Source organism: Callospermophilus lateralis, chromosome 4, assembly GCF_048772815.1.
Source record: "Callospermophilus lateralis isolate mCalLat2 chromosome 4, mCalLat2.hap1, whole genome shotgun sequence".
NCBI lineage: Eukaryota > Metazoa > Chordata > Mammalia > Rodentia > Sciuridae > Callospermophilus > Callospermophilus lateralis.
The window spans coordinates 158,883,464-159,297,527 of record NC_135308.1 but is presented as its reverse complement, the minus strand read 5'-3'; the positions used below and the strand labels follow the sequence as shown (position 1 = coordinate 159,297,527).

Genomic DNA, 414,064 nt, shown 5'->3' with positions numbered 1-414,064 from the left:
AAGTCTTCAAAACATTTATGTGATGAAAGCAGGGTGAATTGTATCATTCCCATTTTATGGAAGGAGGACCAGGCCAAAATAAGAGCTAATTAAATGGCAGAACAGGTTCTGAACCTATTTTTTAAGATTATTTTTCTTCCCAATCACAACATTGCTTGGAATTCTGCCTTTAAAAGAAATCACATTAATGGGGCCGGGGATGTGGCTCAAGGGGTATAGCGCTTGCCTAGCATGCATGAGGCACTGGGTTCAATTCTCAGCACCACATAAAAATAAAATATCGTGTCCACCTAAAACTAAATATATATATATATATATTTTTAAAAATCACATTAAAGTACAGAGCATGGTGGCCCACACTTGTAATCCCATTAATTTGTGAGGCTGAAGGAGGAGGATCCCCAGGTTGAGGTCTCAAACAAAACAAAAACTGGGGATGTAGCTCAGTGGTGGAGCACCCCTGGGTTAAAATCCCCAGTACTGCAAAAGAAAAAATAACCTTAAAGCAATGAATACTAGATCCCCCTCGTCTTCCCAACCTCACCATTTTGTTGTTGTTGTTGTTGTTGCAGTACTGGGGATTGAAGCCAGGGGTGCTTTACCACTAAGCTACATTCTTATTATTAAGACAGGGTTTGAAATCGGGTTCATCATTTCTGCCTACTTTTCCAACAGACATCATAGAAAACTAAAGATATGTCAATGCTTCTGACAAGTAAAGCTTCTAGCACTTCACTGGCACTCCAGTGGAACACTTGTTAGAGCTTAATACTGACTCTAAAAGCCATGCAGACTTCCCTTTTAAGGAATGGGAGACTGTCTAACTTCATGAAACATTAATTTATAAATGTTTTGTAGGAATTTCACTCACACACAACTTCCATTACTTAGATGAGAGAAAGAAAAATGTCAAATTTTTAAAAGCTTCGTAGGACACAGCACCCAGGACGAGGCCCTTCTTGATTCTGGCAATGCCAGATGGGTGTAGATGGAGCCAGGTATACTGTACCAATCTGCTAAGCACCACTCAGGTAAGAATACACAGCACCATGGTGAGTGAACATGAAATATTTCACCAGCTAAAACCCAAGATCAGCAGTGTGGAGTTCTTGTAATTGAAAAGTTGCACCATTTCAAGAGCACCTTTTCCCAGTTTAATTTACAAAATTTAAAGTACTCAGATGTTGAATTACATCTTACTTATTGAGGAGTCTCAAACTGCTTTGCGTAGTTTGCTTTCTGCACCAGAAACACAAACAGACTGTCTTGCTCACTACTATAATCCCAGTGCAGATGGGCACTGAAAAAAATTCTTGGTGGGGCTGGGGATGTGGCTCAAGCGGTAGCGCGCTCGCCTGGCATGCATGCGGCCCGGGTTCGATCCTCAGCACCACATCAAACAAAGATGTTGTGTCTGCCGAAAACTAAAAAAAGTAAATAAATAAATATTAAAAAAAAAAAAAAATTCTTGGTGGGGTTGGGGTGTAGCTCAAAGGTAGAGTGCTTACCGAGCATGCAAGAGGCCCCAGGTTTTACCACCAGCACCACAAAAACAAAACCCAATAAAAAAAATTGTATAAAATCTAGATCAGAAATAAAAATAAAAAGTACTTGTTTCTTTTTCTTCTTCTTTTTTTTTTTTTGTGTGTGTGTCGGGGGTACCGATATTGAACCCAGGGCCTTATGAATGCAAGGCAAGGACTCTATCAACTGAGCTATAGCCCCAGCCCAAGTACTTGGTTCTTTAGGAACCACAAAAAAATATGGAAACAGGATTTGGCTAGTTTGTCCAGCCTTGAAGTAACAATTCTTCTGGCCTTATCCTCCTGAGTAACTGGGATTACAGGTGTACACCATCACATCCAGCAAAGAAATGAAGCTTTTTAAACACAAAGAATACATATATTACTTTTTCCTTGGGAGGATCACAAAACTTTGAGGCCACCTAAGGCAATTTAATAGTTGGTAGAGTGCTTGCCTAGCATTCACAAGTTCCTGGGTTCAATCCCTAGCACCACCACCAAAAACAAACAAACAGAACTCCTAAGGCAATTTAATAAGACTCTTAGAAACAGTGAGACTCTGTCTCAAAATAAGAAATAAAAGACTGGGGATGTGGCTAAGTGATGAGAGCCCCTGGGTTCAATCCCTCATAACAAAACAAAAGCAAAAACAGAGCAATTCACTTGTTTAATAAACTATGGGATAGATTCTTCTTTAATTTTTATGTTTGGATTTTCTGTATTATGTTTCAAATGTACTTTCCTATACTCTATCCTGATTGCATTTAAAAAAAGGATGTTGTGGGGGGGCTGGGGTTATGGCTCAGCTGTAGAGCACTCACCTAGCACTGGGTTCAATCCTCAGCACCCATAAAAATAAATAAAAGGTATTGTGTCTATCTACAACTAAAAATCTTTTAAATAATGGCTATCATATAAAACTATGGTAGAGGTATAATACTTTCCTGTAGTTTTATACTTATAGATTACTTTGCTGTGCCCTAGAGTCATAGCAGTGACAGTTTATTCCAGGAGAGAAACTGGAATGGCTTCATTCTCCCACCCAACCTCATATACAAGTGGCCACTTAATCCCTCCATTAGATATGAACTGTATTTCCCAGGAATTCTACTGTGGGGATTAATGAAAGGGGGTTTGCAGTAGTTTCTAAAGATGCCCTCAAACCTCTTATTCCATCCTGAGCTGGAATGTTGCCTAACCATAATTTATGCCCCACTATGGGAGAAAAAGTTCCAAGACCACCACAGAACGTGCAGAATCAATTAAGGTTAAGTCAGAATCTGAAAGGCCAGGGCTGGGGCTGGGGCTGAGTGGCAGAGTGCTTGCTTCACACATGAGGCACTGGGTTCGGTCCTCAGCACCATGTAAAAAATAAATGAATAAGTAAAGATATTGTGTTCAGCTGCAGCTTAAAAAAAATTAAAAAATAAAGAATCTGAAAGGCCAGATCAAGCATGACTTTTCTAAGGCTAAAGAACCTTATTATGAGTAGTGATATACAAAGCCTTGTAGCTGAATTGTTTTCATACACTCAAAAATTAATTTCTCTGCCAGGCATAGTTGTGCACACCTATAATCCCAGAGCTCAGGAGACTTGAGACAGGAGGATCACGAGTTTAAAGCCAGCCTCAGCAACAGCAAGGTGCTAAGCAACTCAATGAGACCCTGTCTATAAATACAATATAAAATAGGGCCGGGATGTGGCTCAGTGGTTGAGTGCCCTAGAAAATTTAAAAAAAAAAACAAAAACAAAAACTAATTTCTCATTTGACCTTCTGTCCAAGTAGCATGTACAGACCATCTCGTATCTCTGAAGTGATGATCTTGAAATTCTAGCCAGAAACCCAGCTCCATTTCTTCAATTTGGACTTTCCATGAAGGCAGATTACCACCTACACTCACCATTCAAACTACATTTTTCAGAAGACAGGCCTCTTAAGAATTTCCTTATACACAGCACTCATGAGGTAAAGATGTCATACCACATTCAGAGCAGAGAAACTAAGCTTAGTTTTGATTTCTAGTTACATTTCGAACTAAATTAATGAGTTAAATTTGTGTCCAGTTGACTACATTTGGTAAGAACACATCTTGGTGGGGAACGATGGTGCATGCCTGCTGGAGGCTGAGACAGGAGGATCGTGAGTTCAAAGCCAGCCTCAGGAACTTAGCAAGGCCCTAAGCAACTCAGCGATACCCTGTATCTAAATAAAATATTAAAAAGGGCTGGGGATGTGGCTCAGTGGTTAAGTGCCCCTCAGTTCAATCCCCGGTACAATAATAATATAAATCCACACCTTAGGTACAATTCCAGTCTCACCTAACCCTCACACCCAACCAGAATCTACACCATTCCAGAAAATTCCAACCCTTATGCTTCTACTTGACATGTTATGTTTACAAACATCAGGCTCTGGGTTTTTTTTTTTTTTTTTGGTACCAGGGATTGAACTCGGGGGTACTCGACCACTAAGCCACATCCCCAGCCCTATTTTGTGTTTTATTTAGAGACAGGGTCTCACTGAGTTGCTTAGCACCTCGCCATTGCTGAGGCTGGCTTTGAACTCAAGATCCTCCTGTCTCAGCTTCCCAAGCTGCTGGGATTATGGGCAAGTGACACTGTGCCCAGCTGTCTCCTGGTTCTTGACTGAAATCTAGGAAAGGGAAGAGGGCAACAAATGCCCAGGTGTTCACAGTTGAACCAAAAGCTGGCTGGCCCAAGATCCATTTAGATCTTGGTGTCCAGATGACCCTGAAGTTTGCTCACATTGGCTGTGAATTTAAATTAAAACCTTAAACAAGAGACAAGTGTTCTCTCTTTCAGCCAATCTGTAGCTCACCCAAATACCTCTAATATGTTACACGGGAAAATAAGGTCATACTATTATACTTAAGAGTATAATTACAAGTGTATTAAATATAAAAGGAACAGGCCAGGCACAGTAGTGCTTACCTCTAAGCCCAACTGCTTTGAAGGCTAAGACAGGAGGATCATCAAATTTAAAGCCAGCCTGGGTGACTTAGGGAGACCCTGTCTCAAAATTTAAAAAAGATGGGAATATAGCTCAGTGGTAGAGAACTTGCCTAGCATCCTAGCATGTGAGGCCCCAGGGTTTCATTGGCATTGGTGAGGAGGGAGGGGAATAGAAGAGGAAAGAAACATAAACAAAGCCACCTGTTGAAATTACCCAGCAAGAAAAATATGCCAAACCCCCAGTTACTGCAGATTAGAAGCTTACCAGAATTGCAGAACAAGGTTGTTATCTGTTTCCTTGTTTTCTATGAGGAAACTTTCTTTCCTTCCTCACAACATTCCCAACAATTAGGTAGCTTTCAGCTTCTGCCTGAGCTGATGAGGAGGGGAAATCTCACTCTTAACCATTCCAATGTCTGGATCCAAAGCTGTCTCAGACTTTTAATAATGGGTACTCAGCCAGGCACAGTGGCACACACCTGAAATCCCAGCAGCTTGAGAGGCAAGGAAGGAGGATCACAAGTTCAAAGCCAACTAACTAACTTAAAGAAGGCCCTAAGCAATTTAGTGAGACCCTGTCTCAAAGAGAAAAAAGGAGCTGTGGATGTATGCTTAAGTATCCCTGGGTTCAATCCCTGGTTACAAAAAGGAAAGAAAAAAAAAATGAAAAAGAAAAATACTGATCTAATCTTGTTGGGCTTTAAAAAAAAATTATACACATATTTCAATTGTAATTGGACACAATACCTTTATTTATTTTTATGTGGTACAGAAGATCGAACCCAGGGCCTTACACGTAGTAGGTGAGCACTCTACCGCTGAGCCACAACCCCAGCTGCTGATCTTGGTTTTAACTCTTATGACAAAAGATAATCAAGCCACTCTTCCTCCATGCAATATTAGTATTGTTGATGTGTTTTTTTCCTGTCTAGAATAGAAGAGAAGACAGGCCTCTTAAGAATTTCCCTACACATAGCACTCATGAGGTAAAGATGTCATACCACAATTCAGAGCGGAGAAACCAAGCTTAGTTTTGATTTCTAATTACATTTAGAACTAACTAGGGGGGCTGGGGATGTGGCTCAAGCGGTAATGCGCTCGCCTGGCATGCGTGAGGCCTGGGTTCGATCCTCAGCACCGCATACAAAACAAAGATGTTGTGTCCGCGGATAACTAAAAAAAAATAAATATTAAAAATTCTCTTTCTCTCTCTCTCACTAAAAAAAAAAAAAAAAAACTAACTAAATTTAACTAGTTAAATTAGTGTCCAGTTGAGTACATTTGATAAGAACACATTTTGGTGGGGATGAGTTACTTTACAACAAAATCTTCTTTGGATGTTGGTGCTCTGGGTTACCCTTAGATCAGGAACTGTTTTCTCAGTTCTGGCTCATACTGAGTTAAAAGCTGATTTAAATTTATCCTTGTTAGATGAAATCTTAGTTATTCTCCTAATTCTGGGTCATATGTAAATCAACAGGTTTTTTTCAGCCAGGGACCTTAGCGCACCTGTAATCCCAGCAACTCAGGAGGCAGAGGACGGAAAGTCAAAAGTTTGAGGCCAGACTCAGCAACTTAGTGACACCTGGATTGAAAACAAACAAACAAAAAGGCCAGGGAATGTAGCTCGGTGGCAGAAAGCCCTGGGTTCAATCCCAGTACAACCACAACAGCAGGAAAAAACAAAACAAAACAGAGTTAAGTACAGTTCACTTTGTTGTGTAGTGTTAAACCTTAGAAAGAAAAAAGGACTATATCAATTTAAGGTAACAATTCTTGTTGTAAAGCAAGGCACTACAGTAACATTACTTTCACGTGTCAGCAATAAAGTTACAAACCAGCAATGATTTTTCATATAATTCTCTTCCAACTCTACAAACATAATTCTGCTTTCACCTTCATCACACTTTCATATGGTTTTAACAGGGGATATACCTCCTCTTCTAAGAATCTCTGTACCTGCCAAAGAGGAAAGCAAAAATACAAAATAAAATGTTCAGGAAATATTAGCATCAGTTGATATCACTAAGATCTAATTTAATAAGGCTTTATTGAGCATCTGTTTTCCTCAAATGCCTATCAAAAATCTCTCCCTAGCTGGACACAGTGGCACATGCCTGTAACTCCAGCAGCTTGGGAGGCTGAGACAGGAGGATCTCGAGTTCAAAGCCGGCCTTAGCAATGGTGAGGCACTAGGGTCAATGAGACCTTGTCTCTAAATAAAATACAAAACAGGGCTGGGATATGGCTCAGTAGTTGAGTGCCCCTGAGTTCAATCCCCAGTATCCACCCCCCACCAAAAAAACCTCTCCCTAGCCAGAGGCAATTCAATCCACAATGCCCGTATAGACCACCTTCCCACAGCCCAGCCCAGCCCAACCCATGTTCCGTCAGATGGTCTCACCATTTCCACCCAGCTGCCATGTGGGTATTCTTGGTTCCTCCTCCTCCCCTGCCTCACTTGACCAGCTGCCAAGTGATGAACCTCCTCTTCACCCCCTTATCTGTGTCTACTACAGATAAGACTAGTCTTTTCCCAAAGGCTAAGAGAAAATGACATAACATTTTATTAAGTACTTACCTTACACTAAGCACTACGCATTTCAACCCTTACAATACCACTGTGAGATAGAAGAATACCAAGAAATCCAGAGGGGGGAGATACTTAAGGCAACTCAAAATAGCCAAATCTTTAAACGGCTTTTGCCACCAACGTATTCTGATTTCTAAATAGCCTCCTAGTTAAAAGAGCACCAACAAGAGTAACCTCTGTTCTTCAATTCAACAGGGTAAAGAGGGGAAGACTCCTCAGCCTTCTAATGGATGCTTACCTGCTGGGGGGCACGACCAATGAAAGAAGAAGGATCCAGTAAATGCTGCAACTGGGAATGAATGGGACTGAAGTAGGCATCAGACTGGATTCGTTCTATGAGGTCATTGTCATCTCCTTCCTGCTTAACAACAGTAGCTGCTTGCTGGGAAAGCACTCTAATTTTCTCATGGCAATCCTAATGGGAAAAAAAAAGTGGTAGTGTTAGTTCACTAATAGCTGTGTTTGAACACACTTGAAAAGTCATTAGACACTTCACTACAAAACTGCTCCAGGCGGAGATGGTGCCCTCAGTCTGTACATATCTCAACTCTGACCACATCTTAGGAAGATCTTGAGACAGATGATCCTCTTCTCAAAACCCTCATGAACTTTTTGCTCTTACTTCCTGCTCACTTCCTACGGAAACTCAGATCTAATTCCTTCACTAAGGTTGATCTTTTTCTATAAATGAGACAGACACACACTTTTTTTTTTTGGTACTGTGGACTGAACTTACATTTGTTTACAGCTGAGCTATATCCCCAGCCTTTTCAAATTTTTTGAGATATGTCTTGCTAAGTTGCTGGGGCTGGACTTGAACCTATGCTCCTCCTACCTCAGCCTCCTGAGCCACTGGGATTATAGGAATGTATCACCATACCAGGCAAGTGATTTTTTTTTTTTTTGGTGCTTCTGGGAATTGAACCCAGGACCTCACATATGCTAGGCAAGCACTGTACCACTGAGCCACATTCATTTTTTAATAAACTGAGTATAACACAATCTCTTTCCAAAGATGGCAGAATATAGTCACTGTGCCAGGAACGATGGATGGTACATTCCTATAACCCCAATGACTTGGGAGGCTGAGGCAGGAGGAGCATAGGTTCAAGTCCAGCCCCAGCAACTTAGTAAGTTCTAAATCAACTTACATCCTGTCTAAAAATAAAAAAAATAAAAAGGGCTGGAGATGTAGCTCAGTGATAATGTGCCTGTGGGTTCAATTCCCAATACCAAAAAAAAAAAAAAAAGAAAGAAAGAAAGGAAGGAAGGAAGGACTAATAAACAAATGAATGAATATAGTCACTGTTCTATGCCAATACTATGACAGAAGGTCATGAAAGAAAAACCTTCCTTCAACAGTTTTTCTAGGGGAAGACAGCAAGACTCTCAATTTTTCCAAGAGCATGAGGGGCTGCACACCTGGCGGCTACCCCCAGCTTTGACCATGGCCATGATGATGTTCTCTGTAGCCATGAAAGGCAGTTCCTGCCTAATGCGCCGTTCAATGACCTAGAAGAAAAGAAAAGGTGAATGAGCAAGACAGACACCTCAACTTCGTCAAGTAAAATACAAAGCAGGGACATGGACAACCATTAGTTACAGATGGAAAGAAATGAGTTGTTTTATTCTAAACTGTATTGTTTACTTTTTTTTTAAACTCCCTTCCACCCCCACCAAATCCGGAGATCGACTGATTTCAGTACTGGGGACTGAACCCAGAAATCATCTACTACTGAACTACAACCCCAGCCCTTTTATTTTTGAGACAGGGTCTCACTAAATTGCCCTGGTTGGACTGGAACTTGATATTCTCCTGCCTCAGCCTCCTGAGCAACTGGAATTACAGGCATGCACCACTACACCCAGTTACTTGGATTTTTAAAATCAAAGTAAACTTAATTTTCAGAAGCTGCTTCATAGAAACAGCTCCTAAAACCTCAAACTTGTTAATTCAGTGCTCCACTCTAAGAACTTGAGTGTAAGATTGAAATGTAGGCCAGGTGCAATTGTGCATACCCGTAATACCAGAGGCTCTGGAGGATAAGGCAAGAGGACCACAATTTGAAAGCTAGCCTCAGAAGCAACTTAGTGAGGCCCTAGGCAACTCAGTGAGACCCTGGCTCAAAATCAAAAGTAAAACAGGCTGAGGATATGGCTCAGAGGTTAAATGCCCCCAGGTTCAATCCCTGGTACAAAAAACAAAACAAAACAACAACAAAAAAACAGCTCCAGGTAAGACAGACACCCTATGGACGAGAATACAACACTGACCCCAAACACACACTACAGAGAACTCTCCTTCCCACATTCCAACCCCCCCAATACTTTACTTTTAATCCAGGCATCTTACTTTGGGGTACACCACCAGTCCTTCAGAAATGTTTTGTAATGTGTTCAATATAGTATCTGCCGTAAGAAATGCCTCAGCCAAACAGATTCGTCTACAAAGCAAACAGCCATTCAGTTATCCCTACAAACAAATTCAATATCTTGGGCATGTCCCAAAGAGGTACCCACTGGCTTTTCATTATGTATGTACTGTTCAGGCAGTTTTCTTCATCAGTCTGTGACTTTCCCCACCCCATGTCCTCATGACCCTCAAAACTACCACATCTAGTTCAGACCATTTCACCCCAGTGCCAGACCTTATCTGAGAGATTCCCCTGGCTGACCCACAGGTACCTCAAACCCCAGCTTTAGCTTCCTCCTCATTGCCCCCTCCCTACTGCAAACCTGCTGTCTCCCTTGGAGCTCCTCCTGCAGTAAATGCCACTGTCATCCCAATCATCAAGTTCTTTATATTAACCCCAGTCAAACACCAAGGCTAATCACTCTGCCTTTCTTGGGGGGGGGGGGGTTGGGGGTGGGTATCGGATACTGGAGATTGAACCCTGGAACACTCTTAACACTGAACCATAACCCCAGTCCTTTTTATTTTAGTTTCAAGACAGGGTCTCACTAGGTACTAAGAATCTTGCTAGTTGGTGAGATAGGCCTCAAATTTGAGATCCTCCTGGCTCAGCCTCCTAAGCTGCTGGAATTTCAGGTGTGTACCACCATGCTTGGCTCGAATTCTTTGTGAAGTCCAATGATCCTCCCTCAGTCTCCTAAGCACGTGGGACTACAGGAATGTGCCACTGCACCCAGCTGCCTGACTCTGCCACCTCCTTTCTTTCCATTTACATAGCCACTGTGCCAACGTGAGCTTGGAATTTTAAAGCAGCCTTCTAACTTGTTCTGACAGAATCTGACTGATTCTACAATTTGTCTTAGCAGGCAAATCAGATTAGGTCACCACCTGCTAAAAATTACAGTTGGCCTCTATAACCAAGCATGCAGCACCCATGGATTCAGCCAACTTTGGATGGAAAACATTCAAAAAAGAAAAAAAGGCATCAGTATGAACACACATATTTTTTTCTTGATATTAATCCCTAAATAATGCAGTATAACAAATACTTACATAGCACTTATACTATATTAGGTATAATAAGCAATCTAGAGATGATTTAAAGTATCTGTATAGGTTCCATGCAAATACTACCCCATGTTATATGAGGGACTGGAGCTTCTGAAAATTTGGGGTTTCTATGAAGGGCCCTGAAAATAATCCCCTCAGATTGCAAAGGATAACTTTATAAAAGGCTAACTTCTGAAGGGAGTTCACATGAGCTAGTTTTAACTACAACATTCTTTTCCACTCAAGAAATCCCAATATTATGCAAACAATAAGAGTACTGTGTGAATCTGCTTTGAATGTGTACTAGAAAACCATGTTCATATTGGTACCTTATAGGTATTTATAAACTCCTTCTGACCCATCATATGACTAATAAAAATGTTGTTATGATTTTAGATTCTAATATTCATTAACCATTATCTGCTATTAGTTCACAGAGTTACAGAGCCTATGAGGCCCTCCATAAACTAGTTACTGCCTGTAATCTTGTCCTGCATCCTACCACATTTGACTTCAATCCTCAGTACTACCCAGCTATTAGTAACTTAAGGTGTTTTTTCTCCTGCCTTTAGCCTTTAAACATGATTTTTATCTTGTCTAAGCCAGCCAGGTGCAGAAGTGCACAACTGTAATCGTAGTGACCCAAGAGGCTAAGGCAGGAGGGTCACAAGTTTGAGGCCAGCCTCAGCAACTTAGTGAGACCTTCTCTTAAAAAAGAAAAAGAGGGGGCGATTTGGGGGTTCAGATGGGGCTCAGTGGTAAAATGCCCAAGTTCTATCACTAGTGTCTCCACCCCCCCGCCCCCAAAGAAAAGTCTGAAACTTTTCCTTGTTCTGCCAACACTATTCCCTCCTCTTTCCTCCAAAAGTACCCTATATACATTAAATCATTAACACCACATTATTTTTGGCTTTGAGATAGGGTGTCTACCTATTGTCCAGGTTGGTCTCAAATTCCTAAGCAATCCTCAGCCTCCTGAGTAGCCAGGACTACAGGCATCCACCACCATACCCAGCTCACATTGTTCTTTGTTTTTTTTCTTCACTGCAATCCTGCAGATGGACTGAGCCTTGTGCATGCTAGGCAAATGCTTTATCTCTAAGCCACACCCTTAGCCCTCACTACGAGATTTCAGAGGTGCTCAAATATGTCCTTTTTAGTTTATTTTTTAGTATTGCAGATTTAGCCCAGAGTTTCATACATGCTAGGCAAGTGTTCTACCACTGAGCTACATCCCAAGTCTAACTGATAATGAGATAATTCTCCCTAAATTGCCCAGCCTGGCCTTAAACTTGTGATCTTCCTGCCTGAGCCTCCTGAGTAGCTTGGATAATAGATGTGCCACCATGCCAAACTCAAATATTTATCCTTTTGCTTCCAGGCCCATTCTTTTGTCCTATTCACAACACACTATAACATCCCCGTCACTGACCGGTTGGCACTATCATCCAGTGTGCGTTCAAACCACTGCACAGAAGCTGTCTGCAGTGGATCCATGAGAAGGGTCATCAGGTGACGGGCAAGGCTGCAGCAACGTTCTGAGCGCATGGGGTTCCTCTTGTATGGCATTGCACTCGAGCCTGTCCATGTAAGACAACAAGATGCAAAGGCAGAAAGACTTCAGAGGACAGGGTGCCTGCCTCTGGCTGAGCTCTTAGCACATGTTCATATGCCTCTCCAGCAGCTGTGATGCTCCCAGGTCTCCACCTAACACTCACCAATCTGCTGTTTTTCAAACGGCTCCTCCATCTCCTTGAGATTTGCCAGGAGGCGTATGTCAGTGCAAATCTGGAGGAAAGCAGAGGAACAGGCATCATTTCACACGTTCAGTACACAGGACAGTAAGGTAGGAGGTGGGATGAGTCTGGAGAGAAGGTGAGCTCTTTATGTGTGCCAATGCTGAACTGAACGCCACGCCCTACCCAATAGCTCCTGGGAGCATCTCACTCAGGCTTGTTGGAATGACAAGTTAAAGGAGCAGGGAATGCTGCTGTGAAGCACTACTTAAGACATCTTGGAATGGCAATGGCAAGATTAATCTTAACACAAACCTCAAAGAGACGGACATTTTACAATCCTTGCAATAAGTGCTTTTTATTTTTTATGGTACTGAGCCCAAGGATTCCCTACCATTGAGCTATATTCCTGGCCCTTTTTATTTTTTGATATTAGGTCTTAATAAGTTACTAAGGCTAGTCTTGAATTTGCAATCCTCCTGTGTAGATTACAGGCATGTGCCACCATGTCCAGTACTGAAGTAACTCTAAAGAGAATGCTGACACTACTCTTTCCCTTTGACACCCCTTAATACAAGGGCTCCGTTCACAGGTTCCAAATTATTAAAATTGAAGTATGATTGAGAGGCAGGATTGGGTCAAAGTCTGAAATTGATTCAGTCTGCTATGGTGTCCAAAGCTCCCGTTTCATGATAAATCTCACCTTGTGCACTGATGCTCCCAAGCTAGCCAGCACAGACAACACCTCGATGTCTACTTTTCGTGTGTATGTCTGCCCTGTGATGATAAAAGCCCTAGATATAAATAGAAAACAGATTTGTTATAACCTCAAAACATGACTCTTCAACAAACAAAAGCAGATACTAGGCAACATGGAGATACCATGTAGTGTGCTCAGTCCCACTGAACCCAGAGGACCTGACCAGTAAACCAGTAAACTGCTCCTGAACAAACTGTTGTTTCACCCTTTTTACTAGTCCTTAGGAAGCTGTCCTTACCCAATGAAGTATGTGACCTGGTGTGCCCATATTCTGCCAAAGCTTGAAGGAAATGTCTGGCAGAAACAGCCATGGAGTCTACTAGACCTCAGTTGAAATGGTCAGGTTTAGACTAACCCACTGAAGTCCCCAGGAAAGAAACAAAGAAGAGAAGGCTATTCTGAAGAATTCAGAAATAAATAGTTTCCTTTTTTCTTGCAAATTGAAAGAAAAGAGAATCCAGGACAGCAGGTATAACTCAGCAGAGCACATGCGTAGTATGAATGTGGCCTTAAGTTTACTTCTCTATACTGCAAAGAAAAAAATTAAAAAATGATTCAGGTCATAAGAAAATAAAACCCAGGTCAGAGATTGAAGAAAATGGGTAGAACTAAGAGAAAAAAGGCCAGAAAAGTAACTATCAAATTATTAGTAAAATGAATACAGGCCTGTTATCAACTTATCTGAGAGGCCGACACTTTCCCCACATACCTACCTCTTAAACCCTGCCTTTTCTGTCACCATCTTGTCCAGCTGCTCCACCTTGGAGAGAAAAGACACATCCCAATAGAAACCCAGGAGTCCAGTGTGAGTGTACATCAACAATCCATCCTGCCTTGGCCTTTGGACTTCCTTACAGACTATTCCGGGATCAATCTCCATCCATTTTGGAGGCCAGCCTTATTTCTTGGGCTGTCACTAACAAGTTTATGCATTTCCCAGGTCACTTTCAGAATACCTTTTGGTGATCTCCCTCGAAGAGCTGCAAGAAGCTAGCCTGAGTGCCAGTGGTGCCCTTCACTCCACGGAAGCGCAAGTCATCACGGACCCGCTTCAAATTCTGGAGATCCATGCAAAGATCTTGAATCCAAAGACAGCAACGTTTTCCAACTGTGGTCAGTTGGGCAGGCCTGAAAACAACCCAAAGAGAACACATGAAGGTCTCACACCAAGGTCTACCTTGACAAAGGCTTCATTTCTTCTTCGAATGAGCCATTATCTCTTTTATTTGGTAGTGGGGATTGAACCCAGGGATGCTTTACCACTGAGCCACATTGCCAGCCCTTTTTCTTTTTTATTTTGAGATAGGGTCTCACTAAGTTGCTGAGGCTGGCCTCAAACTTGGAAATCTCTAAGACCCCAAGCTATTTGAGATTACAGGTGTGCCCAAACATGCCCAGCAGCCATTACCTCTTGGAAGCTGGTTGACAAAAAGTTAAGAGTTGACAAAACCAGTGAAGACAAAACTAGAGCTAAAAGTTTGAGCAAATAATAATTAAGGAGGATCCTGAAGGCTCCCGAGGGCCTCCAGTTATACTGCTATTAGTGTACAAATTCAAAGAAGCCCAGAGAATTTCCAAGTGGCTCTTTCCTAAGGAACTGAATCTGGGCAGTTCCCTTCCAGCTGACAGAGCCAGGGCAAACAATGAACTCTGGAGTTCTAGTCTGCAACACAAAAAGTTTCCCAAAATAACAAGGAAAAAAAATTCCTCTTGCTTGGTAGGGAAAGAAACTAGTCCCTTTACAAGAACTTCAACTTGCCAAGAGTCATTTTGTTTCCAGGGAGTCACTGTGAATATCAAGGAGGGAAACTGGGACCAGGCAGCAGGACACATCTACTCTATACCCTGGAGGAAGTGAAATGCAGAGCTATGTAACACTAAGGAAAACATTTCACCAAAGTAGTAGGGGACATCCCTGTAGACTAAGTTGCCAGTGGAAGCTTGAGGCCATTCCAGGCAGGTACAGGGAGGAACAAATTAGCAGAATAAAGTCAGGCAGCATGCCTGAAATCCCAGCTACTTAGGAGGCTGAAAGCAGGATCGCCAAGTTTAAGGCCAGCCTTTTGAGACCTGTCTCAAAATAAAAAAGAATGGGGCTGGAGTTGTGGCTCAGTGGTAGAGCGCTTGCCTAGCATGTGTGAGGTACTGGGTTCGATCCTCAGCATCACATAAAAATAAATATATAAAATAAGGATAGTGTGTCCATCTACAACTAAAAAAATATTTTAAAAATAAATAAAAATAAAAAAGGATGCAGCTTAGTGATAGAGCACCTCTGAGCTTAATCCTCAGTATCCACCCCAGACCCCCACACCCCTAGAGAGAGAATGACACTGGAGAAGGCTACTTTGGATTGGTAGTAAAAGCAGCCTTTGTAACGGCAAGCATGCTATGGAGAAAGGACTCTAACATAACAACCAATGGCTTTATTTCTGAAGTCTAGATCAATGTACTCATGGTTTCTTTCTGAACATAAAATATGATCATGCTGCAATATGTCCAAGCTCTAATAGAGATCCTACCCCATCCCAAGTGGAACTTCTAGGGATACTGACAGCTAGTGACATCAAGGCACAGCACTATTAAGGTCTATAGTAGGCTTCTCACAGGCTACAGCACCCCCAAGTTAATCTCATGGTATTTGTTCTTGTTAATTCCTGCTAATAGATTACTGGTATAAACAAACAAATTAATTTCATAGACTTATTCACAGCAGCATTATTCTACCATTATTCAAGGTAGAAACAAACCAAATACCTATCAACTGATGAGTAGGTAAACAAAATGTGGGCTATCCATGCAATGCAATGTTATTTGGCTAGAAAAAGAAATGAAGTTCTGACACATGCTACAAAATGAATGAAAACTGAAAAAATTAGGCTAAATGAAAGAAGGCAGTCACAAAAGGTGACACAGTGTAAATGATTCCACTTATATAAAATGTCTAGAATAGGCAAATCCAAAGTCTCCCTTTTAAATGAAATCCATATACACATAAGAAATCCAATTCCCAAGAAGTAATCTTGTCACTTACTGGAAATGTGTAAAACCTAAGGTAGGCAGATTGGCATGTTCCTTAGCAAAGTCAGCAAGCCGAGAGATCACTCTTGCAAGCTACAAGAGACCACGTGGTGGAAAAATGGTGAATTCACAATGACTTCATCACATAATTAAGAACTAAACTTTTAGATGATTTTACATAAAATTAGACCTCCAACTCATGAAAGTTAGCATCCATACTTTTTCATTTTCATAATCTAAAGTGCCCTGATCTGTGATCATAACCATCAGCAATCAAAAAACTGAGTTGAGCCAGGTACAGTGGTGCATGCCTATAATCCCATCTACCCAGAAGGCTGAAGCAAGAGAATTGTAAATTTAAGGCCAGCCTAGGCTTTAGTGAGACTATTTCAAAATAAAAAATAAAAAGGGCCGAGGCTATAGTTCAATAGTAAAGAGCCCCTGGTTTCAAACCCTAGGACTGCAAACAAAAACCTGGGTTGAAGCCAAGTGTGGCAGTGCACACTTTTGATCCCAGTGACTTAGGAGACTGAGGCAGGAGGATTATAAATTCCAGGCCAGTTTGGGCAACTTAGTGAGACCCCCATCTTAAAATAAAATAAAAAATAAAAGGAGTTAGGGATATAGCTCAGTAGTAGAGTGTATGCCTAGCAAGTGCCAGGCCCTGGGTTCAATCCCAAACACTTAAAAAACTCCCAAACAACAAAATAAGACAAAAAACAAACTGATTACCTAAAAAGTCACAAACTATTTTGTCAATTGTAGAAAAACAGAATAAAATCATGATCCTTACCTATATTCCAGCAACATGCCTCTCCTTACTTCCTTCATTTAAAAGCCTATGCTTTAAAAAGTATTCACTTACATTGTTTTAACTCAAGAGACAATTAGCTCTACACATTCAATATGGGAACATTCACCTGAGAAAATGATGAGATTAGTATTATGTTTTGTAATATAATTTCCCATCTCTTGTCAGAGGGAAATTGAGAGCTGGCAGGAAACATCTGCCCATCTCTTACCTTCGGCAAAAGCAGGTCAAAAGCATTTCTAAGAATAATCAAGTCCTGCAAAGAAAAATACAACGGTCGCTTTATCAAACAGTATTATTACCTAACACTTTCTGGCCATCACAGATGGGTTTCTTAGCTAACAACTAAATCACCTTTAGCAACCCACTGTATATGCCAGAAGATGCTAACAAAGGTGGGTCTTTTCAGATTATTGTTTCAAATGCACAGTAGGACTTCTGGGATTCACTGTAGCAGAAGCTTTACACTTATATGTATGTTGTATCTACAAATGACTAAAAAATGTGCAAGTCAATGTATTTGTATCTATTCAGAGGATTGCCTGAGGCTCTCAGAAATTCCCATATGTTCCCATTCTACTACTTTCCTCCTCCTTTATTCTAACCATAGTTGCTAACAAGGAAAGGCACAGACTAGAACATCAAGGTTTAGAAAATTTGAAGCTGCTCCTGAGAAAGATTAGAGATGTATTTCAGACAACTCCAACACATGCTTAAACATGACAATAACTGCTGAGACCAGCTACACACTGGGTATTTTTTTGTGGGTACTGGAGACTAAATCCAGCCTTGACTAGGCTGCACTCCGGCCCTACAATGGGCACATTTTTAAAAAGAATCTTTCCAAGAAGACTGTTTTTCTATTATCTGACCAATTACATAGATGCCTGTAAGTGGGCTGGATGTAACTTAGCGGTAGGGTACTTGCTTAACATGTGAGGTCCTTTCCAGCATGAGGAAGGGTCAAAGTATTAACAGCAATTTAAGTTACTGGCTTCTTCCTCAAATTTCTTTTTCTTTCTTTCTTTCTTTTTTCTTTTTTTTGTGATGCTGGCAATCAAACCTAGGGCCCATGCTTGCCAGACAAATGCTCCACCACTGAACCACATCCCCAGCCCACATTTTTTTTTATGTGTTTCTAAGGATTAAATCCAGGGGTACTCTACCACTGAGCCACGTCCCCAGACCTTTTTATTTATTTCTTAAAAATATTATTTAGTGGGGCTGGGGATGTGGCTCAAGCGATAGCGCGCTTGCCTGGCATGCGTGCGGCCCAGGTTTGATCCTCAGCACCACATACAAACAAAGATGTTGTGTCCGCCGAAAACTAAAAAATAAATATTAAAAATTCTCTCTCTCTTAAAAAAAAATATATTATTTAGTTGTCAGTGGATTTTTTTTTTTTTTAACTTATATGTGGTGCTGAGGATCAAATACAGGGCCTCACACATGCCAGGCAAGCACTCTATCACTGAGCCACGCCCCCTTTTTATTCTTTGCTATAGGCACAATTTCATTTGTATAAAATCTCTGTAATGGGCAAAACTATAGAGACTGTTATGGTTTGGATGTGAGGTGTCTCCCAAAAGGTCATGTGTGAGACAATGCAAGAAGGTTTAGAGGATAAATGATTGGGTTATGAGAGCCTTAACCAAATCTGTTAATTAATCCTGATGTGATTAATTGAGTGGTAATTGAAAGCAGACAAGGTGGCTGGAGGTGTTAAAGCACTGGGGGCATGGCTTTGAAATATATATTTGTATTTGGCAAGTGGAGATCTCTGCTTCCTGATCATCAAGTGAGCTGTTTCCCTCAGCCACACTCTTCCACCATGATGTCCTGCTCACCACGAGCCCCAAGGAATGGAGCTTGCTGTCTATGGACTGAGACCTTAAGCCTCCAAATAAGCTTTTCTTTCTCTACAATTGTGCTGGTAGGGTTTTTTAGTCACAGGAGCAAAAAAGCTGAATAAAACAGAAACAGAAGGCAGGTCAATGGTTTTCTGGGATAGGAGGGAGGAACAGGGACTGACTGCAAACTGGCAGGAAAGAACTCCTGGGAGATGTACTCAGAAACCAGTGTGTGGTGACAGCCGAGCAAATGCATTTATTTATTACCACTCACTGTACATTTAAAATGGTAAACTTCACTGAGTTTTTAAAACTGAGAAGAGTTGTCTAAAATGGAAATAATAGTATCTATCTCTTATGGTGGTTGTGAAGCATAAACAAATAAAATAAAACCTATAATGTGGTCAGAATAGGGCATGGTACCTAGTGAACTCTCAGGAAAATACTTGCTTTTACTTTTCCATGTTTGATTATAAGATGGCTTTACTAGTTAAGGGTTTCACTTAACAGTTATAGTCCTTTCTTTTCTAAAGCCACAGCAAATTTATAAAAGAAAGAAGAATGCTTTGGAAAATTAAAATTTATACATGCATTGTAAAGACAAAGTCCTAAGTATAAACAACATGGGCTCTTACTGTGTTGTCTCCAACATAGCAGGAGGTGGCACCCAGGTGAATAATGCCTGCAGCTTTTGGACAGCAATGGCCAAATGTATGTACATGAGCCATAACATCATGTCGCAACTGCTTCTCTTCTTCAGCTGCCATCTTAAAGTCGATGTTGTCCAAGTTTAATTTCATCTCCTGGATTTGTTCATTTGTTATAGGCAAACCCAAAGTCTGCAGAAGAAGCAAAATAAAGTCAAACAACCTCAGTGTCACAATTACTTTAAGTGACATTGGAAAAAAAATGCTAGTGATAATCTACCACCCAATTCTCAAATTAAAATCTGGGGCAACCAACCTAAAAGTAAACAGGGGGAGAGGGGAATGGGGAAGGAGTACTGTGTGAAAGAACTTTGTCAAGGTAAATTATGTCCTAACTAAATGCAATATATAAAACAATCCTGATCTTGACTGTTCCCTCTGTCCCTACACCTCTTCTTGGCTTACAGCCTCCTATGTGCCAGCCTCTGGGCTCAATTGTCATTTACTCAGTGGTCTTCTCTGACTTTACTGTAAAACACCTTTGTGTCACTCTATCCTTTGGCCTGGTTTATTTATAACAGTTATCACCACATGACATTTTTTACATACTTACTGTCTTCCCAATCTAGAATATATGTATACTCTGTGAGAGGAAAACTTTGTTTTTCTGGGTTTGATTTTGATTTTTTTTTTTTAAAGACAGGATCTCACTATGTTGCCCAGGCTAGTATTAAACTCCTGGGCTCAAAGGATCCTAGTGCTGGAAGTAGAGGAGTATACCACCATACGGCCCTCAAGTAGAGCTCTGTTTTATTTATTATTTAATCCTTAAGATTTGTCACGTAAGTGTGGTACATTTACATTTAACCTAGATGGATTAACTCAGAGAAACCAACAAATTATGTAGAACAAATTCAGTACAGCTGAAAGCAATTCCAGGAGATAGCAATGAGAAAATAAACACATTTACATGCTACATTCATCTATCACTGGAAAAATTAGGCTACCCAAAAAGCAGGGAGCAGAAAAAAAAAATGATAAATTTAAGAAATCCCCCATCCCACCTTGGGGAGGGTAGTAGTGAGGAAAGGTGATCATCCACATTCAGAACCCTGGATTCATAATAATGAAGTTATTCAAATCTCACTTGAATTTTACAAGGCCTGACAGGTGTGGTGGCAGATTCCTATAGCCCCAGCAGTTTGGGAGTCTGAGGCAGGAGGATCACAAACTGGAAACCAGGCTCAGCAATTTAATGAGGCCCTAAGCAATTTAGTGGGATCCTGTCTCAAAATAAAAAAGAAAAAGGACTGGGGATGTGAATCAGTAGGAGAACACCCCTGGGCTCAATCCCAAGTACCAAAAAAGAATTCAGTTCTCAGCCACATTTCAAGAGTTCAGTGACCATATGTAGCAGAACTGCCTGAGACCTAGATCGTCACTAGATTTGACATCTCAGGGGTTCCTTTTTAAGTAAAACAGGAGGGAGACATACTATGGACATGTGCTTTCTCTCCCAAACTTTTTTTTTTTTTTTTTGGCAGACATTTAAAGACAAGCAATGTATCTTGTCAAAACTTGTACTTTCTTCTCTACTGCAATTTTCTGCATTCCTCTTGGTCACTCATTTCCCAGTGTTTTTTCCTCTCAACCACTTAAATAATGATGTAACTTATGCTGCTAATTTAGTTACTCTAACAAATAATCCAGATCAAAAACAATATGCATTCAGACAATGTGTAGACTAGATAATAAATGGTTTCAAGGACTGCTTTCAATCTCAAAAGGACTGCTATCAATCTCATATACAGAATGGAATATCCAATAAGAAGAGTATATACAGTATATCCCAAAGCACAACTCATGATTAAGGTCCTACTGTTTACTATTATCTGAGCCAATAGTTCATAAATCTCTCAATACCTGTATTCCCTCAGACATGAACTGGCTAATAATACTTCCCCTACAAGGTTGTTTTGGGGCTTCATGAGCTACAAAATGTAGTCTTATTTGGAGTTTTTACAGGGAAAACACAAAATTGGAGCAGCGATTGGGACACAGAAGGCACCTACCTCATGAATGTCTGCCGTAAGTATATCATTTGATGTATGAAGCACAGTGATGGGGGCTAGGCAGGGAATCTAGGATCAAAGTTTCCTGTTTGGGGAGTTCCAGGTTCTAGGGTCCTAGGCACTAACCAGACTGTTCCGTTTTTTACTTTGCCCTTTGTGAGGACACTGCAACCTTGCTTGTGGTGGCACTTTACTCTGAAACTTGAGAAGAAATATTACAGCTCTCTGGATCACTTTCAGTTTCCTTCATCTCTTGTGGGAAGGCCCCTCTGAACTTATTTCTGAAACGCACGGTTTGAGTAGCTGTACATGCTGGCTGAATAAAAGAAACCATAAATCGCATCTAATAAACTCCTACCCGGATCTTTCCTTCTCAGAGGCGAAGCAGAGTCCAGTGAACTGGAAAGAGTGGCCTAGAAAACACAGATTCTAGTGTTGTCGCTTACTTCACAAGCACTATGGAAGATGAAATGGCTTAAACGCTCAGCTCAGGCTCGGGACTTATCCCAGGTCCAAATCCCAGATCCGCTCTAAATAGCTGGGAGGCCTACTGCAGACCAGGCGAGCTCCAGGTTTGGCTTTTTTCTGGTGCAATGAGCAGACACCTCTACCAAGCTTACAGGGTCTTTTATGATAGGCAATGAGTTTCAGCGAGCGCAGTCAGAGGTGGACTGCAGCAGGAATGGCCCAGCAGCATTCCCTGAGAGGACACACTGCATTTCCCATCGCTCTTCTGCGCATCAAACTCCCAGAACTAAGGATGGGAGGCAACAGGTGCGGTTCCGAGGCTTCCTGCCCTTGTCCTCCTGGGGCCGCAGTTCCGAGAACACAGAACACCCGACCTAAAATAGCCGAGCCCTGGCTCCCTGGCCAAGCCCACACTCGGCGCCCCGCCCAGCACGTGCTGGAGTGGAGCCACCTCAGCCCGCCCGGCCCTCAGTCCTGGGACCATTACCTGCTCGGCCTCTGCCAGCCACAGCCAGAGCTGCCGCCACGTCCGGAATTTGTACCTGTCGCTAAACACGAAGCACATCTCGGGGCTGGCGTAGCGGGAAGCAAGCGGTGAGCGATAGCTGTCAGGCGCGCCATGGTACCCTCCCGCCGCCATCCCCAACAAGCGACACCAAGAGAATGGTCTAGACGTGCAGGAGCGGAAGCGGAAGACAGGGAGGGCGTGACTTCCCTCACCGGGGTGGGACTTCCTCTGCGTGGTCCCGCCCCCCGGGATTCAGAGCGCTGAGGCCACTGGAGGATTCCAAGGCTTCGGCCACGTAGGGTTGCGGCGTTTTTCTTCGTTTACGAGAGCCGTGATCCTCTCTGCACCACGACTTTTCCATCCGAAAAAGGCACACTAAGATCTGCTTTTAAGAGTGTGGAGTCAGCAGTTCAGTGATGCCTGGTATACTCCGAACACCCTACTTCATTCCTGTTGCTTGCAGAGCACCAAGCGCCTTTCCGAGCAGCAACAAAGGTGAACGAGGGAACTTGACATTTATTGTGTACCAAGTGGGCCCTTGTGCCAAAATGGGATTAAAAATGGATTTCTGCCAGATTCCTCACGAGGGAAGTGAAAGAAGTGAAAGACCGGCTGAGAGTCACCCAGCCAGTAAGCATGACAGGACCTGAAACCCAGATCCGCCCCTCTTTGGACGCTGCGCTCACTTACCATGCCCAGGTCACACCATCCTCCCACCCCGGGGCTAGAGCACCTTTCTCTTCCAGTCCCAGCAGCTCGCAAAGCTGAGGCTAGAGGCCAGCCTGGACAATTTAGTGGAACACTTTCTCAAAAATCTAAAGGGCTGGGGGTGTAGCTCAGTGATAAAGTGCCCCCAGGTTCTATCCCCGGTTCTGCTAAAAAAGAAACAAAACAACAACAACAAACAAACAAAAACCCTTGGTCATCCATCAGAGAAGACTACCAGTTACTTGGGCTCACCATCATGGTCTTCTTTTGCCTCCCCTTTTGGGCTGCAGAGAACGAGTTTTGCTGGAGGGAACTTGTGGGGGTGGGGGTGGGGTGGAGTGCTGGAGATTTAACCCAGGGGTGCTCTACCATTTTATTTTTATTTTGAGAAAGGTCTTGCTAAACTGCTGAGGCTGGCCTTGAAGTTGAGATCCTCCTGCCTCAGCTTCCCAAATCACTGGGATTACTTGGGCCACCACGCCCTGTGACTTCACCCTCTTTCCAGAGGGCTTCAGGGCTGTTGTTGCTTTGATGTACTATGATTTCTGTTCTCCCTTTCCACTATGAAACCATGCAGAGTCAAATAATCCCTCAGTCTTCTAGCCTTCTTATCTGCCTAAAATTCACTTTAATATCACTATTCCTCTTCCAAATAGGACTTTCTGCCTGGAGCCTTTTACCTTTCCATTTAGTCAGTTGTTTTGTCTTAAATCTTTAATCTCTATTTTGCTCCATTCTCTAATATTTTTAAATGCATAGGGCTCCTCCACAATACACACATTTTCAGCCTGGCATGGGGATGCATGCCTGTAATCCTAGAAACTCAGGAGGGTGAGGCAGAAAGATGCAAGATGAGGCTAGCCTTGGCAATTTAGCAAAATTCTTGTCGTAAAATAAAAATATTTAAAAAGGGCTGGAGATGTAGCTCAGTGGTAAAGCACATCTTGGTTCCATCCCTAGTACTGGAGGTGGGGTGGGTGGGGGGGAGAAAAGCTAAGTATGTTGGCACATTTTTGTAATTTCAGTATCTTGGGAGGCTGAGGCAGAAGCATTCCAAATTCAAGGCCAGTCTGAGCAACTTAGCAAGACTCTGTCTCAAATTAAATAATAAAAAGGGCTAGAGATAGAGCTCAGTGAACCCCTAGGTTCAATCTCCAGTAACATTCACACACACACACAAACACATAGAAATAAAGAAAAAGAAACATCATCACTTTAATAGGTAATAATCATGAGTGGTGGGAATATGAGGTCAAGGAGATAATTCTATAAAGTGGGCCTATTGTGCTGATCCTCACGAGCTTTCTTTTAAAAAAGCAATTTACCTACTGTCCTGCCTGGCTTAAGTCCACAGGATATGTTATGTTCCTCAGCAAACAATGTGTTATCTGCAGGAGAAATGCAGGTCTGAAAGGCTGCTGTCTACCAGTGAGAACACAAGTTACAAGGAAGCGGGTAAATTTCATGACCCTTACACAGACAAGATTCCAGAACTGGGAGAGATGTGACAATTAGAACCAGTCAGCATGGGCCAAAGTGATCCAGAGTTGCCTTGGAGCTTTACCAGTGGGGATTTGGAAGTCTGACAAAATCTTGCTGTCAATCAAGTCAATCAAGTCAAGATTGACCTGGGTGGGACTGTCTGGAAACTTTCTGGGACCCCTCCTCCCAATAAAACTGTGGACAGGAGGGGTGTGCCATCTCTTTCCTCTCTTGAGAGGATCCACTTCTCCCTTAAATATCCTCTTTCCCCTTCTACCTTTTCTAATAAAATTATGCCTGCTACTCTGAGTGACATGTCTAACATCTTTCTGGCATGATCACAAGAACCAGTAACTGAAGACCCCTTTGGCTCCGTGGCAGGCCCTTGCTCTGTTACAACTTACCCTGGTATCTCCTTAATGTAAAGTCCTCTTTTTTCTGGCTGTTTCCTCTTCAACCATTCCTGGCACTACCCCATATTTGCTGTTACTTGCACTACCCTATATTTGGGCAAGTTACTTAAATATTTTGGCACTTTGGTCATCTCACCTGCAAAATGTGGCTGATGATCCCAGGAGTGCAGTGAGGTGTGAAGGCAAGAAAAGATGCTGGCTCCCTGGATCACTCACTGTCTGGGACAATTGGGGCTCAACAAATTCATTCTACTCTCTGCTTTAATCCTTAGCACTTCAATAAAACTTCTGCCCTCTCCCCTTCCTCAAAATCACACTCAGTGATCACCAATAACTTCCTTTAAAAGACTAATCAAAAGGCCTTGTTCCCTAACTTATATATTTATTTGCTTATATTTGCATAAAAAAGTGTTAATATGGCTGGGGATGGCATGCAGGGCCTGGAATAGAGATGGACGAAAAAAGGGGCAAAACTTCCCAATGTCACCTCTATGTCATTATCATTTTTGCACCACATTTTTCTTTTCCTTTCTTGTACTGGGGATGGAACCCAGGAGCACTTTACTACTGAGCCACATCCCCAGCCAGTGTTATTTTTTCTTTTTCTTTTTTAAAATATCTTTATTTTTTAATTTTTTTTATGTGGTGCTGAGAATCGAACCCAGTGCCTCACACATACTAGGCGAGCACTCCACCAGCCCCCCTCCCTTTTTTTTTTTTTTTTTTTGAGGCAGAGTATTGCTAAATTGCTTAGGGCCTTGCTAATTTGCTGAGACTGGCCTTTAACTTACGATCCTCCTGCCTCAGCCTCTTTGGTGTGCACCACCACACCAGGCACCAAATAACTTTTATCTTGTTTTCCTGTACACATTCACACCCCCTAGTTGGTTGAAATATTTAGCATTTCAGATAACCTCTTTCCTTCCTGCTTTGACAGGTGCTGATGCTGCTCCCTTCCCAGCTATTCCTTCTTGGTTATTTCTCTCTCCCTCCAGGAAAAGGAACTAGTGGGAGTTTCCCCCAAGATTTAACTCACCTTTCCTCCCTGGGAAACCTCTTGCAGAACTGCAAGGCTTACCTCCTGAGTTTGCAGGTCCTCTGAAGCATTCTTGATCTTTAAAGGCTGGATGGTTGTCACTGTTAACTAGAGCAACATCTCTCAATCAGAGTCTAGTTTTTTTTCCCTCTCAGTTGTGGTCTGATTCAACAAACAAGTCTTTTGGTTGTTTTCTTCTATATTCATTTTTATTTCCAGCTTTTAAAAGCTTAGGTTCTTAAACAGGTGCTTTCATTTCCTCATCTCCCAAGTATTGAAGATTTCACACAGGGGTACTCTACCAGTGAACTATATCTCTAGCCCTTTTAATTTTTTATTTTGAGACAAGGTCTTGCCAGATTTCCAAGACTGGGCTTAAACTTGTTATCTTCTGCCTCAGTCTCCAAAATCAATGGGATTAAGGTGTGCACATCCACACCTGGTCTGATTTCAAATTCTTGACTAATATCCTGTTACTCATTAGGACCATTTATTCCAAGATACATATACCAAAGTGTATATGTGAGTTCAAGGTCTCACCTTGAACTAGGCAATAGGATACCATGAGACTGGAGTACAAAGGACAAAGGTAAGAGCAAGAGATGAATTTAGGGAAGTAGATAGAAGTCAGACAAGAACTTTGTTGGAAATAAGGATATTTGAAGTTTTATTCTAAGCATCAAGAAGCCACTAACAGGCTTTAGAGTGAAGGATGACCACCACAGATTTGTTTTGGAAAAATATCATCCTGGGTATCAATGTAGTTTATCTACATTGAAAACAAAACAAAACAAAAGAATGGAAGCCAGATGCAGTGGCACATGCCTGTAATCCCAGTGGCTTGGGAGGCTGAGGCAAGAGGATCACAAGTTCAAAGCCAGCCTCAGCAATTTAGCAAGGCCCTAAGCAACTCAATAAGACCATCTCTCTAAATAAAATGCAAAATAGAGCTGAGGATGCGGCTCAGTGGTCTACTAGTGGCCCTGAATTTCATCCCCAGCACCAAAAAAAAAAAAAAAAAAAAAGGTGTAGTGGCACATGCCTGTAATCCCAGCGGCTTGGGAGGCTGAGACAGAAGGATCTTGAGTTCAAAGCCAGCTTCAGCAACAGTGAGGCAGAAACTCAGTGAGACCCTGTCTCTAATCCAAATAAAATACAAAATAGGGCTGGGGATGTGGCTCAGTGGTAGAGTGTTCCTGAGTTCAATCCCTGGGACCACCTCCCCCCAAAAAAGAATGGATGGGGCAGGGGGCTGGAGACATAGCTTAGTAGCAGAGCACTTACCTAGTTGCGCAAAGCCTGGCTTAAATGCCTAGCACTAGGGGGAAAAAAAATAGGGACAGGGAACTGGACTTGCTGGATGTGAGAAGTAAGCTATGCTAATGCAGTGAGTTCAGTAAGACCTATTGGTATGGGTGGCCTAGCTTGGACAAGGGCCAAAAAAAGGAAAGAGTCTGAGGTATGATCAGCTAGGTTGGTGGAGCACAGGAGGAAGAATCAAGGGTGATTCCAGGTTCTTCATGTTTATTACTGGGTACATTATGCTTAGTGAGGCCAGCTACCTCAGGGTGGGAGGCAGGGCAAGCAGGCAGGACCAAATTTTGTTTAGAACTTACTGAGTCTGCAGGGTATCCAAATGCTTCCAAATGGTGAGTAGACAATTACATACACAGGTCTGGAGCTCAAAGGTAAGGGCTGGAGATAACACACGCAGTTTATTATAGATAAACTCTGCTCCTTTTGGTACTAGTGGTCTTGTGGTCTCCAGCACCAAACAAAACAAAACTAAAACAAACAAACAAACAAAAAACAACGAGCATGGTGGCACATGCCTGTAATCCCAGTAAGGGAGGTGAATAATAAGATAATTTTACAGAGATCAGGTTTTTTTTTTTTTTTCTCTTTTTTTTTTTTTGGAGGGGGGTTACTAGGGATTGAACCCAGGGGCACTCAACCACTGAGCCACATTCCCAGCCCTCTTTTGTATTTTAGTTAGAGACAGGTTCTGAGTTGTTTAGCACCTCACTGTTGTTGAGGCTGGCTTTGAACTCGTGATCCTCCTGTTGGCCTCCCAAGCCGCTGGGATTACATGCGTGTGCCACCTCACCTGGCGATAGTGATAAGTTCTGTGAAGCAAATCAACGAGGACAAGAGCATAGAGTACCTTAGGGTAGTTGGAGGTGGTAACAGTTTTTTGTTGTTGTTGTTGTTGTTTTTAAATATTCTTTAGTTGTTGATGTAACTTTATTTTTTTATTTTTATTTTATTTTTTTGTGTGTGTGGTACTGAGGATCGAACCCAGTGCCTCACACATGCTAGGCAGTTGCTCTGCCACTGTCCACAACCCCAGCCCCAACAGCTAGTTTTTGACACAATAACCAAGTGAGGCTTCCTATTTGGTCAGAGATTAGGCCGTGATGTGGGGGACAGAGGAACAAGGATAATGGCCATGAGGTGGGCAGGATTTTGGTGTCATTGGGAAAAAGGAAGGCTCAGGGGGCCTGTGCTGAGCAGGCTCAGAGGGAGTTAGCAGCTTGGGGATTTGTAGACAGTGGTGTGGAGTCTGCATTTCAAGAGATGTCCATGGAGGGTAAGCACATGCCTAAGTTTGGTTGTTACACAGGGAACAGTCTAGCCTGGGGTAAAGAGGAAGAGAATGGATAACGCTGTATTGGTCTAGGTGAGCATAGAGTGGGTCCTGAGTTGGTGGCGGTGAGACACGTTTGTGGATCCACATGCATGACATGTAGTGAGACTGGGCCTCACTACATTGTCCAGCCTGGCCTTGGACTCCTGGGCTGAAGACTTCTCCCTCCTCAGCCTGGTGGCACAGGCTTCCTGATGGAGGTGACAGGTGGAGGTGTGGGTTTGAATAAATAGGTGAGCTGTGAAGGGTAAAATGGATGGGAGGAATAGATTTGACCAGGAGGGTGAAGCAATTTGTCCATTAGTCTTAGAAACAGGCAGTTAGGTAGTTGGATAGACAGGAGAGTAGAAAGGTCTGGGTTGAAGATAAACTTGTGCAGAATAGGCATTAACCGTGTACTTTAAAATACAGGGCTGGGGCCTGGGGCTGTAGCTCAGCGGCACAGCACTTGCCTCACATGCATGAGGCACTGGGTTCGATTCTCAGCACCGCATAAAAATAAATAAAATTATAAAAGCATTCTGTACAACTACAAAAAACAAAAACAAAAATACAGGGCAAGGTGAAAGCCTCCAAGGGAAGCAACAGGACGGGAACACAGGAAGTTTAGGACAGAGCCCAGAGGGGTACACAATCTGAGGAAAAAGAAAAAAGGAATGTGGATGGCATCATCTAGACTCTTGGAAGAGAGAAAAATAGGAGGGCCTGGTCTGAGCACTGGTGGGACCCAATGGCTCCGGGATAGACACAAGGGGACCAAAGCACAAGACACGGGAGACAGAGGAACATGTTGGAGAGCAGATGGAAAGCCAGGATTTGTGGTGAGCACAGAGGAATGGCAGGGGCAGGAACCAGATGGGGTTAAGATGAGACAGTGGCTGGCAAGGCAGGTCCAGCACCTGTGCTCACAGGCAGTGTTGTAACCTGGGAGGGGCACCTCTATGGGCAGGAGGCCCCAGGGGAACGGTGAAGGGAAAGGGGACAAGGAGGTGACAGGAACCCAAGGAAGCAGGAAAGGAAGGGTTCCAAACACTAGAGGAGGGACTAGCATGAAGAAGGGAGACATCTTCTGCTTAGGGTTTACAAGAATTTCAGGGAATTACGCTTAGACCTCTGTTTTCCCCCATGTATTGGTGGGCAAAATCCTCAGCTGAAGGAGCATGGGGTTTAAGATTTGAAATCAGGAAAGGTCTCTTTTGTTTTGAGACTGGGCCTCACTACATTGTCCAGCCTGGCCTCAGACTCCTGGGCTGAAGACCTCTCCCTCCTCAGCCTCCAGAGTAGCTGGGACTACAGGTGCATGCCAGTGCCTGGAAGAAAAGGTCTTAAAGGAGGGGGAGCAAGGAGTAAGTTGATCAGATGAGCACAGGACACTTGCCAGGCCACCTGGTTGTGGGTTATAGAGAATTTAGGGAGTCCTTATTTGCCCTGTAGAGACTTTTCTCCCAGCAATGTTGGGCTGCTTTTGCATGCTTGTAGAGAATAGAATCCCCAAAGTGGTGATTTTGTCACATCAACAAAACAGAGTGGCAGAGGAATTTATGGGGGAAAAATGTGTGTGTATAATAATAATAATAATCAGATAATTATTATTTTGGTACCAAGGACTGAACCCAGGGGTATTTAACTACTAAGCCACATACATCCCCAGCCCTTTTTATTTTTTGAGACAGGGTCTTACTAAGTTGCTGAGGCTGGCTTTGAACTTGCTATCCTCCTGTCTCAGTCTGCTGAGCTGCTGGGATTACAGGTGTGCATTAGCACACCCTGCTGGAATTTATGAATATTAGCAGCAGGTTATTGGAATTATGGACTATAAAGTCTAAACTGGATTAGAAGGAATAGTCAATGAAGTCAAAGCAGCCATCCAATAGGAGTAGGAACCAGCTGGATGGACAAAGGCCATGGTCAAGGATGCTGAAATTACTGATAATGGTAGGGAACAATTTGGGGCGTGTGTGGCTGGCGAGGACTGGACAAAGTCGCTAAGAACTCAAGGTGGTAAAATGGATTTTTCCATGTGGTCACGGAGAAAGACTGATTCAGATACTAAATTCTTTTAACAACCATCTTTAATTCTATAATACCTTCTTCCTTAGCCACTTAATACATTTTGAAAATATCCAAAACTAAAATAAAGCCTTTGGTAACAATGAAGGCCTTATTTTTGTGCTGATCTCTATACTATAATAAAAGAGCACATACCTAGGACTGGCAGGCCCCAAAAGTGTTTTTGAATATATAGTCATCTCTTCTTGTCCACATTTTCCAGTGTTTACTTCTTTTAAGATGAAAGAATTGAATGGAACATAGCCTACCAGCAGTTTGTATAATAATTTCCTTAAACCTCTTCTCTGATATCCAGGTGTTTTTCAGCATAGGCATTTTTACATAATATCAACTTTTTTTTTTTTTTTTTTGGGTGGTGCTTGGAGATTGAATTTAGGAACTCACACATGTTAAGACTGTGTTCTATCACTGAGCTATACCTCCAGCCCCAGTGACTTTTTTAAAACAAGGTCTCATTAAGTTGCCCAAGCGTGACTCGAACATGCAGTCTTCCTGCCCTGGCCTTCCAAGTTAATGGATTATAGGCATGGGCCAGCATGACTTCTGAATGCCACCTGGGTTCCTATTATGGTCACGCCTATAGCAGTGGAGAGGAGCTTCAGTTAAACCAGGAGCATGTGCTTGGAGCACGCCCCAGCTCATAGTGAGCACTCAGTGTTGCCTGTTATTGGCTAATTAAATCATTTGAAGCTTCAGCTTCCTGATGAAAAGGGTTTGCCATGTCTACCTCATGCACCATTCTGAGAATTAAATCAGATACAAAAGTACCTAGGAATTGTGTGGGGGGGGAACAATTCTTATGCATTCCTTTTTCTATTCTAGAGGCAGCAAACAAGAGACATGGAGACAGGAAAACCTGGCCCAACAGCTGAGGTGGTGCTCTTCAGCAGTTCTGCAGCACCCAGCACAGGGCAGAGGGGGGCTCAGCATGGCATTTTCTGGACAAAGCCACTTGGCTGGTTAGTCCCTGGGCACAGCTGCAGCAGGAGGCGGAATCTTCTCTCCTTCACTTTAGTGTTCTCCCACCAAATGCAAATTGGAATTCAACAGACAACAGTCAAAGGCAGGAGAACCTGAATTTCTTTTACAGAATCTGAACCCTGCACTGTGGCAGGTCACAGCACCAGGGCAGGCAGCAAGCAGCACAAATGGACCCATCAGTCCGACATCAACCCAACAATACCACACAGCAAGACAAAATGGACAAATCTGAGGCCCAAATTCAAAGCTTTTATATATGGAGCAGGGAGAGACAAGAAGAGGAGGGGGAAAACTTTCAACAAAGGAGGAAGTTAAACTGGCAGAATAAAACAGGAAACCACAATAGTAAATGCTTAGCAGCCAAACACATTTATTAGTCTTTTTTCTTTTTTTTTTTTCCAGGAACCCAAAAATATTTTGTAGTTATAATGTAAGCAACTGAGTTGCACATAATACAATCATATCTTTCCAAAATAAAATAAAATAAAAAACTAAACAAAAACAAAAATAAGCTGTTTAAAAGCCCAAAAAAACCCTTCAGAAAACTCTCATATATGCATTACATCATCTCTCAGTTTTAATGAAATGACGACGACTTAATTCCTTATTACTCAACCTGTCACAATCCAATAAAACACCACCCTTCAGTTTTTTTTGTTTGTTTTTGATATATATATATATATATATATATATACACACACACACACACACACATATATATATATATATATATATATATATTTTTTTTTTTTTTAAATCCAGCATGAGAAATACAGTACCTGCTATGGCAAAAAATACACATAAAATGCAACTTTTCAGCTTATTTGTACATTAGTAGAGTTTAACATTTTATTGTTTTTAAGTGAACCAGTGATTTTAAGTACCACTATACTAAAAAAGTAAAATAAAATATAGAAAAGGGGGGCCCAGCCTGCCGTGCAAGTGCACCTCTAAAGTGCCTAGTTTCTGTGTCCATGTAAAACCAGTAACACGAGGAGCAATGTCAACATATGGGAGTTTGATTAAACCTCTATTTAATAAAAAAGACAATGCCATGTCCTCCCTTTTCTCCCACAAGTGTCCTTAAATCCCATCATCCTCTTTCTCTATTGCCCATCTGAAGAGAGAAAAGAAAGCCACCAAAATAATATTGTAAAAGCTATTTCAAGTATAAGAAAAACAAAACACTTATAGGTAACTTGCAGAGAGCATCAATATGTGCAGCTATTTAGTCCTTTTGACAGGTTTTGTTTCTACTGAGTGTTTCAGATGAGAGGTTTTTTTTTTTTTTGCTGTACCTTCTGTTACCTGTTTGTGTGCAAAGTTGGAAAGCTGCCTCTTAAAAAAAAATCCAGCCTCCTTTTGATGCCTTCTCTGCACCTTCTGTTTAAAGGGGGCAAGGAGAGCTGTGGAGGAGGGAAGGAGGGAGCCCATGTCACAAGGATTTGGTGATACCTCTCTGCCTCTCCTCCTCAGCCACACCCCCAGATCCTCCGGTGTCTCAGGTTCACCCTCAGTGACTCCTCACTGAAGTGACTTCCACTATTCACTGTTTCCTGATTTGGTAGGATGTATTTCACTATGTAAACATAGCCCCCTAGGATTATGGAACCCAAGCAGCATTTAAATCTCCATCGAAAGGGAGAAAGATAAAAATAGTCAAGAAACCTCTCCTCAGATTGCTTTTGTTGTCTATTTTTGGTTACGCAAAACAGGGATGGGATGGGGCAGATTCAGAATGTGAAGTTGTAAGCAAATTTTGGGGAGTTAGGAGTGGGCGTGGTTAGCTGTTATATCTGCTTTATTTCCCTCCCAGTTTTTTTTTTTTTTTTTTAACTTGTTAAAAATGTTCCTGCACCTTAAGTCGTGCTGAGATTAAGGCCAAGGGTGCAGAGTCTTGTGCACGTGTCTCTGGGAGCACATTCAGGAGTGTGCACCATTTTGTTGTCTTCTGAGATCACTGTGTACACTTTGGTCACTGGTGTGTGCAAAGGGTGGTAGTGGGGAGGTGTCCCAGGAAAGAGGTGTGATCAGCAAAGCCCTTTGGGAGCATCAGAGAAGGGCAGAAAGGCAGGTAGAACCCATGAGGATCAGAAGAAGGAGACTGCTAGGTAAGGGCCTCCAGATAACAACAGAAGGAGAATTCCAAGTTGACAGAACCCGAATCAGAAGGTGGGTGGAGAATGAACATGTACTTATCATCCAGCTTCTTCCTCAGAGGAGTCGTCACTAAGCAAGTCCAGGGAGAGCACACTAGAAAGAGTTTCTCAACTGTTTGCTTTCAAAGAGCTGGGGTGGGGGTAAAGAAGCCATTCAACAGGATCTAATCCAACCCTGTCTCATGGGGACCTAAATCCAGGAAGCTAGTAACTGACAAGAGTCCTATGAGCTTGGTGTTAAAAGGTATTTCCCTCAAGTCTGATGGAAGGAGGAAGATCTGAAGATGTGCACGGCCTTCAAGGTTGTTAGCATTGTCTCCTTAGATGAGTTTCCTTCTAAGAAATCCATACATTTCAAAAGCATCACAATCTGACATGACTATGAATTTTTTAGCACAAACTGAAATGCCAGGGATTAAATCCCCTTGTGAACTACAGAGTGATATCCAAGGTGTGTGTGTGTGTGTGTGTACTCAAAGTCTTGCCTAGAAACCCTCTGGAGTCCCAGCACAGGACAGATCTTCCAGAGAAATCCACATAACCCCCACCCCAGTGCTGGGATACTGGAACAGATGGCAGCTAGTTAAGAAGACAGGGTTGGACACTGGTCTGCGGTCACTGTGAGGCAGAGCAACAGACACAGCTCCACCTAGAAACAGATTCATTCTACTGACCTGCTCTGTCTTTGCTTCTTAAACATGAAAGGATTCAGATCTGAGACTTTTGATGGCTTAGTATGGAAAATATCATATTTTAGGGTTACTTTCACAGCAAAGAATGTTTTTAAAGTTATCCTGCTATTTACACATTTATATTTTATAAAGAATAACTCACCAATGTCAGAAAGGAGACAGGAGTTAAGGGTTTCCATTGCAGGGGCGCTGTACCTCGAGGTATTGTTTTGTGTTGACAGTTGAAACGTCAGGATCTGTTTTTTGTTTAAAGGCAATCTAGCAGAGCAAAACCCTGATAAGGTCATGCCTATGCAGTCCTGCACCGGCACGAGGAGACTGTGATCAAGTCTGCTACTCGTTACAGTACTGTGAACATCAACAACAAAAGTTGCTGCATGGAAAACACTGAATACAGGCCCAACGATCTCTTGCTTATGATACTGTGTGCTGCAAATAATGCGTAGGCCAGAGCAGTACAGGTGCCATGATGTATCACAGGCAAGATCAAAGGAATTCTGTTAGAACTAAGAGGACTACGCAGGCCTTCCCATGTCACTCACTCACTGCTCACCATAGGAACAGCATCATAAATGCAGGGGGAAGCAGAGAGATTCCATCTGACTGTAGGACAGCGGTTGGGGAAGAGAATCTTGCAACAGCAGGCAACAGCCCTCTTCCTCACAGAGGAGGGCAGTTCCCTCATAATTAAGAATAAGTTCACTTAACAATGATTAAAAAAGAAGAGAGAAATTAAAAAAGGAGAAGAGGAAGCATTTTTGAATTGACATAAAGATTTACTTCAAGATCAGCACAAGGGAGGCATGGTTTCCTGAGCTGAAGGGTTCTGGATTCAGGAAAGGATGAGACTTCTTTGTCCAGAGAACACTGGAGCCTCTGGGGTCCCAGTTTCCCTGGATTAACACTGCACGGCTAGGATCAGGGATCCTGTACCATACTGGTGGTTAGGAGCTGCAGGCCCCCTGAATGTGCCTGGTCATCTGACCTGCCAACCATGGCAAGAGGCCTCAGGTCTCTTTCGATCCCACAGTGGCAACCTTGGCACATCTTCTCTCACTCCCCCTCCCTCCATGATGTGGGGATACCATGGACACAGAAACTGGAGAACAAGGACTCAAAGCAACCCTCTTCCCCTCTGCCCTCCTCCCCCCTTTTGCAGAATGCATAGTTACAATTCACGTTACAAAATAAAGAAGCAATGATGACCACATACGGACCTTTTTTTTTTTTTTGAAAAAAGAAAAAAAAAATCCAACAACCTCTTCTTAAGTTCAGTATCAAAATTCACATTTGCATAATAATACATTTCAAGGCCATCAGAGAGGAATGAGAGTGAAGCAAGAAAGCCAGGCTCCCCTCCTCCCTTTGTCTTCCTGAAGGAATCTAGGGACTGCTTTCCTCTGTTGGGGAGCTGTGAGGAACTGTGGGAATGGCCCTTAGCATCCACTTGGTATTTCTTTAGAAGATAGGAGTGGGGAGAAGAGGTGGAATTGTTGAAAACATCAGAACAAATAAAGAGACACTGCAGATTTCTATGTTTAACTATAATAATTGCTGAAGAAATAAAACATGACTTCAAATTTTCCTTTTCTTTCTCACAAACTTCAATCTTAACTCTTTCAAAACCTTTTTCCTTGTGTGCAATACCCTGTGTGCATAAATGGCAAGAGGATGGGACTTCCACTGGGGAAAACAATGACTTTCTCAGGACACAGAATGAAAGGGTAAATAAGGGTAAACGTACAGCCCGACCTGCACACGCAGGAGCCAGCCAGAAAATGCCTTCTTTACATGCATGAATGAATGTGTCACAAATATCACCTTATTCCAATTCTCCATGGTTACGGAAACACAAGAAATCAAACAGTCACAAGCATGCATGCGTGTGTATACACACACACACACACACACACACACACACACAAAACTAGGGAACTCAGATACCAAAAACCAAACTTGCACTCTTGGACTAACCCAGGCCTCTGTCACTTGTGCAATTGCACTTCATCCCCTCCTCTCCAGAGCCCCAGAATCTCTTCGACACAACTACATGTGCAACACCGATGCTAATGAAAGCTCAACAGCTGCCCCAGGGCTTCCAGAGAACTCCACTGCCCCAAAGACCGGGCTGATCAGGACCGGACCGTCTTTCTGTGTTCACCACAATGGGTGGCCTCTACCTCAGAGAGACGGGTCTCTGAACTCACCAAGGCACATTCAGAGGTACTTCACTTGAGTGATTTCTGGGACAAAATTAAAAGGGAATGGAGGAGGTGGTGTTTTAAACACATTTATGCTAACTTAACCCGAAATTTCTGGCAAATGTCAGGCTAAAATGCATCACTTGTAGAAAAACAAACAACAACAAAAAACCACACTACCTTTACAAGGCATGTGACTTCTTGAAGGGCTCTTGAGGTTTTTGCTTTGTTTTGCATAAATCCTCTTTTCACATTTGGCAATCTACTGCCTTCCTCTGTGAGTCCGCTCTTCCTCACAGCCTCCAGTTCTTTACCACCCATCCCCACCCCCAGAGCGGGGTACACCTTCCGGTGCCCAAGTGCCCAAGGAGGAATGCCTAGTTCACCAGGAGGTCTAGGAAGTCAGTGTGAAGGGAAAGGAAAGCAGGACCAAAGAATTACTCTTTTTGAAAAATCTGTCACAACATAGCAATGCTGGCTGGATTGGGCCAATTGTAATAGGGAACTTATTTCCAAAGCAATGACTCAGGAGGCACACACTGCTTCAGGGAAACACTGTTTTCACAGAAAACTTCTTGTCTGTTGCATTTACTTGACCTTTGTCCTCCCATGAAAGGACAAGTGTTTGCCACAATGAAGAATCAATGACTGAGCCTTGCAGAGACCCTCTGGAGAGGGAATTCCTGGCATGCCGTGTCTTGTTAAAAGCAAATCCAGGTGTGCAGCTGATGGAAAAGGGAACTATTTAAATTCTGTGAGGCAAACACTCGCAGTTCTGTCAGTTTGCTACTTTTTTGGAGGGTGAGGGGTGGTTTTCTGGGTGACAGCATGAGATTGACAGTTTAAAACAAAAACAACTCAAACATTAGAAATACTTCATAATCACTTAGGACCTAGTCCAAATGATCACGTGTGGATGCTGGGCTGGTGGGGAAGCTACTCTCCACTCCCTGCCCAGCATTCCTGCTTCTTCATCCTGTAGATGTTCATGGCCTCCTTTGGCAGAGTGGGGTAGGAGGTGGGGAGGTATGTGGGCAGTTTAGGGAGGATTGATGCTCAGTTTTTATTAAGCTATTACTATATTCATAAGTTTTTGGAGTCAACAAATATTTCAAATCTAAAGAATGTGATACCACCATAGCCCATGTCAAAATTAAAAGAAGAAAACACTATCACTGGACAAATGGGGACCTTCACATGCCTTTGGCACTGGCCATAAGCCTACAGATCATATCATACTGTGTGCACAAACTCTGGACATGGAAATAATATTCAAGATTGTTGATATTCTTATAGATCAAGACAGAAAGGGGGCACAGCCTGGTGTGTAGCATGGCTAGAGGGCACCCTATTTTTGTGAATTGAGATCTAAAGACAGAAAATACAAAATTCTTATCTGCACTATCAGTGGCCTTAGTTTTACTCTTGCAGGAGGAAAATCATCATGGCAGAATTAGACTTCTTTCTAAGTAGCATAGTTAATGCACAGACATGAAATATGACAAAACTTGGCAAAAACACTGGAGAAAAAAGTTTGATTTGTTTTTTGACCAGCTAAAAATATCTACTCCTGGGGGCTGGGGCTATAGCTCAGGTGGTCAAGTGCCTGCCTCACATGCACAAAGCTCTGGGTTCAATCCCCAGCACCGGAAAAACAAAAACAAAAAACAAAAGACTACTCTTAGCTGAAGATCTTAATAAAAAACAAAATAAAACTAAAAACTCAAACCCCTAAACAACAAAGCTTTATATGCTGAATTTAAACTATGTGGATGGAGAAAAATGGAACTTTTTTTTGTGGTGGGGGAAGGAACTGGGGATTAAACCCAGGGGCCCCTCTTCCACTAAGCTACTCTCCAGTCCTTTTTAAAATTTTGAGACAGGGTTTCGTTAAGTTGCTAAGAATGGCCTAGAACTCGCAATCCTCCTGCCTCAGCCTCCCGAGTTGCTGGAATAACAGGTGTGCCACCGCGCCCAGCTAGAATGAGACCTTTGCTATACAGGACTCAGTTGTGCCCTAACCTTAGAAATGGCTATTAAGCCAAGTCTATTGAAAACACCCCGTTTACACTTGGAAGGAAACAGGCTTTGCTTGACAGAGCATTTTGCTCAGCACACAGATACTAGAGTCAAGATGACACTATACGAAAAATAAGATGAAAAAGGACACAGCATCTGAGGTTCAAATGGAATCTGGCTGCTAACCCACAAAACCACACCCCCTCCATGAAAAGGGTGAAAGTGAAAGGAATATTTGCTCTTAAAGTCTGTGAACTTTTAGTTTCTCATAGACATGTTAATAAAGGTGCTTCCAAATTCTTAGGCAGGAATTTCTTGTGTCTTTCTCCTTCCCTTGCACACCTTATATATAGCACATTCAAACCACAGAAGTGTGGAAGAACCACTTACTTAGGCTACATTTGTGACAGAAGAATTGGGGAAATTCTTAGAACAGCAGCCGTAGTAACTGAACATCAGCTGCTAAAGTGTTCAGTTACTAACTGGGCAATAAGTGGCTGATGTGGAAAAGGGAAGGAAGGGGACAAGGACAATGCTGATGAAAGAATGTGGTTTGGAATATTTCTTTCTGTGTGGTGCTAGGGACTGAACCCATGGTTTGGAATCTTCACTTGAAGCACTGCTAAGTCCTCTCTCGTGAGCGTTGCGAACGGAACACTTGTAGGGACAGGGACGAAGGAGATGGAGGTGTTATAATTTCTTCCCAGGGTTACAGAGAACTGAGATTTTCAACACCTGAAGTGGGGTCATGGCACTGGATTCTCACTGGCAGCAGAGGCCCCTGTCTGATGGAAGACAACCCTTTCCCTATTTCACACTTTTTCTTTTGGTTACTCATGTGGTAGACAGAAACCAAGTTTGTGATGTTTAAGAGATATACACACTTCCAGCCACTCTAGCAATCAAATGTTTAAAAAACAAAACAAAACAACAAAACACCCTACTACAAAATGGAAAACTCATGCTTACATGTCTAAAATGTGTACAAAGTAAAATCTATGAAATGAGGGTGGCCTCGGTATATATGCCAGAATGTGCTGAAAAAGAGGACACACCCACTGAATTTTCTAAGTACACCAAAGCCACCTAACTTCTTGGTAGACATGGCTCTTGCCAAAAAATGCCATGGAAAGAAAAGAGCTTTCCTCTTTAATGATACCCTCACCATAACCTGTTCTTAGGTCACTGCCAACCAATAAAGCAAAGCTTTCAGCAAGGTGACAAAGAGCGGGTAGGCAGAAGAAGACAGAAGCAGAAAACAGGAACCTCCTTCCACTGGCCCAGCACAGAGTCTTTCCCCATCACAGGAGCAGTAACCATCACACACCTGGAGAAGTCTACGCTGGGCAAGGGAGGGCACACACACAAGGAAGGAACTTGGCATTCCACATATCATCACAACATAAAAGCCTATTTAGCTTCCTTGATTTCTGTTCATCTGTTGAATTTAGCCCACTGCCTTTGGGTCCTGTTTAGGACCACTCTAATCACCTTCCTGGGCAAGCATCGTACGGGGCTGTGGAGGGACTGGACCATGGGCACATTCGTGTCCCCTGCCTGGGATGTCTGGGTGTGTGAGCGAAGGCACTAAAGCGGCTTTGGAGACACTGCAGGCAGCGACCCACCCACTCCCTTCCCTGTGGAGCCAGAGTCTCCTTCCCACTGCGTAGCTTAACGTTTGAAAGAAGCTGTGGTCATGCTTGGGAATGCTGACCCCTGGCCCCAGAAAGGATATGAAAGAAGAACTCAACATCCAAAACTGAAAGGAAACACTCCAGATCTCTGAGGAGGGAGGGAGATAATTAAGCAGCAGATCGTCAAAACAGCAATTAAAACAAGTACAACAGTAGCTGGGAGCTAAGAAAGTAAAATCACTTGTTCCTTATTAGATTCTTCTACATTTTCTCCTCCTCTTCCCATGACAAACAGAGGTGAGACAGACATTCTTCATTAATAGAACAGTCCATATATAATTTCCTCTAGTAATGCCTATGTCTAAAATTTGTTCCAAAAATTATTAACCTATATTTCCTAACTCTTTACATAGATTCTCAGCAATCCAACCGTACTATTTTACAGATTAGAATTACTCTTATTTTATTTTTAAAGCTGTTGTTTCTTTCTGTATTTCTTTCTTTTGTTGCTGGGGTTGAAGGGACAGGGAGAAGGGCTCCATTGAAAAAATTAAAATGGCTTGGGGAGGTTCCAGTTCAGCCTTACAGGGAAAGGAATGAGGTGACGGCATCCCCACTCTGCAAACACTCCCTATTACATTACACGCGATTTTAAATAGTCTGTGAAGGTGCTCTTAATCCTTCTCCCATATTTTTTAAGATAATGAATTTACCTGTTGCTGCTAAATTGGTAATTTTTAAAAAATATTTCTTTCTATATGTTTTAAAATGTATGATCCCCAGTATATGACAATAACGTTTGGAGACTTTTCTTTTTACAATTTTTTAAGTAAAAATTGTTTAAACTTTTTGAAGTTTCAGGAACTTGTAAAAGTTTATTAACAGGAAAGAAACAGCCGTCTATCTAGGATAAGATACGGTTAAATAAACCATCTTCAAAAAACTGGCTTCCTACCCTAGAATTCCTGAGAATGCTTGCAAATTTTAAAGCAGGAAAATAAATGTTAAAAACAAAAACAAAAACACTGTTAAATGCTCCCAGAGTTAGTCTTCATCTAAAATATATATTTATATGTATATATATGTATATATATACGCACTTTTTGGTCTTTTTTTTTAAGTTTTTAGTTTTTTTCCCTTTAAGCTTATGATGGAAGAACATTTTAGCTTCTCATGTTTATTTTTACATATTTCAAATCCCTCATTTATGTCTTGTAAACAAGAGGGGCTCTAGCACCCGGCTTTCACCGTAGTATCGTAAGGAACTCAACTAAGCCATAGTGCAGGTCAAGGACCCAACAGGCAGGAGGAGAAGAGGGCAGGGCAGGACACAGCCGTGAACCAAGAGCGGCAGTGGATAGTCCCCACTGGCTCTCAGGAGCCTCGGGACAAGCTCCTGGCCCAGGGACACTAAGATTTAGCCTTCTGTTTGTAGATGTATGAACACAAGCTGTGCTTCACCTGGAGGTCACCACACGTGACAGGGCTCTGCTCCAACATGGAGAGCAGTCAGTGGGGCTGGAAGGAGACGCATGGTCGGGGCAGAGGCGAGAGGGGCACGGTGGTGATGGAAACCGGAGAGCAGGAGGAGGGCACAATCAGTTTGGACAAGGCATTCGTGGGATCAAACCAGCGCTGCAAACTCAAGTGCGAACACCCACCCGCAAAGGGCTTCCTGCGGCCTGGCTCATGCAAGCGCTCACTTGACTTATGCCTGTCAATCTCTTTTGAGGCTAGGTTTGTCATCAACAGAGTATGCCAATAGGAGTACAGAATTTCCCATTCTTTGTCTCACAAAAACCACTTACATGCAAATAACTTTTTTGCCTTTTCCTGTACACACCCATCCACCCACCTACACAGACGTGACCGAAAGTCAAATGCATCAGGCATTGTTGTGTCCTTCACTGAAGATGCTAAAGAAAGAAAGAAAGACTCCCTTGAAAGCAGCAAGTTACAGAGGACAGTAGAGGTCTGCTCCCACCAAGGGCTGGAATGGGCAGGTATCTGCTGGTACAGAATGTCGGCACTTTATGTTGAACAGTACGATGCAGACTGGGGCGTCCACACAAGTGCTAGTTTGTCACCAGCACGTGTCCCCCTCCCCGCAACCCCCACCTGTTTTGTATAAAAGGGTACCCCCTCAGGTCCGCTGTCACTCTTCACAACAAGTAGTTTGATATACTTTGATTTCAACATAGCACATACATGTTGGTGGTAACTGTGGATTAAACGTTGCCCCCTGTTCGGCCCAGAGTACTACTACATTGATGCTTAAAAAAAAAAAAAAAGTCTTTAAATACAGAAATTAAAAAAGCAACATTACAAAGAGAAAAAGAAAAAGAAAAAAAAAAAAAAAAAGAGGTCAAAACCAAAAAAAAAAAAAAAAGGTGCAATACTTAAGTCTTTGCTAAGTTATTCCTGCCTAAGCAAAACCACATACACAGGAAATACACAACACAGAGAAACAAAGGGAAACGCTTGAAGTACACACTGGTTTAAGAACATTCGTTAAGTAAACGTCTCTGTCAGTGATGGCCTGGTGCTGTAACACGCCATGGCCTGGCACAGGTAACGCTCAGCGAGAGAGGAGCAGAGGGGGAGGAGCTGCGATGCTTCCAGGAGGCTGCTCACAACTGTTTTCTGTTTTCGTCAAATGAAAATGAGAACCAATAGAAATATTCAATTCAGCATTACCTGATTTTTTTTTTTTGATAAATTTCTCACACCTGCTCACACTGGAAAGAGGGAACACAAATTTTCTGCTTTTGAGACATCACGTAATCTAAAAACTATCTGATAGTCTGTTCCCATTCAAACTAACGAAAAGGACCTGCATGAAATTTAACAGATGCTCAGGTGTGCCTAGTGGCCATTCACTTTTAAAAAACAGACTGAACACACAGCTGCTCCAAGAGGTACCTCCTGCTCTGATTTTTGGACTTGGCAGTGCTCCGCTCTACTGCTAGGTCAAGAGGAAAGCTAGAGAATCTCACTCTCAGGCTAATGCACAAGTGGATAGGAGCTCCCTGCTCTCATCGTGAAAAAGCACTCTTCGTCTCAATGCAGCCTGACGGAGTGGCTTCAGTTGCAGTAGCTCCCTGTGCTTGTGTGTTCTCATAGTTTAAAAAATAAAATAAAATAAAAAACGGGTGGCCGGCCAGCCAGCCTGCAGACTGTCAGCAATGCAGCTTTTTGAGAAATGAGGGTGGGGTGGGAGGAGGAGGGTGGGATGCAGGCACACACACAGAGACAGGAGGATGCACGCGAATGCACATGAACACACGTGCACACACATACCAGAACAAGCATGCCTGGGCAGTTACATGTGCCAGAACACACTGGTATTTATCAACCAGCCAATCACAAATTTTTTCCTTTTTTTTTTTTTTTTTTTTTTTTTTAGGTTTTTTGTTTTTAAAGTGAGGCTCCGTCAAGTCTTCCCTCCCCCCTCCCCCAACAATTCTTTTGAATTTCCCTCCCTCCCAAACATGGTAGACCTAAGGACGGAAACACACCCAGTGCAAACAAAGTTAAAAAGCTATTTTTTTTCAGTATATATGTTTCTTAGCAACAACTTCCATATAACATGAAAAAAGTGAAAAACTAGAAACTAATTTTTTTAATTTTTTTTGTGTTTAAATTTAAATGGTATGTGTACTTGCTTCACATTGTCTTTCTAGGTTGGCGTTCATGATTCAAGTATTTCAAGAGTGATATGTTCTCTTTTTGGATTCATATTCCAAACGAAAAAACTGAAGTTATAAGGGAGGCAACTATGTGCTCAGACAGTCTGTCAATGACCCACCTTTTTTTTTTTTCTCTCTCCGTTTTCTTTTTTCCTTTTAAAAATGTATTTATTGCAAGTTGAAAAAAAAAACGAAAAGGTCAAGTTAGTGCTGCTGCTGTTCCAAAAAAGGTCACGAGGTCAGAGTTGAAAGTTCTAAGTTCAGATTGAATCCGACCCTCCTCCCAGAAGGTCACCAGGTAGTAAAGGAGCAGGGCTGCCCATCCTATGGGGATCTTCCACAGTTGGGACTCCCCACAAGCTAGAAGAATAGTTTGGGGGCCCCCACAACGAAGCGCCAGCAAGATCAGCCCCGCTGCTGCCACCAGCACTGCTGCTCCATTGCCCGAGCCCAGTGGACCCACCGAAAAGGTTCAGCGCAGGTCCTACAGGGTCTGACTGGTTCTGGCCGGTCTCCAGCGACTGCCACCCCGTGGCTGGTGCACTTGGGGTTGCTGCAGGTGTAGGGGGCTGAGCTTGTGCCAGAAAGCGGCTAACTTCATCATCTGTGGCAAACTCAGCCAGGATGGTAGTGTTTCCCAACACACACCTGGAGAAGGAAGGAAAAGGGAGCTGTGGGTCTAAGGGAAACGCTCCAGCACCCCTGGGACTGAATGCTTCCAGTCCCCTGCTGTCAATTCACCTGGATGCTTTTGAGTATGTAGAATCACAGGTACCACCCTGGGCCTACAGATCAGAACCTGCACTTCAACTGATGCAATGCAGTGAGGTGTGACCAAAGCTCCAGAGAGTCAAAGCCTCCTGATAACTGTGTATCCACACCGTATGGAGTTTATATATTCCTGGCAACTTGACTATCACAAAGGCATCTGTGTGTGTGTTAGGGGATGGTGAATACATGGAGCACAAAGGAGTTTTAATGCAGTGCAATTACTCTCGATGATAAGATGATGGTGGCTACATGCCATTATACATTTGTCCAAATCCATTCAAGGGACACCACCAGAAATAAATCCTAATATGAACCATGAACTTTGGGGGATTAAATGTCAGTGTACGTTCATCAATTGTGACAGATGGACCACTCTGGTGAGTGATGCTGACAATAAAGGAGGCTAGATATGTGAGGGAACGGTAGAAGCATATGGGAATCTCTGTATCTTCCTCTCAATTTTGCTGCAAGTACTCTGAAAAAAAATTCAAATCTTAAAAGAAGAGACGAAAAATGTCATTTCTTTTTGTCCCATGTGGGGTAAGGATCAAACTTCAGCACCAGACACTCAAAAGTGCTGCCCTACCAGGGCTGGACCTGCTTGCTACCTGGGCTTTCCCACTGCCCACTCCCTCTGTGCATGGAATTTTGTCATGGCATCTGCAGCCAAAAGGGAGTCAGTCCTTTTCTGTCCACCAAGGGCTGGGGGAGGGAGGAGTCTGATCCAGTCCCATCTACTTCAAGCAAAACCCTGCCACCCACCCAAACCACAAAATTTCAACATCATTTACAAGAGGCTACAGAAAGCAGCTAGATTCTTTTATGAAAAATGACAAAACATTTCACATTTTATAAATATCTGCTTTGTTCTGTGGTACTTAAATTTATTCAACTATTTCACAAATTATTTACATTTGGAGTTCTGATGATCAGCCTATAAATACACAGGATAATCTCAGGTAGGTAGAAAAGACCTGTCACTTCAATACCTAAGACTTGGAAATACATGCATGATGGTGTTAAGTTGTTTTATTTTTTTGGTACCAGGGATTGAACCCAGGGGTGCTTAACCACTGAGCCACATCCTCAGCCCTTTTTATTTTTTTAATTTGGAGACAGAGACTCGCTGAGTTGCTTAGGGCTTCATTCAATTTCTGAGGCTGACTTTTAACTTGCAATCCTCCTGTCACAGTCTCCTGAGCCTCTGGGATTACTGTGTGCCACCGTGCCCAATAATGGTGTTTTTATATGCCTGTCCTTGTCTCATGCATCACTGTTTGATTGAGCAGGTTCCAGGATACTCACAGGTGCATCTCCTGCATGCTTGCCTAGAGGATGCAGGATGGAATACTCACATGTGCAGTGCGGTTTGGGCCTTGGCCGCCTCCTGTTTGGTGCTGTATCGAATCAGGGCAGTGCCCTGGGTTAGATTCAGATGGAATGTCAGCAGTGGACCATGCTGCATGCAGATCGTTCTCAAGGTTGACCCATCAATCTAAGGAGAAACAACACTTGTGATGGGAAAGGCAACTAAGATATTTACACACTGAACATTGTTTAGGATGACAGAACTATGGTACAGATTGGTTATAATGGTGATTAAATGAATTTGTGTACCTATCAGAATTACACAATATAAAGTGTGAATTCTGATGCATACTAAATTGGTCTCAATAAAGTTAGCCTCCATGAAAAAAAAAAAGATATTTACACATTGGACTAAGATCTACTCTTCTCATTTTGCAACTAAAATGAATAAAATGCATACATAAATATAGCTCAAAACAAAAGAATATGACTCGACCTGTGATCTGTTTTCTTTTTCTTTCTTTCTTTCACACATGCTAGGCAAGCACTCTGCCTCTGAGCCACATCCCCCAGCCCCTGTGGTCTATTTTCTTTAAGAGGTAAACACATGTGTGTTAATTTTTAGATCCTAAAAAGGCAGAAACGAAGGCTAGAGATATAGCTCAGTGTTAGAGTACTCACCTAGTGTGAGTGAGGCCCTGAGTTCCATTCCTAGCACCACAATATAAATAGAAGTGAAATAGTCCCCAAATAAGAACGTTAACATGCAAGGTTCTTAGTATTATTACTAATATTTGATTCTTCTGTTTATCCAGTAAACAACCTCACAAAGAAGTAAAGAGAAAGACAAACGAGAAAGCACTGCTAGACACCTGAAGACTTAGAATCTCGATGCCTGGCCCACTTCCCAGACTGTCCCAGTACTGTCTTATGGCTGCTTTACCATCTCAAGATGAGACCATTTCCACCACCTTTTCTCTAAAGTGTCCTCTGCTGCCCAAAGGCGATGGGACTGAAGGCTGTAGTCCCTCAATCCACTCAGTGTTCAGGGGTTAGGGCTAATTCCCCTAACCCATGAGTTAGTTAGATGAACAAACCTCTTCACTCTTATGTGATGGACTAATTTTGCATCAAGAGCCTAAATAGATTTATTTTAGTTGATCATTCCATCATTTCAGTTCATTTCTTTGAAAAATAAGAATACTGGGCTGGGACTGGGACTCAGTGGTAGAGTGCTTGCCTGGCATGTGTGAGGCAGTGGGTTCGACTGTCAGCACCACATAAAAAGAAAATAATAAAACAAAGATATGAGCCCATCTATAAAAAAAATATTAAAAAAAAAACAAGTATACATTTTTGGGGGGATTGAACTCAGGGGCACTCAACCACTGAGCCACATCCCCAGCCCTCCGCCTTTTGTATTTTATTTAAAGAGAGGGTCTCACTGAGTTGCTTAGTGCCTCACTGTTGCTGAGGCTGGCTTTGAACTTGCGATCCTCCTGTCTCAGCCTCCTGAACTGCTGGGGTTACAGGCATGTGCCACAGCGCCCAGCTAATTTCTTTGGAAACTAAGTATGTTACTATTTGAAATTGCTTTAAAAAATTGTGTTATTGGCTGCTGGATGAAAATGGGCAGTTTCTTAGAGATCTTTAAAGAAAAAGACCAAAGAAATCCCCCTGAGCTTGTTTTATGAGTGAAAACTGACTACATAAGCATGTCAGTATATCCACAAGACACTTTAGAGGACAAATACCCTTTAAACCAATTTTAAGTGCTGAAAAGTAAACGTATCCAGTGTCAATATTTACTCTTATGAGTAAGATTAATTTGTACAAGGTAGCTTTGATTTTTTTCACTTAATCTTAAGTCTTTCTAATACAAACATAGCCACCCTATATTCATTTAATATACATATAATTTTTTTTTAGAGAGAGAGAGAGAGAGAGAGAGAGAGAGAGAGAGAGAGAGAATTTTTTTTAATATTTATTTTTTAGTTTTCGGCGGACACAACATCTTTGTTTGTATGTGGTGCTAAGGATCGAATGCGGGCCGCACGCATGCCAGGCAAGCGCGCTACTGCTTGAGCCACATCCCCAGCCCCATATATGCATACTTATTATTTTTCCTAAGACAGAAAAAGCGAACAGCTGGTTAACTTGCCCAGGCTCCTTTCAAAATAGGAAAACCCTTACTGCTTCTTTCATCCTACCAACATCATAACCACCAAATTATACGACAACTCTAAAAATGAGGCATACAAAGCTTTGAGAATCATCATGTAAGATCCTGCATACTGGGGCTGAGGACAAAGCTCACTGGCAGGCTCACTGGCAGGCTCACTGGAAGCTCACTGGCGTGCGCCAGGCCCTGCTTCTATCTCCAGCACTGGAGACTAATAAAAAGATCAAACAATACCACCCCACTCCCACTGTTTAATTTGTAAATTACACATATTTCCAACACCTTGAAGTCAGGTGTGAGACCACTTGGCCAGAACCCTCGTTCAAAAGTAGGCTATGAGCCTTGAATGGGGAGAGGAGACCAAGAAACAGTTGAGTTTTCTACCTCCTAACCTCCCCCACATGTGAGTAATAACACTGAATCCTGTCTAGAACACCTCAAGAAAGCACAATTACCTGTGGAGTGAGATTATGAAGAACCAGCCAGTAACTAGGGCGAACTGAGCCACCATCGCTCCAGGTAGAGGCTGTAGGCAACCAGAAAAAGGATGAGGAAAATAATGAGGAGGAGCAACTTCACCCAGCCCAAGGGCCCAACCTCCACACTCTCTTCCACAGTCCTCCACCCCAAGCACACACGCCTGCAGCCCTTTCACATCCTCCCTTATGATGACACAGCTGCTCTTACAAGCAGGTCCTTCTCACCTGAGGCAAGCCGAGAGTCCTGTGTTCCCCACCCCCTGACTGATCGGGGTGCTGTGCTGCTCCAGGGAGATGCCGGTTTGGGGTTGGTCAGGCCGGGAGGTGGGCGGGGCAGCGGTGTAGTGTTCCTGGAGGAAATGTGGTTTTTCCACATCTTGTTGGAGAGATGAGTGGGATTGTGTCCTATGGGATCTGGGGACCACGTGGATTTATAATCAGGGAACTTTGCTGTGAGAAGAAAAAATTCAGGAAGCAATAAGATGGACCACAAGGGCTGGGGATATAGCTCAGCTGGTAGAGTGCCTCCCTCGCATGCGTGAGGTCCTGGGTTCAATCCCCAGCACCATACAAAAGAAGATAGACCACAAGCACACACAAACTGTCTCTACACACAAATATATGCACATCTATCTTCTAAAAAACAATAGTAAGCACACATTTTATGAATAGCAATACAAAGTAACATTGTTCTTTAAGCATATCAACTATAAAATTTTCAGTAACTATTACTGTAAACTGAGAAAATTATATGAACTATTTTTCTACAACTTTCTTAGCTGAACACGCTTGAAAGAGAAGACAAATTCAAGGAGAAAATTTCCATATAGCCCATCAGCCTTAGAGATAGTTAGAATGTGAACACCAGCAAAACTAAAGTATCCTATAAGTACTCATGGACTGCACGGAAAGTATATTAGAAACCTACACTTTTCTTATGCCAAGATCCAGCATATTAGATACCAACATTGAAAGAGATTTTTGAAAACAATCTGCAAATATTCACTAAGGGCTTACTGTGCTTAAAGCTTTAAAGTAGCATGATGGGTATTATTAAAGGCCTCCAGTTTGAATGGAAGCAAGAGCAGCAGAACAACAGAACTGGTAACTCTGGTAACATATATGTTCAGCACACAGAGGAAAGTGCTAGGATGCAAGCAGAGGCTTTGCAAAGACAGGTCTGAAGATTTATATAAATGGATAGGCCCAGGAAAATTGGAAAATGGAAATCTAGTTTCACCACAAACTCTCCCTGTACAGAATATGTCCTCTGCCAATCCTGGGTGAAAAGTATTTCATAGAGTGCAAAGGATAAGGTGGTCAGGAGTTTCTGCAGTCTACTCAGCATTGGGTGTTTGAGTGAGGGTGACAGCAAGAGAACTGAGCAGAAGCAATGAACTTGAAAAATAAGGAAAAACAATTTTGGGGGATGGGGAAGTTCATATTCAGTTTTAGACAAGTCTGAGGTGATTCTTGAGCCATCTTTCAGGTGAACATTCAATTTCAGGAAAAAGATACACTGTTCAACCTAAGATATGGGCATTCATAGGAGTAAAAGCTAGATGAAAGCAGGGCATAGTTGTGCATACCTGCAGTTCCCAATACTCAAGAGCTGGAAGAGGAAGACTGTTAGAATCCAGGAGTTTGGGACAACAAAGTGAGACATCATCTTTTAAAAAAGAAGAAGAAGAAACAAAAAAGCTGGGTGTCTATAACTATATATGTGTCCAGTGTCAAGTCACTCCAGTGACTTGAGAGGTTGAATGAAGCAGCAGGTGCTCAAGTTTGAGGCCAGCCTGAGAAACTTGATGAGACCCTGTCTCAAACAAACAACCTAAAAGGGTTGGGGATATAACTTAGTTGTAGAGCACCCCTGAATTTAACCTGCAGTACCATGAAAGAGAGATAGGAAGGAAGAAAAAAAAAGAAAAGAAAAGGTGCATGCCTGTAATCCCAGGGACTTGGGAGGTTGAGGTAAGAGGAGAGCAGGTTCAAGAATAGCCTTGGCCACTTGGAGATTCTAAAAATTAAAAAAAAAAAAAAAAAAAAAAAAAAAAAAAAAAAAATTTAAAAAGGGCTAGAGATGTAGCTCAGTGGTCAAATGGCCCGTGCTTAGATCCCAAGTACCACAAACAAAAAAGAGAGAAAATAAAATAAAAATTTGAAAAAGAGTGGCTGGGGATGTGGCTCAAGTGGTAGCGCGCTCGCCTGGCATGCGTGCGGCCTGGGTTCGATCCTCAGCACCACATACAAACAAAGATGTTGTATCCACTGAAAACCATAATTCAGGCTTGGATGCGACAGACTATACAGCTCTTTGAATCTCAGTTTTTCCATCTACAAAATGGGGGATGGATCATGATAGGACCTACTCATAGTGTTAGATGAGGGTCAAAAAGGAATTCAGTAAATGGCAGGTTATTGTTGCACTGTTGATATGACAGATATGGAAAGAAAAAGAAGACAATTTGCACACCATAAGCCTGTAGTGACAGAAGAGAGCTAAAGATTTGCTTTCTTGGCTTTTGCCTTGATGAAGCACAGAAATGCTAATGACTTCCATGGCTTAAAAGGCCCAACCTCGAAAAACCATGGTGCCAATAACTAATGAGTTTTCTACTAATCTATAAGGCATTGTGCTAGCTGAATGATTTCAAAGCCTCTAATATATTCACTAACTTTTCCATTAAAAATAATAAAAAAAAAAACAAGGAATTCAAATATTGTTGGTGAAATTAGTTGAGATTCTCTTTTTGACTCTGGCCATCTACCATTATCCTTTTTCTATAAGTACAAGAAATTTTAGGAAAAAGCAGACCATCAGTAGCTGCTGTAGAAATAATAACCTGGACTTAACTAGTTCTTCCCATGTCCCTTGATGTATTGGCAGCTGGTTAAGAGGAGCATTTGTGCTATCAGGTCTTTACCTCTATCCTCTGAACACCCAGTTCCCAGAGATTCTACCATCACTCACCTTGAGCCAAAGTTATATGTCTCACCTGCCTCTGTATGACCAGAAGATCCTCAAGAAGAGGGGAAACAAATGGCATCCACCCACACTGACCTGTGCTCTTCAACTTCCATTTAAAAGTATTATACGGGGGAAACTGAAGGCAAAAGGCTAACCAAAGGGAAACAGAACACCCTCGTACCTGAAGTGCTATGAACGTTGGTAAAGGAGTTGTCAGAGGCACTGTAGGGCCAGGCACCAGGTGAAGGCAGCGAGGTGTTGAGGGAAGAATTAGACCCTTGATGTGACAAATGAAGAACAAGAAGAATATAATGAAGATAAATGGCAGTATAAGCAGCGAAACTTTCAAAGTATTTTATTTAAATTTCAACAGGACAGAAAACAAAATGCATACAACAAAAAATTTGGCTGGGCCAGGTGGAGCACACCTCAGCTACTCAGAAGGCTGAGGCAGAGGGATTATAAGCTTGCCGCAAGATGATTGGAAACTTGAGGCAACGTAGAAGATTCTGTCTCAAAGTAAAAACTAAAAAGGACTGGGGATGAAGTTTAGTGGTAAAGTGCATGCATGAGCCATGCATGGCATATTAGATACCAACATTGAAAGAGATGGGTTCAGTCTGTAGCACTGAGAAAAAAATTTAAAACAAACATGCAAAGCAATATTTTTATATTTTCTGGTTAAATTATTAGGTACCTGCATGAACAAATAAAGCAATCATTTACCTGTGGTGTTATCCCGCAGCAGTTGATGGTCAGTATCTACAATGGGAGATGTGGCTGTACCCCCCAGCACACTTCCTGGGGTGACATAAGGGTCAGATTCAGGGTCAATGTTTTGGATACCTTTCCATGGCACTCCTGGTTGGAATTCTGAGATAAGAAAAAAAAAAATATTAGGGGTAGGGGGTTGTTCAAAAATGGTAAAATCATGTTTTAGTGGAAGAAATGGGTCTGTGAAAAGTCTATATACTGAATTTACTGTTCTCAGATTTTTGTCATGAAATTAGGAAAAAGAAAAAAAAAATCACCCTGAACATATATTCTTGGCAATAGCACCTCTGAATTATCATATGTCTGTCTGTCTGCAGTAGTGAATATGAGGCCACAGCCCGTCAAGGCCTGGCGTGGTCCCAGGTCTTCCTGCTCCTCAGGGAACTCAGGCCTGATGGCAGAGCAAGTTCTTGGCTCAAGGCCAAGAACTTGGAGAAACTGGGCTAGAGACCAGTTATTGTTTCCATTTTCATCTCTAGATATTGCCCAAAATACACAAAAGAAAATGCAATACAAATGACCACTGCAGCATGGCCTACCCAGTGACAGCCAGCAGAAATGGTTCAGCTTTAAAAAAAAAAAAAAAAGAAAGAAAGAAAGAAATGGTTCAGCTTATCATGAGAAAGACAAGGCTGCATAGGAGAATTTATGCTTTGGGGCTGGGGATGTAGCTCAGTGGTAAAGTGCTTTCATGCCTAACATATGTGGAGGCCCTGGGTTCCATCCCCAGCACCACAAAAACTAAAAACCAGGCTTTATTAGTCAACTGAAATCACATTTAAAGCTATGTGATGGAAATAACGAACTATTTTCCTTATGTTGAGCAGCAATATGTATCACATATGAACATTATATATTTCATCCAACTCGAATAAAATGAAACTATATTCATTCATGTCCCAGATATATATGTGCACAGGAAGAAGTCTAGGACAAACTATCTAATTTTTATTTTTGCTTTACTAAATTTTCTACAATGAAAATATGTTACTGGGGATGGGAGGCGGAAGGGAGAAAGTAAGAAAAAAGTAAAAAAAAAAAAAAAATCAACAAATAATCTCAGTGTACTCACTACTACATACCTGGAATCAAAATGGCAGCCCAATGACTGAACCAATAAATTCAACAGACACTTCAAAAGAATCCATCTTTCAAGGCATCCTAGACTTGGGATGAATGCCACATCCTAGCTACAAGGTCACCTTCCTTCATCCCCACGTTCTTCATCTAATAAAGATTTGCTATCTTCCCACAACACACATCTTAGAGCACATGCTCTGCTTTTATCATAGAAAAATTGAAAACAAGTGCCTCAGTAAAATGAGTTGCAAAAGCAGTGTGTTCAGAACTTGAAATTAACCATTAAAGAGAAAGCATTTCGTGGACAATACCTGGAGGCCAACTGGCATTGCTGGATTTACTTCCGATTTTACTCGTTGGTGGAGATTTGGCAGGTAACCAGCTATCACCAGCAGGACCCGTATGGCCACCCAGTGTGTCACCCGGGATGATATCAAACTGGTTATACGGAGACCCTCCTCGGGTCTTACCAGGGGCCACTATAGCGCCTTAAAAAAGAGAAAGGTAATTAATTCATTCATACAGAGTTCCAGTGAACAGACATTTTCTTTCTTTCTTTTTTTTTGTATTTTTTTTTTAAAGAGAGAGAGGAGAGAGAGAGAGAGAGAGAGAGAGAGAAATTTTTTTTTAATATTTATTTTTTTTTAGTTTTCGGCAGACACAACATCTTTGTTTGTATGTTGTGCTGAGAATTGAACCTGGGTCGCACGCATGCCAGGCAAGCACGCTACCGCTTGAGCCACATCCCCAGCCCCTTCTTTTTTTTTTTTTCTTTAGAGAAACCCAAATACAGTATTAGGAAGCTTATCAAGTGAAAAGAGCAGTAGAATAAGAGGCTGTGTGGAAGACAGCCTATAATCAAGAAACAGCTACTAAAAACATCATCATCAAAACAATAAAAAAACAAGTGCAGTAGCATATTCCTCTAATCCCAGCATCTCGGGAGGTTAAGGCAGGAGGATCTAAGTTCAAGGCCAGTTTCAGCAACTGAGTGAGACCCTGTTTCAAAATAAAATAAAAAGGGCAGGAGATGAAGCTCAGTGGAAAGCACTTCTGGGTTCAGCTTTCAACACTGAGTAGGGTGAGGGGGTGGTGCGAGGAGAGCAGCAGCAGCAAATTTGTAACAACACATCTCACAGTCTCTCTCTGTCCTTCCTGTGGAGTTGGGGATGGAATTCAGGGCTTCCTGCATGCTAGGCAAGTGCTCTACAACTGAGCTACGCCCCAGCCTCAGTTCTTACTCTTGAATAATTTTTTTCAGAGCTAAAATTCTATGGTCTCCTGAAATCAATGAAACATTTGCAAACTATGAACCGTACCATTATCCCTGTGGTTTCTATGCTGATCACTTCACGAGTGAGAAATAGAAAAAAAACTGACCTGCTGCACACTAGAGGGTTTTTAAGTGACACTTCCAACCAAGTTCTTAATGTGGCTGTGCCTAGATTAACTGGAAGCAGCAGACAGCAGAGTGTACTGGAGAGAATGGTGACTGCTTCAGATTCTGAGGCACTGAGGTGGAATTCCCACCTGGAGCCTTGGCCAGCATGAGGCCAGCTGCATTCTGCAGCTTGAAGACCCAGGCCTCACATGGGAACAGCAAACCCTTTGTCACTGGGTTCCTAAGGTCTTTGCTGTGGCCCCTTCATGCATTTTATATGCTACAGAGCAGGAAAAAAAAAAGTGTAAAGCTTAAAATTTCCTTAAATTAACAAGAAACAACAACAACAAAAGTGCTTTATTTTAAATAAAAATTTTTAGGTGTCTCTGAGATACCATTTCACTTGTTTTCTGAACAAATCTTGTGTCGTGCATACACACTGTCACTCACTAGGTATATTCTTAGGATGCTGTCATAAACAGACAAAATTATTTCCAGGATAATGTATTAAAATATTAGTGTAAATATTGAATAAAATAATCAGTTTGGTTTGACCTAACAGGAGTATTATCAAAACTATCTTTATGCTCAGCTAAGAGGATATTTGCTCTTCTGGAGCCAATGACAGAAATTTGGCTCAGGGTTGCATTACAGTGAAGTAGTGGAAAGCAGAAAAGCTCAGTTATCCTTGGGGATTGCTGAGGAAATGGGGAAAATATTACCCACAGGTTCTGAAGTGGCACGCGGACATTCTACCTTCAAGACAGCCTCCCACATGCCACTTTGTATTTATCATCATGCACCTTTCATATCTTTGGGGACAAGAGAACACTGTGAATTAGCCTAAAGAAGCAGTGAAAGTGCCCAAAGCTTTAGATGACACTGGGCTAGGACTAGTCCATAATGTCAGTAAATCATTCTCAATTCTGTGCCATGAAGTCAAATGGTCATGCTTGGAGATGGCAGGCAGAGAGTGCAATGTAGTTCCTTCCTTCCCAAAATGGGCTTTCAGAAAAGGGCTGATAAAGGAAACCTGAAGGCTGCAGACCAAATAGCTTGTCTGGGCTAAGCCTGCCAGTGTTATAGTAGGAACAGTTAAACACTGATTTATACTTGGTTCTCAGGAAGACCAAGTGAATTACTATCAACTGAAACAAACATTGAAACCAAGACTGAAGAGAGGTTTGAAGACCTTTTATCTGTTTTACAGAAAATGGAGAAACTTCTTCAAGAGAATTATGTAGAGGAGAGGCCTACTCACGTTGACAACCAAAATCTGCAATGTACTCCATGATGTCCCACACGAACTTTAATTCACAAAGAACAAGAAAGCTTTGGGAAAAGTTTAAACTTCATGTACTTTGATCTGTTAGTCATCTTTTGGAGTTTAAAAGAGCAGGAGTTTTTCAAAAGTTGATGAACTTAATATAGTTCCAATAAGCAATAAGATACATTATTTGCTGTGATCGCCTATCCCTCAAAAAAGAGCAAAATCAAACCAGCCAAAAACCCAATAAGCTGATTCTGTTCTCTTAGTCACTTCTTTTAATACCATAATGGGCACCCTAATGTACTGCTACTACTCTCAATTCCATGGCAGGTAGGAAATTTTGCTACCCTTACTTAGAACTTAAGAATTTCAATTCTTTGTAACTTGAAATACACACAATTCTAACCTTTCTCTGATAGCCAATCATAAAAATTTGGGGGAAAAGCTGGGCACAGTGGTGCACGCCTGTAATCTCAGTGACTCAGGAGGCTGAGGCAGCAGGATCAAGTTTGAGGCCATCCTTGACAACTCAGCAAGACCCTGTCTCAAAAATAAAAAATAAAAAGGGCTAAAGATATAGCCCATCAATGGGGTGAAGAGAGAGCCTACAGGATGGGAGCAAATTTTTATTAAACACACATTGAATAGAGCGCTAATCTCTAGGACATATGAAGAACTCAAAAAAACTTAACACTAAAAACCCAAATAACCCAATCAATAAATGGATTAAAGAACTGAAGAGACACTTCTCAAAAGATATACAATGGCTCAAATATTTGAAAAAATGTTCAACATCTCTCGCAATTAAAAAAAAAAAAAGATATAGCCCAGTGGTCGAGTATCCCTGAGTTCAGTCCCCAGTACCACAAAGAAAAGGGAGGGGTTGAGAAGGGATCAAGGAACTCATTAAGAAAAAGCTAAAGATCTATGCTTTGAAATAATCACATACTACATTTCACCACGTAATTGTCACCACCTTGTAATTGCTGCACCAATTTTTTAAAAAGTCCAAAACCTGGCTTATAACCTTTCACTGTGTAATTGTCACATGATATGTGTGTGTGTGTGTGTGTATATATATATATATATATGTATATTTTTTGGTACTGGAAATTGAACCCAGAGGCACTTAACTACTGAGCCACATCCTCAGCCCATTTTTACATTTTATTTAGAGATAGGGTCTTGCTGAGTTGGTTAGGGCCTTGCTAAGTTGCTAAGGCTGGCTTTGAACTTGCAATCCTCCTGCCTCAGCCTACTGAGCCTCTGGGATTACAGGCATGCACCACCACACCCAGATAACACGGTGTAATTCTGTTTGTCATGCTGTTTGAAGGAAAAAAAAAAAAAAAAAAAAGGTAAACAGAGCAGCAGTGTATTCCCCAGTGGAATACAGATACATGCATATGTGTTCTTGACCATTGTGAGCTGCTAACCTAGAATTCTCAGCACACGTGCACTGTTGAAAGCTGACTTATGCTGTTTTATTTACTTAGAGTGCTACAGCTCTAATGGTGAGTGGCCACTCACATCTTATGAGTGGTGCTGAGGACAGCGCATCAAATAATGATGCTTGCACAGAATTTTCAGACACAGAAGATTAAATTTTGTTAAGTCCATACTTTGCAACAATTGTAGTAAATTTTCCCAAGTGTAATATTTCGACTAGAATGCACAAATCAATAATTAATGTGTTAACCTTTTCTTCCCAGACTAGAAAAAATCCTAGCTAAACTGTCACTAGGAAATGATGTGGGTTGATGTGGACTATTCAATTTTAATATATTTAATAGGTTATCTGTGCATCCTAACTTTGCACCGAGGCCAGGTTAGTAATAAAAATGATTTTTTTAGTAATACTAGCACAATTTTTTTTTTTTTTTTTTTAAAAGCTTCACTTAATGGACAACATCACTTTTTCTTTGTCTTTGTTCTGGGGATCTAGCCCAGGGGCACTTTACCACTGAGCTACATCCCCAGCCGTTTAAGAGACAGGTTCTCACTAAATTGCTGAGGCTGGCCTCAATCTTGTAATCTTTCTGCATTAGCTTCCCAAGTCACTGGGATTAAAGGCATGGGGCACTTTGCTGTGCTCTTACCCCACTTTTTGTAAAAGAAAAAAAAAATCTGACATAAAATCTGTTGACAATTATGCACCAAAATATGGCAGCTGCTTCATCAAAGCCTGCTGAGGTCAGAAGGGCTACTGCTAGTACCATGGGCATGCTCTTACCATTTTTGTGCATGTTGGCTTCCTGTGTGGCTACAGAGGGCAGTCCTTCCATCATGGAGGTCCACTGTTTGAAGCGAGACTCAGTCCCAGCCTCCTTCCCACCAACCATGCCATAGTCCATGCCACCAGAGCTGAAGCCTAAAACAGAACAACGGTCATGTCTTGTAAATTTCTCATTATCTAACCAGGAGTCCCCAGACAGAAGCCTTCGTTTGTCATTCACAGGTTAATTCACAGTCTCTTCGCATAGTAACAGACACTTTTGATTTGAAAGTTTGATTTTGACTCCTGCTTGCTAAAAAAGTTGCTGCCTCTTTGTTAAGGTATGAAAATATATGTCACTGCCATCTAATTAAGTCCACCCAGTGCCAGCATGCATTCACTTTTTCACTGTGCCAGACAGTGCATTGGGGCCACTCATTCTCCAATGGAGGTGGATTCCAGATGCCAAACCAACATGGGAGGACAGAGGACAACAGTGATAGGGTTGTCACAAAGGTACTGGGGAGGAAAGGCTTTGCAGAGGCCACATGATCCAAGGCCTGGGAAACCAAGTGCAAAGCTCTGGCTCATGACATGTTTCAGGAATGGCAAGAAGTTCAATGGACTCCAATGTTTAACTGACTATGGGATGAAGTGAGGCAGAGAATACTGGGGATTCAGAGAGACTAAAAGCCATGTTATGTAGGGTCTTTACATATTGGGCCGAGGATTGGGACCTTTTTTCTCTAGGACAGGAGAGAAATAAATTTTTAAGCAAGAGAGGATCGGGCAGGGAGAAGAAGGGAGAGAGAGAAAATGAGAACTATGTTTATGTTTTAGAAGAAAACTGGCAGGGTGAGAATGGGGTGGTTGGAGGCTGGATAGAATCTGAGAAACCAACTCAGAAGTAGAATTCACACAATAAGAAATAACCTGAAGCTAGAGGAGGCAGTAAATGAAAGGCTGAGTTTGTGATGTGTGAGTCATGGGAGTTAGGCTCTTTGCAAGAGTCGCAGGGATGTTTCCCTACTGCACAGAGCAGAGAATTGAAGGCCACAGGTGTGTGCAAGACTTGCTGATAGATCCACATGGCCTGCCACCCACATAACACTTCAAACTGACTCTAAAAAAGGAAAACTGAAGACTAAAACTAATGGCATGGGCAATGGGAAGAACCATGAATACCCACAGAGAAGCAAGAGTGAGCAGTGGAGAATGCCGTTTGCAGCCCAGGTAGGTGAATGGCACTCCCACCACACCAGGGCATTAGGCCTGCATCAGCCCAGCGCCGGCACCTCTAGCCATAATGTGGGTCCCGCTAGAGCCGGACCAGAGGCTAGCAGACCCCACTCGGCCTTCCCACCATCTGTGTGATTCCTGAGTCTTCCTCCAGGTCCACTTATCCAAATCCCTGAGGCCCAGGCCGTGCTTTTTCTCCACCCTGTGATTACCTTGTTGGTCTGGGGTGGTTTTATAAACACATAATAAATCAAGGGGGAATCCTTCCTGTCCTTCCTTTAAAGTGTTGCAATTTATAGAAAGAACCCTGTTCTCCTACATATTCACAACTGAGTTTACTAAATCCAAGTGACTGCTTGGAGATAGGGAGCAGGAATCCTTAAGATGAGACAAATATGATATTAAATAATTTTTAAAGAAAATATATTTTTTCATTTATCTTATGTAGCAAAAATGAAAAGATTGAAGAAGACTTTCTTCATGACTATGTAGGTTGTCTTCAAACAAGTTATACCTGTACACTTGAATGAGAAAACCAGGCCAAGGTGCTTAGATTGCAGGTCATCTGAAAGCACAGCTCCAACTGTCCAGGAAAGAGCTTTTAAAAATAAAAATAACCTAGATTCTATAAAGATTAAAAAGGATGCAAGGACTGGTAAGATGAAGCAGAAGTACTTAACTGTTAATTTTCTTTAAAGATACTCTAAAATGTTTTTAAAATACATAGTGAATTAAAGTTACTTAATTTTAGCTGCTCAAGAGTTAATCTGTGATACATGAAGTGTAGAAAATTGAGAGTTATAAAATCTTCAGAAAGGGAAGAGTTGAGCAGACCCAGCTGAAACTCAGCTAATGTGGGCATCTGGCTCCTCAGAAATTTGGGGACCAAGTGCTCACAACAGGGCAGCGATTCCCGAGTCTTCTCGAGCACAACCACATCACAGGGCTTGGTAAGGAAAACAAAACAGAAGGGATAAGAGGGAGAACAGGAGATAAAACTTCCTTGGCAAGTTCCATACACAAACCTGGAACTATGAGAGGAAAAAATCAGTTCAAAGGCGACATTGGGACCTGGGGGTGTGGCTCAGTGGTTGACTTTGCTTGCCATGCACAGGGCCCTGGGTTTGATCCCTAGCACCACAGGAGAAAAAGGACCTACTGGTCATGCCGTAACTGGTATGATACCAAATCTCCAAGGAAGAGAGATTAATAGGGCTAATTATCAAATAGCAGGGGTAATTTCACTAGTAACCCTCTGGCTATCTATGGACTTCACAACCTGTGATCTAGGAACTTGATACTTCATCAAAACCCAACTTCCTCAGTCCATCAAGTAGCTTCCCTGTAATTCTTCACCTCAAAAGACAGAGCTTGCAGGGTGTGGTGCCTCGAAAGCCTGTAATCCCAGCTGCTCAGGAGGTGGAGACAGAAGGATCACAAGTTCAAAGCCAGCCTCAGCAATTTAGCGAGGCCCTAAGCAACTCATTGAGACCCTGTCTCTAAATAAAATACAAAAATGGGCTGGGGATGTGGCTCAGTGGTCCAGTGATAAGAGTTCACTTATCTTTTTTGTGGGACCCTGCCCCACAAAAAAGAGAGTTTTAACTTAAATCACACAAGCCATTTAGATCTGTTCAATGAATATTTATGGAGAGCTCAATTTGTGCCAAGCTCTGTACCAGGAGCTGAGATTCTGGGAGAGAAAAGCCATGCTCCCTGCCTTCCCTGGGCCACAATCGACAGAACATGCCCTTTATTGCTCTTATCATTCTTGCAAGTAGGGCCCTTTGCCTGCCTTATCTGCCCTTGCCAGAATGACTTTCTTCTGCTCCATACACTCAAATCCCTCACCTCTTCATCACCACCATTTGGCTCAGTTCCTACACTTTTGAAGATATCCTCTCAAATTAATGCTTTCTCCCACTGTTCATGCCTTCACTCCCTTCCCTGTGCTTTTTTACTCTTTAGGTCAGCATAGCTGAGCCCTACGTGAGATTCCTAGCACAGAAAATAGCAGCAGCAGCAATCCAAAATCCAAAACAAAAACAAACTGCTGCTTATATAATGATTGTAATAAAAACCACATGTAGGAGGTTAAAGTGGAAAGACTGCTCGAGTCCAGGAGTTTGAGACCCTTCTCAAAAAAAAAAAAAAAAAAAAAAAAAAAAGAAAAGTGTGTATACACATATGCACACAACAAAGAATAAATGATAAGAGAATCGAGCCACCCATAATTACTCATCCTAACAACTGTGCCATGTCCACATGAACACCTAGCATTTCACACAATCTCTTCTGTCATTTTTACAACTCCAATATTCAAAGTTCTACTCTTGGGCTGGGGTTGTGGCTCAGTGGTAGAGTGCTTGCCTACCACGTGTGAGGCGCTGGGTTCGATCCTCAGCACCACATAAAAATAAATACAATTAAGTTATTGTGTCCTACTACAACTTAAAGTTCTTTTAAAAAAACTAGCAGGTTTTTAACCAACATATAATTTTAATTTTTAGGAGAGGCAGAAAATATGAAACACGAGGAATTGTCACTGAAATAAATACATTGTAAAATTTTAGATTTTGAACAACTAATTGACTTAGTCATTCACAGCCTAAAGGAAAGGACAATAGTTCCTCTATAGGCTTGTCCTGGTGCATTTTGAAGAGGTACATTTAAAGGTATCAGAGTCACTAAGCCATGCTGATCTAGCTGTGCAAAATGGGGTTTTCTTTTCACCCACAGATATGCCCTAGGGTTGGGTATGGTGAAGTGCTGAAAGAACCTTGTGCATCTGATCATGTGGGAAAGCCGCCTTTGCCTTTCAGATGCCCTTCCTCCTTGGGAGTGCTGCTTTATCTCTGAACTACACCACCCAAGCTCTACTGTACTCTGACAAAATGGGATGAGTGGCAAGTTGCCCTGCTTCATCATCAGAAGCTGTATCTAAATTCAGAATAACCTGGATAAGTGAAAGTACCTAGGATCTTCCATTACGCTTCATCCATAACAGAAAGTATGATTAAGAGGTTTCAGGCAGGAACCCAGTGGTCACCATACTTTTAGGAGTCATTCTGGGAGTTGTCCCACACTTGGCCCCCCTGGGTTGCTGTAGTGCAGAGGAGCATATGGTAATACAAGATGGCAGGAGCAGAGAGAGTATTTTTTCTTTTTGTGGGGCTGGGGACCAAACCCAGGGCCTTGTATATGTGAGGCAAGTATTCTAACACTAACCTATGTCCCCTGGCCCCAGAAAGGTTATTCTAAATTTAAATCAATACTAAGGCAGATTAATTTTAAGAGGACAGTTGGTGGAAGCTGAAAATTAATTCCCCTAAACTACTAGAGTCAAGGACACCCTAAAGTCTTTGCTCATGCCTGCAAGTGATCTGGCCTCCTGGGAGGCAGAGCAGAGAGCAGATATTTGTCAAGTCACTTTGTCATCCAGAAGTATAGATTTCAGGTCTTCTCAATCATCTTTTTTTGTTGTTGTTGTTTGTTTGCATAGAATGTTGTCTTCTTTACCAGTATAAATTCTAAATGTTGTCAGTCTAAATGCTGTCTAGTCAGTGATATGTTTTTTTTTAAGTCTTTAAACTTTATTTTTAAATAACTGTTGCCTCACTGTTTGAATTCTGCTTACAGCATGTCCCCCGCCCCCCTTCTAAAACAGCTAAGATTTGCCTGACAATTTGTGTGTGGGTGTGTACACAGTACTGGGGACTGAACCCGAGCTTCCCACATGCTAGGTAAAGGCTCCACCACTAAGCTGCATGCACAATCCTTTTTATTTATCTTGAGAGAGGGATACCCAGACTGGCCTCAAACTTGTGATCCTCCTGTTTCAGTCTCCCCAGTTGCTGCAATTGCAAATGAGAGCCACCATGGCCAGCTCCAAAAAAATTCCTGTTTTTTTTTTTTTTTTTGGTATTGGGGATTAAACCCAGAGGTGTTTTACCAGTGAGCCACATCCCCAGCCCTTTTTATTTTGAGACAGGGTCTCACCTAGTTGCTGAGGTTGGCCTCAAACTTGTGATCCTGCTGCCTCAGCCCCCTGAGTCACTGGGATTACAGGCACGCACACAGCTTAATGAAAGTGTGCTATTCTATTTAAGTCACATGAAATTCTGATACTGGTAGAATTTTTATCAATTTGCTTTATAATTTTAGCTCTTTTTACTCCTCCTCTTCCTGTATTGGGTTTGAACCCAGGGGTGTTTTACCACTGAGCTACATCCCCAGTTCTTTTTTTGAGACAGGGTCTCACTAAGTTGCTGATGCTGGCCTTGAACTTGCAATCCTCCTGCCTCAGCCTCCTGAGTAGCTGAAATTATAGGGGTGCACTATTGCACCCAGCAAGCTTCTCACTTTTTAAGAGATTTTTATCAGTTGAATAAAACAATTCAATTTGTACATATTTTAATAGATTATAATCTCAGCCAGGTGTGGCAATTAGAATATTTATACTTACAACTGTCTTTTAAAAATTCCCTGTGGAATATACATGCATATATGAACAAGGCATAATGAATCTCACTATTATGTATAATTATAATGTTCCAATAAAAAAAAAATTCCTGGCAGGAGGAAAACATTTTGGCCTTTGTAAACATGCTGTCATAGAGGGCTGCTTTGGAACCAGAGGGGTTGGAACCCAACTGTGTTATGTTCTAATTGTGTGGTGAATCTAGGAAAACCAGTAAAACTTGAGAGCCTCAGATATTTCGATCTAACCTATAAAACAGGGATAAGAATATTTATCTACCTTGTATGGCTACTATTAAAATGAAGAGAAATGTAGGTCCAACCTCTACCACAGGCTTAGATCAGCAGATTTTTAAAAAGATAATCTTCATTATGAACACCATACCAGAACCATATCCAGGGATTGGCCCTTTGGTCTGAAGGTCCGGGAGCCCCACATTCAGTGCGTTGGGTACCATGTTGTCCAGATGTGGCTTGGGCCCAACAGGATGGGATGGCGAATGCTTCATGCTTGGCTGCCGCTGTTGCTGCTGCTGCTGCTGCTGCTGGAGTGCACTCACCATTCGAGCCAGCTGGGGGAGCAGAGTTCAGATCAAGAAGGACACAAAGGACAGGAAAGGAAAACCATAAGCCAACTGTATGCGATTCTACTCTGGGATCAGAGGGCAAGGCAGAGGCACCCCTCACACAGAGCACAGGGGACCCTTCCCATCCACGAACCTGCTGTTCTTGCTGCTGGCGCACTGCTTGAGAAATTTTTCTCTGGTTCTGCAGTAACTGCTGCTGTTGCTGCTGCTGTAGGAGAAGCTGACATGCCTATAAAACAAGGAGAGAAGAGAGGGAACCAAAGCATACTAAGATTGACTTTCAGAGAATACTGTAAGGGCCTGTGCGCTGCCATGCAGGTCACCAAGTCAAAAGCATCAATAAAGAAGTACCCACTACCTTTATCTTCAGTTTAGCTGACAGAACAACCTTTAAGGAAATGCAACAGTTTGCATAAAAGTTTGAACTAATGCTCTTCAAACATAAAAAGTGACAAAGATACATGAAGGAAATCAAACTTAAAAGGAAAAAAAAAAAAGCAAATAGCCTTTTTAGTTATCAAAGGAAAACCTACTACTTACCAACTGAAACTGGGGGATCTGTGGAAGCTGGCTCAGCATGGCAATTTGTTGAGGAGATAATTGGGGCCCCACATTGAAAAGACCTGGGTTCAGGCCACTGTTGGGAAACTGCTTGAGCATTGAGGCAGAAACCTAGCCAAATAAAACAAAAGGGAGGGAAAGCCTCAGAATTAATCAAAACAAAACATTTATTTTTCTGTGAAAACACTCTTGATGCATTTAAGCAAACACTGCCAATGTTTTCCTTAAAAAATATTAGCAGGAAATATACCAAAGTGTTAACAATGATCATCTGTGAGCAGTGGGATTTTAAGGGCTTTTTAATTCTCAGACTTTTCAATTTTCTACAAGAAAAATGATGAGTTTTACCAGCAGGGAGACATCGGCAACAAAAATACCAACAACGATATGGCATTTGTGTAATTAAGAAATTACCAGTGGGGCTGGGGATGTGGCTCAAGCGGTAATGCGCTCGCCTGGCATGCGTGGGGCGCTGGGTTCAGTCCTCAGCACCACATAAAAAATCCAATAAAGATGTTGTGTCCACTGAAAACTGAAAAATAAATCTCTCTCTCTCTCTCTCTTTAAAAAAAAAAGAAAAAAGAAAGAAAGAAATTACTAGTGGAGGGGCTAGAGTTGTGGCTCAGTGGTAGAGCACTTGCCTGGCACGTGTGAGGCCCTGGGTTCAATCCTCAGCACCACAAGTAAATAAATAAATAAAATAAAAGATCCATTTACAACTAAAAAATATTTTTTGGCGGGGGAAAAAAAAGAAATTATTCGTGGAAACATGCCTTCAAACAAAATACACCTGACTACACAGAAAGTAAATGCTTACAAGAGAGTCCTTTATTACACAGCTAACACAAAATATTACCTTGTAAAGAGACACTGGTGTTTCCACTCATGACTTCTGATAACCAAATGGAGCTGCAAAGAGCTCATGGAATAGAAGTTTAAGGCCTGAAGTTTAAGGCCCAGCTCCTTCCTTTCTCCTGACTTTCAGTAGTCAGGCTGGATTGCTGGAAGCTCTGGTGACAGGGAAAGGACTGCCTCCCACCTCTGGGCCACTTGTCTAAGAGTGTCTAATGTAAGCTGAAGTGAGTTTCTGCCATTTTCATCCAGGAAAGCGGCAGCTCAGTTGGACCATGTAAACCTAACACCTCTCCTCTGAGGGTATGCAGCTCAAAGGTTTGACACTAGCCAGGGGCAGAGGCACAGCTGTAATCCCAACTACTCAGGAGGTGGAGGCCGAGGATCGCTTGAACAGCCTGGGCAATATAGTGAGACCCTCACCTCAAAATACAACAAGAAAAACAATCTAAACCAAGACCCTCCTCTCAAAAGAAAACAACAAAAAACAAGTATAGTGCTACAGGCAGCATACCTGGGCATGTATCCCAGCTCTGCCATCTCTAAGCTTTATAACACAGCAAGTAACTTATCTGATCTTTCTGAGACTATCTTGCCTTATCTCCAAACAGGAATAACAACAACTTCGGTGGGTTGCTTGAAGATTTCAAGTTACTTAGAAATGTACTCCATAAATATTCATATTATGCCACAAGATGGTTCTTTAAATGTTCAGAGGCAATGAACACAGATCCCGTCCATCTCACCTTCAGACTGAACATATTCACTTCTTTCTCCTGCAGCTTACTACTTCTCAATGCACAGAGCAAAGCAGAAAGCCATTTTCTAGAGCGGGGGGGGTCTCACACCAAGCCAACCTGGCTACCCCTATCCATTCTGCCCAGAGTCAGGCTTTCAGTAACAATGTCTAGATCTCAGTTTCTCTGGTGATCGCCTCTGCACACCCAATTCAAATACTAGGTTCAATGTCAATTAAAATCTGCAATATTTTAAGATGTTCTGCTCCCTGGTACAGAATTTAGTATTTAACCATGTAGCTAGTTGTTGTTTTGGTACTGGAGATTGAACCTAGGGGTTTCTCTACCTCTGAGCTACATTCCAGCCCTTTTTATTATTTATTTTGAGGAATGATCTCACCAACTTGCTGAGGCTGCCTCAAACTTGTGATCCTCCTGCCTCAGCCTTCCAAGTCACTGTATTACAAGTGTGTGTCACTGCACTCAGCAGCTGGGTTTTGAAATTTTACTAATTTATTTTTGATCTGAGCATAGGACCTTAGATTTATCTGTGTACACACAGTAGATGCTTGATAAATATCTATGAAATGAATGAGCCTCTATTATATATTTTTTTTAGACAGAGAGAGAGAGAGAGAGAGAGAGAGAGAGAGAGAGGAGAATTTTTTAAATATTTACTTTTTAGTATTCGGCGGACACAACATCTTTGTTTGTATGTGGTGCTGAGGATCGAACCCGGGCCGCACGCATGCCAGACGAGCCCGCTACCGCTTGAGCCACATCTCCAGCCCTCTATTATATTTTAAGTTGTTCAGATCACTCCACCCAATTCTTTTCTACCCTATTATTATTAAACTTATTCCCAGGCCCTAGCCCCCTACTGGCTAACTGATGAGAATGCAGAACTTGATGGAGCTGAGGACTTTTTTACTAGTATGCTACTAAAAACTTCCTTCCAACCTGAAACTGATTTGTTTGTAAATAGCCATTTAGTAATTCCACACAACTATTTTAGCATTTAGCCTGTGCTTTTCCATGTTGTCTAAAACAGAGAGACAGCATGTCAACTGACCTTCTGAGGCGGAGAGGTACAACAATCTACCTCATTCTTATGATCGAATGCTTTTACCAATTAGTGAAAGGAATGACAAGTTAAAACTTGGGCCATGTGTACGTGCCTATGGTCCCAGCTACTCAGGAGGCTGAGGCTGCAGGATCATTTACACCCACTAGAGTTCCAGAACAGCCAGGATAATGCAGTGGAACCCTGCCTAGGGGGAAAAAATCCCCAAACCCCAACAACAAACAAACCCAAAACCAAACCCCCCTTGGTAGCAAGCTGTGATTACTGGTTACTATCAGAATTGCTCTCAAGCCGCTCCACCCACAGGGACACAGACCTTTTGGTTTGATCATTCTTCATTTTAGGTTTCATATGGAGTTTTTTTGGGCAATGCTGGGGACTGAACTCAGGATCTTGCACATTCTAGGCAAGTACTCTATCACTGAGCTAATAAACCCTCATCCCCAAACATTTTTGTTCTTAACAGAAAAGACAAAAGTAATAACAATGTTACTTCTGTTTTGTAATAATTTTTTTTATATTTATTTTTTAGTTTTTGGTGGACACAACATCTTTTTTTAATTTTTATGTGGTGCTGAGGATCGAACCCAGCGCCCAGCACATGCCAGGCAAGCACGCTACCGCTTGAGCCACATCCTCAGCCCAAAAGGTTTTTTTTTTAAATCTTATTTATTTTTTTTTTTGGTGGGATTTTTTTTTTCTTTTTTGGAACTGGGGGTCGAACCCAGGGCTTTGCGAATGCAAGGCAGACGCTTGCCACTGAGCTACATCCCAGCCCCTGTTTTGTAATAATGATGGGCATTATACAATTAGTCTAAGCAAGGATTCCTTTTCTAGTCACCAAATTGCACCAAACTAAACGTTGAAGGTTCTTTGAATCTACCTTTTCTGTAGGCCTCAGCTTGTTTGTTTTAATCCTCCAACACTTACACATGTTCGTCCTTGTTTTCACCCTTACTTTCCATCTTCTGAAAACGCCCCTTTAAAAACTATCAAGAGGGGATGGGGATGTGGCTCAAGCGGCAATGCGCTCGCCTGGCATGCTCGGGGCGCTGGGTTCAATCCTCAGCGCCACATAAAATAAAATAAAGATGTTGTGTCCACCGAAAGCTGAAAAATAAATATTAAAAAAGTCTATCTCTCAAAAAAAAAAAAAAAAAAAAAAAAAAGAAAAAAACTATCAAAAAAACCCTATCATCTCTTTGTTATCACAATCAAAGTCACATTCCTCAGTTTCCTTTTGCTTTTAGGTCACTCTTTGCCACATTTTCAAGAATTTATGCCCATCTTTTCTTTGACCCTTTCTAGTGTAGAAACATCTGACCAAATTCAGGTTTTCTATAATTGGCTTATCAACCTTTTTTTTTTTTTAAACCAGGACCTCAGTCAAATGTACTTACTCTATCGATTCTATCACTTTGGAAAAAACATTCTGGCTAAGAAAACTATACAGTTTTCCCAGTTGTTCCCTCTTCATCTTCGAAGAAATGTTGATGATGTCTAATATCAAGCATCACCATCCAATTTAAAAACTTGTCTGGCTGGGCATGGTGGCGCATGTCTGTAATCTCAGCAATTTGGGAGGCTAAGGCAGGAGGATCACAAGTTCAAAGGCAGCCTTAGCAACTTAGTGAGATCCTAAGCAACTTAGCAAGACCCTGTCTCAAATAACTAAATAAATAAAATTTTAAAAAATGGCAGGCTGAGAATGCAGCCCAGTGGTTAAGCACCTCTGGGATCAATCCCCAATACCAAAAATATATACATGCAGACATATATACATATATACTTGTCTGACTTCCTATTTTGGACTTCTGGCACAATATGAACATACCACTACTGTCCATCTTGTGTCTGCACCAGTTTTATGGCTAGCGTGTGGAACACACCCCTACACAATTATCCCTAAATAATAACTCTTCATCACCTCTCCTCTGAATTCACCCAAATGATAACCAGTGTAACTTAAGTCATTGTCTCTGACCTAATAATTCTATCCTCATTGTAATAAGAGTTGTCCCCCGCCCCTGGGGGGTGAGAATAGATATTCCATGTGCTATCAAAATCATATTCCAAACCAGTCTCTTACAGTCTTATCCTACTATACCTCCAATACCCATGAAGTTCCACATACCGCTTTCTGTGTGAATCTTAGTCATCGATTTGGCAATAGTAGTTGGTTAAATAGTGTTCCCCTAATATAAATTCATGTTCATTTGGAAATTTAGGCTGTAACCTTATTTGGAAATAAGTCTTTATAGATGTAATCAAGTTTAGCAAAGGTTATAAGATGAGGGTGGACTATAATACAGTAACTAGTGTACTTATAAGAAGAGGGGACTCTGGATTTGGGAGGTGGGGGGCGGTAGGTAGAGAAAGCCACATAAAATATAGAGATAGCTGGGGGGAGAAGACCATGTGAATATGGAGACAGAGATGACGATGTCTACAAGCTAAGGGACACAGGAGTGCCAGTAACTCCCAGAAGCTGGGAGAGAGGCACCAGGACAGACTTTCTTCCCTCAGAGTCTCCAGCAAGAGCCAACTGTGATATCACCTTGGTTTCAGATCCGAAGTCTCCAAAAGTAGCCAAGAATATACTTCTATTGTTTTAAGCCATTTCATTTGTAGTAATGTGTTGTGCTGGCCCTAGGAAATGAATATAGTACTGGTACAATTCTCTCGACCTCTGTGGCACAATACATTCACTATTTCCTATGGCTAATGAGCATGTGAGGCATAAGAGTCTAAACTGAGACTTATTTTTAAGTGTAAAATACACATCAGATTTCAAAGAATGGGAGGGAGCAAAAATTTCAATAATAATATTAGGCATCAATTACATGTGAAAATGATAATCCTGCAGGTTTCTCTTTGTTTTTAAATGTGGCTATTGAAAAATTTAAAAATTTTAATCTACCGTATTATTTCCAAATTCCTTCCAAGTACCATGATTTGTAGGAGCTCTCTTCTACTTGATTTGTTTTTCAAACTGCTGGCCTTCAAAATAAATGGTGCTTGTCTGAACTTTCATTTTCCTTTCCTTTGGTTTAAGCAGCTCCACTGAAGAAATCAGCTGGACTCTGATTAACCCACTTCTCTTGAAAATGGATACCATCTTTGGCCCAGAGCCAAGTATCCCTCCACACCACCATTCCTTTTACTCAAAATTAGCACCATTCAAAGTACATATCCTAGAGAAACACATTCTAGAAGATAAATCTAAGAATAGTCACAGCAGTTATAAGGCATGGTGGTACACACTTATAATCCCAGCAACTCAGGAGGCTGAGGCAGGAGGACAGCATGTTTGAGGCCAATCTCAGCAACTTAGTGAGACCCTGTCTCAAAATAAAAAAGGACTGGGGATATGGCTCAGCAATATAGTACTCCTGGGTTTAATCCCTTGTTCTACAGGGTTGGAGGGGTAGGATTTTCACACAAGCACTGTTCCTAATAACAAACATCTATAAACAACCCAAATGTCTACCAACAGTAGTCACTAGTAGAAAGATTAACAAATTATATTATACTCTTATCATGGAATATTATACAAACCATAACTAATCAAAAGAACATGGGAAAATCTTAGAAATAATGTCAAGTAAAAATAAGGGGGAGGGCTGGTGTTGTACCAGTGCCTAGTAGCAAGTGTGAGGCACTGGTTTCAAACCTCAGCACCACATAAAAAAGTAAATAAATAAAATACAGATCTTAAAAAACAAAACAAAACAAAACAAAAAAAAACACTAAGGGGGGGAACAAGACCAAAAAAAAGGGGAGGGGCCTATATACTATACAATTTTAATACATAAAGTACAAAAAAGGCAAAGGCAAGTTGAAACAAGACAATGTTTAATGATAGTTACAGAAAGACTAAAGAAAAGGATAAGAATGCTAACATGGGGCATTCTTATATTCAACTATTTTCACTGATGACTCTGGAGACTAGTGACACTTTTGAGGACTTCCTGTCTAGCCTTGCTCAACTACTTCCTTCTACAGGTTGCAGATGTGCCATATCCCTCCAGAGAATTACCCATGAACCGAGAGCAGCACCACTAAGTTCCTGGAAAATAACTGTTCATACCTGGGTTGCAGAGTCATTAAAGTGCAGGTTTGCACATTCCCATTGCAGGGAGATAATTACTCTGTTTTAAAAGCCCTTCAATCTCCAGCTGGGCTGGTGAAAGTGAAGCTCTTGTTGCAATCAACATGACATTTAACCAAGCACTGCAGGTGCAAAATTTAAAGGTAAGACAAAAGCCTGCTAGAATGTTACTTTCTGCATATTTGAGTGACTGGAGGAAAATGACAACAGTAGAAACAATGAGGGCTGGAATACTGGTAACAAATCATTAGTTGGTTGTTTTGTGGTATTGGGGCCCCAACGGAGGGCCTCACATAAGATAGGCCAGTGCTATACCCCTGACTGAGCTCATCCTCAGGCCTGCAACAAATTTAAAGATGTGTTTTGAGTGTCTGCTGTGCATGCTTACATTAAATATGGGCTTCCCCTATGAAGTGGTCAAAATGTATATAGAATTTGATATTTATCAAAACTTTGAAAAATGTTCATGCACTTTGATCCCAAAACATCACTCTGGGCAAAGTTTCTTATATAAGGATTTCTCTGCAGCATTACTTATAATAATGAAAAATTAGAAACAATTTAATATTCAATATTGGGGGAAGAGTATTAAGTAAATAAAGGTAAATGTACCTGATGAAATATCATTAAGACTGATCAACATGAGAGTGTAGCTCAGTGGCAGGGTCTGTGAAGTTCAAGGAAAGCCCTGGAGGTGGCACAATGTATGTAGCCCAGCAACTTGGGAGACTAAGGCAGGAAGATTATACATTCAAGGTCAAGGCAATTTAACAAGGCCCTGTCTCCAAATACAAATTAAAAAGGCTAGGAATATAGCTCATTGTAGAACACTTCCCTAGCATGTGTGAGGACCAGGGTTTAATCCCCAGCATTATGGGATAAAGAGGAAAAGGAAATGGGATGCCAATGTTGGATTTACTTTTTTGTGGTGCTGGGCATTGAACCCAGGGCCTTACTTATGGTAGGCAAGTGTTCTACCACCAAGCTCCATCTCCAGCTAGAGCCCTGTGTGATTTAGACTGGAGAAAATAAGACAGGAATGAAGCAAGGTGGCAGGCAGGAGGCCCTTGCAATAATCTAGGAGAGGAATAGTGGTGGCCTCATCAGGGGCCCTATCAATGGAGAAGGTAAGAACAGTCAGAAACTGGATAAAGTTCTTAAGGGGGGATCTGTAATGAACTAAATGTGACCCCTTGATGACTAGCTCTAAGGTCTTTGGCCTGAATACTTGCAGAATTGGTGCCCATTTACTTGGAAGATGAGGAAATTTTTGAATGGTATCTAGGGTAGGATTGGAAGTTCTGTTTGGATGTGTTAATGTGAAGTACTGGTAAGCATCCCACTGGTGATGCAAGCCGTCCCTGGAGTTGAGAAAAAAGATGTGAGCTGTAGACACAATTTTGGTACTCAGTATTTCAAGTGACTCCACTGTGTGACATCACCTAGTGGTGGCTGTAGATAGTGAGCAGAAGAGGATGGAGAACTGAGGATCAGACATTCTGATAATTAAATATTGGGAAAGTGAGGAGGAACTTGTAAAGGAGATAGAGGAGATTTAGATACAGAGCCAATACAGAACATGCCCACAATATTTTTCACCTGGAAAACCCTCCTTCACCCTACATTATCTATAACAGCAAAAGTCAAAATTTAGGGTGCACATATACATCACTTGGAGGTAACCAGGTCCCAAAGCCCAAGATAGGCAAAAATAGCAGCCCAGATACTGATTATAAATCAGGCTGACAATGACAAGGGTTGGCCTATAGGACAGGCCCAAATACCTGAAAAAGGCAAACTAAATTTTGCCAAATTTTGTCCCAAATTCTGTCTATTCTAGATAGCATGCATGAGTATACATATGCTTCAACCAGCTTAAACTAATTATTCAAACAAATTGCACTTCCCCAAACATGCTACATTGTACTGGATATCATTTCCCTTTGTACAAAGGCTCCTGGCTCCTGTAGCCTGTAAGGTCTCTTTAATCTGACTGTGCCCAGAAAACTGACTCATTCTTCAAGATTCATTTTAAATGTCACTGATAGTGCGGAGTCTCACCAGATTCCCCAAACACCATTAAACATTTCTATGTGACATTTATCAGACTGACTATCTGCTAGTGATTTTACCATCAGAGGAGTGTGTGGGAGACTGACACAAATCCCTCACCTACATTCCTCTTTTCCCCAAAACCAAATTGCACAGCTCCCATGAAGAAATAGACCTGCAGACTTCCTATGGTATCCAAATGACTGTACCCTACACAGAGCTGCTTGATGAGTTAGATTTTAGCCCAGGAATCTCTGCCTCTTCATCAGTTCTAGAACTCCCCCCAAGCATCTACATAGATATTTGGAATATGGTTCCTCAAAATTCTTAAGAAAAACCCAGCAGTCTGACAGTGCTTCTGTTTATCTAAAGCTGAATCCTTGAGGGCAACCAGCTTCTGAAGGTTGTTATGTCAGAATTCATTAAGTAGTTTTAATTACATGTGATTTCATTAGAAAATTAGAAGATTCAAAAGGAATAATAATACTTCTCAGGCGGGGGTTGTGGCTCAGTGGTAGAGTGCTCACCTGGCACATATAAGGCCCTGGGTTCAATCCTCAACACCACATAAAAATAAATAAAAATAAAGGTAATGTGTCCAATTACAATTAAAAAAATATAAATTTAAAAAAAAAATACTTCTCATGCAAAAACACCTACTTTGTTCATATGCATGATGCTATTAAAAGGAGGTTTGATATATTGTCCCCAAAATCTTGAACCCAGCCCCAGCATGTGGATTTTCCCCATTTTGACTGGCAACTATTTTATTCCTTTTACAATCACAAACCAGTTTATTAATAACTAGTAATAACTGTTAAGAACAGTTTTTGATTTTGAACTGTGAACCAAAGTTGCTCACCTGGGGGGAGATAAACTGGGGAGGCACTTGCGCCCGGAGACTAGGAGAAGAACTCAGCGGCTGCACTGGTGTGTGCAGGCCTCTCGATTGTGCTGTGCTGTTTCCAAATAAACCATGATTGCCGCCCTAGGGACAGAACAGCACCAGTAAGGCTTTTTGTTAACATGAGAAAAAACAAGTAAGAAGCAGTTCTGGCTTCTACCTCTCAAAAGAATCATGATCTGTGCCCCATGGACTCACACTCATCGGGGAGTGCTGGGTAACATTACTCAAATCAAGTTATGAGCAAACCAGTCACCATCTGTGCAGGATGAGAAACAACACAAATTGAAGGGCCAAACTGAGCCAAGTGCTAGAAGCAGCACTACATTCTTTTATTGAAAGGTATAGGCAATATAAGATTAAATTACTTAATTTTTAAAGAGTCAGATTACCCAATTTATTCTCAAACCTTATAATCTGAGATCCATCTTAAAAGACACCAGAATAGAAAGACACGCTTATTAGTAGTTATCAGTTGTAAAAATCACACCATGATTCCTCTTCTCTGAATTGCTGAACCACATAATTGCTGCCATGTAATACAGTAAGCTGAGTGCCACGAGGACATGCTCAATCTCCAAAGGCCCTTCCCTGTCCTGGATCTGCTCCACCCCTTCTTTGCTAGATGAGGAAATGTTAATCACACAGTGAGATCAAAAAGAAAGAAAGGGGAAAAGTAAAAATCATTCTAGGGATACCAAGCAAACATTACTCACCTGTAACTTCTCATTCAAATGTATAAATCTCAAGTCTAGTTAAAAATCAGTTCAGTTCCCTGGTTTTTGGAAGACACCTCCCCAAACACATCTCCCCTGTTACAATGACAGCTAGAGATAGCTGCACTGTGCCTTTCTAACTTGTTTTTAGCTGAGGAAAGTCCTTCAGCAAAAAACCAGTGTTTTATAACCTGATATTGTTCCTCTGCCTGAGATTCTTCTCTACCCCATCTTCACTTTGCCCCCTCAAGATGCAACTCAGAAGGGCATCCTTGTCAAGGATGGCTTTCCCAAGACCTTCCTCATTCCACAGGCAAAGCAACTTTGATGACACCACTCAACAAACTGTGTTAAAACAATTATTTTTCCATTCTGTCTTTCTACCACCAACTTAATCCTTCCCTCTTTGCATTCCTAGAACTCAATAAAGCCCTGGTCCGTAGGTCGCATACATCATTTGCAAACATCCATGAACCACTAATTTATCCCACTGATTATCTTCAGCAAACAAAGAGGCACCACTGCTTGCACAGCTTATGCTGAGTGTATAAACTCTGAACTAAAGTCCCCACCTTTAGCTTACCACAGGGATAAGGCAATTTTCAAGAATTTTGCAATGGAATCATTAAGTTCTAGAACACTAAAGATACTTTGATGGTTTAATGATTCAAGAACAGATTAAGGGACTGCTACAGGTAAATTAATGAACTTAAAAGCACTGAAAATAAGAATGATCATAAAAATAAAATAGAAATGCAATTAAAACCTGTGTGTCTCATTAAAAAAAATCAAAGATCCACCATAAATTTTGTTTCCAAAAAGTTCTGGAAGCTTTGGGCTAGGGTTGTGGCTCAGCAGTAGAGCACTCGCCTAGCATATGCAAGGACCTGGCTTCAATCCTTAGCACCACATAAAAATAAATAAAGCAAAGGTAATGTGTCCAACTACAACTAAAAAATAAATATTAAAAAAAAATCTAGAAGCTCTAATATTTCCACTCCTCCTGATTACTCACTAAACTGTCACTTTAAGGTTAAACACATCGGCTTTAACTTTTCTCAGATGACAGCTTGGCTACTAATCATCCCTGAGAATATTATCTCACCAAGAACAGTCTGCTATGATCATTCTCATATTTTACTCTCAAAGTAATGACCTTGCCACTAAATATCATTTATTCACGATCAATTGTTGGATGGTAGGTATCGTCTTTCCCAGAATCCATGTTTTGGCAAAAATGAAACAATTTTATGAAGGGTTTTTTGGTGGTGGTGGTGGTGGTTTTACCAGGGTGAGGGTGCTGCCAGGGCTTTATGAATGCATTCTACCACTGAGCTACATCCTCAGCCCCTGGGAGTGACCTGTTAGAGACAGGGTCTTGCTGTGCTGTGCAGGGTAGCCTCATACTCCTGTGCTCAAGCAATCCTGCCGCCTGAGAATCCCAACTAGCTGGGACTACAGGCATGTGCCACTCTATCTGGCTTGGGGTCAGTTTAAATTTCAACCTTCCCTTTGATAAGGGAAAAAGAATCTGTATCTTTAAGTTTTGGTAAAATAAAGCCCTACTTTCCTTTTTCCAGTAGACAAGACTCTACCTTTTCCATTAAAGTTTAAGGATCTCTAAAGCTATACATAAAACATTGATATATCTGAAATGGAAAATAGTAGTCAATCAAAAATGCCTTCCCTCTACCTTAATAAGGAATCTTGGCACCACAGTGCTTATTTTCTTGGCTTGGATTTGCTGTTGTACACAGTGATGTATTAGGGAAATCCTATTTATCTGGCCTTTTAAAAAATTAAATTTAGAAATTAAGACAACAGTATTCCAAATCTTGTATGTATGCTAACATTGCTTTATTTGGCTATCACTAAAGTTTTGACTGTTGTATGTGAGGCTTCAAAGACAACTGGAGTCCTCATAATTATTGGTAATATGTGCTTTAACCCCAGTGTTCAACTCAGAAAAGTCTATTAATTTAAAACAAAAGCAGCAAGCTGATTGAAATCTTATGTAACTTGGAAAATAAAAACCTTGAATTTTACTTTTAATTATGAAGTATATTCAATTAACTCTGAATGAGGATAGCCTGAAAAGACCTAGAGCAAGGGGCTACTCCAGGTCCAATGAAACTGCTCTATTTGGACAGAACATGTGCACCAAGGTGGCAAAAACGGACTTTGTAGCAATGCACAAACTACAAAAACAAGGAGGAATGAATGATCTTTTCGTAAATTCCAGGGCCAAACTAGTTTGGATGGTCTATTATGCTCAAGAGTACGTACTAACAGCTTCTGATAATTATGCAATCTTAGACCACATTTATCATCAGCATTAACCAGGAATATTATGAAAATTTTACATTTTCTACATCTCAACTCAAAATATAAGAGTAATATATATCCATATCCTCTGTGGAAACATAAAAACAGTGAAAAATAAAGGAAGAAAACAAAAATTTACTTATGATTCCCAGTCCAGATATAACCAATCTGAACACATGGACACAGTATAATCCTCATTTTAAAATGTGCCAGGGCAACAACTGGACATAAATGCCTAGGAGCACGCAGACTATGGTCTAAGAAGAACTGCTTTATGTCAGCCTTCAATGTTTATATGATAGTCATATAGAATACAACTAATAATTACACACTGTAATCAATGTCCTCCTATGACACCCTGGGGTAAAGGACACAGTGATAGTGGGGGGTCCCAGAGTGATAGCTAGTGAGATTCCTGCTAGAGTTATTGTTGCAAAGACACTGTTGCTCCAAATCCCTGGCTTTCTCCACAGACTACAACAGACTGTGGAGTGACAAGAATCCTGCTGTGCCTCCTCAGGCCTGAGAGAGCCAGAAGGCAGCAGGTTACCAGCCCTTCCCTTCCCTGGAGGACATCCAGGTGCAATCCTACCTAGCAAGGGGCTGTTTAGGTCCAAAGAAGCCACCACATCTAAGAAAGAGTTCTTCTTTTGGGTAATTATTGTATTTTAAACTTAAAGACATGACATTTTAGGATGCTATAGCCCTCAAATAAGAATCTTACTAGTTTTGCTGTTATTTTTTGATTAGCAGGCATATTAAATTGAAAAGACCCCCAAAGTATTACTTGTTATCCAATCTAATGCTAAAAATAGCACATATTGCTAACTTAGATCATATAAGGTATTTACGGTGGCCTCATTAACATTTTCCCATCAGTTATTAGTTAACTTATTAAATGTGAATTCATGAGCAAAAATGAGAAATCAAATTTTTAAAAAGGTTTAAAATAAAATCTATGTTGAGAAACATGGAGAGAGATGGGTTCTATGGGATCTAAGATCTAAAACCTACACTTAGTGTCATTCTGTGCATTCAGTAATCAACAAATTTCCCAGAGACAGACAAATGATGCAATAAACTGCAGACCAGGGCCAAGGCGAGGCCACAGCCAAGCAGTTACAAATTTGAGAGGCCTCCTTACTTGTCTAGCAGCGAAGTTTTGGGGGTTGAGCCCTGTGCCGATTGCTCCAAGGCTGACGTTGGGTAGTGTGGAACCAGAGGGAGACAGCTTGTAGCTGGGAGAAGGGGAGAAGGGAGAGCAGGGAGCCTCATCCCCAAGGCACCCATCTTGATTGGAGAAAGGCAAAGTCAGCTGAAAGGTAGTAGGAGTTAGCCAATCACAATGAGTGTTGGTTAGTGAAGCAACAGAATGCAAGAAGGGAAAGAGAGAGACACTAGGAATAAACAAAGTGAGAGCGTATTAGCAATAACCCAGGATGGAATCTGGACCTGATAATCACCATCACACTCTGCCCAACAGATACTATCTGTCATCCTCTTTGAAGCAGTTTTCTTTTCACATTCTGTCCACTGCATTAGATAAATGTTGCCAGACACTTATTTTTTTCTGCATCTAATATTGATTCCTCTCACTGTGTGGCTCCTTTAAAAGAAGCCAGGGTAATCTTCTTTAGAAGTGTGTTGCTGCCTGGACCAGCATCAGTGATGTCAAAAAGGTGCCAGATCTAAACATTTTTGTCTTAATTGCTTTATGAAGACCAGGAGCACTTCAAATTGGTGTTTTGAAACAAGGAACAATGTTTTCCTTTAGAAATGTTAAAAATTAAAAAAAAATAAATAAAAATTATTTGACTCCATCAGATAGTTGAGAATTTGAAAAGTACACCACTGTTACTAAATACAAACTACTAGGAAAGTGGGAAAGAAAAAGAGTTCTTTCAAAACTGAAGGCAAGGCCTTAGGAAATACAAGTATTTACACAATACCCAAAATGTATTTTGTAGTTGCAGAGCAGAAGGGGGGAAAATAATTCAGAATAAATTTATCTCTAAAATTTCCTCTACATGCTTTGAGTGTGTATTACCCATCAAACTTCATGAATATTTCAAAACCTAGATGTTGGTCACAATACTCACATGCTAAAGACAGACCTTTCTAGATCCTGCCCAATCACCTATTCTCAGGTCACCACTTCAATGCAGGTGATGTTTTGTGCTTTACTCATTGAGTCCAGAATTAGTTATCAAAATCTGACAATGGGAACCAAAGCAGTTCTCTTGAATTATTATCTTAAAGAATTCAACTCACCTTCTCAAAATAAGGCCCACTATCTGTGGTTCCCATGTCTTTGGAATTAGGTGGACGGAACCCAGATCGATCCTTCCTCATGATATCATTAAAATCCCCGAGATTCATTGCTCGCTTGTCCACATCAAATTTCTTATCTGAAAGGACATAAACAGAGTGAAAATTTCAAGAACCAAGAGAGACCCACCCACCTTGCTCTCTGAGGTGCTGGGTATAACCTCTTTCTGCTCCTTGGGGAAAAGATCAGGAGAGATCTCACTGGGATAATCTGCTGGGTTTTGTCCCCAGAACACATGTGGGTTCTTTACTAGAAGCAACACAAGACACAAGACACGTATCTGCTGCAGCTTGTCTTCCAGGGAGAACAGAAAGAGAGCCTTAGAGCTAACCCAGTACAAATCTGGCTAAGAAAACATTTAGATGGTTATTGATGTGTTTAATGAATACATCTTGCTCATAAATTTGTGTTTCTCAGTGAGAGAAACTGTTTTTGCTTTTTTAGCATCTGGTAGATAAATGATGGAGTTGTGAAATACAGTTATAGGGGGAAATGTCAAAGAGGCCCAGCTGTTGCTTTGAAATTTAAAGTTTGAGAGCTGCACACAGTCAAAAGCGTCTGTGTCACCTGCACAATGCAATCTCCTAAATGGACCAATCTCTCCCATTTTCCCCTCATAACTCTACAAATTCGCTATTATATATCAGAGCTCCAGACTACATACTTCCCCTAATACCCAAGATTGTTTTCTTTTTGTCTTAGTTTAAGTTCCTCAGGGTGAGTAATAGCATTACTAAGAAAATCCCACAGATTTTCAGATAGGGCTGACACTATAAGCTCTCAAACTGCAATGGAAGAGTATGTCAGTAATGAAAACAGCAACTGAGGCCCAAGTCTAGCAGCACCACAGGTATCAGGATATTGTTACCTCTCTGGAAGATGTGGCACAACCCAGCCTGCAGTCCTCTATAACACCAATGCTTGGAATGAAGAGCAAGGCTGATTTTTAGGTGGACTCTCCCTCTCTACAGTTAACTGACAACTACCATGTCCTACTTTCTTATAGTGGGCACACATCACTTCTTTACATTTGTTCCTGCTCTTGCCATGTGAGTTTTCAACTTCTACCTAGTGTTTTATGTGGTATCTTATACAGAGTAAGCATTTAATAAATGTCCATTGAACTGCCCCATCCCAAGTTAACACAGGGCAGGAGATCCCAGTGGCACATCATTAACACCAGTACATTCCAATCCTTGGTGAACCGATACATACCTACAGACAAATCCATCTTGCTGCCTGGATTATCTTCAGTTTGACTCTGAAAATTCAAATAAAAACAGATGAGAGAAAATTAAGGGTGTATATGTAAATTAGGGAAGAAGTAGCATTATTCATGAGAAAGCCACATCTTATCACGGGCACTATACAAATGAACTTTACACTGGAACGAAGACCTTAACATTTTAACATGCTAATTTGATTGCTGCTGGTGCCTGTAATTCTTAAAATTCAATTTTCACATATGATCAGCCTCCTACACCTATGGACAGAGAAATGGCTAGACAGCTGCAGGGAGAAATAAACCCGTCCTCAAGTTCCAGTCAGCCCAGGATCAAATTCCATGAGTGGCAGCCAAACAATGACGACTTCTTCTCGTGACTTGTCAAGTCACCACGTCTGAAAAGGTGCAGCCAAGTCAGGTCAGGCAATCTGTTGGCAATCAGGTCAGGTGTCCCCACGATGTTCTCAAGAAATAAGGAAACTAGAAATCCACAAGAATTCCCTACATAATCAATCCCTGTAGTTTTTCTAGGTATTTTGTTGTTCTCTTTTTAAAATCAAAATATAAAAACTGACATAACAGTGTTAGGGAAAACTGTGTGAATTTAAGTTGTTTGCCATTTTCTTCCCCAAGGAAAAGGACACAAAGATAGCAAATTGAAGCCCTCATCTTTAAATGTTGAAGTATATCATTAAGAATAAAAGAACAAAAAGCAAATATAGTGTAATTCAAAACATCAAAAACACTGCTTAATTAGCTTCTAAATTTGTATTATTATATGATAATGTGGCAATAGATTTAAAATTCATACTAAACCTAAAATTTGGGATACATTATACATATGAGAAAAGTAAAACTTACCAGCAATCCCATATTTGAAAACTGTTTGGCAAGAGGATTCATCCATGAATCATTGTTTCCTCCTTTTAGTGAACACTACAGAAATGAAATATGTAACCTCAGAACCGCATAATTTATCTCCCCCTCCTGGGTTGCAAAAGTACACACTGAAAACGTAGAACCAAGAGTTTAACTCTGTGAACCCTATTTCTCTAAATTACTTTGGTATTTTAATGTTAGTTTAAATGATTAATAAGATCTCATTCTGTTTTCATTCTTTCTTTACTTATCTTGTTCTTTACCCCGAACTAGAAGTAACTAGAGAGACATATGGTGCTTTTACTTTTTAAAATGTAAAGAAGTCACTATGGGAGTTATAAAATGTAATTTCTGAGCACTACCACTTCCACTTTCAGTGGGTTGCTCTTCTTGTGACTCAAGCTTGTTTGTATTACGGAAAAAGAAAGAGCTGATGCTGGTGCGCATCAGCTTTCATTTGGAAGGAGTCTACTTAAACAGGACATCCATACAGAGGTGTGGATGCAATGAGAACAACAATGTAGTACCTCATCTACTTCACAGCACAAAGGACATTTGTTCGCAGTCGGAAAGAGGACTGGTATAAGACACCATCACCTATCTTCTGGGCAAATAAGTTGTTTGTTAATGGGATCAGGAAGACTCTCCTGAACAAAGCACCAGTCATCAGCTCACTTCCACTTCTGGAAAGAAGACAGGTGGAACTGTGATGGAAACTTGGCAGGATGGAGTCCATGTTATGGCTTGCATCTAGTACTGTTTCCCCCTACAAAGGTCATGTGTTAGCAATGCAGCAACATTCAGAGGAGCTGTAACCTCATCAGTGGATTAATCCATTTGATGAAGTAATAATTTGAATGGACTACTGGGTATCTGAGACAGGTGGGTATGGCTAGAGGAGGTAGGTCACTGGGCTTGTGCCCTTAGGGATCACATCTTGTCATTGTTGTCACTTCCTGGTTGCCATGAACTGGGCAGCTTTCTGCCACCATACCCTTCCACCATGATGCTTTGTCTCACCTCAGGCCCAGAAATGGAGGTGACTGACTATGGATGGAGACTCTAAAACCATAAGCCAAAATAAGCTTTCTTCCACTAAGTTGTTCTTATCATGTATTTTAGTTACTGTGACCAAAAACTAACTAAAACAGTTTATATTAATATAATTAATACTAATAGTGTGCTCTATAGGTAAAAGTTATGTGTTGTGATATCTGTCATATTTATAGGTTTTGAGGTCCAAAAGTCCTCCCTGGAGGGAAAGGGGGAAGTTATTTTTGTTTTTTAAAATTTTTTATTTTAGTTGTAGATGGACACAATACCTTTATTTTATTTGTTTATTTTTATATGGTGCCAGGGACTGAACCTAGTGCCTCACATATGCTAGGCAAGCAAGCACTCTACCACTGAGCCACAACCCCAGCCCTCAAGTTGTTTTTTAACAGGTGGAAGGTTTTAGTTTTGTAAGATAAAAACAATGTTGTTTTGATGGTAGCCCAATGGCATGAACATAATTATTGCCACTGAACTGCATACTTAAAATGGTTAAGATGATAAATGTTATGTATACTTTACCACAATTTTTCAAAAAAGGTCCTCAGAATGAAAGTCTCAGAATCATTGACATAGGAGCTGAAGCACCCAACTTCCATTTAACTCAATTAAATAAATCTTGGTTGTCACTTGAGTAGGGCATTCATTAGGATTAGGGTTACGGTCAGGGTTAGGGTTCTAAGACGAACTCTCCTTTGGTCATTTGTTAATGACCAAAACATGCCAAAGCAGACTAGAGAACATAAAGGTATAAAGATGCTGAAAAGATTACCAAATAATTTCTTTTGTGATGGGAGTAGGAAATAAAAGTCATTTTAAAAGGGAAAACATAAGGAATTGTATGAATAAAATGTTTCCAATAGAAACAAACTCTCTTCTCCTGCTATAGAAGAAACTCAAGGTATTTAACTAAATCAATATTTCATAGGCAAAGGGATAAAGACCACCAGAAGGTCCTCTAAGATAGCATCAGGTGTTTGAAACCTGGGAGAATATTAGCTGTGAAGTGTTTCACAGGACAACAGTGCTCTCAGATTGAAATTCAGTATATGCTTATTTCTGTCATTTTTCATGGTGTAGAGGGAAAAAAAAAAAAAGGAGAACCCTACTGCCAAGGCAATGGTTTAGGTGAAAAGACTATTGTTCTAGATTAAAAACCAAAGCCTTAGAGCTAGGGGTACAACTGAACAACTGAGTGGTAGAGTGCTTGTCTAGCATGCACAGGGCCCTGGGCTCCAAACAGCACTGCAAATAAACAAACAACCTCATTAAACTATGCAAATCCGAGGAGAAATTAAGTTGTTATAAGATACGGAAAGTGAAAAGTTTAGAAGTCAGCCTGGTACAGGATGTAGAGAAATCACCTAGTTGCTATATAACAAGAGAACACAATGGTACTTTGATTAGAAGGAAGGTTCTGGGTTTTGGGCTTTTCCAGTCAGGTAAAACTACAACAAGACTGCCTGGAAAAGCCAGTATTATCTTGCTTGAGTTTCTCTTGCATATCTCCATTGCACTTTACCTAAGAACTTCTCTGGCTTTTTAATGTCAATGCATAAAATATTTTTAAGACATGCTTGGAGAATTTACAACACATTGTTATTATGGGGAAACCAAAAATGGAAGATGACCCTGCATCTTAGCAAACTTCTTTGTACCCATAGCAACAGTTCTATAGTGCAAGGTTTCAAGGTCACAGGGAAGGAGAACAGGGATAAATACGAAACAGTTATCGGTTTGTAAGGAAATATTTCCCCTTACTTAAGCCCTCCGAGACTCTGGTTCCCTCACTCCTTCCATTAACACATTCTCAGTTCTGCATTCTTCTGCCTTCTAAGAATGAGTAAGCAAGCGCAAATATTTCTGAAAGACTACCTTCATTTGTTTCTTTCCTCCTTGTCCCCAGCTTGCGGAGTTGTGGGAGGATGCACTTCCCTGAGAGCCGGTGGTGTTCCAGACTCCTCCATCATCCTCCTCTTCCCAGCTGGGATGGCGAGTTCCTGTGACTGGCCCATCACTCTCCCCCCAGCCATCTTGCATAGATTTGGAATCTTTTAAGAAAAAAAAAAAAAAAGAATCAAGTGTTTGTAACAACCAAAAAATTATATATGTAGCCGGGCATGGTGGCACATGCCTGTAAATGCAGTGACTCCAGAGGCTGAATTAGGAGGATTGCAAGTTTGAAACCAGCCTCAAAAACTTATCAAGACTCTCAGCAATTTACCAAGGGCTGGGGTTAAAGTACCCCTAGGTTCAATTCCCAGTAACCCCCTAACCTGTCCTCCCCAAAAAGGAGGTATAAAATGTGGAATGTGGAGGATAGAGGGAAGGGGAGAAAGACAACAGAAAAATCAGAGGGCTGTGAAGTTCAAAAGGACAGGGCATCAGTATTCCCTCTATTCTATCAACATCTACACACACACACACACACACACACGTGTGTGTGTGTGTGTGTGTGTGTGTGTTTCATTGCTGGGGATTAAACCCAGGGCCTCACATACTCTAGCAAGTGACATCCCCTTTAAACAAGATCTTTAACTTGAAGATTGAGATAAAACCTTAATCCCCCTCTAAAAATACTCTATGCAATTAGATTAGCCTATTTAGATTTCACTCACATCTTTCTTTTGTGCACTTAGCTTCATGTGAAGTGTAGAGCCAAAAACTGGCTCTTCTAGTTCCTTCTTCAAATGACTACTGCCATCCCCTGGGGCCAGGCCCATGATAGCTACACAGTTGATTTCTTCTAATTGCGGCATTTCATGCCCCTAGGAGGCCCAGGTGAATGCCAAAGGGGTTTTCTGTCAGGATAGCAAGAGGCAGGCCTGCTGCTGGTCATTCAGTGATAACCAGAACTGGGTCCTCTGCATAAGGGGTTATTAATTTACATAATCCTGCATTACATTTATACTATGGATTATACCATGTAAACACAGGCTTCATTCCACACACTGTCAAGCAGTCAGAATCTAAATATAAAAAATACACTGCCCGCCCTATGCAGTGATGCACGCCTGTAATCCCAGTGGCTGGGGAAGCTGAGGTTTTTAGGAGGACTGAAAGTTCAAAGCCAGCCTCAGCAACTTAGGAAGCTGTAAGCAACTTAGTGAGACCCTGTCTCTAAAGAAAATATAAAAGGAGCTGGGGATGTGGCTCAGTGGTTGAGTACTGGGGTTTAATTCCCAGTACAAAAAAAAAAAAAAAAAAATTTCCTTGTATAAAAATGAAAACACAGGCGAACTCTTCTTTTAGAGAAAAGAGCTTAACTTTTAACATGATATTCCATAGCATGTTTTAAAAGAATGTTTTAAAAAATAATATTTCTTAGAAAAAAAAGGGGAGTGCATACAAGTAAGGAGAGCTGGGGTGCAGCTCAGGGCTACAGTAATTAGCATGCAGCAGGCCCTGGGTTCCATCTCCAGCACCAACGGGATGGGGCTCTGATTTTAAATCACAGAACTTATAATATCAAACTTAAGGCATCCAGAGACTAGAGAAATCACAGATGAACTACTAGCATCACCTGGAGGCTCTAACTCTCCCTCTGTGCACTGCACATTCAAATCACCCAGTAAGAGGACATGAACTGTAACTACAGATGCTCCTGAGAAGAAGACATTACAGAACATGGAAAAAGAAGGTTTGTGATGGAATAAAGGGGTTCTTAAGATTGGGAAATCACAAAAAATCCTGAAGGTCCTGTTGAGGGTCTGGTAAGCAATGTGGATCTATTTCAAGTCTATGGGGTGACATAGCCCACGATGACAACTGACCTCATAATTAAAAACAGGAGTACAAAGTCTTCACAGAGTTTGGGATATCTATGAAGCTGAGGAGACTCGGGAGATCTTTGCTTTTGTTTTTGTAGCAACAGAGATTGAGCTCAGGTACGCTGTGCCCTTGAGCCACATACATGGCCCTTTTTATTTTGTGACAGGGTCTTGGTAAGTTGCTGAGGCTGGCCTTGAACTTGCCACCTTCCTACCTCCCAAGCTGCTGGGATTACAGGCATACGTTGCCATGCCTGGCAAGATTCATGACTTAAAACACAGTAGTTATTTAGGCACAAATATGAATTTCTAGAATAAAACTAATAATATTCTTTTCAAGGCACTGTAAAAGTCTTAATTATCATAGGATAAACTTAACCACAGAATCTTTTCTCTTCTTCAAAGTCTGAGCATTCCATAAAATTTAATTTTCTTTTAATTAAAAAAAAAACAACAAATCCGCTATGTTTTAGAAAAGAAATGTTAAAGCTCTTTTAAGAAAGTTACAAAGAAGTGAAAATGGACATTCAAAATTTTATTTTTTAAATTTAGTAATATCCAATGAGACATTCCATAGCATGAATCTACAAAGTTTCGCAAAATTATGGTGCCAGCTGGAGCAAGTGTAGTTTTCCATTTTCAACAATTATGAGTAAGTAGGATGTTCTTCATTTAAAAATTGGAATGAAGAAATCTTTGTCAGGTAAAAAAACCTGTAAGTGTTCAAACGTGGGTGGATGAATGAAAATAGAAAAACAAAAGTGAAGTACAGACGGACGAAGTCCCTGGCAAAGACGAGGTTCAACATTAGAAGCCAAGGAGCTCTTTTGAGGCCAGCCTTAGCATCCTGGTAAGACACTGTCTCAATGTAAAAGTAAATAAATAAAAAGGCTGCGTGTATACCTTGGTGCCAGCACACCCCTAGGTTCAATCCTCAGCATCCACCCCTCTCCCCCGAAAAAAGTCAGGGTATTCTTTAAATTATATTAACAAAAGAGTAGATTTGCAAAATGGATAAAACAACATGTTTAAGTTACTGGGTAAAAATGCATTACATCAAAATCACAGTTCTGACCAGATACCAAATCTAGCTTTAAAAAATAAAAATCAACTGTGGCTGGGCTATATATAGCTCAGTGGTAGAGCACTTGCCCCTCATATGTGAGGCAGTGAGTTTGATCCTCAGCACCACATAAAAATAAAATAAAGGTATTGTGTCCACCTACAACTAAAAAAATAAATGTTTAAAACAAAATCAAAATCAATTGGGCTGGGAGTATAGCTCAGTTGGTAGAATGCTTGCCTTGCATGCACAAAGCCCTGGGTTCAATCCCCAGCACCACCACCAAAAAAAAGAAAAAGAAAACAATATTAATTTATGACTTCTAGTAAACATTTTAACATATCCCAAGACCAACTACCATGATACTATTTAGTGTTCAAGGTCCTGAAACAACAATTTAAAAACACTAAACACTCCTCACGAAAATGTCTGACTTCCACATTAATAAAGAATATCTCAAAATTAAAACTGCGGTCTACTTACTGGGTTTCATGGCATTGGAAACATTGGCAGGTGTGCTCCCCCAGCCCGAGGTCGATGCTCCTGCATCGTCCATCTCTCCCCACCCAGGACTGCTTTCATTCGGTTCACCCCAAGCCGAAGTCCCATTATCTGGAGCGGGTGGTGTGCTTTTACTCCAGACTGTAAAAAAGAAGTGCGTCTTTAAGAACGACCTGATAAACAGCTCATGTCCAGAGGGAGTGGGCAGTGGCAGGAAGAGGCACACCCTACATTCTCTTAGCAGAAACAAGACACATGTTCAACCTCTACAGAGGCTATATGGCAGTGTCACTTTAAAGAAGTCCAAGGGCATAACACTTTTGACCAGTACCTACCTTTACCCAGCAGAAAGTCTACCACCAGACACATATGAAAGTCAAAGTCAATGAGACTATATGCACAACATCTACTGCATCAGTGTTAGAAAAACCTGGAAGCAATCTAAATATCTATCAGAAGGGGGCAAGTTAAGGACCAGCCAGGGGTCCTCCATAAAATGAATACTAGATATGAAATAATTCAAAGAACTATATGTGCTAATATGAAAAGCTTAAAAGTAGGTGAAAACAGTAAGGTGAATAACATTGTCTAGTATAACCCCTTAAAAAATTTTAAAGGATAGACATATTTTGCCAATCTACTGGAACATGATATATGAATGAAACAAACTTCTAAGAGATTATCTATAAAGAGAGATACAAAAGGCTAAGATACTTTTATTTAATTTTTAGTTTTAGGTGAACACAATATCTTTATTTTATTTTTATGTGGTGTTGAGGATCAAACCCAGTGCCCTGCGCATGCCAGTGAGCGCACCACCACTTGAGCCACATCCCCAGCCCTACTTTTCTATCTTTTGCTTTCCTGTACAGTTTAAGGGTTTTTACTAAGTGAATATACTTTTTTTTAATATAAGCAATTTTTATTCTACATAGAGAGTCAAAGCACAACCTTCATTTCCTTTCTCATTCTTTTCAATACTTGGAAAAAAAGAACTAGTTAAATGTAATCATTTTCTGTGTGGCAAAAAATAAGTGAGTTCATTGATCACAGGTTACTTTGAGGAGTAGAAAACTGATCACTAAAATTATACTAAATGTAAACAAAAAAGACTTGAAATGTGCATCCCCTTCATATATGGAACTACATGCTTTTATGGGGACATTCAAGTCAAGGGACACTCATAACAAACTAAGAATGAAATTACTACTTATTTTTAACTTACCAGATGTTTCCTATTCAAATAGTGAGGGAACAGAGTTTAATTTCAGGTAAATGACTAACCTGAGATAACCATCTCTAATGAACAGTATACTCCCTTCCAGAGGTAATCATTAAGAATCACCAGGAAAGAAACCCAAAGGGTCCAGACACCAGCTCTGCTGCAGCATTATGATGCCCTCTGCAAGAACAGCTCGAACAGATTCCTTTCACTGGAGGGGAGGACAGGCACCAAGGATGAGTGTGCAGGTAGAATCTGGATAGAAATTAGGTAGATCTGCTTCCACTACCACTTTGGTTCTCTATTTTTAGAACTCATTAAACTTTTTTAGAATTCACTCCCCACTTTTTGCAACACCAAGGACTGAATCCAGGGCTTCGTGCATGCCAGCAAGCGCTCTCTACACAGGAGCTACAACCTCAGCCCCAGATCTTTATTTTTAAATTTAGAGCACAGTTTGTTTGGTAAGATGTTAAGTCTTTTATTAGATTCTGCAGACCAAGACAATTATAGAACAATAATTCTTCGGATTAACACAGAGATGCCAGTTTTTTCTCTTGCCACAAAAGAATACCATAATCTACTAGCAGCACCTGATGCTGCAAGCATCTATAGAAGGACAGGCACTTCAGAAATAAAATTGATCAATAAATAAATGAAAAAATGTTCAACATCTCTAGTAATTACAGAAATGCCAAATCAAAATTATACTGAGTTCTATTTCACACTCCAGTCACAGAACAGCAATTATCAAGAATACAAGCAACAATAAATGTGGGTAAGATGTGAAGGAAAAAGGTACATTCATATATTGTTGGTGGGACTACACAATTGGTTCAACCACTATAGAAAGCAGTATGGAGATTCCAAAAAAAAACTTGAAATGGAACCACCATTTGACCCAGTCATCTTACTTCTAGGTTTATACCCAAAGGACTTAAAATCAGCATACTACAGTGACACAGCCACATCAATGTTCATAGCAGCTCAATTCACAACAGCTAAACTATGGAACCAACCTAGGTGCCCTTCAACAGATGAATGGATAAAGAAACTGTGGTATATATACACAATGGAATATTAGCATTAAAGAAGAATAAAATTATGGCATTTGGTGGTAAATGGATGAAATGGAGAATTTTATGCTAAGCAAAATAAGACAATTCCAAAGAACCAAAGGCTGAATGTTTTCTCTGATATGTAGATGTTAACTCACAATAAAAGGTGGGAGGACAGTGGTATTTTGGATTAAATAGAGGGGAATGAAGGGAGTGGAGGGATGGGAATAGGAATGATAGTAGAATGAATCGGACATTATTACCCTATGTACGTATAGGATTACATCACCTGTGTTACTCTATATCATGTACAACCAGATGAATAAGAGATTATACTCCATTTATTTATGTCAAAATGCATTCTACTGTCACATATAACTAATTAGAACAAATTAAAAAATATATCAGCGGGGGGGGGGGGAAGACAGGTTCCCTAGCAACAAAGTAGAAGCTGCAGGAAAGACTCTCAGAATGAAGCTAAGTTGAACAAATAAACTTTAACTAAAATGCCTTGGTCTAGGCTTTCGTTTCTCAATCAAAGAAAAAGCCGTTGCTTACCAGATGCTGATTTTCCAGTCATCGGGGTGGGCAGGTTCGGTTCTCGAGGTGCTGGGCCCCCTTGGGAATTCTTATCCCACAGGTTCACATTCTTGTAGTTGTAACTGCTAGGGTCTCCCCATGCTGAAGTGCCATCATCGATGTCCATTTTCCGACTAATTGACTGCGGGGATGGCTCTTCCCAACCGCTGGGTTCCTCATCCTTAGAAGTCGCAGGCTGGGGCCCGCTGCTCCAGTTGGAATTGGAAGGCCGAGCACTGCCTGGAGGTGGTGGGGGTGGGCCACCCCATGAGCCAGAAGCCTCTGGTTGTGGTGGCGGTGGCTGCTGTGGCTGCTGTGGCTGTTGGTGCTGTTTATTCCAGGAACTGGGCTGCCTGCCTGCCTCATTCCATGCAGGGGACCTTTTGCAATCTTCCCACCCACCTTTTGAAGTTAGGCTTGCATTCCCACCGTTACCCCAAGTTCCAATTTCGTTCTGCCCTCCTTCACCCCACCCAGACACAGGCTTACTTGTAGAACTTTCCCAGTTGCTGTTTTTTGCTGGATCAACTTCCTCTCCCCAACCATTCTTCCCAGAAGTCCATCCTTGATTAGGCTGGCGTCCACCTCCCCACCCCTGATCCTTGCTGGAATTCTCATTCCAGGAGGAAGGTGTCTTTTCATCTGGTCGTCCTCCCCCCCAGTTGGAAGAGTTGTTGTTCTTATAATCATTCCAGCCTCCTGTGTTCTTGGGGTCTTTCCACTCTGTTGAGGCTGAGAGCTCCCCCCATCCAGACTTCATTTGATTGCTTTGGCTGGGTGCATCTCCCCAGCCCCCTGAGTTCTTGGTCTGTGTGGCAGCGCTCTCCCACCCCTCAGTTCCTTTGTCAGACTTCCCCTCAGGCCTCGGTACCTCTTCAATATCCCACACGGTGTCCTGCTTAATTTGGGTTTGGCCCCAGCCAGTGTTTGACAGCACCCTGGGGTCCAAATCAGTTCGGCTCAAAAGAGTCTGCAAGACAGCCTGGCAATCGGGATGTGTGGGCCTGTATGACCGACGGCCAGAATTATGACTGTCACTACTTCCTGCTTTGTGGTTGCTTCCAGTGCTTTGACCTCCAACTTCACTTCCTGTGGAGCTGGAAGATCTTCCCCAACAGGGAGCCTGGGCATTGCCTTGGTTTTCAGGGAGGGGGTGGCCCTTTTGATTGTCCCATGCTCCAGTGCTAGAATTTGGTTGGTTTGGACCACTCCATTCTCCAATTTTCAACTCATCAGACCCAGTCGGCTGTTTCCATTCTCCCTGAGAGACCCCAGATGTCATTTTGTTCCCTTCACCCCATTTGTTGTCATTAGAGTCCTGAGGGCCAAAGTTCCAGGACCCACCCGTAGACCTGTTATTGTTGTCCCAAGAGTCATTTTTTGACCCAGTTGATTTCTGAACAGAAGCTCCTTTCCAGGAGTCCTCTCTATCTTTTCCATTGTTCCCATTGTTTCCAGAATTGCTTTGTCCAGAGACTGTGTCAGTTCCAGAAGGCCCCCTAGCTGCACCCCAAGATCCAACACTCCCAGTCTTTCGATCTCCAGTGCTTTGTGAAGGGGCATCAGTGCTCCTGGAGGTGTTCCCCAAGCCCATTCCAAAGGGCATTCCCTTATTCTCCATGGGATTTGGTGAACTTAAGTTCAAGGAGTTAGTGTTTCCATTTTTTGGTCCATCAGTGTTATGAATTTGAGCCTGTTCTCTGCCAGAGACAACAAAATTAACACCCGCATTTTCCATCTTTGACTGCTGTTCCCTGGATGCCTGACCTACTGTGCTAGCCTGTGCACTGGAATTACTATTATCTGTTTCCAATGCCCCTTTCCTAGAAGTTCCTTCTTGGACCAGTGCTGGCCAGGCAGATGGGTTGCTATTTGGGTTAAAGTTGCTGAAGCCAGAGCCAGGTCCAATTCTGTCCTGACCACTCACATTCCTCCAATTTCCTAGTCCACTGTTGCTCTCTGTAGTAGAGTTGGAAGATTGAATAGATTTAGCCTTAGGGTCAGATTTCCAGACCCCAAGATTACATTCGTTCCCAGAACTTGCAGACTGGCACTGGCTCCCTTTGCCTTTGTTACTAGTGGTGCTTCCTGGCAGAGTGCTCTTCTCAGAGCCAGGGTTCGAGGCACTGTTGTTATCGGTGGTGTTTTCGGATGAAGATTCAGTGTCTTTGCTGGCAATGCAAGGCCACTCTTCCATGTCAGACCCGTCTACAATCACCTTGTCCCAGATGTGAATTGGGTTGGGGGAGGCGCCGTTGTTGGAGGAGGCTCCCGGGCCCCAAGTGGAATTTGCATAATTTGAAGCAGCAGCACCTCCAAGTGTTGACTCTGGAAAAGACATGATCTCATCAATCACAGCTGCACATGCATTATCATCAGTAATACCTAGAGCTCAAACTGCCCCTATGAGAGTTCATTTCATCTCCCCACAGACTGGCTTCTCTGTCCAAATGCTTGTCTTGGCTGATGGCATCACACCCGTCTGAGTCATTGCTTATCTTTCATCTGCTTGATGCTGCATTTACTAAATCTAACTCCACACCATCTCTCAAAGCTAGCTCCCTGTCATTTCTATCAGCAGAGAAGGACCTTCTTGTATCTTGAGACAAATGCAACAGCACCCTCAACTTGTCCCTCATTTCCAATCTACTCTATACTCCCAGCTGGAGCGACTTTCCTAAAACACACCTTTGAGTCTATCAATCACTGCTATCTGAGAGCCTTCCACAGTTCCTTAATGCTCAAGAACAAAGCTAAATTCCTTGGCCTGGGGTTTTGATCAAGATGCTCTATGACCCAGGGCCAACCAATCTTTCTAGTCTTATCTTCAATGACTTCCTATGCAAGTATCTACATTCCACAATAGTATCTTCTCACCTTGGCACCAACTGTTTTTTCCTCCTGAATTCACTCATCTTTCTGGGCCTGGTTCAAATGCCATTTCTTCTATGAAGCTGTTTTTGAGCTCAAAAGCTGAAAATAACCTTTCCCTGTCTCGAGCCATTTGTCCAGTGCTGTAGCACCATATTTACATCTTCCCTTCTCTGTAACGTGTGTCCCTGTCAGAGCCCCTATCTTGCTGGTGTGTTCCCCACATGGCCAGTGTGGGGCTGCTCAGTGAGTACCTGCTGAAGTGAACGAGCACCTATGAGTTGGTGCTAGGGCAGGTGACTACAGGACAGACAGAATCTTATTCTGACATATCAGCCCAGCAGAACATATTTTGATGGCATTTACCATATTAGGTGGTTAAATGTGACACGTTTTTAATGAGAAAATTTCAAGTTACTTTTAATTCCTTTAATCAGGGAGCTTTAAATCAATATGAAGTTCAAAAGAGCACTACATAGAACTGTATAGAAGTAAGGGAGCAAAGAATCCCAAACTCTTGAGATGTAGGGAAGTCTTTGGTTTTGTGTGTAGACAAAAGAGATTCTGACTCACACTGCACCTTTGTTTCTGAACCTTGGCTACACAGGTAGTGGAAACACAGAGGACCATCTCCTCACATGCCTCCCTTTGCAACTGGTTCCTGGAGCCAGGAAGGAGGGGCCATGAGGATCTTCCCTATTCATCTAGGACTGGCCTGAAGCTACCACAGGAAGCCCCATGGGTAGAGCTACTTCTGCATGAAGACTGAGTCACCACTAGGTTTGTTCCCGTCCTTATTCTTCACACGAGGTATTGACAGAATTTTCTAGGTAATTCATTGTTCAAACTTAGAACTCAAATAAAGCATCCTTTTAGTGTCAAATACACTGGCCTCGATAGTGTTTGAGCTTTGAATTTTAATACAACTTCAAAAGATGGTTGAAATTAATATGAAAAAAATATTAGATGGTTGAAATCTGTTAATAAGCTTTAAAAAAAAAAAAGGAACCTGTAAATTTTTAGCTGTTGGTTGACTAAGTATTCAACTATTAAAAACTCTTAAAACTTGTCTTCTTTAGAGTGTATAACAAAGTTCAAAATTCAACATCCTTGAAAGAAACAATGATTTTAAAGAATTTGGTAAATAATTATAGAATGGCATTATTTGGTGCCCCCCTACCCCCTCCAGGATTCTATATCATAATCCCAGAGGTCATTCTCTCTCTCTCTCCTCCTGGCATTCTGGCAGAATGAGCCGCCCTACAGCCTCACCTCCAATTCTTCCCTGAACATGTGCTCGTGGAACCACAGAGAGTAATGCTGTAGTAAGGCTCTTGTCTGAGGAGACAAAGAGCCCAAGACACACTGAGTCTCTGGCAGAGCACACTTACAGAATACTAAAGCCCACTTTTGTAGAACTGCCCATGTACTTTTTAAAATTCGAAATTATTTATTAACATAACACTCTTGAAGATCATTACAATTAGGAAAATGATAATATATGTGTGAACATGTTAAACACAAAGTTGCAATATCTAGAATTTTACTTCTCATAGTCTTAGTATGTATTTGAAATTCTGTCAAGTTTTATTTTGACTACAGCTGTTTGGTCATTTGAATGCAACTTTTCTTTTTGATAATTCCTTTGTTATTTTCCTTTTCTTTACTCTTTTAAATCTATCCTCTTTTTTTTTTTTTTATCCTTTCTCTCAGTTCGGTTCTATGTCCATATCACCTTAGAATTCACTCTATTCTAGGCCACTGATTCTTTCAGGCAGTCTCTCATTGTCCTTCTTCAATGATTTTTCAGAGCTCTTACAGAGGCTATGCATGTTTGCACATTAAAAAAATTTTTTTTAGTAGCTGTATCCTTGATTTTTGGGGGGGCGGGGTGGGTGGGGTGGTGATGCTAAGGATCAAACCTAGTGCACTGCCCATATACCATTTTACTCTGGGATCCTCTTTCATCTTCTGAATAATCCCAAGTGTCTACATTATTAACTGTTCTTTCACACCAAGTCCCTCAAACAAAGCGCTCTCTGGGAGGCTGCAAGGCGCCCCTCCCGACGTGGGCTCACCTGGTGCAGTCCCACTCTCACTCTGCAGCAGCGCTCCTGTCACTTGTGCGTTGTTTGGGTTTGCTCCAGGTGCTGTGCAGGGAGGAGGACCTGCCCCACCCCCCAGCATGCAGGACGGTGGAGGGGGCTGCCCACGTTTTAGTAACACTTTGTGGTCCTGCTGGCAACGGAATCGCGGCGGCACCTCCCGAGGCATGTAGCGGGCGGCGCTTGGCGGTTGTCCGTTCGGCACTGCCACCCTTTTGGCATTGTTGCCACCATTGACTGGTGGCGATGGAGAGCTGCCAATTGGGCTGGCGGCCGTTGGTTGGCTTAAACTTGGTTTCGTCACTTCGGGCACTGAAAGAGAGGGGTTGGGAAAGTCTTTGAAATCAAATGAATTTTTTTAGAGATTGTTTTTAAGAAAAGTTACACGAGACCAATTCTAACAAGGCAACTCTTCTCTTTTCACTGTACTCTTGAGGGTCATCGTTTTCCCAAATTCTTGCCACCATCTTCAGTTTACCGAGGGTACAGGGGATGTGGTGGATGATGGTGACAAGGATTAAAAGACAGCGACATCAAGGAATGACATTCCATCAATGAAGGGGGAGAGGGAAAGCAACTATCACTCACTCCTCCAAATCAATGATGGAATTAATTCCTGAAAGGGCTGACTAGCAAGGTTGTCCACAGCAAAGTCCTTGGTAAAAGGATCAGCCTCAAAGTCGAAAGTTCCCTCTTCTTCATTCATATTCATAAAAGACTGACCTTTGTCTTGGATGCAGTAGTGCAGGTTTATACTCCCAGCTACTTGGGGCGCTGAGGCAGGAGGATCACAAGTTCATGACCAGTGTTGGTAACCAAACAAAACCCCGTCTCAAAATAAATACATTTTTTAAAAAGCCATGGAGGGGTGCTGGGGATATGACTATGTGATAGAGTGCTAGCATGGGCAAGGCCCTGGGTTCAATCCCTAAAGTACAGTGAAATGAAGGAAGAAGGGGAGGGAGGGAGGGAGGGAGGGAGAGAGGAGGGAGGAAGGAAGGAAAAGATTGACCTTTGTGCTCCCTTCCTACAGTCCCCAGGTGAAGTGCTTAAACACATTCATCTGTGTTCCTGGAACACACTGTCCATCTTTCCCCACCACAGAATTTACCAGATTATGTTGAAATCCACCATTTATAGGTCCCTCTCCCTCACTGACCACTAATCCCTCAAGCGAGGGATCAACATTCATGGGCCTGACATGGAGTAGAAGCCACGGGGGAACTTCAGGGCTGAATAGTCACATAACTCGACTTGGCTTTGATTTCTATAGTCACCTGAACTCAAATGCCTGCTTGGCCTTCTATGTAAAAATCAGAAACTTATATAATATCTCATAGCTTCCCCCCCCATCCCAAAGATGTGATGTTTTCACCCCTAGTTCTTGAATGAATATAGAAATTTCAATATGTAGATATTTTCCCTTTTTGCTTTAAAAAATTTAATTTTTACTTTAATTTTTAAAATGGTAAACAGCATGGGAACATACAGGGCAGCCATGAAGCTGTATGAGGGATTCTTTAGCCCCCATCCCCCGCAGCCCTACAGCGGTTCTCCTAGATCTGCACCTCCTTCTTCATTCTAGCAAAAGACCACTGCTCTGCCTGGAGAATACTGCCTGGCAGTGTTTCAGAAATAACCATCAGGAATAATCTGAGGCCTAAATAAATCCCTGCTACTCAGAATAATATTGGGGTCAGCTCTGGTGGCAGTACTGCTTTTACTGCTGAAATGATGCTGGGCCAGCATGTTGCCATTTAACTGGATCCGTTATGAGGAGAGACAGACATCATCAGAAATCAGGGGCCCAATATCTCACTACTGAACATTAGAAAATACTATGAGTGACAGGAGAAGTAAGTTTCAGGCAACCCCTATGTCTACCATTAGCCAATCAAAGGCAGTACTGGCCTTCCAGTAAGGAAGAGAGTGGGGGGTGGGCAGAGGACCTATATTAAGAAAATAAACCAATCAGGTCTGGGGATGTAGTTTGGTGGGTAGAGCACTTGCAGGACAAGCATGAGGCTCTGGGTTTTATCACCAGTACCATATAAGGAAGCAAGAAGGGAGGGAGGGAAAGAGGGAGGTGGGGAGAGGGGTAGAGAGAGGGGGTAAAAAAATCAATCAATGTCTAATATTAATATATTATCCTCTTCAGGACCTACAAAAGCTGATGGGTAAATAATTGGCAAATGAATAAATAAAGATTATGACTGCTTTTCTGTTTCTGAAAGATTCCGCATGGCATTACCAATCCCCTTTTCTTTTATGGGAATAAGCAAAGGTAGAGAAGGTTCTTTCTAACTGGTTGTTAGGATAGAAGAAGCTATGCTTCTGTGTGGCTGCCCTTCTAAAGGGGCTACAATCTTCATTTTAAGTCAGCCAGGCAGGCTATATGCCTGAACTCATTTTCCTAAAAAGGAATAAAACAAAGACAGAACAGTTTTAAACGACTGAGAACACCAGTTTGACTAAAGCCAACCTAAGAAATCTGGTGGACAGCAAATATTATGCAAGTGTCCTAACTCCTCAAGGGTACTTTCCCACTCTCATATCAGAGACCGGAAGAACTATTAACCATAAAGTCATTTAAAAGCAGAAACACATCTCAACAACTTTTCCTCCAATATGGAACTGTCCTGGAAGATCAGTCAATCGAAACTCTAGAACACAATCAGAAAAAGCCTATAGGACCATGCAAGTCTGAGTGAACTGTGCTTCAGGACTGGAATGGATTCTTATTCTATTTCTTTTTATCACATTTCTCTATGAATTCAAGACCTGAAGGCATTTCAAGGACCATCAAAATTCCTTGACATTAATTGCAGTGATACACCTGTTAGGCAGAAAGTCAGACCCAACAGGATGCCCCAAGTCCAAAATGAAGGCACACGAATCCGTGTGGGTACCCTGAAATGCTCCAGAACATCAAATGACAACTGGGAGGAAAATTCGCAAAAAGTCTGAATGTGTCACCTTTTGGGCCCGTTCTTTTCTGAATTTTGATGACACGTAGGTTGTAGCATAAATATTTCTGAAGGTGAACTGCTTAAAATGAGACCGTAGTTTCAAAGAAAAAGTCTGTGACTTTAAACATGGTCTCTGTGTTACAGAGACACTAGAGGAAAAAAAAAAAAAAAATGCTGGGTATCCTATTTTCTAATTTCCACTCAACCTATTTTTAAAAATCATTTACATGCTTCAATGACTCAGTCTTTCCCCTTTCCCAACCCTTTTATTTTATACTTTTCTCATATCTTATAGTTTGAAGTTATAATTACCTATATTTCTGCAAATACCAATGAGATGCTACTTTCTCAGAAGAAAGCATTCAGGCTAGTTTCTGAATTTTTAAAAAGTATATGTGTATAACAAACCCAACTGCACAGGACCAATATAAACCACAATTTCCTTTAACAATCTTGATAGAATCAAACATTTTAATAGTACCTAGAAATGCTTTTAAGGTAGTAGTTAAAATATAAATCAAACCCAGATATTATTTCCGGCTAACAATTTAAAATCACTAAGCCCAGTGACCCATAGTGAGTAGCTGATGAAAACGGAGCAACTTGCAGTAACCCCCAAGCACTTCTTCCCTCCCCCTCATTCCTCACCCTGGTTTCTGTCCCCAACATCTCCCTCCTCTTAAGTCACTCATGGTCTTCAGTGCACTAGTGGCACTCATGGACTTTTTGGTCTTCAACTCATCTGCAGCTTCTGACCCTGCTGGTCACTCCTCCTGGTCTGTTTTGTGTGACCTACACCTGCTAGCTCTTTAGCTCTTCCCTTTTTCTTTGTGCGTTTCTCAAACTCTAGATTAGGGGTCAGCAAACATTTTGTAAAGGGCTGGATAGCAAATATTTAGGCTTTCTTGGCCGTTAAGGTCTTCATTGTTAATAGCCCAACTCTGCATTTGAAAGAACCAAAGACAATGTGTAAACAAAGTGTGGTTAGGTTCCAGTAAAACTTTTCTTAGACAGTGAAATATCAATTGATAACATTTTTATATATCATGATATATGATTATTCTTTTTTCCCCCATAACCTAAAAACATAATAATAATTTTTAGCTCATGAGAAGTACAAAAATAGGCAGCAAGTCAGATGCATGGTTGGCAACCCTTACTTTTAACTATTCTCTTAATCATAGTTATAAAATGTCAGCTGAAGTTGTGCCTTAAAAAAAAAAAAAAACAACAACAAAGAAAAATCAAGCTGGGTATGTTGGCAATGCCTATAGTCCCAACTATTCTAAAGACCTAGGCAGAAAGACTGTGAGTTAGAGACAGAAGGAGTGGAGGCAGATGTCAGTGGTATAGAGGCTCTGGGTTCAACTCCCAACACCAAAAAATAAATGTACAAATGAATGGAAAAAAGGCAATAATAATAATAATAAATTAATGTGAAGGTGGGGCTTGCACCCTTCCCACACTGACGCTTCCCGAGCATGTGACACATTCTCTCATGCTGAGGTGTTAAATATGATTTGTGTAAATGTTTCACAAATCACTATCTCCAGCTCAGATCTCTTTTGCCCTTCCCCTTCTTCTTAGTTCCCTGGTTCTAAATCCCCATTATCTCCTATCATAACGAATGAAATCATCACCCAAATTGCAACCAAATTAGCACCTTGGCAGGTATCTGAGACTCCTCACTCTGCCCTGCTCCAAAACACACACCACCATCCATCAATCTGGAGTTTAACTATAGCGTCTCTCCAATTCCTTTCTTCTTGTCTACCATCACTGCCTCATAATCATGCCTCATAATCAAGTGAAGCTTTCATTATCTCCCATCTGCACTATTTTTGTGCCTTCTTATTTGAGTCACATTCATTCACTCTCTTAGGGACAGCCAGTTCTCTCTTTCAACCATATTAGAACATACAGGTATCTCTACACAGTATGAAGGTTGTTACAAGTAGTGTATAATTTAAGGGAGAAGGACCATTCTGCCATTAATAATTAAAATAGACTCAGTGTTATTCCAGCAACCACTATGCACTCACTCTAACAGGCCTTCTACAAGCTCGGAAGAAAGATATAGCCAATGTACTGCAATGGTCCATAGCCCCAGTTGCTGGAGGAAAGTGCTGTGCTCCAAATGTGTACCAGTGGGGTAAAGAGGCAAGGTTATGAATTATTGCTTTGAACCATACTATCACCCAGTGTTGCTTACACTAAATACACTCACTGTTATTTAGCTTATACTGAGTAGAAGATTTTTCCCATTGCTTTGACTCATCATTGGTACTTTGGAACTCAGAATAAATCTGAGTAAAACACATGACAGATATTTACTAAGGAAATGTGAAATGCCAAGCACCAGAACCCTTTAGATCTTTGAAGACAATACCTGAGATTTCCCAAATGGGAAGCCTTCTCCTGGGAGCAAAACAACCCCAGGTGCTTAAATCTTCCTGAAATGACCAATTCCTTGACCAGCCTAGAATGAACTTCACGGAGTCCAGAGAGGATCATCTCTGTTCCATTTCATGTTGTGGTGCCCACTACAGAAACAGTAATTTACTTCTTGGACACTACAGATATACAAATATCTCTAAGGTCATGCTAGCTTTCATAAACCAGTCATTTCAGAAGCCAGCCATCACCCAAACACCTTTTTTTTTTTTTTTAAGAGAGAGAGAGAGAGAGAGAGAGAGAGAGGGAGAGAGAGAGAGAGAGAATTTTTTAATATTTATTTTTCAGTTTTCTGCGGACACAACATCTTTGTTTGTATGTGGTGCTGAGGATTGAACCCGGGTCGAACGCATGCCAAGCAAGCACGCTACCACTCGAGCCACATCCCCAGCCCCACACCTTTTTTTTTTTAATTTTAATTTTTTATTTTTGGTTGTAGTTGGACACAATATCTTTATTTTATTTATTTATGTTTATATGGTGCTGAGGATCGAACCCAGGAACTCGCACTCTACCACTGAGCCCCAGCCCCAGCCCACCCTAACACCTTTTAACAAGGCTAAATGTCTATATTCAAATTCCTCCATTACAAAAACAATGCATTTGGACTTTTTACTTCCAATCTGACTCTTTATACCAGTTAAATTTCAACTTATCAAATATTGATCTATTACATCAATTCCTGAAACTCTTTTGATTCTAAGTCTAATGTCCAACACGGAGGATCTGTGCTGATGCCCAAAGGAGTTTTTTCTTCTTCACTACCTGAACGGCAGCCCCAGCTCTAGCCCTGTCACAAGACCACCACTTAAAATCTGTCCTATTCCTGACTCATGAATTCTCACCACCTTTTTTTTTTTTTTTTTTAAATGATGGGCAATATAAGGAAAAACATGTAATGAACTAACTGTTTCTCCAAAATACAGAAAAATCTTACTTCAGTCCTCTGTACAACCCAAGACTTGGCACCAACAGTCTTTTCTTTTTTTCTTATAGGGTCTGTTGGGGAAACAGGGGTAGATTCAGAGTTAAGGGAAGACTGCCTGAGGAAGATATCACTTGGGGGAGATGAAAAGGACCAAGAAACATCAGCTAAGGAAAGAGAAGGAGACAGATAAAGTACCCAACAAAGAAGTGGCTTCAAAACTGGGCAAAAAGTACCAGCAAGGTCAGGACCTCCCTCTATTTACAGTCTAACATACCTCAGGAATAATTTTTATTTTTACTTCCTGTCTACTCCTCCATTTTAACAACTAAACCCCTTAGGAGACCTAAGACAGGCTTTCAGATTACTTTAGGATTATGTGACTTTGTTTTCTGATTGAGGAACTGGAGTTAGGGAGAATATGGAGACTATGAAGCTGTATTCTATCTTTGGTAGGCATGAAAAAAGACCCTACTGGAAGGAAAATTTGGTAGTGAATAGAAAGGAATTTTTTTTTTCTTTTGGTACCAGGGATTGAATCCAGGGGTGCTTAAACACTTTTTATTTTGAGAGATCTCACTAAGTTGCTTACAGCCTCACTAAATTGCTGAGGCCAGCCTTGAATTTGTGATCCTCATGCCTCCTGTAAAGCCCCTGGGATTACAGGTGTGCATCACCATACCCATCTTGGAAAGTTAGATTTTTAAGACTCAGGCAAATGTGTTTGAGAACAGACCTGGCACTAAAAACAAAACAAAAATAGTCCCTCTTTGTTTTGAGAAACAATGCCTAGTAGATTTTCAATTTTCCAACAGAAATACCACTCATCATACAGAGCAGTCTAGTCTACAGTACAGTTAGAACCTGGCTTCAAGAGCATGAGACTTGTGGCCATGCCCAGGAACTCAAATCACCACATTCCAAAAACCACAGAGCCTATGTTGTCTAGGAAAATTCTAATTTTTTAAATTGTTGTTCCCATAAATGAAAGTTCTTTTCTAAGCAGTGTGCTGGTTTAAAAAATATTGACACATTATTTCTCTTTATAATTCATATTTCAATCAAGTAATTTACAAAGATACTTCCCAAAAGAAGCCTACCCTGGACTGGGAACCGGATGAATGGACAAGGGGAAAATACTATCCTCTCTAACCAATTAAGATATAGTTTATAATGGTTTCTCTATTTTCTAAATCACTCTATAAAATCCCAGGCTATATTCCTCTTTGAAATGTTCTTTGAATCCAGTAATACTAATTATGTGAGAATTTGTTTTCCATAACAAAGTTTCCTAAGAAGCTAGCACTATCTTTATTGGTCTTTCATCACTGGGTGACATGCTTTGGACTGAGAGTCTAATAGAACAAAATAAAACAATGAGAAACCAATCATTAGAGGGTCTCCCATCAGCCTTGACCTCTCCCTCACCCTTCTCCTCTCCTAAGTAATCAGTCACTTCTGATTCCCTTCATCCAGGGCAGTAGTTCTAGTGCACTAAGGTCACCTGCAGAGCTTTTCAAAAATACATCTGCTAGGGATATGGCCTGAGGCTATGAAAGTCTGGCCATGGCCTGAGCTAGTTAGTGCATTTGACCACTGCATACAAATGAGTCTATGCATAGCTAATTGAGAAGCACATATTTAGGGAGGCAGCAATAAGAGTTATCTCAAGGAATTAAATCCCCATTCTTAAGGGGAACTGACCAAAAGTGTGATCATCACCAGATAAAACTACAAAATCAAAAATAAAAGGAGAGCAAAAACCAAAAAGGATGGAGACCATTATTGACAATGACCTGAAGGTTATCTGCTTCTGTTTGCAACATATCACACTATTTTCAAATGGTTAACCTACTCAAAATTAATTATGTTTAAAAAAGCATACTCTAAGATCAGTAGAAGAAATGGATTGGGGTGAGGCAGGATGAAAGGAAAAGGGGAAATACAGGGAATAATATTGGACAAATTATAACAACATATCCCACCATTATGTACAACTATAATGCCCCAATTAAACAATTTGGTGAAGAAAAAAAAAAAAAAAGCATATTCCAGGCTCTAGCTCAGAAGAGAATATGGGTATCCTAATGTGAAATATGATTTTTATGCTGCCACAGATCAAAGTAGTTAAGGTACATAACTTCCCTCTGTAGTTCACATCTGTAATTAATTAGGAGCTGGTGTTCTATGTTACTGTTCCATGTAAAGTTTTGAAAAGGTTCAGTTCCAAATCCTGACTCATACTTTTATTTTTGTTTTTTGGTACCCAGGGATTGAACTCAGAAGTGCTTTTGAGATAGGATCTAGTTGCCTAGGGCCTTGCTAAAGTTGCTGAGGCTGGCCTCAAACTTGCAATCCTCATTCCTAAGCTTCCTGAGTCGCTGGGATTATAGGCATGTACCACTGCACCCTTTAAAAAATCCAGTATTTATTCTTTTACCTCCTAAAAAGTTTTAACTCTAGCCAGGTGTGAGAATGCACTCCTGGAATCCCAGCTACTTTGGAGGCTGAGTCAGAAAATGGCAAGTTTGGGGCCAACCTCAGCAAATAAAAAATAAAAAGGGCTGGGGATGTAGTAGATCAGTGGTAGAGAGCCTCTGGATTCAATCCCTGTACCAAAAAAAAAAAAAAAAAAAAAAAAAAAAGGGCAAGCCAAATAGGAACTCTAATACAAGTTCTCTTAATTTGTCATTATGCTCTTCAGTGACTGCAAACAACCCACCTTAATGACTCTACACCCTCTATCTTTTATGTAGACTGAAGGCTGAGTCAACACTGCAAAATCTAAACAAAAGGTTCTAATGAGTTGGGGGGGGGGATCTTACCTTTGGTTTTTTGTTCCGTGACCTGCAAAATAAACAGACACAAGTACATGAGATTTGCTTTTTAATTCAGAACTATAAAGACTACTTTAATTCTGATAACTCAGTTATTTCAGGTTGTCAGATACACAGTACACAGGCAGGGTTGAAACCCAATAAAAGCAGCTGAGAGTCAACTCAGACACCCTTCTTGAGACTATGCCCACATGACCAGCTACAGCTTACATGATCACCACTGGGAAGAATTCTAAAAATAAAAATAAAACTTTAAATGCACTCCACACTCTTTAAATGATGCGATTCCTGAACTGGGAATGTTGTTTACCAGTCTGATTGCTATAACTAGAGAAAAATCAAATAAAATGTGGCCCAGAAACTAAATGAGCCATAGAGATAAAAGGTTTCCCCTACGAGTATGTACTCAAATACTTTTCATCTCAAATCTGAACAGCAAAGCCTCAGGGACCCATGATGAGAGACACCAGAGATCATGGTGGGAAAGCAGGATTCAAAACGAAGCCTTGCTACTTTCCTGGCTGTACGATCTCGATCTCAGTTTTCCATTTATGTGCTGAATGGAGATAATAACAATCTCTCTCTACAAAAGGCCATATTAAGGATTAGATCAGATATCCGGTGCCAATGCTAAATGAATGTTCGCTATTATCAAAGTTCATTAAAATTGCATGATGTAGAACAATAAGATTGGAATGAATATGTAAATTTTGTCAGGTGCAGTAGCACATGCCTATAATCCCAGCAGCTCAGAGGCTGGGGCAGAAGGATCACAAGTTCAAAGCCAACCCCAGCAACTTATCAAGGTCCTAAGCAACTCAGTAAGACCCTGGGATTTGGCTCAGTGGTTCAGTGCCCCTGGGTTCAATCCCTGGTGGTAGTGGTGGTGGGGGACCTGTTAATCTTTTAAAACTTTTGAATTGGTTAACTGACTTTTATAATAAACATTATTAGAAAATGAATTCATAATCTTACAAAAGAAGAGTTGTGGCTGGGGATCATACTGGGTTACATGAAAAAATGATTATCTTTGAAGGGTATGTTCTGTAGTTAACCCAGTCCACCTCGAAAAGAATCCCAGATTCAGACTCTGAATCAGCTAAACCATCCATTCGTAGGACTTCCTGGAATGCTCCTACTTTCTTTCTTTAAAAAAAGATCAGTTAGTTTTTTTTTAACCATTTATTTTTTTAGTTGTAGGTAAATACAATACCTTCCTCTCAGCCACAACCCCTGGCCCTCCTATATTCTTGAATTAGAAGACAAGCTAATTCTACAGTAGTGAATTTGTGGAACACAGGTTTTTTTTTTTTTTGTTTTGTTTTTTTAATATTTTTAGTTGTAGATGGTACAATACCTTTACTTTACTTATTTATATTTTTGTGGTGCTAAAGATCGAACCTGGTGCCTCACACATGCTAGGCAAGTGCTCTACCACTGAGCTACAATCCCAGCATGGAACACAGTATCTTAAAATGAATGTTTTCCAGTACTAATTGCTACAGAGCTCAAATCTATTGAAAATCCCCTGTATAACCCTCACTTATCCACAAATGAATGGATTTGCATTCACATGACAATTCCTTAAGGAAATTTAGGTTTTAAACCATTGTAAATATTTCTTACAACCCCACTTTGAAGATAGTTTTTTAAGTAATAAACCCAAATAATGTTAAATATGGCTTATAATGTCTGTCCTGTTAAAAGAGCCAGTCCCTAGTCAGTGAAAAGCTACATGGTCAAAGCACGTGTTCTGCCAACACCACACAATGCTCCTTTAGCATCATCAGCCTCATGAATGAAGAGTCCTCCTTTGACACCTCCCTCATGAATGGAAATCTTAACACGGTATATTCAGGGATGGCTTTGGAAACAGTAAAGTGACACAGTCATTGAGAACAGCGGAAAAGGCTCACATTTAATTTTTGTGTGAAAGTAATTTAGTTTTAGCTTTAAATAAAAGCTAATTTTATAATTATATAGTTATCTTTCATGGCCCCCTCCTGCCCCAACCACCAGGGATGGGACCCATGGCCTCAGCCGTGCTAGGAGACCTGCTAAGAGAGCACTCTACCACTGATGTCCGTCCCTACCCTGCCATTATTCATTCTTTTTTCTTTTTTAGTTATCAATGGACCTTTGTTTATTTGTTTGTTTATGTGTAGGGCTGAGAATCCAACCCAGTGCCTCACACTCTCTAGGAAAGCGCTCTACCACTAACCACAACCCCAGCCCCATCATTCACTCTTGATCCCTCACTCAGTTATTTGAGTGACTACGGGGCACAGGCACTGCTCCAGTTACTAGTAATACAACATGAATGAAACTTCAAGACACTTCCAGCCAGTCTAAAGGGGAAGACAGATGCTAAAAATGGTTATATGGCAAGGAATCAGGCAGTGAAAAGATGTGGAAGGACATGCTGGTCGAACAAGTGACCACATAACAGAACCTCGGGCACCTTCTTTATGATTCTATGTACTACAGCACATTTTATGCCTCCTAGCTTATCTTCACAATAAGGTAAACTTTGTGCTTTTTCCTCAGAATTGCTAAAATGGAGGAGCTGGGGATGTGGCTCAAACGGTAGGGCGCTCGCCTGGCATGCATGCAGCCCGGGTTCGATCCTCAGCACCACATACAAACAAAGATGTTGTGTCCGCCGAGAACTAAAAAATAAATATTAAAAAAAAATTCTCTCTCTCTCTTTAAAAAAAAAAAATTGCTAAAATGGAATTTAATTATGAAATTATGCATTGGCTCAGTTAACAAAACATTATCAAAAGCCATCAACCAGCCTATGTCAGTCTAGATTCTATATCAGCTGATCTAGATCATTTTACGAGAAATAACTAAGTTTTTATTGTTCAAAATTAGCTACTTGAAATTTCTCAAGTGGTTTACCGAATGCATAAACTGCAAAAACAACATCATCTGCAGAAATAAACCCAATTCACTTTCCATTACATCCATACTCTCTTTTAAATTATTTTCCCATTAGTGAAATATACTATAAAAGTTTACAGATGCATTTTTTAGTCATTTCTAGATATCGATAATTTTATTTTAAGAAAACTGTTATCTATGTGACGAATGAAGATGAAATGGACATTGACTAAAACATCATGCTATTTGTCATCTTGTTAACAGCCTCTACTCAAGGCCCCTGGTGTCTAGTCTATAATCATCCATCCCCAAAGACTGCAAAATCTGATTTTTGTACCAATTTAGTAGATGAAATGTGTGAATGCCTAGAAGGAAAGGAGGTTTTCTCTGAGGTTCAATCTCACATTTCTCCAATTATGGTGGGTGTCGGGGTGTGAAAGACCCCAGGCAGGAGTCCACAATCAACTGGGACAATGCCACCAACATCCTAGCCCTGGTGTGACTGCACCCTGCAACCTTAGTATTGAGCAACTGTGGCTGTGTGCCCAAAAAAAGCTTCTGGGTTCTTATGTGGCTTCCTCTCTTCAGACTCCTTATCCAGAATTTTAGACAAGCTAACAAGCTTAGAAGAGGAGCAGCAAATGTGAAGCAGGTACTCTGACAGCTGTGACAGGAAACATATCTCTATTAGGTAGAAACAAACAAAATTAGACAAAATCCTAAAAGAGCACAGTAATCGACTGCAGCACCAAATAAAACAATCAATGTTCTTTATCAAATAAAGTCACACAGAAAACATAAAATTATATTTCATTTTTTTGAATATGGCAAGGTCATATGAATCCCAATTCTTAAAATCTTTCCAGGATTTTTCTTATTCTGGTCCTCACTAATTGTCTATTTCAAGACTTCAAAAAATGAAATTATGGAAAATGGTCATATCTAATGATGCTGGGAAAACCTGTAGTGCCCCTTATGTCTCAAGGTGGCTTGTGTCCAATTGCCCTGACTATTCTACATCTAGAGGTCCCTCTGAACTGTATAACTATTTACACCTCCTTAAACTCAGCCACCATAACTAGCAAACAGCAATGAGGCCCTGCTTCCCAAGTGTTTCAGGTGGCGGTAAACTGGCAGCAAATCCCTTCACCACCCCCAAAACACAGCAGGAACTCTGCTGAGTCAGGGGAAAGCAGGGGTCAGACAGGGCAAGGGGCCAGGCTCAGAAGCCAATGGGGTGTGTGCAGGGCGTTCTGACTACTCTCTGCTTCTGACAGCTGTCACACAAATGCTTCAACTGACACCTGACAGCTGTCTTTTTTCACCCCGATTCCACTACCCAGTACTGAGAACTGAACCATGGAGCTATATCCCCAGTCCTTTTCATTTTGAGACAGGGTCTCTTTAAGTTCCCCAGGCTGGGCTGAGGTTGTGGCTCAGTGGTAGAGCGCTTGCCTAGCATATTGCAAAGCACTGGGTTTGATCCTCAGCACCATATAAAAATAAATAAATAAAATAAATGTAATGTGTCCAATTATAACTAAAAAATATTAAAAAAAAAAATTACCCTGGCTGGTCTCAAATATGCGATTCTCTGCCTGGGCCTCCAGAGTAACTGTGATGATAGGCATATACCAGTGTGCCCTGCCCCTCTATTTTCGTCTCGCATTTCTCTATTTCTTATAAGCAAATTCCTCAAGTTCATGAATGGTCTAAATCAAACTAGCAGGCACACTGGGTCCTTTGAGGAATATTTCTGGATGTAATTATCAAAAGATAAACTCATCTAAACAACAGTTTTATGGATGAACCAAAAGAACACCAGGGAACAATCCAGCAGGTTTTCAAGAGTCAAGTCTACAAACTTGTTTAAGATAGTGAAGATTCGATTATGATACAAAGAGGGATGTATAACAAGAGTCCAGAGCCCAGCAGCCTCACCTTCCTCAACACCGTGCTGCTGTTTTCGTAGATCAGTGACAGCGTGGTTCAACATCCATTTTATGATTAGTGCATAACTTTGCATAACTGAACCTTCTCCTTCATTATTTTTTTAATAAACTAAGGTCTCAAGTAGAAATATTAAGACATCAGGTACCCAAGCTACTAAGATAATCAATCACTTATTCTGCAAGCTGGACAGATGTGAGACTTATTTAATTGGTTAACCCACCTTCTGAGTGGCTTCTTTTTTCTTTTTATCCTCTTTCTTCCTTTTCTTGTCTTCCATTAACTGTTCTTCCCTTTCTTGCTCCTTCTCTCTGTTAAAGTAAAGTCACATCAGAAGGTTACACATTTATATTCTCTCCACTTCTGTAGCAAAGTTCATCTCTATGGCTGAACAGAATATAGCATTTTACTTAAACTGAAAATACGCATAAGGTTCACCACAATTAGGCATTCCCATATCTTGGTTTATCATCCCTTTTACAAAATATTAAGTTTGACTTCAATAAAGTCTATTAAAGTGCTCTGAATAATATTTAGCCAAAAGAATACACATGCATGTGAGCACATACACACACACACACACACACACACACACAGGATTAATGTATTTTTTTCCTTAATATTTTCTTAGTTGTAGATGGACACAATACCTTTATTTTATTTTTATGTGGTGCTGAGGATAGAACCCAGTGCCTTCCACACACGAGTTGAGCACTCTACCACTGAGCTACAACCCCGGCCCAGATTAATGTATTTCTAATCAGCAAAGGATCAAATTTGGATATAACAACATCCAATTGGCTTATGGAAATATTCATAATAATGCAGAATAAGTTAACTCCATTATGGTCTATATGTATTTATTATAATTTAAGTGTTTCCCCTTTCCTTATTTTTCCTCTACATCTGGTTTGTTTGTTTTGGTGCTAGGGATTAAACTGAGGGGTGGCTTTACAACTGAGCTACATCCCCACTTCTCTTTTTAGTTGTAGATGGGCATAATATCTTTATTTTATGTATGTATGTATGTATGTATGTATGTATGTATGTGGTGTTCCCATGTGCTAGGCAACCACTCTAACACTGAGCCACAGTGCCAACCTCCCACCCTAGCTCTGTTTTTTTACTCTTTGAGACACAGTCTCAGTAAATTGCTGAGACTGACCTTGAACTTGAGATCCTCCTATCTCAGCCTCCCATGTCACTGGGATTAGAGGTGTGTGCCAAGGCTCCTGGCTCACATTTTTTTAAGAGCTGTATATTTTACAAATTTTCTTAAAAAAAAAAATTTTTTTTTCCAGTATGGGGGATTGAGCCCAGAGGTACTCTGCCACTGAACTATATTCCCAGCCCTTTTTATTTTTAAAGTAGGTTTTTCCTAAATTGTAGAGGCTGGCCTTGATCTTGGGAATCTGACAACCCCCAAGTCTAATGCTGGATTTCTGTGGATTCAGGTTATATATACATCAGTCTAGATGTGATAAAGCTCTTGGAGGAAAACCACTTGCAGCAGGGTGCCACTCTAAGCAAATGGGTTGACAAAATCTGGCCAGATGGATGTTGATCACCTAATGCAGGCTGACCACTGGTCTTGTTATTTGGCTCTAAGAACTTGCTTTCTCCAGTTTTAGGTGGAAGGAAAGTATGGAGTTCCACATCCCTGTAACTAGGCTTCCACATTTTATAGTAAAGCTGACTAAAGAAAAGGAGCAGCCGCTACCTGAATATCGCCTGCTAAAATATCTGGTGCTTTAAAAAAGCAAATTGCCATTTTTTTCCCTAAGTCTAAAATTATGCTAAAATAAAAAGTTCCTTTTTGAAAGGTAATGTAAAAAGAAAGTTTTTAATTAGACACATTCTTAAAAAACAACTAATCTTTTCAAATACTTTTCCTATAAACAGGTAATTCAGGAAAAGAGACTAAAATTCTTGCTCACTAAAAGTGGTTTTATTTCCAAAACAAATATTTTTTGAAGCATTTTAGCAGACAGGCTGTGCTTTTGCCCTGTTTTTTTGTTTGTTTGTTTTTTGGGTTGTTGTTGTTGTTTTGATACCATGCATCTCTGTAGAATTTAGTCCTCTCCTTAAATTTCATTTCCTTAGGGAGAATTTACTTTGCCAAACCTGACTTTAAAACCCTGTCACTGACTTCAGTGTGGCATTCACTTTTCTCCGACCTCAGCTGGCATATTAGCATCATTTATGGAGCTCTACAAAATCCCTCCACCGAGTCAGAGCCCCAGCAGAGGGTGGAGGACAATCGCACTGGAGGAAACCGGTGATGGTGGTGCCATACAGAGGGACTGACCAACCAAAAAATATATTAAGAATGACAACAGCCAGGTTTCTCACCATTGAGAAAAGGAGTTACAAAAATGGAAGGGGAGAAAACGCAAACAAACCCTGTGAGACGGAATCAAAATTAATTATTAACATGAACTGTTTCACTATTCAGAAGTACAAACATCAATAAATACCAATGTCACTTGCAGAGTCAAAGGTAGTAAGGTCTCAATGCTGATGTTTTCCGTTGATGGTGTACTGTGGTCTGCAGAAGAATGCTCGTTTAGAGATATACTACAGTGTTGGTGAAAAGGGCTGTGGGTGATGGGGCACTAGGTCAGCAGTTTATTCTCAAATGAATGAGGAAAAAAAAGAAAGCTTTTCAAAACCATACAGATTCAAATTCTGTTAAGTTCGAGACTGTTTCCAAAAACAAAACAAAATCCAAACAACAAACACAAAACTATTGCCCAGGCAGCACTCCCAATCAATTACACAGAAATCACTAGGGACTTTTAAAGCCCCCCACCTGCAGTGGTTCTAATTATAGAATATAAGCTGCCAAAGCAAGCACACCCCCCAAGTGTTCTAACATGCAGCTAGGACTGAGAATCACTGATCAAATTCTCATTCAAATATACACTTTAGAACTATTACCTGCTTTATACCTCAAAAATCAAACCTCTCCTGCAGCAACCAAATACAAAAGCCAGGTGAGGAGATGGATCCAACCACTGCATAGAAGTTAGAAGAGAACTTCATCTCTACATATACAATTAGATGTAAAACCCCTTCTAAACTGCAAGTTAACTCATTCAACAAATTCAGTAAAAATATTCACTGAGTACTCAGTACTCTCCAGGCAACGCATGGCTTCCAGGCATGTACAGAACACAGAGCAGAGCCCCTCAAATCCCTCCCAGCTACAATGTGCGCTGCTAGCCCCAACTGCCTCAGCCATTTACCCAGGGTGTTGTACAAATCTCTTCCAATGTGGGTCCTGACGTTGTCTAGGAGCTGGGTTTAATACCAGCTACTGTGCTTGCCATCCCAGTAGATAAGACTTTGTTACTTCTACTTAATTTTTGTCAGTACTGGAAGAATTAAGGCACAGTATAGGTACACCAAAGATACAAGTATTATAATTCAAAACAAATCTGGAATGATAGAAACCTCTGTGTGTGTGTGTGTGTGTGTGTGTGTATGTGTTTATGTGTGTTTGTGTGTGTGTGTGCATGTGCGTGGTGTGTGTGTGCTGGGGATTGAATCCAGGTCCTTAAACATGCTAAGTACAAGATTTACCAGCAAGCATCACTCACAATCCCAAACTATTAAAATCCTATAAGCTGAAAAAAATAATGCAACAGCATTTCAGATTTTTATTTATGTATATATGTATTTACTGTACTCACTGTTGAGAGTACAAGTGCCTTTAAGAAAGGTAATTCTTGTTGCCAGGGATGTAGCTCAGTGGTAGAGCACTTCCCTAGCATGTGCAAGACCCTGGATCTGAAGCCAGCACTCGGGGTTGGGGGTGGAGGGTAAAGGGAGCTATCCCTTGAATAAAAGGAAGCTATCCAATATGCACCTGAGCTGAGACACAGCAAGACTCTTGCTCGGTATATCTGGGTCCAGAACAACAAAGGTGCTGACAGCCCCCCAATACCTGCTGTGGCCTAGAGCATAAGCTTCTGAAGGTTAGAGACCTGCAGGGGAAAGCTAGGAGCCAGAGAGCTGGGCTATGCGCCCAAGTGCTGGCACTCAAAGCCAGCCCAGCCTCCACGTTTTCCTTACCCAGTCTTCACTGCTGACATAAAAACCATCCTCCCTTTTATTGCCCAACACATTTTACCTAACTGTCAAGTCCTGGCTCAATATTCACTTGCTTCAATGAAATCTGGCCTGCCAACTCCAGTTCCCAAGAACCTTGCCCTCCTGTGTATAGCCCATATGGAACTGTGTACAACCCTGCCTCTTGTGGCCCTGGAAGCGTCTCAAGGTAGACACCACCTGTCATGGGCAGCATCTGGGCCTGTGAATGACCTCTATACCACGGCTCTTACCAGGGATCTGGCAGGCAAAGAGTGGTTTGGGGACCCTCTGTGTTTTACCTCCCCGTACCAGGTTGCCCAGAGACTGAACAATGAATTAGGAGTCTAACATAAGCTAGACATTTTTCTGAGCTCTGGGATATGGCAGAAACAAAACCAGGCTCTAGCTTTCAGGGACCTTGCCTTCCAGCAAGGGATACAGGTAACATACAGGGTACACTACAAAATATATGTATAAAATACACATTTCCCTGAAGAGGATGGGGTGAGGTGGGGTGAGCTGATAGATAATGGTAGGGGAGAGGGCACCACCTTATGCTGGATGGTTAAGAAGCCCTCTCTACTTTATACCCCTTCTGTGGGAGATATATCTATAGGAAACCTCCTAACAGTGAAAGAAATCATCTGATATACACTAGGTGACCATGACATGCCAGCATTGATCCAAGCACAAACATAACAGTGGGCAAAAGAGGGTAAGTCCCTGCCCTCAGGAAGCTGACATCCTAGACAGAAGATGAATACACAGGACCAGGAAATCAGGACAAATGCCACAAAGAAAATAAAGATGGATAAGGGGCTCAAGAATGTCCAAGGGAGAAGGGACAGGGAACATGAAATGTTTACTGACATCTGAGTTGAGACCTAAGTGAAGAAAGTCATCTTGGGAGCACAGTGATGTACCCCTGTGGTTCTGGCTATTGCGGAGGCCAGGGAAGGAGGACTGCTGGGGGCTCAGGAGTTTTTGAGCCCAGCATGGGCAACATTCTAAGACTCTCTCAAAAAAAAAAAAAAAAAGAAAAGAACAAAATTATCTGGTGAATGAGTGGACCTCAGATAGGAAAGTACTTGGTGTGAATTTTGGGATTTTGTTTTTGGGGGAACATGGAGAAGGATACTCTTCTCTTCTACCCTCCCTCGCTGACCCTTTGGTTTCTCATGCTCACCGTGTAGCAGCCCCCACCACACCAAAAGAACGGGGCCTCTGCCTAAAAGCTTCTTTTCTACCTCACTCATTCATTATTTTGGTGCCTACTTGATGCCAGATCCTGAGGCCGAGTGCTCAGTGGCAAACGAGGGCCACTCCTGCCAGCTCTCTCGGTACTTTCAGTCCAGCTTTTCAAACAGTTTCATTTTGTTTCTGCTTCCAGACAACACCTCCAGGGCCAGAGTCTGTGCTCTTCTGTTGGTGCCACCTTTATGATACCTTGGGTACTCTGAGGAGAGCCTGCAGTGCCTTTGGTGTCTTAACATCCCTGAACTGGAGACGTGTGAACTCTTGGCTGTGCTACAGCAGGAAAGAGAACAACTTCTCTGAAAAAACTGGACTCCCGAACAATGGTTCCTGAATGCCCTGAGCATGGAAAGGCAGGGCTGACAACTTCAGACTTGAAGGTAGTAAATCTCCAGAAGTACACTGACTAGAGGACAACCCTTACTAAGAACCTCCACACAGACAAAGAGCCAGGGCTCAACTTGACGGGAAAATGGCTACAGACACCCAGGAGCACAACAGCTTCAAAACCTATCTCTGACACTGTGGTAAGTGTGGCAGCATCCTCAGTGCCAAAGTTCAGAATCAGCTCCACACAATGGGGGCAGACAGACCTGAACATGTACAACCATCCACCCGACACGGGAAACAGCCCAGAGACAAACCAACACTGTAAAAAAAAAAAAATCTTCCAAATTAAAAAGGAACAAACTTAAAACACGAAAAACTTGGATGAATCTCCAGGCAATCAGGATGAGTGACAACAGTCAATATCAAAGGCTAGGTATTATATGATAGTACTTATAAGATATTTCTTGGTTGCCAGAGATTGCAGGTGAGAATGAAGCAGGTATGGTTGACCCTGTGGTGAGGGCATTGCTTGATAGTGGTGGTGAATACATAAACCTATATTGATAAAACTATAGAACCACACACACACAAAAAAAAAAAAAAACCTGGAGAAATCAAAATAACCCACAGATTGTACCATTTGGAAATTGAGTAAAGAGCACATGGAAATCCTCTGTGATAGTCTGAAAACCTCATGCGAATCTACAATTACTGCAATAAAAATTTCAAGAATGAAAACAAAAGCTTCAAACTTTGACTCATTTTTCGGTCTCCTATAAAAATGCTGTTAAGGACTTCTAGTTTAAATCATCTTGTTAATGGCTCTTATGAGAGTCACACAGGAGCCAAAAGGATCTTTAGAAATCATTTAATCCCAAGAATCCCAGAAATGTATTTCCAAAGAGTCTAGAATCTACAATTCATCCTACTATATTGCACCCTACTATATTGCAGTGGTTATTAGTTTTATCAATCAAGTGCTCCTTAAGTATATTAGATAGACACACAGGGTACCACAAGGTAATTTAGTTTTTTGTACCAGGGATTGAATCCAGCAATAGGTAACCCCTGAGCCATATCCCTGTCCTTTTAATTTTACTTAATTTGGGGGGTATCAGGGATTAAACTCAGGGGCCCTTGATCACCAAGCCATATCCCCAGCCCTATTCTGTATTTCTCACTGAGTTGCTTAGTGCCTCGCCATTGCAGAGGCTGACTTTGAACTTGTGATACTCCTGCCTCAGTCTCCTGAGCTGCTGGCCACCACAAAGTTATTTGAAACATTCCCCTACCACATAATTCACAAGAAAATTCTTTTACCAACAATGTCAAGGATGTAATGACCACCCCTAAGCCTGCTATTCTCATTTATGGAGGTATGGATATACATCAGCTCTGTCAATACCAGTTCTAAACTCCTGTTATCCTATTTCCCAGACTCTCTTAAGACCAGATACAGAGATGTCATTTATGCTGTCAATAAGGTGCACTTATGTGTAACTTCAATGGAGAACACACAGGGTACCCATCTTGTCAGGGAATAGACAAGAATGATGTGGTCCCAGAGGCTATGCCTGTCAAGCAGCCAGGAAAGAATATCACCATTTAATAATCCTGGTGCACCAATGGGAGTACACACTTCTGTCTACACACTAAGAACTCTGCCCAACACAAACACAGAGTTAGACAGAAGCTTTAAAAACACATCACACACACACACACACACACACACACACACGATTTGTACAATCATGTATTTCCTTAAAAGACAGATAATCTTGGCAATTTTATAAAACAGTGAAGAAAAAGCCTAGGCACACTCAATTCAGGATTAATAATACCACATGCCTATTGGGAAAAGAAAAATTAACAAATGGAGCACAATTTAAAGAGTTAAAGTGCTCTAAGCATTCATTTCGAGTGTTTTTAATAAAAAAATGCGCATACGCACGCATGCACACACAGGCATGCTGGAATATATCCATTCAGGCAGAGGAAATTACACAGTAGGGTACTCCAAATATCTGTGTTGGATTTGTTCTTAACATTTTTCATTTGCTTGGGTCTGACTGAAGGAATTTAATGGGATGCTAATATAATTTGTAGATGATATTAAATTACTAGACAGGGCCAAACACCACTGGAACACAAAATTTATCATTCTGAGATTGTGTGGCTCACAGAAAGAAAACAATAAACCTGAAAAAACTAAGTAAATACACATTTTTTATTAGCCTAGAAGGATATAGAAATTTCTCAGGCCTTCAGTTGCATCTTGTGACATGTGACAGGCAATGCCAGTAACAACATGAAACTCAACTGCTATATGTGGGCTAGCTTCCTTTCAGAAATTGTGCAAAATTATGCTTCTCGAACTTTAAAAGGAACCTTGTTAAATGTAGATTCTTAGTTAAAATATGTAGAAGGGGGAGCCTGTAATTCTCCATTTCTAACAAGTTGCTGGTTTCAGGATCTTTTGAGTAGCATAAGTATAACTCGCTCAGTTGTTTCTTTCCAAGAAAATACGGAGTTATAGTCATTTCTCCTTGAGTGATAACTTCATTAATATCAAGTTTATGCCTTGTTATATCTGTTTCAAAGCCAAATGATGGTGTAGTCACTTACTAAAGGATTTTTAAATGGAATTAAACAACTCACACGGTATTGACTGTACATGAAACTCCACTGAAATGATGACATGGAATAGAACGTTTCAGAATCAATGAAATACAGCAGTTAAGATTTTTGCCAACATGGCCTCTGACTCCAGGCTTTTCACAAGTTTTCCATATTTTGAGACACAGCAATGAAATGGAGTTTTTTGGAATTACTTACTCAAACCAAATAAAGCAAGATAATGCTTTTACCAAATAACCTAGTTTTACTTTAAATAAATAAATAACCTAGTTTTACTTTCAGAAAGTCCACGTGGCAAAAGTTGTGACCTATGATTTGTGGGATCTTTCCTTGCAATGAATTTCAGGGTTAGAATGGTGTAAAGAAGATTTCATCTGAAACCACTCATCTTACGCCTCACCTACTCTGCTCAGGAGGCCCAGAGATCTGTAACAGAGACGTGGCTTTCTATTCCACATGGGTGCAGCTGGGTGAGAGTCTCTTCATACTATACTGCCTGGGAAATGTGTCCTTCAGCTTCCGCCCAGAGGCCCTAAGACTTCCTTTTGAGATCATACAGAACAAATCTTTATAAATACCTGTAGTTACTACTGTACATTCCTGAGTCATTCCTAATTCCTTCAAACATTTCATGTGACCATCTTTTTCTATCCCCTTGCCACTGGAGTCACATTATTCCCTAAACATGCTTCAGTTTGTCTACACTCATCCTATTACTAGGCAAAACAGCCCACAGCAAAGTGGGCCTGCCATAACATGCTACTGCCAACACTGTCAAAGGGCCTTGTCTATGTTCTTGGAAATCACATCTTACTATGTCAAAGCCATGTAACATCCTTCATTTTTTCACAGTATTGCTAAGTCACTTTTCTCCTCTGTTTCCATTAATACCCTCTGCACCACACTGTCAAGCTTGCAGCCCCCTACACTCTTTCCCTACACCCTGCTGAGTGTGATCTCGAAAGGTAGGGAAAAGCCTGGAACTACATTCACAAGAGTCCTGTTCCTTATATGGTTCCAGATGCTACCAAAGAAAGGTACCCACTTAAGATATGGAAGGAAGAAGTTGTCATTCTCTAGAGAAGTTGTAAATAGACATAAAAGTAGCAGCAGACAGGATTTACCACTTCTGCAGCAGCTTCCAGATGATCTGAAGTCACACTGGAGCTGCAGACAGCCAGCCTGACTGCTTCCCTGGGAACTGGCACTCCAGCGGATGGTACTCCAACTTAATCAGCGGTAACAGTGGTCTCCCCAAATTCCTTTAGAGTCACTAATGGTTGTGTGCACAGTTACTTTTCTAAATTAAAACCTTTCCCACTTGAAAGATTCAACAGACTTTTATATATATGTACCAGAATTCAATAAACGAGTTTAGCAAGGTTGTGGAATATAAAATATATAACACTTGGAGGGAGGGATGGGGTGGGAAAAGGTTGGTCAACAGATTTAAGTTGCAGTTAAAAAGAAGGAAAAAGTGAGTTCTGGTGTGCTGCTGCACAGTAGGGTGACTAAAGATAATAATTGTGCATATGTGTCTCAAAAAAGCTAGCAAGAAGAATTTTAAATGTCTTCACTATTAAAAGGTGATAAACGAGGAGGCGGCTATGTTTAATTTGATTATACAAGGCATACACATATTAAAATATCATGAGCACTCCATTAATATGTACCATTTTTATCTTTTTATATATCAATTAAAAATGAATTTTAGTCAGGTGTGGTGGCAATGCACACCTGTAATCCCAGCAACTTGGGAGGCTGAGGCAGGAGGATCACAAGTTCAAGAACAACCTTAGCAATTTAGCGAGGCCCTGTCTCAAAATGAAAAGGGCTGAGGATGTAGTTCAGTGGTCAAGCATCCCAGGATTCAATCCCCAGTAAAATAAATAAGTAAATAAAATAAAAGCATATATGTGCATTAAAATAAAAGATTTACACATAAAAATTGTTACAGATAAACTAGAAAACATGGGGCTGGGATTGTGGCTCAGCGGTAGAGCGCTCGCCTAGCACGGGCGGGACCTGGGTTCGATCCTCAGCACCACATAAAAATAAAGGCATTGTGTTATGTCCATCTACATCTTAAAAAAAAAAAAAATAGAAAACATGACAGAATTAAGATAAGTTTAACAAAAATATATACAATCCCTATACACCAAAACTACAACACATTGTAAGAGAAAATTTCAGTGACCTGTTTAAGGAGAGATATATGGGACAGAAGACTATACACATTGTTAAGGTATCAATTCTCTCCCCAAATTAACATGTAGATTCAGCACAATCTATCAAAATTCCAGCTAGACAGTTTTTTTGTAGAAATTGATAAGCTCTTCATATGGAAATGTAAAAGACCCAGAATAGCTGATAATTTTTCAAAATAATGAAATTGGAGGACTGATACAACCTGACTTGAAGATTTACTTTAAGCAACAATAATCAAGATAGCATGGCACTGGCACTAACAGAAAAAGGTTAATGGGAAAGAATACAGAGCCCAGAAACAGGTGAACACATGTAAGGACAACTGATTTCCCAATGCAGTGCAAATACAATTCAATGGGAAAAAGGACAGTGTTTCCAACAAGGTCAACTGGTAGGCACATATTTAAAAAAAAAAAAAGAACCTCAAAACATCCCTTGCACTATACAAAAATTATCTCAAATTGGATCATAAACCTAAATGTAAAATCTAAAACTATAAAACTCCTAGGCAAAAATATTTATAATCCTGGGTTAGGCAAATTATTTCCTAGTTACAGGAAATATAAAAAGGTACATGCCACAAAAGAAAACAAATTGATAAATTTGACTCATCAAAATCAAAAACTTCTTTTTAAAAGACTGCTAAGATAATGAAAAGATAAGTCACAAACTGGGAGAAAATATTTGCAAATCACTTATTTAAAAAATTGTGCAGAACATAAAGAATTCCCCACAAACAACCCAATTTTTAAAATGAGCAAGCCTGGTGTGGTAGTGCACACTTGTAATCCCAGAGGTTAGGGAGTCTGAAGCCCTAAGCAATTTAATGAGACCCTGTCTCAAAATAAAAATAAAACAGGCTGGGGATGTGGCTCAGTGGGTTCAATCCCTGGTACCAAACAAATAAATAAATAAATATGAGCAAAAGATTTGAACAGACACCTCACTAACGATACACAGATAGCAAAAAAGCATGGAAAATGATGTTCAACATTTCTAGTCATTAACAGAAATAAAGTCCAATAAGATGGCAACACACATACTTTTATAGAACGTCCAAATTTTAAAAAACTGACCACACCTGGGCATCAACAACAGGACTAGCTCATGGTGGGAAGATAAAATGCTACAACCACTTTGGAAAACAGGAAATTTCTTAAAAAGTGAAACATACACCTACCATATAACCCAGCCATTCTATTCCTAGTATTTATCCTAAAGAAAGCAAATGCCAAAAAAGACTTTGAAATGAACATTCAGAGCAGTTTTATTTGTAATAGCTAAAAATAAGAAACTGCCCAAATGGTCACTAAGAATTGAACAGATAAACTTCAATACAGCACATAACATAACAGAATGCTATTCAGCAATAAAAGGGATGAATGGCTAATATATATAACATGAATAAATCTAAAAACGTAGACAGAAGTCAAGACAAATTATACATGTCAGTTTATTGAATGTCAATTTTACATCAATAAGTAAAGGTTTAAAAAAAAGAGAAGAAAAAACAAAAAACAAAAACCCTGGAATCCCTAAAATGGCCTCTGCTTCTCTGGCAGATGCCTGACTGACCAAGGCCTGGTGTGTGTGCTGTTCCCAAGACCACACAAGCTCTAAACTGGAGCATCTGCACAGTGTTCCTCCCACAGGTATAAAGTTTCATTTTTCCATGCTAGGAACACTCCTGGAAAAGAGGCTTAAAAAGGCAAATGTCTCGACTCTTAGACCTTTACCTAACATCTGGTTGCTTTAACCCTCTGGATCACTGTCAATGACCAGAATCCTTACTAAATTCCTAAACTTGCCTTCAATCAGTAATACCTAAATGGTGTGTCTATGTCATAACTCAATCAAAACTGTTAATTTTTCAACCATTCCTGAAGTTTTGCTTGCCTTAAAATAAGATTTTTCGAGTTCAAAAAATCTCTTAGGTTTTAAGGTAAGATTTGGTGAAGAAATCTTTGTTAACATCACCTCCCATTTTACTCCAGAAAGTACTTTCCCGTACATTACAGTGGTTATGTGAGGCCCTTGAGGACAGCCTAGCGCTAAGACTAGTGCTACAAATATCCAGGCAGGCTAAGGGACAGGACGGTGTTGAGGGCTACGCCACATACTCTAATATTTATCATCTGGAACCACTAAAAACTATGTTTAAACCTGAAGAATCAGACAAACCCACAAAAGCAAGGGAATCATTCCACCCTCTTCATCAAGGAACTGAAGAGGAGGAGTCTAAGCCATGATGTGGAAAGAACTACCCACTACAGAAGAGTGATGAAAATATTGTTCCTCAACAGGAAAGAACCCACTTGGAACCCACGGTTCGGAGGCACTTAGGAGAACTGAGATCTTGCTAACTGTACACAGGCGCTGCTCTCACACTCAGGTGCTTTCATTTTTATGTTGCTGTTTTTTTTTTGTGTGTGTGCTTCTACACACAATCCAGCACATTTATTATTTTATATTTTAAAAAAATATCCAGGCACAGTGGCATACACCCACAATCCTAGCTACTCAGGAGGCTGAGACAGGAGGATCACAAACTCAAGGTCTTCCTCAACAACTTGGCAAGATCCTATCTCAAAATTAAAAAATAAAATTAAAATAAGTAAAAGGGCGTAGAATATCTCTGTGCTCAATTCCCAGTACTGAAAAAAAAAAAAAAAAAGCCTTTGAAATCAATCAATTAAGATAATTAGCAATTCCACACTAAACTGCAACATGTTGAAACACCAAGGGAAGTTAACTGTAAAGCAATTCAAACAGAACACCTGACTGTTCAAGTATGCGATATCCAAAAGCATCTGGCAGTGACTGGGTAGTTGGAACCTGGGAAGAATCTGAAGTGCTTTATACAGGGACACACACATATCAGGCTTCTTTTCTGAAAAGGCTGACTGGGAAGCCATAGTCCAAGCTCATCCTAGGGAGAAAGAAACCCCAGGTTCTTGGAGGCCTTCTGGGGCTAAGGCCCTGGAACTGCTTCCACTGACTAAGCACTTGCTATCCTAGGGTTAGACTGCCACACAGAAGAAATGGGGCTAAACAATGTCGTGAATATTTTTTTAAGTATTTTTTAAATTTAGGGAATCAAAAAGAAGTGAATTCAACTAATACATCTGGCTAACCTCTGACCATGTGTCCTCCACTCCAGTGACAGTGGGGAGAACAGAGCATCACAGCCCGTGTGGTCCTTCAATGAAAATGGTTTTTACATACACATATTTTATGTGAGAAATTAAACAGAAGAGATCTGGACAGTCCTGGGGATCACACAGGCTCCTGCAGTAAGCCAGCCGGGTAGCTAGCAGCTTCCGGGTTACACAGCAGCACTCCTGTTTTATTAAGCTGGTGTATGTTGTTCCAATTCTGGAAATCCTCTGAGAAAGGCTGCTATTTGAGACACTCATCTCAGCACTGAAAACAATTAGCAGAGAAGAAAACTGAATTCCACTTCGCACAGGTGACAGTCATACCCTACTTCTCAATGCTGGCTCTTTGTGCTCTATTTTTCAGAATAGTAAAAATGGAAAGTCAAGTTCTTGTGTGCCAGCAGTTGTCATGTAAATTTAGCAAGCTGAATGATAATAATCGAACTACCTTGAGGGAAATGTATATTTCCAAAAGATAAGCATATTTAATAATAATAAGTAATTAACTACAGAGTAAAGTTGGCTTGTGAACTCCTATGACCCAGTTCTTCAACTAAAATTATACACCAGTGGGAAAATGACTCGAGATCTAAAATATGATTTATATACAGCCTTGTGGTAACAATTAAGCTAACACTACCTGCTGGAGCAGATATAAGATGCCTAACTTGATTCAAAAATGACATCCAAAAGTCTCTATAGATACACAATTTAACTCCTAATTTCTACTTAGCAACCTAGGGAAATGTTTAGCGAATTTATCATTATGCTCTTTAGTAGACAATCTTAGAAAAAGCTTTGTGTAAATACAATGTTTTTCTAAAAGGATACTTAAGTTTCTCTTAAACAAGCCCTCACTTGTAACCCCAACTACTCCGGAGGCTGAGTCATAAGAATTACAAATTCAAGGCCAGCCTCAAAGGATATGTTTTCTATATCCCATTTGCATCTAGAGATTCTATTAATGAATGCATACAGTATTTCTTTATTTCTTGGTATTTCAGGACTCTCAGCCTCCAACATCTTCAAAATTCTTTTGAATCCATCTCTCCCAAACCCATGCACAAGCATGGCCAATTACAAGAGGTGCCCTCTCCCAGTGTGTCCCTCTTCTCCACATAGCTAGGTGAAAGAAAAAGTTTAGGTTCTGGAGTCTGACAGTTTAAGATCAAATTGGACTTCAGACACCAGTGTTAAGAACTTGGGCAAATGATCTGGTCTCTCGTTTCTACATCTAAAAAGGGGGTTACATTCCTCATCATGAGAGGTGCCCAACGATAACCAGCACAGAGGTGGCTTCTGCTGCAGGGATCTTCCTCCTTCACACCAAGCTCTTATTTGTATAAAGCAGCAGAGAAGGAACTGAGCAGATGAGACACTGCACTCCTGAGGAGGCTCTCAAGACACAAGTGGGGCTCTAAAATGGACCTACTCCCTCACTCCTTACACAAAAATAAACTCCACAGGGATGCAAGAGGGAAGCCGAGGGGGAATGGCAGGCCTGCAGGCAATAAAGCACTCTGAGACACGGGAGAGTGAGTGAAGACTTTCTAACGTATGTTTAGCTTCATACTCAGAAGTCACAAACAAGTAATGACTACATCTGACCATATTAAAAACTTCAAAACAATTACATTGATAAAACTCTCACACACACCCCCTCACCAGGAACAAAGTCAATATTGCTGGGAAAAAAGCATCAGTAGTTTTTATCACCAAGTGCTAGGTTCCGCATTACATAAAGAGTTCCTATAAGTCAGCAAGGAAAAGACAATAATCCAATGGGAAAATGGGTGAAGGAAATGAAGAGTTCACAGAGAAAGAAATAAAGATAAAATCTGCTATTAACACAGTGCTGTTGAGATGGCAAGGGAAAAAACATTCACCTATGTCATTACTGGTGAGAATATGACCTGGTACAATCTCTTCAGAGGATAATTTGGCAGTTGTTTATCAAAATTAAAGTGTACATAGTCTTTGACCCAGTTACCATACTTCTAGGAATCTATCACAGGAAAATAATTGCACATGTGGGGAATTATGTAATGTTAAGGATATTCACTGCAGCAAAATCTGTAATGGCCAGAAAAAATATATCAAAAATGAGCTTCAGTTAGGGGACTGGTTAAATAAATTATACCTATCCACACAAGGAAAGATCTTTCTGTACTACTGAAAATAGTAAAAAGCAAAAAACCGTATTTTATGCTTCCATGTATGGAAGTAAAAGGGGGCTTACATCTAACTCTTATAGAAGAGACTCCTTTGGAAAGAAATAAAAAACTAATACTACTATGGCACAGAAGGAAAAGCAGGAGGCTGCAGACAGCTATATAGCCCTTTTTAACTAGATAAATTCAATTTAAAAAACATTAATTCAGCAAGATGTTACCACTAAGAGAAACTGGGTAAAAAGGTACACAGATTATTTATTAAAACTTCATGTGAATATACAATTAATTCAAAATATTTAAAAAAGGAAGGAAATCTATTTATGTGAATAAGCAACATAAAATGGATCTGAAAGTTCAAGGAGTAGTCAAGAGAAAAATGCCCATCCATCCTGAGCTCAGAGGACCACCTTCTGCTTCACCTCAGAGGACCTGTTCCTGTGTGAGCATGCTCCATTCCCCAGGTGAGTCCTCACCTCCATGGCTCTCTGGATCATGCACCTCCCCATCTGGATGACTACATTCCTTTCTTCTTGTCCCAACTGAAAACTTCCCCTTGTCTACCCATCCCCTTTAAACCTCTTTTATTTCTGACACCTCAGCAGTCTGTATAGTGGTTTATAGAGGTAATTTAAACATGAAGATGCAGACTGTCTCAGACTGGCCATAATAGCATTGAATTCTCTTCGGAAATAAGCTAGACACAGATCACCAAGAGGCTTCCAGGACTCCCTATTTATCTCTAGGAGGGGCAATGAGAGGTTTGAAGACCAAACACTGCACAGGACAGCCAGAGAAGTCTCTGGAGAACGAGACTGTATTGATGTCTCCACTTTTCCCATGGCTGAAAATGCCTTCATTATGAAACACAGGTCATCCTGCCTCCTGCTACACCTTAAAGAAAATGTGAAAAGAGACATTTAGGCCAGGATATGGTAACTTCAGATTCCAAACACTGAGAGCCTTTGATTAAACCACCCCACATAAGGACTCCTTGCTTACCAGCACCATCTAATTCTCATGCACAGGACACCTGGGCTAAGGACAGGCACAGGCAGAATGCCCAGTAGGAGCCTTGGGGCAAGGGACAGCAGGAAGGCAGACAGAAGGAACCAATAAAGGGGCCAAGGAGACAGGCAAAGCCTTCACCTAGTTAAACCAGCTCCAAGAGAGAATCCCAACTAGACAGGAAGCCTGCACTCCCCCTGCTCCTGCGCACTCAGCTCTGCAGAATGCTGCTCCTGGATCATTGGCCCAACACTCAAGCGGTCCTGAAGTCTATCTCAGGAGTCCAGGTGTATATTACTGTCTAAAGGGGGAAAGGAGGGGCTGTGGTTGTGGCTCAGCAGTAGAGCACTCACCTAGCATGTGCAAGGCCCTGGGTTCGATCCTCAGCAGCACATAAAAATAGACAAAATAAAGGTATCGTATCCAAATACAACTAAAAATAAATAAGTATTCAAAAAAAAAAAAAAAAAAAAAGGAGAAAAGGAGGTCCTGACAAATAGAAACTTCTGTCACGTTGTCACTGGGATAACAAAAGAGCTGCAGTGTTCCATGTGCTGGCCGGGCTAAGAGTTGAGACACAGGAAGGAGTGCAACAGGTACCAACAGAACTAGGGCAGAGGGCAGGGACTGGGGGCACTGGGGGACTTAAAACTTCCCAGAATCTGCTCAGCTCTTTTGCTGGAAGCTTGAGAGGCAGCTTCGGCACGCGCGCACGCACACACACACATATACACACACACCCCGGCTTGACTTTTTTCACTCACTTTATTTGCTGCCCTGGGCCCTCAGAAATTACACCAACAAGTTCGGTCTTGAAAAGCTAACAATTACTCTCTAAACACACCAATTTCCTTTTCCTAAAACAAAGGTTTTAAAAGGGAAGGGGAAGTGAAGAAAGAAAGCTCATTCACAACCAGCCAATTTTCCCAGCCAGCTCAGATCCTAAGTGAGGCTTCTCCACTGTTCCATGTGCATCTTTGGCTTGGGGAGGGGGTAATTGAAAGGAGATGTGAAACTGAACAGGAGGACCCAAACTAAACTGAAGATGCTAGCCAAAAAGAACGATTTCTGATAGACTGTTTAAGCAAACACTTCAGCAATAGAGCACACACATACATATTTACTCTCTCCCTCTAATGGGGTAGCTTCAAATAGCCCCCTGCTCTCCTCTGCTTGTCTTCCAAGTCACTCCAAAGATGACAGTGACAAAGGCTCCTCAGTGAGGTTGGGAGATGGAGGCACACACACCATTCACCCTCAGAGGAAGTGCAAATTGCACCTGACACACTCACTGCCAGGCCTTGAGCCTAACTCCAAGTCACACTTGTAATTTTGGATGCAGTTCCAGGACCACTGCAGCCTGTGTATGGCTACTAAGAGTTTGGGGATCATCCAACAAGGATTCTAAGGATCCCTAGGACACACTACATGACCCATGTAGACTGAGTGCAGGCCACACCACCCAGTGGGGGCATGCTAAAAAGGTTTGCCCCCAGAAGCACCACTCTCTTCTGCTGGTCCTCATTGAAAGCACCACCCCATCTCACCACCATCAGGAATATCAGCTGTGAGTACTATCATAATCTATTGCTTATAAAATTCCTAAGGTTCTCAAAACAATTTGGTAAAAAACAAAGGGCTGTATTCTCTAATAAAACAGACTTCTCTCTCCCCTGGCATTCACATAGTGCCCTCTATGGGCCACAACTTGATTTGGGGTCTCAGACACAGCAGAAAAGACAAATTATATTTACATTCCAGTAAGTGAAAACAGGCGCTCATCCAGGAGATGAATGAACAGAATGACTTCAGCAGTGCTCAATACTACGAAGAAATAACCCAGAAACAGTAACTGGACAGAGTGCAACAAGGACAGAGGCAGGGTTCTTTTGGATAAGGTGCAGGGAAGGCTTCTGAGAAGGGGACATTTGAGAGCTGGATGCTGCCTACAGACACAGGGTGGGTACCACTGATGTGGGTGCAAGGCACAGGGAGCGGGGGGCGGGGGGGGGGCTCAGTTCCCCCGAGACTTCTATAGAGTAGATCTGTTGGAAGAGTAGGTGTGGTGTGGATAAGCCATGAAAATACCAGAACAGTCCAAAAGGGAAAAGCCCCTGCCATCATTTCCAGGAGTTGCCCTTCCTTGGGCTGCAACCAGCTTCCTGCTGTACCTCTCCTGTCCTATTCCTTAGCCTGGAACTTTGCAGAGGTTATTTCCACCTAAGACTCGCCTCTGAAGGTCCAGAGGGCTTACTTCTTTTTGGAGTGAGAATTTACAGCCCACTTAACTAAGTGGCAGTTATTATCCTTGCCCTGAGGGACACTGGGGTGAACCAGACACAGCCTGTCCTCAAGGAGCTCAGCCTGGTCTCCAGGGAGAGGAGTAGTAAGCAAACAAATTCTATACAATGGGGTAATTGTAACAATAAAAAAGTTCACTTGACTTTTCATCAGATAACTGTCTTTGACAGCAACTTAATTCTAGTGGGTGTGTATACGGAGTCACCTGCCCAGACCAGCCTAAAAACTCAAGAGGCAGGTCAATCTGCTTCCCAGAATGCCTTAGAAGTTCTGAGTTGTGCCTGTGCCTCCTCAAAAGTCTCCTGGGGCAGACTATAACTTCGCCTTCCCATCAGGATCAAGCCTCCAATTCTGAGTCCAGATCTTAAAAGCCCACTACTCAAGGGATTTCAACTTAACCGCCCCTCTGCCATGTTTCCCTGAACAGACCTTCAACTGCTGTTATCAGAATCCATCCATGATTGGTTAGTTTCTACCTTTCTCTGGTCACCCTGTGCCACTCATGCTTTAAAAGGCACTTAATAAATGTTGGCTAAAATAAAGAAAAAAAAAAAGGGCAACATTCCTCCAGCCTACCAGGGGCTAACTTAAGTATCTTGCCCACGAAGCTTTGCCAGCAGCACTTCCTCTCCCTAGTCCTCACAACCACTTAGTAGATGCTACATAATGGAATTTAAGAATTATTTCTAGGGGACTAGGGCTGTAGCTCAGTGGCAGAGTGCTTGCCTAGTACATGTGAGGCACTGGGTTCAATCCTTAGCACCACATGAAAATAAACAAAATAAAGGCATTTGTCCGTATGTATCTACAAAAAAATATATTTTTTTTAATTATTTCTAGGACTGCAAGTGTGGATTAATGGTAGAGCACTTCCTTAGCATGTGTTTAACCCCATAACTGCAAAAAAAAAAAAAAAAACCACATACACACACACAAAAGCCTATGTTTTTCTAGTGTTATTGTCTCTAAACAATACAACAGTGTCATCTGTCATTGTTTCTAAATATTACAATCATCCTCAAAATAGTAGCCATCCTCTATTGGATTGTAAAGGAGCAAGTCTGTTAAAAAGGAAGGAAATCCTGCAATATATAGCAACATGGGTGAACCTTACAGACTTTATCCTATGAGACAAGCCCACAAAGAACAAATACTACATGATTCCAGATATGAGGTGTCTTAATATAGTCAAATCCAGAGAGTTAAGAGAGGTATGGTGGTGGCCAGGGGCTGTGGTAAAGGGGACATGGGGAGGTGCTCATCAACCTACGTACATAACCTTCCAAGTAGAACGAGGTGAGGAAGGACTAAGGATTACCAGCAACATGATATCTTGAGTTAACTGCATTACACACTTAAAATCATGTTGAGAGTGGGTTCCTGCCAAGCATTCTTACTACAATAAAATCAAACTTGGGAAACAAATAAGTCTGAGACTTTAATGATCACTGGAATTTACTAAGACCAGTAAGTCCTACTGGCCCGGTTACCTGGAACTCTCCTTACACAGACTGTGCCCCATGGGTCTCAGCTATCACTAACAGCTGTAGAGTCTGCTTTTTCTTTAAGCAATAGTGATTTAGATGTGTAAATTCTAGAGGATTAGTCTGGAAAGAAATTAATGTACACAGTCACATTGTGCATCCTTTCCTGACACCGACTTACACACAGTAAGTCGATAGTGCTCACTGTCATCAAAAACACAACGCAGTGTATCAGAGTCCTGGCTCTGTCTCCAACATCCTTTAGGATCTGGGCAGGCCAGGCACTTGCTCTGGGCCATACATGTGAGAGAGGGAATGGGGCTGCATGAAGCCAGGTTCCTTTCAGCCCATTTTATGGTGATTTTAGAGAATTAGTAAAATCCAGTTTCAACAAAAGTATCTTCAGTGTAGAACAAGTATTAAGAAATCACCTCTACCTTTTAGTTTTTGCTACCAAACTAAAACTAATGATGTAAGTCACACAGTGATGGAAGACACGAAGCAACGAAGGAAATGTCTCTGTCAGAAGGAAATTTGAGTATCAGCTCCAGAAAGGACAGATGGTACACCTGCCCAGAATAAAGCAACACAGAACTCTCATCTGAGAGGAGAGAGTGGAGAAGGCTTGGAGGAAAGGAAAGCAGAGGCACAGCACCATGAGTCCATGCAAAGTATGTAACAGGACAATAAGGCAATTTTAGAGGTGCAAGCATCTGTATCTTGTGGGTTCATGCCAGCGCAAAACCTTCAGAAACCCAGGGCCTCATGCAAGCTAGGTGGCGCTCTACCACAGAGCAGCATCCCTAGTCCATATATGTCTTTTAAGGAGGGTAGTAAGAGAAGTCTTTCAGGATTAGGCTTCAATGCATACATAGGATTTTTTTAAAAAATATTTATTTTTCAGTTGTAGTTAGACACAATACCTTTATTTTAATGTGGTGCTAAGGACTGAACCCAGGGCCTTGCACGTGCTAGGCGAGCGTTCTACCGCTGAGCCACAACCCCAGCCCCACCCCATACATATATTATCTCTTCACTTAATTATCATAGAAGGCAGGAAATCTGACATATTTCCAGTTTAGCAAGTGAATTTCTTCTCATGGTTTGACTCTCAGCAAGTATGAGATGAAACAGGCTTAGTAGATGGGGCCAGACCATTCATGGCCCTGCAGGCCTCATTAATAATTTTCTTCTTTTCCCTGAGAGAACAGAAACCCGATGATGGGTTTTAAGTGGGGGAATATAAGGTCTATATTTTAAAAGGTCACCAGCAGCAGGGAACACAGTGTGTATGAGAGAGACTCTCAGATGCAGAATATGCTCAAACTGGTGGGTCTATTGAGTAGTCATCAGTCAAGGTCCATTCGGTACAGAAACCACACTCATTATTTTAACACAGAAGTTTTAATATAAAGGATAGTATAAAGAATTGATGAGTAGGTATAAAGTTATTAAGTAGTCACTGAAAAGGCAAAAAAGAGTGCAGGAACTAAGGCACTTCCAAGGCAGGAACTCCCCCAGGGCTGGGGAAACAGGGAGGAGGTTTTGGGGAAGCAGGGCAGGTGGCTTGGCCTCAGAGGGGGCCATGAAGCTGGTCCTGGAAGTAATGGGAAAACTAGAAAATGGATTCAGCTGCTGCAACAGGAAGAACTGCTGCCTCTGGGGCTCAAGTGCCCCTCTCAGGGGAATAAAAGGCAGACAGAAAGCAGAAGTTCCTTCTTCCTTCTCTGGTCATGAAGTCACCCTCTCACACCCCCTGTTGGCACTATGTAACAAAGAGCCAGGTTGCAATCAGAAATGAGTTGATAGGAGCCCAGCTTTAACATCACAAAACTGAGCAGAGAGCAGAAATGGAGCTGAGATACACACAAAACATGTGTCAGCAAGATTTCACCAGTTACTGTTCTGTCCCAACATAATTGAACTACTCACTAATCAAACGTATAAAATCTAGGAAACCAATGATTATAAGACTTATCAATATTTTATATACCACCAAGAAAAACTGTCAAAACGATTAAACAGACTTGATGTTAAGTCCACATGAATTATAAGATATATCCTTATTTCAAAGATGTTCAAAGGAGAAGGAAAAAGGGCTAAGTGTTCTTTAGTAATGTTTCAAATTTAATCAAAACAAGTCATTTCTGTAGAAAATTATTATGGAAGAAATACACAAATAATAGGAAAATACTGAGTTTGGGAGACACAGGTCAGTGGTAGAATGCATGCTTAGTATGTGTAAAGCCCTGGTTTTAATCCCTACCATCAGAAAAGGAGGAAAATACTGAAAATTCAAGTGAAAACCTTTTATTCAATTTTTTGTTTCTAACTATTTATGTTGGGATAATTATACATACACATGCAGTGGTAAGAAATACCACATCCAGCTGGGCTCAGTGCCACACGCCTGTCATCCCAGGGATGCAGGAGGACTACAAGTTCAGCAACTTAGAAAGACCCTGTCTCAAAAAATAAAAAGAACTGGGGATATAGCACAGTGATAAAGCATTCCTGAGTTTAATCCCCAGTACCAAAACCAACCAACCAACCAAACAAAAAATACTATCCTATATAACCTTAACTCAGTTTCTCTTAATGGTAACATCTTAGGTTAACTATAGTATTCAAAAATGAATAGTGACATTGATAAAAACCACCAATCTGAATTGATATTTCACCAGTTTTACACACTCATTGGTGTGTATTCTGCTCTATGGGATATGTCATCAGTATATTCGTATACCCCAGACCATAATCAACACACAGCACAGCTTCATCAAAGGATCAGTCATACTACCTTCCCCTCCCCCAATACTGGGGACTGAGCCCAGGGGTGCTCTACCACGGAGCTATATCCCCAGCCCTTTTTGTTTTTTATTTTGAGACAGGACCTAGTCAAGTTGCCCACACTTGGCCAAGAACTTGTGATCTTCTTGCCTCAACCTCCTGAGCCACTGGGATTACAAGTACCTACATTATTTTTTAAGGAAAAAAAAAATGTCTTATTCTGTCACTATTTGTTACATGAATCCCCATGTTCCTTTTCTATATTTAAGAAGTGATTAATGAAAGAAATATCTCACTTGACTTCAGGTTAGCTATTTCTATAAAGCAATGTGCTGCAAAATGGGTAAAGACTTCTCCAGCAGGAAATCTTATTTTCAGATAAGAGATGGCATCTTTCCAACCCCGTGTTTGCTGGCTGCATGATCACTGAACTGCATATGGCCTTGGGGGCACTCATCACCCCTTCCTGTGCCACTGAGCACTGCATATGGCTGCTATTACCATCATGTGACTGTTATTAGCCTGATCATGTCCCTCTTGGTCCAGTTTTGCTACCCTCTGATAAATACTCAACAGAGCAGTCAGGGTGATCTTTTTAAACATGAAACCCACACATGTCATTTTCCTGCTTGGAACTCCTCAAGGTCTCCTATAGCTTTCCGAACCAGGTCTCCTGTCCTTGATCTTCTCACCAGGCTCTTCATGGCCCCGCACCCACCTGCTCTGCAAGGCCCTTGGGTCCATCTCTTTCCCCAGGGCCTTTGCTTATACTTGTCAGACTCATGGTTCTGCTTCCTCAGTGGAAACCTCCCCGGTGGCCTTTAGCTGCAGGTTTTGTATCCCTTCACTATGCATTCTCTTTTTTTATTTTGGTAAAATATACATAACATAGCCAGTGCACCACTGTACACACCTGTAATCCCAGTGGCTTGGGAGGCGGGAGGATCACAAGTTCAAAGCCAGCCTCAGCAACTTAGCGAGGCCCTGAGCAACTTAGTAAGACCTTGTCTCATAATAAAAAATAAAAAATAAATGGGCTGAGGATGTGGCTCAGTGGTTAAGCACCCATGGACTCACATCTCTGGGTGCCAAAAATATAATACACACACAGACACACACCAAAATTTAGTATTTTAATGTTTTTCAGTGTCCAATTCAGGGGCATTACTAAGTCCTCCCTCAGTATTTGCAGAGAATTAGCTCCAGGACCCCCTCAGATACCAAACACTAAGAATGCTCAATTCCCTTACATAAAATAGCATAGTGTCTGCATATCACCCATATCCTCCTGTAAACTTTAATCTCCACATTATTTTTAGTAACTAATAATAATTAAATGCTACATAATTGTTACATTATATTGTTTAGGGAATAAGAACAAAAAATGTACACTTTTAGTACAATATTTTTTTGAATACTTTCTATCACCCTTGGTTCAGTTCATGGATGTGGAGCTCAGATACAGAAGGCCAATTGTAACCTATTCAATTTTACTACAAATTTATTACTCTAGATGCATCAGGCAATGCAACACATAAGTTTTCCATAAAAAGAGTATCGGAAGGGTTGGGGATGTGGCTCAAGCGTGCGGCCCGGGTTCGATTCTCAGCACCACATACAAACAAAGATGTTGTATCTGCCGAAAACTAAAAAAATAAATATTAAAAAATTCTCTCTCTCTCTAAAAAAAAAAAAGAATATCGGAAGTCATGAATTAGAAAAGACATAAGTTGCATTTAGCAGGAAGGGTTATTATTAACTGCTAAGACCTGTGTAATACCTGTGGCAACTTGAATAAATTTAAATATCAGTTCCTCAATCACACCAATCACATTTCAAATGCTCAGTAGTCAACATGTGGCTAGTGGCCCCCATTCTGAATAGTAGATATAGAACATTACTATCCCTGCAGAAAAGTTTCTGAACAACACTGCTTTAAAAAAAAAAAAAAAAAAAAAAAAAAATTTGGGAACACCCACTTGGTGAAGTGCAAGTCATATAGACAAGAGCAAAGCTGTCCTGCTAGAGGAATTTGCATGTGCAAGCACAGAGATCAGGACTCAGAAACTGATCTGTTGGCTACACAAGTCCTCAACAGATCCATTCCCAAAGGTATGTGTTTAAAAACTAATAAATGTTGGCAATGTAGTCTGTACTGAAAGTGCTGGTTAAGAATGAAATGGTTCAAGGGCTAGAGGTAGAAAGAAGCCAGAAGGCCTCTCCAGGAAAGGCCAGCTTGCATCTTAAAGAACAGATGCCAGCTTGGGGTCACCATGGGCCTTCCAGGCAGGGTCCAAGGTCACAGAGCTGGTAGGTGGTAGAGTCAAGCTCCAAAGACAGGTCTGTCTGTTTCCCAGAGCCCATGACCTTGACCTCTCCAGTAGACTGAGGAAACCATAAAAGCTGAAACATGAAGCGTTGAAGCAGGAGTGTCTGGAGCCATGAGGAAGTCTACATTAACAAGTCTACAATAATAAAATAAGAAGGGTTTGTCTTTGAGGCTGAATTTGGGCTTCAGCTTTGTGAGAAACCACTGCAAGAATCTACTAAGCAAACCAATTAAGCAATTACATTTATACTTTAGAAAGCTAATGTCTGAAGTAAAGGAAGGCATCCTAGCAAGAGATGAGGTAGGCAAAAGGAAGGCCAGGTGAGGCTCGGGGTAACAGGCTCACCTAAGCTCCACCTCCAAACAACAATGGGCAAAGGGTTCCCTCCCAGGGCTCAACTTCCTTACAAGTAAAATGGGGATTTCTCCTTACACATTCTTGTTGGAGATGAAGGACTGGCCCTTCTGAGCACTGCTGCCAGAGTTCTCCTGGTGCCACCCTCCTACTATCCCTTTCAGGGAAGGAGGACAAGGAGGCTTGGAGCACAGCATAGCAAGTATAGCCGACCAATATGGAGAAGGGTGGAATTTAGGGCGTCCAAGCGTTAAGAAACTTTACAGGAGGTCATTGGTTTGGACTGAGCTCCTGCACCAGGTCCATCTGGCCAAAGCAACATGGAGTCACTTACAAGGTCCTTCTCCAAGCCAAAATTAAGGTCTGTATCCGACCTTCTGAGAAATGAGAGAGAGATTAAGAGCCAAATCCCCAAACAAGCCAGTTTTAACTGGCATGATAAAGGAATTCCCTCTGCTTTAACCTTTACAAGGAGAGTAACTTTGAAAAATATCAATGTTTTTTCTTCTGCTGCTGCCTTCTCTACTAACCAGCCTGCTGGACCCATTGGAATACATTCTATTTCATGAAGTGAAGTGTTGCCAATTATAAAAATCTCAAATAAAGGTCAACTAAGATCCCCTCACCATAGCACCCTTGATACCAGGGATTCAACCCAGGGATGCTCTACTACTGAGCCACATCCTCAACCCTTTTTTTTATTTTTATTTTGAGACAGGGTCTCACTAAATTGCTGAGGCTGGCCTTGAACTTGCAATCCACCTTCCTCAGTCTCCCAAGTCACTGGAATTATAGGCATGTACCACCACACCTGGCTCAATTAAGATCTTTAAAATAGGGCTGGGGTTGTGGCTCAGCAGTAAAGCCCTTACCTAGCACACGTGAAGCCCTGGGTTCAATCCTCAGCACCACATGAAAATAAATAAATAAAATAAAGCTATGGTTTCCAACTACAACAAAAAAATAGATATTTTTTTTAAATAGTTCAGTGTGATGGTGTGCCTATAATGCCAGCAACTCAGGAAGCTGAGACAAGGGGATGGCAAGTTTGAGACCAGCCTCAGCAATTTATCGACATCCTCAGCAACTTAGTGAACCCTGTCTCAAATTTTTAAAAAAAAGTGTGGATTATGGCTCAGTGGTAGAGGGCTTGCCTAGCACATGTGAGGCACTGGGTTTAATACTCAGCACCGTATAAAAATGATTTTAATTAAAGGTATTGTGCCTATCTACAACTTAAAAAATAATTTTTATATGAGTTAAAAAAAACTTTTTAAAATAAATTAAAAAGACGCAGGACATAACTCAGTGAATTTGGTGGGGAAATAAATGTTCTAAAGCAAGACTGCCCCCAAGAACAGGTTACTACCAACTTTGACTAGAATAAATTGGCCTCTCTTAGTTAACCACTCACATTTTGAAGTCTTACCCACAGGAGATTAAGGGACAGTAAAATTAAATGGTTGACATGCTGAAGAGAATCTGATGTGGGAAACATTTTCCATCTGGCTCAATTAGTTAGATGCCAGGAAAATATAAAATGGACAGGAGATGTGCATATTGTAGCTTTGATAAAAATGTGAATAAGCTTTCACATGTTGCTAAAACCCCCTATGGACAGCTCTTGGGACACACTGTCACGTTTACAATGGCAGAAGCTCCCTCAATGCCAAAGCCATGGGACAAACAAGGATTACCAGGCCTTTCCCTTCCCTGTTTCAAGCATCTCTCATCTACAAAGAATTCAAAACACATTTAAAAATAAGTATTGGGTGCTTGAATTACTTTTTGGATGGAGATAATATTTCTGTTATTTTTTCCATTCTTGAAAACAATAAAATTTCTGAGGTAATTTCTAAATGTTTTCATTATTAAATATTTAATACTTACAAAAGAACTTCTGCATGCCCACCACTCAGAACACTGCCAAAACCCAGAAGCCCTTGTACCATACCACTTTTTCACATTCCACCAGAATTAACCAACCCACAACCAAATGCTTAGCATCCCTTCACTTACCACAAAATATTGTGTACCCTAAATCATATTTTAGTTTTATACATTTTTATATTTTGTAAATAGAATGACACTATTCTTTTGATTCCTTTTCTCACTCAATGTTATATTCCTAAAGTTCACTTATGCTGAGGCATTAGCTGAAGTTTACTCACACAAATTCCGAAAATAGAATACCTCAACGTATTTATCCATTCTCTTCCTGATAGGCATCTGGGTTTCAATTTTTACCACAGCAAGCTCTGTTACTATAAACAACCTGGTACAAGTCTCCTTTGTAGACGTAGACACACACACACACACACACACACACACACACACACACACACACAAATATACATATATAAGTAAATAATAGTCCTGTGGGGCAGGTACATCCACAACTGAAAATGCTGGATCACAGGGTGGCCATGTTTTCAAACTTTCCTGAACATTGCTACCTACAATTCCCAAACTATAGGTTTCTCTCAAGAAAATTTTCAAATCTCTTAATTTTTGACAGTATTTGATGGGCATAAAATGGCATCCCATTGGGGCTTAACTTACATTTCCTTAGTTACTAATTAAGTTGGAGTCCCTTTAACTTTATTGGCCATTTGGATTTCCTCTACTATGAAACTGCTGTTTGCTTCTTGTCTATTTTTTTCCTTCTTTTTTTTTGGGGGGGGGTGCGTTGGGGGGGCTGCTGGGGATTGAACCCAGGGCCTTGTGCATGCAAGGCAAGCCCTCTACCAACTGAGCTATATCCCCAGCTCCTCTTGTCTATTTTTTCTACTAGGTCTTTTTTCTAATTCATTCTAAGTTCTTTTACTGTATTCTAGATACAAATCCTTTGGTGTTTTTGTTTGCAGTGCTGGGGGTTGAACCCAGGGCTTCACACATGCTAAAAGTGCTACATCACTGAAACACACAGCCAGCCCTAGGTACAAATCCTATTGACCACACATTTTGAAAATATTTTCTCCTAGTTTATCACTTTTGTTACAGTGTCACTTGGTGAATGTTATGTCATATTTTGCGCTTTTTGTCATTGTATTTAAATAATTCCTGCTCCAAGGTCATAAAGCCTCCTATATTCATTTCTAGGAATAATAAAGTTTTTCATATTTATCTGAGTCCATTTGGTATCTATTTTGTATGTGGTGTCTGACTTGGTCCTTATACACAGAGGAAAACACTCAGGTGAAGATGAAGGCAGAAATTGAAGTGATGTGGCTATAAGCCAAGAAACACCAAACCAAGGACTCCAGCAAACACCATTAGCTAGGAAAAGGCAAGAACTGCCCTCTCCTAGGACCTTCACAGGGAGCTGACTTTGTACTGTTAGCCTCCAACACTGTAAGAAAATAAATTTAGGATGTTTTAAGCCACTCAGTTTGTGGCATTTGTATGGTAGACCTAAGATACTAATACAACCCATGTGGAATATTTCTACCATTTGTTGAAAAGTTCGTTATCCACCCCCCCACACACTAATCTATAGTGTCAGGGGTCACCTGTCCCTACAAATTGGTAGAGCCAGTTTTAACGGAGAGCAAGATTCCATACAGGCAGGGTGGTCCGAACAGGGATTCCCACTTCACCCCAAAGCTCCACCACACCACATTGCCATGATTACACTGCTTTAGGATAAGATATCTAGTAGGTTAAGTCCTCCGACTTATTATTCCTGTTCTTTCTCTCTTCCACATAAATTTTAAAATCACCATATCGGAAAGGTTACGAGGATTTTTATTGGAATTGCTTTGAATTTATGTATCAATTTGAAGAGAACTAACATCTTTAAATTATTGAACCTTTTTTATTCAGGCATATAACAGGGCTCTATGTCCATCTAGATCTCATTTTAATGTTTCCAAATATAGTTATACATCTTCTCCAAGTTTTGTTAGTTTTAACCCCAGATTTCTTATATTTTCTCTTGCTACAGAATAATACCTCTAAAAACTACATTCTTCTTTTGGTACCAGGATTTTTTTTTTTTTTTTTTTTTGATTGAACCCAAAAGCACTTAACCACTGAACTACAACCTCAGCCCTTTTTATTTTAAAATTTGAGATAGGGGTCTTGCTAAGTTGCTTAGAATTTCACTAAGTTGGTGGTGCTGGCTTCAAACAGGCAATCCTCCTGCTTAGCCTCCCAAGCCACTGGGATTATAGGTACAGGCCACCACATCTGGCTTAAAAATTACATTCTTTAAACAGAAAATCATTTAAATAAAAAAGATAAAATCCTGCTGATCTTTAGAAAACAACAGTTCCTAATCATGTACTCATGCTCAGTAACCTCCTGGGTGGGCAACTCACAAAGTCAAACATTTTAATAACCATACAAATATCTAAAATCTCAGTGATTATGTGCTTCGTATTGACCTAAATGTGCAAACCTCATAAACTTGAGGTAAATTCTGTTAATCTCATTCTATAGTTGAGACAACTAATGATTAAAAGGCTAAAGGCACAGGAGGTAGCTCCAGCAGCAGGAGCCAGTGTTCAGCTCCACTCTTAACTTCTTGAACAAGATGCTGTGGATGCTCCTTGTTGTGACAGATGAGAAGAATAAAATCCACTGTAACCCCAAAACCAAGAAGTTGGCTGGGCGTGTTTGGACATGCAGTAATCCCACATGTCAGGTAGCTGAGGTGGGAGGATCACTTGGGCCACTTGGTTTGTGATGTTTTGTATGGCACAAATTATGTGTAGTTCAAGACCAGCCTGGGCCAAACAGTGAGACCCTGACTGTCTTAAAAGAAAACACCAAGGCAACCTTCCTAACAAAATCCTGTGGGATGCTCAAGTTCACTTGATGGGTTCTCCAAATCCAAATAGCACTAATATTATATTTATGGATTCAAAAGTAGTTTTCAAATTTAGAATAAAATGCTCTATAATATGATAAACACCCAACATTTTCAATCATTACATTTTTTTAAATAATGAGATAATTCAGTAAATGGAGAATGTCACAAAACCAGTATTTCCAGGCTGGGAGTAGCTCAGTGGCAGAAAACATGCCTAGCACATGCAAGGCCCTGGGTTCCATCCCCAGCACCACAAAACAAAAAAACTATTATTTTTTTTTGTTACAATAATTGCTAGATAATTTTTCAATTGCTTTAAAAAATGCTCAATGCTTAACTGTCAATTTCCAAATTAAAGATTCACTTTCAAGATTTAGTAACAGATCACACCTGGATCCCAAAACATTTAGGTTCACTGTTTCTGTGGGAAAACCAGCAACGGACCTAGTGAGTTCTCAGTGATTACATTAATATATTATGTCTGAATTCTTTCTAATATGTAAACCACAAAATTGGTATTTCCAGAATATCAGTACTATTCAGACCTTGATTGGATGGCAAGGAATCCTTTTTTTTTGTTTGGTGTACACCTCAGTCTTACCTTAAAAAATGATCAGTGAACACCCACAGTCTATTAATTTTATTTGTTTGATAACTACAGCACCACAAATACTAACTTCTACTAAGCATTTAAGGTATATTGTGAACAAAACACACAAAGAACCTGGCAATTTCCCCTACAACAACAAGCCATCCAATGAAGAAGTGGTATGGGGTGGGGGGCCTCAGCACACTCCAATGTGGGCCAAGAGTGGGCAGAAACAGCTGATCAGCTTATCAGCTCATATCTGTGGAACATACCTGAAATTAATGTCACTAAATTAATTAATGTATGCTAAGCAAAGTGCTCTTAGCCATGTGGCTGTATACTGCTTTCAAAATGGAAAACTGAAAAGTGTTATTCAGTAAGATAAAAATGCATCATACTTTCAAAATAATAACCAATAAAAATCCTTAATATCGTTAATTTCAGTGGTTAAATGAAAATGAAGGTCAGAAACTAACTACATTTTCCCTGTGCCATTTAAATGAACTGCTGGTGTTCCACAAAAACCAAGTAATTGGTAACTTATTAAAAATAGAAAAAGCAGCAGCAGCCACCACAGAAACTACCACCAGAGAGAACAATAGCAGGTGGTGTAAGTATAGATGAGCTTCTCAGTAGCCACAGGCAGCTCTGTAGTTACCAGAGTCAATAATTCTCACAGAAGAGAATCAATGAAGCCAGGCTACCCCCTGGGTGGGTTACACATGTTATCATTTAGAAACACATCAGGCTTAAAATACTGGTGCACACATTAAAACCCAGTTCCACAAACTGCTTTGCAACACATAAAAATTTACTCTGGCTAGTCACTTGTTAGCATTCCTGAATACAGTGGGATAGAGGAAGCAAAAAGGCAGGTCAACAGCCAAGAAAAGGAATATCACCTGGGCTTCTCAAGTCCCTGGGAATGAATGTGGCAGAGGGTGAATCTAGAATGGCTGACTGGTCCTGGCCACTGGCTGCTGCAGCCCTAGAGGGGGAAGAACCGAATGTGCCTGCCCAGTTTACCTTAATTGTCCATGAATGAACACTGTATTTTTATATTTCAGAAAATTCACTCAAATTTGCAAGTGTATTCATATAAAGTACCTGCCCCCATATTTCTTTATCATTAAAAAAACAACGAAGAACTCATAGTTGAAACAGTGCAGACAGCTTGTAAAATCCAAGACAAAGTATTTAAATCTTCCACAAATTTTTTAAAAATGTGGCAACACATAAGAAATAGTTAAATATTTTGCTCAAAACATTGTATTATTTCTTCTTCTTTTTCTGTCATTTCCTTTGGAGACAAATAGAGGTAAGAAGTAGAAGTAACAAATAGGGTTGAAGGACATGATGCTTTTTGGATAGGAAAATGAAAAGACAGAAAACCGAGGAAGGAAAGTGAAAAAGACACTTTATTATATATTTATTTATTTATTTTTGATACTGGGAATTGAACATAGGGGGTCCTTCACTACTGAGCTACATCCCTTTTGGGGGCTGGGCGGGACACAATGACTGGAGATTTGACCCAGCGGTGCTCTACCACTGAGCTACATCCTAATTTAATTTTATTTTTTTTTTTAACTTTTTACTTTGACACAGGGTCTCACTCTCACTAAGTTGTTGAGACTGGTCTTGAATTTGAGATCTTCTTGCCTCAGCTTCTCAAATTGCTTGGATTTCAGATGTGTGTCACTGCAACTGGCTTTTTTTTTTTTTTTTTGGATACTGGGGATTGAACCCAGAGGTGCTCTACCACTGAGCTACATCCCCAGCCATTTTTTATTATTTATTCTGAATCAGGGTCTTGGTAAGTTGCCCATGCTGGCCTTTAAACTTGGGATACTGCTGCCTCAAACCTCCCAAACTGCTTGAATTACAGGTGTGTACCACCACACCCAGCAAGATAGACACTTTATAAAGGGCAATAAAAGAAGCTAGAGGCCCAAATCAATGCCAACTACTATCCGTTCCTACCCTGTGACTAACAGCCCTCCTGGAATCTAGATCACTGAACCCTTAGAAAAGTGAGGCTAGAATTTCCTGCAGTTTCTAAAGTCTTTCTCAGCTGCACCTGCCATGTGGCAAGAAATGAAACAAAACAAAAACAAAATCATCAAAAGCAAAGGCCTCACTCACCACAAGAGGCTATCTGATGACTGAACCTAAGGCTGTCTGAAGAAAGAACAAATTGGGTCTCAAAATTTCATTTTAAACATTCAACTTCTTGTAACTGAGGACTGTCAATGTGGTTCAGTGGTGCAGCATTTGCCTAGCATGTGTAAGGCCCTGGGTTTGATGCCCAGTGCACTCACACACGCTACCAAGAACTTTTAACTATCAAGAGTTAGATACCATAAATGGCTTTTATCAAAGCAACCAAAGAAAGCCTTCCCAATTCTACTATATCTTACAACTGTACATTTTTGCATTATCCATGACATACCTGGAAGAGATTAAAGTAGAAGCAAAGAGTATTCTCATGAAGCTGACTTCTGTGATGGAAGGGCAAGTGGCAGGACATGGATTGATGGAAAGAGGAAGGTAGGTCATACAGCCAGAAGCAACTCTGGTGGGAATCCATTAAGGGGGTGAGCCAGACCCTGGGCAGAGGGGGTGGAAACCTTGCATGCTGTGACATGTGAGGTCTTTGTGATGCACTAGAGTGTCCTGACACCTGGCTGGGAAGTACCAATAGCTAAGGACCAAAAATGTGTTTTGTTTAAGCTACTGGTCAAGTTTTTTAAACATGTGATAGCCAGTAGTTAGTTCTATTGCACTCAACAGGGACAGGCTATTTATAGGCAGCTGGCATTTTTTGAAACCTGTAAGCTAATGTCACCCTGCAAAGCTGAAGCCCATTCAACAGAAAACTTGGCCTCATCATACTCTTAAGACAATAGGCCTGAAGTCCTCCCCACTAAAAGACAAAATGTGTGAAGAAAAGGTGGACAGAAGTGATGCTGATGGACCATCACTTTTGAGAAACACAGCAACATAAACTCTCAGAGATTTGATCTGAAGAGCAGAGTTCCCTCCCATCTGCAATTATCCTCTCCATTCTGTCCACTCCCATCCCTACTTGAGCAGGTTCTGCTGAATTCAGTACATCATCAAGCACTAGGGATCCACATGACCAATGACAAGGAGGAAACATTTTGGTGTTCCCAAAGCTATGAGCCACGTAGCTCCAAACTGTGAGAGCTTCCTTCACTATCTTGAGGCAATACCTTGCAAGCAAATCTCCTGTCCTACAATGAGTTCATTATACAGTCACAGTAGCAATGGTCTATTTACACTCCTCAACTGAGTGCAGGAAAATCATAGTTTATTTGCAATTATAATACTCTAAAAATAAGATACTTGATTCTTTCAAATGTGAAAGGTAATAAGAGGCAACATTCTTGTTAAAAACTCAAAATAGAAAGTTGGTCATCTGCAAAATATGTCCGCCAGAGGCAAAAAAAAAAAAGCATTTAGAAGTTTTAAAATTCTATTCTAGTTTTCAGGAGGATTTGAAGCAGGGTATATAGGTATATAAATCTAAATTAAAGGACTAAACTACAGCAAGCAGGAATTAGTATCTAGTCTCTTCTCTGACATTCCAAATCCATCAGAAAAAGTTCTCAAAACCTCATACATGCTACTTTTTTGTCTTTTACTACTTGAGACACAGTAATTTCAATTTTCTATGATCACTATTATAAGATCCTTCCAAATTTGAGCAAAATCACCTAACTATTCTATGATTATTTGAAAATAAGCAAATTTTCATGTAAAAACAAAGCTGGAATAACACTGGAATTAAACCAGTATTTCATATTCCATATTGCTCATGCTCCACTTCTAGATAGCAAAGATTTCAGACATGTTCCCCATCCTTCATCTAGTTTTTCACTAATAAGAGACTAACAAAAGCCACTAAAAGCAAAACTTCATGGTAGAAAGACAACAAAATGTTCTGAGGTTTCTAAAGCATAAGTATGCAAAAATATGCACATGGCAATTTTTAGATTATTTATAAAAATACAAGATCATAATCTAAATGTCTGTTGATTAGAGATTTTATTTTATTTTTTTGGACCGGAGATTAAAGCCAGGGGTATCCTAACCCTGAGCTGAATCCCCTTTTAATTTTTTTTTTTTTTTTTATTTTGAGATAGGGTTTCACTAAATTTCCAAGGCTGGCCTTGAACTTGAGATTCCCCTGCCACAGCTTCCCCAGTCACTAGGATTACAGGCATGTGCCACTACAGCCAGTTTGGTATTTACACCATGAAATTATGGGTCCTTTTTTTTTTTTTGGTAGTACCAGTGATGGATCACATTTATTTGTGCTTGCTACCTGTGTGCCACACACAAGTGTAAGCACCCTATGTGTACCCCTACCACCTTATGTAATTCTCCCAACAGTCTATTAGATGGGACTAGTAACATCTTCAATCTGTAGACACAGAATCAAGAGGCTATGAAGCTGAGTAGATTTCATAGCTTCTGGCAGGATAGAGATATGAATTTAGAGTTCAGCCACCTACCAGTGATTCTCTCCTGCAGGAGTGTAAAGAAGTGACGGCTGCCTCTGGATAACACAGGGATGCAGATTGGTAGTGGTGGTGGAAGGGTGTTCCTTTTGATCAATAACCACTATATTCCCAGGGAAGCAGTATTCTAGCACATCAAAAATACTCAATATGATCTATAATATGTATTATATACATATCCATACATACATACATAAAATGTCTAAAAGAAGACTTTAGGGGCTGCCATTGTGGCTCAGCGGTGGAGCACTTGCCTAGTATGTGTGAGGCACTGGGTTTGATCCTCAGCACCACATAAAAATAAATACATAAAGCAAAGATATTGTGTCTATCTACAACTAAAAAAGTAAAATAAAAAAAAAAAAGAAACGAGTTTTTTTTTTTTCCCCCCCAGTGCTAGGGACTAAACCCAAGGCCTCACACATGCTAGGCAAGCACTCTACGACTGGGTCACACACCCAGTCCGGATGTCCTTACTTTCTAATATGAGATGTTCCAGATTCACCTTAAACATTTCCCTTTCTCTCTTTCTTTCCCTTTCTTTCTTTGTTTCTGTCTTTCTTTCTGTACTAAAGATTGAACTCGTAAGCACTTAACCACCAGGCCACATCCCCAGCCCTTTTTAATATTTTGTTTAGAGACAGGGTCTGAGTTGCTTAGGGCCTCACTAAATTGCTAAGGCTTGCTCTGAACTCACAATCCTCTAGTCTCAGTCACCCTAGCCACTAGGATTTCAGGGATGCGCCACTGCGCCTGGTCATCTTAAACATTTCTGCTTCTGTTATGTAATGAACTATTTGTCCAAACAGCTGTGGATCTTTTTAGTAGAAAATGGTATCCAGAGGCCAAGTTCCAGCACCTGATGTGTTCACTACTACCGAAATACCGCTGCTCCTAGGTATTCTCACTGTGCACTGTGGACAGAGCTAGTTTAAGTATATGTGTAAGCACACCCATACAAGTGCACACACACAGAATGCATGCATTTAACACTGATATTATTTCTATATTTATTGGTACTTATTAAAATCCATGTGCCCACATCAATACTTCTGACTGCAATCTAACATTGAAGGGTTCATTCTCGCTGTCTCCTCTCTAATTATATTTCTAATTATATCTAATTAACCCTTCCCCAATAGTAAGAGCTGCTAATTCCCCTTATCCTGAATGTACATGCTCAAATTTCCCCAATCTCCAGCTGCTGCTGTCATGCAGTCCTACATGGACACTTCCACCTCTCCTCGGTTCTATTACAACACACCAGACCCTCCCTCAATGTGAAGGCCTCCTCAGCCTACTTGGGCTCTGAGGCCCCTGGCCAGGTCTCCAACACCTTACCTTACTATGCCAATTTACTTACTAGCCTTTAGGACTAACAGAAGTTTTCAGGAGAGAAAAGAGGAAGGAAAATACTTTTAGAATTTTTCAAAAATAATGTAAAAATATTCTTAAAAGGATGTCCATTAAATCTGAACTTGTGATAATTCAGAAAACTAAGTTAAAGTTCACCTTTGCATCATCTATGAAGAACAGGTTCGCTAAGTAAATTAATAGTGTAAACAAGCTTGTAACCCAGATGTTTAACCTACTTAAGAAAACTAATTGTTTTCAAGCACTTCAAAATCACTGGGCATGTACTCGCCTTTAATTATTATCTAATTACAAATGATTCTATTTTCTTCATTATAGCTTTGATAAGTCCTATTTGATTGCACTTTTATGAATCATAACTTAACCTGATACAGTTAAGATTCTTTTAAAAATGTCTATTAATCAATCTTACTTTTCAATTCATCATCTGAAATTAAGTTTTTAGCCTGTCAGTGATTTCTCTTTAGTTAATCTGACATGCTGCTTCAAAACAAATCAAAAGTCTTTCAGGAGCCATCCACAGCTCCAGAAGACCTATGCCTGCCACCAGCATGGGCCTCAGTTCTGTTATTTATTACAAATGCACAGCAAAGGATACCCATCAAGCTACTGGCTCCCAACATTTGCATCACTATTTTATTTAAGACACTCCATTTTACAAAACAAGGATTCAATCAACATATTATTCTGCACTGCATTTAAGGATATTTGGGAAGAGAACATATTGAGTTACAGCACCCAATTCCTCCACTTCTTTTGGGGGCCTCAGTCTGGCTATTGAGCTGTATGCACTCATTTATTTTTGGTAAGGATAAAATTATTCTCCCCATCAGGCTGTCAGGAAAACTGGTAATGAGGTAATGAGAAATGAGGTAATGAGAAATATCCAAAGGCACTATATAATAGTCCCCAAATGAATATTATTCAGTCCTTTCCACCAGAGCCCCTTGATTCAGAGCAATTTCAAAACTGGTCCCACAGAACCTCAGAGAGAACCCACTGAAACTCTGTCTACCCATCACTGCCCTGGGCCAAGACAAAGGAAATGTGGGAAAACACAAGTAAGGGTCCATAACCTAAAACAACCAACTACCCATCCATGACCCAGAAGAACAGTATTAATATTTCAGGGGTAAGGGACAAGAAATAAACAGTATAGCTCAGCAGTAGAGTGCCCTTGGACTCAATCCCCAGTACCAAAAAAAAGTCCCAGAGACCCCAGTAAATCCTGGCCTATGGGCACTGGGACCATTGAATGCACAATTTATTTCAGTGGTGGGTTATCTGGTTTTCTTTCTTTTATAAATCTATGTAGCTCTGTGAAGTACCAATAACAAAGTATTAGGATGGAAGATCACATTAAAAACCCATTATAGGGGCTGGGGATGTGGCTCGGGGCGCTGGGTTCGATCCTCAGCACCACATAAAAATAAAGATGTCGTGTCCACCGAAAACTAAAAAATAGATATTTAAAAAAAAACAAAAAAAACTCTCTCTCTTTTTTTTTTTAAAGAAAGAGTGAGAGAGAGAGTGAGAAAGAGGGAGAGAGAGAGAGAATTTTAATATTTATTTTTTAGTATTTGGCAGACACAACATCTTTGTCTGTATGTGGTGCTGAGGATCGAACCCGGGTCGCACGCATGCCAGGCGAGCGCGCTACCGCTTGAGCCACATCCCCAGCCCAACTCTCTCTCTTTAAAAAAAAAAAAAAATTATGGGTTGGTGGCGTAGCTCAAAGGTAGAGTAGTGCAAGGCTGTGGGTCTAATCCCCAGCACCAGAAAAAATAAACAAAGAGGGAGGGAGGGAGGAGAAGGAGGGAGGAGAGGGAGGAAAGGGAGGGAGGAGAGGGAGGGAGGGAGGAGAGGGAGGGAGGGAAGGAAGGAAGGAAAAAAAAAGGTGTTTATTAACATGGGCCTCTAGCTGTGTTTAAAAAACAAACAAAACAAGACTAAAAAGCTAGCCCCTAGAAGAGAACTAGGTAGAAGGGGGAAAGGCCCAGCAGGTAAGACATTTTAAACAAAGGTACTGAGCAAAAACACTATGATCAGGAGTGAATCTAAAAATTGCCAGCAAATAATGCCAGATGATTTGTTTGCTCTACATTTTCAATATTTGACTAAGTTTTCTTGGCAAATAAGATTATGTGGTTCTGTGTTGTTTCTTTTAAAACCATAAAAATGTGTTTATGTTGAAGAGATAGAAGATAGAGTAGCATTCCTTCAATCTGCTGCAAGAGCAAAGTCAGGTATTAAAAGAATGCAAACAAAATGCTGAGGTACACACTGTGGTCTCTGCAAATAATCCTCTCCTCATTTAGACGGAAAATGTTGTGGGTAGGTGCCTCTGAGCTTCCCAGTAGCCTCCAGGATTAGTTTAAAAGGGGTCTACCTGAATTTGCAAAGGACCTAAACCCTGAGTACAGGTCAGGGGCCTCAGATGGAGGGGAGGGCACAAGCCAGAGAAGAAATTCCTCATCCAATAGCAGAAGTCCAACTAGTTAACCAAGAGTCCATTCAATCTAAAATCTAAGTGAACACTCCCTGCAAAAGAGTAACACATTCCTATTTGTCAAACCAGAAATTGTATCCCCAAACCTCTACCCGAGACACTACAGATTTCTGCAAAAGGCAATGCAAACTTCCATTCTTTTACACACACACACACACACACACACACACACACACACACACACACCAGATAAGTGGAGCCAGGAGCTCTGGCTGTACTTTCCTACTTGGTGGGGAAAGGACAGGTGAACAGAGACAGTGCTGCAGCTCAAAGAATCCATAAACTGATCTGTATTTACAGTCTTTCTTAATTAGGAAGTGTTAGGTGTGCTTTGTTTATTACTAAAGGAGACTGAGGCGTGAGCAAAGCAAATGGTCACACAGCATGGTCAGCCCTTGGCCCTCAGTGTCTGCAGGATCCCCAAATATCCCAAATCCACCGATGTTCAAGTCCCTTACATAAAATGGGGCCATATTTGGGGCTGGGGTTATAGCTCAGCAGCAAAGTGCTCGACTAGCACCTGCAAGGCCCTGGGTTGGATCCTCAGCACCACATAAATAAACAAACAAACGTACTGTGTGTCCAACTACAAAAGCGGGGGGCCCATATTTGCATATAACCCTCGAACATCCTCCTGTACACTTTGACTCATGTCTAGATTACTTATAATACCTAATATAGTATAAATACTATATAAATAGTTGTAACACTGTATTTTTTAGGAAATAATAAGGAAAAAAGTCTGTACATTCAATGCAGACACAAATTTATTTTCTGAATATTTTCAATCCATAGCTGGTTTAATTTGAGAAAGCTTGGATACAGAAGATCAACTGTGCACTGTTGTCTAAAATTAATTTTAAAAGGTAGAGGGAACAATTCATAGCCCCCCTTCCTTTGTATCATCCCAGGTATTTCTTCTAGATGGAAAGCTTCTGGGGCTTTCCTTCTAGAAGAAAGCAACCTCTGGAAGCCATTGCTTCCTGAAGGTTACCCGGCCCCCACCCCAGTTTGTTTGTCTGTCTTCTTTCTTCCTAAGGCAGCACAGCACAGTTCTCAAGCACCCAAACTCAGCAGCCAAGGCTGTCTGAGTTACTGCCTACCTACTCTCAAGTCTTCAGGAAGATTAAACAAGTTAGTGTGCATCTATGCAACACCTGGAGCATTGAGCCTGGGTTCATGGCAGAAGACATAAGAAGTAATGTTACAGCTTTCCCTTCCAACACAGGAGGTACAACCTGGACCTTCTCCTTCCTTTTCTTCAGGCCACATACCTACTCCTGCTCTTCAGTTCATTCCCAGCTCAGCCTGGGCTCTCATGAGTACAGTCCTCCACCCCTGCCAGCCCCGGATTTTCCCATACTACCTTTCAGGCCAATCCTCACTGGGACAACCCCAACCAACTGCACTTCCACCTTGATGTGCACCAGAAGTCTACACAGCCACAGCCTCAGGCAACACCAGCGAAGCCCCTGGAGCCAGTTCTTTTCTTGGTGGGGGAAGAAGAGCTGTTAGATACACTGTTTGTCTTCCTTTAGGCTCCCCTTCTCTACTTAGACTTCTTCACCTCCTCATTTAAAGACACACTGATGCTTCCTAGGGGAACGCCTTCCAATACCCTTCCCCCTAATTCCAATTTGCTTTTCTCTCTCTGAGGCTAACCTGTCATCTAAATCTTTTCCCATACTTTAGGTCTCTCCTCTGACCCTCTCTCCCATGTTCACATTAACTAGCTTTACCAAATGCCTGGTTGCCACACTGAGTTCACTATGGTTGAGGGTTCGTTCACCTTTGTGCTTTCAAACCTCTCTGTGCTCCTTCCCCCAGCCTTCCCACACATGCTTCAGAATGTAAGCCCACCAAGAATAGGAATTTTATTTTTTTGGGGAGTGGGTATCAGGGATTGAACTCAGGGGCACTAGACCACTGAGCCACATTCCCAGTCCTACTTTGTATTTTATTTAGAATCAGGGTCTACACTGAGTTGTTTAGTGCCTCGCTTTTTGCTAAGGCTGGCTTTGAACTCATGATCCTCCTGTCTCAGCCTGGTGAGCCGCAGGACCCCGGAAGATTCCTAAATCCACCAATGTTCAAGTCCCTTATATAAAATGGGGCCATATTTGGAGCTGGGGTTATGGTTCAGCAGTAGAGCGCTTATTGCAGGTTGATTACAGGGATTACAGGTGTGCTCCACCATGCCCAGCCAAGAACAAGAATTTTAACAATTTTCGCTCACTGCTTATCCCCAGGCACTAGCATAGCCCTGAAATGCATATGATACTCAATAGACATTTGATATGTCACTTCAAGTCACCCTGGATTCACTTATTCACTCAACAAACATTCAATGAGCACCCACTGGGTGTGTCCAAGGCTATGCAGGTGCTAGGATTACACACCAAGTTCCTATCTTAGAACTACTCAATGTATTGGCAGAAGAGGGCAAAAAATCCATGGGGCAACTCCTCTATGTGACAGACAGCAGTGAGCAGGATGAACACTGTCTGGGGGCTGCTGGACCCTAATGCCACATCAGGCCACATCAACTGCCAACATCCAGGGCTTATCTTGGCTGACCCCTGGGGCCCTGGCCCAGACGTCTTCCAGAACTTCCCTAAGCCCCTCCTGTACCACCCTTGATCCCTACCCACCGCTGCTCTGTGTAAACTGACAGCTCCTATCCTCTCCTGAGCTCCAGCCCCTTCCTCCTGCTTGCCCTGCTGTAGGAACTATGTGGCAGACCAAAATGTTCCACCTTCCAACCTCCCCCTGCCTGGCTCACCCAGCGCGCACTCTAACACCAGCTCCACCCGCTGAACTTCCTCCCCAGTTCAGGGCACGGTCCCTTCACCAGGCCTGGGGAGCCACACCTCCTCCCCTACTCATCATATTCCAATTCAAGTGTCTCGGGAATCTAGTCTTTTCCTCTTTCTTGCCACTGCCTACTTCTGTCCTTCAGTCGGTCCCCTGCTGGTCTTCCTGCCCTCTGCTTTTCAGTCACCACTTTCTCAGCATGGACATCAATATGGCAAGCTGGCTTTAAAAAATTGCTTTCTATGAGATAAAATCCAAATTTCTTAGAACACAAACCCATCAAAATACAACTCCAAACTACCCTCCACTCTCCCTCAGATGCCCACACTCGCACACCACCAGCCCACCGTCCTCAGCCTCTCCCAGGGCTTCCGGACTCCCTGCCTCTGCGGATGCTACCTCCCTCGGCCTGAAACGCCAACAACAGTGATGACAGCGGTAGGGAACACCAACCTGAGCAATGTGCTGAGCACTTACAACAAATGCTCACTTAGCCCCCAGAACAACTCTCCGAAGTAGGTACTAGTATTCGTTCTTCTCATTTTGCCAAAGAGAAAGCTGAGGCACACAGGCCACGTGACCTCCTAACTGGGCTGACCTGAGAGCACCAGGGTCCCAACTTCAGCACCTCAGTTCTTAGCCACCCAACCCAGGCTACTTACCATCCCCCAAGCAGCTCCTCTTCATTCTTGAAGGCCTGGCTCAAATGTTCTCTCGCTGTGAGAGGCTACCCTATCCCCCAGGCCTCTTTCCATTGCCTGTTACCTGCAACCTCCCTGTGGCTGTCCATTCACATCATTAGTTAGGTTCCAAAGGTAAAAGGTGGCTCTTATTTACCCTTGTATTTCCAGCACTGTATAGTGCTGACATAATTTTTGTATGGTCAATAAATACTCATGAAATTTAAACACGCACTTCCAATGATATAGGATTTAGATTATTCCAAGTTCAAGCTCAAGACACAGCCAATCCTAACCCTCTCCTCTTCTCCTCTCTATGCCCCAAGACTCTGACAAGGAATCTAAGGCTTGTGGGGTGGCAATCCCCACCAGCTGATAGCATTATCATGGCAGGGCAGGCCAGTGAACTGCTGGCTATGGTCCCCTTGATCACAGGCATAAGTTGCATCTAAGAAAAGCACTTTCTTCTCTCGGAGAAGTGAGGGGGCATTTGAGGTGGGGCTGCCATATTTAAGGTCCCTGTCATTCAAAATGCAAGTGGAAGATAAACATAAAAATTAAAATAAATATAATGGAAAAATTTTAAATCTGTCATGGACATTATTCATAACTTGCAAATAGATGGCTAAAATATATATAAGCAATAGTCATTTTGTGACCTACTTGCCACTTTTACATAATCATCATGACCATACACTTCGACTTTATTATTCTAGATTCTACACTACTCAGTACCTAATGGAGTTGTTCCTCCCCACATCTTCCTCACCCCTTAACACTAATGTGGACTGGTTGTCTGCTCATAGTACATTAGAATTAAAAAAAAAAAAAAAAATTTTTTTTGGACTGGGGATTGAAACTAAGGGTTTCACTGTACCACTGAACCACATCCCCAGCCCTTTTTTATTTGGAGACAGTCTTGCTACATTGCTGGAGCTGGCCTCAAACTTGAGATCCTCCTGCCTCAGCCTCCTGTGTAGCTGGATTATGGGTGTGCCACTGAGTCCAGCATGAAGGTAATTTTTTTCTTAAAGTGTGACTCAATGAAACTACCATTATTGTAGTTAGTGAACCAGAATGATGGAAGCAGTCTCAGAACTTGAAGTAAGTGAACCTATGAGCGAGGCAATAAATAAAACCAGCAAGCACATGGTTAATTGTAATACATACTGAGAGAATGTGTAATTAGAAAGTGGTTCCCAAATGCTGAACTTTAGTACCTGCACTGATAGATGGAAGGAAGAAAGTAAAAAAGTAATGGTTTTCATAAAGCAATATTCAATTTAATGAGATGTCTCTCTTATTCTGAGATTATCCCCTTTCCATTTTTGTTAAAATGTTTTTTTTTCTTCCAAATGACAGTAATAAACCGTGGGTTTTAAAAATCCTTTACTTGGCAAATTTAAAACTGGTAACTCATGTTATATTCCAATACTGCTGTTTCAATGTTCCAGTTCCCTGACACCTAAGTCTAGAAACCACATCATGAAAGTGAGAAGACTCAGGAAACATCCAAATCCAGCTTGCTTGATTAGGAAGTAGTTTTAGAAAGGAATAATTGAAATGAAAAGCTAATCATACACGCTAGCAAACTAAGACTAAAAAAATAAAGCAAAAAAACTTGATATTTTAAGAAAAAAATTTAAATACTCATCCCTTAAGATTTCACAGTGCACATTACCCACCCCACTCTGCACCAGTACTGTTGAAACCAAGGGCACTCTACCACTAAGCAACATCTTCGGCACCCTTTCCCCCTTTCAGACAGGGTCTCAGGCTGACCTTGAACCTGTGATCCTCCTACATCAGCCTCCCAAGCAGCTGTGATTATAGGCAAGTCCACACAACTGGCTCCAATGCAAATCATTATCTCAAACACTCTTTTTTAAGAATTCCTCTGGCAGTCTGGTGTGACAGTGCAGGCAGAAGACAATGAAGGCAGAAAGATGACAAGTTCAAGATCAGCCTGGGCAACTTAGTGAGACCCTGACACAAAAAATTAAAAAGGGCTGAGGGATAAATACCCTGGGTTCAATTCCCAGCACCAAAAAATTAATTATAATGATGATAAATAAATAGAAGTCCTGTGGCAAGCAAAGGCCAGTTTAATTCAGTTTGATTGGGAGAGGCATCTTTTTTCTTTTGAAGAGAAATAAACCTGTTAGTATCCCCAACACATAGTGGGAAACACTGAACTAATAAAAAATACTGAATGTGTCTGAAGACAGAACGTATCAAGAGCCGAGAGACGAATCTTCGTGAAACAAAGGAAAGTAAGGAGGCAAGGTTGCCCTCTTCAAAAAAAAAAAAAAAAAAAAAAGAGCATGGCAGTGTTTTCCAAAAGAATACATAATCTGGTACAGTTAAAAAGATGTTTTCTCAAAGCTAGGCTCAGCAATGGTGAGGCACTAAGCAACTCAGTGAGCCCTGTCTCTAAATAAAATACAAACATGGGTTTGAGATGTGGCTCATGGTCAAGTGCCCCTGAATTCAATCCCCAATCCCCTCCACCCCCCCCCAAAAAAAAGATGTTTTCTACTTAACTGTCTTTAAAATCTCAGTATCCAAGGGATACTGGTTACAGGATCCCCCTCAGATACCAAAATCGATGGATGCTCAAGAGTTACTCATTATAAAACAACATATTTTTGCACATAACCTATGCATACCCTCCCATATACTGTAAATCATTTCTAGATTACATGTTTGGTTCAGACACAATTGTTTTCCCAGAATATTTTGATCCATGATTATTGAATCCACAAAAGCAGAACCCATGGTTCCAGAGGACTAACTGTACACATTTTCATTTCTTAGCATAAACATACACGCAGATAAGTGCAAATATCCATTTCTCTATATAGATAGCCAGTTTCTTTTGATCAGAATGTCCCTGTCCTGGACAGGGAAGACAGCATTCTGATCACCAAGAGTATCCATCTCCCGCATGTTAAAGTAACAAATAAGCATCTTTTTTTTAAAAAAAGTCACTTATGAATTTAGTTGGCATGATAACTGAAGAGACTGATAAATTTGATTCTCTAGAACAGCAAAAATGGGAATCATATCCTGGAATACAGTCATCTGTTTTAGTGGTTTCCTCTAACACTTTTCAAACAACAGCAAGAGAACACTTAGTGGATCATTAAACCAATTTAGCAGGTTGGGATCAGGTTTTGGGGGTTCTGTTTTGTATTTTACAAAATGGATTTAAGGGGGCTAGGGCTGGGGCAGAGGGCTTGCCTAGCTTGTGTGAGGCACTGTATTCGATCCTTAACACCACATAAAAATAAAGGCATTCTGCGAATCTACAACTACAAAGAAAATTGTTTTAAAATAGATTTAAATGTGTATCTGAACACATTACATATAGTCCCAGAGTAAATACTTTTGCTTCAGTGTATACATTCATGTACACAGTGTCAATGCAAATTGTGTTTCCTACAAGTGGATCCAATCAAAAGGTTTGAAAGCGCCTGTTCTAAGCTACCAAATTATCCAACTTCAGCTTATAAACAGGAACTTCTTGGCATTAAAAAGTACAGCTATTATTTCTTGTAAGCAAGGGAGTAAAAGAAACAATGGCACCCAAAGACAACCACTGACCATAGCCTTGCTGCCCTGGACTCCTGGGAAGGACCAGTCTTATTAAGGCATTAAAGAGCATTTATTAAGCCACAACCACAGTCTGGTTTTTACAAAGGCATTACTTTCCATACCGATTTAAAAAATAAACAACCCACAGAGTGGTGGTGCAGTTTGCAGAACTAGCACTTGGGAGGCTGAGGCATGAAGATAGCTTGAGGTCAGCCTGGGCAACATAACATGACCCTGTCTAAAGAAAAAAAAGGAATCAGGTGCAGTGATGCACACCTGTAATCCCAGTGGCTCAGGAGGCTGAGGAAGGAGAATTCAGAGTTCAAATCCAGCCTCAGCAACTTAGTGAGACCTTGTTTCTAAATAAAATTTAAAAAAAGGTCTGGGCATGTGGCTCAGTGGTTGAGTGCCCCAGAGTTCAATTCCCAGTACTCCCTCCCCCTAAAAAAAAATAAAGAAAGAAAGAAATATATTAAGTAACATTTAAAAACCAAACCAGGGCAAAATAGCTGACACTCAAACTCTTACAGGGTACTTCACAGAAAAATAAGCTCCTCTATGTCAGCTGAAATGAGAACTGCAGTAACCAAAAACAATGCTTACTCTCCAGAGTGAATAAGGTTGGTTCCAAGGAGAATTCTAAGTCATTTCTGTCTTTACTGGTTACTACTTAGAAGGTCTACTCAGTTAACGGCTATAAAGCAGCTATGAAATCAATGAGAATATTAAAGTCTTCAAACCTGCACTTTATAAACAAATAAAATCCACCCATATTCAGTAAATATTGGTTCCACTGAGCCTGGTGGGCAAATAATACAAAAATGCTTACACACTGCCAAGCAGAGGTGAGGGAGAAGCATTACCTAACCAGCCCTGTGGTTCCTTTCCCTCACATGTCACCACACACCAGGGGCTGGGACTGCAGACTTGAAAGTTCCAAAAAAAAAAAAAAAACCCACATGGATCCTCATTTCACATTCCCCTCCCACACGCACCCACCATCTCACCGAGGTCAAAAGAAACTCCCACCCCTCCCACTGAGTGTGTTTTTAAATGTAGGCCTCCACACCAAGCACTTCTTTCTTTATTAATTTTTAATTTTTTAGTTGTAGTTGGACACAATACCTTTATTTTATTTATTTATTTCTATGTGGTGCTGAGGATGGAACCCAGGGCCTCGCACGTGCTAGGCGAGTGCTCTACTGCTGAGCCACAACCCCAGACCTAAACACCTACAATTTCAGAAAAATGACACAAACTGTGTGTTTAGGACTTTCTACCAATGTACCATTCTGCTGACCTTAGCTAAAACAGTATTTTAAATTTTGAAATCCATGTACTTTTGTAAAAAGTCTGTCTCCTTACATGCAACATTAGGGACATCATACTTTCAATTCTAAAATCCCACTAAGCCAACAGTGTTCAGAGTAACACTCTTTTTGTTGAAAGCTTTGTGATGGTATGAAATCATTGTGGGTATTTTCAGAACCCATGCTGGCTGGAGTAGACTCTCTACTTCATATAACCCTGAGCTGTCCACTGTGGTGTCTACTATGGTAGCCATGTGTGGCTAGTGCCAATCAAACTGAATTTTAATTATATTTTAATTAATTTAAATATAAAAACTGACAAGTTACTTGCATTGCTAGAATACTTTTGACTATCTGATAAAACTTGGGTGTGGGAATTTATTTTTTCACGAAACAGTAGTGAATTTTGTTGGTGGCACACCTGTAATCCCAGAGATTTGGGAGGATTCCAAGTTTTGGGCCACTCTCAGCAACTTAGCAAGACCTTGTTTCAAAGGATCGGGGATGTAATGTAGCTCAGTGCCCCTGGGTTCAATTCCCAGTTCCTTCCACAAACTAGTAAATTTTATGAACTCTAAGTATAGATCAAGTGATTACTATGAAAAATTTATGTTCAAACTAAAATGTGTTGAAACTCAAAAATACACAACAGATTTTGAAAACTTACTGTGAAAAAAAGAACATCAAATATCAAATAGTTTTAAATCAATTACATGTTGGACTGATATTTTATATATACTGGGTTAAATAATATATACACAATTAAAATTACTTTGTTTCTTCCTTCTTAATATGAGTCCTAGAAATTTTAAGGTAACAGTTGGCCTGCTTTCTATTTCTACTGGACAGTGCAGGTGTAATCTAACAATTTCCAAACTTTCCCTACTGGAACACATCCTAACACCAGGTTTGGGAACAGTGCTGTAGACAAATATTCTTCTTCTGGTGCAGTATCAGAAAGTGCCGACCACACCTGAGACTGGAAGCCCTCCCCTCATCCTCAATACCTGACTGCTCTCCCACAGACCCACCCTTCTTTTAATCCTTTCCCAGGTCCTCTTTCTCTTCCCATCTCAGTTCTCTTTTCTATTCCTTTCAATTCACAGTGACCTCATCCACTCTTTGGCTTCTCTAACACTTCTTTGTAGATGCCTTCCAATTCTTTATCTTCTCTTCTGACCCCTTTCTCAAGCTACAGCTCCACACTGCCAACTGTCTGCTGAATGGTTCCATCTGGAAGTCCCCAACAGCTCTGTGCACCTGGGGTGGAATTCATCCTCTCCATTTCTGTTGAAGACTCCCAGCACTCACTTTGAGAACTGGCCCCTTTTCTAGTCCAGTCTTCTAGCAGGCCCTTTCCTAAATGCCTTTGCTGTCCACCTCACTCAATTCTAAATTGGCCCTCACTCCCTAGCCTGTCCCTCTCTGTCCCATAGACATATCAGTTGTCCCAAAATACCACTTTGCTCACACTGCCACCAAACCTTCAACAGGTCCCCATGATCTACCAAAATGACAAACTACTCAGCAGTCATTCCAACTCCTCCCAATCCCAGTCTCCAACCCATCCTGCTGGACATACCACGTCTATAGCCCTCCTCCACCTGCTTCAAGCTCCAGTGGCCCGCCCTTGGAGTCCAATCATTACTCAGCTCAATACCAGTTCTTCATAAAGCCTCCCATGACCAGATGGACATAGCTTAAATCAATGTTTCTCCTCCCTCAAACACCTGTGGTATTTCTAATAACCACCGTTGTAGTAACAAGAAGATACAGCCTTATATTCCCTAAAAAACAGCGTCCCCTTAACAGCACGGAACAGCATCTTGCACTGTCTATTGTGGGTATGTCATCTTTGGACAGCTTACCAAGGAAGTCAACTTAAAAAGCAAAACCTTGATTAAACTGGAATTACTGATGATTCTCAAATCATTTTTTAAATTTTTTCATTGTAGATAGACACTACACTATTATTTTATTTATTTTTATGTGGTATTGAGGATTGAACCCAGTGCCTCACACTGCTAGGCAAGTGCTCTACAACTGAGCTGCATCCCCAGCCCCTCTTTAATCTTTATCCCAGACCAAACCTCTAATTATTCCAGACCTTCATTTGAACATGCCAAGATGAACTCCAATTCCAAATATGAACTCCTGGTCTCAACCCCACAGCTGTCTTTGTCAACGTGGGCTCTAACTCAGTGGCTGAAACTACGCTTCTCCCCACAGCAGCCAGGCCAGAGGTGTCATTTTTCATTTCCTCAAGCCTACCTCCTCGCTGCAGTGACTGGGTCCTATAAAGTCTTCCTCAGTGCCCTTGGAAATCATCCATTTCTTCCCAACAATGCTGTCAGTTCAAGCCACCACTGATACCTGAGAGTACTGTAATATCATCTGGACCTATACTCAACTTCCAGCCATTCCCAAAAACCCCATTCAAACAAGTGACATTCCTGCTCAGAACCCTCCAACCTATTTTCAAGATAAAGATTTTCCAAAACAACTTAAGAGACACTTCCTCAATGAACCAAGGCTTAGCTTTTCAGCCTCACCTCACTTACCAGATCATTCTTCTCTTAAGCACATACTTTGACAACTTCCACATATTCTATGTGCAGTTATGCCAGCAGCCACTCCTGCTGCAGGACCTTTGTATAAGCTGTCACCTCTACTTGGGCTGGGTGTCCTTCCTTTGTAATCACCTAACACCTGAGCATCAACTAGCCTCCCCACATTTATATTCTAATTCAGCAATGATGCCTGGAGAAAATTTTCACACTACTTCTATGCTAGCACTTACCTCAATACCTGGCATGTAATGGGTACTCAATAATTACTTGCTGAATGAGTGGCTAAACAGATTTTAACTTTGTAGGTTAAAAAAAACTTTTTTCAAGGTCAATGGATGAAAGCCATTTCTGTGCCATCTATATTAATTCGACAGCATTGTATAAAGTGAGCAATTGACCTAAATTTTGGTTTTTCTGTCTTTTAAAGCAAAACTAGTAATAATTTGGTTAAAAAAGTAGAATTTACATGTGTAAACTTAAGATAATCAAAATGAAGGGGAATACTAAATTCCATGCTCTCCTTTGCCCTGTAACTCTAAGAAAAATTCATGTGAAACTCCTAAGAGACTTCTGATGCAAAACAGAACCTATGAAAAGAAGCCAAGCAAACGTGGATCAACTCAACATTAGACTAAAAGAACATAGGAAAAAACTTCAATAAAAAGAAAAGACTCGGCGCTGGTACTGTCCTTGTCCAGGCGAGAGTTCTGCACGATTTCTGCACAGCTTCATGATCCTGGTGGCCATGAGTAAGAACCGAGGCATTCTGTGGGCCATAAAAGCCTTTCTCGGTTATCAACAAAAGCAGACATTGCAAAGGGGAAGGAAACATTTACTAAGCAACTAATAAGCTAAGTGCCCAGTCCTTACGTACAGCATTTCCTTTGTGCTTCACAACAGTATGCTGTCCTCATTTTACAGATGAAGAAACAGAGGCCTATTACCACACAGTTAGTCCTGGTGACCTTAAACTCAAGTCTAACTCAAATACATTTTTATTGAGCACCTACTCCTGCCAAGCCCTGGTCTAGGTTCTGGGAACAGAACAGTGTGCAAGACAGGGAAGGAGGGAAGGTGTCTCTTCTCAGGTAAGCTTATAGTTCTGTGGAAGAAATGCCCACTACACAAGTAGTATAATTTCAGATGGGATACAATTAAGGGGTATTAAAAACGGAAAACTGAGGGATGTGACAGAGTTAGCAAGGCAGGCAACTTTGGGCTACAACATTCTCAGGGATAATTCAAAAGTTAATTTTGAAGAAGGAGCTAAAGAAAATAAGGATAGTCAGGCATGGTAGTGCACACCTGTAATCCCAGAGATTTAGGAGGCTGAGGCAGGAGGATCACAAGTTCAAAGCCAACCTTAGCAACTTAGTGAGGACCTAAGAAACCTAGTGAGACCTTGTCTCAAAAAAAAAACCTAACAGGGCTGGGGATGTGGCTCACTGGTTAAGCATTCCTGGAAGCAACTAGAAGCAAAAATAACCACTCACTCTCTAGGATTATTAGTAAAGAGAACTATAGTGTTAACCAAGTCAAAACTCAAAACCAGTAAGTTACACAGTTTCTAGTTGGCAAGTATTTCCACATGTACCAAGTAGCATCCAGAATTATGGTCTGACCAAATTAACTCTTAGATCCCTCAGCACCTACATCAGGGTATAATAAATGACTGCTGAATGAATATACAAAGGAAGGAAGAGAGACCATATTAAGACATCACTCTCATGGATTAAATCCCTTTTCAAGCTAAGTGGCTTCAATTCACCTCACCCCACTCTGCCACCAGTCTTAATCTCAAGAAGCAGGTGAAGGAAGCGGGATTAGTATAAACCCATAAACAATACTGTAGTAGGAAGCAATTAGCAAATGCTGCCTCCTCTCTAATCAGACAAGATCAGATGCATTCAGGGTGGGATAGCTGTAGGTCCCCAATGGTCAGAAACCCCATCTTACAATCACAAGTTCCAAATAAAAAAAATATTATACTTAAATGATGACTCAAAATTAGTAAGAGTAATTATCTGACTTCTTTAAATATCAGCTCTCCCAACAAAGATACTCAGGATACTTCTGAACCCTGGCACTTATTCTTAATATTGCATACATAACACCAAGTTGAGATGACCTGTTTGTAACAACTTTTTAGACTGATATTCCTTAAGGAGAGGGACAAAGTACATTCACTTGTGTCACACCTCAAGCCAGGTAAATTGCAGACATCAATGATTATATGATCAGAGTTATAAAAGTTAAATTCCCCCAAACCTTTCAGTCATGGAACAGCTGTGTAGGGTGAGAGTCACCCCATATCTCTTCTAACTACTAGGCCTGACCCGCAGGACCAGAAGGTCTCAGCATCACCTATCATTCCTGCAGGGTCTCTGAAATGGTTGAAGAGCTGGAGAAGCTACCAAAGTCTCTATTCCAAATTTTAGTAGTTTATTTTTAAAGACTGTCCTAGTGGCAAAAGCAAATAATAAATGGCCATTCAAAGTTCAACAACAGAGTTGGGTTCACACCATGGATCAAAGATGCCAATACTTTCTGGGAACCAGATGGAAGGCCTGAAAAACACTTTAGAATTAAGATACCATTTTTATTACCCCCCCTCTCCTCCTCCTTCTTTTTTTTTTTTTTTTTTTTGGTGGGGCTGGGGACTGTGCCCAGGGGTATTCTACCACAGAGCTATAGCCCTAGTTCTTTTTTTAAAATTAGTTTTTAGAATTTGAGACAAGGTCTTGCTGAACTGCAGAAGCTGACCTCCAACTGGTGATCTTCCTGCCTCAGCCTCCTGAGCTGCTGGTATTACAGGAGGGTACCACCTCACCAGGCTAAAGACACCAATTTTTTTGTTTTGGTGGTGCTGGGGATTGAACCCAGGGCCTTCCTTGTGCATGCGAGGCAAGCACTCTACCAACTGAGCTATATATCCCAGCCCTAAAGATACCAATTTTGATAAACACTATCAGTTTTTGTGACATTTCAGTGATAAGCCTGGGGCATTTCTTTCTAAAACACAGCAGTGTTGTGGATAATGACAGCATTATAAATCACAAGTAGAGTCAGCATAAATTCAGATTGGGGGAAGGAAGTTTAGTAAGGATCACATTTACTTTCTCCAGTAAGAAACCTCCTCTGGGGGCTGAGAGATGGCTCAGTGATAGAGTGCTTACCTAGCATGCACAGGCCCCGAGTTCAATCTTAGCACAACACACACACACAAAAAAAAAAAAAAAAAGAGGAGGAGGAGGAGGAGGAGGAGGAGGAGGAGGAGGAGGAGGAGGAGGAAGGAAGGAAGGAACGAACGAACGAACTTCCTTTGATTTTTAAAAAGTAAAACCACAATTGGGAGCCATGGTGCACACCTATAATTCCAGCAACTAGGGAGGCTGAGGCAGGAGAATGGCAAGTTCCAGACCAGTCTCAGCAACTTAGCAAGACCCTGTCTCAAAATAAAACAGTAAAATGGACTATGGATGTAGTTTAGTAGTAAATCACCCTTAGGTTCAATTCAGTACCAAAAAAATAAAAAATAAATAGATTAAAAATAAATAAAAAGTAAAACCACAACATGCAAGTTTGAATACCTCTGGGTCGTGCTCTTCATAACATCAAGCACATCTTTTAAGTTTTTAAAGCTTCAATTCATAGTACCCACAGAAAACCTTCAAAAAAAGGCACAAACTGAATAATATCCATTTATACACAGGACGTATTACCTATTTTCGTTTGCTCTGAATGTCCACCGATTTGGTGAGCCACAAGGACTGGCTTTGCAGGAACTCAGATTCAAAATGGCAGCTGAGCTTCTAAAACTCACCAAAGCCATCATGCCTACCAGTGAGACCAGGCCTTATTTATTTCACCTTTCAACTATCTTTCAACTATCTCAGGGGGAAAAAACATTTATTTAAATTAAAAAAAAAAAAAAAAAGCCAATGAATGAGATGGCCTTCTGCTAGTGGCTACCCTTCCCTTTTCTGCAGGAAAGCAGGCACCCTCTCTGGTTCCTCGGCTCTGCAAGCTGAATCAACCTGCCATTCACATGTTCACACAGTCCAAGAACAAGCTAAGGGCGAAACACGGAAAGCTGAGGTTTTCCTCTTTTCTTCAGTGAGGCCAACTTAGGAAATGGGTGTAAAATGAATCATCCAACAAGTAAAGCCCCAAATAATTGCTTTCATTTTCAGAAAACAACAAAAATCAGAGCTCTAATTTTCCTCGGGCCCACCTCAATGCAACACTCCCCACCACTAAGGTAATTCCTTTTTCTTTAAATTCCAACTGTAAAAATAAATTAAAGAGAAAAATTGAGCTACCTCTTTAATGTCATGTTTCCAATCCCTCTGAACACAAAAGCTGAATTTATATCAGCAAAAAATTTACATTGAATCTAAACCATCACTTCTCTACTATAACCATTACTAATACAACAACATTACTTTTTAAAAAAATAATAAAATACTTGCTCTTTAGAGACAGAGGACTTTAATTATCTTTATTATTCAAATGGAAAGTCTTTCGGTTAAATTAGCGTGAAAGTCCCTTCATCTACACACAATTGGCCCAAAGAAACAGGCCATTTTCAGCACAAGAGGCCAATCCATTTTAACAGTGAATAAAGCTTTTTGAAAGCACTACACACCCTCTTCCAGACTGTCAAATTTTCAAAATGGTCCAGCATTTTTCCCATTTTATTTTTTTTAACACTTTCAGACCCAGCAAGTATCTCATAATTAGATTAATTAAAAAGGAAACAACAAAAAACACTGCTCCCTTCTGATCAAAATTATTCCATTTATGCTTAATTAGCTTTAATCCAAGCCTACATATTTAATGATGGAGATATGACAATTCAATCCATTTGCATATTTTAAATGCCTTTTCTAAACTATACTTTGTAACAGATTTAGAAGAACAGTCTCTTTCTCATGCCAATATACCAAGGCATAAATCAGGAGGATACAAATTAAGGAAAAAAAGAGAAAAGAAAACAAGGCTTCTCAGAGCCAGGGATGTGCGGAGGGGGTGGGGTGATCTACCCGGGTGGGGGCAGTTTACCCGCCACATCACAAACTACAGCCCTTTCAGCCCACCAGACCGGGAACCATTACATCACACCCTCACAATGATAGGGGGAGGTGGCTCTGAGAAAGCAAGTTTTCAGCTTTCTTTCCTCCCTGCTTACAGGCTTCCAGAATCCTGCATTAGGAGTAATGGAATTTAACTTGAGGCACTGCACAGTTTCAGGGGTTACTAGCAATCACACGGCTGCTTATTTATGTGACCCTAAATGACCACTTCACAATGGATACATGGCCGAAACCAGCAAACACACACGTACACCCTGAATTTGTGCTAAAAAGCCTAGTTATTCATTTGTACCAAATTAAATGACAATTTGATTTCGTGGGGAATGGAGGCCAATCTAGAGGTAGAATTGGAAAAGAAACAATTCTTAATCAGAGTGAACAGCTGTTTATATCTTTAAGATATTATGTTTACAAGATAGTCCTACCATTTGGTTGAAACCATGATCAAAATAAAAGCGCATCTGGCTGCACATTTGAGCACACACACACAGAGACCCAGTGCAAGCGAGCGCGCGCAGAGAGGGTGAGCCACATATTGCCTGGGAGGTTTTCAAGCTGAAGAATCTACAAACCCAAAACCTCCTGGCGTTCGCTCGCCCCCAACCTGAGGTTTAAAACGTATCAGGTCTTGCTTTACGTTTTACATCTCTCTAGGAAGGATGGCGCGGTTTAAAAAAAAAAGAAGAAGAAGAAGAAGAAGAAGAAGAAGGCTTTTCCATTCTAGGGCTGTCCTCCCAGATCCTTTGTCGGCCTTAGCAGCCGAAAGAATGCAAACCCATTTATATTTATGCAAATTTTTGCAGCAGATTTAAGGGGGGAGGGGGAGGTCTGTGTTTTTTTTAAAAAAATCCTCTTTCTAAATATCAAATTTCCAACTACTTGAAGCTTTACTTATTTGCAAGAAAGAAAGGATGATGAAAATCTACATATAAGCTAAAAGTTCAATTCAATCATTTCAAATTTTAAATATTTTACCAAGTCTTTTCCATTTCCAAAATGCCGAACCAAAAGTACATCACGGGTCTGATTTACAAAGATTCATGAAATGTCTGAAGCCAGTCTCCATGCTAGACAAATGTCGATTTGCAACAGCACTAGTGAAAACGGTTAGACAAGATCCATATAAATCAATTGGTTTTAAAAAATTGAAAATATTTACCAACCTCATAAAGTGCAGCAGTGCTTAAATCCAGCAAATTGAGGCATACAAGGTAGAAATGGAAATGAAAAAAGGTCCAAAAAATGAATTCTTTTTGTCTATCTGTTTTTTTGTATTTTAAATATTCAGAAACCAGCAGAGACTCTGTCGGCCATTTTGGCTTGAACTAACTCTCTCTCTCACTCGCTCTCCCTCTTGCTCTCTCTCTCCCCCTCTGTCTCTAAAGGAAGCAGCTTTTTGTGACCTTCAAATAGAGGCGGATCATGTGACTTCGGGTAGGTTTGTCAATCAGGAAAGGGGAGGGAGTTGGGGCTGAAGCTGCCTTAAAGGGGAAGCAGCCCTTTTCCACTCGCTTTCATTTGTGCAATGCTGTTATCTCATACTCCCGCCTACAGACACTGCATGTGAAAGTGGCAACAGCATAAGGGTAACAGATGAACAAAATAGAAAAACCTTTATTGGTTTATAGAAATATGCTCGGTTGCTAACGATTCTTGCAGATCCTACCTCTTTATCTTGGCTGCCTTGCTAGTTATTCTCTAGATGTTTGGGCAAGCATAGGCTGGCAAACTCCTCTTTATAAGGGGGCTTAAACAAAGCTTTACCCAAACAAGCAACTTAAGGTGAAATACAGGGCACAACTGATTTCTAGCTAGCTCCTGAATGGCACAGAAAAAGACTGAAAGGGAGTGTGCCCAAGCATAAACTGAGTGGCAATTCAGAGTGGCATCCCAAATCATACAACCGACAGCTGCAGATCAGGGACTGGTTTCCCAGTTCGGAACTTGACATTTATTGTTTTGTGTGAGTACAAGTTTGGTGGCTCCTCCCCTAAACCCAAATAAAAACCATGCTACAGCACTGCAAACTTGAGTTCCTTTGGGCTAAGGCAGGTCTGAGTCATCTTTAATCCCTTCCCCCACCTAAGGGAGTAGCTCAGCAGCTGATAGAAACTAGGCACTAAATTAAAACCTACCTGGCTTCCAGCACCCCAAAGTCTCTTCTTCTCCCATAGGCATCTTGATTTCTACCCACCTAAGAAACCCACTCTGAGCTTGCCTCTCTAGCCCTGAAGCTGACAGGAAGTAGAACTTCATTAGTCAAGGGAAACCGCTCCTTTCTCTGGGCCTCGGTTTCAGCAGGTACAGAGTGTACACACTGGACATCCGAGAGTTCGGCTCTCAAACTCTCTACTTGGCTTCTTTTGTTGTAGCACTTCTATTCACCTTATCCTGGCCATGTCAAAAATCAGTCACTGCCCAGGGAAAGAAAGCTTCTTAAACCTCCTCGTCTAGACTGGGCCTTCCTGTTAAATACTCCCATGACACCCTTTACGACTTCTTCAAAGCAGTGGTCATAGCTGCAATTTAGTATTTGTGAAAAATATCTGCTTAATGTTGATCTTTCCCTGTAGACTGTAAACTGAGAGCATATACTGCATCTTTTTTCATTGCTCTGTGAGGCCCCACACCCAACCCCAAATAGCAAGTGAATAAATAAATGAATAAATTGCGGGGACCTCTATTAAAAGGCCTGGGCTAGCCAGGTACAGTGGTTCAGGTCTGTAATCACAGCAACTGGGGAGGCTGAGGCAGGAAGATCACAAGCTCGAGGCCAACCTCAGCAACTTGGCAAGACCCTGTCTCAAAAACAGAAAGGACTAGAGTTGTAGCTCAATGTTTATGTAAAGTGCCCCTGGGTTCGATCCTCAGTACCAAAAAAGAGGATGGGGGGAGGCTGGGCTGATCAGGAAGAAATGTCCTGTGTAATTATAAGTAACTCAGAGGAATGAAAGTCACATACTGTCCAGAAACTCCCATCCATTCTATCTGTTTTGAGGCTTAAAAAAACAAAACAACTAAAATGGTAGAAAGTCATCGAGAATGGCCTGTGACTTGCCAGACCCCACCTGTCTTTAGAAGCCAGGAAAGGTAGGTTTCCTGATGGTGCTTTTACCACGTGACCTAGGCTGGCAAGCCAGCAGGCAAGGAACTAAAGGACGCTGGAAACCCGGCTTTCCTTTGCTTTCCTTGAAAAGAAATCGGCTAATGCTGTCTAACCCACACATTCGTCTTCCTGGCTCCTGGGTCTTTACAACCTCCCTCCTTCACTTTTTCCACTCTGAGAAGAACAGGAAAGGCGCTGTTTCAGGGCAGGCAGAGGCCAGCGCCTAGACGATCTGGCAGCTTGGATATGTGTGGTATAAAATGCTTCCACTGTCTCTGCACAGTACTGAACAGAACAGACAGGCCCTAGACTGACAGTTGAGATGTAGGCAAAAGCAGGAAACTCCTAGGATGGAAATTCTGAACATTTACTCTATTTTTATCCTTCCAATACCTTCCAGATGAGTTACAGAAAGCCTTCGTAACATAGTGCATGCTCAATATGTTAAAATGCATGGAGACTGACTATACAGCCACCTTGTTTTAATTTGTGATGAATATGATCTCTTCATGAAACTGAATTTTCCAAGTCTCCGTTCCCCAAGGTAGAAATTATAGAACAAATGTTTTAATGTATTGTCTTGTATGTTAAATGACAAACTGCACAAAAAGTCAGGAAACAGAAAAAACACTTTTTGGGGGGTGGTGCCAGGGATTGAACTCAGGGGCACTCCACCACTGAGCCACACCCCTAGCCCTAGCCCTGTTTTGTATTTTATTTAGAAACAGGGTCTCGGGGCTGGGGATGTGGCTCAAGTGGTAGCGCACTCGTCTGGCATGCGTGCGGCCCGGGTTCGATCCTTAGCACCACATACAAAGATGTTGTGTCCGTGTCCACCAAAAACTAAAAAATAAATAAATAAATATTTAAAAAAAAAAAAAAAAAGAAACAGGGTCTCACTGATTTGCTTATGCCTCACTTTTGCTGAGGCTGGCTTTGAATTCGCGATCCTCCTGCCTCAGCCTCCCTAGTTGCTAGGATTACAGGCGTGCGCCACTGCACTAGGCCAAAAAAAACACATTTTGAGATAAATGTTTTTTCTTCAACCTACAGACACTTGTGTGTGTGTGCAATACCTCTAAATTTAAAGGGTGATTTATCCAGTTTAAATTTAATACTAAACAAGTACAATACTAAATACATGTAGCTAAGTGGTAGAGGACTTGTTTTGTACATGTGAGGTCCTGGGTTCGATCCTCAGCACTACATAAAAATAAATAAAGATATTCTTTAAAAAATTCTAAATACATTATTCTCCTTGTGTTTCCAGACATATTGGACTCTACTGTATTTTATATTAACAATTAAACAATGTTTTAAAGTTATTATTATTATACAGCATAGATATAAAGTAATAAAGCAATTTACCTTTTAAAACAAAAAAACAAGAATTTATACATTCTAAAGAATGTTACCTTTCAAAGCTGGCACATTTGGCTGGGGATATAGCTCAGCTAGTAGAGCACTTGTCTCATGCACAAGGCCCTGGGTTCAATCCCCAGCGGCACAAAGAAAAAAAAAAAAAGCTGGCACCTTTGGAGGTTACATATCATTACTCAAAATATTTTTATTAGAAAAAAAAACTTTTAAATAACAAACTGAACATTTAACTCAAAAATCTAGAAAGAAGAATCAGACATAGTGATGCACCCTTGCAATCCCAGCAACTTGGGAGACTGAGGCATGAGGACCCTAAGTTCCAGGACAGCCTCAGAAATTCAGCGACACTTTATCTCAAGGAATAAGAAGAGCTGAGGGCAGGGGTAGCTCGGTAGTAGAGGACCCCTGGGTTTAATCCCTAGTACTTTTAAAAACAAAAAACTAGGAAAAGAGGGCTGGGGATGTAGCTTAGTGACAGGGTGCTTGCCTAGCAAGCTCAAACACCTGGGTTGGATCCACAGTACAGAAAAAAATAAATCTAAGAAAGAATCATAAACCCAAAAAAGATATTAATAATGATGAAAGTATAAATACAAAGTAATAACAGCAACAATAGAAGACAAGCCTAGATCAACAGAACCAACATCTCTGGTGGTGGTGGTGTTTGGCAATCCTGGGGATCTAACCCAGGGCCCTGCACATGTTACACAAGCACTCTACCACTGAGCAACAACCACCCCAGCCCCCAACATCTGTTTCTTATTTATTGGGGTTTTTTTTTTGGTACCAGGGATTGAACCCAGGATCACTTAACCACTGAGCCACATCCCCAGCCCTTTTTTGTATTATGAGACAGGGTCTTACTAAGTTGGTGAGGCTGGCTTTGAACTTGCAATCCTCCTGCCTCAGTTCCCCAAGCCACTTGGGATTATAGGCATGTGCTGCTTTTTGTTTTTAACACACAACAAAAGTAGATAATCTTTTAGGAAATCTGATCAATAAAAAAAAGAGAGAGAGAAGTGATAAATGAACATTAGAACTGAGAAAGAGGATACAACTAAATTTAGAAAGGAGCTTTCACTTTATATGAGAATTACACATAACTTTATGTCAATAAACTTGAAGACTACACCTGAAGAAAATGGATGATCATCAAGGAAAATAGAAACTATCAAAATAAACTCAAGAAAATTAGAGAACCACCCACAGCAGAAATTTATAAGCTATTCAAAAAACCAGTCACTGAAACTACATCACCAATGTTTTTCTGAGTGAATTCTACCAAACTTTCATAGAACAGATAATTTCAATGTTACCTGTTTTAAAATTTATGAGGATATAAGGGAAAAGGTTCTTAATTTCTTCCGGAAGGCTAACATATATTCCTGAGCCCCATCTGGACTAAGATGGTACAAAAATAAAACTGAAGACCAATCTTCACTTGTGAAGACAAATGCAAAAACCCTAAATGAACTATTAGCAAACAGAGTTCGGTAGTTTTAAACAAATAATTCATGTGACCATGTAAAGTTCATATCAACAATACAAGAATGTTTAAATTTTGTGTTAATATAATTCTTCATTTGTTCAACAAGTGTTAATAATAGCTGTGTCAGATTTTGTGCTAAGTGCTGGAAATACAATAGTTAGAAGGTTCTGGTCCACAGGGAGCCAGCATCGTCATAGGAGACGGAAATACACACTTGGGGAGCCAGGTATTACTACTGAGGGAGACTCGCTTTATAGAGGTGGTTAGGGTAGGCTCCACTCAGGAGTGACTTTTCAGCTGGGCTGAAAAGCAGTTGCTTGGTAATCAAGGAACACGAGGGAACAGCAGGAGGCTAGGACATGTGGGTGTGAGAGTGTGGTACAAGAGGACCCTTAAAAGGTTGAAGGAGCTGGGACAGTGATGCACGCCTCTGATCCCAGTGACTCAGGAGGGCTGAGGCAGGAGGATTCCAAGTTCCAAACCAGCTGATACAGGGCAACTCAGTAAGACCCTGTATCAAAATAAAAAATAAAAGGGTTGGGGTGTAGCTAGGTTGTAAAGTGTCCCTGGGTTCAATCCTTAGTACCAATATTAAAAAAAAAAAAAAAAATATGTAGGAGGAGCTAGATTTTTTTGAGTCCTGCTGGCCATATAAGTTTTGTGTTTTTTTTTTGTTTTTTTTTTTTTTTTTTTAGGAATAGTGGAAAGAAGACTTTTTTTGTTTGTTTATTTTGTATAACTGAAACATAATAATTGTACAAGTTTATGAGACACAGTGTGATGTTTCAATATAAGCAGACACTGTGTAATGATCAAATCAGGGTCACAGAAGAGTTCTCAGCAGAAGCGTGAATACAAGCACTTTCTCCATCAGTCACTCTACTTAATATCAAGAGTTTATAAGTTTATAAGGGGTCTATGAAAATGTTTGGGACCCAAAAAAATTCAAGTCCAAAATACAGAAAGAAAATTATAACTATAAAAATCAACAAAATTGCTTAAATGTCCTTGAAACACAACTATTCAGCAATTTCACTCACTGTTATGTTTAGCATTTATAAAATTCTCATTACATTCAAAAACAATTCTCACTTTACAAAAATTCCTAAATATGTTAACCATTAAGAAGTATTAGATAGGGCTGGGGTTGTGGCTCAGTGGCAGAGCACTTGCCTCACATGTGTGAGGCACTGGGTTCCATCCTCAGCACCACATAACAATAAATAAAATAGAGGTAAGGAAGTTACAGAATGTAGAAGAAGACAACATTTATTCTACATTTGGCAGATAAGACACATACATGAGGGGGCTTCAGATAAAGCTCAGAGGTAAAGTGCTTGCCTAGTATGAGTAAGGCCCTGGGTTCACAAAAAGGAAAAAGGAAAAAAGACACACATGAGAGAGTCCACAAGAGAGTGTAAGATAAATTGTGAACTGTATGGCTCTGCCTTGAGAGAGACAGGAGTGAGAAAATGGAGGTAGTACACAGCTCAGCTCTGCTGACTTCAAAGGAAGGGCAGGGTTAGAATTGTCAACCACAGTGGCTTTGCTGTGAATCTCATGGAAGCCTAAGCTGCAGGACCCTTGTGTTTACTGCCCCTCCCAGATATCCCTAAGAGGAGTATGAACAATGATCCTCCTATTTGTCGTCTACAATGTATGCTTTCAAGTTTTATTGTGGTTAAAGAAAATAAAAACAAACCCTGCATCATTTAACCACTGTAAGTGTACAGTTCAGCTCAGTACTATTAAATATTAGTATATTCACATTGCGGTGAAATAAATATCTAATATATTTTCATCTATCAAATGTGAAATTCTCTAATTCTCAAGTCCTCCCACCCCCAAGGCACTGTTCTGTTTTCTATGATTCTAACTGCTCTAAGGATTCCCCCCTCCACACAGGTACTGGGGATTGAATCCAGGGATGCTCTACCACTGAGCTATATCCTCAGACTTTGTTTTTATTTTGAGATAGGATCTATCTCAATTGTTGAGGCTGGCCTTGAAATTGTGATCCTCCTGCCTCAGCCTCCTGAGTTGCTAGGATTATAGGTATGAGCCATCACATCTGGCTCTAAATATTTTACATAAGTGGAATCATACAATACTCATCTTTTTTCTGTGACTGGTCTCTTTCCATTACCATTATTTCCTCGGGGTTCACCCATGTTATAATATGTAACAGGATTTCCCTCCTTTTTAAGGTTGAATAATATTCCATTGTGTGAGATAGCACATTTTGTACAACCACTCATCTGCTGATGAATATTGAGTTTGCCTTTGCCTTCTGTGGCATGAGTGCACAATGATGCTATGAGGAAGGGTATGCAAATATCACTTCCAGACCCTGCTTTCAACCCTTTTGGAGTTATACTCAGAAGAGGAACTGCTGATCATAATGGTAGTTCTGTTTTTAATTTTCTGAGGAGCTCCATACTATTTTCCATAGAAGCTGTATCATTTTTGCAGCTGTACCAACAGTGCACAAGGCTCTGCATCCCTAACAGCTCCTGTTACTTGCCGGATTTTGTTTAAATAGCAACCATCATAATGGGTGTGGGGGTGACATCTCACTGTAATTTTGATTTGCAATTTTCTGATAATTCATAATAGTAAGCATCATTTCACATGCTTGTTGACCATTTCTGGAGAAATGTCTATTCAAGTTCTTTGCCCATTTTTTTAATCAGGTTTGTCTCCCCACCTCCCTTGCCTTTACAGCACTAGGGATGGAACCCAGGGGTGCTTTACCACTGAGCTACATCCCTGGCCCTTTAAAAATTTCTTTATTTTGACAGGGTCTCATTAAGTTGCTGAGGCTGGCCTGGAATTGGGATCCTCCTGCCTCAGCCTACTGAGTCCCTGGGCTTACAGGCATGTGCCCCTATGCTCAGCAGACTGATTTTTTTGTTGTTGTTGCTACTGAGTTGTAGAAGTTCCTTATTACATATATCTTGAATATTCACCTCTTACTAGAATTTTTTTTTTTTTTTCCACTGGGAATTAAACCCAAGGGCACTTAACCATTGAGTTACATCCCTATCCCTTTTTTGAGACTGGGTCTCACTGAATTGCTTAGGGCCTCACTAAAAGCTGAGACTGGCTTTGAACTTGTGATCCTCCTGCTTCAGCCTCCTGAGCCACTGGGATTACAGGTGTGCACCACCGCACCTGGCTCAGATGTATGATTTGCAAGGTTTCTCCAATGGTAGGCTGGAGAAATGCATCTCTGAGTTGTCCAGGCTGGCCTGGGATTTACAGTCTTCCTCCCTCAGCTCCTGGGTCACTGGGATTACAAGTATGCACCACCAGTATACTGCCTTTTAATTCTATAATATGCTTTGATGCACAAGGTCTTGAAGTCTGATATAATCTCACTTGGCTATTTTTGCCTTTATATCTAAGAGATCATTGCCAATTAGATTTTTCTCCCCACACTGGTGATGGATTGAAGCCAGAGCCTCCTACATGCTAGATAAACCCTTTACCACTGAGTTACACATCCCCAGACCTCACCAAGCTTCTTCTCCTGTTTTTTTCCTATGATTTTTATAGTTTTAAATTTTACACTTTACTCTTTAACCTACTGATTTTTCTGTGATGTAAAAAGGGCCCAACTTCCTTAATTTGCATGATTCCCCAGCATTATATGTTGAAGAGACTGTCCTCTCCACACTGAATGGTCCTGATAATCTTGTCTATAATCATTTGACGATTTATTTCTGGACTTTCTGATCTATTCCATGGTCTATTTGTTGGTCTTTAAGCCATGGTCCTTATGCCAGTACCACAATGTTTTGATTATTGTAGCTTTGGAATATGTTACAAAAATTAGGAGGAGTGAATCGTTCAACTTTGTTTTAAGTGGCCCCTTAACTTTTCCTTTTTTAGATTTTTACTTCTATTTTTATTTATTTATTTATTGTAGAACTGGGGATTGAACCCATGATGCTCTACCATGGAGCTACAACCCCAAATCTTTATATTGGTGGGGGGCAGGGTACCAGGGATTGAACTCAGGGACACTCACCACTAAGCCACATCCCCAGCCCTTTTTTTGTATTTTATTTATGGACAGGATCTCATTGAATTGCTTAGTGCCTCATTTTTGCTGGGGCTGGCTTTGAACTCATGTTCCTCTTGCCTCAGCTTCCCGAGCTGCTGGGATTACAGGCACATGCCACCACACCCAGCTATATATTTTATTCTGGGACAAGGTCTCACTAAATTGTCAAGGCTAGCCTTAAACTTGCAATCCTCCTTCCTCAGCCCCTTGAGTCACTGGGATTACCAGGTGTGGATCACTATACCTGGCTACTTTTGGGGTGAGGGGGGCAGGTGGTGCTGAGGACTGAATCCAGGGCCTCATGAATGCTAGTACTCTATCACTTAGCTACATACCTTTAGTTCCCCACCCCCAGTTTATTTTATAAACTACCAAAGCAAGTATTTTCATCACCACCTTAACCCAGACACTTTTTTTCTTAAATATATGTATTTTTGTTGTTGATGGACCTTTATTTTATTCATTTATTTATATGTAGTGGTGAGAATTGAACCCAGTGCCTCACACATGCTAGGCAAAGGCTCTACCACTGAGCCACATCTCCAGCCCCTTAACCCAGATTTCCTTTTCTTTCTTTCTTTCTTTTTTTGGGGGTACTGGGGATTGAACTTGGGGGCACTCAACCACTGAGCCACATCCCCAGCTCTATTTTGGATTATATTTTAGGGATAGGGTCTCACCTGCCTCAGCTTCCCAAGCCACTGGAATTAAAGGTGTGTGCAACCATGCCTGGCTTAACACAGATTCTTAAGACCACACTATCCCCACTTTCTTTCTGTCATGGTTCCCCTGATATCAGTGGAGTTAAGAGTGGTTATAGACATTCTGCAGATCCTCTAAGAGAAACTTATTTTAGGAATGTATTTATTATAAAGATCCCTTACACCGTACCTTTTTTGGGGGGGGTACCAGGGATTAAACCCAGGGGTGCTTAACCACTGAGCCGTATCCCCACCTCTTTCTACTTTTTATTTTGAGACAGCATATCACTAAGTTGCTTAAAAGCCTCAATAAGCTGCTAAGGCTGGCTTTGAACTTGTGACCCTTCTGCCTCAGCCTCCCAAGCCACCAGGATTACAGGTGTGCACCACCATGCCAGGCTTGCACTATACATTTCAAATAGCCAGAAGAGAGGGTTTTGAATGTTCTCATAACAAATAAATAATAAATGTCTAAGGTAAAGAGTATGTTAATTACTCTTGACTTAATCACTATCACTATATAATGTATTCATGTATAAAACATCATATTATATTCCATAAGTATGTATGTTAATAACGTTTTAAAAATAAATATTTAATATGTAATACGAGATGTCAAGAGCTTTGTAATATTTTGAACAACCAATAAAAAATAAATAAATAAATAAAAATAAATATTTACTTTTAAATCTAATTTTTTATTTGAAATTAATTTTCATTTCCTTAAAGAGCATTCTCACAAAATATGAATTTGTTCCTGGCTAGAAAGGAGGGTCTGATTGTCAGAACAGAGGCACATACTGGGAAAGGAAATCAGATGTATGTACATGGTTCATGGAAGAGACTTTAAGAGGCGCCACTCAGAAGAACAGGAAATTTCTGAAATAGAGGTAAGAAGACTAACAGCATTTTATAAAAGTCCTTAAAAGCTAAGAAAATGAGGCAGGCAGGGTGGTGCTTGCCTGTAACCCCACCAATTTGAAGGCCTGAGGCAGAAAGATCACTGGTTCAGAAGCCACCCTCAGCAACTCTGAGAGATCCTCAGCAGAGACTCTGTCTCAAAATAAAAAATAAAAAGGGTGGAAATGTAGCTCAGTGGCAAAGCACCTCTGGGTATAATCTCCAGTATCAAAACAAACAAACAAAGCTAAGAAAACGCTCAGACAGTTCTAGAAGCACTGAATACCACGTCAAAAACATTACCAATTCACTTCTTCTTTTTCTAGTAACAAATAAAATGCTAGAATTTCAAGATTTTTAATAACCCCAGCTTAGGTTTTCAAAGTCATAGGCAAAATAGGGACAAAGATGTAGGGACATTTTCATTAATTCAGTATGTGCTTTGTGATGCTTTTGTGTGCCAGGCACTTTTCTAGGCAAGGACCAAGACAACAAAAATCTGTCCTTGTAGAGCTAAAGATCAAGTATAAAGCCTCACTGAACCTGACTTTCTGGCTGCCCACCTCTCCCACTCCTCTCTATCTCACCCCACAGATGACTAGTTGAAGAGAAACCCAAGGAGGGTGCTCAGGACAGAACTGGTGCCTACCCTCTAGTGATCCATCATGAAATTTGGGGAAAATAAACACTAGCTTCCTTTGGGGCAGCCCTGGAGTTTCTTGATGCTGACCTACTTATCTTGACCTATATTTACATACTGATGAAGAGTCAAAACATTTTACAACTACATGACAACAATATCCATGGGAAAGAAGCCTTAAATTAAACACCATTTTCAAGAAGAAAAGAAGAATAAACACATTTTATGTTTCAAGTAAAGGCATATTATTTGTCTATAAGTAAAATATAAGCAAAATAAGACTTTTATTTATAAAATTAATTTCAATTTTCTGGAAGCTATATGATCAACCCTATCCACCACTGTTTCAAGTCATCGCCTTAGCCTAAAAGTAAGAGAAACTCGGAATATGCAGTAGGTGGGAAACATATGAACTGAAGGAACTCCTACTGTGGTCTAGGTATCCAAGAAGAACTTCATAAAATAGGCTCTAGAACTTATTTATTATGATTCCAAGACACTTAGAGGAAAAAAAAGACATTTTCAGAGAGTTCATTTTTTAAGCAACTTAAGTGCAAATTAGAAAAATTATTACAAAAGAAAGTTTCCGATAGATAGAGTACAAAATGTTGATGATTTTACTCAAGTTTCCAAAAGCAAAATTTCCATGAGCATAAAATATCATCTACTGAACTTCTTGTGGCATTTTCTAAATACAAATTAAACTTAAAATAAAACTTATTTCTCCTCCCCCTCCAAATATGAAAAGATTATATAGAAAAGCTTACTACTATATAATAACTGAGTTCACTGGGAGTTCCATTTAGCACTTCTTTTTTTTCTTTTTTTTTTTGGTACCAGGGATTGAACTCAGAGGCATTCAACCACTGAGCCACATCTTGGCCCTATTTTGTATTTTATTTAGACAGGGTCTCTCTGAGTTGCTTAGCACTGAGCCATTGCTGAGGATGGCTTTGAACTGGGATATAGCTTAGTGGTAGAGCACTTCCGTGGCCTCCGGAGCCAATGGGACTATAGGTGTACATTCACCGTGCTGAGCCATTCCGAATTCTTTTTTTTTTTTAATATACTTTTAATTGTAGTTGGACACAATATCTTTATTTATTTTTACGTGGTGCTGAGGATCGAACCCAGTGCCTCACACGTACGAGGCAGGCACTCTACCACTTAGCCACAACCTCAGCCCCCAGAATTCTTAATGCATTTATTTCAACATGCACTTTTTTCTTCTTCTTCCTTTTTTTTTTTTTTTTTTGGTACTGGGGATTGAACTTTACCACAGAGCCACATCCCCAGCCCTTTTTTTATTTTGAGAAAGGGTCTTGTTAAGTTGCTGACCTCAAACTCGCCAGTCTCCTGTCTTAGCCTCCTGAATCACTGGGATTATGAGTGTACATCACATCCACTAGGCTCAACAAGCACGTATTTTAATGATTCAAAGGAAGAAAGAAAAAAAAGTTGAAAAACACAAAATGTTTTTTTAAAAAAACCTTTCTATGCTCAACTACCAACATCTGTGTTTTGAAGATGATTATCTGTAAAATTCACGATCTGAAAATATTTCTATATTTTCAGTATTTAGAGAACACTATAGAGCTGTCCAACATTTTAAAACAAACAACCAAATTAATGATTCCCAAAAAACTTAGTGTAGATTGGTAGTCAAATATGAAATAAGGAATATCCTAAAAAAGAAACTTCTTTTTTTTTTTTTTTTTTTTTTGGCAGTGCTGGGAATCAAACCCAGACCTTGCCACGCAAGTGCTCTACCACTAAGCTATATCCCCAGCCCAGGATTCTTCACTATAAATATTTGGGGAGAATAAATGTTTATAAATTGCATTACAATATGAGATGAACCCAACAAAGACAGTCACATATAAAGTAAGGCGTTAGCTTAAGAACAGAAATAAAGACAAGGCAAGGACAAATTGTTAGAACTTCTGAAAGGTCTATGTGATCAATAATTTAGAAAAATAAAAAAGGGCATTTTTTAACTAGGCATTTGGATTAGGAAGAATGTAATTAGGAAACAGAGAATTTAATCAAGACGTTAGAAGTTAAGTCCCTTAAAAATATTAACTAGGGGCTGGGAATATAACTTGCATGCACAAGCCTTTGGGTTCAATCCCCAGCATCACACACACACACAAAAAAAAAATACCTAGAAGGGTGGGAGTGGTGTTCCACACCTGTAATTCCTCCAAGTGGGAGGCTGAGACAGGAAGAAGGATCAAAAGTTTAAGGCCAATCTCAGCAAATTACAGAGACTTTGTCTCAAAATAAAAAATAAAAGGGCTGGGAAAATAACTCAGTGGTAGCCTGCTCCTGGGTGCAATCCCTAGTACCACAAATTAAAAAACAAAACAATAAAACAAAAACAATAGCAAAAACCCCACAACAGACTAGAGCACAAAGTCCCATCATACCACACTGGGTATGAACAACAATGCAGACAACATTCTTCACCTGAGTCTTCAATATTAAATTGTCTTCAACACTTTGATTTCCTTATTAGTCTCTCCTGCAGCCTCTCAACAGATGCTCCATTAGAGAGCAAAATAAAAACAGATGGTACCATAAGACAGTAGATATAGAAATACAGGGATTGATATAATTTCTTTCATTTCTTAGGATTCTATCAAATCCCTAAAAAGGGGATGCTGTCTATAAAGCACATTATGAATTGAGATTTTTAAAACTTTAAATAATGTTTTATTTAATATATACAAAAGATTATCATTTCAACATAAAATCAATTCAAAAGTTAATGACTTATATGTACACATATCAATACATCTATCTAGATATTCTCATGGTACTGGGGATCAAACTCAGGGTGCTCTTCTGAGCTACATCCCCAGCCCTCTTGTGTTTTGAGACAGGGTCTCACTAAGTTGCCCAAACTGGTCTTTAACTTGCAATCCTCCATCTGAGTTGCTGAATTACAAGTGTGCACTTAATGGAATCAGCACCAAAACAGGCATGAAGACCAATGGAACAGAACAGAAGACACAGAGACAAACCCACATAAATAATCATCTCATACTAAATAAAGGCACTATAAATATACATTGGAAAAAAGATGGCTTCTTCAACAAATGGTGCTGGGAAAACTGGAAATCCATATGTAGCAGAATTAAATAGAACCCTATATCTCACCATGCACAATTCAAATTGGATCAAGGACCTAGGCATTAGACCAGGGACCCTACATCTTCTAGATTTAGGCCCAACTCTCCATCAGCCGGCTTAGGAACCAACTTCTTCAATAAGACTACTAAAGCACAAGAAGTAAAATCAAGAATCAATAAATGGGAGGGTATCAAACTAAAAAGCTTCTTCACAACAAAAGAAACAATCAAGAATGTGAGGAGAGAGCCTACAGAATGGGAGAAAATCTTTGCCATCTGTACCTCAGATATAGCATTAAATCTCCAGGATATATAAAGAACCCAAACAACTTAACACAAAAAAACAAATAACCCAATCAATAAATAGGCAAAGGAACTGAACAAGCATTTTACAGGAAAAATACAAATAATCAACAAATATATGAAAAAATGTTCAACAACTCTAGCAATTAGAGAAATGCTAATTAAAACCACACTGAGATTCCATCTCACTCCAGTCTGAATGGCAATTATCAAGCAAAAATAAATGTGGGTGAGGATGTGGGGGAAAAGGTTTACTCACACACTGCTAGTGAGGATACAAATTGGTGCAACCACTCTAGAAAGCAGGATGGAGATTACTCAGAAAACTTGGAATAGAACCACCATATAACTCAGTTATCCCACTCCTCAGTATATACCCAAAGGACTTAAAATCAACATACCACAGTAACGCAAACACATCAATGTTTATAGCAGTTCAATTCACAATAGCTAAGCAACAGAACCCACTGAGGTGCCCTATAACAGATGATTGGATAAAGAAAATATGGTACATATACACAATGGAATATTACTCAGCCATAAAGAAGAATGAAATTATGGAATTTACTGGTAAATGTGAAATAAGCCAATCCCCAAAATCCAAAGGCTGAATGTTCTTTCTGATATGCGGACGCTAATACAAAATAAGGTGGAGGAGGGAAGAACAGAAGTTCACTGGATTAGACAAAGGGGAATAAAGAGAAGAGAGGGGAGAATGGGCATAGGAAAGTCAGAAGAATGAATTGGACTTAACTTTCCTATGTTCATACATTAATACATGGCCAGTGAAACTCCACATCATATACAATCACAAGAATGAGATCCTAATTAGAATAAGTTATACTCCATGTATGTATAGTATGTCAAAATACACTCTACTGTCATGTATATCTAAAAAGAATAAAATTAAAAACAAGTGTGCACTTAACGTTATATAATTTTCTATATTAAGCCTTTAAAATTTAGGCTGCAATTTCCATTTAAAGTACATTTTAATTTGATCATTAAGTTTAAAAATTTTGTTTTGTTTTGTTTTTTACTATTGGGGACAGAACCCAGGGGTGCTTTACTAATGAACCACATTCCCATTCCTTTTTATTTTTATTTTGAGACAGAGTGTCAGTAAATTGCTGAGGCTGACCTTAAATGTGCTATCCTCTTCCTCCAGCCTCCCTAGTAGCTGGGATTAAAGGTGTTAACCATCATGTTGATTTCATTAAGGTTTTTTGTCGTTGTTTTTGCAGTGCTGGGAATTGAACCCACTAAATCTGCTAAAATTGTGGTAAATAAAGGTCTGGAGGCACAGTTCAGTGGTGTTGAATTTACCTGGCATTCACAAGGTCCTGGGTTCTGTTACTAGCATCAAAATAAAATAAATAATGAATTGTGATTTAAAAACAAAAACAAAAACAAAACATGTATTACCTTAACCTCTCCTTTATTTTTCTCTTTGTTTTTGCAGTGCTGGGGCCTTGCACATGCCTGGCAAACCATCTACCACTGAGCTATACCCTGAACCCCATCTTAATCATTTTTAAGTGTACAGTTCAGTAGTGTTCAGTCAGTGTATTTCTATATATATAACACATCTCTAGAACTTTTTCATCTTGCAAAACTGACTCTATGCCCATTGAACATTAATTCCCCTTAGCCCTTGGCATTTATTTATTTATTTTTAATTTTGAGACAGGGTTTCACTGAGTTGTTTAGGGCCTCACTAAGTTGCTGAGGCTGGCTTTGAACTCTCCATCCTACTGCCTCAGCCTCCCAAGCTGCTGGGATTACAAGTGTGCACCATAGTGCCCAGTTTATTGTAGATACTTTGAGTAGAATTATATAGTATTTGTCTTTTTGTGATTGGCTTATTTTGCTTTGCATGATGTTGTCAACATGTATCCATGTTGTAGCCACATGACAAGGGTTTTTTTTCTTTTTAAGGCTGCACAATTTCCACTGCATATACACATGAGTGCCATATTTTGCTCAGCCTTTCATCTGTGGGGGGGCGTCTAGGCTGCTCCCACCTCCTGGCTCCTGTGAGTAATGATACAGTGGCATGGGTGTGCAAATGTCCCTTCAGCATTTTGCTTTCACTTCTGCGATCCTAGCGGCTCGGGAGGCTGAGGCACGAGGATCATGAATTCAAAGCCAGCCTCAGCAACTTAATAAGGCACTTTGCAACTCAGAGAGAGAGACCCTGTCTCTCAATAAAATATGTAAAAAGGGCTGAGGATGTGGTTAAGAGTCCTTGGCTTCAATCCCCAATACAAAAAAAGCAATTATGCTTTCAGAGATTTGTTTTTAATAATGGCCTTTCATAAAATGAACCAAAAAATTAAAATGTTGTCAAGGAAAGTTTACTAAGCAAACTGAATTATTTTTAGCAAAGACAAGTATCTTTTGAGAGTATGAGTCAACTTTAGCATGGATATTTAAAATTTAAACTTGTTTATATATTATATTAATAAAGAAGGAAGTGAAAGAGACCACACTCACCTTATCACCACACCAAAACTGATTTAACATTGAAATTGCTCAAAACAATCTTCCAACAAACATCTAGACCATGATGGGTATCATAAAAAAATACAAATCAAAACTACATCTATAGGGTTGTGGTTGTGGCTCAGAGTAGAGAGCTCCCCTAGCACAGGCGAGAATCTGGGTTTGATCCTCAGCACCACATAAAAATAAATTAATTAAAGATAGTGGGTCCAACTACAACTAAAAAATGAAGTATTAAACAAAAAAACTACATGGATAGCCTGCCTAAGTAGAAACACAGTATCCAAATGAGCTTTCCAAAAGCATGGTAAAATAACCAAGAAGCAAAAATCTGTTTATGTTGCTTTTTGGTAAGATGTCATAGTCTTTATATTTACTCCTGAGTTACACATGTCATGGAATTAAAGCCGTGTAATTTTAATGTAGTAATTATATGGCAATCAACTTGTCTACTTTGCTACAGTAGTTCTTTTAAAGTGAATATCCTCAGAAAATGATTACATTAGATATAGTAAAATAAGCCCCATTCAAAAGCAATACCATTGAAACTATTGTTTAAAACTATATACTCTAAAATCTCACTCATGCACACACACTGAAATTCAGCACAATCAATCAAAATATTAATAGTTTAGCACAGATATTTTTCATTATGAAAAGTCTATTATTTGAGGCCGGCGTTGTAGCTCAGCAGTAGAGCGATTGTCTAGCATGTGTGAGGCCCTGGATTCAATCCTCAGCACCACATAAAATAAATAAATAAATTATAAAGGTTAAAAAATCCAATATTTTTTAAGAGAGCTTTATGCATGCACGGCACCCTTAACTTCCCTTTTAACAGATCTTAATTCTACTGAAACACCACAGAAATGAAATAATTTTTTAAGGCTTCCAGAATATATAATCAAAATGTTAAATGAGGAAACAAACAAAGTGGCATAGAACATCCAACAAGGTAATTTCAGTCCTAACACTTCAAGAATTTGCTTTCTGATCCTCAGAAAGTAACATCACCTGTGTCCTCTGGATTCCACACAGTGAAACAGCTACTCATACGGACCAACAGCCATTCTAGAAATCACTTCAGAGAAAAAATAGGCTAGATCTCTGCCTCACACCACATACAAAGACAAATGCCAGTTCAAATAGGGACTAAATGTAAAAAGTAAAGCAAAAAAATGAAGGATAACATATTGTGTTAGGGTAAGGAAGAAGACTGCTCTGGGTAAACAGGAAACATGGAAACCATAAAGGCTGATTTTACTATATAAAAATTTTAAAAACTTATTAGTATGAAAGTTATCCCAATGTTAGATGACAAAGACTGAAAGAAAATACTTCAAACACCTCAACAAAGGTTACTATCTAAAATCTATGAAGGGGCTGGGGATATGGCTCAAGCGGTAGCTCGGTCGCCTGGCATGCGCGCAGCCCTTGGTTCGATCCTCAGCACCACGTACAAATAAAGATATTGTGTCCACCGAAAACTAAAAAAAATAAAAATAAATTAAAAAATAAAAATAAAATCTATGAAGGACTCCTAAAAGCTTTAAAAAACAAAAATCTGCCACGCATAGTGGCGCATGCCTGTGATCCCATCAGGGAGGCTGAGGCAGGAGGATTGTTCAAAGTCAGCTTTAGCAACTTAGTGAGGCACTGAGCAACTCAGTGAGACTATGTCTCTAAATAAAATATAAAAAGGGGGCTGAGGATGTGGCTTAGTGGTTAAGCACCCTGCATTCAATCCCCCCAAAAACCAAATAATCCAATAAGAAAATAGAAAAGTAAATAGATGATACATAAAATAAAAATAAACTAACAAAAGATAGTCCATTTCTCAATAAGCAGAAAAATGCAACATTAAAACAGTAAAATATTACAGTGGCAAATTTTTTGGATGGGGGTTTGGGGATTGAACTCAGGGGTGCTCACCACTGAGCCACATCCCAGCCCCTTTTTATATTTTATTTAGAGACAGGGTCTTGCTAAGTTCCTTAGGGCCTCACTTAGTTACTAAGACTGGCTTTGAACTCACAATCCTCCTGCTTCAGCCTCCTGAGCCGCTAGAATTATAGGTGTGCACCACTGCACCCAGCTACAGTGGCAAAAATTTAAAGAAAAAGTATTTTATTATCATAAAAAGTGTGAAAAAATAGTTATTTGTACATACTACTGATGGAGGTGAATAATGATACAGCTTTTTTGGTTTTTTTGGTACCGGGGATTGAACTCAGGGGCACATGCCCACTGAAACATATTCCCTGCTTTATTTATTTATTTTTTTTGTAATTTATTTAGAGACAGGGTCACTGAGTTGCTTAGCACCTCACTTTTGCTGAGACAGGCTTTAAACTCTCGATTATCCTCCTGCTCCAGCCTCCCAAACCGCTGGGATTACAGATGTGTGCCACCACGCCCAGCCTAATAAAGCTGCTTTCTTTTTTTCTTTTTTGGTGCTGGGGATTGAACCCAGGGCCTTGTGCATGTAAGGCAAGCACTCTAACAACTGAGCTATATCCCCAGTCTCTGATACAGCTTTTTAAAAAGGCAGTTTATTAACAACTATCTTCATGTAAATCACACATGCCCACAGATTTTATAAGTTTTATTATAAAGTACCTAGAAGACAAAATCTTCTATAGAAATAAACCTGTGTATAAAGATCTAAGAATAAAAATGTTCAGTAACCCTTCAGTAGATAAATGGATTTAAAAAAATACACAATGGAATATTACTCAGCAATAAAAGAGAATAAAATCATGGCATTTGCAGGTAAATGGATGCAGTTGGAGAAGATAATGCTAAGTGAAGTTAGCCAAACCCCCAAAAAATAAATGGCAAATGTTTTCTCTGATATAAGGTGACTGACTCATAGTGGGGTAGGGAGAGGGAGCATGGGAGGAATAGATGAACGCTAGATAGGGCAGAGGGGTTAGCAACAATGGTGGAATGTGATGGACATCATTATCCAAAGTACATGTATGAAGACATGAATCGGTGTGAACATACTTTATATACAAACAAAGATATGAAAAAATTGTGTTCTATATGTGTAATAAAAATTGTGATGCATTCTGCTGTCATGTATTTAAAAAATAAAAGCAATTAAAAAAAAGAATGTTTAATAAAATATTTTCTGTACAAATTGAAGAAGTGAAGGTCACCAAAAAATCTTTTAGATAGAATGTTAGTCAGCTTTTTCATTGCTGTAACCAAAAGACCTGGCCAGAACAATTTTATGGATGAAATTTCATTTGGGAGCTCACAGTCAGAGAGGTCTCATCCATGTACAGCTGGCTCAGTTCCTCATGGCTTGAGGTGAGGGAGAACAGCAGGGAAGAGTGTGAAGGAAGGAAGCAGCTTCCATGACAATCAAAAAACAGAAAGACTCCACTTGCCAGTGAGAAGATATACCCTAATGGCACGCCCCCAAGGCCCACCTCCTCCAGCCACACACCCCCAGCCTTCAGTTACCACTCAGTTAATCCCTATCAGGGGATGGATTCACTGAAAGCTCTCACAATCATTTAATCTCTAAATGTTCTTGCACTGTCTCACACATGAGCGTTTTTTTATTACTTATTTTTTTATTTTTGCATTTGCAGATGGACAGCAAACATTTATTTTATTTGTTCATTTTTATGTAGTGCTGAGGATTGAACCCAGTGCCTCACACGTAAAAGGCAGGCACTCTGCCACTGAGCTACAGCCCCAGCCCCTCACACATGGGCTTTTGAGGGACACCTAATATTAAAACCATGACACCATCACAACAGAAGGTGTTGCAGAAGTTTCAAAGAATAAAAGCCTTCAAAAAGTGTCAAGTCACAAAAGCAAGTCTCAGAAGAATAATGTTGGGAAGTCAGGTGTGGTGGTGCACTCCTGTAATTCCAGCTACTCATGAGGATGGGGCAGGAGGGTCACAAGTTTGAGGACAGCCTCAGCAACTTAGACTCCCATCTCAAAATAAAATAAAAAAGCTGGAAGTGCTGGGAGTGTGGCTCAGTGAAAGAGCACTGCTGAGTTCAATTCCTAGAACAACATACACATACACACACACAGAATTAAGTTGGGGAAAAAGATCTAGTTGTTATTTTAAATATATTTAAAAATATTTAGGAAGATCACAAGGAGAAAGAGGGCAAAAGAGGAGTCTCACTTTCTATATCCACATTTGCTGCTTGACTGTCTTTTGATAAGCATGTATTCCTTTTTCATTCTTTGATTTTTTGGTTGTTTTTTGGCATGGTACCAGGGACTGAACCCAAGAGTACTCTACCACTGAGCTACATCCCTGGCCCTTTTTATTTTGAGTCAGGATCTTGCAAAGACTGGCCTCAAACTTGCCATCCTTCTGCCTTAACTTCCCAAGTTGCTAGAATTACAGGCATGTGCCATAATTATAAAAAAAAAAAAAAAAGAAGAAGAATGGGAATTTCCTAAATCATTCAGCAATGTGTCACTTTTAGGGTCTGCTGTGAACTATTCAGTTCTTAAGTCCTCCTATCCAGGATTCATTCATATTTATAAAGTACATAAATAATCAGTGGCCAGGGCTGGGGTTGTGGCTCAGCGGTAGAGCGTTTGCCTAGCACGTGTGAGGCGCTGGGTTCGATCCTCAGCACCATAGAAAAATAAACAAAATAAAGATATTTTTAAAAAATAAGTAAATAAATAATCAGTGGCCAACTATAGTTCTAACATTAAAATAAATTAATTTTTAGGGCTGAAGATGTAGATCAAAAGTAGAACTCTTGCCTAGAATATGCAAGGCCCTGGGTTTGATACCCAGCACTGCAAAAATATTATGTAAATGAAAAACTTTTAGAACTTTGTTTCGTCAAACAAATGAACACAGCACCTTTACTCCCCCCAACTCACTGAGTGGTGAGTAGGTCTACCAAGGAGTGCCCAGTGAGAAGACTCATTTCTGCTTTATACTTTAATATAGACTAGGCCCAACCCAGACAATGCATCTGTGAAAGAGTCAGGCAGCAGGAGCTGTGTGAACAGCAAGGCTATTATACAAAATGTTCAAGTCTGTTAGGCTATTTGAAACTCTCTGAAAGAAGCACAGGACGTATAACATAACTTTTACAGAATCTGCCCCGGGGATGTTTCCTGAAGAAGCTGATTCAGAGTAGAGGTTACCCAAGTGCGTTTTTAAAGATAAAAACTGGTTACCTTGTTTTGTCCCCCCCCCCCCCCCAGGGCTGAAGACCAAACTCAGAACAACTATGAATAATGAGAAAAACAACCTACTCCTTACAGGTGCGCTCTGCCACTGAGCTAAATCCCCAACCCAAGACTGGTTTGTTTGGGAGAGGGATACCCTCTAGAGAACAGAACTTTCATCTGTACTTAAAAATAAGCTTTAAATGCGGGCTGGGGTTCTGTCTCACTGGCAGAGCACTTGCCTAGCATGTGTGAGGGCCTGGGTTCCATTCTCAGCACTGCATATAAATACATATAATAAAGGTCCATTGATAACTAAAAAAATATATTAAAAAAAAAAAAAGCTTTAATGCCCTTGTCATTGTTTCCTCCAACTCCCTCTTATTCATGAGACTTTGATCTTGACAACTGTATGCAAGGATGACAGAGATTTGAGAGTAGGATACTATAAAACACTGGGGCGGGGGGCTGGGGTGGGGGCTCAGCGGTAGCGCACTTGCCTGGCATGTGTGAGGCACTGGGTTCAATTCTCAGCACCACATATTATGGTAAATAAGTTACCTACCCTGATTTCTGAGTAAAATGGAGACAACATGCTGCAATGAGTGGAAATGACAAATCAAAAAGACATCTAACCAAGAACTCATGCACTGAAAGCCCCTGAACCATGGAGCTATGATTTCTATATCACAAGACCTTTGACTGGAGTGTGAGGTCAGGGAGTGGATGTGAGGCAGGAAGAAAAGCACTTAAAAGTGATTCTCCTGTCATTCCATTGGGATTCCATGTCTGGCATTCTAATTTGCTGAAGATGAATTGATTCCATCAGTTCATGCAGACAGTGCATTTGACAGAATACAGCAAAGTTAGAATTTATACTGTGGGCTATTTTTAAAACTGCTAGGTTAGCAAAGTAAACTGGCTGTAAAAATATCCTGGTTTCCATTCACAACAAATACAAGACAAACCATTTTCCTTTAATGACTCTGGCCTCGTGGCAGCATAATCTCTTCTGTATAATTCATTCCTAAGGGTTTCGGAGACATAATTTTCTTAAGACAGACCAAAACTAAACTACTTTTCTAGGAAGAAAAAATGAAGAAGAGGGGTTTTTTACAGATTTTTCAATAAATTCCATGAATCACCATCCCATTAGGAGACTATAAGTCTCAAGAAAAAAATAGTAGTTCTGTTAGTACTTTAAGCCAGTCTGAAGTTTTTTTCTTCAAAAGGGCATATGAAAAACTGGTCTGCTCTATAATACAATTTTTCAAATTCTGTGACAGAGGGAGAAAAAAAATCGACTACTCAATTTTTTTCACCAAAAAGCTATCCAGCAGACTCCAAATTTCAGGTTTAAAACCAATCACCCATATGTCAAGAGCTTTGTAATGTTTTGAACAACCAATAAAAAAAAAAAAGAAAAAAAACAAAAAAACAATCACCCTTGAAAAAGTCCAAGGAGAGATCCTATATTGTTTAAAATGTTGGCTAAATTATGTTAATTATAATTCCTGCTCCTTTAGGGAAACAATCTGTATTTAAACAATGATCAGAAGTGTAAATAACCAAATGGAATAGAATTTCAGGAAGTACTATTCAAATAAATTCAAACTTGGAATGTAGGCACAGTCAGTTTAGTTCACTTCATAAAGACATTGCTAAGAAAAGGATGTACTATTTTACACTTTCTTTGGAAAACAACCAAAATGAATTAGTTCAATTTGGAACATCCTGAGCCTTAAAGCCTTTGCAAAAGCATAATATAAATTTTGATTAGTCAAGTGTGAAAAACTACAAAGCCAACTTTCTTGTCCCTCCAGTTAGTCAGTCTATAAATAGAAGCAATGCATTAAGAGCACCAAAGCAACTGGTAAGTTCCACAATATCTCCAATGTATACATCCCAGCAAATATACTCTCAGCTTGTTGAACCAAAGTGTTTCCAAGGATCTGTGACAGAACCCTTTTTAAATAAACAGTGACTCACTGTTTGCTTTCTTCACCAGGAGGTGGAGTCTTGCCATGCCCTTCCATTACAAAATCCTCCTGTTCCACCTGCAAAGGCAAGAACCATAGGTTAGATGCACCCACTAAGTAATATGCAACTCACTCCAAAATGCCAGGGTCTGCCTGTGCACAGGGCCATGACACTGCAGTAGCTAGGCCAGAAACTTAGGGCCTGTGGTTTTCATTCTTCTTCACTCTCCAGATTTGCTTAAGATACTTCTCCTTGGGTGACTAGATTTGCTGAATGAAAAAGGAATCATGTTGATTTGCACCTCATGTAACAAAGGATTTGCATCTGGAATGTAAAAGAAAGACTATGAATCAATGAAAAAAACAACCTACTCAAAAAGTCTGCAAAATAACTAAATAGGAGTTCCACTGAGACTTATGCATATGAAAAAACGCTTAATCTCATGTCAGTCAGGAAAATGCAAACTGAAATCACAAAGAGAGATCATTTTGCAACCACCAGGTTGGCTAAAATGAAAAAGTCTAGCAATAGCAAGCACTGGCCAAGCAACAGCAGCTCTCACCCACTCTCAACAGGAGGGAAAAACTGGTACAATTACTTTGAAAACAGTTTTTGCCATTCCCTGCTACAGAAGAACATGTATTTACTATACAAATTTCTTCCTATTTTTTCAAGTTTTTTTTTTTTTTTAAGTTGTAGATTGACACAATACATTCATTTTATTTATTTATTTTTATGTGATGCTGGGGATCAAACCCAGTGCCTCACATGTGTTGGGCAAGCGTTCTACCACTGAGCTACAACCATAGCCTTACTATACAAATTTCTAACTGTATTTCTAGCTATCTACTCTAAAGATGCTTTTGCACATATGCAAATATATTTATAGCAGTATTATTTTAACAGAAAAAAATACAGAACTATCCATCAACAGTGAAATAGACAAATAGGCTCTGATGCTCTCAGACAACAGAATGCTATGCTACATGAAAAATGAATGAACTACAGCTACATGCTTCAACCTGGATGAGTTACAAAAAATTAACACTGAGTGAAAGAAACAAGACACAAAAGAATACAGTCATCCCAGGCTGGGGATGTGGCTCAGTGGTAGAACACTTACCTGGTATGTGTGAAGCCCAACATGTCAAAATAAAACAACATCAACAACAAAAAAGTTATCCCTTGGTATCACAGAGGATTGGTTTAAGGACTACTTCCTTCCCCATGGGTATCAAAATCCACTGACACTCAAGTCCTTTATATAAAAGAAACAACACATGCATATAACCCATGTGCATCCTCTGTGTACTTTAACTCACCTCTAGATTTTCTATAATATCTTATATAATGTAAATGCTATGTAAAAAGTTCTTACACTGTGTTATTTAAGGAATAATAACAAGGAAAAAAAGTCTGAACATGCTCGATATAGGTGTAATTTTTTTTCCCCCTGAATGGCCATTGTAGGTATAGGTAGAAGTCCAATATGCTATCCACTGAGCCACAGAGCCAGCTGTAGTTTTTTTTATTTTTTTCTGAATATTTCTATCTATGGTTGAGTAAGTCTATCCATGGATGTGGAACTCACAGAAGGGAGAAGGCTGACTCTACAAATACAATATAATTTCATTAATATAGAGCTCAAATATATACATTTTAAATCACATACAGCATAAGCACCCCTAATCTGGAAATCCAATCAGAGCATTTTGATTTCAGATTTTCAGATTAGGGATGGTTCAATCTGTGAAGTCAATGCAAATATTTCAAAATCTCAAACCCTCAAACTGGAAACACTTCCAATTCCAGGAATTAAGACAAGGGACACTCAGTGTGTGTGTGTGTGTGTGTGTGTGTGTGTGTGTGTGTTTGCATGTAGACAAATCTATGTGTAGATGACCATAAAAAAAACCCATAAAAACGGAAAAGTTTAATACAACATTTAGGTAGTAATTGACTTACGGTGAGAGGGGATATGATGAGGGAGGAAATTCACTCAGGGAGGAGTACTTGGAGAGTTCCGAGGTATAGTTACGTTCTATCTGTTGGTCTCTACAATAGGTGTTGTTTTCTTCATAACTGTATATAGATATATGTGATATAGATGGTATATACAGATATATGTATATGGCTTACATAAATTTTCAAAGGAAAGAGAACCATTTTACTATTCCAGAAATTTACTGGTCTATAAAGAAAGATAAGTGACAGAAATAAAGTCACCTCTATAAATAGGTTTAACAGCCCTATGAAAACTCCCCCAAAAGGTGTAATGTTAAAAATCAAATAGATGTATTCAAGGATATAGATGGACTATTCCCCACTAAGAAAAATAAAGTCCATTTCTTTTCTTTTTTTGGTACTGGAAATTGAATACAGAGGCACTTTACCACTGAGCTATATACCCTTGGCCCTTTCAAATTTTTAACTTTGAGACAGGGCCTCACGAAGTTGCTGGGGCTGGGATTACAGGCCTGCATCATCACACCAGCAAAGCAGTCCATTTTTCACAAGACCGAATGATCTAGAAGACAGACAAGAGCACCACAGATACACACCATGATGACATCCAAACAAAAGAAATAGCTTTCCAGGAATACTATCCTCTCCACAGTTCATCACGTCCCCGAAATGAGAGGAGATGAAATGTTGGTAAGAGAAGCTATTTCTCAAAAAGAACAGAAAAATGAGAAGTTTATTTTATTTCCAATAAAAAGAGAAAATAGCAGAAGGAGAAGCAAGAATAATAAAAGATATACACTGCACATACGGTGAAATTCAAAACAAGCTTGACTTTTCTTTCTTTCTCATGGACTTCCTGATTCTATAGCCCACAGGGCTTTGCCAAGGAGAGAAAAGATTCATTCTCCCATCCTAAATTTACAGAGTTCTAAGAACTTGGACCTGGGGCTGTAGCTCAGGGCATAGAGCACTTGCCAAGCATGTGACAAACTTGTGTTCAATCCCCAGCACCACAAAAATAAATAAAGAAAAATAAAGAAAAACCTCTAGATGAGAAAAGAAGGAAGAGGTGACAGTGTTATAGAGAGAGACTTAGAAAGAGCCAGAGATGATCTACACCTGGATCTGAGTTGTAGTTACAACAATATGCACATAATTTTCTAAAAAATCATTATCATTTAGTTGTACATTTTATGTCTTTAATCATACAAATGACATATTTTAATTAGGAAAAAATAAAATGAAAATTGTTTAAAACGTATTAAGTGTCTTGGAACTTTAAGCATAAATCATTTTCTCAAAGACAAGAATGTCAGGGAGCATGGTAGCACATGCCTACAATCCCAGCTGCTTGATGGGGAGTGAAACAGAAGGATCTCAAGTTCAAGGCCAGCCTGGTCAACTTAGCAAGGCACTATCTCAAAATAAAATGTAAAGCTTGGGGCTGTAGCTCAGTGGTAGAGTATGTGCCTAGAACATGCAAAGCCCTTGATTTAATCTTCAATACCACAAAAGCAAAAAACAAAAACCAAGAATACCTATATTCCAAATTGTATACATCATGAAATTTTCTTGATCCTTCTTCTTTAGGTCCTCTCCAACGAAAGAGTTCTAAATTGTGTGCCTTGATCTGTTTACTAGTAAAATAATAAAAAAGGATTTACTTATAATTAAAAAAAAAAAAATGGGGGATGGTGCTGGGGATCCAATCCAGGGCCTTTCACATGCTAAGCAAGCACTCTACTACTGAGCTACATACCCAGCTTCAAGAACCTCCTGATCAGCTCCCAGATCTTAACTCCAGCTCTCCTATTCTATTTGGATGGTCCAATAGGTCCAAAATGAAACGCTATCTTAGCCCCCAAATGTCCTCTATTTACATCCCTATTTCTGTGAATGATACCACAATTTACTAAAGTCCTCTAACAAAAAAACCTATCATTGATCTAAATCCTCTGCTTTTTCTCATTAACCCCACATTTACTGACTCCCTACATGCTACAGCTTCTATCTCATAAACAGCTCTCATATCGCTGACTCCTTCTCAACTGCCAGCTACTCTAAATGTCATTATTACCGAAGCCTTCTCACTGGTCTTTGTGCTTCTGGGTCCCATCCCACTTTAATCCATTCTCCAAACCACTTACATTTATAAATATACTTTGCAAAATGCAAATATGATTGCATTTACTTCTCTGCTCAAAATTCTTCAAGGGTACTCTGTCACCTTCAAGGCTCACTGCCTTCTAGAAACAGGTGCAGGGAGGCATTGCAGGGTAGATGTTCAGGCAAGGGGAGGATCAGAGGAGGGAGTGCCTGATGTCAGGAGAGCTTTCTAGAAAGGAAACTCTGAAATCAGTTTTGAAGGCTGAGGAAAAGTTCACCACAAACACCAGATAAAGAAGTGGTAAGAATTCAGCTCTTCTGCCTCCCTCAAGCTTTTGGAATCCCTGGTGCCACACACTGCCTGCCCTACAGCCCTCCTCCATGCCTCATCTTTTGCAGGGGATTGATTCCAAGACACCACCCACCCATGGGGGATACCCATGTCCTCAGATCCCTTATATAAAATACTATAATGTTTTTATATAATCTATATACATCCTTGCACACATTTAAATCATCTAGATGATCTCTAATCATCTCTTGATTACTTACAATACTTGATACAATGTAAATAAAATACTATACAAACAGTTACACTATATCACTTAGGAGATAAGGACAACAACCAAAGTATGCACTGTTCAGTATAGATGCAGTTTTTCCCCCCAATATTTTCCTACAGAGTGCTGACTCTAGTTTTCCCTCTTCTTTCTGGAGGTAGGGAGTACTAGGGATTTGACCCAGAGGCACTGTACCATTGAGCTACATCCCCAACCCTTTTAATTTTTTTATTTTGAGACAGGGTCTTTAGCAAGATGAGGTGGGCCTAGAACTCAAGTTCCTCCGATTTCCAATTCCCGAAATACTGGAATTACAGGCCCACCACTGGCGCAGCCATAATGTTTCCGCTTGCCAAGACCCCTTAGTATACTCTCTCCCTTCCACTCCACATAAATTCAAATTCCTACTTTATTTTAAATGCTAATCAAATGTTTTTCCCAAACACTATCTCTTTTGCCAGGATTCATACCTTTTTCTACTCTCTATCAACTCAGAAGGCAATAAAAACAGTTCAGAAAGGTCACTGCTCCTTATTGCCATCTCCTGGGTTTTGTTTGTTTTTGTGTTTGTTTATAAGAGATGGGTCTCCCTATATTGCCCAGGCTGGCTTCAAATTCATGGTGCTCCTTCCTTCATCTCCTCCACAATGTGTACTACACCACCATCAGCCCATTCTTCTTTTTAAATTTTTATTAGTTATTGATGGACCTTTATTTATTTGTTTATATGTGGTGCTGAAAATTGAACCCAGTGCCTTATACATGTTGGGCAAGTGCTCTACCACTGAGCCACAGCCCCAACCCCCATCCCATTTTCTTAAATCCACTTCCAATTCCTCTGCTTCTTTATTTCTCTTTTCCACAAACTTCTTGTATACATGCACTTGACTTGATGATCTAATCACTCCTCTCTCTCGATTCATTTTCAGAATCGACATTTATCTTTATAAAATGTCCAGCTTACCTTTCTCCCAACATCATTCAGTAAGTGTTTATTGAGCACATATTCCTGAGTTACATGCTGTGTTGATGTTATGATGAAAGCAGCCTCAGCCCTCCCCAAACTTAAGAGGTAAGTGGGAGAGAAAACAAGAAGCAGGAGATAACAATGCAGTATAAGAATCTGATGGCACAACCCAAGGAGAGCACTTCACTGAGCCTCAAGGTATCTGACACTCTTTAGACCTGCCCCAGACAAGCAGTCCATCTCCTTCCCATTTCAGCTAGGAAAAGGGCAGACCAGGCTCTGGACCTCACCACCAATCCATACTGCTTCACCTAGAGGTCCACACGTCCTGAAATCCAGCTTTGACCACAACCACCTTTTCTGCTTCCTCCTTGAAACCTTAATCAGACTCTGCAAGGAGTCCTTAAGGTAACCTTCAGATCCTCACCTGACAGGTGGGCCAGTGAGTTGCCCAAGCAATACCCTAGGTTTGCTCCCCAATCCACTTGTTCTTAGCCTCCCTGCACCTTGCTCTCTCTGTCTCCAGACTGCAGAGCACCTCTGGACAAGGCTATGCAACTGGCTCCTTCACAATGTAAACCTGTTACTTCCTCTCAACACTCCCACTTCAGAACCTCTGCCTAGAAGGCCCTTCTTCCCCATCAGGTCATTGTCCTGAACTTCTAACTGACCTTGACACATGGCTTCAAAGTTGCCTTTTCTATAAAGTGTCTTAGAGCACTTCCTCCTCTGCCCCTTCCTGGCTTCCACAGCAGTGCTCCAGAGGCCTCCCCTCCCGCTGCCACACTCTGTTCACCTACTTCCTCACCTGAGGTGGCCAGGGAACAGAAACAATGTAACCTTTGTCTGTGTACTGTATAAGAGAACACAGCCAGACTAATTTCCAAATGCCTTCTCTGTTCTAAGCAGTGGGGCAAAGATCTGAATGATCCACTGACCTTCCCGACCAGGTCCCTCACTATTCCCCGGGTACCTTTCTAGTCTTCTCACACTCCCCAAACCCACGCATTAGGCATCCAGCTGAGGCTCCCTCAGACAATGACAAGGACCATCCTGACAGCCTCTCTCACACAGGCCTCTCTTTTGTTCTTCTGGTGACTGCATTACAAACCTGCATCTTCATTGCTCTCTGTGAGGCGAAAAAACGTTCCTTGTGTCCCAAACTCATGACCCACACTATCCTGCCTCCTCTGGGACCCTCTTATCTAAAGAAATTTTCCATTTCTCTCCCTTTCCAATAATTCCATCCCCTCAACATATTTTCCAATCTCTCCTATTCTGAAAAATTAGCTTTGGCCTTCTATTACTCCAAATAGACTGCTTTAAACCCTTCCCTTTACCACCCAAATTCTTAAAAGAGCAGGTTACACCCCACTGCTTCTATATTCTGATAAAAAAAATTACTTGAATTTATATGAAGGTAATAGAGAGAGCACCAGGCTGGACACAGCTCAGGAAGTATTTGCAAGGCCCTGCTGTGTGTGCACGCCCATCATCCCCCCACCAATTTTATATACATACATAACACACACACACACACACACACACACACACACGAGATTTTAATTTTTCCCTTTGTTTTATATTCAAGATTTTAAAAGTAAAAAAACAAACAAACCTGCCTCCCACTCATCTTCCAATGTGACTGGCTGGTCTTCTTCAAATCAATATTCAGCTTACACAATGCTATTATTAAATAAATAATATGTACATATGCACCATATTGAATGGTATAGTTTAATTTCCTTTCCTGTAAATAAATTACCTTTCTTGTATAATTTTTAATTTTTCTTGGAACTAGCAATTGAAGTTCCTCTTCTCATTCTTTTTCTTTCTTTTTTTTCTTCCTTTTTTTTTTTTTTTTTTTTTGCTTAGTGTTTATTATATATTTTTCACTAATTCATCTTCAGATGTTCCCAGCAGAGCTAGAAGTGTCTTTTTAATCAGGCCAAACATCTCAGGAGATCCACTAGTGTCCTGAGTGGAACATTCCTTGGGCTGGTCTCCTATTCCCTCTTGGCCTGTTTGCACCCTAGGTTGCTAAATCACTGCTGTCTTCTCCTTCATTTCTGAAATTCCCCCTCTCTCCTTTGTTGGATTATCTGTCTCTCAAACCTTTTCTTTTCTTTTTAATGGTTTACTCCCTGGTCAAGGTGAAACACATATTCCAGTGATCTCCTGATTAAAGATATACGGACAGATAATTTGAGCCCTTGAATGAATGAAATGTCCTTATTTTATCTGCACACATAATAAACTCACAGAACTTTTCAAACCCACATACTTAACTGAATACAGAAATTCAAGTCAGTGAATGTTTCCCCAAAACATATCTTTTGGTAAGGTCCTGGGGACTGAACCCAGGGGCACTCTACCTCTGAGCCACATGCCCCCCTACACACACTTTTTTTTTGAGATAGGGTCTTACTAAATTGCCAAGTGGACCCTGAACTTGCAATCCCCCTGTCCCAGCCTCCCAAGTAGCTGGGGTTATAGCCTCACATAAGATGTTTGATAAAGATTTACTAACTGGTGATTCTGTTTCTCTTCCTCCTACTTCCTATGCACAATTCCCCCAGGTCCTATTCCTGGACCCATCTCTTCAGATTCTGCCACAGCAATTTAATCTAATGTCATAACTTAAACTATCAAATCTTGAGTGATTTCTAATTCTGTACTTCCAGCCCGACCTATCCTGTCTCCAGCACTGTATTTTCACTTGACAGATCCCAGTCATACAGACAGTATACCAGCAACCCAAACCCCACAGGTGAGAAAGAATCCTCCTATTCACTCCAGAACTTGCTTTTTTGTTTATGGGTCCTACTTTTGACAGAAACACCCCATCTTCCTAGTCTCAGCTTGACAACTTGATGTCACCCTTCATATCTCCTTTTCTTCAATATCAAATAAACTACTAAATCCTATCCCTTTTATAAATGGCATATTTTTCCAATGGCCTCCTCTATTCTAGGTGCTGGAATTTAAAAAGAAAGAATACATACTTTCTGAAAGCTGAAAAGTTAATTAATACATTGGATGGCAGAATCATGTTCAAAATGGTTTCAATAGGAGCCAGGGCTATTGGCTTATGCCTGTAATCCCAGCTGTCTCAAAATTACCAAAAAAAAAAAAAAAAGAGGGAGTGGAACTGGGGGTAGGAGCTCAGTGGTAGAGCGCTACTGGGTTTGATCCTCAGAACTACAAAAAAGGGGTGGGGGTTCTAGCAGACTAAGAGAAAGGTAGAAACTCCTAAAATTTTTTAAATTGAAGTATAATTCACAAATTGGAAAATACTCAAGTGTAAAAATTGATTGACTGTTTGATGGTACTAGAGATGGAACCCTGGGCCTCCTACATGCTAGGCAAGCACTCCACCACTGAGTTACATTACCAGTCTTTCTTAAATTTTTATTTTACAACTGGTCTTTTGCCCAGGCTGGCCTCAAAATTGTAATCCTTCTTACACCATCAGAGGCTGGATAGTCCCATCAATGGCTGGCTGTAGGCTGGAAAGCTGGGGAAACCAGCAGCTGCTCAGTCCAAAAAGCTGGGTGCCTTAAAACAACAAGGACCCATGATACATCCTCCATCCCATTCTGAGTCTCTGAAAGGCCCCTGGAGCCTTGGTGTGAGTCCATATTCAAACAGAACCACCAGCCAGTAGATCTTTAGCAAACATCTCAGCCTCCAAAACAGCGGGGATTACAGGTGTGTTCCACTGAGCCCAGCTAGCTTTTTTACATTCTTCATGGTGTCATCTGATTAGAAGTGCAAATTTTTTAAATGAAATTCAATTGAACAATTGTTCTCATTTATCATTAGTGCTTTTGAATCTACAAGAAATTTTCATAATCTTCATACAACTGTGAAAACATGTTAGGTTGTTTCCCAAAGGTTTTACAGTTGTAGCCCTCATATTAGATCCATGGTCCATTTCAAATTACTTCTTTTTTGTTTGTTTTCTACCAGGATTGAACCCAGGGGCACATCCCCAGCCCATTTTTATTTAGAGACAGGGCTCACTAAATTGCTTAGGGCCTCACTAAGTTGCTGAGGCTGGCTTTGAACTCACGATCCTCCCTCCTCAGCCTATTGAGCCACTGGGATTATAGGCATGCACCAACGTACCCAGCTCAAATTAGGTTTTGTGTATAATATGTCACATGGTGGTCATGATCCATGCATTTCCATATGGTTATATAATCTGACAACCTCCCCTCAAAAGACATTAGTCTTTTGACAATTTTTTCTAATTGTTAAGTCTTTTCATTAGGTTCAAAAGAATCGTTGTGTAACTACAGAAGGGGCAAGACCAGCACTACAGTAGTGTATTGGACAATGTGATTGGCTTCTGAGGCAAAATGACTTTTTTTTTTTTTTTTTTTTTTTTTTGGTGCTGGGGATTAACCCTAGAGTCTTGCAAACACTAAGCTCAGGATCTATGATTGGGCTACATCCTCAGCCCAAGAAGCATTTCTTAGTTAATAAAAGAACCACAAATTTGGACTGGGAATGTGGTTCAGTTCTAGAGCACTTGCCTAGTGTGTATGAGGCCCTGGATTTGATCCCAGCATTGAGAGAAAAAAAGAAGAAAGAAAAGAATTTAGCTGACACATCCTTTGAAGATGATTTTGACTGGTCAAAAAGAAGTAGAGTGCAGTATACAGCTTCCATGAAGTCCCTCAGAGGAAGGGAAAGTTCTTTCCTTTTTCCCATGTGGCATGCAGATGTGATGGGGCTGGAGCTCCCATCACATAACAAGGTGGAAGCAACACATGAAGATGAAAGAACAAACAGAAGTCACCAGCCACTGAAAGGGCCACGCATCCTGGATGACCCAGACAGGCTGTTAAGAACTAAGAACTGTCTTCATGTATTAGAGCCGTTTACAGAAGAGGTAGTAATTTTTATCCTACCTTATTCTAGAAGGCAGGAACAAGACTAAATGCCTTAAGATACAAAAAGTATAAAGTAACAAACAGCACAGGCAAGGCCCTGGGTTCAATCCTCAGCATCACATAAAAATAAATTAATTAATTAATGATGCTGTATCCAACTACAACTAAAAAATATTTTTAAAAAGACAAATTGCAAGCAAATATTGTCTTTTTAAAAATATTTATTTACCACTGAGCCACAACCCCAACCCCTAATTTGTCTCTTTTCTTAAGGAAATAAAACGAATGTAGAGTGAAGAGTTGAGGACCCCTATGTGGGCTGTCTAAAGTCTGTATCTGCCTCACTCTCCCCCCACTCCCCATCCCCCACTGCGATTCTGGTTTTCAACCCAGGGTCTTACACATGGTAGAATCTCTACCACTAAGCCGCACACCCAGCTCTTCCTCATCTCTTAAAGGATGCTTAAACAACGTGCTGGTTCTTCATCCACTGACTGCCCCCCAATGCCACTGTAGTATGCCTACTATCTGCATAGGAATCACATGGGCTGCTTACAAAGAAATTATAGATCCCAGGACCCCAACTCTTGAGATTCTGTTTCAGTAGATCCAAGGTGGGGCCTGGGCATCTTCATCTTAAAAAGCATATGAAGTGCAAATCACAACCATAAACGAGTCAGGCACGGATGCATGCCTTTAATTCTAGAGACTTGGTAGGCTGAGGTAAGAGGATTGCAAGTTTGAGGCCAGCCTCAGCAATTTAACAAAACCCTGACTCAAAATTTAAAAACAAAACAAAACAAAACAAAAAAACCCACAATTTTAAAGGGCTGGTATATAGCTCAGTGGTAAAGCACCCCTGGATTCAATCCCCAGTACAAAAATAAAACAAAACAGAAACACAAAAATAAACAGAAAAAAAAAATCCACAATGAGGTAGCATTTCCCATTCACAAGAATGGCTAAAATAAAAAACAGAAATAACAAGTGTTGGTGAAGACAAAGAACCAAGAGGAAACCTCACATATTTTTGGTGGGAATCTAAAATGATGCGGCCATTTGGAAAACAGTTTGGGCAGTTCCTCAAAAAGTTAAACATAGGGGCTGGCACCTGCCTCGCACATATGAGCACTGGGTTCAATCCTCAGCACCACATAAAAATAAATTAAGATATTGTGTCTATCTATAACTAAAAAATACTTAGGAAAAAAAAAAGTTAAACCTAAACCATACGGCCAGCAATTCCACTCCTAGGTATATAACCAAGAGAAATGAAAATATATATTCAAACAAAAATTTGTACAACAACGTTCACAGCAGCATTATTCATATTAGACAAAAGTAGAAACAACTCAAATATACATCATCTGATTAATGGATAAACAAAATATGGTATATCCAGCCACAGTGGGATACTATTCAGCCACAAAAAGGAATGAAGTACTGATGTGTGCTAACCATGAAAACATCTGCTAAGGGAAAGAAGGCTCACACAGAATTCTAAAACACATGTTGTATGAGTCTACATATATGAAATGTCCAAAATTGGCAATTCCAGAGCCTGGTGAGGTGGTACACATCTATAATCCCAGAGACATGGGAGGCTAAGGCAGAATAGCAATTTTGAGGCCAACCTCAACAAGTTACCAAGATCCTCAAAAACTTATAAGACACTATCTCAAAATTAAAAAAAAAAAAATAAGAATTAGGGAGGTATCTCAGTAGTAAAGAGCCCCTGGGTTCAATCTCCAGTATGAAAATGAAAAAAAAAAAAAATCCCTGGCAATTCTATACAAACAGAAAGTTGATTAGTGATTGGATTCCAGGAGAAAGGAAACTGGAGTGACTATTAATGGATATAGAGAGGTTTTACGACTAGTAATGGTTGTACAACTCTGTGATTAAAAAAAAATTGAACTATATACTTTAAATGGATAAATGTGTGTGTCTGTGTGTGTGCACACTCAGAATTTACCCAAAGCTTTGCACAAGCTAAGCACATGATTTACCACTGAGCTATATATACCCCTGGCAAATGGGTAAATTTTATGGTATATGAAATATATCCCCCCCGACTTTTTTTTTTTTTTTTTTTTTTTTTGGTGGTGCTGGGGATTAGAACCCAGGCCCTTGTGCATTTGAAGGAAACACTATAGCAGCTGAGCTATATTCCCACCCATTTTTTCCCCTTTTTGCTAAGTTGCCCAGGCTGCCCTCCAACCTGGGATCAAGTGATGCTCTTGCCTCAGCCTCCAGAGAGCTGGACTCCAGGTGTGCACCAGTGAAGTGTACTTTAATGAAGCTACTTTAAAAAGTAAAGATCCAGGTGCAGGGGCACCTACCCATGATCCCAGCTACTCAAGATGTCAAGTCAGGATGATTGCTTGTTCAAAGCAGCTTATGCAATTTAGCAAGATTCGGTCTCAAAATATAAATATATTCTGTCTCAACATATAAATATATGTTGCTCAGTGGTAAAGTAGGCCCTGGATTCAATTCCCAGTACAAGAAGAAAGAGAGAGAGAAGAGAAAAAAAGAGGAGAGGAGGGAGGAAAGGAAAACACCTAAGATAATTTTTATGAATATTAAAGTCTAACACACAAACTGGAATAGTTCCAGTAGGGCCTTTTCTCACTTCCCAGGCCTCATCTATTCCTATGTGTTAAGAACTCCCAATGTACACCTGGTCTCCTAAGCTCCAAAATGCCTGCTAAATATTTTTACCGGGAGTGTCTGCAGGCGCTTTCAAAATCCAAACCCTCCATACCCAGTTAAAAACAATAATGGGCTAGGGATGTAGCTCAATAGTAGAGCACTTGCCTAGTGCATGTGAGGCCCAAAACCACACACACTCCCAAAACCACAATGATAACAAGAGTAACTTACAAAAGTCCCTCTATTGGACTCTGATGCTTTTCTTTACTGGGGTAATGGGTTTTGGGGGAGGTCATGGGGTGAAGTGCTATTTCATTACCTTTTATTATTAAGGTTACACACATTAAACATGATGTCACTGTTAAAGCTGACCTTGGTCTCCAGGCTAAGGTAGGTGTTGTTATGATACGTCTCTCCTCTATATGAACCATATTTAAGGAGTAGGAAGTTAGGTTTCCTTGAGGGTGGAACATCTACATAAATCATTTGGAGTTCTTCTGCCTGGGATACTGGGATTTTTTAAGTCCTTTAGTTTTGGTGTGGTATAACACACAGCAAGATGTCTGAAACACACTCAAACCTTCTCACCATCTCTCATCACACTTTACTACTTACCTGCTACATGTCACTCCCTCTGCTTATGACACTCCTCTCCTCCCCACCCACCTAGCAACAAATCAATTTTTTATTTTATTTTTTTAATATTTATTTCTTAGTTGGACACAACATCTTGATTTTATTTATTTTTACGTGGTGCTGAGGATTGAACCCAGGGCCTTGTATGTGCTAGGCAAGCGCTCTGCTGAGCCACAACCCCAGCCCCCCGATTTTTTTAAAAAATATTTTTGTAGATGGGACAGCATGCCTTTATTTTATTTATTTTTATGCGGTGCTAAGGATTGAACCCAGTGCCTCACATATGCTAGGCAAGTGCTCTGCCACTGAGCTACAGCCCTATCCCCAACAAACCAATTTTTCTTTTAAATATTTAGTTTTAGTTTTAGGTGGACACAATATCTTTATTTTATTTTTACGTGGTGCTGAGAATTGAACCCAGTGCCTCACACATGCTAGGCAAGCGCGCTATCACTTGAGCCACACCCCCAACCCCAACAAACCAATTTTTAAAAATCTTTCTTCTTCTCACAAAATCCAGTTCAAGGGTCACAGTCTCCATTGTGGAGCTTCTTTCCAGGAAGAATTCACCACTTCGGGCTAGGCACACGTTTACTATCAGTATCATGGTCCGATTAGCATGGCTCCCTCTCTCACCTTGACTGAAGTTCCCCACATGCAAACACTAATGTCTTACATGACCTGGCATGCCTAAACAGGGCATCAACAAATAGCAGGTGCCTAATAAGTGTTTCTGACTTAAATAATTAATGACTATTTTATTGAGAATGACTCTACTGTGATGTTATTAGTAATATCTCAATTTAAAAAAATGATGGAGAAAAGATGACATAGCTGGGGTCCAAGACATGTCAGTAAATCAACACCACAGCTAAAACCTCCCTGGCAATAGACAGCTCTGTTCTGAACAGCTTAGACCAGACACATAAAGAAAAATGATCATTGCATTCAACAAGTGAAAGCCACATATGACAGAATATATTTTAGATCAATAGGCACATAACTGTCAAATAAAGTAGGTGAGGGGCTGGGGATGTGGCTCAAGCAGTAGCGCGCTCGCCTGGCATGCGTGCAGCCCGGGTTCGATCCTCAGCACCACATACAGACAAAGATGTTGTGTCTGCCAAATACTAAAAAATAAATATTAAAAAATTATCTCTCTCCCAATCTCTCACTCTGTCTCACTCTTTCTAAAAAAATTTAAAAATTAAAAAAAAATAAAGTAGGTGAGCTGATTCTTTCTCTAGGGGATTCAGGCCAATGAAGTACATATCCTTGCCTTTGGAGTTCCTGATAAGTCACCAAAGACTTTTTTTTACAGAACATAATTTTCTTACCTAACCTCAAAAAGTACGGAAAAATAAGATGGACTCTTGGTTAGCTGTGTTAGTTCTATTCAGTTTTCTCTCTCACATACATAGCAGCAAAATTAAATAAGGCCTGAAGTGGTCCTTGGGAAAACCATAAGTAGTAGTTGCTAAGTCTACAAAGAACATATTTAAGAGCTTCTTCTGAAGTTTTACCTTGATAATAACTGTCAACTTGTCTTCTTTCAGTACTTTTTAATTTTTTGGTACTGGGGATTGAACCTGGGGGTACTTTACATTGAGTTAAACCCCCAGCCCTCCTTTTGTTTAAATTTTTTTATTTTGAGGCAGGGTCTTGCTGAGTTGCTTAGGGCCTTGCTAAATTGATGGCCTTGAACTTGTTATCCTCCTGCCTCAGCCTCCTAAGTTGCTAGGATTACAGGTGTGTGCCAATGTGGTCAGCTGCTTTGTTCACTTTGATACAGTCGCACTAAATCATCAAATGTCTCACCAAGTTGCCCAGGCTGGTCTTGAACCTGTGAGCTCCTGCGTTGGCCTCCTGAGCAGATAGATAGGAAGCATGTGCCATTGTGCCTGGTTTTTTATTCAAAGACAGCCACAAAAACACTATGGTAAATTTCTGCATTAACATGAAATCATTCCAAATACAAGATTTTAAACAAAAGGCAACACAGGGAGAATAAAACATAAAAACCTGAATTGAATTAAGACTGATGAGGCTGAAGTTATACTCTAACTTCTGATTAACAGAAGCATCCACTTTCTTCAAGTATAAGAAAAATGTTCTTTCATGTTTTTAATTTAATTGATTTTAAACTGATAAACTATTAAGTAAATAAAAAATCAAGAAAACCAGCCCCCCGTCCCAGCCAAACAAAGGTAAAATCTGAGTTTATGGCATAATAAAATATTCTATTACATGCTCAGTAAGCAATCTTCTAATTACCCCTCAGCTTTTCAGGGAGAGATATATTAGTAGCCAGGGAATCCTAGAATCCAGTCTTCATTAACATTATATTTCATTATAAAATAATGAATTAGGATCTTGGGGAAGTGTGTATGTGTACCTCAGAAATCCCAGGGTGTATGTGTCTTGAGAGTCCTGGACATGTGTTGAGGTGATTCCTAGAGCCCCTGAGTTTTGTTGGTTCTGACAGCCCTCATTGAGACTTAGGGTCTAGGTACATCTAGTGTAAGCCTACAGGCTTCTGCCCTGGCTACAGAAAGAAGGAAGAGACCTGGTGAGATGGGAAAAAAAAAAATAAGAAGACAAGATGGCAGTGTCCCCCCTCCATGGACCTGATCACAACCCTGTTGAGTGGTGAAGTTCAAAATCATGCTGAAGGAGCTGTTGAGGAAGGGACTCAGTTTCTTATAGCCTAGCACACAATGTGCAAGGGCAGACTAGCGTGTGGCCTCTCTGGAATCCAGTGAATCAAAGCAGGAAGCCAACAGGCAGTGAGCATGGGTAACAGGAATTCAGAGACATTTTTTTCCTTTTTTAAAATTTTAACAATTATTGATATGAAATTCATATAACATAAACATATTGAAATGAACAATTCAGAGGCATCTAATGTATCTGCAATGTTGTGCATCTACCACTTCTATCTAGTTCCAAAATGTTTTCATCACCCCATGTGGAAACCCCATATCCATTAGGCAGTTACTGTCCATTCCACATCTCCCTCCTCCAATCTCCAGAAACCACCCACCTGCCTCTGCCTATGGATTTATCTATTCTGCACATGTCCCCTATGTGGCATGATGCAATCAATATATGATCTTTTATGCCCAGTTTCTTCCACTCAGTATGCTTAGGGGGGTTCTTGGTGCCATTTTGACTGGTCTCCACTTTGGCTCTGGTGAAAGAATAAGCATCCCCTAGAGAATACTCGTGGCAGTGCAGCAGCAGAGGGCCCCCCACCTTGGGGGATCCTTGGTAGTGGGCAAGGTGCAGTGCTGGAGACTGTTTAGAAGACAATGTGAGGTACCTTGAGGCTCCCAGAAGAAAAGGTCCCATGTGACCACAACAGAAAAGAGCCAAGGAAATTCAGGACATGGAGCCAGATAGAAGTAGATAAACACAGATAACCTATTTGTAGATTGGGTGTGACAAAGAAAAAATTCCTTTCATTTTTAAATGAAAAACCAACAAATTATCACTTAAAATTTATAATAGAAAAATGTCTGAAAAGCACAAGTGACTGCTTCTGTGCAGCAAGAACAGGGACAGGCTTTTACTTTCAGCCTCATATACTTCTGACTGTTAATTTTTACAAGTATATTAAACTTTCATATTTGTTTTAAAGAGAGAGAGAGAATTTTAATATTTATTTTTTAGTTTTCGGCAGACACAACATCTTTGTATGTGGTGTTGAGGATCGAACCCCGGCCGCATGCATGTCAGGTGAGCACGCTACCGCTTGAGCCACATCCCCAGCCCCTAAACTTTCATATTAAAAGTGAAAAGATAAAATGATATTCTAATAGTGAATCATAAAGTTCCAGTCAAATTTGTTTTAAATTTGTCACACAGAATAACAAAAACATGAGCCCCCAAATAAACTTTTCCTCCTCTTAAAAGAAAAAAAAAAGAATAACAAAAACAGATACTGAGAAGAAAAAAAATCTTTCCAGATCTAGGTTAGGTTCTAATTTAAATCAATCTAATTTATAAATTCACCTAAAACAAAACACCCACTCTACTCATCCACTGCCTCTACTATTGGATTTCTACTCAAATTCTTAGTATTGTAGGTTCGTTACTGACCTTGGAACTGCTTTCTTCCGACACTTCTCCCTCATTAGTTTGCATGGGAACAGACTCTGTGCAAAACTCTGCAGAAAAACACAACTGCTGCCTGAAAGAGAGATAAGGAGAGAAAAACGCATGTAAGGAATTTGGGCAAAAGTTTACTTCCCTAAAGATTTAGACTGAAATTTTGTCACTGAGACCATGGATCCTGTGAGGAGATGACCTTAGGCACTTTGAGTGTGTGTGTGCACGCGCGCGCTAAGTTACCACGTGCATCTTAGCTAAGAAGAAAGATGGAGTGAGGCGGAGCAGGACTCTTCCCCTATGCTGGAGGAGCAGGATAACTGTGAAAGGCTTAAGGCACTGGGATATTAATAGCTCTAGATTTCTTTCCCAATCTTACGTAGCTCTTGGCAGAAGTGATAATGGAAATCTTCAACGGTTCTTGCAGTCAACACCAACCTGCCAGAAGGACACAGTGAGCAAGGCGGTGTGCCAGCTGTTGCGCTGCAGCAGGTCACACCGCTGGATATTGGGCTAGGCTGCTGGACCTGGCCAGGTTTTCTGGGTTTATGATTTATATTCAACAGACTTGTTTTTGTAACAAAAATGAAAGTCCATTCTAACAGGTGGTCCACTTTTTTTTTTTATTTTAAGAAAATACGCCTAGCCAACTAAATGTCAGCTAATTTATTTTGATAAAACACTAGGCTAGGGCTGGGGATGTGGCTCAAGCACTAGTGTGCTTGCCTGGCATGCGCACGGCGCTGGGTTCGATCCTCAGCACCACATACAAATAAAGATGTTGTGTCCGCCGAAAAACTAAAACAAAAAAAATAATAAAATTAAAAAACTCTCTCTCTAAAAAACAAAACAAAACAAAAACACTAGGCTACTTGTGGGGTAAAACAACAAAGAATAGTAATTTTTCCTTTCAATACCAATCAAGCAAAAGTTTGTTAAAATGATCTGAATCACAATATGCCAAAAGGAGTCAGTGCACACCTGCAATCCCAGCTACTCAGGAGGCTCAGGCAGAAGAATTAAAAGTTCAAGGCCAACCTGGGCAACTTAGTGAGACTGTCTCAAAATAAAAAGTGCTGGGATGTGGGTCAGCGGGGAGTGCTCACCTAGCATGCATGAGGTCCTGGGTTCCGTCCCCAGGACCACTCCCCTAAAAAAAAATTGTTTTTTTGAAATAAATAAAAACTTAAAACCTCTCAAATATTTAAAAGGACTGACAGCTACAAAATGTGAAACCTAAAATGATGCTTTTTCACATGCTTTTCTGTGTGCAGAGACGTCTCTTTGTGAACACACCAGGGCATGGCAATCCCTTCTGGTGCAGGTTTCTTATTAGCCAGCTGCAAGACCTGAGGCTAAGAAGGCACTTCTGGGTTTCCACGGCTGTTGGCTGGGAAAAGGGGGTATTCAAAATATCTAGTGAGCTTGCCCAACAAGGTTTTTCGGGAACAAATATTTATTTACGTGATATGAGTTTACAATTGGTACAGCAGAAATTCTCATGCAACCTCCATACACTTTCACTTGTTCACGTGTTACCCTGCGCTGCCCAGTCCCCCAACACACACACATACACACACACACACGAGGTGCACAGTTAAGTACAACAGGCTCTCTCTAGTTGCTTTTGCCCTTCACTGTTTATGACAGTTGTGTAAAAACAGGATTGCTCTTTCTATGAAAATTAAGTTGACAACACTCGAAAAATTAAAAAACAACCAGCAAGATATGAACTGCAAAGCACCTCCCAACCATCCTCCTACTCACAGGAAGGGAGGTAGGTACTCGCAGAGGATGCACTCCACACACCAAGAATTCCCTTCCGCTCCCAGGTCTGCGCTCTCAGCCAGCAATGGTTACTCTCTGTTCCGAGGCCTGGGGCTCCACCCAGGCTTCCGGTAGGAAGGCAGGAGAGGAAGGAGGCAAGTGATGGTGTGCTCCTCTACGAAAGGCCACTGCTGTTGTATGGCAGACTGCTTGATCTACAGCTTTACCACCTCTCCCCTTCTCCTGTCCAGCCCTCGCTTTCTTACATCTTTCTTGCTGACCCTTCTCTGACCTTCACTGCTCTTTTCCTCTCTGATTCCTCTTCCCTGCCCCAACAATAAACAGCCCTCTGTCCTCCCCAACCTTCCTACCCCCCACTTTCAAGGTTTTTTTATCAAGGCCTTCCCCCAGACATGGACCTCACTATGCTGCCCAGGCTAGCCTCCAACTCCTGGGCTTAAGATATACTCCTGCCTTAGCCTTCCGAAGAGCCAGGACTACAAGAGACACCATGGCGCCCAGCTTAACCAAAGACTTTTGCCCCTACATTCACTTTCTTTAAATCCATCATTTTCTCACAAGATCTCATCTATTCATCAAGGCCTTATTAAGTCTTACCTTCTCTCCTTATAGCAGCCCTAAACTTTCAACATGTTGTTGAAGAAATTATTAAGGAAGAACAATGGACCTGTACCCATCCAGTGGCTGGCAACAGTGGACAACCTTACTATTGTTAGGCCTGAAGGGGCAGGAAGCAGTGACTAGCCTATAGTCAGTCACAGCTGTAACTCAAGTCAGACGCAAAGGACTATGTATATGAGACGCTGAGAAAATTTCCCTTTATCTCATTTCCCTTGGGAACATCATTTTCCTGAGGATTGAATGTAATAGGTCAAAGGACATGCAGATGGCCACTCTCAAAGCTCCCTCTATTCTCCTATACTCAATCCCCAGTTCTCGATGAACATTTCCCTGTGCCTTTATGCTCACAGGATGCTGCTTCCCTCTCCTGCTGGCTCCTCTCTACCCCAAAGGAGACAAAAGTTTGCCTTGAAGAGACTTATCTGGAAGGAGAGCCAAGGCGGGTGGAGCTCAGCCCTTCCTTCCCTTGGGAAGGAGCTACCACTGGGGAGCAGGCGTTCTTCTGGCTCTTGTACCCCTAAATGCAAGACCCTCACAACTACCTACAACTAAGTAAGTCTGCCGAATTCTGAGACTTACTGTTAAGAAGTTCACTTAGCAGTATCTATGTGTAAGTCACATTCTTCAATACAGTTTTGTCAGTAACAGAGACAATAGTTTGGTCTCTCATATCCTTTCCTTTTTTATCTCATTTCTCCACTGGTACACAGCTCAGTCAAGGGGAGGATAGTACTATTTATTAGGTCTCAAAGAGCCTAATATCTAGGGCATGAGACTGATATCTGGATAAAAAGATAGGAAGTAAAATTGGGGGGCATGAAATACATGTGGAATTTTTGAAGCTTCAATTGGAGGCCAGGACTTTAGGCCTTTAATGAGACACGAAGGATTTTCCTGTAGATGATTACATTAGGCCACACAGGTTTTTGCTTGTGTGTTAGCTTTTTAACTACTGAAGCTTATAAACTATAGGCCACACAGTATTTTGACCTTAACGGTAACTGTAGTTATGGCAACTTTGTCCTCAGGTAAATGATTGTTTCTATAGAGACAAGGCTGCATGCACTAGGCTCAGAAATTTCGGCAAAGACTATGGGGGCTTTGAAAGTCTCACCAGGAAACAAGCCACAATTGTGACGGTGGCACTGAAAGCTCATCTAAACCAAACTCCAGCTGTGCAGGTGGTCTCAGCATACACCGTCCACTTTGGCACAGCAAGCAGACGCCACTGTGCTAGCCTCAGCACAGGGTGTTAGCAGACGTGGGTGGCTTCAGTACAGAGGGCTGCTGCTTGACCTTGAATTATGTTGGCATAGCTCTTCCTAAGCTGGCATGGCTGAGGAAAGATTAGACTTTAGGGGAGAGTCTTCATTTAGGCCTTTCAGACATCAGAAAGTGGAACATTTATTTGCTGCATACAAGCTAGAAGACAAGTGAACTTCAAAGAGCACGAGTCTTACAAAGTGAGCAAAGTTGTCCTTTAAAATTGTTTGTGGACTAATAAACAGTACACAGTTGAGCCCAAGGGGAAATGGAAAGGAAGAGGTTTCTGTCTACACCAGGAAGAAAGGCAGGAGGGAAGCGGTGAAGGGAGGAAGGGGCTTGGCAGACTCTGGCTGTCTGGACTTACTTTCTGGTAAAGACCAATGTACTAGGAGACAAGAGCTGGGGAGCACTAGGGGAGGGGAACCTTCTCCCCATCCTTGAGGATTCCCTCCATGTGGGACAATGTGAATGTTTTAATATCATGAACTTACCATAACATGACTCATGCTGTTGGGGTGAAGAGACTTACCTGATTAGTGTCTCTGGAAAAAGAAAGTGAACCTGGACTTACACTGGCCAGCCCCCTCTGGCCCCTTTCCAAGAGGGGAGCCTATTAGGCTCCCTGCCCTCCCTCTTCTACTAGGCAGGCCTCTCCTAGATTAGAGCTATGGGCTGAGTACACTTGTTAAATCCTGGAGTTCTGAACTAAGAAGCCTATCTGCCCTTAGGTATGTCAGCTTTATTAGTAATAAAAGTGACATTCTGATCTCTACCTGTCTTATTTCTTTGTCACATACCTCTGCTGGTTTAGAACTTGGGCAGGGAAATGATTATTATTTATTGGGTCCAATTCTATCCCAATTTGCATCTGAGTCTACTCCTCACAATTAAGTTCAGCTTCTGTATCTGCCTACGCTGCTCCATCATCCCATGACCATGACATCAGTAACATACCTTTCCTTCCAAAGCCCTCGCTAACTTCGCTATACCCAAAGGACACACTATTCAGCACTTTACTCAGGCAAATCTTTCCCTCTCTCCACACAAATGTGCTAATAACTACCTATGAACAATCACCAGTCATACCTACTATCATTTGGACATTAAATGTCCCCCCAAAAGTCCTTGTGTTAAAGGATTGGTCCCCACATTGGCACAATTGGGAGGCAGAAAGTCCTCTAAGAGGCAGGGCCTAGTAGAAGGTCTTCAGGTCACTGGGAATGTGCCTAGGACAATAGGTGTGTACTACCATGTCTGGCAGGAATCATTTTTAGAAATAAAAATTGCTGGGTGCAGTGTCACACACCTGTAATCCAAGACACTCAGGAGGCTGAAGAAGGAGGACTGTAACCTGTCTCAAAATAAAAAGGGCTGGGATCAGCTTATTAGTTGAGTGCTTGCCTAGCATGTGTAGGACCCTGGGTTCATCTCCAGTACCATTTAAAAAAAAAAAAGCAAGCTGAGAACAGTGACACATGCCCATAATTCCTAATGCCGAGGGGCCTGCCCTTCCAGCACCAACTGTGGGGAGTTTGAGGATGCAGAGAAACCCCTCCGGAGATGGTTTCAGAGAATTGGGTCTACTTTATTGCACAGCAAAAATAGCTTTTATAGTGGGTATGTGCCAATTTACATAAAACAATCACAATAGGCCAGAGGTGATACACAACATTTCGTATTACAGGAGTCCAGACACCAAGAGTTCAGAAACTGCCATGTAGGCAGCCCTTGTACCAACAGGGGAATAACTTCTTGTCAAAGGAGCAAGGAAATGGCAGTTGCCAGTGTTCCGACAGCACTCTGTCCCAAAACATAGCGTTCTATGTTAGGATTTCCCTGCTGCACAAAGATAAGGATTCCTCCATGAAGGTCCAGAGTCAGGCCCTGCAACAAATCCCAGTTACTTGGGAGTCTGAGGCAAGAGGATCACAAGTTCAAGGCTAGCCTTAGCAACTTAGCAAGACCATGTCTCAAAATTAAAAAAATGAAAAGGGCTAGGAGTGTAGTTCAGTGGAAAAGCACTGCTGGGTTCAGTCTCCACTACTACTACAAAAAAAAAATAATAAATAATAATATTTTGTGTTTAGTTGTATTTATTTTTATGTGGTGCTAAGGATAGAACCCAGGGCCTTGCACATGCTAGGCGAGTGCTCTACCGGTGAGCTACAAACTCAGACCTGCAAAAAATTTTTTAAAAAACTAAAACTTTCCCAACCAACACCATATAGTCTGCCTACTTACATTTTATTGATACCTGCTTTTCTTTTCATCCTTTCTTTGCTCCCATTTTTTTGTTGTCCCTTTGGAATTATCCTTAATAGTTTTTATTTATTTTTTTTGATAATTTTTTAAAATATTTATTTATTTTTTTTTTTAGTTTTTGGCAGACACAACATCTTTCTTTGTATGTGGTGCTGAGGATCGAACCTGGCCACACGCATGCCAGGTGAGCGCACTACCGCTTGAGCCACATCCCCAGCCCTCCTTAATAGTTTTTAATGTGTTTCTTTTAAAAAAAAGCTTGATGGGTGGTGGGGTGCAGTTCAAAAGTAGCCCTTTTCATTTTTTTTTTATTCTGAGACATGGTTTTGCTAAGTTGCTAAGGCTTGGCCTTGAACTTGTGATCCTCCTGCCTCAGACTCCCAAGTAACTGGGATTTGTTGCAGTAATACATGTAATACATCAGTGTAATACATGTCATACATGTAAATGATGGATGATCTTGGCCTGGCACTGTGCTCAGCACACACAGGGCAGGGCTCAACAAATGTTAATGGATAAATATGAGTAATGTCACTTAGATCCTGAGCAAGGTTGTCCATAAAAGTTGGCACATGCCAGGCGCAGTTGCACACACCCGAAATTCCAGCAGCTTGGGAGGCTGAGGCAGGAGGATCCAAGTTCAAAGACATCTGCAGCAACTTAGCAAGATCCAGTCTCAAAATTAAAAATTAAAAAGATCTGGGGATGTTGCTCAGTGCTTTAAGTGCCCCTGGGTTCAATCCATGGTACCAAAAAAAAAAAAAAAAAATTGGCACATATGCTAGTATTTTCAAAGCCCTCCAAGATCTAGCCTGTCTCTGTCTCTCCAGTTTTTTTTTTTTTTAATATTTTTTGGTTGTAGATAGACACAATATCTTTCTTTCTTTTATTTATTTATTTATTTATTTTTATGCGATGCTTAGGATCAAATCCAGTGTCTTACACGAGCACTGAGCCCCAGCCCAGCCTGGCTCTCCAGTTTCACCTGTCTGATTTCTTTGTTCCAGCCATACTAAACTTACAGCTCCACAATATGCCAGTATGCTTCAGGTTTTCATGTTTTAATTCATATTATCCTGCCTGCCTTTCTCTCCCCTAAGCCAAGAAGGGACACCCTGTTTATCATTACAGACTGTTTTTAGAAAGTATTCCCTGACCCAGGTAGAAGTGATGATTCCTTTCTCAGTGGCCCCAATGGATACTGTTTGAATCTTATTATTAAATTCATCGTGTTGGGCTGGGGTTGTGGCTCAGTGGTAGAGCGCTTGCCTGGCACATGTGAAGCACTGGTTTTGATCCTCAGCACCACATAAAACTCATTGTGTTTTACTGAATTTATTTGTTCACATAGATGCCTCTATGTAATAAGGATCTGCCTGTCATCCTCTTGATATCAGATACTAAATCTTGTTATTCTCTTTATTCGGTCCACTTAAAATTGCGTTCCTGGCATTTAATAGTATTTGGTAAGTTCCTTTTTATTTAAAATGTAATACATACAAAGAACTCAAAAAGTTAAACAACAAAAAAACAAATAACTCAATCAACAAATGGGCCAAGGACCTAAACAGACACTTCTCAGAAGAGGATATATAATCAATTAACAAATACACAAAAAAAATGCTCACTATCTCTAGCAATCAGAGAAATGCAAATTAAAACTACTCTAAGATACCATCTCACTCCAATAAGAATGATAGCCATTAAGAAGTCAAACAACAAGTGCTGGTGAGGATGTTGGAAAAAGGTACACTCATACATTGCTGGTGGTACTGCAAATCGGTGCAGCCAATTTGGAAAGCAGTATGGAGATTCCTTGGAAAGCTGGGAATAGAAGATTTGGGTCAAATGGTGATTTGACCTAGCTATTTCTCTTCTTGGACTATACCCAAAAGACCTAAGAAGAGCATACTACAGGGACACAGCCACATCAATGTTTATAGCAGCACAATTCACAATAACTAGACTGTGGAACCAACCTAGATGTCCTTCAATGGATGAATGGATAAAAAAAAAATGTGGCATTTATACACAATGGAATATTATTCAGCACTAAAAAATAACAAGATCATGGCATTTGCAGGAAGATGGATGGCATTAGAGCAGATTATGCTAAGTGAAGTTTAGCCAATCCCTAAAAAACAAATGTCGAATGTCTTCTCTGATATAAGGGGGGGTGACTCAAAATGGGATAGAGAGGAAGAGCATGAGAAGAAGATTACCACTAAATAGGGAAGAGAGGTGGGAGGGAAAGGGAGGGAGAAAGGGAATTGCACAAAGAAGGAAGGAGACCCTCATCGTTATACAAAATACATGTATGACAATGTGAGGGAAAAAAAAAAAAGAAGTGTGTCACTTTAGATTGTGTAGAGAGAAATGATGGGAGGGGAGGGGAGGGGAAGGGGGGAAAGAAAGGACAGCAGAATAAAATAGACATTATTATTGCTGTGTGTATATACGTGACTGCATGACCAATGTGATTCTGCAACCTATACACTGAGAATAATGAGAAATTATACCCCATCTGATTCAAATATATGATACGTCAAGATCATTGTACTATCATGTGTAATTAATTAAAACAAATTTTAAAAAAAGTATAAAGACAATGGTAGAATAAAAAAATAAAAAGTTAAAATGCAATACATATGAATGCAAAAAACATCTAGTGAGTTTCTACCACATGTCAAATGGTGCTGGGCTAGTATGGTGTAGTAGAATAAGCTTTGACTCTGAAGAAAAAAAATCCTTCTTCTTTGTCAGTTATTAGGTGTATAATCTTGGACAAGTTATTAACCTTCTTTTTCTTTGTCCTTTTTTTTTTTTTTTTTTTTTTTTTTTTTAGTACTTGGGATTGAATTTAGGAATGCTCTACCACTGTGCTACACCTTCAGCCCTTTTTAAAATTTTTTAAAATTTTGAGACAGGGTCTTGCTCAGTTGCTAAGGCTGGCCTCAAACCTGTGATCTTCCTGCCTCAGCCTCCCACATCACTGGGATTACATGGCTGCACTGTCATACTTGGCGTTAACTTTTAATCCTTAGTTATTTTCATTCATACACCGGGCAGGTAGAAGTACAGAAGGATTAAACAAGGAATGTATAGCTTTACTAAGGTGTCCAGCAGTGGCCAACAGGCCTAAGCATGCACAGAGCCCTGGGTTTCATCCCCAGCACAATAATGAGAAAAAAAAGTTATTTCTTAGTTCCTGGTTCAAGTGTGCTGTTGCTAGTAGGTGACTACAAATATGTAATTTCAAAAAGCTAGAAAAAAGGAGATTTTTGGATGTTATAAAGAAATCATGAATGTCTGAGGAGACAGATGTTTAACCTGACTTAAAACATTACATGGTGTATACATGTATCAAAAATATCAGATGGAACCAGACAAATATGTACAATTTGTATGTTTTTATGTATCAGTTAAATAAATTCATTTAAATTTTAAAAAGTTCCTTTCCAAAAAGCCTCAAAGAGTTTACAGAATAGTAAAGATGATGGACACAAACAAAAAAACTCAACATTAAATTAGGGGTAATTTATTATCACAATAACAATAGGAGTTCTCTTTTTAAAAATATTTATTTTTTAGTTGTAGTTGGATACAATACCTTTATTTTTATTAATTTTTATGTGGTGCTGAGGACCAAACCCAAACCCTCCCATATGTGAGGCTAGTGCTCTACCACTGAGCCACAACCCCAGCCCCACAAGAGGAGTTCTTAAGACACATGAAAAAGAAATTCTATAGCAGTCTGGGAGAACAGGAAAATAGAAAAGGTAGAAAAAGGAAGAGCAGGTAGCTGCATTTTGCTACACTCTGAGCAAAGAGAAAACCATCAACCAAGGCACAAAACCATACATATTTAGGAAACAGAAAATGATCTGGTGAGACTTATAGACTGAGGGCTGGGGGTAAAGCTCAGTGTGTGCCTAGTACACATAAGGCCTGGGTTCAATCCTCTGCACCGCAAAAAGAAAAAACCAATCAAAAGACTTACAGACAGGGATTCCCCACAGAAGCCAGAATCCATGCCTGGAATTAGATTTTGAAGGGGTTTGTAGATTAGCATCAGCAACCACTGGGAGCCACAGAAGCTGTTTCAGCAAAGCAGTGACATGGCTAAATCTCTCATCTAGAAAGCAAACCCAGGCAGGAATGTGCACTGCAGAATGGAGCAGGGAGACCAGAGGCAGAGAAGCAGGCAATGTTCTCACATAGAACTGTGCAACTGCTAATCCTAGTAAGGTCCTGCTTTATAGGATAAAGCACCAAATGTCAGTAGCCATCTGAACACCATAGCTTGTCCCCTCTCCCTCCCTCCCCATGCCCCTTTCTTTTTCTTTGTTTTATGTAGTGCTGGGGGTCAAATGCAGGCCTCATGCAAGTTAAGCAAGTATTCTACCACTGAGCTACATCCCCACCACCAATACCAGTGCAATTTAAAGGGACCTACCAAAGTAGGAATTCAAAAATTTCCTTCTATAAGAAATCTGCAAAGAAGCAACAACATCATAACATACTTTCCTTTGTGTGTGTATGCAGTGCTGGGGATTGAACCCGGGGCCTTGTGCATGTGAGGCAGGCTCTACCAACTGAGCTATAGCCCCAGCTCTTTTCCTTTTTTTTTTTTTAACCTTTAAAAAAATTGGTTTTTTTTTAGTTGTAGATAGCACAATACCTTTATACTTATTTATTATTCTGTGATGCTGAGGATGGAACCCAGTGCCTACACGTACCAGGCAAGTGCTCTGCCACTGAGCTATGAACCCAGCCCATTTTCCTTCTTTTTAAGATAAAAACTCTCCCATTCCATTATCAATACATGGTGGATGTCAATTTTAAAAACTTACCTTTGACAGTATCTTGGGGCAACGCAGGCCTGAGACGATGAGTCTAGGTTACATTCAGTGCAAAAAACCAAAACCCTGAAAAGAAAAAAATCACAATGAGCTACGTGCTCCATGGAAGACGCCAGAGAAAAAGTGGATGGGGAAGCCCCATCCAAATCCAGCTCCCTGCTTCACAGCAGCTGGCCCACAGGCCAGTGGCCGGGCCTCCCAAGTGAAGACTTCCCCATCCAACACTAGGGCAGTAACAGCATCCTCCTCAGAAGGTTCTTTTGAAGTTTAATTATGTGTGAAAGGCCTAGTATAGGGTAGGGCACCAAATGCAAGCTCAGTCAAGGCAAATGGCTATTAGGAACATAAATTGGAACACTTTCTAAAGGGACATTAAAAACCTATTATCAAAACTTTTTTATTTACTATTTTACCCCCCAAAACACCAAAATGCCTTTTCAATGTCTCCATCTGGATGTCTCACAATCACTACAAACTCAACTGTCCCAAACTCCATCTTCACTCTGCCCAAGTTTCTCCCATCTCCACTGTCTTCATCAAGGCAGAACCTGAAGTTCTTTCTTGGAACCTCACCTACCCGAGAGTCCCTCACATAAGCCCTACCATTTCTGTTCTCAACATCTGTATCTCAAATCCACCACAATTCTTCATTTCCACTGAGGTCATCACTTTCCCTGTGGAGGCCTCTTAGCTGTTCCCCGCTTCTACTCTTGCTTCTCCCCAATCCATTCTCAAATAATGGCTGGAATTGTCTCTTCAAATTAAATTAATAGCAATCTGCTAATGAATGCAGTGACAATTTTATGATGTACTAAGATATATTCAAACGTCTGAATATGTTGATGAATGAACATTTGGATAGATATCTGTCAGTATACAGGCATCTGAAGATATGTGAAATAGCCAGTGCCTTCATTTTACAGAGGCAGAAACAAGTATTAGAGGTTCTCCAGTTCAAGACTGCACCTACTGTGTGTGACAGGGTGGTCAAAACAATGGTGAGCCCAGCCTCAGCTTATCTGTGATCAGCATCTGAACTGCTGTTAGAAAGCTCTTTGGAAGTCGGTCCCTTTATTTCACAATCAACTTAATGCTTCTGTCCATGAGAGCACATTCCACTTCTGGTGGCTACAGGCTGTTAGGTGTAGTTTTAGTCCCATATTATGTTCCAGTGCTGGAAATGTCACTTTAGCAAATCCTGAAAGCATCCGGTGACCTTATCTGTCATCACTTTTACTTATTTTACTTAATACCCTTTTAGATCAATAAATCTCTGACGGAACGGTGTTTGAGAACCCATAATTTTTATTTGTTTTTTAGTTTTTTGGTACTGGGGAATGAACCCAGAGGCGCTTAACCACTAAGCCACATCCCAACTCATTTTACATTTTATTTAGAGACAGGGTCTTGCTAAGTTGCTTAGGGCCTTATTAAGCTGCTAAGGCTGACTCTGAACTTGTGATCCTATTGCCTCAGCCTCCCCAGCCACTGGGACGGATTATAGGAGTGTGCCTCCACGCCCAGCAAGAACCCATATGTTTTAAATTTTATTCCTATCTCTCTATTACACACACTATTGTATGCAATGCAATGCGTCTTTTTCTTTTTTCTATTGAACTGGGGATTGAAGCCTGGGTTGCACTACTACAGAGCTATACTCCCAGCACTTTTTATTTTTTACTTTGAGATAGGGTCTAACTAAGTTGTCTAGGAGGGCCTCAAATTTGCGATCCTCTTGTCTCAGCCTCCTGATTTGCTGGGGTTACAGGCATGTGCTACTGCACATTCCTGGTGCAATGCCTCTTTTTCAAAAGCAAATTTGACCTTTGTGGATGTGTACTGACTTGTATTCAGTCAATAACTACCCATTACTTTAGGGTCAAATCCAAAATCTCCTCAGATCTATCTTATCTTCCCATTCTACCCATAAGCACTGTGCCTGGTTTCCTTGTTGCCCACACTCATGCACTAATGCCTACTGAGGGCCCTTTGTTAATTCCCTTCTACTCATCTTTTATCTGTCTCCTTTGAACCCAGGAGCTTTACCACTAAGTTACATCCCCAACCATTTTATTTTTTGTTTTGAGACAATGTTTTGCTAAATTGCCTCGAATTTGTGATCTTCCTGCCTCATTTGCTGGGATTACAGGCTTCTGCCACCACACTGGCTTCTACTGGAAATTTTCTGTGCCTGCTTGGCTGGGTGAAGTGCTACTCTCCTTTGAGGTAGATCATCTTATACTGGTTCTGTCCACATGGATGTCTTCTTCACTGACAGCAAGGACTGTATCTTAGACAACTTTAAATTAGGTTGGGCGGGAGTTCAATAGAGCATAAATGGAACTAAACCCCAGTGGAATCCAAGGAACTCGGTACTTTAGTGCAGATGTTTCTCCCACTGAACAGCACTGCAACAGCTCAAGAGCTAGCTGGTCTGGTCCTCACAGAGGCCTCAAGAACCATAGGTTGGTTATGTCTGACCCTCAGCACCTCAGAGAATTATCAGATTTTTAAATTTTTTGTCAATCAGCCATAGACTATAAAAGAATACAGACTGATTTTTAGTTCCCTATTTTAATCAAAGATTTGCCCAGCTAAACCATAACTTCTTTAGATTTATCATTAGTACAAATTCTGTTCCAACTTCACAAAGTAGCTCATTATTACATATGTTCTTAACAGACAAGTTAAGACAGTAACCATTCTCAGTCCTTTGCCTGCTCTGTCATGAGTCTCAGACACTTGCCAGCATTCAGTGAGGGGAAAAGGATAACGGCAGTTAATAGCACAGGTTAAGCAGGCAAGGGAAAACAGGCAATTTTCAAATACTTTTTTTAATTTTCTGCCCCTGGAGATGGGGTCTTGCTATGTTGTTTAGGCTGGTCTTGCACTCCTGGATTCAAGAGATCCTCCCACCTCAGCCTCTACAAGCAGCTGGGACTCCAGGTGCACTCCACCCCCAAGCACCCTAAGTCCAGAGTGTATGGAAGAGTGTGCCCGTCTGCAGAGCTACACTACTGCATCAGGTGCACTTGCACTCAAGGTCCACACAAATGTTAATTCTAAATTTAACATCTGAAATTACTTAGTTGAAGTTGTCTACAGCACTATTTTCCTTTCAAGGAATAAATAATGGCAAATTTCTTCAAAACATTCAGAACTACTCTGTAACCACCTGATGATCATGTGCAGTTGTAGCAGTAAACTATGAACCACTCAAGTTTTCTCTCATCTCTTACAGGGCAATGAAACTGGACTTGAGGTTCACAATGGGGGGTTCTATGGATCCTGTACTAATCAAACCCTGAGTCTTGCTAAACTGCAAGCAGACTTATGAGTTCCTCCAAAGCCAAGTGCCTAACTAAATTTACAGGATATAACTGGAACTTCAAGTCTTCCTGTGAATATGACAAGATGAAAGAAATACACAGTCAACTAACAATATTTACTTTCTACTAGTGTCCCCTCTGATACATAAGTGTTTTAATTTTCAAACTTGACTATTCAGCATGATTCTTTTTAACTTTAACTCTCATTTAAAAATTTCAAGTGGTATAGATAAGGCCCTTGACCACTCACTCTTCACTCTTCCCCTACCCTAGTCCTCCTAGGACTCACCACTGTCACCAGTTTGATATCTGGCATTAATTCTTTGGTGCAGACTATTGAGAATATATAATTATTTTTTCTTTTTGGCTAGAGATTGAGTCCTGGGCCTTATGCATTTGAGGCATGCACTCTATAGGGGATACAGGGGCACATGAGCAGCCATATGCTATAAACGTTTAATCCAGTCACAAATAACACTGAAAACTATGACTGCCTACATCATTGGCAACTGGCCTAATCTCAAACAAGATGTTCAGAAGAGATATCTTCATGGAAGCAGCTGATGTGAGGGAGGCTTAGAGCAAGGAATCTGAAAGATCTTCCCAAGAGACTGAGTGATATGGCAAGAGGGCCTCACCTGTCTGCGAGCAAGGCAGCTGGCCTAGGTGGGAATAAGGTACTTACTAAGCCAGGCACTATGGGACAGGCCATAATCCAAGCAACTCAGGAGGCTGAGGCAAGAGGATCACACATTTGAGAACACCCTCAACAACTCAGCACAATCCTATTTCAAAATAAAAAATAAAAAGGGCTCAGAATGTAACTCAGTGGTAGAGTATCCCTGGGTTTTATCATTACCACCACCACCACCACCACCACCACCACCACCATCATCATCAAAATAATAATGAGGAGGAGGAGAAGCAGCAGCAAGGGGAGGAGGAAGAACCTATAAATTAGCACAAATTGCAACGTCCAAAACTAAGCCATGCAGGTGAAAGCCGATGGGATTATATACCCAACACAGAAGATTCACTACATCTGGAAATGCTACCTTTGCAGTTTCAGGCCACTTCATTTCAGCTCAATGCTTTGGCAATTCTGTTAAAATATTCAATTCTGCCTGTTCTTTAAACACCCCTCTTTAGTCCTAAAATCTGCTCTAGTTCCCGTATTTCCTTTCCTAGTCATGCTTCTTGAAAAAGGAGTTTCTATTTGTGGTCTCAATGTCCTCATCCCTCATTCACTTGTTAATCACCACAATTTGATTTCTGCCTATTAATCCAGTTATCGAGTACAGTGGATGCTATTTAATCATTTCTGCTTTGAACTCTTCTCAGGTTTTTTCTCTTCGTGTTATAAGGCCTTATACATGACAAACAAACAAATATTCCACTATGAGGTACATGCCCAGCTCTCTCTTTAGCATTTAAAAATTAGAACTACTTGGGGGCTGGGGATGTGGCTCAAGCGTGCTCGCCTGGCATGCGTGCAGCCCCGGGTTCGATCCTCGGTGCCGCATACAGGCGGAGATGTTGTGTCCGCCGATTACTAAAAAGTAAATATTAAAAAATTCTCTCTCTTTAAAAAAAAAAAAAATTAGAACTACTTGGTGTGGGGATGTGGCTCAGTAGCAGAGCTGCTTGCCTAGCAAGGATAAGGCCCCTGGGTTCAATCCCCAGCACCATCAAAAACAAAAACAGAACTACCTGAAACCACTGTCATCCTATTAAGGTTACTGCAGATTCAGTCACTGGGCCAGGGCACCTTTGGATGTTGTCTGTCCTCCTGTCTCCTTGGAGTGCAGTCACCTTTTCCTTATGGGCAGGGGGTTAGGGGAGCGGCCATGGTGCTGTACCAGGGAATGAGGGAGCAAGGTCCTGGTGGGGACCTGAACTCAGTTCTTGGCTTTAAGTTCTGACCCCAGTTGACCTGGAGCACGTGTGGTCCCTTCACCCCATAGGAAGACCATCCAGTGTCTTCTGTTGGCTAGTCTCCTGGTGCTTTCATGACGGTGCACCCCTCGGGAGTCTGAAATTCTCTTGTCCTTCTATGATCACACATGACCTTGTCCTCTCACAGATGTAACTACCACATCTACCTTTGTGACTCCCAACTCTCTCAGTGCTGACCTTTCTTGCACTCCCCAGAGCCACCCATGTAACTGCCTCTGCCAATGGAGTTCTCACCTCTGGACCACAGCTCCTTAAGATTCAACACAGCTGCAACTCAAACAGCCTATCCCCAAAATGCATTCTCCCTGTGCCTCACCCAGGAATGATGATATCCCACCCAATCCAAAATCTGGCAACAGCATCAGCTCCTTCCTCTCACCAAACTCTCAATGCTAACCTCCAACTATTCTAGTATGTTCCTTCTTGCCACTGACTGCCCTGGTCTGGCACAGGATCCCACTGGTTTTGTGTGGTTTTGCTGTGCTGGGGACTGAATTCAGAGGGGATTTACCATTGAGCCACATCCCCAGTCCCTTTTATTTTTTTATTTTGAAACAGTGTTTCACTAAATTGCTTAGGGCTTCACCAAGCTGCTGAGGCTGGCCTTGATCTTATGAGAGGATCTTATGCCTCAGCCTCCTAAAGTGCTGGGATTACAGGCAAGCATCATTGTGCCTGACCCTCTACTTGTTTTTAAAAATTGGTTTTCTTGCCCTCAACACCAACCCACTTCCCCCATTAGATATGACTTTTAGAAAGTACAATTCCTGGGCTGGGGATGTGGCTCAAGCGGTAGGGCGCTTGCCTGGCGTGCATATGGCCCGGGTTTGATCCTCAGCACCACATACAAACAAAGATGTTGTGTCCGCTGAAAACTAAAAAATAAATAAATAAATATTTTTTTTTAAAAAAAGAAAGTACAAATCCTGATGATTAAATCCAACCCCTGCTATATGGCATGCAAGGCCTGGACAGCACACCTCTCTGCTGGATCTTTTTTTTTTTTTTTTTTAAATACATGACAGTAGTACAACTTTCCATTCTTCTGGTTGTACATGATGTGGAATTACATCGGTCATGAATTCATATATGAATATAAGAAAGTAATGTCCAATTTATTCTACTAAATTCAATCGCCTTCTGTTTCCCTAGAGTACCACATGGTTTCTTATGCCCTGAAGACAAGATCTAGGTCCTAATTGCCATCCTCTAATGCAGTGCTAGTCCAAGGGACATTCCCAATAAATTCTTGAAGAATAAATGCATTTTTAGAAAAAAAAAAAAAAAACAATGTCAACTCAGTACAATACTTTTAAGCTTACTCAAACAAGAATTCTGCTTCTCTGTTGTAAGCACATCACAGACAGTGTACTACCTACACGGGCACATAAGACTTCCTGGGAGAAGAAATGAAGGAAACTTTGGAACTGATGGCATTAAAATATCAAATTTATTCTTGTATTTTGGAAGTCAGGGAAAGTTGCCTACAAAAAATGAACCAGTCTAAAGCAAGAAAAAGGAGAAAGACATGTGGCCTATCTTGGGCTATTCGCCCAGTTAGCTCAACTCCCTTAAGGCCTCCAGCCTCACCCCAAAACAGCTTGTTGATTCTTTATTAGAAAGGGCCTGGGAAAGGAAGGATTTTCAGAAAATCAAAACACAACAAACTGCAAGTCACTTGGAGGTATGGGCAGGGATGGCAGGGATGACAAAGACCCTGGATAGAGAACAGCAGAGGCAGCTCCTGAAACAGCAAATTCAACTCAATTGCTTTACTAAATGCTTACTGAGCACACAGCACTACTTTCAGCAAAGTGTTCACAGCAAGGGTCTAGGACCAGGTTTCACTGCAACTGCTGGTCACATAAGAATTATACAGACTGAGGTGACAGATGTGTTAATCAGCTTGATTTAATTATTCCATGTGGTATTCATAAATCACAACATTACTTTGTGATGTTAAATATGTACAACTATAATTTGTCAATTTATAATTAAATAAAAATTTAAAAAAGAGTTAAAGAGGATTAACATGCTCAGTTTTGGGGACTCATTTAATGATAATATACATATCTTGTATAAATTTTATGTATTTTAGAAAATCAAATAGCTAGTTCTATTAAGGTGACTCTGGTTTTTTGGGTTGTTTTGCTGTACAGGGGGATGGAGCCCAGGGTCCAGCTATTATGGAAGCTGAAGCAGGAGGATCACAAATTTGAGGCCATCAGGAGCAAAAAGCAAGACTCTGTCTCAAAATAAAACTTTTTTTTTTTTTTTTAAAAAGGGTGGAATCAGCTAGATGTGGTGGGGCAGACCTATAATCTCAGAGACTAAGGCAGGAAGATCATAAATTTGAGGCCATCGGGAGCAAACAGCAAGACTCTGTATCAAAATAAAAAAATTAAAAGGGCTGGGGATATAGCTCAGTGGCAGAGTGCTTACCTAGCAGGTGTGAGGACCTGAGTTTGACACCCAGTACTTGAGGAAAAAAAAACAAAAAATTAGAAAATCTGTAGGTCTCAAACTTGCTCACCTCAGGAGCCCTTCATGCTCATAAAAATTATAGAGGACTTTAAAGTGCTTTTATTTATGTTGGTTATAATTATTGATATTTACCACAGTAAATACTAAAACTATTAAAACTATGAAACATTTAAAATACTTATTAACTCATTAAAAACTACCAATAATAAATTATCACATTTTCAATTTTAAAATTATAAAAATTTCAAAGCATTAAAAATGTGAAAAAAGTGCCACTATCTTATATCTTGTCAAATTTCTTTAATGTCTGGCTTAGGAGATGACAGCTGTGTCCCAGCATGTGCATTTGCTTTCTCTCCTCTGCAGTCCCACATGTCACATAGCCCCTGGAAAGCTCCACTGTGCACTCAGGAGAAGATGAGTTAAAAAGGGGGCACTGCACTCTTGTATAATTAAGTTAGTTGGGACCAAGGGGGTGATGTAAAGGGTAAAGCAAGGGCTGAGCAGGAAGGAAGCATGCCGCTGTTAGTGAGCCTTAACTTTCAAGGTTGTAAACAGGACTCCTAATGTCTGGCTACAGGCGAGGGAGCAAGCCCGGGAGGCAGGGTTGGCTGACAGCGGTAGGGAAACCTCTCTGCCTTCCAGGAGCCTCTACTGCCCTGGGCAACACTCCCCCAAGGCCAGGTTCTCCTCTCTCTCACCTCTGAGCTCTGCTTGAGAAGCTGCAAATGGCTTGCCAGGAACCGCCTTGCCATGGCTTCCGAGGCTGTGTTTACTAACTGTAAAATCTTCTCCCTGCTGCAGTCTCCAAGTCTTCAGACTTTTCTTGATCTGGCTGTCTTTAAAAGCAAATTTAACATCAGCCACATAGCCAGTTTTTCCCTGCCAACAATCATGTGAGTTTGCTATTCTGTCCCTGTGCATCTTGCACACTGTAAAAACAGTTCCTGGAGCATCATATGTCACCCATCTAGTTGCCATAAACTGAAAACATTTTCTTCATATTTTGTGGCACAAACTAAAAGCATTCTGGATGTGGTTTGCATACAGTCCATCTCTGGCCAAAAAAAAAAGAGGTTTAAATTTATAGATAAGCAGAGAAAGTGGGATTAGAATGCTTTTTAATGTTTGATAGTATATATTCTTTCATTTAAATTTTTCCTGTGACTAGTGTGTAATCAGTGAAATTATCTTGTAATAAATATAACCATGTTCATTTAATGTAGCAAGTTTTCCGCTAACAGTATTTTATACCTGAGAAAAGCATAGGAAACGGAAGTTTTTGTTTTTGAGTCTTAAAATAAAAATAGAAACAGCCATGAATCTATAGTACACAGTTTTTCAGTCACACTTATTTCTTGAAGTAAACATATTCATTAAGCCCCCTGAATAACAGATTTTCGTGTGTATATGTATGTGTGTGTGTGTGTGTGTGTGTGTGTGTGTACGCGCACACGCCTGCACATGCATTGGGAGTAAACCCAGCACCACGCTCAAGAACAGATTATTTCTTAAGTCAAAGTGAAACTGAAACTTTAAAAGGGATGTTTGCTCCTGGAAATGGTAAACTAGGTGACTCAACTAACTATCCTAAGGATGTCCAGAAAATCTGGACACAACATAAAAATGTCTTCAAGGCAAAGAAACATTAACAAAGTAATTAAGAATCACTACACATAAAAATTCATTCTGTGAAAGACAATAAAGCTTTTAGAAGATACTACAGAATAATTTTTTATAATCTAGGGGTAGGAAAGAACTTCTTAAACAGAAAACAAAAAGTACTTGTTATTAAAAATTGGCATTGCTTGGGCATTGCTCAGCGGGACAGCATTTGCCTAGCATGAGTGAGGCCCTGGGTTCCATCCCCAGCACCACAAAAAACTAACCAAAACAAAAAAGCTCAATATGATCACATGAAAATTCACAGTTCATCAAAAGACACCCTCAAGAAAATAAAAAAGCAAACAACCATAAAAACCAATAAAAGGTTCATATTCGAAATAATAAAAAGTTCTAACAACTTTTTTTTTTTAAGAGACAAGACAGATAACCCTATAGAAAAAGGGGCCAGAGGCTAGACAAAATATGTTACGGGAACAACCAAAACACCTAAATCACATAAATGGCCAATATACACGAAAACGAGCATAGCCTCAACAGTGAGGGAAATACAAGCAAAACTCATAATTGTGTACCATCATATAAACAGAATTGCTAAAAATGTGTAAGTCTGATAATATCAACTGCTGTCAAGGATATGGAACAACAGGAATTCCTGCACACTTGTACACATTCACTTGTGTGAATACAAATTGTTTTTACTATTTTGGACACAGCCTGGTATTATTATTCTTATATTAAAGACAAACCCATCCCCATGACCCAACAGTTCCACTCCTACATATATACATAGCAGAATTTATGTGCATGTAAACAAAAGGCATAAAAAAAGCATCACTATTTGTAATAGTCCCTATCAAATAAAAATTAAAGGAGCCAATTTTTTTTGGACTGAGCTGCTGCAGTGGGTTCCAACACACCAGGGTAAAAACAAAAATGGAGTCACTCATGTTAAAGTTCCACATCATCAAGCAGGAAGTAAATTGTTTGTATGTCCTTCCAAGAAATTAGGATTAGAGAGAATAGTCAAATTTCTCAAAAAGGCCAACTTCAATTGGCATGATAGCAAAGTTATCACACACCTTTTTTGTCTCAGTCCTCACACACCAAAAAAGTAATCTAATGTATGTGATGTGTTATGGTTTAGATGTAAAATGTCCCCTGAAAGGTTCATGTTTTGGAAGCATGATCCCTAATACATCAAGGTTCAAAGGTAGGGCTTTCAGGCAGTGATTATGGCTGTGATCTCATCAGTGGATTCATCCATTTGGTGGATTATTAATTTGAATAAACTACTATAGGCAGATGGGCATGTAGGTCACAGGAGGCATGGCCTAGGACTATACCTGGCCCCTCTCTCTGTTTCCCAGCTTCCATGAGCTGAGAAGCTTTCTTACACCATACTATTTGGCCATGATGCTCTCCCTCACCTCAGGCCCAGACCAATGGAGTCAGTTAGTCATGGACTGAAACCATGAGCCAAAATAAACTTTTCCTTCTTTTAAGATGTTCTTGTCAGGCATTTTGATCACAGTAACAAAAAGCTGACTAACACATGATATACAGTTATTTTCTTCCTGTCCCGGTTTTATAAGGAAAGTAACTTTGAAATATCCATTCCCCTTTTCATTCCTGCTTTCTTCAACCTTACTCCATTTATAAAAACGAGCCTCTTCTATTCAGTCCATGGGAACACTTACTCTATTTTAAGGAATAAAACAGCATCTAATTCTAGAATCAAAAGTAAAGATGCTGTAGTCCTAGCAACTAGGGAGCAGGAGGATGTCAAGTTCAAGGCCAACCTCAGTAACTTAGGGAGACCCTGTCTCAAAATAAAAAAAAATAAAAAATAAAAAAAGGGCTGGGAGTGTAGTTCAGTGGTAAAAGCCCATCTGGGGGTTCAGTCCCCAGTACAAAAAAAAAAAGAAAGTAAAGCTAGCTGGGCATGTACCTGGTGGTAAAGAGCTTGCCTATCATGCATAAGGCCCTGGGTTCAATCCACTGATGCAAAAAAAAGGGGGGGGGGGACTGAAGCCAATTAAGATCTTAAATAGTTCTGCTTTTGTCCTTGGATACCCCCAACTGCGAACATCACAAATATTCTCAACAGTAGAATGGTAAATACCCTGTGGAATATTCATAAAATGAAATACCACACAGCATGAAAATGAGGATCAGGCCACACGAAAGGACACAGATGAATCTCACCAACACAATGCTCAGATACAAAGGAGTATATATATTCCTTATGAGACGGCATCTGCTCCATTTGTTCAAATCAGCCCAAACTATAATGTCAGAAGGTACATGGGTGATAAAAGTAAAAAGAAAATAAAAAATCAAGAGTGGGCTACCTGTAAGTGGGAGGTGAAGGACTGTGGCTAGCAAAGGTCACCAAAGGGCCGCTGGTTCATTGCAATGTCCCATTTCCTGACCAAAAGGGGGTCATTTTAAAATAATCCATTAAGTTTTACATTTGTATTTTATGCACTTTTTTTGGAGGGGGAGGGGGTACTGGAGATTGAACCCAGGGGCCAAGCATGCCAAGCAAGAGCTCCTCCCTGGGTTATGTCCTCAGCCTTTAGGCACTGTTCTGAATGAGTGTCACACTTCACAATGAACAAGATTTAAAGCAAAACAAAAATAAGACTAATACAAAGGAAAAGTGGTATCTTTGGCATATCTAAAAATGAGATCAAGGAATTCAAAGTCCTTCCATGTTCATGCCTGTCTCGAGTCTTTTTCCCTGCTACACTCATCTGTGTTCACAAGGTGCCTGTCACCCTTGCTCCCAACTATGTGCTTTCTTTTTCTTTACTTATGAACCTGCTGTCTAGAAAACCATGCAGACATATCAATCATCCTTCTGTCAGACTAACTGTAAACTGTCAGTCAAAACGCTGCTGAGGTGTCTCTCCTGAGAGAAACCTTTTCAGGAGACAAACTCTAGAGTCAGACTGCCTGGTCCAAATTCCAGATCTGTCATTTACTAGCTGTGTGACCTTGATCAAGGTGCTCACTTTAGTTTTACAGATTTCTCATCTGTAAAACAAGATAAAAATGCTACCCACAAGAGATTGCAGTGAGGACTAAATGGGTAAACTAAGTGCTTAGAATGTGCCTGGACAGAGGACGCGCAAGGTCAGCACTAGCTCTTATTATCATCAATAACCTCGCTGTTCCCCACCCTCACCCTGTTAGCTACTTCTCTAGTTTCCAAGGCCCAGTATTAAGTAGCTTATTTTCTTTTATATAGCTTTTACAGATAGTTCATTCTGGGTAAATGACATTCTGGGTGACAGCTCATTCTTCATGCTCAAGAATTAACAAACTAACTCCAAACCTGTACCTCTCTCACACATGGGAGAGCCTCTTGGTGCCTCCCTATCCTGTGTGAAGCACAGTCTTGATGGGACTCCCACGAGAACACAGCATGCCCGCTCTGGGCAGCAACAAATGAGCATGTCCTGTCTTCCTGCTGCCAGACTATCACAAGGCTTCAACGATTATGACTATCAAAGTACGTTTTCAAGTATGAGGCTCTACTATAAGGTTTCAGTGACTTATTAAAACAACAGGATTACTATTGGGTTGCAAGTCTAGAGAGGTAATAAATAGTTAACATAATGTAAAATTGTTATCTAATATGATTTTATATATTTTTTTTTTTTTGGTTAAAAAGGTCTTGTAGCCAGGCACAGTGGCACATGCCTGTAATCCCACCAGATTGGATCACGAGTTCAAAGCCAGCCTCAGTAACTTACCAAGGCCCTAAGCAACTCGGTGAGACCCTGTCTCTAATAAAATACAAAAAAGGGATGGGGATGTGTCTCAGTGGTTAAGTGCCCCTGGGTTTAATCCCCTGTACCAAAAAAAAAAAAAAAAAAATCTTGTAATGAAATTTCCTAATTCTCACTTTTAGATATTTCTCATTTGGTTATCAATGACTTATGTAATATCAAAACAAATACTTGTGCATATGTGTGTTCACAGCAGCATTTCTATGATAGCTCATCAGGAGAACCAACTAAATGTCCATCATCTGGTGGCCAGGTAAACATACTAGGGTACATGCACCCAACAGAAGACCACTCAGCAATGAAAAGGAACTAGCTGCTACTGATATACATTACAACATAGATGAACCTCAAAAACATCATGCTCACTGAAATGATTTCATTTATATGACATGTCCAGAAAAGGCAAATTTTGAGACAGAAAGTAAGTTAGAGGGCACCTGGGGTGGGGAGTGGGAATGGAACTGACAGTGAATAGACAAGGGGAAATGCTGAACTGTGATGATGATCAAAAAATGTGTAAATTTATTTAAAATGTTTTAATTGTATACCTAAAGTGGATGGACTTTATGATATGTAAATTATACCTCAGTAAAGCTGGGGGTTTTTAGTTTTAGGTGGACACAATATCTTTATTTTATTTCTTAGTTTTAGGTGGACACAATATCTTTATTTTACATTTATGTGGTGCTGAGGATAGAACCCGGTGCCTCATGCATGCTAGGCAAGCACTCTACCACTGAGCCACAACCCCAGCCCCAAGCTGGATTTTTTAAAACGAAAATATTTGGCACTCTCTTATAGCCAGCTATTAGTCTCACATCTTTAAAATCTCACCCACACATTTGAGACCAAGTCACTTAAGAGCCAGGCATGGGGGCACATACCTGTAGTCTCAGCTACCTGGGAGGCTGAGGCAAGAGGCTAGACTGAACAACTCAGAGAGATCCTGAAAAATAAAAAATAAAAAAGGACTGGGGATATAGCTCAGTGGTAAAGCACTCCTAGGTTCAGTCCCCAGTATCAGAAAAATAAATAAATAAAAATTGAAGAAAAATATAAACCAGAACCCCTCAAGGCTCACATTCTGCTTTTGACTCGCTTTTGCTTCTTTCCGTCTGAAAAAGCCCCCTATAGTCAGTCCCCCTCCTTTTTCTTAAATGGTATTAACTTTTTTTAAAGATGCAAGACCAACTGTTTAGTACAAAGTTTCTCCTTCTAGTCAGGCACAGTAGCTCATGCCTATAATCCCAGCAATTTGAGAGGCTGAGGCAGGAGGATCGCAAACTCAAGGACAGCCTCAGCAACTTAGAAAGACCCTGTCTTAGAGTAAAAAATAAAAAAGAGGTGAGGTGCAGCTCAGTGGCAGACTGCCCTTGGGCTCAATCCCCAACATTAAAAAAAGAAAAGAACCCCCACAAAAGAACTCCCTCACCTAAAATTAAAAAAAAAAAAAAATACCATGCTGCTTTCTCTATATTCATTTTCCAACCTAGGAGAAGTAAAGGGTGATGAGATGAGCTCTCCCTGTCATCTGTTAACTGCACTCTACCTACACACATATGCACACTCTGGCCCCACAGGCATTTTTAATTACAAACACAAAAGTGGGGGGTGGCAGGGGGAGAAGATTTAATTTTTAAAAAAGTATAATTGCAGACATGAATATTTGGCATAATGTCCCTTCCCTTGTTTTTTCAACATCAAGCATAAGAGAATGATAAATACTGAAAGTATAATGTAAAACAAGATCAAAATAATGACAATATACACAGTAAAACAGGATTTCTGAATAAGAAATTTTTTTTTCTAAATAAGGTTGAAGCTAACCCTTAGAAATTAACAGATCTTTTATACAAATGTACTATACTTCAGATGAAATTCTCCAAGTCCCAAAATGCTGCCAAATTAGTTTGCTGAATTGGAATTGTTAAATTGGATAGTGCTTAAAGTAGGTCACTGGCTCGGGCATGACAGTATTTGGTAATGCAGAGATCCACTTGCGAAGTCATCTGTCATAATGAGATTTGACTTAGACAAAACAAAAGAAACTACATTGGCTGGGTGTCAACTGTCACTTGTATTTTATTCAGATAAATCTCAGTTTAGATTTATCTCAAATCCTTAGATAGGGAAATATTATGAAAGAAGTGTTTTTGAAAGAGTAAATCTGGTGTCAATGTTTTAAAAAGTGCCTCTTTTGCTTCCTGACCTTTGTCTTTCACATCTACTCAGTCTCCAAAGCCCATTAATCCTCCTTTTTTTTTTTTTTTTTTTGTGGTGCTGGGGATTGCAGGGCCTTGTGCCTTGTGCGAGGCCAGCGCTCTAGCACCTGAGCTATAGCCCCAGCCCCCATTAATCCTTCTTTTGAAATGCCTTTCAGTTTTATTCCTCTCATCACTTCTACTCTCACCATTAAAGTCCTAATTTGTGTCAGAAATTATTAAAGGACAGAAAAACTAGAAAAAGAAGCCAAACTACAGGTCACTGGGGAAATCCAGGAGGTGAGTGAAAAGGACTTGGCCTAAAGCAGTGGTTATCAGAGTGTGGTCCTCAGACCAGCATCAATAATATCAGCTGAGATCCTAGCAAACAGGAAAATTCTCAAGACCTTATCTCAGATGGACAAAACCAGGAACTCTGCATTGATTAATAATCCTTCCAAGTGATTCTGATGTAGGCTAAAGTTTGAAAATCACTGGCTTATCTATAAGTAGAAGAGGAAGGAATGGGCCAAGATGGGGAGAGAATTTGGGAACCTGCTGAAAAGTTTTACCATGATGTTTCCCCAATCTCTAATACACCCTATCAAAAAAGAACTGTTCTCAAACCCGTCTCCAATGTTATTCACTTTTTTATTTTTTTGGTACCAGCGATTGAACCTAGAAAAGCTTAACCACTGGCCACATCCTCAGCCCTTTTTTAAAATTTTATTTAGAGACTGTTTCACTGAGTAGCTTAGGGCCTCACTAAATGGCTTTGAACTCGTGATCTTCCTGCCTCAGCCTTCTGAGCTGCTGGGATTACAGGCGTGTGCCACGGTGCCTGGCTATTATTCACTTCTGATATCACCAACCCCCACGTCTTAGGTTCAATTATCCTCCTCCCTACTCTCCACACAATATGGTACGAATCTTGTTGATTTTATGAGTAGGAAAAAAATGTGCTATAAATGGGAAATTATGATTAAAAGGGTGCTTCAAATCAGTGGAGAAAGTATTAAACAAATAAATGGTCTGGAATATCTGGCTAGTCCCTGTGGGAGTGCAGAGTGGGAAGCTTTATTCCTGACTTCATATATCCACTCTATATACCAAAATAAAATTTCAGGTAAACCAAACAATTGAATTTAAAAACCATTATAGGAGTGCACACCTGAAATCCCAGCTACTCAGGAGACTGAGATAAGAAGATCATAAATTCAAGGCTGACCTCAGCCACTTAGCAATACCATGTCACAAAATAAAAAATAAAAAGGGCTGGGGCTGTAGTTCTGTGGTAGAGTGCCCGTGGGCTCAATCCCCAGAATCACAATCCATCAACCAATTTTTTAAAAAAGTAACAGTGAAATTATGAGTAAAATTTTTTATTATCTTGAGTTGTTGAAAAGTTTTCTTAAAAGCAAGCTAATTTCACTCCAAAAGCATAAAAACAATTATTAATAAATTTTACTACATAAAAAGCTAAAGCTGGTAACAGTGGTATGCACCTATAGTCTCAGCTACTTTGGAGGCTGAGGTAGGATTGTTTGAGCCCAGAAGTTTCAGGCCAGCTTGAACAACACTAGCAAAAACCAATCTCAAAAAACAAAATGAAACAAAAATATAATAATTTTTTTATAATTTAAGTATTTTTGATCACCTGGCAAATTGGTAAAGACTAAGATTGATGTGCAAAGATGTGGAGTCAGAGGCATTATCATACACTGATGGCGAGATACAACATTTGAAGAGCAGGTTTGGAGAGTGTTCTTTTTCACAGGTTGGGTTGAAGACTGGGGGAACATTGTGGTAGAAATTGTCAGTAGATCCCCAAATTCTCCCTGTATCTTGGCCCATTCCTTCCTCTCATAACGAGTTTCTACAGCATAATTTAACATCTACCAAATCTTAAAATAGGCATTTCTTTTCCATTTGGTCTACAAAATTCCATATAGTCTACAAAAAACAAAGAAAAGAATCCCCCAAACTCAGAGAACTCTGTTTTACACAAGAATATACTTGTGTAAAGATGTTAACTGCTATCACTAGTGTATTATTTGTAATCCTGAACTGATAACAACCTTTATGTCAACCACTAGTAACTGGTAACAGAAATAATAGAATATTACACAGTAATTAAAAAGGAGGAAGCAGGGCTGGGGTTGTGGCTCAGTGGTAGAGCACTTGCCTAGCATGTGTGAGACACTGGGTTCGAGTCTCAGCACCACATATAAATAAATAAAATAAAGGTCCATCAACAACTAATAAAAATATTTTTTAAAAAAATGAGGAAGCAAAAATAACATGGAAGATGTTCACAATATCTTCTTAGACTAAAATCAAAGAACCATCATAGCTGGGTGAGGTGGCACACTCCTTTAATCCCGGCTACTGAGGCTAAGGCAGGAGTATCACAAATTTGGCGGGGAGGCTTGCCTAGTCTGTGCAAGGCCATGGGTTCAATCCCCCTCTGTGGGAGGCCAACCTTACGGGTGACTGAGTTACACTCCCCAGCTGGGTGCTGAGGTGCTCAGTCACAGAAATGGGTGTGTCTTGCTACAGCCCCATGGGTGAAGCTATGCTCACCTGTTCCTTTGTAATATAACCCCTTGCCCTGTTTAGGATAGAATTTTCCATGGAAGTGCCTTGTGTGTGTCCCCTCCTCTTACTGTGCCCTTGGGTGTGGCCTACCCAGGTGTCAGTCAACCTGCTGACAGTGGACATCATGAAGATAGACTCAGCCCCCTGAAACCTGACCCCTTGCCTCATTTGAATAGCTTCCCTCAATAAAAGGGGTCATCGCATGCTCTCGCTCTCGCTCTTTCTGTGGACCCTTAAGGTCAGAGGAGCCGTCACAGCAACCCCAAAGAAAAAGGTATTTCTGTCTCTTGTGTGCTTATTTCGTGTAGCCCAGTTAGCCCAGTTTAACTAGAGTGACCCCTGAGCCTTTTAGTCGCTAGAACAGAAACCCGGCACCCCTCCCCATAGTACTACAAAAATAAAACAAAAAAAGAACCATCATAAAACACTATGTACAGTTTAATTCCTTATTTGTGTGTGTGTGTGTGTGTGTGTGTGTATATATATATATATAAAACATTATGTATATATATGTATATTATATATAACATTATGCACTATGTACTCTATATGAATATTCATAATGTTGACAATAGATAATATAGTTAATCAAAAGGAAAAGATGCAGGAAAGTCTGGTGAGACATAGAAAAGCCTTTAAATGCAGATTATCAGTAAAAAGTGGGATGGAATAATATTCTATTTTGTACTTTATAAACTTCAAGTCCTTTACAAAGAGCATAAATTCTCTTAAAATAAAAAATAAATCTGATCATGCCACTTCATTATTTAAAAAGTTCCAAAGTTTCCCAAGTCCATAGAGAACACAGTCCAAACTCCCCATTCAGACCTAAGTATGGACCAGGTATGCCATCTGACACTAGGGTGCCACACCATCACTAGGGTAAATTTCCCCGACAGGCAGGAAGAGGACTCTTCCCTTCTTCTGTTATGTCCTACATATGGCCTCTAATTGTCACCTCTGATAACCCTTTCTGTCATTATGGGAACTTTTGTTGTAAAGAAGCACATGATACCACATTCCAACTTGTTCTTTTCAGAACAGTGTTGAAAAGAGCTGCTCAAAAAAAAAAAAAAAAAAAAAAAAATCAACAGATTTCTTCTCTATTAACTGCTTTTATAGGAAAATAAGTTCACATGTCAGGCTGATCAATACAACCCCACTACTAAAACCCCAAACCTAAACCTAACATTATGCTTTCTGGATAATAAATATGAATAGTTTTTTAATCTCTTCAGCTGGGGTATAATGGTAAGGGGGTGGGCAGGCCCATCGAGTATTTAAATAACATCCTAATCAAGTCCCAATATCCATCTTGGAAGCTCAAACTCACTCAAGTTGTCAAGGTATCCCAACATCACACCACCTGTATGTGACTGCAAGTGCAACCCAGGATTCAAGTAATAAAAACATTCTATTTCTGCAAGAAATTTAGATGCTTTCAAAAAATACAACACTATGCTCATAATGCTCAGTGTCGTGTGGGCTCATAATGCTATGCTCCAATCGTCCCATAATATGCAGGGCTTCCCAAGTGTTCATTGGCTCATAACTGTCCTCACAGAACTCTTAAATGACTGCCATTCCAGTAGCTCCCTATGCCCAAAGATCTAGAATCTGAAATCTCATATAATTTTGGCCATGGTCTTGGTATTTAGTGGCTGACCATTTATCACAAATACCAATGTGTTCGATACAGCAGACAGTGATTACTGAAAGTGGCACCTAATCATATTTATATGTTTCTAAGATGATCAACTCAGTAAAATATACATATATTTTTATGTATATGTGTATACATAAAAATATATGTATATATATGTATATATACATATTTATTTATGTATATGTACACATACATACATATATCCTCAATCCCTCATCTGGGATTGAGGATGAGAAGGATGCAGAGGGCTGCACTGCATGGACGAGCTAGGCTTGCATTAGCAGCCCCGCTACCTGATGACGACAGGGATGACCTTCTAATTGTCAACTGCATCTGCCTCGAGCATGGGGTTTATATAGTATTTGTCATCTTTGTGTCAATGTCCATCTCCCCTATCAAACTGGGTATCTTACTCACCTTTATATTCATAGTGGCCTGTCTTCACAGGGTAGGTACTCATTAAATGTCTGCTAAATTAATGAAGCATGTATGTGAAAAAGCAGACATCACATAAGTGGGCACATGGAAAGCTGATAGCTGCCTAATCTTCCTGCTGGAATCCAGTTTCATTTAGTGGTAACTTTGTTCTTGGCTATAGGGCTACATTTCCCAAACTTTCTTAGATAGAGGTGGCCACATAGCTCTGGCCAGTGATGCACATTAGAAGACACACACCTTTTGTGCCTTACCTTGGAGGTACGGTGGTGCTGAGGGAGAAGCAGAGAAATCACTCTGCAACCATCAGAAGAAGCACACTTAAGTATGGATCAAAGGAATCTGAGACATAAACAACACTGGGGCGTGACTGTATCTGCTTGGACTTTCTCAAGAGAAAATAAATCTATTTGGATAAAGCAAAGTTAGTCCATTACAAGTCGCTTAATTTATTCCTTATTGATAAAAAAATATGAAGTAGAGAGAAGAGTTGTAAGGTTACTGCAAAAATCTAAAGAACAAAAATATTTCCTCATAACTAAAAGTGGTCATCTTTTTTTGTATTCATATAATGACTTCTAGAGTGAATGATTTCATTAAATGACTACTCTCTAGTTAGCAGCTCAGTAATATTCGAGATGATCTAATCAAGTAAAAATGTTTGGAAAGAGTGTTGATGCTTATATACTCTGACACATATTGCAGTATCATCAGCAATAAGACCAACTAAAAAGATTAACATCCATCTCATAAGAAATTAGCAAAAATCTCCTCTTAACTACATGGAAGTGGTAATCAAAACTGAGTGTAAAATAAAACTGAAAACATTTGAAAAAGCACCTGCATATTAAATTTCTGTCTTATCCAACATATTGTACATTGAACATCTGGCCTTTTCAACAAGCTTCTTCCTACCAATGTGATATTAAAGACACTTTTTGTTTAAGTAACAGCCACTGGGAAATGTTAATCCAACTTAAGGGCAGTTCAGCTATACTTCACATTCACATCTGAAGAAATGTAAGCTATTTTCAATAGCTTCTACCCAAAATTCTCTAGCCACAGGTATCACACATTTAATATTTAGCTTCAGAACACTTCCATCAAGTTTTTCTTAACACTGTTTACTTTGTTGTATTTTTCATGTATTTGATGTATTTTCTCCTGGGCTTGATAAGTCTTTGCTACCAAAATACTGTTATTTCATCAATTTTGAGATGCTCTTTTTTTTAACACCTTGATATCTCTAAAGTCCAGACATATTTTACAATTAATGCCATCTTATACTATTAATGATCAGCAGCATTATTCTTTAGCATTAAATAAAGGTTTGTCTTGTGATTAATGGCATCATAAAATCAGTTAAATATGGTAATAGTAATCCCTAACAGTTACTGAACGCATACCATGAACGAATCACAATGTTTTAAATTTGATGACTCACCTACTTATCAAAACATTCCATGAGGTAGGTACTCCTGTAATTCCATTTTATAAAGAAAACTGAATCAGGGGCTGAGGATGTGGCTCAAGCGGTAGCGCGCTTGCCTGGCATGGGTGCGGCCCGGGTTCAATCCTCAGCACCACATACAAACAAAGATGTTGTGTCCGCCGATAACTAAAAAATAAATAATAAAATTCTCTCTCTCTCTCTCCCTCTCTCACTCTCTCTAAAAAAAAAAAAAAAAAAAAAAAAAGAAAACTGAATCAAAGAAGTTAAATAATACAGCCATGAGCAGTAGAGCTCAAATTCACACCAAAGCTTAAGCTCATAACTATTGTATTATAACTAAAAGTTCAAAGACACTCCTTCATCCATTCATAATAAACATGGTCTTATATTTCAAAATTATTTTGCCCTTATTCTTGAAAGATGGTGATTTTTTTCTTTTAGCATTTTTTTTTTTTTTTTAGTTTTCGGTGGACACAACATCTTTGTTTGTATGTGGTGCTGAGGATCGAACCTGGGCCGCACGCATGCCAGGAGAGCGAGCTACTGCTTGAGCCACATCCCCAGCCCTCTTTTAGCATTTTGACAATGGCATTCAGTTTTGTGGCTTCCACTTTTGCTGAGAAATCACCCACCAGTCTGCACTTGAAAGCACTCTGCTTTTTTTCCTCTCCACTCTGTATTAAGATCTTATGTTGGGCCGATGAATCTGGGTGATGTTTCTCTTTTTTCATCCTATTCAAGCTTCCTGATTCAGAGAATTCAGGTCTTTCATCAATTTTGGAAAATCTTTTCAAATACTGCCTCTGCAGTTTTTCTTTTACTTTTCTCTTTGCTGTACTAGGAATTGAACCCAGAGCCTTGCACATGCTAGGCAAGTGCTCTGCCATTTAGCTGTATTTTCAGTGCTTTTAAAAATTTTATTGAAGCAAAGTCTTGTTAAGTTACCCAGGCTGGCCTCGAATTTACCATCTTCCTGCCTCTGCCTCCTGAGTAGCTGAGATTACAGGTGTGCTCCACCATTTCCAGCTCCCCCAATTTTTCTATTATCTCCTTCTAGAACTCTGATTATATGTTACATTACATCTTTTCCAAACCTCCCATGTCCTGGGCATCTTATGGGTGATGTCTTTATCTTCTGGTTCACCAAGTCTCTCTTTATCTGTGTCTGATCTACTCTTAAACTTGTTACCTAGGTTCAATAATTATGTTCTTTATTTCTAAAATGGATCTTTTTTTCCTCACATTTTGATTTGTTTAAATTGACAAAAGTTATATATATTTATCATGTGCAGTATGTTTGAAATATATGTACATTGAAGAATGGCTAAATCAATGAAATAAGAATGGCTAAATCAATGAAATGGTTCTTTTTCAAATATACCTGGTTATTACTATTTTTTAATTATTATTATTTTAGCTAGCTGGATACCTCTATAGTGACATATACCAGATTAAAAACACAGCTCTGACATACAGGATTTCTGGCCTTGTGATACCTGACAATCTCAGTTGCCTAATTATACCTTCAACATCTGTTTTTTTTTATTTCTTTGAAATTATTATGTATACTTATTTTATGTGCAGTTTTCAATAATTATAATATTGTAGTCTTCAAATTTGATTATTTTGTTGTTTCTGCTGTATCACTCACTGTGGCTTTTCTTAGATGTTTTGTGATTTTTCGTTGTGGGCTTTTGTTCTCATTTGGAGGGCTTCTTTGAATGCCAAGTAAAGTAATTTTTCTCCTGAAAAGACTTGTGTTGCTCTATCAGGTTCCTAGGGACACTACTAACCCAAGTCCAGTTGAAATTAAATTATCACCCCGAGTTTTTCCTGCTACATAGATAGTATGGATTCAAGTTCCAGACCCACACATGAGCCAATTTATGGTTATGGTTTCTAAAGGGACATTATTTTAAAGTATTTACTTATTTAATCATTTATTTATTTCTAGTACTTGGGAATGTTGAACCCAGGGGCACTCTCCACTGAGCTACATCCCCAGCCTTTTTATTTTTTTTAAGTTGTAAAGGCTGGCTTGAACTTACAACCCTCCACCCAGCTTCTTCAGTTCCTTTGAGTTTCTTCAGCTTGAGTTCTTCTGATGTGACCCTTGTCATGGTCTATTAATTATTACTACTACTACTACTACTACTACTACTACTACTACTATTACTAAGTACTACTACTACTACTACTACTAAGTGCAGTGCCAGGGGATGCAGTGCACAGGAATGCTCTATCACTGAGCTACACCTACAGTTCTGTTTATTTTTTAATTTGAGAAAGTCTCACTAAGTTTTCCCAGACTGGCCTGAAATTTGAGATCCCCCTGCCTCAGTGTCCTGAGTAGCTGGGATTATAGGTGTATACCACCACAGCTGACTCCCTAGTTCTTCAAGTTTTAAAGAAAAAAAAACTTGCCTTATAAACATTTAAATAACTATATGGAATCAAATCAAATAAGCTCTATCTAAAGCAGTCTAGCTTCTGTTTCTGTCCCCTCTACTCCAATTCCTTCTTCTCTCTCTCATACTTAAGAATTGTTTAAGCTTTTATGATTTGCTCTTCCACTTTCAAAAACATAAACGGCAGATACTGAGATTTATATATGTGAGAAACCCTTGCATCACTGCGACAGAGGAGCAGAGCACAAAGACCACTGACTCTGAGTTACGAGACCTGTTGCCCAGTTGCTGCATCACCACCTATTAGCTGCCTGAGAATTACCTAATATTTCAGAACCCTAGCCCCCTTTTCTAGATTATGAGAAAAACAATAAACATCCACCTTACAAGAGTGCAATGAGGACTGGGAGACCTGAATATCTTAGAGGTACAACTGCATATGAGTGCTTGCTAGGAGAAAATGCTTCTGAAGGTCAGTCTAAAATAATTCTATTTATAATAAAAGCCTCTTTTGCTCTTAGGTACAATGTAAGCCAGAAATAATTTTCAAACTATTTTTTTTTTCTTTAAAAGAACCTTCCAGAAGTAGAGGAGAGAAGCTGAACTCAGAGTTCCCAGCTTCTCCCAGGAAAAGGAACAAGGGATCCTGGGAAGTGTTATGTGGAGGTCTGGCCCTTAGAGTCTGGGTCACCTAGGGTTGAATGGGATGAGTGGCTGTAGTTCTGGAGCTTTAGGGGGACTGAGGCCGAGGGCACCCTGCACAATCCTGTTTATACCTCCAGCTCCTCTCCTCCACCCTGCCTTCCTCTCTGTTTCTACCACTCCAACGCTTTTCACTTCCTCACAGGCTTCAAGCAGTTTCCTCCCTGAGCACCTTCAAACACACCGGTCCCTATGCCTGAAGGCTCTTGCCCAAAATTTCTATGTGGCCAACTCCTCCTTCAAACCTTTGCTGTAAATGTTACTTTCTCAAGGTGGTCACCTTTCCTGGTCTCCCAAACCAAGTTATATCCCCCCGTTAATCCCTTTTACAGCTCTCTGAGGCACCCACCCCGACCCCCACAAAAGACATTAATCACAATGTGGATGACATGTGTAGTTACAGGATTGCTTAACCGTCTTTCTTCCACTAGATGAAGTCTGTGATGGTCAGTGTGGCATATGTTTGGGTTCTTTCTTTATCCCTAGTTCCTAGTAACATGCCTGGTATAGAGTAGATGCTTAGTTTGTCGAATGAGTGAGAGAATTAGAAGCTTAATACTTTATGTATAAAAACTACTAAACTAGATCTTGAATACTGGGAAAGAGAAGGATCAAGTTGTTAGACACAGGGGAAAAAAAAACAAACTATATTCCAGACTTCCTATAGGAGAACACTATTCCATTCCTAACTTGATTTAGAATTTAAATAAATAATCATTCTAATTGTGTATTACCATCTGTATACCAAAGTTTTGTGATCAAAATATCTAAAAACATTTCTCATGCTTCTCACAAAACTAAGATTTTTCACTTGTAATGCAGCACAAGCTGAGGGGAGTATGACAAAGCAAAAAATTTCCAAACAAAAAACCATCCCCTGCTGAAAATGCCAAAAAGACAACATGTAGCTGTGGAGGGGGGTCTGCAGAGAGAATGAAGAGAGGTAGGAGATATAGCAACTAAACTCTATAATGATTACTTTTAAACACTGGTTCTCATGTAGTTGGAAATGATGAATAAAATATGGCAGATAGGGCTGGAGTTGTGGCTCAGTAGCAGAGCACTTGCCTCGTACCTGTGAGGCACTGGTTCTATCCTCAGCACCACATAAAAAAATAAAATAAACAAAGACATTGTATCCATGTATAACTAAAAAAAAAAAAAAAATTAAAAAATATGGCAGACGGAAGACAAATAATTTAAAAGCACAGTGATAAAAGAAAAATTCTAAGCTGCCCTAAATTTATTTATTTTAGGTGCTAGAGATGGACCCCAGACTTTGCACATGCTAAGCAGGCATTATACCAGTACAGTGCTCTACTAAACTTAATTCTAAGGACAGGAGGATGAGGGAGAAGAGATAAGGGAAGTTAATTAGTTTATATCTGTAGGGGGCTGGGGGTAGGGGTAGACCATTCAAGTTTCTGAATGCATGCAAAAATCTTGACTTAGATCCCATCCCAGTCCCTATTATATAGTAACTTTCTGGACTGTTGACCAACCAACCAGAAGCCACAATTACTTTTCCCTATTCCAAAGCTTTCCCTAATTCACAGAATCTCGCCTCTTTTGCTTAGAGCCAATGTAGGTTCTGCCTTCCTTCCCAAATTTCCATCATAAAACTGACACTCTTGGCTCTGGCCCCATGGATATATTTCCAACTGCTACTTAGTCCTGTTGATGATAGTTGCAGGAACTTGTCCCAGGTGGTGAACCTTTTACTGGTTACCATCAGTAACAGCTCAAAAAATCCTTTTTATTTCAGAGGGTTGCAGGAGTTTTGATTCAACAAGAGCTAAAATTTCATTTTTTTTTTTCATTAAGCTCAACTTCCCTATTTCCCTGCAAATTTAACAAATGAAAACACTCCACATTTCATAGATTAAGAAAAAGGAGTCAGGCATGGTGGTGCACACCTATAATCCTAATGACTCAGGAGTCTGAGGCAGAAAGATTTCAAGTTGAAGGCCAGCCTAGGGAAGTTAGTGAGAGACTCTGTCTCAAAATTTAAAAAACAAACAAGTGTGCCTGTGGATGGGGAGGCAGGGCTGGAGGCTGGGGGTGTGGCTCAGTGGTACAGGGCCCTGGATTCAATCCCAATAACACCATCAAAAAAAAAAAAAAAAGGTGATGATGATGAAGAAGACGATGAAGAAGAAAGAAAGAAAAGGGGGTGGGGGAGATCTTTTAAAATTCTACAAAGATTCTTTTTTTTTTTTTTTTTTTTGGCACTGGGGATTTAACCCAGGGCATTCTGCCACTGAATTATATCTCCAGCCTTTTTAACTTTTTATTTTGAAACAGGGTCTTACTAAATTGCTTAAGGCCTTGCTAAATTGCTGAGGCTGGCTTTGAACTTGCACTCTCCTGCCTCAGCTTCCCAATTTGCTGGAATTACAGGTGTGTACCACCATACCTGGCTTGAATTCTACAAGAGATTCTAAAAAGCACCTGTTATGGTTTGGATAAGTGTCCCCAGCAGGTGCATGTGTTAAAGGATTGGTTCCCATCCTTCAGTGCTATCGGAAGGTGGTGGAACCTTTAAGAAACAGGGTCTAGGGGCTGGGGATGTGGCTCAAGTGGTAGCGCGCTCGCCTGGCATGCGTGCAGCCCGGGTTCGATCCTCAGCACCACATACAAAGATGTTGTGTCCACCAAGTACTAAAAAAAATAAATGTTAAAAAGTTCTCTCTTTCTCTCCCTATCTCACTCTTTCTTTAAAAAAAAGAAAAAAAGAAACAGGGCCTAATGAAAAGTCTTTAGGTCATTGGGGTGTGTCCTTGAAGGGGCTAATGGGAACCCACCTCCTCTTCTCTTTTGCTCCCTGGCCACAAGGTGAGTAGTTACACTGTGCCACGTGCTCCCACCATGCTGTGCTTGCTGCCTGCTCACTGGCTTAGAAGCAATGAGGCCAACTAATTGTGGACTAAAACATCAGAAACTGCAAGCCAAGCTGGGTGTGGTGCGCAGGTCTGTAATCCCAGAAACTCAGGAGGCTGAGGCAGGAAGCTGGCAAATTCAAGGCAAGCCTCAGCAATTTAACAAGACTCTGTCTCAAAATTTAAAAAAAAAAAAAATTAAAAAATTAAAGGATCAGGGCTGTAGCTCAGGGGTAGAGCCCCCCTTGGTTCAATCCCCAGTACCAAACTGAAACAAACCTGCAAGCCAAATCCTTTTCTTTTTATAGATTTGTTATCTCAGATATTTGTTACAGTGACAAAAAACTGCCTAATACAGCACCTCTCAAAAGGTCAGTAATACACACCCAAGCATCCGAAATGTACCTCCATATATCCTTTCCTGCTGAAAGAAACCAGAACTCCTTGAAGAAATGGCTGGTTCAGAACTGGGGCAGAAAATGCACAAGATGAGCCTAGGTAACTCATCATAACAAAAAGCAAAGATGCGGGCTGGGGTTGTGGCTCAACCATAGAGTGCTTGCCTAGCATGTGTGAGACCCTGGGTTCGATCCTCAGCACCATTAAAATAAATAAATAAAATAAAGGCATTGTGTCCGACTTTAAAAAAAAAAAAAAAGGATGCACCCTTCATCATCTAGCTCCTGCTGTACTTATAGGCTGGTAGCACACACCTATAATCCCAGTTACTTGGGAGGCTAAGGCAGAAGGATTCCAAGTTCAAAGTCAGCCTCAGCAACTTAGTGAGATCTTAAGAAATTTAGGAAGACTCTGTCTCAAAATAAAAATAAAATTTCAGTGGTAAAATGTCCTTGGGTTCATTCCTAGTACAAAAAAAAAAAAAAAAAAAGAGCAAAGATGTTATCAAAAGTCTTCACCAGCCAACCTGAAGAGGACCCTTCCACTAGTCAAGAATGGGACAATTTGAGCATGAATAAAACTGATTAGTATAATAGATTCCCTCTATAAAATACATTATAATCCATGAATCCACAATTTTTTAAAATGACTGATTGGTCTCCTTTAGATGCTTGAAAGTCAGATCATCATTATTATTACTATTATTATTATTATTATTTTAGTACCAGAGATTGAACACTGGGGTTCCTAACCATGAAGCCACATTCCCAGCACCACCACCGCCTGCCCTTTTTTTTTTTTGGTACTGGGGATTGAACCCCAGGAACACTTAACCACTGAGTCACATCCTCAGTCCTTTTAATTTTTTATTTTAAGACAGGATCTCACTAAGTTGCTTAGGGCCTTGCTAGTTGCTGAAGCTGGCTTTGAACTTGTGATCAAGTTCAGCCTCAACCTCACAAGCTGTTGCAATTTATTATATTGAAAACAAGAAATAAAGGGAAAGAAAAAAATATTTAACCTGCCTTTCTAAATGAAGTGTACCTCTGATTAACCTGAGTTGTAAGAAAGCTGCTATAGTTAATAAGTGAAGACAAATGACAGAATATCACCATTTCTTAAATACTAGTTAGTAAACATATCTCGGTACAGCTCTTCATTGGCTGGAAACATCATAGTAAGATGAGACAACTGGCTATGTGCCCCTAAATAAAATGCCTCCTAGAAAGTATTTTTGCCAAACAAAAAGAACCTGAATTAGATTAAGCCTCAAAATATAACCACCAGTTTATATGAAATTCAAAGTAGAGGACCATATAAAACTCTCTATAGGGATGCAATTAGCAAAATCCAGATTGTGAGAAACTGCAGGACAAATGATCCAGTCTATTTTTAAGATTAACTGAGGGGAAGAAGTGAGAGGAACCTATGGATGAAAAGAGATTTGGGCAATATTAACCAATGCTATGTTGGTCCCTTTTTTGGGAACCTAATCAGAACACTGCTTTGTGATAAGAACTGATTTTTTAGATGTAATAATTGTGTTGTGCTTCTGTTTTCGAGAGAATCCTTGCCTTTAGAGACATACTTCAGAATGTTTACAAATGAGTATTTGAGAGGCTGCACTCCACTAATGACCTGTCCAGGAATGGCAAATCTACTTCCAAGACGTGCACACACACCATGACTGCTGGATGGATGCTTCATCTCCTCTCCACCATGACTAAGAACTTTTCCATAGGCTACATAAAGACCTCACAGTAAGGCATTTCTGCCTCTGTCCCTCAGACCACTCACTCTGAGGGAAGCCGAAGTGTTACGACTTAGTACAAGAAATGTCATGTGATATCCCACGGAGTACATAGGTCAGCCCTGTTCCATCTGAGAGAGGACGACAGAAAGGTGTGAACACCAGGAGGCAAGGATTCTGTGTATGTTGGAAGCTGGCTACCACACTGTGGCACTTAGGATCCCATACATGCACTAAACTCCTGACCGTGACTTTCCAAACACTTCATCTTCTAGCTCCTGCTGCACTCAAACTTCATTTCATCTCTTTCTTGGACCATCTTTTCTTGGCCAGCCTTAATGGATTCCTTTCTTGACTCTAAGGCACCCACTTGCCACCTCTACATAAGCTGTTCCCTCTGCCTGAATTATTCTCCCCATTCACTACCTTATCATTCAGATCTCAGCATACATCTCATCTCTTTGGATCAGCCCTTCCAGTCTGAAGAAGCCATCTACTCCCTTTTTAACCCAGAACTCAACTTTAATTCTTTGCAGAACACTTATCACCTTCTGATATTTGAGCACATCTGACTTAATGTTAAACTGTCTAACAGAATCAGTCATCACAGTCAACATAACTTTAACATTCAAATGGGTAACCAAGCCAAATACCCTGGCCTCACAGTTCTCAAAACTGGCTGGCTCCAAGGTCCTTTTCTTTCACTGTGCCTCAGCCACATGCTCGATGCCACACCAGACTCAATCCATCACCTCCAAACTTAATCCACTGTTTGGCTTTTGTAGTATACTGGAAAATGCCCCATGAAAATAATTTTGTAATTGCCATGAGACCTTCTATTCCATAATAAATTTTTTTCTTTACCTTAAATTTCACAGTTAATCATTATAATCATTTCCTTGCAAGAACCCTTAACTCTCTTCCAAGGTCCCCTCATCTCAAATGCCACAATCCTAGACTCAAGAAACTGCTTTCTCCATGCCAAGATCATTGATGATAAAGCATTCAGCTTGGCAAGTTCACCATGAATTCAAGGTCACTAAATTGGCACTCACCTTCAACTGGAGTCTTACATTTTCTCTAACAAACAGGCTTTCCAATTCCCCTCTCCCAGAAGGCTATTTCTTATCCACTTCCCCTTACTGCACCCCTCTCCCCAGCTTTTTAGCTAATGTCTTTGACTCTTCATTGAGAACTTAAAAAGCCACAATGCAACCAGTGATCTGTCCTCTACTCAGGACCAGCTCTCTAAACACACCTGAATCTGCACCAACCTTCCCTTCTTTCCCCTATTTTGACAGAAGTGGTGACTGTCCTCCTTCTGAAGAACATTTATGCTCCTGATAGCATTCCCTTCCCTCTACTCATCAACTCCAACCTTGCAATTAGTCCCTTTTTCCTCCATCCATTATCACTCACTCTCTCCTGGATCATTCCCATCTGCATACATTTAATCTCAAGTATTTCCTCTTTGAAAAAAATTACAAAATTCTTTGGCCCCATATCCCCTTTTAGCTACCATTCCATTTCCCTGCTCCCTTCACAGCCAAACTGTCAAAGTGTTATAAATCTGCTATCTGCATTTTCACACCTCCCATGCACGCTCTGTTCAATGTAATTCTGATAAGACTTCCGTCTCCACCACCAGCAATATCCATGCTGCCAATCCAAAGAAGAGTTCATGTCCTCATCCCATTGAGCCTCTCAGCAGCACTAGATTCTGTGAATTGTTCCCTTCTTTCAATTATCTCTTTTGATTTCATTAAATCAATAATTACTGAACAATAGCTCTGGCCAGGCACTGTTCTAAACACTGGGCTGGGGATCCAGGGGCTTCTATGGTACTTCACTCTCCTGACTTTCCTTCTATTTTTGATTTCTCTTACTTCTCTCTTTTATCCTTCTCTGACCTCATCTTTAAATGTTAACAGCAATTCAGAACTTAGTGCCAAGCCCCCTTTTCATTACCCTCTCCTAAAGTGTCATCATGCACTCCCATGCTTTTAATTACTGTCCTTCTATACAGTGAAAACTTGCATATTTGCATCTGTACCTGGGAAATTTCCTTGGAATTCCAGTTTTCCTACATTTTCACTTGGATGCCTCAAAGCATCTATATTTAATATAACCAAATTTTAATTCTCGACTTTCCTCAAAAAAACATTCAAGTAAATCTCAGTAAATAATAATATACAGCTTTCAAGTCAGAAATCTTGATTCCTATCCCTCTGTCCTCTCCCACTTCTAATCCATCAGCAAGTTCCACCGAGTCTATCCCCAAATTATATCTTGAAAGTGTTTATTTCTCTCCCTCTCTCTTGTTATTATCACCTCTCCCTTAAATTACCCAATAGCTTCCCAACTGGCCTCTCTGTTCTTACTTTTGAATTCTTCCAATCTTTTAGATACATACATTTTAAAAACATAAATTAAGTCAGAATTACGCTCAGCTTAAAAGTCTTCAACAAACTGGGATGTAGTTCAACAGCTGAGCATTGCTTAGGCCCCCCAAGTTCAATCCCCAGCACCAAAAAAAAAAAAAAAAAGTCTTCAGCAGCACTGCGCTGTACACTCCCCTAGGAGCCCCTTTCTCACTCCAGCTCTTGAGTGACATGGACTATGCTTACCTGTGCCACGCTTCCTCACTCCATGTAGCCACACTGACCTTGCAGTTTCTTGCCTAACTAAGCCTCTCTTGTGGCTTGGAACACTCTACTCCCTGTCAGAAACACCCTCTCCGCTGGCTGGCTCCTTCTCAATTTCCAGTCTCAGCTTAAATGTAAACTCTCGGGTCTTCCCTAACTTTATCTCTAATTGTCTTCCCTGATAGCTTCCTAAGACTGGCTTTATAAAACTTTCTTTACATAACATCTTGTTTATTTTTGAAAATTTACAAACATACACAAAAGTAGAGCAAAGAGAATGAGCCCGAAGATTTTTATTTTTATTTTTGCTTTAACTACTTCCCGGTCACACTGTAAGCTGCAAGGGACAGAGATTATACCATTTCTCTTTACCTACCTATGGCCTTGCACATTATCTGCCATGATAAACACTCAGTAATTGTTTTTGCTTTTGCTCTGAATGAGAAGGAAAGTTAAGGATGACAGAAGAGAAGGATGGCACCTCTGTGAGAAGCGAAACAGGAAGGGAGAACCCTGAGGACAGCTGGTAATTTATTCATCAGTCTATTCCCTGCCAGGCTCTGGGAGAAAGATTGGGTTTCAGAGATAAATAAAAGAAAGTCTCAGTGGAGACAGATATAATCACAGGTAGTGCGCTCTGAGGACCACCTATAAGCTGGATACAGAGCCACACATTTCAGAGATACCACCTCATTTAGGCCTCACAGTAACCCCACATGGAAGAAATTATCATCCCCATTTTGCACTAAGAAAATTGAAGCTTTGAAACGTTAAATAATTGGCTGCAAGAAACAAAGCTGAAAAATAATACAGCCAGGTTGAGTTCATAGGTTATTTAATTTCACAGCCAAGCCATGAAATACCTGTAATCCCAGGTGTGTACTCTGCTGTGGAGCACTGTGAGGACCACTGGAACAGGGGCCCACAAGAGGTGCGAGGAAGTCAGCTGGGAACTTTGGTGAGGAGCCAGGGCAGGGAGGCTCCTCCAGAGGTGACACCTGAGCTGAGCCTGAAAGTTTAAGCAGGAAATTACCAGGCAGTGCAGCCTGAGGAAACAGCATGTGAGAAAAAACAAACAAAAAACCATGCAGACATTTAAAGGAGCATCATCTACTCAGGATACTTCAAAGAATTCCAGTTTTATTTTTTTTTAAACTGAGAGCAATGAATATCATTGTGCCAAGATTCTTTGCAGCCTGGCCCTGGGGAACCTGGGAAGGCTTAAGAGAAGATATGATCCTACCCTGGATCTGAAGGACAGTTAACCATATTAGAAGAGGGCATGCAAGGGAATGAATGACTTGCACAAAGGAATGGCCATTTAATAAAGCAAGGACATGGGGACTGTAAGAGTCTGGAGTTGGATTTGTCCAGATTTGGGGGAATGGATTACAAGCAGTGGCAAGAGATGAGACTGGCAGCTGGGTAAAGATGTGATCTTCAATGTCACTGAATGTTACTGTAAGAAATTTGGATTTAATGTTGAGAGTTTAAATAGGACAGTGGCCTAATAGGATTAAATAACTATTTACCAAAAGTGCTTTAGAACCACAGTTACTAAAACAGTATGGCCCTCACTCAGGAATATATAATAAAGCAGAACTAAGAAATACATCTATGTGTACTATTAATGGAATTTGATGTATAATAAAGGTGACATCTCAAGTAGGAAAAAATCATTCAATAAATGCCACAAGGACAACAGATTAACCACATGAAAAACAAAAACATTTAGACCCTCTCCTCTATATCATACAAGGAAATTAAATCCATTTATATTTGGGATTAAATATAAGTAACAACATAATAATTCTTTTAAAAACAAAATAATATTTTACAGAGTAGAACACGGATGCTACAGGAATTTATCAGCTAAACAAGAGACTTCAAAGTAATATTGTTCTGGTGGAAGACTAATGTGGGCTTGCTTCTCAACATGCAGGTCATCAAGTTCCCTCTTCCGGAAAAGGCTGGAGACTGGCTGAAGCAGTGTTCCCACACCTTGTAGCGCCCAGAACTGCCCACACCCTGAGAAGCATACCAGGACTTCTAGGTTGAGAGACCTTTCTTTAATAAGTTTTCATAAAAAACAGACATCATATTGTCTGTTGTATGCATGTATGAATATGTAACAATAATTCCCACCATTATATAAAACTACAAGGCACCAATGAAAAATACAAAGACCAGACACTTTTAACAGTAATCAGTGATTAATTACAAATAATTTTTATTAAGACACTGAAAAAGTACCTCAATGAAAAGTCTCCAGGTAGTAAAGAAGTGTTGATACTTCATGAAAGAAATTTCCTTACTGTATCTAAACTTTAGTCCCACAATGGATATCTTTAAAGCCTTTAAAAACACATACATCCGGGCTAGGATTGTAGCTCAGTGGTACAGCCTAGCATGTGTGAGGCACCGAGTTCACTCCTCAGCACCACATATAAATAAGTAAGATAAAGGTATTGTGTCCATCTACAACTAAAAAAAAAAAAAAAAAAAAAAAAAAAAAAAAAACCAAAACACACACACACAAACAAACACACACACACATACCCTGTAACCCAGCAAATTTTCTTACAGAAATTTAGCTAGTAAAACAATTATAGTTGGGTGCAAAGATAAATTACAGAGGTATTGATAACAATAAAAATTCCCAATTATTATATGCTCATATGATGAAAATATAGTAGTCATTAAAAATTAAGTCTACTACCAGGCACAGTGGCACATGCCTGTAATTCCAGCTCCTCAGGAGGCTGAGGTAAAACACTTGCCTAGCATGCGTAAGGCCCTGAGTTTAACCCCCAGCACTGCAAAAAACAAAGAAACAAACAAAAACATAAAAATCACACATAATCAGTGGGGTACCATGTGACCTTTCCACATACATAGGCATTGTGCAATTTTTATTTATTGATCTATTTCTTTATTTATTTTTGCTGTACTGGGAATAAGACCCAGGTCCAGAACCCTGATTTATGGTGTAATGTTTAAATCAAGCAAACCTATCATTCCTTCCCCAACAGTTATCATTCCTTTACGGAAAAATTTTTCAAAGTCCTTCTTTCGAGCTTTTTCAAGCATATAGTACATCATTATTACCTACAGTCACCCTGTTGCACAGCAACACACTGTAACTTCTTGCTCCTGTCCTCAGTATGGGCCATACTGTTTTAGTAAGTGGCTTTCTAATGGGAGTATCACATTTAGAAACAAGTTCAGCAGAACATTATTTTGTTTCTTCCTTTCTTTTTATTTTTAATGCTAGGAATTGAACCCAGGTCCTTGTTTGTTAGGCAAGCACTTGCCACTGAGCTACACCCCAAGTTCATGTTACTTTTTTAACAGATTAGAAATAGAACATTTAACGGAGTGGCCTATATTCCTGTTGGAATTATTTCCTTGGTCTAACCTCTTGACTGGGTTCAGTAAGGCCAGGAACTGAAAACCATTTTGTACCTCCCTTAGTTCTCAAAAACATTTATGTTCAGGCTGGGGTTGTAGCTCAGTGGTACAGCACTTGCCTGGCATGTGTGAGGCACTGGGTTGAATCCTCAGCACTACAAAAAAATTAACAATAAAATAAAGGTATGTGTCCATCTATAACTAAAAATAATATTTTTTAAAAGATGTTTGTTTATGTTCATTAAAATGTTTGCATAACTACTAAGCAGACTGGAAGGAGAAACATTTGGTAGAGAAAGAATGGGTTCTAGAAATTACCACATATTAACTGAGTAGTGCTCAACTACCCACTTAATTAACTTCTGAGTTGCAACATGATCATGTGTAGACTATAACTGGTGCTAATCCTAGACTCTTCTCCCTCACCAGGAGCCTGTGCTGGGAACTGACTGACATCTCAACTGCTTCAGGCCATGAAAATGCAACTAAAATGAGACTTGCCAAGGCCTGACTCTTCAGGGTAGCTACTGAATGCCTGAGGTCTGCACTCCCACTGTTGAAACCCAGTGACTTGTGGGAAGATGTGAACTCTAGAAATTGTTTAGTTTTAAGCTCCCTAGTTGTTCCTTCTCCAACAGCTCATCTTTGCCCAGCCTTAGAAAGTTTCATCCTACCAGTATTCAAAGACACAGGGAGACTCTCCATGCAGATTTCTAGAGTTCTTTTGACAAATGCAGCCCCCTCCTCTTTGGTACTCTGCCCTTCAAATTTTAGGTATCCCAACTTTCCCAAACCCTGGACTCCAACTCCTCAAATTATTCAACTCCTCAAATGAGCTCTACTTAGGTTCTCTCTCTCTTCTAGTGCCTCCGTCTAGAAAATGCTTCCATGCAGAAAGCCAGGGCCTTCAAGAACTCACCTCTTTGGTTCCTTTTTCCAGAGATCATAGTTCTGTCCAATGCCTGAGACAGTTCCTTCGTATATTCTGTCCAATTTTCTAGTTGTTTATAATGGGAGGGCAAATCTTCTGGCACCCTGAACTAGGACTTCCCTGCTCCTCCAGTCTTTTGTTATGTAAATTGTCCAGCCTTTGTTATAGAAGAAGTTCAGACCAAGGCATATAAACAGGTGAATGACATTTGATTTCCCATAAGAAAAAATACAAGATAGACACCTTTAATATTACAATAGAAAGACATCTTTTAAATGCTTGAAGATGGACACTTGCTCCATCTAAAATTTGATAGCCAGCAAAAACACACTTCAAAATGAAAGAGAAATAATTCAACAAACAAAAACTAAAAGAATTTATTGCCACCAGATTTCTACTATAAGGAATTCTGGAAATTTTTCAGGCTAAAGAAAATAATACAGATGGGAACTCAGGTCTAAAGAAAAGGACTGAAGGGCACTAAAAATGGCAAATATGTAGGTTAATATGAAAGTTTTTTTTGTTTTGTTTTTTGGCACTAGGAATGGATCCCAGGGCCTTACACAAGTGAGCACATGCTGAACCACTGAGCTATAAAATAAAAGACTTCTTTTTCAGATTTTTAAATGTCATTAAAGCCAAAAATAGTCACAATAAATAAAGAGAAATACAACATATATAGAAGTTAAGTATACGATAATAATCCAAAGATATAAGGAGAAAAATCAAAGTTTGCATTATGAAGTTTTTTTTAACTAAAAAGTGATGTGCTATTTTAAGGTAGATTGTATAAGTTAAAGATGCATACTTATAGGGCTGGGGCTGGGGCTCAGCGGTAGGGCGCTTGCCTAGCACGTGTGAGGTCGTGGGTTCCATTCGCATATAAATAAATAAAATAAAAGTATTAAAAAAAAAGTTGCATACTTTTTTAAGCTAGAGAGCAACTTCTATAAAAGTAAAATAAAAGTTTATAGCTAACAGAGGAGATGGAATAGTTAAAAAAAATTAATCAAAAAGATGCCAAGAAGAGAGGAAAGAATAAAAACAGATGGGATAAACAGAAAAGAAAAAAAAAAGCAGTATGGTAGACTTAAACCCAACCATATTGAAAGTGACATCAATGTAAATGGTATAAACATCTTAATTAAAAAGCAAAGATGAGGGCTTGGGGTTGTGGCTCAGCAGTAGAGTGCTCACCTAGCACATGCGAGACCCTGGGTTCAATCCTCAGCACCACATATAAATAAAACAAAGGTATTGTGTCAAGTACAACTAAAAATAAATAAATAAATAAATAAAAAGCAAAAGATGATAAGATTGGATTTAAAAAATAAAGATCCAACTATCTGCTATCCGGAAAAAAAATCATTAAAAAAATAAATAAATAAATAAGTTAAAATCAAAAGGATGGAAAAACACCCAGGCATTATTATTTAGGAGTGACCACATTGGTATCACACAGAGAGACCTCAGGACAAGGAACATTACCAGAGAGAAAAGGAGGGATTTTAAAGTTACTCTAAAAGACTCTATTCATTGAAGACATAACCAGCCTGTGTACACAGCTAATTATAGAGGTTCAAAATGAAGCAAAACAAACAGAACTGAAGGAGACATAAAAATCTATAATTACAGTTGGAAATTTCAGCACTCCTCTCAGAAACTGACATAATAAGTAGAAAGAAAATCAGTAAAGATATACAAGAGTTGAAGAACACTATCAAACAACTTGATCTTACTGACATTAATCACACACTATTTAAAAAAAAAAAAAGAGGGGCTGGGGATGTGGCTCAAGGGGTAGCACGCTCGCCTGGTGTGCGTGGGGCCCGGGTTCGATCCTCAGCACCACATACAAACAAAGATGCTGTGTCCGCCGAGAACTAAAAAATAAATATTAAAAAAAAAAAAAAAAAAAAAATCTCTCTCTTTCCCACTCTCTCTTTAAAAAAAAAAAAGAAAAGAAAAAGAAAAACAACATTATACCTAAAAGGCAGCAGAATACATTCTTTTTTTTTTTTTTTTTTTTTTTTGGTACTGGGGATTGAACTCAGGGGCACTTGACCATTAAGCCACAAGTTCAGCCCTGTTTTGTATTTTATTTAGAGACAGGGTCTCATTGAGTTGCTTAGTTCCTCACTATGGCTTTGAACTCTGGATCCTCCTGTCTCAGTCTCCTGAGCTGCTGGGATTACAGGCATGCACCACTGTGCCTGGCGGCAGAATACATTCTTTTCAGGTATACTGAAGAAGATCACAAGTCTCAACAGATCTCCAAGGACTGAAATAACATAATTCATATCACCACAACAGAAGTTTTAGTCAGAAATCTGTAACAAAAAGATATCTGGAAAATTCATAAATATTTGGAATCTGTAAGATATACAACTCATGGATCAAAGAAGAACTCACAAGGCAAATTTGAAAATAACAATAAAAGCAACATACCAAAGAAGCTAGAAGAAGAAGAGCAAATTAAACTTCAAGTAAATATATGAAATAATAAAGATAAGACTGGAAATCAATAACAACGACATAGTAACTGGCTGTGATGGTACAGGCCTATAAACTTGGAAGACTGAGGCAGGAGAATCACAAATCTGAGGCCACCTTGGGCAACTCAGAGAGCCCTTCTCAAAAGCAAGTGGCACACGCCTATAATCCAGTGGCTTGGGAGGCTGAGGCAGGAGGATCATGAGTTCAAAACCAGCCTCAGCAACCCAGAAACTCTGTCTCTACATAAATTACAAAAAAGGGCTGGGGATGCAGTTAAAGTGGTAGAGTGCTTGCCTAATATGCATGCCACCTGGGTTCAATTTCTAGTACCACCACCAACAACAACACACACATGCCCAATAAGCAACTGGCAAAAAAATTAAAGCTAAATCTTTAGAAAGATCAATCAAGTTGACAAACCTCTAGTAAGAGTAAAGAATAAAATAAATGCAAAATATTAATATTAAAAGCGAAGGAACATCTTTCTTTCTATAAACATTAAGGAATAAAAGAATGCTATGAACAGCTTCAAGCCAATTTTAATGAAATGGCAAAATTCCTTAAAACATATAACAAAACAGAAAACCTGAAGAACAATAAGTGATACAATTAAATTTGGAATCTGCATTAACTACAAAGCATACTTAAAAAAAATAGTGCTGGGCATGGAACTCTGGGCCTTGCACATGCTAGGCAAGTGTACTACCACTGAGTTACATCCTCAGCCCTTTTTATTTTTGAGACAGGATCTCCCTAAATTGCTCAGGCTGACCTCAAACTTGCAATCCTCCTACCTTGGCCTCCCAAATACCTGGGAAAGATCAGTCCAGAGAAAGCTGGCTGCTCCTACTTGAGATTGATACAATGACACCCTGCACATTTTAAATGTCTTTTCCTTATTACTTATTATTACAAAGCACCTTTGAAAAGAGAGTGAAGAACAGAGAACCCTGAGATTCTTATATAAAAGCCAGCAAAGTGTAGGAAGGATCTAGTTCTAGTAGAGGCATCACGTGCCAGTGACAGCTGCCTGAGGTATCAAGCTTTGTGAAGAGGTGGCCTAATTTCTATTAACTGGCCTGTGGAGAACAGATTTAATCTCATATCCTGTTGAAGAATAAAAGGAAAGCAGGTTTCATTTTCTAAGGGTGACAAAGTAACCAAACTTTAGAGCTAAGAAAGTAAATACAGTCCACAGAGTCCCTTATTCACATTTCCAAAATCCAAACTAAAAGTTTTCTGTAACTCATTATGTGGCAAAACTCAATATGAATTTAACTGGCAGAAAAATCTGACCTGAACTGATGTGAAACTACAATCCACCAGTAAGTAAGAACAGTCATACTGAGGCTGCCAACACATTAATGTATTTGACTATGCAGTGCTGACCTTGCTGGGCATCATGTAATATATTGTAAATGCATCTTATTGCCTTTCTGAATTTTTAAAAAATTTCTGAATTCAACATATGTTTGACTTTAGAGTTTCCAATAATGGATTATATATGTAAAATGGGTTTTTATTAAGATGGTCCTGTCAACCTCCACAGAAATGCATTATGTTTTCTGAAAAACATTCCCTTATGAATTAATCTGAACTAATTATTTTCTTAAAACTTAATAACAATTAAATATGTTCTATCTTACAGCCGGATGCAGTGACATACGCCTGTAATCCCAGTGGCTTGGGAGGCTGAGGCAGGAGAATCACAAGTTCAAAGCCAGCCTCAGCAAAAGTGAGGTACTAAGCAACTCAGTGAGACCCTGTCTCGTCTCTACATAAAATGCAAAATAGGGCTGGAATGTGCTCAGTGGTCCAGTGCCCCTCAATTCAATCCCTGGTATACCCCCCCAAATAAATTCCATTTTGAAAAATTGATAAAGCTGGGGATGTGGCTCAAGCAGTAGCGCGCTCGCCTGGCATGCGTGCGGCCCAGGTTCGATCCTCAGCACCACATACAAACAAAGATGTTGTGTCCGCCAAAAACTAGAAAATAAATATTGAAAAATTCTCTCTCTCTCTCTCTCTAACTCTCTCTTTAAAAAAAAAAAAAGAAAGAAAAATTGATAAAGACATAATTATATTCAGTTACAATATTTTATTCTACTTCAACATTATTTTAAATCAACCCCTCTAAGGGCAACACTGAATGAAATCTGCTTTTGGCGTAAGGGTATTATCAGAATGAAATTATAAAAACAGATCTCTATCAATGTGCCTGATTTTTCTTTTTCTCTCTTTCCACATTTATACTGGCTTTTATTTTTATGTTTAAAAAGAGAGATTGAGCATGAGTTTGTTTTTTGTTTTATTATCAAGAGATGGGGGTCTTGCTCTTGTCCAGGATGATCTTGAACTCTTGGGTTCAAGCAATTTTCCTACCTAGGCCTCCTAAATAACTGGGCCTATAGGCATTAGGCTAGGTTGTTTTTTTTTGTTTTTGTTTTTTAAGTTTTAAGGTAGAACACTGATTTTAAAAGTTAAAAATATCTCAAGGTGGGCTGGGGATGTGGCTCAAGCGGTAACGCGCTCGCCTGGCATGCGCAGGGCGCTGGGTTCCATCCTCAGCACCACATAAAATAAAAATAAAGATGTTGTATCCACCGAAAACTGAAAAATAAATATTAAAAAATTCTCTCTCTCTCTCTCTCTCTCCCTCTCTCTCTCTCTTAAAAAAAATCTCAAGGCCAGCCTCACTCTCTGAGAGAATCCCTTAGCAACTTTTTTTTTTGTGTGTGTGGTACTGGGAATTGAACCCAGGGCCTTGTGCATGTGGGGCCCTCTACCAACTGAGCTATATCCCCAGCCCTTCCTTAGCTACTTAGGGAGACCTTGTCTCAAAATAAAAATAAAAATAACTGGGGATGTAGTTCAGGGGTAAAGTGTCCCTGAGTTCAATCCCTAGTCCTCCCCCTCCAAAGTTAACAAACATCAAATTAAATCATTAAAAAAAATCAAAACCAAATGATATATAACAGAATCAAAGTAGTTACTGAGTCATAAAATAAAAGTCAAGAATAGGGGGCTGGCATTGTAGCTCAGTGGTAGAGCACTTGCCTAGCACATGTGAAACCCCAGGTTCAATCCTTAGCACCGCCTAAAAATAAATAAATAAAATAAAGGTTAAAAAAAGTCAAGAACAGGACATCTACAGGTTAAGAAAATTACTTTTACCCCAGTTATATACTGACTCTATTATTTAATGATTAAACAAAAAATGAGAAAAAAGCATGCAAAACTCAAAAAGCTCTCCATTATAGAAATAAAAATACAGGGGCTGGGGTTGTGGCTTGGTGGTACAATGCTCGCCTCACATGTGTGGGGGTTAGATCCTCAGCACCATATAAAAATAAATAAATAAATGAAGGTATTGTGTCTAACTACAACTAAAAAATAAATTAAAAAAGAAAAGAAACTACAAAGCCAGATTTAAAACTAAGACACAGTACAACTAAAAATCTATAATTAATTAAAATAAAGGCTAATTTAGAAAATCTCAAATGAAAAATAGGAAAAGAACACACTTTGTAATAAAGACAAATATGACACTACATTTTAACACAGTTTTTTTCTTTCTTTCCTTTCTTCCTTTTTTTTAAAACCATCTACTCCTCCCCCCCCTCCCTTCACACTAACACACCAGGAGCTGTGCAGCCAAAAGGAAGCTCATTTCAGAGCTGGGGCAGACATGACAGCAGTGAGAACCTCTTTTAATACATGTATAGGGTGAAAAAGAACCCTGAAGTACTTCTGTCTAAAATAAGCTGTCATGAAATTATACTCAAAGAATCTTAAAACTGAAAAGTTATTCAAAAACCTCCTTAAAACAAACATTAGCAGGAAACTGGTTGTTGTTAGATCCTGAAACAAAATGTAATGCTACCTTTTCAAATATTGTTTTCTGATGTATGGTTTTTACAATTCATAAAAAAATGTGACCATCAGATATAGCACATGTGAAAACATCCCTGATATATAGAATTCTAAATTAATTAAAAAATGAAATGAACAACTTCTGGATAAATTTTAGGGTAAAAAGCCTATCTCACATATATGAATTTAAAACAAAGTTTTCCTACTGGAAACTTATTTTTTTTAAACTTTGTTTATTATTTTTTTTTTAATGTGTTGCTGAGGATCAAACCCAGTGCTTCACACATGCTAGGCAAACGCTCTACCACTGAGCCACAACCCTAGCCCATGAAACCTTCCTTTTATTGAAAGACAAAAATCAAGAAGAAAAAAAAAATACTAAGATACAAGAACATCAAAATGAAGAGCAAACAAAAAGGTTACATCATAATTAAGCGCTGTCACCCTCTCTACTGTAAGTTTTACTATTAAACAACTGTGACATCACAGTGGCACATGTCTATTATACCAGATACATGGGAAGCTGACCTGAACATTCTGTAAGATCCTGTTTCAAAATTAAAATAAAAAAGGCTGGGGATATAGCTCTGGTAGAGTGCTTGCTCAGTATGTGAGAGAACCTGGGTTCAATTCCCAGTATTACATTAAAAAGGAACTGTGAGGGCTAGGGTGTGGCGCAGTGGTAGAGCACTTGCCTATCATCTGAGAAGCACTGGGTTTGATCCTCAGCACTGCATAAAAATAAATAAAGGTATTGTATTCATCTATGATTTAAAAATTAAAAAAAAAAAGAACTGTGAAGCTAAATTCAGTTAACTAAAGATATAAAATTGAAGAAAATCAAAGCCAAGCACAATGGGGCTGCCTATAATCCCAGGTACTTGGAGGCTGAGGCAAGAAGATCCCAAATTCAAGGCCAGCCTAGGCAACTTAGCAAGACCCTGTCTCAGAATAAAAAATAAAAAAGGCTGGGGAAGTAGCTCAGTGGTAGAGCGCTCCTGGATTAAAAATACTCAGGACGATCTAAATAAACAAATAAATTTAAAACCAAGGTGGCTGAGGTTTAGCTCAGTGGTAGTGCACTTGTCTAGCATGCATGAGGTCCTGAGTTTGATCCCCAGTGCTGCTGAAGAAAGAAAAGAAACTCAAAGTTAAAAGTTAAAAATCCAAGTCTGGGGCTGTAGCTCAGTGATACAGCGCTTGCCTAGCACATGTAAGGCACTGGGTTCAATCCTCAGCACCAAATAAAAAATAAAATAAAGGTATTGTGCCCCTCTACAACTAAAAAAAAAAAAATATATATATATATATATATATATATTAAAAAAAAAAAAAAAGCTAAAAATCTAGCTGGGTGCAATGACAGACACCTGTAATCCCAGCAGCTGGGGAGGCTGAGGCAGGGGATCAAAAATTCAAAGCCAGCCTCAGAAACTTAGTTTCTACGTAAAATATAAAAAAGGGCTAGGGATGTGGCTCAGTGGTTAACTGCCCCTGGGTTCAATCCCTGGCGCGCGCGCGCGCGCACACACACACACACGCACACACTATGAAGGCATTAATAATGCACAGGTATCCAAAACACTTTTATGCATTTATATATCATGTACATTTGCATTATTATCTTAGTTTCCTTATAAGAAATTAGTTGATTATCATGATTTAAGAAGCTTCCACAGTTAAGATTGCACTGTACTAAGGGGAAATACAAACATATTCAAACATCAGTGAGTTTTAATCAAGCTGAAGAGAGAATATCACATGAGAACAATTTAAGAATGCTTATTAACAAGCAGTTAAAAAAAGAAGCAGTTAAGTACAACCTGTAAATATAAATGAACAACACAAATATATACCAGTAAATATACAGAAACAGTCAAAGGTTTTTCCAAGATGCACACTCCTAAGAAGTTTTATCCTTATCTTAACCAGATTGACACCACTGAAAAAAATTTCATGACACTTATTCTGTTTCCAAACTAGTCTGTAAATTATCAAGAAAATCTGTCTCATTACTCTGAACTCATTTGGACCCCAAATAGTATTACTCAGATGACAAATCATTTCATCAGACCCGAAAAGCGACTCCTAGTTGCTTCCCAAAATTAAATCCACTGAAACAATGATTTCCCCCTACGGAAATTCCAAAGAATATCTCATTCTCTGGAAGCAATTCCTAAGGAATTCCTCAAATGTTTTAAGAAAAGACTTGACTCCTGTTTCCAGAAAAGATGGAGTAACAGGGACTAGACTTATCTATTCTTGCACCAGAAACAACTAAAAATCTGGACAAAATACATAAAACAACGGTTTTCAAGACACTGGGCATCAGGGAACACAGGTCAGTGAACCCTGAGAGATGTCAAAAACAAAACAACAACAAAAAAAAACTGATCTCTCCAACTGGCATGGACTGCCACCTAGGGAAAGTCTCCAGGCTACAGAGCAGGAAGGGGAAACTCAGAAAACTTCCTTAGTTGAGGAGATGGAGCCAGCAGAGCTGGATTCTGGGAAAGCCAAGCTGTCTAGAATTTGAAGTGTACAATACTAGAAAGGAAAGAGCTACACAGAGAAAGAACTCAAATCTTCAGAGGACTCCTTGAGTATTCAGCTAACTACTTAAACAGCACATGGATATGAGAAAACTACCCTAAGCTGGGGTAATAACTGCCCAAAAGAGCACAGCAAACAATCCTCAGAGCTCACCCAGGCCAGGAATAGCCTAATCACATCAGCTGCAGTTTAAAAACCTCATAAATAATGAGGCACTGCATGGAGACTCCAAAAGGTGCTGCTTCAGTATTGAGGATCATTTATCTTAAGTATTGTTCTGGTCTCCCCTAATGAAGCTTAAAAGCAACACCCAAATGGATAAAACTCTATCCAGAACAAAGTTCAGTAATACAAAAAGACTCAACATCCAATGATAAAAAATTTACAATGTTTGGCATCCAAAAGAAAAATAATTATCAGACATGAATGCCAACAAATAAGAGAACCTAAATGAAATGAACAAATTTCTAGAAAGATACCAACTGCCAAAAATGACTTGAGAAGAAATAAACTCTAAATAGGCTTATTATTAGCTGGATTGGTAATCAAAAATTTTCTATTAAAATAATAATAAAGATATAAAAAATAAAAATACAAACCAATATCTCTTATGAATATAAAAGGAAAAAATTCTGAATACTAGCAACTCAAATATAGGCAATCTATAAAAAGGATTATGCATCATTACTATGTGAAATTTATCCTAGGGATATAAAGGTGATTTAATATCCAAATATAAATTTATGTAATATATATCACATCAACAAGCAAAATGATAAAGACTACATAACCATATCAATAAATGCAAAAAAATAATTTAACTAAATTCAATACCTATCAATACAAAAACATTCAGAAAACTAGGAATGGAAAAGAACTTAATCTGATAAAAAGCATCTTAAACCAAAACCAAAACCAAAACCAAATAACCATACTCACAGCTAACATTATACTTAGTGTTGAAAAACTGAAGACCTTAGAAATCACCCAAGATCAGGAGTAAAAGACTATCTAGCCTGGCACAGTGATGCACACCTGTAATCCCAGTGGCTCGGGAGGCTAAGGCAGGAGGATTCTGAGTCCAGCTTCAGCAACTTAGTGAGGTCCTAAGCAACTCAAATGGCTGGGGAAGTAGCTCAGTGGTTAAGTGCCCCTGGGCTCAATCCCGGTAACACCGCCCCCCCCAACAACAAAAAAAGAATATCTAGGTTTGCCACTTCTACTCAACATTACACTGGAGGTTATAGCCACAGCAACCAGGCAGAAAATGAAATTTTAAAAATGTATACTTAGGGCTGGGGTTATACCCCAGCAGTAGAGCGCTCGCCTAGCACATGCAAGGCCTGGGTTTGATCAGCAGCACCACATAAAAATAAATAAATAAAATAAAGATACTGTGTCTAACTACAACTAAAAAATAAATATTTTTTAAAAAATGTATACTTAAAGGAAGAAATAGAACTATATTTATTTTCAGATGACAAGATTTTAGATACAGAAAATCCTAAAGAATCCAACAAGATATTACTTGAATAATCAAGTATTCAACAAGGTTGCAGAACATAAGATTAGTATTCAAAAACTGTGAAGTCAGACACAGGGCACATGCCTGTAATCCTAGCAACAGGGGAGGCTGAGGCAGGAGGATTGCTAGTTCAAGAACAGCCCCAGCAATTTAGTGAGGTCGGGTTTCAAAATCAAAAAAAAAAGAGCTGAGGATATATAGATCAGTTGTATAGTTGCCTCTGGGTTCCATCCCCAATACCATAAAAACAAACAAATTATATTTCTATATTTAGGAATGAACAAGGAAGATACACAGCCCCTGTTTTATCTTCTGTTTTAGTTAATTAGCTGTATGTCTTTGTTGTATTACTATAGTGATTTATATTATGCATCTTATACTTAATCACAATCTATCTTTAGGTAATATGTTATCACTTCACTTATAAGAACCTGATAACTGTGTATCTCCATTCCTCCTCCTCTGCTTTGTATTGTCTTACATTTTCCTTCTCCATGTGTTATACTTCCCACCATATATTGGTATAATATTTGCTTTAAATTTGAGTAAATGCTAGAATGTTATCAAAGGGCTGAACCATTTACATTCCCACCAACAGTAGATGTATCTGTACCAATGCTGTTTATTGGATGCCTTTTATTATAGCTGCCCTGTCCTACTAGATATAAAATAGTATCTGAGGATTGGTGCTTTTTTTAACTTTATTAATTAATTTATTCATTTATTTTGTTTATTTGTTTGTTTGTTTGTTTGTTTTTTGGCACTGAGGATCGAACCCAGGGCCTTGCATGAGATACGCGAATGCTCTACAGCTGAGCCACAACCCCAGCCCCCTACAGGTTTGTTATTCCTGTTTTTATGGTACTTGGAATTGAACCAGGTCACTCTGCCACCAAGCTATACTTACTGCCCTTTTCAATTTTTTAAATTTGAGATAGGGCCCCAAACTTTAATTCCTCCTGCCTCAGCCTCCTCATAGCTGGGATTATAGGTGTCCACCACCACACCCCCAGCTGATATCTTATGCTTTTGATTTGAATTTCCTGCAGGCTAATGATTTTGAGGATTTTTATGTGCTTACTGACTATTTGTGTTTCTTCCTTGGAATAATATCTATTCATATCCTTTGGCCATTTCTAATTGGATTACTTGTCATATTATTGTGTTATAATTTTTATATATTTTAGAAGTTAAGCCCTTTAGAAGATACATGCTCTAGACTGTGAATATAAGTCAGCAGTAGAATACTTGCCTACTGTGCTGGAGACCTTGGGTTCAACCCCCAGCACTGAAAATAAGAAGGGATATGTTTGAAAACTTTTCTCTTCTTCTGTGGATTTTCTTTTCACTCTTTTTTTTTTTTTTTTTTTTTTTTGTAGTTGTAGATGGAGAGCATGCCTTTATTTTATTTATTTATTTTTATGCAGTGTTGGGGATCGAACCCAGTAAGTGGAATGTGTGCTTAACAATGCATGAGACCCTGGGTTCAATCCCTAGTACCCCCAACCCAAGGAAGGGAAAAAGAAGATAAAACAAAATTTAAAAATCCTTAATGAGGGCTGGGGTTGTGGCTCAGTGGCAAAGCGCTTGCCTTGCACATATGAAGCACTGGGTTCGATCTTCAGCACCACGTAAAAATAAAGAAAGAAGGCAGAAAAAGAAGAGCAAATGGCATCCAATGGGGGAGCGAGAAGGGGGAAAAGGGAAGAATGAAAAAGCAGAACAGAAACCAATGAAATATAAAACAGAAAAATAATAGGAAAAAAATCAATTAAGTTCCGAGTTAGCCAATTAGACATCATGCGAAGCAGAGGTCATACTACAGAATTTTAAAATATTATGGATAAAAAGTTATTGAAATTAAACATAACAGTCATGTCCAAGCAGTACTATAGAGATCAGATCCCTTTATGAATCTGGTGATAGATGAATGTGTGAAAATGGCAAATATTGGATACAGAATAATACTGGAGTGATGGCATCATGAGGAAATAGTATTATCTGGTTGGAAGTCTGGGAACAAATATAATGGCTATACTCAACAAAAAAATCAATTGCTTCCACATGTCCCCCCTCCAAAGGCCCTGTTTTTCTATAATATAAAAATCAGGTGATGTACATTTCCATACCAAACACTTTTGTTAGTAAAAAATAGGAAAACAATGAAAGCAAAAGATGGTTCTTTGTGAAAAACAATAAAATTAATGCTCTTGCTAGATAGCATAAAGACAAACATTGAGAAACACAAATTACCAGTACCAGAAACAAGAGGGGCAACATCTCTACAGACTGTACTGTTAAAAGCCTGCTAAGGGAACATGACAATTTTATGCCAATAAATTTGATAACTTGGGTGAGATGGATAAATTCCTTGGAAGACACAAGTTACTAAATAAAGCTCACTAAAGACACAGAACCTGAATAGCATCATAATTATTAAATAATTTTAATTTGTGGCTAAAAACTTTCCCCCAAAGAAAACACCACACCAAGATGGCTTTATCAGGCAATTCTATCAAACACTTAAGCAAGAGAAAAATGTCAATTCTTCATTAAATTGAAGAGAAGGGAATATTTCCCAACTTATTCTAGTATCTGGCCAGTATCATCCTGATAATAAACCACACAAACATTACAAAAAGAGAAACCTACAGACCAAAATTTCTCATAAATATTAATGCAAATTTAGCAAATTAAATTTAAGACTTTTTTCTTTTTAAATATAGGGTATTATAGGATAACCAATGGAATTATTCTTGGAATGCAGGGTTATTTAAAGTTCAAAAGTCAGCCAAAATATTTCACCATATTAAAAAATAAAAAATATATCATCTCAAAAGGTCAGAATAAACATTCAAAATTATTCAAAATCCAAGGTCGGGGTAAAGTGCTCACCTAGCACATACAAGGCCCTGGCCTCCCAATCAAAACAAAGCAAAGCAACAACAAAATTCAACATCCATTTCTGATAAAAAGAGAAATTCTGTAATGTGATAAAGGACAAGTAGGGAAGACACAGCTAATATCCTTCGTAGTGGTACAAGACTAACTGCTTATAAGACCAAGGAGAAAAGCAAGAGTGCCCACTCACACCACCTCTGTTCAGTACAGTCTGTGAAGTCCTGGTACAGCAGGATGAGGTAAGAATTACAACTCCAAGTCTAGGAAATACAATTGTCTTTCTTTGTATATAATTGTGTTTTTTACATAAGTCAAGCCTTTACAAAGGATGAGAACAAAAAGGGAGAAAATCACATGGAGAGTAGAGAACATATATACGGGAAAGTAAAGAATTTCCAACTGGGGAATGACAGTTGACAGATGGAAGCGGGAAAGTTCAGACAGAGTTCTCTGGATTTCACAGAGTAAGAAAGCACAGGCTAAATAGGGGAAAGGAAACAGTAGACAGGAAATGTCTTTTGAGGAGCACCCAGAGCAGGACAACTGACAGGTATCTGAATAATCCAGACACAGAATCGGTATGGTGGCATGGAGGCAAAAACAAAAGGCTCAAAGTTTAAAGCCACAATCCAAAGGACAGGGCAAAGATCCAAGTTTCCATATTTCAAGATTCAAGTGTTTCAAGATTCAAGGATGGGACCCCAGAGAGCCAACAACTGGGAGAAGGTAAGGCAGAGGATCCTCTCTGGCGTCAGTTACGTTTCTGAAAAGCATCCTGAATGGTTCTTCAGATCCAAAGACAGAAAAAGGAGTTAAAGGAAAACAATATAAAATGTCACGAAATATACATTTTTCAGTACAGTAAATAAGTTTCCAAGGCAACGCGTCAGTGCTGAGCCCTGCTCTGGTGAGTTCGGGAAGCGTAGGGTAGGGTCACAAAGTGCTGAGGCAGAATCACAAGCCACCAAGGGCAGGGTGGGGCAGAGGGTCCCCTCTTTAAAGCTTTCAATTCAGTCCTTACAGGCTTGAAATGTGATGTCTTTTGCATTTTCATTCTCTACAATAAAGAGCCTTTTCACTGTGTTTGTTTTTATTTTGCTTTTGGTATTTTAAAAAGTAACAACCTTCCAGGGGCCCCTCTGCCAGCCATATATTGGGAGTGAGGGGCACACACAGTAACCCTTAGCCCTCAGTCTCACCCCCTTCCCCGTGTGTTTTATGCAGGAATCAGTAATGATTGTGCTGTTTTAGCAGTATTGAGTCAAACTGCAAAAAAAAAAAAAAAAAAAGTTAGGCATATTAGTATAAAAATTTTTTAAATTTTATAGTGAAAGAAGGTTGACAAAAGAATAGATGGTGAAAGATTATCTTTAATTCTGTTGATTCTACATTTGGAAGCTCCACAGAGAATATACATCTGGGCAAAACATCTCCTCATGTCATGAAAAGGAATCTCTGAGTACCTGTACCACTAGCAAGATCTGCAAGGGAGGAAACAGGCAGCCCTTTGGAGAGCACAGCTTTGCCTTTATTCCAGACCTCCTTCCTCCCACCAGAACCTGTACACAGCAGATACTCAGGACATTTCTCCTGATCTCCTGACCAGGAGGACTCCAGGTCAGAGAGCTAGACCACTTCCACTTTCTGAAGTTCCTAAATTATACATTCTTAAATAAAGACATATCGAAACAGCATTATACCTGTAATCCCAGCAGTTCAGGAGGCTGAGACAGGAGGATCACTAGTTCAAAGCCAGCCTCAACAAAAGCAAGGTGCTAAGCAACTCAGTGAGACCCTGTCTCTAAATAAAATACAAAATAGAGCTGGGGATGTGGCTTAGTAGTGGAGTGCTCCTGAGTTCAATCCCTGTTACCCAAAAACAAACAAAACCCCACAGCATTATAGAATTTGTGGCAGCAAAATTTATTTATTTATTCTAATTTGTTATATAGGACAACAGAATGCATTTCAATTTATAGTATACATATAGAGCACAATTTTTCACTTCCCTGGTTGTACACAAAGTAGAGTCACACCATTCGTGTCTTCATACATGTACTTAGGGTAATGATATACATGTCTCAGGGTAATGATGGATTTGTGGTATATTTTAAATATATACATTTAATAAATCAACATTGTTAGGAAACTAATACAATGTCACTGTACTATTCTCACACACACAAAAAAAATTATTAATAAACATGTTTACTAATCACAAACCAGATAGTATGATCTGGAAACTAAGTAAGTTTAAAGTTATAACCAATATCCTCTTTCTGTAAATTTAGCACTATGACTGTTTACACCTAATATGCGCAAACCATCCTACCGTGTCCACAAAACAAACAAAGCAGCATAAACCTGTTTTGAGTCAAGGTATCCAAGATGAGAACCCATGCTGTCTTCCTCTACTCCTGGGAAGCTGTAACAACCTTAAATGCTGACTATTCTACCTATGTCCGCAGGGGGAATCTGGGGCCTTGTCCCATCAAACCTGTATCCTCTTCATTCAAGCAGCTCCAATCCACTCCCCAACCTCTGCTCTGAGGTCCTTCCTTAATATCTTTAAACAGATATTCTGCCTTACTCTAAGATGTTGTTGCCTTCTCAATCCTGTTCTACTTCCATTTTTCTCCTTCTTGTCTTTCCCAATCATTTAAATAAACTACATTCATTGTTACCATTCTCCCTATCATCCATTACCTCTTTAGCCCTTTTTAATCTAGGCCAATAAATGAATACATAGAACTTGTAGAAGCCAACATTAATATAGGTAATTTAGCATATCTTGTGTGATCAGCACTACCAGATCACACAAGAAGCTAAATTACCTATATTAATCACTTCCTCCCATTTGGGGGCGGGGGGGGGCAGCTCTGAACATGCAAAGCTGAGAAACACTGGTTAGCCAACAAGGTATAGATGTCCTACAATTGCTCTTGAAAACAAGTTCGTGGCTGGGTGTGGTGGCACATGCCTGTAATCCCAGCAATTTGGGAGGCTAAAGCAGAAGGATTGCAAGGCCAGCCTCAAGGAATTTAGTAAGGCCCTTAAACGACTTAGTGCGACCCTGTATCAAAATAAAAAATAAAAAGGCTGGGGATGCAGCTCAGTGGTAAAGCACTTCCAGGTTCAATCCACCATACCAAAACAAATAAACAAAAAAACCTAATTAGTGATTGATTATAGAATGAAAGATATTCATTCTATAGAGTGGTCCAGGGAAAGGGGCACTACTTCAGAGTAATAAGTAATAATTAAGTGCTATAATCTGGACCTTGAATGTGTTGAAGGCTTGGTCCCTGCCCCACAGCACTACTGGGAAGTGACAGAACCTTTAGCAAGTGGGGCCCAGTGGAAAGAAGTTAAGTCATTAGAAACATGCTTTTTTATTTTTTGGTGGCAGTGAGATTGAACCCAGAGTGTTTGGCCTCTGAGCTACATTCCCAGCTCTTTTTTTATTTTTTATTTTGAGACATGGTCTAAGTTGCGAGGTTGTCCTTAAACTTGGATTCCTCCTGCCTCAACCTCCCAAGTAGCTGTGATTATAGGTATATGCCACCATGCCCACCTGGGGACATGATCTTGAAGAGAACAGTAGAGTCCTGATCCCTAATCTTCCTCCTCTTTTCCACCTCCTGACCCAGCCATCAAGAGGTGAGGGCTTCCTTGATTTCCTGCTCCCACTATGATGCCCCAGAGCAATAAGCCAACTGGCCATGAACTGAAATCTCCAAAACTGTGTGCCCAAATAAAACTTGATTCTTTTGGTGCTGGGAATTAAATTCAGGGCCTCTGCTAAGCAAGCACTCTACCACTGAGCTATTCTCTAAGCCCAAACCGTTCCTCTATAAGTTTGATTTATCTCAAACAGTTGTTACCTTAACAGAAAGCTGCCTAACACAGAAAGAAAAGAACTGTTAAAACTATAGAGGAATTAAACAAGAAAAAAATGGGCTTGATTTCCATTCAATTTATCTTTCCTTCAACTCTGGTTGAGAAATTAGACTAATGCTAGCTCAGTGAACCACGTGGAGACTTAGAGACTTGTAAAGACCTTCAAGCTGTGGGAATAATCTTTCTCAGGACACGCACCCAGAGGTCCTTCTGGGTAGTCCTTTCCTATCTCGTCCCTTTCACTGTTCAGTGTCTGGCCATGAGAGATGGCATCAGCACTCACCTCAGGTAATCTAAAGGTCACTTCCTTTACTCTCTGTTGCTGCAGATAAGCTTTCATGAGTCACCACTTTCTAATTCCACATGACATTATTTGCATGGTTTCAGGTACTCTACTCAAGCAAGCATATTAACTTGAAGCGACAAGTACCTTTCTAGATTATGATTATCTTCCTTGAATGGAACTTCATAATGCCTTTATGAGTTCAAATATACTGAATCGGATAATTATTTACAAGGTCATTTCCAGTTCTAAACTGTAGTCCAAGAGTCTATCTGACATGTCACGGCTAACCACAGCTGGTGGTCTTGTGCCTTAACACCAGCTTTATAAAGCACATCGCCACTGGTCATATTCTCCATGTACTAAATGCACACCTTCATGCCTCTGCACAGGTTTGAACTCTGCCTGAAATGCCCTCTTCTTCCACTGCCTTGTATGATCTTCATCTTCGCTGGAATACTTTCCAGATCTCATTCCCTCCCACTGTGCTTATGACTTTCCTTTACATGCACAGCCCCACACCACCACCCTTATACTAGCTATAACAACACTTATCATACCAATTGGCACTCACTTGGGTCCACCTCTGCCTCGCCCACTTCACTGTGCATTCCTTGAGAGTAAAGATTTCTATTCATCCCATCCTGATAGTTCTGGCTTCTAGCACAGCATCAGCACACAGTGTGTAGTCAAACATCCAAAAAAAGTAGTCATGTGCATCCCTAGCATGTATCGAGATTTTTAATAACCATTCTGATTATTTTAACTAGTAAGGATTAAGAGGATACTCACTAAACTATGACTAAGTAAAATTTTCAAATTAATATTTGTAATTATATTATTTCTGTAATCTTAATATGTTTACCTCTGAGTAGAAATTAAGAAAAAAATGTAAGGCTGAGGTGTAGCTCAGTGACAGTGTTTGCTGAGTACTGGCAAGGCCTGGGTTTAATCCCCAGCACTGCAAGAAATATATTTTTAAATGTGCATACACACACACACACAGTATAAATGTACCAAAAGATTATACTGTACCCCATAAAGGTATACACATTATTATCTGTCACGTAAAAAAGAAAAAGGATGTGAGAGAAAATAGAACCTGAAGACAATTTAAAATGGATCAGTTCTTCCCATTTTACTTTTACCATTAGCATTTTAAGAGTTTTCATTTTTTTTTAATTTAGGTGCTGGAGTTCAAACCCAGGGCCTTATACACACTAGGCACATGTTCTACCACTGAGGAGCACCCCTAGTCTAGGATATTTTAAATTCTATTTTCAATTCTGTCTTTGTTAACTTCATCTGAAATGGTTTTGTGGACCTACAACCTTGACAATTCACCGTATTTGATGCTAGGGATACAAATATGAACAAAAAATACAAAGTATGCTATGTTCTATTATACCTGTTAAATGCTTATTTCATTCCAATTATATTAAATACTCTGTTTTTAAAAAAAGCAATATTGGGCTGGGGATGTAGCTCAAGCAGTAGCACGCTCGCCTGGCATGCATGCGGCCCGGGTTCAATCCTCATCACCACATACAAAGATGTTGTGTCCGCCGAAAACTAGAAAATATTTAAAAATTCTCTCTCTCTCTCTGTCTCTCTCGCTCTCTGTTTAAAAAAAAAAAAAAAAAAAAAAAAGCAATATCCCCCAATCTGGGATGAAGATGATTAGTAAGTCACTCAAGAAGTCACACATTCTGAGGACTAAAGAGGCATTAACTAAAGTTGGGGTGCAGGTCCCCTAGATGGCAGGAATAGTATGTGCAGGACAATACCCTGGGTACTACAACATGCATTTCAGGGACTTGAAGAAGATCAGTGTGCAAGACAGGCAGCCAAGGGCAGTGGCAAGAAATGATGAGGCAGGGGATGGTGGCAGGGTCTTTACTGAGCATTCAAGCGAATAAAAACAAGTGTTCAGGTTCTTATTCTCAAGGAGTTTATATTATAGAGGGGACGATGACAGGTCTCATTAACACTTTTAAGCAAGGGAGAAATGTCAAATTTATACTTCTTTATACTTATTTTTTAAGCAAACATTTTTTTGTCGAGGTACAGCAATATAGATCTGTAGTTTAAAAAATTATCTTTTATCTAGTTTCAACAATTCTGAGGCACGGAATCCCTACTTGCATTAGGAAAATCTAGGGCTCTACATAACTTAAGTAATTTATTTTGGGCATTTTTCAATACACATCTGAATACTTACAATGTAGCTAACACAGTTTAATGTGAGTTTGGAGGTGCAGAAAATAGTCTTTGTTTTAAGAAACTTACAACCTAGTGGGATAGACAGATCTAAAAACATGATATAATGTAGTCTATGCAAGAAATGAGAAAAGATACGGGAGCAGAGAGGAATTAAAAATTTCACCTCTGTCTTAAAAGGGCTTTACAATTTTTTTTCCACTAGTTTTTTGGTTCTCATTCCTGGGCTTGGAACATAGTGGTACTCAAGCAAATGTCTACAATGCAAACAAACCTAGGACTTTTTTTTTTTTTTTTTAAGAGAGAGAGAGAGAGAGACAGAGAGAGAGAGAGAGAGAGAGAGAGAATTTTAAAATATTTATTTCTTAGTTTTCGGCGGACACAACATCTTTGTTTGCATGTGGTGCTGAGGATTGAACCCGGGCCGCACACATGCTAGGCGAGCGTGTTACCACTTGAGCCACATCCCCAGCCCCCAAACCTAGGACTTTTGACTCCCAGTTCAAAGACTCTCGCCTCTGCCCCATCTGGAAGGGTATGCATTAGTATCCATCAACGTGGAACTACTGTGCAGTTCTACTTCTGAAGCTGCTTTCAGAGCCAGTTTACAAATCACAAAAGAAAGTCTCATTAAAGTCAGACTTCATTTTGACTCAACCTGAAAACCTATAACAACCTCAAAACATAGTTATTTTTCAAAAACAATCTAGGAGCTGAGGGTATACCTTAAGAGGCAGAGCACTTGTCTACCAAGCTGGAGGCCCTGGTTTTCATCCCTAGCACTGGCCAAAAAAAAAAAAAAAAAAAAAGACAGGGGCTGGGGTTGTGGCTCGGTGGTAGAGTGCTTGCCTAGCATGCACGAGGCACTGGGTTTGATCCTCAGTACCACATAAATGTAAAATAAAGATATTTGTCCAGGGGCTGGGGTTGTGGCTCAGTGGTAGAGTGCTTGCCTGGCAGGCGTGAGGCCCTGTTCAATCCTCAGAACCACGTGAATGTAAAATAAAGATATTGTGTCCAGGGCTGGGGATGTGGCTCAAGCAGTAGCACGCTCGCCTGGCATGCACGCGGCGCTGCGTTCAATCCTCAGAACCACATACAAATAAAGATGTTGTGTCCGCCGAAAACTAGAAAATAAAAAAATATTAAATTCTCTCTCTCTCTTTAAAATAAATAAATAGTAGACAGATTAACTATCCATAGCTTTTTGTGTCAAGGTTTGTGGAGGGGGGCAAATCTACATTCAGAAGATGAAGAAATGCTTCTGTGAAGATAATGAAGAAAATATGCCATATACTTCTTTGTAATTCATGATCTCTGTCCTCAAAGGACTTATATATATTTTAGTTTCCAACTGGAAAGATAAAACATAACACATAAAAAGAATAAAACAAATACAAGGTAGCAGTTGTTCATTTATTTAAAATATTTACCAACTGCCTACTACAGGCCAAGTCAGGAGGAGTTTGGGGGAGACAAAGACAAGGAAGGGAGCCTGTCCTGAGGAAACTCAGTCTTAAAGGGAAAGGCAATACACAGTCCAGGACAAGCAGAGCTGTTTGTTACTCAGCAGGTATAGGCAGATGAGAACTCGGCTGTATATGGCTGGCATTAGTTCTAATTCATCAGTCATTCTTACTGGCTAGTGTCTGCGCTTATCCTCTCATAATACCAACTCATAAAATTTCTAAGAAATTACTATATGAGAAATGATATCCACCCCCAAAAAAATATTAAAAGGTTAAAAGAGCACGCGGCAAGAACTGATGTTTAGGGATGGTGTTGGGTCTCCCTGAGTTTCTTAGCAAGGAAGGTCAGCATTTTGGAAAAGGATACTAGTTCTAGGTGAGGGGAATGGAATTACCAAGGGGCCAGGGGCTAGAATTACCCGCCTGGTCCTTCAACATGTGTTGAAGACATGGTTTAGAGCTATGCCACTCAACATAGGAGCACTGACCACATCTGCCTATAAAGCATCTGAAATGTAGTCAGTCTGAACTGAGATGTATATGAGAGAAAAATATGCTCCAAATTTCAAAAACTTAAGTGAAAAAAAAAATGTAAAGAATCTCAGTAACAATTTTAATGATTACATATTTAAATAACATTTTGGATATACTCAAATAATTGAAATAAAGTGCTGTGAAAACCAACTTCACCCCTTTCTTCTTACTTTTCTAATGTGACTACTAAAAAATTTTAAGTTACATACATGGCTCACATTTGCAGTTTTTGCTTTCTACTTCTATTGGACAGGGCTAGTCTAGGGAACTTTAAAAAAAACAGGCTGAAGAGTTTAAACTTTCTGGGGAATGAAACACCAAGGAAGGTTTACAAACCAAAGTGTTTGTGGTAGATCTGGGAGGGAGCAGGAAACATGAACAAGGTGCTGTTTCTGGAAGACTAGTGTAGGGGCAAAACACTGGAGGCAGCTGTCAATGTCAAATGCCAAAGGGTAAGCAGGCTCCTCAGTTGGAAAGGATACAAGGTCTCTAGAAGCAACAAGCTGGGTGGACAGACAAGGAAGAACTCAAGAGCAGTTTGAGAGCTGGAGATGTGGCTTAAGCGGTAGCGCGCTCGCCTGGCATGCATGCGGCCTGGGTTCAATCCTCAGCACCACATACAAAGATGTTGTGTCCGCCAAAAACTAAAAAACAAAATATTAAAGGTTCTCTCTCTCTCTCTCTCAAAAAAAAAAAAAAAAAGAGCAGTTTGAGACTAGGGAAGAATAACAGGTGCAAGTGCTGAGCCCAGCCTGGATAATCAAGATGCAACACTCATATGAGTTAGCAAGCCCAGCACAGTTTAGGTTAAACCTAGTTTAGCTTAGTAATAAGGGTGCCCAGGCAGAGGTACAAGTCAGAGAACAGAACAAGTGTCCTCTTCAGCAATTATAGATCTATCTCTATATGGTAAGACTTCCAACAGTGGGAAGTCCCAGAGAATGCCAAGAGGAGGTGGGCAATACTACCAGAAACGATAGTATAATAAACAATAAAAGCAAAAGCCCAACTTATAACATAATCAGTAAATATTTTCTGGGAATCTGCTCTATGCCCAAACTCTTACAAACTCTGCAGATATGACAAAAATAGACATGGTCCTGAATCACAAATTGCAGTGAGAGCTATGAAAAATGAACAGGAGCTCTGAGAGACCTGAGGGTGGATGGCAGTTGTGGGATGAGGTCGCGAAGAAAAGCTTCTCTGAGCAATGGCAATTTAATGTGAACCTTGAGTTGGTTGGGTGATGACTTGAACCCTGAACTAAATTGCATTTTTTATCTTTATAAAACTCAAATGGAAGAAATATAAAGACCTTTATTGTATTTGTGTGAAAATGTTCTTAATTTCTAAAAACCAAAAATAGACTTAATGTTCAATTCTTAAGTATGGGCAGCCTATTCACCAGTGGAGCCCTCCTTCTCTACTCCTCTGCTCTGCATGTCCTTTCTACCTTTCTCTCGCTCTGGATAATTTAGAGTGGCTCAGAGGTAGAGTGCTTGCCTGGCAAATATGGGACACTGGGTTCCATCCTCAGCACCACATAAAAATAAAATAAAGGTACTGTGTCCACCTACAACTAAAAAATAAATATATAAAAAAAACCAACTTGAGATTAAACCTATGTCCTTGAACTTCCCAAATGTATGGTTCTTACAATTCTTTTTCTCGTCCCTGGAACAGTAATGATATTACCTGATTGGTTTGAGGTAAGGATTAGGAAAAATATGTTAAGAGGCTGAGACATGGTAAGCATGAAATAAATGTTAGCTAACATTACTACCATTTGAACAAATGGTATTGTTCTTATTTTAAAACATTTTAAGTGCTTCTATGTGAATGATGAAAAAGTTATTTTCACAGGCATGACATTTATGTTCCAGTTTGGAAATTTCTATCAGCAACACTGCTAAAATAATGATTTTGGGGACAAGCACTTAAAAAGCATCAAGAACAGCGGTTGAGGTGGTGAATGCCTGTAATCACAGTTACTTTGAAGGCCAAGGCCCAAGAGTCGAAAGTCTGAGGTCAATCTCAGTAATTTAGATAGATCCTGTCTCAAAGGTTGGCAATGTAACTAAGTGGCGGAGTGCCCTAGGTTCAATCCCTAGTACCGCAATACGTACATACATAGATAAAATAACTGTCAAGAACTAAGAAAATATACAGGTATCCTTATTATCCCCACTGATCTCAGGTAGGGCAAGCCTATCTGATTTGTGTTCTGGATACTGGTAAATGCGCACAAGTGTGGGGACATACTACATTCATAACCCTCCCACGACCCACCTCACACCACAGAGGTAGAGGCAAGACAAAGTGTACAAGCTCTGCTCCTTAAGAGGCATTTACATGACACTACCAAAAATACATATGGTTTTAAACCAAGATCACAGATGCTTCTCCAAATCAACAGGAAACCTACACTACTGAAATTTTAAAAAATAACCTCTAGCATTAAACTTACACAAGATGCGAAAATGTGGACTTGTATATACCTTAACTTCTATTTGCTTAACTGTTGAGGGGACACTAATAATACAAAGGCCAAAAGATACAAGGAGTTAAAAGTCCCAGAATGGTAACTAACCTGTGCCCAAAAAATTTACAAGGGGCTGGTCTTTGAGGCCCTCACGAGGCTGCCCTTTACTGGGAGTCCTTAGCCACTAGTGTATTTCGCTGGATGGGGCATTTGGCCACCACGGCCAATAAACCCGCTAGTTTGAGTCTTAAGGGCACCAGACCAGGGGAAGGTGGAAGGCTCGCGGGAGCTGTTTGGAAGGCCATTATTTCTCCGGCCCCTCGTTTCCTGGTCCGAAGCCACAAGCGCCTCCCCGAGCCGCCACTCGGGCAGCGCCTGGGAGCCCCCGGCCCGGCGAAACTGGGCACACGATGCCTCCATCACGCAGGTCCCGGGCGCGAGGCGGGGACGCCGCGCAGGGACCCGAGCTCGGAGGGTTGACGTTGCCTCCGCCGCCGCCAGGCAGAAGCGGACGCAGCTCCGCCGGCCTGGGCTCTCGGCCGCGTCGCGGGGCCCGAGGGCTCCCCGCCACTAGGCCCCCCAGCGACGGGAAGCGAACTCGCCGCCGCCAGCCCACCCGGAAGCCCTCTCCCCAGCTCACACCTGCCGGCGCGTGACGCGGGAGCCGCGCGCGCCCGCCCGTCCCTGCCCGGCCACTCCGGGCGCCGCGGCCCAAGAGCCGGACGTCGCCCGCGGCCCCGGTAGTCTGTCGACTCCCATCCACCCGACGCCAGCTTCGTGGCGCGCGCCGGGCGCAGCCGCCCCCACCAACCCCGCGCGCTCACGCCCCCTGCCCGGCCCGTTCCCGCCGCGCGCGCTCAGTCGCGAGGACACGTACATGCAGCGTCTCAGCCGCATCGCGCGCCCCCGCGGGCGCCCTCGCCCACCCGGGGGCGCCCCACTCGGACTGGGCGGTGCGCGGGGGAGGGGAAGGACGGCGCGGCCGACAGTACTCACCGCGGAACCGCGCCGGCTCCGAGTGCGCGGCGTTCGGCTGTGAGGCGAGACGAGGCGTGCGGTCCCCGCTTCTCCGCAGGCTATGCGGGCGACGTCGCAGGGGGACTGAGGGGCGTGGGGTTTACTCCCTCCCGCTTCACCTTCTAGAAGCTCGGGGACCCCAGAAACTAAAAACAAAATAAACAAACTTTCCCCTCCGCCTCCCTCCCCAAAAACCACAACACAAACACTGGGGGGCCCGCCCAGAGCCCCACTCCATTGGCTGTAAGGAGGTTGCCTCCGGTTCTCACTGGCTGGTTTTTGTGCCCGTCAAGCTGCTGTTCCGCCCCTCCAAGTCCTCGCCGCTGCCGTTGCCCCTCATTGGCTAAGTGCTTCCCGTTTGACGATCTAGGATTGGCTGAACGGCCTGCGCCAATCACGCGGAGACACACCCCCTCAGCATCCCAGAGGCCGCTTCCTCGGTCGCGGACCCAGAGAGTCAAAGGGGAAACTAGAGCATGATGGCGGCCGAGCTTGCTTGGCGCAACCATCGTCTTTTTTCTTTTTTTAGCTCATCAATGCCTCTCCTAGGCGCTGTTTCCTTTAAGCTCCTCTCTCCATCCAATACTGCCTAATAACGGAATCTATACGTGCCGGCTTCTTGATTTATCCCACCGAAGTGTTGAGTGTGGCCTGGTTGTGCGTCATTGGACTGTCAGGATGTCGCTCGCAAGTCAAATCCTCAAACCATTGGTGCGGGACAGCAAGAAAGCCCGGCTCTCAACAAGGGCTAATGCCATTGGTTTGACTCCACTGAGTTCTTTCCTGGTACTTTATTGGGCACACAAATGCGTCCTTCAGACCCGGATTTGCTGTGCTATACAGTTAATTGTTTAGAAGGGAGCTGGGAGCAACTCTGATTAGTTGACCAGTAGTTGATAATAATGACTACCATTTATTGTGCGTGTTTTGTTCCAAGTACTGTATTGAATTCTTTACAGAGAACATCTGGTTAAACCTGTGAGTTACACACTGAGGTTTACAAGTAGGAAATGAAGGCTTGAGAGAGGTTAGGAAATTTGCCCAAGGTCATCCAGTTACAAAGTAGTTGGCGGGCCTTTCTTTGTGTCCTGTATCTGATTCCAGAGCCTTCACTCTTTTCACTATACTTTAGTGCCTCTTCTTGAGTTCATAAGCGTACCCGTCAATCAACGCAATATTTTAAAAACATTTCATTCAAATGCCAGTTTCCTCGATCAGTTTCCCGCAGTGGCACTGCTGGAGACTACCTATAGCAAGGTTGTCATTGCCTCTACTTCATCCACCCTCAATTAGTCTTGATCTTTCCATGACAAATAGCCTGCATCTCTGATCATTTTCTTTTTAGATTTAAGAATGGATATTTCTACCACCCTCCTGTGCCCAGAACATGTGCACATGTGCATTACACTAACCCTTACCATCCATCCATCTTCAGCTTGTTCCTTGGAGAGAGTCCTCAAGAGCTGGAAACAAGGAGAGAGAGAGAGAGACAGAGAGAGAGAGAGAGAGAGAGAGAGAGAGAGAGAGAGAGAGAGAAATTGCCTTAGAAATAAATAATTGATTGCTTGCAAATGAAAAAGCCCTTCAGCTCCTGGAAAGCTTCCAGGGAGCTGATGCCAAGCAAGCCTTGTGCTCCTGGCTTATGGCCACTGGGTTTTTTTCTCTGTGACAGCTTTCCATATTTCAGCCAGGGGAGGGCAGGATGCTTTGGACCCATTGCCAGAGGGCCAGCCCTAAGCCTCTGGGACGAAATGATCTTCAGGAGCACAATGCTGGATTCTAGCCCACATTCCAACGGGGTAATTACCATTTTACCATCCCAAATCCCTATCCCCTGTAGCTTCAGTGGGATCATGGCCCTTGTTTCACTTCCTAATCCAAGCTGTTGTGTAATCTCATTGGCACTGCTTTAATAATAAAACAACCACAGTAACATAATAATAACACTTATGACCTTTAAGTAAAGGAAGACAAAAGTATTTCACAAACATTAATTAAGAGTAAATGGCAGGTATTCCTAGGGCAACTGCAAGGGCAGAAGAAAGATCATGAGTCACATTCTAATAAAGTTTCTAAGGACCTGAATCCTTACAGCTCCACACACATGCCCCATACCAGCATTCAAAAATCTGAGCATTTTGAACCAGAAACACAAAGAATGTGGGACCTTCCTAACATTCAAGTTGACTGATTATACCCCTATTTTAACCCTTAAAATAGTGCTAATTTTTTGTTGTTATTTTTTGATACTGGGGATGGAACTCAGGGGCTTTACTACTGAGCTACATCCTCACCCCTTTGTATTCTTTTTTTTTTTTTAATATGTATTTCTTAGTTTTCAGCGGACACAACATCTTTGTTTGTGGTGCTGAGGATTGAACCCAGGCCACACGCAGGCCAGGCGAGCGCGCTACCACTTGAGCCACATCCCCAGCCCTCTTTTATTTTGAGACAGTGTCTCACTAAATGGCTCAAGATACCTCAAAGTTGCAATCCTCCTGCCTCTATCTCCCAAGTCACTGAGATTAGAGGCATGCACTAGTTAGTATTTAGTTTTATATTTAATTGTTGGATATATCCCGCTTGTAATTATTCTGAAATAATCTCTTTTTCATCTTTGTATCCCTTACATTGCTGTGTTCATAAAAGGTTCCCAAATAGATAATTGTTCAGTAAATATTTAGCAAACATGTGGACCACTTGCTTAGGGAACAAGGGTTGTACACCTTCCTTATGGTCAGGAACCTTAGTCTGGGAGGGGGCAGGCAATAGGTACACAGACAATCATAGTGTAGTGCTGGGACAATTGGCCCTAGAAGCACATGGGATGGACAGGGGTTTCCAGGGATAGCTAACCAGAAAAAGTGACATATAAAAGAAAATTAAAGTGCCATCTACAAAGAAAACTAAAGACTATTGCCTGTTAGCCAGGCAATAGTCTGAAGATGTGTTGTTACCTGTATCATTTTTTTTTCTGGGGTTAGGGAACAGGATGGGAATATCCGGGAGCGGCCAAAGCCTGTTATTCCTATATTTTTTGTCTTTGAAGGCCTTCAATTATTTGACCATTCTGCCTCATTGTGCTTCTCTCCTTGGGAGAAGATGGGAAGCCTGAAACCTTGTCATAGTTGCCCACTTGAGAATAGGGAAATAATTTCCAAACAAGATTGCTAGGTGTTTTTTTATTCAGTAACACTGAATAAATATATGACATTTACTCAATTTAATATGGTATTCTATATTTCAGACAGTATAAAAAGTTAAAAAGTAAAAAATAAAAGCTTTCCATAATCCTATTTCTACAGCCAGCCACCCATTAAGGAGAATGTCTCCCCAGACTCTTTCATGACTAGATCCACACATGGATTTCTTCTTCGAACAGTAGGATGTGGTCCAGGGTCATATCTGGGCTCTGAGAGCTTTTGTTACTCTAAAGTGCAGCTCTGAATGGAACCTGTCCTCATTTTCTGTCTGGATAAGAAGGAAGCCAATAAATAAATCAAATATTTATCACAGAGGATGAGGGTTTCAAATTTCTGTCTCATGAAGTGTTAGGACTCTGGGGCTTGTTCAGCTTGGTGTGAATGTACAGCTAAGCGGGTGAGGGTGTCCGCTGAGCTCACCCTTACTGCCCTAGGGCTTTCAGGCACGACTTGGTGATTGTGGCCACAAACCATACCCTGAAAGGCAGCCCAGATCAGAAAATGAAATGCTGGGTTACTCTCCTATACTCTCCCTCTCTCTGCATGCTACTCAGGGTTAATATTTTTTGTTTGTTCCCACCCAACCAGAGTTGAGTGTAAAAAGACCCCTCGAGCCCTGCACACTTGTGTGCAGGCATGGGCACTGTGTTCTTGGAGCACTATACTTAGAGTTCTATATGTGGTGTTCCATTGAGTTGGTTTTTTGCTGGAAGGGAAGGCAGATTTAATGAGTGATAGCTGCCTTGGATGGTGACCAAGAGTGCTCCAAGCCATCTAAAACAACAGTCTTCCTTTTTGTCCCTTGAGAGATTGTGCTGTGATCTCTGCCCTTGGCCTGGACAAAATCCAAGGCAGTGGGGATTTTTGGCAAACACTTCTGCAGTGACCCAACCTTGGGACGACATAGCCAGCTGGTTCTACTCCAGCTCTGATTTCTGTGGCACAGGAGAACACCCGCCACACTTTGCCCTGGCCTCTCATTGCTATGAGACATTGGGCAGTGCTTATAAAGTATTCTGCAATTCTTGAAGCTTCTAACAATAGGATAATCCCTGTCAAGAAACCTGACAAGGGGACAGCTATCAGCTGATACTGCTCACTTAGGCCTGGGTGTGGCAATAGCCAAAGACCAGGATCAATGTGGGAGAGGAACATACTAATGTGTGCCAACGACAAAGGGCATGCTCATAAGCATTTATTGCATGTCTGTGGCGTTTACTGTGCAAAAAAGCCCTTGAGATAGACGCTGTTCCACTTCCAAATCACCCCTCATTTTTTATGACCACACTTCCTGAAAGCTACTTAGTCAAGCAGCAAACCCTGGAACCCTTCAGCATGCTGGCCAATGTTAGATGCACGGGAGGGGTTTCACAAGAAGGCAAGGAGATGTTGTTGTTAATAATCACTGCCCTGTCCTGGACATGTGCATGTGTCTGTCAGACCCCATACTGGGGGCTTTGCAGAATGGTGGCAGTCATGCTTCACAGCAACCATGGTTATCCCCATTTTCCAGATAGGAAAACAAAGGCACTGAAGGGCCAAGTAACTTGCTCCAGGTCACCACAGGTAGTTGTTGAATCCACAGTTGAACCCGGGCAGTCTGACTCCAGTGAGTGAGCTGAGCCACACAGCTGTGGTGCCCAGAGATGTCTACAGTAATAACTCCACAGCACAGCTGGGGAGACAAGCAGCCCCCAAAAGAACAGCAGCCCCCATAGTCTTTATTCACATACTCCACCCTCCTTTTCCTATAGACTCAGAGAAAGAGGCACACCGCTCCCTGGCGAAGTTGCTGCCTCTGGACGTTCTTCCTCTGTAACCCAGTTGGCATCTGCTCTCCTTCCAGCCCTTCAGAGAGCCTGCCTGCCTGCCTTCCCTTTTCTCCTCCTCCCTCCCTCCCTCCCTCTCCTCCTCATTCCTTACTTCCCTTTTCTATTTCCATAGCCCAACTTCTTAAATAATAACCAGTGACTGTCTCTACCACTACCAACTCCCTTCTGTAAACCTGGCTTCTAGCCCTAATGCTACTCAAACTTGTTTCTCTAAGCTCATCTATAACCTTTTTTTGTGGCCAAGATCCAAGAGACTTTCCCAGTCCTTGTTTCCATGGCTTCACCACTATGTTTTACTCTGAGAATCTTTACTTTGCTTCCCAAAATAGCCAGCTTTCCTCCTACCTCTACAACTGTTCATGCTCTTTTTCCTACCATCTCTTTTTCTAGGCTCCTTCAAAGTGCCTGGGTACACTTCCCTCCTAATGTGGTCCTCTGAGGGCACAGGGTGGGGGGAAGCCAGGTCAGTATCCTGCCTTCACCTCGAAGATTACCATCTCCATCTCTCCATCTCCAGCCTTTGTTCTGAGCCTGCTTGCATCTAACTCTGCAGGTCACATAAACTATCCAGCTTCAGTTTCCTTAGTTCTAAAATGAATATATCAAATCACATTAGTTATTCTCAACCCCAAGATAATGATAAAACTTAATATTTTAAAGCATATACTCTGGCAGGCAGGACTGCAAAATGAAAGCACAGGGCTCCTCATCAGAAATTATGAAGATTTGCAAGGTGGCAACGGCAGAGCATTAAACCAAATGTGGACCCCTCACCTTCTGAGTCCTGTAGAAACCACAGGTTGCATGACCAGAAAATGGGCCCTTGTGTGTTTCACATATGTTAATTTAGTCAATCCTCAAACAATCTTAGGAGGTAAATACAGATGAGGGAAGAGGAGAAGAAGAACTGCCCAAGGTCACACAGTTTTTAATTGGTAAATATGAAAAAAAAAATCATAGCTACCTGTCAGGGTTATTGTGAGACTCACAAGGAGAAGGCGCCCGGTGAGGGATGGTTTCCTTCAAGGGACACCTCAGTAGGGCCATTCCCAGTCCTTCCTTGGTGAGTTTGTCTATTCCTACTATATCTATGCCAAGTATGCCCCTTCCTCCTTATCCTGCACCCCCTTCTACACTTCTACTCCCTCCTCCCTTCTCCAGGCTTTTAGCAGAGTGGAAAGCAAGGCCCACCCCTTTTCCTCCCCTCAGATCCTCTGGCTACCCTGATGGAGTCTTCACCATCTTGATTGCCTGATGCTTGGGATTTTACTAAGAGTTCTACATAGGGGCTGCACCTTTCCCTGCCTGCCTCCTTCCTCTCCTTGTACTCCTCAAGGGTAGCTCAGAGATCCCGTCCTCCTTCCCAGATCCTCCCCTGACCTATACTCCAGGCTGAGTGCCCCCTCTGGGCTCCACACTTCCTGAGCCTCTCCACCATAACACTTGCCTCCCTGGGTCCTTCTTCCCAACCAGGTACTGAACATCTTGGGGACAGAGAGCAGTTCTATCTTATCATAGCACCTGGGGCACAGAAAATTCTCAATGAGCTTTTTCAAATGAAGGAATAAATGAATAAAAGTATGAAGTAAATGTTGCTTAAAACTTGGGCTCTTGTATGTGCCTTGGCAAGGGCGGGGCAACTAATGGGCACCTCTGTAAACTGATGACATGGGTGGAAACCAGTAACAGCTCCCCAGTTTCTGATGAGGGAGGGGACCTCTGGGATTCCTCCTGACAAAACACTGACTAAGATGACAGGTAGGATGGTTGGGAGGTGGTGTTGGGAGCAAAGGCATGGAGGACAGGTGTCCTAGGCCCAGAGGTCAGCTGGAAAGTGTTTCTGGTCTCAGGTCAGCCTGCCACCTGTTTGGGCACTGCCTGTGAGGTAAGAATGTTTCTTTTTTTCTTTTTAAGGAAGGAGTTTCGGCCTGGGGTTTTGGCTCAGTGGTAAAGCGCTCGCCTAGCATTCATAAGGCCCTGGGTTCGCTCTCCAGCACCCCATAAAAATAAAATAAAGGTACTGTGTCTACCTACAACTAAAAAATAAATATTAAAAAAGGAAAGAGTTTAACTATGCTGCTCAGGCTGGTCTTGAATTTGTGGCTCAATCCACTCCCCAACCTCAATTCACTCTCCTGCTACTCCCCGAGCAGCCGGGATTCCAGGTGTGCGCCTTAAAAATGGGTTTTACATTTTTATTTATCTATTTATTTGTTTTGGGGCAGCTGTAGATGGAACCCCAGGACCTTGCACAGGCTAAACACACAGTCTACAGGCTGAGCTACACCCTCTGCCTTGGTTTTTATATTTTTAAATGATTGAAAACAATTTAAAGGAATAATTCTTTGTGGAACATGGAAATTATATAAGATCCAAATTTCTGCATCCCAAAAGTCTCACAGAAGCTTGGCTGCACCCGCTCTTTCACAGCTGGTCTGTGACTGGTTTGGTGCAATAGAAGTCGTGTATCTGAGAAACCTGGAGTATTCACTCAGGCTCTTTGCAGGAAGATCTTGCCCAACCGGGCCCTGCCCTCTGCCCCAGAGGAAGCACTCGAGCTGCCAGCTGGCCACAAGGGGTCAGCCTTTCCCCACAGTGCCGCCAGCCGCCTGGGCTCCTCCAAGGAGCCTCAGCACACAGGGTTCTTCAGGGCCACCAGAGGGACATCAGGATCTTCCCAGTGCAGCCAGGGGACAGCCAAATGACAGAGTCATTATTGGGAGAGGCTAGAGGAAACCCTCCCAAATAAATAAATAAATAAATAAATAAATAAACAAACAAATAAATAAATAAAAACCATTTTTAAGGCCGGGCGAAGTGGTGCACACACAGCACACAGCCAGGGGCTTGGAAAGTCTGTGGCTGGGTGCAGGGTCGGCCAGACTCTCTGGAAATGTTGTTTCTTAGGTTTTATTTTATTTATTTACTTATTTTTATAGTGCTAGGGATGGAACTCAGGCCTCACCCCTGCTAGGTAAGAGTTCTACCACCAAGCTAGATCCCCAAACCTTGATGTAGGTTTTATTTGTATTTTATATTCAAATGATTCTCAAACTAAATTAACATTTCACCCAGAACTATCCATCAAGAAAAGTTGTGGGGCTGGGGTTATGGCTCTGCAGCAGAGCGCTTGCCTTGCACATGTGAGGCACTGAGTTCGATCCTCACCACCACATAAAAATAAATAAACAACATAAGGATTAAAAAGAAAAAAAAAAAAAACTTGTGGGAGATTTGTGCCACCAGCTAATGTTGCAGCTCTTTCTGAGGCAGGGCCATGTGTTGGGGGCTGGGAGTGTTTAGCCCCGTGTGCCAGAGTCTCAGCTGCATAATTGGCCAATATGCAGGGGGCGGGGCAGGGAGAGAATCCAGGAGAGAACATCCCAAGACCTGGATCTAACACTCCTGGGTGGGTGCTTCTCCCGAGTTCACCCTCGTGCTGGGGCACTCTATGTGACTACCCCCTGGCCTCAGGACAGGGGCTCTGAGATCAGCCCCGTGGACACATGAGGAAACCAGGGTTCAGGAATGTGAACTAGCTTGTCAGGTCTTTAGCCGTTCAGTGGCAGAATGAGGATTCCACGTGCCTCTCTGTCCTGAAGCCTGTCCTCTCCACCACACATGCCAATAAGGTCCCAGCAAGCAGCATGCAGCCAGCCACGCCACCAGAAGACCAGCGTCTTCCTCCCTCACCATGTATTCCCAGGCCAGGCACCCAGTGCGTATCCACGGGACGAACAAACATGCACGGCCTTCACAGCCGCCATGAACTGCCCTCTCCCTGTCCAGTCATCTAAGCTCCAAGACACCTTCAGGAAGAGACGAGACAGGGAATCAACGCCGCACACAGGAAATGAGAGTCACCAGGCACAGTTCTTGGCACACAATGGACTCTGCCCGCTCAGGGCCTGTTCTTGCCTTTGGCTGCTTTTCCTCTTTCAGGTTCCCATGCATTTGCTGGCATCTGCGGTGGGTCCTAGTCAGTCTCTTTCTACGACGTGGCCCTGTCTCCTAACCACTTTCATAGGTGGAAACTAGCTTTCGACCGGTCACCTGGGGAGAGGCCACTCAGCGCAGTGAAAGTGCTCTTGGGTGTCCTTGCCAGCCAGCCCTTCCCATGACTTGTTGGGTGGCTTTGGACAAATCTCACCTCCAGGAGGCTCCTTTCCTCCTCCCAATTCTGTGAGCATTTTGAAAGGACACACGCAGAAAGGGCCATTTCTGAGCAGCCAGGGGCCTGGAGCCATGGTTCTACCCAGTCTGAGGGCCTGGGAAGACTCCGCTTAGAACACACAGTGACAGGAGAAATGCTCCTAGAGGAGGGATAAGTGCAGGCCTTAAGAAACTAAGTGGCAGACAGCAGGATCTCATTTGACTCTCGTGTACTGTGTAGCAAATCAGGAAAAAGGCTGAAAGGGTCATGATTGATTTCCCATTTATTTATTTACTTAGTACTGAGGTGTGCACCCAGAGCCTCATACATGCCCAGCAAATGCTCTACCACTGAGGTACATCCCCAGCCCTTTGGACTTAGTTTTTGAGACAGGGTCTCACTAAGTGGCCCAAGCTGGGCTTGAACTTGCCATCCTCCTGCCTCATTTTCCTGAGCATCTGGGATAACAGGCGATTGCCACTGTGGCTGGTGATGCCTCACCAGTTTGTTAGTCTGGCTTATTTTCTGTTGTAAGTGACTGTCAAGTCTTCAATCTTTTAACAAATAGGTATGAAGCAAATACTGCGTTACAACAGTGAGCTAGACAGGTGAGGTCTAGCTGTTCTACCTGCTCTCCAGGTTCAGGAACCCTAAAGAATGGGTACCGGTGATGTCCTGCTGCAGCACATGGTATCTTCCTTGCTGCACAGGTGGGAGAGTAGAAGCCTTGAAGTGCATGCCTAACTGGGAAGTCTTTGCAATTAGCTTAAAAACATGTTTGCACCTGCTTCCTGCCTTTGTCTAAGGTGTATGCGCTCCCAACCTTGGTCAGGCTCAGCTCACTGAACCCAGGGTGTCTGTCTGTCCTGTGGCAAAGCTTGTGCAGCTGGAACAGCAGTGCAGATGATCAATGACAGCCTCTGTGTCTTTGGGGCAGGAAGGCCTGAGTGTGGCACAGTGTGGTAGATGACAAACTGAATCCACAGCGCACTGCAGGGCTAATTAGCTGCAGAGGGGGCTTTGTCGATGTTTATTCAATGTGGCCATGACAACCAGGTAGCAAATCCTTGGCCTGATTTGAGTTTGGAGGCTCTCTTGCCATCAACCCTGGCTGCTTTTGGAACAGGGCCACTGCTGGGCACACACAGGCACACCCCAGGGTACTTTCCATGTGTGGTGTAGGTGAGACTCAGGAAGAGCAGCAGATTGGGAGGAAACCGGACCAGGAGCAGAGCACAGTAAGGCAGATGTGTGCACAGAAACACACCTGTTCTGGGGCAAGCATGGCAGTGAAGAGCTAACCAAGGTAACTAGGCTGAAACTGGAGGATGCCTCTCAGAGAACTGTCCCAGAAGTCAAAAATCTCAGGCACGTCAGCCACCTCCGTCGAGCGCGCTGTTCAAGACACAGGGCGGAGAGCCTGGAAGCGCTTTCAAGAAGTCATCTGTGGTTGTTGGAGCCTCAAAGTAGAAAGCAGGGACCCTAAACAGAGGGGATTTACACCCCCATCCGATGCATTGGGTGACATCTGGAGACACTGTGGCCTGCAGCAGGTAGAGGCAAGGATGTCTCCACACCCTTCGATACTACCACAGCCCCTCCCTCAACAGAGGACTTGGCAGCTCCAAAGTGTCATTAGTGCTGAGAGTCTGAGCCTGAGGTACAGCTCCAGAACTGTATTTTATGTGATGAGGGACTTGGGACAGGTGTGTACCTCACCTGAGAAATGACAATCACATCTCATGCGGCTCAACACACAACCCGACGAGGCTCATGCCCCAAATACACATGAAAATTATTTGATGACTTTGAAAAGGGCTCTTTCCTCAGCTGTTCTTAGTTTGAGACCTGTATGTTCCTAAATCACCTGGCACAGTGATCAGCAAATAGTAGGCATTTAATAAAAGAGAAAAGCAGCGTGGTGGGGGCGACAGAGCCACTCCCCCGCTCGCCTCTTCCTCTGTGTCTAGGCTTCCCTTCTTGTTTAGACTTTCCATCAAGTTCTCTACAGGCCAGGGTATTGATGTTAGCAGAGGCTGTCTTAGAAATACCCTTGATAGATCAGAGGTAGGACTAACCACACTCCGAGGACAGATACTGACACAGGTAACATAGGTCAAGGGACAGTCTACCAGCTCCATACAGAAATTGGGCTTCCTGCCCTTGTGGGGCAGAAGCCAGGGTAGCAGCAACACCAGGGGCTCTGCTCACCGGGAGGCTGGCCTTCTCCAGGGCTGCACGAGCTGCTAATCCTCAACCTGCAGTCTCTGCACTTGGCAGGCGAGAGACAGTGGCCTGGTGGGGGCCACAAAGCCAGGGCCCCACACTGAGGGCCCTCCTAATCTGTCCTCCTCCAGCCCTTGTGGTGCTGCCAGCCTGCAGAAGCAGCTGGGCTGGGTCCAAGGGCACCATCCACCCCTGAACCTGCCCCCCAACGGGGAAGGCCAGATGTCCTCCTGAGATGTGGTGAGGGGGTGCGTAGTTCACCAAGTGCGTGCACGTGCCGGAACAGAGGGCAGATGCACCCGAAACTGAGGAGCCAAGAGGCAGAACAGAGTGGGTGGAAGCTTAGGCCGACAAGCCAACAGTAAGAGCTGCTTTATATGACGTCACGGTCCTTGGCCATCTCTGCACTGTAGTTTCCTGAGCATTTTCAGAGCTCTAGGGGGCCAGAGACCATCTGACCCAGCCCTCTGAAAGGGTGAAGAAACAGGCTGGAGGGGAGAAGGCCTGCAGGGGGAGCCCCCTTAAGGGTCGGCACTCTGCCCCCCTTCAGTCGCTTCCTCTTTAACCTATGGTTTTCCCCCAAGTCCTACAGAAAGTGAGAAAAGCCCCATCTTGGCACATGGAGAAACTGAGGCAGAAAGGAGGGGAGGGGTGCAGTGACTTGGAACTTCCACAGGGACCCTGCTAAGTGTCTCTCCTGACCCTGCATGAAAGAGAGGGAAGAAGGGTAAAGCAGGCCAGCTTCCCACCTCCGGGCGGCACAAGGGCTGGCTGAGCTGCCTGCTGAGGCATCTTGTGTCCCTCGCCTCTAAGGGACCACTTGGAGCTAAGGCTTGGTCCCCACGCTCACATCTCCTCTGTTCTCTAGAAAGAGATGCGTCACATGGCCAGGCCTTGGTGCATAAGGAAGCACTTTCCAGAACTGTTTAAACCAGTCACCGGATGGGGAGGGGCAGTGTGGGATTGTGTACTGGGTGCCCTCGCCCAGCACTGTGGCAGAGGCCACCTGCTTGCGGGGGGACGAGGCCCCTGAGCACAGCCCAATACGTCACAGGAGGCTAAGGCTAGTCTTTGGCTGAAATGTAACTGGGGAAGTTCTGTAGGAGGAGGGGACCCATGATGATCTTAGGGGGAAGGGGCAAATTCTCCTGTCTTTAGAGTCCAGTTCCCCATCACCTGGGACCCTCTCTTTCCCTTCATTGGGCTACAAACCAAAGCAAACTGAAGGGAGGCCCAGGCCAGGCCCTCTAAGAACCCATGGAGGGGCTGCAGCAGGCACCTGCCCAGGAGGCCTGGAGTACCAACCCGGCCTGCTGGGTTGGGGAGGGGAGGGACTTTTGCATGGGCGGGGTCCAAACTTGCCACTGACTGTGGGAGGCTGGTGTCTTCCCCTCTGTTCCCTCAGAGCCCAGTGTAGGTCTAGGCCAGGAAGGCCACAGCAGCCAGTGTCCCAGCTGTCCCAGATGCACCTTCGACTTGTATTTCTAAGGCTGGAGCAAGACTGGAACTGGGGACTCCTACTCAGAACCCTGTCCTTCCTGGTAGGAGCAACCAAAAAGCACCAGGAAGCCCAGAAAAAGAGAAACCAGGTGGTTGGAGCTGACCCAGAGACTTCTCCTACTAGGGCACAAAGACATGGCCCTTTCCCTACCCAGGGACATGGCGGGCAGCGCTGACCCAGTGGAGGGAGGGGCAGGTATATAAAGGGGAGCAGACACTAGTCGAGCTTCCTCTTCACGTAAACAAAGCAGCAGTGACCCCTCCTGGCCTGGCCACCACAGTCTGGAAGCACACGATGGTCTTAGAAGTCTTGGGACCCTTCCATCTGGATTCAGGCGCTGAGGCCAGGATGGAGGTTGCAGGCGGAGGCCGGTGAGGTTGGAGGTACCAACTAGTACAGGGTGGGGCCTGTGCTGTCCAGGGCACAGGGCAGGACAGGTGGGCATCCACAGGTCCTGAAGCTCAGGAAATCACGCAATTGCCGGACTTGGAAGGACTGGGACTTGTTTTACCTGCGGAGACAGGGGACACAGGCAGGGAATGGCATGGGGGAGATACTCAGCAGATTCGCCTCCAGCCCCTACTCTGGGGGCTGTCTGCCCCTCAGATGTGGAGGCTAGGGTGACTGCCCCTCTCCCAACTGCCTGTCTGGAAACCAGGTCAACACCACCCTGGAAAAGCAACACAAAGAGTCTTCGTGCCCTGCCAGCCTCCACAGGGTTCCCTTGCGTTGGGGATGTCAAGAAGCCTTCTGTTTCCTGAATAAAGGGGGCAGGTGGGAGGGACTCCAGAGCCAACAACTACCACCAAGAGGCTTGCCCAGAGGTGGCTCACCAGGCTGACATGGGCAGTCCCGTGGGTGACCCTCTTCCAGGATCTGCTGCCGAGACAGTGGCCCCACTCCCAGAGCCGACCGGCAACGGGGCAGCGACTAGCCTTCTAAGCCAGGTTCAGCCTCATCTGTGGTCAGCCTGCTGGGCTGGATGAGGAAACGCTGCCCCTTGGGAGGGGCCCGCAGCACCCAATGCAGAGGGCAATCCAAGGCGGAGGAAGGGGAGTGCTGGTGCTAGCAGCTGCTCCTCCTCTCCCCCAGGCCTCAGCGCCCATTTCCATGAGGCTGACAGTGTCTATGGCCAATGCCTGCCCTATGCAGGGAAGGAGGGGCTCTGCGAAGCCCACCGACACCTCTGGCCCTGAGGAGCCAGGCTGCTGGAGACCTTGTCCTCAGGGCACTGGCTGCTCCTTCTGTCTCCTGCTGGTCCCTCCTACACAGCCAGGGTGGCCGCCCTGGCACTCACACCACCTTCCACATCACTTCAGCTGTGAATTTAATTCAGGTGGCATCTGTCTCCTCTTCTGGGCTGTTAGCAAGAGACTCTCAACAGAGCTGGACTAGGAGCCCTGGCTCCACAGCCCCTTCCTCCTGCCCCTCACCAGCCCTCCAAGGCCACTGCTCATGCACCCGGTAGCCACCACCTTGTCTGGGCCAGAATGAACAAGCTGAGCCCCTCCTTGGTATTGCTTGGACAAGTGGTGGCCTAGAAGGAGGTGGGAGGGAAGACAGGTCACCTTCTTTGGTGCTGCTGAGGGCTATGTCTGGTGTGGCTCTGCTAGTCATTAAATTCTGCCACCCTGTAGTTCCTCACTGCTATGAGGGACACAGGGCCTCCACTCCCTCTCCTCAGTGGCTTGTTTATTTGCTTGGCCTACTAAGCAGACACCGAGTTCCTCCTCAGAGGTGGCCGCATTTGGAGGCAGGTAAGCAAAATCAATCTCCAGACCCAGAAGCAGGGGGAGGACGCATCCTGGGGGTGGGGGGTGGAGCCCTTGCTCACTCGTTCCTTCCTGGAGAAGACTGTCTTCAGCAGGACCTGCTCCCCTGGGCTGGCAGGGCTGGATGCAAGCCTGGAGAGATCCCTTGTGCTGGGAATTCATTTCCATGCCTCTGACAGAGAGACTGGCTTGAGGGGAAATGCCTTGTGCTTGTCATTCCACCAGTGCTCATTTATCCGGAGCCTGCCATGGGCAGGTGAATCGGATCCGCTGAGATCAATGGGGAAGAACGACACGAGGGAGCACCGTTTTTAACACAATATGTATGGCATGGGTAAAGATGGCCCAAAGAAAGCTTATGAGAGAAAGTCAAGTTTCCAAGGGGAGGTAACACTGAAATGAGACTGAAAATAGGGGTATGGCACAGGAAGAGAGGGCCACCAAATGCACAGGAGTGGCAGAAGGGAAGGGCTGGCAGGCAAGGTGGTGACGGGAGCAGGGACACTGCTGCGGAAGCTGCAGGAGCAACGGGCCTCGGCCTCCTGCAGCTCTCGGGGCTGTGCCTTCCCTTGATGGGGAAGATTCTTTCCCTGATGTCTGTGTGGGTCTTTCCTTCCACTCGAATTTCTGCTCAGATACTCTCTTGGTGAGAGGTCTTCCCTGACCACTCTTTACAAAAGGGTCTTTCCCCAGACCCCCCAGCCTAACGTGCTCCATAAGGAGGGACTTTGTTCATTCTATTTCCTGCCACATAGGAACTTAGATAGAGCCTGGTGCAGAGCAGGCTCATAGATACATACCCAACGGAAGGCCCAGGGCAACGGCAGGCAGGAGGGGGTTACACCCATACTCTCAACCACAGGAACAAGGGCTGCTCTGGGTGAGGTCCATGCCTCACTCACCAGCGCCTCCCAAGATGGCACCCAAGAGAAACTGGAAAGGCAGAGGGTTTGATGTCTGCCAGCGAGAATGAGCACTCCTGCCTCTTCTCTGGATCCGAGATCTCCAGGTTCCTAAACCCTGTGAACATGAACTGGGGATTGGGGGAGTGGGTAGGAGAGTTCCGGAAAGGCATGGCCACTTCAAAGGACCCTGGGAGGAAAAGTCCCTGCACTCACCTTCCTCTCAGCTGATAGGACCCAGCAGGAAGGGTTCAGTCTACACTGAGGCCTGCAGCTCATCCAAACAGTCTAAAGATGTAGGGGAGGTGCCAGCCCTGGCCTCCGAGAGACAGCCACAGCTGCTTTGCAGAAGGCCCTGCGAGGTGCAGGCCATGCTGCCCTTTCCTCACTGCCTGACCCTGGACACAAGGACTCCTCCCTGAAGCTCAGGAGTCTTGATCGCAAGATACCTTCAGCAGGTTGTTTGTAAAGACTACCCCAGTTCTGTGTGGGAGCACCTCACACTGCGTTTCTCTTAATTTTCTTAAACAGGGGGTGGCCAGTGGCCTTGTTCAGCTCTCCCCCTGGTGGAGCTAGTGGGGTTTCAGGTACAGCACCTGGAACCTCGTGCCCTAGCCTGGCGGCTCCCTGCAGGCACAGCCTCCTCTGAATATCTGTGTCGCTGTGTCATCTGCTGGTCTGAGGACCCTCTTCATTGAAGAACTAAATGGGAAAATTGGGGTTCTTGTTTAAAATGTGGATTCCTGAGCCCACCCCAGATGCTACTAACTCCCTGGATATTGTTCCCTGAGGTTGGGGATCTCTGTCCCAGGCAGCCTGTCCTGAACTCCTGGGTGGCAGGCTGGAGGAAAGGGGTGAGCTCAGCCTGCACTGGGACAATGTCCAATCAAGGGAAAAGGCAAAAGGAAAAGATGCCCAGCTTCCGCCACTAGAGGGCGCCGTGAGCCTTTGAATCACCAGGCTCTCCCCTGCCCCTGCCCCCCACCCCCAATCCCAGAGGAAGCGATTTCCCTGAGGTTCTCCCAAGGGCCACACCTGGGTTTGCAAAAATTTGCATGCTGTTTGACAACTATATACTTCTTATCAAGCAATTTTACAGGCTGTCAGCTCTTTGCTTTTTCGTTCTCTTTCACCCACCCTGTCATCAACCCACATTCTCCCTTGACAAAAGGGCACAGAGACAGGACAGAGTGAATCAGCTCAAAGGGACCTCGGAAAACCTCTCTGGATCACCCCCTCATCTTCTAGAAGAGGAGACAGCCCCAGGGAAGAGAGGGACAAGTACAAGTTCAGGGAATTAGGGAGTGGGTCGGCAGAGAGCTCTACCGTGGCTGTCTTGAGGTCCCCAGTGTCCCTGTGGGAAGGGGATTCCTTCCCTGGATTGGAGCCCTAACAGAGAATCTGAAGTGATTTCTTCCTGACCACAGCTCTGGATATAGGAGGATTACTAGTTTCCACCTTAGGCCTGGGCTTTAGGGGCCCGTCCTTCTCATGTCCAGCTGTCCTGCAGCTGCCCCACCCCCCGAGGGTGGAGGGGAGGCATTGAGGACATTCTGACTACATCAGCGTCTGGGAGGCGGGGGCTGCTAAGTGGGGCCTTCAGGAGGAGCCCCTGCTTCTCATCGGCCTTTGAGGAAGAAAGGAGCAGAAGGAGAGGGCTCACAAAGGAACTTGAATTTCAGGGCCTTGGGAATGGGATGCCCATCCAGGCGGGTGACGGTGAGCTGCATGCAGCCCCATGCTTCCTCCCGAGGATGGAGGCGGGTGGCAGCTCAAGCTCCCTCAGACCTTCCTGACTGTACGTGCCAGCCTCTCTCGCCCTCGCCCTCGCCCCTCTCTCTCTGCCTGGATGTTAGGCATCTGGAGAGGGGCCTCCCGAGGGTACAGGCCTGGTCTGCTTGGCTGACTCCAGGGCACTGTGTGCAAATGCTCAGAGACAGGCAGCAGTGGCAGCATCTGCCCAAGTCGTCCAAGCAGGGGAACCCCAGGCTGAGTGACACACAGGAGGCGGCAGGAAGGGACAAGACAATGGGCCTTGCGTTTCTATGGAAACGGCACCTCAGGGTGAGGGGCCGAGGGAAGAGAAAGCTTCTACCTCACTTCCAGTCAGGACTTGGGAAACAGCCCTTTGTGGTTGGGCTCACCCCTCCCCTTCCCTGCCAGGTGTTCACCATGGCAACCCTCCTTCCAACCAGAGGGACAGAGCTGCAGCAGCATCTGGTGTTGGGGGAGCCAAAGAGCCCAGGGGAATGGGAATGGGGAATAGTTTCCCCACCCCTGAGAGGACAGGGCCTGGGCCCAGTCCTGGCTTTGACTCCTGGCCCACGACCACTTCCTATGCCCTGGGACCACTTATGCATATCTTCCAACTTCCACCTGCCACCTCTGGCTCAAAGGGTTATCTGGAGGGAGAAGGGAGAGTGTATCCGCACAGAGCTTGGCCTACAACTGCTTAGGAAATGCTTCCAAGCCCAACAGGGCAGGGGAAGGTCCTCACGCTCCCGCTGTGCCCACATCAGAGATACCCAGGCCTGCTCAACTTCAAGAAGCAAAGGAAGCCAGGTGCGATGGCACAGGCCTGTAATCCCAGCACCTCTGGAGGCTGAGGCAGGAGGATCATGAGTTCAAAGCCAGCCTCAGCAACTTAGTGAGGCCCTAACAATTTAGAGAGCGCCTGTCTTTAAATAAAATGTAAAAATGGCCTGGGGATGTGGCTCAGTGGTGAAGTGCCCCTGTGTTCAATCCCCCGTACAAAAAAAAAAAAAAAAAAAAGCAGCAGCAAACATATCCCACAAGCACAGCCTGGGTGTGTCAGACTTGGCAGCAGGACAGGACCTCAGGCCTGCCTTGCCATACCGGCCAGTGAAGGGGCCTAGTTCTCATCACCGTAACCCCCCACCTCCCCAGTCACCAAGGGAGGAATCACAACACAGGAGTTCTTCTGCCCAGGCATGCTCAGGTGACTAAGGCACCACAGCAGCCCGGCTGCCACACTCTCCTAAGAGGCCACATGGGAGACTGCTCCACATGTTTCTTGTAAAATGGAGCTCACAGGACCTTTCCTGCCCTGTTGGGCCTGGAAACACTTCAAACATTTCCTAAACAGCTGCAGACTAGGCTATGAGGGTATCCTAGAGAGGTGGCCAGAAAGAAGCCACCAGCGCCACCGTCAATCCCTCACAGAGGACAAACCACGCATCAAATAGACACAGAGAAAACCAAGGCAAACTGTTTACAGCAGAAACAGGAAGCCAGGCCAGGAGCCGGGAGGGCACAGGTGAGGTTGGGGTGCTTGGCCAGGTTGGATCCCAATGACAGGGGTCCAGCAAGGACAAGGTTAGACAGAAAGAGCCCTGGAGTCCGCGCCTTCGCCTGCCCCTGCTGGGCTGCAGCCCCCCTTTCTCTGAGGAGAGCCTGGCCTCGCGTCTCTCATTTGATTGACTTACTCTAAGGAAGTCATGCTACCTAGCTGGGCGACTCCATGCCCACCACCCTAGTGAGCACTGGGAAGGACCCGTCCTACTCCCCCCTCTCAAAGAAGAGGTACCTGAACTCAGAACAGCAACACTGTGCCCAGGGACACCCGGTGGGCAAAGGCCAGAGGAGAATGGAAACCAAGGCACCTCGGAGCCCAGACCTCCCGCTGGCCCGTGCCTGGGAGCAGCCCCTCTGCAGCCAGGAGGCCGTGCTCCTCAGGAGGGCCATGCCAGGCCCCAGAAGAGGGCTCACCTGAGATGTTGGTGCTGGAGTCCTCAGTGGGCCTCTTCCCCTTCAGAAACTCCACATCGGGGCAGGCCTCGGGGGAGAGCGAGCCGGCCCTGCTGCTGGGTGCTGCAGGCCTCTTGGCCCGGCGGCTGAACAACCTGCTGCCCATGAAACGCTTGCCCTCCGTGGCCAGTATGGGGCCCCCATTGGCAGCATCTCCCTTGCCATTTTGGGTGACTGCCTCTCGGGGTTTGAGCCTCGGGTGGCTCAGATCTGTCAAGGGGACGGGATCCACGGGCGGCCACACCTGCTCTATAGTAACCAGGTCATTCAGGAAGCTCTCCAGGCGCCGGGCTGCCTCGCCACCTCCGCTGACCTCCTCCTGCCCCTCCGGGCTGCCATCAGCCTCCCGCTGTTGCCGGGCAGCCCAGCGCATCATCTCCCCGGGTGGGTGGCGGCTGCCTGCCACCAAGGCATACTTGGGGTTGATAAGCTTGCGAGCCACAGTGGAGGAGCGGTCGAGGCCAAGTCTGCCAGCGCCTCCTGCCAGGCCCAGCTGCTGGAACAAGTTCACTTCCTCGGAGATGGCGTATAGCTCCCGGAACTCCACGTCGAAGGGCTCTGTGTACTGCCCTGTCAGGAGGAGGAGATGGTTTCTGTCCACGTAGGAGGAACTCCAGGTGAATCTGGGAAGATGGAGACAGAAAAGCAGACACATGTGCTCAGGTCTCTCCCTTGCCCTCCCTCCCTGCGGCCTCCTCCACCCCTCTCTGCTGTGCCGTGTGTTCTGCACCCTGCAGGACAGGGCACAAGCCAGCCTTCCTGCTGGACTTCTCTCTCCACCAGCCCAGATCCTCCCTCTCCCCAGGTCTAGGTCTCAGATGCAGAGAGCAGGCAGCAGATGCAGGGAACGGTGAGAAGTCAGGCCTGAATCCAAACCTAGTTTCCAGTCTTGTGTGACTTGTAAAATGGGACTCATAGGACCCAAGGTACCAAATGTCACAGCACAATCACATAACTCAGAGTGGTTGTGAGACTCAAAGGAAATACCTTCTTTAAAACATTTAGCTCAGCACAAACACACGCTTAATAAATGATAACTGAGACCCCATTGTTGTTGAAATTGTCCCATTCCTTATGGGTTCACTTCTGAAATTTTACTGCAAGCCCCATCTTTTAACCTCAAAAGAGGACTGAGACCATTTATTGTTTCATGTGCCCAGCTCTCTTCTCACTTAGGTTTTAATTTACTTGGAGGACAGAGACACACAGAGACTCTCATGTTCCTGGTAATTTACTCTTAAATTAAAATCCTGGGAGCGCCTGTCTGTGCCATGCCCTCACACACCCGCTCCAGAGCTGGTCCCATTCTACTTCTTGCTTGTCCCACTTGTCAAGTAGCAACAGGTCACCGAGGACCATGAAAAATAGCCAGTGCTTAATGTCCAGCAAGAGTCGACCCTCATTTTTGGAATAATCCATCAGCCAGAAAGTTTGAGGGAAGGACTGGGCAGGAGGCGGTTTGCCACTGGGGCAGATGATACCTCCTGAAACTCAGGACTGTGGAGGTTCCAGCCGCGCACCTTCCTAACAGTCCCCATGGCCTCCTGGGCCCTCTCTGACCAGGCCCAACTCACTTGTAGGATCCAGTGGCTACTTTGTCACCATCTACCATCAGGAACCTTGATGACAGGGTTCCTTTAATCTTCCCCATGGGCATGTAGAAGCCAACGCCTGTCACAGAGCGGACGCGGATGTTCTGTGGGGAAGAGGAGAAAGGCACCATCACCCTCTGGGGGAGACTGCGAGGCTCTGGGCCAGGGCTTTGCCTGGGCAGAGGAAGCCTTGCATCCACAGCCCCTCCAGCTTCACCCGGTCCTCTGCTCCCTTCAGCCTGATGTGTAGGACTCCATTAGGGCAGCAAGAGGAAGTCACCGGATGCTGTTGCAGGCATGGGCAAGTTGCTGTCTGCTCCCAAAGTTCCCCAGAAGAGAATCGCAGCCCTAATTTTGACCTTGACAGTAAAGTCAGTGATTCTGCCAGCAGAGCACCCCAGGAACGGGCCAGAACTGCCTTCTTCAATCTTGGCAGCCATGGGATAAAACTTGAGCTGGACTCATGACTTAGCAGTTCATGAGCCAAGGCTCTTGACAGGAGAAGGGTCAAGATCCTGAGTTTCATCTGAGGGCCTAGACTGTGGTGGAAGCAGAGGCAGGGAGGGGAGTCTCTGTCTCACCTCCTGCCGCTGCTCCCCATCCCCCAGTGGCTCCACTCACCCGAATACGGAAGTCAGCCAGCTCGAGGCTCCCGCACATCTCCAGGAAATACTTCACTCCCGCCTCGTCCAGGATGATATACACTGGGACCCGGCGCTTGGAGGCAGCATCCACAATGTCTTGGAAAATATCCCCATCGGTGAAGAGGTCCATGACCACAGCAATGACCTGTACAGGGAAGGGCCCTGCTGAGGCATGTTGTGACCACATGTCTTTGGAGACACACCTGCCCAGAGAGGACCCGCTTCCCCATGGCAACTGATGGCTAAGAGTAAACACCCCTCCTGTACCACTCTGGATTCTTCAGGTCCCTGTCTATCTCTGACCATATCTGAGCCCAGGAGAGGGGCCCCAGGGTACAGGCCCTGATGCACAGATTTCATCCTGGACAAAAATCCCACCTCCCCCCAATCTTGGGGACTTCTAGCCCATCCTCAGAGGCCTCGTCAGGGTAGAGCCAGGATGCTGAGAGAAGTTGCTCCTTCTGCCTCAAGGAAATAAGCAGGGGTAGGGAGCTGCCATCATCAAGGTGAGGTGGGAGGGAGGGGCTAGTCTCCATCAGCCACAGATCTGCTTGAACATTGCCTTCTCAGCAGGTCTGGGCATCCGACCTCTCTGCAGCTGTGCAGAGCCACATGCGCTCTCAAGCACCAATGGGGCAATGCACCAGTTGCTTTGGATGCCCAGGTATCTGGTGCCCAACCCTTCCCACCGCATCCTCAGATGGAGGTCACCACTCAGAGCCCTTCACCTGCTAGAGCCAGGTGAGAGGCCTCATGCAGACTGGAGCAGACCCAGCCTCCTGACCCCAGCTTCCATCTCCCTGCACAAACCTCTCTCGACTCCACCTGCAAGTGTTTCTAGTTGGCCTCAAACACTGTGCATGTGACCCAAGAAAGGGCCAGCTTTGGGTCAGATCTGGCTTTAAACACGGACCTGCCACCATCTTTACACTCGTGCCTTCTGACACCTCCCCGCCTCCCACCTTCAATACCGTGTTGCACAGGGCTCTCCACAGCACTTACACTAGCCAGTCAATCATTAACACGGGTATCAGTGGTTCTGGGCTCCAAAGGCAGAGTGAGGGTTTGAGACAGATAAGGTACAATCACCGCGGGGTAATCCAGGGGGAGGGCCAGACAGCTGCACCAACTAATGAAGGCATGAGGTAAAGGGGAGAAGTGTCTGAAAGGCTGTAGATGGGACACAATGAGGAGGCAGAACGAGATTGTGTCTAGCCAGGGGAGAACAAGAAAAACTCCACGACGAAGAACGGGGTGCCTCCAGGTGCCCTGAGAACGAGCAAGGAAGAAAAATAGTAGAGGAGGTGGCTGGGTCACCATGCCCAAGTTCACCCTGCACACCGGCCCCGGGTGTTAATGATTGACTGGCTAGTGCAAGTGCTACAGAGAGCCCATGTGACACTGGGTTGAAGGTGGGGGGCGGGGAGATGTCAGAGGCAGAGGTTATTGAGAGTACGTGCGTGAAGATGGTGGCAGGTCTGTGTTTAAAGCCAGAGCACTCTGTTTGAGGAAGGGACAACTGCGCTGCTGTCCCCATCTACAGTCAGTCGGCACATGGCCTTGCTGGGGTCTAGGAGGTGGCATTGCAGGCATAGAGAAGAGCATCCACATAGGCACTTTGGTAGTCAATCTTATGTGTTTACTTGACTGAGCCACAGGATCCACACAGTTGGTCAAAGGGTCTTCTGAACATTTCTACGAAGATATGATTTGGATGAGAATAGCACTAAAACTGCAGGCTTCCATTAAAGCAGATTCCCCTCTATAATGTGGGTGGGCCTCTTCTAATTGGTTGAAGGACTTCATAGAACAAAGACTGACCTCCCCTGAGCAAGGAGGAATTCCACCAGCAGATGGCCTTCCCTGGGTCTCTGGCTGCCCCCTGAGGTTCTGGACTTGCATCTTCACAATCCCAAAAGCCAATTCTTTAACAAGCAACCCCCCACCCCCTATTCTCTCTCATGCATGCACACACACACACCTGGTTCTGTTCCTCTGGAGAATCCTGCCTATTATAGTCACTGAGGACAGGAATCAGCATGTGCTAGATACTTTCAGTGCACCTTGTGCTAAAGTACTCAGGATTACCTAAGTATTTCAAGTAATTTGAGTCTCACCATTACAAGGAAGTGTCCTTATTCCCGTTTCACAGTGAGGAAGTAAACTGGGGGCGGGGGGAGCAAATAATGTGTCCAAGGTCCTAGAGCTCACATGTGACAGAGCAAGACTCTAGGTCCACTTGACTCCAGAGTCTTCATCTCATGACTCTGGGGGGCGCGGGCTGCGGGAGATGCTAGACAATCAAATTAAAGACTCCTCTTGGAAAAGACTAAGTAAGGGAGATAAGAAACATCTACCAAGACTGGCAAAAAGACAGCAGATGCAAATGAAAGACTGAATGAAGAAAGAGAGAATTCCAGACACAATCATTCAGAAACAGTAAGAGCATTAAAAGGAATATTAAGACCAATTATAATGATTTGAAAACACAAATGACATGGATAATGCACTAAAGAAAGAACTAAGCAAATAAATCACAATCAATAAAGGTTTATCCTAGGAACGTAAGGATGATTCAACTTTGGAAAATATATCACTTTAGTTTATAACCCGGAATCAAAAGGAGGAAACTATATACATTTTTTTTTAAAGAATCAATTTTTTTTAAATACTCTTTTAGTTGTCATTTTATTTATTTATATGCAGTGCTGAGAATCAAACCCAGTGCCTCACACATGTGTGGCAAGTGCTCTGCCACTGAGCCATGACCCCAGCCCTCACTTTTTATTTTGAGACAGGGTCTTGCTAAGTTGCTGAGAGTCTCACTAAATTGCTGACTTTCGCCTTGAACTTGTGATCCCCTGCTTCCTGAGTCACTGGGATTAAAGACATGCACCACCCCGCCCAGCTTTTGATAATTTTTAAAAAGTACCTGAGATAAAGCTAGATCCCCAGTTGAGATTTAATTTCTCAGAAAGGGGTGGGGATATAGCTCCGAGGTGCAGTACTTGCTCTGCATGTATTACTACAAATAGATTAGATTAGATTCTCAGAAAGCTTAGAAGGACCCTTCCTTTACCCAAAATCCTCATGAAACATTTTACTTAACAGAGAAACCGAAAATGTAGTCCCTTTAAGTTTTAGGCAAGCCAAGGATATTTACTGTATTAAATACCATGTCTCAAAAATAAAAATAAAATATTTTTTAAATATTTACAATACTTTTACTGTATTGTTCAACTTAGTATTAGAAGACCTAACTAATGCAATAAAACTAGAAAAAGAAATAAGAGGTGAAGATTAAAGAAGACAAAATTTGGGCTGGGGATGTGACTCAAGCGGTAGCACGCTCGCCTGGCATGCGTGCGGCCCAGGTTCGATCCTCAGCACCACATACAAACAAAGATGTTGTGTCCGCCGAAAACTAAAAAATAAATATTAAAAAAAAAATTCTAAAATAAAGAAAGAAAGAAAGAAAGAAGACAAAATTACCAGTATTTAGAAATTAAACCATTTTTATAGAAAACCCAATAGAGTCAAGAGAAAACTATTAAGATTAATAAGAAAACTAAGTAAGATTGTCAGATACAAGAAAAACTTTCAAAATCCAATAGCCTTCTTCCACTCCAACACTAATTAACTAAGATAAGATAAGATCCACTCACAGCAACTATTTAAGCACAGGGTGTCTAGGAATCATTACTTTCATGGAGAAATTTTGAAAATCCTATTAAAAGACTTAAAAATATGTGACTAAATGAAGAGAAAAATCATGAATGGATAATACAATTTAAAATCTTTTTTTATTATATATTTTTAGTTGTCAATGGACCTGAGAATCGAACTCAGGACCTCACACATACTAGGCAAGTGCTCAACCACTGAGCCACATCTCCAGCCCCATGATTTAACATCTTAAAAAACAAATTCTCTCCATATTAATAAAATTCAATCCAGCCAGGTGTGGTGGTGCATTCAATCCTAGTGACTTAGAGGCTGAGGCCAGCCTGAGCAACATAGCCAGGCCCTTAGCAACTGGGAGAAACCATATCTCAAAAATAAAAATAAAAAGGGCTAATGCACCAATAAAAAAATGTGGAGAAAAACTAAAAATAAAAAGGGCTGGGAATGGGGCTCAGTGGTTAAGCACCCCCGGGTTTAATCCCTATATCAAAATAATAGTAAGTATCATTATTATTATAACCTAATCCAATTCCAATAAAATTTCAATAAGTGTTTTTGAGGAATACAAATACTTTTAAGAAATAACAATACATATTCGTAAATAGGTATATCATTTTTGAAAAAGAAAAGCTAAAAGGAGACATTTGTCTACCAGAAAGTAAGAAATTCTATAGAGCCATAAGAATGAGGATTGGGGTGCTGAAGTTGGAAGGCACTGACAGTCGGCCAGAGGGAAGAGACGGCGAAACCAGAAATAAACACGCGTGCATGTGGACATGCACATCAAAGTTACCTATACACGTGCATAAAGTTTCATGTAGGACGGGATAGAATCACAACTCAGTGGTGAAAACATGCTGTTTAGTGGGTGCTATTGAGAGAATGGTCTTAAATAAAGGTGAATCTGGTCTTCACACCATAGACAAAGGTCAATTCAATTAGGCTGAATACCTATAGAACTATTAAGAGAATTGATGAAATGTAGAAAAATATCTTCATGACACAGCATGAGAATTTCTGATGGTCCTCAGAGCACAAACCATAAGGCAAGTAAAATGAAATGCATGCATTTGAAAAATTCAGGATTTTTCTCTTCAAATAAAGATGCCATAGACAAAGGTCACTGATGAACAATGGGGTACGATGTATATCACCAACAGGAATCTGTGATGCACAGGGGATCCCCATAAACCAGCAAAAAAAAGGAAACTAATCAGAAAAGTGGCAAAGGCTATGAACAGGTGACTTCCCAGGAGGGAAGTCCCTCCTGAGGTACGGAAAGGTATATAAAGAGCAGATCTTGCTCTTCATCAGAAAAACTCCAAACACTCTGATGAGAGAGAGGGCACTTCACAATGGTGAGACTAACTAAAAATTAGAATGTTGGGTATTCCTACCTATGGGTATGTGGGGAAAGAGGAACCCCCCCTCACTGATGGGGACATGGTTGTCTGGGGATCAGGCAGAACTTACTGGATTTAAGTAAGTACACAGCCAAAAGCCAGGAAACCACTCTGGCCCACGTACCCGGAGGAATCTCTTGGAGCTCGGCACAGGTCTACAAGGCAACAGGAACTACAGGTTTCTTTAGGACAGCAAGGAGCTGGCAACACTTTAGATGTCCTTCTCTAGAAGACTGGAAAATGTGAGGCATGTGACAGGATGTTCTACCACAGACTAAAGCCATGGGCTAGTTCCATGTGCAATAACCTGGATGGTTCTTTTTCAAAATGGGCTGTTCAACTGGAATGATTAAAGAATGAGATCTATAGCCCAAGACTGTTTGTATAAATTAGTTCTTCACTACTAAAATAAAACTGCAGCTTTTTCAAGGATACAGAAGTGCCCAAGGACATACACTGAACATGCAAGGGTAGCTGCTCACAGGAGAAAGGAATGGAGAGGAGGGACCTTCCACCGGTCGGTGACAGCAGAGTACCCTGAACTTGAGCTACACAATCGTCTCTTTGTATTTGAGGTCCCCAAAAGCCAATCCATCAAAAAAAAAAAAAAAAAAAAAAAAAAAAAAAAAAACACAATTAAGACCTGTAGTTGGTCTGGCCCAGTTTGGGCTGGCCTGGGGTGGGTTCCAGGGTTGGGTTGGATGGTGGAGGGTTCAGCATGGTGCTGTGAGTTCCTCTTCTCCCATTAGAAACTCAGTTCCCAGGGCACTGACACTGACCGCATCTCATCTCATCCCCAGTGCTTTCTGGGGCCAGAGTCCACTGTCCTTTCATTTCCAAACTCTTACAACATCCAGCTTAGTGGACTCATGTCACCAAGAACTCCCTGACTGGATACACAGATGAGCTTCTTGGGTTTCTACTCTTAGTTTGTTTTGTTATTGGAAAAGTAAGTAGGGAAGTCAGCCTAGGGATGTGAGAGGTGACAGTTCCCAGGACTGGCTTAGAGGAGGCTCAGTCTGTGATACCCCGACAGAGAAACAGCCACTGCTAGTTCAACAATGAAATATATGTAGTAGAAAAAAAAAATCAATTGCTTGCTGACCCCTGCACCTAATTGTGGAGGAGTGATAATTACCCTGGACTCTAATCTCTGAGGGTCCGTCTGACATTTAGCTACTCAGTACCAGGCCCAGAAAAATCAGCTCCCTGCTCCTCTGCTCCTCTGCATTGAATGTGCCCACGTGATTCTCCACATCAGGACTCACTTCAAGGCTCCCGTTGTAGATGGAAAATCAGGTTTTTAAAAACAGGATATCACAGGTTCAGAAGTTGATGGAGCAGGTTTTGTTGGGAGAGAAAATCATCCCCCCTCCCCACAGGCTCCTCACCCTTCACCTATGAAGTGCAGCTCTGGGGGAGGGGTTACTTCAAGCTGGAAGTCGTTTTTTTAGAAGCTGTCGGGGGCAGGCCGGCAGAGGCTCTGATGCTGTAGGGCTTCTGCTGGGCACTACATTAGCTCACCACCTTGTTTGATATCCTGCCTGGGTGGCTGCGGTGGGGAGGGAGTGCCCCCCGTCTGCCATTCAGCTTTAATTACCCTCCCCCTCCGCAGCTCCTCCTTCTGAACTCCTTAATTGCCATTAGAAAGCAAAGCCGACTCCACTTTGCCCTGCAGCCCTGCTGTGTTTGGGTGACCCACACTGTAGAAGGCACTGCCAGATGTCCACACCCACAGAGCTGACAGCTGTTGGGACATGGCCCCCAGCCTGCCCTGTAGGCACTTCCAAAATCTGTCACAGCCAGAAGCCTGAGTCCAGTAGCTTCCTCCTCCCTACTGACCAAATCCCACCTGCCACCAAGTCTAGCAGGTCCTGCTCCCTCCCTATACCTCCTCTGCATCAACTCCTGGCTGTCCCCAGGGTATGCTCCTTGTTTCTGGCTGAACTTCTGGTCTCCCCTACTCCACCTCTGCCCTCTGAATCCTTCTCTCCCCAGAAATTCCCCCAAGACAAGCGATGAACCAGTAGGTCCTGCAGCCCTCAAGGGGGTCCAACTCTAGGACTCAGCACATTAGGTGCCTGCGGGATAGGCCCCCTCCTCCCCCGCCTCGCCTTGGACCGTAGGTCCCCTTCACCTGTGTTTCTGGTCTCTCTGAAAGACCCACAGGTACCTGGCCACAGGCCTTCCCCGCTGCAGGGCTAGTGACTTCGGGAGCTGGCTCACTCTGCGTTGTGAGAGGCTTTCTGCGGATACCTGGCCTCTCCCACTAGACACCAGCAGTATCATTCTCAGGCAAGACCCCCCAAAAATGTCTCCTGGGGGAGATTTGTGCCCCTGCCCCAACCGTGTGTATGGGGCCACTTCAAGTCCTTTGTTCCTGTGCCTTCCATACCCACGAAACATCCATGCAGCTTTCAAGACTCAGTCTAGAATTTCCTAAACTTCTTTCCCCAATAATATTAACCATTCTCTGCCCAGCAAGTACCAGAGCCCCTGGACACTCTAATGTCTGCCCAGCATTTCTGTCCTTTACCAGGACCGGGGCCCCTAGGTGGCAGACACCAATTCCTTTCAAACTCTTCACCCTCAGTCCAGAGCTGGACATGGCCAGTTCTCCACTGTGGAATGAGCTCCACGGGTGCTGTTTCACATGCTGGGGTGGGGATAGAGGGTGGTCTTCCCTCACTGATGAGGGGTGTTGGCCTGAAGGGGAGAAAAGGATGCCGAGCAAGAGCAAGGCTACTGGTCGGAGCGCTTTGCCAGAAGGCAGAGTGGAAGATCTTCCCCGAGGGCACAGAGAATGGGACTGTGGTTGCCTCAGCACAGCTCAAAGGGCTGGTGGCTCCGCCTTTGCCCTGCCCACTGAAGATCCTGAAGGAGCAGCCATCCCTGCCTGAGGACAAAACATGGGAGAAGTTCCCTACCAAGGAAACCAGGCCCGGAGGCAGGCCCCACAGGCACACACAGAAAGTGCCTTTGTGCAAACTACAAAAAGGTGCCCTCCTCCCAGTGACAAAGAACAAGGCCAGGAAGCTGAGCACAGCGGCAAGTCAACCCCACAAAGCTACTTGGCCATGCCCACATGCAGGGCGCCACTGTACTTGGCCCTACACTCAAAGACATTCCAGAGCTGGAGAATCTCGGAGCCAGAAAGAAACTCAGACAGCAATTAGCTCAGTCCCAAGGTTAAAGTCGCCCAGCTGGGTCCTGGAGATCTGGAAATGAAGCCTGGGCTTATGACCCGCCTGGGCTTTTCTGTACTACCAAGCTGTCATCCCCAGATCATGGGGACATTAGAAGCTCTAGGGACAGATTGATTCTTGCTAGGACCAGAGGCCACCGCTGGGCACAGAAAACCAGGATGCAAACAGAGACACATGGCCTCTGGAGAGTCCCAGCCCCCACCTCTGCTGAAGTGGGGCAGGAGTGGCTGCAGGTGTCTGCAGGATCCCAAAGCCATCCCTTCTTCATCCAGCTCCATGGGGTGAAAAAGTAAAGGGCCACCTCAGCAGCATGCTGGTATGGTCACTTCTGGGGCAGAAGAGAAAGGAGCTTGGGAGGCTTTCCCATGGATCACCATGTGAGCCTGGACTGACCTCTGCCTTCCAGGACTGACCTGCTGACCTATATCCCAAGGCTGTCAGGAGTTTCCTGAAATCCCAGGAAAAGGTAGTAAAACTATGAAGGATCACTAAGCTCACTGGAAACCTGTCTAACTCTCCACACCTTAAGACTGAAGGTCCCTCAAGGGAAAGGCAGCAGCTATGCAAACAAGTCAAGCTGCAGCCACCCAAAATGGCCACTGGTCCAGCACAGGGGTGGGGGTAGGGTAGTTAACTTGCCTGGGACCAATGGACAGCCCTTTCCTTCCCACTGTGGAGCATCATGCCTCCACTGAGACATCTCTGTGGAGTCTCCTCTGACAACCCCCAAGAGAGGGGGTCAAGGGGTACAGGGCTGCAGTTGGGGTTGTCAGACCAGCCTGTGCAGAATCACCTGGAAGCTGGGAGTGGGTGTGGGGATGACCTTGTTCAAAATGCAGTCTCCAGAGCCCTATCCTCAAAGATTCTGATTCATCAGGCCCAACAAAGTGCATTTTAACCAACCCATCCTCCAGCCCTGCCAGGGGATTGAATTCAGGTAGTGGATCACCCTTGAGTAAAGAACAGTGTTTATTTGGAAAAGAACACAGAGTTCTGGAAGCAGAGAAGCATACTGGCCATGTGGCTTTGGGAGAGCCTAAGCCCTGGTCTCCTCATTTTAAAACCAGGAGGGGCTTCCCAGGGCTGTTCTGAGTTCAATTAAATCTGTTTATTTATTTTGCTTGTTCATTTATTTTGCAGTACAGGGATAGAACTGAAGGTGCTTTACCATGGAGTACACCCCTGGCCCTTATTTATTTTTAAGACAAGGTCTCACTCAGTTGCCCAGGCTGGCCTGGAATGTGTCATCCTCCTGGCTCAGCCTCCAGAGTCGGTGAGATTGCAGGCCACAAGCCCACCTGTTCTGAGTTTTAAATGAAACCCTGCAGGCAGGGCGCACCGCGCTAGCCTGTTGAGAGTGATGGCAGACACCTTTCTCTCAGAGGCAGAATCCAGAGCAAGAGGGCCCTGGCAGGGATGGAGGGATGGAGCATCTACACGGCACTGTGCAAAACAAGAGCTGCTAGAGGTGGACCCAGTTCACCTGGGAGGGGATAGAACACCTGCCATCAGGGCTCCTACGGGCGCCAACTGAATCATTGCCATGCTTAACCACCAGGTGTGAATAACAAAACTTTAATTTCCCACTGGATACCCTGGGGTAAAAGAGGAGGGGAGAGCCCAAGAGACGGGGTCTGCACACCTGACCCAAGAAGGGGCTCTGCTGCAGGATCACCCCAGAACACTGTCTGTCCCAACCCCAACCATAGCCTCCTTCCACCCCTGGACTCTAGGTTCACTAAATCCACACAATGCCAAAGCATCTTTCAGTCAGGACAGAACAGACTGTAGTATCAGAAGGTCCATACTGGCTGTGAGGCCTTGGGCAAGTCACATAACTTCTCTGAATTCCATCTATAAAATGAGGTTACCTCCTGGTTCCTGTCAGGATGAAAAATTCAATATACCTAGAAAGAATGCTGTGTCGTCCCTGCCCAGGTGGCCGAGCCCTGCCCTCTTCTTCCTCCCTTGGGGTGCCTGGACACAGTATGTCTCGGTGTGGATTTGATGGGATACCACCTTATACCTCCTGACCCTTCTCCCACCTCGTAGACGGATTCCGTAACACAACCTTCAATGTGTCATTCTTTGTCCGAATGCTCTCTGTCCCCAGACTGCCTACAGAAGCAGTTCCTAGGCTCTCATTCTGGCTAAAGACCTTCTGGTCACTTCCACCCCCTTCCCTGACCACAAGCTTACACCACAGAGATTATGCTACCCTCCAAACATACCCCAGCCCATGCTGGGGTATGTCCCTGTGTGCTGGGAGCCATCAGCCAAGTAGGTATGACAAATTCCTTGCCAGCTTACTCCCATGCTGTCTAGTGGAAGGACTTCTGAAAGGTGACCTTGCTCAAGGACCAGGGCAGGATCCGTGTTTAGGGTGTTCCCCCTTTAGAATAGGGCGGTTTAGCATAATAGGAGATTAGGGTGTTCCCCCTTTAGAATAGGGCGTATCCTGCTGCTGAGTTCCTCTTGAGTGCTTAGGGTCAGACAGTATATTTTGGGAGACAGAAGCCCATGCGGAGTGGATTTGGGCAGAGTAGTGGATTTGGGAGAAGAGAATTTGGGCAGAGAACGTGGATTTCCCCAGAACGTGTTTGTAGACGGCAGGTGTGAGTTCGGGAATAAAGAATTGCTGTTTGAATCTACAAGCTGTGTGGAGACTCGTGATTTGTGCCCAGCCAGAGACTGCGGCACCTGTGGGGATCAGAATGCTCTATTTCCTCTGGGGTCCTGAGGTTGTCCCAGGACTACTCTGTCCCCAGTTCGTAGTGCAGTGTGCACCCTCTCTTGGGTGCATCCTCCCTTGGGTGCATGTCTGTCGAGCACGTGGGGGAGTCTCCCCATCTGTCCACATGGGGGACAGAGCTCAGCCTGTGCTGAACAGAATACCTCTACAGTCAGGGGCTTCCCTGGGGGAGTTGAAGACACAGTTCGGGCCTGAGTTCTGTCACCAAAAGCAGAGCCAGATCCCAGACCGCGGCTCTAATGGGGTCCTGTTCCCCCTGTGGTTGCTAGGCTGCCCCCAACCTACCAGCAAGACATCTGTGCTTTGTCAGCGGAGACTCCCCGCTGTCTGTAGCCATGTTACATTGTTTCAAGTGCACTAATTAGACATCATTAAACACCAGGCTCCCTGGCTACAATCGGGATGGCTGGATCCCAATTCTGACCAGTCAGGCCGCTTCCTCTCCAGAAACCCTCAGCCTCAGTCCCTGAACCTGAAGGGCATCTCTCCCTGCTGCACCTATGGAACTCACTTCCTGCTGATCTGACCCTAGGAGGCTGTTGCTCTTGACACCTCTACCCTGAGACAAGGTTGAATGAAGGTCACAGACATAGGAAACCCAGGCTGGCTCTTGAGAGAAAGGGGACAGATGTACCCACGTGAGCAAGGTCAACTAATTCAGCGTGAAGAGCCATACGGCACCCACCGGGGAGTAAGCACAGTGATTCTTTTTAAGATCCTAGTCCAGCTTTTCCCTGCCCCACGGTGCGCTTCTGGGATGACTTCCCCAGCACTAAGTTGGTGTTAATTAGTGAAAATTATCTAATGTAAGCTCATTTTAACATTAGCTTAAAGCCAAACATAATTAGGAAGATAAATCAGCTGCTAAAAAAAAAAAAAAAATCCAATGAAGATACACAAATGAGTTTTAGAATCATCCTCCGGCTCGGGTTATGGCCCTGAGCTCCAGCACCAGGCACCAAGTGGCAGAGCAAGGCGGGCCTCAAGAAGCACCTGCAGGGCTGTTTCCTGGCTGATCCATCAGAGCAGGACAACAAGAGCCCGCAGCTTCCTGGGAGGTTCTGAGAAGCAGAAAGGGCAACATGAGGCCACTGCCACGTGGGGTTACCTGGCAGGACTCCCCAGAGAGGCAAGGTGAAGGTGCAGAGGGGGGATGCTGGGGAAGGAGTGGAGATATTTGGGCAATGGGAACAGCGTGAGCTCACGTGCCCCAGGCCTCCGGCCTCGCAAGGCCCGCCCTCTGCCCGACATGCCTTGTCATAAGTTGCTGATTCAGTCATCAATTCCCAAGAAGCTTCTGCTGGCTTGGAGCTCTGCTCAGCCTGATTCTCAGGCTTGTGTACATGCCTGGGAATAAGACTCATCTCAGTTCCCATTTAGCTCCACTAATTGCCAGCAGTGTGAGCTTATCCTTTCTGACCCTTAGTTTCCTCATCTGTAAAATGGAAAGTTGTTGGACTGTTATTAATGAAACAATATATTCTAAAAGCTTGGTAGGGTTGGTGGTATAGTTTGTTAGTAGTGTGCTTGCCTAACATGCGCAAGGCCCCGCGTTGGATTCTCAAGACTGCAAGTAAATAAATAAAAGGGTTGGCACGCTGGCACTTAAATGCTCAATAAATAAGAGCTATCAACACCCCACCACCATGATCAGGACTGAACTGAAATGTGTTTTCTTCTTGTCTCACCCACTAGACTTAAGGCAGGCTTCACATTTTATTCATCTGTAAATTTCTGGTACTCTGGCACACAGTAGATTCTCAGTAAAACATGTTGAGTAAATATGCAAATGTGGGGAATCGCCAGGCAATGGATAGCTCATGGGGACCTATATTGTCCTCTTCTGAAAAGAAAAGAGCCCTGGTCCCTGCCTCTGCCTCACCGTCTCCTGACTCTGCTAAAACAAAACAAAAAGAACATGTCCCTGGAGCGTCCTGTGTGCCCAGGCAGTACTGTGAAAGGCACGACCAAGTGATGACCTGTGTACAAGCTGTGCCCGGGATGAGCTTACTGATCATCAGAAACTGGGGCCAGAGAGACTAATCATTAGAACAGCCACAGGCTGTCCCCAGGGCTGGGAGTCTGGGATCACTAACAAGTCCACAGACTTCATGGGCTTCAGAGAAGGAAAAAGAAAACTGGAGAAAGCAACAGCTCCAGCTCAGGCTGACTGCTCATGGTCCCTGGGGGTTTGGGGAGGGACAGGGATGGCTAGGGTGACTCAGCCCTGGGGGGGAGGCTCAGACAGTGCCAAGAACAGGGGAGGGCGGTCAGCCAGGACCAACCCGTGCACATTTGTTCTCTGCCAGGCTTCCTCCCTCCCCGCTCAGATTGGAAGCCGGCCTCAGAACAGGCTCTGCTTTGTACACTCCAAGAAAAGGGAGGCGGAGCTGGCCCCTGGCCAAGGTGAGGACACTGAGCCAGGGCCCAGAGGGGAGGTGGGCTGGGAATCTCCTCAAGGCCTCAGCTGTCAGGGAGGAGTGCAAGTTCCCGGGGGCCAGAGAGTGGCCATGAAGAAGACAATATAGGTCCCCATTAGCTATCCATGATCAGTACCCCTGTGTCATGTGCCCCAATGTTGCCTGGCAGAAAGACTCCTCAGTCCCACCAGGGCAGACCAGAGGAGCTGACAGTCCTACACTTGTCTGTCTCTAGGGCCAGTCTGTGAGCCTCCCAGGGCCTGGTGGTGAACATACTTTGAATGTTTCTGGAAGATTTTGAGGCGTTCCCCAAGGGTAACCTGCATTTGTGGTAGAAGGACATGGGTGGAATCCCATCCAGCTTCTCAGCACTCCGTAACTCTAAGTTTTCCCTGAGCCTCAGGGGAATACCACTTCCCCTGCAAGGTGCTGGGGATTTGGATTAATTAGAGGAAATACCACGTGCGGGGTCTATCTCATCTCTCCACAGCGGTAACTCTTCTTAAGAGAATCCCCTTTTGCCTGCAGACATTATTCACCTTCATCAAAGTGCTTCCTCACAGTCTCACAGATTCTCACCACAATCTTGTGAACATAAACAAGGCAACAAACATTATCCCCATTTTATAGATGCCGAAATGGACGTCAAAGGATTTGTACCAGATTACCCAGTGAGCCAGGAGATGTCAGCTGGAACAAGATGAGGACCCCTGGGTCTTGGCAGTGGCGGGGGCCTTCTGAGACTTCTGCCCAACAGACCTGGCTTTGCTGCCATGAAACCAAGTGAAGGTCATGAAGAAGTTTACTGAGGCCCCATCTCCTATGTCCAAACTCTTGGGGAAACACCCATCTTCAGAGTTTCAGGGATCCGAAGTGTAAGATTTCAGAGGAGCCAGAGTTCTCCTCCCTCTTCTTCAAAGAGGGAAATACTGCCCAAGCCCACAGGCACCCCACCTCCACCCTCTGGTCTGCGGGGGTCTCGTCTCCTGATGAAGCTCTAGGTGTCAGCATCAGAGAGGCTGGGGACACTGTCCTGGCTGCCCTGGGGTTCTTTGGCTGAGCCTGTGCTGCGAGCCAGGCCCTTCTGGGGAACATGCTCAAAGGACCCCTGGTTCAGGAACAGGGAGCCTCTGCTCCTCTTGTCTTATTCTTCCCTGCCATGGCAGATCCAGAGACCCTGGACTGAGGATCTGGATCCCACAGGCTTCACAAGCAGGGTGGAGGCGGGAGGACAGCTGTCTTCACCGAAATCCAAATCAAAACCAACAGACAAGTGGGAGAGAAGGGAGACAGGTGGCCCTCTAAGGAGGAAACAGGAAATGCAACTGCCGCCCCGCCAGCCCCGACTCTCCTGACTCTCACCTCCTGGGTGGGGCACCCCGGCTTCCTGGGAGCAAATCCAGTGGGGGAACCTGGCACTTACTTTCCAGATGAACACTGGCATGATGCTTCCTCATATTCTCAGTTCTCACAGTCTCTCCCTTTCTGAAACCATCCAGAAACCTAGACACTGCCTCCTCCATTTTGCAGGTCAGGAGACTTACAGAGAGAAGTGACTTTCCCCAAAGAACACAGCTATCAAGTGGCCACATCAGGACAGACACCAAAACCTTTCAACTTCAGAGCCAAAGAACACAGCTATCAAGTGGCCACATCAGGACAGACACCAAAACCTTTCAACTTCAGAGCCTGTCCTCGGTCCTTGACCTAAAGAAAGCTGGGTCTCCATTGCTCTGGAATTCCAACACCCCGAAATCAGTGACTGAAAGAGAGAGATGCAGAACCCCATAGCCAAAGCACCCCGGGATTGTCAGGGATGCCTGGGCAGGCTCGGGCAGGATCCCGGAAGGGTTGTGAAGTGCTTATTCCCTGGAGCTGGAGCTGCCGCTGCTTTCATGGGACAAAGACTCTGGAACTGCCTCGGGCCTTGGAAACAAAACTGTGTGAAATGGCCACTGGTGGAAAGGCAGAAGAGTTGGGAGGAGGGACATGTGTGCGGCCTATAGGCCCCTGGGCCTCCCTGATGTGCCTCTTTTACTCTGTGCATTAAAATCAGCGTTTAAGAGGCAGCTCCAAAGCTGGAAGGCAGATGGAAGTAGGGAGAAGGCGGAAAGGAGGGAGGTCGGAGGTATTAGGAGAAAGAACGTCAGCCAGCTGTCAAACAGGTGGTCAGGTCCTAGAGAGCGTATTGTCTGTCTGACTCAGATTTCATAAAAAAGTAAGATTTTAAAAAAAATTATAAATGTAGCTGGGCATGGTGGCACAAGCCTGCAATCCCAGCAACTCAGGAGGCTGAGGCAGGAGGATAGTTCAAGACCAGCCTCAGCAACTTAGTGAGATCCTGTCTCAAAATAGAAAATGAAAAGGACTGGGGATGCACCCAGTGCTAAAGTGCCTGTTGGTTCAATCCCCACTAAAACCAAAAACAACACACACACACACCACACACACACACACACAGACACACACACACACACTATATAAATGTACTATTTATAATATGCATATTACAAATAAACTATATATTGTTTTGGGGGGACATCTGCTTCGTCCCTGCATGTCAACGCCCAGCACAGTGCAGAATCTGGTATAGAGAGCTCCGTATCATTTGCTGCATGTAGCTGGATGAGGGAAGTGTGTCCATTGAGGTTCACGGGAGACAGTGGGTTCTACTTAGGACAAAGGCCACTTCCGCCTGAGGTTTGAATTTTGATTTTTTTCTTCTGGTACTGGGGATTGAACCCAGCCCTTTTTATTTTTCATTTTGAGGCAGGGTCTCATTAAGTGGCCTTGTGATCCTCCTGCCTCCTCAGGCTTCCAAGCTGCTGGGATTACGGCAAGCACCACTGTACCTGGCCAAAGCTGGGTTTCTTGGTGGTGTGAACTGGTAAGACCAGTACTTTGCCACATGCCCTGGGCACCTGGATCGCAGCCGTTCACGGCTTCCTCCCAACAGCTAACCAGGTCTCTAACAAGGCTGCTGCCTTCACTGCCCCTGCCACCTACTTTGGAGAGTTTCTCCAGATCCCTGATCCCCCACACCCTCTCCCAACCAATTTAGAGCATCCTTTCCTTTGCTGCCAGACAACTTGTTACAATGGAGACTAAAGGAGTCCCCTGGGGATGGGCAACTCAGCAGGGAAATCTCCAGACACTTGCTGTGACAATCAGGGTATCATCATAGCCCTGCAAAGGTGACCAAAAGGAGTAAGACACTTTCTGCTCTGAAAGGCTCCCAACCCAGGAGGATAACAGGAGCTCCCCCAAACCAACCCGTGTACAACTTCTAGATTTGATAAAGTGCCAAGAAAGAGATGGCCTCTCAGCCAAGACTTGAAGGAGGAAGGACAAGCCCATTGACAGAGGTGGGGTTGGCTGGGTACCCACCCCTTTTCCCCGAGGAGCTGTTCCACTACCTATGGCAGGAATGAAAAGGAGCAGCTCCTAATTCTCAGCTGACAGCCGCTACCTGTCCCAGTAGCCTCCCTCTCCCCAGCTGTGCTTACAATCTTTGTTGGATCCCTGGAAATCCTGACCAAGGACCTGGGAAGGCTGTGTAAACTTCTTGTCCTTGGTCTAAAGATGTCACCTTGTCCTTGTGGACCTCAGAGAGCCTCTCTGTGAAACAAAGACAACACACTGCCTTACACAGTGATTGAAGCACTATGGGAACTGCGCCATTTGTGGGAAACTCAGAAGACTGGGTAGATGGTGGGTTTGGGTGCAGGACTCAGGAATGCAGGAGTCAAGGAATAATCTTTGAGGTGAGGGCTGGTAAGTTTTCTACTATTCCTGAAGCATGAGGCAATAGTCTCTAAACCCACCCAAGCAGCCTCAAAAATGGAAGCCTCTGGCCGGGCGCTGTGGTGCACACCTATAATCCCAGTGGCTCGGGAGGCTGAGGCAGGAGGTTAGCAAGTTCAAAGCCAGCATTAGCAACTTAGTGAGGCCCTAAGAAATTTAGTGAGACCTTGTCTCAAAATTAAATGTAAAAAAGGGCCGGGGATGTGACTCATAAGGGAGCCTCGGGAAAGGACAGGCAGATGGCTCACTGCCATCTCATCCTTTCTGCTGTGCTCAGACATGCAGGTAAACAGGCTCTCAGCATCCAAAGGCTTTCCCTAACCTAGGTTGGGGGCTGGGCTAGTGTCCTACCTCTCCTGCCACACCTTCTCTCCAGCATTTGTCATAAATTATAGTGATGAATTAGCAGACTATTAGATGACCTAAGAGTAGAGGTGTACTTTATGTGTCTTTGTGCTACTAACGGATGCTTAGCGCATAGCAGACCTCCGGACCTTTGCCCAGGAACCAAACAGATGCACACACCCTCCAAATTGCCAGCCCAGCAGGATGACACTGTTTGTTCCTCCTACTCTGGCTTTGTAATCAAGAACCAAGAGCTTCCCAGTCCACACTCGGTCATGCCAGAAAGTACTCCCTAGCAGTTGCAATGACCCAAGTCACCCAAGCACCAGGGACTTGCCCTGATCTCCTCTGCTAGCACAGCTTAGTTCAGAGGCTCATTTCTGGGTCCCTAAAGGTATTCTTTCTGTCTGCAGTTTAAGCAGACAAAGGACATCACTCAATGACACTAAAATAAGCAGCTCTCTGGGGGGTGCTGGTTACCCAGCTCAGCTTGGGAAGGGCTCTCAGTCATCTGTAGTGGCCCAGAGAGCAGTTAGTTTAGACCAACCTCCTCAAAGGTCTCCCCCCTTATCCACAGGTATGGGGCCTGTCTGCCACCCAGCTCCTTCTCTCCCATCCCCTATCATGTTTTCAAAGTGTTCCCTAATTAGGCTTCTCCCTCCATATCCCTGAGGACCAATCACACAGGCTGGTTTGTGAGTGTGGGCAAGTCACAGCAACTCCCTTTGAGTCGTAATTTCCTGGTTGTCATTTGGGAACAAAAAGCGACAGCACCTTATTCATTTATTGAGGATTAAATGAAATAGAAGCTAGTCTCTCTGACACACTGGCCCTTCTGCCTCCTCTCAGTGGCTACCTGCATCTCTACACAAAAACCAGCTTGCAGTCTGCCCAGCCCAGCCGCAGGCCTCAGCTGCCAGATTCTCTGGAAACAAAGGAAATTCCCTCCCTCAGGGAGAATAGGGAGGAGGAAGGATTTAATGTAATAGCCACGGAAAGTGACTTGCCAGTTGGACAAGCTGGGGTGCACAGCCTTTAGGGCTCTAGATCTTTCTCTGGCCAGTCACATGGCCTTTGGGCAAATGCCTTTCCTTCTCTGTGCCTCATTTTCCTCCCCCATGAAGCAGAGTGCTGTACAGACATGAGAGACAGTGATTAGGGGTGGGGGCCCAGAGGGCCTGGGAGTTGGGTGGGCACAGGACCAGAAGCTGCTGCTTCCAGGGGTAGACATCTACGTGGGACCCAGATGAAGGACCCTACACCAGACCCACTCAGTTCTCAGCCCCACCGCAACAGCTCTTTTCTCTTGACACTCTTGCCAATCAACCTTCTGCTTTTGGGGAGTCTCTTATGAGATAAATACCCCAATTTCTCCTTTTTCCCATCTCTATCTCCCCTCCCTCAGGGGGCATTCCCAGAATGTACATTCAGCCTCAAAACCCCCCTTCTTCCAGCAGAACTTCAGCATTAAACTCATGGAGGGCAAAGGTCGCAGCCTGGATCTTCCTTATGGCCAAAGCCTGGCCCAGGAAACAATTATTTGTTAAATCTGTACCCATTAGGATTGGTTCACAACTGTTGAAGTTTCTGTAGCTAAATATTTAAAGAGTTAAGAAAACTCCACAGAAGAGTCCCAACATCCCACAGGGGACAAGAAGCCCCAGTGACCAGGGACCTTATCTCTCTCTCTTGTAACCAGGGTATACAATCTCTACCCCAGCAGACTGTGACCAGGCTAGCTCCATTCAAACTCCTTGCTTCATCCCATGGAACTGTAATTTCAGACTGTGGCACAGGGTAGTGCAGAGGCTAAGAGCCAGGGCTTTGGTGTTTGGATCCTGGCCTAGGCATTTACTAGCTATGTTACCTCAAGCAAGAAACTGTGCTGTCCCGTCCTGATCCGGATTTCCTTTTCCTTAAAAATTAGGAAAATACCTGTTTTAATCAGTGGTTGTGAAAAGCAAGAGAAAATGCTGATAAGTCATTAGGACAGTGGCTGACACATAAGGCTAAATAAACTGAAGCTCGTTAGTACATAACATGAGACGTGTCCCCTGACTCTTAGCTGAGCCTACTGCCCAGCACCACCCCCCACTTCCCTTCCCACCCCACCCCTGTTCACTCTTGCCTTTTTCTTCTGCAAAATGCTACATACAAAGAAAGCTCATTCATAGGAGGAACAATTGCTTAGAGAGAGAGGGTGAAAATTGGGACAGGGAAAAGTTAACCCTTCCTCTTACAACCCATCTAGCCCCTACATGGGTCACCCTTCCCAGACAGAGGAGCCCCAGGGGAAGCTCTGGTTTCTAGGGGACATGGGACACCAATCGCACTCATGCAGGTGAATTGGAATGATGAACTCAAACCACTTCTATTTTATATTCTGAACTAGGCATCAAAAGGCTGCTGGTGTTTCTTAACACATCTCAGTGGAGGGGAGCCAGATTACATGAAAATATAGGATGTCCCTAAGTTTTAGTTTCAGGTAAAGAACAAACAACTTTTCAGTACCAGTATGTCCCATGCAATAGTTGTGATATTTGTTATTTATTTGAAGTTCATTAATGGAACATCTTACCATTTACCTGGAAACTACCTACGTAGTCCTGCACAAGGGCACAGAGGAAAGATTAAAGTTATCCCCCATGGGCTGCTTCCCACAACCTACTGGCCTCACCACCTAGAAGGATCTCCCTTCAACACCCAAGTAAAGCAAGTGGGCCAAGAAGGAACTTCTTCCTGAACTGCAGAGTCTAGCACCTGCCTTGACCCAGTGCCCAGCACCATGCCAGGCCACATCGGGTGATTCAAATAGCTTCCCTCCTTCATTCCAGGCTGCTGGAGCTTCAGTACTGGGCCCAGAGAAGGTGTGAAGGTGAGGGTGTCAGGTCAGCTTTGTCTGGTTGGGGGCCTCCTAAGAGGAGTTGGGGTGGGGGCGTCACTATTACCCACTTCATGGGGCTGTTGTGAAGATCAAATGAGAAAATGTCCAGGGATAAGTTTTGCAAATCCTTGGCCAGTGCCCAGATTTTGATGAAAACCCCTGAGTGGCCCATTGTACTGCAGGGGTTCACAGCCCCCCTCTCCCGGGTTATGCTCTAGGGCAGGGCACAAAAAGTCAGAGCCTCTGGACACTGTGCCAGCCGTGACCAACTTCCGTCTGGCACTTTCACATTTACCCCTTCTAGAGCCCTTACCACAGCCTCAGGAGGTGAAGGCGGGTTGGGGACCCTTTTCCAGAGGGTGGTCAGGGTGGCCTGTATGGGGTCCCGTCTCGGAGGTGAGGCCTGGTCCAAGAGGCTGGGAGTGGGGGTACCACTGGTGTGGGCAGCGGAGCCCTGCCTACCTTCTGGGCCTGTTGGATCATCTGCCTGACCACCTGCTTGAGGTGGGGCGCCTTCTCCTCCTTGGGGGGATGCGTGAAGAGAGTGACGCGGCTCATGCCACGGTAGAAGCCAGCGTCGGTCCAGCCCAGGTCCAGGGGGGGCACCTCGGTGTCGGAGCGGTCCGGCCAGTAGGCCAGGGACTCGCATGGTTCAGCCGGGACCTTCGCTGGGACATTGGCCTTGCTCTTGCTCTTGCCGCGGACAGCGGGGGCTGCGGCGGCCGCGTCCTCGTAGGGGCTCCAGGCGGTGCACAGGGCCTGGCGCTCCTGGCTGGAGAGGAAGTCCCGCAGCTGCTCCTTCTTGAGCCGCTCGCGGTAGGCCTGCTCGCCGCGGCCCAGCAGCGCCTCCAGCGCGGCCCGCCGCCGCTCGCAGTAGTAGAAGGCGGCCTGAGCCTCGGTCACCTTCGGGTTCACGTGCGCCTCGTCCAGGCAGCTCAGCTGGGAATCGGCCATGGCGCCCCGGCCCCGGGCCGGCCCCTGCCCGGGCGCGGAGGTCCCACAGCCTCACCTGGAGCCTCCGAGGGGCGGGGCGGGGCGCCTCACCTGGCCGCATGGTCGCCTCGGCCCGCCCCTCGGCCGCGAGCGGGCCAATCCGCGAGGGCCACAGCGAGGGCGCGGCCGTCGGGCGGGGCGGGGCCGCCGCGCCCACCGCCCCCGCCGGGCTCGCCAGGCCCTCGGGGCTTTCCTGGGACGCGCTCCGGGGCGGTCCGCCCAGGTGGAGGGCTCGGCCCTGGTTGGGGGCCCAGAATGGAAAGAAACTTGCAGCCTTACGCCCACGTGCAGCCTTTAGCCCACGTCTGCCTCCCGTGGCCGACCCCTTCCGACAGCCAGCCCCCGCAAACGCGCGGCAGGTGCGCGCTCACTTTGGGTCCAGGTAGGGCCCAGAGCACGTGTTCTGGCCAGAACGCCTTTAGGGCCGCTGATCTGACCCCTCCGGAGTTAAGGGTCTTGGGAATTGCGACGGCTGCGCTGCGGGGAGCGAGGGTGGGGGTGGTGAGGGAAAGCAAAATGCTAATGAATTCATAGTTACCCGCCCACGTGTCCCAGTTCTGAGATCAGAGACCTCCCGGGGCTTTCAGTCCCACACCTTGGCTACAAAAAATAAAAATTAAAAATTAAAAAAAAGAGACCCACCCAAACAGAAAGGACGTAAAAGGATGTAAGCAGCAGCAGTGGAATTTGTCCATTTTAATTTGAAGTGGTGTGCACACGTGTTTCTGTGTGTGTTTGGGCAAGATAGGCAGCCAGAGGCCTGATTACTATATTAGTGATGCAAAATATATGTTTGAGCTTAAGGAAGGAAGCCACACATAGTTCGCAGTGCCTCTCTCTCTCTCTCTCTCTCTCTCTCTCTCTCTCTCTCTCTCATACACACACGCACACACACACCACCACCAGTAGCAGCAGCAGCTCTGCTGTTTCCCATTGGATTAAATACAATCTTCTTAGTCATTAACGTATTATTTTGTTCTTGTACTCTGTACAATTTGATTCTCCACACTCAAAATATTTTCAGATCATAGCAACTAAAGGTTCAGATTTCTCTCATTTTACAGCACAGCATCTTAAGAGCTGGAAGGAGCTTTAGAAACTAGTTCAACCCCTTCATTTCATAAAAGAGGAAATTGAGGCCTAGAAACAAGTGCTTTGCCCAGGAGAGGCAGAGCCCTGGGGACTGTCGCTGTCTGGGAGATCTTTCTCCTACTGTGTAACCTCCCTGCCCTTTTTACTTTCCAGAGGTTGTGAAGAGGTCAGTTACCATTTAGAGGTCTTCCTTTGATGGTCTAGAAAAATGAGGGTTAGATTTTCAAACATCTGTAAGTTTTATGACCATAGTCAGTTCTTTTTTTTAAAAAAAAAATCTTTATTTATATTTTGTAGTTCTGAGGATCAAATCCAGGGCCTCGCACATGCTAGGCACATGCTCTACCGCTGTGCCACAACCCCAGCCCTCCTAGTTCTGATACCCTATGCCAGCCCAAAGATTGGGGGTAGTGAGCAGTACATGGTGCCTGTCACCCCATTTGTCCTTTACCACTCTTGGGAATTAGAAGGCTGATGATACTCTATTGTTAAGTACTATAGGCAAATTCCATCTTTAGATGGGAGAGCACTTAGTTTGTTTTCTAATGATTTGAGGCCCTACAAGATGCCAGACTTTGTGTTCTGGGGACACAGAGGCACTTAGATCAGTGGGAGGGACAGACAGGAAAAACAAAGCAAAGGTGGATAGTAAGAGTGATGGAAATACTTTAATAAACAACAGTCAAATGCTTGGGAAGCAAACTGGCTCAACAAACATTTACTCAGTGCCTACTATATGCCTGGCACACAGTTGGTGCTCAGTACATATTTCTTAAACAATGAATTAGGACCAAGAGGAAGTTATACGTTCAGGGATCTGTGGAGAATATGAAGAAAAAAGGCACTTATCTGCCCAGTAGGATGTGGATAAGATGGGCTTCACTCAGTAGGAAAGGGCCTGAGTCTAAAAGAAGAAGAAGAATTGAAGGTGGGGAGAGGGAGTTAGACTGGGTGTGGTCAGAGCATCATACTCGTGCCAGGCACATGTGGGTTCAGTTCAAGTTACCACCCCTTTCAGAGCCTTAGTGCACTCATCTGTAAAATGGGATAATGGTGCTGACCTCTCTTGACCTCCTAGATTGTTGCAGGGGTTAGATGAAATCGTGCATTTGATTTAATTATTATTTGGGTCTGACTTGTTAAAGTGGTTTAGAGCCTGTGCCTCCCATGCCTTATGGCCACAGGTTAAAATGCAGCTTCTGATTCAGAAGACGGCTACCAGGCCTGGGATTCTGCATTTCTGCCAATCCCCAGGCTGTGCTGGGAGTGTTGACCCACAGACTGAGCTTGGCATGGCAAGGATATCAGAGCTGGCAAATAAGAGCACGGACTTCTGTTGTGTATGTCTTGGAATGGACCCAGCTTTCCCAGAATTAGTGTTTGTCCCTAGGAGCATTATTTCTCCAGATGGGGACTTGGTTTCATTGTCAGAGAAATGCGGGCAGTAATAAGTTCTACCTCATGGGATTCTTTAAGAAGGGGAAACCCGTTGCTGGATATGTACCACTTTGCAAAAAGTCTGGCACAGGTAGTCACCCATAAAGAGTGTTGAAGAGTAGGAAATTGAAACTGGAAAGAGAGGGACATTGGGGCCCAGTTGTGGGGACCTTGACTTTAGATCTTATTCTGTAGCTACAGGGGAGTCACTGAAGATTCAGAGACCATAAAACAAGCAAACAAACAAACAAACAAAAAATAGTGGCAATTACTGTGTACCAAATACAACATAGTTTATAATTTAAATGAATTATAGAATCCTATTAGAAAAATTGTTACCCTCATTTTACAGGTAAGAAAACTGAAGCACAGATAGGTTTGGTAGCTCACTCTTGGTGACCCAGCTAGTAAGTAGAAGAGACAGAATTCAAACCCAGACCAACTGACCCCAGAGTCTGTCAATCTACTCACCTTGCTGCCTTGTCTTAATCAAGAATGTTAGAAAGGGGTAGTAGAAAGAGAAAATATTTACCTTGTTTAACAACCTACGCATTCAATAAACATTTGCCATGTGACTAGTGTGGTGTTAAGGGTGAGAAGTCATTCATCTAAAAATTTACCAAACCTTATTGAGCCTTACTTAGCACAAGGACCTGCTCTGGGTACTAGGGGTCCACTTGGAGCTTACATTGAACTTGAATGATTAAAACATGACTTTTGCTCTCAAGGGCACAAACATTATGTGACATGGGATTGGATAGAAGGCTAGTGGCAGGGTAGAATATTTTAGAAATAATTCACATTGGAAAAGATCTTTCCCAGATCTGATAGGAAATTCATGGTGGTCTTTTTTTTTTTTGGTCACATTCACATTTACATACCAATGACTTACTTTTTCAATAGATAATTTTGAGAGGTTTACGTGTGAAAGATAACATGCTTGCCACTGAGTAGAAAAGAGACATAATAGCTAGCTGCCCTGGTGATTCCCTTAGTTTAGCTGGAAGTCAAATATAGCAAAGGGTGGGGCATGTGGCTCAGTGGCAGGGCGCTTGCCCTGGCATGTGTGAGGTCCTGGGTTCCATCCCCAACCCGGAAAAACAAAACGAAACAGCAATCTTCATAATGCAAGGTAATAAGTGGCACCGTGACATTCACAGAGGTTGTAGTTCAAAGAGGCATTTAATGTACAATTATCTTATTGGACCTGGTCTCTCTGTGAGTCCCCATCTGTTAAAGGAGATTGTGGAAGAGATTATTGTGAGGTGTTACGAAGGAGTCAACTGAGGTCAGTTGGTGAGATGTATGTTCAGGGTTGTCTACTGACAACCTGATACGCAGCCTGGCCCGCTCCCTCTACCCTACCCCACCCCCTACCCCTGCCAACCCCAGACAAATTCCATGCATTACTATTGCGATATTTTAAGAACCTGACCAGAGGTGGAAACTGATTTCTTTTAGGCCAGGCCCTACAGATTAAGTTTGGTAATTGAGCTTAATCTGGGCCTGGGGACACTCCTTCAGGTGGTGACGCCCTGTGAAAGCCACTGATCCTCTACTGGTCCCTTGGTTCTGAGTCCGGAGTTCCCCACAGTCTGGAGGTTGCCTTTCCAACCTCAGAGGCCACCTTGCCCAAGGTGACTGCCACCTTCTGAGAACTCCTGCCTGCTCTGGTCAGTCCCCTCAGGCTCCCCTTTCTCCTCCTTCTTCCTTCCTCCGAGGACACCGCCAGGGCACTTGGCTCTAATTCACCTTCCTCTCACCCTCTGCTGTGCACACTGCAGGCTGAGTGTTCGGTGAAGATATGACACCTTATAGTTAGCATTAATTGTGGCTGTGTTCATCCCCGCACACGTCTATTTTCCTAGGCCTTCCTGTATAATTTGAGTCCCAAAATAGCCCACCTCATGATATATTCTGAGAAAAGTTTCCAGGGGTGACTTTTTCCCCCTTCTGTAACCATTTGTCACAAGTGCCTGTTATGAAACTTTGGGGGCTCTCTCACACTGTGGTAAAAATTTTTCTTGCTCCTGTTCTCAGAGAGGGTAAGAGGTTGCACCTGGCCAGAGAGGCCCAGCATCTCGGACCCAGCAAGTCCAGAGCAGCCTTCTCGGGGCCACCTGACTGTCCCAGGAAACACATACACAGAGGCCTGGCACCTGCTGGTTTGCAACTTACTTGGGGCTTTTGTGTATTCATTTGGTGACTCCGTATTGAGTCTAATTATGTGGTGGGCATTTCCTGCCTCCAGATCTTCCAGACAGAGGCCTTTGTTCTATGGTCTCTGACCCTTGTGGCCGCTCTGCTTTCTCTGACACAGTGGATTTTTCACCCCCTCTGCCACTCTGTCGCCTTCATCCATCTTTTTGCATTGGTGTCCCTCAGGGTCCATTCTTGGCCTTTCCTGTGTTTTACGCTTCACTGCTTCCTGGGCCAACTTCCTATGCTTGGATGACTCCTGAACTTCCGTTTCAAATCCAGAAAGCCCCCCTCACCTCCATACCAGTGTCTCCAGCTCTCTGCTGAGAGAGCAGAGCACCTCTCCTTGCCAGAGGCACCTTCAACACAACATGTTCCAAAAGGAAACCAACTGCCCCTTCTGCTGTTCCACTTGGGTTTCCCACCTCCAGAATGACACAGTCCTCTCCCCTCCGCCATCTTGCCTGAATGGGAGAGATGGACTTGGTTGGATGCTCCTTCCCCACTACCTCTACCCTGAATTGTTGCAAGAGTTTCATAACAAGGTGTCCCTGACTGGAGTCTTCCCCAGTCCAATCCCTTCTAAAAGGCAAATAGAACTGCATCATTTTCCTGCTAAAACTTTTCCAAGGCCCATTATCTCAGGGGAAAGCCCAAACACCTTGAGGCCATCTTGGATCCAACATGCTATGCTTGCTGCTTCTTCTTCTTCTTCTTCTTCTTCTTCTTCTTTTTAAAGAGAGAGAGAGAGAGAGAGAGAGAGAGAGAGAGAGAGAATTTTTTTTTAATATTTATTTTTTTAGTTTTCGGCAGAAACAACATCTTTGTTTGTATGTGGTGCTGAGGATCGAACCCGGGCCACATGCATGCCAGGCGAGCGCGCTACCACTTGAGCCACATCCCCAGCCCACTATGCTTGCTTCTTCCATCTCGTCCCCCTGCCCTTCCTTGGCGTGGCCTGTCTTCGCTGGACCTCCTGCTGTGGAAATGCTCTTCTCTGCCATTCACCAGTGACTCCTCTGAATCCTTCAGTCTTCAGCCTGTGGTCACCTCCTCCATAGTCTTTCCTAGGCCTCCAAGTGTGAGTTAGGTCATTTATCATTTCCTTGAGGAGGTGACTGTCATATTTGTCATGGTGTTCCCTGATTTTTATACCCTAATCACTAGACTTTCATCCCAGTACCCCCTCTGTCACCACTGCTTTACTTCAAACTGACCAGGAATTTCTTCTTAAAACCAGTTAGCATTTTCTCTCTTTCCTGGTCACAGAGTATGAACATAAGAACAGGAACCTGGAATACAGCGGTAACCCGACTGTGTGTAGGTGTGTGTGTGTGGGGGGGGGGAGTGTAGGATACATAGTGCACATTTTTGCTCATCTGTAATGTTGAAGAAGATTTCAGCATCCACCCATGTCCTGCAGACACAGACAAAGGAGACCCTTACTCTAGCTGATGGGGAAGGGGGACCAGGATCAGGAAGGGACAGATTTTGATGAAGCTGCCTAGGAAGAAGCCAGGTGCTAGGCACTTCTACCTGGAGGCCACTCACCTGGGTTGCTTGTCCATCATGTGCCCCTGCCGGGCGTTGACCTGAAGCAAGAGCTCATCACTAATGAAGTGACTGGCCATTAGCTTCAGCTCTACCCTATGGTCCTTTGTGCCTCTTGCTCAGACTCTTTCTGCTGGTTCAATATCAGGAGAGAATTCCTAAAGATGAAGGTGGACTAAGACAACCTAAGGCCTCCAGCCAGAGTTTAGTCCCTCTCAAGTCACACCAAATTCGATTTGCATTGTTCCTTGCCTAAGAAGGGTATAAGGATCAGTGTCTTTTTAGTGTATGCCATCTGCATGCATCAGTTGTTATAGGGGTTTCCGATACTTTCAATCACTTCATTTTCATATTATGTATTACAACCCACATGTGATATAAGTGGTAAAGCTAAAGCTCAGAGAGAGTTAGCTCAGAGAGGGTCACACAGCTAAGAATTCCAACATAGGTCCTCTTGCTACAAGTCCATGGGATCCAAGGGTCAGATGAATTATACAATAGGACTCCAACAGAGTTGATAGTGGCCACACATAGCTCTTTAAGGTAAAATTAAATAAAAGTAAATATTCAGTTCCCCAGTCTCACTAGCCACATCTGAAGTGCTCAGTGGCCAAGCATGGCTTGTGCCAGCCTCAAACATGCATTTTTGTAGGAAGTTCCTTTAGAGAGCACTGTTAGAGAAACTTAAGAGCAGGAAGAGCTGCTAGAGGCCTGAGAAACTGGGAGCGTTTTTCCAGTAAGGTGGACCTGAGCCAGGCTTTCAAGGGCTTAGAGATCTGGAAGAAAGAGAGTTCTAAATAGATGGTGGAGGAGCAGGAAAATCATCCCCATCTCTAAAGCAGACCTGGGGATGTCGATGGAAGAATGAGTGAATGAATAAGTAAATAAGTGAATAAATGTAATGCTCATGGCAAATGCAGAGTACACCAACCTTCAGGTCATGGTGTATGCGTATGTGTTATGGTTTGCGAATGAAGTGTCCCCCAAAACTTCTATTACTGAAGGGATATTCAGAGGTAAATAATTAGATCATGATAGCCATAACTTAATCAGTCCATCCTAGTTTGAATGGACTGACTGCGTGTAACTGGAGGCAGGTGGGTGTGGCTGGAGGAGGAGGGTCACTGGGGGTGAGCCCTGGAAGGGTACATCTTCCCTCCGGCCCCTCCCTACCCGCTGCTTCCTGATCCTGCTGTGAGCGGAGCAGCTTTCCTCCACTGGGCTCTTCCCTCATGATATCTCACCTTGGGCCCAGGGCAATGGAGTCAGCTATCTATGGACTGACACCTCTGAAACTCGGAGCCCCAAATAAACTTTTCCTCTTCTGAATTATTCTTGTTGGTCATTTTGGTCACCATGATGCAAAAGCTGATTAAAACAATACTTATGTCACATATGTCTGTGTAAAAAGGCATGACACGTGTACATATGTCAGAACATGTACACACACGTGTGTGTTTCAGGGGTGGGAGAATGATGGGGAAGGAGAGAGTCAGAACTATGAGTCGCCTTACGGGGGTTCTTGCAACCTGGAATTGCAGGGTGCGATTGAACTCTGTCGGCAGTTGGAGTAAATAAGTGAATAAATGTAATATTCATGGCAAATGCAGTAGAGATGGCTCTTAAGATGGATGCACCTGGCTAGATCACAGTGTGGACAGGGGCAGGGAGAGCCCAGGGCAGACTCCAACGACGACGACACAGAAAGAGGGTCTGAGACAGCCAAAGGTCTGAGATCAGCTGGGTTAGGAGCGAGTCCTCTGAGAGGGACAGGGCCTCACACCCTCCTCCAGGCAGAAGCACAGGCATAGGGAGCCCTGGAGCAAGCAGCCAGTGGGCTGTGTAGGCAGCTCAGAGCTGGCCCGGCCCTCACGGCTGGTCATGAAGTGCCCCCTCCTGATCACTGTCAGAACCAGGAACATTTGTGGACCCACCAAGGGCCCTGGGCTGGAGTTATAGTTTTCTCAGTACCTGCTCTTCCATGTCCTTGGGGCCTTGAGGTCACAGGGCAGAGGCCCTGGGTGCACCCACCACTCTAGGGCAAGGCCAGCAGAGCACATGCCAGAGGAAGTGCCACAGGGAGGTGGCTCTAGGCAGAGGGTGGAATCAAGACACTGTGTGCAGGAGGTGGCAGTTGCTCTGGCCTTGAAGACCTGGTAGGATATGATCAGAGGTGAGTAGACAGAGGATCTCTAGCTGGAGGGACCTGCATGAACACAGTCACCAAAGAAGGAACCTGCAGGGCAAGGGTCAGGGGTTGAGGGTGGCCTAGGTGAGGGCCTCCACCAGCCCCATCTGCAGGAGGCAACTTGAGCCCTGAGCTTCGATGGCAATGGACGTTTTCCAATAAAGCTCCTGGGATTGGGGCTGGGGCTCCGTGGTAGCACCCTTGCCTGGCATGTGTGAGGCACTGGGTTCGGTTCTCAGCACTACATGTAAAGAAATAAAATAAAGGTCTATCAACAACTAAAAATAAGTATTTAAAAAAGGGAGCTCCTGATCTGGGTGGGATGTTCTATAAAGTAATAGAGGCCCCCCAAGGAAGCAACCAGGAGAGCTGATATCCTGCGGTCCCCAGGACACCATAGCCCAGCCTGACACTCTCTCTTCAAGGACAATTCCTTTACTTTCCAATTGTTATGGAAAAAATTGTTCAATGACTTTCCTTAAAGCCTGGTGAGGAAGGCTTATTTAGGGCCATTGAGATAGGTCCAGGGATCACTGCAGTGGGGTCCTGCAGCTGGGGGAGAGAGATTGGGCTCAAGGCCAAATACAGCATGGACCAGTGGAGATTTATGGCCAAGGAGCAGTGTGTGTGTGTGTGTGTGTGTGTGTAGATGAAAATCTTCCTGAGAAAACATGAAGGGTGAGGGGCATTCAGGCCTAACCAACCTAATAGGACTCTTGTGAAGAGTGGCCCCCTGGAGGATGGTGGAGGATGAGGAACACCCACCAGGCAGGAGGACCAACAGATATCTAGGGTAGGGCTTCTGGCTAAACACACTGGCAAGGTTCTTTGGTAAAACTGGATTTTACCAGGAAGTGCACAGATGGGTCTCACAGAAGAGCCAAGGGTGTGACTCAAGTTTGGCTGAGCAAACACTCTTTGTCACACCCTGACCCCTTTGTCCCTTGCAGGCTGATGTTACAGAGCAGGACCTATTGGGAAGAGGGCGGGTAAGGGAAAGAAGGGGGTTCTCCCAGGCTGACTTACTACATCAGCAAATTAAAAGTTTGATAGGTGCAGGGAGATTACCTGGAGGAGGGCAGAATACAGAACAGGCACATGTAGAGGGAAGGAGACCTCTGCAGAAACATCCCTTGCTGGGGGTGATACAGCACAGGGTGGCAGGGGTATTTCTGCCAAAATGGAAGGTAGGTTTTGTGTGTGTGTGTGTGTGTGTGTGTGTGTGTGTGCGTAAACATCCATGTGAGTGCTGACCAGGAGAAGCGGGACTCGTGAAAGGGCCAGGAAAGTCAAAACCTTCCTGGAGGTTCAGAGAAGGACTGAACAGAAGCCTCAGAGAAGGACTGAGGTTCCTTCTCTTTCATGCCTTGTTGCTTGGCCTGGGCCATAGAAATAAAAAGGACGAATGCAAACCATTGTGTCACACCTTCCACTTGTTAGGCCCCTTACCAAGTGTTTCCCATAATTTTTTTTTTCTTGTGACAACTCAGTGCTATTACCGCAGTTATCTGGATCAGCTCAGAGAGGTCAAGTAACTTGCCTAGGCTCACAGCGTAAGCTGCACAGTCTGTATTGGGGCCAGGTCAATCTGACTCAAAGCTGTGCCTTTTCTGTTATCACCTGAAGGAGAAAGTGAATGATTAGAAAGAAGGGGAGACAGACGCCAGGCATACAGCTCAAGATTGGAGCTTTCTCTCTAGTCTGGAAGGTTCTAGAATGCACCAGAGCACAGTGGGCAGCTAAGAATGATATCACTGAGAAGTCAAGGTGACAGCCCAGTGTTTCTCAGTCCCTATGCACAAGGTATGAATTCCTCCTTCTTTCCCCAACCATGGGGCAGCTCACTGTCCAGTGGGGGTGGAGAATGTTCCCCACCAATTCTAGTGTCTCCAGCCACATTTAGACATCACCCTGTTTGCCAAGTCTGTATGGAGGTGGGGAGGGAGCAGAAGTGGCCAAGGCTTAGAACTGGACCTGGGAGGCAGGGTTTGAGGGAGATGGGGGAAAGACAGACCAGCGGCTGCGCGGGAAGGGTTTGGCCTTTCTTCTGGGCGGCTAGCAGGATCAAGGGTTTGGCACATGGTCACTGGAGTGCTGAGGGGTGATGCACAGACCCCAGGATATGAAGGCTCAGGTGGGTGGACAGGCAGGATGGCAACCAAGGTTGGCAGACACTACCTGGGTCCTACACCCGGTATTGGCATGAGCGAGGCAGGAGGGAAGGGAAGGGCTGGGTACAGCAGAGGACCCAGTGTCTGGCCCAGGAAGGACCTCGTTGCAGGAATGAGGGAAGAAGGCAGCGGAGTCAGGTCCCAGAATGAAGCCAGTGTCAAGTCGACCCAAAAGGCTTGTGCAGAAGCCCACACCACAGTTGTCAAGGTCACTGCCAGTGACCTAGGAAAGGCTTTGCCATGGCTCCACCTGGGGCAGAGGGGCCAGCAGAGCTCAAGAGCTGGTAGACCCCATCTGATAGACAGCACACTGTAGCAAGCTGGGCATTTTAGGGACCTTAGGAAGTCTAGGTTCAGAAGAAGACCTAAGGAGTCCCAGGAGCTTGTGACATGGGCTGGCTAATCCCCTATTCATTGAAAAAGACAAATAAACTTTATCCATTCCCTTTTTGCACCATCCCCAGTCATTCCTTGCCTGGGAGGGGTCTGAGGATCAGTGCTTATTTAGTGATGTCATCAGAGCAAGGAACAAGAAGAGACATTCCTTCATTTTACTGATGGGGAAACTGAGGCCTGGAGGGGTTCAGACAATCCTCTGAGGTCCAGGAGCTCAAGAGAGTGAGGAAGAGGCGAGGCTGCTGCACCCCTCTCCACCAGTTCTCCTTTCCTCTGCACCCCCACCCATCTAGGCTCACCATGGTAACTAAGTCTCCTTCAGCGTGGGAAGCAGTTACCTAGCAACTCCCTATAACCAGGTCAGAGCTGGGGGAGTGAGACACCATGTGCTGACTCTCTGGGGAATTCAGACATGTAGAAATGGGATTGCCATAAATGACCTTGCACAGAGCCCTACCTGGGCGTACCTGGGTAGGAGGGGGCCAGTCTCATGCCAGGATCAGCGAGTTGCTGGGACTATGTAGCCCCCAGGGCTGGCTGGGACCTCCATCCCCACAGCAGACATAGGGTTTCCCTGTGTACAGCATTAGTTCTTTTGAACAGTATGGAACTTTCCCATTGACTTGCTGGTGTGGATATGGAATCCATGGAGGAAGGCTGATGGGGGCGGGGAATGTCCAAGTATGTCCACGTAGGCATTTCCGTTTGGGGCAGGAAGCTTCCTCACACTGCCTTCTTATTCCTTAATTATCTCAAGAAATGTTTATGTAGCCAGGTCATAAAATAAGTGGCTCTTTCTCTAAAAGTCCCTCTATATTGGGTTCTGACAGCCCCCCCTCCTAAGATTGCTTCTTCCTGTGGGCAGAGCCCTGCAGGGTCCTGCCCCCAGGTCTGAGTTCTCCACCAGTTTAGGATTGGTGGCATGCTCGTTCTCTAGGAGATGGTTTAGGAATGGCAGTCTGGGGACTGAAGCTGAAGGGCTTCTGGGAAAGGTTTTGCTCACTAATTGAAGTTGGGAGTGAACGTGCCTCTTCGTTGGACATGGCCATGTCTGCATGTGACGTCAGGCACTGCAGCATCACTGCAAAGGGATGCTGCTGACTTAAACAAGCAGGAACTGCCCCCTCGGACACCTTGTTCTGGGAGATCACAAACCCCTCATTGTTGAAGCTGCTTTTGGTCCAACCTCCATTTCTCACCTGAGGCTCATTCCCTTTCCACCTGACTGAGTGGCCTTTCAGTAGATGTCTAGACAAGTCTTGGCATTAAAGATGAAGGGCTGAAAGGAAACAATTCTCTCTCTGAAAAAATCAAAGATCTGACTCCTCCATTCTTGTGAGTTGGAACTCAACTCCACGGGCAGCTGCACGCCCAGCTTCCAGCAAGTCTGAGGAAGCTCCTCCCTGGAGAGCCCGAAGGCTTCCCTGCATCCCCACGTCCAGGACAACGTGTTCAGGCTCCCATCTGTTCCCGAGAGCCAGCTGTGCAGTCTCTTCCCAGCTTGGAGTTTGGTGATGTCATGTCAATAGCTTGAAGACAGCCATGGTGGGAGTTGTTCTTTTTAAAGTAAACTTTTTTTTTTAAAGCAGTTTTGGGTTCATAGCAAATTGGAACAGAAGATACAGATGTTTCCCAGGTCCCCCTACTTGCAAAGCCTCACCACTGCAGCATATTCCAACAGAGGGGTATATTTCTTACAACCAAAGAACCTGCAGTGACACATCGTAATCACCCAAAGCCCATAGCTCACATCGGGGTTCACTCTTGGTATTTACGTTCCATGAATTTTGAAAAATGTACACTGACCTGCCCTCACCATCAGGCTGCCTACCCAGTAGCTTCCCTGCCCTAAAAGTGCTCTGCCTATTCATCCCTCCCTCCCCCCACCTGGCAACCTATGATCTTTATATTGTCTTTATAGGTTTTCCTTTTCTAGAATGTCAGGAGTTGGAATCCTATACTGTGTAGTCTTTTCGGGTTGGCTTCTTTCACTTTGGGATTTGCATTTAAGATTCTTCCATGTCTTTTCTTGACTTGATGGTTCATCTTTTTAAACAATCCTATTCCCTGGTCTGGATGCACCACAGTCTGTTTATCTATCTACTTACTGAAGAACGTTTTGGTTGCTTCCAAGCTTTGGCAATTCTGAATAAAGCTGCTAAAAATGTTGGTGTGCAGGTGTTGTGTTTGTGTGGACTTAAGCTTTCAACTCCTTTGGATAAATGACAAGGACTGTGTTGCTGGATTGTATGGTAAGAATGTGTTTATTTTAACAAGAAACTGCCAAACTGTCCTACTGAGCAGCTGTACCATTTTACATTCTCACCAGCAATAAACCAGTGTTCCTGCCTGTTGTTCCACATCTTTACCAGAACTTGCTGCCATCAATGTTTTGGATACTGGGGAATTCTGTTTGGGAATTCGGATAGGTGTGAAATGTTATCTCATTGTTGTTTTAATTTGCAATTCCTTGCAGACATATGATGTTGAGCATCTCTTCATATGTTTCCATTTGCATATCTTCTTTGATGAGGTGTCTGTTTGGGTCTTTTGCCCATTTTTTAAACCAGATTGTCATTTTCTTATTTTTGAGTTTTAAGGGTTCTTCATATATTTTGGGTAATAGTCCTTTTTCGGATTTGTCTTTTGCAAATATTTTCTTCCAGTCTGTGGCTTGTCTTCTCACTCTCTTGACACATAGAATTGGCAAATGATACAAATCAGGGCTGTCTCAGAAGGTTGGTGGCCAAACCGCTACCAGCACACCACATGTCAACCATTGAACTACTCTCATGTCGGAGGCAGATCGACAAGGTCAACCACGGCACTGGGATGGCTTCTGGCAGAGACTTTGAGTCCTGAGCTAAGTACTTCAAAGTGAGTGACCATTGTCTGGACCCAGGCTGCCCAGTAAGGAGCCACCAACCATGTATGTCTATTTTGCTAATTGCATGAGCCACATTTCAAGTATTCAGTAGTCACTTGGGGCTAGTGGCAGGGCAAATATAAACTTTTTCATCATCTCAGAAAGTTTTATTGCACACTACTGGTCTAGACCAAAAAAAAAAAGTGGGAAAAGTCATCCAGGGCAAAAGGATGTGGGAGACTCAGACCTCTGGAGCTACAGCTAGTTCAGAGAGATGAAAGTAAAGCGTGCTTGGGAGCAGAGATCTGGGAGATGCAACTGAACAAACAGGCAGCAGCCAGATCACAAAATGCCTTTAGTGTGAAGCTAAGGAGTTTAAACACCAGCCTGAAAGCTATGGGGAGCCCTGAAGGATTTGAACAAAAGCCTGATGTCATCTGCTTTGCATGTTAATAAGATGTCACTGGCAGCAGGCGGAGGCTGGATTAGAGGGGCCCAGCCTGGAGGCCAGAGGACCAGCATGGAGATTACTGCAGTTGCCTGGGAGAGAGTAGGAGATGAGGCAGTGACTACGGTGTGGGCAGGGAGAGGACAGAGCGGGGGAAGTGAAGAACCCAGACTGACTGTGTTGGACCCCTGGGAGGTGCTTTGTAAAGACGTGTTGATTTAATGAATGAATTATAGCCAGAGTCCAGACTGTACAGCTGAGCCCTTCCGTGTTATCTATGGCACAGATGAAGTGGTGGGAGATGTTTCTTTCCAGCTGAAGGAGAAAGACTTACCAGGAAGAGAGAGAGACATGAGAGAGATGGGGGGAAGGCTGGCATCCACCGTTCTGTCTGATGGAGACAGGGCTCAGGAGGGAAGGGGACCAGTAGAATTCATGGAAGACATTGAGGGGCGCTGGGCCCACGCTGGTGCCTTTCAGAGCTGGGTGCAAGCCATCATCCAGCCCACCCCTTACCCGGTCGTCCAGTTTTGTGGCCGGCTAGGCAGCTTTGGTGTCCTGAAGGATGAGGCCACTTCCCCTGCAGTTCAATGCAGTGCATAGCAGATCACAGCAGCAGGGAGGGTGTCACCAGCAAGGGACACCCAGGGCAGTAGGACACAACCCCAGGAAGAAGCATGAGCAGACAGTGCCCAAACATGTGAGAGATACCAACCTCCCTCTCTGGGACTCTCAGAAGTCCTGAAGGAGAATCTGAGGGCAGTGGCTAAAGCTACTGTAATCAGACCATGGTTGTTAATATTACCTTGTTTGTGTCTGTAAAGCCCGAGACGTTTGGGTTACAGAATGAATGGACGGATGAGACAAGGCAGGTTTTGCTTGTTCATTTATTAGACATACATTTATTAAGGCTCCATGCTGTGCACCATGGGAGATGCTGGGCACACAGTGGTTTACAAACAGCCAATCCCTGCCCCACGGAGCTTCCAGTCTAGCAGTCAGATAACTCAGTCTGTGTCTGTGCTGTTCAGGAAGCATGGGATTCCGGGTCTAGTCTATGGGTCATGGGGGGACTATTTGAGGCAGTGACATTTAAACCCAGGCCTGACCAAGAATTCGCAGGTAAAGAACAGAGGCTGTGTGGGACAAATCCTGGGCCATCTGGAGGCTGAGAGAAGGCCAGTGGTTCAGGGACATGAAAGAAGAGGACAGGCACCAGAGGAGGCTGGAGAGGGATCCTGGCAGAGGCCAAACCTGGCAGGGTCACATTAGGACTTTGGGCAGTTGGAAGGAGAGTGATCTGATAAGATTAACTTATTTTACAAATTTCACTCCAGCGTCTGTGTGGGAAATGTACTAGGGGCAAGAAACAATGCAGGGAGGAAAGTATGGAGGAGGACATTGTTGCCTAGGAGGGACAGGAGGCTGGCATGGCTGCGGTGATGAAGTGGTAGAACTTGAAAAATATATTTTTTAAAAGAATTGAGACAATAAATCTTTTTCACACACTGCTCTTGGTACAGACAGGCAGAAACGTCGACTTTAGACAAGGCAACTGGCAAATATTTTGACAGTGATAATCTGTCCCCACTGTGGGCTGTTTTGCTTGGGGTTGTCGGAGACCCAATAATGTCATGGAGGTCCATGTGCCTGTCTCACTTGTTGCCCCCATGTGACGGGTGTCAATTTTATGTTCAAAGATTTCCTAAGAAGCTTTTGCAATGTTTTCTGTAAACTCTGCTCATGTTTAAAACAATTACTATTAGGAAATTCCTGTTTGTCCGAAAGGCGTTTGATTCCTGGTGAAGATGAAGATAATAAGTCACTGGGCTGTCAAACATGGATGATGTCATAATGACAGCTCGGGACTGGGTCTATCCCAAAATCAAAGTGACGTATCCATTACCAACGAAGAGAAAGAAATGACTGAGTAGCCTCAGAAAAAGAATCCAATTTGATTTTTCTAGCTGTTTAGCTCACTGCCAAGTTCTTCGCCCTTCCTGCTTGCTCAAGTGCAGACCCCGCCTGCAGCGCCTGGGAGCTGGTTAGAAAAGCAGGACTGAAGCGGCTTCTGCATTTTAACAGGGTCCCCAGGCAATTTGCAGGCCCTTGAAATTTTGGGAAGCAGGGGCCTGAGATCATCCCAAGGCCCTCTGAAAGTGGGTGGGCAGTGGCAGGTGCCAGATCATTGAAATGCAGTGGTCCTCAGTAAGAGGTTAGCAAAACCCAACTGGTTGAACAGGAACTGGTTTTTCTCTGGAAGTTCCCTGCTCCTAAGTCATGTACAGAGTCATAGCCCAAACCAGACACAATGTGCTGCATGCTTGTTGTGTGGCTGGTGAGAAGTGCTGGGTGGACAATCCCCTGGCTCAGGGGGACAAACTGGGGTAGAGGGGAGGGGGCAGGGGAGCAGCTCCACGTGCCCCCTCCCTGAACAACACTAGTGGCCGAGGAGAGCTGAGCTCCTCCTGCTTCTGTTCCCCAGTGGGGACAGTGTGGTCCTTGTCTTCTTGGCTTGGTCCCTACGAGCCCTGTTCTGCCTGTGTGGGAGAAGACTCCCCTGCTTTCTTCTGGATTGAGCCACACTGATGAGCAGGGCAGGGCACCTTGATAGATACACTCCTCCTGCTCCCACGATGGCCCTTTGGAGAGCAAGACACCCTGTTCCCAGAGTTGTGAAAACTGTGCTCACGCAGCCCGCTCATGTGGTCAGCCTCTCCAGGCCAAGGCCCCTGCCAGTGCTGGGGTCCTCCCACTCCCACCTGGGGGCTGGGCCACTGGGCAGAGCAGAGCCATGGCTATGTTGCTGACTTCTTCATGGTGTGTCAAGGCTCTAGATCTAGACCAGAGCCACACCGCGACTGATCATCCCACAGAAGCAGACAAACGGATGAAGTTTGTGGGCTGTTTAAAGCATATGGTTTGCAAATACTGTAAAATCAAAGAGTCCTTCTGGCTTTTATTTACCATAATGTTTCCCATTACCTAGCACCAGGAGAGCTGATGAGGGCGCTATGCATTGGCTCCCCTTCTCCTGCTTTGTTTTTCTGGGGTGTCTTTGCTCCTTGCCTTCTTGGGAGTCACCCTTTCCCACCTGCCTTGGCCCCTCCCTCCTGTGCTGGCTGCCCCTGGCCTCATCAAGCTCACCCTTCCTGTCCCACTTAGTGTCTTACCTTGATCCTGCCTTTGCTTCAGAAGGCTGAGGCCTCTCCTCACTCACACTCTGCTTCCCTAGCTGCTTCCAGGTGATTTTCTCTTCCCTCCTAGTCCCCGCCACAGAGTCCCTTTCTTCCCCTTTTTCCTCTAAAGGGAACATGGGGATCAGAGAATTGTAGAATCAGAGTCACAAGGGACAGAGCTTACGCTACACCGGCAGTCACTCTGAGTCAGAAGCTCTCTTTTATCATCTAGAGCACACGGGGTGAGGAGGAGAAACAAAGGAACGGGGGCCCCACTGTGCGCCCTCACCAACACCTTCAACGCCATCCCTTTTTCTCCTGTCTTAGCCCACAGATGCACATGCTCAGGGGGAGCACATCGGGTGCACATCAGCACACGTATCGGCGCATGTGTACACATGCATGGGCAGGTGCTCTCTTTTTTTCCCCTCAGTGCCCTCTGCACAGATGTGTTTGCTTCTGGGTTCCACAAAGCAATGCGCTTCCTCTCTGGCCAGGTTGATCTGTGTTTCACACCCCCGGGTCGAGCACTAGGACACATGACTCTAGTTTGAGGTGACAAGGGGGGATAGTGATAGTGGGGTTCCTCTCCCCAAGTGCAATTCTTGGGAGAGGGGAGGTCAGGAGTGGTCCAACAGTCAGATTGAAAGGGAACTCATTTCAAAGCCTGCTCCCACCCAAGGTCATATTCAATCCATCAATTGATCTATGATCCCTAGTCAGGCTTCTCTCTGGGAGACTGGGGTAAGACGTCCTCAAACACAGGAATCAAGAAAAAATGAGCAGAGTCCCTGACAGCCAGAAAAGAATGACCCTCAAATTCAGCATGGTCAGCCAGGGCTTCTCCAGCACTTTACAGAATCTAAGATGCAGCTTCCTTTGTAGCTGGAGAAACTGAGGTCACGTCCAGGTAAGCCACAGGGAGCTATGGAAAATCCCTCCACCTCCCAGCTTCAGCTCCTCACAGAGTCCCATGTTGGAGACGCCCTCTCCAGACAGCCTATGAAAAGATCACCCAAGGAACATTGTTTGGGGAGGATGCATGTGGTACATATGAAAAGATCACCCAAGGAACATTGTTTGGGGAGGATCCAGGAGGCCAGCCTTGCACAGCGGGGACTCTCCCACGCAGCTGCTCCTGTCCTTGCCCCTGTGAGCTCCCGTTCAGACTTGCTCGGGTGTCCGTGGCCGTGGATCAGCTGCACCTTAAATCTTGATGCAGCAGTGCCCACCTCCTGGAGAATGGGAGGAAAGCTGCCCTGAAACCCTCCAGGTGCCTGGGGCTTGCAGGTGAGCTGCAACGTGCCCCACCATGTCCAGCTCCACCCTGCTGTTCTGCGTCCAATGCTGGGGTGGGGCCTGTGCTTGGCTGCTGTCTGGGAAAATTCCCAAACCCAGGGAGGAAGTAGGGACAACTCTTGAAGTTCCAGTTCTCCTGCCCCCTGCCCCACTCCCCCACTGCCTTCTGCACTCCATGAGAGGAGCAAAAAAGAAGCACAGATATCACTCTCCATCTGAGTTCCTTTCCATTTCAACCGACCCAATTGCCCAAATAAACCAACTCAATTGCCAATAAATTACTATTATAAAACATGGTGTGGATATGCATATACATGTACGCGTGTCTACTGTATGCATGGTATGTAGTTGTGTGGTCCAGCGACACAGCCAGGATACAGGAGAATTTTCCTTGCCCGCTTTCTTAGGGATAGCTTCAGACAGAAAGCTTCGGGTTCCCCCAGCAGGGCTCATCTCATCATGGGTGCCACATAATTGGCAGGGAAGAGGCCCAGTTTGTTGTGCAGTCGGCCGGTCCACCAAGATGGGTTGGAGCTGTCCAGAACCTCGACCACCTCTCCGCTGTGGAATCCCAACTCGTCATCCTCCAGGGCCTCAAAGTCGTACAGGGCTCGGGCCCACCGCACGCGCTGTTGGGGAAGCAGGGATGCTTAGCAGCTGCGGGCTGGCCAGCTGGCCTTCAGAGCCACTGTTCTGCAGAGAGCATGCAGTGGTTCCTTGAGCCATGACCTCCACAGAAGCCGACTCCCTGCCACTTAAAGCAGATGGACATGCACAGCCCTGAAGCTACCTCTTGTTTTGTTTTGTTGTTGTTGTGCTAGAGAGACCAGGGCCTGGCACATGCCAGGCTCCTGCTCCGCCCCAGCTCAGTGCTACACCCCAGCCTTAAGGCTCAGCACTTTTATTCACAGAGATGTTTTTCTCTAATGCCCGCAGGGAGTCCCTAATCACTCTCTCTACATTACAAGGAGGTACTTTTATTTTCTTCAAGTGACACACAGAATGGCAAGCCTTCCAGATGAGTACGATTGAGTCCTGAGTCAAGACGGATCACAAAGATAAAGGTGGATCTCACCCTGCCAGAGAAGCAAGAAGCCTGGGGACAGGGCTGGGGTTGTAGCTCAGTGGCAGAGTGCTTGTCCAGACCGTGTGAGGCACTGGGTTCCATCCACAGCACCATGGGGACAGGACAGAGCCAGCCCAACAGCAAGACTAGGAACCCCTGGAGCGGGCACCGCTGGATCCCTTTAGCCCCAGGCCTCACCCCACTCCACCCCACCCCGAGCCCGAGCCGCTTACCCCTGCCAGCTGGAGCTGGGCGGGGTCTGTGTGTCTCCGATGCATGAGGGCTGCGTTCACCTCGCTGCCCGCGCCACAGTGCCCATCATTTATGTCCAGGCTGCCTCCACGACGTTCCTAGAGACAGAGGCAACAGAGGATCGTTACCCTCCGGAGCCTTGCTGAGGTGCCATCGACACACCCAGGATACAGGAGAATTTTCTGAGCATGACCATAAACCCTGGATGATGGAGAGAAGGGGAGGGAGGTCAAAGGGACCTTGGATTCTGAAGGCCAAGATGATGGTGGCTTTTGCTTGTTCATTTAAGAAATATTCACTAGGGGAGTCTCATGCTTTCACGTAAGAAATGTGTATGTTCTCTTTCCTTAAAAAAAAAAAAAAAAAAAAGGAGGGCCTGGGGTTGTGGCTCAGCGGTAGAGCGCTTGCCTAGCACGTAGGAGGCCCTGGGTTCTATTCTCAGCACCACATAAAAATAAATAAAATAAAGGTATTATGTCCAACTACAACTAAAAAATAATTAAAAAAAAAGAAATATTTATTAGGTACCTACCTGGTGTCTGGCAGTAGCAGACATCAGGCATATATTGCTAGAAAGAGAAGGTCTCCACCTCCTCGGAGTTCCCATCTAGGGGGGACCTTACACATTGAAATGCTGTGATCACCCAGAAAAGTCCAGGTCTGCCTGGCTAAATCAGGGGACTTCACAGAGGAGGCCATGCCAGAACTCCAGAAGGACTGGCCAAGGAAGGGCTCTTTGGTCAGAGAACAGCTTCTAAAAAGCCACAAAGACAGAGAGAAAATGCAGCCGGGTGCTGGGGTGTGTTTGCATAGGGGAGGGGGAGGTAGCTGATGAGGCTGGCGACTTAGACGCAGTCAGCTCACAAAGGCCTTTGTGTGCCCTGCTAAGGAATTTAGGAACGATGCTATCAGACTGTATTGTCCACCTCTGTAAGCCGCCAGAAATCCCATCTGGAACAGGCAGGGGATAAATAAATAAGCAAGCCTCCATTGCAGGTGTTAATCCTTTTTTTCCTTGTGGATCTCTGCAGCCAGATGGGCTAAGGGGCATTAATAGATTTGGAATTCTGCTGATAGGAAAATGAAGCAATTGTTCCCTGAGTCTTCAGGGTAAACGTGTGTTGGGGTGCCTGCGCATGCAGGCGTGGGCATCAGGTAGGGAGCCATTTAGTTTACAGACTTGTTGGCCAACAGCAATGTCCATATTTCAGTCATGGAGTGGGGGCAGAATCTCTTTCATGAGCTCTGTGAGACCCAGGGAGGCTGGGCCAGGCCTGGGATGCTGGAGCCTGGGGAGGGCAGGTCCTCCATGCACCTCACCAGGTGGAACTCCATTCTCTGCAGATACCTGGTGCAAGTGGTGATGCTGTTGGTATCGCTGAGGTGGGGGCTGCGGCCCCGTGGGGTACTGTGGGGGTGGCTGTTGGTGCTGGTGGTATTGTGAGGGAGGAGGTGGGGGGTGGTCCGACAGCTTCCGGTTCATTGAAGGCCGGATTTCTTCCCCCACAGCCCCACTGAGATGCGGGCTGCCCTGGGACCTGCGCTCCAGGCTGTTGCCACGGTGACCCTGGGAGAGAGAACAGAGGTGACCCATCCATCCTCTTCCTGGATCTCCTGGCCCTCTCCCATCTTTCTGGCAGCTTCTAGACTGTGCTCATACAACTTCAAGAATCAGCTGGGGGGGGGGGTGGCAGCTTCGAGACAATGGATGGTTCAGACCTCTACATTCTCAGGTTTTCCCAGTGTTAGGGGTCCAGGGTCTGGTTGACAAACTCTTTCCACCTGGTACCCATTCGATCCTTTTCTAGTGGGTCTGTTTTTCTCGGGTAATCAAGCTTAAATATTCCATTTTACTGACAATGCCACCTTCCCTTATCACATGTTGCCACACCGCTGGCGGCCCGCCCTCCAGATAGGCCCTGCTGTTGACTTTGTGTGATTCTGAATTGTCATTTACAGCCTGGCAATAAAGACCCAAACAGCCGCATTCCAGCAGCACCATGGAAACCAGGCCTGGCGCCCGGCATGTCGGGAAGGAGCGAGGCCTGCTACTCCATGCTGTCACCATTCGTGAATCAGAAAGACTTCTTAGTTTTATTTAACAAACAGTTACCCAGAGCCCCAGACTTTGTATATGCTCGCACTTTACAAATATTAACTCATTTAATACAGTTTAATACAATTTAATATGGTCTCTGTTATTCTGAATGGACATCCTAGTAAGTTAATGCCTCTGCCCATTTCCTGGTTGAAATAATGCACAAAGTCTCGGTTAACCTTTGTTTTCCTTTCTGTACTTTGTGTGCACTTAGCGGGAACACCCTTTCCTCCTTTATAGTTTCTCAGCCTTAAAAACAGCCAGCAGCTTGGAAGGGAGGGTTTTCTTTACTTCCCCAGCGCACATGTTGCTTTAAAAGTCTCAACACTTTTCAAATAACTAGGCTCAACTAGCCCAGTCAATGCCTCTTTCTATAACACCTGCCTCTTATAACCATGTATTTTCCTTTGAAAAATAGTTTACATATTGCACGTGTGTGTGCACATATGTGAGAATTCACTCACAGGAGGTAGATAACCTTTCTCTTAATATCTATTATAGACCAGATTCTTAGGCAGGCAAGGCTGCGATTGTATGATATTTCTTTCTCACAAGAGCCCAGTGAGGGAGTATTGATGTTCTCCCCATTCTCCAGATGAGAAAACTGATACTCAGAATGGTTTCTTCACTTGACTAGGTAATACAGGTAAGTGGTGGCTAAATCAGGATTTAATCTGGTTCTTTTCTATTAAACAGTACTCTGTGTTACAAATAGTTGCAAGAGCAAAAATTCCAGGTCTGTTTTTCTCCTTCAGTGTCCCCCTGCAACTTACCCCCAAGCCATTACAAGTTCCACCTGCTGCTTTACTCTGGGATCCTATTCTCTCAGAGAGTAGGAGCTCCCTACTCCCTCCTTGGCCAGCTCCTGAGTTGGGCTGAAAACACATTTCAATGTTTGCAAGTGACAGAATTGTAGCACCCCACAAAGAGCTAAATTCATGGAGGATTTGCAGTGTGATTCAGAATGATGGAAGAGATGGCATCCATTCTATTCTCTTACAGTCACAACCCTCTGGGAAGTAGGTAGCACTCCTATCCCCATTTTGTGGATGAGGAAACTGAGGATTGGAGAATTTTCCAAAGTCACATAGCTAGGAAGTGTTAACCCTGAGGTCTGACCTCAGGGTTATTCCTGCTTTTCAGAACACTCTGGGATCAGCCCATTAAATGCATTTTCTAGGTGGGAGCTTGGACCTCCTAAAATCTCTAGGTCGGGGTTGATGTGGATCTGAGTCATACCTGATCTTCTCGGGTTCTATCCCTCAGGAAAATCTGTTTCTGCTTGGAGATGGAAGTTGTCCTGTAATAGTCCACCAGCTTATTTAGGGATGGAAACTTCTCAGTCCACAAGAAGTAATTGCCCTTGTTGTCTCGCATGACCTTGAAGTGCTGGACGTCATCCTCATGCCTGGAGAGGAAGGCAAATCCAGATTACATGTTATGGGATGACAGAGCCTCTAGCTCTGTTTGCACCCAGGATGGTAGAGTTCAGTTTGGGCAGGAAATGTAGATATGGATGACTGTCCCATCAATGGGCAGGAAGGCTGGTCTAGCCTAGCGCTAGCAGGAGGTTTGTGGGAGGGACCACTCAGGAGGGACTTTCACATCAGCAGAAGGTAATCAGATGAGCTGGAATCTGTCTTGGACATGGAGCCAACATTTACAAGGGGGGAAAAAATGTTGCAAGTGTCTTAAAGACTAAGAGATTGAGGACCTTTTCATAATGTTTATTTTAAACATGACAACACCAGTGTCCTGACATGGTAAGGCTCTGCAGCAGAGGATTTTTTTAAGCCCCAGTTAATCTTTTTGTTATCAGAAATACTTTGAACCATCTTCTTTAAGCCTATAAAACTAGCACCGGTTAGGAAAAAGTTGCTCTTATCCTTAAGGAATTTGTTACATTTTTTTTCTGTAGGAGGATTTCTTGATATTGGTTTATATTTTGCATAAATAGGGTTATAAAATATTTTGAGCTTTGGGGGGAAAAGTATTATTTGGAACCAGAGAGTTTGATCAGAAAAGACCTTATTTTACAGCCTGACTTCTATGAGGATGTGGATGGGCGGGCTCAGAAAGGTGCAGGGCCTCAGTCAAGATCACTGTGAGGATTAGGCAGGTCTCTGGTTCCAGTCTTGTGAGCTTGGCCCACCAGGCCATGTAGACATGCTGACTTCTTTTAGATCAGCACTTTTGTATTGGATACCAGTCTGGACTCAAGTGATGGGGCACATTTGTATCAGGATTAGAGAAATTTAATTTTATCCATCAAGAAAGAGGGGACTGGACTTTTCTTATCATCTCTAGTCCTATTCCATGACCAACTCATGCTCCCTTATATGTAAAACTTATTTTTCAAACAGATCTATGTGTATATTTAAAGATATACTGGCACAAATGATACCAACAGACTGACTCAGCAGAAAGGTTAAGAATTTAAAGGGTTTTGGAGAGTAGAGATACCTCTGAAGGTCAGTGGAAGTTTCTTAGAGATGGGTGTAGAGGTTGGTATTTCGAGGGGACAGGAATTCTAACCCTCATTCTCATCTTCTGTGCGGGGCTCTGCCCATAACTGGGCGAAGCTGAAGTTTACACAGTAACTGCTATCTCTATGGCTTTTGGATAGTAACTGACCTGTGATAATCATGATGAATTTTTCCCGTGTGTTGGCCACTGACAAAGGCTTTCTTTCCCCCTAAAGCCCCATGGCCTGACTCATAGTTATTACCACAAAGAGGAGGGGGAAATGTTCTTGTTTATTATAATTATTTATCCACTATCTCTTGATCAAAGGACTCCAGAGTCCTTTGAAACATTAACCCTTTCAATCTTACAAGCTGAGACAGCAGTGGACATTGGGGGTGCTGCAGGTCATCTGTGCCTATAGACAGAGAATGACTTGACCATTGTCTCAAGTCCTGAGAGGGGCACAGAAAAGAATGTAGTATGGGGCTCCAGATTCTGAAACCTTGATCCTTAACAAGCACAAGTGAAGAACTACAATGAGCTCTTAATCATCTGTGCCTCTGACAGAAAGCACATGTAAAAATAAATAAAAATGACTTTACTTCGGAAAATATTATGCTACATTTCTGGAGAAGATATACAGTAGATATTGTAGTAATAAGTATCATAACAAGAGGCCATATTGCTTCAATGCCCAGGAAGACTTGGGCACCTCAATGCCTGGGAAGATTTGGGCAGAAGTCAAGGCTCACCATTTTGCAGAATTTGTTTCAATTGAGGAAATAGAAACCAAAATTCATAGCTGAAAAAGGCCAAGAAAAACCAAAGACAGAAAGAGATGCCCTTCAATCTAACAAATTACTTGGTCCAATTCATAATTAGGGCCCTTAAAAATAGGTTTGACTTGTAAAGTTTATTAATAGAGCAAAATTTCATTAATTAAGACCTAATGAGTTTGGAATTTGTGATACTTTAATATTGGCTTGAGCTAAAGTTTACAATCACCCAACTAATAAAAGGAAAGCTTTAAGGAAAATTAAGAGTGTAGGCAAAATTGCAGAGCAAAGCTAAAGAGACCAGCTACTTGCAATCCCCCCAGAGCCAAGTGTGTATACAAATGGTCGACCCATCATTTTTGGGTCCTTCCTGTGTTTTAAAAAATCCACTTCCTTGAAAGAGTGCGGTAGCCATAATTTATTACCTGTACTCAAAGTGATAAAGCTGTAATGACTTTCAAAACCTATTGAATGATTCAGACCGGAATCTCCTGCCAATGAACTTGGCAGGGGGGTCTTACTGCGCGGGTGGCCAGGCCTTCTCCTGATCCTATATCAGCTCTATTTCTTACACTTTCATGAGTGGTCACCAATACATGCAGTCTCTGAAAGGCTGACCACACATACTATGTTCAGACCCCGGGCTTCTCATTTGGGGCTATGTCATGTCTAAGCCTGGACTGAGTCACTACTTCCTCCCGGGTGCCATACAGGAGCCACATTTCCCAGTCACAGCCCTCCCTGCCCACTCCTTGGGCTGTGCTCAGTTGTTCTCAGGTCTCCTGCAGGGTGCCAGGTGTGGGGTTGAGGCAGCCTTGCTCTGTGCTCAGCTGCCTGCATAGGCGTCCTACAGCCATGACTTGGGATTTCTACTTGTCTCTGATCCTTCTTCAAGCATACATCACAGTAGTAATTGCAGGAGGATCACAAGTTTGAGGCCAGCTTCAGCAATTTGGGGAGACCCTGTCTCAAAAAGAAGAAAAAAAAAAAGGACTGGGGATGTGGCTCAGTGGTAAAGCACCTCTGGGTTTAAAATTTAAACCCCAGATGGATGTGGTCAAGTAGTAGTTCTTATTTTCTTCCTCCCCTTCTCCTTCCTTCCATACATATTCTGAGATTATCTACCGCGTGCAAGACTCTGTTAAGCGCACAAAGATGAAGTGATAAAATCCTGTTCTTCAGGACCACTTGGCCTAGATGGGGAGGCAGATCACTGTGGCATAATTTTGAACACAACCTACCTCACTAAGGAGTTACAGACACAGGTTCCCGGAAGGAAATGGATAACAGTATAGTTTGATAAGATGTCACCAAGCTTGGTCACCTAAGCCACTGTGCCTCTGGTCACTGGGTCACATTTGAGAGGTCACCTGTGGCTTCAGTAGTCTGGGCGACTATCAGCTGAGAAGGATCAGGACGGTGTCAGGAGTGGCCAGTACCTGACGGAGATGGAGAAGTCCCCTGGTGAGCTCTGGCTGGCCCGGATGATGAAGAACCCAACTTCCTTGCCCATGAGTAAGTTCTCTGCCTGGTGTCTCGAAAGTCCTTCATGAAACCACCTACCGGGAGAGAGACAGCAAGAGGATCTTGATGCCAGGCATGACAGTAAGGGAAAACAAAGAAGGGAGGGAGGGTTAGAAGAGGGCAGAGGAGCCTGAGGGGCAGGTGCTTTCAGAAACCCAGCAAGGGCTATAAGCAGCTTTCAAGAAAAGCAAGTGAGTGTTCCTCTTGACTCGCCCTCTTTGTTCCTTCCCTCCAGGAGAAGCCTCTCTCCAGCTTGGAAACCCTGAATCATGGAAATGTGCCACTGCACCAAAATGGGGCCAAGAGGGAGGGACTCACGGCAGGAAGCAGCTGCCTGCTGCATGCGTGTGCGGGATCAGATGGAGGAGGACTGCGGGCAGAGGATGCACAGGAGGAAGGGCTGCTATGGGCACTGGGAAGGGATGCCAGGCCAGCAGGCTGGGCAGGGCCTGGGGCATTCACTCCCAGGTTGAGGCCTCAGTGAGCTGGAGGCTCCTCCATGGGGCAGTTGGGGTGAGTTACAACCAGGGACTCAGGCTACTCAGGCAGGCATGGAGAACCTGGGACTAGCAGCAGCCCCAGAGAACAGCGTCTATAGAGCCGGCTCCTGTGGAATTCTTCATGAGCAATTCCCTCTGCTTTGGGACCCCACCGCAACCACCAAGAAAACAAAAACAGGCTGGAGAAAAAATCATCCCCCTCGCCTCTTGGTACCAGGGATTGAACCTAGGAGCTCTTTACCACTGAGCTACATCCCAGTCCTGTATATTTTTTATTTTTAGACAGGGTTTCATTAAGTTGTTGAGGGTCTCAACAAGTTGCTAAGACTGGCCTTGAACTTGCAATCTTCCTGCCCTAGCCTCCCACCTTGCAGGAATTGTAGGCTGGTACCAGCACACCCTGCTTGGAAGATCATCTCTACTGTGGAAAAGAAGCAAATGGGAGAAGCTGCCTTTTCAGGATTGCAGCCAGGGTGGCAGTCTCTGGAATGTGGCTGCACATAGGGTGGCATGCAGGAAAAAGTCGAACACTCAGGGCAAGGCCCAGAGTACAGACAGCCTCAGGGCAGGAGGCCAGAAACCTCTCTCAACCTCTAAGAAGCAAAATGAGAGTTTGTAATTGCTCAGGGGCCAGAGGTGGGGTGGTGTGACATTGCTTCAAGGTGGCTGCTCTGATCACTGCCCCCAGTAAGGCTAATGCACATGGCCCTTTAAGAGAAATGCCTGACAGGCATTTGGGTTCCTTTATGAACCACATTCCATGCTTCCTAGAATTTGGGAACCTGCACTGGAGACAGGGGTAGCAGAAGGGCTGCACTTATCTCAGACCTGGCCACAGGGAAATGCTGGCTGTACCACCAGGGGCTGGAGGCAGAGTCTCTCTGGAGGTCTGGAGATCTTCCAGAGTTTGCCACACACCCTTGCAGGGCTGACCTAGTGACTGCCACGTCATAGCCACGTGGAAGCAGTGGGGATGGGAGAAGAAGTCCCTCCACATCAGCCATCGCTCAAAGGAAATAATTTAGAAGGGGTAACAGGCAATTGCGGGGGGGGATTAGAAAATGTGTGTGTTCTCTAACTGGGATTGGAGAAGTGATTTCTTCTGAGACTTCCAAAGATTCTCACACACTCACATTAGGCACAAGCAGTGAGGGTTTCAATATTCCATGTCATTGCAAAGCTATTCTCTCTGTTCACTGTGCCCTTGAGCTCCAGGGGGAACAGGAGGTGAGCAATTGGAAATATCAAACACGATTCTTTTGCAGAAATGAAGTGGTAGCTGGAAGGGATTGGGGATCAAGAGATTTTTGGTTTTCGTTTATTTTTTTTTTTTTGTGAGATGGGAGAAAAGGCAGCATGTGTGTTTGCTGAGGGGAGTGATCTAGCAAAGAGAGAAAGAATGTGGATGTGGGAGAGGGGAGAATTTCTGCTAGAAGCACTGGCAGTTCGCTGGGGACAGTTGCAGGGGGGCATGTCTGACCTCAGTTGCAGGAGGCTGTAGAAGTGGGGGCTGGGGACCAGGGGAGGAGATCAGGGAGCTTCCCTTCTGGTGACTTCCATTTTCTCAGTGCACCTGGAATCCAGGTCCAGGGCTTAGAGTGAGGCGGGGGAGGGGCGGGAGGCACCTAGCAGATGACCAGGCAGCATCTAGGGCCCGATGAGGTCATTCATCTGGTTCAGTGGTCAGTATTGGATCACTGATGGTGGTGCTGCTGCACCTCATAGGAGTCATCGGTGCCAACAAACCTTTGCTATTTGGGTGAGCCGCTGGCTCTGCGACAAGATTAGATTTCTATCTAACCCTTGTGGTCAATTCTTGAGACAACTGGGGCCCAATCTCAGTGTTTCATTTCCTCTTTCTGGAGGGAATTTCCCTTCCCCCCACTGACTTCTCTTCTCTGGCTGGGGTGAACATATACTTTAAGGAAGGCAGGGAGTGTCCTCACAGTCGCCCTATTAGGGACCCTGTTTGGGTGGAAGGTAATTGCTAAACACCCTTCTGAAGCGAGGTGGCCAACAGCGCCCCCTTTGGGATGCTTGGAAACCTGCAGTTGCAATCATTGTGGGTGATTTTAATTTATAACCTTATTTTATAAAATCTTAAAATAGGCGATACATGCACATGGTGGAAACTTCAAAAGGGAATGAAATGAAATGCAAATCTTCCTCCCACCCCTGGCCTTCCGCTGTGTGGTTCTGGAGGCTCTAGAGGGAGATCTCCAGAGGCAACCATTTTTGACAGTATCTTGGGTATGCATGGATAATTTTAGTGACGACTGAAAAAGTAAGGGGAGCGTGTGTGGGTAGGCCAATCTCAGCAGGCTGGAAATACTTACTCAGGAAACTGGATGTCTATAAAATTCTTGGGCACATATCCTTCTTGGCTCCCAAGCTCCGCCTTGAACCATTCCTCTTGGTTACTTAAGATCTACAGGGAGGAGAACAAAGGACGCAGTTGCTGCAGGGAGGACACAGAAAAGCAAGAGAAGGGGCTGCAGGGCAAAGAATGTCCTTTTGGATGTAGAGGTAAAAAAGCCACGGATCCAGGTAGCTGCTGTGAGTCCGCCTAGTCGGGAAGGGGGCACTCAGTGGGCTTGCCTTTGGAATATGGCTTCTCTTTGACCCCAAGCTATCTCTGTCACTTGTGCCACCCACTCATGTCACCCCACTGTAGCCTGGCTTCCCAGACCCAGCACGTGGGGGCCTCTCTGAATTCCTTCTCCTTTTCCTTTGTCTTGGGTCTTGGCATCTTTAGTTCCTCATCTGGGCAGACGGTGGGAAGACAAGAATGGCTACTCTGTAGTTTTTTCTTCTCTTCCAGGTGACCAGGAAACTTCAAAAAATTAAACTCTCCAAACAAGTAGATTAAAACTTGGACATCCAAGTGGGACCAGCTGTGCAAACAGCACCTCTGTGTGTTCACATTCTGTGTTTCATAGATCGCTGGGACAGGATTCAAGATACATGGGATGGTGTTTGTCAACTCGCTTTTAAAGCCAGAGCACAAGCAAAACCAAAAGTTCTGTCTCATTACTGTATGGTCCCCTCCTGACTGTTATCCCACACACTGTCACCTACCTTGGTTACTCATATTACTCACCAGACTTGGCTCTATGAAGCTTCTGCTTATTTCAGAAAATAAGAGTCACTGTTAAAAGAAAAATATTTGCCACCCCCACTGAGATGTTTCTAATGTAATGTGACATAGACGTGGGCCACAGTTCAAAACGGGGATGGTGGAGCAGAAGAGGGCAGGAAATGCGAGGAGCCACTGAATTAACCACCCAGGAGCCCTCCTAGTACTGGACTTTGAGAAATGATAACTCTGTGGTTGTTTCAGCCATTTTTTAGTTTGTTTCTTGTAGCTGAAGATGTCCTGGTGAACTGAGTGACTAAGATGAAGAGGAAAGTCAGAGGATGGCTAGAAAAGACAGCCTGGGGGAGAGGCCATCTGCCCAGGCAATGAGTGAGTTATTCAGGCAAAGTTAGGTGGCCAAAGAACCACTCCTAAGGCATGAGGAAATGAGATGCTTTCTGGGACGCCTGTCAGAACCCCTGGGCCCATGTTGAAGAGTTTGGGTTTTTATCTTGGAATAAAAGACTTTAAGCCTGGAAATAACAGTAAGAAAGAGAGTTAGGAAAGAGCTCTGTATCACAGGGTGAGGATGAGCTGAGGGTGGGATAAAGTCAGGGGAGGAACTGAGGGGAGGGGAGTATCACTCCCCAAGAAAGAGATGATGGGGCCTGGGCTAAGAGGAGGTGAGGACATATTTTAGAGGAATTGAGAAAGCCACATGGGTGGGATTTTGACCTTCTGGGGAGCTGAGGGAGAGGGGGATTTGGGGATGACTCTGAATTTCTAGCCTGGGAGATGGAGTGGGTAGAGATGTCTGTCCTGAAATAGAAAGCAGGAGTCAAGCAGGAAGGACACATGGACTTCAGCTTGCAGTGGGTGAACTCTGATGGGGAAGGGAGGCTCAGGAGCAGTGCATGTGGGAGCCGGACACAGGCTAGAGGTGGGGGTGGCAGAGTGGCACTTGGGAGTCATCCAAAGGGAGGATTTGAAGTCATGGGTCCCAGGGGTTTCTCTCTCCCAGAGAAAAAGCCAGGAGGAGAGTTGCAGAGAGCCTCGTGCTGGAGAAGTAACGCTGACCTACTTCTAGTATCACTCCTGAGGGGGACGAAAGGGGAGAGGGCCCTATGGTGGAAGGAGAAGGCCTGGTTCCTGGCTTGGCTCTGCCACTAGCTATGTGATGCTGGGCCAGTCAATTAGCATCTGAAGATGGGGATAATAATATCTGCCCAGCACCTCACAGAGCCCTCTGAAAGTCCTTCCCTAAGCACATACTCTTTATGAAAATATCATCTGTCAAATGTGATATTCTTGTGAGGGAGGATTCCAGCTCTGAAGGACACAGAAGGGTTTATAAGTTCTTTAAAGTGTTATGTTATTCGTGTATGTTTTGAATGTGATCATTTGTTCCGAAGAAATAAAAGTGTGTCCCATATTTGAGTTTGAGAATTGCTGAGAACAGAGAACTCTATAGTTTCAAACATCAAATGTGACTGTTGGTTTCACTAAGGACGAGGGTATGTGTGTTGGGGGGAGCAATGGGGGAGGCAGAAAATCTAGGTCAAAGGAAGAACTAGGAACCCCAGAGGTGGTGCCTCCCAACTACACAGAGACCACGGGAACATTCGCCTCTGGGCCACTGCTTCCATGGCTTTGGAATTCCTTTTTCCCATCATGGGAGTATAAAATGTTTGCCAGGGGGCAAATGTCAAATCCAAAAGTGAGCAGGACTAAGGTGAGAGAGGCCTTTTGGAAATTGGCTTATCACAGTACAAAAAACACTTTGTATTTCGTTCTCTGACCTGAAGCCAGCTGTAATTTTAGTAATCATGGCTCATACCCATTTAATTACCTCCTCCTGAAACCAAAAGATTATCCCCCAATGCTGGCTATTTGTCTCCACCACCTGGTGCTTGGTCGGTCTGAAATTGTGTTTCCAGAGAGGTGAATTTACAGGCTTTTTATGGTGTAATAGAAGCAAGGTCTTAAAAAATCTCATTTTCTGCAAGGAAAGTATTTGGGGGAGGGGGAGAGGGCTTCCTCCTGCCGTTGTGGGCCCAGAGCCCTGTAACTTCCTGTTCCTCTCATCTCTCCATCGGTTCGGTTCCCCTTATCTCTTATACTCATCGTATAAACCTGAGCAAGGAGCTCAGTCTGAACCCATGAAGTTTTACCCCGAAATTGCTATGCCTTACTTCTTATAAATGTTCCCTAAGAGAATAATTTTCTGGGTTACATGGCCTGAGAATAAGTTAGACGTGGGAAGAGAAAGACCAAAGTACATCAGGAAAAAATTTAAAATTGGATAGAATTACAGCTCTTAGAGGCATGGCAGAAATCAGAGGTGTAGAGGAAGTTAATTATGTAGGATTAACTCTTAGTGCTTTTATGCCTCTGTTTCAGGAGAAAGAAATGGGGTCGAGTTGGACGCAGTACAGAAGCAAGTAGAAATGGATGGGGGTCAAGAGACAGTTTTCAAAGCTCCTGGAAAATTCCAGTGACAGATTTCACTGTAAGTCTGGTGCTATGTGAGCCTACGGGTATGGAGGTTTATGACACGAACACGGAAAGTTTGATTCTCGGCTTTCCAAATGTTTCTCCCCGAGGAGAACAGAGATCAGGTCATTCTGCCCGGTTCCTTGTCCACCATCTTGTTTACCATCCCATGCGGATCAGCCTCTTGTAAGCACCTGCTGTTTGCAGTTAGGGTGTCAAGAATATGGAGGTGAGTGAAATTGGGCCTTCACCCTGGGGAACTCACAGTCTGGAGAGAGTGGTGGATGCACTAGTCAGACACTTTTTTGGGGGGAACTTTCTTATGAAAAGCTCTTTAGTCTTTAGCTCTAGAAGCCAAACAAGAGACAAAGGCACCCTAAAGCAAATTGCTGGGGCTGATGAGAGCTGGCTTTGAGAATGACCATGAGGATTCCTGGGTGTGTTTCCCGTCTCGGGATGAGAGGAGCAGACACTGTGGTGGCATACCAGGAGCGATGACTAGGGCACTGATGACCTTCATTCAGACATTGTGTGAACTCTGTCACAAACTCTGCGTTTTTCTCTTCACTGCTACAGCTGCAATGGGCAACATTTGAAAAGAGGGAAGGGGCTGGCTTTCGGATGGAATTCCAAATGAGCACACAGAAATGAAATTCAGCAATTCAAGAAGCGTGCCCTGGGAACCTATTGGGGCGGTGGCTTATGTTTGATGGTGGGAAGACACAAAGATGAATCTGGCATGGTGTTGCTCCCAGGGAGCCCACGATGGAGGGACCCCTCTCCATGCACCAGATGTTGGCAGGACCCACTTTGGCAGAAGTGACCCTGGCCCTTACAGAGCAACCAACACAGAAATGGGCAACTGGGAGCCCACAGGGTGAGAGTAGCAGTGAGAAGTGGAGCCTGTGCCTCAAGATGAAGCACTGTGAAAGTTGGGGAGGCGCTGAAGGACAAGGGATTGCTTTTGCTGGGGCAGTCGGGAAAGGGAAGGATCAGTGAGGGCACCTGGCAGGGTGGTCTGAACACGCGTGGGCAGGGAAATGACACTCAGAGCATAGGGGAGAGCCCAAGATGGGGCTGTATTGTAGTGGAACCGGGGGCATTATGTACACAAAGGTTGTGTGTATGTGTGTGTATGTGTGTGCACGCACGCACAAGTGCGCCTGCTTGTGAGCGTAATGAGATCGGACAGTGCACTGGGGCCAGATGGTTTAGATTTCAATCAATTGGTAACAGGGAACCACTGGATGCTTTCGAGCAAGGAAATGATATGATCTGATTTGTCTTCTAGAAAAGTCCTTCTGGGACTACTTGGTAGAAAGATTGAAGAAAGAAGAGACAGCAGGCAATGAGGTCAGTCAAGGGGGGCATGGCGACAGTGTGAATGAACAGGCAGAGACATCAGAAATGTGTCTACTGATAACATGGCCACCCTTTGCTGGGCATCTGCTTCGGGTTAGGACCTTGCAAGGTAGCTAGGCTTCCACTGATAGAAGGAGTCACTGAGACTCAGAGGAAGCAGAACTTGGCCCAGGGCCTCACAGTAGTGAGCTGGGGGTTGAACCCACATCTGGCTGGTTGCAAAGTCCTTCCCACTGCACCCCACACCGTTCTAGTGAAGGTGGGGCTCACTCGAGAGAGATCACCATGAAAAATATTCAGAGTAGTATATCGTGTGTAGGAATTGCACAAAGCTCCACCCAGACCGTCAGAATCTACCGGGGTTAACTTGGACACATGGTCTAATCCCTCAGCCTCCATTTCACACTTGTGAAATGGAAGAAAAAAGTAGTCCTACTTCACAGGTTTACTGAGTTATGAAATAATGCCTGCAAGCCACCTGGCCAGGTCCTGGCACCCAACAGGAAATCAGGAGATATTGGCTACTGATCACCAGGATTGGCAAGCGGGGAATAGATGACCACTGAGGCTGCTGGTGTGGTGACCAGCCTCTGCTGACATTCAGAACATGGATGTGGAAGTGGGGGTGAGGTAGGTGTGGGGTTCTGGTGAGTCTGGAGTCCATGTGGCATCATCCAGCTGACAGCTGGAAATGTGGGTCTGGGATTCCAGGCAGAGATCAGAACAGGAGGCAGAGTGCAGAATGATGGGTCTTTGGCATAGAGGTGAGAGTGGAGCCAGATAAATCGATGAGGTGGCTCAGAGCAAGAGGGGAAATTAGATGGCCAAGGGCAGTACGCCCAGGAAGCTGCTGTCTATGGTTAGAGGGAGGAAAAGGAACACCCCAAAATGAGAGCTATAGAGGGGTTCAAGAAGGGAGGGAGAGAGAAAGAACGGGGGCCTCCCCAGGAGGGGAGGGGGCCCAGGAGAGAGGCGGTTAGCAGAGCCACGTTCTCCAGGTGATCGGGAGGGTTGTTACATTTCACATCAAGGAAGTCATCGGGCGTAAATGGGTGTTAACAGGTAAGAGGCAGATTCCAGAATGTTGAGGAGTGAGGAAAGAGGGTGCCCAGGTAGAGAATTCTGCCTGGTAATGCCAAAAAGTGGAAAAAAGAAACCAGGAGGTGGCCTGGGAAGCAGAATTGAGGCCAGGGTTGGGTTTTTGGCTCCTCCCTTCCTTTCACTTGTCTGGGGAAGGAGGAAAATTTGAGCAGTATCGGGGTTCTGTTTGCAATGGAAGATGAGGGTAGTGGCTGGTCCCTCCCTGGCCTCTTCTGAGTGGGGTACACTCCAGCATGGCTGAGAATCACATGGTCCCAATGCTCCACAGAGAAGTGGGGGGACTTCTCCCGACATGGCAAGTCCTCAAGGACCTTGTTAAAGCCGCAGAGAAGGGAAAGCCACCTTTTCCTGGGTTAGCGGCTTCCTCGCTATTCTGAGCTACACTGAGCACTGCCCTCGTGCCACGCCACTAGACCTTTTCAGTTTTAAGAGCCGTGGGAAGGCTTTGTGCTGGAAGCATTAAAATTCCTACCAAACCCATCCCCCATGGCTTTTCCTCCACAGACAATTTCCAAGTCACACGTGACAAGCCTCTTTGTATAGCACAAAATCCTCTATGGTGAGACAGTGGTGGCCCCAGTGCCACTGGGCATCTGAGAAAGCCCATCTGGGCTGCTGAGGACAGGGACAGCCTCTTCAATTGTGCTGAGGCCAGAAAAGAGGCCTTTGGCATCATGGACCACTAAATGGCCTCCAGAAGGGTTTTGTGTTTCTTTTGCAAAAGAACAAGGGCTAACTTTTGGAATCCATAAGTGTGCCTATATCGTGGGAGAAGTCCAAGGCCACTTCAGCTCAGCAAGTGGCCACTACAACTCAATTACAGGCTGAAGACAAGTTTTAAGGAGCCTCTGAGTGGCTGGGTGTGCATGGCTTTTGTTGAGCCACGTCTGGCCCAGCTGCCTCTCCCTGGCCGTCTGTACCCATCCTTACCTCTTCTCCTAAGCTCCAACCATGAACCTGGGTGCTCCTGCCTTAGCACAGCCCTGAGTTTCAGCAAAAGGTCCCACTGATCACTGCGTTCCTGACCCTCATTCTGCCACATTCCTACAACCCCCACCTTTCAAGGTGGAATCACCTCTTCCCGCCTTTGTGCTCCCTGAGCTGACAACATTTGGGACAGTCCTGGGGATGGGTGTCTGTCCCTTTCTGGACCATAAGTGTCTCAGGATAAGATGGTGACTTATGCTCTCTTCTGGCCTGCATGGAGCTGAATGTCTTTTCATAAAAGGAACTGTGAACATTCTTCAGAGACAAAGGCATGGATTGTTAGATGACCTCAGTGGCAGGACTTGGGGGACCTCAACTCCCTGGGGGCTGCGTATCACCTACCTTCAGAACATCTCCAGTGTGAAAGCTCAGTTCATCCTCCCCAGAGGCCAGGAAATCAAACTTGGCAACAGCTTCCATGTTGGGACATGAAGCTGGAAGAGAAATAAGATGGTCATTGTGCCTTTCCACCAGGAGAAGGGCCTCAGAGCAGATGGCACTGCCTGGCAGCCTCAGCAGTGGGTAGGAGTGTGGCCCAGTGAATGTCTGCAGGCATGAGAACAGGACTTAGGTGGATGCCAGGGCTTGTGTTTGAAGCAAGAGCTCCTGGATCCTTCCAGATCTGGTTCCTGGGATGGTTTTCTGAATCCACAGATGCCAGGAGCAGGAAATGCAGGCCAATGACAGCCTTTTCCCTCTCCTTTCATCTCCCCTGCCTGTCGCCTGGCCTGTAGTGGCCTGTCACCCCCTTCTGGGGGCATCTCTGTTTCCACTTGATAAGGACAGAAGGCTTGCTATCAACTGGAACTTGAGGCCCAAGGGGCTGGGGAGACTGTTCTGTAAACACTGTCCCGAGGCTGTCCCTTGGCAGCTATATTTAACCAGGCGGTGTTAATTAGACAGATGCCGTTTTCTCTTTTACATCTGAATCATTTAAGAGAATTAGATGGCCTGGCCAGTGGGGAGCTCAGCGTCCTTCTGCACAGTTTTAGAGACTTGGAAACATTTTGGTTTTTGAGATGAGAGACCTGGTTGATCAAATTACTTATTTTATTATTGTAGCATAAACCAAGAACATTTTGGAAATTTTGATTTTCACATTTTTTAAATGAGTTAAAATTCTGGCCCCTCCTTGTATTGCATGAGACCTGTGTAAAGAAAGATCAATGTATCAATCACCATATTACATTGAGCATGAAATTTTCTTTTTAGGAATCTGTGGGGACGTCATACAGAAAGCCAGAGAGAGAGAGAGAAGGGTAGAATCCTAGTTTTGTTGGTAAATAGCCATTTGATCTTGGGAAAGAAATTAAACCTCAGTTTCTTCATCTGTAAAATGGAGATCATGATATTCAATGAATAAAATTATGAGAGGAAATGAAATACTAGATGCAAAGTATTATGCAAATAAAGTTAAGGAGTATTGATGTTTTAAAATAATTTTATGAAATAAATCTTTCTCCAGCCAAAGCAACCAGGTTAGAAGCCGCACGACTTTCTTCTGATGTGTTCCATATCCTAGAAATTTTTCTCCCTGAATTGTGGCACTGAGTCCCCGAGACTATCAAATCCTTTGATTCTCTGCTAAGACAGCTTACTGTCAGGGCCGAATCTGGAAAGCTGTGGTCTGGCATTTATGTTTCTCAAAAATTCCCTAAGTCTCAAACCCTTTGAGTGAGTTAATAAGTAACCCTCAAACCTGGTGGACTTTCAGTGATCAGGAAACTGGGGCCACATTGTCCTCTCAGTTTGAATTTCTGCCCCAGTAGACAAGATTTGGGCAAATAAGGGAGGTGGCAGCAGGTGGCAGGATAAAGAGCAGAGAGCTCAGAGGATTAAAGCCGACTGTGACGGGGTGATAGCAAGGGGTTCGTGTCTCTAATTTTCCGTATTTGCTTGGTTTTCCAAAGGTAATTTCTAATGGCAAATATTACCGGTCCAAAGGTAAGTATTAAGTGAAAAATAGCTCAGAAGTCAAATAAAATGTCACAAATGGCTCTCGGAGCTTTTTTACCAGTTCAAACTTATTCCCAAACAACAAGGCAAATACACTTTTCGTACATCTTCTTTAAGATCTGTCCATCTAAAGCAAATTAACATTTTTGTGACCTAGTTAACCCACTCCGCAGGAAGGAGAAGTCTGCCCTCCTTTGTTAATGCTAAATGTCTTTGCTGATTTGATTCACCCCATTAGGTCAACATGCAGAGCTTCTCCTAATTAAGGCCTTGCCTCTGGTTTGCAGGGGATATGGCTTCTGTGGGTCACCCTCATATAAAGCACAGTAGACACTGGTCACCTCAAGAGATCAAGTGTCAGGTGAATGGTTCTGAAAACCACGACCCCATTTCCATGCAAATTTACCTTAATAAGCAGAATGGAGACAAGGGCAAATCCTGACCATATCAGAAAGTCACATAAATTAGAGAGAAAGAGAGAAAGAAAAAAAGAAAGAAAAGAAAAAAGAAATATTCAAAGTATGCTCTAGGTGTGACCTTGAGCTTGGGAAGATCTCTCTGCCATTACACGTAACAGCTCAGGCTGGGCGCTTGGTTCAGGCTGGCTGGGAAATCACTTGGGGGAGAAGGGCAAGGCAGAAGTGAAATTGTCTCTGAATACTGCCACTTCTCTCTGCCTTGCCCCAGGAGGCAGGCAGTGTGGCAAAGCCAGCCGCGCACGCACATCTCAGAGTTCCCCAGCCTATAATATTAATCCTGGCTCCTAAAACACAATTAAACAAGCCCACTCTTTATGAAATCATTTTGCAAAAAGTGTATTTGCTCCCATTTCCATTTGTGAAATGAGATCTGCTCAGCGGCTGTTTGGTGGTGGGGGGAGATGTTCAAAGGTGGGCTGAGGTGGGTGCTGTTTTTTATTAGCATCACAGGGCTTTCACAAACCCCTCCTTTGAAGCATCCCTGGTAGCAGAGAATGGTAAATTATGTCACCCCCAGGGGCCAGTCTTCAGTCTGATCATTAAAAGGCACGGAAATTTATATCCCCATTTCTCTATGTCCATTAGTGTTAATTTTGAAAAGTTTTAAAATTACCACCAGGGAAAAAGAAAACTAATATAGTTTATTCAGTATGCATTGATTTGTTTTATAAGCTGTACCTGGCACCATTTTATATCACATTTGAGGAAAAAAAATATATATGATGGAGATTAAAACCTGGGTAGCAGCATTTCAGAGAGGGAAAGAGAAAGACAGAGAACACAACAGATGACAGTCTGAATTCAAGAATGCAATGGAAGGAACCTTCTTGCTGCTGCCTTTCAGTGCTTCTGACCTCTGGGGGAGATGAAGAGTGAGACCCCCTTTTGGAGAGTCTCACAGATGGATTCCGTGTGCTTTCCCTGCAGGTGATGGGCTGAGGAAATGGCCGAGATGTCACCTGCCATACAGTGCAAGAAGCTGCAGCCTCCAGGGGCAGCTGAGCGGCTTCCAGCAGCCTCCTCCCACACTGGCCCCCTTGATGATGCCATTTGTGGGGCCCTAATGCCATCTCTGCTGCTCCCCAGCCCCCTGCGACTCTCTTGCACATTTTCCATTAGCAGCTCTGTGACACAGACCTGCTTCACCACAGGGCAATGCCACACAGGACTGCCCTGACACGATTTTCTCTGCCCTTGCATTTCCACATAAGCTTCTTTTACCACTGAATACAAAACAACAAAAACCCTGAAAAATAATCAGGCTATCCAACAGGAATGCTCCCAGAATTCTAAAACACAGTCGCCATGGAGGACACAGAAACAAAAGGCCTGAGAGGGCTCTTTAAAACAACCTCCACTTAAAAAGTAGATTTAAGTGGATTTGTTCAGAAACATAGTTACCATCAAAATGGAGCCAGGCAATAAACTTCTTGAATAATGTCAGTTCCTCCTAAGTTGCCTATGAATAGCCAGGGTTTCCATTTTATGTATCTCTTAAAAAGAGCAATTGCATAAGGCCACAAAGCTAGGCAAAGATTCGGGCTTAGGACCCCATGGAAGAGAGCCTGGGTCCTAAATTGAATCAGCAATACCACTTCCTATTTTGCTGGGAAGATCTCTAATTTGAATACTTGCCCCAGTTTATGTTGTAATTTAGATAACATACTGTCTTGCAATTTTATAAAGAGAGAGAGAGAGAAAAAAAAAAGCGAAAGATTGCTTTTTATAACTTTTGCTGGTTGCATATTTATCAGGACATTAGCCACAAATATAATTTTCATTAGTTTATCTTGGGTATGAAGTGAAGGGCATAGTGAAGACTTTACAGTTTAGGAGTTTGGCTGCAACTACCAAGAGAAACTTAGGAAAAAACGTAAAATTATACCAGTTATCTACTGTCATATAAAACAGACACTTAGAACAGTCTTTTCTTATTTACTTTGAGAAAGGGTCTCGCCACATTGCCCAGGCTGGTCCTAAACACCTGGGCTCAAGCCAACCTCCTGCCACAGACCCCCAAGTAGGCGGGACTGTGCGCATGTACCAGTGCATCTGCAGGAACCACTATCCTTCTGTAGGATAGGTCAAGCCCTCTGGGACACAATCAGGGATAGCAATCCCTTGCCTTGGAACTGAAAGGCAAGGCCAGCTCAATTACTTTTCAGAAATAGGAAATCTTACGCTACCAGGAAAAAAAAAAAAAAAAAAAGCAAAACAATTATAGCTAAGCCCCACTGTACACAATAGGAATGTTCTTGAAAAGTTATTATGAAGAGAGTATTTGTAAATGGAATCATATTAGCATGTATTATGGAGACTCACTCTACAAAGGAACCCTGTGGTGAATCCCCTTATCAAATGGAAAGAGAAATTTGTTATGCAAATAACTGCCTTTTAATTGATCTGTTTTAAAATCTGGGTTTTAACAGGCATTGAATTTTAGAGCACACCTGTATATCGCCTCTAGATCCCCATATGGGGGCCAAATAAATATGAGTTTTCTCTGTTCTCAATTCCCAAAAGCACTTTGAAAACTATTGAGATAGAACATTCCACCTTGGAGAATAGACCAGGGGTCTACAACCCTTTTCTGTAAAGGGCCAGAGAATAAATCCTTCTGGCTTGCCGAGCTGTGCGATTTCTGTCGTCAATATCGAACTGTGCTGTTGCAGCTAGAAGGTAGGCTTGGTGGTAAATGAATGGGTGTAGACTTGTTCCAATAAAACTTTACTTATAGACCCTGAAATTTGAACTTCTATGTAATTTTTACATGTCACACAGAACTATTATTCTTTTGACCTGCCCACTCCCCCAACCATGGAATAAGGTAAAAACCATCTTAGCTCAAGGACAAAAATACACGAAGGACTGGATCAGGCCCACTGGTGAGAGTTTGCCCATCTTTGCTGCACATGTTTACATCTCTATCCTGTTTCCCCTAGTGGTTTACAAACTTCCAGAGTGGAGGGTTGCAGCTCAGTGGACAGCGTGAGCTTCGGAGTAGATGGACCTGGATTTGAATCTAAAATGTGCCATTTGCTTCCGGGGGTGTGCTATCATGTCCATGAAGTGGGAGCAGCCACGCTTACACTGTGGGGTCGCTGGCATGAGTGCATAGACCCTGACGCATAGTAGGAGTCCCGTGAATGGTGGTTCCTGTCATTTACTGGTAGATTTCCTGTTACTTCCATCCAGTTCTAGCTAAGTGAACGAAAGCATGACAAACGACCTGTCATTAGAGTTATAGCTACAGTCCATTTCCTCAGGGAAGGGACCTACTTATAAGGATCAATGAATTTCCCACTCACAGGTGCCACGACTTTTTAGCAAATCTTGCCACAGATAATGAAACACACGTCTGCACTAAGTCTGATTTTTTTTAATCCAATAGAGGGCAATGGTGCACCCCCAAACCGCTGACTGCAGCTTCTAACTTTCCTTTGCCTCTCTGAGGCCCATAATCTTTATTTAGATAGGTTTGGTGATTGTCCTCATTGTCCCTTGTGAGTTTTAAGGCACATAAACATTAACATTTCAGAGTCTAGCACCTATAAAACAGAGAATTGCTTAGGTGGAAGAGAATTAGAAGTCATTTTCTCCCACACATTTTCTAAAGCTTAAATTCCATCTGAGCATCCTGGCATGGTGGTCCCTATTCATCTTAGAGTGACAAGCGAGTCCCTTACTCTGCTTTTGACTCTGGGTTAATGATCCTGGGTTGAAACCTCTATTGTGTGGTTTTCTTTTATCTGAACCTTACAGCTGTGTTTGGGGCCTTTCTGACTTAGTAGGAATTGGATGTAGGCACAGGAAACAGAAAGGTTACAGATGGCCTTTCCTGAACATTTTTAAGCATAGGATAGACACCTACTTCACAGTTCACCCACCAGTCACTGCTTAAATATTCTAGAGACCCAAACCAATCTATTCTGGAGAAGTGAGGGGGTGGGGGAAGACAGGCTGGAAGGCTGGGCCTAGCCAAGAGAACGAGAACTGGCCTTTCCACATTTGGGGCTCTCAAATGACAACATTTTTGTTTCATTCCACACCAGCAGAATCCCTGCTTGCAGGACCCTTCCTAATCAGCTGGCCGCTGAATGTCTAACAAGCTGCTGAATGTCTAACAAGGCGTACATATTTGTTTACTCCTCCTGCTCTTTTTTTTTTTTTTTGTGGTGCTGGGGATTGAACCCAGGACCTTAGCACATGCAAGGTAAGCACTCTACCAACTGAGCAATATCCCCAGCCCTACTCCTCCTGCTCCTGAATTAACCTCTAATTCATCTTCTGCAGTCTTTAAAATAGAGACCCTCAAATTCTTTTTGAATAAGATTTGATTCTGTTTTTTCTAGAGACTTGGATCTGAGGCCAGGCACACAGGGTGGGGTGGGAGTTGGGATGGCAGCAACTACAACTAGCTCCTATGGGGCCATCTGGGTCCTCCCCACTTGACTTTTAGCAGATCAGCCTGCAGGTAGCCATGGACTTGGCGTAGCCATCAAAATCCTCTGCTTTAGGAGACTTGCAACCTTTGCTTATCTGGATCTCCCACGTCAGAGACTCAGCGCCATTTCTTTTTGTTTCAATATCCCAGGAGAATAAGACAGCCCTTTCAATAGGACAGGTGCTCTCTCCAGGGGATGTAAACATCTCTGATTTTATTGCAACCAAAGTAAGCAAAGATGAGCAAAACACACCCACCAAAACGTTTCTGGTTAGTTGGCTAAGATTCTCATCTGCTCTAAAAGCCTATCATAAGTGATTTTTTTGCATAGGACATTCTTATTTTTCTCTTGTCCTCAAGTGACTCATTATTTTCCCCCTCCTAAGCCCCAGGAAAGCACAAATCTCCCATCATGAGTGGCAGGGGTGGACAAATGGAACTAGACTGGGCCCTCTGCAGCATGTCCGAGAACAATAAGTCATTAGTGCTGGTCTGCTGGTGCCAGTCTTGGAGACCCTGAGGAAGTGGCTTATGAATAGAAGCCACCAGGGTGCTCCCTGTCTCCCATCCATTCCTGTCCTGTGCGCAGGTGTGTTCCCCAAATAACAATTCATCCTCTCACGCTGCTTCTCTTCTGCAGAGAGCCGCCGACAGAGCTGTCTCCGATGACAGGAAACTAATGGGCAGCTGGGTTTTGAGCAAGGTTCTGAGCCGTGGCAGGGGAGGGTTGCTTTTTCCTCCCTGTCTGGAAGGGAATGAGGCTCAGCCCATGACCCCATGGCCAGGGTGGCTTTACCTGCCCTGACCTCTTACTGCCTCTCTGCCAGTCCCCTCCCACACATCCTTGGCCAAGTTTTTAGCAATTCAGTCAGACCTGGGATCCCCAGCCCCTCTGAACTCTTTGGTCTCAAGATCTCTTCCTAGTTCCCAAATGGGGACCATCTCCGCAGTTGGAAGGCACCTGATTTTCAGGTTTGGAAGCCAAATAAATATATTTTCCAGACTTGTAGACAAACTTTTCACTACTAGAGAGTCCCTCTAAATCCCTTATATCCTTATTTAATCAAATTGCTGTTCCGTGGGTCCCTGCCTGTCACTGTGGATTATGGAGATTTCATGGGTCTCAAGGATGACTTTTTTGTTTTTAATTAGCTCCTTTTTTTTCCTGCTTATGACTTTTTTTTTTTTTTTTTTTTTGGTGGGGGGTAGTTTGCGAGGGGGGAGGATAAGAAGGAAGAGAAGTAGAAGAGGAGATAAGTGGGGAGAGTGTCCTCTGCAGGTCCCCTCTCTTGTCCCATCTTGTAACTTGAGTGATAATAGAGACAAAGCCTAGATCGTTATTTTCTTTTCCTTTTATGGCCTATTTATTGCCTTTACTCTTCTTTGATTCACTCCAGTCTAGTTTATATAATTGACCTTTTTTTTTTTAAATTCAAGGCTTATCACATCAAATCTCATTTGTCCTCAAACTTTTTTTGTAAGAAAAAATTTTTTAAAAAAATGTGTTGCACCCAAATTCCACTTTTTTCCTGATTTACCACTGTGCATGGTGAGGCTGCCCCACGGTGGAAGGCTGCACGACCTGGGTGTTAGACCTGCTTTCCAGCCTCAGGTCGTGCTGTTCATTTGGCAGCCAGGGGACCTAAACCTCTCTGAGCCTCAATTTCCTCTTCAGGACTTCAGAGGGCAATGCTCACCCCATGGTGTCACGGGGTAGCGCGTGCAGAATGCCTGGACATCCGACCATCTATTCCTCCGAAGCATTTTTGCATTTCAGTGATCTACCAACATTTCTCTCATAGAGAAAAAACAAATTTCAAAACTGTTTTAAAGAGTGTTAAATCCACCAAGCATATGCTTCTTTTTAGGCTTTCAAGCCCCCACGTCCTCCTGCTTTTCCTGGGCAAGAACTAGCTTTCCTCTGCTGGTGATGGCACCTCAGCTGCTGTGTTATCCAAAGGTGCGACCCCACCGGGGTGATCAAGGCGGCCCAGGGAGTGAGGAGAGAAGATGGCACCAGCTGAGGGGAAATGGGGGAGGCGGGGTAAGGAGCAGCACCCTGACTTGCTTCCATGCACTGCCCTTCACCCTGAGCTCAGTCCCCAGGTTGGTGACTTTACACAGGAAGCACCCGACAGCGTGGGGGGAACGTGCTGTCCAAGTCTCGACAATGTCTGCAAGCACAAACCGGCAGAGAGTAAGTTATCACTCATCAATAAGGTCTGTCACCTGCCAGGGGCTTCACAAACGGTCACCCTCTGCAACATTTATTATTATTATTAATCACCATTCACGTTTTATAGATGAGAAATGGAGGGAGAGAGGTTAAGAGTCCGTGTTGTCGGCTCCTAAGGCCGTGTGCTGTCTTTCCTGTTTCACCTGGCCTCTGTTGACACTCAATGACAACACCTGGTACTAGTTCAGGATAATTGCTAACAGGCTTAGGCCCTTTGAACCTTCCCAAGCAGCTATCCTTTAGCGAAGGAATTGACAGCAGCAATTCTTACCCATGAACTTCATGCCCATTACTTCTTGGTCAAAGGGGCAAAGACTGTAATAAACCTGGTTGACCTTGGTCCAAGCAATCAAGTGCTTTAAGGCAATTGCAAAAATGGGAACCAATGTCAGTTCACAAACTTACCAGCTGCTGCTCCTCCGCCCCTTCTTTTCTCTCAATGTCACCCTTTTCTCCCATCATCAACTTTCCCCACAAGGTGTTTCCCAAATTCTTTCTTTTTTCTCCTTGAAACATTAAAGACTTCCCCTGAATCTAGTTTGAAAAAGCGATGTCGAAGATACTTCTGTTTTTAATACTCCTGCTCCTCTCTTATTAAAATGACACCACAAACACTTCAATCCAAAAGAACAGAAACGGAACACCCAGTGTCCTCAGGGCCCCCTGGAGATGTTACTCCCAGCCCTGCTCTGCAGACAGACTGAGGTTGTCCTGGCTGGTTCCTTGTTGTATCCTTATTGTTTCCTGAAGCTATGACAACTGTCTACAGACACGCCATGAGCCCCGCTGGCAAAACCAAACACAGATGAAGCATTAAAAACACCACCCAGAATCAGAAATCATTTCCTGAACCCTATCAGAAGGGTGGGAGGGGAGCCAAGTACAGAGAGAGGAGGGTAAGAAAGAGACAGACATTTTACAAAATTAACCTCCTTTTTTTTTTTTTTAACTCTCCATTTTCTATTCACACCATGATCTCCCTTCAAATACATCATTGGGATTTTATGGTGGCTTTTTTTTCTTCTCTTCCCTTCTGTTCTCTTCATGTTTGTTTTTATCGATTCAAGCTCTGAATGCTCAGCTTATTTATCATAGGTTTGAAAGCCTCCATCTTTTTGCTGTGTTGTCACCAGGGCTGTGACATCTTTCACAAATGCTGCATATATGCTTGGTGTCCCCTGTCCTTTTCCTCGACATCTGAGCCCGGGGCCATGGTGATTCTTACTTGGGCAAAGCGCAGAAAGTGTAGAATAAATGACTACCTGACCGAAACTGCCTTAATCTTTTTGTCACTTTTACTTATGTTCCCAAGCCACTGTTTATTACTAGAATGCTGGTCATTTTTTTTAGCTCCAAAGCTTGCAAAAGTGAAGATTAACTCCTGGGATCACTTATTGGGCGGTAGTCAATAAGTCTATTCCTGAAAAGTTAGAGGTAATGACATTTTTAGGTAGCAAGTCACCCGGTAAAGGTACAGTTGGGCTAGGGCACTAAAAATTTGTCAATCAAAGGGAGATATTGTGAATTCCTCTCATCCAGTGAATAATTAGAATTTTCTTGTTTTTGGAAAATTAGAGCTTCCTAGCTCAAGTTCGGTTAAGCTTTTTGAAGACCATGTTTTTCTGCCCTTTCTCTTTCTGTGGTGCCAGGAATTGAACCCAGGCCCTCACCCACTGACAGGCAAGCGTGCTACCACCCAGCTAGACACCTAGTTCCAGTTCTTTCTTTCTTTTTTTTTTTTTTTCAGTTGCCAGTTTTGGTCAAGAGAGGCCTCAAATCCTAGGTTCTCAAAAATGGAAGTTGTTCCCAAAGCTGGTGGGTCTTTCCTTAATTCACTGCGCTGAGATCCAGCCCAAGGGCGGCTCCGGAGAGGGGATTGGAAGGAGCCAGAAAAAGTGAGTTAATGGCTTGGCGAGTTGCTGATATTGGACCAAAAGGCCTCTCCTTTCAGTCTGAATTCGGCCCTAAGAAGTGACAAGCAAAAGTAACTACAGCAAAACCCTCACACTTCATGTTTCTAAACTTGAATGTCCCCAGAGTCCCCCGCCCCCACTCCTCATCTCCTGGTCCTTTCCTTGAGGTCTTAGTTATCGGCTGTGCTCAAAAGGCATTGCCCAGCCTGAACTCCACCCTGCAGATGTGGCCTGTGCTGCAGCACAGGACGGCTGCGGGGCCAGGGTGGCTGCTCAGGAGGCCCGCAACCCGACAGCAGGAACTCCGGCTCAGCTGCTGCCGCCAAGCCAGGCATCTCCATCCCTGTGATGGATTTTTGGACCCAAAATGCAGGTCTCTCCCCTGCATGGAGCCTTTCTGACCTTCATCTTGTTTTTATTCCTCCCTTTCAGCCAATTAATTGCTCAGCCCATGACAGTTCCTTCGGGCCTGAATTTCTACTCTGACTCCCTGGTTTTATCTTTCAACTCCTTGTCCAGAAGTGAATTTCCTGCCTTTTGGTTCTTATTTCATAATAAATAGACATTGACTTTGGAGCCAGGCATAGCTTCCTTCATGCACCATGTGGCCACCAGCAAACCGGCCCTCTCTGGACTCACTTTCTTTTTACCTAAACTCTCCCTGGAGGGTGACATTATCCCGTTAATCAGTGTCCTTTGAGTAGCAACTACAAACCCATCAGATTAAGCAGCTTTCCGACCCATCTTCATTCTGTCCTCTATAGTTACCTGAGAAGTACAACCAAAAGCCTTGCTGAAACCCAGCTGTGCTGTGCCGTGGCCCTGTCCTTCTGTGCCAGTCTGATCACCCTCTGGGAAAAGGAAGTGCACTGTAGCAGGGTGATCTCCTCCTTCAGGACCGAAATTTGGGGAGATGCCAAGTAGAAGGAATTCATGTGCTCTCTTGCTTTCCTCCTTAGTCTTTCTGTCCCCTCTCCTTGTCCTCTTTTCTGAGCCATAGAATTTCTTTTTGTCACGCCTTTGAATGGGTTCTGTCACCTTACCATGCCCCTATTCTCCCTCCACCTTATTCCCTGCTTGATAGAGCAAAGATCTCTGTGTGTTGAAGCTTCTGACACAGACTTTCTGAGGATGATTTTCCCATTCAGAATTGTCAGTCACGTTGTCATGTGACCTCCCAAGCCACTCAAGCCTTTCTTGTTGTCATGCCAGGCCTTCAGCAATCTCTCCCCAGCCTGTCTTTAAAAACTGACTTCAGAATCCACCGATGCAATGCAAACCCGCCTCAGGGAAAGGGAAAGGCCTCTCGCGGTTCTCTAAGCGCCCACCTGCACCTTTGCTTCGGCTCTGGCCCTCTCACCCCAGTATGTGTGGGGCTGTGAGGTTGTTCCCTGCACAAGGGCCCCAGGCTGAGACTGTAATGGGGGCTGAAACCCATCTGTTGCTCTTCTAACCAAGCTGTGTGTCTTGGCGTGGGGCTGCATCTGTCTAGGTTTAGGGGCACATTTTACTTAAACCAAGGTACATGGTCCAACTTCAGTGGCTCCTTGGGCCTTACTTGGGGCCTGCTCCCATGACATCCTGTGGTTTGCCACTCTTTTTCTTCTCCGGGGCTTGATGTATGTACCCCTTGCCTAGTGCTGTGGCTATGTATGTGGTGTGAGGGGACAAGCACCTGGGCTTCAGAGCCAGGGTTTTCCAAAGTTCAAACCATGGCTCTCCCATCAGCCATCTGGGTAACCCCAAGCAAGCTAATTAGGCTCTCTGAGCCTCAGTTTCTTTAGTGTAAAAACAGGAATAATAATACCACCTGCCTTTACGTGTTCCTGGGAAGAAGATTTGAAATATCCTCCTAAACCACTAGCACAGTGCCGGACACACAGTAGGTCTGCAATAGTCATTAGTTATTGTTATTTTAATGCATATTTTCTCAGGGACAACTATCCAAATGCATAGTTCACAGGAAATCTGAATGGGGAAACCACATCTTGCTAAGTAGGGTTTCTAGATAAAATACAGAATGCCCCGTTAAATGTAAATTTCAAATAAATAAACATAAAATTTTAGCCTGAGCAGATCCCAAATATTTAACCTTCTCAAAGTGGTAGACCAGAGCATTGCTGAGAAAGGCAGCAAGGAGTCATTTACTTCTTTCTGTACCGCCCCGCTTTGCCTCACTCAATGCCTGTCGCACAAAATCTCTTCCATGAAAACCGGGGAGTGCGGTAGCCTGGAGGATCAGATCTGTAGTCCTAGAGTGAAGTCTTTAGAGTTTTCTTCTGTTCTTTCTCTTTGTGGTGCTGGGGATGGAACCCGGGGTCCTGTGTATGCTAGGCAAGTGTTCTACCGCTGAGCCGCAGCTCCAGGTTTTATAGTTTCTTCTGTAGGTTGTGGTTTGCATGCAGAAGTACATATTCTCATTCATACATCCTGTGAGCACAAAATGTCATACCTCCTATTTTTTCTACTGTCTTGTATGATTTGCTACTTTTAATATCGTTATAGGTCAAAGGCATGTTTTTACCATTATGCATTCTGTAACACAATGTGTTTTGATAAGTAGGTTTTATATATTTATGATTTTTTTTCAATCCACAGTTGTGCCAAAGCAGGAATCTCTGTCCTCTTAACAAATTCAGATATTTCTCTTGTGCTGGGTGCAGTGGTACATGCCTGTAATTCCAGCAGCTCAGGAGGCTAAGGCAGGAGCATCATGAGTTCAAAGCCAGCCTCAGCAACTTAGCAAGGCCCTAAGCAACTTAGTAAGACCCTGTCTCAAAAGAAAAAATCAAATGGGCTGGGCATGTGGCTAAGTGCCCATGGGTTCAATCCCTAGTACCAAAAACAAACAAACAAACAAACAAAAACAGATATTTCTCTTGTGATTATTCTGGCATTTCATGTTGTTATTTTCAAATTCATTATCTACTTCCTGTACCCATAACTTGTCGAATTTTCTGTGCTTGGCATTTGGACCACAGTATAAAATTCCTGGGCACTAGTCCCAGTATATTATTAGCAATCCAAACACATAGTCACCAGATTGGCCTTTGCCTGTATCACCCAGGTACCTAGTCCTGGTGACAAATCATCCCGGAATTGGTTGGTGACATCATCCTTCCTTCATGTGACTTGTGCCTTCCTAGAACCTCCTTTCTTCCTGGAACCATTTTAGAGGAAGTTACTAAACCACCAGCAGTACCAAATGTGGTTCTGCACTTTTCCTGATCTTCTTTTTCTATTCTTTCATTGCAGATCCTCCACCACTGACCACCTGCCCAAATCCTTATCTCTCATTCTGACTCTGTCTGCACCACCAGGAGTGGCAATTTCTGCCTGAGTAATTCTCAGACTTTCTGATGCTCAGCCTCACTGGGCTCCTGCTTGTCCCCTCCCTCCCAGGGAAGCTCCCTATGCTTTATGCATTTGCTCAACAGCCTTCCCCTGGCCCTGCTGCACTCTACGGCAGGCGTTATGCGGCACACGGAGACTCAGAATGGACTAGAGAGCCCACCCCAGATCTCGGGGGGCTCACGGTCTGGCTGAAAGGACAACAGATTTAACCAAAGATGTGGGAACCCCATGGTAAAGAAGCCAACCCCAAGTGATTGAGAAGCATAGGGAGAGGCCCCTATTGTGACCTGGGCTGGACACAGGTGTAGGAGGGACAAAGAAAGCGTTTCAAATGAGGTGACAATCGAACTGACAAGTAGCTATACAGAGAAGAGAGCACATGTCACTCACAAGAGAGAGTGATATATGCAATAGGAGGAAGGGACCCAACAGATTATTATGGTCATTGTGGACTGGCAGGAGATGGACTGGTGATCAGGGAGGAGGCAGGTCCCCAAAAGCAGTGCATAGCATGAGAGGGCGTTGGACTCCATCCCCAGGGTGGTGGGGAGTCGCTGAAATGTGTGATAACATTCTATTAGGGAACTTGTAACCTGGTGGCAGAATGAAGGTTGGGAGTCAGAATTACCTGAGGTGGAGAAACTATCGCAGTAATCTTGGTCAGAGTTGACAAAGGCTGAGCTGTGAAGGAGAGAGACCATGGTCTTTCTCTTGACCAGGGGCCTTTGCCCATGCTTTTGTCACCATAGTACGTGGTTAGTCATTTCGGCGCATATGGTACTTGCAAGAATATGAGAAATACTGTCCCCACAAAGAATCTAACAAATAAGAACTATTATGATATTCAGGAAACTGAGGCTCAAAGAATTTAAATAGTTGCCCAAGTTCCCATGTACCAAAAAAAAAAAAAAAAGAATAGAGCCAGGATTTAAACTTAACCTCTGCACTTACATTCTCCCTTAGCTCAGTTCGAGAGAATTCCTATGAATTATCCACCATTTGGAAGTGGCTACATGGCAGAGAAGAGCCTGGGATGGCACTATCCAGTAGAAGTAAAATATGAGTCACAAATGCAAGCCACACTTGTCATTTTAAATATTCTGATGACACATTAGAAAGTAAAAGGAAATAGTTTTTGATAATTTATTTTACTCTACCGAATGTAGCCAAAATACTGTCATTTCCATTGAAATCAATATTAAATGTTGCTGAGATCATTTGCTTCTTTTCTTTGAAACCCAGTGTGTATTTATGCTCACAGCACATCTCGGTTTGGACAGTCACATAGAAGTCCTTGGGATAGCATAAGACTCCATGACTCCTAGGTGTCTGCTGTGGGCATTTTGGTAAATGGTGGAAGCATTTCCTGATATAAGAGAACACAGGAGGAGTTTGAAATGCTTGTGAAGCTCGTAGGCAGAGACTCCTACTCTCTGGGTAGTTGTGTTTCTCAGCGAAAAAGTCTGGGTAGAGCTAGACATTTGGGGTCTGTACCGGTAGATGCAGATGGTTGTCAAAATCCTGAGTAAGAAAGAACCAGCCCAGAGAGCTAACCTCAAAGGATTGAGCTCAGAGACACACAGAAAGGGCTGAGGTGCCTTGCCTGGTGGGTTCTTCTGCAGCCCCAGGGGATGGGAAGAAAGGAGGACAGGGTGAGAATGGGCACAGGAGATAGTTTGTGCAGGCGAATGGGTGGGGGAGACATGAAGTGGGTGGCTTTCTAACAGAATGTTCCCGGTGGTTCATGCCGCCCATTTAATTTTCTTTCTTCTGTTCCATAGAGAGGGAACCCTCACTTTTATCCCTGACAGCTCACAAAATCTACATATGAAAAGAGCAGGACAAGACAAACAAAATGGAAGTATTTGTCTAGCCAGGAACCAAAACCAAGATGAGCACTTATTTCTCCATTAGCCATGCCACTCATGCCCTTTCTTCTTCCTATCACTCATTAAACTTTTCATTTGGAAGTAATTGCAGATCCACAGGAAGTTGCATGTATAGTAGAGAGAGGGTCCTTGCATTCATCACTTTACCCAACATAGCCAAAATACTGAAATCTGTGTGCAGACGCCTAACCATCACCAATGGTGACTCTTGTATAGTATCAAAGCCAGGCAACTGGCCTGGGCCTGGTATTACTAACTAGGTTTCTGTCTCATTTGCTACTTCCTAACTTAAAGTATCCGGAGTCAAAAGAATCAAAATGATGTAAGAAATGAGGTTCAGCCAGGTCAAGAGCTTTGTGTGTATCCAGGGGATTTTTAATCCCCATAATGAAATGACATGCATCACCAAATGAAAAGCCACCTAAACATTCAGGACAAAAGTCCCTTCTTACAACCATGTGTAATTTGCATAGTGTGATGTTGAAAGCCAGAGGCAAGAGTCGGATTCAGAGAATAGAGGAATTGAAATATTAATTCCTTCAGAGCCCTTCCTCCACCCTTATCAAGATAACCTGCCCCTGTTCCAACCTGTTGCTAAGGTAACCTGTCTCAGGGATTGTCCCTTGGTTCAGGGAGTTGCTAATTATGCCCCCTTCCTGCCCAGATCGCTCCAACTTGGTCCGTGCAGCCCATTTGCGTCTTATCTCACAATTTGGCCATCTCACCGAGCATCTCCTGGGCTTAGTCACGTAGGCAGGAAGGAGAAAGATAAGGGGAAGAGTGCAGTAGAACAAATGAAGCCTAGGACATATAAAAAGGCAAAACACCCTTGCTTCTTGGGATGTCAGGATTCCAGCTATGCCCTGCCCCCCTTATATAGTACCAAAGCCAGGCAACTTCTCCCTCCTCACTTATAAATATATAAAACCTACCCCTTTTTAAATAAGCCCTGCTTTATATGCTTGCCTCACCCTGCTTCTCTAGTGTTGTCCTTCAGCATGTGAGGGAGCAGGACTCGTCACCGGTAACCAGCAGTATCAATGTGGTTAGATGGGGCTCTTCATTGTCTGCTTGGCTTTATCTCATTATGGCGAACAGACTGTCTGTGGTCCCCATCAGTATCTACAATGAGGACAACGAGGCGCAGGAGAGAGATGTGCATTTTGTTTGGCTATGCAGCCTGGCCTTGCTGACTGTGAAACACAAGGTTCAGTTAGGAACTAGGAGCTCTTGGTAGATGGTCACATCGGGCCTCTGACTACACAACAGAAAACCGCTAGTTTAGGAGGGAGCTAGCTTTCAGCTGGGTGACTTGGTCACCCAGCTTTCAAATGAAGAGAATTTCAGAGGAACCCAGGGCACCTGAGTAAGTGTCAGGGATTTAACTGAATCTGCTTGCTAAACAATCAGACCTGAAGGAGTTAGGCACATTCCTCAAAATCAGAATCAAACAAAGAGAGCAATGAGAAATCCCTTGGCTTCAAGGGAATAAATGTCAATGAGAAAGAATTAAGCCAACTCGAAGAGCACTGTCCAGCTGCCACGGTTCAGCCAGGTGAATGACCCATTCTCATTTGTCAGCAGACAGTGAGAGAGCTCACTGTGTTCTCACAGCAAGTGGTAATTTGCTAACAGGTAAATACTGAGTGACTTTCTTTTTCCCTTGGAGATACATGAACTCTGGTTCTCAAAAAATAGCATATCTGGCAAGAAGCAGTAGACAGGAAAAAAAAAAAAAAAGCCCTAAACCAAAACCCAAAAACAAACCAGGTGCTTCATCCATTAAGATTCAAAAAGCAAAGGAAAGACATATTTCTGGTAGCTTGGTAAAAGGGGTTTGGCCTTGACAATTTCTGGGCAGCTGGAGGAAGAAAAAATTGAGCAGGATTCGGTTGGATCTGGATGGCCGGATGCCTTGAGGCAAAGCAATCCCTATAAATGACATTTCTCCTCCCTGAGTCCCTCACTTATTTTGGGCACCTGTATTTTGCCTCCAATGTCTTTGTGTTCTGGATCTGTGTGAACTGTGATCAAATAAAGTTTGGTGGATTCAGGAAGATAGGCACAAGGACAATTTGTAGTGGTAAAGACAAACTATAGGCTGAAGGGGACAGGCCTGAGAGAAGAGCCTCTTTACCTTGTTATAACCACTGGGCAGCGTCTGTGGCTTTCAAGGGAATAGCATGAATAGCATGCATGTGACAGAGGTGGAAAAACAGCTGGAGTCAGCTTAGCTCTATCAAATAGTCAAGGGTGAGAAAATAAGTCATGTCTTTGATTGACTGTCCCTGCCATGACATGACTTCTGTCATCAATATCCCCTGCAATAATGCAATTTGGGTATTCGTCTCCGACCCTGGCCATTTGTTTGGGGCTCAGGAGACACAGCCTGCGTTTTGCAATCTGTGCAGTTGTTTAAATAGACCCTGCTCTCCAGTGTGACAACAGGAACGCCACCAGATGTGATTGACATGCGCCTCCTTTTTTCAGCTGTTTAAATGTGAGAAATCCCTCCCGCATTCAGTCCATTGCAGGAGACTATTTTTATCTGGATCTTTCAAACCCAGCTCCCAGACACATCACAGGAATTCCCACCAAAGTCCCACAAGTCAGTAATGAAACAAACCCACGGCCGGAGGGATCCGTGCACATGCGCGACAGAGAGGGTGGTGGGCCTCCAGGCCACAGTGTTCCCTGCCATCACTTTGAACTGCAGAGAAGCTAAGTGGGGGCAGCGTGGCCGACAGGACAGAATGAAAATGTGCTCAACATCGCATCTGGTTTCTCTTCTCTTTTCAGAAGTGAACATGAAAAAGAGAGAGAGAAGCGAAGAGGGAAAATGAGGAGAGACAGGGCCCCTTCTGGGGAAAATGATTTTAGTCCTGAATTCTCTCCACTGTGCATTACACCTCTGGAAGCCAGTGACCGTCTTTGCTGAGCCCTGGGTGACATGCTGGGTTTGATCCAGGCGGGAGCCAGGCAACGGGTGGCAGCTTCTGCCTCAATCTTTCTGCGTCTCCCTTCCCCATTCCAATCACGATAAATATATTTATACTCACTTGATCATGTCAGCCAGACAATGCTCCTTAATTGGCAGTGATCAGGGTTCCAGAATTGCTTGGGCGAACCTGCTGTCTCGCTATCAGGCAAAGCGATAAGGGGTCGCTAATGCAGTCCCCGTTAACAATTTCCAACAGAATAAGAAGCAATCCCTCGACTCATGCATGGCAATGAATTTTCCAAACAGCTCCTAAGAGCCAGCCCTTGAGGAACTCAGGCTTACACGAACCTGCCCAGCATAGAATGCTTTATAAATCTTCCCCACCCCCACTCGTGCACATAGAGAAAACCATAGCCACTTCCTTCTGCTGGAGGTTCGTTTGTTCTTTTGCACCCCCCACCCCTTTTCCTTTTATTGGGTTTATGGAGCTAACTGTCATTTTTGGTTCTTGGTTCTCTGTAAATTTCAGGGACATCTGGCGCACAGTTTACTGCGCTTGCTAGCTCTGGTATTTGTAGATATGCTCGCACTCTCTGCTGCGTGTGCATGTTAACACTCCACATACATAATTTATGCATGCATAATTTGGGACTTGAGTGCCTAGGTTTATTTTGACATTTAAGGCTAACTACACAGTGCAGATCCTAGGTAATTACTCAATAAATATTTATGAAAAGAACAAATGCACCAAGAAGGCACAGATAGGCAACTGTCGTTCCTTCATCCGACACTTGAATGTCTGGTAGACACCAGGCACTGTGCTAGGTGCTGTGTTCAGCGATGAATACCTACAGCCCTGCCCTCAGGGGGCTCTCAACTGAGGGATGTGGGGCAAACACAGACAGGCAATTATAAGGCAAGGAGACCCTGTGACAGAGCCCTGTGCCCGGCAGCATGGAGCTCCAAGGAGGGAGAACTCTGTCCAGCTAAGCAAGGGACTGAGGTCTTGGAGGGTGTCCTGGGGTGAGGGACACACAAGATTCCAGACAAGAGGACAGCACAATCCACAGCAGGAGGCCAGATCTGAAAGGGGAGCTCAGGAAGGCAGTGAGGCAGGGAGCTAGCGGAGGTGAGATGGGGACTCTGCAGGGAATGGACCTGAGGGCCTTAGAATAGGGCAAAAGAGGGGAGCCCCAGCTCTCTCAATTTGGGCAAGCAAATGAGCAACTCCTTCATTTGTCCAAAATGCTTCTGGATTCCTCCAGAATTTACACACACACCTCAAAGCAGAATCTGGACTGCCTCAGGAGCCCTGCTAGAGTGCAGGGAGGAGACCTGAGGGGTGCCTGGAACCAGTCATCTACCAGTGGGATGAACTGAGCAAGGAGTGAATCTGAGCAAGTGAAGGTAGACTACGAGGGCTCTGTGATTCTTCCCGGCTTTTACAATCCACATTGTTGGGACTGTGGGGCTCACATATTGTCCACACCCAGGCCTGTCCGTCTACACACCACAGGGTTCTAAAGGAGTCAGTCTAGTTCCAAGCAGCACCTAGTGTCAAGCATCACTGTCCTTCAGGGAGGAGGCAGCTGGGCATGGAGAGGTGCAATTTCCTATGACTCCTTAGGAAGTACCCACAGGAACGTACCGCATGATGCAGACACCACTCCCAACCTGGGTCAGGGTCTCATGATCTTGTGTCTGAATAAGCACCTCTGCTAGATTTACCTTCTCTAAATCTTGCATCCTTTCTGCTTAAAAATTTTACTTTACTTCTAGAACCAAGTCCAATATCCTCAGAGGGGAAACTAAAGTCATCCCCAATCTGCTGGCCACAACCCTCACTTCCACCATGTGGGGCACCTGGACACTGCATCCATGAATGCTCCCTCAACTCAAATTCAAAGTCCATCTCCTTTAGGGCTGCTGTCTGGTTACCCGTCCTTTTCCTGAGCAGCGCTTACTGACCATGTTGTTCATGGTGTGGTTGATATTTTGTTTCTCCAGTTTATTTCTAAGCCACAGAGCATAGGAACCAAGCTGTACCCATCTTTGTAGCCTATGAACCTCACACAGGGTCCCACTCAAGGTAAATATTTGCTGGCAAGTGGGTTTTCGACCCTGTCGCCTCTTGGAGAGCATTGAATAAAATCCATGGAAAGTTTGACGATGGTTATCATGGTTCTCTTTCCCTCCTCCTCATCAGAAGCCTGCAGCCTAAAGGACTTTTTTGTTCCCCCTTCCTCTTCTTGAGAAAGTGGGAACCTTAGAGAGAGCGGTTTGCTGTGATGGTTTTGGAAAAAGGAGAATACGAAGCATCTCTCCCACGAGCCATCAACAGTATTTTACATGTGTTTCTTGAGAGCTTCAAGTTCATCCAAGAATGAGCTTCTTCACAGATCAAAAGGAGCCTACGAGCAATTCACCACAGGGACACCCACGGTGCTAAGTTTACAGGCACAACCATGGCCCGCGCCAGCCTGCAAGCAGGAATGGCTTCACCCCACGTGGCTGCAGAGAGACCCAAATGACTGACTTAATTTCTGGGCCCAATGTTCAGTTTTCGTGGTATGTGTGCCAGTGAGCAGCACTCGGAATTTTTCACAAAAGAGGAACTGGCATTAAATCAATAAGGAAAGTCACTATTTCCTCCCTGGCCCGACGGCATTTAAGGAAGCAGAGCTCTGCCAATATGTACAACTGTGCGGAATTTGTAACTGGGCAGTTGAAGCCATCAGCTAAGCTGGCAGCCGTGATTTTTTCCCTGAAGTAGAGCCGCAGGGAGAAAGAGAACGTCTAAACTTCAGCTTCATTTTTGCAAATTGGATCTTTTTGTGAAAAACTGTTTTAAACTCAGGTTTGTTTGTTGTTGGTGTTTTGTTTTTTCCCTTTTCTTCCCTAATTACTGAAATAAACGACTGTTTCCTTTTTGCCCACGTGGAAATTCATTCATTTACTCAACAAGTATGATTGAGCCTCTACCAGGAGTCAAGCATGGTTTTAGGTGCTGGGGATGCAACTGGGGATAAGAGTCAAAGCCCCTGACCTCAAGGAGCATGTATATGTGTGTGTGTGTGTGGGGGGGGATAAATAAATACACACTCCCCTCAGCACAGATGACTGAAATACCATCAACATGTTGTTGTATTTTAAAACTTAATGTCAGAACATTAAAAATTAAGAATCTTACTTGAATGTTAGCCTAGCTTAGCTTGTATGTGTCACATGTATTAAGGGGTATTTTAAAAGGAATAGTTAGTAGAAATAATACTGCTCTTGGCACATGAAGCTGGCTTTCCCTCTACCTTCAGTAGGATATGTGTCTTCAAGGTGTGTTTCTGGGAGATGGATTTGTGCCCACTTGTATTTGCTTACCATTAGAGCACTAGATGGTAGGATCATTGACACCAGAAATTGGGAATTCCTTCTGGAATCCACCCTATCTTTTCTTCCTTTCCCAAATCTGGCATTCCACGCTAATAAGAGACTCATTAAATTAAAACACTATATTTTTAAAATTAATTAATTAATTATATTTATATTTTTGTGCTGAGGATTTAACTCAAGTTTGCTCCATCATTGAAATATTTCCCCAGCCCCCCTTTTTCATTTTTTATTTTGAGACTGAGTCTAAGTTGCTAAGGCAGGCCTCCAACTGGCAATTCTCCTGCCTCAGCCTCCCAAGTCTCTGGGATTACAGGCATGTAGCCACTGCACCAGGCTAAACACTGCCTTTTAAATTTACCTTAAACAGATGTCCTTCTTTCCCTCACCCTTTCCTGTGGGCAGACTTGGTAATCTCTCTCCATGGCCCCAACACCCAATTTCTCTTCCTTGACTCTAGGCTCAAACACCCACTGTCCTCTCCCCATCGATCCCAGGGTGCTCTGTGTAAAACAGATTGCATCAGGCCACACCTCTGCTTCCACTCCCTCCTTGCTCCTAGCCTTCTTGGTCTGGCCCTGGCTACCTGGGTAGCATGTGTCTCTGTGCCTCTCCTGGACCCTGGGCCTCAGACACACCAGCCCCACTCATATAAGTTCACCAGGCCAGAGGACATAGGAAGTGACCCTAGGTGTTTCTTCTTCCTCGAGTGTCCTCTCTCTTTTCCCCTACTTCTAAAAGTCCTTTAATGTGGCTCTACCATCCTCTTATCTATGAAGCCTTCCCTGACCTTAATCCCCCTTCTTCTTCCCTTGGATGTCCTGTCTCACCTTCTTAATTGAAGACAGAATCTAGTGGGAGGACAGTTGCAATGATTTGTTGACATTCATGTCCTCGTTCCCAGGTTATAAGCTCCTCTAAGTAAACAGTATCTTATTTGTAATCTTGGAGCATAGCACAATGCCTGGCATACAGCAGGTACTCAATAATGTTCAATGAATGAATGATCTATGGTCTCTTCTGGTTTGGCTCATGCCAAATAACACATCTGAGACCTAGGTGGCTATCGCAATATGACAGAGTTTCACCAACTGACCAATATGGTAAGTAAAGAGCTCAACTTTGCTCTCAGTAAGAGTGAGTTTTAAACATTTGTGTTCATGGGCCACAGAGGATAAGGAATTTCAAAGTCACATTTTCTTTGACAACATTTCTCTGTATATTGCATCTGTAGCTGGTTGAGAAGTTCAAATAAATGATTAAAGCATGTAAAACAGACCCATTAAGGAATCTGGATCATTTACTGCAGGAAAGAAACTTGGAGGGACTTAATAATGGTTTTTAATGAAAGGAAAGATCGTACTTCAAGGATGGCTAAACATCTCTTTTTCTCTATAAACACAAAAGATGAAGAAATGAGATTGAAGTGTTTCCAAGATTTAAGTTAAAAATGAGAACTCACTAGTTTCTAATGGGATGTGTGGATCTGTTTCAAGTCACTATCAGGAATAACTCTCCTAGGTTGAGGGCTTATTAGAATCAGGCACTGTTCCCGAACATCCTATTATGTCATCTAATCTCCACAGAACTCATGAATGCTGTCTTTCATTTTATTATTCCTATTTTACGGATGAGGCACAGGGTGGTTAAGAAACTTACCCAGATCACACAGCTGGTAAATAGTAGGACTAAAATTATAACCTGGACTGGCTGGTTCTGCACCCTTCCTCCCTCTTACTCTGCTTTCTGCCTTGTTAGAGCCTAGATTAGAGGCAGGCCTCCATGGACAGAGGCCCAAAGACAAGCTCAAAAGAGCTTAGTAGGTTCATGTGATTAGTTTAGAAAAGAAAATCCTTGGATATGCTAATAGTCTGTCATTGCTGGGGCATCTAGCTCTTTTGCAGTTTTTATTACGCGCGCATGTGTGTGTGTATGTGTGTGTGTGTGTGTGTGTGTGTGTGTGTGTGTGGTGTGTCTAGAAGTTAAAGCCCCCTGGTTTGCTTGTTTTTTTTTTTTTTTTTCTTTTTAAATTGTTTTTTATTGCTATGTTGTCCAGGCTGGTCTGCAGCTCCTGGGTGCAGGCGATCCTCCTGCCTCAGCCTCCCACATAGCTGGGACTAGAAGAGCACACTACTGCACTGGGCTCATTTTTCTGTTTTTATCCTGGTGCTTTGGCCTACCAGGTCTTGTGTTTCTAATGAGACAGTAAGTTGTTTTGTTCTTTTTGCCTTGGGCTGTCAGGACATGCACAGTTTCCCCATACACATGTGTGCGTGTGTTTATAAGACCTGACATAAATCGAATCATATTTAGATATTGTGATTTTTACCTCCAGAGTGATGGAACTACTCGGGGCCTGAAGAGCCAGCATTTTCTTCCCTGTTAATTTTTTGCAAGATGACCTTGTTTAGCTTGCCTTGGGGGCAAACGCAGAGGGGCTGCAGCCAGCACAGAGCAGGGGCAGCTCCGATGCCCGAGCAAGGAAGTTCACGTCTGCTGGGCGCTGAAGCACTTGGGGCCTGGGGCTGGTTCAGGAGAACCAGGGCGGCCTGGCAGGAGCCCCATGAGAGGGTGTGAATGAGTCATTAGACTTCTCAGGTTGACTGAGATGGCTTTTGTAGATTTTCTTTGAATTTCGATGCGTTATCAGTGTTCACACATTGGGCATAACGGGAAGGAGCGGAGCAGTCGTTTTCTTGATAGTGCCTGGACTGCAGCAGGGTGGCGATAAGATCTGGGGTCAGATGTGATTCTGCAAGAATACGCCAGGCAGCACATGTCCCTGTATGCACCAGGGGCCGGTGGCAGGTAGGCCCCGGTGGGAGAACACAGTGTCCCAGGAGGACACGTCCTTTGACATTAGACACGGGTAAGCCTGGGTAGATAGTTACCAGCTCAGGGCGTCAGAAGGTGCTGCAACTTGTCACTCTTTGAGTTCATGGTCTAAGAAAAAGTTCTTGCTTTGTAACATCCCCACAGTAACCAGATAGATTACTGATGGTTGGTTAAGAATTCGAGTTCTAGGAGTTACTTAACTTTTTTGGCCTCAGTTTTCTCATCTTTAACATGGATGCAACAATGGCTCTTAACTCCTTGGATAGGATTAGGTGGACAGAGCCTTGTGGATGGCCAGCATCACCTTGTTTTCTATGAAAGTGCACATTTTTATTGATATGATTCCTATTTGTCAGATGACCTACTCAACCCTTGCTCAAAATAGGTGTTTAGTAAATATGTGTTAAACACTGAAGGAACTGGGAGAAAGGATTTAGTGAAATACATGTACAGGCACCTGTTCTGACTCCTTAGTAACCTGTGATTCAGGGCAAAGCTGGATGTTGGATTTAATCTCTATGGAGCAATATTTCAAAATAAGAGGAGTGTTCTGCAATTAAACACCTCTGCAGATAGATGGGGATGGAGATGATGGTTTTATAAGAAGATGACAATTCTTTTGCTTGAGAATGGAGTTGGAAAATGTCATGCAGAAAGGACAGGTAGCAGAGACAGTAACTCTAAGCAGAACCAAGAGAAGGATCTAATTAAACCTGAAACTTTGAAACTACAAAACACATGTTATCTATGAGTCTACATGTAAAAAATAGGAGTCAACTCTCCAACCTGTATTTACCCTCTGGTATTGTTTATTTTTAATAATGCAACTTCAACTTGAAATGAACCAGTTAGTTTAAAAAACAGAAAGAAAATGAAAATTATAATGTTTTAGGAGCTGGTACAATATGACAAGAGTATCTTCATGTTAGGTTGAATCATATGAAATTGCCACTTTTGGGGTTAAAAAAAAAGTTGGATATTCTCAATTTCATATGGTTCCAGTTAATATATTTAAGTTAATTAAATTAAATCAAAACAAGATGCTTTTATTTCCTTACTTTTTATTGTATGTTAACCATAATTAAATTGGCCAATTTTATATCTTAGCCTTCTTGGCCTTTCTGAGTTTCTACATAGTAGGTGCTAAATAAATGTTTCTCAAAAGTCTCTCAAAAGTTAGACCTAAATTTCGCCACACTATTTATGTCTGGAACTGCCTTTAAAGCATAATTAACAAAGTGTTAGCTTTGTTTCAGTTTTCATGATCTAGATAAATCCTCTCTGTTCCTTGCTTGGGCAGCACTGGGGAGCTAATTAATACATTATTAATAAATTATAGAGGCAAACAAGACTCTGCTTGCTCGCACAGCCATGACAAGAATAAATCCAGGTCAGAAATATTTTTGCAATTAAGGGAAGATGTTATTGTCATAATAAGGAATGTTTGTTTATGTGATACGACTCTGCATATTAAAGCACATTCTAGAATGAAGGACGAGGGGAATGGCAGAGTCGGGTGGGTTCTTTCCCAATGGTTTGAATTCTTTTAAATATTTATTTTTCATTTTTTTTTCAGTGGATACATCATCTTCATTTTATTTTATGTGGTGCTGAGGATCGAACCCAGCGCCCTGCACATGCCAGGCGAGCGCGTTACTGCTTGAGCCACATCCCCAGCCCTATAGTTTGAATTCTTCAGAGCCCAAGTGGGGCATCTGAAGGGCTCTGTAGTGAGCTAGACCTTCTGGGATCCCAGGAATGAAGCAATCTGTTGCTATTCATATAAGATTTCATAGTAGTTGAGGTTGATTCCAAACTTAGAAGCAAGTAGTGAAATAGCTGAAAAGGCAGCACGAGGTGGTTTCAATGCCGAAAACTAAGAGCTCCTTCTCTAGTGGGAGGGATGGGGATGGTTCAAGGAGAACTGTGACAACGCATGAGTGACAGGGCCTCTTTGGGCCTCAGTCTCCCCTTTAGTCTCCTCTAAACATACTGCTGTTTAGAGAATATGCTCATTCTCTATACCATCTGTCATTGCAAGGATAAGTGGGAGATCACCTTAAAATGCCACCCATTTCTTGAGGGGGTTAAAGCCATGTCTCCAAAAGGTAGTTTGGGGTCTGGTCAACCCAGGACTGTGATAGATGCCACGTTGCATAAGCAGACTTCTAAGAAAACAGAACTGCTTTCATTTTTTAAATAGAAGAATTACAAACCCCTCTATGTTTAGATCCTTCTACAACTTATGTGGGTCCAAAAGAGGGTCTGCAACATCAATGATTTGAATTTCCCCCTCCATGTCATGGGGTTTTCTTAGGGACTTTTTAATTTTTTTTTTTTTTTGAGCCCAGAACATTCACAATTCTGCTGTCTTTGTGCCATCTAGGGAGATCTCAGCCCCAGTGGACCAGCTTCAACTACAGCAGGGCGATGCTAATTACCTTTTAGAATGGTTAGGGTAAAACGTTCCAAACACACCTGAGGTAATAGCTAGTTACACAGCCAGGAGGTCAACAGTTCAATCAAAGAGAGAGAAAAGAGAAATTAGCATGTCTTAAGGATGAGTTTGAGTGGTTTTGTGCAAGACCCCTTATTTAAGTCTACAAAGATAGCTATTTCCCTTTTCAATCACTGCAAACCCGGGATTCCAGGGGAAGTTCTCAGAACAAGAAGCTTCTGGCAGGTGAAGGGGCCGAGGCCTGTTGTTGGGGAAGTTGGCTGCAGTTATGAAGTGGGGTCTGTGCCAAGACTGCAGCACATGAAATAATTGAGGGGGGCCTCAGGCCACAGATGAAAGAGCAGAGTGATGCTAAGGAGCTTGGCATGGGCAGGAGCTCTGAGCTAGTCCTCTGTCACAGTCACCACATAGCTTCCATCCTCAATGACAATAAATCCCTCACACCACTGTGGATCACATTGTCACCAACATAGTTACAATCTGCTCTCCACAGGACAGTTTCCTGTAAACTGTCTGATCTTTTCCCCAGCTTTCCATTAAAAATTGTTTTAAAAAAGATTTCTATTGAATACCTAAGAGAAGCAATAAGAAACAATACCCCTTGCTCCTGTTTTAAATGACTGCAGTTATCTTTTGTTTATAAGGGCTTGACCTTTTAAAAAACATTTATTTGAACACCTATTACATACTTGACAATTCCTCCATGGTTAATTGTTCTAAAGATGATTCCTCAAAAAGTCACCTGGAAAAAAAATCATTTCTTTGCTAAAGTATTAAAATAATAAAACAGCTCAAAGATTTTTGTTTTAATGTGCTAAAAAGTACTTTTCCTGGGGGGCGGGGTGGAGGGTGGGGGGGCTGGGGTTGTGGCTTAGTGGCTGAGCGCTTACCTAGCATGTTTGGATCCCCAGCACCACATGAAAATGAATAAATAAAATAAAGGTATAGAAAAACGTTGTTATCTGTTGTTGTTGTTTTTTTTTTTTTTTTAAAGTACTTTTCCTCCTCCAAGAGCCTCATACTCTGTGCAAGTTCTTTTTGATATGGATGCCGTGAAGCTGCGTGGTGTGAAAGTCTAAGAACTCATATTTCACCGGCACCATATTTAGATGATAAAGTCCAAATCAGCTGGGAAGTGAAGGATGACTTATAATTCAAATGATAGGAAAACTTTTAGACTGAAAATCAAGTTATAATGAAACTTATTCAACTTTAACTTTTAGATCTGATGGGGGTTCTTGTGTTCATTTAAAAAAAGAAAATGTTTCAGGGCTGGGGTTGTGGCTCAGTGGTAGAGCGCTCGCCTAGCATGCATGAGGCACTGGGATCAATCCTCAGCACCACATCAATGTAAAATAAAGATATTATATTCACCTAAAACTAAAATATAAATATTTTTAAAAAACCAAAATGTTTAAATGCACAGAAAACTACAGAGGACAATAATAAACCCACCACTCATCATTCAGAGGATTTTTATGAGCCTATTTAATAGGCCCTGTTCCATTTCAGAGAGGTCCTGCAAATGCTCACGAAAGGCCTTCCAAATCTGAGGCTAGCCTCTGGGACAAGACATCTGTAGGACACTTTTGGTCTGGAGCATTCTCTTGTTTCTCTTCTGACCACTCTAATTTGAGTTGTTGTTTCTATTTACTTCCATTCATGCTGGTGCAGTAAGCCTCTTTGGGAGTGTAGGCTTATAGGTGCTAAGACGGTCCTGCCTGCCCCTCAGGGGTTAATGGTCGATTCAGGAGAACAAAACCAACAGAAATAATTCTAAAATAAGACTGACATGTGTGCCTGGGAAAAAGAAATTTCTCTTGTCTTGGGAAAAAGGTGTGGGTTTGAGGCTAGCCCTTGAAGGTTGGCTTGGAGTTTGGAAGGTGACCTGAGCAATGCCAGGTTGGACAGCAGACACTGTCCTCAGAACAGAGCTTATGGGGTGTGTTTAGGCTGTAAAATATGTTGAGAAGCCTCTGCTTATTAAGTTGGAAGGGTGAATGCCCCAAATTTTCTAATTTTCTATTTCAACTGTGTTCCTGAGATTTACTGAATTTTTATATATCATCCAGCTGCCTTTTAAACCCTAAAATCATATAATAGTCATAATTTACTTTTGGAGAGTATGTTGCCATTTACGAATTGCTTTTTCATACCCATTATTACATTTGCTCCATGTAACAGCCCTGTGACACCACGGGGCTCATCTCCAGGAGTGATTTCCTTTGAAAGTAACTAGTAGTTATAGAAGCTACTCGCCGCCTTATTGTGTTAGAAGCAGGAGACAGGATAAAATCAGCAATTGGGAAGAAATGAAAGGAGAAGGCCCCAGTATAGACAGAGATGCAGCGTTCCAGGAGGACAATGGGATGGTGGCTTTGGAAATCAAGAGGGATGCAGAGCCAAGAGACGAACGCACAGTGGCAGGGAGATCCCAGAGATGTGGTGGGCTTAGGGGGGTGCACAGAGTCAGTGCCCTTCTGGCCCAGTGGGGCTGGGTGACTAACATGAACAGTACCGTGTGCAACACAAGTCAGAAAATTCAGATCATGCTTATAGAAGAAGAAAATAATTTTTGAAACCATGTTGGGGAGCAAAGAACTGGTTCAGGAACTAGGAAGGGAGGATTGTCCCTCTCATTTGACATCTCTGTCTTCTCTCTCATCCTATAGTACCCCGGCTACTGTATTATTAATAGACAATTTTTCACAGCACTTCCTAAACTGTCACACCTTGACAATTACTTTCTAGAAGGGAAAACAACCAGGACACCATTATTGTTGCAATTTAGTTGGAATAAACCTTACTGATGTCGGCAGCATCAACATATCCATTTAGGCTGTCGAGAGTCAGCTTACTCTCCTGCTTAGAGACACGATGTGAAATGAAATTAATCCACTTACAGAAAAGCGAGTGAGTTCAGTTGGATAAATTCCCTTTGCCATCCATTTGAAACAAAATCCACACAGAGCATCTTCTCTGGAACTGAACAAATGCATTTATCCCAGTTTTATTTACAGCTAAATTTACATCAGAGCTATTTCAGATGGTAGTGTACCCTTTTATCCTCAGGTGAGGGTCACAGTGAAAACATTTGCCAGACAACCAAAAGGTTTCAGTGGAACTTAGCCTAAAGAATATTGCTCCGGCCAGAATGTAAACCTGTCCAAGATCGACAACTCCTTGGAGAAAGAAGAAAGAGACTAATGAGACCGCCAAAGCTGTGAGTGTTCTCATGTTCTCCCTTCTTCGCTTTTCCTGCTTGGAGAGCAGTCTACACACAGCGTATATTTAATACATACATTTAGGTGGTAACTAAGCAGGCAAGACTCAGAGCAGACCCAGAGGAGAACAGAGGGATGAAAGGGTGGAGAGCCTCTCAGAGGGACATGGCTGCGGAGTGTAGGTTCGCAGCCTGGAGAGAGAAGCTCGTGCGTGGCAGTGGCAGAGGGCGCATGGTGTTCTTCCCCATCGTGGGTTGTAAGGCGATGAAGGAAAGCCAGCTTTCGGCCCAATGAGGGGGATGGGGTCAGGGGTAGGGGAGCAGTTTTGACTTAGATGGATTATAAGGTACCAATGGGTCCTTAAGAAATCTTTCTCTGGAAATTTTAAAGTTGAGAGTAGATAACCTTTTGAAAATGATTTAGGTGCCCTGCAGGAGAAAAATGACCTGAAGGACCTCCCCAGTTCTGTTCCGCTCCTTATCCTGTAGTTTTGCAGGGGCCAGGGTCAGCTCCTGGCTTGCTTCTTGTCCATCTTCCTCCATAGCTAGAAGCACTTGACCGCTTCTTGCAAGCCAAGCATGCTGTAGACTCAGGGATTTAAGAAGCTCATTGGATGTGACTTAGCTGACCTTGCATTAGGTCACCCCTGCTGCTGGCCTGGCGGGAAGGCATCCCAGTTCTAGTAAGTGGGATTCTTGCTTTGCTCCTAACTTCCTTCTTACTGGATTTACCTGAAATCTGTCGTGGTGCTCTCCTATGGTTTCTGGATTTGGGGGTTTTACATGATTTTGAGATCATAACTAGTATCGTCTAGGAAAGAAAGCTTCTCTGTCTGTCCCTCCAGGCTACATCTCCCCCAAACCCTCCTATGCTTCACCCCTGGTGCCCAATCCCTGGACCCCAAACCCTGTTACTGTGCTGACTGTGCACAGGGCTGTGAGAGAATTCTCTACTTCCTGTCCCCCAGACTCCTGCCACTCAGCCACTGACACTGCTATGTTCTCTGCTGGCCATATCATACCATGCTGGGCTCCTACAGCATTCTAACTTTATATAATTGCACATTGGAGTCTTTCTCCAGAAACCACATCTCTACAACAGTAATTCTCAGCCTCCACACCTTGAGATTTGGGGGCAGTAAAGTCTTTGTTGTGTGGGGGCCATCTGGACTCTACCCACTCTCAAATTATCTATCAAAAGTGTCTCCTAATTCATCACTGACCCCATTTCCTTATTAACCTATGATGACCAAAAGTATCTCTGGCATTGCCAAATGTCCCTCATGGGATTGGGGTGTGGTGGTGGAGAAAACTTTACTCTACAGAGGCCCAGGAAAGCAAAAGTACTTTAAAGCTAGTTATACATACTTTGGGAAAGAACTGGATGGATTGTGAATTTTATTTTATTTTATTTTATTTTTGGTGATACTGGGAATTGAATCCACTCTACCACTGAGCTACTTAATTTTCATTTTGAGACCAGTTCTCCCCAAGTTGCTGAGGCTGGCCTTGAACTTGTGATCCTCCTGCCTCAGCCTCCCAAGTCACTGGGATTATAGGCGAGCTCCACCACACCTGGCTAAATTTGGTAAAATTTGAACTAATAACTATACACTCTTACCTAAAACCACATGGGATTGTGTGTTTTGTATTGGAACACAAAGCAGTTGATGGGTAAAATGGAAAGAAATCTTAACTCTAGACAAATTCTTCTCAGGCTTTATTGTGTATAAGAATCACCAGAAAATCTTTTTAAAAATCAAGTTTTGAGTCAGGAGGTTTGAGGAAGAGTCTGAGAGTTATTTCCTTCCTTCTTTTCTTCTTTCCTTCCTTTCTTCTATTTTTTGGAGCATTGGTGGAGACTTAACTTGAGGTCCTCATTTCTAATAGGCTCCCAGGCGGTGCTAGTGCTACTGCTCCTGGGATCACATTTGCTGTATCGATTATGGAGGTCAAGCTACCAATCATGGGTGACAGGGGGGCTTTGGACTCCATAATTACAAGATCACAAGAGCAACATTAAAATTTGAATTATTGACAGACTAGAAAAACATGGATGTTCCTGAATTTTTCTGAAATGAACAAAAACTGTTCACAGGGGCATGTTTAGAAATATGGCATTTTCTCTTAGCTCTATAAATATGTATATTTATAATTATACAGTTACCTGTGAGCTTTCTGCTTTAGCCAGAGATGAAGATCTACATTTCCAAAAGTCTTTCACTTTGTTACTACTAGAAGTCTATGGTATGGTTAGGGTAGGGTTGGGTGGTAGAGGGGTTGGAGAGAAGAGAATTACATAAAAATTGTTTAATTTTTTCCTGTAGTATAGTTTTTTTTTTTTTTTTTTTTTTTTTTTTTTTGCTTAAAGATATTGCTATTAGGCTGGGGATGTGGCTGAAGCGGTAGCACACTCGCCTGGCATGTGCAGGGTGCTGGGTTCGATCCTCAATACCACATAAAAACAAAATAAAGATATTAAAAAAAACAGACAGAAATACCTAAAAAAAAGATATTGCTATTTAATCTTCATGTCGATCCATCACTGACCCCATTTCCTTATTAACTTAGAATGAATGTAGTCTTTATAGATGTATTGGAGACTCTCTAGGAACTTGACAAATCCATAAGAGTGTGTGGGTTTTTACGCATTTGGCTAATTCTAATTCACATGCACTTATACAATTCAAGAGTCATTTCTGATGGGTCTTGCAAAGAAGAAATGCCTGTGGCATTTACTTGAATTATGAATAATTTCATGCAAAAATTATATTAACATCACAGGATATTACTACAATCCCAAATCAGATAACCCAGTTATATCTTTAAAATAGTTGCATAAATGACTGCCCATTAACTGTAATGTGTAGTGATAAGGATAATCACATTTTTGAAAGCTGTTGAGAGTCTGAAACAAACTTTTCCTTTTCTGATATAATAACTGTCGATGAGTAACATTTGCTTAGGGTTTTGCAGACGTCTGACTCATTGTTGCATATCCTTGGGAAGTAAACTGGCATTCACATTTGTTCCTATTTTATAGTTAGGAAGGTTGAAGTCCGTTATTTTGTCTAAAAAAAAATGCAGATTTGTCCAGAGTTGCAGATTTATGAAGGGGAAGGTGAGAATAAGGGGGGTTCTGATGCTTTTGAGGCTAGGATCCAGTATCAGATTAGCTATGCTGCTACACCACGAGAAAAGTACTCTCCTGCCAGAAAGGAGAGTGAATGTGCTAGCTCTGGAATATTTTGAAAGGTTGTTATCAATTCAATCAAGTGTAATAGGGATAAATGTCACTACATTTAAACCTCTGTGTCTACAGTCTTCCCTGCCCCCTTACATTAACAGCATAACTACAGAATAAGAAAATCTGGTTTAAAAGAGTAATGCATGAGAACCCATGGGGTTTGTTGACCACAATTTCAGTATGAGTCAGCAGTGTGACATAAGTGCCAAAAAGGCTATTGCAATTGTGGACCATATTAATAGAAGCATAGGGTATAGGTCAAGGGAGGCAGGCACCCCATGGTGTTCTGCATTGTCAGGCCACTCCTGGAGAAGTTTTGTTTGTTCCATTCTGGGCACCACAATTGAATTGGAGGTGAGTACTCCATCAGAGGTGAGAACTTAAAAGGATGGCAGCATGCAAAACCACACAAGAGGAATGGCTAAAAGAACCAAGAAATTTTAGGCTTGAAAAAGAAGACTTTGGGAGGCATGTCTAGAGTGGGGTAGAGTAGCCTATCTGGGAAGAGAACCTGAAGTGCAGTTTAATTCTGGATCTCCAGGGGGAAAAAAATTTCATGAGGGGCTTCTTTGTTTGCAAAATAAACCTTTTCAGTGAATGAATAAGACCCTATTCCTCCCACGATTTCCTTGAGGTGTTAAAAATTTGTGGATGCATTTGTGCCTCTTTGCATACACCTACCTCTCCGCCTACAGGCGCACCTCCTCCAAGAAGCCCTCTCTAAAAACCCCCAACTCTAGCCATTTACTGTCATCTCCTGTCATGAGTTCTGTATTACGGTAGCATTTTCTTTTGTTTGTCCTGGTTTCCCCAAGAGATAGAAGTTCCTTAGGGAAAAGGACTCTATTATGTTTTTGTATTTATTACGCTAAATGTTCTCAGTACATCTGGGTACCCATCAGTTAGGGATTGAGGGAATTTCTGCAGACGATAGCCAAAAGATGAATTAAAGTAACCAGACAGGTAATTTTTTATAGCATCTACTTGACAAAGCATCACAGTGTACTCTCTTGATGATAATAACACTGAATTGACCCTTCACTTTATGAAATAATATGAGCTGACAAAGTTGGTTGGATAATAAATCTTATTTCTTACATTTTAATTTTACCATGCTAGAGAAAAAGAAAACCTACTGGCTACAGTTTCATGTCTCTTGTTCCAAGGCATTGGGAATTTCTTTCCAGCTAGGAGAGACCCATACCTTCTCTTTCTTCATTTATTTGGAGATTTACAGCACACAAAGTGTCAAGTCACAATATCACACAGTCAGACCCTGGTTCTTAATGTGAACTGTGTAGTCTATGTAAAAAATATTAGGGTTGGGAGTATAGCATGCATAAGGTCTGGGGTTTGATCTCAGCACTGAAAAAAAAAATCAATCTAAGAAAATAAAATTCTACAAAATGAGTTTGCTTAAATAAGGAAGAACTATGTTCTGAATCTTAGAAAAGTGAGATACTGCATATTTACATTACATCAAATATAAACAAATGCTTTTGGGTAGCAATGCACGAATTTTCTAAGTCCTTTGTACTGGGGGTTAAAGAATGCTATCACTTTGCTCAAGGACATAGGAGTGTATGGGCCACGCTGAGTTATCTGCAGGGCTGAGGGTGGAACACGGAAGAGCAGCTGGGTTTGTACGCAACCTCTGCCATCACAGTATTGCCTCCCACAGCCCAAGGACCTGACACGCTACACAGCAAATTATACACTCATCTGTAAGAAGTGGATATGACCCCACTTATCAGCCTGAAATCCACTTAATAAATTTAAAAAGCAAGAGGCTGAGAAGCAGAGCCCCAATTTCCTATCATCAGCTGTTAATCACAAATAGAGAGGCCACCTTTCTGGCTACTGAGGTGCCAGCCTATCCAGGCAAAGCGTACGTGGCCCTGAACAGTCCAAAAGTCAAGGAGGAGAGGTGGCTATGTCCTTTCTTAGTCTCAGCGTCCGTGTGCAGAGCTGCACACCCTCTCAGGAGTCTCCTACGACCAAGCCCATTGCAGGGATATTAAAGATATTACTCTTAACAATGAAAAATCAGGTAGAAGTCCTGGTGTCCTTCAAAAGGAACAACCTCCTCAGAAGGACAGGGTCTACAAATCCTAATAAGTCCATCAGCATCGTTTATTTCCATGTGACACTCTTAACGGCCCTTGCAGGGTAATGACATCCTGTGGCATGTCTGCCCAATGCACAGCACAGGGGCAGAGGACAGCTGCTATGAAATAGCCCTGCAGCCAAAGGGGTGGCCAACAGAATGACACACAAGCCACCCACAAAAGCACCATTGATATCTATTGCTTCTAATAGGTGTGGAACCTGCAAAGGAATCCACCAAGATCTGGATGCCAGCTTTTGTGACCTTCAGGAAAAGGGCAAAGGGTCTCACGGTCCATGGCAGAAAAAGTCATTTCCCTCTGCTCTTAGTAGGTTAGGAAGACTTCAACAAAAAACCAAAGACTTCAGAGAACATGCCTGATCTTTTACTTGACCGAGGAGGAAACTGAGGCCAAGGAAGTCAGGCGGTTTGTTCAAGGTCACGTAGGTAGTTCTCGGTAGAGCCAGAATTCAGATTTGCAGAAGCCCTGTCACGGGTTCCCGTATTCAAGAATGCTATTCCCAGAGCTGCGTGGGGGTGAGGAGCCTGACCCAGCCCAGCAGCCCTGGGCCAAGCCCTGGAAGACTTCAGCAATATGACCTTGTACAAGTCACTTAACCTTGTCCAGCTTTGGTTTTCCCACTCTGCAAAATGAGAGGTAAAATATATGATGTGTCTACTCAGAGACCACAGTCGGATCAAAGGAGATAGTGTGTGAAAACCCGTTCTGAAGCTCCATCGGGTTTAGTGTGAGTTACTGTAGATAAAGCCATTTTTCCTATTGAACATATGTAGATGGCACCTGGGAAATTTGGGGTATAATTGTTGAGGATGAAGCTAGACGCAGGGGCTCCCCCACCCCCAGGGACAGTTTTCATAGCCTTTATTGGCTTTCCAAACATGTCAGTGACACTCTCCCCACCCCTCACCTCCCACCCACAACCACCACCAGTGAGAACCATGTGCGGTGGATATCAGAATACAGACCATCAACTTAGAAGGTATTAAAATTTGACAAATTTCTTACATTTAACGGATGGTTGAGATCCTCCTGCTGGCCTAACTGATTCTATAATCTGTATTTTTAGAACAAATCTCTTTGCAAGAGGAGAGCTTTTTCAGCTATCTGACTTTATATTTTGTTCCCTAAAGGGCTAAAATCTATGACCTATAAAATGATGGATAGAAACTTTAAATTATGAATCCACCAGACTGTTTTCCCCTACTTGTGTACTAATAATATTTCCTAGAGATATTTCTTTAAAATCATATTTAACCAGAGAACTATCTACCTATTATTTACTGAGTTCCTACAGAGTTCTCAGTGGTTTGTTTCCAGTATTTTCCCATAAAGCACTAGACAAAAGACACAAGTTGTAAACCATTTGTAGGCCCACACATCCAGCCTGTGGCTCTCAAAGGCTGAGGGGTGTAGAGAAAAACAAATGAGAAAGTATTATTCATGACCAATTGATCAATTAGGCTGTTTTTCATTAAAAAACATAAAAAGGCAGAACCAATTTAGGATGACTGTGTTTGAAATACATAAAAACATTATTAATGCTGGATTTTCTTTCCCTTGCTTATTTTTAGTTCTCTTTAGAAAATTACACTTGAGAGCTTTCTATAATGGCAATTTAAGGAATGGATTAGACTTGGCACAGCACTGGAACCCTTTTGTCATGCTAATGAAGGGGCAAGGACTAGTACCTCCTTTGTAAGGCTCTTTCTGGATACAGCTGTTTCAGAAGCCACTGACTGACTCACTGAGTACCTTAGGAGATCACCAGCCAGGAAGTCACCTGCTAACAACGCCCATCCATCCTCCCATGAGAAACCCAGTGCCTTATTCCATAAATCTGACAAGGCTTATACTCTGGTGTTGTAGTGGTAAAATCTTCTATAGTACAGGAATGTGAAAAATGACCATGATTTTTTCCTCCATCCTGACTCTATCAAAATACCATCTTCTGCCCTGAGGCTCTGAGGCTTCATAACTCCCCTCTTGTATTATTCCTTTCAGATTTTTTTTTCTTCCAACAACTTCCTCTTCCTCCATCTTGACTCTTTTCACTTCTATTTTATGTTTGAAGTTTCTTACATGGGGCCTTAAGCTATGTAAATGCAACATGTATAATTATCATGCTTAATAGAATGCTATTCTTATTCAGATGAAGGCAACCTAGAGTGTGTTTTGGTAGCAATGCGCTCAGATTTTCAATAATTTCAAACCTGGGAATGTGTGTGTGGGGGGGGAGTGTGGGTGGGTAGGTGGGGAGGGTGTGTGTGTATGTGTGTGAGTGTGTGTGTTGAGGGGGGAGGGTGGGGGCGAGGGTGTGTGTGGTGGGGGGACCCTGTTGCTGATTTCCACTCATTTCCATTAGTATCGGTCCTCATACCACACACCAGGTTTCAGAGAGAATGCTCTGGAATCAGATTGCCTGGGTTCAGATCCTGGCTCTACCCATCTGCTAGGTTCAGGAAACCTGTTCCAGGTAGTTGACCTCTTTGTATCTCAGTTTTCTCATTTGTGAAAGAAGGCTAACAGAAGCACTGTCTTCACTGGGCCAGGAGAAGTAAACAAATTAATACCTGCAGAGTGTTAGATCAATGCATGGCTAATAATTATGAAAATAATAATAATAACAATACCACATTGTGTTGGGAAATTATATAAATTATTTCATCTTCAAAACATCCTATGAGGGGCTGGGGATGTGGCTCAAGAGGTAGCGCACTCGCCTGGCATGCGTGCGGCCCTGGTTCGATCCTCAGCACCACATACAAACAAAAGATGTTGTATCTGCCGATAACTAAAGAAAATAAATATTAAAGTTCTCTCTCTCTCTCTCTCTCTCTCTCTCTCTCTCTCTCTCTCTCTCCTCTCACTCTCTCTTTAAAAAAAAAAAAAAAAAAACATCCTATGAAATAGATATCACTATTACTCTCATTTTGTAGCTTAAGAAAACTAAACGCAGATTGAAACTTGTCCAGTTCACTGGGTAAGTGCAGGCTTGGGCTCAAACTCAGGCTGTCTGACTCCATGGCAAGTGCTCAGTCAGTGTTACCTATTACTCCTATTATTAACCATCTGAATTCTTGAACTCCATAAATACTTACAGCTGCAGCTGATGCTGCTAATGATGAATTTCTGTTTTATCCCTCACCCAAGTGTATAAAATATATATGTGACCACCAATGGAATAATTGATTTAGACAAAGGATTATCACCTAAAATCAGTGGGTGTGAGTTTTTTGGGAAATGGGATATTACCATAGTGCCAAAGTGTGGCCCCCTCTGATTACTTGCTGATTGTTAAAGGGGGTGAAGTACCTTTACAAGGAAAGATCATCGCCTTGAGCACTCTTTGCCTTGAGCCATGATCAAACTTAGCACCACGGCTAGTGAGACAACCTGGTATTCTGTGCCTCCTGGGAGGACACAATATGGAGCACCCTGTAGCACCTTGTAAAGAATGTTCAACCAAAACCTAGTTGTATGTTCAGTCCTACCTTGGAGTTTTACATGAAATAAAGAGGGTATTAATCATGAAATAACAACCAATGCAGAACATTGACATTCTGCCAGATAACTGGCCTAACAGTTAAAAAAAAAAAATCCATTGCTGAATAATAAGATATAAAACCAAATAATAAAATATGTTTTTACTTTTAAAAAATTGGATCCCAGCTGGGTGCTGGGATGCACACCTGTAATACTTGGAAGCAGCTTGGAAGGCTGAGGAAGGAGGATCTCAAATTCAAAACCAGCCTCAGCAACTTAGCGAGATGCTAAGCAACTCAGTGAGACTCTGTCTCTAAATAAAATAGAAAAAATAGGGCTGGGTGAGTGCCCTTGAGTTCAGTCCCTGGTACTCAAAATAAGTAAGTAAGTAAGTAAGTAAATAAGTAAATAAAATAAAAAAATAAATTGGATTCTGTGTAAGAGGTATTTGGGGGACAAATGGAGAAGGTTAAATGTGGACTAGCCATTAGATGATATTAAGAAATTACTATTCATTGTCTTAGGTATAACGAGGTATTGTGATTACATAGAAAACTGTCCTTATTCTTAGATGTGTATGAATTATTTAGGAGTGAAATGTCATTTTACCTGTGACTTACATTGTATTTTTAATAGTGAATGCTTTTGGACAGAGGTTCACTTTTAAATTATTCTATAAACATTCAGAAAGAAATACATGGAAATGGAGTAAAAAGTTAGCAGTTGTTGAACCTAAGTGATAAGTAGAGAGGTATTCATTGTACTAATATTTCAAATTTTCTTCAAATTTAGACATTTTATTTACTTTATAAGATAAATATCTTACACCTTTGGAGAACAAGAGTTTTACCACCAAGTTCTTTGCAATAATTACTTTTAATTCTCTAAAATTTTTGTCTATAAATTCATACTGTAAAAAACTACTTTAAAAATTATTTACTGAGCTGGGAAAGGTGGCATGTGCTTGCAATCCCAGCAACTCAGGAGGCTGAGGCATGAGGATCACAAGTTCAAAGCCAGCCTCAGCAATTCCGCAAGGCCCTAAGTAACTTAATGGGACCCTGTCTCAAAATAAAGAATAAAAAGGGCTGGGGAGGTTCAGTGGTTAAGTGCCCCTGGGTTCAATCCCTGGTACCAAAAAAAAAAAAATTGTTTACTGAATTTCTATTGGCTCAACTTTATTGAAAATTATTGTTGAAGAGAACTCAGTATTGAGTTCTCTTCAACAATAGTATTGGCACATAGCTAATATCTCAATAAATGCTGTTAAATGTTTGTTAAATGAGGCTATACTTTACTGAGATGGCCAAGTGGCACAGACAAAAAAAAAAAAGGAAAGAAGAATGAAAGGAGAGACACATGAGGCTGAGTTGCTCCTTTACAGATCAAGAGACACTGGGTGAGACTTGGACAAAATGGTGGCCAAACTCCCCCAATCATTGGTTCAAATAACTAAGCTCATGAAGATTCTTGAACAAGTTTCAAGTTTGTTTTAGGAGCATGATCGTGAACAGTCTGACCTATGGTTAATTCAGCAGTCGCTGTTACTTATTTAAGAAATCCTGACGGAATCACCCTTAATGACATATTTTTGAATAATGACAGACTTTTCTTGACCCAGGAAAAGAGGCAAGTTCTGCTCAAATTCATGCATGAGCCCTTTAAGCTTCCAACACCAGCAGGTTGTTATGCTCTGGGAATCAATAAGCATATGGGAATTAGGATCATTTTCCACCTCCCAGAAGGCAATGGTTCCAGAAGAGATGAACTCAGCCAGTGAATGAGATGAATTTTGTATAAGAGATGGGAAGAAAGTGATCAGGATTCAAAGAAATAATAATGATGTCATCTTGCCTTTTTCTTGAAGTACTCTGTCTACATTAACTCATTTATTCCTACACCACTCCTATGAGGTAGAGGTAGAACCGTTGAAATAAAAAAGAAAGGGGACTTTCACAATGTGGAAGATATTCAAAGGGATAATATATTAGCAGAAATATTTATTCATATTGAACAGATCAGTCACCTCCTGTACTGCTCAGTAAAGTCATTTTCAAAAAGATAAAGCTATTACAATTTAGGGAAAATAAGATTAAATTTTACTATATGGGAGACACTTAAAGTTGACTCTAAAGGGTAGTTTTAGTCAACGATATAGAGCCAACTCTCTTTTACAAAAAGAACAGAAAATTCTTGAAAAAAATACAAATCACAATTCTAAAAAAATTAAATGCACTTACATAGTTCTCTATTTACATTTGTTTTTTAATAGTGGATGATCTAGGCAGAGGATCACTTTAAAATTATTCTATAAACACAAAGTTTTATATATACAATATCAAGTTATTAAAGGAAAGTATTTGAAAACAAAAATATGAAAAGAAAGATATGCAGTAAAGAACTTTTAGGAAAACTGTAGTTGCAAAGAACAAAAGATTCTTTGACCTGAAGTGTTCTGTCCTGAGGTAATATTTGCACATAAAAATTTTTCATTGAATTTTTAGATCCTAACATCTCTCCATTAATTTATCTACTGATGTGTTTTCAATAAAGTACAAAAAATTACATATACTTTATTTGAGCCAAATTCAAGGGCCTAATTCAAGCATATAAATATAATAACTTTTAAGTTAGTGAAGTTGTTGGAATCCATCTCCCCACATTCAGAACAGTTGAGGACAAAGAGCTTAAAGGAGCTATCTTTAAACTGGACACCTCAATTGGAGACAGTCAGAATAGCCTAACTATTAATAAAGAGACAAACATAGACAATACTCTCTCCAAATATATTTCAATGGAAAGTTTTCTTTTTGTAAAGGAACACAAACTGGAGCTCTTTGTAAAGGGAACATAAATACTGACAAATGGCAATTTGAGCACACAGAGACCTGCCCTCAGAGTCTGGTGTTCGTTCATTGCTGCTCAGCCCCCTACCACCTCCTGCTCCCCAATTTGGATTCAAGGCTGACTACGGCGAAGTGGAATTTGACTTGTGTGACCCCAGCTTCGGAAGTCTTTCTCTGAGATGGCTCTGACGCCAATTAGTGGAGGTTTTTTGTTCTGGGCTGAGTGAAGACCAAGTCTTCCCTAGTGTATCTGATAGAAGTCAAGTCCTAGCACCACAAATATTGTCACTGCAAAAGATTTAGAGAACTTAGATGATTGACTAAAATATTAAAAGCAATATAGAAAGCCCCATGGAATTCATTTTAATTAGATTTGAGTAGGGGAGAACATTTTGTAAGTCATAAAACGGTTCGAGGTTTCTAGAGGATGCATATCGAGGTTGTATGATGACATACCTTTTGGAAGAGGAGAGGTTGAGTTTGTGTCTTGGCTTTGACACTGTGTTATTAGAATCCTCTCTTGCAAGCAGGAAGATGAATTCAAACATCAAAACTTTTGCATTTCAGAGTACAGATCTACCTTGCGCCGTCTTCCAAGTACCACAGAGAGGGGTGCAAGCTTACAGATCCATCAGCGTCGTCTCCTCCTCTGGGCCGCTTACTCTTTCCTCCAACTACCCCCAGTCCTCCCAGCAGTCTATAGGCAAACCACACAGGAACTAGCAGATACCCGGCTGCAGAGAGTTGGGTGTGAGCCTTAGATTATGTGGTTTTGTTTTCTTGCTGCCAGAGTTGAACTAAAATGCAGGAGGTTCACCGAAACACTTTTGCTTCTTTATGATTGGTTTCAATTTTAACAATATCTCCTCTGAATACTTACGTTCACATAGGAAAATTTCGAACCCTGGACATGGTCCATCAGCAAGATGCTGTTTGCCTTTAAGGAAAATCCTCATTTTCTATGAGTAGGTCCTTGCATCCAGAGAAGCATGAAGGCTGTGAGGGGAAACATTTGAAATCAGTCTTGAATAAGCACAATGGTAAATTTCAGAGAAAATGTGGATTCAGCCCATAACATTACTTTCCAGCTTATATTAGGACTCTTGACCAAAAAATCTATGAATCAGGTTTGCCACATCCACACTGTCTGGCATTAACAAGGATTGCCCCTAAGATTTCTGAATTTGACTCTCTCTAGAGCAGGTTAGACTGAGGCCTTCTGGGATTTTAAGAACAACTCATTGACTTAGAGTTTTGTCACCTTCGACGACTTCCTTAGCTCTTACCTTCAAATGTACAACTCACCCTCCCCCCATACCAACTGCCACCTGAGAAGGCCTCTTCCTTTCTCTTTGCTCATGCTACAAAAGGGATTGTCAACATGCATCTTGTGCATAAAATTAGACACAATGCTATTTGCTTAGTGGAGCCCTTCAGAGTTTGGAGGCTGGACCCAAGAGGAAGAGGAAAATATTGGCTCCAGGATATTTCCAGAATTAGTCTCTGGAATCCCAAGAAGGAGGGAGGGTTTCATATAAAACTCAATTGGGGGCTCTAAAATTTTATTCTGCATTTCTGCATTTTGAGGTGCCAGCTTTTATATCTCTGTGGACTCTGTATACATAAACTGTGCTCAAGATTTACTTTTTTTTCCCTTTGTTCTTTTTAGTTATACATGACAGTAGAATGTATTTTGACATATCATACATACATGGAGAATAACTTCCCATTCTTGTGATTGATGGGAGCTACACTGGAAACTTATGCTGATTCATTCTACTGTCTTTCCCATTCCCAGACCCCTTCTTTCCCCCCCAGTCCCCTGTCAAGATTTACTTTTTAAAGAGCCTTTTCCTTGGTCATAACTGCTTATTATTTTTATTGAAATAGAAAAGAAGGAATCTGGTAGAATCAGTAAGGTACTTTGTTTAGAGTAGATGCTCAGTAAATATAGAGTTAGTTAAAGGAAGCAATTTGGGGCTGGAGTTGTGGCTCAGTGGTAGAGCGCTTGCCTAGCACATGTGAGGCCCTGAGTTTAATCCTTAGCACCACATACAAATAAATGAATATAATAAATAAATAAATGAATATAATATATTTTTTAAAAAACATAGTCTGAAAAACATTTAAAAAAAGGAAGCATTTGCTACTCCTAACTCCTTCATAATGGGCTTTCTTTTTATTAATGCAAATTTGACTGATTTTCTTAAATCCAAGTTACATCTGAATGGGATACCCACTATTCCTATATGTTATAAAGATAGACATTTTAAAGAAAAAAAAAAAACCTAGTTGCTGATTTTAAAACAAAAACATCTCACCATTGGCCTCTATATTCTCCAGCCTTCATGGTCTAAGGACATTTTTAGGTTCCATCATCATATTGAGCTCCATTGCCAAGTTTCTGAACACTGAAATCCTTATTCTTCAGCGGTTCCCAAGTCAGTCATTTAAAGTGTTGAACAGTGAATCCTTACACTTCCATGGCTGAGAAGTGGGAAGGAAGGGAAAATGTTTATTTGGTGCCATACAGAAAGTATCAGGGGGTTTTTAGCTTGTACCCTCAAGGGGAAGCTAATTTTTTTCACAGGGTGCTCCCCTCCTCACAGCAGAAAGAATATAATCCCTACCCCTTTAAGTGTGAGGCAGAGTGCAGAACAGAAGAATCTCAAAGAGAACTTATTTTGGTAATAACTGATTGGTAGCTGTGTTACACAGCACAGTGGGAGGGGAGGAGGGCTATGCTGGTGGCTTATTTCATGATGGCTCTCTAATGAACAAGTACAAAGGCACAGCCTACGAATAAAGACCCTACCGTGAACTTGTTAGCACTTCCGTCCTCATCATTAGACACTAAGAAAAATAGCTAGTAATTGGGAGGATTCAGGGATATATGAAATATCACTTATCCACAATGGAGAAAGTTTATTCAAAACCATACTTGTTTAAAAATTTTCAGCAGTTCCTTCTAAAGGATCACCATCAATATCAGAACTTTTTTTTGTGTGTGTGGTACTAGGAATTGTACCCAGGGATGCTTTACCACTGAGCTACATCCCCAGCCCTTTTTTAACTTTTAATTTTGAAAAGGGTCTCTCTTAGTTGCCCAGGCTGCCTCAAACTTATATCCTTCTGCCTTAGCCTCCTTAGCCGCTGGATTATAGGTGTGTGCTCCCATGCCTGGCATAGCAGAACTTCTTACATATAATTATGCTTAGTTTAACTTTATGATAAAATGTACACTGCTGATTCAATAGTGTGGATTCAGACATTTTCTTTTTATTCATTCAATAAATGAAGTTTGCATACCCTCTCTGTGTTAGGCCTGCTGTAGGTGCTGGTAATATACCAGTGAACATAACAGTCTTCTCCCTTCTGGATCCTACATTCTGGTAAAGGGATAAACAATATGTATGCTAGTGTCCTGAGAAAGATAAAGCAGGGTGAGAGCGGTAAGTAGTGTGGCTGAGACGGGGATGGGGGTGTGCAATTTTATGTTGGGAGATCAAAAGATGTTAAAGAGGACCAGAAGACAGTGAGGAAGCCAGCCCTGTGGACATGTGGGAATGGCTTTTGCAGGTGTGGGGATTTGCTGTTGCAAAGCCTGAAGGTGGAGGCAGGCTTGAGACAAGCAGCAAGGTGGAGAACAGCTGGGAGGAGGTTGGGGAGTGGACAGAACATCAGGGACTGGCTGGCCATGGTAAGGCCTTTGGACTTTCCTCTGAGTGAGATGGGAGCCAATGGAAGATTCTGAACTCAGGAGTGATATAAACTGACTTGGGTTTTAGATTTTTAAAGGCTCGCTCTGACTACTGCATTGGAACTAGATATTAAGGGAGCAAGCACAGAAGAAGGGAGACCAATGAAGAGGCTACTGCAATAGTCCAGGCAAGAGATAATGGTGGCTTAGAACAGGATGGTGGGAATTGGTTGGATTCCAAATATACAGGGTGATCATGTTTAGAAGCATGGATAATATTATTATTCATATATTGGAATGCAGTTCAATTAAATCGCTTATTATTCAGAGTAGGCAGCCATACTGTATTTTAAAGGTAAGCTAATAGATATGATGTGAGATATGAGAGACAGAGAAGAGTAAAAAATGGCTCCAGATTTTGTGGCTTGAGAAACTAGAAGCAAGGATGTTTCATTTACCAAACCAGGAGAGACTGTGAGGGAACACATCTGGAAGACAAGCTCAGGAGTTTGGTTTTTGACATAATGAAATTTTTTTGTGACACACAACAATGGGGAAGTCAAGAAAGATACATGAGTTTGGAGGTCAAGAGAGATTAGGGCTGAGGATAAAACCTTGAGAGTTGTTGGTATGGAAGGGTCTTGAAAGCTATGGGACTGGAAAACACCACTGGGGGAACAAGTGTAGATAGAGAAGACAAAAGAGTTTGGATAACAGACCCCTCTCCAAAGTTGAGAGGGCCCAGAATTGAGAAGAAATGAGCTCAGGAGATCAGAAGTGGTGTTCTGAAAATAAAGTGAAACAAACTTTGTTCACTTTTTAAGTTCAGAAAATTAAAGGGGGAAAAACCCCAAACCAAATTATTATCATAGAACCATATTTGATTCTGGTGAATGCTACAGCAATGCAACTAAACTGTGCCCCCCAATGGAGGAAAGCAGATAAGATGGACCCCCTTACCTACTGTCACTTTAACAGGGTTGATTCTATTAGGCTGGTAGCATCTCGCGCTTCTGCTGAGCCTAACCAACTCCTTCACTATTCCTGAACTTCCACCCTTGCTGGGACTGCGGTCTCTGATTTGCTCTCTCTCTCTTATTTCCATCGGTCTCTTCATCACCTTCTATGTGTTGACCACTCTTTTAAGTCTGATTCCTAAGGCTGTGAACCTAGACCCAAACCCTCTCCTTTGTTCCAGTTTTCTCTACTCTCCTGTCTTCTGGGAATCTTAAACTCCTCCTCCCCGAAGGCACCTCATAGGCAACATATACACCACAGAATTTTTCATCTTTCCTGCCAAACGTGCCCCTCAGACTCACTCCTAAAGCTGAAGAACAACCATTCATTTCTAGTCACTCATGGTGCAAGAGTCACTATGGACTTTTCCTTCTCTTCTCCCTTATTCCCATATATATTTCGGATCAAGTCCAGTAGCTTCTACTTTTAACAAGATACGGAAAAGTATATGAGCCAGAGGAGAGTGAGAAGAACGAAATATCAGGCTATACCCATTATAGTGATCCTCTTTAAACAGTAGACATATTCCAAGATCCCCAGTGGATGCCTGAAGCTGTGGGTAGCACCAAACTCTATATATCCTATGTTTTTTCATTTACATACATATCTATTATAAAATTATAAATTAGGCACACTAAGAGGTTTACAGCAGTAACTATTAATAGCAGATTAAAATAATATACTGTAATAAAAGTAATGTGAATATGATCTCTCTAAAAATATTGTACTGTGCTCATCTTCTTTTTCTTGTGATGATGTGAGATGATACCATGCCTACATCATGAAATGAAGTGAATGACCTAGGCATTGTGACATAGCATTAGGTTACTATGAAGGGTTACTGGAACACAAGCACTGTAATAGCACAACAGTTCATCTGATAATCATCACAGCTACTAAGTGACTAATGGACGGGTAGCATATACAGCATGCATACGCTGGTAAAAGGATGTTTCATGTCCCAGGTGGGATGGAGTGGGATGGTGAGAGATTTCATCATGCTATTCAGAATGGCATGCAATTTTAAATTTGCATTGTTTATTTCTGGAATTTTCCATTTCATATTTTTGGACCACAGTTGACTGTGGGTGACTAAAACTACTGAATTTGAAATTGTGGATAACAGGGGACTTCTGTTCTGTTTTAGTTCAGCCTTCAACACTTATTGCCAGAACTCTTATAACATTCTGTTCTTCTTCCAATTCCTCTGTTCTGCTTCCAATCTATTTTTCAAACATGCAGAAATTCATTCTAAAAAGAGAAAATGGGTTTAAAAAGAAAAAAAATTGGAATCTCTGACCTCAAAATAAAACAGGTAGAATTGCGACTAAGAATGTCAACAGAATTCACGATCAAGGACCAAAGATTGGTCTTTCAAGCAGGGGAAAGAGCACAGAATTGGACACAGGAGATTTGGGTTTACATTCCAAATAAATCACTTGCTTGTTAAACATTCATAAAAATTCTTACAACCTGTTTATTCCTACAAACGGTTTAATCTCATTTCCTTCAGGAAGCCTTTTCTGACTATGCCTGTCTTTTTCGTGACAATTTATTTAAACTTGCTGATTTCTCCCTGTTTACACTATTAGATTGTTAGACTATAACTTCCTTATATCCTCATGGCTCACTATAGTGGCTAGCACATGCAGGTGCTCAGTATTGTAGAATGAGTGCATATTCCCAAACTCAGCTTCCTATCTGTAGAATGGGGTAAAAATGCCTACGTTTCAGGACTCCTTTAAAATTTAAATAAGATGTATGTAGGAAATCTTCATCAACTATAACTCAATGTATCACACACTTGCTGTTTGTCCCCCACTACTTTATTGCATAAAATCCAAATATCTTAGTATGTCATGGAAATCCCTGAACTATCTGTTTTCTAGGCCACCATTTCATTATGCCTCTGGCCCCTACCTCCATTACTCTGTATTATAACCAGCTATATAGTATTTCAAACACACTGACTTCTTTCACACCTCCTTTCATTTTATATTGTACTTACCTGCTTACATGTCAGTACCGACAATGTTGGCCATTACTATAATCACAACTGAAGTACTAGAAGCTGAACATGTAAATTTTAACTACTAAGCATTTTTCTATCCTCTAAGTCTTCTCCTCCCATCCTAATCAGTATTCCACTCAGTCACCAAGGTGTTTTAAAACATGGGCTTGATTCTATTTTCAATGCCTGCTGGATAAAATCACCTAGTAGTGTGGACAAGATTCTTCAGGATCTGACTTCTGCCACTTCATCTCCTTCCACTGTTCCACTAATAGCCTTGCGGCAGGCACGGTAACTACAGTACTTGGAGTTTCACCAAGATCACAGGTTCTCTTGGCTTTCAGGCCTTCACACATGATGCGTCCTTTGCCTCTACGTCCTCTTCTACTTTGTCTATCCAGTGAACTCCCTGGATAGAGAGTTCCTTGAAGATTCAATCCACGAAACCTGCCCTTAGATTCCTGGGCAGAATTAGATGCTCTTTCCTCTGTTATTATGCTATACATATCTTGTCACATTCTTTGGTGAGGGTGCCTGTCACCTCCAGGGGCCTGTGAACTCATCTGGCACGGGCTGTGTTTTATCTCGGGTTCCTGACTGCCTGGCACTAAACAGGTGCTCACTGCAGATCAGCTGAATGTACCAATGGCCGCCTCTCGGCGGGGCGCCAAGTCCTCAGCCACTGGAGGCTGTCCATGGAGGCTGTCCATGGAGGCTGTCCATGGCCGCCCATTGCATGCACTTTGCGCTTGTCTCTGTTCAAGTCTCTGTCTTTGAGGTGGCCATCAGCACCAGTGGGTGATGTTTCTAGTCAGTTAGAATCTCACTAGTCATACAAATAGTAAGACTTTAGTCTTCGTAAGGAAAATAGGGCAGCGTCACAAGTAGACAGACTGGGAAGACGTTTGCTTCACCCCTTCGGCCTCCGCCATCTATCGCCTCGAGGCCCGGAGGGGGCGGTACCGGAAGTGAGGAAGACCGGAAGTGAGGAGCCGGAAGTGAGTGAGGGCGTGGAAGCTTCGGCTGGGTTGGAGCAGGTGCCCCCAGGACCTGGTGGTTTGAATTTGAGCGGGAAAGGGTCCCAGGGCCTCGGCTGGCGCCTTCCCTGAGGTAATGGGGTACGGTGGGAGAGGGGCTGGAGAATCCTGGCCGCCATCCCACCCCCGGTTCCCTGCCAGCAGCCCGGGCCTGTGCGGGCCGGGCACAGGAGGGCCCTGGGGCTCCCAGGCAGCGTTCGTGTGAGGGAAGGTCCCTGCTGCAGGTCGCCATCATGACCTGCCCTCCTTTTGGAAGGTTCGCCGTGGCCCAGGTTCCCCTCAGCAGGAAACCGTGCCCCAGCATTTGGCGGTGGCTGGAATGGTGGCCCAGAGGCGGGCAGCAGGCCCACCATACACAGTGGTCACTCTGAAAGGATTGCCAAGAGAAGGCCGTGTCTGCAGGAAGTTGATTCTCTCTCGGCTTCTACCTTCTGTTGTTCAAAATTTCTTTCCAGACCTCTCCGTTCTTCCTGTCCACAGTCCTGTGGATTATTCCTGAAGCAGCAGATGAGGAAACAGGCTCAGAGTCATTAAGCCTTAACTTGCAAATGGCAGAGCAAGACCTCAAAACCGTGCTTTTTGAATGCTAATTAAAGCAGGGAGATGAGGTCCTAGGTGTCGCTGTTGATTTCAGTGGGCAGGGACAGGTCTTATGCACTGGTTTTCCTGTTACTCCTCCTAGGATGGAGTCTGCCACAGGGCAAGCCCTGGGAATTTATTAATTGAATGGATTAATGAACACATATTTAGGTCTCAAAGAAGTTTCTCTTCCTATTGCATCGCCCCCACCCCCACCCCCACCCCCATCGAAGTAGTAACACCTCCTAATGCAGTGATACTCTCTCTGATTATTCTCCTTTACTCTCGGCCAGAGCTTGCGGCCTCCTGAGTCAAACTCAAGTCATAGGCAGAACCCGTGCAAAACAAGAGCTGC

At 42.6% G+C, this 414,064-nt stretch overlaps 4 protein-coding genes across 10 annotated transcripts; all 4 read right to left on the bottom strand.

Annotated features, from left to right (window-relative positions):
- Window positions 1-5,219: 5,219 nt before the first annotated feature.
- Adsl (adenylosuccinate lyase) lies at window positions 5,220-22,605 on the bottom strand. Of its 3 annotated transcripts, XR_013091257.2 has the most exons (15): window positions 22,406-22,605; window positions 19,367-19,570; window positions 17,093-17,137; window positions 16,084-16,163; window positions 14,006-14,177; window positions 13,763-13,809; window positions 12,993-13,083; window positions 12,272-12,341; window positions 11,986-12,133; window positions 9,444-9,534; window positions 8,513-8,602; window positions 7,329-7,505; window positions 6,394-6,456; window positions 6,007-6,082; window positions 5,220-5,425 (listed from the first exon to the last, which is right to left on the bottom strand). XR_013091257.2 is itself a non-coding variant. In XM_076855200.2 (14 exons), exons 1-14 carry the CDS (start codon window positions 22,556-22,558, stop codon window positions 6,065-6,067), a joined length of 1,449 nt encoding a protein of 482 aa, XP_076711315.2. In that variant the 5' UTR covers window positions 22,559-22,605; the 3' UTR covers window positions 5,220-6,064. The 3 variants fall into 3 exon arrangements, 2 of the variants coding, with proteins under 2 accessions (XP_076711315.2, XP_076711314.2); XM_076855200.2 differs by having other exon boundaries at window positions 5,220-6,082; XM_076855199.2 differs by lacking the exons at window positions 5,220-5,425; window positions 6,007-6,082 and having other exon boundaries at window positions 6,196-6,456.
- A 21,467-nt stretch (window positions 22,606-44,072) lies between these two features.
- Tnrc6b (trinucleotide repeat containing adaptor 6B) lies at window positions 44,073-283,110 on the bottom strand. 5 transcript variants are annotated; one of them, XM_076855195.2, is made up of 26 exons: window positions 282,917-283,110; window positions 229,485-229,622; window positions 221,006-221,080; window positions 210,207-210,297; window positions 192,325-192,392; window positions 111,135-111,222; window positions 106,064-106,085; window positions 96,864-97,202; window positions 91,894-94,242; window positions 89,038-89,196; window positions 85,597-85,772; window positions 82,651-82,725; window positions 81,780-81,825; window positions 80,507-80,643; window positions 75,153-75,278; window positions 65,434-65,565; window positions 65,027-65,122; window positions 64,692-64,878; window positions 58,607-58,744; window positions 54,034-54,210; window positions 52,595-52,741; window positions 52,050-52,145; window positions 49,123-49,347; window positions 48,874-48,944; window positions 46,284-46,423; window positions 44,073-44,805 (listed from the first exon to the last, which is right to left on the bottom strand). In XM_076855195.2, exons 4-26 carry the CDS (start codon window positions 210,249-210,251, stop codon window positions 44,418-44,420), a joined length of 5,427 nt encoding a protein of 1,808 aa, XP_076711310.2. In that variant the 5' UTR covers window positions 210,252-210,297; window positions 221,006-221,080; window positions 229,485-229,622; window positions 282,917-283,110; the 3' UTR covers window positions 44,073-44,417. The 5 variants fall into 5 exon arrangements, with proteins under 5 accessions (XP_076711310.2, XP_076711309.2, XP_076711313.2 ...); XM_076855194.2 differs by lacking the exon at window positions 229,485-229,622; XM_076855198.2 differs by lacking the exons at window positions 89,038-89,196; window positions 229,485-229,622.
- A 13,203-nt stretch (window positions 283,111-296,313) lies between these two features.
- Fam83f (family with sequence similarity 83 member F) lies at window positions 296,314-325,982 on the bottom strand. Its single transcript, XM_076853331.2, has 5 exons — window positions 325,491-325,982; window positions 304,508-304,675; window positions 303,869-303,990; window positions 302,256-302,917; window positions 296,314-296,363 (listed from the first exon to the last, which is right to left on the bottom strand). The coding sequence occupies exons 1-5, from the start codon at window positions 325,980-325,982 to the stop codon at window positions 296,314-296,316; spliced, it is 1,494 nt and encodes a 497-aa protein (XP_076709446.1).
- Window positions 325,983-345,231: 19,249 nt separating this feature from the next.
- On the bottom strand, window positions 345,232-405,897 carry Grap2 (GRB2 related adaptor protein 2). Its single transcript, XM_076853330.2, has 8 exons — window positions 405,822-405,897; window positions 362,891-362,982; window positions 355,866-355,957; window positions 352,945-353,064; window positions 349,503-349,671; window positions 347,514-347,732; window positions 346,147-346,263; window positions 345,232-345,476 (listed from the first exon to the last, which is right to left on the bottom strand). The coding sequence occupies exons 2-8, from the start codon at window positions 362,966-362,968 to the stop codon at window positions 345,297-345,299; spliced, it is 975 nt and encodes a 324-aa protein (XP_076709445.1). The 5' UTR covers window positions 362,969-362,982; window positions 405,822-405,897; the 3' UTR covers window positions 345,232-345,296.
- Between the last annotated feature and the right edge of the window lie 8,167 nt (window positions 405,898-414,064).

Bases quoted from the DNA above. Each gene is read 5' to 3' on its own strand.
- Adsl (XM_076855199.2), bottom strand. From the start codon at position 22,558: ATGGCGGCGGGAGGGTACCATGGCGCGCCTGACAGCTATCGCTCACCG. The intron at 19,571-22,405 runs GTAATGGTCCCA...CTTCTTCTGCAG, and splicing joins GGCTGGCAGAGGCCGAGCAG to ACTTTGGGTTTGCCTATAAC. The intron at 13,810-14,005 runs GTATTCTGAAAG...TTTCTCTCCAAG, and splicing joins TCGAGGGAGATCACCAAAAG to GTGGAGCAGCTGGACAAGAT.
- Grap2 (XM_076853330.2), bottom strand. From the start codon at position 362,968: ATGGAAGCTGTTGCCAAGTTTGATTTCCTGGCCTCTGGGGAGGATGAA. The intron at 349,672-352,944 runs GTACTGGCCACT...CTTCCTCTCCAG, and splicing joins GACTTCTCCATCTCCGTCAG to GCATGAGGATGACGTCCAGC. The intron at 345,477-346,146 runs GTAAGCGGCTCG...CTTCCCCAACAG, and splicing joins CCCAGCTCCAGCTGGCAGGG to CGCGTGCGGTGGGCCCGAGC.
- Tnrc6b (XM_076855195.2), bottom strand. From the start codon at position 210,251: ATGCAAACTAATGAGGGAGAAGTGTCGGAAGAAAGCAGTTCCAAG. The intron at 52,742-54,033 runs GTATTGTCCACG...TTCTTATCTCAG, and splicing joins CAATGCCAGTTGGCCTCCAG to AATTCCAACCAGGAGTGCCA. The intron at 52,146-52,594 runs GTAAATGATTGC...TGTCACATCAAG, and splicing joins GCTGCGGGATAACACCACAG to GGTCTAATTCTTCCCTCAAC.
- Fam83f (XM_076853331.2), bottom strand. From the start codon at position 325,982: ATGGCCGATTCCCAGCTGAGCTGCCTGGACGAGGCGCACGTGAACCCG. The intron at 303,991-304,507 runs GTGAGTGGAGCC...TCTTCCCCACAG, and splicing joins TGGCTGACTTCCGTATTCGG to AACATCCGCGTCCGCTCTGT. The intron at 302,918-303,868 runs GTGAGTTGGGCC...CCATCTTCCCAG, and splicing joins GTAGCCACTGGATCCTACAA to ATTCACCTGGAGTTCCTCCT.